This window comes from Myxocyprinus asiaticus, chromosome 15 (genome assembly GCF_019703515.2).
Source record: "Myxocyprinus asiaticus isolate MX2 ecotype Aquarium Trade chromosome 15, UBuf_Myxa_2, whole genome shotgun sequence".
Taxonomy (NCBI): domain Eukaryota; kingdom Metazoa; phylum Chordata; class Actinopteri; order Cypriniformes; family Catostomidae; genus Myxocyprinus; species Myxocyprinus asiaticus.
Genome location: NC_059358.1, coordinates 8208848 through 8729083, shown reverse-complemented (window position 1 = coordinate 8729083; position 520236 = coordinate 8208848). Strand labels below are relative to the sequence as shown.

At 38.4% G+C, this 520236-nt stretch overlaps 13 protein-coding genes, 1 long non-coding RNA gene and 1 pseudogene across 29 annotated transcripts; 7 read left to right on the top strand and 8 right to left on the bottom strand.

Moving 5' to 3' along the window:
• The first annotated feature begins 11077 nt into the window (after positions 1-11077).
• LOC127453073 (RUN domain-containing protein 3B-like) lies at positions 11078-44570 on the top strand. 2 transcript variants are annotated; one of them, XM_051719097.1, is made up of 11 exons: positions 11078-11219; positions 26747-26862; positions 28611-28744; positions 30977-31062; positions 35000-35089; positions 35361-35441; positions 35999-36170; positions 37332-37489; positions 39057-39203; positions 40640-40767; positions 42752-44570. In XM_051719097.1, exons 1-11 carry the CDS (start codon positions 11125-11127, stop codon positions 42895-42897), a joined length of 1353 nt encoding a protein of 450 aa, XP_051575057.1. In that variant the 5' UTR covers positions 11078-11124; the 3' UTR covers positions 42898-44570. The 2 variants fall into 2 exon arrangements, with proteins under 2 accessions (XP_051575057.1, XP_051575058.1); XM_051719098.1 differs by lacking the exon at positions 35361-35441.
• A 125-nt stretch (positions 44571-44695) lies between these two features.
• Positions 44696-54163, bottom strand: LOC127453074 (probable mitochondrial glutathione transporter SLC25A40). 2 transcript variants are annotated; one of them, XM_051719099.1, is made up of 11 exons: positions 53897-54163; positions 53680-53787; positions 53121-53180; positions 52923-53029; positions 50780-50847; positions 50565-50689; positions 50280-50453; positions 49983-50092; positions 46462-46543; positions 46081-46161; positions 44696-45832 (listed from the first exon to the last, which is right to left on the bottom strand). In XM_051719099.1, exons 2-11 carry the CDS (start codon positions 53777-53779, stop codon positions 45699-45701), a joined length of 1041 nt encoding a protein of 346 aa, XP_051575059.1. In that variant the 5' UTR covers positions 53780-53787; positions 53897-54163; the 3' UTR covers positions 44696-45698. The 2 variants fall into 2 exon arrangements, with proteins under 2 accessions (XP_051575059.1, XP_051575060.1); XM_051719100.1 differs by lacking the exons at positions 53121-53180; positions 53680-53787; positions 53897-54163 and adding exons at positions 52315-52362; positions 52461-52581.
• Positions 54164-54437: 274 nt separating this feature from the next.
• On the top strand, positions 54438-62876 carry LOC127453400 (protein DBF4 homolog A-like). Of its 2 annotated transcripts, none has more exons than XM_051719722.1 (12): positions 54438-54679; positions 55006-55169; positions 55547-55729; positions 56533-56583; positions 56710-56779; positions 57014-57090; positions 57570-57615; positions 57751-57796; positions 60828-60959; positions 61131-61251; positions 61422-61537; positions 61691-62876. In XM_051719722.1, exons 1-12 carry the CDS (start codon positions 54643-54645, stop codon positions 62490-62492), a joined length of 1845 nt encoding a protein of 614 aa, XP_051575682.1. In that variant the 5' UTR covers positions 54438-54642; the 3' UTR covers positions 62493-62876. The 2 variants fall into 2 exon arrangements, with proteins under 2 accessions (XP_051575682.1, XP_051575681.1); XM_051719721.1 differs by having other exon boundaries at positions 61679-62875.
• Positions 62877-63771: 895 nt separating this feature from the next.
• LOC127452735 (disintegrin and metalloproteinase domain-containing protein 22-like) lies at positions 63772-139419 on the top strand. Of its 4 annotated transcripts, none has more exons than XM_051718393.1 (31): positions 63772-64196; positions 64453-64613; positions 68525-68598; positions 93524-93590; positions 96231-96313; positions 99846-99909; positions 108585-108654; positions 108770-108840; positions 109974-110048; positions 110244-110315; positions 111860-112026; positions 112117-112201; positions 112319-112409; positions 112546-112597; positions 116310-116409; positions 116887-116958; positions 117043-117135; positions 117223-117303; positions 117642-117692; positions 118034-118097; positions 118186-118291; positions 118825-118944; positions 119052-119220; positions 119957-120068; positions 121281-121371; positions 121520-121573; positions 122176-122376; positions 125373-125473; positions 125838-125904; positions 130008-130131; positions 135418-139419. In XM_051718393.1, the coding sequence occupies exons 1-31, from the start codon at positions 64091-64093 to the stop codon at positions 135436-135438; spliced, it is 2865 nt and encodes a 954-aa protein (XP_051574353.1). In that variant the 5' UTR covers positions 63772-64090; the 3' UTR covers positions 135439-139419. The 4 variants fall into 4 exon arrangements, with proteins under 4 accessions (XP_051574353.1, XP_051574352.1, XP_051574355.1 ...); XM_051718392.1 differs by having other exon boundaries at positions 96228-96313; XM_051718395.1 differs by having other exon boundaries at positions 63774-64196; positions 122176-122283.
• On the bottom strand, positions 103690-107748 carry LOC127452737 (claudin-12-like). Its single transcript, XM_051718398.1, has 3 exons — positions 107605-107748; positions 106557-106870; positions 103690-105903 (listed from the first exon to the last, which is right to left on the bottom strand). Exons 2-3 carry the CDS (start codon positions 106831-106833, stop codon positions 105137-105139), a joined length of 1044 nt encoding a protein of 347 aa, XP_051574358.1. The 5' UTR covers positions 106834-106870; positions 107605-107748; the 3' UTR covers positions 103690-105136.
• On the bottom strand, positions 136580-141230 carry LOC127452740 (uncharacterized). Its single transcript, XR_007899306.1, has 2 exons — positions 141035-141230; positions 136580-140137 (listed from the first exon to the last, which is right to left on the bottom strand). It is a non-coding gene; the product is annotated as an uncharacterized LOC127452740 (long non-coding RNA).
• A 9107-nt stretch (positions 141231-150337) lies between these two features.
• Positions 150338-160781, bottom strand: LOC127452736 (zinc fingers and homeoboxes protein 1-like). 2 transcript variants are annotated; one of them, XM_051718396.1, is made up of 3 exons: positions 159855-160781; positions 155590-155849; positions 150338-154399 (listed from the first exon to the last, which is right to left on the bottom strand). In XM_051718396.1, the coding sequence occupies exons 2-3, from the start codon at positions 155747-155749 to the stop codon at positions 152067-152069; spliced, it is 2493 nt and encodes an 830-aa protein (XP_051574356.1). In that variant the 5' UTR covers positions 155750-155849; positions 159855-160781; the 3' UTR covers positions 150338-152066. The 2 variants fall into 2 exon arrangements, with proteins under 2 accessions (XP_051574356.1, XP_051574357.1); XM_051718397.1 differs by lacking the exon at positions 159855-160781 and adding an exon at positions 159404-159844.
• A 42-nt stretch (positions 160782-160823) lies between these two features.
• LOC127452734 (ATPase family AAA domain-containing protein 2-like) lies at positions 160824-188845 on the bottom strand. 2 transcript variants are annotated; one of them, XM_051718391.1, is made up of 27 exons: positions 188538-188845; positions 183421-183536; positions 181330-181382; positions 181095-181245; positions 180629-180713; positions 180453-180543; positions 178485-178634; positions 178219-178327; positions 177555-177659; positions 177157-177265; positions 176945-177060; positions 176376-176550; positions 176182-176270; positions 175933-176092; positions 175141-175231; positions 174724-175038; positions 174098-174230; positions 173016-173202; positions 172741-172926; positions 171322-171457; positions 171027-171223; positions 166015-166174; positions 165670-165792; positions 165402-165557; positions 162851-163279; positions 162541-162674; positions 160824-161106 (listed from the first exon to the last, which is right to left on the bottom strand). In XM_051718391.1, exons 1-27 carry the CDS (start codon positions 188673-188675, stop codon positions 160939-160941), a joined length of 4062 nt encoding a protein of 1353 aa, XP_051574351.1. In that variant the 5' UTR covers positions 188676-188845; the 3' UTR covers positions 160824-160938. The 2 variants fall into 2 exon arrangements, with proteins under 2 accessions (XP_051574351.1, XP_051574349.1); XM_051718389.1 differs by having other exon boundaries at positions 183421-183554; positions 188538-188844.
• Positions 188846-189352: 507 nt separating this feature from the next.
• Positions 189353-192951, bottom strand: psma2a (proteasome 20S subunit alpha 2a). Its single transcript, XM_051718399.1, has 8 exons — positions 192884-192951; positions 191377-191453; positions 191064-191196; positions 190795-190917; positions 190489-190570; positions 190263-190336; positions 189778-189835; positions 189353-189650 (listed from the first exon to the last, which is right to left on the bottom strand). Exons 1-8 carry the CDS (start codon positions 192922-192924, stop codon positions 189534-189536), a joined length of 705 nt encoding a protein of 234 aa, XP_051574359.1. The 5' UTR covers positions 192925-192951; the 3' UTR covers positions 189353-189533.
• Positions 192952-193252: 301 nt separating this feature from the next.
• On the top strand, positions 193253-196844 carry mrpl32 (mitochondrial ribosomal protein L32). Its single transcript, XM_051719018.1, has 3 exons — positions 193253-193443; positions 195998-196176; positions 196351-196844. Exons 1-3 carry the CDS (start codon positions 193350-193352, stop codon positions 196600-196602), a joined length of 525 nt encoding a protein of 174 aa, XP_051574978.1. The 5' UTR covers positions 193253-193349; the 3' UTR covers positions 196603-196844.
• A 5298-nt stretch (positions 196845-202142) lies between these two features.
• ccdc127a (coiled-coil domain containing 127a) lies at positions 202143-205902 on the top strand. Its single transcript, XM_051719014.1, has 3 exons — positions 202143-202286; positions 202788-202914; positions 203980-205902. Exons 2-3 carry the CDS (start codon positions 202797-202799, stop codon positions 204663-204665), a joined length of 804 nt encoding a protein of 267 aa, XP_051574974.1. The 5' UTR covers positions 202143-202286; positions 202788-202796; the 3' UTR covers positions 204666-205902.
• Positions 205903-206047: 145 nt separating this feature from the next.
• On the bottom strand, positions 206048-211922 carry LOC127453028 (telethonin-like). Of its 2 annotated transcripts, none has more exons than XM_051719017.1 (3): positions 208285-211922; positions 207480-207933; positions 206048-206285 (listed from the first exon to the last, which is right to left on the bottom strand). In XM_051719017.1, exons 1-2 carry the CDS (start codon positions 208419-208421, stop codon positions 207528-207530), a joined length of 543 nt encoding a protein of 180 aa, XP_051574977.1. In that variant the 5' UTR covers positions 208422-211922; the 3' UTR covers positions 206048-206285; positions 207480-207527. The 2 variants fall into 2 exon arrangements, with proteins under 2 accessions (XP_051574977.1, XP_051574976.1); XM_051719016.1 differs by having other exon boundaries at positions 206048-206288; positions 208285-211919.
• A 7914-nt stretch (positions 211923-219836) lies between these two features.
• Positions 219837-239843, top strand: LOC127453202 (E3 ubiquitin-protein ligase RNF144B-like). The gene is made up of 8 exons (XM_051719442.1): positions 219837-220078; positions 232003-232193; positions 232713-232817; positions 233268-233328; positions 237436-237640; positions 237774-237918; positions 238359-238448; positions 239242-239843. Exons 2-8 carry the CDS (start codon positions 232089-232091, stop codon positions 239407-239409), a joined length of 879 nt encoding a protein of 292 aa, XP_051575402.1. The 5' UTR covers positions 219837-220078; positions 232003-232088; the 3' UTR covers positions 239410-239843.
• A 7062-nt stretch (positions 239844-246905) lies between these two features.
• Positions 246906-251608, top strand: LOC127453375 (squalene monooxygenase-like; annotated as a pseudogene).
• Positions 251609-256682: 5074 nt separating this feature from the next.
• On the bottom strand, positions 256683-502959 carry oxr1a (oxidation resistance 1a). 7 transcript variants are annotated; one of them, XM_051719172.1, is made up of 17 exons: positions 502846-502959; positions 487922-487987; positions 402052-402245; positions 343388-343470; positions 331573-331680; positions 325980-326099; positions 300853-301005; positions 299878-300062; positions 297729-298399; positions 289722-289884; positions 280011-280182; positions 271759-271839; positions 266434-266559; positions 261267-261419; positions 260872-260967; positions 260634-260707; positions 256683-258419 (listed from the first exon to the last, which is right to left on the bottom strand). In XM_051719172.1, exons 2-17 carry the CDS (start codon positions 487936-487938, stop codon positions 258284-258286), a joined length of 2532 nt encoding a protein of 843 aa, XP_051575132.1. In that variant the 5' UTR covers positions 487939-487987; positions 502846-502959; the 3' UTR covers positions 256683-258283. The 7 variants fall into 7 exon arrangements, with proteins under 7 accessions (XP_051575132.1, XP_051575131.1, XP_051575133.1 ...); XM_051719171.1 differs by lacking the exons at positions 487922-487987; positions 502846-502959 and adding an exon at positions 443453-443489; XM_051719173.1 differs by lacking the exons at positions 271759-271839; positions 487922-487987; positions 502846-502959 and adding an exon at positions 443453-443489.
• Positions 502960-520236: the final 17277 nt, after the last annotated feature.

Below are 520236 nucleotides of genomic sequence, written 5' to 3'. Positions count from 1 at the left end.
TTGTGACGTTCACCCAAATTCTTGAATCGATTTTGCTTGACAATACTCATAAGGCTGCGGTTCTCTCGGTTGGTTGTGCATCTTTTTCTTCCACACTTTTCCCTTCCACTCAACTTTCTGTTAACATGCTTGGATACAGCACTCTGTGAACAGCCAGCTTCTTTGGCAATGAATGTTTGTGGCTTACCCTCCTTGTGAAGGGTGTCAGTGATTGTCTTCTGGACAACTGTCAGATCAGCAGATTGTGTAGCCTAGTGAACCAAACTGAGAGACCATTTTGAAGGCTCAGGAAACCTTTGCAGGTGTTTTGAGTTGATTAGCTGATTGGCATGTCACCATATTCTAATTTTTTGAGATAGTGAATTGGTGGGTTTTTGTTAAATGTGAGCCAAAATCATCACAATTAAAAGAACCAAAGACTTAAACTACTTCAGTCTGTGTGCATTGAATTTATTTAATACACGAGTTTCACAATTTGAGTTGAATTACTGAAATAAATGAACTTTTCCACGACATTCTAATTTATTGAGATGCACCTGTAAATGTTTGTGTTTAGCAGGAGCCGAGTGGGAGGGCAAGCAGTCATTTTAAGAGTTTAAGAAAACTTCAATGAAACAATAAGTTGAAAGTCAGTAAATTTTTCTGCTGTAAGGAACTTCAACATCCTCTAAAGCTTGAGATCAAAGACATGACCTTTCAGACTGGACACAGAACTGTGAATGTGCCTCTTCCCCCATTACTGTAACAATTCTGCTGTAATAATGAATTATACAGTGCAGAATTTCACAACGAGTAATGATACAATGATTTTGCTGAAGATACAATATCAGTCAAACATTTGGATATACAGTACATACATTTTCCTTTATAATTAAGTTAAAGGTACACTCAGTAATTTCTTCCACATTAAAAATAAGTTTTACTCCTAAAAAAAAAAACTTAATTGTGATTTTGAAACATATGTATATAATCATGAGGACTCACATGAGATGAAGACTCCAGTCAACTAATTAAAGCTGTTTTATTCTATAAGGAGAGGGTCCCCTCATGGGGGCTGTCACATTTTAACCATTACATTTTATTTTATTTTTACACTTGATTCTTTTTAATCACCTCTCAGACTGTGTATACATGATAATACTGCCAGCCAACTTAATTTATTATACTACAGAATTATATAGTGATAAAAAAACAATCTCTAAAAAAAAAGTATTCACCCTTTGTCATGATAAAAGCTTTGCACACTCTGGGCATTCTCTCAACCAACTTCATGAGTGCCACTACAACCGGTCCTGCTCAACCTGCTCCGAGTGGGATTCAAACCGGCTTCTCCAGCATGGGAGCCGCACGTGCTAACGAGGAGGCTAAAGACTACAGCCTCTAGAGTCAGTCGCTAGTGCTCCTCTTGAGGCCAGGGGAGTGAGGTTTACACACACTGCACAGCATGTACCAGCTGGATACGTTACACTCACCTCCCTAAATCTCACTCCCATCTGGGTCACGGCACCACTGTTACCGGTCATACTCGACCCACTCTGAGCGGGATTCGAAACAGCATCTCTGGCATGGGAGGCGGGCATGCTAACAAGGAGGCTAAAAACTACAGCCTCTAGCATCAGTCGCAAGTGCGCCGGTCAGGGAAGTGAGGTTTACACACACTGCACAGCACGTACCAGCTGGCTACCGTTGCACCACCTGGAATGCTTTTCCAACAGTCTTGAAGGAATTCCTATGTATTCTGGCCATATGTTGACTGATTTTCCTTCACTATTTGGTTCAACACATCCCTTTCAAAAAGAAATTTTTTTTTGTTAAACAAATTGTTTTCGACATGCCTCAGTAAAAAAAAAAAAAAAAAACACAGAACAAAGCCGCATGTCCCACTGATGCAGGCAAATATAGCTCCCACGCTGTTACAGCTCTTTCTCTCCCATCACACCGAAGTGATCTGTTCCCTCTCTGACATCTCACTTCTCTTTGCTTCAGAGGTGAGTGTAAGAAATGCTGACCCCTGGAATCAGTTCTCTCTCATAGGCATCGTTTAACTCTATGATATTTCTCTGTTATTTTTTTATTTCATGCACCCTTTTTGTTTGCCCACTATGGGGCAAATTCACCGTACAGTTGTGCCACTTCTGCGCGTGGTATTTTTTGCCGTGGCATTTTTTCTTTTCTTATTTACTAACCATCCAAAGCACTGAAATAGTATTTAAATTAAGTAATTGTCATTCCTTTCAGTGCAAACATGCCTCCTTTAACTATTTATGTAAATTAGGCTCATTATAGGTTGTGCTTTTTTGACAAAAATTGCCCCAGCACAATTTATATCGCACTATTACTACCAGTTGAAAGCAGGCAGTAAAATAAATTTGGATTAAAAGAGATGTTTGTGTTCATTTTCTGTTGATTATGTCAGCAGTAATTCATCAAATAATGATCAAATGATGGAGAAGAGCATTATTAACTGCAAGATGTCCAGATATGCAGTGTAGTCTATCGCACTTTCGGCTTGTTAAAGAGATGATTCAAGTGTCAGGATCACAGTAGCGGAGAGATGCTGTACAGTTCCAATGTTATGCCGAAGTATAACTCCCCGCCAGATACTTACTCCCCTCTACCTGACTGGTCCTTATCCATAAAGCCTGCCCCCTACACCCACCCCTAACCCTAACTATTGTAGGGAATCAATGGTCCTCATCTCTAAAGCCCACCCCTAAACATAAGGATACTAGGGAGTGAAAAATCAGCACGGCACTTAGAGTGTGTCAGATCGTGGTGGTCTGCTGTATCCTTCGCAATCAGAATCGGCCTGCTAGATTGGAAATTGTATGTGCAAATGGTGTTCAGTGCAGATTTTGAGGGAATGTTTGCATCATTGCCTGATCTGCATAATTCCTTTAGTGAATCTGTTGCTGAACCAGCACAGACAGCGTGTGCAAACCCCCGCCCCCCCCCCCCCCCCCAAAAAAACAGCACTTTTACCAGGCACGATTCATTTAATTAATTCCCGCCTAAATGTCTTTTTATTTTTTTAGTGGGAGTCTAAAAATAAAAAAAAACTTTAGATCACCTTACACACCACCAGAGGGAGAAACTAGAATTCAGAATGATGTAAATATATTGGCTTGTCAGTCTTGGCTTGTTTTTGATATTTTTTGCTTAAGTTCTCAATTGGGTATTTTTTGAATCCGTGTATCATTTGTTCATTTCATATTCAATTTGGAATTCAAAATCGGGAAAGCAAAAACTTACTTATTTCATTATTCGTGTACAAAACCAATATTAAAAAACAAATAATGGCTTGTTTTTCGTAATTTCGATTTAATGCTCAAGTTAAAAATAGGACACTACAAAAATAGCCACGGGACGGTCCGTGTACTTTTGCGTCCATTCTTTTTCACTTTTTAAATCCAAAAATGAAAAACTAAAAATGCGGCTTCTTCTTTATTGGTTTTAACACTGATTAATAGAATAAGCAGATACAAACTCATTTTCTGTTGACTATTTCATTTTCTATTTAAAAAGGAATAAAGAGAAAGGGGAAAAAAGGTTCAATTTTCATTTTCTTTCATGGCTTAAACATTTTATTTACGGCTTGAGTATTTGATACGCACATGTGAGCGGTACTGAAATGCCCTTTTTATCTGATTGGTCAACTTGTCCCGTCTTCTGCACTACCTTAATCCTATCAGCTAGAATTAGAGTTGGGATTGCTCTGCAAATTTGTCTCAATTTTCATTAAATATTGTCCCGAACCACCACTAACTGTGAACTATGCATGCCATATGTATTCGAATCTTGCTGCTTGGCACATCATGGTGTTGTTGCGAGGTGTTGCCGCGTGTAATGGCGTGAGAGATCGCAAGCCACATCACTTGGCCATATGCTGACTGGGAGTTGGTCTATTATATATTACTTTTATTTGTATTAACTTTATGATTTTGTTATACCTGTGTATTCGTGTCCCATTGATAAATGTAATAAAAAAAAAGAGTTCTGTTGCTTTGGATAAAAGCGAATGATAAATTAATGTTTAGGCATCATGAACATGGATTGGAGTGGACATAAAATTCTAATAGCTAAGATTCGGACACAAGGAGGGACACGGCATGTAAAATCAGGACTGTCCCTGTTATTGGGACGTCTAGTCACCCAATCTCCATAAGTGCAATGTTAGATTGCTGATAGCAGGGGCAGACTGGGAAGAGAAATCGGCCTGGGTTTTACATAGAAACTGGCCCAAAAGTTGTTGAGCGGGATCGTTGTCCTTTTCTGCATATCGCTGCCCCCATCGGCATATGGCGGCGTCGTTTTGTGGCCCGTTCTGCATAACGCTGCGGCCCATTTCAGTAGGGTGAATAATAGGGGTGAGGTGGAATAATAGGGTTCAAAACAGTGTTACTATGTATGCAAACTTTAATACAGTGAAAAAGACACTCTATTAGCATAACATAAATATATATAAATAAATAAAAATTTCCAACATTCTTTTGAATGTTCATGTACTAAAATAAAATATTTGATGCCATGAGTGTACCTTCATTAACTATTAGAATTATTTTGAATGGCCATGGAAAATGAAGCAATGTGATAATTTTACCTGGTCGCAAAAAGTAGTCCGTTAATTTACCTGATGAACTTTCACCTTTTGCTGAACTTTATGCTTCGCAGAGCTAATGTGTGCTTCTAAATCACTTGCACCTTTATTAGCAACTGACACATAAGTGCCAGCTTTACATGTCATACATTCTGCTTCCCACGGATCTCGACCTGGACGAAAGCATGGGAATTTTTTGTGCAAATCTTCTGTAAATTTGCACTTTCGTTTGGGCATTGTTTCCACTCAGCTGTCATTTGCTGCTGCTGTCAAGCAACTGTTTGATGCCGAACACAACAGTGCTTTGCGCATTCACGGAAAGATTGACAGGCAGCAGTTTGGCCAACAGTTGCTGCTAGCCTCTTATAATTGACCAATTGGTGTGCGAGAAGGCGGGACTTACAAAGAGGGGTTAAAGCAATGCAAATATTCGCGCACACACAATGAAGTATTAGACCAGATGCACATCATAATGCAACTAAAGCCGAATCCCGGACATTTTAGAAATCCCGGCCGGACGCTTTTTAAAGGTCCGAAAAAGAGGACATGTCCGGGAAAAAGAGGACGTATGGTCACCCTAATTTAAGCCCGTTTCGCGGCCGGCCCACCGGGAAAAGTCCCGGTTCTCCCGATGGCCAGTCCGCTCCTATGCCGCGGCCGTTACTTTGACCGGCCGTTCAGGAAATCTCCCGGTTCTCCCGACGGCCAGTCCGACCCTGGCTGATAGAGTGTACTGCCTCAGCCTGGATGAACATTTAGTAAATATATTATTAACCCTTGTGCGACCTTCCGGACATTTTTGTCTTTTTCATTTTATTTATTTATTTATTTATTTTTTCGATCATTTTGGCTGTGTTAATGCCAATGGCATACATTTCCCAAAGGTGTGTATTTTGGGGGGAATTTTGATATTTCAACCTCAGTTCCTATAATCCATCTATAAAACACTGTGTACACAAAATAGTTACACTCAGGGCCTTAAGGACATAAATGTCCCCATTGAAACCCATTAAAACTGCATTATTTGATCCCAGTGCCATTACAGCATAAAATCATGAATTCTATGATATTACGCTTTCATTCCGGAGCCCTGGCTTCAAAATTGTAATTTTTTCCACCAGATGGCACCATTTTTCTCATGTCTAGCCTATTTTCCCTATTTTCTGTTTGCTGTGTTATAGAGCACTGCAGGCCAGTTGAATAAATGATGCAGCTAAAATTGTGTGGGTGTGTTGGTATGGATGTCAGTGTGTGTTTTGTATGTGTGTATTGAGAAATTTGTGTGTGTGTGTGTGTGTGTGTGTAAAAAAACAGTGGCATTATGTAAATAAACTGACATTTAAAGGGTTAAAATCATGAAAATTAATGAAAATTTGGTAGTTATGATCAGGACTGATGTTGGTTTAAAAAATAAACTCATTGAAAGTGGAAAATAATATACAATATTTTTATGTCAGTTTTTTGACGCGGATATTTTTGTCCTCTAAGGACTCCTGAGAAACGTTTTTTTTTTTTATTATTTATTGGGTTAAATGTCAAAAATAAACTTGTGTTATCTCATATTAACTTGTGGGGCTTTTATACAAAGTGACGCAACTTTTTTTATTATTACATTTATCAATGGGACGCGGCACTACAGTCACTAAAAAATCATACAATGTTATTAAAAATAATATATAATAGACCAACTACCAGTCAGCATATGGCCAAGTGATGTGGCTTGTGATCTCTCACGCATCGTCCATTAAAGGCAACAACTCCCAACAACACCATGATGTGCCCAGAAGCAAGATTCTAATACATATGGCATGCATAGTGCACAGTTAGTGGTGGTTCAGGACAATATTTAATGAAAACTGAGATAAATTTGCCAACTCTAATTCTAGCTGAAGGCAGTAGGCCACAGAAGAGTTGACCAATCAGATAAAAGGGGTGTCTCAGTGCCGCTCACATGTGTGTCTCAAATATTCAAGCCGTAAATAAAATGTTTAAATAATGGAAGAAAATGAAAATTTAGCCTTTTTTCCCCTTTCTCTTTATTCCTTTTTAAATAGAAAATTAAATAGTCAACAGAAAATGAGTTTGTATCTGCTTATTCTATTCAGTGTTAAAACCAATAAAAAAGAAGCCGCATTTTTCGTTTTTCATTTTTGGGTTTTAAAAGTAAAAAAGAATGGACGCAAAAGTACACGGACCCGGGACACTGCGTTTTTATTATTTGATTCGCACATATGGATGGACCTGAAACGCCCCTTTCTAATGATTGGTCAACCTGCACTGTCGTCTTCCTCAATGCTGTGAGACAGAATAATTGAATCTGCTGTTCAATTGTTCAGATAAATTAGTCTCAGTTAATATTAAATTATTTACCATTTATTCTCCAAAACTCGCCACGTTTATTGCAGCTGAGCTATCTCTCTCATCAAATAGTCAAATTTACCAGACAGCTCTAAACATAAACCTGCTGTCTTTGAAGTTGCTCTGGTTTGAAAAAGGCATGGTTATAAATTAGATGACCATACATTCATAAGACTATTGAAGCATATACCTACATTGTAAAGACATGTAGGCTTACGTTTAACTGCAGGGTAAAGTTAACTTTAGATTCGATATTCGTTGGATATTCACCTTATTTTCGCATTCCAAAAAGTTGTAGTAAGTTCCCAGTGGGCAGACTGACTTACAACAGGTGAAAATTATTTTTTATTTTAAATAATCTAATACTGTATTCATATCATTGGACTTACTGTAAAAAATATTGTAGTAGCTCAGTCTATTAACTGGCAACCTACTACAACATTTGGAATGTAAAAGTGTACTTTTAATGTTTTATGTTTAACTTGCACGTCAACTGAATGAGTGATTGGACACCGCCTGTGTTTAATAGTGAGTGTAAAATTTCAGATGGTCCCTTAAGTACGCTAAGCAATGAAAGAGCATCGGAGCATTTTCAGTCATAATTCTGCAGCCACACCAAATGACAGTTCTGAGTGCAGTGTTTTATGTCTGTATATTACAGTTAAATACCATTTACATTTATACCATAACATCAAGCCAAGTGTGCGAAATCTTTGCAAACATGCCACTGGCATAGAGCGTGGGTACGAGAAACCGAATATCCAAAAATGATCGAACCTAAAACTAACTTTACCCCACTCATGCTAAAGGAAGTTCATGAAAGCTCGACCAGTGTATTTAAATCAGCATTTACACATAGCCTTCACATTTGTCCAATAATAAAAGGCACAAAACTGCCTCGTATACGACCCAGTAGGTAAAAGCCACCCATATTCCCATTAAAAAACATGGATGTCGGAATGATCTGAGCTTGAAATTAGTACTCTTCCCTGCCATGTAAATACTTGTTGTCTTATATTAAATATTAAATGCACTAATATCTTCCAATTTATTTGTTATTATTATTATTATTTATCATTTGTTATTTACTGTTGTTGCGTTTTATAATTCACTGGCATGAATGCTCATCTGTCTTGAATGCACTCTTCGTTAAGTCTGTATATTCCCTGAACCGCATCTTGCTTTGTTCATTGCACTGCAATATGTAAAAATGAAATGAAACCTAAAAATAAATTCTTTCAATACTCTTTAATGATTTCTCATTTCAAAAACGCACAAAACACTGATGTCGATTTAAAATGCTTATTTAAAGCAATCAAACTATAGCTGCCTTAGACTAATTACAGTATTAGGACAAAAGGTGTCCCGACTGTAATGGGGCTTTTCCACTGCACGGTACAGCTCGACTCGACTCTGCTCGCTTTTTGGGGGTTTTCCACTGTGGATAGTACCTGGTACCTGGTACTTTTTTAGTACCACCTCGGTCGAGGTTCCAACGAGCCAAGCCGATACTTAATGTGATGTCAAAACCCTGCAGATCAGAGAGAATCGTCACTACCAGCGTCACTGGATTTGCGACATGGGACATCAACCTGCTAGTTTTAAAGTTAGCAACAGCATTACCATTTGTTCACACGACTTTCGAATTGTAAAAAGAAATGGCTGTGCGCAAAACCACGCCGTGGTCAATAAACGAGGTGCAGACGTTCCTCTCGTTAGCGATGAACGAAACGACGTGAAACAAAAAAGTCTTTCAGGAAGTGTCTCAGCTGTTGGCCGCACACGGCTACCACCGGACCTACCAACAGTGTAGGGAAAAGTTAAAAAGACTTAAAAGTGACTACAGAACCATCAAGGACCACAACAGCTGGAGTGGTTCAAACAGACGAAAGTGGAAGTGGTTCGACCAAATGGACGCTATCTATCGGCAATAGACCGGCGAGCAATGGGAGGAGAGTGCCCTGGGATCGGCCACGGCGTTGTTGGAGTCCACGATGGAGGATGGTACGTTTTGTTACGTTAACTCTGTATTCTGCTTGAAAGCTTCACTTTAGTTAATTGACCAGCTACTTGAAAGCTTGCTTCTAAAACAACCAGGCCAATTTAAACTGTTACACTTGTGTAAAATCACCATGCAACAACTGCTTTATGCAGCACAATGAGCTAGTAGCTAACAGCTAGCGGTCGTGTTATTGTTTACGGTCAGTAACGTTTGTGTCGCGTTTAAGATGATGACACGGCAGTAGAGGCGGCGCAACTATGACGATCAGCCAATAATCCCACCCACCCTGATGCGGCACTAAACTGCAGTGGAAAAGCAAGCTCAGAAAAGTAAAACAAGCAGAGTCGAGTCGAGTCGAACCGTAATGTGCAGTGGAAAAGTGCCATTTGTCCACCATGACGCGGTACATGACTTGCAAAATCGGGACTGTCCCCGCTTTTAAAGTGACGTCTGATCACTCTAACTGCGAATGCCAGCCTATTCTCCAGTGCAGTATGGACCACCAGTGCCCAACTGATCAGCTGCACTGCATGGTACCACTTATAAATGAATAAATCAAGAAGGATAACTGTGAGAAGGAATTTGGCATACAGAGTGAGGGATTAATCTTAATAAACATCTTAATAATATGTGTGTGTGTGTCGCTCTAATAAATTGCTTCACATGGCACTGATTGTCCTAATGCTGAATCGCATGAAGACGAAACCCTGTCTGCATTCAGTGAACATTTTACGGTTGTGTAGGCACTGTGTCTGACTATTTGATGAGAGAGATAGCTCAGCTGCAATAAATGTGGCGAGTTTTGGCGAATAAATGGTAAATAATTTAATATTAACTGAGACTAATTTATCTGAGCAATTAAACAGCAGAGAACTTTTATTCTGTCTCACAGCATTGAGGAAGACGACGGTGCAGGTTGACCAATCAGAAGAAAGGGGCGTTTCATGAACGAATGATACACGGATTTATTTGTATACAAACCTAATGTGATTTGCTTACATGATTGCATATGAGAGCTTGTGGATTGCTTCGTAAAATGTTCATCCTGGCTCAATATTTTCTTCCACTGAGTCTGAATCCTCCATTATAAAGAATGGCGAAGTTTGTTGAAGATTTGTTAATTTACTTGATTATCATAGCGGCCAAATTTTGTTTCTTCTTTTGTTGTATTGGCTGTTCTCAAAATGAACTAGTATGTTGGCGCCACTTTGTGAGCTGTAGTACATACACAACACCCATAATGAATTAGACTAAACCTTTAGTAATGAATTTATCATTAAATAAATAGTCATCGTAATAATAATTATAATACTCGGTACTTCTCCTGACCACAGTGTTAATTATTAGCACTTTTACGCGGTGTAAATTCGACGCTTAATTAAACTATAGTCGCTCCATAATGAGAATCTGAAAAGCTCATGATCAGCACAGATGCTACTACAGTAAATAGGCGGCACATGTCAGTCAACTGTTGTTATGAGATCACAAAGGCTTCTTCCTCCAGGGGGCGCACGGTGGCCCAGAAAGCCATATCCCCCATTGAACCGCAATCAAGTCTCAGAAAGCTTTTTGTCTTATTGCAAACACTTGTAGACTGTTAAATATAATCGATGAAGTATATTAATTGCCTAGATTGGTTCCTGACATGCAAATTAGAATCTGTATAAGCAAATTCATTAAAATAATAATAACAATAATAAAAAAAACATTGTCCAACAATCTATGATTGGTCCACCCTGACCAGCGATGAGAAAAGTAACAGTTATCACGTGACAACGCTACTCGCTTCAGCAGCGCTCTTGACAATACTTTACACTTAAAACATAACACATGAAATAGAAACTTAAAAAAAATAATAATAATAACTAAAAATACCAGTGAAAAGTAATATATATATATATATATATATATATATATATATATATATATATATATATATATATATATATTATTTTAATCCACCGTATCTGACCAATCAGACCCCCCCCACGCACGCACACACGCACACACACACACACACACACACACACACACACACACACACACTCCCACTTTATGACTCTGTTTCACGCAAATGACCATTCCACTCGTTTATTTTATTTCTATGGCTTTAGTAAGAGTCAGTCAGCTGGATACTGATCTAAAGCATCAGAAGAGAAAGGCGATCATGGCATCATTAAGTCTCGGGTTTAACGGAGCTCGTAAAAAAGCAGCGGCGCGAATCAGGTCCATAGAGAGGAGAAATCTGATAACCGTGTGCAGGTAAACTCTGATTACACATTAATCATCAGGCATATGTGGTATACTGCAGCACCAGCAGCAAACGCGTGTTTATGTCATTGTATATATATTTCACGTTTGTTTTTGCAATTTTGCTGATGTTGGATCATGGAATATGGGATGATGTACGTGCGCTGAACAGACGCGCTGATCTGAGACCAGTCAAATGGAGAGCCTTACGTCATATTGATCGAGAGATTGTAAAAAGTACTGTGGTACTGAATGATAACCATATCCATGTACCATGGTATTTATATATGCTTAAAGATACTTGAAAGAAGGCCATGGTAACATTTTGGAACATGTTAAAAAAAAAAAAAAAAAAAATATATATATATATATATATATATATATATATATATATATATATATATATATATATATATATATATATATATTAATAATAATAAAACAATAATAATAATGATAAAATAAAAAAAATGCTACTACTATGGTGCATATGCCAAATCATGGTATTTACATGCTTTATGTCCAAAAATGCATGATATAACCATGGTATAACATGGTATTACTATGTAACATGACAAAAATCTTGGTATAACAATTACAATGGTGTCAATAAAACATGGTTTTACCATGGTAGCATGTAAAAATATAGTACCATGGTACATGTGCAAAACCATGGCATTAACATGGTAAATGTCCAAAAACCATGATATTTGATATGTTTAAATGCCAATAAAACATGGCATTACCACTGTAAATGTCCAAAAAACAAACAAACATGGTATTACCATGGTACATGTGCAAAACCATGGTATTAACATTGTAGATGTCCAACAAAGGAAAAACATGGTATTGCTATGGTACATGTTCCAAAAACATTGTATTACCATGGTAATGCTTCAATGGCAGAAATATGGTATTATGTCCAAAAATACAATTAAACTGCTTCAGCACTCCCCCATAGTGCAATAATGTAAATACATATCTCATGTACAGTCATGTGAAAAAGAAAGTACACCCTCCTTGAATTCTATGGTTTTACATATCAGGACATAATAAAAATCATCTGGTCATTAGCAGATCTTAAAATTAGGTAAATACAACCTCAGATGAACAACAACACATAAAATATTACACTGTGTCATGATTTATTGAACAAAAATAAAGCCAAAATGGAGAAGCCATATGTGAAAAACTAAGTACACCTTATGATTCAATAGCTTGTAGAACCACCTTTAGCAACAATAACTTCAAGTAGTCATTTTCTGTATGAACTTTATCAGTCTCTCACATCATTACGGAGGAATTCTTTACAACATTGCTTCAGTTCATTGAGGTTTGCAGGCATTTGTTTATGCACAGCTCTCTTAAGGTCCCGCCACAGCATTTCAATCGGGTTGAGGTCTGGACTTTGACTGGGCCATTGCACACCTTTATTATTTTCTTTTTCAGCGATTCTGTTGTAGATTTGCTGGTGTGCTTGGGATCATTGTCCTATTGCATGACCCAATTTCGGCCAAGCATTAGCTGTCGGACAGATGGCCTCACATTTGACTCTAGAATACTTTGGTATACAGAGGAGTTCATGGTCAACTCAATGACTGCAAGTTGCCCAGGTCCTGTGGCTGCAAAACAAGCCCAAATCATCACCCCTCCACCACCGTGCTTGACAGTTGGTATGAGGTGTTTGTGCTGATATGCTGTGTTTGGTTTTCGCCAAATGTGGAGCTGTGCATTATGGCCAAACATCTCCACTTTGGTCTCGTCTGTCCAAAGGACATTGTTCCAGAAGTGTTGTGGTTTGTTCAGATGCAACTTTGCAAACCTAAGCCGTGCTGCCAATGTCTTTTTAGAGAGAAGAGGCTTTCTCCTGGCAACCCTTCCAAACAAACCATACTTGTTCAGTGTTTTTCTAATTGTACTGTCATGAACTTTAACATTTAACATGCTAACTGAGGCCTGTAGAGTCCGAGATGTAACTCTTGGGTTTTTTGCAATTTCTCTGAGCATTGCACGTTCTGACCTTGGGGTGAATTTGCTGGGATGTCCACTCTTGGCAAGATTGGCAGCTGTCTTGAATGTTTTCCACTTTTGAATAATCTTTCTCACTGTAGAATGATGGACTTTAAATTGTTTGGAAATGGCCTTATAACCCTTCCCAGACTGATGGGCAGCAACAATTGCTTCTCTAAGATCATTGCTGATGTCTTTCCTCCTTGGCACTGTGTTTACAAACACCTGAATGCTCCAGACCAACAAACTGCTAAAACTTCGGCTTTTATAGAGGGGGTCACACTTGCTGATGATCAATTAATCAAGGGCATTTGATTAGCAGCACCTAGCTACTACTTAGCCTCTTAATTCCAATGGAAGCAGTAAGGGTGTACTTAGTTTTTCACACATGGCTTCTCCATTTTGGCTTTATTTTTGTTAAATAAATCATGACACGGTGTAATATGTTATGTGTTGTTGTTCATCTGAGGTTGAATTGACCTCATTTTAAGACCTGCTAAGGACCAGATGATTTTTATTATGTCCTGATACGTAAAACCACAGAATTCAAGGAGGGCGTACTTTCTTTTTCACATGACTGTACATATGTAACTTCACACATTTAATTCAATAACTGTACATACCCCTGCCTTGCACTACATTACCACTTGCACATGTACATATGCCATTCTATTATATGTCCTATTATTTGAACACTGGCAGCCAAAAGTTTGGAATAATGTATAGATTTTGCAGTTTCGGAAGGAAATTGGTACTTTAATTCACCAAAGTGGCATTCATCTGATCACAAAGTATAGTCAGGACATTACTGATGTAAAAAAACAGCACCATCACTATTTGAAAAAAGTCATTTTTGATCAAATCTAGACAGGCCCCATTTCCAGCAGCCATCACTCCAACACCTTATCCTTGAGTAATCATGCTAAATTGCCAATTTGGTACTAGAAAATCACTTGCCTTTATATCAAACACAGTTGAAAGCTGTTTGGTTTGTTAAATGAAGCTTAATATTGTCTTTGTGTTTGTTTTTGAGTTGCAACAGTATGCAATAGTCTGGCATGTCTTAAGTTCAATGTTAGGTCAAAAATGGCAAAAAAGAAACAGCTTTCTCTAGAAACTCGTCAGTCAATCATTGTTTTGAGGAATGAAGGCTATACAATGCTCAAAATTGGCCAAACTCTGAAGATTTCATACAAAGGTGTACACTACATTCTTCAAAGACAAAGGACAACTGACTCTAACAAGGACAGAAAGATGTGTAAGGCCAGATGTACAACTAAACAAGGGGATAAGTACATCAGAGATTCTCTAGTTTGAGAAATAGACGCCTCACATGTCCTCAGCTGACAGCTTAATTGAATTCTACCCACTCAACACCAGTTTCATGTACAACAGTAAAGAGAAGACTCAGGGGTGCAGGCCTTATGGGAAGAATTGCAAAGAAAAAGCCACTTTTGAAAAAGAAAAACAAAAAGAAAAGTTAGAGTGGACAAAGAAACACAGACATTGGACAACAGATAATTGGAAAAGAGTGTTATGGATCTTAACCCCATTGAGCTTTTGTGGGATCAGCTAGACTGTAAGGTGTGGGAGAAGTGCCCGACAAGACAGCCACATCTATGGCAAGTGCTACAGGAAGCGTGGGGTGAAATGTCACCTGAGTATCTGGACAAACTGACAGCTAGAATGCCAAGGATCTGCAAAACTGTCATTGCTGCATGTGGAAGATTTTTTTTGATGAGAACTCTTTGAAGTAGTTTAAGAAGTTCTGAAAAAAAATTTCAAATTCTAATAGTAATTTTTCACATTATTAATGTCCTGACTATACATTGTGATCAGTTAAATGCCACTTTGGTGAATAAAAGTACCAATTTCCATCCGAATTAAATGTGAATTTCTATTTATACTCTTGTTTTATATTCTCACTGTAATGTTCTGTGTGGCAATAAAGCTCATTCTGATTCTGATTCTGAAAAACCATGGTATTAGACATGGTAAATGCCCAAAAACATGGTATTATCATGGTACATGTCCAAAAAAAACAAAAAACAAACATGGTATTAACATGGTATAGCCTATGCCCAAAAACCATGGTATTGCTATGGTTCATGCCCAAAAAAAAAACATGGCATTATCATGTAAATGTCCAAAAACTATGGTATTACCATGGTACATATCCAAAAAAAACATGGTATTACCATGGTACACGTCTAGTGTGATTCTGGCAGGTGACAGTCAGACTTCTGGATACTTGCTGTGTTGCCCTGTAATCATTAATAAAGATTTGTAAATTGAACAATCATCCAGTTGTACAAATATTCGGCTGTGTTCTAGTGATCTGCCTTCCTACACTGCACTTTTTTGGCAAATATGGCCAATGCCCAAAAATGCTACCAACTAGTTAGGCATCTCATTAGGTTAGACAAACCCACTCTACATTTGTAAAGGGGCAGTAAGGAAGTTTAACTGATAAACACACTTACTCATTCATAATTTGATTCACTCTTGTTTATGTGGAGACCTCAGAGTGTCACGACCGATTTTTAAACACAATACACAGATGTCACACACCTGTTTTCATATATTTTATTTCAATGAATGTATTACCATGACTGTTAAAGCGAGTGATGTCAGTTGATACTTCGTGTTTGACTTTCCTTGAGTATGGGATGCATAATGAGCACCTCAGAACACTGAATAAGAAAGAGATCATGTGCAGTCAGTCTGTTATTATCGGAACATACAATTTCACAGAGGGTACATTATCCATTACATAGCTACTTAATGAATAAATAAATGGACATGAAATATTAATTTGAGTTGATTTTTTTTTTATTATGTGAGAAGAAAGAGACTATGAAGTTATACCTGAAATGAGACATAACACTAGTAGCACAACTGTGTAGGAAATCGGTGGCCTGGGACAACAATCAATTATACAGTCTAGCAGTCATACAAAATTATTTGACTGCAGAATGTCACAGCTGACCAATCATAATCGAGTTCAGAGAGCCGTGTAGGTGAATAAATATGAATATGACTGTGGATTAATCCATTTGTAAGTCTTAATTAGGCAGTGCCACACAGAGCACATTTGAAGCAGAAAAAAGCATCAGTATGAATACAAATGAATGTCATATCTATGAAGGGGGGCACAGCAGGAGTCAGCCAATCAAAAGACTTTGAGTTTGACGTGTATGTGATTAACATCCTCTGTAGACTGAAGCTCATGGCTCGACAAACAAAGTCATTTTACTGAATGAAAGAGAGAGAGAGAACAGAGGAACCGATAAGCAGAAATCCATTTCATCTCCTGTTAATCTGATCTGGAGTTCATTCAGGGACAAAATAAATCTCTGCAGGTTTGTTCTAGCAGTCACTTTTTTGGTGAACATGCTCTAACGTTCAAAGAGACTTTAGAGGATGTTCATTTTATCACTCAGAAAGTCCTCAATAAAGACATTTATGATTATAATGATCATTAGAATATTGCTTTGAATCGGTGCTTATTTTAAAATCGGCTTGAAAGAAAATAAATACTAATGATGAGACATCTCAAACAAGTCCAAAGATTTTTAAACCTTCTCAACTACCTTCATCTCATATTTTTTTGCAGGTAAATTGTGTAATTTAGCCACTAACATTAACGAATGCAACAAACAAACCTTATTAGAATCCGTTACAATTTAAAAGTGATGTGTGTAGTCTTTATACTAAAATAATTTCTCCTATCCGGTTTAATGTGCAGAAACAATGTTAAGTAAGCCATTCGTAGATTGACATCCTGAAGAGTGGGAACACTGGCTCTGCGGTACTTTCAAAACAGTGCTCTGTTTGTTTGAGCAGTCCGCAAAACGTCTTGTGTCTTATGACAATCAGTAATAATAGTACGAGTTGGCTCATACAAAAATGTATGCCCATAGAGAAAAATAAACGCATCAACTTTTCTAAGTTTAACCCCAAACGTTAAACCTAACCATAAACCTAACTTACCCAAACGATTTTAATAGGAAAAATTGCTGTTGTATTATACTTGGAAGAAAGAGAAACATTTTTCCAAAGTGTTCCTACGATTTTTCCTAAGTTTAACCCATACCTAAACCTAACCGTAACCCATTATGTAAACCCTAAACTTATGATTTTAATAGGAGAAAAACTTAAAGGGATAGTTCACCCAAAATTTTTTTTGAGAATTCTCTCATCATTTACTCATGCCATCCCATATGTGTGACTTTCTTTCTTCTGCAGAACACAAATAAAGACTTTAAGAAGAATATCTTAGCTCTGTCCATCCTCACATTGCAAGTGAATGGTGACCAGAACTTTGAAATTCCAAAAGTCACATAAAAGCAGGATAAAAGTAATCCATAAGACTCCAGTGGTTAAATCCATATATTCTGAAGCGATATGATTGGTGTGGGTGAGGAACAGATCAATGTTTAAGCCCTTTTTTTAACTATCATTCTCCACCTTTGAGTCTTGAACAGCCCCAACCGGTAGGGGGCTGAATGTAAAAGTGAAAGTCGCTTCCACACCTAAACGTGGAAGTGAAAGTGAAAATGTAGATTTTCAGTAAAATAAAAAAATTTAAAAAAAAGAGTTACATATTGTTCTGTTTCTCACCCACACCTATCACATCGCTTCAGTTGATATGGATTTAACTTCTAATTCCGATTTAGGAAAGAGGTTGTGTGGTTGAAAGCTGAAATGTGTCATTTGTGTACCACTAGCATCACCAAAGGGAATTGTGAATATTAATTACTGTTTTCAAACAGATTGCAGAAAACTCCCCCCATCATCAATTGGTTGTAGAAATTGATTTTTCCACCCCAAACTCACGCCATTGTTTGAGTCAATGTTGCTTTGTGGGTTTGTTGGCATGCTCAAACAAATAGAAATGTTTTGATAGCATCACAGAGACAATGTTATACGTTTAGGTGAAATCAACCTACAAATGGCTTTCATAATGTTGTCTCTGCATATTAAGCTGAGATATTAGAGGATTTCAATGTTGAAAATAACACGTATCAGCTTTAAGTTAGCAAAATGGTGCAAGTAAGGTGTTTTGTAAATCTTTTGCATATTGAATACTGCTAATGGCTGTGCATCTTGTTATAATGGTTTTGAGTTTTTCCAAATTCCTTATTATGTTTCATTTTTACAGTCTGTTCAAAGAGAACATTTTCCTCCTTGTTTTTCCACCTTCCTCAATGTGTTTTAGAAGGAACTGTCAGCAGTGAAATTATCTCTCAAATGACATTTGCATGAAGACTGCTGGGTTTTGTAAAGTCACATGGAGACTCCTAAAAGCACAGAAGCTGCAGATAATGAAAAGGACAGTCATTTATGCCACAATTACATCTGATGAGACCAACAGTAATAAACCGCTCTAATAGTGTGCCACAAAATATCAGACATCTCCATTTGAAAAACTCTTAAAAGCTTTATTTTAGCATTTTACTGGAGACTCGTCTCTCTGAATTCAGTGTCCATTTGTGTCTCTCTGCTAAACTTTGAGCTTTAATTTTTACTGTGTCAGTGCATCCAGGGAGACAAACAAGTAATAATTTTTTGAGATTAACAGTGTTTATTGATACTTAATATATTACATAAAATAAATTTCAATATACATGAACAGAATCAAACAATTATACCCTTTTTACCCCCAATATCCCACATCCATCCCCCTCACAATACCAAACCCCACCCCAACCCTCAACAACATCCCGTGGTCAAGCAAGCATCACATACAGTACGTATATACACACAAAATATTTTTTTTTTTTTTTGGAAAAATAAAAATCAACAAATAAAGGAGAAAAGAAAAAAATCCACAAAGGATACGATTTACAATTTCAACCACAAACATGTTTCTCTTCACATGATCTTCGCTGAAAGCCCTCCAGAAGGGTCAAGCATTTGTCCCATTTCTTCCCATACATGTCAAGTCTACCAAGCTGTTGGTAGATGATGCCGCCACCCTGCCCAATTCGGTGAACCATTTTTTAAATGAGGGAGTGCCTTTTGACTTCCATCCTCTAAGAATAATATGTCTGCCAATCATTACACTAGTTTGGACCCAGTTTTTTATATATATGTCACCTACTTAAGAACCGTAGGTTTAATCACCCACTATACATAGTCTTTGAGACCATACAAATTGAGACCTAGAAATCCCAAATTGCTGTGTTATATTTTCAAATGATCTCAAAGCTCCATTTTCATAAAGGTCACCAAATGTAGCAACACCCCTCTCGATCCACTCCCTCCAGCAAAAGGGAGACTTATCAATACATAACTTGGGGTTCAGCCATATACTTGAGGAAACTTTTGGTAAGTATCAGAATTTAACATGCGAGAAACCTTTGTCGATACTGAATGTAAATGTGAAATAATAGGTTGCATTTTTGCTTCTCTAGGCAATTTAATAGAAAGACTTTGGAATGGTGAAATTGGGGAAAGGACAGCTTGTTCAGTGTTGTACCAGGGAGGGGCTTGTGTGGTGGAAGAGACCAATTTGCCAGGTGGCTAAGATTAAAAGCATAGTAATAAAACAAAACTTTGGGGAGGCCTAAACCTCCTTTGTCAGTTGGTCTATGTAACTTACTGAAATGCAACCAAGGTCCTTTACCATTCCAAATAAAAGACTTAGATATTCTATCAAATTGTTTAAAATAAAAATAAGGAACTTCTAGAGGGAGAGACTGCAGTAGATAATTTACTTTGGGGATACAATTCATTTTTACAACATTGACCTTCCCAGCCATAGACAATTGTAGTGAAGCCCAACTATCAACATCGCACAAGAACTTTTTCATTAATGGGTCAAAATGAACTCAATATGCTGTCAGATCAAGAGCTTCTGATTTAGACCAGTTCAACCTGTATCCTGAAAATTTGGAGAAAGAATTAATAATTCTATAGAGGGTAGGTTTAGATCTTCAAGGGTCGGAGACAAATAATAATATATCATCTGCGTAGAGTAGAAGTTTATGTACCACACCTGCAGCAACACCAGAAAAATCATCATCTTTTCTTATTGCGGCTGCTATGGTTCCAGGGCAAGACAAAACAATAAAGTGGAGAGAGGACAGCCTTGCCGGGTTCTGTGACATAAGATCTAAAAAATTCTGTGACAAAACCATCTGGCCCCAGTGCCTTACCTGTTGGCAAGGCTTTAATTACCTCAGCAAGCTCCTCCAAAGTAATATCTGAGTCAAGAGAGATTTTTTTTAATCATTTGTCAATTTAGGAAGTTCTAATGGCTCTAAGAAATTGCTAACATCCTTATTGGTAGACGATGACATGGAATTATAAAGATTGAAATAGAAATCTTTAAAGACCTTATTAATATCTGTGGCAGAAGAAATATCTTGCTCCCAGAAGACTTTACTGAAGGAATGGTGGAAGAAAATTCTCTATTTTATGTGTCTGGCAAGAGGTTTCCCTGCCTTGTCCCCTGACTCAAAGTATGTCTGTCTTGCCCTGAATAACCAAAACTCTACCCTCTGTGACAATATAGTGTTGTACCTATATTTTAGCTGAGTCAGCTCTCTAAGACTATTGGATGACATTCGCGCTTCAGCTCTGTTTCAGCACTTTTAAAACTCTTTTCCAATTACATTAATTCCTGTGCTTTGATCTTCTTAACGAGTGAGGCATATTGTATGATCCGCCCCCTAAGGACTGCCTTAAGTGCTTCCCATGCCATGCCCACAGAGGACACTGAGGACCAGTTGGTTTCTACATAAACATTGATTTCTCTCTTTAACATTTGTTGAAATTCAGGCTCTTGTAGAAGGGATGTATTAAAGTGCCATCTATATGATTTTCTTCTCTCTATAAGTGGCAACATCTCTAAATATACCAAAGCATGACCTGAAATTAAAATGTTCCCAGTTGAGTGATCCGTGGCAAAAGGAATGAGTGACTTAAATGTCAAAATAAAAATTATTCTAGAGTAAATCTTATGAACTGATGAAAAAAAGGTATAATCCCTCCCATATGGATTCAGAAGTCTCTAAATGTCTGTAAGACCCAGATATTTACACATCCTCTGAAGTGTCAATGTTGCTCTAAAGGGTCTACACACTTTTGCATTACTGTGATCAAGGACTGGATCCATTAACATATTGAAGGCTCCACCCAAAACCATATCATGAAGGATTCCAGCTGCTTGTAACTTTACCTCAAGATCTATAAAAAAGTTCTGATCATCAGCGTTGGGTGCATAAATATTAGCCAAAATAAGATTTTGCCCTGTATTTCAGCCAAAGCAATAATGACTCTTCCTAAATTATCTTTGATCTGTTTGAGACATTTAAATTGTAAATGCTTAAAGAAAGATACAACCTTGCTTCTTTTTATAGGGTGCCCCAGCCTATTAACATTCCACGTGGAGGGGCCTGGGTAGCTCAGCGATTATTGACGCTGACTACCACCCCTGGAGTCGCGAGTTCTAATCCAGGGTGTGCTGGGTGACTCAGCCAGGTCTCCTAAGCAACCAAATTGGCCCGGTTGCTAGGGAGGGTAGAGTCATATGGGGTAACCTCCTCGTGGTCGCGATTAATGATTCTCGCTCTTAATGGGGCGCGTGGTAAGTTGTGCGTGGATCGCGGAGAGTAGCATGAGCCTCCTGTGCTGTGATTCTCTGCGGTGTCAAGCACAGCAAGCCATGTGATAAGATGCGCGGATTGACAGTCTCAGAATCGGAGGCAACTGAGACTTGTCCTCCGCCACCCAGACTGAGATGAGTAACTGCGCCACCACGAGGACCCGATCAGAGACGATCAGGAACGTCACTGGACTTCCTGTTCCTGTTCCTTTTGCTGACAGCACACTTTACGAGTGCTAGCCTGCTTAGCATTGCTTATTCTTATTCTCATACGTTCTTCGTTATATCCTTTGTCATTTTACCACCTGTTTCATCTGTGTGTTTTTTACCTGTTGCTGCTTGCACCTAGCTCGAGTCTGTGCTTGTAGCCTGCTAGCTTTTTTAGCATCGCTTATCTATCTGTTTTCAGCTTTTAATCCTTAACATCTGCCATTTTTCAGCACGCATCGGGATTTCCCCTGCATTAGTCTCTTATCGCGATTCAACTGTGTGCATTTTCCATGTGCATCCGCTTTCTGTTTTTATCGAGATTAAACTGTGTATTTTACAGCGCGCACTGGTTTTTCTCCTCTGTGTTACACGGATTATTGCATCGATCTCAAAGCACCACTTATCAAGAGCAACCATAACAATAAAACAGCTGCGTGAGGGATTCACACTGATCTCAAACCCTCACCACTCAGCAACAACAAACAACAACAACAACAATCAATTGTGGTAAGTCATGGCATCCGCTCATGTTATTTCTTCCTGCACTGCATGTCACATGTTTACAATAGCTTCTTCTGTCAGCAGTGAGGGATTCACATGTGATAAACGTAAGGAATTAGTCAGGCTGACGGAGAAGGTTAATGAGTTAGAGACATGCATCCGAACGCTAGTGGAGGTCAGTGAGAAAAAGAAGCCGGTAGATACTGTTTTGGATGCGGGCAGTATAGAGAGCCACACACACACTTTGGTTCTGGCTGTAGAGCCCCTGCAGCAGGGCGTTTGGGTGATGTCACGGTGGCATACTCGCTCAGCAAAGCGACACCACTCTTCCGTTCTTGTTAGGGTTTCCAATCGATTCTTCCCACTGAGTGATGCACCCACTGAGAATCATGTTGAAAGAGCCCTTGTTATTGGTGATTGCTGATTGAACGTAGAAATAGAGACTCCAGCCACTATTGTTAAATGCATTTCAGGTGCCGGAGCATCTGACATCAGATCAAATTTACAAGTGCTGGCTAATGCTAAACGTAGATTTTCTAAAACTGTTATTCATGTCAGCACTAATGATGTCCGGCTTCGCCAGTCGGAAATCACTAGAGATTATGTTAAAGAGGTGTGTGAATTTGCAATAATGATGTCAGACACTGTAATATGCTCTGGCCCCCTCCCTGCTCGTCATGGTGACGAGGTTTATAGTAGATTAGTGTCACTGAATGGCTGGATGTCTGAGTGGTGTCTGGAGAATAGAATAGGATTTATAGACAATTGGAAGAGTTTTTTGGGTAGACCTGACCTCCTAAAAAGAGATGGACTCCATCCCTCCAGAGACTGTGTCTGTTCCCCGAACTACCAAACACAAAACTCTCACTAAATCATTTAAAAAAAATGTTTGATTAAGGTCAAACTTGAACAAAACAAAAAAATTAAAGATAAACATCATATGAAGGTAGGGCTACTAAACATTAGATCTCTTTCTACCAAAGCACTAATTGTAAATGATGGAGTTGATTAGATTATTGTAATGCATTACTGGGAGGATGTCCAGCAAGATCAATAAATAAACTTCAATTGGTTCAAAATGCAGCAGCCAGAGTGCTGACTAGAACCTTGAAATATGATCATATTAGCCCCATTTTATCATCATTACATTGGCTACCTGTTAAATTTTGTATTAATTTTAAAATTCTGTTAAATACATACAAAGATTTGAATGGTCTAGCTCAGCAATACTTAAGTGACCTTCTAGCACGCTATAATCCCTCACGTTCATTACGATCCCAAAATTCTGGCCTGTTAATAGTTCCTAGACTCTCAAAATCCACAAAAGGAGGTAGATCCTTTCCATATTTGGCTCCTAAACTATGGAATAGTCTCCCTAACACTGTTCGAGATGCAGACACACTCACTCAGTTTAAGTCTAGACTAAAGACTCATCTATTTAGACAGGCATACACCTAATGTATCCTTCAACTCACAATTAGGCTGCTTTAGTTAGGTCTGCCGGAACCAGAAACCAGAACCATTGATCGTGATCTATAACTCTGCAATAAATTGAATGGCATCTATGCTAATATTATTCTATTTGTTTCCCTGTCTCAACCTCAGGACTCCTATCCTGAGGTCACCAGAACCGGCTGGATCCAGCTCCATTCCTGCTTCGTGTTGGACTCCACTGCTATGTGTAGCTGAGTGATGATGACTAATAGCAGCCGGTGCCAGCCAAACATCACTTCAGTCTATTACGATGGACCTCAGAGGATGAACTGATGCCATCTCCAACCATAAGACTTGGGATACTTCATATGCCATTGCCTGAAACTTGGACTTAGGATAGGCCTCACCGAAATTACCAGCCAGGATGAACTGTGATGCACCTAACTGATCTCTGCCTACATCACCTCGGTCTAATGATGGACTACACTTCATCAGCCAACTAACAAGGACAATTGCATCTATGTGAACTTCTGCAGTTAATCCAGGATGGACTTCAAATACATCAGTCATTAATCTTACAGTTCATACAAAATCTTTGTTTAAACACTGACCCTTAACACTTACTTAGTTTAATAATTTTAAACCATGACATGCACTATACATAAGTAATATTGGCATTATATTCATGATGTTAGCCAGAAGTGAACCTGGTTTCTCCCAAGGTTTTTTTTCTCCATTAACCAACATCTTATGGAGTTTTGTGTTCCTTGCCACAGTCGCCTTCGGCTTGCTCACTGGGGTTATAAATACAATTATTATTTAATTACTAATTTTTAAACACAATTCACAATTGTATTTTATCAAACTACACAATGATGACTAAGACATTATAGATATTACAGTTTCATTTTCTGTTAATGCAAGATCTTCTGTAAAGCTGCTTTGAAACGATGTGTGTTGTGAAAGGTGCTATACAAATAAAAATGACTTGACTTGGCTTGACCTACTAAGTAGTGGGAATTGGGCATTCCAAATTGGGAGAAAAGGGGATACAAATTTTGTTAAAAAACATTCCACGTGGAAATATTTGACCTATATTAAAGTGACATATTGACATGTAAAGATAAATTGTGTACACAAGGCAAAATTATATATACCACTTTCCAGCATTGATGTAACCATCAAATCCTGAGCATCCCACAGAACAGTAAAAAAATGCGCTTCAACCGCTCGTAGAACAAAGTCTCTGTCAGCCAACCGCAAGAATCTTGCCAGGATAGATCGTGATCTGTCACCCGCCCTGGAAAGCTGACCGTAAACTCTGTGTGCACGCTCAGTTTCAAGCTGGCAGTCTGCTGTGTCGATCAAATTCGGAATAAGCCCGTCCAAAAACTTCACCATATCCTGACCTTCCTTTCCCTTGGGGATTCCAACAAAACAAGCATTATTACGCCTGCTTTAATTTTCCATATCGTCTAGTTTTTCTCACACCTGCTCCATATCAGCCTTGGTAGCAGACAGGTTAGCCTGTACCTCTCTTTCAGCTGCCTCCAGAAACTCGACCCGTTTTTCAATATCGTCCATTCTTGTGATCAGGGTGGAAAGTTTCGCCTCCATAGATGTGATTGCTCGACGTATTTCTGTGAGGCCCTCCATGTCGGTCGATATTTTCGTCAGCGCTGCATAAATGTTCAAGATATCCCTACCTACGTCATGAAGCTCACTGCCACTATCGACTGGACCTCTGCCTTCTTGAACCGGCGAGGCGTGAGAACGTAAGTGCTTTTTAATGTCCCCACAGGCTGACGATTTTGAATTTTACGACATCCTGCACAGTTTAGCCAACACAACTAATACAGTTCTCACTGGTTAAAATTGCTTAAAAGGATAATTGTTGCAAAGTTTAAGCGGAGCTCGCCTCTAAGCGACCAACCCTTGCATAGCATCACATGACTCCCCAAACAAGTAATCATTAAACGTCTAGTTCCAGTCCTGGATGCTGATTGGTCAGTACAGCATTCCAGCCATGCTAAAATACAATAAAGAAACATCTATGACACGAAACACCTGTTAACCTAGCTACTGTGTTTATCACTGTGCATAAACCATAGAGGCCAACTATTTACCTTAGTTTGCATCTAAGGGACTACTGTATACCATCTAATAGAAGAATGTCAGCCAATTAATTTGTTAAATAATTTATCCTTTTATCCTTTTAATATATAGTAGTGTAAAATTTACACCATAATGTTGATTCCTACAGAAAATATTTAAACTTTTCCCTCCTATTTTTCTTTTTAAAAGCAAAAATTTTGGTTACAGTAAGGTACTTACAATGGAAGTAAATAGGGCTAGTCTAGAAATTTTAAAATGAACACTGTTTAAAGTACAGCTACAAGATGTAAACATTATACGTATGTAAAATTATTTTAGTATGATAAAATCAGGGAATTTTTGCTGTTATGGCATTTTACCAGATTACAAGGTTTACCAGTGTTACATTTTACATTTTGTTGCTATAATTGTGAAACAGTGTATGGACAGGCTCCATTCACTTCTATTGTAAGTGGCTTACTGTAAACACAATCTTTGTTTTTTATTAAATCATCTAGGGATGAGTTGTTTTTTTGTAATGCCACATTATGCCATCACAAATCCTCAGTTTGTCAGTCGTTTTTTATGAGCTGTTGGACGTGTTTGTATTGCTTTAAACTGGACTGTGTAGTAGAGTCAGTCATGGTCATGGTTGTGTTTTTGTTTGTTTTCCCAGGTTTTCAGTGAAGACTCTCATTGATCGCTTGTGTTTTGAGACGATAGATGACACATCTGCTGAGTTCATCAACTTTGTCTCCATTCTGGAACATATTCTGAGCCATAGACTGAAAGGTGAGGCTGGGAACATGCACACATAGATTTGTTTTTCTGTCTTTGTGAGGACTTACCATTGACATCTATTGTTTTTATACTGAGCAAATTATATATTCTATCCTAACTCTGCCTCTAAAAATAACCCTCACAGAAACGATATGGATTTTTTTACATTTTCATAAAGACATTATTTAGCATGTTTATTTAGCCGTTTCCCTCGTCCCCACAGTATCAAAGATTTGGCGGGGGGGGCTGATGTTCATGTAAAAATATAGAAGATATATTTGATAGTTCTGGAATATTCAGGTCACAACAGAGCTGATGCATATTTGCTCATATAAAGACATTAATACCCATACACATACAGTACACACAACACAGAGAGTGACTGTGTAAGTGAGTTATCCCATAACCTTCTCATCTCACTCTCGCACACCATTAGATAATAATGCTGTGGTATATGGAGCTAGATGCACACATACACACACAAAGACAGAGTTCAGCAGAGGTAATGAGGTATAAATACAGCAGTGAGTGTCTCATTTTGGGCTCATTTAACTCTCAAAGCCAGACAAAGCACTCCCAATCTCCCTTCCTCTCTTTTATATGTAAATATATATATAATGTATTTGTATACCCTGATATTATTTGCTTTTTGACAATATTCAATAGATATCTTGATATTTAGGTATTTGCCCTGAAATGGCTTTAAAAGGGTGAATTTTTTGTTTTAATCAGAGGAAGCATAATTTCAACAAAACCATTGTTGCCAAGTAGATTCAAAATGGTTAATGTAAATAAAACATATTGAAAATCTAGTTTAAAATAATCAAGGCATCTTTTCTACACTGTTTTTCACTAAATGAACACAAGAATAATATATGAAAAAGTAAAAGAGATGTGTCTTTAGATGTTTCTTAAAAGTAGTTAGAGAATCAGCTGCTCGGGTGGAGTTTGGAAGGTCGTTCTATTAGTGAGCAACGGTGGAAGTGAAAGTCAGAGAAAGTGATTTTGTGCCTCTGTGCGATGGGACCACGATGCGCAGATCTCAAGCTTCTGGAGGGCACATAGACTTGAGTGTAGATAGGGGGGCATGGAACCAGTGGCTATTCTGTATGCAAGCATCAATGCCTTAAATTTGTAGCAAGCAACCATTGGTAGCCAGTGCAGTTTGATGAAGAGAGGTGTGACATGCACTCTCTTGGGCTTGTTGAAAAGCACAAGAGCATTGCAGTAGTCCAGTCTAGATATGACAAGAGCTCAGAAAATAAGTTGTGTAGCATGGTCAGATAGGAAAGTTCTGATCTTCCTTGCTAGATGGAGACTTGGCAAATTAATCGTTGAAACAATTCAGTTGTTGAACCAAGAGATTTGAATAAATTTACTGACATGAACAGTTTAAACTGATTCACGGAACAGAATCAAACTTATCAATTTTAACTCCATTTTTACTTCTGAAGATTGAACTGGAGACGTTATTAAAACATCTTAACACTTGTGAGTCATGAGACAAGGAAAGATTACAAAACTAGTCTAATGACAAGATCTTTAGGAAACTTTATGGTCAGATTAAAAAGCATGTTGAAATGTTCACCATATTCCCAATTTTGTTTAACTTTATATAGCCAGGAAATTCATCATGAATATATTGAGAATATTCAATACATTGCCAAGACCTGGTCAGCAAATTGTATTCAAACTGAGTGTGCAGTTTTACCTGATGTGTAAACTGCTTGTATTATGTGTTGTTTGTTTTCTCTCTGTAGGTCAGGTCAGTTGGTTTGGCTATGAAAGCCCACGCAGTTTCTGGGATTACATACGTGTGGCGTGTGTTAACGTCCCGCACAGCTGCATCCACAGTATTGAGAACATGGAGAATGTCCGCAGTTCTAAAGCAAAGGTCAGGACACACACCGGGGTGTAGAAGTTATTTTAAAAGTGTGGTGGTGGGGGGGGGGGTGGGTGGACACAGCTGTCAGTAGGTTGCTCGCACAGACCCAACACTTACAGTGCAGTATTTATATATTACAGTATATATTAATATACATGTATGATATAAGCAGTGTTGGATAAGTTACTTTAAAAAAGTAATGAATTACTAACTACTAATTACATCTTCTACAGTGTAATTACATTACTGTACTAATTACTCTGTCTGAAAAGTAATTGCATTACTTATTACTAATTACTTTCTAAAACACTTATCAACCTCGACCAGATGAAAAATACAAGGATAGACATGAAATTGTTCTTTTAATTCTTTCAAATAAATCATATAAAATCAAATAAATTATTCATGAACTGGCCATAGAATTTAAGGGGGCTGCATTAAATTTTAACATTAGACATTATATTTCAATTTTAAATTCACTATTGTTTTATATAGAATTGTTCTATAGTCTATACAGTATTTAACACAATTATATCAGAAGTAACTGTAATTAAATTAATGAAAAATTAAGAGTACTTTTTTTCAATAAAAAAGTAATTTAATTACAGTAATTAATTACTTAGGAATGCATTACACCCAACACTGGATATAAGTATTATATTAATATATAATTATTATATATTTGTAGTATTTGTAGTATTTTAAAGATTCAAGTATTGCAAATTAAGTGCAAAATTAGCTGCAAAAATAAAGGACATCTTGTGGAGCACTTGGTTCTGTTTCACACATTACAATAAAAGACTGAGCACTATCTGGTCCATGAATAAATAAATTAATCAATTACAATAATGACAATAGTGCATTTGCACAATTAAATTTTTTTATAAGTGTTCTAAGAACACAGCAGATCTATTTTTTTCCTACAGTTTGTTGACTGCACACCAACATAGAGGTAAAAACAGGAAATGATATTAAAAATAGCTTTACATATTTAACACAGATCTAGTAATCTGCTTAAATTGGCTAAAAGAACCGATCAAACTAGTACCTCACATACATAATGTAAAAAGCATAACTTAATGAAGTGTCAGGCACTGACATAAACTCCACTTACAATGTGTGCTTAAAAGAAGGATTGTCCTTTTTTTTTCTTTTTTTTTTTCTGTAGTGCATTTCACGTAATGCTGCCAATCAAAAAAAAATGTGCCGATAAAAAAAACTCTCGTTTGTGTGTTTCTCATCTCTAGATTATTCATTTAGATCAACATCAATGCCGATAAAAAAACATGGATAAATGAGCATTGTTGAAAGCAACTTTGTAGAAATGAACGGAGCTGCACTGATTAGACTGTCTGACTGACGGCCTATTACATAAGGGTTGTTTCGGCTCATGAAACTCACCTGTGATTGGCTGGATGTTTGCTCAATCAGCCCAAAGTAACAAAATGTAAAGAATAGTGTATACAAATCCACCATTTGGACTCGGTATGGGTTTAGCTTGGAAAAGTGTGGTGGACCGAATCACCTTTTTTAAAGAGTGCGGGGCACGTGTCCCCCACGTCCCCCCTGGCCGTTACACCCTTGACAAACGCATACACACACTGAATCAGATTTGTTGAGGTATTTCAGTTCAACAGGTCAGGTTATTACAAACAAAATCCGTGACTGACAGCAAAATCTCTCCTCACTCAGAATCTATGTTACACCCTTGTTTTGGGTTAGGTAAGTTGGCAGTCCTTTCAGACAGTGTTTACACTATAAATGCCATGTGGTCACATGCGTTACTAGGTACCTTTTGAATGTGGTTGGAGTGAACACAAAGCATTTTGGACCACATTACACCTGTATTTAGCACTGACCACTAATTGGATCACCTGAGATGGATGTTAAAGAGATTGTTTACTCCTCCTCATTTTGTTCAAAACCCATATGACTTTCTTCCGTAGAAAACGAAAGGAGATTAGTCAGTATGTTAGTTACAGTCACCAATCACTTTCATTGTATCTTTTTTTTTTTTCATACAATGATGAACATTCTGTCTAACATCTCATTTTATGTCATGGAAGAAAGAAAGTCAGACAGGTTTGTAATGATGTGAGGGTGAGTAAAATATGACAGAATTTATTTTTGGATGAGCTATCACTTTAATACAGGTTGTAAATGGGCCCTCTGTCCTCTGAATTAGTTCAGTTTTAAAGACCTTTGTGGTTGACAGGTTAAAGCATTCTCTCTTTCTCTCAGGGTCGTGCCTGGATAAGAGTAGCGTTGATGGAGAAACGTTTGTCTGAATACATCTCTGCAGCATTAAGAGACTTCAAAACTACAAGGTATCTGTATACAACACACACATACAACAATTCAGCGATTTACTCTAATATTTGATTGCTGGATAATTGTGCCTGTAAACTTATATGGCTCTCTATGTTCCATCTTACCATAACACAAATGATGCTCTGGTTTATAGAGTGACATTTCATGGAGTTTTGCTACAGTTGCCAGGGTGTCAAGGTCTTTGGACAGTTTTTATATTTTTATGTTGATATTTTGCTGAAGTCACATTAGACGAGTACGATGACATTCTGTTTTACTGGTATCATGCATTTTACGAATCTTTGACTGCCTCAAGGCATATGAGGTTCTGAGACACCCTCCAACCCAGCCCCCACCACTGACATAACAGAAGAAAAAAACAGTGCCATATGGCACAAAACTGATTAATTTAGCAAAATAATATTACTCTACAAAAATACATTGTGTCAGCACTTAAAGGAATAGTTCACTAACAAATAAAAATTCTCTCATGATTTACTCACCCTCATGCTATCTCAGAAGTGTATGACCTTCTTTCTTCTGCAGAACACAAATACATTTTTTTTAGAAGATTATCTCAGCTCTGTAGGTCCATTCAATGCGAGTAAAAGGTGGTCAAGCATTTAAAGCTCCAAAAAGCAGATCAAGTCAGCATAAACATAACCTATCAAACTCCAGTGTTTAAATCATTGTCTAATCAGTTGGTTTTTGGTGAGAACATAATAAAACTTTTTTCACTGTACATCTTGACAGCAGTCTCCATGGCGATTGTGATTTCAAGCTCAAATACACTTCCTATAGCGCCATCTAGGGCTCTGCACGTGTGTCAATCACTAGGAAGTGTAATCAAGCTTGAAATCATGATCGTGTCTAGAAACTGCAGTGGCAAGATTCACAGTGAAAAGGAGTTATATTTTGGTCTGTTCTCATTCAAAATCAACTGGATCAGTTCTGAAGACATTGATTAAACCACTGGAGTCATATGGATTACCTTTATGATATTAAAATACTTCCTCCTATGTTTAAGGAATATTCCGGGTTCAATACAAGTTTAACTCAATTGAAAGTGTTTGTGGCGTAATGATGATTACCAAAACATTTTTTTCGACTTGTCCCTCTTCTTTAAAAAAAAAAAAGATAAAAGAACAAATCTGGGTTACAGTGAGGCACCTACAATGGAAGTGAATGGGGCTAATCCATAAACATTAAAATACTCTGTTTCAAAAGTGTAGCTGCAGGACGTGAACAATATGAGTGTTAATGTTAATGTATGAACGTTACTAACCTTTTCTGTGTAATGTTATATGCAGTTTTAATGCTTTGTTGATGACGTAACGCTGTAAACCCTATAATCCTTAAATGGCTATAAAAACGTCAATTTAAACAACTCAAATAATACGTGACGTTTAACAGAAGAATTGTTGAAGTCTTTTTATAAAATCATAAGCTTCACATGTCTGCCTTTAAATCCTCCAACAATTGGCTCTATTTTCTTCCATTGTAAGAATGGGACGATTTTTAATTCTTTTTCTCTTTAAAGAAAATGAGAATCAAGTCGAAATAACTTTTTGTGGTAATCAACATTATTCCACAAATGCTGTTGATTGAGCTTACCTTGTATTACACCTGGAATATTCCTTCAAAAAAACTTCCTCTGATTTAAAGAGCTCATATTGTGCTTATTTTAAGGTTCATGATTTTATTTTGGGGGTCTACTAGAACAGGTTTACATACTTTAATGTTAAAAAAAACACATTATTTTTCTCATACTGTACATTTCTGCTAAACCTACGTTCATCATCTGGCTCAAACACTCTGATTTAGGTCCTGTCTCTTTAAAGCCCCCCTTTCCGAAAAGCCCAGTCTGCTCTGATTGGTCAGCTGGCCTAGTCTGTTGTGATTGGTCAGCCGCGTAGAGCGTGTGTCGGAAATGTAAGCCCCTTACCATAACCGAGTTTCAGGCTTCCTTAACAGCTGTAAACACTATTGTAACTATGGTAACAATGGTATCGGTTGAGTGACTCCAGCCAGGTCTCATAAGCAACCAATTTGGCCCAGTTGCTAGGGAGGGTAGAGTCACATGGGGTAACCTCCTTGTGGTCGCTATAATGTGTGGTTCCCGCTCTCGGCGGGGCGCGTGGTGAGTTGTGCATGGATGCCGCGGAGAATAGCGTGGGCCTCCACACGCGCTACGTTTCCGCGGTAACACGCTCAACATGCCACGTGATAAGATGCGCGGATTGACAGTCTCAGACGTGAGGGCAACTGAGATTCATCCTCCGCCACCCGGATTGAGGCGAGTCACTACGCCACCATGAGGAGTTAGAGCTCATTGGAAATTGGGCATTCCAAATTGGAGAGAAAAGGGGAGGAAAAAAAACAAAAAAAAAACAAGCACGACTTGAGCAGGATGTTTCACAGTGGTGAATAATCAACAGTGTACTTTCTTACAAGTACACTGTTGATTATTGTGAACCTAACAAAGCTTCAAGTAAAAGATACATAGTGCATCTAAGTTAGTCATCTTTTTCTAGAATGGTTGTAGCTGAACTTTTTTCACCTGAGCTATGAACGGAGAATAGAGGCTTACTCCAGGTTGGACATTACCGGGTGTATTAGAGAGTTAGAGAGCAAGTTAGCCGTGGATAGCGGCCATAATTTTACAGCTTGTAATTATATAAGACTCTTGAGATCGACCATTTTGTTACACAGTTTTAGGTAAAAGCCGGCCCACAGCTGAATAGTAAACCCTTACCAAAACAATAACATTACATAGCAAGTTAGCCGAGCACTACCGTGGATTGCGGACGTAAAATGACCGTTTGTAAAAATAAATCCATCTCCACACTTGATCGCTATTCATGATAGTAAGAACGACAAATAATCTGCATATTTCTACACAACTGTAGGTAAAAGTGGACCCGCAGCTGATTAGCAAAACTATTTCAACACAATAACATTAGCCTTACATTAGGCCTACAGCTGTTCACTGGGTGTACACCATAGCTACAAAACAAAACTCCTCATTTGAACTCTCAGTAGCAGATAATTCCACAAATAATCAAGCATACAAACAGGTTGTGATCCTGAAGCACCAGATTGTCCCAACAAAGTGGGAACTGCACCATCTTTCAGGAGTAACCGTCTTGAAAATCCGGCATTGGTTGTGGTTGTACTGCTAATTAATTAAAATAAATTTTAACCACTGATTCTTCAATTCGTCTGTCTTTGGAAGTCCAAACATAGAGATTTTGCTTTTGCAGTGAAGAAAACAGCATCTTCTCGACATGGCGACAACACTAACCCAACTCATCCTGGCCTCAGCTATAACTACGTTTGTTTGAGAGCGGCCAAAGTAGCCCTTAGGCAGCCATTATGCAAATGTGTCACATAGTGACGTAGATACTTTACGGAAGAAATTGTTGGACTACAAACAGCCCATTTCTTGTAGTTCTTGAGCAGTGTTGTCCGTGGGAGAGAATAACTCTTTTGCGTGGACTTTGTGCTTTGTAATTTTGCAGACTTTTTACATGCACAAACAGTTATATTACACACTAAAGGAAAGGTAAAATCCCAAAAAGCATAATAGGGCCTCTTTAATGTGCAGAGGTAGATAAGTAAACAAATGGTAGGTTGACTTCCTGAAGAGTGTAAAATTTTTGCGCTTTAAAAACATTGCACTGTTTGTTTGAGTGGCCTGACATGTCAACTTTTGGCCCAACCAATGCCGTGAGTTTGGAATGGGACTATCTGTTTTCTGACCAGTTTAAGATGGACAGATTGTTTTGGAAACTGAGTGTTTTGCAGTTCTGTTTAATGCTGCTTGTAGTGCAGAAATCACACACTTCACATTTAAAACACAAAGGTGCTGCTCATTGCTGATCTCATCTTAATTGGTTTTGTATAGTCATGATGTGTATTGACGATGTGTCTTGTGTTGTGTTTGTTTGGCAGGAGGTTTTATGAGGAGGGGGCAGTGGTTCTGGGGGAGGAGGCAGGTCTTCTGGCTGACACTCTGATTGGCCTGAATGCCATTGACTTCAGGTACGTGTTCTTCAACATCCTGTCTGTGGGGTGGAAGTGACATTCAGCCGAGCCCCTGCAGGACAGGATGCTGATTACTCATTATATGGGTGGCGTTCCATAAACACATGTTGACACGACTCCTGGACACACACTCACTTTTAAAGCTGCAGAGAACAACCGATGTATTTTAATGTAGGACCATCCCTTCCCATAATACTCTTACACAGTAACATTCTCATCTTAAGTGCATGTATAGAGTTATGCTAAAATTCTCATCTTTTATTGACAGTTTCTGTCTGAAGGGGGAGGGGCTTGACGAGAGCTGTCCTGTCGTCATTGACTATACACCATACCTTAAATTCACACAAACGTAAGTTTTAAAAATGGATAGCACAAACACTCTTATAAGCAAAACATTTCACAAAAAGAAGTTTCTTTGGGTTTGAAGTTTTGTGCTGTTCAAAATTGAGACAAAAAGGATTCAGACACTTTCTGGTTATTAAACTTAGTGAAATGTGTCCATAGTTAATAGTAAACTACACCTGTTGTTACTCTGCTAGGACTCCTGTGTGAACTTGAGGGGAACTGACTTCATACATCCACTAAAAATCACTTTGACATCAGTTGGTTAAAAGTAATTGCAAAAATGGCAAGAAAAGTTCAGTACGTTTTGAGAAAATATCTAGCATAATTTGTCCGCAGATGCCACTTGGTTTGAAATTTTGTTCTCTAATTCAATGTAATTCATACAATTTTAAGTGTCCAAAAGTGTTTAAATACTTTTCAGTGCTGCACATACTGTGCACATACAGGCAGAATGCACTTGCTTCAGGCTTTTTAATGCATTCGACTGAAGATTATATCAGAGTAAATAATAAAGTAAGACTGTAGGATGTGTGTGTGTGTGTGTTTGTTTGTGTGCGGTAGGTCCGGCAGCATCAGCAGTGATGAAGAGGAGATGAGAACGCTGGGCAGCAGTGACAGTGAAGCAGGCACGCCTGAGTCTCACATGGCCGCTTGTCTGATGGCCGATCAGAGAAGCTGGTTCAGCAAGAGCAAACGAATAGATCAGAAATACAGAGTCGTGCTGGAACAGAAGGTGAGTGTAGGCATGTTTAGAATGGCATGCTACAAAACAACAATTACTGTTTCTGCAGTATGTAGTGTGCATAGACTACTGTGCGCAGAATGTGAATTTTCTGTATGCACGGAATACCAAGATGACCTATTAGATTTTCCAAAATGTGCAATGTATAACAGAACAAGCTGCATGCAATATGGTATCAGCTATGATTTTAATATCTTTTTTATTCATTATTTGATTATTTGATCAGATTGCAAATTTTTACACAAAATTGGATTTAAAAAAATGCTAAATAACCATGTTGACTCAATGGATTCAAGGATAAAATGACTCAGTGGACATTTCACCCAAAAATGGAAATTCTGTCAGTATGCACTCACCCTCAAACTCGTATGACGTTCTTTCTTCTGTGGAACACAAACAAAGATATTTTAAAGGATGTATGAATTTTTTTCTTTTTGTCCATACAATGTATGCCAATGGGGTCTAAATTATTCAAGCTCCGCAAAGGACATAAAGGCAGCATAAAAGTAATCCATATGACTCGAGTGGTTTAATCCATGTCTTTTGAAGCAATATGATCAAGATACAGTCCTTATTCATCATAAATTTTAAGAGACAGATTGATCATTTTTTGGGTGAACTATCCCTTTAAAATGTCTTTTCTTATGTTTCACTGAAGAAAGAAAGTCATATGGGTTTGGAACAACATGAAGGTGAGTGAATGATGAAAGAAATTTCATTTTGGGTGAACTAACCATTGAAACATGCATTTAATGAGGTCTTGTAACAACAATGTAGCATTCTTCTGTTTGAAACGTTTATCGTTGCATACTGCATACAGTTTCAAATACTGTTATACTAAAAAATAGTATGCAGTATAGTATGTAACAAGCAGTATGCTAGTATTCCATTCTGAACATAGCAGGTGTGTTTAGTTTTAATGTCAAACTGTGTGGTTGTTTTTAAATCAGTGTCTTTTTAATCTTGCCCCCAGCATTGCACATTTTAGGTCTCTCTCTAATCTTACACACCCAAAATCAGGTCATGGAGCCTCTACTAATGAGGTGCTTTCAGGTGTGTTCGATAAGAGAGACACCCTTGGGGCCCCCAGGAGCAGAGAAAAGAAACAATGACATTGATTGTATTAACTGTAACAATCGCATGTATGTTTAGGGTTATCTGGAGGAGTTGGTGCGTTTGAGGGAAGCTCAGCTCTCTGAATCTGTCTCTCAGAATAAATCTCTCCTGCAGCGACTCACAGACACGGAAATCAGCCACAAACTGGAGAAAGAGCAGCTGGAGTTCGTCATACTGGAGCTACAGGATCAACTGTACATCTGAATGCTGAGGCCTATTTTACACATGATATTAAAGGGATAGTTCACCCAAAAATGAAAATTCTCTCATTATTTACTCACCCTCTTGCCATCCCAGATGAGTGTCTTTCTTCTGCAGAACACAAATGAAGATTTTTAGAAGAATCTCCACACTGTTGGTCCATACAATGCAAGTGAATGGTGGCCAGAACCTTGATGTCCAAAAAGCATTAAAAGGCAGCAAAAAAGTAATCCTTAAGTCTCCAGTAGTTTAATCCATGTCTTAAGAAGTGATATGATAGGTGTGGGTGAAAAACAGATCAATATTTAAGTCCTTTTTACAATAAATCAACTTTCAAACAGCCCTCCTATGCACGTTTTTGGCGATTCACATTCTTCGTGCATATATCACCACCTAATGGACTGTTGTGCAAATGTGATTTATTTATTCTTTGCTTTATCCCTCCCTGTTTTTTCTTTCTCGTCCCTGCCCAGTAGGTGGCGATATGCATGAAGAATGCAAATCGGCAGAAAACAGAAGAACAACAACTCTCTTGAACGTGCATAGAGGGCTGTGTGAAAGTAGATTTATAGTAAAAAAGGACTTAAATATTGATCTGATAACACTGGATTCACATGGATTACTTTTATTCACTTGCATTGATAGGACCTACAGATATTTTTCTAAAAATCTTCATTTGTGTTCTTCAGATGAAAGAAAGTCATACACATCTGGGATGGCAAGCGTGTGAGTAAATGATGAGAGAATTTTAATTTGTGGGTGAACTATTCCTTTAAAATGTGTTTCAATTTTATCTTCTGTGATCAGTGATTTTGAAAAGAGGGTCTCTGATTTTGTGACTGCATACATTAATTACTATGTTGTTACTGCATGCTAATAAAGTGCAAAAAAAAAGTCTGCACCCTCTTGCTTCCAAATATACTTCTGAATATTATTTTATTTTCTCATTGCAAAATGTGACATTTCCAGTGTGTGTTACTGAGTAATATGCTTTTGTAGAAGTGGAAATATTTGGATATGTGCAGTATAATTGATTTCTATCAGTGAACATGCAGATATTAGCATGTTTGTATATTTATTTTGGTACCACAAGATGTGGAGTAGAAGCAGCGTTTAGCCTCATCTTTGTGCGTTTTTTCCTGCTTCTTACCTTTCCTAACAGATGATGTCTGAAATTCTTAATGTTTCAGTGCTGTGATTGATTGCCTCTTCTTTGCAGAGACATCAGCAGCTAGACCAGAGCAGGGTTGCTAGGGAAACAGACGCAAATAAGTTAATGGACTATGGACCCTTTTCACAGACCGTGATGACTCGTTTCCACCTTATTTAGCAGCAAAAAGTGGAACTTGAATGTTTAAAGTGTCTCAGAGCTGCAGTGTTTACAATCTTCAGCTAGTCAATTTGCGAATGGTTTACTTATAGCTGTCTCTGGACATTAAACTGGGATAGGGGAACATATTTGAACAAAATCACACAAATCACCTTTAAATTGTCCACTGATTTTCTCAGTTGGTTAAATGCATGTTCATGACTGTATCTCCTCTCTGTTTGTTTCTCTAGAACAGTGTTGAAGAACCACGACCTGCGCTCCAGACAGGAGCTTACCTCTCACCTGACAAATCAATGGCCTTCACCTTCTGCCTTGGATACCAACGCGGTTGCCTTGGATACACTCCTGTACATGAAACGCACAGGACCATGGGAGGAGTATGTGCTTTATGTATCATACAAAAGTATCCTCCCAGTATACTCATCCTCTTAAAGAATACATGCAGCTTCACATCAGATCTCATCCACTGTTGGATTCCAGTCATGTTTCTCTTGTACAGCGAACGATCCAGAAATCAGAAGTTAGTCAGCTATGGCCATTATCTCATCCTCTGGTTTTAGCTCATCTAATTGTAACCCAGACGTCAATGGTGTGTGGGTGAATCTCTCAAAAACATGTCCAGGTTATAATAACCCCCCCCCCCCCCCTTTAATTTAATTTATGCAAAATTAAGTTTTGCATAGACAAAATTAAGCCTATTTTGCATTAATAGACTGTTGAAATGCTTAATATCCTTAGATAATGCTTTGTGACATTATTTTCATGACAATTAAAGCTGAAGTGTGTAACTTTGAAAAACTTTCTTGTGTCACTGCTTAATATGCAGAGATCTTTTTAAAGGGATAGTTCACCTAAAAATGAAAATTCTCTTCTCATTTACTCACCTTCATGAAATCTCAGATGTGAACAACTTTATTTCTTTAGCAGAACACAAACCAAGTAATAGCAAAATATCTCAGTTCTGTAGGTCCATACAATGCAAGCGAATGGTGATCAGACATTTGTAGCTCCAAAAATCACATAAAGGAAACATAAAAGTAATCCATATCTTCAGAAGCGATATGTGTGGGTGAGAAACAGAACAATATTTAAGTCCTTTTTTACTCTAAATCTCCATTTTAACTTTCACTTTCAGATGTGAAACTGAAACTAAACAGGCACCACATGTGACTTTCAGATGTAAAAGTGAAAGTGGAGATTTTAAGTTAAACAACTTTTTATTATATGGCTTCTGAGGATTTAAACACTGGAGTGTTATTGATTACTCTGTTTCCTTTATGTGATTTTTGAGCTACAAAATCTGATCACCATTCATTTGCATTGTATGGACAGTCCTACAGACTGAGATACAGAATTCTTCTAGAAATCATTTTTGTGTTCTGCTGAATTAAGAAAGTCATAATCATCTGGGATGGCATGAGGGTGAGTAAATGATGAGAGAATTTTCATTTTTGGGTGAACTATCCCTTTAAGACACTCATAGCTACTTATTTCAGCTTTAAGCATATTTACTCCTTTTCTGATTCATTTAAATTAGTAAACTTTAAAGGCAGTGCCATAATATATATATATATATATATATATATATATATATATATATATATATATATATAATGTGATGAATAAGCTTGTTTTTCTTTAAGAATAATATAATTTGTATATTTATTTTTTAGTTATTTTAATTTTTATATATTTTATTAGTTTATGATAACATTTTAGTATTTATTTTTATTACAGTATTTTGGGATTAAATATGACCTGCGCATGTTCTTTCAAGATTTCTTAAGATTCACCTGTGTGTGTGTGTTCACAGGAAGAGCTTCCAGAGTTTGGAGCAGTTGTCTGCAGATATGAGTCTCTCTCAGATGTCTCTCGATCCTGCACAACTGAACACACACAGTCTAGACGGCAAGGCAGGACCAACGCACTGGCATAAAGAAGGTTTGTGATATGTGTGTTATGAGTCAGCCATTGTGACATCATTCTCTGAAAACGAGCTTGATTATACATGATGTCATTTCATTTTATGGATGGTTCCACACACCTCCTGAGGGAAGATGTCAGCATCCCTCCTTCAGTATTTGAATGAATCTAACGAAAACAATTCCGAGTCACATTTCACTCCAAAATCAATAGAAAAAAAAATTTGCCTTTTGCACTGTGACATTACTTTCACCCTAATCAAGCACATTTCTCCACTGAATTCTTATTCATGTAATGCGTCAGGACATTTGACTTCTTTTGTAAGTCTCATGACTCCCATCATTCTCAGTGGCAATTCTCATTAATTTAATACAGTATTTTTACAAAACAAATTCAGTATTACAGTTACAAAAATACTGTAATACAATGATTTAAAAATAGCATAATTTAAAGACAGTAGATGTATAAATACTTAAAAATGTATTAATATAATTATTATATGTCAGGAAAAAGCTTCTTAATTACCATAAAAATAATGTCTATGAAAAATCTCGAAGGAAAATTCCAGGTTCAATACAAGTTAAGCTCAATCGACGGCATTTGTGGCATAATGTTGATCATCAGGAAAATTTATTTTGACTCGTCCCTCCTTTTCTTTAAAAAAAGCAAAAATCGAGGATACAGTGAGGCACTTGTAATGGAAGTGAATGGTGGCCAATATTTGGAGGGCTTAAAGGCAGAAATGTGAAGCTTATAATTTTATAAAAGCACTTAAATTAATTCTTCTGTTAAAACATTTGAGCTGTAAATCTGCTCAAATTTAAATTTTTACAGTCATTTTAGGGTTTGTTAATATCATCTTGGCAACGAAGTTGTATTATTGGCTATAACTTTACACAGAAAAGGTTAGTAAGTGATTCTATCACACTAAAATCATGTTTACACGCATATTGTTTATGTCATGTAGCTATACTTTTTTAATTTTCAAAAATTGGCCCCATTCACTTCCATTGTTAGTGACGCACTGTAACCCAGATTTTTGCTTTTTTTAAAGGAGAGGCAAGTCAAAATAAATTTTTGTGGTAATCAATATTATGCTGTCAATTGAGCTTAACTTTTATTGTACATGGAATGTTACATGTAACATGTGAAAACAGTATGCAGTGATAAACATTTCAAACACTAGTTTGGTACATTGTTGTCACCCGATGTCATTATGTTACATAACTAATTCAGCAAGTGAAGCCAAGTTATCATCTTGAATAATCAATGCATTTTTTTGCGTTTTGAATATTTTTTGTAAAAATCACTGTCGATATTACTTGGTTCCTTCACACTGAAAATGGCAAGTCAAGCGTATTGCATTGTGGGACACTGTACTGCGGTTGTATACCGCACAATGTTGGCAAATGTTGTAGTTCATGCAAAGAAGATTCACATGCTGTGCAAAGCGCACTACAGAAATACAACCTCAATTCTGAAAAAGTTGTGACAATTTGGAAAATGCTAGTAAAAACAAAAAGGATTATTCAGTGCCCGAACGCTTAATAAGTGTTACTAGTAGAAGTGGCGATATTCAATATTGGTAAACACTCGACTGTCCCAACTTCTTCGGAGTGTGCTGCAATCATCTGATTTGAAGTGAGTGTGTATTTCCAAAAAGACACATTTAAATTCACAAGGTAAAAAATCAAATAATGAGTTATAGTGCTTTCAATATAGCACAGGGTGAATAGAATTTACGAATCACTCCTTTTTGTTTTTATTAGCATTAGCCAAACTGTCCCATATTTTTTTGGAATTGGGGTTGTGGTACGAGTAGTCTGGTAGTATGCTATTCCAAACATAGCCATTGTTATCTAGACTGCTTTCTGTAAAAATGTTCCTCTCTGCTCCTCTGTGTCTGCTGCTCTGCCTTTAATAACATCAGTAACATCATTACAACATTTCACATGGGAGATGATGATGTCTCCAAACTCTATTAATGTGTTTGTTTTTACAGGGAAAGAAGATACTCCTTCGCTGAGGGGTTTGTGTGGATCATTGACCTCAATGGCCAGTTACAAATCTCTGGCCAGTCTGAAGTCCAGTGAGTATCTGGCCAGTCCAACACCAGACATGACCAGCCCAGGACTCACTCCGTCCTGAACACACAAGACACGTATGGACATTATACACTCGTACAGGCTTGTGCTGAGCAGACACATTAACGCACACACAAACACACTCTACTGCTTGAGAAACAACGGTTTGGACTTCGAGTTGAAGTGAAGAAATTGAAGAGAAAAAATCAGAAAGAAAAACTACCAGTCAGTACCATCCTCAGAGCTTCTAAAGGACAGTTCTGACAATCCAGTTCTGTTCTGACTGTTTTAGTCTAATTTGAAGCTAAATCTGTTCAAAAATGAACATTCTGTCATTGCTAGTGTTCATTTGTGTTTGACTTTATAACATTCACACGAGTTTAATGGATTACAGTGAATGACAATCTTGACTCAGGACATCAGTGGATTTTAGCTATTTGTGGAACTACCTAGATTTCAATGATAATTCAACGACTGCTGTTTTGGCAAAGTTTTGTTTTGCATGGCATTTTTATTTTGTGCTTGAGGAAATCCTGCTCTTAAAATCTGTCCTATGTGGAAAATGAAGTTAAAACAATCAGCTCAAACTATAAAAATGAGCATGTTTCCCTCACACATTATTCAACACATTCAGTCAGCATGAAACACAGTTTACAACCCATTTTACTTCCACAACAGAACATACTGTATTTTAAACAAGTTAAAGTAATTCTATTAGGGGGGAAAAAAATATAGAATGAGACTTTTTATCCATTAAAAAGAGAGCAAGGGGGATTTATGTCAGCCAAAAGTAAAATTATTACATTTTGATTCAAGTTAACAAAGACAAAAAAAAATTTTCTTTGGAATAACATGCACAGATTAGTTGTGCACAACAGGGCCAGGAACGTGAATTAAGTAACTAAATAGGGTCCATGTTTATTTAATTCAGCTAGACTTTAAAATTCACCACAGATGTAGCCCTAAAAGAACTGAATTTGTTCTGAGTATGACAAAGACAACAGTGTTCAAGAGAAAATATTGATTTGATCACCTTTTGATCACCATCTTAAAATATATTAGACATAGAGGTTTTTATGTGCATAGCGGAATGCAGGAAATACAGTAAAGTACATGGTTAAGAGTGACTCAAGTGGTGCTTTATCTTCTGATTATGTTGATTCAGTTTCTGATACTCAAGTCAGAGTTTTAGCCTTTAAATTTTAAAGTTATGCCTTTACTGATATTTTTGAATGTATTCTTTCTCTCTCAAGGCTTTTAAGTCTTAAGTCAAGATTTGGTGATTATGCCTTTGTTTCTTCATCTGACTTTTACATTTGTTCTGTTGCAGTGTGACAGAAATGAATGGAGTGAGGATAACAAGGGCATTCTAAGATGAATATCATATATTCATTATAATTTAACCTCAATATGTTCCATCATATTTAACTGTATGTGCTCATCTATGATTAGTCAATAATAAATTCATATATGATGTATATCTTGATGTTGATTTTTTTTCGCATTTGCTTTGGGCTAAAGGAATATTCCGGGTTTAATACAAGTTAAGCTCAATCGACAGCATTGCGGCATAATGCTGATCACCACAAAAATTAATTTTGACTCGTCCCTGCTTTTCCTTAAAAAAAAAAAAAAAAAAAAGCTATGGTTACAGTGAGGTACTTACAATGGAAGTGAATGGGGGGACAATTTTTGGAGGGTTTAATGCAGAAATCTGAAGGTTATAATAAAAAAAAAAAAAAAATATTTTTTTATTCTTTTGTTAAAACTATTCTTTGAGCTGTTATTTAAATTGTCATTTTAGACATTACATCATCATGGCAACGAAGTTGTAAAATTGGCTATTACTTTACACAAAAAAACATCAGCAAGTGATTTTATTGCAATAAAATGATGTTTACATGCAATATTATGTTTTGTGGCTATACTTTTTGAAAAGCGTGTATTTTAATGTTCAAAATTTGGCCCCATTCACTGCCATTATATGTAACCCAGATTTTTGCTTTTTTTTAAAGAAGTGGGACAAGTCAAAATGAATTTTTGTGGTAATCAACATTATGCCACAAATGCTATGGAATATTTCTTTTAAGTTACACTGGCTATGTTCGGAATGGAATAAAAATAAATAAAAAGACAAAATGTTTAATCACTTATGCATTTTAAAAATTACATACAGTTCTACTATTTTAAATGCTGTTGTCCAATCTTACTTTGTAAGGTCAGGATCAATATGTTTTAAATTATTTCAACACACTGTTCAGTTTAAAATATAGCCTTAACACAATAGAGTTGCTTTAGTTTCAGGAGTTTTGGCACCATTCACACACAATGTCTTCATTTATTAACACAAACTTATAACAGAAATAACAAATAACCAAACAGAAGACTATTGAGATATTTAACCTTAAACATTTGAATAAAAATCTAACATTTAGATTAAAATCACTGTAATAAACACTGGGATGTATTAGTGTTTGGCGAGAATAAAATTTGTCAAAAAGATTTTTTCTTCACCTCTTTTCATCAATAAATAAAAGAATAGAGAATATTAAATGTTCTGATTTTGATCCAAGTAGAAGCTGCATAATTTAGATGATAGAAAAATACCCAAAAGATGTGCATCATGTTCCTCCTTTACACTTTTAAATGAATATTTACTAAATGGCAGATCATTTCACAGCAGCAGATCTGAATTAATATCTGCTACAGACAGAAGCCCACAATAAATGCATGATGTGAAAATGTATTTTTCTAATGCATTTAAACAAAGTCCTGTGATTAAATGTTGTTTGTAATTTAGTGATTTGCTGAGTAGCTCCTGTGTCTCAGGTGTGTGTGTGTGTGTGTGTGTGCGCGTGCGTGAGATCAGGCACTGGGCTGCAGTCTGGTCACCATTTGTTTCTCCTGGTTGTGTCTGCGGAAGAAAGCTTTTCCAATCTCATATGTGCTGATCATGATGGCACACGCTGGAGCCACTTTAATCAGCCTTGGCATAAAACCTGAAGATGAGAGAAATGAAGAGAGAGAGAGGAAGTTATACAGTACTCCTGCGACATCTATTGGCCAATTTACACAAAGGTTTTTCCACTCCTATGTCAAGAAAAATGGGAATTTCAAAAGTAAGTCATTGTCACTTAGTGTCAACTAAATATAGATTTCTAAATGCCTTGCTAGTCATCTAAGTAATCCAAGTGTTTGTGGCTTTTTATTTATAAAATTGTGGTATACACACAAAAGCATTATTTACCTGCAAACAGTCCCAACAGACCATTTTCTGATACTATCCTTTTCATCACATTATATGTGCTGGACGAGACTTGCGTAGACACTACAGAGACGAGAAATGCAGTGAATACCTCACATTAATATGTTATTCTAATATGATTAGATATTAAAACACCAAAGCTGGAAATCCCAATCAAATGATGGAATGCACTTTTATGATAATTTGCCATTTCTCGATTACCCTCACAAAGAGCACTTTCTAGCCTTTGAAATATTTTAGAACAAAGTATAACTTTTAATAACCAATTACTTTTCCTTTTTTATTAATTTCACTAAGTTTTCCATGACCATGGTAAACCTGACAATAATACTTTAAACGGTTCACCTTAATTTTGATACTCACAATTCATTGCCTGCAGTTCACCCAGTTCCACCTGTCGTCTCGTTTTCACCACGTCAAACGGCAGTGTGACGATCGCTGCAATCTAAAATAAGAAAGCTTTAGTTTCTTTATAACTTTTAAGATAAAAAGGCAAGCCAAAAAAATACAAAGCCTGGTGATTCTGCTGGTCAAAAATAAATGATTTAGAGTGTAAACTTCATTGCCCATAATTCCTCAGCATATTAACCATGTGTTTCTCCTGTGACTACATGTGAATTAATTTCATCAAGGGGAGGGTCTTTGATTTCATGACATACATACATAATTTACTATGTTGCTGTGTAATTGTGTGTAAAAACGCAAAAGGTTTACCTTTAACTTCTAACATAATTGAAATTTACCAGATACATGAACTCTTAAGGTGAATTCTCATTGATATTTTAGTCAAGAATCTTGATGAACTGAACTTCAGGTGTGTGTGCTTCACTTTTACAAATTCTTTTAAAGCCACACAAAGATTTTGTTTGGACGCAATGATTGTATGTAGAGGTGGACCGATTGTGGATTTTGCCAGTAACTGATTAATCGGTCAGTAGTTTTTAAAACTGATTTAAAGTATGTTCAAATATTTTCTTAGTCTTTCCTTACAATGACAGGCACAGATATAGAGGCTAAAAGAGCCCAAAATGAATAATGCAAATGCAGTTTATTTTGCAACCAAATCCCAATAATGACCAGAAAATTTTTAGACTTGGTGCAAAATTACCGACATGGCCCTGTTACAGTGCTCTGTGTGCAAATATTAACCAAATTAAGCTTTTTATAGACTTTATATTCACCAGATGAGGTTTAATGAGTAATAAGGTTTATTATTATTCACAAGAAATGAAGTTGGAGACATGATGTATGTGTTGGCTGGACACACTTCCACATTAGAGGTAGGCCGATATATCGGTTTTACTAATGAATCGTTGTCAATAGTTTACTTTTTGGAACTATCGGTTATAGTAAAAAATCTATGCTGATAGTAGCCAGAGTTTATTATTACTTTGTGGCAAGCGCTGGAGGATTCAACAGTTACATCTTGGTTCTACAGTATAAGAGCGGCCTCTAGAGATGACATAAAAACAATCATTGACACCTTGTGGGGATTTGCTGATTTGTTGAGGTTGCAAATTTTGATTTGATAAACAAGACTTGTAAATTGAAGCAAGGGCATGCCAAAAAAAGTATATGGAAACATGCCCCCTCAACACATACATTGTGTCTCTTCATATCTTGAGAATAAAAATGTAACTTATTCCTCATTTAACCTCATCTGATGAAATATATATTTACAAAACCCTTCATCTGGTGAATATCTAGGCTATAAAAGAAACTTAATTTGGTAAATACTTTATATATATATATATATATATATATATATATATTATATTCGCTCACCGGCCTCTTTATTATGCACACCTGTACATCTACTTATGCGATTATCTTATCAGCCAATCATGTGGCAGCAGTGAAATGTATAAAATCATTCAGATATGGGTCAGGAGCTTTAGTTAAGGTTCACAACAACCATCAGAATGGGGAGAAAATGTGATTTAGAATGTGGCATGATCGTTGGTGCCAGACGGGCTGGTTTGAGCATTTCTGTAACTGATGATCTCCTGGGATTTTCATGCACAACAGCCTCTACAGTGCAAAAAACAACCAGTGAGCGGCAGTTCTGTGGACGGAAACGCCTTGTTGATGAGAGAGGTCAACGGGGAATGGCCAGACTGGTTCAAGCTGACAGAAAGGCTACGGTAACTCAGATAACCCCTCTGTACAATTGTAGTGAGCTGAATTGTAGTGAGTAGAATTGCATCTCAGAATGCACAACATGTCGAACCTTGCGGCGGATGGGCTACAACAGCAGAAGACCACGTTGGGTTCCACTTTTTGTCAGCCAAGAAAACAACAAAAACTGAGGCTGCAGTGGGACTACCATTTGTGTACCTCAGCAGAAATCCAATTTGTCAGACCAGGCAATGTTTTTCCAATCATTTACTGTCCAGTTTTGGTGAGCCTGTTCCCACTGCAGCCTCAGTTTCCTGTTCTTAGCTGAAAGTAGTGGTACCCGGAGGGGTCTTCTGCTGCTGTAGCCCATCCGCCTCAATGTTCGACGTGTTGTATGTTCAGAAATGCTTTTCTGCATAGAACTGTTGTAACGTGTGGTTATTTGGGTTATTGTCACCTTCCTGTCAGCTTGTACCAGTCTGGCCATTCTCCTCAGACCTCTGTTATTAACAAGCCGCTTTCACCCACAGAACTGTCACTCGCTGGATGTTTTATGTTTTTCGCACCATTCTCTTTACACTCTGGAGACTGTTGTGCGTGAAAATCCCAGGAGATCAGCAGTTACAGAAATACTCAAACCAGCCCATCTGGCATCAACAATCATGCCACGGTCTAAATCACTGAGATCAAATTTTTCCCCCATTCTGATGGTTGATGTGAACATTAACTGAAGCTCATGACCCATATCTGCATGATTTTATACATTACACTGCTGCCACACGATTGGCTGATTCGATAATCGCAGGAATAAGCAGATGTACAGGTGTACCTAATAAGTAGCCAGTGAGAGTAGAGGGCATTGTAACAGATCCAATTCTCTGTCATTTCAAAATAAGAGTCCACTGTGTATTTGGGGGTTGTTTATAGTTTAAAGTTCTGCGTTATGCACTAAATTAAAGAAGAAAAAAAATATATACTAGGATTTTTTACTGGCCGATTAATCCGTTATCAGCCTTTTCCACCACTTTAGTTATCGGTACTGGCAAAATCCACTGTCGGTCCACCTCTAATCCATATAGTCGCATTTTTCTTTAATTCCTCTCGCTTGAATTCAGAACACTTTAACTATTCAAAATAACAAAACATCATTGAAGTGAAGATCAAAATATGGATGAACTTTGGCAATGATGAAAGATTTAGATACAGCAAATTCCCACGTGACTGTTTTTATTTCACATCTACAGGCTGCTGTTATACTGTTGATCCAAGCCGTTCTAACTGTAGAATCCTCCAGTGAAGGCCACAAAGGAAAAGGGAGGAATAAAAAAAAAAAAAAATTTGCAACTACTGGTACAGATTTATGCCCATAACGGTGTGAAAAATGCATCAGCACGATCTACCTCGAAATGCATCTGAACAGACCTATCCGTCCTCTAATTGCATGTTAGGGAAGTAGGCCTGTTTTGGTCCATTTCTCACCCAAAGCTATCATATTGCTTCAGAAGACGTGGAATATACCACTCAAATCATATGGATTACTTTTATGCTCCCTTTATATGCTTTTTGGGGCTTGAAAGTTTTGATCCCCATTGACATGATTGTGTATTTTATCCACAACTCATACATTCTTAAAATATCTTTGTGTTCCGCAAAGAGAGAGAGTCAAACAGGTTTAAAATGGCATGAGGGTGAGTAAATGAAGTGAGAACCATTCCTTTAATACCAGCAGTAAACGGATGATGCAGGTTTAAATAACAGCGACTAACCGATCCAGACAGTGCTCCAGCTATGAATGTGATAGTAAAGGTTGGATTGGAAGAGCCGTAGTATTCACAGAGCCAGGCTTTACCCTTCTCATAGTTATACCAGTACATCGCTGAGGAAAAAGACCAAACACATATGTCCAATTAGAAAAGAGGTAACAGCAGAAAATATACGTTCAGATAGCATGTGATGTGTCGTTGATCTGTACCGTTTATACCACAGAAGATACTGTATATTAGCAAGGTTATATGAAAATGCACAGCAAGGCATGTCCCAATCAAGTCAAGACAAAGAGTCACCTGAAAAGGGGACGTCTCGGAGTAGTGTGGGACCCCAGCCCCTCCACAAAGACTGCCAGCCTTCGTTGTGCAATGAAGACCAGATCACAGCGCTCAGCTGCCGGTACGACTGTTTCTCAGACTGAAGCTTTGTGCGGATCAGCTCCAGGGGGCTGATTACTGTGGCCGAGCCCACTGATAAACATATATACACGCACAAAACTCATGTGAAGCCAAGGACACTTTAACATTAGATCAACAGGTGGAGAACAGGTCAAACATTTTATTAGAAGGGTTAAATGGTACCTCTTGCGATAGCACCGGCCAATAGCGGCGCCAAGTCTGATCTGTCTTCCATCCTGACCTTCAGAGCAGCACACAGCTGATCATAACATGTAAAATAGATCATGGTCGCAGGCACCGCCATCACTCTGGGAAGCAAAATCAGTTCAATCTGTGTTAAAAGTTCATTTGTGTTCAGACAGCAGGTTACAGTGCAGAAATTGTTGCTAAACACTCACAGTGTTGGAGGAAGGCCGCTCCACAGAGATCTAACTCCCTCCCGGCGTATAATCTTAATGAAGGCATCCTAGATAACAAAAGGCAGACACATAACCTCGCTGAATATTTTTATCATTATTTAATGGTTAAGTATCATTTCTATACCACTAGCAGAACCAAAGAGAATTATAATAACAATTGTCTCCACCTGGATTCGCATATCCTCAAAATGACAGCCAATGAACTTTTAATTTTATATATATACACACACATACAGCCTTAATCCCAAAAAAGTTGGGATAGCATGGGAAATAATAATAAAAACAAAAAGGAGTGATTTGTAAATTCTATTCACACTGTGCTATATTATAGGAATGGTTCACCCAAAAATGATAATTCTCTCATCATTTACACACCCTCATGCCATCCAAGGTGTGTATTACTGTCTTTCTTTAGCAGAACACAAATTAAGATTTTTACAAGAATATTTCAGCTCTGCAGGTCCATAAAATTCAAGTGAATGGGTGCAAACTTTTCGAAGCTCCAAAAAGTACATATAGCCATCATAAAAATAATCCATACTATTCCAGTCATCTAATTAATGTCTTCTGAAGTTAAACACTAGGTGTAAGAAATAGATAAATATTTATTTATGCTCCTCTGTTGTAAACAACACTGCGCTTCTTTTCTCGCGTGAACTGATGCGGTCAACGAGCTTGACCTCGACCCTCATGAATTTTTCGCTTCAGAAGATATCAATTAATCCACTTGGAGTCGAACGGATTACTTTTTTGGCTATATGTGCTCAGTTTTGGGTAAACTAATCCTTTAAAAGCACTGCAACAACACATTACTGGATGATTCAAATTAAATTATTATTTTGAAAATATACACTTATTTCAAATCAGATGACTGCAACATGCTCCCAAAAGGTTGGGACAGTTGAACACTGTGTAATGTCACCAATTCTTCTGATAAGACTTATTAAGCTTTTGGGCATTGAAGACAAGTTTTTAAGTTTAGCAAGCAGAATGTTCCCCCATTCATCCATTCTGCAAGTCTTCGGCTACTCAATTATATGGGCCTTCATTGCCGTATTTTGAGCTTCATAATGACATTCTCAATTGGAGACAGGTCAGGACTGCAGGCAGGCCAATCTTGCACCCGCACTCTCTGCTTACGCAGCCATGCACTTGTAATCTGGGCAGTATGTGGTTTGGCATTGTCCTGCTAGAAAACTTCATCCTGCTGGAAATCTATTTCTTACACATACCTAGCGTTTTGCTTCAAGACATTCATTAATCCACTGGAGTCCAACGGATTACTTTTATAATGGCTATATGTGCTTTTTGGAGGTTCAAATAGTTGGCACCCATTCACTTGCATTGTATGGACCTACAGAGCTGAAATATTCTTCCAATAATCTTTGTGGTCTGCTGAAGAAAGAAAGTCATACACATCTGGGATGGCATGAGGGTGAGTAAATGATGAGAGAATTTTCATTTTTGGGTGAGCTATTCCTTTAAGGCTTTACTTTGCAAAGCAGAAGCCATACATCAACATGGTCCAGAAGCGCTGCCGACTTCTCTGGGCTCGGTCTCATCTGAGATGGAAAGTAGAACAGTGGAATTGTGTTTAATGTTCCAACGAGTCCACATTTCAAATAATTTAAATAAAAAAATTTTTTTTAAAAAAACAAACAGCTGTTGTGTTCTCCGGGACAAAGAGGAAAAGGACCATCCAAGCTGTTATCAGCATCAAGTACAAAAACCAGTGTCTGTCATGGTATGGGGATGTTTCAGTACTTCGGTAACTTGCACATCTGTAATAGAACGATTAATGCAGAAAGATATGTACACATTTTGAAACAACATATACTGTAATCCAGATGCCATCTTTTCCAGGAATGTCCCTGCATTTTCCAGCAGGACAACTCCAAACCACATACTGCCCGGATTACAAATACATCGCTGCGTAAGCAGAGAGTCCGTGTGCTATATTGGCCTGCCTGCAGTCCTAAATTGTCTCCAGTTGAGAATGTGTGGTGCATTAGGAAGTGCAAATTACAGCAACAGAGGCCCTGTACAATTACGCAGCTAAAGACCTGGATAAAAGATAAATGGGGAAAATTCTATATATTTATATGGTTATGAGTATACTTACCACAGTGCCGTTGAAATGACCGGCTGCTTTGTACCATGCCTTTCCATTTCCATTTTCACAGACACATAAATGATCCATCAAGCCATTACAGTACACGAAACATTTTCCTATCAGTCACCAAAAAATGAGAGTCAACCATGACAATTTCTGTATATACGGAAACATTTGACTTCAAAACAGACAACGGCTTATATTTACCTTTGGGAAAAGGATTCTTCTGTGCTTGCAGTCTTATCTTCACAACATCCAGAGGAGTTACTGCGGACATGAACACAATAAACTAAATTTGCAACTTAGCGGTAAAATTAATTGCACAGCTTACAGTACAGTGTCAAAAATGTTGTCAAAAAGTAGAGTCATTTTACAAAAAAATAAAATAAAATTTTAAAAAGGCATCTGGCACATTAATCAATTTAAAACACTTAAGGTTTGATAATTATGCATCTAACTCCTTCCAGTTGCTCAACTTTTAGAGCATGCTGCTAGCTATGCCAAGGACATGGGTTTGATTCCCAGAGAACACACATACTGCTAAAATGTATACTCTGAATGCATACCAATTTGCTTTGGATAAAACCATCTGGCAAATGTGTAAATGCAATGTAAATCGAACTGTCAAACAATGTAATTTTATGCTATTCTGATCTTTAATCAAACATGTTTCTGTTATACATAAATTAATACATTTTAATTAATGAATTTTTCAGCACAACCAGTCCTGTGTCATCTGATCTACACCCAAGCTACAGACCCTTACCGAACAGTGATGTAATAATTGCCCCAGAGCAGGACGCCACCATCTGCTGGAAAGGTGTAATGCCCTCCGTGGGTTCTGGGGAACTTTTTGGAGAGGTCATCTCAAAGCCTGAGATGTAGAGAAAGTTCAGATGAATAAGTACTGGGTTTTACAAGTTCCATTAACCACCTTATTTAGTGAGTGACAGTCATGTGTCAAAAATAATTGATTCGCTTACCTTTATTTTTGCTTCTTCGGAATCACATGTTCCTAATAGATCTGAACACAAACACACCCCCTGATTACATTTACTTTCACAAGCTAATCATCAACAATCAGTCAACTGTTATCAGGTAAACTTTTTAAATGATGTCAACATTGAATAGCAGCTAAACCCGAGAAAAGAAACCAATGCCAATCGGGGACGATGATATAATCGAAAGATATCGATGAATTCACACAATTTTGCTATTTCACGCGCTTACACAACGTCACATGTGCTTGTTGTGCGCGCAGTGTATTTCAAGCCAGCAGATTCGTTACTTCCGGATATTTAAATTTCATCATTCGATACAAAGGAAAACTCATGGACGTTATAATGCTTTAGAGTCTACTGTCATAATTTACTGTATTTATATATTGTATACGCCACTTAAAAGTCAGTTAGTCCATATGTATGCAAGTATCCTTAATATGTTAACATTTTTCACCGTCGTTTTTTTAAAACCACCAAAACTTATCGTCGAATCTCACTACTTGGATCTCAAGATTACAGCGAGTTTTGTGGGAGTGTAGAGTTCGCTCGAGCGGGAAAATGGAAACGGGTCTCGTCGAGTGTTTGTCAAGTTGATATTTACAAACATGGACAAACACTAACGTCATTTAGTGTCTTTTTAATCAAACTACCTTACTAAGTAATGGCGATATAACTGGCTAATTTGGCCGGTTTTTAGTCTTAACCGTTAGGACTGGAACCTCTCCATAATGAAACACGAATCGTTCCCAAGGTGTAAGGGCCGAGGTGCTGTGAAATACTTTTGTTTACGGATGTTTATTAACCTATATTTGTTTCTTACACATTATTACACTAACAAAAATATAGCTATGGTTTAGGACATTGTTTTGGTAGTACCATATTTTTTTTTTAAGTACATTGGAGGGTTATGAAAATACTACGTAGAAAGTGTTAGAGAAGTCTTGTATGCTTTATATCAAAATACTACAGTATTATCGTCTGATTCAATCACTTTACCACTGTACTTTTTTGTGACCAACATCTATCGGTGTAATAGTGCAGGAAATGTGAAATTGCTTAGTTGTCTTATAATGCTATGCTGATCTTCACAGATTCAAAATTGGAGGAACAGAATGGTGCATCATCCAAAAGCAGAATTAAAGCGACATGTGATATTCTTCAAAACAAACCCTTCAAAGGGAGAATCTTTTACTTGGATCTGCCATGGAATAGGAGGGTACAAACCTTGGAAAATGACATAAAAAATCTTGGTGGGGTAAGTGCATTTTATTGTTTACTCTCTCACTGTTAATATGTCATAAGTATTGAAGGTGTTTTGTACACACCATGTAAATACTTAACATACCCATCAAGGAAGAGACTGTCTTTTTCCAATCAGTAACTTTCTATTCAGACAACATTGTTAGCGAACACTTAGAGTTTATAAACAAGCCCATTAGTTTAATAAGCCTCAAGATGTATACAATGCAATTATAGCCCTGTTCGCCTCTCTTTATTTAAACCAGGCTGTAGAGTTTTCTGGTATAAAGAGAGTTAGGTAATGGTGTGTGTTGTATGTATTCGGCCCTTTTGTTTTTTTAGATCCGTTTATTTTAACCCCACATAACTCATCCTATCTCTTCTGCTCATCAGACAGTGGAGAAGTTCTTCAGTAAGGAAATCAAGTATCTTGTGTCCAGTAAGCCGGAAGCTCGTTTTGCTCATCGTCTGCTGCCGGACTCCCCGGCACCCAGTCCGGATTCAGGCGTCAGTTCTCCCCATCCCAGCAGCAGGAGGGACAGGCACAGGGACAGCTCTCAGGGACCCACAGACACGGTTAGACATGATTATAGGATGTGATGCCTATATATGCTTATGTCCTTGTTATGGTTAAATTTGATATCTAATACAGATGTTATCTCGTCTGCTGAGTAATGTTATTTCAGCTCAGGTGACCAATATGGGGTTTTATTGGGCAATGTTGATATCTAGAAAGCAGTGTGGCAGATAGCCGATATTATGCTCATAAAATATATACATATTAGACCTTATTAAAAATCTTTGATTTTTAACAGGATTGAAAACGTGGCTGTGAGGGATAGTCTGCCCATCTCTTAATTGGCACGCATTATATAAAGCTGTGTAAAGTTCCTAGATTTTCCGCAACTCATGTTGTCTATAGTTTTAGTCTACTGAATGTTCTTGGAAAGATATTTTTTCAATGTTTTGTGCGTAACGATCCGAACACTTTAAACTGCAGTACAACCCATTGAAGAGACTTTGTCTATCCCTCACAGCATTGTTGTCATTCCCGTAAAAAATCAAAGGTGCCGCTGCTTTGAATATAGTCTGTGCAGTTTAATAAGTGAGAAATATACAACATTGCACCTATTTGCACAGTATTTACTCAGAATTCTTTAAAACACTGAATTATTATTTTATTTATTTTTTACTATCGGTTGACAAGGTTTTCACTGGACAAGCCAGCAGGATTAATGGCTGATAATCTCAAATTGGCCTTTTCAGTACTCATGTCTTATTATATCTTATTTTTTTATATTGCAATCTCTTACATTGGAAATTGTTTAAAAAAAAACAAAAAAAAACTGAAATTTTTGTCTTGTGCTGGTATTTCACAGGCAGCTGTAAGTCGAGGCAAATCTCTTGTGGAGAGAGTAGTAAAGGAACAAGTGAGTCATCTTTGTTTATCAAATCTTTTTTGTGTTTGTTTGTGAATGAACTCCCATAAGCAGTTTATCAGTGCTTATATGAATGAGTGAGTGATTGGGGATTCTTTTTTTTTTTTTTCATCTCAGGAACGTGTTCAGATGAATGGGATCTTGGCCCATGCTGTGGAATGGGGGGTCAAAGTCCTGCATGTTGATGGTATCGTCAACACCTTTTATCATTAACACCTTAGATATTAACATCTGTATCATTATTAACACCTGTATTGTTAGAGTTTTGTTCTATTTCTGTGTGATTCAGGTCATTAAATAGGACAAAATAAGCAAATTAATGCAATTAATAGTGTTTCACTTACTTGACTTGAAGTTTTACATGACTTCTGTTTGTTTTGAAAAGCTGTTTAAAGTTGTTGTTATGCATGATTCCAAACAGATGTAATTTCATATGTTGACAAGAAGAAAGCAAAAATCATTGCAGTAAATGCAGCTGATGCATTGGTCAAAGGAACTGTAAGTAGTTTTTTATTTCTGTTCTTAACACATTTTCCATTATATCTTCTTTAATAAAGTCAATGTTGGCATTCTAAATTTCAGAACGCTTATAGCAAAAATGTAACCAAATATGCAAGATTGGGAGATGAAAAGTTTGTCACTGAAAATCCCATATTGATTGACCACTGTCATGAATATTGGTGGTCTCCGTTCAACCTTTTATGAAAATTACACTCTTACAAAATATAAGGCCCATATGGATTCTGCACATCTTTTTCTGCACTTATTGTGGGGGAAATTTGTGAAATGTGTTTAAATACAGTAAAATGTGTTTGTTAGAACAGAGTATCAACCAAATTGGCTACAAACTTTATTAAACAAGCATGCCAAGGGGTGGGTGATGTGTAGAACTCTCCAGAAACCTTTGGAACTTTCTGCTGAGTTTTGAGAGTGCAGTTATTCAGTATATAATCAGTTATTTATCACTTCATTTGTAGGCCAAAATTCAGCCGACTGGGAAAAATACATTTCAGAGATATAATGGTAAGTACATTATAACAACATCATCTGTGTAAATTCATCATCTCTTCATGATGGACCATGTAAAAATGTTGAATGAATCCTGTGAATTTAATTATCAAGCTTTGAATGATTAAGAGCTCCTTTTATTTTTTTTAGGTGGAAGAATTAGTCGACCATTTGTGAAAGTGGAAGACTCAAGCAGGTATGAAATATTTTTTTATTATACAACCCTCTACACACACGTTGGAGAAGTATCACCATTGGCTAGTAAATTTTTGTTTTTACTCGCCAGACATCATGTAAGCGTAATGCAACTGAGAAGGGGGCATCTTCATATACAGTATATTTTAGCAGGGCTGCAGTTTGAAATTCTTGGGCCCGGTGCAAAACATATTCAGCAGGCCCCCCTCCAGTTAGTTGTCCGAGGGGGGGTGGGGGATGGGATGCAGACAGTTCTTCCATTGACGTACGCTTTCGCTGTTGCGCGCTGTCTCTGTGTTTAAATCCACCCCCCTCAAGCCCAGGCCCGTAACAAAAGGTCCAGTTGTACCCCCTTTTCAGCGGCCCTGTATATTAGTATTCATATACAGTATATGACTTTACGCAATATGGTACGCGATATTGTACATTTTTTCATATTTCGCTTTTGATCATTTTAATCACATTTCAGCTTGTGTATTTCACATTCTATTAATTTATATGATTTCATGAAATTGCATTCTCAATAATGATAAAAGCTGTTGTCACTTTGAAATTTCATTAAAATTTTGGATGTTGGAACCCAAATATAAAAATAGAATTACACCTATAACAATTATTTAATAACTATATTATAAAAATAATAATTTAAGTGCTACTATATCACTACTATGCAAAAAAAATTATTTAATTTAACAAATTCCTGCATAGATGCAGGATGAGTCTATTTGTTTAGTTCTTTAATATATACAGTGAAGTTTTGAAGTTAAAATATTTCATAATGTATGATTGTGGCTTTAAATATTTATGTATTTACACATTTATTACACTTACTACTTTACTACATTTCATTACATGTTTGTTTATATGCACTTGTGTGATTTACATGGAGTTTAAATTGATATGTACAGTATAACAAGCACTAAATTGGTACTGTCTCTTTAAGAGAGAGGCTGCTTTGCCAGAAAATATTCACAGTTGAATGAGCAGCACACATTTACTAGAGATAGAAAGATTAATGAGAGGGAAGTAGCATGGTGGATTTTCCTTCACCCGTGCAGTGTATAATTAGCGTTAATGTTTATTTATTTTTTTTATCACCAACTGACTGTAAATAACAGATGGTCATTAAAGAGACATGTAATTAAAATGGAGTGTGTGGCTCTCATCTTTGGACACACAATACACGGAACAAAGCAAAAGTAAACTTACTTGAATAATGTGTATGACTTGCTTGTACAAATAAGTTATCAAATTGAAATCTACAACCTCTCGAGTTTTGCAACACTTTTAGCTTCTAACAGACGTCCAACAGACGCATCACTGGTCTGTATCCATGATTTAATAAAAATGTTGTGAAACAGTCAGTGGAAAAGTTTAATCAAAGTCAGAGATGAAGTCATTAAAAGCAATTTCAATGACATTGCATGGCTCAACTAAAACAATGGTAACAGCGTGATCGCAAGACCCACTGCAGCCAAATAAGGGCAATTTCCTTCAGGGTGTGTGCTCATGAGACACAGCACGCAGTAAAGGACAAGGCTGAATCCAGCTTCTTAATCGACAGCAGATTATTCAGTAGTCAAGTCATTTTTATTTGTATAGCGCTTTTCACAACACACATCGTTTCAAAGCAGCTTTACAGAAAATTATGCATTAACAGAAAATGAAACTGTAATATCTATAAAGTCTTAGTGATCATTGTGTAATTGTAAATTGTGTATAAAAATAAATAATTAAATGGTTGAATAAAAATTGTATTTAGAACCCCAGTGAGCAAGCCGAAGGTGACTGTGGCAAGGAACACAAAACTCCATAAGATGTTGGTTAATGGAGAAAATTAACCTTGGGAGAAACCAGGCTCACTGTGGGGGCCAGTTCCCCTCTGGTTAAACAACATGAATATAATGCCAATATTAGTTATTTGTGTGCAGTGCAAGTCATGGTTTAAAGGTTTGTAAACTAAGTGTTAAGGTCCAGTGTTTAAACAAAGATTTTTTATGAACTGTAAGAATTAGGGATGTGCGCTATGACTAATTTGACTGACGTTTAAACTGAAGTTTTGTAACCGACTAGTTGACTAGTCTAAAGTGTAACCAACCTTCAGAAAACAGTAAAAAAAAAAATAATAATAATTTATGCGACCCATTTAAAATACTTAATCTATTCCAAATCCGATGCTAAATTACACTGAAAAGGGGCATTTATCTGCGACGTGCTCGCCTTGAAATATCATTTTACATTAAATATAGAACATGACACGCATTCACTGAATCAACATTAGCAAATATTTAATAGACATATTTATTGAAAACAATTGAATGAATAGTGCAGGATCAATGGAACAACCCTAAAAGCCTGTTCTAAATGGAAATCACCAAGTAAAAGTTACTTAACGTATTAAAACTGTCAGGACATTTTTGAAAATAATTAACAGGTACACTAAGCCAAGTCTATGAGAGAGGTTATTTTTTTTATTTTTATAAATAATATTTGTATTATTAATTCTATTTAAAATATGTAACATTAATATGACAATAATTTAAGTGCAGCCTCTGTAAAAATATAAAGTCAAATGTAAATGTGTAAAAATTATCAGTTTAATGGGGGGAAATATTAACCGACTAGTAATTCCAGTGTCAACTAGCAACATCAGAACCGTTTAGTCGACTAGTCTCGCGCATCCCTAGTAAGATTAATGACTAATGTCTTTGAAGTCCATCCTGGATTAACTGCAGAAGTTCACATAGATGCATTGTTATGTGTTAGTTGGCTGATGAAGGCTTTTGTTGGCAATTAATTGACAGTCTATGTATTCCATTTCAAGAGTGTAGTCCATCAATAGACAAAGGTGATGTAGGCAGAGATCGATGAGGTGCATCGCAGTTTTGTGATCGTAGTGAACGTGATGGAATATAGCATCGTAGAAGGTCACTTAAGTAGAGGGCTGTGATATCTTGTGTTTTAACTTTCACATCATGAACTGAATAAAACATAAGTCAGTGTTTTTGAGTCTGTGATGACTTTTTCTTCAGGCATTACCGTCCCATCTACCTCCCCATGCCCAACATGCCTGTGTGCAACCTCCGTTCTACCCCGCCCTGCAGTCCATTCTTGGTTGAGGAACATGGAAAAGGTGATCAGAAGAAGAAACAGAAAGAGCAAAGGTAAAATGAAGATCAGTAACATCTGCCAAAATGTGATACAGATTCCCACAGTCATTGAAAAATGTGAAGTATTGGGATATTTTAAAATTGTTGATTTCAGACCTGGAAAAATTACAGAAATTGTTTTTTTTTTTTTTTTGCTTGTGAGTGAGAATCTGTGTTTTCCTTTAGGTCTGGAGAAGAACGAGGGACTCGAGGAAAGAAAGACAGACGCAGAGGGCATGAAGGGAGAGAGAAGAGGAAGGGAGGATACTGTGAGTGCTGTGAGGTCAAATTTGAAAACCTCAAGGCGGTAGGTGTCAAAAATGTATTAAATAATATGAAACCACTATAAATTTTAGTGCATTTGCAACAAATGTTGACGTTTGTCCTAAAAGCAGTAATTATACATTTTTGGCTGAAGCAGACTTTGCATTGAATCCAAGACAGCTGTACTCACCTGTTTGACCTTCTGACCTCTAGCACCTGGAGGGTGAGCAGCATCTGGCTTTCTCTAAGAGTGAGGAGTACAGAGTCGTGGATCAAGTCATTGCAGGACTCACCTGCGATCTCATGAACATCAGCTCACATGCCAAAAGGTACAGACAGACATGTCATTATTTTGAAGAATTTTAATTTTATTAAGCAAAATGATCTTTTCCTAGTCTTTGACAGTAGATTGAATTTAAGGCCTTGTACTGGATGTATGGCAGTGTTCAGTTAATGTGTCTCTCCTGTTGTGTGAAATGCAGCGTATCCACCCCTCTCCTGCATTTTGGAGCCATGTTGGCAGTGAAGGAAGATGTGGGAACTAGGGGTAGTGATGGGAACCAGGAAATCAAGGGTTTTTTGCTTTGGGACTCTACAGCAAAGCAACCTCTGTCTGAACAGACCAGAGAAAAACCTCTTTTGGTTCGCAAACGCAGCAGAGACCAATGTGAATTTCCCTGGAGCAATAGGGACAGCTTGTTAGATCAGTCTGACATTCCGGAGAAGTCCTTGTCCAAGCGTGTAAACTTTGAGTGGGAATTACACTCACAATCTGCTGTACAGGATGTTGAAGCTAGATCTTCACTCAGCAGAGATCAACAATGTGCCTCAAAAACTCTTGAATGCAGGACCGTTCAAGACCAAAAGACCAGGACAAGCCATGACGTACACCCAGCTCAAAAATTCAGTGAGAGAAACATACAATCCCTAACAGGAAGGGGATGCTGTAGGACTACCTGCAGTGAAATGTATACAAATACACATTGCACACAGGAAAATCAAGTTGAAAATTCAGCTCATTGGCCTTGGGCCAGTACAGAGCCTGAACCAGACATGGACAGTCCCTCTAGTTCACTGCAACGGAAGGTTCGTAATGTCAGACCCAGAAGAAGAAAGAAAGAGACAGCCGTGCACATCCAAAGCAATAAAAAGAGTGAATCCTTGAACTCTCCTTCACCCACTAAACCTCTAAAGCAGTGTGAGAACCTTTCAGCATCTATCCTGGAACTGTGGCAGTTATTCCATTCCAGTGACGACATGGATGAAGAGTTTAAGGGTTTCTGAGATTTTAACTGAATGGAGGAATACAAAGCAAAAAGCAAGGAGAGTGTATAACATGTATTACTGAGCATATGTTTTTAATATGCCAAATAATATATATTTGTAGATCTGATTTCTTTAATCAGTGGGATGAAAAACAACACTCTCAACCATAAGGGATTTAAATGAAAACATTGATTTAAAAATGGGGAAAAATTCTTCCCACCTAGGTATGTAAAAGAGAAATTAAAAAAAAGTGAGATGCCTTGTTTATTTGTGTGGATTTAGTATGTACATTTATGTTGTGTATGTAATTGAAAGATATAATGGCATGAATCTATCTTTAAATGATTTTCTGCTTTCTGTAATAAATTGCAAATATTTTGGTAATATTGTTTGGGGTTCCTTTTTGAGTACTATGTTTATAAGCAGCATTCTCTAGCACTAATCAAAAACTGATTAAAAACCTTGAGATCTGATTTGGTTTTGTAATATGTAAGCACATTCCAATATAAGTTTAGCCTGAAGATTTATTCATAACATCTATATGGGAATAGATTTTCCATTATCTACAGTGAGCCGGTCAGTTTTTCCAACCTCAGTGTTTCAAGCCTTCACTCCAATAAACAAATTTATCATATACGGAGTAAAGAATCCATTATCCAAGTGGAAATCCTGTGTTACACAATGAAATTTAAGCTCTGCTTTAAGTTGTTTGTGGGACACCCTAAAGAAAATATTAAGCAGTAAATTAGATAAGCATCTCCTGTTTATTTCAAGCAGTTGCCATACATGCCTAGTTTTAAATAAGCATGAAAGCTTTCATCATGTTTGGCGTCCCTCTGCATTGTTGTTTTAAATGCACTTTTCAACACTGGTAATTTTTGGTCAACTGTTAATTAACCATTACCCAAAATTAAACATGACCGTTCATGATTTGCTCTGTCGGGTTCATGTCCAAGTTTAGTTCACTTATTGCACTTATATTATATGCCTACTACTAATATACATTATTACATATTGCATACATACACTTATTAAGGATGTAACCAAATATGGGAGTGACATGTCGCCCTCTGTCTATGGTGGTTAGGGCCCTGATTATTATTCATTATAAAGTATGCATTATTTGTGCATACAACATTTAAGTAGTTACAGCAACCAATGTCAAACAGTTAACTAAGTCTGCTATTCCACTGTCATTGTGCGGGATTCATCTCTGTCAATCACAGGTTTATGTGGGCTGTTTGGCGCAGAAGGTGACAGCAGGTGGAGTGAGCAGCTTAGGATCTAGGCTCGCGCGCACAGTACGCTACCCGTCATGCCGCGTGCAGCTTGCTCATTTATATTTATGAGGCGTTTCTGCAAGTGAGGCTGCTGGATATTATTGATGAGGCTTGCTTGTGCTCGGCGAGGAAAACGGGGCTGATTTCACTTTTCCACAGCGCACCCGCCTTTCGACCAGTCATCCACCCGCGTCTCGATGCAGAGGCTGCTCGCGCGCGCGAGAGGATGTGTGTGCTTTTCTGAGGGAGACCGAAATTCGTGTATATTTTGGGATTTAAGTCGTATATTTCGTATAATTTGGGATATTTGTGATTAATTTATATTTTCGACACTATATGGATGCGGTAATGATGGTTCTTCATGTCGGGATTTCCTTTCTGTGCTTCTTTGTAGCGGTGATGAGCTCTGTGGTACATGCCAACATCTCCCTTCCTCATTACGGTGAGGGTGTATTTTTATATTTTCCATCACGAAATTATATAATTATGACGTTTTTTTTGTTATCATAATAATGCCGTATTTTACAACCTCAGGTAATGTAAACAGGTAGTCTAACAGTAAAATGAGCGACAGCAGCTTTGAGGCATGATTTATCATTATTTATCATACCTGACCAGCATATTAGGCTCGATGTTATATGTTAACATGAGAGGAAAATGTATAAATGTTAAAAACACCGTGCTTTTTATTACTCTAGGAGACGCCTGGGTAAAGACGAGGACTCGGCGTGATGACGGCAGGTTCCTCGGGAGAGAAAACTCGGTACCGGTCCGGTTAGTGTACCGAATGGACGGAGACAGTCAGACCGCTCATGATGTTATGAACACAAGGGTTCGAATGAGTTCTGACAGTAAACAGGTGCATGTTTTTCTCGTGTTTAGGTGTCAATTGTGTGTCACAGGGATGCTCTCTCCTCCCGTTGCCATTGGAGACGCGCTGCTGTTCAAACGATGTTTACTAAATCAGGTTCTTGCTTTTTAGAGAGCTGAAAAGTTAATTCCTGTCATTTCAGAGTGACATAATGAACCAGAACAGCATAATTGTGCAGAAGATGCTGATGTTGATGCCTCCTGAGTCATCCTATTGCATCACCGCTTTGGAAATGAGCAGCTCCTATAATGGATTTTTATCACCCAATATATACACTGGCCGCTTGGAATAATATACAGATTTTGCTCTTATGGAAAGAATTTGGTACTTTTATTCAACACAGTGGCATTCAACTGATCACAATGTATAGTGAGGACATTAAAAACGTGAAAATTTCTATTACAATTTGAAAAAAAAAAAAAATTCAGAACTTCTTAAAATACTGCAAAGACTTCTCATCAAAAAATCCTCCACGTTCAGCAATGACAGCTTTGCAGATCCTTGGCATTCTAGCTGTCAGTTTGTCCAGATACTCAGGTGACATTTCACCCCACACTTCCTGTAGCACTTGCCATAGATGTGGCTGTCTTGTCGGGCACTTCTCACGCACCTTACAGTCTAGCTGATCCCACAAAAGCTCAATAATCCAGATCCATAACACTCTTTTCCAATTAACCGTTGTCCAATGTCTATGTTTCTTTGCCCACTCTAACCTTTTCTTTTTGTTTTTCTTTTTCAAAAGTGGCTTTTTCTTTGCAATTCTTCCCATAAGGCCTGCACCCCTGAGTCTTCTCTTTACTTTTGTACACGAAACTGGTGTTGAGCGGGTAGAATTCAATGAAGCTGTCAGCTGAGGACATGTGAGGCATCTATTTCTCAAACTAGAGACTCTGATGTACTTATCCTCTTGTTTAGTTGTACATCTGGGCCTTACACATCTCTTTCTGTCCTTGTTAGAGCCAGCTGTCCTTTGTCTTTGAAGACTGTAGTGTACACCTTTGTATGAAATCTTCAGTTTTTTTGGCAATTTCAAGCACTGTATAGCCTTCATTCCTCAAAACAATGATTGACTGATGAGTTTCTAGAGAAAGCTGTTTCTTTTTTGCCTTTTTTGACCTAATAATGAGATTTTTATTAAGACACGCCAGTCTGTTGCATACTGTGGCATATCAATGTTAAGCTTCATTTAATGAACCAAATAGCTTTCAACTGTGTTTGATATAATGGCAAGTGATTTACTAGTACCAAATGATCAATTTAGCATGATTACTCAAGGATAAGGTGTTGGAGTGATGGCTGCTGAAAATGGGGCCTGTCTAGATTTGATCAAAAATGAAATTTTACAAATAGTGATGGTGCTGTTTTTTACATCAGTAATGTCCTGACTATACTTTGTGATCAGTTGAATGCCACTTTAGTGAATTAAATTACCAATTTCCTTCCAAAAGAACAACATCTGTACATTATTCCAAACTTTTGGCCACCAGTGTATAATACACTATTCTTTATAGACCAGAGAATGGTGTCTCTCCAGCAGTCATTATTCAGCAAAACACTGGATCTGGGAACTCAAAACATGGGCCATGATGATAAAAGGAAAACAATAAACTGGCAAAAGCAGTTTTTATTTGTTTCTGCAGTTAAGTGTGTAATGATATTAGAGGTTTATGGACCTAATCACCATGTGCAATTTCTTTCGTTCTTGCTTTGCTTGGCTGGGAAGATAGTGAATATGACTCTTTAAGTGAGCGGAGATCATATTATGTCATAAATTAGCTCTATGCAGTGCAATGCTATGAAATATTAGAAATTTGGTGAAAGTACAGAGTGGAAGCTTTGTAAAATATAATAGCATCTCAATTCATTCTAACTGGTACTTTGATCATATATGTCTCATCTTTGGTACTCTGCGTGACCGAATCTTTCTCAAAGGCACAGACAGGCCAACACTCATGGCCTTGTACTGTAACTGACTCTTTGGCTGCTTCTCTGCATGTCTGTACATGTGTCCCAACGTCGCCTTTTTGTGCTTCAGGCTGTGTGGTGTGTGTGTGTGTGTGTGTGTGTGTGCGCACGCGCACACATGTGGGGCTTAACCCTTTATCTTTATTTGGAGCTGTTCTCTATGTGATTCAAGCGAAAGTCATTCATCAAGCCAGTGAATAGTATTGATTTATACATTGCTGTGTTGATTATGTTGCTAAATTAGAAATTGGATTAGAGGCATAATTGAATGAAATATATACATTTGTCTTTTTAAAGATCTTTTATTTAAATTTGCCATCTATGTTAAAGAAATACTGTATTCCAGACAATACAAGTTGAGCTCAATCGACAGCATTTGTGGCATAATGTTGTTTACCACAGAAATAAATTTGGACTCGTCCACCCTTTTCTTTAAAATAAGGAAAAATCAAGGTTATAGTGAGGCTCTTACAATGGAAGTGAATGTGGCCAATCTGTAAACGTTAAAATATTCACTGTTTCAAAAGTTTAGCCAAAAATGTAAACAAAATGTTAACATACTGTATGTGTTAACATGATTTTAGTGTGACAAATCACTTGCTAGCCTTTTTTTGTATAGTTAGATTCAATTTTACAATTTCGTTGCCATGGAGGCTGCTCAAAAAGTATAAAAGTTTTAACAGAAGAATTAATATAAGTGCTTTTATAAAATTATAAGCTTCACATTTCGGCCTTTTAAACTGTACAAAAATTGGTCCCAATCACTGTAACCTCAATTTGTAAAAAAAAATGTTTTAAAGAAAAAAACGAGTAGAAATAATATATATATATATATATATATATATATATATATATATATATATATATATATATATATATATATATATTTTGTGGTTATCAACAATTAACTTGGATTGAATCTGAAATATTCAAACTCATCTCAAGTCTGTTTTTAGCTCCAGTTCTGGCTGACGTTTCTTGTATGATTGGACATCACCTTCAGGTGCTCTTTGAAAATCGAAGACTGTTCAATTTATGGATTTCAATTCATGCCAGGAACAAACAGAAAGCATCTCTTGGCTTGCTAATTTTAGATCTTCTTTATTTAACACAGAATGCAGATTTAAAAAAATGAGTCGAGCAGTTTTAGAACGATAATATGATGAAACAGCAATGATACCAAAGACGTAATAGACAGAGAGCATCAGGCCTCTCATCTTACGTAGTCATACCTCCTCTCTGAGTCTCTCTATTAGATTTGTGTGTGTGTGTGTGTGTGTGTGTGTATGTGTGTGTGTTTGTGTTTAAGAAAGAAGGGTTGAGATTGTTAGTGTGAATTGTGCTTAGACACACAAATAAGCACTCATACTGTATGAGGGGCAGTAAATTAATGTGGATGTGTCTCGGGGGGGTCTTCATTCAGGGGTTCATTCATGGGTGAAATTTAGAGGATCTCCCCCTCCTTGTTTCTTCCACCCCTTCATTCTCCTTCTATTGATAACTATGTTTTGCTGGTTGAGGAGGGAGAGGTGTGTTCCCTTGGGGGTTTTAGACTCCCCTCAACTCCCCAATATGCTTCTATTTCTGCCCCCTCTCCCCTTCCTCACACACACACATTCACTCATGAGCTTTGAGAACAAAAAACTGCAAGCCTAAAGCTTCCCTCTCTCATGAGGGGGTGTTATACGGCCCTGGCCATATGGGCCCCAAGAAGACAGTGAATTAACCATCAGCTAACACACACACAGCCACCAGTCCTACACACCAAAGTGTACCTATGATGAATTAAAACCAATTAGCACATCTAATTTTACTGCTGTCTCCCAAAACACCAAACATGTTCTAATTTTACAGTTTTTATTGTCTCAGCTCATGTGTGGCATCATTGAGATATGAAAATGACCCAGTCTTATCTTGTTTTGTCTCTTTTATAGAATCATGTGGCCCAGGCTAGTTTCCAGGTGCAGGCTTTTGGGGAGACCTTCATTTTAGATGTGGAACTGAACCAGTGAGTACATGTTTTACCACACATTCACACAGCTGTTTGGGTTTAAAGCCGCTTTGTTGGTTAAACATGTTATTGCAATGTAATTATACAATTATAACTTTTGCAGTGCTGCATTGGTGATATACAGTGTGTGTTTGTGTGTTAGGGAAGTGTGTAAGGTATGACTAATGGCTATCAGATGTATTTGAGAAGGGTTTATGTTGCTGTTGATGGACTGCAGAATCATAATGGCTGTGGATTTATGCTGAAGGATTAGGAAAGACCTGTCCACTCTATCGATCATGGCATCTGCCTCTGTCTCTTTCTCTCCTCCGTCTCGCTATGTCTGCCGCTCTGTCAGGATTCCCTATGTTACATATTGTCTTTTTACTGATAAACATGATTATGTGCACAGATATACTTGTTCTCATTGGACTGATTCTGAAGTGAATGGAATTGCTGTTTTAAGGTTTTATAATTCTTTTGGGTTTCTAGTATTAGAGCTTGAAGCTATATTGACAAACAAGCTCTAATATAGTTATAGTTATGTCTCAATACATATGTCCCACTCTTTTTACCATCCGATTTCCTGTTTCCACTCTTAACATTTCCTTTAATACTGCTTAAAATAATAGATGAAAATTGCAGGGTCTGTCGATCGCACTCATTCCCGTGACTTTTGTGTGTAGATTGCATCGCTGTATTACTAATATTGTAAAGACCATGTTTTTTGCCAGAAACTATAGTTTTATTGTAATTAACCATTGTGTTAGTACAGTAATATAATGGTAATATAGTAACCGTGGTTAATTTTGTGGTTACTGAACATTGACAAAAAATACCATTGTGAAACCATGGTTAGTGTAGTAAAACTAAGGTTATTTTTTCTATGGTAAGGTTAAGGTTAGGTTTAGGGGTAGAGGTTAATGTAGTGTCTGTGGGACTCTAAATAAACACAATAAACAACTGCAGTGATGCCCATACTGTATGTAGTATTTAAATATGGGTGCAAATAGTATCTGACACCATTTGCACCAGGGTGTAATTAGTATCTACCATTATTTGCACCAGGGTTGGAGTGCAAATAATATCTGCCACTATTTGCATTGGGGTGTAAATAGCATATACCATTATTTGCACCAGGGTGCAAATAGCATCTGCTTTATTTTAATCAAATGAAGGGCAGATACTCACAGCACAATCCAAAATACAACATTAAATTTATCTTTGTCAAATAATGTGCTGCACAACAGAGCATCACAGATGTGAGATATTTCTTAAATATAATACAATTAATATTGATTTATTATTATTAGTAGTAGTGCTATTATTACAGTGAATATTAAATAACTATACAGTAATGATATATTATATTATATATTATTGTCATATTTTGTTCTATTTAAATTGAGCTTTTATTTTGGCTAAAAACTGAGTGAAGCCCTTTCAGGTTCTGTGTGTTTTTGACAATAGGCTGTGATTGAATAAAATATATATGGAGTCTGTATGTGCTGTGTGCTTCAAAGTGAATGAGCTCTCTGCTCTCTGTCATCTACTACAGACAAGAGCCATATAAAGCTCGTAATGAGTTATTTTCAGTGTATGCAGCCGACTTCACACAGTCACATTGATGCGTGCAGCACATTCAGTCTATATATTTAATTCAATAAATCACAGCATTTGCGGTTTAATAATCACACTAGGATACTGTAAATCATGATTTTAAGTTGTGTGCTGAATGTATATGCAATGACTTTCGAACGTCAGTTGGTATCCGTTTTTGGTACATTGGTACCGGGACATCCCTATAATATTGTGTTCTCTCAGCCAACATGGGTTAATCTAACGTTAAATAAAATAAAAATTTTTAATTAAATTAAATACTGTATATGAAATATAATTGAATAAATATTTGTACCATTAAAATGGTCAATTAAGTACATTTCCTCTCCAAATTCTTATTAACATTTTGCATTTGGATGTTTTACTTTTGAGTTTTTTGTAATTCTGATTTTTCTCAATGGCAGTTCTCATTACTGTAATACAGTAATTATGCACTGTATTGCAGTAGAAAATTATTGCAATGCATTTTTTATTGAATTTTGTTTTTGCTTAGTCTGTATGAGTAATCCATTTGGGTATGCACCAACACTCTTGAGTCATAACTCACAGTAATAACCTTGACTCTTTTCGTATTCATCATGAAAATATAATCCATTAACTCTGTTACTGTTACAACCAGAACCGCCCCTGTACTTTAACCTGCTCCTAGACAGAGTGTCAGCAGATTTGATCTGATTATAATAATGCATCATGAATATTTCAGTGTCCTTTCTCTAGTCTGTGCGTGTTTCCTATAACAACATCTTGGTGGAGAGAAAATTTGGCTTTTACCATGCAACTCCCTCTGTGCCTTTGTCAGGCTCTTTGTTAATGGAGAGAGCATGTGTGTGTGTGTGGTGAAAAGGTTGAGGTGCTGCAGTTGTTGTGCTGTTGGTGTTCTAATTTAGTGCTACCTCTGTAAATGTCTTGTTTGTTTTCATGGAGCCACTGGCATGTTGTGCAATATGGCTGTTAATATGGAAGGGCATTTGGGCCTTTAGGACAGTCTTTCCTATTTGTATGGTGTGCAGGTTGTGTGGAGACTGACTGATTATTTTACCCATGTTTCTCTCTCCTCAGTCCAAAACTAACACTGCTGTTTTCTGTCCTTATATTGTGACATTTTGCATATGCTTAAACGTTAATTCTGTTCCAAGTGAAACTAATGCACCCTAGGCAAACAATGCTGGCATTTATACTATGCACGACATCGTTTTAAAATTAGTTAGTTTAGGGCGATGTCACGGTGTTTAACGTACTGTTCCAACCACGAATAAAGCCAATAATGCAGGTTTTTCTTTCTGTGGGCCGCCACTTTTAGCGCTGTGGCCCTTCTTTGCTTTATTAAATTTGTCACGGCCCCTTTCAATTTGAAAAACTAAAATCTCTCCACTCATTTGTCGTGGCCGTGCTGTCTTTGTAGAGTTTGTGTTGTAAATCATGTAAAAAAGTATACTTCCAAACAATCTCTGAGAAACGGGCTTCAAAGTTATCCATGTTAACGACAGTAACCTAGGTAACAACTCCTCAGCTGGCAAGCGGGATTGTAAATAAAAAGTGTGACATCCAACCACACCCACGAATAGTTTTAACCAATCATCAACGCTCTTCAACCAGCTGAGTTCTCATTTGGCCAAGCTAACAACGTGATACTCATAAAAATACATTGTATAAAAATTGTCCATTTGAATTAGACTGAACTACTTTTATTGATACTTTTCTGTATTTAATGCATAGAGAGCAACAGTCTGGTTCCAGTTGTAAAAGTCATTTTCTCCATAGGGAATAGGCTTTTAATGGCAACTTATAAACCATTAAAGACAAACCTGCTATGAGCTCCGAGGTTGTTAATCAATAGTATATGCTTCTGTCTAAGCTATCAGTCAGTGTTATAACATCTTCATTTTTTTTAGCTTCATGCAATATACTTAAAATATATTGTTTCTATACATATAAGGAACAACTTTAAATAAATAGTTTTATGTTTTACGTTTTTTATTTGGTTACATCATTCACAGTCCTCCATGGGATTGTCATTCATTCCCTTATTAAATGTGTTAAGTACACAGTCATGTACATTTGTCATTTTTGTCTGATTTTCGAATATTGTTTTGCTTCAAATCGAAGTTTTTAATGTTGTGATTCACCTTAGCACTGGTTGGTTTTCTTCATGGCTTAAAACTCTTTTATGAAGGATTTTATGAAAACCCTATGGTAAAAATGAATGGAAAAAAATGTCCTGAACCAAGATGGCTGAAAAAGTGGGCGGGCACTGTGGCGCTCTCTATTATATTTGTAATACACATTTTTCTCGCTTTTTTACTGAGCCCGTTGCAGTGGGTTATTGGATTGTTTTCTCCACAAAGGCTACATACGATGCTAACTTAGCATTTGGCTAAAAGAAGATATCTTAAAAGGCAGCACAATTATACTGCTTACATTTCAGTACACCCTTCACATTGGGAGTGCACATATGATACCTTAAAAAACTGTCTATGTAGGTGTCTCAATAGATTTTGGAAAAGAGGCATTGTGATACAGAATATTCTGCTCCACAGTCTATGTTCTCTCTCTGTCTGTCTGCTTGTGGCTGGGTTTGTTTATTATGGTTCTGCTTTAATTATTTCTGACTGGATGTCTTTTATTGCCTCTGTCCCTGATGTGTGAGAGTGTGTATATAGCTGAGGGAAACACAAAAGTGTGTGTTGTGTTCAGTTTGCTCTTATGTGTCCATGGAGAGCTGGCAGTAGGATTCGTCCTTTCTGACCATGCGACACCAATTCAATCTCTCTCTCTCTTTCACTCTCTTTCAAGGATTTTCTTTACTTGTTTGTGTATGTTTGCCTTTTCACCAGCCTCCAACTTGGACCTACTTTCCTTTGGAAGTTTTTCTTTTTTTAATGATCAATGTTTTTGTTACCCTGTTGTTCATTTAAATTAACAAATACAGAGTCATGTGTATTGTTTATATAATGAGATAGCACAACAACACACTTCATGGATAACTACATCTAACAAGTTTTCTTAAACTGTATTTTAGTACATTTACTAATACTGTTTGATGCAGGTTTGTTTTTACTTGCATTATTTTATGATATTATAATGTGGAGTCACTCAAATTCCCCAATATTCCAAACACTCACACACACACACACACACACTGGCTTGCACCCTGCACACTCTCACATACTCTGAATAATGAATGAGTGTGTTTGATTAAAGCGGTCGAAGCAAATGGGTTTTCTGCTTTTCAATCATGCTGTGTCATCATGACGATGGGCCATGTGGCAGAAAGGAAGCATTAAAGTCAGTCCGATACTGCTGACGCTGGGGGTGGGAACAAACAGCTGTAACTCTGAAGAGATAACAAACAAATAAATCCTCACCTCTCCATTCAAATCTTTGAAAAATGCAACAAAGCCTCATGAATCACTGCCTATGTGAATATGACCATACGCTATTAGAAATCATATTCTTAATAAGTATCCAGTAGAATTATTTAAATAAAACAAAACAAGATTAATTTATCTGTGAAGCTACATTTCTATATGATATGAAGACTTGTCTTCATTTCAATGTGTCTTGAATTTGGCAGATTGGCAGATTTTTTTCCACATGTTTTAAGGATAAACAACACACCAAATTTAAGTTCAAAGTAGACCAAACAGAATATAATTTTTTTACTCTTATGTTTATTAGACATTTTATGACACATTTGAGTTAATTTTAATATGAACAGCAACAAAATCTGATGAAATCCTATTTTTATCCAAACCACTTATATGTCTCCTTCCTAAAGACTGGATTTGAAAAACAAATCAGCAGTGGGTGCTGTGTGAATAAAGCCTTAGACACAATCACAGCAGTATGGATACACAACTGCTTTATGTTCATCTATAGAGATCTGTGGGCTGGTGTCAGAAAACATGCACAGTTTTTTAGCTGTACAGGCATTAATTCAGTGAAGAGATGCTTGTTTTATAAAGTCTACCACCCAACCCAAACATATGCCTAACCCTAACCATTAGCGGAATAAACATTTAATGTTAGAGTTGAAAAGGCAACATCCGAATCACGCGCGTCATTGATTATGCGATCACGATTATTCCCTGCTTTCGATGCGGGATCTGAACCCTAGTCTACCCTGCTGCTGATATGACATGCTTCCGGTGCGCTTTCGTGTGCGCCACAGAGGAAAGCAATCGCACTAGGGTCCGTGAGTCAGCATAATGTCGCCAATCCTAGTGTACCGAAACTATTGGAAACAATATGCCGACATCTCGACATCTCGTGTGTCATGTTGTTTAGTCAACTAGTCTCACACAACCCTAGTTGTTAGTGACCACAGCTAACAACCTGAAATTATGTCTTAACATTTTTCAGCTTTTTGGTGATTGTTGATGTATGTCTTGATATTTTTATTTGCTCTAAAACAGTTTGACGTTAGTGCAATCTTTGATTTTTAATGGGAGTGACAACAAGGTTGTGAGGGACTTGCCACCTCTTCAATGGCACAAACGGTATAAAGGTGTATAAAGCTCCTAGATCACGTCTGATTTTCCACAACTAATGTTGTCTGGAGTTCTTTGTATACTGAGTGTTCTTGGACAGATATTTTATCAATGTTTTTTCCGTGGAATGACCCAAAACACTTTAAATTGCAGTACAGCCCATTGAAGAAACTATAAGTCTATCCCTCACAGCCTCATTGTCATTCCCATGAAAAATCAAACATGGCACTAGTGTGAATAAGGTCGATGAGTTGAGATGAATGACTTAGTTTAATAACTTCACAGTCTTAACTGAAAAATGCTGAGGACAGAAATCTTATTGTATATGTGTGACTCTTTATATTATAAAGAGTCACAGTATATTAAATGTTACTATGGATATTTACATTATAAACCTGGAACAGAAGTCATTCTAAAATCTTTAGCATTCACTGGCCAAAATTAGCTCTGTTCATGCAATTTCTCAGTGTGAGAGACACCTACAGACTCCTCGCAGAGCCTGAGCTCAGCAAAATGCTGTGCATAAGAATCCCAGTGTCATCTGCCATCTGTTACTGTGAGCTTCTGTATGACTCTGTCTACACACATGTAGCATCTTATCAGATCAAACCTGTGACAGGACATGTCTGCTGAGACAGTGGTGTATGTCATACACGTCCTGTATCAGCTTTCACTTTTCTGTTGAGTGATCTGTAAGTTTTTGTTAGTGATTCATCCATTCTTACAAACTTCACTGTTGTTTTGTGTGAATATGTTTCTTTTGCAATTGGCTAGTTGCATAAGACACCATGATTTCTGGTTTAGAGTGTGTGTGCATATCCACTTCCGGTTTCGCTGGACGCCTGTCCAGAGACAGCTGAAAATTGCATTTTATGAGATGTTTACAGAAAAGATATTTAAAAGGTATTGTAGCTTCGCAATGAAGACAAATGAGGCCGATCTCATAAACAGTGTGTTTATTTAAAGCTGTTGTTGGCCACAGCCATGCCCCATCTTGTGCCCCTAGCCAATTATAAATCAAGTTCAGATGACAGTTTGCTTTTAGGCCACTTACACACGTAATCTTATTCTGTACACACAGACTTCAGGTATTTATGGGAGTGACAAGAGCATTCTACAGCCACATTAACTCCTGAAAAATTCAAGTAGTGTCAGACAAATTTTGGGAGTGACTCCCCTGTACACACAAAGAACAATGATTGCATTTAAATGTGGTTGTCACTACCAAAACATTGCAGTGTGGCCTCAGAGTGGTGAGTAAGAAGGTCATGTGATGATTTCTCTGCTCACACAAACCTCTGATGGTTTTAGTTCATGCAGTGTCATTTACATCATTTACATCATTATCATCATGTTATCTGTGTCCAACATGCATGAAAGAGGCTAAACGCATACCTCCAGACACATACACTGGTTTAATTTCAGTTGTCATTTACACCTGAGGGTAGCTGATGTGGTTTCTGTTTATTGTCCTTGTTATTTTGTGGTGAGAAAGAGAGAGAGTGTAAGTTGTTGAATAGCAGGAGAGTGAAAGTCTGACCAACAAACACCTTCATGCACCCTTGAGTCTGTGTGGGTGTGTGACGGAGAGGGGAGATCAGGCAGAGAGATGGAATCAAGGAAAACAGCTAGAGTCTGTGGGTCTGTTCCAAAATCTTGTGATCATCCTCCGGAGGCAGCATTTTTAAGGCATCATAGGCATGCTCCTGACGCAAAGTCTGTTCCATAAGTAGGTACCTTAATTATGCTGCCTTCTAAGATATCTCGTTTTGGCCAAATTCTAAGGTAGCATCATATGTATTGTATCCTTCCAAGGGTAGGCGATCCCAGAATGCACCGTGATGAGCTCAGCGGGAAAAATAAATCCAAGATGGCGGACGAAGCAAGAGAATTTTAAATTATAAATGTACTTATAATCCATTCAATACTGAAATGTATCTTTAAATAACAGTTTAATATGACACAAAAATACTTTTTTACCAAAAATGTGTGTGTGCCGTGCATATTTAGGCTGAGACTTTAGACTTTTTTATCACATATTTTCTCTTGCGTCACCTGTATTGAAATCGGTTGCGAGTTGAGTGTCCTGTGTGCTGCGCGTGAGGAGCTCTATTTGAATGATGCACATAGTTGCTGCCTATGTAGAGCATTCTAAATTGGTCTCTTATGAGGCATTATTTCAGTAAGGATACTGCCATAGCAGACAGCTGCCTATGTAGGCAGGAGACAGCGAGGCAGCTCTCTAAGTTTTGGAACAGACCCAATGTCTCAGAAGGATTCTTGCTCATCATGTTATAGTTATATACAGATACTGTGATCTGCTTGATCCCCCTTTCAACTTAAGACAGTAGACTCTTCCAACTCACAAATTCACTCAGTGCACCACACTGCCTATTTCCCACCTTATCAACAGGATATTTAGTACTGGCTTTGTCCCTCCAGAACTGAAAACTGCAGCTGTCACTCACTTAGACCCCACTGATCTTAAAAATGACCGCCCTATTTCGGATCTTCCTTTTTTATCTAAAGTTATGGAGAAAGTGGTTGCATCTCAGCTTCTGTCCTGTTTGGGCACACACAGTCTCTTTGAGTGTTTTCAGTCTGGTTTTCATCCTCTACACAGCACTGAGACTGCACTCATCAAAGTTGTTAACGATCTACTGATGGCTGCAGACTCTGGAGCCATCACTTTCCTGGTCCTTTTAGACATCAGTTCTGCTTTTGACACTATCTCTCATAGCATACTCATCGCTAGGCTCTCTGCAGTTGGCATCTCAGGCACTGCTCTGTCCTGGTTCATCTTTTACCTCTCTAGCCACCAACACTACATTTCTATTCGTCAGTTTATATCAAATTCCATTCCTGTTTCTCAAGGCATCCCCCAGGGTTCTGTACTTGGTAATAGTGATCTTTATGCATTCATGGTGCTTCTCACAGTAATTATGCTTATAATGAAGGTGTGGGAATAAAACCTGTGTTGACAAGTACTTTTCATTAAAGTCTGTCAATATGCGTTTACTTCAAGGCATCTCTGAATCTCTGAACTGATATTAACTGTTTAAAACACAAATTTCATTCTGCTAAACAAAATTGTGCACTGTTTTTGACTTGATTATATAATTTGTTTTACAAATAAAATTTTCTGCATAGGTCTGTTCCAAAACCTTTTGAGCTACCTCACTATCTCCTGTCTACATGGCCAGTTGCCTTCTATGGTAGCATCCTAACTGAAATGGACCCTCATAAGAGACCGATTTGGAACGCTTTACATTGGTGGCTACTCCATGCAGCATTCAAATAGCGCTCCTCACACACAGTGCACGGGAGACTTGACTCACAACTGATTTCAATACAGGTTACGCGAGAGGAACAACGCGCATGATTATACATAGTACACACATTTTGGGTAAAATAGTCTGTTTTCTATTATTTTAAAAAAATGTTATCAATACTTCTGAATGGATTATAATTACATTTATAATAAAAATGTATCTCGCTTTGTCCGCCATCTTGAATTTATTCCATCATGCTCATCACGGTGCATTCTGGGATTGCCTAACCGGGTAAGGATACTTACGATGCTACCTTTCTGGCCAAAAAGAGATATTTTAGCAGGCAGCATAATTAAGGAACCTACTTTTGCAACAGCCTTTGTGTCGTGAGTGCGCCTATAGCCCTATTCGGGCAGGACTAGTTTTCTAAACAACATTTGAGTTACAATTATCAAACGACATCTGTGATTTCATGTACTGATTTTGATGGGACTAAGATCTCCGTGTTTGTTATGTGGGAGTGACCGTTTTCTAGATATGGGGATTACAGAAGGTTGAACACATCAATTTAGGTGTTAAAACTAACATATCTTTTAAATATTATTTGTTTAAATGTAAAATTACTTTTCATTTTAAAATACATTTCAAATAACTGATTATTTAATTTATTGATTAATTATGCATTATAAATTACTTATTTTAAAAAGCCTATTAAAATAAACTTGACATGAGTTTATAGAAGTGGCTGCTTATAATAAGCCCACTGAAATAATCAAAGACTTATAATTATATAATTCACTGATAATATTACGTAATTGATCGCAGAAATTAAGATTAGTATTTTGCCTGATGCCTCTTTTCCAGTGGCCAGTCTGAGCATTTTTCGTGATTTGGCTCTCCTTGTTGATTTAATTTTCTTATTTTTTCATCGGATGGCAAAAAATCAACATCCATATTGAAAGGCGCACTGCAGGCAGAAGATTGGTGTGCATAAGTACGGTCTTAACGGTAGTTCATGCAGGTCAAAATACACAAGGAGATGTGTTGTGAAAATTCAATATCAGCAATCACAGACATTTGCATTCGGACAGGATTAGATTTCTCAGAGGACGCTTGAGTTAGCCGAAAAACAGTAGGTAATTTGCTCTGTAATTTTTACAGAGGTTGTGAGAGAAAAACACAGACGTGTCAGATTCGGACAGAATTAAAATCACAAAGTACATCTGTGAAACACAAATTTCCCTGACCTCCTCAGGGAAAACTAATCCGAATAGGGCTTATAGTGCCTTAAATGCTCCCTTCGGAGGAAGCTCACTAGGTTTTGGAACAGACATAGTCTCTTGACACTCATAATAATTCATACAAGATGGCAAAATCGTAAGATATTGTTCAGCTTGGTGCGTACAAAAAGGTAAAAAAAAAAAATTTACCATAGAGATCAACCAATTAAAAAACAGAATTTCAATTCAATGCAATACAGGCATTTTAGCTAGCCTCCTATCCAACACTTTATTTTAAGCACAGAAACATCTGTGAACAAATTTGGTTACTCATTTTTTATTTATTTATGCATTACAAATGACCGATGTATGTCAATAACTTGTAATATGCTTCCCTCATCTCTTACCAAACCCTGATGTTTTCATTCTTCTACCATAGGTAGGTTTAAGGTTAGTGTAAGGGGTTAGACTCTATGGTTGGGTTTAGGTTTGGGGTTTTGGTAAGGGGTTATACTTAGGAAAACAATTGTGATTTTTCTATTAAAAACATGTTTGGGTTTAGATTTGGGTTAAACTCAGAAAGAATCTTAACATTGTTTGTTGGTTAGTTTATTGTTCTGTATTGGAGTAAAAGTCATACACCTTTGTATCAACCAACTCGTATGATTTCGCCATCTCATACTATTATTACGAATTATCATGAGACCAGGTGGTAAATGTTTATAGGGCTAGTATACAGTAATTAACCCAACTTGAGGTGTTTTGAAAACAAACTTGGCTAATCACAGATGTGTGTGTGTTAGTATTTCCACAGTGATGGAAAACCTGGAAATATCATGTTTGGGTTTAAGTCACAGAAAGATCATGGACATTTCTCTAGTGGGTTTTAATTGTTGAATCGGTTTGAAATTGCCCTAGTTGTAAGTGCAATCTTTATAAAAAAAAAATCACAAGTAATCACAAATGACTAGAAAAGTCATGGAAAGTTAAGGGATTTTGTTGCGTGTGTGTATGTTTGTGTGTGTGTGTGGGTGTGACCTTTTGGGCAGATTTCATTGTGAAGGCAGGTTTTTGTAAATAATGAGTATATTTGATATTAACAAGCACTCAGTGGGAGGGGCTGGTGAAATTCACACACTGACAATGAGAATGGTTGCACCTGCTCCCCACAGAATAAGTGTTACTAGGGGAGGGGTCTCTCTTTGAAATATACAATTGCAAAGCTCTTGTCTCGTTTGTGTGTGCTCACCTGTACATGTGTGCACATGTTTTAATGGTTAAATCTTGCTGAATCTTCTGGCCTTTTTTGTGAGCACATTTAATTTTAGTGATTATTTGTAAGTACTGTGTGTGTGTGGTTAAGATTCTAATGCTTTCTGGTCTTTTGTTTGCTGAGGCTGCAGTTTTGTTTCTTTGGAAACACAAGCACATCTGCAGGTTTAAAATTTCCTGGACTGCAAAAGCACAAACTATCTGAAGCAATCAGCACAAACTTCACAATACTGACTTTAGCTTTTCCAAAAACACACACATATTCACAAAAGCACTCACACACAGTATTTTTAACAGTGTTGATGTCTTAATGTCTCATTAAAACTCACTGAATGCTTTCTGCTTATCATTGTATGTGTCTGATGAAGTTGTTTTTAGCTGTGAACTAGGGTGACCAGATGTCCCTGTTTTCCAGACACAGTCACATTTTTTAACAGTCTGTCCCTGACTGGAGCAGTCCCCGGAAATGTCCCCGTTTTTACTGCGTGTTCAAAACAGCCCACAAAGTGAAAATACATGGCAAGAAAGCCCCTATTGAAGCCTACTGGCAACAACGTGTGCTGTTTATTTTGACCAACAGAGAGGGCTGCTCGCTATAGCAGCTTTAAGTCAGTTGTCCTTCTTTACTGATTACTTGTTCGTGCAGTTTTGCAATTAAGAACTGGACCAGGGAGCAAGCGCAATTGAAAAGAATCATCATTGTTATCAGCTTTGAGGTGAGGCACATACTAGCTATGTTTTGAAGAAGTTATATTGTTATGTATTATATAAAATTAATGCATTTAAAATAAGAATACAAAATTAATAACATGGAAAAATAAATGAAATGTACAATAAAGTATCTGCAAAGAGCAACAATAAATGTAAGCCAGCACATTACAGCATAGATTACAATGTGTCTTGCTGGGAAACAAGTGACTGAATATAAGCATCATAATGCATGTAACAGTTAAAGGACAGGCAAAGAGGAGTCGGGAACCGGCTGAACAGTAAACGTAAGGTTTAATGTAAAACTCAACTTAAAACTACATAAAACATAAGACAAACAGATGCATATGCAATGTGACCATGTGCGTCTCTCTCTCTCTCTTGAACCGGCGTCTCTGGCTGCCCCTTATCTCACTCTCCCGCTGATAAGCTGATTCAGCACCGGCCGTGCTCCATCACGGCCCGGCCACGCCCTCCTCCTCATCTCACTCCTTCCCCGCCCGATTCAGGCTGGGGCACCACCGGTCTGACTAACTCCCCCCCCCCCATCTCTGGGGGGAGATGCTGCCGCCCTTCCGGCCATTCTGTCAGCCGGTGGTCCACCCCGCCTCCTATGAACCTGGAGGGAGAGATGAGGGGATGCATGGGGAGAGGGAAGGGGTGAGCGGAGACACAGAGAGAGAGAGAGAGAGAGAGCGGAGAGAGAGAAGAACTTGCTCGCCATCTCCCGGACGCACTGTTGTCTGATCCTCAACCGCTCCTCCGCCCTCTGGCAGACGCCAGCTCGCACTTTCCCTGGCAGAAGGCAGCAAGTCCTCCGGCCCCTGGCGGATGGAACTGCTCCTCCCTTTCTCAGCAGACGGCCGCGGTTCCTCCGGCTCTCGGCAGCCGGCAGTGACCCCTCTGTCCCCAGGCAGACGGCCATGGCTGCTCCCCTGGCGGATGGCTGCGGCAAGGATTCCGCGACAGTGCATCCCTCCTCCTCCCGGGTTTCGGCACCACTGTAACAGTTAAAAGACGGGCAAAGAGGAGGTGGGAACTGGCTGAACAGTAAACGTAAGGTTTGATGTAAAACTCAACTTAAAACAACATAAGACAAACAGACACATATATGCCACAATGTCATCTACTGTATACAGTGTAGAAAATAATTAACTCATATGTAACAGAAAACAATTAAAAACGATCAACTTTACCTCCATATTGGAATTTCATTGAGACATATTCAACAGAGTATGATACACTATAGTTCATCACATTACTACATTCACCATGGTCAAAATACATAACATCCAGATTGTCCCCCTTTTTTAATTCATATATAAGTAACGTGTGGAATTGGAAAACAAGACACTTTATCTACTAGAAAGACACTTGTTTTCTCTGTGCCATGTCAAAAGTTTATGTTTACATGACAAAAGTTATTTTGTGTGTGTGTGTGTGTGTGTGTGTGTGTTGGAGTGCTAATAAGATCAGAGATTGGGGTCTGCTTTGCTGGATGATGTCGTATCCTCAGGGGTGATGTTCTTCTGCTGGTCTCCAGAGTCTAGAACCAGACTAACACAGTTCATAATCTTTAAAGATGCTGCAGATGTCTGTCTGTCTGTCTTTATGTCTGTATGTGAAGCAGAAGAGGGGATAGTGAAAACAAACATTACTTTCCTTTATAATTTGCATATACCACTTTTTGAATACTACACTTTAATAAGCATAGAAATACACAGCACATCAAAATATTGGGTAAAACAGTCCATTTCTAAGTACCGTATTTTCATGAATATAAGTCTTTTTTTTAAAAGTCCAAAGTGACTTTATTTTATTTTTAAATAAATGTATATAATTTATACGATGTCTGCCAGTCAAACACACTGCGAAACCAAAACACATATGGGTACTTACAACCAGATGAAAACATCAGTCATAGAGAGGGTAGTACATTGACATTAACTTAAATGCATTTGGCAGACACTTTTATCCAAAGCGACTAACAGTGCATTCAGGGTATACATTGTATCAGTTTGTGTGTTCCCTGGGAATCGAACCCATGATATTGGCATTGTTAGCTCCGTGCTCTACCAGTTGAGCTAAAGGAAATCTCCTCAGTTTAAATATTCTGTCCAATAACATTATTGTGCTAACAAACAGGATTACTGGTACTCTTAGACTGCTGTCGAGCACAACCCCTCACTTCCCTACAAACAGAGGCACAGCCACCAATTTTCGAGGATGTATGTGATACCTACATTGGTGCCCCTTTAACGTTTTCGTCTTCTGGTATTTGGTAACATAATGTATAAAATATAAGTGTAAGTATATTACAATTGATGCTGACCTTACCAAAGAGTTTATTTATGTCGAACTGTCCCAACTCTAACCGAACGCATAAATAACAGCGGTCCTTGAATTTCGCAGCCGATTGTGTGATTTATTACAGCAGCGGCCAATCGCATGTTTGACTACTGCAGTGTGCACAGCAATTCTGCATTTGGCATAGTTGCCAAGTCCACTTATTATTAGAGACTTTGGGCTTGTTTTTGTCATAAAGTTGCTTATAAATATGGCAATTGGTGGGTTGCTGTGTTTTTGGCTTATTTTCACAATAAAATAAAACTTTCAGTACTCGTGCTCGTGCATATACCCATGTTTTTCCATCGGAAACTGAATGTGAGTGACACAAGGGAACCCAGTTCATTTGTTTTCTTCCTTATATTAATAGAAGGATTGTTCTATATTGAAGAATATCCTTGCTTGTAATGAAATATCTTATGTGAGTGTTCAAGTATGGGGTTAACATCCCCATCTACATGTGAGCTGCACCCCCTCCTGACCAGTGCTTACATATTTTATTCATTTCAAAGGCTGTATTATAAAGCTCTATATCCAGTAGTGCTAATCCCCCCTTAGTTCTAGTGGCATACAATTTTTTCATACTTATTCTTGGTTTCTTTCCATCCCATTGATAATCCTTAACTAACTGATCATATTGTTTAAATATAGATGATGGAAAATGTAAAAAATGTATTAATCATCATAGAAATATAATTGATCTTTGATGTTACCATCATTTTAATTGTATTAACCTTGCCCCATAGAGACAAATGTATCATTTTCCATTTGTCAAAATTTGTCCTAATACTTTGAAGCACAGGGGCCATATTTATCTGCACAACATCATGTAAGTCTTTTGAAAGCCTAATACCCAAATAGTTAATCCCTGTTGGTATCCATTTAAAGGGAAAAGCACCAACATCAACAGGCGAACAGTCAGTAGAGACCGGCATCACCTCAGACTTTTGACAATTAACTTTATACCCTGAGATCTGAGAAAAGTTTTCAATAATGTCCATCATACCAGGTATAGAGGTATCTGGGTTTGACAATAACAGAAGAATATAATTTGCATATAAAAAAAGCTACTGCCCTTATCTCCCATCTGGACGCCTTTCATTCCCAGATCATTCCTAATCGCAGTTGCTGAAGGTTCCACAAACAAAGTAAAAAGCAATGGAGACAGGGGGTCACCTTATCTAGTGCCTTGCCCTAACTTAAAGAAGGGTGATATAATGCCTTTTGTAAGGACAGCTGCATGTGGAGCTGAGTATAGAACCTTCACCCACTTAATGAAACTTGGTCCAAAGCCAAAAGCCTGCAGAGTATATATTAAATAGCCCCACTCTGTCAAATGCCTTCATCGCATCAAGCGAAAAGGCAGCAACTGGCAAATTCTCCTTACGGTTTTGCCAGATAAGATGGAGTAGACATCGAAGATTGTCAGAAGACGATCTCACTTTAATTAAGTCAATCTGAACATTATGAACAAGACGGGATAAGACACCCTCCAATCTCAAAGCCAGCACTTTAGACAAAATTTTACAGTCAACATTTTCCAAACTAATTGGCCGAAAACTGCCAGGATCATAGGGATCCTTGTCCTTTTTAAGAATTAGAGTAATTAGTGCATCATTAAATGTTGGAGGTAACAGCTCCAGTGTCATTGTTTCTCTATACACTTCAGTTAATACTGGTGCTATAATGTCAGTGTACTTCCTATAGTGTTCAGTAGGAAAGCCATCTAGCCCTGGTAATTTAGCAGGCTTCTTTGACAATATTGATGACCTTACTTCAGATTCTTAAGTTGGTGCATCTAACATCTCAAGCTGGTCTGGGGACAACATAGGGAGCATGATTTTGAAAAAAAAACCAAAATCACTATAACTAGCACTATCTGAAGCTGACTCTGCTTGATATAAATCTTTATAAAAAGCTCTCAAAATCCTTGTTAATATCCAGATTGTCAATCACTTCACCGTTCTCATTTTTAATTGCTGGAATTAAGAAGCTAGGATCCTTTTGTTTCAGCTGTCTTGCCAACAATTTACCAGATTTCTCTCCACTTTCGTAGAAGGCTGTACGCAGCCTAAAAATGGCATATTCTGCCTTCCTATTATAAATATAATTAAGCTGATATTTCAACTCACATATTTGCTTTAATAATCCATCTGAGTAATTTAGTGACATCTCCCTGTCTAGACTTTTAATTTTGGATTCAGTTGCTTTAATTTTTTCCTTATGCAGCCTCTTTAAGGAGCTAGTGTGTTGTAATATCTTCCCACTAATAAATGCTTTTGAGGCTTCTCACACTGTCCCCAGCCTTTCAGTAGTGCCAATATTAAATTCAAAAAATTCTTTCAAGTCAGTTTCAAGTGTTGTACTAAAACCCGGGTCCTGAAACAAAGATGTTAGAATCAAAATCAGAATGAGCTTTATTGCCGAGTATGCTTACACACACAAGGAATGTGTCATGGTGACAGAAGCTTCCAGTGCAAAGAGTATGCAACCATATATACATACAAACATATACATTTAAACATATATACATATAGTGACATAAATATAAGATATAACAGATAAAAAAAGAGAAATATACAATAGAGCAGTAATGTTGTTCGAATATTTTATAAACAGATATACAGTTATGTGCAGGTGATGTATTGTATTGAAGAAGAGGTATGATATGTTAAAGAATATAAATGAAATATGGATATAAGTAGGAATGGATGTGTTACACCTCCATCTATTTTGTCCAGATGCCTTAGATTTAATCCCTAGTTTCAACCACTGGAGCATGATCAGACAGAGCAATCACCCCTGTTATACAGTCAGCTACTGACTCGACCAGATCTGCAGAAAAAAGAAAATAGTGTATTCTTGAGTATAATTTATGATTATGCGAAAAGAAGGTATACTCTCTCTCTCTGGGATTGACAAGCCTCCATATATCAACCAATCCTAAATCTTCCATCATGAGCTGTATAGCCAATCTATCCTTGGGTATAGCTTTATGGTAGTTGGTTCTATCCAGAAAGGCATCTTGTATCTGATTAAAATCCCCTGCGATGACTAAGTGACCTTCTACATTTCCTCCAATCATCTTGTTGACCATATGAAAAAAGTTACTATCTTCCTTGTTTGGAGCATAAATATTGCAAATATAAATTTTTAGCCCATCAATGATGGCTTCCAACCAGATCAACCTGCCCTCCTCGTCCTTCTTTTGCTTAAACATGGTGAAATTCACCCTCGTATGTATCAATATTGCCACTCCATTTTTCTTACTACTAAATTAATTATGAAATACCTGTCCCACCCAACCATGCTTAAGTATTTCAGCTTCTTTACCCACCATGTGAGTTTCCTGAATGAAAACAATATCTACATCATTAGATTTTTGGTAACTCAACCATTTCTTTCTTTTAATTGGGTTATGAGAATCATTTATATTCCATAATACTATTTTCAGATATTTCACCATTCGGTAAAAGCTTTTATACTGTACAGTGTGTCTGCAGAAAAAACATGCATATTGAACTCTATGAACATAAACATTCAGAAACCCCATATTCCCGAACCTTCCCACAACATATCCTATCACGAAGAAATACTTCCAGAACCCACCCCCGAAACACTCAATATGACGGATATTTGTAAACACCCCATTAAACATGCCACAGAGCACTTTGATCAACCCAAGAGATATTGAACCCAGAACAAAGATGGCATGTCCGCTTATAGCCAACAAAACTAAGTAACATATTTTCTGTAAAAAAAGAAAACATTAAATCCTAGATATTGCAAGGCAGGATTATCAAGCATTGCATGGCATTGCTTAGAATCCAAGTTGTGAATGACCAAGTCCAAAAAACAGAAACACGAAGTGAATAGTCCAAAAAATCAAGGAATATGGACCTGACCAATTTTGAACGCTCACTTATCCCTTGTTCGTAGAGAAGACAGATGCCCCTCAGGTTCTGACTCTGCAGCACATAAATGAACTTGTACAACACACTAACCCTGGTACCTCAGTCCTTTTCAGATAGTAGTTCCAAAGCCTTGCGATGATCATCAAAGCTCACCCATTTTCCCTTCCATGTGAAGCGCATCACTGTGGGGTGTGCCAGTGTTAAACGAATGTCCAGCTTGTGCAGCCGTTTTCTGACAGCCGTAAACCGCCATCTCTTTTCCAGAAAACGATGAAATTGCATGATAATCGGATGAGGAGGATCGTTTTCATCCGGCATTGGAGCCAAAGATTGGTGCACATGCTGCAATTCAGTCTCGGATATATCCACCCCCAAGGCTTTGTAAAAAATCAGCTTCACACATTCTCGGATCTTGCCATTTTCAGAATTCTCTTTGAGACCAATCAGCCGCAGGTTAAGGCACCTCTCTCTGTTTGCCATGTCAGAAATGAATTCTCGCAAATCCGCACACTCTTTAGCACTTTTTCCGCCATTTGTTTCAGGTGCTCATTCTCATCCTCAAGCACACCTATTTGGGTCTCAGCCTCATCAAGCCTATGTGCAATGGCAGCAGAATCATCTGAACTGCGTAGTCTTGACGCTAGTCAAATCGGTCTGCAAAGTTGGCAGATTTGCACTAAATCGAGCCATTTCCTCCATTGCCTTTTGTAAAGCAGCCTGTAACTCTGGTGGTGTGGTTGTGGGTACAGTTTGAGGCTCCTTTTCATTTAGCTTGGATGATCCGCCGCTCACCATTACAGCATAACTGACGCCTTGCTTAGCAGCCTGTGGCTTCGACGTACCCAGGGATGTCATAACCAAGCAGATGCAGATTAATATGAGATCATCTACATCCAAATCACACTAATCTAAGGTACCATTGTTGCTATAGGGGCAGTGGTGGCTCAGCAGTTAAGGCTCTGGGTTACTAATCAGAAGGTTGGGGGTTCAAGCCCCAGCACTGCCAAGATGCCACTGTTGGGCCCTTGAGCAAGGCCCTTGACCCTATCTGCTCCAGGGGCACTGTATCATGGCTGACCCTGCACTCTGACCCCAGCTTAGCTGGGATATGTGAAAAAAAGAATTTCACTGTATATGTGCAAATGTATAATGTGTGATGAATAAAATGAATTATAAATTATTTAAATTAAAATTAATTAATTATTAGAGTGTTAACCAACTATAACATTAATAAATTGCCAAGGTTTTGCAGGAGCAAAGTTCTTAGACCTCCATCTTGTTCAGCAGTCCAACGTGACTCCAAGCAATATTATTTTGATATAGGGAGACCGGGGCTAAATGTCACAAGGGCTATACATTATTTAAGTAATTATAAGGTTTTGAGTTAAAAGTCTAATAACACAAATGTGTGTTTTCTCTTGGTATTGTATGCTGGTTTCAAACACCTAGTTCAAAACCCTCTTAAATTACAATATTGATTTGTAAATTCTATCAGGGATGATCACATGAATGTTCACATGAAACATATGCCACTGGTTTAATGGCAGGTTCCATTGTGACAACTAGCCCCTTGTGGACACAAGGTCAACAAGTGTTCAGTGAACTCTTCAGTGAAATGTTTTTTTTTTTTTCCTGGGCAATAACAGTGAAAATGATAAATTACTTATTTTTGTAACCAAGATTTCATTGTATGTGGCTGTACAGATAGGGTAGGGCAGGGTAGGGTCGTGTGTGCTTGTAGGGGGCAACTGTATTATATTTTAAATGTCCCCTGTACACATATAAAACATCATTTTCTGTTTTAATATTTGTGGACATGCAATTTTTTTTTTAAAGACAACCAAAGATTCACCAAATTTGAGTAAAACCATTTTTAAATATATAAACAAACAGGCTCATGACAAATGTTTCAATTAGTCAATACACCCTAACAGTCTGCTTTTACCCACAAGCTTTAAGCCATGTTGCCATGCTGTTCTTTAGAATGACAAATGCAGTAAAATTATTGGGTTAAATGAATGATCAAGATTTTAGGCTATAATTTAATTAGTAGGCTATAATAAGCATGTACAGGTCTTGTAAATGGTCACCATTTCCTTTAAGATTCTTTTAAGAATTTTTAAGCGCATTTTTAAATTCACTAGTTCTGTTTAAATGTTCCAGAGTAACAAGTGAATTTTTAAATGCATGTATCTATTTCAATTACTATGAGTTTAAAAAAGTTGCATGCATTGTAATTATAAGGGACCAATAAGATGGCTTTAATGTGTTTGTTTTTTATTATTATTATGTCTGTCAGTGTCTATGCGCATTTCTTATTGAGAATGCGGTTGCTGATATTAAGCTAAATTCTCTGTTATTGAGCACATGTGTGCCTTTCCCTTGTGATTTGTGTGCCGTGTGTTAAGTATTTGATTGATAAATGGTGTTCATAAAGAGGACGTTGTGTTTGTTATCTTCCCTGTAAACTATTTAGTGCAGGATCAACTCTGCAGCTTTGTTCACTCTTCTGGTTAGTTGTGCATTTGCCTTTTATTCTTGCGCCTGTACCCAACTGTACCAATATTAATCAGTATGTATTATTAGGTTGAAGTGCATTGATGTGGTGACTTGTGAGCTTAGTATATAAGATCCTTTCTCACTGAAGGTAAGGCATTTATTTGGGCTTTAGTGGGGTGGTTTATAAGGGTTCCAATTTTATGTTTTTAAGTGTATTTATTCGTAATAAATTTGCCATTGCAGGTGCGGTGTGTCCCTTTATAATGCTAGCTGCTGTTTCTTCATACCTGTTTCTGCACATCTGTTCCTACGTGCTGTTTCATCAGAGTCGCTTCATTGTTTGTTTTGCCAAACTTGTTGCACTACATTTGTCTTGTTTTTGCATTGTACAGTGCAAAACATTGAATCAAAAACAGTGGAAAAAAATACCTCATTATAAATAACATAAGTGTGTACTGTATGTTGTTCCAGAAATGAAAACCCAACAGATACACATACAAAAAATATTTTATAATGAATGCTTGCCAAATAAGATCGATCTCTAACGAGTTGGGCTCAGGTGCATTCAATAAGGCAGAAAATCAGATACAGATCAGGTTTCGTGATCATAACATGGAAAATGGCACTATAAAAATAACTGAAACTGGAGCTGGCAGGTACAAAGATGCAAAACTAATGCTGAACTTCTACCTTATCGCCAGAAGTTTTTGACTTGTTATTCGTTTGACATTCGGTTTCTCCTACCCGCGCTCTCTGGAGCTGAAAATTGTACAATGATATCATTAGCACAATTAGGTTAAAGAATATATGACTATATCATACAGGCATAAAACATTGAACTCAAATGGTCAACGCTTGTTGTAGCTGGAGAATTATGCCTAAAAATGCTCCGATGGGCCTTCAACTATTGCTTGTAAGGGACTGTCTGAAAATTCCGCCCACAGCACTAAAATGTCAGAGGTGTCCAAGTATTAATTCATTAATTAATTCAATTAAAGTGTAAGTTATGCATACAATTTACAATCTTTAGAATGTGTAATTTCTTTTAAATAAGTGTTTAAGACAGAACATTCATTGAAAACTTGGACACCAGTGACGTTTTAGCACAGTGTGTGGAATTTCCAGACGATCTCTTATGAACCATAATGATAGTGATTATTTAATATTGAACTTAAATTAAACTTTACCCTGCTAAATATTATTATACAGTCATAATGCATTGATGTTTTGTTTAAATATAATTTGTTTGGTTCTTTTTATTATGATTTGGGGTCACTGAACTCTCAGTGGGATGTAAAATGAGAATACCACTCTTACCATTCTACCACTCCAATTTAGGGGGGCTACTGGGGGGGCCAGGCCTATTGACAGGAGGGCACATCTATTACGCCCTGTGTAGAGGGTAAGGGCACAATAATAAATTCAGGTGGAGAGATATAAACATTGAATTATGTTATTTATTTGCATTAAAAGAAAAATAATGACTTTAGGTTGCCCAGAGGCCATATTAACAAACAAGACTGCCTAAAAAACATGCCTGTTTATAACTTCAACCTGTATATAATTCATGTTTGTATTTAACTCATATCTAACACCTACCTGTATGTAATTCAGGCTTGTGTACTACTCAGACCTGAATATTACAATTGGCTTCGGAGTATCTAAAGACCAAATAACAAACAAATGGCAACAAGACGGTGTATACAAGAAAACAGAATTTAATTGGGGAAAAACACTTATAGGAGGAAGCAATTTTCAAGTATCATCTTCCGCATTACTGACACAAATGACATAAAAGGTCAAAGTGAAATTAGTAACTTGTTTTTATGCACTAAAGTGTTAATGTGTGAACTCTGATGTCATTGTGCGATTGTGTCAGTGAGAGCTGTTTCAGAACCACAGACAGCACATATTCCTCTTCTCTCCTCTCTTCTCCTGTGTGTGTATGTGCGTGCATGAGCTCTCTCAGTGAAATCGCTTGCCCCAGTTTGCGTAAACTCCTTGAACATGGCTTTGCTGATAGTGCAGCACACACACTGAAGTGTCCATTAAGACAACTTTGTGTGAATTCTGATGTATGACATCAACTGTGGATCTCTCAGCAGGTTAAAGTGACTCTGAGAGGGAGACCTGCATTGGAACATACCGCCCTCATACAGTACATTAACATTTTATTTTATCCTTCCTCTGAAAGATATGCGGCAGAACAGAGACATGAGGTAATTCAGCTCGAAACACTCCAATCAAACTTTGTTTTGTAGTGATTTGTGTTTTTGTCTCTTTAACCTATTTTTGCTTTTTCAAACTTGAAAAAAAAAAAAGTGAGGATTCAAGTTTAAGTTGCCCTTTTAATTACATTGATAGAATTGTCATCAATCAAAATCTGACCCATTCAAAATCTAACCGAAAATTATGATATCAGAATTTGCATGATTTCTTTGCATGATTGGCTTTTTGCCTTTATTTTAGAGGGAAGTGGATAGAGGTCTGCAACATGACCCAGGCCCTATTGTACCTGAGAAACCATCGGGTTTCGAGTCAGTTTTTTTAAGTATGACTTTGGGTTCGGGTCGGGTTTGTAATTAATGAAAAAATAAACAGGCCTACCTAACTAGTTTTGTGATTTCACAGACACGCGCGAACGCATGAGTAAGGGGCCGTTCGCACCAAACGGTTTTTTTTTTGTGTGCATCTGCTCTTTTTTTCCACTGTTTTCCTATGTAAGCACATGCTGGACGGACATCTTTGAGTGTTGAACGCATGTCAAGACACCTGTTTCATTCATTTGCACTGCGCCTAGCTTGTTTTTAGTGCAGGTGTCACAAAGATTCAACGATCTGAACAAGTTCAGGCTGCACGGAGGACATTAAGTAACTGTTACATTGTTTCAAATTATTCCAAAATGTTCTGCCAATGTTTTTTTTTCCCCTTCTGCTCTGGTGTGCTGAGGGGCCGCTGTGACTTGTATGTTTACTGTTACAATACTGTTCTCTGTGTTGCCTACGATGCTTACATAAAATACTGGCTATTGCAACAGTACTGGCTAGGAGAAGAAATTATAAAGAAAGTGAACGATTTTGGGTTCGGGTCAGGGTTGGGCTTAAAATCTGATGGTACCATTCAGGTCGGGTAGGGACGGGCCACACGGTCTTGTGTACGGGTTTCATTTTATGGCCTGTGCAGACCTCTAGAAGTGGAGAGTAGACAGGAACAAATAGGCAAGAGCAGGCGAGTGGGATTGAACCTGAATCGATGTGAGTCCACAGCTCTGACCTTTTATCTATTTGCATACTGAATTGTTTGTGACTGGTCTTTCCCTTCTTGTATATATTTAGTCATATAGTCACCGTACCTCAAGGGCTGTGTTATGTTGTGAAAACAAGATGCATGCTGAGTGTCTTGACAATGGCAAAGCAGCTCTGATGCAGCATTTCTTTTTCACAGAACCAAAGCCTAAACCTAAGCTTACGTAAAGCTTAACACTATTCTTTTTTCTGCCTTGTAAGCACAGATATTGCCTTCAGGAAATGCAGTCTATTTTGTCTGTACATGTTTCTCTTTACCAACTGTGTATTTCTGTTTTTTTTCTTCTTTTTTTGCAGTGATCTTCTATCATCAAATTACATTGAGAGGCACATATCAGAGGAGGGAAAGTCAGTCATCACCAAAGTGAGTATAAACATTGGGCTGCTTTTATTTCAACATCAAAAAGGTCTCTGCTTATGGTCAAAGTTTTTTTCTACCCTTAGCTCTGATTATTCTGAATAAAACCTGGTTACTTTCTCATGGTAACCACGTGAGGTTACTAGGAAAGGCATGATGTACCAAGTCAAAATATATATATTTTTTTTTCTGAATAATTAATCTATAAAAGTGCTTTGACAAAAATACTAGCTTGACATTTCTGCTTTTAAAATCAACATGATGATTTCAAAAATGTTACTTCATTATCTGATGTGTTTTATAGTGAAAAAGGATATTTAACGAGAACAAATTTACAGTCGGACTTGATTTTATCCATCTGAATTTGATTGGATTATTAAAAGCGGGTGTTACACACCAGAAAAAGAGCCAGGTGGTTGGAGGGGAGAAGTTTAAAAAATAAGAGTGATGTATGATGTCAGCCAAAACGGAAAGTCATTTCAGAGGCGTAGCATGTTATTTCATTTTGGTAGGAGTACGAAAATATATATATATATTTTTTATTTGAAATAATGCGCACTGATAAATCAGGCACAATAAGACCAAGACTTGTATTAATAAAGTAAATAGGGTAAATTTCAGTTTCATGTTGACTGTAAACCCTCCAGTCAGCTTACCTGCTAGGCCCTCATTGTAAAAATATTACTGTGAACATGTTTCTAGTAACCACAGGAAACATAGAACTTGGATTGTATTTATCAAGTGAGTTAAATAAGTGAGTTTGTCTCTGTGACAGTGTGAAAGGAGAACAGGAGTCCTCAATAACTGTTTTACTCTAGATCAGTGAATATAGTGTGATCTGTGTCTCTGTGCCAAATTTCTCAGCTTCATTCTGTCAGAGCACAGAGAAATGTGTATGTTCAGATGGGACACATCACGCCCCAGAGCAGAAGGTGTTTGCTCGTTTTAGCCCAGTGGCAGATTGTTCCTGTCACACACACACACATACAGGGGCAGGGATACTGTGTCCTGTTTGTTTGCTGTATGTTGGACACCATCATTATCTCAGGGTGTGTTTGTGTGTGTTCTATATACATTCTATATAAGGGATATGTTCTTCTGTTTACCAGAGTTTGATTTTCACAAAGAATTTAGTGAAAGTATTCAGATCAACAGAAACCTCACACAAAACAACCTAGATGTAGAGCCAGAGGAAATATAGTGTGTGTGATTGAGTGTGTACATTTGTGTGTGTAGGGTACAAGGGCTCTTTTGAGGCTGTGTTGTTTATAAGGATGAATGAAAAATAGAGCAGAGGGTTCTGTGAAGAAGGAGGAAATGATAGGAGAGGATGCAAAGAAAGAGAGAGAGAGAGAGATAGGCACTGAAAGGATTCTAGAGCAGAAGTACAGATATATTTAGCTCCATCTCAACACAACACAACATTTTGGAAGTTTAACTACAGTTATAGAAAATACAAAGGAATTATTGGAATAATAGAAAAAATAAACAAAATTCAGGTTTCGGACACAGCCTGTGTTGCATGCTGAGTCATTGAGAGACACTGTCTCTTCAACAACTGCACTCTTCTGTAATGTGCGTGGTAGAGACTGCCCTCTGCTCTTGATTAGCTGAGGACTCTTGAGAAGGGACAGCGCTGCATCTGAGATGCTCCAAAACAACAAGCTGGAGGAAAGAGAACAGCAGAGGAATGGATAAAACTCAGCGAATGAAGCTTTTTGTCCAGTCAAGAGAAAGAGAGAGTGAGAGACAGAGACAGAGTATGAAAGGGTATGAAATGAAATTGATCTGCTGGTAAATGCTGAAGCTTTAGTCCTCTGAGAGAAAGCAGGAAGCGAAAACCTGCAGCCCAAATGGCAGCCAAGCACTTACAGTGAAAACCATTTAGTAAATAACACACACACACACACACACACACACACATACACACACTCAGGAATGCTCTTACAAGTCTTCGGATCACTTGAGTACAAGCAAGAGGCTTCAGTGGACAGTCTAAATGTTGCCCCACATACATGCAGAATTTAAACATGTTATCAGTGGGTGGTATGACCAACAGCTTAAATCTCTTTATAAGTAATTAGTAATGGTATATATCAACAATGTAGTTATTTTTGCTTGAAATTAAATTGAAAAAAATAAAAAAAATAAATGGTGTATGGATTGAATAGCCATGTGATAATGCCAGTTTTTGGATAATCCAGTGAAGAATATACTTTAAGATATAGTTCACCCAGAAATGTAAATTCTCTCATCATTTGCTCACCCTCATGTCCTTCCAAACCCATATGATGTTCTGTCTTCCATGGAACAAAAAAGGAGATGTTAGACATTTCATTGCATCTTTTTTCCATACAATGAAAGTTATTGGTGACTAAGGCTTTACATCTCCTTTGTTTTACACAGAAGAAAGAAAGAAAGAAAGTCATAGGGGCTTGGAACAACATACGGATGAGTAAATGATGACAACATTTTTATTTTTGAGTGAACTATCCCATTAACAAATTAAAAGTAATGCATTTGATTATATTATTTACTGTTTATTCCTATTTAGATGCAGTGTGGACGTAACCATTGTAATGCAAACAAATACGTACATTATCTGTATATATGCAGCTTTTGATTATTGCATGTTTCTCCCAGCAGGGTGGAGAACATTGTTATTACCATGGGAAAGTACGTGATATTCTGAAGTCATATGTGGCGCTCTCAACTTGCCATGGATTACAGTAAGTCCCTTTGTCTTATGTGCAGTATGTTAACATTAGCAGCGTTAAAGCTCCACACACACTCTGTTTTTCTAACAAACACTCATAGATAAACACGTTAGCATGCCACAGTGTCAGGCCCAAGCAGCGATTATCCCATTCAACAATTAGAGCTGTATAATTACAGCATGCTATTATCCTCCTCTCATATCACAACTGAAGCCCTATGTGCTCTCTTTGTGCATGTTTGTGTTTGTCAGTCTTTCTTTCTTTTTTCTTTTTTTTTTTTGTAGCAGTAAATCAGTTGTTCTGATTTAAACTTTAGACAGGGCTATTTACACTGAGTGTTAAAGAATGGAAGATTAAATTTACACTAAGTGTAATAGAAGGTAGATGCTAGTTTGCTTTCAATGTGGGCAAATTACTTGTCGCTGTGTTGCGTCATGTCTGATCTCTTGCTATGCTGAAATTTCAATATTTATTTGTGTTGTAAGAGTTATGTTTTTGTTAAGCACACACACTCATAGGCTACCTGCTGTGCATAGCTAAACTAAACCTAGTTGTGTTACTGAGCTGCCCATCTGCCTGAGAATTGAATTAGTCTCTATAGAGCTACACACCCATACACACACACACACCGCCTCTCTGTGTGGCCCTCTGGGATAGCTCAGTTCCTACCGTCTATATTTTTAGTGTGAGAAGGAGTCAGGTCAGATCCATCTCTCTCTCTGTCTCTCTCTCTGTCTCTCTCTCTCTCTCTCTCTCTCTCTGACTCTCTGTCTCTCTCTCTCTCTGTATGTGAACACAAATAGTCAGGTCAGATGTAGCACAGAAATCAAGCACATGCTCTTCACATTTATGCTCATCACATTTAAACATGTGAATAAATATCCTCTCTTGAATAATTATTTTCACTCTTTAGTAAGAGAAAGTTTATCTCTTTATCACACACCAAATTTGATCTCTTGATCTTGAATCATGTAATATCCACATTGACGATGTGTTTTAAAAGAGGAATTACCCATAATTATAAAGCAAATTAACATACTGTATAATGATTGATGAGAGAACATTATATTAACGCTTATATGTGACGAGAAGTGTAGAACAGTGTGTGTGTATATGTGTGTGAGAGAGAAAGGGAGCAGTGCTGTGCTGCTGAGAGTGCAGTTTTATGGTGGTTTTTGTTAATGTTATATTAAGGGTTAGACAAACGTGGAAAACAGTCACGGGCTGCTGATGACAGTCCACAACAGACTTTTTTAAAACCCCTCATCGACTGAAAGCTATTTTCCCTCATGCAGAACACTGACCTAAAGCCATTAGATATGTGGTTATGTTGCCAATATAGCAAAGGCTCTCATACTTTATTGCTTAAATGAAACATAAGAGAATATTCAATGGATAACTAGAGAAGGAAAGTTGGCCAAGACAAACTTTGATGTTTGCTTGACAAAGCCTTGCTTGAAAGTTTTAAAAGTTTTAAAAGCATTGATGTTTGAAGGTTGTATAAGCCTTAAAAATGCCTACAAAGCTATATAGTGTTAGCAGTTGGATGAGAGAAAGAGAGAGAGAGCGAGACAGATTTCCTGATTTGATTATGAGTCACAAGCTCTCGATTTGATTCTCAATATCAATTCGATTTGATTCAATTCTGTTTAATTTGGGTATATTTCAGTTATAATGTCCATTTTACTGGTGATGACAGGATGTATGTGTGTGTTTATCGTCCTTCTATCATCTGGACATATTGCTTTCAGAAGTCACCTTGAGTGTCTCCATGCCGTCTGCAGCCTCTCTGAGAGTCACTGAGTCATTGATCTAGCAGATAGCAGATATGCTCAATGAGAGCAGAGAATGGTATCCGCTCCTAATGTCTCAGAGCTAAAGGAGACGTCTTTAACCCTGAGACATATACAATAAATATACAACACAGACACTATCAGGGCTCAACAATAAGGCTGTGAGAGGGTTTCAGGCCAGTTAACAGAACTATCACTTGCCCTGTTGCCCTATTGAACTTAAATGTTTGGTTTCTATGATATATATTGAAAATATCTGTTTCGTTACTGTGGTTTTACCAAGTTAAGAACGTTTTCAGGGTTTTTCCTGGGTCAAAAATGGTCTTTGGTGATGGCTTTTTTTTTTTTTTAAACATAATTACAAATAATATGTAAGATATGTTGTTGTATTTCATGTTTGTAATGAATATTATTTATTTTTGATCATGTAAGCATCTAGAAACTTTTGGATCAACAGACTTTTTGTACTTCAAGGTGCTGTGGGAAATCAAACTAACTTAACACCTTATTTCTACAGGACTAGTTCATGTGTTCATGAGTAAACCACTTTACTGATTTGGGACTGTGCTTCTATAGTAAATATGTTTGTTTCCTGCTGCATAACAGATATTGTTTTTCTTTTATTAGACTCTTAATGATTTAGGAATCAGTGTGATTCTTGGAATATCTGAAGCCAAACCAGGCCAGTTTGTTTCCTAATATAAAACATCATTAGAATAGGAAATATATTACAATATTACACATGACTTTCTTCATAATTAATAAAGGTCCAGACTTTTATTCTACATTTTTGCCTAATTGCCCTTGTGCTTACCATAGTTGGCTCCTCAGTATTTAGTTTGGTAGTCTTTCTTAAAAAAAATAAACTGTTTATTTGTAATGAAAAAATAATAGCCTAAACACATTAAAAAAGTTAACTTTTTTGCTACCACAGATGTAATGTAATGAAAATAATCTATTATAGTTTACTGTGATAAATGTTAGTAAAGGTGTTGATTTGTAGATGTAAAAAGTCTTATTGATGTTATTGATGCTGGTGCAGGTGTTTTTTCTTTCCCTCATCAGCGCTATTCAGAATGTCAGTTCTGTTTTGCCGTTTGAAATGGTTGAATTGCTCCATAGCGCTTTAAAATAGAAAATTCTCGTGTAGAATTCAAATGGGTCGCATTAGGTTTGTTTTGCACCATGATATCGAGGGAACCCCAGTTTAATCATGCTTGTGATCTGCTCTTTGCTATCCTGTTACCAGAGCTCACATATCAAGGGAAGCCCAGTTGACACGTACCAGTACCTGCATGCTTAAGTGTACAGTAGTAGGAAAGAGAAGGGCGCATCACTTGCATGAGAGATTCTCGGTAGATCGAGCAACACGCACACGATCCCAGTCTTCAGTAACCCTGCGCACATCTGCGTACCACATGAGAAGCATATTTAGCAGCTATAAAGCATCAAAAGCAACATGAATATAATAAAAATTGCTTCGGCAGCCTGAAATTTTGCATCGGCGGCCCCTGAATTTTTTTTAGTGCAGACACTCCACTTGGCACCATGGCACAGAACAGCCCTTTTATGGGGTAAAAACAGCCTCTCATAGATTTAGTGCTTTTTGCCTCTGCTCTGCTACGGTGTCCTTATCAACCTGTTGGGATTTATTTAGCAAAAAATGACTTTAAAAAATACATTATCCATAACAAAATACTATATTCTGTCATAGGTAGAAAAACTCACCATCTCTCTCTCTTTCTCTCTAGTGGAATGTTCTTTGATGGGAATCACACATACATGATTGAACCGGGAGGAGAGAATACTAAGAGTGTAAGTATAATATATATTTTTTAAACTAAAAACAACAAATGTTCTGTTTAGGGCTCCATGAAATCCTCACTACAAACAACACCACATTAGCATTTGTCATTTTTTAAATGATTGGTATCAGTCTTAATCATCTGATTTTTGAGGCAGATCATATCAGGGTTATTTTTTTCCAATTCACACAGTAAACTATTTCTATGCCAGGTTACAAAAGAAACAGTTACCCTTCATTTCTACTCTATTCTACTCAAAGTTTTTAAAGCATGGGATTGTTAGAGGCAGAGAAACAACCCAGAGGAGTTTAACAGTTTTTCCTGGGTAGGCAGGTCATATGTTGACTGATAAGCCCATCACACAGTCGAAAGAGATACCTGACTCTGCAGAAGCACTGCTGTTATCTACTAATAGCGGAACCCCATGTGAACACTCCCAGAGAGCAAGGAAATTATATCAATTTAAGACAAGCTAAAGCTGTGACACTCACTGAGGTTTGAGAGAGGGAAATGTCCTTTCTCGGCAGCCAAACGATGATATGATTCATTAAGTGATTCACAGAGGAATGAGCTAATGAAGTAATGAAGTTACTTGTGTCATTTAGAGCATTCTAAGAGACAGACAGGGTTAAAGTTCTCATCTTAATGAGAGAATGAAACCTGTTAAGTACCACAGAAGACAGTTCTGTGGTCCATTCAGACAGTTTGCTTTATCTGTCATGTCTGGCAATGGGCATGTACAGTATTTAGCATCTTAAATGAGTGTTTGTATGGGTATGATTGGTGAACGGTGGAGTCACTAGGATAAAGGCTCCAGGCTTATGGTTAGCGTGTCTTTTTACAGGAAGGGATACTCTATCTGATGACATCTAGCACTTATCACTGCCCATGTCGCTCTCTTCTCTGACAACACTGACATCACTCATGTGCTGGGTTTGTAAAACAACCTGAGTCTGTGTCACAAAGACACAAATTGGTCTCTTTATACCAAAAGAAATTATTAGTACTTTTGGCAAACCTGCTTAAAATTATGCACACTCACTTGAGACAAAGACTGCAGTCATATCAGTGGTCATGAAAAAGCTGTTTTTCTATAAATAAGCATGGTGGCCACCCCTCATGGTGGCAGCCATGTTAAGATCACATGAAAACTTTCATGTTCTGTGTCAGTATCAAGTCCAAGACTAGACTTTATACTTTCCCTGTACTTTCTACTGGCCAAGTATCAAATATTGCTTAGTGCAGCTTTAAAGGAAATGTTTGTCTGGTGCATCAGGTGAGTGTGAGCAGTATGATTCTACACAGTTGTTTCTTCCTCTGCCTGTTGTTGTGAAATGTGTTGCCAGGTTGTCACATCACACCCTAGAAATGATCTTTATCCTCTTTATGTCACTGGTTTTGTCATTATTATTTTATATTAACCTCGTGACCTTGTGCATGTTGGTGACCTCAACGACAGGGTAGTCTTGTGATCTGATTCATTCAGACACGGTCGCAAACCAGAGAGGCAGTATTGTCCTGTTCACCATATGGCACTTTCATCTCTTTTCTGCCCTGAATTGCAGCAGGGGACATGAAAATGAGTCCCTCATCTTTGGCCTCTGTTGCTTCTCTCACTGTTGGACACTGAACTCCATTCTGGTATGGAAAGCCCACTTTTCCTGATCTAATCCACCCCGATAGATAAAATTAAGGCCTGCCCTCATTTTTTTTCATTGAAAATTGTCTATTATGCTGAATAATATGGACAAAATGAAATAGCTTTTGTAAAAACTATCATAGGGTTAGGATTACACACACATAAATTGCTTTGACTTTAAAGGAATATTCCATGTTCAATACAATTTAAGCTCAGTTGACAACATTTTTGGCATAATATTGATTACCACATAAAATAATTGGTTAATTAATTAATTTGTCCTATTTTAAATATAGTTGAAATAAAACAGACTGATGACTTCAACAGAAACATATACCACTGATTAACAACCTCAGAGCTCACAGTAGGTCTGCCTTTAAAAGTTTATAAGTAATCGTTAAAAATCAATTAATCTATGGAGAAAATGAATGGGATTTTTTTCTTCTGGAACCAGACTGTTGTGCTCAATTGCTAGTGTTAGGGATCTGAACAAACCTCTAACCCTAACTATTAAAGCTCAGCACATAACTCTTAGTGTCGCTACTGCAAAAGCATTTGTGTGGTTTATGGGAATTCAGTTGTGTTTGAATACAAAATAGAAAGCCATACCTTTTGTTTACCATTTCTACTACAATGATCAATCTGCTGGGGGAACGGTGTGTGTTTTTGGAAGTAGGGTTCAATCTTATGTTAGGAGGGCTATGTGTGAGAAGAGAGACATCTCTCCATTTTCTCTCTGTCTCTCATTTTCTGTCTATCCTAAGCTCAGTGGACAGTCGTGCTGATGGTGTGGGGGGTGGGTGATCATCTCTGGAATGGGACGACAGGCACCCCACCCCCTCAACATCCGTAACACATTTTCCAAACAAAAAAAGTGTGCCATCCCCCAACCTGCTTAATATTCATGATCTAGTCCCCAAGAGATCACACTCACGCACATCCACACACCCTCTTCTGCAGAAAACCCCATCTTATTTTAAGCCAATACATCTGAGACCATCTGCGTTACACTTCTAATCCCTCACAAAGTGCCACCTCTCATACGTGAGTATATGAGAGAGACAGAGGGAGGGGGTTGAGATGAAGTGCAATAGCCTCCATAGAAAGGAGGTCTACGTCTCCTCTATTCCCCTCTGACACTGAGTGCAAGTGTGCAGAGGTGTGTGGAAGTAGGTTGTGTGTGTGTTTATGTTCTCTCTGACAGTTTCAGTACTCTCATTTATACAAAGTGCAACTTCAGTCAAATGAGTTCTTCATGCTGGAGCAGTTATTTTCCAGTGAAGTTGTTGCAGATGTTTCTCATTCAGATTGTCTTGTCTTCAGACTGACTGGCACTTTTCCAACCAAGTGAGTGACTGTCTTGCTGTATACAGCCTACAATAGCAGCCCCCTTTTAAAGCAGCATCCTAACTGATATGGACTCTCATAAGTGACCGATTCGGAACACACTACATAGGCAGCAACAGCATAAGTGCGTCTTACAAATAGCACTCCTCATGCAAAGCACACAGGAGACTTAATTGACAATTGATTTTAATAGTTTTGCGTTAACATATTGCTATGCTAACAACACAATACTCTAATTGGTATACAAATTCATGGCACATAAATATATTTTTTATTATTTTAAATTAGATTTAATTTTTATTAATAGGGTCTTGAACAATTTAAAAAAAAAAAATCGATATTCAGTATTCCTCTCACCTTGCCTGCCATACATGTGTCTAATCCAAAAGAAGATGTCTTATATTCTGAAACAGACTTCGCATTGGGAGCATATGATGCCCTAAAATGCTGCCTAAGTAGGTTGCTCACTAGAGTTTGGAACAGAGCTACTGTGTTGATTAAAAACTGATCCGCAGTAATAAATAAACATTATACTGTTATGCATCGACAACCATGAAAATGCTTAAGTATTAATAAGTTCACAACAGTAATTTTATCTGTCAGCAGAGCTTGATTGCCTTCATTTCTCCAATACACTGCACTGTGAAAGGTCTGCTCACACCAAGAACACAGCAAAAAAGCTCTCTGGTTATTCAAATGCATTAATGCTTGATTCAACCCATATGATAATACTGATATCAGCTGCTTTAAACAATTGAGGCACCAAATGACAGCGCTATGCAACTCTAGGAAAAAAACAGCAAGTCACAGCAGAACATTTTATTCAATAAACTGCACTTTTATTTAAAAAACATTTTTAAAGGCATTAGTAGTCTATATACTGATATGTGGAAAAAAACAAAAAAACCTGAATTAGAATTAAGTACATTTTACAAAAGAACACTAGAAACAGGCAAAATGAATTTCATCAATGTGCAATATTTCTTAGGCAATATAAAAGGACCTATAGTTTAAGACATTAGTGTTTTTCTCTGATATGAGTGTAACACAACCCATAAATATAAACACACATTAGTATATTAAAATGCTCTCATTTACATTACAATGACTTCTCTGGTATGGCACCTTTAAAAGGCAGCAACCGAAACATTTCTACAAATAAGGAGAGAGTGGAATGCAATGCCATATCTTTTATTTATGGTTTGTTGCTCACGTAAGGCTCATTTCAAAGTCTAAATCTTAAAAATGTCTAAATATCATAAAATGTGTAGATCTAGTTCTTTTGATAACTCAAAAACAGTGATTAAACTGCTAAATAAAGGCATCAAACAGAGATTCGCATGAGAAATGAGCCAAAGTTATTTTCTAATCATTTAAACTCTTCTGTATATATAAAAAGACCTGACAAATGCATCTAAGTGTTCTACTATCATTTAAAGTTTAAAAAAAAAAAAAAACTTTTGTATTTAAGAAAAATTGTAAAATTAAGTAAAATAAGGGTACTAGTAAACTTTTCTCTTATACAGTTCACTTTGTACTTCAACAAAAAACCGATAACAAAACAGAAATTAAAATACAAATTTCTTTCCACAAAAAAACATTAACAAATACAAAAAAGGTCAAAGTAAGAATGTCACCTTCACATATGCAATTCTGTAACAACAGCAGGGGAAAACATATCAAGATATTAGAACAATAAAGAAACATACAAATTCCTTAAAAGGTCATGGCAAAAGACAAAAGTCAAAAAGACAAAACTTCAAGGCATTGACAGTAATACAAGATACAGAGACATGTGTAAGCAGTCATACAGCTGTATCTCTTTCTAATATTTGTTATTGTTACTAATCAAATTAAAATTAGTAAACATTCACTAACAGGTCAGAACAGTACTTTACATCAGCATACACTGCGACAATTAATGTACAAACAGATTTATGATTGATTTACACAGAAATTCCTTCTGCTCATGTTTCATGAATGAGGCACACAACTTTCTAATACCACTTGTGTTATTGCTTTTTTTTTTCCAGCATTTTTCACTTGTACATTTTTAGTGCTATGACAGAGAGGCATATGCTACATGAACTGAATAGTTTCTTTCAATTTCACCATTTCGTTCACAAATTCACCAAAGTATTCCTACACCTTCCTATTAGTATTCCTAATTTGTAGAAATACACTCAATGCCAGTTTGACCACCTTGACCAAAACCTCTGGACACCCCTTTCTCAACTCTACTTTCTCATTGTCACTCTGTAAGGACAGGGATGTCAATCTCAATGCCTGACATATGGGAGCGTGTAGAGTAGCGGTGCCCAGCATACCTCTGTGAGGGTGCGTATCCCTGAGAAGGGGCGTAGCTTTGAGAGGGGGCATATCCCTGTGAAGGGGCGTAGCTTTGAGAGGGGGCATAACTATATGCCTGTGAGGCTCCAACTTCTGATCCGTAACCATCCGGCACAGACATCTGTGGCATATAGACATGGGGTGGCAGAGGCTGTGTGGATACAGGCTGAGGGTAACCCATTGCTGGGACAAAAGAGGGGGCATCCAGGAGAGCAGGAGGAAAACTATGAGGCACGTAGGTCACGGGAGAGGGCAGGCCATTGGTCATGAGGGGCTGCGCTGAGAGGCTGTTGGTCATTTCGGGTACCTCAGGGAGAGGCAACCAAAAGGGTGAAGGCAGTTTCTTACACATACAATACCACATGAACATCAGCAGAGCAGCTAAGATCAGCCCACCAGCACTGCCAATGGCCACATAGACCCCAAACTCCACCGCAAACAGATTATCATAGCGTTTGTTGAGTTCTCGTGTGTGGAACAGGAACCAGACAGAGGGCGGCATGGCGATTGCCCCGCTTAGAAAAAAAAGCATTCCAGCCACTAGATGGCACCCTGAACTGTTGACCAAGCACCGGCTGTTCTTGATGTCCTCTGGGGTCTTTGAGCAGCAAGCGGTTTTACACATGCCAGTGAGACAGAGAAGAAGAGCCAAGCTAGAAAACAACAGACCTGTGAAGAGGAATGAGTTCATGTCAACACTAAAAATAATTCTGCAAAAATCAAAGTTAAAGGGGATAATTCACCTAAAAATGAACATTCTGTCATCATTTACTCACTCTCATGTTGTTCCAAACTAGAGGTCTGCACCGACATTAAGTTGAAGCCCATACACGACCTGTACCTGAGACCATGTGACCAGATCCAACAGGTACCACCAAACCCGAAATCACTATCTTTATAATTTCTTCTCCAAACAAGTAAATTTGTAGCAATAGGCTGCATTTAATTTAAGCATCGTAGGTAACAGTACAGTAACAGTACACATACAGTTTTAACGAGGCATGGCAACCCCACCACACCTGTTACATAGTAATAAAAATAATTTATTTTCATTAAGTTATATATTCATTATTTTTCCAATTTATACTTGAAAATCTGACCCGAACCCAGCCTGAAACCTGCTGCTGTGTGAACCTGGCCCTCATGTTCCACAAAAGTCATATGGGTTTTGAGCAACATAAAAGTGAGCAAATAGCAGAATTACAATTTTTGTGTGAACTGACCCTTTAAGGACAAACTGTGCACACTACAATTACACTTTAAAGGTGACGAGCGACTGATAAGGTAATTGTACACGCTGTGAGGCTGTAACGAACACCTACCAGTAGGTAAACAGAACTGCAACAGTCTGAGGTCCAGCTGGTCTACTTTAGTGTACCAGTCTGCATCAAAGTAATAACAACCTGATGAACCATCTCGCCGCACACACTTGGTCCACAGGCCATCGTACACGGTGACATTTTTGGCATTGCGGTTAAAGGTTAGAAGTCGTGTGGTTCTCCACTGAGGGATGAGCGTAGCGACTGTCAAACCGCCCACCGACAGCAGTGCAATGATAAAGGAAAACGCATTGGTGGCGTGAATGTCACGGCAAGACATGGCTGGGGTGACGTCTACGTCAGGGTATAATTTAATCCTGGAGGAGAGAAAGAACAAAAAGTTTGCTTACAAAAAAGTTTAATACCAGTGAGTAGATAAGCATGGAAATATCTGTCATAATCATAGCCTTACTGGAAATACTACAGTAATGTTCACTCCCTTACAGACACACTGTAACTATGAAGGGAAGTGATGACTGCATCGTTCACATCCATAGTTAGGCTATGCCTTTTTATCGCGTGTGCGTGTCATGTTAAGTTTGAGTGTTTGTATGTGTAGAATGAGTGTAAGCGTTGCATGTGTAGAAAGTGTATATGACGATTACATATATGGCTCTGTGTAGAGTATGCGTCTGAGAAAGAATGTAAAGAGAGTAAATGTCTAGTATTGATTATACAGTATGAGTCAACTGGATGTCTCTGTGTAGACTAGAGTGTGTGTATGAAGAGTGTATGTCTCTGTTTAGAGTGTGTGTGTATACGTGCTGTCAGTAGCACAATAGATATCAGACAATCGCATCTGTCAAGGCTTTCTTACCGATACTGAAGCTGAAAAACATTTGGTTTATTTAACCTCAGTAGCCGGTAGACGATTATAAGGTGTTTTCAGTTGTGGTTTAATTAAATTTAAGTTGTGATATATTTAGTAGATTTATTGAAGCTTTTTTCCTAGCGCTAACAAGCTAGTCTCAGCTAACGGCTAACAACACAACCAGTTGCGCTTGAACTGTATCTGAGTGACGTTACCAGGACCGGTACGTCACACACATACCTGATTAACAGCGAGCTGTAGAAGACTCTTGTGGCGATATTACTGTCATTGTGTCATGTTGTCTGTAATGTTCTGGCCGGTTCCGTGACTTCCGTCGTGTTTTTTTGTGAGGAGGACTCTCGGGTGCGTGCACAAACTCGCTGAGGCGGGTGTGGTGTGACGTCAACGGCGCGCTCACATGTTTACCGCTCACAGCATAGAAATAGAATGTTTATTTTTATTTATTTATTTATTTTTATCCTTATTGTTTTTAAGTATGTAATTATTTTATTTTAATAATTTAAATTATACATATTTTGATTAATTTTTAATTATTATTTTTGTAAATGTATAATGTTACTAATGCTTTGGTAATGTAATGTAATGTAATGGTTCTTGAATCTGAATCTGAATAAACGGGATAAAGATGGTCAGTGTAGGAATTATACAGTGACTTTTAAAAGACATTTGTATAGGTAATTTTTTAGGGCCTACCTTTTCCATGTATTATATGTAGTATTAAAACTGTTTATTTAAAAATGTAGTTTTGACACTAAATTCTGACTGAAAGTTTTTAGTAAACACCTTCCATTTTATAGCAACAATAAGCCACTTGAGGTTGTGTGTTTCACTTATTTCACCATGGTTAAGTGGGGTTTAGGTACTCAGACACTGCTTCTTCTGCCTAAGAAGACTGCCTACTTTGGATTTTTGCCCCTTGGTAAAATCACTAGCTTATTACGTTATTTTATGTATTTTTCAATAACTTTTTTGCTTTGAATTTGAACCTACTTTCTCATAGGGCTGTCACAATAACTCGATTAATCATTCAAATAATTTTCAGATTACTCGATTACAAAAATAATCTATAGTGACAGCCCTACTCTGTCTCTTATACAAATTGAGCCATATGTCTCCCATTAAACCCACTATGTGTTGTGTAGGTGGAGTAGTTGACAAGGATATGAATCATATAATTTTCTCTCATTCTCTTCCTGCAGGGGGAGGGTCATGTGCACATGATTTATCAGTCTCCTGGTTTTGAACCCCCAGAGGACTTTATTTCTGCAGGTATGGACCATGGACAATTCTTCATAAAACAAAGACTTAGAAAATTTGTTAGTTTTCTGTGCAGTACAGTATGTGTTTAAATGTCCATACTGACATTTATAGTTTTTTTGTGAAGTTCCTCTGGCAGAGTCACCATTCCAGAACGCTCCACTGTCCAGTGCAGCTCACAGGAGGAAAAAGAGACAGGTATGTACACTGTCTTAAAACATTCAACACTCATCCTTATAGGAAGCCTGGATAGCTCAGCAAGTAAAGATGCTGACTACCACACCTGGAGTCACAAGTTCGAATCCAGGGCATGCTGAGTGACATCAGTCAGGCTTCCTAAGCAACCAATTGGCCCGGTTGCTATGGTGGGTAGTCACGTTGGGTTAACCTCCTTGTGGTCGCTATAATGTGGTTCTCGCTCTCGGTGATGAGTTGTGCGTGGATGACGTGGAGAATAACGTGAGCCTCCACACGTGCTATGTCTCCGCGGTAACGCGCTCAACAAGCCACATGATAAGATGCGCGGATTGACGGTCTCAGACGCGGAGGCAACTGAGATTCATCCTCTGCCATCCGGATTGAAGCGAGTTACTAAACCACCACAAGGACCTAGAATGCATTGGGAATTGGGCATGCCAAATTGGGGAAAAAAGAAACAAAAAACACATCCTTATGAAGAGGTTGTGAGTATCCGATAACACTTCAACTATCTGCAGTGCTGTGAGTGCTGCTGCTCTCTCTTGCTCTCTGTGTCTCTCTTTTCTTCAGCTCTCTTACTCTCATTAAATATTTAAAGCAGGCTGTGGACTTCTTTATGGCACTATAATGTATGGATCAGCTTTTCTTTGCATAAGCACGTTTTACAGGCTGCAACGTGATGACATGAAACATGGTTGTCACCAAGGTTGAATTGAGAACTCTTTATTCAGCATGGATTTTGTTTTTTTAAATATTGGAACCAAATGATTTGAATGAATCAATGGTTCTGGAACATCTACATTTTCCCACCAATGTGAACTGAATGCTTTAATAAAATATGCATACAATTTACAGTATATGCATCAGAGCCACCTTAAACATTGCCATTATCCGTTGTCCATTCTGTCTTCTTCAAAGTACTGAAATAATCCTTAATTGAATTATTAAGGAACTAGAATCCTTAAGTGGATTTAGAATCAGAACCTCCTGAATCATTAAATTCCTTATGGTTCCCATCCCTTTAGTTGTCATTGTATCAGAGCTCTTCTACAGTATAAGTCAGTGCTCTACACATCCAGTACATACGTTCTTAAACTGCAGTAAAATGATGTAGTTTAAAATTTCTCGCACAGATATCTCGAAATCCAAGGAGTGTTGCAGATGAGACCAAGTATATTGAGCTGATGGTTATAAATGATCATTTGATGGTAAGTTAAGTGACAAACCATTATTGACCTAATTATAAACGAATCCAGAAGATTAGTCAAGTTCAAGTTTAGAGTTCGCTTTATTTTTTATTGTTCAACATTATTGTTGTTTATTCTTCATCATGGCTATAATGCATTCATTTACGAAATATGTTTTTCTCAGTTTTATCTGCACATTATTTTTATTTTACTCAGTACAAGAAGCATCGCCTTTCCATTGGACAAACAAATAACTATGCCAAGTCTGTTGTAAATATGGCTGATCTGGTAAGTTTAAAGAATGCTCATATTATATACAGTACATCTTATAGACTTTTTTATTCTTTTCAGGTACACTACCGGTCAAAAGTTTAGGGTCACTTACTCATTCTTTATTATAAGTATTTTTCACATTTAAGGATAATAGTAAAGTCATCAAAACTATGGAATAACATAAATGGAACTATGGGAATTATGTTGTGACTAAAAAAATTCAAAATAAATCAAAACTATGTTATATTTTAGCATCTTCAAAGTAGTCACCCTTTACCTAGAATTTGCAGACATGTACTCTTGATATTTTCTCAACCAACTTCTTGAGGTATCACCCTGGGATGCTTTTTAAACAGTATTGAAGGAGTTCCCATCTATGTTGGGCACTTATTGGCTGCTTTTCTTTATAATTTGGTCCAAGTCATCAATTTCAAAAACTTTTTTTTTTTAAATAAAATTTTAGATTTATAATGAAATAAATTAATATGGTGGCACAATTATATTTATGTCTACAAAACTAATTTCAAACATTTAAGCATACGCCTTCAGATCAAAAGATTTTTAAGATCATGAGAAACATTTCAGTCAAGTGACCCCAAACTTTTGACCGGTAGTGTATATATTTTAAAATAAATTGACACTGAAGATCCATTAAACAGAGCTAGTGTTGTGGAACTACAAAAATCTGTTAAGTTTTGTACTCATCCATTTCACAAGACAAATAAACCTTATGCAGGTCAGTGACAGCCTGATCTTCTTTGTCTATCTGTCTGTCAGTCTGTCTGCCCTTGACAGTCACTGACCATCTCTTGCTCTCTCTCTCTCGCCCTCTGTGAGAGACAATTGACATTTGGCTGATATGGCTTGTTGTGCAGGATCATTCCGAAATCTTTGGAAAAAGAGTGACAATAATGTTTCGGCTTTGGTAGTGGACAGTTTGTTGTATGTAACCAAATTGTGCTGACCGGACCAAATAATTGCTTTTATTATAAATACCAAAACTAATATTAGGGCCCTGGGTAGCTCAGCGAGTAAAGACGCTGACCACCACCCCTGGAGTCGTGAGTTCAAATCCAGGGCATGCTGAGTGACTCCAGCCAGGTCTCCTAAGCAACCAAATTGGCCTGGTTGCTGGGGAGGGTAGAGTCATATGGGGTAACCTCCTCGTGGTCACTAAAATGTGGTTTGCTCTCGGTGGGACACATGGTGAGTTGGGCGTGGATGCCACGGAGAGTAGCGTGAAGCCTCCACGCGCGCTATGTCTCCGTTGTAACATGCTCAACAAGCCACGTGATAAGATGCACAGATTGACAATCAATGATGCGGAGGCAACTGAGATTCATTCTCCACCACCCAGATTGAGGTGAGTCACTACGCCACCACGAGGACTTAGAGCACATTGGGAATTGGGCATTCCAAATTGGGGAGAAAAAGGGGAAGAAAAAAAATTATATTAGTGATTTCGTAGACATGTAATATTATATTAAGTTACTTTTAGGTGTCTAAATTCAGCTCGGAAGTTTTATTCATCTATTTTGTTTATTTGTTTACATCTGCAGTACTTCAAAGAGCAACTCAACACTAGAATTGTCTTGGTTGCTATGGAAACATGGGCAGCAGACAACAGGTTTAACATCAATGATGACCCCATGGTAACATTACGAGAGTTTATGAAGTACCGAAGAGACTTTATTAAAGAAAAGAGCGACTCCGTTCACCTCTTCTCGTAAGTTACCAAGAAAACACACACAAAGTAGACATTTGTTGTATGATCAAGTGAAAGAGCATTTCTAACTAGTTTTCTCTGTGGTTTCAGGGGCAACCGCTTCCATAGCAACTGGGGAGGAGCCTCTTATATGGGTGGAGTCTGCTCACTCACAAAAGGAGGTGGAGTCAATGAGGTATGCTAATGGATGAAGCTCTTAGCTAATGAAAATTATTGTATTTTGAACACTCCTTTAAGGCTGTTATCAGGGGATTTTTGTGACACCTCTGATTTGACCTCTGCTCTCTGTTAGTATGGAAAGACTGAGGAAATGGCCATAACTCTCGCTCAGTCACTGGGACAAAACATCGGCATCTTTTCTGATAAGAAGCGTATTTTAAATGGTGAGTGTTCGCTTTCTGTTTCCTTAACTTTATATTTTGCATGATTTTTAAGGACTGGTTTTTCAACAGCTGTAAACATAGGAATGCTCTCTCATATACACACAGTTTGTCATTGTAATCTGACTTTTCTTTGCAGGGGAGTGCAAGTGTGAAGATAAATGGTCTGGCTGCATAATGGATGACGTTGGGTAAGTTACTAATAATGCAGAATTCGTTAATATCCCAGCACACACACAGATACACACACATGTTTGAGACCCTATTAAAATGCATATTAATCTTACTAAAAGAGCCTGTCATGTTTTGTGCTGAGTCTATGTCCCCATTTGTTGTGTTGTTGCTCGATTAATAAGCTAATTTAAATGTGTTAAATGTATCAGTGTTTGAAATTTGTGCCACTTATTGATCCATAACACTTTTTCAGACTTTCTTTAACTTAATAGAGAACTTAGAGCCTGTGACACTTTACGACAGACACGCTTATTCTCATGAATGTCCACTAGGTGGCAGTAAATAATTTGGCATCCAAATTTATTCTGCATCTGTGTCCTGTTTTCATTTTCTGTGTGAAAATTGGCATTACAATCTATGAAGGTTTTGCATATCCCCAAAATGCTCATGAGAAAGTGTTATTGATCATTTTAGTGAGGCATTCTATGTTTGGCTGTCCACTCTTGACATTTCATATATTAACATTGACATTTCACTTTCAAGCTACCTAAATTTTCAGAATCCTATCAACAGCATTGCAAACAGTAAATGATAATTAGTATTTATGCAGAAAGCAGTCAGAATTGTTAACAGTGGTCCCTTCCAGAGGCACTTTGAGAAATGCGGTGATGTGTGGTGATCAGATGCTTGTGATGCGATAGGTGTGTGTTTATTTTACAGTGTGCGTCTGTATGTCTATATTTGTCTTTACCCATGTGTTTTAATACCTTTTGCATTTCCCTTCGATCCCAAATGGGACAGCAGGTGAGCAGACGCTTGGCCGTATCATGCTACTCACTCGTGTCCTGTTGACCAATCAGCTGTTGAGTCACTTCTGCCCCGCCCCCTAACTTCATCTAATAGCATTATGGCCAAGTGCCTCAATGTTCCACTTTATTTAGCTGAGAGAGCAAAATGGTGGAACTTGCGGTGTTTTCAACCCTTTGCATTTTCCTCTGCTCTCTCTTTAGTTTTTTTACTGGTTTCAAATTAGGCCAGAAGCTCATGGTAGGAAAAGTATCGTTAAGGGGATTTTTGGGCTCCTCTCAAAGTTTAAATGGGGAAAATTTCATTTACGACCCCTTTTAGCAGCTTTAAACTGTATGCAATCATTCAGGCTCAAATAATAGAACGATCATAATTTCACGCTAATGCCATATTTCATAAAGCCTATGGAACACACAGTCTACATCCAAAAGCTCAATCAATTAATCAGAATTATGGTGACAAAAGTGACTGACATTTGTTATCTGGTGTATAATGGCTTAGTGATAGGACGTTAGCGGAAATTTACACCTGCGCTCTCTGTTTGTGTTCACCTTCCACCCTGCTATGTGCTTAGCTTCTGAAGGAATGCTTCTTCTCTTGTCAAGACATCCTCCCATTTATTAGTAATTAATTGTTTATTATCAGTGCAAATGTTTCACAACTCCTCCCTTGGATCCGTAAACATAAATATAATGTGAGAGAAGAAGTGTTGTTCTGATCGCTACACAAAGCTTTCTCACTGTCAGGAGAATGTGGGACTCTCGAGTCAAAAAGTCCAACCTTCTGAGTATGAGAAAGTCCTGTGGTTCTAACGTGCACACATCTCCAGATATCAGGTTGGGTTCCTTTAGATATCCATCATTTCCTGAAAGCTACAGCACACTCTCACGGTTCATGTTATTAACACCAGAATCAATGGCCGTTCAGACAGATGCACTCACGTTGACCTGTCACTCCATTGATGGATGCTTTGACTCCTTTATAAGGAGTTTTATTTTTCGTGAAGCCTGCATGTTCGATCTGATCCACTAACTCTAGTGTTGTTGTGGTAGGATGTTCTGTTGTCTCTGTTTCCCCCCCAAGTGTGTTTTCCTTCTGTTAACATGCCTTTGCAAATGCCTGCAACACTATAAAATGAATTACTTATGCTCAAGCAGGTAAAACAATGTGCCCTGATATGCCAGGAACACACTCAGCATCTGGTAAAAGAAAAGTAACCACTCACACACCTTCCAATTCGCACATGGCATAATGTGAGATATGCACATATTGATTCTCAAGTCTGTGGTTAAGAGTTCCTGAAACTGCATTGTTGCAGATGTAACAGATTGGAATAGTGCTTAGAGATGAACTTTGCAGGATATTGAGAGCAGTGACCTGGCAAAAACAGAAAGAGACAAAGAGAGAGAGACATTCTCCTCCGGTGCTCTGGGATTTGACCATGCTGCCATGTGATAACAATCATTTGCATAAAGGGTAGTTAGAGGAATGATTAAGCATTGAAAGTGTTGTCAGAATCAGCGGATTTAGCTAGGACTGAGAGTACTTTGGATATTTTAGCCTGGAGGAGCTAAAACACACTTGCTCATTTGAAAGATTTGTAATCAGATTGCAGATGATATTGATGTTATTTATGACTTAGCATATCTAAAATCAAGTGCTGTGTGCCAAATATATCAAGCAAATGAGGTCTTTTTGTAGAATTCATCACGTTGGATGGGGTTGCAAATCACGTTCGCTGGAGACACAAATGTCTCCTCTTTCCCAGCCATCAGTTGCCATGCACCTGGTGTTTGTGCTTGTGCAGTGTGTTTTGTTGTTCTTTGTGTTTGAGTACCTCCCTCTGCCGGTTTGAATGAAACACAGGTGGTTACCAAGGCAACAGCAAAAGTTTCTCCATCTAGCCAGTCTGATATTTACATTCAGTGTGACCAGGTCACATAAATCTTAGTCCTGTTGCTCTATGAATTCCAAGCTCATGTTTTTTTATGTATATATTTCTCAGACAAATTATAAGATGCCTCCATGTGTAAATGTGTTAATCTGATTGTTATAACCCAATTAAACCAGTATTCCAGTTTCTAGAAATCTGAATAAGGCAGCTGGCATATGTCTGGATTAATAAAACATTTTTTGTCACGTATTCACCTTATTTTGTAATATTTGAAATCAGACTGTATCAGAATGTTTATTCAAATCTGTGCATAACCAAACAAATGTCCTTTTAAATGGTATATGAGACACAGGCAGTTGTGAAAAGCTGTCAAAGCTATCAAAACACATTTCTTTAGCAAGGAGGAGACAGATTATTTGGTAGCACTCTACAGTAAGGTTTTATTTGTTAAAAAATAGGATTTACAATTAACAGTATTTTTTTTACAGCATTTATTAATCTTGAGTAATGTACATATTTAAAAATACAATTGTTCATAGTTAGTTCACGCCAGTTCATAGTGTATTAACTAATGTTAACATATACAACTTTAAATAAAAAAATAGTATTGAAATTAACATGAATCAAAATGTATATGTGCTGAAAAAGTATTGTTCATTGTTAGTAAATGTTAGCTAATGTAGTTAACTAATTTGAACAAATACAACCTTATTCTTAAGTGTTATTGATTATTTTTTACAGACAAGAAAAGAGTCTTATTTATTACATTTTATTTTTCTTTGCTATTTTTAAGGACATGACTGAGAATTAATGAGCTGATCAAATTACAGTGCAGAAAAGAATATATGTTGTATTTACTCAAGAGAATAGCCGGAAAATAACGTATGAATCCCCATTTAATATTCTAATAACTTTGAAGCATGTAAATAAAGGCCCAGTTGTGGAAACTGTGACTATAATGCTTTGTGAATCAAAGGGGAATGTAGGTAAAATCATACAGCATGGCTCTCTGTGATTCTCTCTGACAGCTTCTACTTGCCCAAGAGATTTTCTGACTGTAATGTGGAAGAGTATCATAATTTCCTCAACAGTGGAGGTGGTGTCTGTCTCTTCAACAAACCCTCTAAGGTAAACACATTTCAGAACTGTCTGCATTTACTTTCCTTAGCACATGTTATTTTGAAGTTGACTCTCACTAGGCCCACACATAGTCTGTATTCACAAAACGCGATAGAAAGCTTTGCAGATTCCTTTAGAATTGGAATGCTTGTCACACACCAAGTTCTACACACCCCTGCCACTTAATTTCAATTTTGGCATGCTTTATTGGCACAACAAAAACTGTAGATTTGTATTACCAAAGCTTTACAGTACTGCAGCATACAATGAAGTGCAAAACAAGTAAAACAAAGTACTATAACAAGAGGAGTAAAAAAAAACAAAAAAACTTGCAAAATGTTAATTAAAATATATGGTTAATAAAACACAACAACAGTGCTCTCTCTCTCTCTCTCTCTCTCTCTCTCTCTCTCTCTCTCTCTCTCTCTCTCTCTCTCTCTCTCTCTCTCTCACTCTCTTTCTCTCTTTTGTTTTTTTGTTCTGTAGCTCTTGGATCCTCCAGAGTGTGGTAATGGTTTTGTGGAGGCAGGGGAGGAGTGTGACTGTGGAAGCCCAGCTGTGAGTGATCTTACAGCGATATCATGATCACATTAATCTGATGCTTCTTATATAATCAAATTTTTTCTCTCTGTCTTTCTGCAGGAATGTGCTATAGAAGGAGAGGACTGCTGTAAGAAATGCATGCTGACTCAGGGAGCCAAATGTAGTGATGGTCTCTGCTGTAAGAACTGCCAGGTAGGTGATGAGCTATAGAATACAATTCTGCAGTCTTCTTTTTATGTGTGTATGTGGTTTTTAATGATCTTTGTGCTGTCTCTATAGCTGGAATTTATGGGTGTCCTCTGTCGTGAGGCTGTCAGTGACTGTGACATACCTGAGATGTGCACTGGGAACTCAAGCCAGGTGAGGGCACTGTCACATCCCAGACACATTCCACAGCAGTGAAGTTTACATTCAATAATGAAATGTTTGTCCCAGACAGTTTGGTGTTCAGAATGGAATACAGTAGACAGTACGCTACATACTATTTATTTTACATAGTATGTGAGAAAGTAAGTTGTATACAACAATAAACATTTCAAAGAGTTGTTATAACATGGCCCCTCTTTCTTTCAAAAAATAGTAAGTAATATTCTATTCTGAACAAACTACACACCCTTTTACTTTCCTGAAGCAAAAAATCTTTAAATGAAACATTATGTGTTATGTCTGAAGTTAAACACTGAATGTTTTTATTACAGTGTCCCTCAAACCTACACAAGATGGATGGATACACCTGTGAGAAAGACCAGGTTAGATTTTATACATCAAACAGTGGTGTAACTTGGATCTTACAGGCCCAAGTGCAAGGCATCAATCGGGCCCCCCTTGTTTTCGACCTTCCGGGGGTGGGGTGGGGTTGGGGTGTGTGTCCACCTTGGTACATTTCGCCTTCCGTTTTCATCGCCCATTGGGTCCACGGCCATTTCAGTTATTCCCTTTTGTTTGTCAACTGTTATCAAATATAAACTGAAACGAAAATTTACAATTATGTAGCAAGATGTAGAATTTCACACATTTCTCTCTTATTTATATTGTGCGTTGCTTCTTTATGTCACTGTGACCTGTATTTCTTAATTTCATCTCATTTCAGGGACGATGTTTCAATGGCAGGTGCAAAACCAAGGACAGGCAGTGCAAATACCTCTGGGGAGAGAGTGAGTGACATCACTTCATCCTTTTAGAATTGTTTTAAATGTTTTTATGGTTCTGTTAATTTTACTGTGGTTCTGAGGTTCTTTAAAGAAGCAACATCGGCCAATAAATTCTGCTATGAGAAACTCAACATTGAGGGTACAGAGAAGGGCAACTGCGGACGTGACAAAGACACCTGGATTCAGTGCAAAAAACAGTGAGTTTGATTTTCATACAGCACAGAAGGGGAAGTTACTTCAAAAGTAATTAGTTACATATTACTGATAGGATTCCCAGATTTTTGGCCAATTTTTTTTTTTCCAGTGGTTCACGATTACAGGATAAGGATTTTTAGATATTATTTTATAAACTTTCTAGCCAATTCACAATAAGAATTTCCATTACTTTTTCAGGACTTAATACTAGACCTCACAGGTTTTCCATCACTGTGAAAACCCTGTACTAATGAATTTTTTCTGGATTGTAATTGAATTACTTTACTAATTACTCTGTCTGACCGATAATCACATTACTTGTTACTTTACTAATAAATGCATTTTTACTTTTCACCAGATAACAGGGAAGTGACAAATTCTCCTTTCAGTTCTTTAAGATAAAAAACTGTTTTACAGTTCATAACATAAAATCATCTTCTGTTGTGGTACATGGATCTCACTATGAAGGCATACAAAGGTTGTGTAAGATGATTTAAGTTAGGGCAGAGATTAAAGAGTGTATTTGTGTTTTCAGGGATGTACACTGTGGATATCTGCTGTGCTCCAACATTTCTCCAGCCCCTAGACTAGGAGAGTTGCAGGGAGGTTTGACCTCGTTCTCTGTGGCTCAGCACAGCGCCTCACTGGACTGCAGGTACACATACAAACACAGACATTTCAGGTTTTTTAATTGATGCTTAGCTTGTCAACAAACTACACACATACACGTGTAGATTCCTGAAGTGAGTGTGAATGTTTCAGTGGAGGACATGTGCTGATTGACGGGGACTCTGATCTGGGTTACGTGGAGGATGGAACTGCATGTGGGACAGATCGGATCTGCTTCAACCACAAATGCCTTCCAGTGCAGGAATTCAACTTCAGCACATGTCCTGGCACTAATGACAAGTTGATCTGTTCAGGACATGGGGTGAGAGAACGTGTTTGTTTGTTTGTTTGTTTGTTTGTTTGTTTTGGGAGTGTAAGTGTGAGTGTGTGTGCGTGTGTGTGTGTGTGCAAACCTGAGCATATATGTCTTTGAATTGCTATGTAGGTAAGCGGTCTGTGGATCATCAGTTTAAGGGAGTAACTAAATAAAAGAAGCAATGCTACTTAACTCAATTCTACAACAGCGTGACAGTGCAATCAGCGTTAGATTTTATTTACACTATGTGTAAATAGCAACAAAAAGCATCTTCAAATAGTGTTAGATGGGGTGCAAATAGCATCTAACACTATTTGTACTTAATTAATAACCTAATTAAATAATAACATACAGTATAGGGGCATCATTACAGCATGTTTATTGTGTTTATTTAGAGACACTCTACACCCCCTAGCTTTTCCAGCAACAAGCTACTTTTTGACTGGGAAGTGCAATTCATTTTAGCAAATTGGTTCATATAAATAAATGGTTTACTGATCCTGCAGAGAAATATTTTTGCTAAATATTTAGTTAAATGCTGCTATTCATAACTATGTTTTCAACACTGTTATACAAATTATGATGTATTCTGTTTTTCTTGTATTTAGTATTTCATTTATATGTTCAATTTAATGCAGTCACCCTAATTGAGATGTAGTTTTTTGGTTTTTGTTTTTGCCAGATAAATGATTTAGAATTAAATAGAATTTAATAATATCATCTGATCATGCGTGTGTTGTAGGTGTGCAGTAATGAGCTCAGGTGTGTGTGTGACCTGGGCTGGGCAGGTGAAGACTGTAACTCCACCTCTAGTTTGAGTTACTTGCTGGTGCGACCTACAGCCAAAACATCAGGTAGGCCAAAGTCTCGCTCTCCCTCAGTCTGCACCTCTCAAGAGCATTCTCAGAACCAGTCACAATTCCACAACCCATTGAACCTCAACCATGACACTTTACCAAACCAGTTTATGACATGAGTTCAGAGACATCAGACATGGCGGTTGTGTGCAAATGTTCTCCATCTCTGAGTCTCCATTACCTCACACAGAGCTGCATGAATTGCAAGAGGTTTTCTGGGTTATCCAACAAAACATTTTCCTTTTTTTTTATTGTTGAAATGATGGAATGATGGTTCCTGAAAAAAAAAAAAATCAAGGAGATGTTAGACAGAATGTTAACAACAGTCACCATTCACTTTCATTGCATCTTTTTTCCATACAAATGAATGGTGACTGAGGTGACTGAGTCATTCTGCCTAACGTCTCCTTTTGTGTTCCACGGAAGAAAGTAAGTCATACTGGTTTAAGAACAACATGAGGGTGAATAAATGATAACAGGATTTAAAACTATGCCTTTAATAGCAAATAAATATAAATATCGAGATAAATATCAAAAACCATCAAAAGGATGAAAGAATATTGAGACATTACATTTTAGCTTTATCACTAAGCCCTATTCCTCATCAGTCTGTTACTGTTCTGTTCTGTTATCATTTTCATGTTCAGTGGTTCATTCACACACATTTCACATGCTTTTAATTGGTCTTTTTATTATTCTGTTTCGTGGTTTTTATTTTTACGCACTCATTCTTTTGTGGACAGGCTCATGTCTTTTGCTGGAGTGACAGTGAGTTTAGATTTGAGTTGTTGTTTGTTGTTGATTATTTCTTCTTTGTTTCCGTCTGTCGTTCTGTGTCCTCACTCACCCTATCATTCCTCTGTGTTACTGTCTGAATGAAAGCTAACAGCCTGTTTATCTGCTTAGCAGTGTTGTTATAAACCCATCATATGACTCTCTGTTTTGTGGATTTGATTTGTATGGATGCCTTTAACATACAGTCTCTGTTGATGGAAAGTTTTATAAATCTTTATCGATTTTTTGTTTTTCTTTTTTTTTCTGTCTTTATCTGTTTTTATTGAGATTTTGGCATGTGGTCAACTTGACAAGCCAAACAAAAGCTAGTAGATTTTCAACTACTTCCAGATTAGTTTCGGTTTGTCCCGTCGATCGCAGATCATTGTTAACAGTTGCCATAGCTACGGATTAATTGCTTTATTCCTCTGACAGGGATTATGACTACTAACATCATCATAGGGGCCATTGCAGGCTCTATCCTGGTCCTCACACTAATTCTAGGAATTTCCGCATGGGGATACAAGTAAGTCATATGATCACAGATCATACTTCATACTTGCTGTGAACTGCAAATGACATTTTACATGCACATGTGATTGCAACAGGCTTTTTATGATTTTCTCTCAAGGTTTATGCTTATCACTCATCGTGTTTCTTTTCTCCCCATGAAGGAGCTACAGACAGCGTCAGTATGTTGAATCTGACGTGCACAGAAGATTCTGTCGGTTTGTCCACCTTTCTCTTTATTTTATGAGTGTTTTTGTTGTGTCCTTTAGGCATGTTACTTCGGACAAGGATTGGAAAATGTTAATTAGTCAAAGCAAGCATTACTAACACGATTGCTTATATATAGGATCATAGGATCAGGGATTTGAACAAACCATAAATATTACACTTCAGCATGTAAATTGTCCTGCACCAATTGTGCTGTTAATTTTCTAAGCGATTGGACAATTTCCATCTGGAAGACGATAGTACGGGAGAAAAAATCTGATAGGCTTGACTGTTGCCAGAATATCATAGAGATTTAAGGGGAAAGCTCTTTTGACCCACTAAACACCCTAGCAAATGACATAAATACTTGCTAGAAAACACTCTTAACACCTTAGCAAACTCAAGCGCTTCTCACATATCCTTGAGACAATGAAAGAATGTGGTTGACATTAACATTTATCCAAAGCAGCTTACAAATAAGGACTTATCACTGTGTTCTATTTGTGTAAAGAGTAATAATGTCAAAACCGTAGTGAAATGTATCAAGGATGTCAGAGACCCTCGGCCTGTATTGCAGCCCAGTTTTCAGTACAAACCCTCTTCTGTTTTCCAGGCAAATGCCGCCGGGTGATTACGTAAAGAAGCCAGGAGACGCTGATTCTCTCTACAGTGACATGCCTCAAGGCGTGAGCCCCAACTCCGGAAGCAGCTCCAAGAAGAGGTCTGCTTACCTGTCTCACCTCCAGATCAACACTTGCTCTTTCACCCCATCTATCCCCTCCATCAGCCAAAACATCTCTCTGTTCGGTTTCAGGTGTGCTTCATCTCCATCTTCATCATCATCGCTTTGCCTACTCTGCTAACAAACACACACAACACATAGTGCCAACTGAAAGGTTGCTCTTTCAAAGCTCAGGAGACTTTATAGTGTTCCTAATTTTGTCCCATTCAAAAGTATCAGTAATGTTTAAAATGTTTTTCCTAAAGAAATATAAATATAAGTAAATGAGACAATTGTTGACATACAGTTAGAATATGGGGCTTTAATATGAATGTTAATAGCATGCTTAGATAATTTGCTCTTTGAGAATCTACAGGTGCTGGTCATATAATTAGAATATCATCAAAAAGTTGATTTATTTCACTAATTCCATTCAAAAAGTGAAACTTGTATATTATATTCATTCATTACACACAGACTGATATATTTCAAATGTTTATTTCTTTTAATTTTGATGATTATAACTGACAACTAAGGAAAATCCCAAATTCAGTATCTCAGAAAATTAGAATATTACTTAAGACCAATACAAAGAAAGGATTTTTAGAAATCTTGGCCAACTGAAAAGTATGAACATGAAAAGTATGAGCATGTACAGCACTCAATACTTAGTTGGGGCTCCTTTTGCCTGAATTACTGCAGCAATGCGGCGTGGCATGGAGTCGATCAGTCTGTGGCACTGCTCAGGTGTTATGAGAGCCCAGGTTGCTCTGATAGTGGCCTTCAGCTCTTCTGCATTGTTGGGTCTGGCATATCGCATCTTCCTCTTCACAATACCCCATAGATTTTCTATGGGGTTAAGGTCAGGCGAGTTTGCTGGCCAATTAAGAACAGGGATACCATGGTCCTTAAACCAGATACTGGTTGCTTTGGCACTGTGTGCAGGTGCCAAGTCTTGTTGGAAAATGAAATCTGCATCTCCATAAAGTTGGTCAGCAGCAGGAAGCATGAAGTGCTCTAAAACTTCCTGGTATACGGCTGTGTTGACCTTGGACCTCAGAAAACACAGTGGACCAACACCAGCAGATGAGATGGCACCCCAAACCATCACTGACTGTGGAAACTTTACATTGGACCTCAAGCAACGTGGATTGTGTGCCTCTCCTCTCTTCCTCCAGACTCTGGGACCCTGATTTCCAAAGGAAATGCAAAATTTCATAACTTTGGACCACTCAGCAGCAGTCCAGTCCTTTTTGTCTTTAGCCCAGGCGAGACGCTTCAGACGCTGTCTGTTGTTCAAGAGTGGCTTGACACAAGGAATGCGACAGCTGAAACCCATGTCTTGCATACGTCTGTGCGTAGTGGTTCTCCCCCACATTTTTGAATGGGTTTTGTTTCACAATCCTCTCCAGGGTGCGGTTATCCCTATTGCTTGTACACTTTTTTTCTACCACATCTTTTCCTTCCCTTCGCCTCTCTATTAATGTGCTTGGACACAGAGCTCTGTGAACAGCCAGCCTCTTTTGCAATGACCTTTTGTGTCTTGCCCTCCTTGTGCAACGTGTCAATGGTCGTCTTTTGGACAATTGTCAAGTCAGCAGTCTTCCCCATGATTGTGTAGCGTACAGAACTAGACTGAGAGACCATTTAAAGGCCTTTGCAGGTGTTTTGAGTTAATTAGCTGATTAGAGTGTGGCACCAGGTGTCTTCAATATTGAACCTTTTCACAATATTCTAATTTTCTGAGATACTGAATTTGGGATTTTCCTTAGTTGTCAGTTATAATCATCAAAATTAAAAGAAATAAACATTTGAAATATATCAGTCTGTGTGTAATGAATGAATATAATATACAAGTTTCACTTTTTGAATGGAATTAGTGAAATAAATCAACTTTTTGATGATATTCTAATTATATGACCAGCACCTGTATATACAGTATATATCATAGTGAAACTGAATACTTTTCATTGCAGACTTTAGTATCTTAGGCTAATCTGAGCACAGCTAAGACATCTCTTATGAAACTCTAAAGTAGAAGCATGTGAGGTTACCTGGTTCTTTCAGGAGAAATATCTGAGAAGTAGGAGATTTAAAATAAAAGTCTAAATTTGCTCTCCATTTAATTTCATTGCTGTCTAGGAAAAACAGATATTAAATATTAAAGAGAGATATTAAAGAGGCCTCATTTGTCATTTTTCTATCCTATAGGACAGTATATGCTTAGGACACTCAGCTGCATTTTTTAAAAGTATTACATAATTTTCATTAAATAAATTGTATTTTTTTATCCCCTTTTTCTCCCAATTTGGAATGCCCAGTTCCCACTACTTAGTAGGTCCTCGTGGTGGCACGGTTACTCACCTCAATCCGGGTGGCAGAGGACAAGTCTCGGTTGCCTCCGCTTATGAGACAGTCAATCCATGCATCTTATCACGTGGCTCGCTGTGCATGACACCGCGGAGACTCCGCATGTGGAGGCTCATGCTACTCTCCGCGATCCACGCACAACTTACCATGTGCCCCATTGAGAGTGAGAACCACTAATCGTGACCACGAGGAGGTTACCCCATGTGACTTTACTCTCCCTAGCAACCGAGCCAATTTGGTTGCTTAGTAGACCTGGCTGGAGTCACTCAGCACACCCTGGATTTGAACTCACAACTCCAGGGTTGGTAGTCAGCGTCAATACTAACTGAGCTACCCAGGCCCCAATTGTACTGTTTCTTTGGCAAAAAAGTCAGTGTTATTGAAAACTACAGGTTTTTATTTGCTCCTTGATGCATTCTTACCTGTGGTACTTTTTGCTTAAAATGGTATAACTTTCTTTTTGTCTCTCTTGTGACTGTAAAATTCTTGTCAGGCTGTTGTGTCATTAATACTGGGGCAGTAAGTAAGTCAGTGTCTTCCTGGTGTCTCATTTTCTTTTCCATGATCTCATGCTCATCACAATGTGTTTGTTCTGTTCATCACAGTGATGTGACATCTGTCAGTCATCTATTTTCCTCATGCACAGAGCACTTTTAATCTCTGCGAGTGTATCAAAATTAGCTTAAATGACGACTGTTTCTCTGTTTTTTGGTCTAAAGATCTAACGGTCTGTCGCACTCCTGGAGTGAAAGAATCCCGGACGCCAAGCACATTTCTGACGTCTGTGAAAACGGACGACCCAGGAGCAACTCATGGCAAGGTAACACGCCCATAAACGAGGCCACATTTACACTGTCACCCAGTTCCAATTTTTTCCCCCAACATCTGGCAAAGATCTTGTTGCATGCATGTAAACAGCAAAAACAGTTATGAGATCTGTTTTTTTTTTTTTCAAAAACAGGTTTGGCAACCTATTTGGTCCTCTGTCAAATGTGGTTTAAAATGCAATATGTATCTGACATCTGGTCACAATTGGTTATGTCCAAAGTGGACAAAAATCAGATGTCAGAATGCAGATGTGTGCTAGGCCTTGCAGTGTAAAAGCAGCCTTAGTGATGGTGCTTGTGTCATATTTGTCTTAGTCTAGACTACATATCACATGTTCTTCTCCTCTCTCACTGCAGGAAACATCACAGGCACCCGTAGGAAGCTCAAGGGAAAGAAATTCCATCCTCGTTCCAACTCCACAGAGTAAGAGATGTAGTGTTGCCATAGTAATGACATGACATAATTCTTGACCGTTCAACAGCTGATGTAGAAACACTGGGTGGACGTTTAACTTTGCCTGGGGTCTTAAACTCTACATCATGTATCAGTACAACAGTGCGTAGAAGTCAAAGCAAAACAATTTTAAAATATGACGTTTTGGGGTAAATGTTTGTGTGTTTTGGGTGTGCATTGATGTCTGCATTTGTTTAATCTCTTGAACGAACAGTGCACTGAAACTGACCTGCACAAATAATCATTATCTGTACAAACGCAACACTCTTATTTCAGCTGCACGTTTGTGACAAGCTGAGTAAAAAGAAAGCAAAAACAATAAGCAGCTGACCTGCTCAAATAATACACATTTACCTTTGAATATTCATTAGAATGTTAAATTAGAATAATAATAAATTACATATTTTCTGAAGGTTCAAGGAAACTGCATCACACTTCTAAGTGCTTTAAACCTTGAAAAGCTTGTTGGTTGGGAAAGTTCTTCTGCTGAACGCTAAATATTTTGCAATATAATTTACAGGAATAGTTCACTCATAAAATGAAAATTCTGTCATCATTTACACACCCCTCATGTCATTCCAGTCCTTTATTACTTTCTTGTTTTTATGGAGCACAAATGAAGATATTTCGAAGATTGTTCATGTTGCTCTTTTCCATATAATGAAAGCATACAGTGACCACAGTTGTGAATCTCCAGAAAAGAGGGAACAGACCAAAAGTTTTAAGTGTTTTTCTGAAGTGTGAATGAGATATGAGAGCTATGGCGGATGGGTTTCAGATTCAGATTTAAAGGAGTAGTTAACCCAAAAATGACCATTCTCTCATTTACTCACCCTCATACCACCCAAGATGTGTATGACTTTCTTTCTTCTGCTGAACACAATTTTTTTTTTTTTGAAGAATATCTCATCTCTGTTTAGTCTCACAATGCAAGTGAATATGTACCAAAATGATGAAGCTCCAAAAGCACATAAAGGCAGCATAAAAGTAATTTATCAGACTCCAGTGGTTAACTATGTATCTTCAGAAGCGATACGATAAGTGTGGGTTGAAAACAGATAAATATTCAAGTTCTTTTTAACTTTAAACCTCCACTTTTATTTTCACTTTCACATTCTTTTTTTGTCTTTGGCGAATCGCATTCTTTGTTCATATCACCTCCTACTGGGCAGGGAGGAGAATTTACAGTTAAAAAGGACTTAAATATTGATCTGTTTCTCACCCACACTTATCATATGAATATATAGATTTAAACACTGTAATCCTATGGATTACTTTTATGCTGCCTTTATGTGCATTTTGGTGCTGAAATATTCTTCTAAAAATCTTCATTTTTGTTCAGCAGAAGAAAGAAAGTCAAACACATCTAGGATGGCAAGAGGTTGAGTAAATAATGAGAGAATTTTTCCTTTTTGGGTGAACTATCCCTTTAAATTTCTCTCTAGTCTTAACACAAAGCTATCAAATGTCTTCAGAAGACTTGGAATATAGCACATGAATCATATGGACTGCTTCTATATTGCTTCTCTGTCATTTTTGAAGCTCGATAGGCTCCATCCCTATTCACCGTTGTCTTATGGAAAAGAGCAGTGTAAAAACTTGACTACACTTTTAAATGTCATGGAAGAAAGAAAGTCATTCAGGTTTAGAACGCTATGAGAATGAATAAATGATGACACAAATTAAATTTTTGGATGCAATAACCCTTCCATTGGAAAACCAGTCCATTGGATGCTGATGTTACAGCAGCTGTAAAGAATTTAGTAAATTGTTGTCTTTAATCTTTTTTCCTGCACCCCTTCAAACCAAAGAAGCTTTATAATATCTGTGTGCATGATGTAGTCTGACCTGCTGTCTGGTCTCTCAACTGCATGTTGGACTGTAAAGAATGTCACTGCTGCTGCTGTCTTTTACCAGCTCCTTTCCTTCTTTCTCCTATCTCTACTTTTCTTTCTCTTCTCCCCCTTTTAAATCTCTTTCTTTCTTTCTCTCTCTCTCTCTCTCTCTCTCTCTCTCTCTCTCTCTCTCTCTTTCTCTCTCTCTTACTGTTGCTTCTTGCCCATCTTGTTTAACCCCTTGCATCAAATCAGAGTATTATATAACTAAATGGGTAGATGTTAATAAAAACACGGAAGGACCTTATATTAGGTACATCATTAGATTGCATTATATCTGTCCCTTATTCATCGATTTTCTTCTTGAGTTTTTTTTTTCTTTTCTCTATCCAAGTATCATTTTTCAGAGATAGCAGCTGAGTGTTAGGGTTTGAAGAGCCCTGACTCTAAGAACCAACCCCAAAACATCCAAAAAATAAACATTTCAATGTTTCTTTTTGATCTTTTACTAATCCATTCCAAAGTGTCATCAACAGTTACACTGGAAACTAAACTGCTATGTTGAATATTAGATAACATTTTTAAAAGTATGTGTACATGCTTGAACATTTCTAGAATTTAACAGGAATTTTGTAATCATGAACCATAAATATTTGTCCTAAGAAATCTTCCATTCTTACTTCATGATACAGTCGTGTAATTGACCACTTGTCTATAAAGGAAACAGAAGGCATTTGATAATCAATAGATCATTTGATGTACTTGTCAAAAATCATGAGATTACAAGCAAGTATCCAGGAATGGTTTTCATATGATTATGAACCTCACGAAATCTTTCACTGCAAAATCAAAAGAATGAAATAAGAATTTGTTCTTATTTTCATTTTGCAAAAATAATGTCAAGACTATTTTTAGGATCTGTAAGATTTTTGCATTGTATATTAATCTTCCCAACTCCCTCACCAAAATATTCTCATTATCATAACATATATAATATATAAATATACAGTATATGTGACATTTACATATTACATCTATGCATTTTGCAGATGCTTTTATCCAAAGTGACTTACAGTGCAATTATTACAGGAACAATCCCCCTGGAGCAACCTGGAGTTAAGTGTCTTGATCAAGGACACAATGGTGGTAGCTGTGGGGATTGAACCAACAACCTTCTGCTTACCAGTTCAGTGTTTTAGTCCACTTTGCCACCACCACTCATGTGAGAATTGCTAATTAGAATGTTAAATTAGAATGTAAAATTCTGGACCAAAACTGTTCTGGCATATTTTGGTGAAGGCAATTTGTGGTGGTGGCTTAGTGGGCTAAAGCACAGAACTGGTACGCAGAAGGTTGCCAGTTCAATCCCCACAGCCACCACCATTGTGTCCTTGAGCAAGGCACTTAACTCCAGGTTGCTCCAGAGGGGATTGTCCCTGTAATGAGTGCACTATAAGTCACTTTGGATAAAAGCGTCTGCCAAATGCATAAATATAAATGATAGTTCTAATGAAAATAATGTCACAATGCAAACAATTTTAATGGTTCTCAAATAGGCTTAATTTTCTTTATGTAAAATATAATTAATTATTATTTTCTTTTCATTTTGGGGTGAAATATTACCTGGACATGTTTTCATGAGATTCACCCAGGTTCTCTCTGTAGGTTCTTGTATTTGTGTATCTGTGTCTGTACATCAAAAGACCAAACCAAATCATTGACTGTAATTGAAATATATAGTTGTAGTTGAAATGCTAATTTTATTCCTTCATTTTTATCTGTCCTTCTCACATGCAATGTGCTCTCTCTGCATACCAGCTGCAGCTTAAAGTGTGCCGCTTGACGTTTCTGTGCTCTATGATGTCATCATCATTATACGGCTGCCGTATTCTATGTACTCACATTCACATGTGTGTGTCCTGATCACCTCATCATGTCCGCCATGTTTGTAAACCCACATGACGACGGGGATGTTTGCTTGTTAAATGTCCTAAAAACATCACAATGTGCTCACAGTATCTGCCCAGCATTACTCCAGTAAAAAGCCAGTGGGTATTTTTGGCAAGGACTGATGAAGTCAGTGATTTTGGATATTTGGATGATTGCTTGCAGTGGAAACCCTCCCTCTGACCTCTTAAAAGGGGTCAAAGGTGACAGCTCCATGTTTGCTCTGACCTTTGATGCTGTAATCCTGTTAAGGCACATCAGTTCTAATATTGCATCTCTCTGATCCCTCAGGACGCTGTCACCGGCCAAATCGCCCACTTCTTCAACGGGCTCCATTGCCTCCAGCCGGAGATACCCCTACCCCATGCCTCCACTCCCAGATGAGGAGAGGAAGGCCAACAGACAGAGTGCCAGGGTAAGATAGGAAGTTCAGTTACATCACTTCAATGTAATTTGGCACTTGTCATTCAACACAATAGGACAATTTAGTCAATTTCATCAGAAGTTATGATTATCTCTTTTGTTTCTCAAGGGGCAGTCACACTTTATTTCTGCAAAAGTTTTTACTTCCTTTAAAGGGATAGGTTACCCAAAATAAAAATTGACTTATCATTTACCCTCCTGCCATCCCAGATATGTATGACTTTCTTTCTTCCGCAGAGCACAAATAAAGATTTTTATAAACGTATCTCAGCTCTGTAGGTCCATACAATGCAAGTGAATGGTCTCCAGAACTTTGAAGCTCCAAAAGTAACATAAAGGCAGCATAAAAGTTATCCATAAGACTCCAGTGGTTAAATCCATGTCTTCAGTAGTGATATAATAGGTGTGGGTTAGAAACAGATCAATATTTAAGTCTTTTTTAACTATCAATCTCCACTTTCACTTTCACACTCTTCTTTTGTTTTTGGTGATTTGCATTCTTTGTGCATGTCGCCACCAACTGGTCAGGGCTGGTAAAGGTGGAGATTTATAGAAAAAAGGACTTAAATATTGATCTGTCTCTCACCCACACCTATTATATCACTACTGAAGACATGGATTTAACCACTGGAGTCTTATGAATTACTTTTATGCTGCTTTTATGTGACTTCTGGAGCTTCAAAGTTCTGGTCATGATTCACTTGCATTGTATGGACCTACGCAGTTGAGATATTCTTCTAAAAACATCTGCGTTGGCATGAGGTTGAGTAAATGATGAGAGAATTTTCAATTTTGGGTGAACTATCTCTTTAATATATGTGCGATCGTATAGTTGGAGCCAGGAGTTGCATTAACCGAAAATTCTCTGTCATTTACCAATTCTTTTAATAATTCCAAATGCTCTTTGTCATTTTGACAGATATAAAAGAAACAAGGGAACCATTTTAGTGCATAAGTTCTGACTTCACTCTCTCTCACTCTCCCACTGTGTGTGCGTGCGTGCCCTGTTAATTGCCTAAGATTAAAGATGCGTTTCGGGTGATCCAATCACAAGCGGACAGGCGCCATCACCATTTAGCCTACAGCTGGTATTATGCATCTCTTTTGACCACTTGTGTTTGGATTTTGAGTGGAGAGTCTCTGATTTCATGCCTGCATACATAAATCTTTATGTCAGTGTGTTACTGCATGATAATAAAGCGCAAAAAGAAACCACGTAAAAAGCGACGCATCGTTTCTGCCAAATATACATGCATTTAATTGAAGTGAAAACAGTACACTTAGAGCAGAATTGTCAGTTATTGCAGCAAACAGTTAAAACTGAATGTAGCCCTAGTACTTTCGAAATAAAACAAGTATGATGGATAAAAATAGATAAAAACAGTTGACAGATTTCACCAACAGTCGCGTAGTATATGATCTCCAACCAGTAGTGGACAAAGTACACTAATCCTGTAGTTGAGTAAAAGTACAGATACCCTGATGAAATATTACTCTAGTTAAAGTGAAATTACTCCTTTAAAATGTCCACTTGAGTAAAATTACAAAAGTATTTGCTTTCAAATATACTTAAGTATCAAAAGTACTGGTCTATTAAAGGGATAGTTACCTCAAAATGAAAATTCTCTCATCATTTATTCACCCTCACACTATCCCAGATGTGTATGACTTTCTTTCTTCTGCAGAACACAAACAAAGATTTGTAGAAGAATATCTCAGCTCTGTAGTTCCATACAGTGCAAGTGAATGGTGGCCAGAATGTTGAGGCTCCAAGAGCACATTAAGGCAGCATAAAAGTAATCCAGATGACGTCAGTGTTTAAATCCATTTCTTCAGAAGAGATATGATAAGTGTGAGTGAGAAATAGAGCATTATTTAATTATTTTTACTATAAATTTCCACTTTCACTTTCTTTTTCTTTTGTTTTTGGCGATTCACATTCTTTGTGCATATGGCCACCTTCTGGGCAGGGAGGAGAATTTATAGTAAAAAAGGACTTAAATATTGATCTGTTTCTTACCCACACCTACCATATCACTTCCGAAGGCATGGATTAAACCACTGGAGTCGTATGGATTACTTTTATGCTGCCTTTAAGTGGTTTTTAGAGCTTCAAAGTTCTGGCCACCATTTACTTGCATTGTATGGACCTACAGAGCTGAAATATTCTTCTAAAAATCTTTGTTTGTGTTCTGCAGAAGAAAGTCATCCACATCTGGGATGAATAAATTAAAAGAAAATTCTCATTTTTGGGTGATCTATCCCTTTAAGGCTTTTGTTTAATATTTTTTGCAATTCAATATGCAGTATCCTCCTGCTCATTTAAATTTAAGGAGAGAGTAGTCTAATGTCACAGGCACACAGATAGTTTAGAGCTTTTTATTAAGTAAAACTGCCATACACAATAACACTGTGTGTGTGTGTGTGTGAGTGTGTGTGTGTGTGTGTGTGTGTGTGTGGCACTTTCCTGACTGTATGTGTGTTTCATACTTGAAAAGGAGTCATTCAACATAACATTTTTACATTTAAATTGTAAAATGACAGCACCGTACTAAACAATACAACAGTAGTATGGTTAAACGAATGCAACTTTGTGAATGCAATGGTACAGTATGGTTATTTGAGTTATATGATTATTCATATTATAAAACCATACTGCCATACATTAAAGCAAGGGTCTTCAATAATGAAGACATTAACCAAAAGTTTCACCTGTGTTCTCAAGAAGAGTATTCTTCATAAATGTCAGGTCAGTGCAGATTGTGTGTTTCAAATTGTTTATTGTTAATTTTATTTATTACGATATCTTTTGGCAAAACAATGTTTTTTTTTTTCTTTGTGAATTGCCAGTTAGTACATATTTGCTATTTTATCAATAATTTTGTGCTTCATGATTGTTTTACTGTTTAAAAAATTTAAGGACAACATACCCCGCTAGGTCAGTATGTGTTTAATAATCTGAATCGTTGTAATGACCGAAGACGCTAAACAGATGAGATTGTAGATTGCATTAAAGCTAGACAAATCTGGTTTCATGTTTTAGTCTTGCTATTTATTTTATGATTTGATCATTCCTAAAACAGAGATTAATATATTTTCTTTGACATATAAAGAGAAATAGGCCTAATAAACTTTTCACTGCTCTTTATATAGCTCTCTCTATATATCCTATGTTACCCTGCAACCTAATTTGCATTGGCCAGAGTGCATTTAAGATTACTGCTAGCAAGCAAGTACATTCGTGTCAGTTTTATTAATATAATATTAAAAATTACTTACCTTGATGTGTTTTTCAAGTTTGATGGCGAGTTCATGAAAGCTGATACCATCATCGTATATTTTGCTAGGCAGGCACAGAAGACATTTAAAAATGCTCTCAAATGCATTAGGCAATGCTATCCACCTTTTTCCTGAACACGGAAGTGTTCCACGATTTGACTGTTTTCAGTTTCCAGTGTCCAGTGTTTTCACTCGCATTGGCATATATTCTTAGCAGTTAATGTAATGTTTAAGGTATTACATTTGTAAAAATTGTCAAAAAACATGCTGATACTTCACAGTCGAGATTACCGTTTTTCTTATAGATAGTGCCTCACCTGAGTTTGTAGATGACATGAAGCGATGGTCCGAGGTTAGTTATGCTGATATCATTAAATATTCAATATTTCATATTCATAACAATTTAGAGTTGTTATGACAGCCAGCTACTGCACAAGTTGAGCCTGAAATTCATTTTTACTCCTAGTAACACTTAAATGGTTGTTCTCCTCTGGATCGCTCGTTTTGGAAGTTTTTACTTGGCGTCTCGAGACCAGAAATAGGAAACAGGCAATTAGAATCATCATGGCACCGCCCAGTGGTTGCTCAGGAAAACTGTAGATATCTGAACGGTAACCCTCGTTATGCAGAAACTCTTGCGAGTCTGCATTTGTTGCTGGGTTATGGTTAAAGTGTCGCGAGAACAAGACCTACTAGTCTATTTTTATTTAATGCTATTTATTAATTTCAGAGTAGTACATTTTTTTTAAATGTAGTGGAGCAAAATGTAAGATTTTATGCTTTTGAATGTAGTGAAGTAAAAGTTTCCTAAAATAAAAATAATCTGATAAAGTACAGATACCTGAAAAATGTACTTAAGTACAGTAATGAAGTAAAAATACTTTGTTACTGTCCACCACTGCCTCCAACTATGATTCCATCTCGTCGTAAGATATCAAACAATGTTTTCTATTTTTGAGCCAACTATCCATGACTACAGAGAAAATCTTTTAGTCCTCCGACTCGGACTTGCACGGCAGATGTTTGTGTACATCTGTCATTCGGCTCCTAGAACAGGAGGGTGTGTGTGTCTACGTGTTTGTAATCAGATTGGATCAACTTGACAGTTAGGTAGTGTGAGATCTCCATTTGTTTGGTGTGATATGCCCAGTTGTTGTCTTTAGTGAATTTTCAAAGTCATTAAGTGTGTGATGTATAGTATTTTTCTATAAGTCCTGTACTGTAATCCAGCCTTCAGATGGCAAGCCAGTCTACTATACACTTTTTCACAGACTGTGAAGACGCGTTTCCGCCTTATTTAGCAGCGTAAATTTAGCAAACTTTTTATATGATAATTTTGTAAATATTGTCTAAGTTCATAACATTATGCTTTGTGTTATATTACTCTGGAATTAGTTTTAAGAAATTAATTACCACAGCTGCGAGATGGCTTCATTTACAGCTGCTGAGAGAGTGACAGTAAATTTGGCATCTTTTCCCATCTGACTTGGTCTTAATCCACCACTTTCTATTTTTTTCCTCTTCTGGAAAGTCATTCAAATGTAATAGTAGACTTTTTCTTTTGCTCTTGAAGCAAATGGGTAAGTGAAAATAATATTTGTTGGAATCTCCCTTTCACTCCCATTCACCGCTGTCGAAGTTTACTCTGCAAACATTTACTTCCGCATTCCAAAACCCAGAGTGTGAAAAAGGTCTTTTGTGGGTCATTTTTTCAGATTTACCCGCCCCAAAATGGAACGTAAAAACAAATCAAGGTGGCTGGTTGCTTTTCATGTCGGTCAGACTTCCTGTCTAAGTGGGCAGTTTTGGGGAAGAATAAGCTGCAATGTAGACCAGGAGTACATTTTATGTACATTTTCAAGTATTTTTTAACTTTTAATTTGTGTTTCAGTCAGAATCTAGTGTGACTGCCTCTTCAGATGAATACAGCTAAGCTGTTTGGTTATATATTATATTTACTAGAATTTATTATAGCATGTGTTCATGTTATTTATTTCAGCTGTGGGAAACATCAATATAAAAAAACTGGTTTGCAAAACTCTGTGAGGATTTTCATCTGCTTTTGTATGAATGAGAAAATTAAAAACCAATAAGAAAATATGGAATTAAAATGGAGAAACAGAAAAATGTGAGTGGAAATGTTGGGCGTGGTCTCCTCCGATGTCTGTTCAGCATTTGTGGTGTGAAGCCGTCTCACCGTGGATGTTGAAGAGCACGGTATTACATTCCCATTTCTGCTGTCATTCTTAAAAAGGACTCAGGAACATGACTTCATCACGAGACAAACCCGAAGTGGCATCTGTGCTGAACAGATACACAGGCATCAACAGCCACTCGTGCCCTCAGTTAACCCCACCTTATTGTGACCCATGGCCTGCCCCGCCTCCAAACACACATGCTGTCTTGTGATTGGTGCCGTAATTGCCCAGGTGCAAGAAGCTCGTATAAGAGCAGGAAGTAACTTTGTTTTGAAAGCACGCTGTCACTGTAGAACCTACTGCTGTATGCATGAGAAAACATGTTTATCGATTCCTTGTAGTGTAATAATGTAAAAATGTTTGAAGATATTTCACTCAAGGGGGCCGCATGTATTGGAGGACAGCTCTGTAGGCTGGTAAGATTTGTTTATGTTTTAAACATCCTTCCAAGTTCTCATCACAGTTCCTACAGTCACATTTTCTCAGCGAATTTTGTACATATGTCATATAATGCAGAAACACCAATTGAAATGTGAGATTGTAGTATTTTTCGGTTTCATGTTTGGTTGTGGAGAGCGTGGCAGAAATGTTCTTCTGCTTTAGAGAGTTTGTCCTGTGATTGTCTTCCTAAATTTCCAAAATTCATCTCAAATCCCCTTAAGCCTAGCAGACCTAGACAGAAATTTTAAGTAAAAAGCAAACCAACTTTCTTTAGTGTGTGCACTTCCATCATGTTCCAATTAAGATTTTGTTGTCACAGATGTTATGATAAAACTCTTGGAAAAAAAAAACTTGTTTGACATCTTACTGGCCAGTTTTCATGTACTGTCTCAAGAGAGCTGCTACGAGCAACAGCAAATTTCCATTCAATGCAAAAATGATTAAAAAGATATTCCAGGTTCATTGACAGCTTTTGTGGCATAATGTTGATTACCACAAAAAAGTATTCTGATTTGTCACTCCTTTTCTTTAAAAAAAAAAAAAAAAAAGCAAAAATGGTTATTCCAGACCAGGTCGCTTGTTTCTTTTGCGAGATCTGGCAACCCTACAATTGATATTTCACCGATCCCTTAACGTAGAGTACTGTCATTTAAAAAAGAATGTAATTAACCGTTCTTTATTTTGTTCTAATTGGTTACCATTTGGAAAGGTGACTGCGGAAATTCTGAACCAGAATGAAAAAAATACAGTTTTTGCTCAGAATGAACCGAAATGAAAAACATTTTGTTTTTAGTCCCTGATTTTAACATTAACGGATTGGCCCCATACATTTCCATTGTAAGAAAAGGGGGGACAAGACAATTACATTTTGTAGTAATCCACATTATGCTACAAATGCTGTCGACTGAGCTTCACTTGTATTGAACCCGGTATATTCCCTTAACATGTTAAGTATTAACACATAAATAAACTCGTAAACTCATAATAATATCACAAGATTGCAAAATAAGTAATCATGTTTCAGAAAAATAAATGAACCAACAAACTATTATTATGATTTTTTTCAAAGTTAGAGTCCTAACACAAACCTAAACATAAAGTCCAACCCCTTACCCAAACTCTAAACCTAACCATCAAAAATAAGTTTTGTTTACAATAGAAAAAAGAAAACATTTGTGTATGGAACGAGACGAGGGGTATTTGTAGTTCACAGATATTTCCTTTCTTAAAACATTGATAGGAGGCACGCTAAAATGTAATGCCTATATCATAATGATCTGAAATTCTGTTTGTTGATTGGTCAGTCATTAGACAACTTCAGGAACAGTCTGGGAGAAGAACGACCTTGTAACTGATACAGCTTCAGTAGCTTGCGATTAGTTGTGTCAAGTCCACACCTTAGCTGTGACAACATGACTGAAAACAAGAAATATGCGCAGGGCGAAGAACTTCTGTCTTGTAACGTGCACAAGGTCTTAGTTTGTCTCTGTTTGTTTGAAAGAGTTTATTTTCCCTCATGCTCACAGCAGAATGTAATTATTTCATTTTTTCATCATCTCACGTCATTTATAATTCTCTCGTAAGCGTAAGGAATGTGATTTTAGCTGATTGTTTTAGGTACTTTGCTTATTGTGAAACATGCTGCCATTGTCATGGAAATGACAATGAATTTTTAGATTTCTGCTGAAGAGGAACAATTTTGCATATACAGAACATAAAGTTAACAAGAATTACAAGAATTCAAGAAAATGAAGTAGAAATTGGCAAATCATGGTTTGTCATAGATTATAGTAGAGATGGAAACGCTGTACACAAAAACTAAACCTGGAGACTAGTAAATGTAAAACTACATATGTTTCCTTTGAGTTCAGTTAAATTATTAACGAGAACGTTATACTTTTATGGACAAATAAATGACATATTAAGATTTTTTTTTTTTTTTGATTAAACATGAGTAGAATGAATTTCAGTGAAAATTCTAAATTGCTCGTAAAACTATTCTTCATTCTTCGTCCACAGAAATGTTCTCATGTTTCATGATTGATGCCCATTACTTGGTAAACATATTTGCCATTTGTTTACAGCTCGACACTATTTTACATTGAGAAACTCTTCAGTATCCCTCATAAAACTTGGTCAAATGACCATTCAGCCTTGATAGATTACTTTTGCATTCAGTATTGTATTAGTAATGGTAGTTTTCATCTGTACATAGCCTACTGTGCGTTTGATCTGTCTGCACTGATTTTTTGCACTCTGCCTGTAACCCACAAGTAACATCAGAAAACATTGCCATGATGCATATGAAGTATTTTTAAGGTAACTTTGTAAAGTCTTTTCCTCCCCAGTATTGTTACCTGTACATATTTAATCCCAACAACAATTAAGTGCTTTAGAATGATTACTACTGCAATAGGTTTTTGAGCAAACTGAGGTTTAGCTAAATATTTTTTATTGTTTCGTAAACAGGTCGCCTTTGTACACCATGTGGGTCACTGCTGCCCTGTTTATGTGTTTGTAGCTGCAGTTTACGTGCAGAAATACATTCAATGCCATCGGAATTGCTTCATTTAATTAAGGCCATAATAACTGACCATCTGAAGCAATACTCTCAGCTCACTATGACCCTGATCTCTCCGTAAAAAAAGCAGTCTTTACAGCTCACACTGGAATAAACTCTCAGGTGGAGAGATGCTGTTTCAGTCAAACACGAGTCTCATCCTGATGCCAGTCACTGTCAGGGGCGTAGATTCCAGGGGGTAACCCCCCCCCCCAATAATCAAAACAAGCAAGTACATCCCCCTCAATATTTATACCATGATCAATGGAAATATGTAAATGCTTCAAGTTGCAACCCCCCCAAAGTTCAAGCCAAATCTACACCCTTGGTCACTGTCATTTTAAAACTGTATTTGTTTAGACTTGTCAGTGCAGTGACTGGAGGATAAAACCAAATGCTTTTGAATGTATGTAGGAAAATTCATATTTACACTCACCAAACGGGTCCAGATCATTTATACTGGGATCACATTCACACACATCCTGAACCAACTTACAAATATAGGACAGTGTTAACTGGAAGTGAATAATGATTTTTAACACAGATTGGTTTCAGTAGTGAAATTGTACATTTTGGGTCTTTTTTAATGCCTTATGCTAATTCAACAGCTGTCACACACTCTGTTATTTCTCTTCTGTTCGCATCTGACAGTGTACACAGTGTTTGTTTTCTTCATGGCTGTTTTCTTACATTGTGTGCTGTACATAGATTGACAATTAAATGATAAAGCTCATTTTTTTCATACAGTATCCATTCAGTATTGTAATATATTTAAGATAAAGTAAAACTTTCATTCAAATAATGTCTCTTGTGTGTGTGTGTGTTGTGTTCAAAAAGTTTAAGTGTGTTTTAGTGTATGTGTTCAGTATTATTAGCTGGTTAAAATGGTTCTGACTCTAAATTTTGATTGGATGTTGCAACCGTTTAATATAAAAGCAATAAGCCACTTGAAGCCATGCGTTACAATGAGTTTACCATGGTTAAGTGTGTTTTAGACATTCCGGTTTGTGTCTTGCCAAAAAATATCCCTTACCATTAACCACTGTAAAGCATACCCTTTTGTGGCTTACTGCTTTACTAGAAAACATTCTTATTCTTTGTTTGAAGGTGCTTCATTTTGCAAAGATTATAGAGTTACATACACATTGTGGTATTTGATTACACCAAATTACAACAGCTACACAGTATTACCAAAGAGCAATTAAAATGTTACAAAATGCTAATTGCTCACATATTTTTTCATTAGTGCTTTCAGAGAAAGACAAATGGTATCAAAGTCCTGAATTCATCAAAAATGAAACTTGGCACATGAGCTTCGGCCACCTGAAAAAAAGAAGAAAAAAGACAATGCTTTCAAAACCCCAAATAATTTTTCTATTAGAATATTTGTCTTTTAAATAAAATTAATATTAAATATCTCAATATTTCCAATCTTTCTGGGCAGTTTAGTGTACTGCACATAGTCTTCCAGAAACATTAATGCTCCAACTACATCTGAAGGCATATCTGGAATTTTCTGGCTGTAAGGAAGAGACGAACACTGCTCAGCATTTCAGTCAATATCATGCAGAAAAGTGCACAAATTATATTTTAAAAGATATATATTTTCCATAAAGAAAAGTATTTAAAACTTTAAAATAAAGTTACATTTGTTAACATTAACAAACAACATTAGTTGAACATGAACTAAAAATGAACAATACTTTTACAGAATTTATTAATCTTGGTTCATTTTAATTTCAACATATACTATCACTTTTAAAATCAAAAGTTGTAATTGTTAACATTAGATAATGCACTATGAAATATCATGAACTAACAATGAACAATTGTATTTTTATTACCTAACATTAACAATTATTCATAAATACTGAAAAAAAAAAAAAAAAAAGATATTGTTCATTGTTAATTCATGATACCTAATGGATTTACTCATGTTAACAAATGCAACCTTATTCTTTTATTTTTTTATTTTTAATGCATTGTGACTATTTTCACGACACTTAAGCACATTTCCCCACCCCAATTCTCATTACTGTAATGGAAAAAATTATGTATTTCTAAACTTTAAATTATTTACATGTGTTGGTAGTGTTTGTTGTACTGCCTTGATTCAAATAAAACATAAAAAATGTTAAAAAAAAAAAAAAAAGTACAAAAAATAAAATAAAATATTGTTAAAGCAATAAGAATATACTGAAAATAATCATTGAAAATAATGTGAATTACAAAAAAAAACAAGTATAATATCAGAAAGCAATATGAGAAATTGGGAGGAAAATTTCTTTATTGTCATGAAAAAAAAAAATTCTTAATGGTCCTAAAATAGTTTTCTTTATGCAAATATAATGTCTCATTTTTCTGGACATGTTTTCATGAGATTCACCCTTCCATTGCCGCATACTAAAGTGAAATACCTTGTGCACTGCTCCATTATGGAGCGAATAAACTGGCCAATCAGAGCCAGGAACTGTTGAGAATATCTGGAGTGAAACTGTTTCAAGAGCATCAGCAGACCCAAGACCAGAGGAGCCCAATCAACCACATCTGAGGCCTTTCGGCACCTCATTCCTATGACAACACAAACGCAGCCTCTATCAAGCACACACACTCTTGAAGAGCCTCAGTGTTTTAATGTTATAATTTACACATAAACGTGGAATATCAGACCTTGGCTAATATTGTACTGCAGTTTTGGCAGCTGAGGGTTGAGAAACAGGAAGTTCACGATGGGACAGACGCTTCGTCGTGATTTACACTGGCGGCCAACAATTTGCATATATGTTTACAATAATGTACAGATTTTGCTGTTTCAGAAGGAAATTGGTACTTTAATTCACCAAGGTGGCATTCAGCTTATCATAAAGTATAGTCAGGACATTACTGATGTAAAAAACAGCACCATCAATATTTGAAAAAAGTAATTTTTGATCAAATCTAGACAGGTCCCATTTCCAGCAGCCATCACTCCAAAACCTTATCCTTGAGTCTTCTTCTCCCTAGCGTTTTTCCCGCATAAGTGCAGGGTCCGCTTTCCGGCAAGCCGTTCTCCACTTTCTCCGATCCAGGGCATCCTTGGGGGCGACATCGACGTGCTTCATATCTTCCTTGATTCGATCCATCCACCTCGTCTTTGGTCGCCCGCGCTGCCGTTTTCAATCGGGGCTGAGCCGTAATGCTCTTCTTACCACTGACTCCTCCTCGCTTCGGGTCACATGGCCATACCTTCGGAGGCGAGCTTCTTTCATCTTCTCCGTGATCGGTGCCACTCCCATAATCTTGCTGACGTCCTCGTTCATAACGTGGTCCAGTCGTGTCAGTCTCAGTGTCCACCTGAGCATACGCATTTCCATTGTGTGGAGGGCCTGTTCATGCTTGGTGGTCGCAGGCCAGCATTCTGCTCCATAGAGGGCGACTGGGCGGATGACCGTCTTGTAGACCTTTGCCTTGAGGTGCGTGGGCATGCGTCGGTCGCATAGGACGCCAGTGACCTGGCGCCACTTCATCCAGGCGGCGTTAACTCTTGCTCTTGCGCCCGGGAGACTGTCGCCGTCGGCCGAGAGGGTGGAGCCAAGGTACTTGAACTGTTCCGTTTTCTTCAGGTCTTTCCCGTTTATGGTGACTGTGCCAGCGGTTTGGGGGCCCCCTTCCATGTACTCCGTCTTGTCGAGGTTGAGTTTTAGCCCACTTTCGCCAAGGTGGTCATTCCACTGTTGCACTTGGGTGTTGAGTTCCTGGCGGGTCTCTTTGGTGAGGAAGACATCGTCGGCGTACAGCATTGTCCATGGGTGGTTCGTTTGGATGTCGGCCGTTGCTGTGTTCATGCAGTGGATGAAGAGCAGGGGTGATAGGGCTGACCCCTGGTGTACGCCAACCCGGATGTCAAACAGTGGCGAAGTTCCCACAGGGCACCGGACGCTGCTCTGTGGTGTCTTGGTAAAGGAGTTGGGTCCAGTGCACGTATTCCTCTGGGATTTGGTGCGATCGAAGCGCTCGCCATATGAGGCTGTGAGGGACTCTGTCAAAAGCTTTCTCCAGGTCGAGGAAGGCCATATGGACCGGTTTGTTCTTCTCCCTGTGCCTCTCCATGAGCAGGCAGTCGGCGTGGATGGCATCTGTAGTTCCGGATCCCTTGACAAAGCCACATTGGTTTGGCATGATGCTGGTGATGCTGCGTAGTCGGCAGTCCAGAACGCGTTCGAATATCTTCATCGTGTGACATAGAAGTCGGATTGGCCGGTAATTGGTGCAGTCGCTGACATCCCCCTTGCCTTTCCAGATCGGCACAGTGACGCTGGTTGACCAAGCCTGGGGAGGCCTGTTATTTGCGATGATCTTGTTGAAGAGTAGTGCAAGGATATCTGCGCCTCTGCGCCCCATGAGTTTCCAGGCTTCGGCGGGGATGTCATCGGGTCCAGTTGCCTTCCCGTTTTTCATCTTCTTGACAGCCTGTGACACTTCGGTGATGGTGATCGGCTGAACTGGTCCAGCGATGGGATCCATGCTGGGTATCGGAGGGTGTTGGAACTCTTCGTTGGAGATCCCTGAGAAGTAGTTGCGCCATCGCTGAAGAATGGCTGGCGGGTTCTGTAGTAAGCGGTGGTTGGTGTCCTTGATGGTGGCTACCTGGGCAATGGCTTGTGTGGACTGGTGACAAGAGCTGGCTAGGCGGTAGATCTTGTTTGGCCCCTCTGGTGTGTCCAGCTGGTTGTACAGCTCGTCGAGGTGTTTCAGGCCACTGCCTGTTTCGCCGTCGACTTGAGGGACTTGTCTCGGTCGAGGTCAGCGGGCAGATGCGTTTGGAACCAGGTCTTGTAAGCCCTGTTCTTTGCTTTGATCGCCTCTTGCACTTCTTCAGTCTACCACCAGACTGCTTTGTCAACACCTTATTCTTGAGTAATCATGCTAAATTGCTAATTTGGTACTAGAAAATCACTTGCCATTATATCAAACACAGTTTAAAGCTATCTGGTTCGTTAAATGAAGCTTAATATTGTCTTTGTGTATTGTCAATATTAGGTAAAAAATGGCAAAAAAGAAACAGCTTTCTCTAGAAACTCATCAGTCAATCATTGTTTTGAGGAATGAAGGCTATATAATGCTTGAAATTGCCAAAAAACTGAAGATTTCATACAAAGGTGTACACTACAGTCTACAAAGACTGGACAACTGGCTCTAACAAGGACAGAAAGAGATGTGGAACTAAACAAGAGGATAAGTACATCAGAGTCTCTAGTTTGAGAAATAGACGCCTCACATGTCCTCAGCTGACAGCTTCATTGAATTCTACCCACTCAACACCAGTTTCATGTACAACAGTAAAGAGAAGACTCAAGGGTGCAGGCCTTATGGGAAGAATTGCAAAGAAAAAGCCACTTTTGAAACAGAAAAACAAAAAGAAAAGGTAAGAGTGGGCAAAGAAACACAGATATCGGACAACAGATTATAGGAAAAGGGTGTTATGGATCTTAAACCCATTGAGCTTTTGTGGGATCAGCTAGACTGTAAGGTGCGTGAGAAGTGCCCGACAAGACAGCCACAACTATGGCAAGTGCTACAGGGAGCGTGGGGTGAAATGTCACCTGAGTATCTGGACAAACTGACAGCTAGAATGCCAAGGATCTGCAAAGCTGTCATTGCTGCACATGGAGGATTTTTTGATGAGAAACCTTTGTAGTAGTTTAAGAAGTTCTGAACATTTTTTTCAAATTGTAATAGTAATTTTTCACGTTATTAATGTCCTGACTATACATTGTGATCAGTTGAATGCCACTTTGGTGAATAAAAGTACCAATTCTTTCCATACGAGCAAAATCTGTACATTATCCAAACGTTTGACCATCAGTGTGTATATATATATATATATATATACACAATTGAAGTCAGAAGTTTACATACACTTAGGTTGAAGTCATTAAAACTAATTTTTTAACCACTTCACAGATTTCATATTAGCAAACTATAGTTTTGGCAAGTCATTTAGGACATCTACTTTGTGCATGACAAGAGCAATTTTTCCAACAATTGTTTACAGACAGATTGTTTCACTTTTAATTGACTATCACAATTCCAACAGGTCAGAAGTTTACATAAACTAAGTTAACTGTGCCTTTTAGCAGCTTGGAAAATTCCAGAAAATGATGTCAAGCCTTTAGGCAATTAGCCAATTAGCTTCTGATAGGCTAATTTGAGTCAATTGGAGGTGTACCTGTGGATGTATTTTAAGGCCTGCCTTCAAACTCAGTGCCTCTTTGCTTGACATCATTGGAAAATCAAAAGAAATCAGCCAAGACCTCAAAAAAAAACAAAAACAAAAACAAAAAAAAACAAAAAAAAATTGTGGACCTTCACAACATCCTTGGGAGCAATTTCCAAACGCCTGAAGGTACCATGTTCATCTGTACAAACAGTAGTACGCAAGTATAAACACCATGGGACCACGCAGCAATCATACCGCTCAGGAAGGAGATGCATTCTGTCTCCTAGAGATGAACGTAGTTTGGTACGAATCAGTCCCAGAACAACAGCAAAGGACCTTGTGAAGATGCTGGAGGAAACAGGTAGACAAGTATCAATATCCACAGTAAAATGAGTCCTATATCGACATAACCTGAAAGCCTGCTCAGCAAGGAAGAAGCCACTGCTACAAAACCACCATAAAAAAAACAGACTACAGTTTGCAAGTGCATGTGGGGACAAAGATCTTACTTTTTGGAGAAATGTCCTCTGGTCTGATGAAACAAAAATTGAACTGTTTGGCCATAATGACCATCGTTATGTTTGGAGGAAAAAGGGTGAGGCTTGCAAGCCGAAGAACACCATCCCAACCGTGAAGCATGGGGGTGGCAGGATCATGTTGTGGGGGTGCTTTGCTGCAGGAGGGACTGGTGCACTTCACAAAATAGATGTCTTCATGAGAAAGGAAAATTATGTGGATATATTGAAGCAATATCTCAAGACATCAGCCAGGAAGTTAAAGCTCAGTAGCAAATGGGTCTTCCAAATGAACAATGACCCCATGCATACCTCCAAAGTTGTGGCAAAATGGCTTAAGGACAACAAAGTCAAGGTATTGGAGTGGCTATCACAAAGCCCTGACCTCAATCCGAGGCCTACAAACCTGACTCAGTTACACCAGTTCTGTTTGGAGGAATGGGCCAAAATTCCAGCCACTTATTGTGAGAAGCTTGTGGAAGGCTATCCAAAAAGTTTGACCCAAATTAAACAATTTAAAGGCAATGCTACCAAATACTAACAAAGTGTATGTAAACTTCTGACCCACTGGGAATGTGATGAAAGAAATAAAAGCTGAAATAAATCATTCTCTCTACTATTATTCTGACATTTCACATTCTTAAAATAGTGATCCTAACTGACAGGGAATGTTTTCTACGATTAAATGTCAGGAATTGTGAAAAACTGAGTTTAAATGTATTTGGCTAAGGTGTATGTAAACTTCTGACTTTAACATATACAAACATACATACAGTGTGTGTGTGTGTATATATATATATATATATATATATGGCAGTTTTCTCACCCAGTTGTCAGGGAAGTATTTGTCCACAATCTATCTCATCTTGGCCTGTTGTGTGTGCAGGATGGAGGGGGTGAAATATAAACAGATACACAGCATAGCGGCCTGCGTGGCCAGAGCTGTACTGCAGTGTTTTTGGAGAGGATATGCAGAAACCTGCAAGATTAAACATAATAGATAACATCAAACATGATTAAACATGAGTTATCTGCCAAAAACAATAGTACAATCTTGCCTGGTTGTAGATGTAATCTGAGTGAAGTCGTCCGATCACCATACTGATAAAGATGGGATTGATGGGAACTCTCTGGAAGTAGCTCTCGGGGTAGTTGGGCGGCCATTTGGCTCCCAGGTTACTAGAGTATCCGGTGCTGCGTAAGAGCTTGCTGATGTCATCCAGGTTGGAGTTGGCCAAGAAGCGAGCAGCACTGTGAAAATGTATCATGTGAAATTCACGAGCAACATCTCAGGTCATCATAAAACATCTAGAAGAATTTATTTAGTAGCATTTTGATGTATTTGTCAGTTATCTAAGCTGCTCATCAAGTAATGAAGCCAATCTTCAAAAAAAAATGTACGTTTATACTAAGTGAAGTGTGTAATTGAATGTTTTGGATGTTAAAATACTTTCTCCTGCCCCAATTTAACATGCAAAGGCAACTATAAGAAGGGCCAGATGGAATCTGCTGGAATTTCTTAAGCTTTTTCTGTACTCATTTTAGGGGAAATAGGCAGAATTCTGTGGCATTTTCAAAACCAGTTTATTGGAGATACTTGAATTGCCATCTTCTTGCTCAAACAATGACGTGAGTTTAGTTGTACGTATATCCATTTTATTGAAGAATGAAAGAAGGGGACAACTTGTTTGCATAATCCATTCTTACCTGTATCTGTAGTAGGACACCAGCATCCTCTCTCTCACCTCCCCCTCCATCTTCAGATCAGTGACCAGTAACATGACTCCATACAGGTACAGAGCCTCACACTGACACAAGATATACGTGTTTACAAACTCATCCACTCTGCTAACTCCAAAATATTGGAAAAGTGACCTAATTAAGCCTACCAAAATTGATGTTTTAAACTTTTTAATATAGTGGGTAAAGAAATAGTTTAACCAAATGTATTCCAGATATGTATAACTTTCTTTCTTCTGCAGAACACAAATGAAGATTTTTAGAAGAATATTTCAGCTCTGTAGGTGCATACAATGAAAGTGAATGGGTACTAAAACTATGAAGCTCCAAAAATCACATAAAGGCAGCATAAAAGTTATTCATAAGACTCCAGTGGTTTAATCAATGTCTACAGAAGTGATATGATAGGTGTGGGTGAGAAACAGATCAATATTTAAGTCCTTTTTTACTATACATCTCCAATTTCGACCAGCCCTCTATGCATGTTCATGAGAGGACTGAGTTCTTCTTTTTTTGGCTGATTTGCATTCTTCATGCATATCGCCACCTACTGGGCTGTTGTACAAATATGATTGATTTATTCTTTCCTTTCCTTTATTCCTCCTTTTTTTTCTTTCTCCTCCCTGCCCAGTAGGTGGCGATATGCACGAAGAATGGGAATAATAAAAAATAAAAAAAGAACTCTGTCCTCTTGAGAACATGCATAGGAGGGCTGTTTGAAAGTGGAGTTTTATAGGAATAATTTACAATTATTGTTTTTTTTCTCACCAACACCTATCATATCACTTCTGAAGACCTGGATTAAACCACTGGTGTCTTATAGATTAATTTTATGCTGCCTTTGTGATTTTTGGAGCTTCAAAGTTTTGGTCACAATTCACTTCAGCAGAAAAAGGAAAGTCATACACTTCTGGGATGGCAAAAGGGTATTAAATAATTGATCAAATAATTCTTATTTCTGGGTGAACTATCCCTTTAAATCAATACTTAATTTATTCTCTAACACTTATGTTCCGTCATAAACTGAGAAAATTAAATAGTTTTATTTATTGCAAACATGAAAATTTTTGAGTGGTCTAAACTAAGCTTCTATAATATAAGTTCTTCACTTTTTATAAAATAAACACCCTACTTTGAGATTTTGGTGCGGCTCCTACAGTGACAACCAGAAACTAATAGCACATTATCTCAATTGCCTCAAGAATTTCATTGAGTCCAAATAAAATATACAATGTGTGTGTGTGTGTGTGTGTGTGTGTATACAGGGTTGGGGAGTAACAGAATACATGTAACGGGATTACGTATATAAAATACAGAATATAAGTAACTGCATTCCACTACAGTTTCAATTTAAATCATTGGTAATTAGAATACAGTTACATTCTAAAAGTATTTTGATTACTGAAGAGATTACTTTGCATTTTATTGTCATTTGTTTCATTTAATATTTAGTCCTTTCAGATGGAAAACATTTATACATATAAATTATGCGATCCAAAGTGCATTTGAACAGCGGTGAAACACTTTCTTATGATGTGTTACATTCATACGAGCAGACAGAGAAGGACGTTTGAAGTAAGTTTGGAGCAGAAGAAATTGAAATAAACCTTGTGTAAATTGTCAGCTTTACGCTAAACTAAAATGCTGTTTCTAGCCATTTTACATGAACATGTTACCAGGCACGATCATATTCTTTTTTTGTCTAGTAAGACCTATGATATTAGGGCAAAAATCATATTCTTGACAATAATTTTTGTATTGTTTTCCTGTAAAAATATCTAAAAATCCTTAAAACAAGATCAGTTTGATTTATCTTGCTTTAGAAACAACACTGCATAAGACATTTAGGTTTTTCAGAGAATGTATTTTTAACATGTGTATTTTGTCTTACTGTACTGGCAGAGTTTTTATAGTCAAAACAAGTGAAAAAATCTACCAGTGCTGAAGAAGTAATCCAAAGTATTTAGAATACATTACTGACCTTGAGTAATCTAACAGAATACATTACAAATTACATTTTACAGCATGTATTCTGTAATCTGTAGTGGAATACATTTCAAAAGTAACCCTCCCAACCCTGATTATATATATATAACAAACATGTGGATTTGTTAAAAAAAAATAACTTTTCTCATGTCTTTATTTCAAAATAAATGAACAAGTGGGCTTAAATGAATAATTTCCCCTAGTTTTATTTAGTTGAGCAGAAAAATCTAACTGTACCAGGAGCTGTTTTCCATCTTCGTTCAATAAAACAGTTTCCAGTGTCTGCTGAATGTAGACTCCTTCATTGAGATCATCCAGGTACCTTTAGAGGAAAACTTCACATTTTAGCTTTAGTGAAAGCAATGAACTGAAATCTTTTGGACACATGCAGAAAAGCATAAAAGTAACATGATTTCAACTGTGTAGTTTTAAATGCATATATTTGCTCCACTGAAACTAATCTCGAGTTGACTGACAGGTGATTCATCTAAAAGGTGATTGTCTCTTTTCACATGTAAGGCTGAACTTCATTTACATCTACATCTGTTGGCCGTTCCCATTCATTTTAATACAAGTGGTCCTTCTCTGCTAAACTGGCACTAGGCAACCCTTTTTTCTTTTTTTTTTTTTTATAAAAGAAGTCTATAGATTGACGTCCCTCAAAATGTTTTGTACAATCGTTGCAGTTTAAAGGTTAGGCTATTATTGTCTCTTTAATCACTTTTCACTCATTTTAAGTGTTGAAAGGCTTAATTTAGGCTACCTGAATTGTTTTATTCAGAATTTCTCTGTGTACACTACCCACAACTTTTAATTAAAATCTTCAAGATAATCATAAGGCAATCATAAGTGCCCCTGACTGGAAAAAAAAACCACCTATTTATATTTATAGAAATGAGAGTGAGAGACATCAGAGAAAGCGTAGTTATTTGTTGACAGACTTATTCAAAAGAACATGTATTCATTAATGAACAGAGCATGCGTGGAGGATATCAGTCAATGTAAAACTTTGCATAAATTGTTCATCCTGTGCTCTACTTTTCTCAGTAATTGACAAGTCAGATTTGTATACAACTAAAATCAGTGATTTTAGTAACTTGATCACTGTTTAGTTCAAAGTAGAAGTAATAATCACCTACCTTTAATTCATTCTGCATGCCCAGAACTAAACTACCCCTCAAGAATCAATACAGTTATATGTCACAGTATGATTTCTAATACAAATTTCCTTTTTATAGTCCGTAACTTAAATATTTTAAAGTTCAAATGTAAAACACTGCATAGAAAGACAGCATCTATTTTTTTTCCCATCCAAATTTATTGTGTTGTCCTCAAACAAGTAGAAAATACAGTATATATTTAGTCTAACAAGCAAAAGCCTATTAAAAACAGTTCAATTAAATTAAACACATTGCACAAAGTCTATGGCTCTGGGAAATAAAGCTTTTGCCACCACAGCAGGATGTCTACAGATTTTAAGGCTTTTCATGAGTTCAAATCACAATCCATAATGGTTCCAGGTCTGTACTATTATTTGTACATGTAATAAAAAATAAAAAAAATTCTGTTTTACAGAGCCTAGAAACAGCCAGACTAGTTTCAAAATCATTTAGAAATACACTGCAGTTTAACGATATACTGACAGCTGAAGGATGCACAAAATACAACTGTGGGCTTAATTCTGCACTAAAACGCATTCAAAAGCAAGATCCCATTAGCAGGTTCTCAAACTCTATAGAAAACACAAAAGGAGCAGTCATTAACAGTGGAGAGGACACGTTGCTAAGTTTGAGTGTGCTATTTTGTTCAAACAGTACTAATCATGTTCACTGAGGTACCTTTGACCTCTTGCCTATAATACACTACAGTATTCACAAGGAATAAATTCAGAGGGTTGCAAGCAAGTCAAATAAATGTTCACCAGAAAGAAGAAAGAATAGACAACATAGAGCTTTAAAAAATCTGTAAATATCAGTCTCAAAATGCACAAGAATTATCTGAATGATCGCATTACAAGTAACCCACTTGTGTAAAAGTGAAATTCATCACCATAAATACAAACTTATAAAACACTTTTGTAAAACTACTTGTAGAGCGAAAAAGTATATGTACAAATTCAAAAACACCTTTTTTCATCATTATTCTCATTGTTTGACACATGAAAATATAATGAAGACTGAATGTCTTACAGATGGGTATGATATTTTTGTACCAGATATAGTGCTTTGCATTCATGCACAAGCATTATTATAATAAAAAGTCCAATTATACCTTTCCAGTTCCCACAAAGTAATTGTTATCAGTGGTTCTTTGATGCAGTTAAAAAAAATTTGGAAAACATAAAACATTATAATTACAGAAATAAGCTCTTAACATGGCCATTTAAAATATGTCTAGGAAATTAAAGTCTCTTTTGCCTTTAATTTTTTTTAAACCCTGCACGTTACGGAGGTCGAAAAAATGCTTCTTGACTGTTTCTGTCTAAATGACACCACTTATTCATGCATACTCCTTTAATTAGCTATTTGGACTATAGTGCAGGGAACCATCATATTCAATACAATACCTTTGGCACTAAGAGCTCCCCAATGAAAGAAAAATCCCTCTTAAAAGAAATCAGTAAGTTTCCACTCTACAAAGAGGTTTTGAATAGGATGTCTTTGCATGTGCAAAGTTTAAGGTGCAGATAAATTCTGGTAGACATCAAAATCAGTTCAAATTGTACGCATAACAATGTCAAGATGATTCAAGGGCTCTTGAGTTATCAATTCACTTTAGAGCCGCAGAGAGAAACGCTGTTCATGTTTCACATGTATTTTTTTTTAAGTTTATGAGAAGCCAAACATGTTGACAAAAAGACAGTTTATGATGAAAAGAACTTGTCCAACTTTAAGTGAAGCTATGAAAAATGTAAGCAGAATGGGTGCAGTGAAAGAGGGCATGTAGTCACAATGATTATTTGCAAAGACTTTTGGCCATTCCTAACCACTGCCCAAAAAGGAACCCAATTCAAAGAGACAAATCCTCAGACGCGGCCATCGTTTTCCGAACGCCCTGCGGAGGCTCCCAGGTATCACTGTCATCTGTGTCTTCATCATCATCATCATCATCTCCCATCGCAGAAGGTCCTTGCTCCTCAATAGTTGTCTCATTTTCACACTGCGATTCATCCTCTTCCTCATCTTGTTCTTCATTTCCGGTTTTATCTTCAAAAGGGTTGGTTCCCATTTCCTCCTTCCGATGAATCTCCACAAACCACTCTCTCACCTGCTCGTAGCTCATGTTAGACTTGGCAACCAGTTCATCCAAGTCCTGTTCATTCAGGAATTTGTGCTTCAAGTAGTATTCCTTCAGAATCTCTCTCCCAGACTTGAACTTGATCGGTAATGCCTTCTCCGATTCTGCATGCTTCTTCGGTTTTCTACTACGGGTTCTCCCCCAACCACGGTTGCGAATCCTTCGTTTTCGGTTTCTGTTGCTATTCACTCCTCCCACGTTTCCACTTTGATAGTAAAAATACCACTTCAGGTTGCCGTTCTTCCAGGCGTAGCGCGTGTCGCCAAACCAGTTGACGATGTAGGAGCGAGGCAGTCCACTCTCCTCAGCCAGCTGGTCGTATTCTTCCGTGGAGGGCCACTGAGTGCGAACAAATGCAGTCTTTAGAACGTGGAGCTGCTCTGGAGTTTTCTTACTCAGCTTTTCTTTGCTCAGCCTTTTCCCTCCAGGAGGTGTTTGGCTGCCCTTCTTCTGGGATGTTTCGCCATCTGCTTTCAACTCCGAGGACTCTGCTGCCGGGGTTTTTCTCTTTTCAGTGAACCAGGCGTCAATCTCTCGTCTGGTGAGCTTTGTCACTGCCCTCAGTCGACTGAGCTCTTCGTCAGTTGGTGTGTCACATTTCTGAAAGCTTTCCTCCAAGACGACCAACTGCTCTGGGGTCTTTTCTTTAAACTTCTGCAGCGTGAAGTCTGGGAATGGGTTCCAGGTCTTGGAGCGTGTCTCCTTCTCTTTAATGGGAGATGACATTGGAGACTGAGGCATTTCATCACTGGAATCGATTATAATGGTGGCACTGCTATTGCTCCTGGGATTGTCATTAGAGATGAAGACATGGCTGTTCTTAGAATTGCGTTGGTTGTATCTGGTGTCACTAAACCACTTTTTGATCTCTCCTTTAGTGAGGTTAGTTAACTTCATTAGTCTAACTATCTCAGCATCACTTGCAAACTGATTCTTCAGATAGCTTGCTTTCAATTCGGCCAGCTGTTCCTTGGATTTTTTAGGCCGCAGGCCAAAGTGGTCAGCACTGAGAGCAGAGTTTTCTTGGAGGGACAAAGATGGGGGCTGAACTGTAGTCGCTCTCTTAGTTTCACTGAGTGCTGGGCTTGTCTGATTGATTGCAATCTTGGGCGTCTGGCTCTGATTAGGCATTCCTGCTACAGTCAGTGTTATTGGGGTGGTAACTGGGAGGCTGTTTGTCGTGCCAACCTGGGTCAGAACCAAACCTGGCTGCCCCACAATCTGGCAGGTCTGAAGAATGGACTGCAGGCCATTGGTGGCTGAGAGATGATGGGCTGGGATAACCGTGATGGTCTGGGGCACTGTGTGGACTGTGCCATTAAACTGCTTCCTCCTGGCTTCCTCAACCTCCTCTGGGGTCCAGCTAACACCATGCTTCAACCGCTGAGCAGAAAACCAGATCTTGATCTGCTCCTCACTGAACTTGGTCTGGGCCGCAAGTCCCATGATCTCAGACACTGACGGGTATGGGAACTTCTTGTAAGTGTTGACCAAGGCTGCATTGGTGTCCATGGCAGCATTGTAGGTGGGAATACTGCTCACAGGTATTAGAAGTTGTGCTTGAGCACTCTGCTGGGCCTGCAAAGCAGAAAGAACCTGGGCCAGACCAGCTGGAAGAACTGTTGCAGGGTTCATCACCAGCTTCTTCTGATCTGCAACCACAGGATTTGAAATGTTGACGAGAACACTGGGCTTTATGGAATCTGTGAGCAATGGGCTCAGCAGCTCTCCTGTCATGGACGTGCCCATGACCGAAGCTTCCAAAGGCTCCAGTTCCATCTCACTTTCAGCCACTGTCTCATTTTCATTTGTGCCTTTAAGAGACACAGCTATTCTCTTGGGTTCAGGCTTGTTTTTCATTTTCATTATGGGAGTCTTGCTGAGAGAAATGCCAGAAACAGAGGGGTCATCACTGTCTTCCATCTCTGTCTGTATAAAACCCCCCTCAGCAGTCAGATCAGAGATGGGATGCTCTAGTGATAATGGACCTGAGCGTTTTCCTGAAGAACGACCATCCTCACTTGAGAAATGGCACCCTTCAAATTCTGCAAGGACAGTAAAAGGACAGTTTTGATTATAATCACTATTTGAGAAGGCTAAATAGGTAAAATCTGCATGACAGGCACAGTAATGCAAGTGTTGTAACGATGATGCTTAGGACACCTACTATGGTTGCTACCTGTAATGTAAAATATGGGATCGCCCCATATTTAAAGATGAGATGAAGCGTCCCGTATCGTATCAATACAGGACACCATTTGTCCCACATTTTTAAGACAGACCCCGGTCAGTTGCTAAATCATTCAAAGGAGATCGAAAGCTTTTGTACTAACTTGATGTGGTATTCAACAGCGATGTGCGACAAGACATTTTGTTAGTCGACTGGCTTCTTCTTTTGTTGTGTTGTGCTGGGTAGCCCCGCCCATGGCAAAGTCTCAGTCCAAAATCCTACTTAACATTTCTGACTATTAAACAAACAATATTGGGATTGGCTGTGATTTGTTTGCTACGTGCAGCACTTTCACTTTCAGTATAAACAGAAATCTTACTTGTTACTGGAAACTTTTGTTTTGTTTTGCCCGGTTAGGACACAGTGGCGTGTCTCGTTTCAAAGGCTGTGTGTTCTGGAGGTCGCGTTTGTTGGCCACATACTTCACAGAGGCTGTCTCATTTCAGAAAAGCAATTAGGACACTCCGAATGCAGCCTCTGAATGCAACCTTCTTTCACAAGAATTCGGAGGATGCCAGAGGTGCATCCTTCTTTGGCACTCACAACCCACAATTCTTTGCTTTAACGGAAACTTACATAATTTCTCTGAATAAACAACGATGATGCAAGTAATGTAAATACCAAAGTTGAAGTATCTTAGTAGATGGGAGTAAAATAATGTAAAATTATAATAATATATATGTAAAATAAAGTATTATAAAATAAATATTAAAGTACAGCTGCAAAAAAACATTTTCTTTTCTCTTCTCATCATTATAACCCTCCTAAAGTTTACCTCAGAGATTCCCTTCTCAGAGCGCTCGTGCATATTGTGATCACTGCATGCTGTCATAGCAACCATGATGTTCTGCTACTGTTTGTCCTGTGAAGGCCAACTCATTTAAACCAAGCTAATTCAAAGTTAACACTCGGTATACCGCTACCTACAAAGGACCAGCCTTCGAAACAAAACACAGCTAGTGCTACTCTGATAAATCTGACCCCAAGATACAACTTGAACCTCACCTGTCTCTGTTTCCATGGGAACCACTGCTCCCTCTGTAGGACCGTCTGCCATACTCTCGGCTCCTACATTCCCTTCCAGGGCCTCCATATCTGGATCCTGCTCTACGACATCTGATGGAAGCACCATGCAGGGGGTTGTGGACTTCCTTCTGCTTGACATTGTGCTTGTGAATGTGAAAAGAGACTGAACTGTCCGAAAACCTCCAGGTTTAATTTACATGCTAAACATTTGTCCCATTCCAAGATTTTAGCTCAACATCCTGAAAGACACAAAGAAAGAAAAACACACATACAAACACACACACACAGAAGAAACCAGTTATAATATAAACATGGGACAGTTGACCTATAATTCTATCAATATTCACACATCCATTTATTGTCAGAATCAGAATGAGCTTTATTGCTAAATATGCTTACACATACAAGGAATTTGTCTTGGTGACAGAAGCTTCCAGTGCACAAACAATACAACAACAAGACAGAGATAATAATAAAAAAATAGAATAAAAATAAAAAAAGTCAATAGAAAATATAAGTATATATAGAAATACACAAAAAGACAAAAAAATATGTAAACACTAGTTCAAGTTACTGCACAACAGTGTGGTTTCATCTGCTGTGTCCTGTTAACTATAACAGCCACTTACATAAAGGTATTTATTTCCATGGTACCCCAAGGTTCTTAAAAAAAAAATACCATGGTACTATCATGGTGCACTGTCCAAAATACCATAGTAGTACCATGGTACTTTCAGCTACTTTTTGTTAGTGAGGGAGTGGCCCATCCATGTGTATTATGTATGTTACCACAACATGTATGTTAGATCCAATACCAACTAAGCTCTTAAAAGAGGTATTCCCTGTAATCCCAGAACCTCTTCTTAATATTATTAACTCCTCACTATCCTTAGGACATGTCCCAAGAAACTTTAAAATGGCAATTATCAGGGGCCTGGTTAGCTCAGCAAATAAAAGATGCTGACTACCACCCCTGAAGTTCGCGAGTTCGAATCCAGTGTGTGCTGAGTAACTCCAGCCAGGTCTCCTAAGCAACCAAATTGGCCCGGTTGCTAGGGAGGGTAGAGTCACATGGGGTATCCTCCTCGTGGTCACTATAATGTGGTTCGCTCTCGGTGGGGCACGTGGTGAGTTGTGCGTGGATGCCGCGGTGGATGTTTGGTGGAATTAGGCATTCCAAATAAAACATTTTTTTTTTTTTTTTTTAATGGCAATTATCAAACCGCTTATTAAGAAGCCACAGCTTGATCCTGGCGAATTGGCTAATTATAAATGATAGATTTGAAATCAGTCTATGTCAAAAATACTAGAAAAGGTTGTGTCCACACAACCATGTTCATTTCTACAGAGAAATGGTATATATGAACAATTTCAGTCAGGATTTAGGCCCCATCCCAGTACAGAGACTGCACTTATCAGAGTTACAAATGACTTGCTCTTATCATCTGATCACAGCTTCATTTCACTTCTAGTGCTTTTAGATCTTAGTGTTGCCTTCAACATCATAGATCACGACATTCTCTTGAATAGGCTGGAGAATTAGGTTGGCATTAGTGGACTTTCATTAGCATGGTTCAGGTCCTATTTAATCAGACTGCTACCACTTTATATGTGTAAACGAGGAATTGTCAAATCAAACAAAAGTATGGAGTACCACATGGATAATTTTTAGGGCCTCTGCTTTTCTCCTTATATATATATATATATTTATATGTTTCCCCTGGGGGATATTATCAGGAATCGTGGAATAAGTTTCCACTGTTATGAATGAAAGAATGTTACATTTATATAGCGCTCTGACACTACACACAAAGTGCTTTACACAGTGAACAGGGGACACTCCTCAACCACCACCAGTGTGTAGCATCCACCTGGATGATGCAACGGCAGCCATAGTGCGCCAGTACGCTCACCACACACCAGCTATTGGTGGAGAGGAGAGAGTAGAGTGATACAGCCAATTAGTGGATGGGGATTACTAGGAGGCCATGATTGAGAAGAGCCAAAAGGGGGGGATTTGGCCAGAAAAGGCTGGGTTATACCCCTACTCTTTACAAGAAGTGCCCTGGGATTTTTAATGACCACAGACAGTCAGGACTTTGGTTTAACGCCTCATCCGAAGGACGGTGCCTTTTTACAGTATAGTGTCCCCGTCACTACACTGGGGCATTAGGACCCACACAGACCGCTGGGTAAGCACCCCCTGCTGGCCTCCCTAATACCTCTTCCAGCAGCAACCTTAGTTTTCCCAGGAGGTCTCCCATCCAGGTACTGGCCAGGCTCAACCCTGCTTAGCTTCAGTGGGCAACCAGTCTTGAACTACAGGGTGATATGCCGATGATACCCAACTTTCTATTTCTTCGAAACCTGACGAAATTTCACAATTCTCCAAATTAGCAGAGTGTATCAATGAAATCAAAGACTGGATGGCCAGATATTTCCTTCTACTCAATTCCCTCAAAACTGAGTTAATAATTATTGGACTAAAAACTTCTAAAAATAAGCCACTAAAATATAATTTGACTCTCGATGGATGTACTGTTAATGTCGTCTTCTACAGCAAAGTACTTGGGTGTTATATTTGATACCAATCTGTCCTTTGAAAATCTAATTTCCAATGTTTGTAGAACAGCATTCTTCCACCTCAGAAATATTGCTAAGTTACGACACATGCTCTCTGTTGCTGATGCCGAAAAACTAATTCATGCGTTCATGACCTCAAGACTAGATTATTGTAATGCATTACTGGGAGGATGTCCTACAAGTTCAATAAATAAATTTCAATTGGTTCAAAATGCAGTTGCCAGAGTGCTGACTAGAACCAAGAAATATGATCATACTAGCCCCATTTTATCGTCGTTACATTGGGTACCAGTTAAATTTCGTATTCAATTTAAAATTCTGTTAACTACATACAAAGCTTTGAATGGTCCAGCTCCACAGTACTTAAGTGACCTTCTACCATACTATATTCCATCATGTTCATTATGATCACAAAATTCTGGTCTGTTAATAGTTCCTAGAATATCACAATCCACAAAAAGAGGTACATTCTTTTCCTATTTGGCTCCAAAACTATGGAATAGTCTCCCTAACACTGTTCATGATGCAGACACACTCAGTTTAGCCAGGCATACACCTAATTTATCCATCAACTCACAATTAGGCTGCTTTAGGTCTGGCAGAACCAGAAATATTTCACAGAAACATTTCTCATAATCTATAATTCTACAATAAATTGAATGGCATCTACGCTCATATTATTCTATTTGTTTCCCTGTCTCAACCTCGGGATTCATGTCCCGAGGTTACTAGAGCCGGCCAGATCCAGCTCTGTTCCTGCTTCGTGTTGGACTCCACTGCTACGTGTCGCTGAGTGATGACGACAAACTACAGTTGGTGCTAGCCAGACCTCACTTCATTCTTTTATGATGGACTAAAGAGGATGAACTGATGCCAACTCCAACTGTATGCCACTGCCTGAACCTTGGATTTAGGATGGACCCCACCGAACCTCACCGAAATAACCTTCAAGTTCAACTGCGATGCACCTCATTGATCTTTGCCTGCATCACCTTTGCCTATTGATGGACTGCACTCTTGAAATGGAATACACAGACTATCAATTAATTGACAACAAAAGCCTTCATCAGCCAACTAACAAAGGACAATGCATCTGTTAATTTCTGCAGTTAATCCAGGATGTTTTAAAGACATTAGTCATCATTCTTACAGTTCATAAAAAAAATCTTAGTTTAAACACTGGCCCTTAACACTTACTTAGTTTACAAACCTTTAAACAATGACTTGCACTGCAAACAAATAACTAATATTGGCATTATATTCATGTTGTTTAACCAGAGGGAAACTGGCCCCCACAGTGAGCCTGGTTTCTCCCAAGGTTAATTTTCTCCATCAACCAACATCTTATGGAGTTTTGCGTTCCTTGCCACAGTCGCCTTCGGCTTGCTCACTGGGGTTCTAAAAAACAATTATTACTTAACTATTTAATTATGTATTTTTATACAGTTTACAATCATTTAGTTTCATTTTCTGTTTCAGCATGATTTTCAGTAAAGCAAATAAAAATGACGACTTATTACCATATTCATACACCTTGATATTTACATGGTAACTCAAGATTATATATGTAAATTAAACAACCATGGTTTTACCACTCTACGATGTACCAAATACCATGGTAGTATTTAATGAAGGAGTTTTTGGGGTGCGCTGAAACTCACCGCAGGGTCCCTTCTCGACACCAGCCGCGGGGGTTCAGGGACAGATCGCAGCTCTTGCGAGAATCCGCCGGTTCAGTTGCAGGAAGAGCGTAGGCGAGACGGACCTAGACCCACCGCATGTAGAGGAGAAAAAAACCCCTGACTGGACCGGACAGAGGGCACACCGATTACGATTATTCTCTCCCGGATGTATCTGCGCCTCAAATATTAGGGCGGGTGGTACTGCGCTGGTGTTTTATGAGCGAACGCAATAATAATCAGAGCTCATTTTAATGGCAGTTTTTTAATAATCATCAGGCGTCACCGCTGTTATACGTCGTGACGTCATCGCTAGGCGACTCCTCGCCGTCACGTAAACCCGGTGATAAAATGTAATATTTGGATGCTAACCAAGTTAGGAAACTCATTTAGTACTTCGCATGGTTTCAACGCACACATTCGTGGCATGTTAAAGTGTCTATTTACTAAGGAACTAAAACATTGACTACAGAAACGTACAACCTGAAAACAATGAAACTGTCCAATCAGATTCAGCGTGCGGTCACGTGGCCTCTATACATCTTTTCAAAGATTCAATTGAAAAATTCCCTGTTTCCAACTAGCATGACTTAAATGATGTGGATTTCATTAGAACCAGAAGAGGAGAAACATATGTCATTACAAAACCCAACTACTTGCAGTACTTAGGAGTAGAAAGAGGTCAACAGCTCTGCTTTGAATTGTCCCACCACAAAAATTACTGTCACATGTTGAATGAAAACCAAAGAGCATGAGAATTAGTATAAAGACTTTAATATGCATTCAATATGCACAACACTCAAAGATACCACTAAAGAACTGACTAAAGAAAATATAATTTATAAGTGTTCTCATAAGAAACATGGACAACATATAACAATATATAAGTATATGAACAACAATAAAAAAAACTAGGAAAACTCTTCAACTTCTTTTGACATCTCCTGGAAAAGAAAATGAAATAAATGTTTAAGTAGATAAATGTAAAAAAAGATTCAGGTATGAAACTAAAACCATATGGCAAAGTCTATTTAATTTAACCTCTGGGATTTTTACAGTAGGTTAATTAGGCAGCTGGATTATTCTCTGTATCCAATAAACATACCCGTATAAGTGCAGTTTTGTCATAATTGTTCCGGTGTCTGTAAATGCTCTGGCACAAAAGAGCATAAAGTTTTTCCAGCTGAGTGACCTCGAACCCCTCCGTCATACCTACAACTCTCTGTAGAATCTCCTGAATCACGAAAGACAAAATAAGTGATTGAATGCACCTATCAAACATAAAATCCAATTGACTGTACACACTACAAATAAATGCTAAAGAGTATCTGGAGTTGTCTGAATTGTGCATCATGACTAAAATGGAGTTTAATTGAAATTAATGAAATTTTATAACTAGAAATGTAATAACTAGAACAAGTAAAAGATTGTACGATTTTGGCCACGATTCTGCTGTCTGAGACAATTTTCGAAATTTTGTGTAGCCTATAGGTTACTAATCTAAGAGAGGAGAAAGACGTACTATAACCCACCTTTTTTGTTTTCCCATATGTGAATGGAGAAGTTTTTTTGTCATTTTTCGGGCCACAAGACTTTTTATTTCCACAATGAATATTTACTTGAGGTAGCTCATTATTACAGTAAGCTACCTCCTGCACTCTCATTATAGGCCTATTTGACAAAATCCATCTTTCTTTTTATATGTTAGCCTATGCTCGTGATGGAGTGGTATTGGGGCAATGGAAATGCGGATATCCAGACTTTCAGAAAAAGAAGAAGAAAAAAAAGCTCCTCCGGGGCGGGCAAATTTCGCCGTTTCGCTTCTATTCCGCAACGCTCCCATAACGTGAATCACGTTCACTGATCGGGACGACTGGGACCACAGTCAGTTACGATGTGTATTGTACAGTCTGACATAATGTCACACAGTGTGCCATAGCGATATCAATGCGTTCATGTCATACAGTCTGACAAGCAACAATCCTAAAGGACTGTAAAAATCCTACAGTTTATAGCGGACTTAAGACAAGTCAAGATGAACTTTGATAAATCACTTGAAAATGCTTTGACTGAAACATAAAAATCCTAGAAGTTTTGAATAATTTATAAACTATACAGTGCTAAAGGGTCAGATTAGACAGAGACATTTTTTTTTTTTAATCAGATTTATTGTGTACTGACCATTTTAATATTTTATTATAAATTCTGACAATCACGAAACTAATGAGTTAGCGGACATTCACACGAGCAAACTTGTTTTTTTGTGCATCTGCTCTGTTTTTCCATTCAGCGTCTCGGTTCAGGCTGCAAAAGGGACTTTATGTGACTGTTACATTGTTACAAATTATTCCAAATTGTTCTGAAGCAAGCAAAGTTTTGGCGCTTGATAAACAGTAAGCCAATGTTTTCTTTTCTTCTGCTTGTGTGCTGAGGTCATTAAAACCGTGTATGTTTACTGTTAAAATACTGTTACAAATGTTGCCTTAAAATACAGCCAATAATACTTGCTAGTAAAAGAAATTATAAAAGAAATTGAGCGATTTTGGGTTCAGTCTTAAAATCTGACAGTACCACTCGGGCCGGGTAGGGTACAGGTTTCATTTTAAGGCCCATGCAGACCTTAAACCAGACTCAACTTGTATATAGAATTTGCAGATAGGTGATTTACTTTCAGTTTGTTGTGGTCCACAATAAGCGGCTGATTCTTCTGCTCCAGGACCTTCATGGCAGCATCCACACTGATGAGACTCTGCTGTTCGGCCTGGACCCTAAAACCTCTGGTCATTCGCCTTAGTCTGAACTCTGAACATGAATACGTTCAAACACAAATACAGCTTCATGTTAAGAGAAACACCACAACTGTTTGAATAAATTCCATAACAAATATGCTGCACTACTTTTTGAAAAGTGGAAAAAAAATGATCCCTCGGTTTCTTCTTTAACTTGTAGTATTTCTGATTAGTGTCTGATATACTAACCCATTCCTGTGCTGTCATCTGCACTTAGCTCTGCCCTCTCTGTTGGATGGGCATCATTTTGCTCATTCTGGACTGTCTCTCCATTTGTGACTACCTGCACTACAGAGGCAGTATTGCCATGTTGTCCTCCCTCATTAGGCTTGTGAATATCCTGTGTTTCAGTATTTGGACTGGATTCTGTTGGGTTCTCTGCACAAGCACAGCTATCAACATTCATTGTCTCACATTCAGACTCTTTCATCTTCTCTGCAGCTTCATTCTCAGCCAGTTTTCCATCCACCTCCTCCTCTTCATCTTCCTCTTCTTCCCCCGATTCGGCAGTGTTGGGGTTGTCTCTGGAGTGCAAATGTGGGGAATACTTCTTTTTGCCGATGAAGCCATTTTTCCATCGGTTTTTCCTCCATTGGCTTTTCTTTTTCTTCCGTGAAGCTGTGGATAGACAAAATATTTAATCTGTAGCTTGCATGAAAGTAAGTCTTCCTCCCCAGGGATGATAAACTTGACTAACAATCTTTGACTAATCTTTTGCTATGTGGGAATAACTGCAATATCGGTTTCCAACTAGTAAAGAGTTCACACCTTTGTTGACTCATAATTACGATTTAGAAACCACATTTTAGAAAAGCCCAGACTTTTCTCACTTGACCGTTGTTACATCATTAAAAAACAATATTGCAGCATACATTCATTACAGGCACAGGGTTCCCACACTTTATTAGCTATGAATTTCCATAACCTACTCAGTTGATTGTGATTACTGGTAGGGCTGATAAAAAATTGTCGACAAAAATGTTCATTTTCGAATAATCGTTTGATCTCATTTAACGTAACATGAGATCACATTAAACTCTAATGATGATCTCATGTTACGTTAAATGAGATCATCATTAGAGTTTAATGTGATCTCATGTTACGTTAAATGAGATCAAACGTAACATGAGATCACATTAAACTCTAATGATGATGCGTAAGAGCAGCACTGCAGTTCGCGCCTGATTGAGGAGAGGAAGAATTACACAGCTCACAGTCCAGATGCACTCTAAACTTTCCAAACAGCTTCAGGTGATGTAGATTGCAAAGTATGAGGGAATTATACAAAAATACCAAATAAGTAAATACAGAAGCACACTCATTGTGGAATAAGCGGAGCCGGAGCTCTTTAAAAGGAAACACCCCAGCATTACATCTTTAATGCAGTTATATTTAATGCGTTATAGCTTTATTAAAGTTCAAATAATAAAGAAGCAGATCATGTAAATAACTACAAACTCTGAAACTGTCATTTCTCTGTGTGGTCAGTGCCTCTTCTATGAGTTGCGCAAATGTCCCAACCTAAGGGGGAGAGATTGAAACTGCACCCGGCTGATGTACACTCTGTCACGGGGACGCTCGTCCCTCGAGTGCGCACGCTTAATGCAGCCAGATTTTAACATGATGGCTCGCGACTTATTGAATCATAATATATGTCACTGTGTCATATGTCATATCGTGAAGAAAATTGGCAATACGCAGCTTTATCAATAAGAGAGAGTTTTTTTTTTTTTTGTGAGTTAAAGATGGATTGAAGTGAACAGAAAGGTGAAAGAGGGTAGTATTCACCCCATTATACCCTGCAACAAAATACGTTTTGGATTTGTCTTGTTTTCCAATACATCTAAAACTCCTTTAAAACAACGTACATTAGCAGCTATACTGCAGAAGAAAAAATTGTTATCTGAGAATGTTGAATATAATATTAAAAATACAAAAATCCTTTAAAAAAGATGCATTCACTTGAGAAGCAGAATATAAGATATTTAGACTTGCTTTTAGAGAATAGATCTTGAATATATTTTGTCTTTACTGCACTCGCAGAAGTATAACCAAGTGAAAAAATACACTTATATTTAAGATACATTCTCCTAAAGCAAGTCTAAATATCTTATTTGTTGCTTCAAGTAAATGTATCTTGTTTTAAGGATTTTTAGCAGTAAAACAAGACAAAACACTTGATAACAATAGGATTTTTTGCAGTGAATTTCTTTACCGAATTAAGCTTAATAATAAGTATTTCTTTCCCTTTAATTCAATGAGTCCCCTTGAGAGTTTTGCAGTCCGACCCTGTGCGTTTCTCTGGAGCAGGACACCGTACCATCACTTATGCGAGAAAATATGCACTACCCTGTGAAAGCGCACAAGGATTGCGCAGAACGCAGAAAGTCTTCTGATTGGCTAAACAGAGGATCTGACCGTGGCCCGCGGACATCTTTTCCCCCATTGTATACAGAGCCTAGGGCTGTTCCAGAGACAGGTGTGATATTTCAAGGCACCTATTTCAGTGATATCTGACAGGTAAGAGGTGTTTTCTGCATGTCTTTTCATAAAAAAAATAATACCTTTAATTGTAGAATAAAATCTAAAAATACCATTCCCTGATATTTCCAGGTTTTTCATGACTGTAGGAACCCTGTAGACAATAATACGGTTTTAATTTATCAAACAAAAGCCCAAATTCTGCCACATGGATGGAAGGTTTGTGAAGCTCTACAGCACTGATGTGTAAAGTTCTCACCTGTATTGTTTCCTGTTTGACGGGGTGAAATCACTGCTGGTACTATCACAGGTGTAGCAGCTTTACTTATTGCTGGATCACTTGTCTTCTCCACCGTAGCAGAAACCTTTGGCAGCACGTGGTAGTAGGCAGGAGTGAAACGTGATGTGGTGTAGCCTGAACATAAATAAATAAATAAAAAAGAACTGTGAGTGATTGTTACAGTCTCATTTAAACCCAAACATGATGTCAGAGTAAACATGAATGCAGCACCACTGCAGTATGACACCTCGTTTTGTGCGCGACGCCTTTATCTCAGTGCAGATCTTCTCAAACTCCTCATCTAACTCATCTCTGATGATGGCATGCACTGTGTCCTTGAGAGCACAGGCTTGGTGCCTGATGAGCCGATCTATTACAAACACAAACAACAGAACAGATATTACCACATTACACAAGAGGCCATACATTAGTGATTTCTCCATTGTTAAGGTGGTTTCAGACACTTCTCTTTGCGCTGTGCCTTAGAAAAGCCTCAAGTCTTGACAGTGATTTCACCATGCCTAACACTACCCCTTAATGTGGTAAAATCACTGTAATACACGGCCTCTCATGGTTAATATTCCCAGCTCACCTGAGGGATCTCTGTCTGGGTTGTACTCAAGGGCGTTTTTCCAGATCAGATCCACATCATGCAGGTAAGCTGCCACCGTGTCATATTTGTGCAGGTCGATTTTGGAAAGAACTGTGGACAGGTCCATGGGCTGTTTGATGACTGTAGTGTAATCAGGAACCTGTTCCAATGAAAACACAACTTCAGACAGCACATGGCACTGGTTCACCAAGGAGGTGTTGAAAAGGGAGCTATACGTTTTGTGCTTCCCTTAGTGTTATGGCCTTACAATAGTCATACCAGACAAAAGTGGATGCAATAGAAATTCAGATGGACAGACGTACTGGTAATAACCAGAAACACTATTCATTTGAATAGGTTACATTCTGCTTAACACGAAAGTCAGAGAAAAGCCTATAGTACCTAAATACCAATAAAGGAGTAAGTATATTTATTCCTTTGTACTTTTTTAAAACATTTTATAAAGATGATATATCAGATTAAGATTACATTAAACAAGGCTCGAAATTGCGAACGTTGGTTGCATATGCTCCCGAAATTTAATCTGTGTGACCTCAAAATATATTTGGGAGCATTTGTGCAAGTGCAAATAATTGTTGTGGTGCGACCCGTTTTCATTTCTCTACAAAACGGTCGCCAATTACTGCACTATGTGCTTGCTGTGAGCTGATAGTGACCGGTCCACTGTTCTATTCAATGTTACATAACCAATTAAACTTCATCTTTACATTCCTAACTTTAATGCAGAATTTATATTGGTTAATATTAGCCGTCAATCACTCCCTTTCACCGTGCTCCGTTGTCACGTGACAGGGAGCTAACTAGCACGCAAAATGTAAAGAGCTGAAGAGAGAAGATGAAAAGATCACTTGAGCGATTTCTTTTGTAAGCCGCCTAAAGATACAGATAATGTAACTCCTGGAGTTGGTGATGGCGATCATGTGGTTAATGTGGATCCACCAGCAGAAAAGAAGGCTTGCAGTTTTCAGAGAGAGTGGCTGAAAGACTTCGAGTGGCTCCGCTATGAAAATGGCTTAATGCATTTCTTTCACTGTAAAGCCTCTGGGACAGAGGTTGCAGGTAACACTGCGTTCGCCACTGAATCCACACATTTTAAGCGTGAGAGCTTGATTAAATACAGGGAGAGTGCCAAGCACAAGAAATGCTGGGACAAGTGTGTGGCAAAGAATTCAGGATCAGGTTCGATTGTTGAAGCTTTTAATCGTCAGGATGCTGCAGGATGTTCCGTTCAATTGGCAGAGCTGAACATGAAATTTAACACTGCCTACACCATCACCTTCACTAAAGTCATGTGCCAACATCATCAGCGTGATAGCAGATACCATCTGCGAGAACACCGCAGTTAAAGTATCGTCAGCTCAGTACATCTCATTCATCATTGATGGAGACACTGACCTGTCTGTCAAGGAGTGTGTGGTAGTGTATGTCCGCATCCTGCTTGATGGACAGCCAACAAACTAGTGATGGGAAGATCGGATCATTTTACTGACTTGAATCTTTGAGACTCGTTCAGCAAAATGAACGAACCTTTTTTAAGTCATTTAGTTCATGTCGTTCATTTGAGCGGAATTAAATTAATATGTTACATTTTCAATAGTCAAATCCCCCCAACACGTCTACTTATGCAAACTTTGATTAAAGTCCAAATAAGGAAAAATGTATAATGCAGCCAAGGACAAATTATGAGAAACAAATGATTAGTTCACCTCTGGATTGAATCTTCTTGTCCGAGTCGTTCGTTCTTCTGTCATATGACAAAAGAAGGAACGACTCGGACCAGAAGACTCAAGAGGTCACTTCTGTTTCCTGTACAGCGCCTATGCGGTTTTCACGTAACAAACAAACGAAGGTTGCGCAATGCACATGCGCGGTCAACACAAAATGAACGAATCACTCTCTGAGACTACTTGTTCTTCTGAGTCACATAAAAGATTCGTTCAAAATGAACAAATTGTTCATGAACGACCCATCACTACCACAAACATCCTCGTCGGACATGTTGAGGTGGAACACGCCAATGCTGATGGTGAGGATGTTTTTTTAAATACATAACCTATTTAGTATTATATAAATTGTAGTTGTGGTGGTCCTTAATTTTCGGTGGGTGCTCCTACATTTTTGCTGGTGCTTCTAACTTATTGAAGTTGGGAGCGCCAGTGCTACCAAGTAAAAAAGTGAATTTCGAGCCCTGATTAAAAGAGATTTTTACTGTTATAAAACAGATTTGTGAGAGTCAGAACTGAAGGTGTCATAAAAACATGATATGCACATCATCATTGTCAACGTAGAGTCTGGCCAATTACGAAAAAGCTATGTCATCATTAGAGCTTGTGCAGCTGCTCTGGGGCAACTACAGCAGCTGACTCAGACGGATGGTCTTGCCTCACTCTCAGGTTACTTTGAGAGCATACGTCGTGGTGATGCAGCAGCGGCACTGACGAAAGTCAGACAATTTCTAACCAGTATGCATTGCAGGGTTCCCACTCTTTTCAAGGCACAATTTTCCAGGACATTTTATGTGCCCAACAAGAATAATATATATGCAAAATCACATGCATCCATTCTTTTGCCATTTTTGTGTTTGTTTCACCTCCAAATAAGCAGTTTGCTCCATGGCCCAGTGTGATTATTAATCCCTGTAAAGCTGTGATTTAATTAAATAATTATATAGTCTGTACACGCTGCTCACTTCAGAGTGCACTCGGTCTCTGTCATCTCACACACAAGCGTGCACATGATGATCATGATGAGGTGTTTTTAGTGTATGAGTGGACAGCTCTACACATTCATTTTTAAGCGCGCATCACTTGCAGATTAATTACTCAATTAAATCAGACTTTTTTTTATTTTATCACAATTTTAATTTGATTAATTGTACATTCAAACATTCATTTTCATCCAAATGTCATATTCCACGACTTTCTGCGTTTTATTGCTAATGCCATTTTTATGACAAGATTCAGTGTTTTACGCATACTATATGTGGTAACCGTGGTATAAGTTGACTCCGATCGTTGAATTATTGAAAATTAATTTGCATCCCGAGGTATTAAAGACAAATCACCATGTTGCCAACCCAGTGTGAATTAAATGGTTTTTTTTGTTTTTTTTTATCAGACTGTCATCGTTGTCTAAAGTTTATAACTCACAGGGATGCAAACTCATGAGGGTTTAAAAAGTTGAGACAATCACTGATCCACGAACATGTTTTCCAGGGTTATTTTTTTTAAACAATAAGCTAAAAGCACCAACTTAATCTATTTTAATGATTCAAGTATAGCAACTTATCTGCTATACTTATCTGCACAATTGTGCAAAATTAGCTGCAATAACAGCTACTTTGTTGTGGCTTGCTTCTGTTTCACAAATGTGTTCAGTTTCATTAATTGATTAGTTTAGTGACCACTTCTGGAGATGCCACTAGGTGGTCAACAAATGAGTGTCTTATGTGCTTCGAGTGAGTCAGTGAATAATTTTGAGATGTTTATGACCGAAATTTGCCAAGAGACTTTATAGCATTTAAGCATTATAAGAAAAAAGCAAATCTATAATTTCCATTCATTTTGTGAACTGGCGAACATGACTTTTCATCTAAAAAGGCAACAATAATAGTCTTATTATTATTATGAGTTCAATAACATCCTTACCTTCAAATTTATTAAAATCTGCATGTCAAATCTACTGACTTCTGTAGAATGTTTTTAGCATTATAAGAACAAAGCAGATCTATTGTATCATTTTCCAACAGTACTTAAACTGTAAAATAATAATAGCCTAATAATAATAATTTTGAGTTTCAATAATATAATTTCGTCACTGTACAGCGCATTTCACGAGATGAGTCGAGGCTTCAATGCGCCGCTCAACGCCAGCATCAAGCGGAGCTTTGCCCTTCGCATGACAAGCATTGCAGAAAGCGTCACAGAGGGGTGAATTTACAGTCTTGCCACGCAAGAAAGCGGGAGGTGTGCACAATAAACGTTGAAAACATTTATTTGGAAGAGAGAGAAAAAAAAAAAAAGGCAATTGCTTTGATTGCAGAAATTAGAAAGAGGACTCGTTTCTGTTAATGTCTTAGCGTTTAAAAAAAAATTCTCTTGATTCTCTGGATACTTGGAAACAATTAATTAAAATAAATGATGAGACATTCTATATCTCTTCATAAATTTGGACAGTTTTAAAAATATGTCTTGAAGCTTTCTACTCTCAGACATAATTTGTGAGGCGAAAATGTGTGAAAAACACTTTGGTGTGAAGTTGGAGCCAAGACTGCACTGACTTATCACTTTATAGACTTCAATGCATTTGGCGGCGCTGACAGGAGTCATGTGAGAGCCCCTCAACATGTATAAAAATCAGTCACTTTTACACATTAATAGCTCTTCTGCCTTTTTCTCTCTATGATGAAAAGATAGACTCACTTGCCGATGCTGAAGTAAACGAACAACAAGCCCCTCTCATTCAGTCGGTCGGTACATGTACCAGGTCATTCAGTTCGTTTATGAAAGAGAAGTTTCACGAATGCCGCTTCACACTTTGCACATGCTGCTGTAGCCAAGCATGCGATTGGCTGTAGCTGTAACCAATCAAGTGATCTGCCTCGGTTGGACCGCGAGTGCCAAGCACACGATTGGCTGCTGTAATCAATCACGAGGATGTAACCGCCCTTAACCTTTAATGTTGTTTCACAATCCGAAGCTGCCGGCAGTTTGTGTATTTGACTCCTATTCTGAGTCCAGATTGTTACAATGTTTTTGTACATGTAACGAAAACCTTGCTAGCAACACACTCAAACCATTTTATTATACTAAAATATTTTCCAGGACAAATAATTATTTTCCTGGACATTTAGGTATTTTTCTAATTTTCCTAAAATTGCATTGCAAAATTCCAGGTTTTCCAGGAGGTGTGGGAACCCTGGCACTTGTTTAAGCCAGGTACCAATCGGTCTGCACAGTGCTGCATTAAGTCAAACACATCCATTTGCTTACCTCCTCTGTGTCCACAGGTTTTATGAAAGCCTTGAAGCGTTTGTTCAGAGCCAATCGGTTGGTGACATCCCGCAGGAAGAGGCGGAGTTCCCTGAGTGTGTCCTCCTCCTGCTCCTCTAGTTTCTGCTGCTCCTGCTCAGAGAGCTGGTGGGGGGTTGGCGGGGGGGCCACTGGTAGCACTTCCAGCGCCTGCAGCACTGAGGAGAGGAGAGGAGTGAGTTATTACAGGTGTGCATGAAAACACACTCCACTAAGAATGTGACAAACACTATGGAGAGAAAAAAATAACACTCACCTGCTTCTCTTTTGGACGCTGGTGCTTTAGCAGCTTGATTTAAAATGAGATCCTCAAAAAATCTGAGCCTCTCCTCCCGTGAAGGAAGTGGAACATCGAACACCTCACCATATTCAACATGGAACAGATCCTGTACCTTTAAACCAGCAAACACACAACAGACATGTCAGACAATATTACAATGCAATACACTACTGTGATAGTGTACTCAATTAGAGAGAAAACTAAAACAACATGAAACCAAATCTGACCTAATTCACTTTCTTTAGAAAGGTCTCTGATCTCATTGTGTCCTAAAAAAGCAACATTGTAATATGGCCTAGTGTGATTATCAAACTGTGAAAGGCTGCAATTTAATTTAACGCTTGAAAGTGAAGGGGCAGCACCATATTTTGTCTGTAGTCTACTACTTGTACTCCAAGCATGTGTGTAACTCATAATAATGCAATTTCTGGCTACCAATTGAGTTCGCTAGTTCTAATCCCAGGGCGTGCTGAGTGACTCCAGCCAGGTCTCCTAAGCAACCAAATTGGCCCGGTTGCTAGGAAAGATAGAGTCACATGGGGTTACCTCCTCGTGATCGCTATAATGTGGTTCGTTCTCGGTGGGGCGCGTGGTGAGTTGAGCATGGATGCCGCGGTGGATGGCGTTAAGCCTTCACACACGATATGTCTCTGTGGCAACGCGCTCAACATGCCACGTGATAAGATGCACGGGTTGATGGTCGCAGACGCGGAGGCAACTGAGATTCATCCTCTGCCACCCGGATTGAGGCGAATCACTACACAACCACAAGGACTTAAAAGCGCATTGGGAATTGGGCACTCCAAATTGGGTGAAAAAGGGGAAAAAATTTAAAATCAATTTTTTTTTAACATTTTAAATAATGCGATTTCAAACTTGATTCATTTCAGTGGTCAGAGAGTGGCTCCCAATATGTTCATGCTCAACACTTACTCCATCTTTGGGGGCAGTCTGAATTTGTTTAGCTTTAAGTTCACTGTGTGGGACACTAATAACCTGCATTGCGAACACAATGTCCACAGATGAAAACGCAGGTTCCTTTTATTTTCCTATTTGATTAATTCCAAAAACTTTTGCTTCTAGTTACCATGCAAACCTATTGATTGCAGCGACACCAGGGTTTTGTTCATTTCTTCTGATGTAACAAAGGCAGCACAGGCCGTGAGAAATATAATTAACAAATAACAAGATCTAACCAAATCCCAATGGATAAAATTAAGCCATTTTCCACTGAAACAGACATTCTGAAACATGTAACATTACAGAAGCTAAGGTGTTGTTAATGCCACTTCATTTTTAATTTGTATGCAATGTGTATGCAGTTAAGGTGTTGTTAATGCCACTTCATTTTTAATTTGTATGCAGTGTGTATGCAGTATATACAGTATGTGGTACCTCAGAACAGAGTGTCTGATAAGGAAAGCTGCATGTGGCGAGGAGGAGGCAGGGACAGAATGAAGGGATGCCCTGCAGGAGACTCATGAATGTGGCCTTTAAAGTGGAACTCACGGTGTCCCACCAGAGCTGGATGTGAGGAATATACAGAATGCTGGGGGCTGTTCTCCTTGCCTCACAGAAAACCTGAGATACAATACAGATAACTTAATAAAACAAGTTAATCTCAGTGTCTCGTTCTCTCGAATAAAACAGTTGTTCTTGTGTGTTTTCACCTGTGTGCATGCCTCCTCTGGGGTGGCAGAACTGACCCCGTATAGCACAGCAATGTCGAGCGTATGCGCGGTGAACTTCTCAAGGGCGTGAAGAATAGCAGGAGCCAAGTGTGAGGCCTGACCAGAGCCTGATGTCCCACAGAGAAGCAGTCTGGGTCTGAATGAGGTGGGCTCATGCAGGGCGCTCCTGTGATTTAGATGATAGAAACGAAGCAGAGCACAGTAATGAACTTAGGACTCCATACTAAAATAAATTAAATAAATAAAAAAGATATGAAGCCATTGGCTTCTGAACTGAAACATTTAGGAGCAAAATGGCTGTTTTTAGTTGTCAAATGTCTTTGAAATGTCTGCGCTCCTAGGTGCTCTCACAAACAGATGCCACTCCCACTCTTTAAATCATTTTTGTGTTACAAGTAGGGATGGGACAATACGGTTATCTCATGATTCTGTTCAATATACAATATGAGGTTCATGATTCAATCAATATAATCTCGATTTGATATAATAACTCTTAAAGTATGACATAAAATTTGTTCATGAATCATATAACAAACACAGCGCGAGCCATGATTATGCATGCAGCGAGCTCATCTTAACAGAAAATGTGTCGCAAGACACAATGGGGTGAGCAATAAAGATATATTTCAATACCTCACATGATGAGATCTGACAAAGCTGCATATGATCGCACACAAAGTGTTCCCGACAGTTGCCATTACTGTTGCAATTATAATTTTTTTTTGTCACATTTGCAACCAGTTTCGTAGCAGTCTGGAGCTCTGGAACTACACCACAAGAAAGGCTAAACACAACAGTTTGCATGTCACCACTGAAATACAGCAAGCTCACTAGGGTTTGGAACAGAGATTCTATGTATTGATCTTTTTCAGAGAAATAGTTTTTAAGCTATATCCTGTCTGAAAAGGCTGTTCACCTCAAAATAAAAATTCTGTCATCATTTATGCATCCTCAAGTTGTTCCAAACCCATGTGACTTCATTTTTAGAGTGAACTACCCCATCGGAAAAAAATTTGACTGGAGCTCCCTCGTGGTAAGTGATTTGTGATGTCATCTCTAACCTCTTCAACTGAAGAGCAGATGGAGCAGCTCCAGCATTTTTCTGGCCTTTGTTAGTAGTGCACTCAGAAGAGCCCTCATCTTCACTCTGTAGCAGGTCATCTAAGATGCCAGTCAAGCCCCCTCTCACACCCCCTAAAACAAATGTTGTTTTATTTTACTTGTACCGATGACATGACAATAAATGAAAAAACACAGAAGGTGCTTTCCCGTTCAAAAAATTGCCAAGACGATTGCTAAGGCATTGCTATGCTGTTGCTAAGGTGTTTTTATAACATCTATATGTGGTTGCTTAGGTTTTCTAGATGGCTGCTAAATATGGCTCGGGTCCCTCCAATGTAAGTCATGGGGATTTTGTTTTTTTTTTACCGATTTTATCATCTGCCAAGCAAAATAAAAATTCTGTAGCACAAACGGTGGTGGACAAGTTACACTGAAGTTTAATATTTAAGCTACTTTTAAGTATGAGCAAGTCATGAGTGATGGTTAACTTAGAAAACACCAATAACAAATCCCATAAATGGAAAAAAGAACAAAAATGTTAGTTTTGAACTACTGTAGTCCTAAGCAGCACCAGCAAGCATATCTAATGAACATATTTATGAATGATAAAAATAACTGTCTTTACCAGGGTCTCTTTTCTTCTTGATGCCCTGTTCTATATGAGGAAAGAGTCTCTGCAGCATCTCCATGGCATTATTGAGGGCAGAATTCAGCAGGGGTTCAATCACAGGTGTGAGTGCCTTAGCTGGAGACGCAACTGCCCTCTGTGAAGCAGGAACTATCTTCCTCATGGCTGTGAGGAAGTCTCGCCCACTCACGCTGATGGACTCTACATCCAGCAGCAGTTTCTGGGAGGAAGCATAGATCTGGGGGTAGCGTCTGCGCAGAGCACACAGAGCTGCTTCTGCACACACAGATTTAATGTCTGCGCCACAGTAACCTGGGGAACGGGAAAGTTGTTAGTCTCCCAGAGCACCAGCACCAGTTTTGGCACAAGAAAATTTGAGAGAGAGGAGCTGTTATGTGGAATACGAGCTCTTACCAACACACTTGTCGGCCAACACTTCAAGAAACACATCAGACAGCTGCGGATCCCACTGCCTTGTATGGATCTTCAAAATATCTTTGCGAGCCTACAACCATAATAACAATTTCTTGTAAGCCAGTGGTTCTCAACTTTGGGACCCAAATTTTACATTGGACTTTAAGAGGCAACCCAACACATTACCAGAACTGTAATCAAACAAAAGTAAAATAAATAAATAAATAAATAAATAAAAAAGTCCATATAATCAAACATGAAAAACAAATTCATTGGTTTATTATTTATTTCTAAATGTCTCTTGAATTTCAATGGTTTCATGCTCTCAGCAGCCAACCATGTGTTTTTTGTTCATGGTTTGAGGATGATGAACCCGTCCACGTTTGCTAGTTTCTACAAAGTGACAGATGAATTTGTACCACAATATTGTAGAGTTTGATTAGACAATTGACATTTGACATCAACAACAAAACATGGGAAGCATCTACTCCCTTTTAGAAGTTGATGAGCCTATTTATTTTGCTAACCTAACTATTTAGAATTATATGGTTATGAGCATTTTGTTATTTGTATTCAGAACTGTTTCCCCCTGATGGCCACGATCATATCAGAACAGACAATTTTTGTATATCCCTCACATCGTGACCCACCAGTTGACCAAAACCACAGTTGTAAGCAATCCTAAACAAAAACTCCTTTTTCATTAGTAATGGTTTATTTAGTTTATAAACACAGACTAGGGTGGAAAATAAACTTTAAATACCTCATTTAGCTATAGATCTCCAAACTCACCTCTCTGTCCGGTAGGCTGAAGAGGAACTCTCGGTCGAATCGTCCGGGCCGCCTGAGTGCAGGATCTATGGAGTCCAGACGGTTAGTGGCTCCAATAACAACCACCTCACCACGACTGTCCAGCCCATCCATGAGAGCCAGCAGAGTGGACACGATGGAGCTTCAGACAAATCCAACAGACATGCAAAAAACAGTGTCAGAACAGTGTTAGTGAGAATAGAGCATTAGATAGAAAAGGAATAAAAATACCTGTGTATCTGGTCTTGTCGGCTGGACCGAACAGGTGCGATGCCATCAACTTCATCAAAGAAAATAATTGATGGACGCATCTGGTATGCCTTAGTTTGAAATAAACAACAGAAAATCCTTGTTAATCATGCACAGGGCTTCCATGACTGATCATTAAGACTTAATTTATAAATTAAATGGTTAAAGTGGGAAACCTGGTCAAACAGAAGGCGGAGCTGTCTCTCAGACTCGCCCACCCATTTGCTGAGGCAGTCTGCCCCTTTCCTCATGAAAAACGCCACCTTCCTCTCACCCTGACTGCACTCGTTCGCCAGGGCTCGAGCAACTAGAGTCTTCCCTGTGCCAGGAGGGCCGTAGAACAGACAGCCTCTGGAAACACACAGCAGAGACTGCCACAAATCAAGATACTTTCTACCAAAGATGACATTCTATTCTGTATATTACATTCTATTAATATTTAAAGGTGAAGTGCGAAATTTCTTTCCCACTAGTAACAAAAGTAATGACTGTTTCTGAAGATGTTTCCCCAAACACTCCTACTGGCCCTTCCAACCACTCTGCCAATGTTCCGAAAAAACACATAGTCCCGCCCCACTCAAGCCATTAATTATAATTGGGATAGGACATGAAATACACTGGGATAGGACAAAGCATTGAACATCGAAAAACTTACACACTTCACCTTTAATTATAAAGTATATGCTATTTACTCATGTAAACAGGCATTTTAGAGTAAAATCTATTCAGCAATCAGTCAGCATACCTTGGAGGCTGAATCTTAAACTTCTCAAAGACTTCAGGATAGAGTAAAGGAAACACAACCATCTCCTTCAGTGCAGAGATGTGTTTGCCCAAACCACCAATGCTATCAAAGCGCACCTTCACACACAAACCCAACAGTCAACCAAAGAGCTTATAATTTTATATTATTTGTTTTTTTAGATCAGTTCATAAATACAGTTGATAAGTACATACCGTTTTGTCAATCTGCATTGGATCAACATCTGCAAGACTTGCTCCAACTTTCATTCTGTCCTTGTGGATTCCCAACAAATCCTCCTTCCGTAAATTCATTGGAAGGCATCTACATGACAAATGTATGCAGTTTAATACATAAAATGTAAATTGTTTAAAATCTGCTTTTAAATATTGAAAGGCTACAAAATGCTAAAGATCATAAATGATGTCCCAAAAACACTTTGTAAAGAGAAATAACAGGAATAGCTTCTTTCTTGATTGTGTGTACACCTAAATTTTCAGTTTGATTGGTGTTGTGTTCTTTTGACTCGACATTGAACTCAAAGCAAAACTTCTGAAAGAGAGGAAGTGGAAACCTGCTTCTCTGTAAGACTCCATTACTCAGAGCTCTTTACCTGCTTATTGACCTGTTCCGACTCTTACTTCTTCGTCTCTCAAATTTCTCTTCATCAGAGGAAGAGGAGGATGTGGAGTCACTGCTATGAATGGCATGTCTTCTCCTAGTGTGACAAAAGTCACAGAAAGACTCTTATAAGAGTTGTATTTAAATCAAAAACAATTATGGCATCAATGAAAATAAGGTAAAACGTTCAAAAACATCCAACAACCACCATCACCAGTTACTTAACCCCAATACCTTTTTCCAAAACTCATATGCAAAAAAATATTTGTGTATTTATTATTTTAGCTGATGTATAGCAGAGCGTCCGGTGTTGTTATTACTCTAGAGATCCCTTATTTTTCCACATGCATATGTGCCACAGTCAGGCCATGTGAAAGCTTTTTCTTACCCATCACCTTCAATCCTACAGCTACAGCACTACAGCATGTAGAGCACAAAAATGAGTGAAACACATGAGTGTCACTGCAATTACAACATAGACACTACAGTTCAAAGCAGTGATGTGCATTGCAAGTCCCGTCTGCACTGTTTTTTTAATTGCTGATCTATGTACACATGCAATTCAGTTCCATTATGCAAACAGATTGTCTCTCATTAGTTCTGCAAGTTAGTTAGTCTTAATTTCTCTTTAAATGCAAAATATGACTAGTGCTGACCTTGTGCTCCTTTTGTTGTACAGGCTCCTGGGACCTGCAGAACTGAAGGAATATCTTCGTCTCATCGGGGTGGAGTGACGCTTAAAAAATATGCTCTGCTTTTTTGGCTCTAATTCACAAATTACATAAAATAGAAAACAATGGAAAAAAGGTTTCAGAAGAAAACAGAAAAAGAGGTTAAAATTTAAGTGCACTTTAATCACATCGGTATCTGATCTGCATATTCAAGGCATGGGTCGTTTAATGTAGCGTATCATAACACCAACCTTCTACAGGCACCTGGTATCGCACAACAGCTTTTCTTTGTCGGAACTCATAGCGTTTCCCGTTGTCTTCCTCATCATCTTCATCTCCCTCATCATTTTCCTCCTCTTCACCCTCACCTTCTCCATCCTCCTCCTCCTGATCACTGTACCCTAAAATGTGAATATGGGTTCAGGTCTACCAACATACTTGTAGATTTTTTTATCGAAAAACCATTATTACAACAAATCTTGTTTGTGAATGTATACATTTAACACATACATCAGTAACCAGTCAGTTATTAGACTGATTTAAGTCTCATGAACCTAATGTACCTGTTACACGGACTGGTTCATCACTGTTATTAGTTCACAAAATGAACATCACTGGACGTGCTGTATATTTATTGTTGTGTGCATCCAGAAAGAACCAAAGCAATAGAAAGTTATCTATTTAGTCTCTTTATAATATTATGTGGCACCCAGACTGCCTCTACTTCAAACTTACCAGCTAAGCTAAAATATGAATACACACTGTCCCCACAGTTTAATTTGTCACTTTTGGTCACTTAAGTCTCAAATGTATGAATTTCATTGCATTAGATAACAAAATATCAAACAAAGTAGCATCTGCAAACAAATAATGCTAAAATTAACTTCACTTTTCTGTACCATTTTCAGGGCTCCAGACTAAAAAAATAACTAAGGAGCCATTGGCTCCTAAACTGAAACATTTAGGTTTTAGTTGCCACATGACAGAATTGCTCGATTTAGATTGTTGTTCAAAAACAAGATAGAAAGCCAAAGAAAAGACAGCTGATAGCTCATTAATCGGGTGTTTAATATATACTGTATAGCTGAGTGCACAAATTTGCATTCCCCTTTTGTCTCATAAGTTTCCACACACCTTTCAGAATTTATACAAGTATAAGAGATAAAAAAAAAATATATTTTTTTTTTATTTAGTACTGCCCTTCTGAATCTACATAACAGGTATTTACATAAAGCATAACATGCATATAGTAGTGTTTTGCCTTCTTGAGCATCAGTGAATGTTTGCACCTTGTGTAATAGTTGTGTATGAGTCCCTCAATGGTCCTAAGTATCAAAAGATGGATCTCACATCACAAATAAATATATATATATATATATATATATATATATATATATATATATATATATATATATATATGGGAGTGCATGTATTAAATTGATTTTATATATATGTATATAATAATAATTTAAAAAAAAATCTTAGTCTTTCTTTACTGTGACTAGATGGCCCAGATACAAAGACTACAAGAATGCAAATTGAATGAAATCCCAGATGCAGTTTATTGTGCTACTCCAATCCCAATCAATACTAACCAGGAAAAAAAAAAGATATGGTACATACCATGGGACCACTATTTTGAAATGCCTGTGCTCCCAGTTGTGAAATCACTGATGGCTGATTCGCTGAGAAAGTGACTCGAATTCAAACTGCTAACCTGAGCTCCTGAGTTCAAACGAGCTCTTGTCGGGTGATTCAAAAGAGTCATTTGTTCACGAATCGGACATCATGGCTCACGATGTGTTTGTTGTTGCTTGCAGCCAGCGAGCTCATATCATCAACAGAAAGGGTGAAAAGCAGCGAGAGACACACTGGCGCTCTAAAGATGTATTCAATAACTCACAAGATGATATCTAACAAAACCGCATATGAAAGCACACATCCCGACTGTCGCCAATGGCGACTATATTTTAAATTATCGTTGCAATCATTTATATTTGGTCGCATTTGCGACCATTTTAGTCGCAGTCTGGAGCCCTGATTTTTGCAATGGCTTTTAACCAATTGTTTCGAAGGTGAGTTTTAGTGGATGTATGAAGTCAGTTCCCCTCATGTTCACATAGATGTCCTAGCAGAGTAAACACAGGTGTAGTTAATTACACTACCTATGGAAACATTCCAGTGTTTTTATTGTGGAGCAGGATTAAAGAGATCATTACCATTCTCCTGGTTGTCAGAACTCTCCTCTTGTGCGTTCACTGAAGACTTTGTAATCCTCTTCCTTTTGGCTCCAGAGTAAATTCTTAGATTCTAAAGAGAAACACAAAATCAGTCGAGTGAAGTCCTGATCTAATGACAAGTGTACTGGACTCAAATGATGAAGATTATGACACACCTCCTCCACCTCGCTATCTCTGCTCCTCAATCTCCGACGCATCTTCTGCATGTCATCCATCTTCTGAAGAACTGCCTCTGCAGTGCTGAAATGGACAAAAAAAGCCACTGAGAATTATGAAAATTTTCACACACTAGGTCATCAGAGTCTGAAGACCATGGTCATTTTGAGGTCTTAATTTCATAAGGAATATAAAATTAATCTCTTTTCCATCAAATGGTGCTGGTGCCGGAGTCAGTGCTCAGCTAGGGGAACTGCAAATCTCTAAGAACCAGAACACTGACTTCAAGACTTACTGTGTGGCCTCTGATGTTACAGGTTCCTGGTATAACAAATTTTTCTGGCCCAGACTGCCTTTTCTTTAGTGAAAACGCAGGAAATGGATCCAGATTAGGCACTGGCTCCAACACAAGCACCGTGTCGGTGGAAAAGGGGTATGTGTTTGGGTAGTACTGGTAGCACATACTTCGTTATGAGCCTGTCATAGAGGACCGATTGGTTCCTGGCATCAAGCTTATATCTTGTGATTCTGGAGCTGCGCCTCACAGAGTTGTCCTCTTCTTGCCTTTGAGTCCGAGCACGTAGTTCTCGAGAAATAGGAGTCGATTCAACTTCATCTGAAAATAATGCACTATTTTACAGTAAGCTGTCAATAAACAGACTTGCTGTTTGATGTATATCATACAGGCTGACATTCACACCTGTGTGTTCATCTGCAGATCGCTCTCCATCTGCCTGAAATCTAGGAGACTTCCTATGAACAAATAAACAGATTAATAAAATAATATATACGGTGTCATTTCTGATAATCCATGATTAAACAAATATATGGGAACAAGGATTCAGACTAGGGGTCGGGAACCTTTTTTCACGGAGGAGCCAATTTCTTTTTGGTTGATGCATTTATTTCGAAAGAGCCATAGCACAAACTAATAATTGACTATTTTCAAAAAACAAAGTTTTTAAATAAAATAAAAAATGTTTATTATGCCTATAGACTACTCAAAAAGAAAACAAATATGCAACAATGAATAGGTAACATGTTGTAATATGGAATCGAGTACACGTGTTTGTGCGGGTCTCCATAAAATTACTTCATTTTACAATTGTTCATGAAGGAGATCACTTCCCTTTTGGGATGGGCGATATGTAAAAAATATTTGAAAGATAAATCGCATTAAAAAAATATATCTGCCAAGGGTCAGTGAATATTTTTGCTTTATTGATTTTGCTTTAAAAATGTAATTAGTTTATTGAAACATGAAAAACTTAAAATACATTTCTAAATTCAAATGACACTTTGAAAGAATTGAAAAAGCAATTAAAATAACGAAGTGATCAAAAAATCTTATATATAACCACCTCCCCGAATCTAGACATTTACCGTCTCCAACAGCCCCATTTGCCATCACGCAAGTATCACAACAGGTGAAAATTACTAATAGCCTACAAGTTAAGAGCTAAAGACAATTATAAATGTAAAGATAATAATAATCATAATAAATAAGCCTAATAAATTCCCATGTGTTCCCAAAAAAATGCTGCCAAATGTGTCTTCTCATCGAATGTGTTTGTATTGTGTTTTGGTAATAGTTAATGCTGCCTAAAGAAAAGAAAATAGAACTCAATTTAAGGTTCAATGTGTCTTATATTATTTTATGATTTAACCACTACCATCTTTGTTTCTTTAATACAAATATATATATTATATAGCCTATAACAGTGTTGCGTTCACAATGCTTAAGAGCAAACTGCTCCGTGGAAATAAAGCGAAACTCACAGCACCTTCTGAGCTGATCAGAGATCATTTGCAGCACTCACAAATGACATTATTCTTAAAAAAAGTTTTCAGATGAATGAAACGGAGAAAAAGGAGTGATAACTCTTTGTGTTCCATGAGACATGGTCCCGCTGTACTCTTCAGAACAAACAGCGAATCAGACACGAGCAATGACAGCTTTTCTTTTGTCTGTTCTTATATAACAAAGTTTCAAGCACGTGTCTTTGTGACTAACAGCATTTCTTGTCACGTGTCACTCCGAGACGTCTTACAGGTCACCCACCTGTTGTGGGTAGATGAGCAAAATTACTTGCGTATGAAATACCTGCATTCAGACGAGGAGCTCGTGAACTGGATTGAGCCTCGTCGCATTTGGAGTGTGGCGGGTGCTATATCACACCCTTGGCGCACATAAAAAAAATAACGAACGTTCGTAAAATCGCTCGTAGAAAATGCTCTTAACCACGAAGATCAATAGTTACTGGCAAACAAGGCCCAGAGCTCTATGCATGTGCATGTCTTGGAGAAGCGCTTTCAATGCACTCGTGAACAGCGGAGCTCACTGCACACACATAGCAAATCAGACGCGCATCGGCGGCTTTTCTTTCATCTGTTCTTCAAAATACAATCACACATTTCATCAAACGTGCGTCTTTGTGTCTAATTTCATGTCATACTGTAGTAGAGAAGTCTTATACACCGCCCTCCACAGTGGCTGGTACATCAGCAAAATTACCCGCCACTGTGCATGAAAAATCTGCATTTGGCAGGTGTTAATTTCAAACCTTGTTTACCAGGAGTAGGCTGTACGACAAATTCGAGAGAAAGGAAATCAAAACAGTGTCTAGGACTTCAAGCTTTGTGCAGGAAAATTATATCTAGAAAGTTTTAAACGATCATGTGTTGGTGAATGGTGAGACACCCGGCGAGCCACTTGATTTTTAACAAAGAGCCACTTGTGCCTCACGAGTCATAGGTTCCCGACCCGATTTAGGCCATGACACACTCCCACCTTTGCCTCCCACTTTTCTCATCTTCTGGAGGGGATTTGCTGGTTGGTCCATTGTTATCAGCAAAGGTGACAGCATGTCTTCCTCTTTGTGCTCTGCTCCTCAAGCTGTGTTCCTCCTTTACAGACAAAAATCCCTATAAAAATATTTGCATTAACACATGAAGTGTGTGTTATTCACCATAAAGAACTGTTTTAAACTGTATTTTGTCTAATTCTTTTCTATTGGTACTAAAAGTTCTCATTTTAATTGAAAGACAACATGGAATATTTGCAGTCTTACACTGCAGGACTACTTAAGTGAACAGAAAATCGTGAAAATAATTTGGTTTTTTAACTGAGCTGTACAATTAAAACATAATTCAATGCTACAATGAATGACATGCATGCATCTGTTGTGTAGTACTGTACATTCATTGTTTTGCTGTCTCAATTTATTGCTGTCAAGACTATATTTACTCTCATTTAACTACACTGGAACTACACTATTACACACCCTTATGTGTATTTTGCACATTGTGTATATATTGTGTACTGTGTATAATGAGTATTTGATAATTACAGCAACTCCTTATTCCTATAACTTGATAATGAAGTGTCATTTTCTTGGCCAATAAACGTGAATTCTAATTTGTCAACAGCCCATCTAAAAAGTGCATATTGCGTAATTAAATAAGAACCGGGGACTCACGATGTAAGTTACTTTAATCTGTGTATCATTCATTCATTTCATATTCTATTAGGAATTCAGAATCTGAAAAACCAAAAACGACATTGCTTTATTCGTTTACAAGACCAATATTAAAAAAGAAATAATGACTTGTTTTTCGTAATTTCAATTTAATGTTCAAGTTAAAAATAGGACATTGGAAAAATAGCCACAGGACACTGTGTGTTTTGTTTATTTGATTTAACTAATATATGGCTTGAATATTTGATTCGCACATATGGGTGGACCTGAAACGCCCCTTTCTTCTGATTGGTCAACCTGTACCGTCATCTTCCTCAATGCTGTGAGACAGAATAAACGTTCTCTGCTATTTAATTGTTCAAATGAATTAATCTCTGTTAATATTAAATTCTTTACCGTTTATTCTCCAAAACTCGCCACATTTATTGCAGCTGAGCTATCTCTCTCATCAAATAGTCAGACACAGAGCCTACACAACAGTAAAATGTTCACTGAATGCAGACAGGGTTTCGTCTTCATGCGATTCAGCATTAGGACAATCATTGCCATGTGAAGCAATTTATTAGAGCGACACACGCACACATATTATTAAGATGTTTATTAAGATTAATCCCTCGCTCTGTATGCCAAATGCCTTCTCACAGTTATCCTTCTTGATTTATTCATTTATAAGTGGTACCATGTAGGGATGCACCGATACCACTTTTTCTCTTCCAATCCGATATCGGAAATCTCAGTATCGGCCGATACGATCCTAAGCCGATACCAGTGTTGTTTTTTGCATAACCAGTTTAGAATATCTTTACATTATTGTGTGGAACTAATTGGGAGTACTCTTATGTAAAGAAACACAAACCTCTAACTACACATTATTTCAATATAAATGTATAGCTTATTAAGAAAAACTTTATTGTTAACTAGTATACTGGATAATGTAGCAGCAAAATTAACAGTAATTCCAGTCTTCAGTAGAAAAGAAACCAGTGTTTTATTTTTGCCTTTTTTTTTCAAAAATGTTTCAACTTCCATCTGGACTTTAAAGGATTCAGATCTCTTTTTTGTTCAATTTAGTTGTAAGACATCATCCACTTTTCATTCACACAGTTATTTTTTGGAACCCATTCAACTTAAATATTGTTATAAACTGTAAACAATATATAAATTGTTATTAATATTATCATCATTGACTTTTAATTTTAAACACAACAGTAATATATTTAAATCGTGCACTTTTTAAACCCTCACGCTTTTCTTTTGACATTCTAAACTCTCCAGGAAGTCCTGTATGTGTCTGTTTTTAGGCAAGTTCACAGTAGTTTAATTCGCTTCTTATTCAAATTCTGGTAAAATGCATCTCCGGTACCTTTCTAAATGCATATTATAAGTGAACCGAACTACTGAGCATCTACATCTGAGATGCTGTTCTTGAGTAGTGCTCAAATATTGCACACCGCTGTGAAGGCCAAAAATAGCCACGAGTGCATCACCAGCCTGTGCGTGAGTTTGTGTCAACAGAGCAGTACCATTCACTAATGCACTGGTGCTGCGCATCCTATATATTTACTTATTAAACACAGCCTTTTGCGATTCACAGAGCTATCGCACATCTTCAAGTGGCTTTGAATAAAATGCACGAGTCATATGAACTACTTTAATGGTGTTTTTATGGTTCTTTTATGTCATTTTTGGAGCTTGACGTAACGAACATGACTAACACACAGTCTCGGATTTGGATCGGGCTTGTCGGATCGATACCTGATCCATCTAAATGCTTCAGTATCGGAGCCGATACCGATCCAGGTATCGGACTGGTGCATCCCTAGTACCATGCAGTGTAGCTGATCAGTTGGGCACTGGTGGTCCACACTGCACTGGAGAACAGGCTGGCATTCGCAGTTAGGGTGATCAGACATCACTTTAAAACCGGGGACAGTCCCTATTTTACAAGTCATGTACCGCATCATGGTGGACTTACAGTTGGGACATCTTTTGTCCTAATACTTTTTTATTAAAAAAAATAAAAATAAAAATAAAAAAAAAGGGGCAGTGGTAGCTCAGCGGTTAAGGCTCTGGGTTACTGATCAGAAGGTCGGGGGTTCAAGCCCCAGCACCGCCAAGATGCCACTGTTGGGCCCTTGAGCAAGGCCCTTGACCCTATCTGCTCCAGGGGCGCCGTATCATGGCTGACCCTGCACTCTGACCCCAGCCTAGCTGGGATATGTGAAAAAGAAGAATTTCACTGTATATGTGCAAATGTATAATGTGTGATAAAGAAAATTATTAAATAATTATTAATTAGTCTAAGGCAGCTATAGTTTGATTGCTTTAAATAAGCTTTTTAAATCAACATCAGTGTTTCGTGCATTTTTGAAATGAGAAATCAAGAGTATTGAAAGAATTTATTTTTAGGTTTAATTTCATTTTTACATATTGCAGTGCAATGAACAAAGCAAGATGCGGTTCAGGGAATATATAGACTTAACGAAGGGTGCATTCAAGACAGATGAGCATTCATGCCAGTGAATTATAACAGCAACAACAGTAAATAACAAATGATTAATAATAATAATAATAACAAATAAATTGGAAGATATTAGTGCATTTAATATTTAATATAAGACAACAAGTATTTACATGGCAGGGAAGAGTACTAATTTCAAGCTCAGATCATTCCGACATCCATGTTTTTTAATGGGAATATGGGTGGCCTTTACCTACTGGGTCGTATACATGGCAGTTTTTTGCCTTTTATTATCGGACAAATGTGAAGGCTATGTGTAAATGCTGATTTAAATACACTGGTCGAGCTTTCATGAACTTCCTTTAGCATAATTTCCATGATGAGCAAGTCCCTCACACCTAAGCTCCCAGAGTGGGGTAAAGTTAGTTTTAGGTTCGATCATTTTTGGATATTCGGTTTCTCGTACCCACGCTCTATGCCAGCGGCATGTTTGTAAAGATTTCGCACACTTGGCTTGATGTTATGGTATAAATATAGATGGTATTTAACTATAATATACAGACATAAAACACTGCACTCATAACTGTCATTTGGTGTGGCTGCAGAATTATGACAGAAAATGCTCCGATGCTCTTTTATTGCTTAGCGTACTTAAGGGACCATCTGAAATTTCCACTCACTGATATATATAGTTATAGTAATGGATAGACTAACTAACTATAAAAATCACCTGTAGTAAGTCAGTCTGCCCACTGGGAACTTACTACAACCTTTGGAATATGAAATAATGTTTTCATTAATTTTAGTGATTTTTTTTTCATATTATAAGTGCATACTGTACATTCATATGCACAGCCATCACTCTGGCGGTCTACTACACTGTGAATTTAATTATCTATTTATTTTTTGGTTTGTTTTATTTTTTTTTAAATAACAATGTTTTTTTAGTGGCTGTCAGCTGGCATCAACACCATGATGTGCCAAGCAGCGAGATTCTAATACATATGGCATGCATAGTGCACAGTTAGTGGTGGTTCAAGACAGTATTTCATGAAAATTATTTGCAGAGCAATTCCAACTCTAATTCTAGCTGATAGGAATAAGGCAGTAGGCTGCAGACGACGGGGCAAGATGACCAATCAGATGAAAGGGGCGTTTCAGTGCCGCTCACATGTGCGTATCAAATATTCAAGCCGTATATAAAATATTTTAAACAATGGAAGAAAATGAAAATTTAGCCATTTCCTCCTCTCTCTTATTCCTTTTTAAATAGAAAATGAAATAGTCAACAGAAAATGAGTTTGTATCTGCTTATTCTATTCAGTGTTAAAACCAATAAAAAACGCATTTTTCGTTTTTCATTTTTGGGTTAAAAAAACGAAAAAAGGACCGGATGCAGAAGTACACGGACCACTTTGCAGATCAAATTGTTGTTTTTGTTTTGGATTAGCAAAAATCTCGCGCGCTCAGTAAACGTCTGGCGCTCTCTTTTTTACCACCATTACCGTTTTGACAGCGAGTGTTTCAGGGTCAGCCGACTGAGAATTTACTAACAAATTAGTTTGCAAAGAAAATCACACGTTGTCACAATTTGCATTTTTCTACAAAACGAATTTCAAGCGTAAGCCTATGTGTAATTAGGTTGTATACACTTTATATTTAAGTCCAACTTGCTGTGACAATAACCGTGGATTCTGGTTTGCCAGCAAAACAAAACAAAACAAAACAAAAAACCTCCCTTGTGGACCACTGTGTACATACTTACTCATCTAAAAGAAATGTAACCTGACGGATAACGTGGTTAGCTTGTGTTTTGGATCAGCAAACAGCTCACGCGCTCATTCAGTTTACTCAAACGACGCGCGCTCTTTTAACAGCCAACATTGTTTTGACGGAGCGAGGGTTACACTGTCAGTTGACATTTTTTCCTAATATATTAATACTAGTAAAGAAGACGTATTGACTCACATTGGCCGGACTGTCCTCGGCGCTCGTTACACTGTTATCATGGGCCTTTTTCAGCCGCGCGGACTTTCGCTGAGGCGGGTTCAGCGACAGAAACTCCGAACTCGAGTCCATATCACCGTTACTGCGTAATATCACCATCTTTAATGAGCCTTAAAAGACCCTTAACCCCGTCACCGTCAATGTCACTTTCAAATGTGTCTGTCAATATTTTAATAAGGCTAATCTTTCGCGCGATAACACATCGTTTAGAAAGCGTATTCCACTCCTCCTTGATTTCTGGCGCCACAAACGTCACTTACAGTCGAAGCACGCATCGCAAAAACACAAATGTTCTGTCGAAGCATAAACTAGAGCTGTTTAAGACTTTAACCAACGTAATAAATCCCCAGTCTTAAATATTTCAAATATGTTACTTAAATACATATGAGGAAATTATATAGAGGATACATTTCTGAATTTTACAGAAGCAGATACTAAGAGAAACTGTATTCTGAACATGAATACGAGTTAGCGTAAGAATCCGTTTGGAAAGGTTTACCGGCTCGTTTTTTGGCGCGCCGTAAGTGACGCAGCGCTCACGATTCTGATTGGCTGACGAATGCCAAACGCCTCGTGGGCTTGTTTATAGAGGCTGGATCAAAGAAATGGGACATTTAGTATAACTTTTTATTCAGATGAAAGAACACCATAAAACTGAGACTTAATTGTCCTTAGCATCATTTAGTCCTTTTTAGCTGATCACATTTGATTTTTTTTTGTTTTTTTTTTTGTTTACAAAAAAACATCACAACAGCAACTGACAATAGAAACTGTCAACAGGATTTTAAAAGAGTTGTTTATTTATTCCTTCAGTAAAGAAGAAAAGCTAAATATAAACAATACAACTTTCAATTCCATTGCTCAAACTCATGGATAAGTACTAATGAAGTTGTGCTAATGAAGACAACAAGATAATCAGTGTTCAATCTGCAACAACTTGCCAAAAAAAAGGTGACTTTAAGCAATGGCGGCTAGATAGTCTTTGATCTCTGCTGGGGTCAGTCGCCTAAATCCTGCTTCATTGCAGATTCCCACCTCAATGTTGTCTTCGGTCATCTGACCTTCAAAGCTTTCCTGTAACAAAATGCATGGGGTCAGCTAGCCATCACAGATGACATTTTAGTCATGCAAATAATCATGGTAATACAAGTTTGCAATTACCATTGACAGGAATGACTTATTCTGGGCAGTGAATTATTACCTTAAGAGTCAGAATAGCTGTGTGAATCGCATCTTCCAGCTCAAGATCCTCGTTGTATCTGAAAAAAAAAAATGAAAAAAAAAGTCAAGCAAATGAGATGCTTTGTGTGAATTAAAAAGCTCTCACACTGCTTCCTAACCAGGCACAATGTGACAGGTTTCCAGCAACAAGTCATTTGTCTATTCACACTGAAAGCGAAATCAATCACAACCAATCAGAACTTATTTGATGTTTAATATACCTCTATGTGGAACAAGATTTTGGTTTCACTGTGGATGTGGCTACCCAGTGCAAAATAGCAGAAAGAGAAACCGACAAACTGTCCTCAAGCTGGTTTGGACAATAACTCAGATATACATTGAAGAAACTTTATAAGACGTCACTTTTTCACACGACATCTGGTAGGGACATAGTGTTAAAATGCCTAAACTTGGCACTGTGAACAAAATTGAGTGTACATATTAGAAAAAAAAAACACTTCATACCTTTTTTCAAGGAATGTTTTCCCATTCACATAGTTCTTCCCCATTGCCGTGGCTTTCCATGCAAAGTATGCACCCTTTAAAATATCAAAGTACATCTTATTTTGCTTATACATTACATAATAAAGGGTACCTTTTTTTTTAACAGACAATCATTTAAGTACAAGCTTACAGACTGCACTAATACACAAAATGGTATTACTAAACCAAATGGAGTAGCATAGTATACCGAGGGGTCAGACTGGAAAAGGTATGGGCGGTCTTCATCCCAGCCAGCAATCAAGAGGGAGACCCCAAATGGCCGAACTCCTCTGTGTCAAAAAAGCATTATACATACAGTATTTAAAAGAAACACATGATTAACAAAATCATGACACAAAGTTGCCATCACCATTTAGATAGAGGCTCCATATCAAGCATCTATTTGAAATGTTTTCTTACAATCTGGCATACAACCCAAACAAATATTTGTAGGGCAACTTCCAGAATATTTATAACAGTGATAAACGATGCAGTAGAGGTATATCAAGCATACCCTGATTGTGTGTACTCCTGCATAACAGAGGCTACCCTCTGAACAAGTTGGCCTGTAGGAATCGGCTCTTGATAGACCAGGAAGTATTGCTGTGCCAGCTTTCGTGCCCTTCTCACAAGAACCCTACAGACACAATTAAGACCTTTTACAACAAAACTTTTACATTTTTAGATCCCACTATAATCAACAAAGCTTTCTAGACTGGCAGCATCTTTATATTAAGAATCATTATTAAACATTGTTTGGCCATGCAGGCTCATGATCCATACCTGTAATCTGGACCCATGCCACTGTAGACCATACCGATGTGTTTGGTTATGGGCTCTACTTTGTGGACACTTTGCTCATCATACAGTATGGATTTCTGTTTCTTTTCCGTTGCCAGAACTACACCATTTGAAGCTGTGAAAGGACAATATCAATGAACGCACAGTGTTGTAGTCAGGTGAAAGCTTCTTAATTTTTTTACAATGATCAGAGAAGTGACTTACAGGCATTTAATTCAATAAGATCTATTTTCTGCCCAAAGGCAATTATAAATAAGCATATTTAAGAGGATACTTAGAAATATTCTTTCCGCACCTTTAATTCCAACCGAAGGGGCACCAGCCGCCACAGCTGCCAGAGCATACTCAATCTGGACCAACTTCCCTGAAGGGCTAAAAACAAAAATAAGATTAACCCTAGAACGCATATGTAGATTTCTCCTAAAATTTCTCATAAAATTACTTTTTCAAGGGCAATTAACCAATAATAATTTTATTAGTAATTTACATAAAGTAGTTGATATATCTTTAGTTTTATTCAATTCTGAAGAGTTTCAGACAAATAGAAAATGATGTAGGAGTTTTGGGTGACACTGTAAAAATGCTTGTATAATAGAAATATGGGCAATTTGTTTGGTGGTAAAATATGAAATATCTCAACAACTCTGCCTACACAAACAAAGACATATAAGTAGAATGTACTATGATAAATATTTTTCTACCAATGTTTTTTTTTTTTTTTTTATACATTTGAAAAATAACAATCATACATTATATTGCCGGTTGACACTACATTACTCTATGTAGCTATATTTGTTGTTTGGAGTGGTGAGGCATACTAAAAAAAGAAAAGTTGCAGGTTCAAATACACCAAGAAATGGTCCAGGACCTATGACTATTGTGCCCTTGCCGTGAATAAGGCATCTAACCTGGGGTTGTTCCATGAGGACTGTCTCTGTAATAGGAATAAGTATAACTTTCTATATTTGCATTCAACAAATAAATATGAATGTGATCATGGTATTTAACATATATTTCATTACATAACAAATGTTGAATAAACATTTAAAACAATCAATGTATTACAAAAATAATACTGACATTAAATACCATAGGAAACTCATATTGGCTTTTTAGGACCCACATATGCATTCTAGGGGTAGTGCTGCAAATTCTCTTATAATCTAAAAAAATCTTCTACTAAATTTTAAAAAGGTTAGTTCACATGATAAAAGACACCTTATTTGAGAAACTTTTAGAAAGTAGTTGCTCAAAAGACCACTTTATTAAAATATAGACGCTGGGTCATTTTTGACCCACATATGCATTCTGGGGTTACAAGGGATCTGCAAACAGATGCACTATGCTGAACAGTTGGTAAAACATGCAAAAGACGAGTATACCTAAATGGCCTATTTCCAGTCATATTTTACCACCAGTATAATGATGTGTTTTTAGAAGTCATATGGGATACATAAAGCAAAGGCTTTGCCTGGTACACTGAAAGTGAAAGTAAAATAAACAATTTCCAATCACAAAAACAAAACCGAGCCTGTCCTTTAAACACACCCGAGAGTGTTGAAATGGTTACTACGAGATACATTACAAGTTCATTTAACTCTTTTCGTGAATGTATATGCGCATGAATGGAATCAACACTGCATCACAAACACAGTGACTCTGCATCAATGTCGGTGTGATATTCAACAAATGCTTTTGATTGACGGAACTTTCGCTAAGCCTAAAAATTTCCAATGCGATGAAAAAAATTAATGTGATCTAGATTCATAACCTGGATATGATAAGATCATAACTTTAATTACCTGAAAGTTGTGAGAGAGAAACTGTACCCTCTTTCTGCCATGGCTGTGTAATGTGCTTGTTGGGGAAGTGACGTCACGGGATTAATTGATCTGATTGGTTGATAGAGTTACTGGGTGGCAACTGAAATGAAATGTGGGTAATGTATTTTATGGATTGCTAAAAATAATCGTTTGGTTTCACATTTTAGCTTACTCTGAAACTATTTAATTTAAGATACAATTATTAAAATACTTTAAAAAATATTTTTAATTATAACATGAAAAATTGAGATTTTTTTTCGTTTTATCTTTCATTTTTAACGTTCTTCTGAATGAAGGAGTATTTAGAAACGTTGAACTACAAATCCCAGAATGTCATTGTGCATGAATGTGCGCATGCGCGGTTGGTCCATGCTCTGCAATGACCGTGAGGATGTTTGCTGCGTATATGGTGTATTAACAGAATAAAACACAGAACTGAAGAACAATGTCACTATCGGGTTTACTTCAGTTTTTCAGACATTCTCTTCAGCGTCTGGAACTCAGTTTAGCGCAAGCGGCGGGGTTTGACAGAAGCTTGGGTAAGAGGAGTATACACTGCTTATGGTGTCATGTGTTACTTCCACCACTCGTATCACTCTATTTACTCTAATGTCACATTTATTTATTAGGGTCCAAGCACTGAAAGTGCGGAGGCTCTATTGTTTTTCTAAATATTATTATTATTATTATATATATTTTTTTTTGTTTGTTTTTTTTTTTTAAAGGTTTTCGGTACTTTTGGGGTACTTAACATGCGTGAAAACTCTTGAAATTTTGCACACATATCAGAGTCGTCGGACATTAAGGCTGGGCAAAGTTGGAGGGGGGGCAGAGAAAGTGAACGATCGTGAAATAGACTTTGAGCCTCTTTGTGATGGGACCTTCAGGCGTCGCTCGTTCATAGACCGCAGAGAGCTAGTTGGAGCAAAGACCTGAAGAAGTGAATTGAAGTAAGAGGGTGCGATTCCATTGGCTGTCCTGAAAGCCAGAGTCAAAGCCTTGAATTTGATGCGGGCAGCTACAGGTAGCCAGTGGAGTGAAAACAAGAGTGGGGTGACATGAGCCCTTTTTGGCTGTTTGAAGACCAAATGCGCTACTGCAGTCTGGACCATCTGCAGTGGCTTAATTGTGTTAGCTTGTAGGCCAGCCAACAGAGTATTGCAGTAGTCCAGTCTTGAAATTACCAGAGCTTGGACCGGGAGCTGTGTAGCATATTCAGACAGGAAAGGTCTGATGTTGTAAGGCGTGAATCTGTAAGACTATTAAATACACCTCCTAGGGGATTCATGTGACAGGCACCAAATTTGTGCAACATCATGAAAAGAAATTGTAGATGCTAAATTGCAAACTGATTTTTGATATTTTGAACGGTGTCGAAATAAATGTATACAGGAAACAGGAAGAGCCTTATATCTTGTATGTGTGCATTTTGTGATTTTGTTGAAAATTCAGCTGTATGTTTGGTAATGAGGACGGATCACATTAATGTGCTTATTATGGGTCACGGTCATAGCACCACCAACTGGCAGCAGGAAGTATGGCACTTTTAATAGAATTTGAAATAGCCCTCTAGTGTGTACATGAATTGCTTCAAAATTCTTTAGAATATGTCAAGACACTGCTGATGTAAAATTCTAAAGAAATATTTTGATATCTTAAATACTGTTGCCATGGCAACACATCAGTTGTTATTATTCCCTTCCTATATTTGGGTGTTTTTGAGGCACATGGCATGCTTAAAATTTCATGAAATTTGCACACACATCAGAGACGTTGGCCATTAGGTCTGGGTAAAAGTTCACACATGGGCGTTTTAAAATAGGTGTGTAAGACGGCCTCTGTAGCACCCCCATTTTCACCTACAGTGACCAAAATTGGTACATATATAGTTCTCATCAAGCCAGACAACTTTTATAATTATAGTCATTAGGTCTGCCCAATAGGAAGTCAGCCATTTTGGATTTTATGAATATTGCAGTCTCTGAAATTTTAAATACACCGATCAGCCACAGCATTAAAACCACCTGCCTAATATTGTGTAGGACCCCTTGTGCCACCAAAACAGCTCCAACCCATATCTCAGAATAGCATTCTGAGATGACATTCTTCTCACCACAGTTGTACAGAGTGGTTATCTGAGTTACCGTAGACTTTGTCAGTTCGAACCAGTCAGGCCATTCTCTGTTGACCTCTCTCATCAACAAGGCGTTTCCATCCGCAGAACTGCTCATCACTGGATGTCTTTTGTTTTTGGCACCATTCGGAGTAAATTCTAGAGACTGTTTTGCATGAAAATCACAGGAGATCAGCAGTTACAGAAATACTCAAACCAGCCCGTCTGGCACCAACAATCATGCCACGGTTCAAATCACTGAGATTACATTTTTCCCCCATTCTGATGGTTGATGATTGTTGGTGCCAGACAGGCTGGTTTGAGTATTTCTGTAACTGCTGATCTCCTGGGATTTTCACATACAACAGTCTCTAGAATATACTCCGAATGGTGCCAAAAACAAAGATTTGCATATTATATCAAAAGCCCCTTTTGTCAAATTGTTATGCATTTAACACAATAATTAATAAATTGCTTTGCGCTGGGGTCATGCTTTTTGCCCTCTTTTTTTAAGCTAACCCCCCCCCCCCAAAAAAAATTTCAAAAACCCTCTGAGAATCGGCTGCATAATCATTTAAGAAGCAAAATGTAAAACTATGTGTCTCTTTCTATTATGAAACTAGAGATATTATGCATACTATATGAGTAAAATGTCACTTGAATGGTGAATAGGTGAAGTCTATATTAAATCAGGAAAATTAAATGTTTATAAATTCTGTTGGCTACTATTCAAGTTTCTTGAAAGTTTGGAAGTTGACATTGCAAAATAGTGCATAGTCAAAAATGTATTTCAAAAATGAAAAACAAAAAAAAAATGGTTAAATCCTCCCAAAATGATCTTTTATTGCCTCTTTAAAGAATAAATAGACAGTAATTGAGGTAGTGTATGTGCTTGAAATGCTAGTGTGTGTGTGTTAACTACCATTCCAGTCACTAAATTTGATTATTTTATTAATCTAACATCTAAACCCTGTGTTCAGGTCCAGCTCTTGCAGTGAATGGTCCCAGCATTCTCCCGCAAGCCCATAACAGCTATGAAGACAACTCAGAGCCCAGTTTCATGGACAGTATCTTTTGGATGGCAGCTCCAAAAAAGAGACGAACCATCGAGGTGAATCGTTGCAGAAGACGAAACCCAAATAAACTGTTAGAAGTCAAGGTAAGAACTCTTTGGTTCCTTTGCCTCCAAATAAACAAGCTCATTAGAAGATGACAGTGCAAATTAAAGGAGCATTCACCTTTGTTTTTTAGACAGATGGCAGTTCAAATGAAGAGCAACTAGTTATCATCATTCAAGAAGTCTTTATTACTAATTTCTTCACCTCTTTTCCAGAACAATATTGAGCCATGTTCAGAGTGTGGCAACATGAAATTGAAGCATGTTTTGTGTGGATTCTGCTATGAAAAGGTCAGGAGGGAGACTACAATGATACGAAAGCAAATCTCCATCATGGAAGGCGGACCTCTCAAAACTCCTGCTGTGGAATCTGTTGTTTTGTATGAAAATGAAACTCCTTCAGATGCAGACAAGGGCAAGAGAATAATAGAACGGAGCAGGAAACGTCCATATTGGTTTAACATGTGATATATGTAATTACAGTGAAATAAAGACATACTGTTTTGTTTAATAAATATCCAAATATTGAATGGCTTCATATGTTTATGATCTTGACTCAGTGAATATTGTAACAGTTTGATGGGTGCTGCACAGTGATGTACACAGGTGCTAGACAAATTGGTGTTTTGTGTCATAGCTGTCACTCTGTTGTACTGGAATCTGGATCTGTTTTAAAACATATGGTTTCTCAATAAATAGGTTCAAATATATGGAATTCTTGCTCTAAAAAGTGTCTCTTATGATGAATTAAATGTCCTTAAAGACAACATGGTTCATTTTAACATTCAGGTTGTACTAAATATAAATACAGCATTAACATAAAATAATGAACTGGCCACTGTAGACAACTATGTGTACTCAAGGTCCCTTTTTTCTTAGAAGTGCAATGATTTTAATACAAGTCACAATATATGTAGCTCAGATATCAGTTCATACTTTGTCAAGTTTGTCTCCGAGAGGTCTGTCAGAATGTACTCAATATTTACATCCTCAGACTTTCAAAATAAACCCAGCCGTGCACTTCAACACTGACATTTGATCTGTTGCTGCAAGTTTCACTTTATATGGGAGAGGAGTTGTGATATTTACAGTAATTTCTCACATGTTCTGAGGTGAATTAATTAGAGAATAAAGGTTTGTACGTTCAATAGGAGCGAATAGCAGGGGGTATAACTGCACAGTCTTCCTCATTCAGTGAGCTGTCAATCACAGGCCAGCATTCTAGAGTTACCTGGAGAAAATGAGTGCGATACACTCAAATTACCAACTACAAATCTATCAACTTTGTCTTGTGTACACAGGCAACTATCAAATCTGCACTGCAGACATGCATAAAATATTTTATTATGCATGCATGTGAAGACAGAAAGTTTGGCTTATGAATGTATGTTGTTACCTTCCCTGTGTGTTTGTCCACATAGGAAAGGGTGTGTTTCCTCCAGTGCTGGCCAAAGGACTTCTTTTCCTGACCCTGAAGAGGCTTTGAATAGTCATACTCATCCACCTGGTCCAGAAAGAATAAATATAAAACCATAACCACATGTTCTACTTAAATGCTTGAGCAATGGCTTAAATGGACATCTGATTACTGTTCATCTACCTATCTATTTAGCAACCTACCCTAGAAACTGTCAATAATCCCCTGGAAATTAGGCAGAACAGCCTAGCAATTTAACAGCTTGCACTCAAAACATCCAAGAAACTGGCTAGCAATGGCTAGAGACCATTTAGCCCGAGACAGAGCACTTGTATTAAAATTATTGGGAAAAATTGGAACACACAATATGGCAGATGTAGAAAAGTAAATCCCATCTTACATTAAAAGAGCTAGTCACCTCTATACATCCTATGACTGTCAGTCATCTCGAGAACGCACATCCGCATTTAGCATGATCCGAGCTAAAGAAGCACAATGGTGATACCATTGTTGTAAAATTTTACTCCTGTTTAGATGTTTTTTAACCTTAATCTTTACCAACCGTTTTGGAGATTTTGGAATTTCCCCATTCATCCTTAGAATTGTATCCATAGAAAATTGCTGCCCGGGTGCGTTCCCAAGATGGCTGTCGAGTGGACTGACTTGCCTTGATAAGACCAGCTGAACACCCTAGCAATGCTCAACTCTGCAAACATCTAGCTAGGGCTAATCCCTTCAAACTACAAAACATATACTGTATAACCTTCAAAATTTTGAAACTCGCAGACCAATATTAAAAGTTTGAATTTAGACTCTTGTTGAGATGGATTGTTATTAATAGGCCTAAACAGAGCTCTTACTTTATAGTCCTCTCTGGCGTGGGCTCCTCAACTCTCCTTACGAGCTACTGCTAAGCTCAAGAGACTCCACCATGTCTGTGTTCCAGTCAATACCTAAAATCACAAAACATTATTTAAAAACTGCAACAAAGACCAATCAACATGAGGGCTTCAGATGGTAAAAAAAGAGTACATCCTTTGAGCTTTCTGATTGACATCAGTATGATTGACATCAGTTATGATGTATGAATGAAGTACTAAGTACTAAGATCTTATTTCAGTGGTAGGACACCTGATGAAGATCAGAATGAAAGCCTGACCTCTTTCAAATGTCTTGATGTCAGCCAAGCACTTGTAGACAGCATCCATCTTATCACATCCTTCTTTTAGGACGTCACCTGTCCTAAAAACAGAAGCGTGATTCCGCATAATCTTCGTGGGGAAAGACAGGAGAATAAATCATCACCATCTCATTGTAACTGGTGCATTGAGGTCTTGTGTCAAAGACTGATCGATCCAAACCTTCTGCATATTGAGTCTGATCTCTGAGGTTCCTGTGTTGCCTCTGGTGAATCTCAACCTGTCCAGATTGGCAACAGACTCCTCACCAGCACTGGGCATGAGTGGGGGCAGTTTCTCTCCTGTGGAGATAATGGGGGATTATTTGATCAAAGACCAATGACACTTTTTGACCAATGAATTTTCCAGTCATTCATGGATTTTCATTTATTTATGGATTGAATTCAAAGATTTTTAATAATCATTTAATAGAAATTGCACTCACAAAGAGGATGGAGGATAAGTAGAAAATTATATAGAGATTTAAATTATATAGTGAGAAATAAAGTAATTAAAATACAATGACTATTTAACAGAAAGCTACTGGTGACAGTCTGGATTAATGGCATGAACTAAAAATGATATTCCTACATAATTAAGAGCACTTGTGGAACTTTACCTGTCCCTTGTAGTTGGTGGGGATTCTGCCCATGTTGAAGAGAACGGTTGACAGGACTGGAATGGGCTCTTTGGTAACATCAACCCCTGCAAAGATCATGGCTGTCTCAGAGATGTCGGGCAGGCGTGTGGCGAGCTGTGTGAATCTCACAAAGAAATACCCATATACATCCTTCACCCTGATATCAAAAGAAAAAATAATAAGTTATATCTTGCATACAGAAAATAAAGCCCATTTTAGGGCCATGAAGTTTTTATTTTTATTTTTTTATATTCCATCTGCATTATTTTAATGAGAAATTAGTATACTTCCCCAGAAATAATATTTTTTTATTTTGTGTGTGTATATATATATATATACATCTTTGCATATATTTGTTTTTTATTCCTCCGTGTGTTCCTTGGTGGCCAGCACTGGAGGAGTCTACAGTTAGATTGGCTTGGTTATAACAGCGGCCTCTAGAAGTCACAGAAAATCCCCAAGAGGTGTATCTAAATCTTTCAGTATTGACTATATTTATCCAATATTTATCCTCACTTCAATGGATATTTAAGTTTAGTAGAGGACGTTCACACTGAACGCATTTTTGCATCCGTCCGCGCTGTTTTTCGAATAGTATCTTCCAATTATATCACAGTGAAAAGAAAACATGTGATTACATTTCAACCAATGGTACCTTCTTGTCTTCTTGTGAATTGTAAAAATGTTTCTCCTCTAATAAAAATACATAAAAACATAACCAAACATTATGAAAAATACATGAACAATTGTAATATGCATAAAAGAATTATAAACAAAGAGTTGATAAAATTAGGAATTTGAAATTCTTTTAAAACCAACTCTTCATTCATCCCTTCTGGGAACAGACTTTTAAATAAAAAAATCCAAAAAGCCTCACTCTTTTTATGGAGCTGATCAGTGTTGCATCCTCTTGCTGGGGATTTTATATGTTCAGTACCAAAAAACAAAGAGGAGGACATGGGATGGTTATGTTCTTTAAAGTATCTTGCCACTGGGAAACAGCTGCAATAATTCCTCATTGTTTATACATGCTTGTTTAGTTCACTTTTATGCCATGTCATCTGTACAGCATAGAAAAGACAGAACTAATTGAAGATGAAACAGAAGAGCACTAAAAATGACCAACTTTACGTCCGTGTTTGAATTTCATTGAGACATAGGCTACAGTATTCAATAGAGCATGATATACCACACTTTAAATGAATATTTCTATGATTCCTTAACCTTATATTTTTGCCAGATCAACTTAGATTTACTAATTTCTTTAGATAACATTAGAATATGTGTTTTTGAGTAAACTAATGGCACAATAGCAATGCACTGATATAATGTAAAAAATTTTTTAAAAAAAAAGTGAATTCCACTAATTGTTAGTTTACTAGACCTTCTTACTGAAACTATTATTTAGTTATTTTATTTTATTATCACATTTTATTTACCAAGTTACTTTTTAAAAGTTTAACCAAAAAAATGTCTTACAGTGCATAGTTCAGCACATTACCACATTCACCATGGTCAAAATACATAAAATCCGATTTGTCCCCTTTTTTTAATAAGAAACATGAAATTTCAATGAGCTATTGAACACTGAACTTGAAATGTCCCCGTTTTTCATTTCAGAAATCTGGTCATCTTACATCAGCCATTCTATTTGAAGTTTATAACTCTATTGTTTTATTTATGTTTTCATTTATTTTGTGGTGTTAGTCAAATGTGGTCAAGCATAACATGTCCACCCTGTTATGGGAAGTTATATGGGAAATTAATATAATAAAAAATTTCAATATACAGTATTTATGTTAACAGAAATAAAATCATCATTATTAGTTTACAAATATGTTTATATCAATCACAGACCATGAATTGGCTAATTTATCCACTGAATATCCACCCTGTTATTGTCCACCCTGATGCTGCCCATTTAACTGGATGGAAATCTACATTTTGTAGTAATTTAGCTTGACCAGTATGAGTAATACAATCTTTAATATGTCCCTGTAATTATGAAACAAGTTCCAAAAGCCGGAATGTCACAGAATTGTAGGAATGACCCATTTAAGATATGTACAGAGTTGCAGATTACGCAGTCTACAGTAACAGTAAAGTACAGTCTATAGTAACAGAACAAATTATTGCATATTATCAAAAAGTCCCTCAATATAATGTAGGCTAATATCAGAACCCATCTATCCAAGATCCAGTGAGTTAATTTTTTCTTATAATAAATCAAGTAATTGGAATAACTGAAGCTAATAACTAATATCATTAACAGGCATCTGTTTATAAAATATTAATAACACAATGTGAAAACAGTGATGGTGAGCAGTGAGCATTGCAGGTTATGAAACATCAGACTGCAGTGTTTTGTAACTTCTCAGAATAACCAAGCACAATCAAAAAAAATATTAAGCAAAATAAAAGGAAAACTTTGCCTTTAAACATAACAAAACCACAACTAAGACATCACAGTTTAAATAAAGAAAGTCTTGTGTCACTTACAGTTTTGCCAGTCAAAACACTTCTGCACATCATATGTTTGCATGCTGCGCTCACTGCTGCCATGATACAGTCTGCGCATCTCATGCGCTGGTGGGAACATCTAGAATCCCACACGCGCCGCCCTCAGGACTAAACTACAGTAGTGAGGGTGTGACTGTTCCTGTGCAAGTGTGTGTTTTTCTTATTTGCGCTCTTACAGAGGATATTAAGAGCATGCAATGATAAGTATATTATAACTTATTACATTTAAAAAACGTTCAAATGTATGCCATGAATTTTATACATTTAAGCAAAATAAGAAACGTTCCAAACTCCCCTATGAAATCCTAAATGGACTGTTTGCTGTAGTTTAACGGAATTGCATTAATGTCCGGGCTGTTTATAGAAGGATCTTATATACAACTTTAGATTGTTCAAGGTGAGTTAAAGGATACAGTATTTAATGTTATAACAGTTCCTATGTGAACAGAATAGGTCTATATGTTATTAAACAATTGCACTTGTGTTGAAATGCACCTCCTGAAAAAATGCATGTCATAGGCAGGGTTGCAGTTTTAGCAGTGTTGTACTGCAGGTCATTTTTAAGTTATTGTTAGTCATGATGGCTTTAATATGCTTAATAATAATAATAATAATAATAATAACAATAATGTTTCACGTGTGCAGTGTGTTGGTTTGTTTGATGTATGGCAGACACAATATCTGATTGTCATCAGCAAGACACATGTAAACAGTTTATCTGTCACTGTAAAAACACAGAACTTGGGTAAAAAAATTAGCAGCTCAACCTCACTGATGGAAAACTGTTTTGATGACAAATAGGCAGTTTACTGTCCACTGAATGTAAAAAAATAAAATAAAAAACGTCTAAAAATAATCAAACAACCCATAAGTTGTATATTCTTCTCCATTTGATCAGAGTTTCTCCATGAACAACCTGAATGATCCACCTAGATGGAATATTAGACCAGATCCAGCTGGAGGAAATGATGGGGATAGATGGAATTATGCCCTGCTGGTGCCCATGATCGGGCTGGCAGCATTTCGTAAGTGCCCATTTACATAAACTCAAGGGTGATCATGTAATACCTGTTGGAAATGTTTAATCAGAGGTCTTGAATTATTCTGTAAGGTACATTGGGGCTAATGGCCCCCTGGGGTAAAAGGCACATTTGATTTTATTTTCTCCCAAAACACTAAATAGCAACAAAAACTACCACAGCACTTTCCTAAACACCTGTTTGTCACTATGCACTGCAGATATTTCCTGATCTGTGAGATCATTTAGTTCAGTGTCTAAAGGTTGATTTTGAGGTCAACTGATCTCATATTTAATCATTTTTAAAATGTTTAAAATTATCACATTTATTTTGATTATTTTAATTTATGTAATTTGAGAAGGAAGAAATCGCTGAACAGCTGGAATCTGGAGTTCTGTTGGTGTTTACTTTGTAAAAATGACCGCCTGACTCCTCATTATTCAGCCTATTACAAGACTACTTGCCAAATAAATAAATAAATGCACATGAAACATAGATTTTAGTTTAAATTATTTATTTTATTAGCTTACTTGTAGAGATCGCACAGTGAGCCGAGAAGCAGGAGAGACGGCTTGCAGAACTCTGATGTGAGGTCTGATATGACTTAATTCCCTGAAGTGTGGTTGTTACAGAGCAATATCTGACTGCTGGATGGTGCCATTGACCAATCAGAATTGAGTATTTCAGAGAGCAGTTTAATAATACAATATATTCACTATGTGGGTTTGAAATAAATTTGTGTTTCTAAGGGAGTTGGTAAAATCTATCGACTAATTTCTGTGTTTGTTATTTTACAGTATTCTGAAGTGTAGTAGGATTTTGTTTGATAGTCTTTTTTACTGTATTATGGTTCTCTTTGAAGGTACTTATTCAAATTAAAGTGTGTAACTTTTTAACCATGCTAAAATAGTTTTTCTTTACAGTATGCAACTTTGCTATTTGTCTTTTACTGCCTTTTTGGCCAGATCGTACGTACAAAAGAGTTTTTACCTGATTAAAAAAAAGCCACAAACTGTGTCTTTTGCCAACACACACTTTAAAAATAAATCTGGATTGTTTATTTTCATCCAGGTTGGATATGGACTCGAGAATCACAGAGACAGATCCAAGATGTGAAAGGTAAGTACGACAGCAACATGGCAGCCATCACCAAAGACCTGGAGATGAAGTACAGAGACACGCTTACAGAAAACAGACGGACGGTGGCGCACCTGGAGGTGGAGCTTGAGAAGGAACGCCAACGCGTACAGGGTTACAGGAAGGCCCTGATATCTCAGAGCCAGCAGCTCATGGAGGAACGCAAGCAGCTTCAGCAAGAACGACAAGATCTGGAGCAAGAGAAGAATCAGCTGCTACAGTCTGGCGTGGCTGGTGTGGCACTGCGGAAAGCCCTGGAACGAGAGGAGGAGTGGCAGTGTAGGGCTCAAGCTCTCCTACAGGAGCTAGAGATGAAGCTAGTGGAAAGGCAGGAAGCATTCTGCAGCATCCTGTTGCCACGGGAACATCGTCTGGAGATGGAGAAGAACCTGCTGCTGAAAGCTGCCAAAGACCCTGTGGGTTCTGAGCTGAATTTAGAGGGGGATCTCAGGGACATTTTTAAGAATGACAGACACTGTGCAGATTTGCTCAACATGTATAAGCGCAAGAATGGTAGTTTGATGTGGTTGTATCTCAGGTACTGGCAGCTGCAGGTCACTCTGCAGAAACACAAGAGGGCAGAGGAGACACTCAAAGGAGTGCCACCAAACAGACCTTGAGGCAGGAACCGATGATAGAATCTCAGATTTTTGTGAAACAGCAGCTGGAAAGTTAAGATCTTGCTGCTGTTTTCCTTTGCTAATCTAAATTATTTCCAAGAATTATTTATGATGCCAAACCTTTTTTGGAAACATTTTGAGCCTGTTTAAAGGATAGTTAACCCAAAACCTACCCTTGTGTTGTTCTGACCCTGTATTATTTTCTTTCTTCCATGGGACACAGGGAGATGTTAAGGCCCAAACATACTTCACGCAAGTACGCAAACATACCTTGCTACGCAAGCTTAATTCCATGTAGTGAAATGTGTCAGTGCTCAATTCATAACCCAACGCAAGTATGCGCTGCATTCTCTGCACTGCCTCTCTGATTTTTTGTTTTCAGTCAACAGCTGTCATGGCGGAGCAACAATTTGAGGAGAGTCTTGCCGAACAAGTTAGATTATACAAACATATTTATGACCCCTCATCCCCTCTCCATTCGAATAAAACAGCGATTGAAAATGCTTGGCAAGAAATTGCAGCTTCCCTAAATTCTGATAACGACACTGTAAAGAGAAAATGGAAACAACATCGGGACCGATTTGTCCAAGCCAGAAAGAAATGGAAAGGCATCCGCAGCGGAGATGCCACAACTTGCTATGGATATCCAGTAATTTTGGACATGTTGGGATGGCTTTTTTACTTCATAAAACACCAGACAACAGAGTCAAATTCTCGTGATTCGTTTCGTGGTGCCTAAAAAAATACTCTGTCTCCCCCTTGTGGTGTGAGGTTTGTAACCGCCAGAGCAACGCAAGAGCGCATGTAAAGTATGTACAACGGGACCACGCTTAGGCCATGCGTTGGCCAAGCGCTCGCGTGTGCGTTCGCGTATTTGGGAGAAGTATGTTTTGGCCTTTAGGCAGGATGGCAGCCGCAGTCACCATTCAGTTTCTATGAAGAAGGAAAAAAGGTGCACTGAAAGTAAATGGTGACTGAGGTTAACATTCTGCCCAACATCCCTTTTGTGTTTCATGGAAGAAAGAAAGTCATGCAGCTTTGGAACAACATGAGGGTGTGTAAATGTTGACAGAATTTTCATTTTTTGGTGAACCATTCTTTGAACTATCCCTATAGTCCTTGAAAATCATATCTGAAAATGCAGCTGCAAAATGAACACAAAATTAATGTTGTTCTTATTTTTTGTTTGGATTAAATATGTTTTAATTAACAATAGAAATTAAAACAATTGTTCTTATGCTTTCATGCTTGTCACATTATTGATGAACTTAGTTAAGTTAATAGGATTTATTCATTTGAGTTTAAAGTCAGATAGGTTGTAACTAATACAAACCACACAAATGAGCATGCTGTTACTGGCATTAAAATAAATATACAACCATTCTGTAATGAAATAATATATTACATTTTGAATGACTCAGGTTTATTTTTTTTATTTTTATTTTTTATGTGTGTGCCATAAAAATACATGAATAGTATTTATAATGTGTAAAAGATTGGTACTGATGTATTATCAGCACTATACAAACTACAGAATCTATTTCCAGGAACTGTAGTTTGACTGTTTTGAAAAGTTGTTGTTTGTCCAGCAGAGTCGTCAGTCTTCAGTACAGTCTAAACCTGCTGAGAAAGAAAGCAACAGCACATTTATAACCTGATAGATAAAAATGGAATTAATTCAGATCTGTGCAATGACAGTATCACAAGAGATTTCTATTATTGTTTTCAGAATTTTCCTCTGTTGCATTAGACAATTATTTCAGTCATATACTGTTATCCGTCTCATTGCTAATCTAATGGAAAAATACCTTAACATGCAGTGTACCAAAGTATTTGGACACATAAGCCACAAAATATATATACTGTTCAAAATGAAGACAAAAAGTATCTTCAGCAACCTTTGGTTGTCAAACATAAGCTGAATATGTAGTTTATGTGATGCACAACACCTGTGGTTACTCTGATAGGACACCTGTGTGAACTTAAAGGGATAGTTCAACAAAGAAAATTTTCTTATAATTTACCCTACTCAAAGTAATCCATACAACATTTGGTGAGAGCAGAAAAAAATATACTGTAACAAATTTTTCACTATTCATGCCATTGCAATCTCTAGGCACAATCATGATTTTACACACAATTACACTTCCTAGTGCTTGACATATGCACAGAGAGCTCGATGGCGCTAGGAAGTGTAATCGAGCTTGCAGTCATGATCGCCATGGAGACCTGATGTCAAGATTTACAGTGAAAAGAGTTACATTTTGGTCCGTTCCCACCCAATCAATTGGATCGCTTAAGAAGACATGTATTAAACCACTGGAGTGTTAAGGATTACTTTTACTTATGCTGCCTTTATGTGCTTTTTTGGAGCTTCGAATTTCTGTTAACCATTCACTTGCATTGTAGATATTCTTCTAAAAAAATGTGCTTTCTTCTAAAGAATAAAGAATTGTCATATAAATCTGGGTTGGCATTAGGGTGAGTAAATGATGAGAACATTTTTTTTTTTTGGGGGGTGAACTATCCCTTTAAGGGGAACTGACTTCATACATCCACTAAAAATGATCTTGGCGCCAGTAATTGTAAAAACGTCTAAAAAAAATTTACGTTAATTTTGAGAAGATCTAGCGTCATGTTCGCAAATGCCACTTGGTACGAAATTTTTTTATCTAATGCAATGACATTTAGTCATGACTTAAGAGTCCAAATATTCAGGGCCACTGTGTCTCTTATTGAAGTCTTCTTGAGTCATCTCAGCCTTCAAAATCCACATGCTCACGCCCTCTATGTGAGTGAGGTCACCCAACATACTCGTCATTGTATCCATGTCCATGATGGCAGACAGCATTCATCAGCTCATCACTCCCTTCGCTGGAAGCCGATCAACATCTCCCGTGGTGGAGAGATGAGGCTAGAGGCTCTGAAGTTTGGACTTCTAGGTTGGATTACCATGGGCTTATGTTGGGTGATGGATGAGACCTCTCTCTTCTGTGGGCAAACTCCACTTAACCTTGTCTCAGAGTCCATTACAGATTTTAATCTAGAGGGAGAAGGCTCGCGGGTCAAATCAGGCTGCGTGACGTCTCTGGGCACAAATATTGGTATTGGGAGAATGTTCTTGTAAGGTAAGTGATATTCCTGCATTGGTTCCCCCTCTTTTCCCATGCAAATCATCTGGTTTGGAAACCTTTGCACTGTAAAATGAACCACCTGCTTTTTTTTGTAGCTCTCATGTCTCACTGAGTCTTTCTCGAAGAGTGTCATCCTGTGAAGGAGAATGATGAAAGTTTGCAAGTTAGTAGTTGTCTTTGACACTTTGAACAATGACTAACCTTACACGCATTGTTGCACTCATATCAAAGCTAAAAAGTTCAGTACAAACAAAGAATGCGGGACTATATTTTACTTTAACATTTCAAACTATTTCAAAAGAGCTGCATGAAGATTCTTCCAAATTTCTTCTTTTGTGTTTTACAGAAAAAAATAAAAAGCATACAGGTTTGGAACAACATAGTGATGAGTAAATAGTGATACAATTTAAATTTTTGGGCAAACTGTTCCTTTTTTAAAAAGCTGTTTTTTTTAAAGACAACACAGAGGAGAAAGAAGTACATACTTGTATTCTGGTCTCGTCTCTATCAACATGTCTAACCAGGTGGCCTCATATGATTCTCTTGCGATCTCATCACTCTCCTGGAAATCACTGTATGAGTTCACCAGATATGACCTGGGTGTCCTGCTCAAGCAATGCATCTTGTACAGTTAACCACACTTAACTAAATCAGAAGCTAAATGAAAAATATTTAAATCTTCTAATAAGTCGTGCTGCTTCCCTTCTGAGTGTTCCTCTGTCTTATAAATAAAGGTTTGCTGCTATTTTTACTCCCTGTCATCATGCCCACAGAATAGATTGGTTTAGTGTGGCGAGGGGGGAACTGACTAATCCCACGAGTATTTAACTGATATGTAAAACTAACAGCTCCACTTGCAGGTGAACAGGGCCAAATGACCTATCTCAGCTTTCCTGTGTTACAGTATGTACCAGTGCATCAAGACTTCATGCTTACAAAACTAGATGCTGAAACATAAGATATCAGAAACTTTTATTTTCTTTTTCTATGTATCAATGTGCTAATGTAATTTTTTTTAACAAAGTGAGTGGTTTTAATTTTACCATCTTATGTATACATACATCATTTACATAACAATACTAAATGTACAGTGATGGTTCTATGTTACAGTGATGCTATCACATGCTAAGACCACAGTACTTTTGTATTTACCATGATTAGGAGTGATACCATATTAATAAGGATCACATGGTACTCCAAGGCACATCAAAGAATACAATATTACCATGATACCTTAAATAATTTTACCAAGATACATGTCCCAAACAACATTGTAGTACCTTGGTACATGATCAAAACAACATGATATACTATGGTGGGCCTACAGGTCCAAAAAACATGGTAATACCAAGGTACACGTCCATAAAAACATGGTATTACAATGGTAAATGTCCCAAAACATGGTAATACCATGGTACATTTCCAAAAACATGGTAATAACATGGCACATGTCCCAAAAAACATGGTAATACCTGGTACATATCCAAAAAACATGATAATACCATAATACATGTCTAAAAAGCATGATATTACAATGGTGTGTGAGCAAAACAACATGATATTACCATGGCACATGTCCAAAAACATGGCAATACAGTTGTGCATGTCCAAAAAACATGGTAGCATCATGGTACATGTCCAAAAACATATTACCATGGAAAATGTGCAAAACAACATGCTATTACCATCATACATATCCAAAAACATGGTAATACCATGGTATATGTACTAAACAATATGGTATTACCATGGTGAAGTACGTCCAAAAACATGGCAGTACCAAAGTACATGTCCAAACACTTTGTGATACCATGCAACATGTCCAAAAAAACAAACAAAAGCAAAGTATTATATACATATATAAACATAATAATAAATCATTTTTAAAGTAGTATACGTGGTATGTGTGGTATAGTGTACAGGTAGAAGACAAGTAAGCTTTATAATTCTATTCAATCCCTGAATGTGGAAAAAAATGTAATAAATAAAAATAGAACAATGTGCAGATTTCTCAGACATATCTTATTTTAGAGGACCCGTTTTCTGTCTAGGTTGTCAGCACCTGTGCAGAGGCCCCTCACCCTATTGCTGTAGCATTCAGAGCATCATGTTATCCTCACACCAGTCTGTAAGATTCATATGCTGTAGGTGAGACAAATAATACATCACTCAACAGTATGAACAACCGTGTCTCATGTTACTGATGAAACACACCTCTCTTCAGACATGGGGATTCCTTTGGGAGTTGGGACAGTTGTTAAATTTGGCCTCAGCATGAATCAACCTGTCAGACATGATGTTCAGACATGTCCAAATCATATTTCACCCCAAAATCAAAAGAAAGAAATAAGAAATCATATTATGCTCAGAGAAAAATAAATCTAGTTTTAGGACCATCAAAACATAAGCACATTTCTTCCCCCCAATTCTCATTCTCATTGCTGTAATGTGAAGGAAAAAAAAAGATATTTTATATAAATGAATTAATATAGTATAATGATTCTGAAACACTAGTCAGAATAAGTTGCATTATTTCAGATATTGCTGTAACCAAATTTCAGTTGGTTCCTTCATGAACTTGATAGAGATATTGGGCAGATGCATGCAGGTATAGAGGATTGCAACGATGCCAAGCTGGAGCACAATGTTGTTTGCCGAGAAATTCCAGTGATGCATTCAGCGCAAGGTGTGGCATCAGGTTACTGCAGTCAAAGCCAATGTGATTTTCAGAGTGCACTGCTGCAGCGACAAACATTTTCCCCTGTAATAAGACCCTTGTGGCAACTGCAGCTGTGGTACTAATATGACATGATGGATGAGGAAATGCCCCTCTAAGACAAAGACACTCACACAGATCATTGTGCTATTTTGGGCTATGAATTTTGCATTACATTGTGCATATGAACGCTTTTTCTGTATTACAAGCCAGAGGGGACAGAAGAGAGGAAAAAATCTTCTTTCATGACGTTGCTAGAGAAAAACAAAATAAAAAACAGCTTAAACCAACTTAAAGTGGTTTGCTGGTCTTAGTTGGTCTAAGATGGTTTTAGCTGGCTTCCTGCCTGACCAGCTGACAAGCACCCAAAACCCCATTATAACCGATCAACAGACCAGCCTGACCTGGCCGGGAGACCAGCTAAGACCAGCAAGCCATCTTAGGATGGTTTAAGCCTTCTAGTAGTGGATAGAGAAATTTCCACCATGAACTTTCCATTAGACAGTGTTGGCAGTTAGGCAGTAGGCAGGTATAAGGGAATTGGTCATAATGGAAGGTTATGGATATATGAATGCAAAGCCCATCTAGAGCAATGGAAATATATTAGTTGATGTCATCAACTAATGTCATGTGTGAGCATATAATGTCATTTGTCATTGTACCTGCCTCACTGAAAGCATACAAGGAGGGTATTCAGGGTGGTTTTTGTATTTCGGGGTTTGAACAGTTTGGGGTTGTAATATTTAGGTATCATGATATCAAGTTGTCCCTTGGAAATGTATTTTGTATTGACACTAGGGGGTGATGTTTTATACTGTTATTATTCTGACAGTACATTTAATGACTGTGACAGTCATGTTAAACTAATGAGTAACTGAAAAAGTAATGAAGTTTATTTAGGCTCATTCAGTAATGATAAAGGTAAATTATATTATGTACAGTGGGAGTCCAAAAGTCTGAGACTACATTGAAAACTGGGATTATGTGTGTTTTTTAAATGTTAAATTTTTTTTTAATTTATTTATTTATTTATTTTTTATTGGAAATAAACAGAATACTTTGGGATTTTGAAAAATGTAAAAAAAAAAAAAAAAAAAAAAAATTAAGAAATATTTAAAATTCTGTTCTTCGAAGTCACTAATCAAATGTAAGCAAATTTATGCTTACTCCTTTGTACAAAAGGTCAGATTTCCCTGCTTCCACTGAAGCAGACAAGATGCTTTTTTGAACTTTCTCAAATCATGCTCATGCTCAAATCATGCATTAGATGATCATCAGGTTTTGCATGACATGTCAGCTCAAGTGCATTCTGTCATTAGTACCAAATATTTAAAAAATCTGTTTATTTATTTATTTAATATTTCACTCAAATTGTTATAATGTATGCCTAAACTGAAGATAAACACTCTGTTCAATGTCTTTATCCAGATAATATAAAAAATCCAAGTCTTTAAAATGTGACATTCTTAGTTCCCTATCTGTCACTCACTCGACGTTGTGTCGATGTAGTGACACTAGGGGTCACTCTTGGGAGCCCGAGACACCTCTGGTCTTTGATAAAAGGCCAATGAAAATTGGCGAGTGGTATTTGCATGCCACTCCCCCGAACATACGGGTATAAAAGGAGCTGGTATGCAACCACTCATTCAGATTTTCTCTTCGGAGCCGAACGGTCATGCTCATCGAGCTGAATAGCACTGTTCATTCACCTCTGCTGGATCTGATGGCGCATTTCAGCGGCTTCTCCCTCCTCTGCACTGGTGCACTGCAGAGAACGCCCCTGGGCGCTTCGGCAGAAAAACTAGAGAGCATATCTTCTGAAAGAGCGTTTTTCCCCTCTAAAAGAGTATATATTTCTCTAAAAGAGCACACACACGGAACATCTTTTTAAAGACGTGTCTTTCTAAAGATGCCTTTCCGTTCGTGTGTTATTCCTGGTTGCGGTCGTTTTCTCTCAACTTCGGATGGTCATGATCGCTGTCTTACGTGACTGGGCGCAACCCACACGGAGGCAGCTTTTATGAATGGTTCATGTTCTCACTGAGAGAACATGACCATGGCAACGTTGCGGTCGCGGCTTGCTTTCGTAAGGAAGCAAGCCACCCCAGCGGCTCCCCGCCTCGGTCCTCCTACCTACGGGTATGAGGTCAGCGCGGCTAGCACTGGGGGCGATTTGGGGACCTCAATGGGATCGCCTCCGCCGGGTATCCCCCCGCGGACCTCCCATTCCCCAGCACGCTCGTCTGCCCCAATCGGGCTTCCGGATGAGTTCGCCGGCTTGTCGCACGGCGAGTCTGGCTTCTTGTTCGAGGCCCGCGAAGATGATGAGCTCTCGAGCGCAGCCTCAGCTGGGCTTCCCCCTTCGGGGACGGTCGCCCAGTTACAGGCCGATGCCGAAATGACGGACATGCTTTCCCGGGCAGCCGCGAGTGTCGGGCTAGAGTGGAACCCTCCGCTCTCCCCTGAACCCTCGCGGCTTGATGATTGGTTTCTGAGCTCGCGGCCCGCTCAAACCAGCTGCGCCCTGCTCCAGTGCCATTCTTCCCGGAGGTGCATGAGGAGCTGACGAAGTCGTGGAAGGCACCTTTTACTGCCCGACCCCGACTCCGCAGTTCCCCCGCTCTCACTACCCTCGATGGCAGGGCGGCCAGGGGCTATACAGCGATTCCCCCGGTGGATAAGGCGCTCGCGGTGCACTTATGCCCGCAGAGCGCCGCCACCTGGCGTGGACACCCTAAGCTCCCATCCAAGCCCTGTAGGCTCACGTCGTCCCTGACGGCCAAGGCCTACAGCGCTGCTGGACAAGCCGCCTCTGCCCTGCACGCCATGGCTCTCCTGCAGGTCCACCAAGCCAAGGCACTGAAAGAACTGCACGAGGGTAGTTCTGCCCCAGATTTGATGCAGGAACTGTGCTCGGCGACCGACCTCGCCCTCCGGGCGACGAAGGTCACGGCGCGGTCTCTCGGGCAGACGATGGCCACACTAGTGGTCCAGGAGCACCACCTGTGGCTCAACCTGGTTGAGATGGGCGAGGCCGACAAGACACGGTTCCTTGCTGCCCCCATTTCCCAGGCGGGCCTATTCGGCGACACCGTTGAGGACTTTGCCCAGCAGTTCTCGACGGTAAAGCAGCAGACGGAAGCAGTCCGGCACATCCTGCCCCGGCGCGGCTGAAGACCCCAACGCCACCAGTCTCACAGCCGGCACCGAAGAACCCACGCAGGTCCTCGAAGCACCCCTGAGACAGGCAACCCAGGGACAAGGGAACCCACTCACGTGGAGCTGGTAGAAATACCACTCCATCCCCCGGTGGAGGGCCGGGTGGAAAATCTTTTGTTGCCTTTTTGTTTGATTTCGCCGCACGCCCAAGTGGCTGTGGTACCCAACAGTTCAGCAAAAGAGCGGCTTCCTTCCTCCCTGGGTCACATACCCGGTGTGTACGGTCGTCACCACGACTACCGTCCACGGGCTTTATCTTGCAGGATTGGCACTCCAGCGGTGCCCTTTCCGCCCCTGAGCACCCAGCTGTGGCACAAATCCACCCCCGATGTGACAGCCTCCATGGGTCACGAGGACAGGCCTCTTCCTCCCCCGTCCCAGGCTGTTCCGGGGGTGGTCACAAGGAGCCAGGTAAGTGCTTCGATGTCCCTAGACTCAGCACGGCCACGACGTGCTGTGGCACCTCACGATCCGCCCCGCCGCGAGGCCCCATCTGCCGGTACGTCCGACGACGTTGTCCCCTTGGTCCCCCTCGCACGGAATTTGGACGCATGGCTTGCGCTTCCCAATCCATCGCGGTGGTCGATCCGGACCGTCCGACTCGGCTACGCGATTCAGTTCACCAGGTGCCCGCCCAGGTTCAGCGGTATTCACTTCACCTTGGTCAAGGGAGAAAACGCTGTTACCCTGCGCGCGGAGATCGCTACCCTCCTACGGAAGGGCGCGATAGAACCTGTCCCTCCAGCCGAGATGAAGAAAGGGTTTTACAGCCCCTACTTCATCGTACCGAAAAAAGGCAGTGGGTTGCGGCCAATCTTGGACCTGCGAGTACTGAACCGGGCTTTACACAGACTCCCGTTCAAGATGCTGACACAAAGACGCATTTTAGCGAGCGTCCGGCATCAAGATTGGTTCGCGGCGGTAGACTGAAAGGATGCGTACTTTCACGTCTCGATCCTTCCTCGACATAGACCCTTCCTGCAGTTCGCGTTCAAGGGTCAGGCGTATCAGAACAAAGTCCTCCCTTTCGGCCTGTCCCTGTCTCCTCGCGTCTTTACGAAGACCGCAGAGGCTGCCCTTGCCCCGTTAAGGGAGGTGGGCATTCGCATTCTCAACTATCTTGATGACTGGCTAATCTTAGCTCACTCTCGAGACGTGTTATGCGCACACAGGGACCTGGTGCTCTCGCACCTCAGCCGACTAGGGCTTTGGGTCAACTGGGAAAAGAGCAAGCTCCTCCCGGTTCAGAGCATCTCTTTTCTCGGTTTGGAGTTGGACTCAGTCTCCCTGATGGCGCGCCTTACGAATGAGACAGAAAACAGCGGTTCCACTGAAACTTTTTCAGAGGCTCCTGGGGCATATGGCATCCTCGGCGGTGGCCACCCCGCTCGGGTTGATGCATATGAGGCCGCTTCAGCACTGGCTCCAGACTCGAGTCCCAAGACGGGCATGGTGCCACGGGACACACCGTGTGGCCATTACGTCGGTCTGTCACCGTCTTTTCAGCCCTTGGACCGACCTCTCATTTCTACGAGCAGGTGTTCCCCTAGAACTGGTCTCCAGGCACGTCGTGGTCACGACAGATGCCTCCAAAATGGGCTGGGGCGCTGTTTGCAACGGGCACGCAGCCACCGGCCTCTGGATAGGTCTGCGGCTGCGTTGGCACATCAACTGCCTCGAGTTACTGGCAATTCTGCTCGCCCTGTGGAGGTTCCGGCCGTTGATCCAGGGCAAGCACGTGCTAGATCGGATGGACAGCACGGCAGCGGTAGCATATGTCAACCGCCAAGGCGGTCTGCGCTCCTGCTGTATGTCACAACTCGCCCGCCGTCTCCTCCTCCGGAGTCAGCAGCACCTCAAGTCGCTGCGAGCCACTCATATCCCGGGCAACCTCAACACTACAGCGGACGCGCTGTCACGGCAGATTTCCCTCAGGGGAGAGTGGAGACTCCACCCTCAGGTGGTCCAGCTGATTTGGAGTCGATTCGGTCGGGCACAGGTGGACCTGTTCGCCTCCCAAGAATCCTCCCACTGCCCGCTCTGGTATGCCCTCACTGAGGCTCCCCTCGGCATAGACGCGCTGGCACACAGCTGGCCCCCTGGCATTCGCAAATACGCGTTTCCCCCAGTGAGCCTACTTGCACAGACTCTATGCAAGGTCAGGGAGGACGAGGAGCAGGTCGTCCTGGTAGCACCCTACTGGCCCACCCAGACGTGGTTCTCGGACCTCACGCTCCTCGCGACAGCTCCCCCCTGGCAAATTCCCCTGAGGAAGGACCTTCTTTCTCAGGGACGGGGCACCCTCTGGCACCCACACCCAGACCTCTGGAATCTCCATGTCTGGTCCCTGGACGGGACGTGGAAGATCTAAGTGGCCTACCACCCGTGGTGGTAGACACGATCACTCAGTCTAGGGCCCCCTCTACGAGGCACCTGTATGCCTTTAAGTGGTGTCTATTTGCTAAGTGGTGTTCTTCTCGACACGAAGACCCCCAGAGATGCGCAATCGGATCAGTGCTTTCCTTCCTGCAGGAGAGGTTGGAAGGGAGGCTGTCCCCTTCCACCTTGAAGGTGTATGTTGCTGCCATAGCAGCATACCACGACGCAGTTGACGGTAAGTCCTTAGGGAAGCACGACCTGATCATCAGGTTCCTAAGAGGCGCCAGGAGGCTGAATCCCCCCAGACCGCCCCTCGTTCCCTCATGGGATCTCTCCGTAGTTCTTCAGGGCCTACAGAGAGCCCCCTTTGAGCCTTTGCAGTCAGTCGAGCTTAAGGCACTCTCCCTGAAGACTGCCCTCCTGACTGCGCTCACTTCCATCAAGAGGGTAGGTGACCTGCAAGCGTTCTCTGTCAGCGAAACGTACCTGGAGTTCGGTCCGGGCTATTCTCACATGATCCTGAGACCCCGACCGGGCTATGTGCCAAGGTTCCCACCACTCCTTTTAGGGACCAGGTGGTGAACCTGCAAGCGCTGCCCCAGGAGGAGGCAGACCCAGCCCTGGCGTTGCTGTGTCTGGTGCGCGCTTTGCGCATCTATTTGGATCGCACGCAGAGCTTTAGACTCTCTGAGCAGCTCTTTGTCTGCTTAGGTGCACAGCGGAAAGGAAGCGCTGTCTCCAAGCAGAAGATCGCCCACTGGCTTGTTAACGCCATATCTATGGCATATCTCGCCCAAAACATGCCGCCCCTGGTAGGGCTACGAGCCCATACTACCCGTGGTGTAGCGGCTTCTTGGGCCCTGGCCAGAGGTGCCTCTCTAACAGACATTTGCAGAGCAGCGGGCTGGGCAACACCCAACACCTTTGCAAGGTTCTACAACCTCCGGGTGGAACCGGTTTCGTCCCAGGTAGTGGCACGCAACTTAAGCGGATAAGCCTGGGATAGCCGGCCGGGTGTATCGCTTGCACATAGCGCCTTCCACCTCCTTTTGAGCTGAAGACGTGCGCTGTTAATTCCCAGTAGTGTTCACAAAACTTGTTCCTGGTTGACTTCCTCCAAGCCCTGTGGCAGTCGAGTTTTCAGAGAGACTCACTGCCGGCCCAGTACACGCGCTAACTAAGAACCCGGTTCTGGGGTAGGTGCTCCGCATGTGGCGGTTCCCTGTAAGGCTAACCCCATGCGGTCTATATCTTCCGCTAATTTGTTTCCCTGCTGGCAAACTGCATCTTCCTTGGGCAGAGCCCCTCTGCCCCAGTCTCCATGTTGTAGTAACTCCTCCCCCGTTGGGCAGGATCTACCTTGAAGGCTCTCCACATGGTTGGAAAGACCATGTGACGTATTCTTCCACTTAAATATCCCCCCCTCTCTTGGGGTGAGGTGTGGTCTCCGCGGTGTCCTCCCCTTGGGAGGGACACCCCCCGACTAGACCTGGCGGCCCAGTCGGATAATCCCCCTTCTTTTTTAGGGAGTGGAAAAAGAGAAGGGGAAAAGAGGCCACGACTGGGTTAAGCCCGTCTCTATCTTTGGGTAGTCGACTTGTCCCCAAAAAGGGCCGTTCGACACTCATAACTGTGTTGGGGGAGGTTACATGTTGACCTGGTGTGCTGGCTATGAGGCACACAGCAAGTCTGCCCACCACACACCGCCAGTTCACGTAACACAGTTCAGCCTTGTGGCGTTTTGTATAGGGACCCCTAGTGTCACTACATCGACACCAACGTCGAGTGAGTGACAGATAGGGAACGTCATGGTTACTGGTGTAACCTCCGTTCCCTGATGGAGGGAACGAGACGTTGGTCCCTCCTGCCACAACGCTGAACTACCCGCTGAAATGGCCGGACCTTATATCGGCTCCTCAGCGTAAAACCTGAATGAGTGGTTGCATACCAGCTCCTTTTATACCCGTATGTTCGGGGGAGTGGCATGCAAATACCACTCGCCAATTTTCATTGGCCTTTTATCAAAGACCAGAGGTGTCTCGGGCTCCCAAGAGTGACCCCTAGTGTCACTACATCGACACCAACGTCTCGTTCCCTCCATCAGGGAACGGATGTTACACCAGTAACCATGACGTTTCTTGTTATAACACACATACACAGATAATGTTTGTCAAAAGAACTCTGTGACACAACCACTCCTTGGTCAAAAATTTATGCAAAATGATAATAAAAGCAATGAATGTGTGAAACACTCCCATTAAGATCACAAGTTGGTTTCACGACTGGCACAGCATCTTAGAGTTGTGGAGTCTTCTTTTAGGAAACAGTCAAACCATCAAGACATACAAAACAATAATAAACAATAAAACATAAGATAGATACACAACAATGAAGACATGATATCAAAGCTGCAAAGATGAATCCTAAATGAATCTTTAGTCCAGACCTTTTGTTGTAAAGATGGTTTGAAGTGAGTTATTACACCACTATTATGTTTCAGATTCCATCTATAGTCTGATTGTCAGACAGACACATAGATAGATAGACTGATTTGATACTATACTGTCCATTATTAGAAAAAAATAATTATAATTAAAAATTGTAATATATATTTTTGTTATTACATATATTTTTTTAATAATATACTGTATATTATGAATTATATAAGAAATTCTATTATGTATAATAATAATAATAACAATATTTATTATTATAATATATTTGTAATCAATTTAATTATATATATATATATATATATATATATATATATATATATATATATATATATATAATATATACACAATTATATTTTTATAAATATATAATAATTTTAAAAATATAAATATATACTAACATTTTAAATATGATAAATAGAAATTATTAAATATATAATTATATAACACTGAGAGATCATTTGAAACTATATATTATTAGAAAAAATATTGTTAAATAAAATTGCACTCTTTTATTACTGTACATAAAGTAATTTTAGAATAATATATATTATTAATTATTAGAAATTATATGATGTTTTAAAATTATATAACAATAAAATGTATATATATATATATATATATATATATATATATATATATATATATATACATATATATATATATATATATATACATATACCTATATCTATCTATATATATATATATATATATATATACATATATATATATATATATATATATATATATTATTTGAAATGCATACATATATTATTATTTTTTCTTATTTTAATAACTAAATATAATTATTTATAATGAAGATAGATAGATAGATACTATATGTTGTAAGAAATAATATAATTATAAATACGTTTTAATATATAGTTTTATTGTTATGCATAAAGTTTATGTAGTAATATATATTATTAATTATATATTATTATAAATTATATTATGAATAATAATAATTATTATTATATTACACAATAGTGTAATTCTCATTTGTAAGAATATGCAATATTATTAATGAATATAATGTTCTAATAATAATTTACATTTAGTCAAATTGTAATAATTAAATATAAATATTATATAATTAATATAATCAATGTTGATATGATCATTTTTGTTGTTGTTGGTATTATAATAATAAATAGTAAAATGGAGTTTAGTTTGTTTATTTGATAAACTGAAAAAGGAATGGAATCCTGACACAGCTTGAGAAGAAGATGAAAGTGCCCAAGACTCTCGCCTGTGATTGAAAGAGTTAACGTCTTCAGTGGGAGGAGAAAGCAGGAAGTGGCCGAACCTTTTAACACCGTCAGATAACTTCACAGACAAACACACCTTTGTGCATCAAGACGGGAGTAACGCACGGCCCCTCTTCATGATCGAGGTGAATGAGTGAGGAGTAAACCAGACTGACTCATCCTTATCGTCTTCATCATTAGATGCGCGTGTGATAATCACTGCGGTAGAGCAGCATTACACACTCCAGACACACTCAATGAGGTGAGTGCTTGGGGTTTCAAAACCTAGAGTGTATCCTACTTAGATGCCTTCCTGTTTTGGGATATCATAGGCGCGTTCCGACCAAAACTTTTGGCCGCCTATCCTACGACCCTCAAAAATGCTGTCTAGATAGAATTAGGCACACTAGTTTTGAGTCACAGCCTGGGTCGGTATGTTTGTCCTGCGAGAGCTGCAGTGTTTTTGCGTGGAAATGAAGGAGGCTAAACATGTCTTTTATGCGTGACAGTGACCTCATTAGAGTTACAGTAATCTTGAGTTTATTGTCGGAATAGTTTGGAGTTAGTTAGACACATTTTTACAGATATTACTATTTGATACCAAGTATATGTATGTATACAGGCCACAAAATCTGTGGACATGCTGTAATTACAATTTGGGCAAAATCTTCTGCCGTTTTCCAGTGGACTTTTTTTAATAATAGGATCAAATGGGCAGATTCAATTCATATCAAACTTTATTGGCAAGAGAAACGTAGGTGAACTATACAGTTGAAGTCAGAAGTTTACATACACTTAAGTTATTAAATCTAATTTTTTAACCACTCCACAGATTTCATATTAGCAAACTATAGTTTGGCGAGTCGTTTAGGACATCTACTTTGTGCATGAGACAAGTAATTTTTCCAACAATTGTTTACAGACAGAGTGTTTCACTTTTAATTCCAGTGCGTCGGTAGTTTACATACACTAAGTTAACTGTGCCTTTAAGCAGCTTGGAAAATTCCAGAAAATGATGTCAAGCCTTTAGGCAATTAGCCAATTAGCTTCTTAAAGGCTAATTTGAGTCAATTGGAGGTGTACCTGTGGATGTATTTTAAGGCCTACCTTCAAACTCAGTGCATCTTGCTTGACGTCATGGGAAAATCAAAAGAAATCAGCCAAGAAAAAAATTGTGGACCTCCACAAGTCTAGTTCATCCTTGGGAGCAATTTCCAAACACCTGAAGGTACCATGTTCATCTGTACAAACAGTAGTATGCAAGTATAAACACCATGGGACCAGTAAGGAGATGCATTCTGTCTCCTAGAGATGAACGTAATTTGGTGCGAAAAGTGCAAATCAATCCCAGAACAACAGCAAAGGACCTTGTGAAGATGCTGGAGGAAACATGTAGACAAGTATCTATATCCACAGTAAAATGAGTCCTATATCGACATAACCTGAAAGGCTGCTCAGCAAGAAGCAGCCACTGCTACAAAACCACCATAAAAAAGCCAGACTACAGTTTGTAAGTGCACATGGGGACAAAGATCTTACTTTCTGAGAAATGTCCTCTGGTCTGATGAAACAAAAATGTAACTCTTTGGCCATAATGACCATCGTTATGCTTGGAGGAAAAAGGGTGAGGCTTGCAAGCCGAAGAACACCATCCCAGCCGTGAAGCATGGTGGTGGCAGGATCATGTTGTGGGGGTGCTTTGCTGCAGGAGGGACTGGTGCGCTTTACAAAATAGATGGTATCATGAGGAAGGAAAATGTATGTGGATATATTGAAGCAACATCTCAAGACATCAGCCAGGAAGTTAAAGCTCGGTCGCAAATGGGTCTTCCAAATGGACAATGACCCCATGCATACCTCCAAAGTTGTGGCAAAATGGCTTAAGAACAACAAAGTCAAGGTATTGGAGTGACCATCACAAAGCCCTGACCTCAATACGACAGAAAATTTGTGGGCAGAACTGAAAAAGCGTGTGCGAGCAAGGAGGTCTACAAACCTGACTCAGTTACACCAGTTCTGTCTGGAGGAATGGGCCAAAATTCCAGCAACTTATTGTGAGAAGCATGTGGAAGGCTACCCAAAACGTTTGACCCAAGTTAAACAATTTAAAGTGTATGTAAAATTCTGACCCACTGGGAATGTGATGAAAGGAATAAAAGCTGAAATAAATCATTCTCTCTACTATTATTCTGACATTTCACATTCTTAAAATAAAGTAGTGATCGTAACTGACCTAAGACAGGGAATGTTTTCTACGATTAAATGTCAGGAATTGTGAAAAACTGAGTTTAAATGTATTTGGCTTAGGTGTATGTAAACTTCTGACTTCAACTGTACATGCAGATATAAAACATATTGAATGATGAAGTTTAATTTGCTGAAGTTTAAAATCTCAGTCTCTATATACCTGGTTGCTTGGTGAAAACTTGCTAGGTGAAAACTTGGCCCAACCATTTTTATTGAGGACCACCCAAAAGTAATTTCCTGGCTATGCCCTTGGTTGTAGCTTGCTGAACATCCAGGTCCTTTTCAGTCTCTATCACGCACACGCTGGGTCTCACTATATATAGTGTGTGTGTGTGTGTGTGTGTGTGTGTGTGTATATATATATATATATATATATATATATATATATATATATATATATATATATATATATATATATATATATATATATATATATATATATATATATATATATATATATTTTTTTTTTTTTTTAATCAAAATAAATACAGGACATGCCGGATAATGAATCAAATTAATCGCATACATCATTATTTGGCCCCAAATAAAGATAATTCATATAAAAATGCATAAAAATTCAAAAATGTATAATAAATATAGAGGCTAATACGAATTGAAATTCAGTTTGAAATAAATTGCATTATTGTGGCAAATGAATAAAGCATTGATTAGACAATACAAAAAGTGGCTTAAGAACTCAATATATTGTTGTTGTATTCTTATATCATTGAACAAGTCTACAGTTGACAGAAATCTGTTTTGCATTGAGTTTGTCAATGTGTCCAGTTTTCACAGTAGGCTAGGCATTCTTGCTTTCCATCTTTTTTAAAATTGTCGCTCTATGTACATGTGTGTGCCCCAGACGGATGTGTTTGGAGCATCTCGCTCGTACTCCGCATCATTAACGTCGCATTTTTAGGACGCTGTGTCAAGTTAAAAGTTCTGGAAACTTTGAAAATCGTGTCTCAAGATTCCTGTATTCTGTTGTGATTCTTCAGTGAGCGGTTCTCTTTCTGTGACTGTGCTGCTTGTGAGGTTTGTTGAGGCATGCTTATATAAAATAAAACTATAAATATAAAACATAAATAAATAAAACCTTGCATTGGAACTGGCATGCTGTACCTTCTGCTTACTGCATACTATGCAGTATATAGGCTACTCTTCACTGCTTACCATTTAAACAAATAGGATATGAAACAGAATGCAGTATGCAACAAAACAATTTCAAACAGCAGGCTATGCCACATTTTTCTCAAGTTTTCTCATTATGTTGTATGTTTAATTCAACGAATGGCATTCAGTATTAAATACATCATTTTTCATTTAATTTTGTGTTCTAATGTTGCAGTAAAACGTTTGGCATTCCAATAAAAAAACAAGTCATGAAAGTGATGTTAAAAAAATCCCAGTTGATATTACAGCCGGTTCATTAATTACATTTGAAATGCAAAGTCAAGTCAAGCGCATTAAATTGGATTGAATACAGTATCTCATGCTGTGTGCTCTGTTGTATACTACACATTTGCATAATGGGCAAGCACAGTATGTATACTATATACTACAGAGATAGTATAAGTAGTATGCTAGTATGCCGTTTGAGACATTGCCAATGTTTGTAGCTCATTGCTTGAATTTGACCTGACTGTTTCAGTTCTTACAGACTCCATGCATTAGTCTGGTCTTAAAAAGATTGTGCAAGATTACACTGTCTTTCTGTGAGCCATTGCACAAGACAGAAAAATCAAACATTACTGTGTTTTTATTTTTTAGATTTAGCTGTTTACCAGTTAGAGAAAGCATTGAATATGTAATCACTAAAGCGACTAAAGATATTTGAGCTGAATTCATTATTTTCTGTTCTTCATTTTGCATATTTTCCCAGCAACAAAATTTTAATCATTGTTAGTGGTTTGCTCATGTGATTTTCACTTCCCTGTGCTCAAAACCAAAGCATATGTAAATAATTTCCAGTTCTGTGTTAATGCCAAAAGCCATCTGCAGACTACTGAACTAAAGCTCACCTAGATTGACCCACTTTAAGAGTTGTGACGAAGAATTCAGTCACAGTGGGAATGCGATGAGGCGAATTGCCGGCAAATGGCCCTTGCCCATTGAAAGCGAAGCGAATGACTGCCGTTAGCACATTCACGGCTTTACAATAGGTGGCGCTAATCGACAAGCAATTTTAACCCGGTGTGTTAAGTGGCGCAAAGCACCTTTCAGTTGGTCTGCCCTCCACCTATGACGGATGAGAAGAAGAGGTGCTTGACAAACAGATTAAAAAAAAGAAAACTGATTTCTCAACAAGCTGCAGCTGTGATGAAGAGTTTGTTGACATTCAAATTTCATGACATTCAGTTGAGAAAACATTCACAAACTATTTCAGTTCACCTGCTGGACGAGTTGACTGGCAGTATTATTATGTGTACACTGTCTGAGGGGTGATTACAAAAAATCGAGTGTAAAAATAATATTAACGGTTAAAACATTTTATCATTTGAAATGTGAGTGATTATATGCCACTGCCACGCATGTATGTCAAGTACATTTTTTTATTCACTGCATAATGCACACATATGAATGTTGTAACAGATGTTGTCAGTTTGAACTACTGATTGTTATTGCATGTGTATCTAAATAAATTTGCTAAATAAAGTTACTAATTAAATGTAACTGCATTTAAACGGCCAAAGAGTCTATACCAGAGGTGCCCAAACTTTTTCCAAGGAAGGGCCAAAAATTCCCCCCTTACACAGCTCATATGGGGGGCATTTTTTTTACCTTTACAAAGGTAATTTTTTTTTCTAGCCTTATGACTTATAACGTATTCCTTTTATGTCAAATACTTTAAACAGTTAATTCAATTTTAAAATGGCATGTTTAAATAATTACAAAATTGCATTCTCTACATTGCATAATGTGCATTGTTACTGAATTCACATATTTCCAAATATTTTGGCTTTTAAATTAACATCCTACAAAACAAATGCACTGTCACAGAGGAGTAGATGACAGCATTTCTACATTTGCAATGAGAAGCTTGTAATAAAAAAACGTAGCATCTCCAAGCCAATTTAATAAAACAATGAACATTAATCAGAGATATGAGTCATACACCAAAAGTGGTTCATGTTATGTAAAATTATTATTGTATCATTAATATTGTGTCATTAATAACGTTTTATTTAACATCAAGGCTATTTAACACATCCAGATATTATTTTTGTTAATATTATTATTAACTACACTGTAGCATTTGATAATTTTAGAGCGAGAGCACGACACCGAACTGATGCAGAGCATTATGAATAATGGGGGAGCACCAAGATATGAAAGGCGCACACGCTTGCAATGTTAACAACTTTGTTGATTAAGCCCCGTTCACACCGCCAGTGACACCATCCCATTCATTTTCAATGGGAGCACAGCGACTTCCCGCAACAGAGCGACAAGACAAGTTGAGAAAATTTCAACTTTATGCAAATGACAAGCAAAATTCGTGAGCGACTACCAATGAGAGTGAAGACAGGAGACACGTCATCCATCTCCAGGCAGGGTGAGTGTGAGATACTGGAGTCGACTCGAGTGCAAGCAAGACGGAGAAGTTAAAAGTTTCTATGAGCGATTTCACTATTCTATATCATTTGTCTTTAACCACATACATAGTTATGGACTAATAAAATGATGTGTGGAAAACCGTGTCGGCATTCTGAGTGAGTTTGATTCATATATTGATATAATGTTCATCTTGTTTAATGATATGATGCATTAAGCACTGCTGCAGGTTACATAAAACGCTCTTCCCTGTAGAATGCGCATTTTTAGAGGCAAAAGATCTGATTCCTTGTCAAATTAGTATGATATCTTAGTTTTATCAGCAGTATCAAAGTATTAACAGCATTTCAAATGCTACTATGGCCAGTTGTGCAGTCCACCAATAACGTTAGAGCGGCGGCAGCAGTAGGAACTCCCACCAGCGACACAGATCGCAAAGTCTAACGACATGCCGCCCGCGGTGTGAACGGGGCTTTATAAACAGGAACGATATCGTTTTATCACGTCGCTCACTTATGGAGACATTTGCATGTCGAATTAACAGGTTTAGAAAGGTTTATACATCTGTAAAATCTTTATTTTTTATTTTTTTTATTTAAATCCTGGAGGGAATATTGTTGACAGGACCCTTATATCAGACTCCTTGTTCAATACGTAACTAGATATGTAAAGTTTGTTTATTTATTTTTTTATCCCCTTTTCTCCCAATTTTGGAATGCCCAATTCCCACTACTTAAGGTCCTCGTGGTGGCGTGGAGGACAAGTCTCAGTTGCCTCTGCGTCTGAGAGTCAATCCGTGCATCTTATCACGTGGCTTGCTGTGCACGACACCACGGAGACTCACAGCATGTGGAGGCTCATGCTACTCTCCGCGATCCACGCACAACTTACCACGCGCCCCATTGAGAGTGAGAACCACTAATCGCGACCACGAGGAGGTTACCCCATGTGACTCTACCCTCCCTAGCAACCGGGCCAATTTGGTTGCTTAGGAGACCTGGCTGGAGTCACTCAGCACGCCCTGGATTCAAACTCGTGACTCCAGGGGTGGTAGTCAGCATCAATACTCGCTGAGCTACCCAGGCCCCCACATCTGTAAAATCTTAAGTTCAGTAACTATGCAACAAAGCACTATCTCACTGCACGCACTTACACTTCTGACAGCTGCACGAGAGAGAAAGTGAGAGACAGAGCGGATTTACTTGTGCAGCTTCTGGAATTACAGTTTGATACAAGTTTATTGATTAGATTTTTTTCATTTGTATCTATTGGTTTACTAATTCGAAGCTGCACTGTAAAGTGAATAAAAGTGTGTGGGAATTTCCCGCATTATGAACGTGGAAATACAATGGCATTTTGATACAAATACAGTGCGCTGCAAGTCACGGCATTAATTGTATTAATATTTGCCAAATAAAAACACTTAAGATCCGTACAGTTGTTTATTAAAAAAGTTGATACAAAGGCAGATATGCCACGATATACACTATATTGCCAAAAGTATTCGCTCATCTGCCTTTAGACGCATATGAACTTAAGTGACATCCCATTCTTAATCCATAGGGTTTAATATGACGTCGGCCCACCCTTTGCAGCTATAACAGCTTCAACTCTTCTGGGAAGGCTTTCCACAAGGTTTAGGAGTGTGTTTATGGGAATTTTTGACCATTCTTCCAGAAGCGCATTTGTGAGGTCAGACACTGATGTTGGACGAGAAGGCCTGGCTCGCAGTCTTCGCTCTAATTCATCCCAAAGGTGCTCTGTCGGGTTGAGGTCAGGACTCAGTGCAGGCCAGTCAAGTTCTTCCACACCAAACTCGCTCATCCATGTCTTTATGGACCTTGCTTTGTGCACTGGTGTGCAGTCATGTTGGAACAGGAAGGGGCCATCCCCAAACTGTTCCCACAAAGTTGGGAGCATGGAATTGTCCAAAATCTCTTGGTATGCTGAAGCATTCAGAGTTCCTTTCACTGGAACTAAGGGGCCAAGCCCAGCTCCTGAAAAACAACCCCACACCATAATCCCCCCTCCACCAAACTTCACAGTTGGCACAATGCAGTCAGACAAGTACCGTTCTCCTGGCAACCGCCAAACCCAGACTCGTCCATCAGATTGCCAGATGTAGAAGCGTGATTAGTCACTCCAGAGAACGCGTCTCCACTGCTCTAGAGTCCAGTGGCGGCGTGCTTTACACCACTGCATCCGACGCTTTGCATTGCACTTGGTGATGTATGGCTTGGATGCAGCTGCTCGGCCATGGAAACCCATTCCATGAAGCTCTCTATGCACTGTTCTTGAGCTAATCTGAATGCCACATGAACTTTGGAGATCTGTAGCGATTGACTCTGCAGAAAGTTGGCGACCTCTGCGCACTATGCTCCTCAGCATCCGCTGACCCCGCTCTGTCATTTTACGTGGCCTACCACTTCGTGGCTGAGTTGCTGTCATTCCCAATCGCTTCCACTTTGTTATAATACCACTGACAGTTGACTGTGGAATATTTAGTAGTGAGGAAATTTCACAACTGGACTTGTTGCACAGGTGGCATCCTATCACAGTACCACGCTGGAATTCACTGAGCTCCTGAGAGCGGCCCATTCTTTCACAAATGTTTGTAGAAGCAGTCTGCATGCCTAGGTGCTTCATTTTATACACCTGTGGCCATGGAAGTGATTGGAACACCTGAATTCAATTATTTGGATGGGTGAGCGAATACTTTTGGCAATATAGTGTATGTTAGAGATATAATCAAATCAAATCAAATCACTTTTATTGTCACACAACCATATACACAAGTGCAGTAGTGTGTGAAATTCTTGGGTGCAGTTCCGAGCAACATAATAGTCGTGACAGTGATGAGACATATACCAATTCACAATAACATCAGATTTACACGACACAATTTAAAATCTAATATACGCATAATTACACACAACACAATATACAAATAATAACATACAATGTACAGTATACAATACACACAATATAGAATACACATTATACAATAAAAAATAGTATATATAGTATATATAAAATATACAGTAGGTTGTATTATACTGTATTGACATTCAGGCTGTCGGTTGATAGTAAGTTGCCAGAGTGTTTTTAAGAGAGAATATAATTTATGTGAGATAATAAAGAGTAATAAAGTGCAGTGCTGATGTATTTTAATCGTGAGAGATCAAGAGTTCAAAAGTCTGATTGCTTGGGGGAAGAATCTATCATGTAGTCGGCTGGTGCGAGTCCTGATGCTGCGATACCGCCTGCCTGATGGTAGCAGTGAGAACAGCCCATGGCTCGGGTGGCTGGAGCCTCTGATGATCCTCCGAGCTTTTTTCACACACCGCCTGGTATATATGTCCTGGAGGGAGGGAAGCTCACCTCCGATGATGTGTCTGGCAGTTCGCACCACCCTTTGCAGGGCTTTGCGGTTGTGGGTGATGCTATTGCCGCGAGAGCTCTCTCCGTGAGGGCGGTGTTATTTCCCTCGAAACGAGCATAAAAAGTATTTAGCTCATCTGTGAGAGAGGCAGCGATGTTCACGGTGGAGTTTTTATTCCCTTTAAAGTCCGTGATGATGTTAATTCCCTGCCACATGCTTCTAGAGTTGGTGGTGTTGAACTGTCCTTCAGTCTTGTTCCTGTACTGACATTTTGCTGTTCTGATAACTGGCTTGTTTATGCTCCTCTGCGTTCCCGGAATTAAAAGTGGAGGTCCGCGCATCAAGTGCCGCGTGAACATCTCTATTAATCCAAGGTTTCTGGTTCGGGCAGATCCATATTGTTTTGGTCGGAACAACGTCCTCTACTCACTTTCTGATGAAACGCGTAACGCTATCAGCGTAAAGCTTGATGTCGTCATCAGAGGCGGACCGTAACATCTCCCAATCCACGTGATCAAAACAGTCTTGTAGCGTAGAGTCTGATTGGTCCAACCAGCACTGGATTGTTCTGAGGGTGGGTGCTTCCTGTTTCAGTTTCTGCCTGTAATCGGGCAGAAGCAGAATGGAAGAGTGGTCCGATTTGCCAAATGGTGGGCGGGGGAGGGATTTGTAGCCATCCCGGAAGGGAGAGTAGCAATAGTCCAAAACCTGGTCCCCTCGTGTGTTAAAACTAATGTGCTGGTGGTATTTTGGTGCGACTGATTTGAAACAGGCTTTATTAAAGTCCCCGGTCACAATGAACGCGGCCTCAGGGTGCGCGGTTTCCTGCTCACTGATACTCCCATACAGTTCCTTGAGTGCCCGGTCTGTGTCGGCTTGTGGCGGGATGTACACAGCAGTGATAATGACCGCTGTGAATTCCCTCGGTAGCCAGAATGGTCGACACAGAAGCATGAGAAATTCCAGATCAGGAGAGCAGAAAGACTTGATAGAATGTACATTCCTCTGATCATACCATGATTTGTTGATCATAAAACATACACCACCACCTCTGCTTTTACCTGAGAGGTCTTTCGCTCTGTCCGTTCGGTGCACGGAGAACCCCGCGGGTTAAATAGCTGAGTCTGAAATCTCCGCAGACATCCAAGTTTCTGTAAGGCAGATAATGCAGCAGTCCCTCGTCTCTCGTTGGAAAGAGATCCGCGCTCTCAGCTCGCAGAGCTTGTTGTCCAGAGACTGAACATTTGCCAGTAGAATACTGGGTAGCGGGGGTCAATCTGCGCAACATCTTACTCTGATGAGAACGCCGGCTCTGTTTCCCCTTTTCCTTTTGCATTTCCACGGCCGGGCTGCCCAGACAAAGGGCTCCAGCGTGTTTGCAAACAGCGGGTCGGCATCAAGGAATTTGAAGTCTGGTTTACGGTGTGTAATTGCAGAACAAATGTCCAGAAGTGTTTGTCTGTCATAGACAATAAGGTAGACAACATCCAAGACAAAAAACATAAGAATTGCAAACAAAAACTACAATGTTGTGTCGGAGCTCGCAACGCAGCAGCCATACTTGGCGCCATCTTGAATCCAAGAGAACTATACAGCAAAAATATGAAGACAATCCATGTAAGATCAGAGAGCTTTTTAAAGGGGATGCAAGGCAGTGATGCAGCAATATAATTAACATGTTAAGAGAACCCATAGGATTCTATTTTTAAGGCATTTGATGCAAATGAAACACAAGTCCTCACTGCTTAAGCGTTTAATGTCTGTGGTCAAAACAGCTTTCTGTGCTTTAGCGCCACCTGTTAGGCTGGTTTTGGGAACTGCAGCAGCTCCTGACATGTGATTCACAGCTCAAATTTTATTGGTCGGGGCAAAACATTTTTTGACACACTCGCCCTACAAAAAAAGCTTCGCTTTGTCAGTGCGAACGTTCGTTCCTGGTGTGAAGGGCTCATTAGGAATCCATTGTTACTATATAAAATGTTTATCGTGGTGAGAAATCGTGTCGATGGTTTGTGTTTGGTGTGAAAAAGCCTTTACTGGACAAATCAATAGTGCGCCACGTTGCCATAATATCAAAATCATATTGCAGCCAAATATTGATTCAGCACATTTTCTGATACAGCAGATTCTTAAATCTTAGTCTATTGTGAGGTGTGAAACTCTAATTTCACTAATGAAAAACTAATAAATCTTGCTGTCATGTCCCAGAAAAAAGACAATGACATGGCAAGAAAGAATTCTGCACATTCAACTGCAAGTGTTGGTGGACATCATTGCACATGTCTCAATTAATCAATAGTTAAAGGGAGAGACAGTGGACATTTAGGGCAGTGGTGGCCACATTGATCGTTATATGTGACAGAGCAGACATAAATCTAAAGAGCAAATATGTAGCGTGGGTAATGCCCAATCAACTTCGCCATTCTCCCATTCTCATGCTTTTCACTTGTTCTCTATTTTTCTGACCTGTCGTGGCAGGCGGGACCCACTAATCTAGCTTTATCCTGGATTATGTTATTACCTTTTCTTTTTGTTCAGTATTCGGTCACCATGCAGGAAGGGAATGTTGACTAGAAAAATCCATGAAGGCCAAGTGTGGAAACTATCTGTCTTGTTTCTCTGGATCAGATTGTTTGCTGTCCCATGCTGCTTTGCTATTTAACAAGGCAGGTTGAGCAGGTTTTAAATCGGTGTACACAACAGAAGAGCACTTGAGGTTATTAACTGTGGCGATTTAATTCAAAAGTTTCTTCTGCATTCTTTAAATGCTATTACAAGGTCATTCATCTGGCAAACTTTTCTAACCATTTTGTAATGTTTGTGTGTAACTGTACTTTTTTCCAGAAGTAGGCCTTTTCGTTCTTTCATTCTTGTTTTTCTTTCCATTATTACTCAATTACACTGCGTAATATGCGCTTAGAGGAAACCTTTCTGATGTTGACACTTATACAGCATTGCATTCTGTCTCTTTCAGCTGTTTGTTCCTCTCTTGTATCGTTTAGAAGCATGGAGGAGGTTACCTAACCACTTCTAAAGTTTAAGGGCTAAACAACAAAAAAGCCTGACCCGTGTGGCCACTGATTCCAGCATGGAGACGGAAACCGGCAAGATCCACTGCAAACTCTGCCTGACTGACTGCCCTGAACTGGACACCAGCACACTTCAATCGTGTAACTGTGTTTTTTGTGTGCAGGTAAGAGCATTGCTAAATAAATATATTCTGATAAACACTAAAACAGGCTACAGGAAACTGTATTTATCTGTAACATTGTGGTGTAGGTATATCTCACAGTTTAAGTGCAACAGAATATGTAGTTGGTATTACACTACAAGAAAAACTGCTTGCTAGTTAGACTGCAAATCTTTAGACTGTAATTTTTTTATGGTAAAGTACCTTAACCTATCTCTGCTTAATATGCAGAGACAACTATAAAGTAAGCCATTTGTAAGCTGAAAAGTGCAAGCTCTGTGGCACTATAAAAAATTGCTCGCTTTGAGCATCCCGACTGCCTGATACAGTCGACCAATGCTGTAATTTTGGGGCAGGATTTTCTGTTTGCCTTACCAATGAATGTCGATGGCACAAACAGATAGTCCCGCCCCAAACTCACACCATTGATTGAGTCACTGTTGCTGTTAAAAATAAAAAGTTACACACTTTAGTTTTAATTAAGTTTTAGTGGGAAAGTCACAGCTCTGTTTGTGTTTGCAGTGTTTAAGGCAGTATGTCCAGCTGGCTATTCGGGGCGGTGCCGGAAGTGCCATCACCTGCCCAGACCCGGCCTGCAAGAACACCGGAACTCTGCTGGATTTAGAGGTACTTCTGTCAGTCTCTCTGTTCTTCTTTCTCACAATCAACAACTCTCACACATGCACACATGATGTTTCCAGTTCCATTGACTACATAAACACAGTTTACACAAACATCACTGCAATCCTTCTACTACCAAACATCTAGCATCTGTTTAATCACTGGCATTTGCTAAGGCAAGCATCGCTATGACTATTGCACATAGTTATGGTTATGGATTTGAACAAACCCCTAAAAGTATAAGTATAAAAGCTGCACTCAGTACTTTTTCGTCAATTATTGTTTTTACGGACGATTAATGCCCAACAGATTTCAAAGGCCTACATTGAAGGAGGACCAAAGACATTCATTTCTTTCCTGATTTGTTCACCAATGATATGCTATTTGTGTGTTATTTGAAGTTTTGTAGCTATTGCAACATGATCTAAATATAAATTAATTTCCTTGTTTGTACAGATTGCCTCCTTTGCCTCCAGTGATCAGGTCGAGCTTTATCAGCGGCTTCAATTTGAAAGAGGTATGTGCCCCACTGAAAGCAAACCACATTATAGCGACCACAAGGAGGTTACCCCATGTGACTCTACCCTCCCTAGCAACTGGGCCAATTTGGTTGCTGAGGAGACCTGGCTGGCATCACTCAGCACGCCCTGGGATCACGAACTCCAGGGGTGGTAATCAGCATCTTTACTCGCTGAGCTATCCAGGCCCCCCAAGACAAACTTTGATGTTGGCTTGTCAAAGCCTTTGTCTGAAAGTTTTAAACAGACAGACAGATATATAGATAGATAGATAGACCTTCCGATTCAGAAAGATAAATAGATGGATAGATTTTATACTGTAACCTAAAGGATGGTATGGCAGACCTTGTTTTTCTTTGTTTACATTTGAATTTTTTGAGAGTTTCATCCTGTCTACACTGGACGAGAGCGTCGCACTGCATCAAAAACAATAGAACCCCATTATAATCAATGATGCTGTCTACACTGGAAGTGTCCGTTGCGGCAACAATAAACAGGTGTCTTGCTCCATTTTGTGCTGCACACTCTGGCGCTTCTACTCAAATTTAATCAAGCGGTTGTGGCGCATTGCGTTGCATCAACGGACAAGCCCGGTGTAGAGAGGGTGTTAGAGTTTGAATTAACGAGCATTCCGTTGGCCCGTTTGAACATTACTGTTTTTCTTGATGGTCCGCTGTGCAAAAATGTTTATTTCGGTTAGTTCGAAAAGATATAGCAACACGAGTCTGAACAGTCTGTAGGTCTGTGCTGGTGGACGTTGCTTGAAAGCTCTAGGAGATACAATTAATTATTCTGGTCTTAGTTTAGGGATTTTAGAAAAACCCTAAAGTCTGTAGAATAACAGTATGTTGGCTTTGTCAAACCAACATAATAAAGACTTGGACTGGTGCCTATCAACATGCTTGACTGAATCTATGTCAGTCATTGGTTATTGCAGGTGCAGGCTGATTGTGTGGTCTCTGTTTCTTGTCAAAAAACCAAAGCGGTAAGGCTAAAGGATAACAATTTTACCGCCACTATGAATGCGGCTCATGCAATCAGATTTAGAGTCATGACTATCTGTTTTATAAGAGGCATTAGATCATACAGCTCAAGTGAGTCATAGTTTGTGTTGATAATTTGTGTCTGCCAGGGTCCAGCTCAGCATTTACTCTACAGAAGTGCCAGAGAGAACTGTAAACAATGTGCAGATTCAGACTGCAGAAGTTGTGGTATTTTCTTCCACTGTCTCTCTTCATCTTAAACTCTCCCAACATACTAGCAGAGACTATTTAGCAGAGACGGGCCACTTCTATTTAAATTACTGGGCCCAACCAAGAAGCTCTAGCGGTCAACGGATATAGAAAGGAAGTTCCGCCTTACAGGTAAAAGAGCCATTCACCTTTTAGATTCAGACATCACCTGTCAATCAACTCGCTAACATGCATTTACATTAGCTATACAAGCCGGGAAAATTGCATGTTTTAGCGTAATATTAGGTAAAGAAGCACAATGTATGATTCCAATATTATCAAATTGAATTGCTGATTTGATACAGTCAAGCTACTCAACAGTAGTTAGCTACACTGCAAGTTACTAACAAAAAGTAGCTATGTAACTAAACTCAGCAAAAAAAGAAAGGTCCCTTTTTCAGGACACTGTATTTTAAAGATAATTTTGTAAAAATCCAAATAACTTTACAGCTCTTTATTGTTAAGGGTTTAAACAATGTTTTCCATGCTTGTTCAATGAACCATAAACAATTAATGAACATGCACCTGTGGAACGGTCATTAAGACACTAACAGCTTACAGACGGTAGGCAATTAAGGACACAGTTATAAAAACTTAGCACACTAAAGAGACCTTTCTACTGACTCCAAAAGAAAGATGCCCAGGGTCCCTGCTCATCTGCGTGAACGTGCCTTAGGCATGCTACATGGAGGCTTGAGGACTGCAGATGTGGTCAGGGCAATAAATTGCAATGTCTGTACTGTGAGATGCCAAAAACAGCGCAACAGGGAGACAGGAAGGACAGCTGATCGTCCTTGCAGTGGCAGACCATGTGTAACAACACCTGCACAGGATCGGTACATCCAAATATCACACCTGCGGGACAGGTACAGGATGGCAACAACAACTGCCCAAGTTACACCAGGAATGCACAATCCCTCCATCAGTGCTCAGACTGTCCGCAATAGGCTGAGAGAGGCTGGACTGAGGGCTTGTAGTTTTATTGTAAGGCAGGTCCTTACCAGACATCACTGGCAACAATGTCACCTATGGGCACAAACTCTCCTTCGCTGGACCAGACAGGACTGGCAAAAAGTGCTCTTCACTGATGAGTCGCGGTTTTGTCTCATCAGGGGTGATAGTCGGACTTGCGTTTATCGTCGAAGGAATGAGCGCTACACCGAGGCCTGTACACTGGAGCGGGATCGATTTGGAGGTGGAGGGTCCGTCATGGTCTGGGATGATGTGTCACAGCATCATCGGACTGAGCTTGTTGTCACTGCAGGCGATCTCAACACTGTGCTGTTACAGGGAAGACATCCTCCTTCCTCATGTGATACCCTTCCTGCAGGCTCATCCTGACATGACCCTCCAGCATTGACAATGCCACCATACCAGCCATACTGCTCGTTCTTTGCATAATTTCCTGCAAGACAGGAATGTCAGTGTTCTGCCATGGCCAGCGAAGAGCCCGGATCTCAATCCCATTGAGCACGTCTGGGACCTGTTGGATCAGAGGGTGAGGGCTAGGGCCATTCCCCCCAGAAATGTCCGGGAACTTGCAAGTGTCTTGGTGGAAGAGTGGGGTAACATCTCACAGCAAGAACTGGCAAATCTGGTGCAGTCCATGAGGAGGAGATGCACTGCAGTACTTAATGCAGCTGGTGGCCACACCAGATACTGACTGGTACTTTTGATTTTGACCCCCCCTTTGTTCAGGGACACATTATTCAATTTCTTAGTTGTTGAATCTTTTTATGTTCATACAAATATTTACACATGTTAAGTTTGCTGAAAATAAAAGCAGTTAAAAGTGAGAGGATGTATCTTCTTTTGGTGAGTTTACATTGAAGCTATTTAAAGAAGAAAACATTTTTAAATGTATAACTATCAGATGATATTATTTCATTCTGCAATCAGAAGTTCTAATTTTAATTCAACCTAATATTTATATAGGGTAGCATAAACAATTAGGGTGAAAACATATACATTTACACTAAATATAAACTTATTAAACTAGAAAACACAATATAAATCTAAATATGGTGATAAGCAGCAATAAACTATATATTTAGCTCCAAAAAAGAAGACAGTAACATCTGGCAAAGTCCCTTGAAAGAAATATTCTGGGTTCAATACAAGTAAAAATCAATCAACAGCATTTGTAGCATAATGTTGATTACCACAAAAATGTATCCAGGCTTAAAAAAGCAATTACAATGGAAGTGAATGGTGAATGAATCTGTAAATGTTAATAAAGCTCACTGTTTCAAAGGTATAGCCACAAGACGTAAAAAATATGTGTCTGTTAACATGATTTTAATGTGATAGAATCGCTTACTAACCTTTCTGTGTAAAGTTATATCCAGTTTTACAACTTTGTTGCCACGACGATGTATGGCCATAAATCCTAAAACAACCGTAAAACAGCTATTTAAACAAGAACAGATTCACTTAAATGATTGGGATTTCCCAGCACTACAAATGAGAGAGTGAGGAAGGTTTAGGTGATTGTGTTTGATTACTCCATTGGATCGCCTCCATTGCTGCATCCGCTATACAATTTGACAAATGTAGTGATTTGTGATGCTACACCACTACTCCTTGAAAAAAATACCTAGCTACTGTCACATTACTGAAAAATGTAGTTAAGTTAGTAGCGTCGCTACTTTTAGTTAGTTACTCCCTAACACTGGTAATGGCAAATGCATGAATGTAATGTAATGTAAATGTAATAATTGCCAAGTCCGACAGATGAGGTAGTAAACCTCAATGAAAAATATAACAAGTATCAATGGGGTAGCAAGGGAAATGGCATTGCCACATCCCCTTTTAGATTTTTTCACACTTTTTCTTTCTTTCTTTCTTTAATTTTACTCTGTCTCTCTCTCTCAGGAGTTCAGTTGGACCCCAGTAAGGCCTGGTGTCCTGTGCTGGACTGTCAGGCTGTGTGCAGTGTAAAACCTGGTACTGAAGGCAAACCCGCTCCTGTGCCCTGCCCTGCGTGCCATGCTGTGTTCTGCTGCGGCTGCAGAGGCCTCTGGGAGGACAGGCACTCCTGCTCTCAGCACCAGCCACTGATAACCCCATCAGCAGACAGGTCAGTGACACCTATTTCCTCATGAACAAACAAGTGTACAGATGAATCACAAATCACAAATTCCTCAGTGTATAAACAAATCTTTGCTATAAGTCCTCCCCTCACAAACAAGCTCTGTGTGTCATCTCTGCAGTGTATTGGCCAGCAGTGACACTGATGCGATGATTAAACAGTGTCCCACGTGTGGCGTCTACATAGAACGCAATCAGGGCTGCGCTCAGATGCTGTGCAAGAGCTGCAAACACACGTTCTGCTGGTACTGCTTACATAATCTGGACGTAAGTGATTATCCTACCAGTGTTTGCAAATTATCTGCAACAAAGTACCATGGTATTTATTGTTTTTTATTTTAAATAAAAAATACTATTAATAAATGTTAATAGTAACATGGTAATACCTTGTTTTTTTGGACACTGTACCATGGTAATAACCATTTACCATTACCACCGTTTTCTGTACACTATGATGATGGAAATACCATGATATATGACTATGTTAATAATACAGTTGCATGGTATCTATTAGAGTGCCATGGTGTTACCACCTGATACCATCACCACCATGTACTTTTTTGTTAAGTTATACAACATGTAATATAGCTATATTTTCTTATATTGCAATATCTTAAACATCATCCATCACTATCCTTTGCTTTTGTTGTAGAATTCCTTATTTGTAAGCTGTTTTGGATAAAAACATGTTGTCTCCATGGTTTCAGGGTGATATATTCCTAAGACATTACGATAAAGGACCATGCCGAAATAAGCTTGGACACTCCAGAGCTTCTGTCATGTGGAACAGGACACAGGTTAACTCGGATGTTGACTCGTTTTGATATCAACATGATTTTTCATTCAGTTTCAACTGTGTTGAAGGGATAGTTCACCCAAAAATGAAAAAAATCTCATTTACTCACCCTCATGCCATCCCAGATGTGTATGACTTACTTTCTTCTGATGAACACAAACTAAGATTTAATAAAAGTAATCCATACAACTCCAGAGGTTAAATCTATATCTTCAAAAGCGATATGACAGGTGTGGGTGAGAAACACCTCCCTGCCCAGTAGGTGGCGATATGCATGTAGAATTTGAATCGCCAAAAACAAAAGAAGAATGTGAAAGTGAATATTTTTAGTAAAAAAAGGATGAAAATATTGATGTTTATCACCCACATCTATCATATTACTTCTGAAGACATGGATTTAACCACTGGAGTCGTATGGATTACTTTTATGCTGCTTTTATGTGCTTTTTAGAGCTTCAAAATTTTGGTACCCATTCATTTGCATTGTATGGACCAACAGAGCTGAGATATTCTTCTAAAAATCTTTGTTTGTGTTCTGACAAAAAAGAAAGTCATACACATCTGGGATGTCATGAGGGTGAGTAAATGATGTGAGAATTTTCATTTTTGGGTGAACTATTCCTTTAACATTTAGAAAGTATCTGAAAGAATGTTCTAGTTTTTAGTGCCTAATTAGTTTAACTTGTTTTATCAACAAGTTACAGATGACTGTTACTATTAATAGAATTGATAAAACTACTCACAAGCAAAAAGTTTCTCCTCTGACTCCATGTCATTTATATCGGTGTGTTTAGGTTGCTGGTATGCTGGTGGGCATCAGCATCATCATTCTAGTGACATCACCACTGCTGCTGCTGGCCTCTCCCTGCATCCTGTGCTGTGTGTGCAAACCATCTCAAGCCAAGAAGACTAAGAAAAAGAAAAAGAAGACAGACAAGGAGCCATCAGATTCCACCGCATAGGACAGTTCTTTGTAATCAACATCTATAGCGTCATCCATGTGCCCAACACTAGTCTCACCAGCCAGGTGCATAAGTGCCTCATTCTCAGTGCCTGGGATTCGGTGGGTTTATTTTGCCTTCAGGTGCATTATGGGAAAAATACATGTTGCTTATTGAAAGGAATTATCCCTTTCTTCACTAAGCCAAAACATTTGTGTCTTTTATAGAGGTTAAAAAAAATCAGTGCATGGACTGTAGCAATCTGTTGTACTCTGCTTCAAACTTTTATTGTTTTCATATATTTTTTTCAGACCAAAGGCCCTGTTTCCTTATGTACTATAAAGTGTAAATACTGTATTTATGAGTCTGTATGATGTCCTGTGTTCTTTTTTACATTTTCTGCACCAGATATTTTATAAAACTTCATTACAATAAAGCCAGTAACTGAAATTGAGCATGAAAAGTGTTGGATCTGTTTAATAACACATGCAATTTTTTTTTTTTTTTTTTTAAATAATAGAGGTATTCTGTTTATTTCTCTTTTTTAATATATAATAATTTTTTTTATTTTTTTTTATTTTTAATTTTAAAACTTGTATTTTTATTTTTAGATTGAACAAAATGCAGTTGTATCTCTCTTTAGTAAAAGTAAGGATTTTCTGTTTTGGAGGGAGAATTAAACTCTTAAAGGTGCAATATGTCATATATTTACTGTAATAAAGCATACAATTATCATAGCATATTTCCTAAATCTCTGATAACATATTAAGTTGAAATACTGGCTTCTCCGAAAACAATGCTACAGCCAGTATATTCGACTTTGAAATGTCCGTTCCGGCCGGAATTTCTGTTTGTGTTTTGGCCTGTGTGCTCCCGCCCACTGCCCTTTTCCCAATAGTATTTCGACACCCCGGATTGCCAGATCTTTTACAAGTTAGCGGGCAAACACAGTGCGCTGCAGCAATGGAAGCCAGCAATACATCTAGCTAACACTGACAGAGTTATAAAAAATAAGGAAAGCATTTCTCTCTCTCTCTCTCTCACACACACACACACACACACACACACACACACACACAGACACACACACACACACAACTAGTTGGGAAAGTTTATAATTAAGTTCCTCTTTGACAGTGAATACTTCAAGTCAGTGATCGTGGTGGTTTCAACCAATGTCTTTTTATTAAACTTTTAAATACTTAAAACCATGTACATTTTTTTTTTTTTTTTTTTTTTTTTTTTAAGGGGTCTACTTCACATTAACAATGTACCAAACCATACAAAATAATACATTTTTCATAAACGTGCCATTGGTTTTGCAGTGTAGAGCGAGAGCGACATCGTGTGGTTACAATTGGAACTGCGTTTTTGCAAATTAAAGGAATATTCCGGGTCCAATACAAGTTAAGTTCAATCGACAGCATTTGTGGAATAATGTTGATTACCACAAAATAAATGTCGACTTCTCCCGCCTTTTCTTTAAAAAAAGCAAAAATCTGGGTTACAGTGAGGCACTTCCAATGGAAGTGAATGGGGACAATCCATAAACATTAAAATACTCAGTTTCAAAAGTAGATAAGCCACAAGACATAAACATGTGTTAACATGATTTTAGTGTGATAAAATCACATACTAACCTTTTCTGTGTAAAATTCTAGCCAATTTTACAACTTTGTTGCCATGACGAAGTAATGTAAACAAACCTTAAAATGACTATAAAAATTAAGATTTAAACAACTTAGCTCAAATAATACATTAATTTGAACAGAAGAATTAATATAAGTGCTTTCATGAAATTATAAGCTTCACATTTCTGCCTTTAAACCCTCCAAAAAATTGGCCCCATTCACTTCCATTTTAAGTGCCTCACTGTAACCTCAATTTTTGCTTTTTTTAATTTTTTTAAGAAAGAAGGGACGAGTCGAAATACATTTTTTGTGGTAATCAATATTATGCCACAAATGCTGCATGTCAATTGAGCTTAAGTTGTGTTGAACCCGGAATATTCCTTTAAATATATATTTGAATAATTTCTGTTTTGGAAACAATGCGAATCACACCTCTGATTTGAGATGGACCACTTCTATTCAAATGAATGGGAGAAATTGGAACGCCCAACGACAGCCAACGGTCAACAGATATAGAGAGGAAGTCCCGCCTTATAGGTGAAAGAGCCAATCGCCTTTTAGATACAGACATCGCCTTTCAATCAACTCGACAATGCGCATGCGTGGTAGATATGCAGCCGAGAAAATCGAGTTTTTAGCGTAATTGGAGGTAAAGAAGCACAATTTATGATACCAGATATACTGTAGTTAGGCCTAATACTTAACAGATTAGTGGCTAGTTCATCAACATTTAAATCTATCAAATCAAACTTTCAGGACATTCATACAGTTGAAGTTTACATACACCTTAGCCAAATACATTTAAACATTTTCACAATTCCTGACATTTAATCGTAGAAAACATTCCCTGTCTTAGGTCAGTTAGAATTACTACTTTAAGAATGTGAAATGTCAGAATAATAGTAGAGAGAATGATTTATTTCAGCTTTTATTTCTTTCATCACATACCCAGTGGGTCAGAAGTTTACATACACTTTGTTAGTATTTGGTAGCATTGCCTTTAAATGTGCACTCAGCGATTCCTGAGAAACACTGTTGATATTCAAACTCAACTGCCAAAACAAACACACCCCTCCATCAGTGCTCCTTTGGAAGCTCCGCCTCTCAAATTCATGCAGGCAAATTCATTCCTTTTACCTCTCTGAGGTCTCTCCACCACTGACAAGCTGTTGACGCAGCTCCTAGCCCTCGACTTATCATAATCCTCATTTTTTAGTTTATATTCGTCTGACCTTTTTCTCTTGGTCTGTTTCTCAGCCATTTGTCCTCATTGGAGTTTAGAAAGTTCGAATCAGCCAGATTTGCCATCACTCTTCTAATCAGTTTCCCTCTCGCTCTGCCCCCACCCCCCATCCTGTGCACGCGCAAGAACCACCCCCTGTTGCTGACTGGCTGGAGTAGTGTTGTGTGGATCGGCTGTGTACATATACTAGATTTTTTTTCAGCCCATCCACAGAACGGACAACTAGAAGACTGTAAGGAGATATTTGCAGAATTTGCCAAAAAGTGTATTGGATTAGAATTACTGAGTGCACCTTTAAATTGTTTTACATGTGTCAAACATTTTGGGTAGCCTTCCACAAGCTTCTCTCAATAAGTTCCTGGAATTTTGGGCCATTCCTTCAGACAGAACAGGTGTAACTGAGTCAGGTTTGTAGGCATCCTTGCTCACACATGCTTTTTCAGTTCTGCCCACAAATTTTCTGTCGTATTGAGGTCAGGGCTTTGTGATGGTCACTCCAATACCTTGACTTTGTTGTCCTTAAGCCATTTTGCCACAACTTTGGAGGTATGCTTGGGGTAACTGTCCATTTAGAAGACCCATTTGCGACCGAGCTTTAACTTCCTGGCTGATGTCTTGAGATGTTGCTTCAATATATCCACATAATTTTCCTTCCTCATGATGCCATCTATTTTGTGAACAGCACCAGTCCCTCCTGCAGCAAAGCACCCCCACACCATGATGCTGCCACCCCAATGCTTCATGGTTGGGATGGTGTTCTTCGGCTTGCAAGCTTCACCCTTTTTCCTCCAAACATAATGATGGTCATTATGGCCAAACAGTTCAATATTTGTTTCATCAGACCAGAGGACATTTCTCCAAAAAGTAAGATCTTTGTCCCCATGTGCACTTGCAAACTGTAGTCTGTCTTTTTTATGGCGGTTTTGGAGCAGTGGCTTCTTCCTTGCTATGTCGAAATAGGACTCATTTAACTGTGGATATAGATACTTGTTGACAAGTTTCCACCAGCCTCTTCACAAGGTCCTTTGCTGTTATTCTGGGATTGATTTGCACTTTTCGCAAACTACGTTCATCTCTAGGAGACAGAATGCGTCTCCTTACTGAGAGTTATGATGGCTGCGTGGTCCTATGGTGTTTATACTTGCGTACTATTGTTTGTACAGATGAAAGTGGTACCTTCAGGTGTTTGGAAATTGCTCCCAAGGATGAACCAGACTTGTGGAGGTCCACAATATTTTTAACAGTCTATTAAGCATTGTATAATGCAATAATGCTAAATGGGATATTCATGAAAGTTATAAAATGTTAATATATTTTATGACATAAACCACCACAAAGAAGCAATTCTGCATCTGTATATGCTGCTTTTTATTGTTTTTCTATGAAAAGTGTGCCAGACCAGTGGTTCCCAACCTTTTTACCTTGAAGCCCCCTCTACTTACATATCAGTCTACACATACAGTTTATCACCACCATGGATGCGCGCTCTCTCTCCTCGCGCTCTATGTGTTTGCTCGTGTGTGCGCACGAGAGAGCACTATCGTCGATGGCCATGAGAAATGCAAAATTATGATTATTTGGAAAGTACATTGCCGTGGATTTTTCATAACTGGGATAGCCATGATACTTGATACATTTCTAGCAGTTGACATTTCTTTTACACATTGACGCAGAGCCATGCAACTGCTTGGCGGTCTTGTTATAAAGCATGAAACAGGTAGGCCGTTTTAAGAGGTTTTTACAGTTTTGCTGTATGTGGTTATGATGTTATAGAATTTTCATAACTATTGAAGATCCAAGAAAAAGAAACCCACAAGCACTTGTCCACACGACAGACAACACACCTGCTTTAGTAGCAGAATACTGTAAGTTTGGTACGCCTCATCCTCACACGGTTGTGCAAAGAATCTGTTATTGGTAGAGTGACATTTCATGATTTAAAAAAAAAAAAAAAAATTATGTTTGAGATTTTGCTTATCAAGTTGAGTTAGACGAGGATGCTGACATGCTGTTTACTGTATCGTGCATTTTATGGATTTTTTCAGAATCGTGTGTGAGATTAATCCCTCATTATTCAAAACGGCGTCCATCATTTTGACACATAAAAAAACAAGCAAGAAACTCCACTTAAACCATTTTGTTGTAAATAATTGTTGTAAATAATTAACGTAAATGAAATGGTATTTGTTATTATCTTTACTAAAATACAAATATCCACCCCCCCACCCCCATACGATTCCAAACATCCCTCAATGAAATCATTCAGTGTCAGTAATTATTGTGCATCAGAGCATCCTCTAGAGTCTACACTCAGCTGTGATGAGCATGAGATGAAAAGGCCAAGCTATTTCAAACAAACAGACTTATGATACACAACACAGCTGCATCTCAGATGATTACAGTGATTAATGGATCTCAAATAAAAACACAGTTTTGAGAAAGGAAAGGAATTTTTGGTTGAATCCCCAAAATTAAAAGAAAAATAAGGAGTTATTTTTGCACAAAGGGAGCCTATTTTTAGAACCATCAAGATTTGCTGAACTCTTTATGTGCTTCCAAAATTAAAATAACACAGGGCCACAACACTCTACAAATTATCAGCACCACTTAAACATCCGTCATGAAAACTAACAAATAGGAAACATACTATATTAACGCTTGTTTTATGGTGTGAGGTCAAGGTTTTCTTTTATCTTGTGACTCATAAAATAAAGGGTGAAATTGGTTTCCTGAAGCTCTTTGCACAAGAAAAACAGGCTTAACATTAACCCTAACTGTACAACCCTCGACTGGCCATTGTTATGAACTTGACATCATTATGACATCATCATGACATCACTCTCTCACACAGAGTCATTTGCTTTTGTTGGTCATGAGTTACATGTAGTTGTCTGGTCTTACTTGTTTACCTTTAAACATGTGAAGAAGAACATTTTAGGTTTTTTCCAACCTATTTGTCTCTACATTTGTTGTGTTCTAAGAATTTATGCACAGAGCCTGGATAAACACTACTGAGTTTTGGTAAACATATAAACATTTAATTTGTATTGTTTTTATACTTTCTCCATAGATCACTGTGCAATAAGGAGACCTTATTTTTTTGTTCGGGCCTGAACTTTGAGAGGGTTTAGTGAATGAAAAATATAGCCTATTACAAAAATGTCCTTTTTTTAAATGTATTTTTATTTTATTTTATTATATAACATTGTTTTAGCCTATATTATGTTATGTTATATTATATTATTATATTATAGAAGCCCTGAAAAGTAGCCTATTTAGACACTTAAGTCACACTTCAAAATGTTTGAATGTCATTGTATTAGATAACAAAATGTAAAACCAAGTGGCATTTATTTTAAAGATAGCACAAGCATACTATTATTTAGGCTACTATAGGGTTTGATACATGAAAAATATTTTACAAACAAATTTAAATATAAACATTATTATATTATATTATATTATATTATATTATATTAGAGTGGCCCCAAACAGTCACCTATAGACCTTATTCACGCTAGCGCCATCTTTGATTTTTAATGGGAATGACAACGAGGCTGTGAGGGAAAGTCTTACCGTCTCTTCAATGGCACAAACAGTATAAAGCTGTATAATACGGTGGCCGTGAAGTGCAAAACAAAACAACAAATCTAAAAACACAATGGCAAATCCAAAGACAAAACAACAATTCAGAAACACATCAAGAAATCATAAAGCATAAAGGCAAATCAGAAAACAAAAGAGAAAATCAGAAAACACAATACCTTATCCAGAAACAAAACATCAAGTTAGAAAACACAACAGCAATTCAATCAAAACGGAAAGGGTAGGTACCATAGCTTCTCACCTGATTGGCTGTGTGAATGAGACCTAGTCCTTTCTTCAGGACTGGTTCACTGATTATATCAAAATCCATGCCAAAAGGTCACTGACTGAACTGAGTGTTTTCTCTCTCGGGAAAACAGTAACAGTAAACTTTATAACACCGAGAGTAAAAACAGCGAGTGGGAAAAGTTAGTTTTAGGTATGATGTTCATCTATGGTCTCATGGCTCATCTAGTGTGTAATGGATTGTCTTAAAGTCCACAAACTGCGCTAAAATGTTGGTGGCGTCCAAGCGTTCATTCAATTTGCATGCTCTAACTTAAAAAACACTTTTGTTTAAAAAAAAATTCAAAATCAAAATGATAAAGGTTCCGGTTGCTGCCAATGGATAGATTTTCCAAGTATATCAAATTATATGGCTACACTATTCAATTATTTTAGAAAAATCACCACTAAAATTCATCAAGATGTAATTTTTACATTACAAAGGTTGTAGCAAGCTGCCAGTAGTGTGAATGACTAACTTACATGGTTTTATTATTATTATTATTTAAAAATATATTGTATAATGTAGATGTATAATTCCCTTGGAAAATCTCACCTAGAGTAAATCAGCATATCTAATAGCAGCCTTCCACAACCTTTACAATATGAACATAATATCTTCGTATGTTTTAGATGGTCCCTTACACACCGTAGACAAACATTGTACCTAAAAATTTTCCTGCTTGCTGTTTTTGCTCTGTGTTATAAAGTGTCCCATTATTGTTTTACTGAGTGACAAGCCACTCACAATTTTCAGTAATTGAGCATTTGGAATGAATTTTGAAATAATTGCACAAGTGGGCAGAGAACTAATCCTTAGGAAAGGACTAGGTATTCTCCACACAGCCAATCAGGTGAGAAGCTATGGTACCTACCCTTTTCGTTTCGACTGAATTGCTGTTGTGTTTTCGGATTTGCCGTTGTGCTTTATGATTTGTTAATGTGTTTCTGAATTATTATTTTGTCTTTGGATTTGCCGTTGTGTTTTTAGATTTGTTGTTTTGTTTTGCACTTCATGGCCACCGTAGTATAAAGATCCTAGATCACATCTGATTTTCCACAACTCATGTTGTCTGGAGTTCTTTGCATACTGAATGTCCTTGGACAGATATTTTATCAATGTTTTGTCTGCGGAACGATCCAAAAACTATTTTAAACTACAGTAAAGCCCATTGAAGAGACTGTTAGTCAATCCCTCACAGCTTCATTGTCATTCCCATTAAAAATCAAAGATGCAGGGGGCCTGGGTAGCTCAGCGAGTATTGACACTATCACCCCTGGAGTCACGAGTTCGAATCCAGGGCGTGCTGAGTGACTCCAGCCAGGTCTCCTAAGCAACCAAATTGGCCCAGTTGATAAGGAGGGTAGAGTCACATGGGGTAACCTCCTCGTGGTCGCTATAATGTGGTTCTCGCTCTCGGTGGGGCGCGTGGTGTGTTTTGCGTGGATGCCGCGGAGAATAGCATGAAGCCTCCACACAATACTCTCTGTGGTAACGCACTCAACAAGCCACGTGATATTATGCGCGGATTGACGATCTCAGATGCGGAGGCAACTGAGATTTGTCCTCCGCCACCCGGATTAAGGCGAGCCACTACGCCACCATGAGGACTTAGAGCGCATTGGGAATTGGGCATTCCAAATTGGGGAGAAAATGAGAGAAAAATAAAAAATGGAGCTAGTGTGAATAAGGTCTATTTGGACACTTAAGCCACATTTACAAATGTATGAATGTCATTGTATTAGATAACACAATGTAAAATTAAGTGGCATTTATTTTAAAGAAAGATAGCTCAAGCACGCTATTATTTAGGCTACTATTGTACTGTTGTATGTACTGTTGGTACATGAGAAATACAGTATATTGCAAATAATAATTATTTTTTCTATTTTTGTATTATTATATTATATTTCCGTGTATTATATTATGTATTATTATATTATACTATTGCAACTGCAAAACCAGCTAATAAAAGAAATGTTAATTCTGAGAAAATGTCATAACACCATTAGTTTGCAGATGCTTGCAGAAACTTGCTTTAATCTTCTCATGCAATGAAATGCATACATCTCTAAGGGTGCATTAAGCATCCAAATACTTTTTGGAGCCACTCTGCCTTGTTACATCATATACTAAATTATTATATGAATATAATTATTTAATATTTGTCTCTGTAAAATATATTAATCAATTAGTATATTAGTATATTACAATTTATTATTATATTATTTTAATAATTAATAGAGACATTGTTTCTGAATTCTTTCTGACAATCTGATTAGAGAGATGTAAAGAGAAAGAGGGCTACAGAGAGTCAGTGCTCTCAGACAGAGGATCCAGAGGTCATTATAGTAGGCGCTGGTGTGTTGAGTCAGCTATGGCCGCTGTTCTGGCCTGAGATGGTTGCAAGGTCACAGTTGATGAGAGGGACATGAAAGAACCCGATTGGATAGTGGGGGAACTTCTGCAGCCGGGAGGATACCGGGCACTTAAGGAACTCGGCCTTGTGGGTGAGGAAACTACCTTATCTAATCTTACTGATACATAATGCATGCTGGCTCAAATCCTCCTTAAAGGAGTAGTTCACCTAACATTGAAAATCTGTCTTCATTTACTCACACTTTCTTCCATGGAACACCAAAGGACATGTTTAGCAGAATGTCTAGAGCTGCTCTCTTCCATATAATGAAGGTGGTTGGAGAGGCCCAAAAAGGATGATAAATGCATAATAAAAGTAGCCCATACGATCTGTGTACTGCATTTCAAGTCTTCTGAAGCCATATGATAGCTTTGTTTGAGGAACAGACTGAAATTTAAATCTCTATTCACTGAAAATCTTGGCTTGGAGCTCTTGCTTGACATCCGCCATTGTATTGAAAAGAGCAGCTTAGACATTCTGCTATAAATATATCCTTTTGTGGTCTAAAGGCTTTATAAGAGCTTTATACAAGCCTTTATAAGGGCTTTCATATCCCTTGAAGCTATTGGAGACAGATAGGTCTAATATCATGTTATATTTGCACAGTGTGAAGTTTGTGGAGGGCACAGTGACCCATCCAGAGGAAGAAGATGGCTGTGTGACAGGAATTCAGTACAGGGAGAAAGACTCAGGAAACATCAAGGTACAGTATAAAAATATACTGAGAAATTGTTCAAATAAAAAATAAATAAATAAATAAATAAATAAATAAAAGAAATAATAAACTAAGAAATTAACCATTAAATCGATTATTCTAGCTTCAAATGCCTGTAAAGGCAGTGTCTTGGCCATGGTATTTTATGACAACTAAATTTATTTGTGCTAAAATTGATAAACTGACAGCTGATAAGCTTAATGGAATGTTCTGGGTTCAATGCAAGTTAAGCTCAGTCGACAGTGGCATAATTTTGATTACCACAAAAATGAATTTCAACTCATCTGTCCTTTTCTTCAAAAACAAAAATTGAGGTTATAGTGTGGCCCTTACAATGGAAGTGAATGGGGCCGATTTTTGGAGGGTTTAAAGGCAGAAATGCAAAGCTTATAATTTTATAAACACATTAATTCTACTGTAAAAACTTGTGTATGGTTTTATGGCAGATGGCATTCAGTCGTCATGGCAACGAATTGTAAAATGTAATATAACTTTACACCGAAAAGGTTATTAAGCGATTTTGTCACACTAAATTCATGTTAACATGCATATGTTCAGATGAGACGTTAAACCGAGGTCCTGACTCTCTGTGGTCATTAAAAATCCAAGAGCAATTCTCGTAAAGAGTAGGGGTGTAACCCCGGTGTCCTGGCTAAATTCCACCCATTGGCCCTTATCAATCGTGGCCTCCTAATAATCCCCATCCATTAATTGGCTCTATCACTCCACTCTCTCCTCTCTACCAATAGCTGGTGTGTGGTGAGCGTACTGGCGCATGATGGCTGCCGTCCCCTGTTCACTGTGTAAAGCTCTTTAAGTGTAGTGTCAGAAAAGTGCTATATAAATGTAACGTTCATTCATTCATTCATTCATTCATATTGTTTTAATTTTTTTGGCAATACTTTTGAAACTGAGCATTTTAACGTTTGCGGATTGTCCCCATTCACTTCCACTGTAAGTGCCTCACTGTAACCCAGATTTTTTTTTAAATGGAGGGACAAGTCAAAATACATTTTTATGGTAATCAGCATTAAGTCACAAATGCTGTTGATTAAGCTTAGCTTGTATTTAACCCGGAACATTCTATTAAAATATTAGCTATTAATCGGTTGTTAGTCATCAATTAATCATTAACACCCAGTGATTATCGATTGTAATATTTTTGTATTGGTGAATGGATCACAGGTGTTTTGCTTTGGCAGTAAAGCCACAGGATGTAAAATGCTTTTGTGACGTATTAATTATTCTTCAGTCAAAGTTTTATTTGAGGATTTATTTATTTATTGTGCTGTAATTTTAATTCTCTTTCTCTCTTTCAGGAGAACCTTGCTCCTCTAACTATAGTCGCTGATGGCTGTTTCTCCAAGTTCCATAAAAATCTTGTCTCTGGGAAAGTTAAAGTGTCATCTCATTTTGTTGGATGCATAATGAAGGTAAATATAAGGGTGATATTTGTGTAATTTTGTGAAAAAAAAGCACAAGTAACATGACTTCTAGGGATTTCCATGGATGTGCAATTTTGTCGTTTTGACAGCTCAAGTAATCGACAGATGCTGTAAATCAACCAACTAAGTACTCAAGAACTTGGGGTGTGACTACGAATGAGTTCCATCTGTGCTGTTCTTTAATTGTTGGTCAATGTACACATGCATCAGACAGATATCTTTTTGCCGTTAAATACAATTTTTTCACATCTTGTGCCATGAGCAGTGCATTTAACTTTTAAAAACTTGTCTCATGACACCTGACTTCTGTTCTGTACCGCCCAATATGGCATCAAAAATAATCACAAAACTAAAAATATATATATTTGTTGAAAAGTCACACATTGATCACTGCTGTCATTTCAGAGTAATTGTGCCCATCCCATCTTTTCCATGTTCTGTTGTGTTTTCTCCCAGGATTCTCCCCAGTTCAAGCCCAACCATGCAGAGCTGGTTCTAGCTGATCTCAGTCCAGTGTTGATCTATCAGATCTCCTCCAATGAAACACGGGTTCTGGTGGACATCAGAGGAGAGATGCCCCGAGACCTAATGCAGTACATGACTGACATAATCTATCCTCAACTGCCAGGAACCTGACCCCTTTACATTTATAAAATAACCTAATGGCTAAAATGAGTTCTTCTCTTACACATGCATTTCTCAAATACTGTAAGTGTCATTGATGTGTCTGTTATTTTGTAAAGAGCACAGCACTGAAATCTCAAAGAAATGTCTGTTTGGTTTGCACAGAGCACTTAAAGGAGCCATTTATGTTGGCACTGCAGAATGATCGCTTGAGATCAATGCCCACCAGCTTCCTGCCACCCTCACCAGTCAATAAACCAGGTAGGCCATAACAAACCCAGAAAATGTCTTTACCTACACTCATGCACGCACGCACGCACACACATACTGTTTATGCGATTAATTAATTGGGATATCATGTAATTAATATGATAAAACATCGATTGACAGCCCTAATATATTGAAACAGTTAAAGGACGGGCAAGGAGTAGGCGGGAACCGGCTGAACAGTCAACGTAAAATTGAATGATATAAATTAACTTAAAACAACATGAAACATAAGGATACACATGCAGCACAGCCACGAGTGTCTCCCTCTCTCTCAAACTGGCTTCTTCAGCCCCCCTTTATCTCGCTCTCCCGCTGATCATCTGATTCAGCGCCGGCCGTACACCCTCATGGCCCGGCCACACCCTCCTCCTCGTCACACTCCTCCTCTGCCCGATTCAGGCGCCACCGGTCTGACTTACTCCCCCCCATCTCTGGATGGGAGACACTGCCCTTCCGGCCGTTCTGTCAGCTGGTGGTCCAGCCTGCCTCCTGGGAACCTGGGGGAGAGATGAGGGGAGGCGTGGGGAGAGGGAAAGGGCGAGTGGGAGACACACAGAGAGAGAGAGAGAGAGAGAGAGGAGAGAGAGAGAAAACTTGCCCGCCGGTCCTGGACACGCTGTCGCCCGGCCCTTAACCGCTCCTCCCCTTCTGGTGGACGACAGCACGCTCCTCCCCCGGCGGACGGCAGCGAGCCCTCCGACCCCTGGCAGGAACCGCTCCTCCCCTTCTCGGCGGACAGCAGCGGTTCCTCCGGCTCTCGGCAGCCAGCAGCGACTCCTCCGTCCACAGGCAGACGGCCGCGGCTGCTCCTCTGGCGGACGGCAGCGGCGAGGACTCCGTGAAAGCACATCCCTCCTCCTTCCCGGGATTCAGCACCGACGTAACAGTTAAAGTACAGGCAAGGAGGAGGCGGGAATCAGCTGAACAGTCAACTTAAAATTTAATGGTATAAATTAACTTAAAACAACATAAAACATTAGGACACACATGCAGCACATGCAGCGTGGCCACGTGCATCTCTCTCTCTCTCTCGAACTGGCGTCTCTGGCCCCCCTTTATCTCACTCTTCCGGTGATCATCTGATTTAGCACCAGCCGTGCACCCTCACGGCCCGGCCATGCCCTCCTCCTCGTCACATTTATAAACACATATTTATTTATTTATATATTTATTTAAGTTGTTAAGTTTTATGTAAGTTGTCTCTACATATTAAGCTGGGATATAAGAAAGTATTTTAACATTAAAACATTACACATATCACTTTTCATAAATCACTACAGAGACTGAGAATTTAGTCCATGTCAAATTACATTTCAAACTAAACAAAAATATAATTGGTCAAAAATGTTTTATATAACCACCTCCCCAAATCCAAACATTTTATCCACTCCAACTTCTTCCACCGGCCCCTTTTGCAGTTACTTAAAAATCACTCTAAAACAACAGGTGGAAAAATACTAATACAAATTAGATCATAAATAAAATTGTAAATATAAACATAATAACAATTAAAAAATAAACCATGACCTATAGATAGTGACACAAATCTCACACATGCACCCACAGATAGCGCAAACACTCCCACCCATGCCCACTTGCGCTTTGCGCTGGCATGAAAATTGCCCTTAAAATTAGCGCTCTCAGGAACATTAGATGAGGCTTTGCGCATGGTTTTTGCGTGTTGCACTGCACCTGCATGGTCACGAGAATATAACCCTAAATCTTCTGAAAAATATTAGACATTGAATCCACTGAATGTTTAAATGCCGCTCTGATCATTATATGATGGAATTGAGTTTGATAAGGACTCTGACTGATATTGTTGTTGTCAGGCAAAGAAAAAAATCCATTGGGAACGGAAATCATCTCACTCGTTTGTGGTGAATGTCTTAGCTCAAGCACTGTATGAGCTGTTCACTGCAACTGACAGTAAGTCAAAAGAACTTTTGGACAAAACAGGAAAAGTTCACTCAAAAATGTAAATTCTGCCATTATTTACTCACACCCATGCTGTTCCAGACCCATGTGCTGTAATTTATTTCCGTCGAATGCATCGCATTTGGTTATGACATGAGAATCAATGATGTTAATGCGCCATTAATGAATCTGAATGCACTTTATTTTTTCAGATAAATGAATACGTTACATTTTCTATTTGTTCCTCACATAAATCTATCGTATGGCTTCAGAGGACTTGAAATAAAGCGTGCGAGTCGTATGGTCTCCCAAAATGTTACTCTCATGGTGCGTGTTTTTTTTTTTTTGGTGCTTGACAGTCACAGTCTATGAGCTGTCTTTGCATGAAAAGAGCGATGTAGGATCTTCAAAATGTCACCTTTTGTGTTTCACAGAAAAAAACAACAACATGAGGGTGAATAAATAATTACATAATTTTATTTTTCCTTTAATCATTTTCCAACTACTTTTAAGTTCTTATTTATATGCTAATGCACTCTGGAAAATTACAACATATTTCATGGCACTATTATATTGAATTTATTCTGTTGACTTGAAGGTCTCATTACAAAATTATTTAAGATCTAAATAGCAACAACAATTGCAGCTTGTTATATCTACCACCTCTTTTTTCAGATTCACTGCATCAGTTGAGAAAGGCCTGTTTCCACTATTTTAAGCTCGGTGGAGAATGTATTAATGGACCCATTGGTCTCCTGTCTGTGTAGGTATTGACAAACCTTACAGAATTAGATAAACATCAGTGTTGTCTTCAAGTCAGATTTTCTCCAGAGGGCTTTTTTGCTTGTCCCTGCAGATATCTGAGCAGACATTTTACTACTGTTAATCAGCTTTTGTTTCCTTAGATTGACAGCAAAACCCTTGACTCTGATTGGTCATGTCTTCGCCGTAGCCCTGTACGCCATATACTTCAGCTTCAGGTCTGAATCATGGCTCACAAAACCACGGGCCTTTTTCAGATGCGGAGCCATCCTCTACAGAGCCTGCACCATGATGTTTCCACTCATTACAGTACCTGGTTTAATAGAAGAGAAGAATTTAAAAACAGAAACTGATTTTTTCTGCCCTTTAATGCAACATACCTGCCACTGCGGTGGCTGCATCCGAGTGCCTCATTTACTTTGGGGTAAAAGAAATTCATGCTTCAGAAAGAAAACTGCAACAGGCTTCAAGATGAAAAAACAACTTCTTTGCTGTCTTTGGCTGTATTCACAATGTGTCTGATATTAATAGAAAGAGACCCTGCCTTATATTTTCATACACTAACTGCTTAGATTTGCCTTAAGCCCTACATTTAAATGATGAAAAGTTCTGTGTTTTACTTAAAAGTCAACATGAAACAGTAGGCGCAACCCACTTACTTTAGTAATGTGAGATTTCTGAGTAAAACAGGATAGTGGTTGAAGGGAAGAAATGAAAAATGTTTAGGGCGTATTGATGTTGGCCAAGAAGGAAAGTGATTTCAGAGGCGGAGTATGTTATTACATTTTGATTAAAGATTGAAAAGACAGCATCTTTTCTTTGGAATAACATGCACCAATGAATTATGCACAATAAGACCAGGAACATACAGTATATTAAGAAAGTAAATAGGGTCAGTTTAGATTTTGTGTTGAGTGCTTACTTTAACACTACATGAAAGTGTAATAGGCACCTTGTGCATTTTAATTTTTTTGTCTGGGTCAAAAATGCATTCGTGTTTATTGCACTGCTGAGTGTTAAATAAGAATTCATCACTGATTTATAATTATTAAACCACTAGGCTGCTTGAACAGGGAGGACGATCAATACAGCTGCATATTATTTGTAGCTTTTTTTTTTTTTTTTTTCAAAGTTGTTCACAATTATTTAAAGTCATGATTTGGACATGCGGCCTTCCATTATTATTTGTGTCTTTTGCTGTTGTTTAACAACAGATACTTTTCACTACAGTTCTTTTGTGCCATTCTCAAAGTAGAATGCAGGTTAACATTTAGTGCAATTACAGAAATCAAATGTGCAATGAATGAAATGATGTGAATAGTACCTGAAAGAGGACAAGGCTTTAATGGAAGGAAAGAACTATTTCATTTCTGCGGTTAATTCATAACTACTGGTCCATCCATGAGCTTCTGGTCATGAACTACTCATGTTTGTGTTAATACATTTCCGGTTCTTTGCATGTAGTCACTTTATGGACCATTCTTTCAAACAATTTGTGAAGTTTTTCATATATTGATTTGTATGATATTTAATGTCAAATTTCATTTGAAAATCTTTTATCAGACTGAAAAGTGACCCATAACAGTTGGTCATTTGTGTTAGCTCATATGCGAACCTGTTCAACAAGCTTTGCATTTTCATGTCTGTCATTCTTTTATAATTGGATGAAGGCTTACTGGATAGATTAAACAAGAGAAACATTTGTACCATTCACAATATGTCCAACAGGTGGCACTCTTGCTGAATATAAAATGAATGAATATAGTGTTCGCCACTCTGACACAGTCCTTTAAAAAAACCACAAATGTTTCTTTTTTTACACTGTATTAATGCAAAAACAGCTAAATATTCCTGATATATTCAATAATGTCAGTGTTATAAACAGACAAATACTGTAAATAACTGCCCCTCTTAATGTCAGCTCTCACCCCTGAAACATCTGGATCTGAATGTTCTCTGTTTAGTTTCTCCATTATCTACATATCTCTGTGGGTCAGCTTACAGCTGGCTCGAACCCCCATGGTCAGAGTTGACCAGTGAGGACAGATATTTCTCCACATTCTGCCAGACCATGATGCTCTGTGGGGCTCATTTGAAGGGGTTGAAAACATTATCTTGGGAATATCTTTCTATCCTAAAATTCTTGTGTAATACCCCCTTAACCAGTTCCATCCTAAAAATGACATTAATTTTGGTGGGAAAACAACATATTTTGTGATGTTTTGCAGTACACGGTGGTTTGTCTCTATCTAAAACATCCCATCCTGTTTGATATTTAATATTATTATTATTATTATTATTACCATGGTATTTTTTTGTAAGGGTCAGTATTAGTATGGATTTATTCATATTTTTGTTTTATTCTGTGGTGAAAAACATATCAGTCATGATACTGTCCCAGGTTACAACAATTTATTAGTTTTCATTGTTCTTTATACATCACTGTAACATTATATTCCGGTGAAGTAGAAGGCGGCTTGCACTTCTCATCGGACGTATCCACTGTTGTGGAAGAACATTGACGGTTCCTCTCACTCTGTGCACAGTCAGTCTACACAGCGAAAGAAACAAAAGACCAGACGAAAACGCTGGGAAAGGACACGTTAGAAGAAGAGTCTTTCCCTGCTGGAGTCCGTCAAATTTGACCCTGTGCTCGATCCTTGAGATGCCCGTCTAGGGCACTTCCTCTCCACAGTAGCAGTAGCTCTTAATAAACGATTAGGTACTCTATAATCTAAGAGACAGATAAACAAAACTATATACTGTACTGCTACTGAGGCCTGAAGAACCTGGCTTTAAACTAGATTATTAAAGTGCGAGAAGCAACCCACCAATCCACACTGTATATTTGTTTATATATTTATATATAGGAACAAACCTACTATTTTAACATTAATTTACAGGATAATATACATTATATTAGTAACAGCTGAGATATCAGCACCAAAAAATATCACTATAACAGCAATATATATATATATATATATATATATATATATATATATATATATATATATATATATAAATAAAAATCATATACATAAATACAGATTTGTCATTATATATCTATATTATATATATAAATTAAACCACATCTCAGGCTTTTCATATGATAACGTGAAAAGCAATTAATTTGTCAAGACGTAAAAGATCTCTGAAAGAGAGACGGGGAAAACAAAAGTGCCCCATCTGGATTATTTGAGGTCACAGGACAGGAATTTGCATATTCCACAAATCTATTGCGACACATTTCTGCCTACGAACAGTAAAGTCGACCCTTCCAAAAGTGAAAGGGCCGGTGTTAGCCACACTCACACGTAAACCCACTGAACAGAACATTACAACTATGGGGTTTGCGATTATGTGCTTCGACATGGTGTGCCAATGTAGTGAACGACAGAAAGACTACAAATTCACGACACTTGAATATTTTGCCTCAAAAGAAACTACAGATGTGATATCAATTTCCGTTCTTCTTACAGATGCCATTGTGATCCTTAAAATCGATGTCCCATCTCAAAAAATTTATATTTGTCCTCCGAGATCAAGGGAATATGTTTTCAGGTGTTTGCTTTTCACTCCCCATCGAATCCCGTGTTGCATTAGTGAGTTCAAATTGGCTAACATCAGCTCTTAAACAGTTACCTGGAGCATTGGCTCAGGTAAATTGCACCATGGCAGTTTTCAGGCAGCCCAAACCTTTGCCATTATCATTTCCACTTAATGTGGAAAGCGCTCAGGGGGTCCTTTGATACCCAAGGCCATCTCTACATCCTGCAGTTTGTTATTAACGCTGCACACGGCTTGAACAAAACACACACATACTAAACAGCACAAAGAGCTCTGTATTAAATGCAGGAGTAACATATGACAAGCGCGGTAACAGTAGCGTCCGTTACAGGCTTCCTGGGAGCCGCAACAATAAGCAGATAGGTTTTGGGCTCTGCCTGATGTCCAATTCCTCTCTCTGAAATTGGAGATGTTTTCCCCGCAAGCTGCTACTCAAATGACCAGATCTCAATGTCCTGGACGTAGAAATCCTCCTTCGTGGACAGCATAGGATTCCCGAAGGTTTTGCATGAGTGACTTCTGCCGTGATAAAGATCTCCATCCAACCAAAGACCAAATTCACCACTGAAAGAAAAGACAGGAAAACATTCTCATTAGTGATGTTTCGTTCGTGAGCGAATTGCCCGTTATGAAAGAATCGTTCTTGTTTACATCCATGCACTGACTCATATTTCTCGTCCACTGACGTTGCTCCCTTTTTGAAGCCGATGAGCTCTATTTTGAAGCATGAGACTGCTCTGGTGACTTTTCATGCCTATAAAGACTGACTATAGCACGAGACAATAGCATTTGAGTGCGGGCAATGAAGTAGTGTATCACTGGTTTCACCCGCAGAATATACTGGTACACTCATTCACGAACTAAATGAATGACTTGCTTCATTCATGAACACAAATCTGCTGACTGAGTGAATGAGAGGGGGTGTGTCATTCGTTTAGTTCGGCATGCGAGTCAATCGCGTTCAACAAGGAGAGCAAGGGGAGAAATGCACTAAGACAAGTTTACAGGTATAGACAAAACATGATTCCCAATTTATGAATGTATACAAATGAATTATGAATGGAAATGTTGTGTTTCGATGCACAGTGAAAGATATTTAGGCCTTTCTTGAACTTCTACTATGTCTTGATAAAAGTTAAGCCCAGCATTTGGAAACTATAAGGAAAAAAAGACCTGCCATTTGTGGTGAAACGATTATGGTGTTAAAACTCTATTTACAAAGTGTCTTTGTCCATTTGTAGACATGCAAATTCCATATCCTGCTTTTAAAGACTGAATAAAGCGCGAGCCAATAGCATTCAAGAGCGGGCTGTGAAGGAGCATATCATTGGTTTGACCCACTGAATGAATACACCCCTTCACTGAACCATTCGGTCATCTCGTTCATGAACGAACTGAATGTACTGGTACACTTAATCGCGAACGAATTGAATGAACAAATGAACGTTACATTTATATAGCAAAGCGCTTTACACGGTGAACAGGGAACTCTCCTCAACCACCACCAGTGTGCAGCATCCATCTGGACGGCAGCCATAATGCGCCAGAACGCTCACCACACACTAGCTGTTGGTGGAGAGGAGAGAGTGGAGTGATAGAGCCAATTCATGTAAGGGGATTATTTGGAGGCCATGATCGATAAGGGCCATGGCGGGAATTTAGGATTTTTAAATACCACAGAGAGTCAAGACCTCGGTTTAATGTCTCATCCGAAAGACAGTGTCTTTTTACAGTATAGTGTCCCCATCACTATACTGGGGCGTTAAAACCCACACAGACCACAGGGTGAGCGCCCCCTGCTGGCCTCACTAACACCTCTTCCAGCAGCAACCTTAGTTTTCCCCAGGAGGTCTCATTTCAGGAGGTCAGAGGAACTGACCAGGCTCAACCCTGCTTGACTTCAGTGGGCAACCGGTCTAGCACTACAGGTCTTTTTTTGCTTTTATATGCTTGATAAAAAGTTGTGCTTAGCAGTTCACAATATGATAGATGTGGTTTGTTTTCATTTGTGGAGAAACGCCTCTCTTTTTTTTAGACACACAAATTTTAATAAAGGATAATCAGACCTGTTCCGGTCGTGAATGACTCTGTGCTTTTGGTTCAATGCATTACTCGTTCAAAACGTTAAAGATGGTCATTTGGTGGCATCTACTGGCGCAAAGCAGCAATTTGCAGATATGGTCAATGAGCGAATCAATGAACAATTCTGAACGAATCCTTTTGGTGAACGGATTCAACAGACTCGAGTCACCAGTGTTGTAGTACTTGAGTCCAGGACTTGGATTCGTGTCCAACTCGAGTCGCGATATTGATGACTTGTGACTCGTCTCGGACTTGAACACTAATGACTCGGACTTGGACTCGAGCATTGGGTGCAATCTGACTTGGAGGAGAGGACTCGTTACAACCGTTAACGTTTGCGTTCTGCCCTTATATGGATGAGATCACATGCATGTCATGCCATGTACCGGTTGGTAATCCACGCAGATTTCCTTTGCTTTGACTCAAAACTGGACGCGCACTCTCAAATCTCCCTGCTCTCATTCAGAGAGTGCGTGTGCCACTCCAAACATGTCATGTGTATTCGCATATCTATTATAACACAAAATAAGCCTGCCTCTGTTTATTCATACAAATACATCTGAGAATGTTTAGACAATCAATTTTAATTCAAATCAGCCTGAAATATGACAACACATGATTGTCAGCATGACAGTGACTATATGACTGTATGATTTTTGCCTGCTAAACAATGACCAAAAGTTAAATGTTACTGACCTTCCTCCACCAAAGGCTAAAGAGTCCATGTCTCCTTTAATGAAGAACAGATTATCACCTGTCCATTTGTATGCCTGCCAGTGTAGAACAAAGCATGTTAGAACAAGAGCAAAAATTCAATTCACCCCTCATTACATTACACAGAAACCAAAAGACAAAAAAATCTGAAGTAGCTGCAAGCTCAGTCCACCGTTAATAAAACAGAATGGATAAATCTAAACACATCCACAACACAAACCTCAAACTCGGGATAGAATGTGAAAAGGAAAGTCTCTCCTGTGCCGTAGAAACCCTCACTGACTTTGAAGGGTTCTGACGCCAAAGCTCCAAAGATCTAAAACAGAACAGACACACAATCAGGGTAAAACAATTCGTAAACATAAGATTTGATTTTTTTTTACAGCATTTATTAATCATAGTTACTATTAGATAATAAAAATACAATTGTTCATTGTGTTCATGTTAGTTCATAGTGAATTAACTTATGTTAAATAATACAACTTTAGATTTTTTTTCCCCAATTAATTAATTACAAAAATAGTTGTTAGATGCAGCCCTATAGAAAGCGTCTTTACTTTTAGATAGTATCGAGGTCTGAAACCATCACCCTTGTGATAAAGAGAATATTCTAACCTGTCCATCGCTGTCTTTGATGACCAGCAGCACGGGTGAGTCCTGAGCCTGCATCGTCCGGTACAGCGTCTTAATGCTCATGCCATGTTTAGACGTGCTGAAAGCCAAAGTCCACGGGTAACCGATGGTCCTAGGCGGGAGATGTTTCGCCAACTGACAGAGCAGAGAATACAAATTAAACAGCAGGAACAAAACTAAAGAAAAGAGGAAAACAGGAGAACTATGTGGACACCCAAACACCACACCCAAACATGCTGGTTGAATATTCTGACCATATAATATTCATGAAAGAGGAGAAAGAATAAAAGAAAAGTATTTAAAAAAAAACGTGTGGGAGATAAGAGCAGTTAAACTTAAAGGGAGTAGCATTAAGGGCCCAATTACAGTTGCAGTGACCTTTTCACACCAACAGACACAGTAGCTCAACCCTGTCCACACACACATGCCAGGCAGCCCTTTCACACAGAGCTGTGTGTTTCCTCAACTCATGTTCATGTGCAGCAGTTTCTGTGTCCTGCGATGGGTCCAGACTTTCCAAATGCTTTTAGAGCATTGAATTACTCAGTAATGACATGACCTAATTTGATTCACCAACAAAATGGGCCAGTGGCTGAATAAAGGATTCTGCAGAGGCCACCTCAGGTGTTTTATTCACAGAACGCTGTTGCATTTGAAAGATGGGAACCCGCAGGGCAATACGACATAAACCTCATATCTGTACAAAACCTCTGAAGCTTCCACACAAAACACATTTCAAATGGCACAGTAAGATAAGATCAAAAGATCAGGTCACATCGCTCAGATCATGCATGAGTTTTACTGCAATGTCTCTGAAAACAGCAGAATTTAATAAATGCCAGTCAAAAAACATATTACATTTATGGATTTGGCAGACACTTTAATCCAAAGCTTTAATCTGCACGGTTACTAAACAGGTGTTTTTGAGTTCTGCGCTGCGTCTCGCCATTTTTCCGGCGCCTCGCATAGGAGCACCATGTTTTTGAGACAGCATACCAAGTTAAAAGAACTTTAATTTTTAGAAACGCACCTTAAGGCACATTCTGTACCATTTGTTGCGCTGCATTAAGCTTTTACAGGATTCCCACTCTTTTCAAGATACAATTCTCAAGGACATTTCCACAACACTTTATGTGCCCAACAAGGGTGATATTTAAGCAAAAAAGCTTTTATTTAGGCATTTCTGTGTGTTTTTGATGGTAGTTTCTCACCTCCAGATAAGCAGTTTGCTACATGGCCAAGTGTGATTGTTAATCCCCGTAAAGCTGTGATTTAATTCACACACACAAGAGTGCGCGTGATGATCATGATGAGGTGTTTTCAGTGTATGAGCTGCCATCTCTACACATTCATTTTGACGCACACATCACTTGCAGATTACTTATTTATTAAATTAAATCAGAGACTTTTTTTAGTTTAATAATCACACTAGGACATATCACAATTTTAATTTGATTCATTGTACATTCAAACATTAATTTTTGTCCAAATACAGGTGCATCTCAATAAATTAGAATGTCGTGGAAAAGTTCATTTATTTCAGTAATTCAACTCAAATTGTGAAACTCGTGTATTAAATAAATTCAATGCACACAGACTGAAGTAGTTTAAGTCTTTGGTTCTTTTAATTGTGATGATTTTGGCTCACATTTAACAAAAACCCACCAATTCACTATCTCAAAAAATTAGAATACATCATAATTCACTAAAAAAAAAACATTTTTAGTGAATTGTTGGCCTTCTGGAAAGTATGTTAATTTACTGTATATGTACTCAATACTTGGTAGGGGCTCCTTTTGCTTTAATTACTGCCTCAATTTGGCGTGGCATGGAGGTGATCAGTTTGTGGCACTGCTGAGGTGGTATGGAAGCCCAGGTTTCTTTGACAGTGGCCTTCAGCTCATCTGCATTTTTTGGTCTCTTGTTTCTCATTTTTCTCTTGACAATACCCCATAGATTCTCTATGGGGTTCAGGTCTGGTGAGTTTGCTGGCCAGTCAAGCACACCAACACCATTGGTGTCATTTAACCAACTTTTGGTGCTTTTGGCAGTGTGGGCAGGTGCCAAATCCTGCTGGAAAATGAAATCAGCATCTTTAAAAAGCTGGTCAGCAGAAGGAAGCATGAAGTGCTCCAAAAGTTCTTGGTAAACGGGTGCAGTGACTTTGGTTTTCAAAAAACACAATGGACCAACACCAACAGATGACATTGCACCCCAAATCATCACAGACTGTGGAAACTTAACACTGGACTTCAAGCAACTTGGGCTATGAGCTTCTCCACCCTTCCTCCAGACTCTAGGACCTTGGTTTCCAAATTAAATACAAAACTTGCTCTCATCTGAAAACAGGACTTTGGACCACTGGGCAACAGTCCAGTTCTTCTTCTCCTTAGCCCAGGTAAGACGCCTCTGACGTTGTCTGTGGTTCAGGAGTGGCTTAACAAGAGGAATACGACAACTGTAGCCAAATTCCTTGACATGTCTGTGTGTGGTGGCTCTTGATGCTTTGACCCCAGCCTCAGTCCATTCCTTGTGAAGTTCACCCAAATTCTTGAATCGACTTTGCTTGACAATCATAAGGCTGCGGTTCTCTCGGTTGGTTGTGCATCTTTTTCTTCCACACTTTTCCCTTCCACTCAACTTTCTGTTAACATGCTTGGATACAGCACTCTGTGAACAGCCAGCTTCTTTGGCAATGAATGTTTGTGGCTTACCCTCCTTGTGAAGGGTGTCAATGATTGTCTTCTGGACAGCTGTCAGATCAGCAGTCTTCCCTATGATTGTGTAGCCTAGTGAACCAAACTGAGAGACCATTTTGAAGGCTCAGGAAACTTTTGCAGGTGTTTTGAGTTGATTAGCTGATTGGCATGTCACCATATTCTAATTTTTTGAGATAGTGAATTGGTGGGTTTTTGTTAAATGTGAACCAAAATCATCACAATTAAAAGAACCAAAGACTTAACCTACTTCAGTCTGTGTGCACTGAATTTATTTAATACACGAGTTTCACAATTTGAGTTGAATTACTGAAATAAATGAACTTTTCCACGACATTCTAATTTATTGAGATGCACCTGTATGTCATAATCTATGATATTCTGCATTTTATTGCTAATGCCATTTTTATGACTAGATTCAGTGTTTTCCGCATACTACATGTGGTAACCGCGGTATAAGCTGACTCCGATCGTTTAATTATTGCAAATTAATTCACATCCCGAGGTATTAAGGCCGATTCACCACACTACCAACCCAGTGTGAATTCATTTGAAAGAAAATCAGTGGTCCGACTCAAAGTTTATAGCTCACAGGGATGCAAACTCATGAGGGGCGAAAAAGGTGAGACAATCTCTGATCCATGAACATGTTTTTAAAGAATAAGCTAAAAGCACCAACTTAACTCAAGTATAGCAAATTATCTGCAAAAATAAAAGCTACATTGTTGTGGCTTGCTTCTGTTTCACAAATTTGTTCAGTTTCATTAATTGACTAGTTTAGTGACCTCTTCTGGAAATGCCACTAGGTGGTGACAAATGAGCATCTTATGTGCAATGAGTGAGTCATTGAATCATTTTGAAACGTTCACGACCAAAATATGCCAAGAGACTTTATAGTATTTAAGCATTATAAGAACAAAGCAAACTCTGTGTCCTGTTTTTGTCACTTTTTCAGGCTGTTATTGAACTCTCTCATTGGCCTAATAATAATAATAATGAGTTTCAATAATACCCTTTTGTCATTGTAAAGCACATTTCACATGTGTTGAGTCAAGGTGTCAATGCTCCGCTCAACGCCAGCGTCAAGTGGCGCTTTACCCTCCACATGATAAGCGTTGTAGAGAGCATCACAGAGTGGTGAATTTATGAGTTTGCCATGCAAGAAAGCAGGAGGTGTGCGCAATAAACACTGAAAACCTGTATTTGGAAGATAAAAAAATGGAACGCAGAGAATAATATATATATTTTTTTGGTGAATGTATTACTGTAGTTCAGTAAATGGGGTCTCTGGATACTTAGAAACAATAAGGTAATAATTAATTAAGATAATTTATGAGACATTCAATATCTTTTCAGAAATTTGGACAGTTTTAAAATATTTATTGTAGCTTTATACTCTCAAAGACATTATTTGCGTGAGGCAAAAACGTGTGTGAAAAACATTTTGGTGTGAAGTTGGAGCCGAGGTTGCGCCGCAGGTCACTTCATAGACTTCAATGTATTCGGCATTGCTGACGCGAGTCATGTGGATGCCCCTCAATGTGCACTTTTATCAGTCACTTTTAGGAGGGCTGTGTGAAAGTAGATTTACAGTAAAAAAATACTTAAATATTGATCTGTTTCTCACCCACACCTATCATATCGCTACAAAAGATGTGTATTTAACCACTGGAGTCGTCTGGATTACTTTTATGTTGCCCTTATGTGGATTTTGGAGCTTAAAAATGTTGGCACCCATTCACTTGCATTGAATGGACCAACAGAGCGGAGATATTCTTCTAAAAAACGTAATTTGTGATCTGCAGAAGAAAGAACATCTGCGATGCAGCAGATGGGGGTGAGTAAATGATGAGAGGACATTCATTTTTGGGTGAACTATTCCTAAACCTTTGGGCAAGATTTTTGACTGTTCCTCACACAGAACCATTGTATGACTTCAGCAGACTTGGAATATATAGCTCAAGCTTCGTACTTTAAAAGGTAATTGTTTGACAGACCCAGATCCCATTCACTTTCACTGTATGAAAAAGAGCAGTCAGAACATTCAGTTAAATTTCTTCTTATGTGTTCCAGGGACCCCTGATGTTAAAAAGCTTGATTTTCTTGATAACACCTTATAATAACTTGCATTAAGAACATTAAATCACATTATTACACTGCTTAATACTCATCAGACCATTAGTTAATGATCATTCAAACAGTAGGGTATTTATTTATAGATGTTTTATATACATTTCAATCTTCTATGTAGATAAAGAAAAAAGATGAAAGCGAATGGTGACTGAGACTAACGTTCCACCTAACATAACATCTGAGACTGTCCTCAGGTGGAGGATCAATAACCAGTGCATGGCGGGGAGGGCCGCCTATTTTAAGACCCGTGGATCGATGAAACACTATAAAGCCTGGAGCAGCAGGCAGATTTATTTTACCTTCTCGATCTGCTCAGCCTCCAGAAGGTCACTGGGTTCGTTCAGGCTTGGTTTGAAGGTCTCTGGCTCCAGGCTGGCGGTGATGGACGTGCCATGTTTAGAGTTCACATCCTCCTTTGTGGTGATCTAAAGACAGAAGAGCCCATCAGCAAACCTGCAGCAGCTCCAGGGACATTCTACCATGCTGCTACACACCAAATAAATCTGGCATTGTTAGGGGCCGTTCAGACCGAATTCGTTCTTGCATTTAAAAAAAATAAAAACAAACAGACGCAGGGTAATAAATGAAACTGAATGCAAGTGTCTTTAGACCCTTCTTAAAGGGATAGTTCACCCAAAAATGAAAATTCTCTCATCATTTACTCACCCTCATGATATCCCAGGTGTGTATGACTTTCTGTCTTCTGTGAACAAATTTGAAGAAAAATAGAAAATATCTCAGATTTGTAGGTCCTTAAAATGCAAGTGGATCGTGATCAGACTTTTAAAGCTTCAAAAAACACAGGCAGTCAGCATAAACGTCATAGATACGACTCCAGTGGTTAAATTAATGCCTTCTAAAGTGATAGAATCACTTTTGGTGCAAAAAAGATCAATATTTAAGTACTTTTTAACTATAACCATCACTTCCGGTAAGCTTCACGAGCGCGCTAAGTTCACGTGGTCTTTCGTGACGTATTTGTGTTGGCTTGTTACGGACGTAATCTCATTTTGTTTTTTCAGTTGAGACATTCAGGATCAGCATAAAAAAAATGCACCATTTTGAGTAAACAAACAGATACAAATACAGATCTAAACCAAAACCAACAAAGCTTCTGTACAGCCTTCCTCCTACTCAGTTAACTAAACAGCGCTGCTCTTCTGGGTGTGTCGCACCTTGAGTCAGTTCTCGCGTGTCTCACGTGCCAATGCAATTACATCACACGTGCATACTGCTGCTGACCGGAAGCTAGGGTTTATAGTTAAAAAGTACTTAAATATTGATCTTTTTCACACCAAAAGCAATCGTATCGCTTTAGAAGACATTAATTTAACTGCTGGAGTCTTATAGATGACGTTTATGCTGAATGTCTGTTCTTTTTGGAGCTTTAAAGTCAAAAATCACCATCCACTTGCATTTATTTAAAGGACCTACTGAGCTAAGACATTTTTCTATTTTTCTTCACACCTGGGACAGCATGAGGGTGAGTAAATTATTAGAGAATATAAATTTTTGGGTGAATTTTCCCTTTAAAAACGTGCCGCTGAAAAACAAAAACCAGCAAGACGTGTTTTTCATAGAAAAACAATTAAAAAACTGTGCAGATGGAAGCAAAAATGTATTCGGTGTGAATGGACCCTCATGGGGGATGACTGTAGATCTTCCCTCAAATTTACCCATGACATGGCCCAGACAGAATCTGCAGACTTTTTCACATCTATTTTCTACATGATTTTGGTGGTATATGTTGCAGAATTAATTTAAATACAGTAAATTGTGTAGCTGACACCATGTCCTATCTTGACATGACATGATAAAGCAACAAGGGATAAAAGTAGGGATGCACTGAAGTTTCAGCCGCCGAAAATGTTTGGCCAAAGATGGCATAAAATGCTATTTTCAGTTTTTGGTCGAAAGAGAAAAAAGGGCTGAAAATGTTGCCCGAAAATGTGAACAGAAACTGTTCCTTGAAAATCCGGTAACAGACACACTAACATGGATAATAAGCATTGTTTATGTTGCACATTAAAGTCCACATCCCTAGAAGTGAAGTGGTTGCATTCTTGGTTATTAGCGCATTAATAAAGAGCATTTCAAGAGCTCCGGTATTGTGTTATGGTCGTTACTGTCAAGCTACAATAAGACATTTAAAAAGCATAAAAGCACCATTATAGTAGTAGACTTGTGCATCATCTGGCTTCATATTCACTGAAGATTTTACTGGAATTACTGTTAATTTTGCAAATGCATTATCCAGTACAGTAGTTAACAATAAAGGTTTTCTTACATAGGCAACATATTTTTATGTCATTCTTTTCCGTCTACTCTATTTTATAATGTAATGTGTAGTTATAGAAAAATTGGTTTTGGTGCATCCTTAAAAATAACACTGAGAATTTGTTCAGTTATTCCAAACTAAGTGTAATTTAAAATGATCATTTTTGGTTTTTGGCCCAGTGTGTCCAGAATTTTTGGTTTTGGCCAAGAATTTTCATTTCGGTGTGTCAATAGATAAAAGCTCTCTCTGCCATGTAAATTTGAGACCAGGGTTAAATCTCATTAGCTTTGTTCGTAAAGGAATAGTTCACCCAAAATTTTTAATTTTCTCATCATTTATTCACCCTTATGCCGTCCAAGATGTGTATGACTTTCTTTCATCTGCTGAACTCAAATGAAGATTTTTAGAAGAATTTCTCAGCTCTGTTGGCCCATACAATGCAAGTGAATGGGTGCCAAAAGTCAGCATAAAAGTAATCCTTATGAGTCCAGTGGTTAAATCAATATCTTCAGAAGCGATATGATAGGTGTGGGTGAGAAACAGATCAATATTTAAGTCTTCTTTTACTATACATCTCCATCTTTGACCAGCCCCGACCAGTAGATGGCGATATAATGCAACACTAAAATTAAATAAAATAAAAAATTAAATATGTGGAAGTGAAAGTGAAATATATAGTAAAAAAGGACTTACATATTTATAATAATAATAATTTATAATTTCTATAATATAGAAATATATCTGTTTCTTCACCCACACCTATCATTTTGCTTCTAAAGACATGGATTTAACCACTGAAGTCTTATGGATAACTTTTATGCTGACTTAATGTGATTTTTGGAGCTTCAAAGTTCTAATCACCATTCACCTGCATTGTATGGACCTACACGGCTGAGATATTCTCAGATATGATAAATGTGGGTGAGAAACGGATCACTTTTACATTCTTCTTCTTGTGTTTTTGGTGATTCACACTCTTCATGCGTTTCTCACCCACACCTATCATATAACTTCTGAAAAAATTGATTAAAACACTGGAGTCGTATGGATGACTTTTATGATGCCTTTACGCGTTTTTTTTTTTTAATACTTTTATTCTTTCTCCTCTTTCATGAATATTATATGGTCAGAATATTCAACCAGCATGTTTGGGTGTCCACATAGTTCTCCTGTTTTCCTCTTTTTTTTGACGCCCATTCACTTGCATTGTATGGACCTACAGAGCTGAAATATTTTTCTAAAAATCATAATTTGTGTTGTGCAGAAGATAGAAAGTAATACACATCAGGCATGGCATGAGGGTGAGTAATTGATAACAGAATTTTAATTTTTGTGTGAACTATTCATTTAAACTTCATTTTTAATGTGCAGACATCTGCAGAGCTTTGTGTGGACTTCTGTGCACAGAGATCCAGTGTGGCCTGCCATTAACCTCTTGCAGCAGGGATGCAACATTAGGTCAAATTGATATTCAAAATGTACTGAAGGCAAGGCTGCACAGACTGAACATGCAAATTCAACCCGTAGCAGGAGTTGATTTTATTCTATGTAAAGTGAACCGAAGGGTAAAATCCTAACCTAAAAAGTGAAACTAAAATTTGCAGAATCTGACATCTAACAATAACAGCTATTTACGTTTTGGCCAGATAAGGTGGGTTATTGTTGTCATAAAAACTGATTGGTTTTACATTACTTCCCTCATGTATGTTACATCAGGACTTGTGTTATTTGTGATGTTATTTTACAATGTAGTGCCACAGACAGTTGACATTCTCTCTAGTGGCCTAAACACACTCAGGTTACACTGGATGCGCTTCAATTACCTGGATTGTTTACAACAAATAAGTGAGCAGCAGTCAGTGCAGGTCTCGACCTAAACACCTGTCTGCTTTACTCGATCTCAGAACATTCAGGCTGCACACAGGAATACAATCCACCTTCCTTAGTATGACTGAAAAGTTTTTTGAAAAAAAGCTTCTCTCATTTGATTAAATATGTGGGTTCTATAGGATAAAACTTCTTGAGATTACCACAAATCTCAAGAAGTTTTGAGAGGTGGCAGAGGATGAATCTCAGTTGCCTCCGTGTCTGAGACCATCAATCTGCGCATCTTATCATGTGGCTTCTTGAACACGTTACCGCGGAGACCTAGTGCACATGGAGGCTTCACACTATTCGCCGCAGCATCCACGCACATCTCACCACGCGCCCCACTGAGAGCAAGAACCACATTATAGCGACCACGAGGAGGTTACCCCAACATGCCTCTACCCACCCTAGCAACCGGGCCAATTGGTTGCTTAGGAAGCCTGACTGGAGTCATTCAGCACGCCCTGTATTCGAACTTGCGACTTCAGATGTGGTATTCAGCGTCTTTACTTGCTGAGCTACCCAGGCCCCCGATCTTGTGACTTTTTTTTTTTTGTTTGATTTTTTTTTTTTGGGGGGGGGATTTTTCCCCTTTTTCTCCCAATTTGGAATGCCCAATTCCCAATGCGCTCTAAGTCCTCGTGGTTGCATAGTGATTCGCCTCAGTCCGGGTGGCGGAGGACGAATCCCAGTTGCCTCCGCGTCTGAGACAGTCAACCCGCGCATCTTATCACGTGGCTTGTTGAGCGCGTTGCCACGGAGACATAGCGCGTGTGGAGGCTTCACGCCGGTGGGGCTCAATTCACCATGCGCCCCGCCGAGAACAAACCACATTATAGTGACCACGAGGAGGTTACCCCATGTGACTCTACCCTCCCTAGCAACCGGGCCAATTTGGTTGCTTAGGAGACCTGGCTGGAGTCACTCAGCACGCCCTGGGATTCGAACTAGCGAACTCCAGGGGTGGTAGCCAGCGTATTTTACCACTGAGCTACCCAGGCCCCCGATCTTGTGACTTTAAGAATCAACACTGAATCAGTCAAACGAAGATCGCGAAAGCCCAGAAATTTTTTTTTTTTTACCTAGCCCTACTAATCTGTGCATTTAAGAATTCCAAAAACCCAAAAAAGTCCTCCTTTCATTCAGTTTGTGGGTTCTAAAGTATACAACTGCTTGGAATTTCCTTAGTCGTATTTCTAAATTTCCTTAAAAGTCACAAGAGTACTGTGACTCACTAATTCTGCAGAGACATACAGCCATAGTGGCTAAATTGCAAAAAAAATTAAAAAAAAATTTAATTTGTTAATTTGTGCAGGATTCCAAACTTTCACTGATCTATCATATAGGCTACATTTGGGAAAAATGGAATTTTCTGCACAAATGTATTTATGATAGGCTTACATTTGCCATCCAGCAAAGTAAGTGAAATCACCAAAATTTAGAGCTACATCTGCCGGCTTCTATAGATTTTGGGCACCTGAAGGCGTTTGCATAGGGAGCGAAGATCTTCACTGTTTAGTGCATCGATCCTGCGGTGATACTCAGTCCATGACACTACCTGCTCCAGAAACAGGGGACAGAACCATACCACTGAGCTGGACAACAGGATGAGGCCGAAATGTGGAAAACAATGTGCAGTTTAGAACTCTCTAAAATTTTTAATTCAACACAGAGGATGCTATCTATTCAAGTTTCCAATCTGTGGTCAGGAATGATTGCCTTTATGGGATATGGAGGAGAAGTACACTGACAGAAGATCTAGATCACGATGACATTATGTTGTACATCAAACTAATCATGTGAGCAGACAACACAGCGAGTGTTTGCATGATTGTGTGAATTGTTTTGCATAACGCTCTGCAGACAGGCAACAAAACTATATTCTTAAAGGTATAGTTCTCCCAAAAAATACATTTCTGTAATTATTTACTCACCCTCATGTCGTTCCAAACCCATATGCTGTTATTTTTTGTGTGTGGAAAAACTAAAGTAATATCGATGCTATTTTCCATACAAGAACTGTTCATAGTGACCACAAGCTTTATAGCACATTATAAAGCACCGTAAAAGTAGTCCATATGACTTATGCACTATATTCTGGGTCTTTTGAAACCATATGATACCTTCGTGTGATGAATGGAAAGAAAAATAAATTGTTGTTCACTGAAAATCATGCCCTCTGCCAGTTGTGTTCAGATATCTATACAGTATACATATTTAAAATTGTGTGCAGATTTGACATCAACAATGCCAAAATGCCATTGGCTTGCTCATGTCATAACTTAGACTGGGTAAAAAATTAATTTTTACGATGTATGGCCATTTTATTTGAATGATCTTGATATTGATTCTTAAATCCCAAGACCAATCTTTTACTCTATGTGACAACCCTCTATAATGCAAATAAAATCACTTGCATGTGTGACCAAATTCTGCGCTATGCAACTAAAACTGTCTGTGATTAGCCACTGGTTGCTAAACTTTCAGATTTCACTCACCAGTGATTATAGTATAGTAGCAAAGAAGTTATTAGCACCGAGATCCTTTCACTGTGTGTTGAAAGTAAAAGTTTGTTTTGACTTGTTCTGTGTGTCCACGCAAGATCCACCCAATCCATTTGTTACTGAATAATGTCTCTTTTAATACTATTTCTGATCTTTAAAGTCAGTTGTTGATTAAAAACAACAACAACAAAAAAAGAAACATTTCATTTTAATTACACATGGATGCGCTAAAGAAACAACTCCACTCACGTTAATATGCGCTCACTAGCTGATGCCGGTAGTCTTAAAGAGACAGTGTCGATTTAGCACTTGTTCTATATATCAATGTAAATAGAACAAATTATGCAAGTAAACAATAAACATGTAACATGTAAATATATGTAACATAATATATGACATTTCAAGACATTTATTGATGGAATTGAGTGAATTAGAAAAAAATGTAAAAGCTAAAATAAGTCCGATATGATGAAAAAATGATACAATTTAATTTTTTAAATGACTACTTTCGAATTGTACCTAGAAGGATTACCTATAAGGTTCCTTTATAATATAAAGTATTAGCTGAGAGAATTTCTAAGCAAAATGGACATTGTAACAAAAATATACCCAATGAATCAATATCGAATCGAATTAAGAACTTGTGAATCAAATCGAATCAGGAAATCTGTATCAATATCAAGCTCTACTCATAAACACAGACGACTGAATGTGAAGGTTTGAGATTTGGGAGCTGCAGCAGAGGGTAAGATTATCAGTGAATAGCAGCCCTACATTCCAGTCTGTTCCTCAAACAAAGCTATCATATTGCTTCAGATGACTCAGAATATAACACAAGTTATATATAATATAATGCACTACTTTTATGGTGTTTTCGCTTGTTTATGGAGCTTGTTCCTAATGACCACCACTGGTCATTAGGAACTGTCTTTGTATGGAAAAGATCTATGTGAAGACTCTTGAAAAAAACAATATTTGTTTTCCACTGAAAAAATTAAATAAAATAACATATGGGTTTAGAACAACAAGAGGGAAACAATAATTATTTTTTTTATATATATATATATATAACCACTAAAGTAAACCACAGCAAAGCCAATAACAAAACACACACACACACACACACACACACACACACAAAACCACCCAGTATTCCCTCTGATCCATTTGATCAGACAGACCTAAAATCAACGTTCTACAAGTTTGTCATTTACTGTAGAACATAATCGCAAAAGAGTCCAATCAAACCTGTACCAGAGATACGCAAGGGCAACCACTATTGGCTAATCTTGACATTTTCCTGCATGTAGGCCTATCTTGAAAAACATCATAATCCTGCCCTGCCACATATTTTAACAGCTTTCTGGTTTCAACAACTACAGTTCATCTGGAAAATATTCACAGCGCTTCACTTTTTCCACATTTTGTTATATTACAGCCTTATTCCAAAATGGATTAAATTAATTATTTTCCTCAATTCTACAAACAATACCCCATAATGACAACGTGAAAGAAGTTTGTTTGAAATCTTTGCAAATTTAATAAAAAAAACACACATGTACATAAGTATTCACAGCCTTTGCTCAATACTTTGTTGAAGCACCTTTGGCACCAATTACAGCCTCAAGTCTTTTTCAGTATGATGCTACAAGCTTGGCACACCTATTTTGGGCAGTTTCTCCCGTTCTTCTTTGCAGGACCTCTCAAGCTCCATCAGGTTGATTGGGGAGCGTTGGTGCACAGCCATTTTCAGATCACTCCAGAGATGTTCAATCGGGTTCAAGTCTGGGCTCTGGCTGGGCCACTCAAGGACATTCACAGAGTTGTCCCATAGCCACTCCTTTGTTATCTTGGCTGTGTGCTTAGGGTCGTTGTCCTGTTGGAAGATGAACCTTCACCCCAGTCTGAGGTCCAGAGCGCTCTGGAGCAGGTTTTCATCAAGGATGTCTCTGTACATTGCTGCATTCATCTTTCCCTCGATCATGACTAGTCTCCCAGTTCCTGCCGCTGAAAAACATCCCCACAGCATGATGCTGCCACCACCATGCTTCACTGTAGGGATGGTATTGGCCAGGTGATGAGCGGTGCCTGGTTTCCTCCAGACATGACTTCAGGCCAAAGAGTTCCATCTTTGTTTCTCATTGTCTGAGAGTCCTTCAGGTGTCTTTTGGCAAACTCCAGGCGGGCTGTCATGTGCCTTTTACTGAGGAGTGGCTTCCGTCTGGCCACTCTACCATACAGGCCTGATTGGTGGAGTGCTGCAGAGATGGTTGTTCTTCTGGAAGGTTCTCCTCTCTCCACAGAGAAATGCTTGAGCTCTGTCAGAGTGACCATCGGGTTCTTGGTCACCTCCCCGACTAAGGCCCTTCTCCCCTGATCGATCAGTTTGGCGAGGCGGCCAGCTCGAGGAAGAGTCCTTGTGGTTCCAAACTTCTTCCATTTACGGATGATGGAGGCCACTGTGCTCATTGGGACCTTCAATGCTGCAGAAATTTTTCTGTACCCTTCCCCAGATCAGTGCCTCGATACAATCCTGTCTTGGAGGTCTACAGACAATTCCTCGGACTTGGTTTGTGCTCTAACATGCACTGTTAACTGTGGGACCTTATATAGACTTATATCAAGTTGTAGAAACATCTCAAGGATGATCAGAGGAAACAGGATGCACCTGAGCTCAATTTTGAGTGTCATGGCAAAAGCTGTGAATACTTACGTACATGTGATTTTTTTTCCGTTTCTTATTTTTTATAAATTTGCAAAGATTTCAAACAAACTTCTTTCACGTTGTCATTATGGGGTATTGTTTGTAGAATTTTGAGGAAAATAATGAATTTAATCCATTTTGGAATAAGGCTGTAACATAACAAAATATGGAAAAAGTGAAGTGCTGTGAATACTTTCCGGATGCACTGTATCTAAATGTGTGGCAAGTTCAATATCACATTCAACAAAGAACTTACTGTACATGCACATGTATCATTTCTACTGGGTCATTCCTGTTATACCCCAAAATCTCAGGCTCTTACACTTTATTAACTTTAACTTGTGGCAGGAAAATTAATAGGATGCCTAAAAGAATGGAAATAAGGATGGAAAAAGTTAGTCATAACTCAATGCAGATTGACAATAAACTTATAGAGGTGTCAACTTGAATTTTTTTAATGATGATTTAAAACTAAAAAAAAATAAATAAATGATTTATGCTGTTGTTTTCCCCACAAAAAACGATGTCACTACTTGGTGGATGATGTCATAAAGGGATTATGCTTTTGTTAGTTAAAACTATATTACATAAATAACCATATGGAAAGTTATATTGACGACATATAAAACAATATTGCCAATAAAAACATGCTTTGGTTGATATATTTTTATTAGAGAAAGGAGAAAACGAAGAAAAACCTAGAATATTTCTTAATAAATTTCCAGTTTTCCATTTACGAAGTTAGTGACCCAGGAAAATGGCAAAACTGGCAACATCGATTAAAGTATTGAGTATTGAGAACTTCCCTCCATATTCACTTAATCGTGACACTGTGATCAAGGACACTATTAATTTAATATTTCATCCAATATATTAAGATGGCAACCTAAATTGTACCGCATTACAGGAATGTTTCCACTGTTAAAGGGATAGTTCACCCAAATATGAAAATTCTCTCATAATTTACTCGCCCTCATGCCCTTTCTGATGTGTATGACTTCCTTTCTTCTGCAGAACACATATTAAGATTTTTCAAATAATATCTCAGCCGTGTAGGTCCATAAAATGCAAAAGAAAGGTGACCAGAACTTTGAAGCTCCAAAGAGCTCATAATGGCAGCATAAAAGTAATCCATAAGACTCCAGTGGTTAAATCCATGTCTTCAGAAGCGATATGATAGGTGTGGGTGAGAAACAGATCAATATTTAAGTCTTCTTTTACTATACATCTCCACCTTTGACCAGCCCTGACCAGTAGATGGCGATATAATGCAACACACCAAAAAAATTAAATAAAATAAAAAATAAAATATGTGGAAGTGAAAGTGAAATATATGGTAAAAAAGGACTTACATATTTATAATAATAATAATAATTTATAATTTCTATAATATAGAAATATATCTGTTTCTTCACCCACCCACCCTATCATTTTGCTTCTGAAGACATGGATTTAACCACTGAAGTCTTATGGATAACTTTTATGCTGACTTAATGTGATTTTTGGAGCTTCAAAGTTCTAATCACCATTCACCTGCATTGTATCTTCATTTGTGTTCTGCACAAGAAAGAAAGTCATAAAATCCTGTAATGGCACGGGGGCGAGTAAATTGTGAGAATTTTCATTTTTAGGAGAACTATCCCTTTAAAGTCCCCGAACACACTGATTTACAGTGTTATATGACAGTAAAGGGCAAATGACCATGCCTGCGGTCATTCCACTCCAAGAAGGTAAATAAAAGTTTGAACCTGACAAGTTGCCACTTTACTGCCATCAATAATGTACAACGAGGAAGGTAAACTAGAGCAATCATGAAAAATGCATGTTGTCCTTCTTTAAAGTGCTGCTGCTTTCTCAGGTGAGACATCAACACTGATTCACACACAGACCAAAGCAATAAGATCAGCATAAAAATGGTCATATTCTGGTACTGAACGAATTTTTTTTTTTGAAGTTATACTTCAAAAGTAGCAACACAAACCCAGCAAACAGCCGAAGCACATACACATAGCCAGATATTACATGCGTATAATCGCAAACCCTAGTCCACATCGCCCTCAATCAAACGCATTCACACAACATACTTTTGTTTACATACATAAGTGTACTTAGGAGTCAGTGGTTCGGGTTCCTTCACCCTCCTCGAGAACATGATTTCGCAGTCTGTCATATACAGCCTTTCCTTCCGTCAACCGACAACATGCCATATTCAGACATAAACACGACGGGAGAATCCAATGACGGAAATATCTGTGAGCCAATGATATTGCGCTAAAAGAAAGCATACGGCTTCCGATTGGATCAGCGATGAATACATCCCGCCTCTTGTCCGGATACCATTAGCGCTTTTAAAGGGATAGTCGCATATTAACTCGACCTCTAAATTATCAATAATATATATAAACATGCAATCATTATTCATAAAGCAATGTAATCATTAATCATTGTTCATATGTATGTATGTGTGTGTGTGTGTGTGTGTGTGTGTATATATATATATATATATATATATATATAAAGCCTAACTGATAACTGTAGGCAAAAATACTGTATATTATACTTATTTAAAATGAACAGTCTTCAAATATATACTTTCAATAAAAAATAGAGATTTTAATAATAATAATAATAAAAAAATCTTTAAATATTTAGAATATTAAAAATCACACAATTTAAAAATTATAACTAGTGTCACAATTGCCCCTGACCTCACAGCCAGGATAAAGTTTTGAACGGTAGCAACCAGCGACAATGTTATCACCTGACATTCATGTTAACCTTTAACAGCCAAACAAAAAAGTTATTTGAAAATTATTGGACATCAAAGAAATCACTGCACTCTACCAGTTCAGGGTGTGTAGATCCATAAACCTTAAACAGTGTCAAAAACGAAATGATTCGCACTCCTTTTTCTCAATTTCTTTACATTTTATGTCTCACAGAACTGAAGAACACAAACACTTCGGCCTAACGGCCTTCCTCAGTGTATCAAAATTATTGGACATCAAAAAAATAAATAAAAAGGCACTTTCACTTATTACAAAGTAAAACTGTTGCATGACTTTTTCTCTGGCAGAGAGGGAAGTTTACAGAGCAAATGCATACCGTGCCATCAGTCTAGTTTGTTTTTGATTTACTGTGATATTTAGTGCGATACATTTGACCCCTACACAGGTTCCAGGTCCCCTTAATCCTGAGGTTAAAGGTGGACTCAGTGACGTTTTGCTTGTCATTTTGGACTAACAGTGATATCTAGCGGCATGGATGAAGCATCATTCAAAATCAATAGTTTTCAGTTACAGATGCCAGTGTAGAAATTCACTACTCACCGTGAGCTATGCTTAATTTAATCCAAGAGTGAAAGTGTCCAACAAAGGGGCAGTTTTTGAGATTAAGCGAGTAGAATTTGGCTGATCCTGTGATCTCAACATGGTCGCCCCCATGAGGCAACCCTCTCCATGTAGATTCCAACCGCTTTTTTAAGGTTACTGATATGACTAGTGTCTTCATCTCATGTGAGTGGTCATATTTCAAAATTACAATACATTTATTTTTGGAGTAAAACTTTTTTAATGAGGAAACAATTACTGTGTGCACCCTTAAAGGGATTGTTCACCCCAAAATGACTTTAAGTGTCCTGAAGGCACAATGGTGATAGTAACCTTCTGGTGACCATTCCTAAGCTTTAACAATTATGCCACCCATGCATTCACGGTCAGAGAAAGTTCATTTTACTTAATCATACTAAAGATCATGTGGCTTTGCAAAGATCCTCCAGTTCCCAAATAACAAATCAGTCTATTTTGTTCCATGCATCATTAATTTAAGGTCAAATTTAAATGCCGCCATGGCCGTAGTATCAGTTTCTCAGTACCACAGATGAGTTTCAATACAGTAACCCAAAGTAACACAATAACATGCGGGGTAACATCAGTTGGTAAAGTTTCCTTTTGTTCAATCAGTAAAACATCCAAACTGAGCTTTATACAGGACGCACAACGCAGAATACATACGGTAACAACACTTACACCTGTAGGCATGATTTGTATCTCGTTCAGGCATTAAACCATGCCTTTCTCATAGACATGACTGATTAATTCATGCATACATAAACTGCATACATGTGCTTCTTTCTTAGGAGGAAAAAAAAAATCTAAACAATTACACATACATGCAAAACACACCAGCTGCAAGCTCACGTGAATGATGCATCTTGGTATCACAAGAAACGTATTGACCAAGTGCAAAACAACCGAATCTGTGAAACATACAGCAAGATTTTATACAGGAGCTCAAATTATAACTGGTGCATGAAGGTGTATAAAGTGTGGGGGACACAATTAAGACACTTCCAAACACCTGGAACAAAGAACCAAACAATAAAGGCACAAAGACAGGTGCAAAATACAATAAAGAGAAAACATCTGAATCAAAAACAGTGCATATCAACACAGGATACAAACACAAGCGTAATTCACAGATATAATTACAATCCATAAGCGTAAACCGGACAGGCTGTACCTCCCACTCCTTAACAGAATTTTCTTTTGTTTGCTGCTCTTCTTTTGCCTCCTCGTTTGAATCCTCGATTTTCTTCACCACGATGAAGCCAGGATCACGGGTGATGCTTCCAACCCCCTCCCCAAAAACGTCAGGGCTCCACTGGATGAAGAAAACATACAGGTGGTCTGACCTAGAGAGATGAATGACAAGTATGTTAAAAATGCTGTTACATTTCATGTCTTTTAATTGATTCGCCTTGATCTAAAACATTCATATTGTTGAGTTTTACATCATTTTAACAAGGGCTTTTATGGTTGGACAGTCAGATTGCCAGATTTGTTCCCCTATCATTTATTAATTGAGTTTCTGGATAAATAATCTTGATCAAAATTGGTAAAAGTAGAGCCATATATTGTGCGCCGAAATATGACCTTTCCTTCATGTATTGTTTTAATATAAATCATTGACAATACACTGCGGTATAAATCTAATTTGTGGTGCCAAAGTATACCTGTGGTATATGTAATTTTAGTTGTTTTAATAGGCAAAGCCATAGACAAACTCAGTGTGACTGTAAGCATGCATGCATTAGGATTAAACAGGCGACTGACCGTCAGTGTGAGCTTCAAAGCCTCGCCTCTCACTCCCTGCTCTCGCACTATTGTCATGACATTTTACACTGATCTTCCGGGTCGCAACCTAACTAGGTCATGTATCCGAGCAAGGCCATGTCTGTGACAGCAACAGAACAGACACAAGTCTGGCTACAGAGCTTTGCAGTGCACCAGGAGTCCAGATGGCATTCAATATTATCATGCTACACACTTTTTGCCACACCTGCCAATGGCGGGTGAACTGAGGAAATTTACCAGCCATAAATATCCTATATATACTGGCTGAGAAACTTTATTATATATTTTAAATATGTATTTTGTGACAAACAGCACAATTCATCGTGTCACTCGCAGCATCACACTCAAGATGAGCCAGCCTCTGTCTCTTGGTGAAACGGCACCTGTCATATAAAAATATATTTAAAAACTTGTTGTGATTTTGTTCCTCAAATTTTCATATTGGTAGCTTGATGTGAGGAATATTTCACATATGTCTTGCAACATCAGGGTTGCTGCAGTTTTTACAATCAAATGTAAAACTTTTAAGACCGTTTTTCAGACCTGAACAAATAAAATTAATGCCAAACCCAAGTTTAAAATAATCTAGGCATGTTTTCCACTTACTATTTAATCAAATATGAAATTAAAATTGGTTTACATAATACATACGAATAAGAGGTTGACCAATATTGGATTTTGCTGATATGATAATAATGTGTTGAAAGAAAGGCAATAATCTGCCTACAGTTTTTCAAAATTAGTATATATTGAATGTGTTAAAAATGTTCTTAGTATTTCCTTCTTGTGATGGGGCGGCCCAGACAGAGGCTACAAAAGTCAAAACTGAATGAAATCCCAGATGCAGTTCATTGTGCAACCAAAACACCAATAATAAAGATCAGAATATATACAAGAAAAAAGGGAAGAAAAAATGGTGCATAATGCAGGACTTTTAACTAAACCTGAAATATACTGGGTCTCCTAGCAGCTCACTCAAAGAGATAATGGCAATAAAATACAAAACAATGAAATAAAATGTACTACAATGTATTAAACACTATACAGGTGCATCTCAATAAATTAGAATGTCGTGGAAAAGTTAATTTATTTCAGTAATTCAACTCAAATTGTGAAACTCGTGTATTAAATAAATTCAGTGCACACAGACTGAAGTAGTTTAAGTCTTTGGTTCTTTTAATTGTGATGATTTTGGCTCACATTTAACAAAAACTCACCAATTCACTATCTCAAAAAATTAGAATATGGTGACATGCCAATCAGCTAATCAACTCAAAACACCTGCAAAGGTTTCCTGAGCCTTCAAAATGGTCTCTCAGTTTGGTTCACTAGGCTACACAATCATGGGGAAGACTGCTGATCTGACAGTTGTCCAGAAGACAATCATTGACACCCTTCACATGGAGGGTAAGCCACAAACATTCATTGCCAAAGAAGCTGGCTGTTCACAGAGTGCTGTATCCAAGCATGTTAACAGAAAGTTGAGTGGAAGGAAAAAGTGTGGAAGAAAAAGATGCACAACCAACCGAGAGAACCGCAGCCTTATGATTGTCAAGCAAAATCGATTCAAGAATTTGGGTGAACTTCACAAGGAATGGACTGAGGCTGGGGTCAAGGCATCAAGAGCCACCACACACAGACATGTCAAGGAATTTGGCTACAGTTGTCGTATTCCTCTTGTTAAGCCACTCCTGAACCACAGACAATGTCAGAGGCGTCTTACCTGGGCTAAGAAGAAGAAGAACTGGACTGTTGCCCAGTGTTCCAAAGTCCTCTTTTCAGATGAGAGCAAGTTTTGTATTTAATTTGGAAACCAAGGTCCTAGAGTCTGGAGGAAGGGTGGAGAAGCTCATAGCCCAAGTTGCTTGAAGTCCAGTGTTAAGTTTCCACAGTCTGTGATGATTTGGGGTGCAATGTCATCTGCTGGTGTTGGTCCATTGTGTTTTTTGAAAACCAAAGTCACTGCACCCATTTACCAAGAAATTTTGGAGCACTTCAGGCTTCCTTCTGCTGACCAGCTTTTTAAAGATGCTGATTTCATTTTCCAGCAGGATTTGGCACCTGCCCACGCTGCCAAAAGCACCAAAAGTTGGTTAAATGACCATGGTGTTAGTGTGCTTGACTGGCCAGCAAACTCACCAGACCTGAACCCCATAGAGAATCTATGGGGTATTGTCAAGAGGAAAATGAGAAACAAGAGACCAAAAAATGCAGATGAGCTGAAGGCCACTGTCAAAGAAACCTGGGCTTCCATACCACCCAGCAGTGCCACAAACTGATCACCTCCATGCCATGCCGAATTGAGGCAGTAATTAAAGCAAAAGGAGCCCCTACCAAGTATTGAGTACATATACAGTAAATGAACATACTTTCCAGAAGGCCAACAATTCACTAAAAATGTTTTTTTTATTGGTCTTCTGATGTATTCTAATTTTTTGAGATAGTGAATTGGTGGGTTTTTGTTAATTGTGAGCCAAAATCATCACAATTAAAAGAACCAAAGACTTAAACTACTTCAGTCTGTGTGCATTGAATTTATTTAATACATGAGTTTCACAATTTGAGTTGAATTACTGAAATAAATGAACTTTTCCACGACATTCTAATTTATTGAGATGCACCTGTAAAGTAAGCATTGTCATATAACAATTATGAGCAGTAATCCATCAACATTAGATCGCTTGTGATAAATGTCCAGTAATTCATGATTATGAACTGTTTTGAAACTGCTAAAACCACTGTATCACGAGCCGCCACATGAATGGAGCAATGTTATAATAGTTTTACATTTTAATTTCGTTTTTATTTCTATTTCATTTTCAATTTTTCACTCCAGTTTAGTTTAGTTTTAGTTTTGTTTGTTAGTTCTTTGTTAGTTTTAGTTTAGTTCTTCAGTACATTTAGTTTTTATTTTAGTTTTAGTTTTTATATAAGGGGTAAATGGAGAATGGGGAAAGCAGGCATTTGTGTAATTGTGCAATGAGTAACTTATTGAACTTAACCACAAAGTCCTCTTTAATGCACTGGACTTCACAAAGTAACTCTTACCACCATCTCTAAAATTTTAACTTCAAACAAAACTCTTTACCAGTTCCAAATGAAATGTAAAACAAATCACAGATTGACAGGTTAAGATAGAATGAGTGAAAAGACTGTGGCTGCATACATCATCGAGGCTGTCTCGTTTCAGAAAAGCGAGTAGGACATTTCGAATGCAGCCTTCGAATGCGACCTTCTTTCACGGGAATTCAGAGGATGCATGAGGTGTATCCTTCATGGGCACTCACAACCCACAATTCTTTGCTTCAATGGAAATGTCTAAAAAAAATGACGCCAATTTGCCCGTAAATATGATGTTCAAACGCAAGGAATGTTAATTCCCAAGTTGAAGTACCTCAGTAGATGGGTGCAGAGTATATAATATGTATAATTATATTAATATATAATTAAAATAAAGTATTAGACTAAAAGTACACCTGTAAAATCTATTTTCTTTTCTCTTTACATCACTATAACTCTCCTAAAATGTACCTCATGCATTCCCTTCCAGAGGGACTTTGTTCCTTTCTCACTCAAAGCGCTCGCGCTTGTTAAAGAGTGGCGTGCTGTCATAGCAACCATGATATGTTCTGTTTCCGTTTGTCCTAAGAAGTCCATCTCGTTTAAACGAGGCTTGTTTAAAGGTGGACACTCGGTATACTGCAGCCTTCAAAGGACGCGTCCTACCTAGCATGCAGCCTTCGAAATGAGACATCCTGTGTGTGTGTCTGTGTGTGTATATATACAGTATATCGTATGTATGTTGATATGTGAGTGTGTGTGTGGGAAAGAGAGAGAGAGATCCAGAATAAATGACTGGACATTGTTATATTGTTTCTATTCTCTTTGTTTTAACCTCATGCTTTGACAACACAACAAACAGTCATGCGAATAAAGGTTAAATTATAATAAATATTAATTTACTGGATGTTGCGCACATCTTCAGACCTGCTGTTCTCAAACTTTTATAAATTAAGGCACCCTTTTATGGTGTATAAACCCCCCACCCCCCCACGGCACCCCAACCACTGCAAATAAACAAGTATGATTTTGAAAAAAAAAAGTTTAATATTAATATTAATAAATTTAATTAAAACAATTCGTTTTCGCTTTTCTAAAGAAAACATTGATTCAAGATTTAAAAGTAAATATTCAAGAGCCAGTAATTAAAACATTTTAAAACATTAAATAGAGAATAGTGTAAACAGTGCTCTACTTTTCTCAGTTACAGCAGCAATTAAACATTAAATATCATAATATAAAAACTTTTAAAGGAGACCTATTATGCCCCTTTTTACAAGATGTAATATAAGTCTCAGGTGTCCCCAGAATATGTCTGTGAAGTTTCAGCTCTAAATACCCCACGGATCATTTATTATACCATGTTGTAAATCCCTCTTTTTGGGTGGAATCAAAAACACGCTGTTTTCGTGTGTGTCTTTAAATGCAAATGAGCTGCTGCTCCCCGCCCCCTTTCTGGAACAGGGCTGTGCCTTTACAGCTCGTGCTTCGAATACTATAGCAACAACAAATCAGAACCAATATGACTGACACCATAAATACCGGAGTTCAGCCATATATGTATGAGCAACCGTAAACGACGCAAAACATAGGCATTTTGAGTTTGTGATATTGCTTCTTATGTAGAAAATCACTTCATGCCATCCATCTGCATTTCACGACACAGCAACGCACTGACGTGACATCATGTGCAAACAAGCTATAATGACGTAGCTCTGGTCTCCGTGAATACAATCAGAGACAATGGTAACTTTAGTTGCATTAGCAGTGGAATCAGCAAACAAGCACATTCGGAAAGGCGATTTGCAAACGTTCACAAAATATAAAGTGCGATACTTACATCTTCAGGATATAAAGCTGGAACACGAACAGTTGGTACTGATCCATGCTTGAGAGTCAAATTTTTTGAAAATCCTGCTTTATATTGACCCTCATTCTCAAAGCCGTCCAGTGTAAAATGATTTGCACAAACATACATGAATTTTGGTATGTTTTAGGGCACATTTTCTTCAAAAACATAACTTGTCCACTGCGTCTTCAGTGGCTCTGATGCCGGGAGTACATGAAGACTCTTATGTTCACTTTTACAGCCAACAACAGAACACTTATGATGCTTACGAAGCTGAGACATTATTCTTCTCACTGTAGCTGCTCCAGCCTGGAAAAAAATGGCGGACTGTGTGTCGATCACTCAGGGGAGGATCTATGATAATAGGGTGGAGTCCGTCACCAGTTGTGGGCGTGGCCTGCTCTAAAGTGACGTCACTTTAGAGCGGATACTAAAACCAGTCATTTTGAGACACTGTTTTTGATTAATAGAAATATAAGAAAGAGTTGTGGGTGGACTTTTAACATTGTAGGGTGGTTGTGTACACACACTGCCAACTCACATTTATGTTCAAACACCATGTAAAAGTGAATTTTACATAATAGGTCCTCTTTAAAAAATGTATCTAATGCAAAATACTTAAATTGTTAACAATCTTTACTGTGTGATTGTTAGATATTGTTATTCTAATAGATATTATTAGATAAGTATGTTAAAGTTAATAGGCTATTGATGCCATGCAGTCAGAGTTTGACTGAGAAACAGACTGTCATTGAATTTTATTGGGCTTAAAGCTACTAAAGATATCCAGCTGATGACGGAGTGTTTTTCTTTTTTCTTGTCAATATTGCTGTTTGATTTATATTAACGATCTAACAGACAGCAACAGGTCTATTAGGCTGTATTTACACACTGCACAGATCGGATATTTTCAGGTATAAGATTGTTATCCCCTTACCTCTTACTTGTATTGTACTTACCCTCATGTAATACAGTACATTAACGGCTGTGTTTACATTAATATCTCTTTGACAGCAGATTTGGTCTCTTCATGAGGGGCATTTTAACACCTCAAGTGCGTTTGACTGTTCACATAGTAGTGTAAGCGTTTGAAACACTGAACTGGATCACTGACGCAACGGTAAACTGCCTGCAGGAGGTAAAGCCACCGGAAGTGTTTGAGCGGCCATCTTTGTATGCCCAAACTGCCATAGAGCCTCAATGACTGACAGGCGAAAACACCCCCGTTTCACTGTCTCCAACCTGTGGATACGACAGTTGCATTTCGCCCTCTAGTGACAATCATGTTTAATTTGCTCGTTATTGATAATATTCGTTACGAGGGAGAAGATATTCGCAGATCGTGATGTCAGAGCATTCACCTGCCCCGGTGTTCAGCCCATCAGGGCAGCACAACAATCACCAAAGGAAGTAGCAAAACTGTCCACAAGTTGTAATGTAAGTAGGAAAAGCTGTAATATTTGCTTGTTTAGGGTGACAATACATCCATACCCCTGAAAGGAACTTTAAAAAAGTCAGACCGGGATTTCTAAATCGCCTTAAATGCTCGGCATTTGCCTGTTTTTTTATAATGATGTGCTCTATGTAGTCATACATGGATACATGTTATAAATATATGTTCATTTGCCATTTAAATCTAGCGTATCAGTTTAATTTGAACCAGCTTTGCATGTGATAGAGGGAGAGAGAGAGAGCGCGCGCTCTTGTTCAAGTGACCGCGAGAAAAAGGCACTTTTTGATGAAAACATAAAACAAGTAACTCTGAACAAACACTTCGATGTTCGCAATAAATACGTATGAAAATGTCTGTTGGTATCTTACCTCAGTTTCAGTGAACTTGTTTACATTCAGCTTATCTGTTCGCTGATGAAGTTTGTTAGAGGTGGATACTGTTTGATATAGATATACATAACTCGCTCAGGCTTTCAAGAAACAGGAAAAATTCCTGACTTTAAATAAATAAATAATTACATGTGTAGGACGTTTGCATTGTTGGGATGTACATGCAGATTTCAGATATAAAATTGGTGATTGAATGACTAATGTTTACTCGCTGAAATGAGATGATTTCCTATTAAGTCAATAGGGACATTGGAATGTTAACTGGCATAGCAATATGGCGGCGCAGTGGCTTCACTGTTATGATGTCATGAGCAATCCAGTTCTATATATATATCTCCACAGTTTTTCCTGACCAACCACTGGGCGCCACCATGATGATTTTAATTGCCTGTTTTGTATTTCTGGTCTCGAGATGCCAAGGAAAAACTGCTAAAACGAGCGATCTAGAGGACAACAAGAACCATTTAAGTGTTATCTCGTGTAAAAATTAATTTCAGGCTCAACTTGTGCCAATGTTGGCTGTCATAATAACTCAGACTAATTAATGATATCAACGTAACTAACATCTGACCATCGCTTCATGTCATCTACACACTCAGGTGAGGCACTGTCTATAAAAAACGGTCATCTGTACTCTGTGAATTATCAGCATGTTTTTTGACAATATTTACAAATGTAATACCTTAAACATTACATTTCCCGCTAAGAATATACGCTGATGCGTGTGAAAACACTGGAGACTGGAAACTGAAAACAGTCGTTTTGTTTACGATAATAACCTTGGATTGGAGAATGTGCAACAGTGCCATGTCTTCACTTTAAAGCATGCAGCACATGTAGACTATGCATTTTTGCAGTTAAATTATCACTTTAGGCCATATTGCAATTTCTGTCTTTCCGTCCCGAAATTTTAAGACCTCTTTAAATGATAATTAAGACTTTTGTTACACCATTTAAGATATTTTAGAATTTTTATGACCTTAAATTTGATAAAACTGAAGACATTTTAAGACTTTTTAAGGACCCGCGGGAACCCTGAACATAGATTAAATCCAAAAAAATGTGTGGGAATCCTAGATAAACTTACGACAATTGAGGTAGGCCTAAAAGTTGTTAAAAGACACACAAATCGCATCAAATGTTTTCTTAAACAGACGGTTTATAAGTCTTTGATCTGTATTTTTCTTACAATTCTACTAAAACCATGTATTAAAAGGCCCTAATAAAATGACCGGCCAACTGGTGAATTCTGTTTATTCAAAGCCCATTTTTATTTGTATTTAGTGCTTAGCGAATGTTAATATTGGACACTGCTCATACTTCTGGAGTAATTTTCTGTCTCAAAATCTGCAGACTAGTGAACTGTGTCAAGGCTAATCTGGTAACAGCCCGAGCTTCTCCCTCCTCTCCTTTTTAGTGTTCAGATTCAGCTCAGAAGTGTTTGCTTAAAATATCCGTGACTCATCTGATAAGCAGAAAATAGAATAAGATCCAGTGTGCTGAAGAACAGAGAGCGCTTGTGCTGAATCAGAGCGCAGATCACACATGGAACAAAAACAGCAGTGTTTTCTTACACGAGAGCAGATCATCTAATAAGACTGTCAAATTTGCATAATTTATCATTTAAAAAGAAAGTGACTTCTCAATTGAATTATGCTGTGTAATTTCCTAGAGAAACATATTTGAGTGAATCTCACGGAAACATGTCCCTGTCAAAATCAAAGCAAAAATGTTTTATAATTAATATAATTAGTTATTAAAATTGTATATTTTGCATAGAGAAAATAAAGCATATTTTTAGACCATTAAGGTTTTTTGCATAATGACAATTATGCAAATTTTCCCATTATTTCTCATTACCATAATGCATCTGGAGATTTTAATATTTGCAATTCCCATTACTCTCAACAGTGATTCTCATTAATGTAATAATGAGAATCCAAAAGTAAATACAATAGCAGAGTACTTGAATACAATATTTAAATCAACATAAATTAATATCAATAAAACATACTACAATGATGTGTACATATTTTACAATTATTAATGAAAATTATGAAATGTCACTTCATTATGTAATTGTATAATTTGAGTAATTAAATTTCTTTGCATTACGGCAATGAGAATTGACACCTCAATTTACATGTAATAAAAATAGACACCTGTATATTCCATCTGCTCTTGTCTCTTCGCTTTCAGTATACATGCTTGTCAAAAAGCCCATTCTTGTCTAAGTGGGCGGTTCTTAGCCAGAATAATCAGAATCCTCAATAGACTTTATGCTGCTAATGGACAAAAACTGTGCAGGACTGAAGTTTGAGTCCAGAATGTCTCTCTCCAACTCACCTCTCCTGGGGAACAGCAAACCAGTACTCATGTTTGCGATCACGCTGTGCGTACTGCTGCATTGAGGCACTGGCGTTGGACAAAAATGTCTTTTTCATGGCTTTACCAATCCGCAGACACAGAAACTTGTGAGATTTCCACCTCTCCTTGGACACCATGAGACCTGAAACACAGAAATAATGGCTCGTTTAACTCTCACAGTGCAGACTGCTATTTTCTCCCAACCTCTGTTTTATACTTTCCCATAGATGTTTTTAAGATCTCCAGAAAAACAAAATCAACAAAAAGGCATGTTACATGCATGTAGCCAATAGTGGCCAATCTGCAAGATGGATAGAGTTGACCCCTGCTTTTAAAATATTAATAAATTGTCTTCCAAACACTTTCAAAAATCTACCATCAACCTGTCAATGCATTAAGCACAATTTGTTTTTACATAGGTTTTTACCAAATTTTGATACAAACATAAATATGGTGTACAAATATAATTTTAATTTCAGCTTATGTGTGTACATCTCCGTCGCTTTAATTAAACTGTATTCGCCAACCTCGGAAACCGCAACAGCTAATGAAAAACAGGTCAACCTAGAACTGATATGACTGGAGTCTTCATCTCATGTGAGTTTTTCTTTAGGTGTAAACTGTTTTAAAGTGGGAAAAAAAATTACTTTGTGCACATTTAATATGATGCTATAATGCATCAATTGTGTCATTACAAGGACATGAAGGACACGAAACAGACTGCAGGCAGAAAGTAGTCACTGGTAAAACATAAACTGCCTCAAATGAATTAAAGTCTGCTGAGAGCTCTGATCCAAGGCTGAATCCAATGCGCCTTTTGTTAATAACTGATTAGAAGGTCAACACTGCAGGAGGTGTAGAAAGAAACACATTACACCAGTGTTGTATGAGCCAAAGCCATTTACACAGCCAATGTAACATTAATCTACTTAGACTGCAGCTCACAGTGGGAGAGCATTCATTTTCAATGGCCTAATTTGGTGTGTAATTCAGATTACTTATGAAGTTGCTCCTGAGCTGCCGTAATAACCCCCTGTGATTTCTCAGAATAGCTTTGGTGATTTAGATGGCGACTGATGTGGGACTGGAGTCCCACTTCATACCATGAGGATGAGGAATATTGCTTTGTTTGTATCTGAATGTGTGAGAAAAGCTGGATAGTCAATACTTCTGAATTCAAGAGAGAAGGCTTTAATGGGACACAAATGAAAGTCTTCAATGCGGTCAGATTTTAAATCATGTACAGAAATACTCAAACCAGCCCGTTTGTCAACAACTAACATCCATGCAATTATCTAATCAGCCAATCGTGTGGCAGCAGTGCAGTGCATAAAATCATTCAGATACAGGTCAGGAGCTTCAGTTAATGTTCACATCAACCATCAGAATGGGTAAAAAAATGTGATCTCAGTGATTTGGACCATGGCATAATTGTTGGTGCCAGATGGGCTGGTTTGAGTATTTCTGTAACTGCTGATCTTCTGGGATTTTCACAAACACCAGTCTCTAGAATTTACTCAGAATGATGCCAAAAACAAAAAACATCCAGTGAGCGGCAGTTCTGTGGATGGAAATGCCTTTTTGATGAGAGAGGTCAACAGAGAATGTCCAGACTGGTTAAAACTGACAAAGTCTACGGTAACCCAGATAACCACTCTGTACAAAAATGTTACATAGTGAGGATTTCTTTCAAAATAGTGCCATAATTAGTTTTCATTTTTCAATTAACATCATCCAAAGTCTAGTAAACATAAAAAAAGCTACATCAATATTTGGTGTGACCAACTTTGCCTTCAAAACAGCACCAATTCTCCTAGGTACACCTGGACACAGTTTTTCTTGGTTGTTGGCAGATAGGATGTTCCAAGCTTCTTGGAGAATTCGCCACAGTTCTTTTATTTATTTAGGCTGTCTCAATTGCTTCTGTCTCTTCATGTAATCTCAGACTGACACGATGTTCAGTGGGGGTCTCTGTGGGGCCATGCCATCTGTTGCAGGGCTACATGTTCTTCTATTCTATTCTATTTGCAGAAGGAATGTTTGGAAGTCTAAAATGTATATTACCTATTGACACACTAAAGCTGAAGATTTAAATAACCATCTTAAGACAAATGTTTTTGTTAAACATCTTATGTGCCTAAGACTTTTGCACAGTACTGTATATATATATATATACAGTATATATATTAGGGCTGCAACGGTACATATATCAGCGCCAAACGGATACAGGGCCTTCGGTACGGTACATGCAGTCACATGAATGATTACATATCTCAGCATGCGTGAAACCAATATTAAAACAACATTTAACAAACAACACAAACCGTGTAGAACTCAAATGAAAAAAGATCACAGAGCAACACGGGACCGCACAGAATCAAAACTTAACAGTACAGAGTGCTACACGGTACACCAGAAACTGCAGATCAGATAAATGCATGTGAAGTTTATACTAGCTAGCTCGCTATTTTTCCCAACTGTGATGGAACTTAACAAATTATAAATTTGTTAGACTTAAATAAACCAGAGATTGAAGACCCACCACCATCTCTAAAATTTGTTGTTTGGGATCATTATGGTTTCGCAGTAAACTACAGTGATACTGGGCAACGAGTAGTGAACAGGATGAAGGCTGTGCGTCGGCTCCAGTTATTCCATCAACGTGAAACATGCGCTACCCGGCAGCTTTAATCCGAAACACACTTCACGCAAGTATGCAAACGCAGATGCGAGCGCTTGGCCAATGCACTGCCAACACGTGGTCCCATTGTACATACATTACGTGTGCTCTTACATTGCTCTGGCGGTTACAAATCTCACACCACAAGGGGGCAATAGATATTTTTGGCGTGACCACGAAACCGGTGCTGCTCTGAAACCAGGAAAACGCTGCCTTCGGAGGCTGTAAATAAGGCAGGATGAAAATAAGGTGCTTTTCAAACTGTTCGGAGTTCCATTCATTCTAAACAGCTGTCAGTTACGCCATTAACTGATTAGGCAGCAATTCAGCTGCCTATGTTTTCGGATGCAGCCCGGATGTGGTAGATGAGTCGATGGTTGAGGAGTGGGGAGAGACATGGAGAAAAAACAAGTTCGTTTGAATGGACTGGGGACAAAAAGTCATATATATTTTTCAAAAAGATTCGACTCAAATTGCTGCCCAAGTCCGCCATGACAGTTGTTGATTGAATGAAGAAAATCCGCTCTAGGGCCCCTTGCAGCAATGCTGAGAATGCAGCGCGTACACATTTCACAACGCAATGACATGTGTAATCGAGCTTGCATAGCATGGTGTGACTGCGTTCACTTACTTGTGTAGAGTATGTTTGGGCCTTTTTGCTTTCGCTGTTGCACAATGTCTCCGTGTTTACAATCACGTCTCCCGCTGACCGCATTTGGATGCGCTCTACAATATGGAACAGTTTGTGGTTCGGCCGGCGATAACAACCAACTGACTGTACATTATCCCACTTATTACACGGCTACTATCTAAATAAATACATGGACATAAAATGCTGATTTGCGTTTAAATTATGTAATTTGAGAAGAAAGAAATCGCTGAACAGCTGGTATCAACCTCCGGTTTGCGTGTTCTGTTGGTGTTTATTTTGTGAAAATGACCGTCTGACTCCTCAATAATCAGCCGATTACAAGACTACTTGCCAAATAAATAAATAAATAGACATGAAACACTGATTTGCGTTGAAATTATGTAATTATGTGAGAAGGAATAAATCGCTGAAGAGCTCAACATCATAATTTTCTTTGCATGCTCTCGCTTCAATTTAGAACTCCTGATTATCTAATCAAAATTAAAAAAAAAAAACTATGCATTGAAGTGAGGATAAAAATATGGATGAATATTGTCAACAATGACAGATTTAAATACAGCAAATCCTCACATGGTGTCAGAGATAGTTTTTAATGTCACCTGTAGTCTAGAGGCCGCTTTTAGACTGTCGAACCAAGCCATTCTAACTGTTAAATCCTCCAGCACCGACCACAGAGGAACAAAAAAAAAAAAAACACTATATGCAACTATCGGAATAGATTTTTACAGATAACTGATAGTTCCAAAATGCAACTGTCAGCAAAGATTAACCAGTAAAACCAATATATTGTTTACCTCTACTTATTACCTCACTGTGACTGGGCAGGCTAAGTTTCAGAAAACTGAATAGTAAATGTAGTAAAGACATGAATCTGGTAGTCGTACAGTACCATGGTATAGGCCAATCTAGGGCAAGTTGTCACAGAGGCTATGTCCCACTATAAGGTTTTGATAAAACAGTCCAATGGCACAAATGATTGCTTTCTCTAGCAGTGCTTTTGTATGTTGGTTTCAAACATCAAGTTTCAAAATCGATAGCTGTTGGCTAAACAAGTGACCACAAAATCTACACTGGCATACATTCAGGCAAGGTAGATTTTAACTAAAAAGTTGAACTGTGAAGGGTATTTTTCATAAATGTCCAGTAGTGGAAAGTTGTCACATTGTAAATTGGGCCAATTTGTCACATGTGCTTTATGTGTTGTAATTTTATACAATTGAATAGTTAAAATTTTTGTTGACTTTTTACCTTTTTGCTGTTTCATGCATAGTTTTGAGTGTCATAATTGTTTTACTGTTTAAATTTAGCTAAAAAGCCTAAATTTATACATTAAATTAGTAATCAACATTATGCCACAAATGCTGCCGATTGAGCTTAACTTGCATTGAACTCGGAATATTCCTTTAATTATAAAAAAATTCACCACATTTACTGGGGTAAAATTACAATTGGTTTCCAATCGGTTTCCCCTATCAAAGTATCATGGTATAACCATCTGATGCCATCTTTTTTGGAAGGGTTGAAACTCTTGTTTTGTGGTGCATGTGTGTGCAGATGTCATGTCTGATAGACTTTAGTTTATCTCTGTATGAGAGAGAGGGCTGAGGCACAATCTGCCGTAGAGAGATCAAAGCAGCGTGTAAAAGCCAAAGTAAAGCGGCCCTGTGCTTCCTCAGGTGATAACAGGTTAGCCACTGTTCATTTCCCAGCACTCCCTCGTCTTCACCATCAACATAGTCACACAAGGTTATCAGCACTTCTCAACATGCCACACCTGGACAGAAGCTCGATTTAATAGTAAAACTTACGAATGCTGCTCACTAATGTATTCATTAATGGTTACAATGAGCACATTTACAGGTGCATCTCAATAAATTAGAATGTTGTGGAAAAGTTCATTTATTTCAGTAATTCAACTCAAATTGTGAAACTCGTGTATTAAATAAATTCAATGCACACAGACTGAAGTAGTTTAAGTCTTTGGTTCTTTTAATTGTGATGATTTTGGCTCACATTTAACAAAAACCCACCAATTCACTATCTCAAAAAATTAGAATATGGTGACATGCCAATCAGCTAATCAACTCAAAACACCTGCAAAGGTTTCCTGAGCCTTCAAAATGGTCTCTCAGTTTGGTTCACTAGGCTACACAATCATGGGGATGACTGCTGATCTGACAGTTGTCCAGAAGACAATCATTGACACCCTTCACAAGGAGGGTAAGCCACAAACTTTCATCGCCAAAGAAGCTGGCTGTTCACAGAGTGCTGTATCCAAGCATGTTAACAGAAAGTTGAGTGGAAGAAAAAAGTGTGGAAGAAAAAGATGCACAACCAACCGAGAGAACCGCAGCCTTATGAGGATTGTCAAGAAAAATCGATACAAGAATTTGGGTGAACTTCACAAGGAATGGACTGAGGCTGGGGTCAAGGCATCAAGAGCCACCACACACACAGACGTATCAAGGAATTTGGCTACAGTTGTCGTATTCCTCTTGTTAAGCCACTCCTGAAACACAGACAACGTCAGAGGCATCTTACCTGGGCTAAGGAGAAGAAGAACTGGACTGTTGCCCAGTAGTCCAAAGTCCTCTTTTCAGATGAGAGCAAGTTTTGTATTTCATTTGGAAACCAAGGTCCTAGAGTCTGGAGGAAGGGTGGAGAAGCTCATAGCCCAAGTTGCTTGAAGTCCAGTGTTAAGTTTCCACAGTCTGTGATTTGGGGTGCAATGTCATCTGCTTGTGTTGGTCCATTGTGTTTTTTGAAAACCAAAGTCACTGCACCCGTTTACCAAGAAACTTTGGAGCACTTCATGCTTCCTTCTGCTGACCAGCTTTTTAAAGATGCTGATTTCATTTTCCAGCAGGATTTGGCACCTGCCCACACTGCCAAAAGCACCAAAAGTTGGTTAAATGACCATGGTGTTGGTGTGCTTGACTGGCCAGCAAACTCACCAGACCTGAACCCCATAGAGAATCTATGGGGTATTGTCAAGAGGAAACTGAGAAACAAGAGACCAAAAAATGCAGATGAGCTGAAGGCCACTGTCAAAGAAACCTGGGCTTCCATACCACCTCAGCAGTGCCACAAACTGATCACCTCCATGCCACGCCGAATTGAGGCAGTAATTAAAGCAAAAGGAGCCCCTACCAAGTATTGAGTACATATACAGTAAATGAACATACTTTCCAGAAGGCCAACAATTCACTAAAAATGTTTTTTTATTGGTCTTATGATGTATTGTGAATTGGTGGGTTTTTGTTAAATGTGAGCCAAAATCATCACAATTAAAAGAACCAAAGACTTAAACTACTTCAGTCTGTGCGCATTGAATTTATTTAATACATGAGTTTCACAATTTGAGTTGAATTACTGAAATAAATGAACTTTTCCATGACATTCTAATTTATTGAGATGCACCTGTACATGCACGTTCTTACACCGATTAAGCTTAATAAGCCGACAACATGTGTGGTCATGTAAACGCATGAAACGGCTTGCCTTTATCGGTGTAAGGTCATAAACCGCTTCAGAATAAACTGATCAGCATGGGTATATTTTTGCCCTTTACCCTGATTTCATGTTGCATGCATACACCTTTACCAGCGTTCTTACCGGCTTATCCAATGTAAGCAAGAGTTGTGTGCACGGTTTGATGTCAAAAGCAAAGAATAACTCGATTATTTCAAATCTCATGTAAACACGGTTTTCTTGCATTGTCAGATATTTTAAATGAGCTGAATTTTGGGAGTTATCAGAGCATTGGTGTAAATGTAAATAGGCTCATTGAGACTAAATGCTGAGCACACATTCTTGTAAAGAATATGTTGGTTTCCCTGATGGCACTGTCTATAGTTAAAAAAGTAATTTTTTTAGTAGGCACTGATATGGGGGTGGGGCGGGGGACCCACAACAAATTCTAAACTGTATTTTTTAATAGGAAAGGGGCCCAGAGCATTATATAGTCAGGGGGTCCAGAATACCTTGCTATGACCCTGTTTATAATGTTAATGTTTTTTTTGTTTTTTTTGCTTACACTATCGGTTAGGGTTAACTCACTCCTGGGTTCATTATAAAAGCTGTTTGAATTGATTAACTATCCATAAATGACACTGGGATACAAATATCTCTGAGCATACAGAGAGCTTAGCACATCTTACAGCTAAACTGTCTTTTTTAACTGGGGAGAAAGTTCTTACTTGTAAAAGTTACAGTATGTTTTCATAGTACATCAAGCTCTTTTATATTAAAAGATAAAGGAAAATGAGAGCGCTCTTCCACCACCCAGCCAAATGGTTCTGAGCATATTGAGTAACAGTTCCAGTAGCATTTCCACTTAAACACGGTTCGGTGTGGTATGATTACAAATTGTTCCATGCCCCGATTTCTCTGCATAATTAGCTAACCGTACTTATTCTGGTGAAATGCCTATAGTGACATGGTGACTACCTACTAGGCACTCTCTTGCTCAGTCAGTCCATTCTAATCCTTATTTCACAGCATCACATTGGAAAAAGAAACCATAAAAATGTCAACAAGCCCAGATCTGCAACGAGAACCAATCTGCCCGATGGTGGAAAAGAGCCTTTTGAAAAGTGATCATCCACGAGAAAACAACCCCAGATAGACAGACACTAGAGAGATGTTGTCATACCCTCAGCAGAGCTCAATCTCTGGCTGCCCTTGGACTGCTGGATATTCTCTCTCTGGGCCTGCTGGACGCTCTCTCGCTGTTCCTTGGCTTGTTGCATAGTGTGACTCTTCCACATCTTTCTCAGCTCCTCTACATCTGTCTCTGAATCTCGAGTGCCCTCTAGGGTCAGTTTAGCCCCATCTAAGCTACTTTCTTGCACGGTGGCTTCCTCTACTCCAGGGGCAGAGCTCTGAGAACCTGAGGAGGGGGCGACTTCTTCGGTCTGGCAGTAGTGCAGCTGCTGGTGGTCCCTGCTGGTGGGTGTGCTTGGCTGCTCCTGGCTGGGCTGTTCGCGGTTGGTGGGCTGGGCAGTGTCACTGGCTGGTTCTCCCTCCTTTGGTGCCTCTGGTTTAGGCTTGTCCTTCTTATCTGTATGGCAGGTCTGATCTGTCTGAGGTTCTTGGGTGAGAGTCTGCACGGATTGGGACAAGGCTCCTGATGATTTGGCCTCCTGTTGGAGCTCCTCTGTGGACTGCAGCTCCTCACGGATGGGCGAGAGCTCCGACTCGGTGAAGACATCCTCCGAGATGGAGCCCTCGGTGCTGCGAGGAGCTGTGCTGGCACTGTCGTAACCCTCCCGCAGACGCTGATCCATTTGCTGAGAGCTTTCGGAGAACACAGCATCAAGATCCCTGCAGCCCAAATAGAGTAAAGCTTTACATCTAAATATATCTTTACACTGCAGAGTTAAAGGGATAGTTCACACAATTTCAAATGAACAAAGTCAAATTAATTTACTCATTCTCATGTTGTTCCAAACCTATATGACTTTATTTCTTCCATGGAAAACAAAAAGAGATTTTAGGACAAATGTTAGCCTCAGTCACTATTCAATTTCATTGCATCTTTTTTCCATTCAATGAAAGTGAAGGATAACTGAGGCTCTCATTCTCACAAGTCATATGTGTTTGGAACAACATGTGGGTGTTTAAATGATAACAGAAAGTTCATTTTTGGGTGAACTATCCCTTTAAGGTGACTCTTTTGTGCAAAAAAAAGTATACTTTTCATTACTGTAATGCAAATATAGCAATGGTATTTTTAAAATTGTTTATTCTTTATGGAAGCATTTATTATAATGCATTCAAAATATGCTGATAAGAATAAATATATTACAGTAATTTAGTGTAATACAGTAAAACAATACGTAATGTGCAATAAATGAACATTTACGCAACTGATGATGGAATTGCCGTTTTTGGATGAGCTATCCCTTTAAGAAATCTAAAACATCAAAGACAAGCATGTTACTCTAATCAAAACTATTTGGTGCAATTAATAAGTGTACAAGTGAATATTAAAGTGCATACATGAAAAGTAGGTCTCTCTGTACATCTGCACGATCAAAGGCATCTTTGCTTCACATGCACAACTGAGTGAACCCAGACTGACTGATGAATCTCAGAATACAGCTCTAAGCTCATTTCAACACATCATCATTCATAAACCAACAGAGGATATAAATATCTGTGGGTGGAAAGGCTGATAAAATCATTACCTTCTGATTACAAATCGAAATAATCCAGACATAGGCGGTGTAATTCGCGCTTAATTAAGCTTGGAGTAAAAATCAATTTCCTGTATAATAAAGCCAAACATTAAATATCTGAAGTAACCGTACAGAAGCGTGGTTCCTGATGCTTACTGCAGACAATATACCGATTTGTCATATGAGAGAGATTCAATCTAGATAAGACATCTGAAGATAAATCCAATTAATAACATGTAATGCCACTGTCATTTTAACTTTTGAGAGTCTTATATTTAAAACCATTTGTGTCTTTAAATCAAGTTACAAACAATCCAACTTTTGACACACAGCAACTCAATGTTACTTTTAAAACAATGGACCAGTCTGATGAATCTGGGTGTTAGCAACAGTGAATAAGAAATAATGCGGCAATAACACGCCTTCTGTTAAATTCCATTACACTCCATCTAACACTTTCTGCACACCCCTTTAGAATATTCTTATTTGATCCTGTTGGGATCCTTTTGGTTCCAACACTCACACTCCTACAATAAAATATATTTTTTTTTATTAGGGTCGTCTGCTGAGAGTTGTGTCCTGGATCTATTGGAACTGTATTAGGTGAGACATTCGTCTTACGGGGGCACAGAGTCTCGGATCTTGCTGTCTGTGATCTCTCTGTAGACGGCAGCTGACTGAACCTCCTCCAGTGGACACATGATGCCGTACTCCTCACATCCTCTCTCCAGAACCAGAGGGTCCGTCCGGTGAGGGTCAAACATGATGTTGTTGGGTGTTACCAGCAACACCCCACTAACAACACCCTGTAACACATGGAAAGTGTATGTCAGAATGTCCCCACTTATACCTGGAATTCATCTCAAATGGTATCTGGGAGTCATGGCTGCACCAATATCTAGAGTGACATTGTTCTTCAAAGATGACTAAAAGAATGATGTTTTGCATGCAGAACAAGTATGCAGATTTGCGTGCTTGGCGAATGCCGTGCAATTCATCACAGAACAACCTTTCTACACTGCAAAGGCAAAATGCAGTAAGTAATAATTTTCAAATGATTGCTCAGATTCAGAGAAAACATAGAGTGAGACTATTAGTCTTTGGCTAGACAATCAAAAAACCTTGAAGCCATTTTTTCTTAGGTACTGTTTCTGCGTAGTAGCCGTGTTTTGGCTTTGTATTGCAGTGCTGTAGTCCTTACGTAGCAACTTGTAAGCAGCATTTGAAAAAATTCATGCTTGATGTATGACATGGTGTGATTTATATTGTAGAATAAAACCGGAATGTGTCTTTATGTAATGCTAACCACAGACCTTATTTTACTCATGAATCAAAAACAGCCACTGTATTCTAAAATCGGAAATTCCTGAGGAAACGCATGGCAAATAAACCTTTCCTGGTCCTAGTTATATGCACAACACCTACACATGAAGCAAAACTTGGAAGTCTTCACTGTTTGCAGTCTTTAGTTTTTCCAGAGGAAGAGAAGTATCTTATTAGTGCCTAACACGAGAACTCTTCTGTGTTCCCCTGTAAGTGACAGAACTTTGTGTAACTTTGGATTCGTTGTAACTGTAAAGGCGAATGATGACTCACCTTGCCATCTGTGATGTACTTGCAGTTGATTTTGAGAAACTTCTCTGTCAGTGCCTCCTCTTCCTCTGAAGTGGAGGAAACCACACGGGAGGGCCGCAGGGCAGAGAGGACTGGAGGGGCTGGAGCCTCGGAGCGGGGAGGGCCACTGGAGTCCTGAAAAAGACAGAAAAAGGACAGATTACTACCACTGAGAACTTTTATTGTATGGGTGATCTGCTTACATCAAGACACACAGGACGCATACTCAACTCAGATTTGTCAAATACTGGATTCATTCTGGTCTCATATTAAACTTGTCTCATACTGAACTAATAGCAGTATAATTCTGGTCTCATACTGGACTCATTCTGGTCTCACACTGGACACAAACTGGATATACTGTATCCTGGACTCATACTGGTCTTATTCAGGACTCACACAAAACTCATATTGGTTTAATAATGCACTGATGCTAGTTTCATTCTGAACTCATACTGGACTCATTCTTGTCTCAGACTAGACACATAATGGACTCATACTTGTCTCACAGTGGTCTAATACTGGTCTCATTCCGGACTAATTTTGGTCTCAAAAAAGGCAACCTAAACATAAACTGAACTCGTACAGATCTCACTCTGGACGCATACCCTACACGGAAATCATACTGGTGTCAATCTGGACCCATACAGGACACATAATGGACTTATTTCTGTCTCATACTGGACTTATTCCTGTCACATTTTGGACTCATACTGGACATATTCCTGTCTCATACTGGTCTCATTCTGTACTCATACTGGATTTATTCCAGTCTCATACTGGACTCATTCCTGTCTCACAATGGACTCATTCCTGTCTCATAATGGACTTATTACTCTCTCATTCTGGACTCATTCTAGACTTACACTGGACTTTTTCCTATCTCATACTGGATTCGTACTGGACTTATTCCTGTCTCATTCTGGACTCATACTGGACTTATTCCTGTCTCATTCTGGAATCATACTGGACTTATTCCTGTCTCATTCTGGAATCATACTGGACTTAGTCCTGTCTCATTCTGGACTTATACTGTCTCATTCTGGACTTATTCCTGTGTCATACTGGACCCATACTGGATTTTTCCAGTCTCATACTGGCCTCATAATGGATTTATTACTGGTCACATTTTGATATCATACTGGACTCACACTGGACTTTTTCTGTATCATTCTGGACTCATACTGGACTTATTCCAGTCTCATACTGGTCTCATTCAGTACTCATACTGGATTTATTCCAGTCTCATACTAGACTCATTCTTGTCTCATAGTGGACACATTCCTGTCTCATAATGGACTTGTTCCTATCTCATACTGGACTCATACTGGGTTTATTCCTGTCTCATTCTGGACTCACACTGGACTTATTCCTGTCTCATTCCGGACTCATACTGGACATATTCTTGTCTCATACTGGACTCATACTGGACTTATTCCAGTCTTATACTGGCCTCATACTAGACTTATTCCTGTCTCATACTGGTCACAATTTTATTTCATAATTAACTCACACTGTACTTATTCCAGTCGCATACTGGTCTCATTCTGTACTCATTCTGGAATTATTCCTGTCTCATTCTGGACTCATACTGGACTTATTCCAGTCTAATACTGGCCTCATACTGGACTTATTCCTGTCTCATACTGGTCACATTTTGATTTCATAATGAACTCACACTGTACTTATTCCAGTCTCATACTGGTCTCATTCTGTACTCAAACTGGACTTATTCCTGTCTCATTATGGACTCATACTGGACTTAGTCCTGTCTCATTCTGGACTCAAACTGGATTTAGTCCCATCTCATACAGGATTTATCCTGTCTCATTCTGGACTCATAATGGACTTATTCCTGTCTCATACTGGACTCATTCTGGATTTATTCCAGCCTCATACTGGACTTATTCCTGTCTCAATCTGGACTCATACTGGATTTATCCCTGTCTCATACTGGACTTATTCCTGTCTCATTCTGGACTCATACTGGATTTATCCTGCCTTATTCTGGTCTCATACTGGACTTATTCCTGTCTCATACTGGACTCATACTGAATTTATTCCAGTCTCATACTGGTCTCATTATGTTCTCATACTGAATTTATTCCAGTCTCATACTGGTCTCATTATGTTCTCATACTGAATTTATTCCAGTCTCATACTGGTCTCATTCTGTACTCATACTGGACTTATTCCTGTCTCAATCTGGACTCATACTGGATTTATCCCTGTCTCATACTGGACTTATTCCTGTCTCATTCTGGTCTCATACTGGACTCATTCCTGTCTCATACTGGCCTTATTCCTGTCTCATTCTGGGCTCATACTGGACTTAGTCCTGTCTCATACTGGACTTATTCCTGTCTCATTCTGGACTCATACTGGGCCTATTCACGTCTCATACTGGACGCATTCCAGTCTAATACCGGCCTCATACTGGACTTATTCCTGTCTCATACTGGTCACATTTTGATATCATAATGAACTCACACTGTACTTATTCCAGTCTCATTCTGGACTCATTCCTGTCTCATAATATTCCTGTCTCATACTGGATTTATTGCTGTCTCATTCTGGACTCATACTGGACTTTGTCCTGCACACACACAAACACACACACACACACACACGCACACACACACACACACACACACACACACACACACACACACACACACACACAGTCTCTTTCTCGCTATCTTAACCTCTGGATAGGACTGTGACAGTGTTTACGACAGGGTTGCTGTCACAACACATTACAATGCTTCAGTGAATATCTCACTACTAAAAACACAGACACATTAAAACCCCTTACTACTGCTTTGCTTAATAATTGTGATTGAAAGTTTTTTAGGTGATTTTTACCTTTACACTCCAAAGGAACTGAAAACACACCTAATATGCATATGCATGGGGTGTTTGTTTACATAGACATTTCTAATAAAAGTGGCATAAATTTATTTGCTCTAGAATCACAATTGCAAGAAATGATATATCATGCATTCAAATGCTAATTCTTGGGCACAGTGGTTATAAAAGACGACGTACTGTACACTGACTGTCATAAATATTTCTGAACAGTGTAAACATACAGTGTAAAGATGCTGTAGGAGCAGACCTAGCCAGCTCATCTGCTTTGCTGTGATGTGAGGAAAAGTTATTTGAATTAAAATTAATTCTAGAATCCACAGAATCACTTACCTGTCATTTGTGACACTGTCAAATGTTTGCCAAATGTTAGTGAAATGTTTAGCGAACCAACTGCAGCCCAGTAGATTTACACTTTCTGATGACAGAAATTCAAAAGATGAACCTACAATCTTTCGCCATATGTCAGTAAAGAAACACTGACATTTATAACTTATAATGATTAAAGTAATCACAAATCTCCCATAATCAACCACAATGTGTGTTTCAGAATACTATAAATAAAATAAATCCTTTATTCCACAAATTCGTGACTATCACAATTAATATTTAATCCACAAATCTCCCAAAAGAGCTGCTCTCACAAAATCTTCCCTGACAAGCACAGCGGTCCCTGTTCCCACCCTCCAGCCTTGACATTACACATTCTGCCATGCCGTGACAGATTGACCCACCCATCAGATCCCAGAAAAAGCAACCAGAGAGTCAAAATATGCCTTCCTGAACCCCAGTTCACAGTTAACATTCTCCGCCTCTTCCAAAGACAGCTTCTCCTCCTCCGGCAGTCCAGGAAGGAGGTGTTTGTCTCGCACAGCATCAAGAGGAAGAATGCTACTGTTGTAACATGTAAAATGCAAATAGCTGTGTGTATTTACAGCTCTGTTATGCGGGCTTGCTGTTTATAGCTCGCTTCATCATCTAAGCCATTATTAACAACCAGAATTTAAATGAATGCTTAGCATCAAGTGTTCCAGGGAACACTTCATTTAGGAACATTAAAAGAGCAAACAACTTTTTCTCTGGATATCATACAGCCTTTTTTAAAGGTGCACTAAGTAAGTTCTTGTTCATGTCGTTTTACACTTACACTGACACCTAGTGGCCCGGATGCATCAACATTCAAACGCAATAGTTTTCAGTTACTGATGCCAATGTAAAAATTCACAATTCACAGTCAGCCATGATTACTTTAATCAATGAGTGAAAGTGTCAAATAACGGATGGTTACTGAGATTAAGCGAGTAGTATTTGGCTGGTCAGGTGAATCATGTGCGGACCCTCTCCATGTAGAATAAAACAGCTTTATAAGGTTACTGATATGACTGGAGTCTTCATTTTAATGTGAGTGGTCATGATTTCCTACATATGTTTCAAAATTACAATTCATTTCTTAAGGAGTATAGCTTTTTTAAAGAGGAAAAAAATTACATGGTGCACCTTGAGGTGTATTGGGATGGATGTTTCTGAAAATCTATTTGTAATCCATAGATTCAGAGCATAGAGTTAGACAGGTCACCTCATTCACAGATAATCTGTGCATTCAATCCAGCCTCATACCATCTCTTTCAAAACTCAAAGCATTTGGGTAAAACAATAGAAAAACTGTGTTCCTCCAGCTGTCAGAGTTAAAATGTAATATCAATCTGATTAAAAAAGGTATTAAATAATTTAATAATTGATTAAATAAACATGAAACTACATTTGGCATATGGAAAGTTGTTTAAAGAAATAATTCAACCCAAATTTTTACTCATTTACTCAGCCCATTGTTGTTTTCTTTCTACTGTGAAACATAAAATATGATGTTAGGCAGAATGTCTTAGCTACTCTTTTACAACAAAAAAGCTACAAAAATAATGACAACATTTAAATTTTGGGTTGAACTATTCACTTAAAATGTCCATGTGCAAAATATAATCTTGCTACATAGTTGTCACATTTATTTAATCAATTATTGAATTAACATTTTAAATATGTGCCAGTCTGTCAGAGGAGGTTCGATCTGGTTCCACTAAAGGTTTCATCCTAATTCTACCTAACCATCTTCAGGAGATTTTCCTTGCCCCAGTTGCCTTTGGCTTGCTCACTGGGGATTTCAAAGTACTATTTTCTGTAAATCTCTTTTGGAAGAGCAGTTATTGTGAAAAGCACTCTTCAAATAAAAAAGTGACAATGAATACGTGTTAGTGGAGAAGGGAGTTCCGGCACAGTTCGTTCTGAAATCAGATGAAGAAATTGACTCGGTTTGCCGAGATAAATTCTGAACCAAGAGTCAAAAGGTTTCTCAGTTCGCCCTTTATTAAAGTGGATGAGTTATATTGTACTTATTGGTACTGATACCAGAAGCAGCCAATAATATAATTCCATCTTAACTGACTGACAGTACTGGTGGTCAATACATAAACAACATTACTGCACCAAAATAAACAATTGACGGTCATGTCAAGAAGGTAACCGGCCAGTTACCTGAAGTCTCACGATAGCCGCACGGAACGTTCACACTCTGCGTTTATAAACCTTATTCACAGTAGGGCCATCTTTGATTTTTAATGGGAATGACAACAAGGGTGTGAGGGAGAGACTTACCATCTCTTCAACTGCATGCACGGTATAAAGCTATAAAAAGATTCTAGATCACATCTGATTTTCTACAACTAATGTTGTCTGGAGTTTTTTGTCTACAGAGTGTTCTTGAAAATATATTTTTTTTTAATGTTTTGTCCGTGGAACGATCCAAAAACTATTTAAGCTGCAGTACAGCCCATTGAAGAGACTGTACATCTATCCCTCACAGCCTCGTTGTCAAAAATCAAAGATGCCCCTGCTGTGGATAAGGTCTATTGTGTTTATTTGGAGTCCTACAGAAAATCTACCCCTACCCCAAAACCTAACTCTAACCTTAACCCTTCCACTAAATCCTACCCTAAATCTAACCTGAACAGCGAATGAGACTCACACGAGATTTAGGCTGCCAGGGTGTTACCTTCTAGACAATGCCAGAATTGACCCTTTGTTAAGCTCTGGCTTAAAAGCATTTCTGACCAGGGACTAAAAATGAAATCTTTTTCATTTCGGTTCGTTCTGATCAAAAACTGTATTTTTCCGTTCCGGTTCGGAGGTTTCGCAGCCTCTTTTCCAAAAGGTTACCGGTTAGAACTAAATACAACCCCAATTCCGAAAAAGTTAGGACAGTATGAAAAATGCTAATAAAAAAAAAAATAAAAAAGGAGTGATTTGTAAATTATATTCACCCTTTTTTATATTGAAAGCACCACAACTACACATAATATGATGTTTTTTCCTTGTGAATTTTATTGTTTTTTTGAAAATGTACAGTAATATCCTTGTTTTTGGATTAGCCGTGCATGTATATGTAGTAATTATACGTAGTTGTTAAAAAGGTCTTCATTCACAGAATGCGACATCCACAACAGGCAGTTAGGCAAAGCAGTTTCCTTCAGCATTAAAGCGCGTTTCATTTTTCGGTCAACATGAAGTGGTGTAATTTCAAAAATTTACTGTGATAACCCTTTAGCCTTTAGTTTCAAAATTATCGGAATGAAATTAACCGGTTATAACCGGTTACCAGCATTTAATAATAACATTTTCACTCCAGAACAGTTGAAAATCACTTTGTTCCGGTTTTCGGTTACGTTCTGTTAAAAAATTTCATTCATTTTCGGTTTTGTTCCTTGAACCGTTTTTAGTCCCTGTTTCTGACCAATCCCATTTTAGCAACTGTTGCTGTCTGCCAGTACTCTGACGAGCGCTTGCGTTTTCTCAAAGAGACACTATAGGAGTAATGTGTGTTTGAGAAGTTTTAAAGGGGACCTATTATGCAAAATTCACTTTTACATGGTGTTTGAACATAAATGTGAGTTGGCAGTGTGTGTACACAACCACCCTACAATGTTAAAAGTCCACCCACAACTCTTTCTTATATTTCTATTAATCAAAAACAGTGTCTCAAAATGACTGGTTTTAGTATCTGCTCTAAAGTGACGTCACTTTAGAGCAGGCCACGCCCATGACTGGTGACGGACTCCACCCTATTATCATAGATCCTCCCCTGAGTGATCGACACACAGTCCGCCATTTTTTTCCAGGGTGGAGCAGCTACAGTGATGTCTCAATAATGTGTCAATAATGTCTCAGCTTCGTAAGCATCATAAGTGTTCTGTTGTTGGCTGTAAAAGTGAACATAAGAGTCTTCATGTACTCCCGGCATCAGAGCCACTGAAGACGCAGTGGACAAGTTTTGTTTTACAAGAAAATGTGCCCCAAAATATATCAAAATTTGTGTATGTTTGTGCAAATCATTTTGCACCAGACTGCTTTGTGAAAGAGGGTCAATATAAAGCAGGATTTTCAAAACATTTGACTCTCAAGCATGGATCAGTACCAACTGTTCGTGTTCCAGCTTTATATCCTGAAGATATAAGTATCGCACTTTATATTTTGTGAATGTTTGCAAATCGCCTTTCCGAATGTGCTTGTTAGCTGATTCCACTGCTAATGCAGCTAAAGTTACCATTGTCTCTGATTGTATTCACGGAGACCAGAGCTACGTCATTATAGCTTGTTTGCACATGACGTCACATCACTGCGTTGCTATGGCGTGAAATGCAGATGGAGGGCAGTAAGTGATTTTCTACATAAGAAGCACTATCACAAACTCAAAATACCTATGTTTTGCATCGTTTACGGTTGCTCATACATATATGGCTGAACTCTGGTATTTACGGTGTCAGTCATATTGGTTCTGATTTGTTGTTGCTATAGTATCCGAAGCACGAGCTGTAAAGGCACAGCCCTCTTCCGGAAAGGGGGCTGGAAGCAGCAGCTCATTTGCATTTAAAGAGACACACACGAAAACAGCGTGTTTTTGATACCACCCAAAAAGAGGGATTTACAACATGGTATAATAAATGATCCGTGGGGTATTTAGAGCTGAAACTTCACAGACACATTCTGGGGACACCTGAGACTTATATTACATCTTGTAAAAAGGGGCATAATAGGTCTACTTTAAGTGGAATGTTATAGAAATTATCCAAACAACGTTGTTGCAGGGTCACTTGTAATAGTGGCACGATATACCTAGAGAGGATCCATGCAGTGATTTTATTTATTTCTTATTAAGTCTTTGAAAAAACCCTAACCACATCAAAGTGACTGTTGGAGAGAAACTCCAACCAACACAATGTGCAGAGATGAAAGTCTTCTGGCTGAGTGAGGTTTCTATCAGACATAGAGGAGAAAAAATTATGTGTGTGAATGTCTTCTAGGCCATCTGGAGCTTACCTACGCTGGGCTGGTTTTACACGTGAAGAGCACCGCATTAAAATGCAGCCTGGAGGAGACCTGTGGCTGGACTTAAAACTTAAACCTGGAAGAAGGGCACTGACCCTCGCCGCAAGGCTGCTGTGTATGTGGGTGGGTCCATGTGATCAGTAGATCACTGCCGGACTATTCTAGCACAGTTTATCTCATAGTTAAACTCCACACAAATCATAAGAACACAGTTAAACACCACACTCACACCATTTCAGCACAGTTAAAAACTTCACACTCAGCATTCTATCATAGTTAAACCCCATACACACGCACACACATTCAAACTTATTGACTAATGGTCATAGTGCTCTTAGTCTATTAATTGTGCTATTAGTCTGAAGCAGAAGATAGAAGCACAGTCAAAATCACAACATATATGTTGTTATTGTAATGAGGCATCTACTGAGAGTAAGCAACATAACAGATGCAATCAACTGATGCCAACCGTAACTATATGATAAACAACAGCAGCCCTTCATCCCAATAAATGATCATTACAATTACAGGCTCTGTGGATATCTATATTCATCTGTTTGTTGTAAATAACTAGGACAACAAGCTGCAGCACCATCTGCTGGGCAAAAATAGGTTTTGCAAGGGCAAAGCAAAAAGTTAAAGGCAGAGTTCATACAAAAATACAAATTCTGTCATCATTTACTTACTTTCTTGCTGTTCCAAACCTGTTTGACTTTCTTCTGTGAAAAACCAAAGGAAAAGTTTAGCAGAATGTCAAAGCTGCTCTTTTCCTAAGAATGAAACTGGATGGGGACCAGGGGCTGTCAAGCTTCAAAAAGCAAAAAAGCACCATAAAAACATCATAAAAAGTAGTCCATGTGACGTGTGCTATATTGCAAGCCTTCTGAAACCATACAGACTGAAATGCTAGCTGTTAATTCACCAAAAACTTTGCCTTGAATTTCTTGCTTGATATCCATGGTCAACATTCACTTTCATTTTATGGAAAAGAGCAGCTTGGATATTCTGCTACTAATAATTCCTTTTTGTGTTTCCCAGAAGAAAGAAAGTCATATAGATTTCAAAAGTCTAAATGATGACAGAATTTTATTTTAGGTGAACTAAAATTTCCTTTAATACTGTATGATGTTGTACAGTTGGCTTATATACAGAACCATTGCATCCAAATAACCAGCTACACTGCTTTGATTATGAAAAGTTTTAATGCTGTCATTGACATGAGGAGAGCACCACAAGACAGGAAATCAGACCAGTAACAGAGGCAAAGTCAACTTTCCTAGTGTCAGCCAACACCAGCAGCCACTGGTAATTAACACTGGCCCTCTCTCTAACACATACGCACGCACACACACAGGCCTTCCTCATCCCCTCTTCTCCTTTGCTCTATTTCTCTGCCGGTCTCTCGCTCCCTCTCATTTCTCATGTAGCACACTAAATTTAGCAAACTGCAGGAAGGGTAGATGAGATCAGTACGATACAATGGATACAGGCAAAAAAAGTTATCATATTTCACAAACAGTCAGTGCTTGCCTAGTCTCACTTCGAGGAAATTGGCAAAGGTCTTGACCAAATAGCAGCTTAAACTGGCCAAGAACTGGCAAGAACCAGGAAAAGAGCCTGGATGGTGTGTAAAATCACCAACCACAGTTCAGTATCTGAAATAGGTAATAACAGAATAATATTTATCTACCATGGTATGTAGAAAATTAAATAATGGCAAAACAACATTCATCTACCATGGTATGTGGAATATTATCAAAGATTCTTTTAAGGCAAGTCAGTCCACTCTGTGGCCATCTTTGGAGCAGCTATTTTCAATGTAAACAAGGGGAATAAAATTACAGCTTCTGTCTACTTGAATGGGGAAAGACAGAAATCTCCAAAAAGGTTGGTCAAGACTATGATCAACAAACATATTTCAAATGAGCAGTTAAACAATGGCATAAACAAATGAGCTTCTTTAGCTCAGATTATGCTAAAAAGCACTATTTTTTCAACCTAGTCCAGCTAATGTGCATGTGCATTCCCGAATGGACTGACAGGCGATGTCTGTATCTGAAAGGTGATTGGCTGTTTTACCTGTAAGGCGGGATTTCCTTTTCTACACCCGTTGGCCATGGGGTTTTCCAATTTCTCCCATTAATTTGAATATCAGTGGTCCGTCTCTGCTAAACTCTCTCTGATATTATTAATACCAGAATAATATTAATCTACTATGGTTTGCAGAATACTATTAATACCACAACAACAGTTTGTTAATATGCTTTTGTTGAAGCCATCTGACCCCTATTTCAACAGAAATCGGGTTTAATAGCGGAATTCCAGGTGAAGAACTACACTACCCATTATCCTGAAGAGAAACGTTAAGCCACTAAGAGAATCACGGCCAACAAAGCACGCCAAACGAGCTCTGCGGTGACCACCCACTCCCAGGATGCACTGTGAATGATGCAAGAATTTGTAAAGTCTCAAACTGCTTGTATATTTGCAAACATCTGAATATTTTGCAATAAAATAAAATACATTATTTCTATACATATTATCAACTTTAAATAAATAGTTTTATATTTTTTATCGTTTTCATTTGATTGCGTCATTTGCAATGTTTCATGGGATTGAAGTTCAAGCCCTCATAAAACACATTAAAGGGATAGTTCACCCAAAAAATTACAATTCTCTCATCATTTACTCTACCTCATGCCATCTCAGATGTGTATGACTTCCTTTCTTCTGCAGAACACAAATTATGATTTTTCGAAGAATATTTCAGCTCTGTAGGTTCATACAATGCAAGTGAATGGGTGCCAAAATTTTGATGCTCCAAAATGCACATAAGGGCAGCATAAAAGTAATCCGTGCGACTCCAGTGTTTTAATCCATATCTTCAGAAGTGATATGATAGGTGTGGGTGAGAAACAGATATATTTTTAAGTCTTTTTTTGCTAGAAATTCTTCTCCCTGCCCAGTAGGGGGCGATATGCATGAAGAAGAATGTGAAAGTTAAAGTTAAAGTGGAGACTGACTGAGCAGGAAGGAGAATTTATAGTAAAAAAGGACTTAAATATTGATCTGTTTCTCACCCACACATATAGCTTCTGAAAAAAAAAAAAAAGACAAAACAAAAATAGATTTAACCACTGGATTCTTCTGGATTACTTTTATGCTGACTTGGAATTTTGGCATCCAAAAAGTTGGAGAGCACTGTTGCACTCTAAACAATGATACAAAAAACAAAACAAAAAAAAAACATGGTAGTACCTTTTCTGCTAGTGTACACAGCTAAGCTAGATAATTGTCTTCAGACATATTACAACAGCAGTTGGTAAGAGACTACAGAAAATATCTACTTTCCCAAGCAAACAAACTGAATGCTTTGGTCAACATCTATTATTGCTCTTCATTACAGACAAACATGCCAGGGCATCCACTTTACTAATTAATACACAGCCAATCTGTAGTGCTGCAATAATGGCTCTTTAATTAAAAGATTGTTAAAGCCTGGGCAAAAGAGTTGCTTGCTTTACTGAAGTGCTTTCTTTACACCACTGAATCAAACAGCACCTGGCTGATGCCCTCTTTTCTTTCTGCATTGCCATGTCTCTGACTGGAGGACTCTACTGTAGCGGGCAGGGAAATGGCTCTCGCTTTGGCTGAAGAGTGCAATGAGTTTTGCTGCCTGTTCTGAGAGTCAGAAAGGCTCTTTTACAAAACCTACTGAGCTGCCTTGCTGTCTGCTCCCTACATACAGCTGCTTTCTAAGGCCTCAAGCATACTTTACACAAGTAAGGGAACACAAATGTTTCTAGCTATGCATGCTGCATTTCGTATGTTGTTGTGTTCTGAAATTTCTTTGATTCATAACCCAATGCAAGTACGTAATGCACTGTCAGCGTTGCCGGAAGGGGTGATATTGTGGCCCATAGTGTCAACAGTCTTTTTCTTAAGTTTTCTCTTTCAGATCAGCTACTGTCAGAGTAGTAGTGAGCAACAGTTTGAAGAGAATAGCTACTTGAATATTAACACACTTAGTTTAATTGCACAGACATCTGAAGATTATTCAAATACCGTAAGTCCCACAGAGCACTTGAGTCGATGTGTGAACCGAAAGCACCACAAAATGACGAAGTTGCTTCAGCAATCACATTTTTCATCTAACATTTGCTTTTATGACACTATATGAAAAGAAGGTATGTTTTGTTAATTTAAAACTTGATAGACAATTAACCTTTAAAACCTAATCTGTTCAGGAGGAAAATTATATAGCTTTCAGAGCCACTCAGTAGACATTTCACCTCGAAACTGCCGTGATACATTTAAGGAACCATGTAATATCAGTTTGCAAAAATGCCGCCACAATCATGTAATTTACCTATAAGCATAAAAATACATAGCACACATAAATAAAGGGTAAAATAGTCCATGTAAATTAGATTGAACTACTTTGATCATGAAAATGAAATATAGGTAAATGAACAGTATATATTTATGGAGCTCTTCGAAATTCAATAAATTGTTGTTCTCTGCAAAAGATTCATGTGATCCTGCCTTACAATTTGGCCAAAATAGGTGTCTTGGAAGGCAGTATATTGTTGCCATCTACCTTTCAGAACAGATTTTTTGTCAGGACCATGCCTATGATGCCATAAAAAGGTGTCTAGGTGGGCAGCTCACTACGTTTTGGAACAAAGCAAAAGTCTCTCTTTCAAGGGCTTCGTTTCGTCCCCATCACAGCAACTGTCTCAGACTGTTTGCCAGCTCACAGCTTCTTTTTCCCAGAGGAACGGCCTAAATATGTGTGAAAGAATGAAGGGGAAAGGAGTGTCTGAGACAGAGCACACAAGCATGTAGGTTTAAGCAAATGTTGAGGAAGGAATCTGGCACTGACACAGTAGTCACCATGGAGACCAGGAGGCAGTGTAAGGTACTGTAGTCTTTTTTTATAAGATGCTAAAGGTAAAGCCTTTATCTGCAACAGTTCACTCTACAACAAAGCTACAAGCATTTAACACAAACACAATGCTATTCCACAGCACAGAAATTAGATGCATCACCATAAAGGCTGGCTTAAACATATATGATTTTGATGGCAATGTAAAATTAAGCAACATCGTAAATACGAGTTGCGAGTATGCAAGAGTTAAGGCGTTACAATAACGTTTCAGATTTTGCTTTCAGTCAAAAAAAAAAAAAAAAGTGTCAGTAAGTTCGATTCATTTATGTGAATCAGTTCAAGTGCTCTGTTTCAATGAACTCATTCAAAACTGCCAAGGTAAGTCCTTGTGTGGCATTCTTCATGCAAACAAAATGTTTTAGAAAAGATATGCTGTATGTAGGTAAATATTGCTCTTTATTTGTGCATAGAAATGAAATTATCAAAATATCATCCCTTCCCGGTGCTCATACAGTGAAAAGCATTGTGATCATTTTAACCCTTTAATGCATACCTCAGGTCTTTAGTGACCCAGGACCTCATTCCACCGCTGCACCTCGTCCATTTTTTTAAGGTTGTGACCACACATCTTTAGTATTCCTCAACCTTTCTCTTCTGAATAGTGTAACAATAAACAAACAAAAAAATGCAAATTGCCAAAAAATATATTTAGTGCTTAATTACCAAAAGTGAGAAAGGTCATTAAAGACCCAAGATACTGTTTGTAATAGTGTCACTTTTTTTTGCGCTTCCATAAATCATATTTCTATAAAATTTTACCTTCACAGTATATTGTATATATTTTATTGTTTATTACAAAACAAATGAGTACTATATTCAAACAAGTCACTACTATATCACTTTGATTTTCTGTGTGACAATGTTGAATTATCAGTATCCCATATGCGTGCACACACACATACATACTACAGTTTTTCTTACTCAAGGTGACGCTGTTGTTTCAGTGATCGACTTGATTTACCTTCGACACTGCTATTTGACGTAGAAGCAATGTGGAAGTAAACTATAGCAAGTGTAACACATAAACACCATTTGGGTGTACCACTGAAATTATGTAAGTTGTGTGTCTATTTAGACTCAAAAATTGCCTGAAAAATACATAGGTGTAGCTTATGTGAAGCTTCTATGTTACTGTATGTGCAGCTCAATATGTGTTTGACAGCCAGTTGCGTCTTGTGAAATTTCAGCTTGGAAGTAATGAATCCTGTTCTTTATTTGTTGCACCATCTCTTTGATATATGAAAAATAAAACATCAATCCACTCAACTACGATTCAGGTGATACCTTTTTAAAAGGTTTATGTCATAATAATATTCTAAAACGCTGTTTTTAATGTGGATTGATGACAGCAGTCATGCTTTGGATCATTTGTGAGTCACTCTCAGGAGGACTGTCGTGGGTTTAGGAGCTACTTTTAGTGTTAAAATTAGGGATGTAGACCGTTAACTGGCATTAACAATTTTCTCAACTAATAAAATCGGTTAAAAATTAACCGATATGATAATTCAAGAAATACCAGAGATGTGATTTGATGGATTTTACATGTAGGGCATGTTATGTACAAATGAGGGTGCTGTTAACACGTAAACCACGGTCTTCCTCTCAGTCTGAACACGCGCTGTGCCTTTGGGAACGTTTCGTCAGTGAAGACATGTTCCAATGCAAATTGTAAATAGGATGCTAGAGTTTAGTAGTAGCACAAGTACAATGTGGTACCATATAAAAAACAAACATCTGCAAGCCTCAACATCTAAGAGCATATGTTTATAGCCCCCGCTTATGTTGTTGTACGGGGTCAAGAGACGGGAGTGCGATGCACGGCGGGACTTCAGTGCCTTCGGAGCGGGTTTTAGTCTCCGGGCTTTCTGTCAACATACTTACCGCTGCCCATGAATACATATGTTGAAGACAAACAAAAATGATTAGGATTGCCAGCAGCACAATTTGTGGGTAGGCTGACTGTTTTTATTCTTCCATTGTTAAACTGGCAAGTTTTCACCCCATAGGTTAATTTGTTACGAAATATAAAAGGGAAATATACGGTTGTTCATTCAGATGTTGATGTAACAGCTATCTCTAAATATGCACATCTGTCATGTGAGCCTGTTTTGTTTCAGCCAGTATAGACTTGTTGACATAACATATTGTCATGCCTGTTTGGCCACTTGTTTGATTCATGGCTTATATCGGTTAACCGATTAATAACCGGTTAATACTGGCAGTTACTTGGTTAAAAGAATTTGCCAAAATTTGCATCCCTAGTTAAAATTATTCATTAATTACTTTTAAATGAAAATTGTATGAGTCCTAAAATAAATTTTTTAAGAGTTGCTCCTAAATTTCCATGTTAGGAGCTACTTTTAGCCTTAAGATTTTTTGTGAATACGGGCCCAGAGATGTAATAATGTTTGACAAAACACCCATGCATTTAAAGGTTAAACTAAATATGTACTGTTTTAGCTCTTACATTTCAGGGCAAAGTAAATATAAAGCAGCACATATCTGAGGGATTTACATGAAGTGCTCCTCAGAATGAGGGCAAGTCAACACAGCATAGGGCAGTTATTTAATTACAGTGGGTGTGTACATATCAGGGCCGACAGTGAAAACACAGCGCTGGGTTTATTTTAGCAAGGTGATCTCAATACCTGCACAAAAGCAAACTTGCAGAAGTACATCCATTACATACATATATAAGTATAAATAGGTTAACCTTATGTATCCATCTGCCCTCCTTTGGCAACTAGTATCAAATCACCAGTGGTATGTTTAGCTTTTCCATTATTTAAAGGTGAAATGTGTAATTTCTATGTTACCAAATGGAATTACAAAAATAATGATTGCAAATAATAATTTGTTTTCTGAACATGCCGCCCTTTCTTATCTTATAGTGGTCATAAAACATATAGTCCCATCCCAAACTCACATCATTGGCTTATTTATTGCTGTCTCTGCATATTAAGTTGGTGTAAGAAAAATTTCAGTGTGTTATCATATGACTTCAGTAGACAGGTTGCCATCTTGGCCGTGTAAAATTCCTAGACACCTGATCAATGACAGAAAAACATTTTGCTGGCAATAATACAAGACATAAAACATGATCTATGACAGTTTACTTCTCATTTTATATGGAAATTACTGCATATACACTAGCTGCCAAAAGTTTGCAATAATGTACAGATTTTGCTGTTTCGGAAGGAAATTGGTACTTTAATTCACCAAAGTGGCATTCAACTGATCACAAAGTACAGTCAGGACATTACTGATGTAAAAAACAGCACCATCACTATTTGAAAAAAGTCATTTTTGATCAAATCTAGACAGGCCCCATTTCCAGCAGTCATCACTCCAACACCTTATCCTTGAGTAATCATGCTAAATTGATCATTTAGTACTAGAAAATCATTTGCCATGATATCAAACACAGTTGAAAGCTATTTGGTAGCATATTGTTAGAAGACTTTAGCCTACTTAATATAATGCTTAAACGTTCTGGAAAACATGTCCAAGAAAGGAATCCTTACTTTTTATGTCCCAGATCCATAATACATTTGGATATAATGACATTGCCTACTTTGATCAATATTCATGTTAAGATCAATTATAACTATTGCTAAAGCTCAAATAAAGCAAAGAATATGCATTTTCTTTTGTCCTGCTTTGTAATAGACACTATTTTAATAAATGTAACCATTTTAAGAAATGTTTTAATTAACATTCATTATACTGGTTTAAGAACAGACCACTGAAAACCCCTTATATGTCGACCACTAATATGAATATCCTATTAGGAAGACATTGCATGTTCTCGGAAATGTTGAATTCAGTGTTTCTGAACTTACCATTTGTCCTCTGTAAGTCAAGCATCTAGATACAGTACTCACAGCCTTGTGTGCAAACAGGATAATAACAAGCATTTTACTTGATCGACCCTCAGTTTCTGTTGCTCTTGTTTCTGAGTACAGCGCATTAAATTGAGGTTTGCTCCTCTTGATCACGGACACGCGAGTAGCGCTCAGTGCAGAGGTAACTTTTCTCAAACCTACAGCTTTCATGGCCATGCGCTGAAGTGCTCATCAGACTCATTTTACACACATCAGGAAAATACTGAAATTCTGGGACATTTTGCATCCCGGAATGGAATACAATTTTTCCAGGACAGATGGCCAAAAACGTCGTGGTTACTGGTGTAACCTCCGTTCCCTGATGGAGGGAACGAGACGTTGGTGTCGATGTAGTGACACTAGGGGTCACTCTTGGGAGCCCGAGACACCTCTGGTCTTTGATAAAAGGCCAATGAAAATTGGCGAGTGGTATTTGCATGCCACTCCCCCGAACATACGGGTATAAAAGGAGCTGGTATGCAACCACTCATTCAGGTTTTACGCTGAGGAGCCGATATAAGGTCCGGCCATTTCAGCGGGTAGTTCAGCGTTGTGGCAGGAGGGACCAACGTCTCGTTCCCTCCATCAGGGAACGGAGGTTACACCAGTAACCACGACGTTCCCTATCTGTCACTCACTCGACGTTGGTGTCGATGTAGTGACACTAGGGGTCCCTATACAAAACGCCACAAGGCTGAACTGTGTTACGTGAACTGGCGGTGTGTGGTGGGCAGACTTGCTGTGTGCCTCATAGCCAGCACACCAGGTCGACACGTAACCTCCCCCAACACAGTTATGAGTGTCGAACGGCCCTTTTTGGGGACAAGTCGACTACCCAGAGATAGAGACAGGCTTAACCCAGTCATGGCCTCTTTCCCCTTCTCTTTTTCCACTCCCTAAAAAGAAGGGGGATTATCCGACTGGGCCGCCAGGTCTAGTCGGGGGGTGTCCCTCCCAAGGGGAGGACACCGCGGAGACCACACCTCGCCCCAAGAGAGGGGGGATATTTAAGTGGAAGAATACATCACATGGTCTTTCCAACCATGTGGAGAGCCTTCAAGGTAGATCCTACCCAATGGGGGAGGAGTTACTACAACATGGAGACTGAGGGGCTCTGCCCAAGGAAGACGCAGTTTGCCAGTAGGGAAACGAACTAGCGGAAGATATAGATCGCATGGGGTTAGCCTTACAGGGAACCGCCACATGCGGAGCACCTACCCCAGAACCGGGCTCTTAGTTAGCGCGTGTACTGGGCCGGCAGCGAGTCTCTCCGAAAACTCGACTGCCACAGGGCTCGGAGGAAGTCAACCAGGGAACAACCTTTGTGAACACTACTGGGAATTAACAGCGCACGTCTTCAGCTCAAAAGGAGGTGGAAGGCGCTATGTGCAAGTGATACACCCGGCCGGCTATCCCGGGCTTATCCGCTTGTGTTGCGTGCCACTACCTGGGACGAAACCGGTTCCACCCGGAGGTTGTAGAACCTTGCAAAGGTGTTGGGTGTTGCCCAGCCCACTGCTCTGCAATGTCTGTTAGAGAGGCACCTCTGGCCAGGGCCCAAGAAGCCGCTACACCACGAGTAGAATGGGCTCGTAGCCCTGCCGGGGGCGGCATGTTTTGGGCGAGACATGCCATAGTTATGGCGTCAATGAGCCAGTGGGCGATCCTCTGCTTGGAGACAGCGCTTCTTTTCCGCTGTGCACCGAAGCAGACAAAGAGCTGCTCAGAGAGTCTAAAGCTCTGCGTGCGATCCAAATAGATGCGCAAAGCGTGCACCGGACACAGCAACGCCAGGGCTGGGTCTGCCTCCTCCTGGGGCAGCGCTTGCAGGTTCACCACCTGGTCTCTAAAAGGAGTGGTGGGAACCTTGGGCACATAGCCCGGTCGGGGGTCTCAGGATCACGTGAGAATAGCCCGGACCGAACTCCAGGCATGTTTCGCTGACAGAGAACGCTTGCAGGTCACCTACCCTCTTGATGGAAGTGAGCGCAGTCAGGAGGGCAGTCTTCAGGGAGAGTGCCTTAAGCCCGGCTGACTGCAAAACTCAAAGGGGGCTCTCTGTAGACCCTGAAAAACTACAGAGGTCCGATGAGGGAACAAGGCGTGGCCTGGAGGGATTCAGCCTCCTGGCGCCTCTTAGGAACCTGATGATCAGATCATGCTTCCCTAAGGACTCACCGTCGACTGCGTCATGGTGTGCTGCTATGGCAGCAACGTACACCTTCAAGGTGGAAGGGGACAGCCTCCCTTCCAACCTCTCTTGCAGGAAGGAAAGCACTGATCTGACTGCGCACCTCTGGGGGTCTTCCTAATGGGAAGAACACCACTTAGCGAACAGACACCACTTAAAGGCATACAGGCGCCTCATAGAGGGAGCCCTAGCCTGAGTGAATGTGTCTACCACCGCAGGTGGGAGACAGCTTAGGTCTTCCGCGTCCCGTCCCTTCTTCTCTTTTCTTTTTTTTTTTTTTTTTTAGGGGCCAGACATGGAGATTCCAGAGGTCTGGGCGCGGGTGCCGGATGGTGCCCCTTCCCTGAGAAAGAAGGGCCTTTCTCAGGGGAATTTGCCCGGGGGGAGCTGTCACGAGGAGCGTGAGGTCCGAGCACCACGTCTGGGCGGGCCAGTAGGGTGCTTACCAGGACGACCTTCTCCTCGTCCTCCCTGACCTTGCACAGGGTCTGTGCGAGCAGGCTCACTGGGGAAAACGCATATTTGCGAATGCCAGGGGACCAGCTGTGTGCCAGCGCGTCTATGCCGAGGAAGGCCTCGGTGAGGGCGTACCAGAGCGGGCAGTGGGAGGATTCTTGGGAGGCGAACAGGTGCACCTGTGCCTGACTGAATCGACTCCAAATCAGCTGGACCACCTGAAGGTGGAGTCTCCACTCTCCCTTGAGGGTAACCTGTTGTTACGACGCGTCCGCCGAAGTGTTGAGGTTGCCCGGGATGTGAGTGGCTTGCAGCGACTTGGTGCTGCTAACTCCGTTGGAGGAGACGGCGGGCGAGTTATGACATACAGCGGGAGCGCAGACCGCCTTGGCGGTTGACATATGCTACCGCTGCCGTGCTGTCTGTCCGAACTAGCACGTGCTTGCCCTGGATCAACGGCCGGAACCTCCACAGGGCGAGCAGAATTGCCAGTAACTCGAGGCAGTTAATGTGCCAACGCAGCTGCGGACCCGTCTAGAGGCCAGCAGCTGCGTGCCCGTTGCCAACAGCGCCCCAGCCCATTTTGGAGGCGTCTGTCGTGACCACGACGTGCCTGGAGACCAGTTCTAGCGGAACACCTGCTCGTGGAAACGAGAGGTCGGTCCAAGGGCTGAAAAGACGGTGACAGACCGACGTAATGGCCACGCGGTGTGTCCCGTGGCGCCATGCCCGTCTCGGGACTCGAGTCTGGAGCCAGTGCTGAAGCGGCCTCATATGCATCAACCCGAGCGGGGTGGCCACCGCCGAGGACGCCATATGCCCCAGGAGCCTCTGAAAATGTTTCAGTGGAACCGCTGTTTTCTGTTTGAACGCCTTCAAACAGGCCAGCACCGACTGGGCGCGCTCGTTCGTAAGGTGCGCCGTCAAGGAGACTGAGTCCAACTCCAAACCGAGAAAAGAGATGCTCTGAACCGGGAGGAGCTTGCTCTTTTCCCAGCTGACCCGAAGCCCTAGTCGGCTGAGGTGTGAGAGCACCAGGTCCCTGTGTGCGCATAACCCGTCTCGAGAGTGAGCTAGGATTAGCCAGTCGTCGAGATAGTTGAGAATGCGAATGCCCACCTCCCTTAACGGGGCAAGGGAAGCCTCTGCGATCTTCGTAAAGACGCGAGGAGACAGGGACAGGCCGAAAGGGAGGACTTGTACCGATACGCCTGACCCTCGAACGCAAACCGCAGGAAGGGTCTGTGTCGAGGAAGGATCGAGACGTGAAAGTACGCATCCTTCGGGTCTACCGCCGCGAACCAATCTTGATGCCAGACGCTCGCTAGAATGCGTCTTTGCGTCAGCATCTTGAACGGGAGTCTGTGTAAGGCCCGGTTCAGTACTTGCAGGTCCAAGATTGGCCGCAACCCACCGCCTTTTTCCGGTACAATGAAGTAGGGGCTGTAAAACCCCCTCTTCATCTCGGCTGGAGGGACAGGTTCTATCGCGTCCTTCCGTAGGAGGGTAGCGATCTCCGCGCAAGGTAGCAGCATTTCCATCTTTCACCAAGGTGAAGTGGACACCGCTGGACCTGGGCGGATGCCCAGCGAAGTGAATCGTGCAGCCGAGTCGGACGGTCCGGACCAGCCCTCGCGACGGACTGGAAAGCGCAAGCCATGCACCCGAGTTCCGCGCAAGGGGGACCAAAGGGACAACGTCATTGGATGTACCGGCGGGTGGGGCCTCGCGGCGGGGCGGAGCTTGAGGTGCCACACCACATCGTGGCCGTGCTGAGTCCGAGGACATCGAAGCACTTACCTGGCTCCTTGTGACCACCCCCGGAACAGCCTGGGACGGGGGAGGAAGAGGCCTGTCCTCATGACCCGTGGAGACTGTCACATCGGGGGCGGATTTGTGCCACAGCTGGGCGCTCAGGGCGGGAGACCGCCGCTGGAGCGCCAACCTGCCAAATGGTGTGGTGGACGGTGGTCGTGATGCCAGCCGTACACACCGAATATGTGACCCAGGGAACAAGGAAACCACTCTTGCGGAGCTCTTGAGTACTGCAGCCACTTGGGCATGCAGCGCAATTAAATGCAAAAGGTAACAAAAAGAAGATCTGCTTACCAGCTCCAGAGCAGCGGGTTTCGTTGTCCCTGGGTCGCCCGTCTCAGGGGCGCTTCGAAGACCTCCGTGGGTTCTTCGGTGCCGGCTGTGAGACGGGTGGCGTCGGCTTCCTGCGGTGGGCTCCACGCCGGGGCCGGGCCGGAGGGGCGGGCTGCGGCGGAGCCGGTGCAGTCACCGCAGGGGGACGCCCTCGGCGATGAGTAGATGGGGGGATCTTGAGCCACGCCGGGGCAGGACAAGCCGGCTAGCATCCATCTACTGCTCTACCATCGAGAACTGCTGGGCAAAGTCCTCGACAGTGTCGCCGAATAGGCCCGCCTGGAAAATGGGGGCAGCAAGGAATCGTGTCCTGTCGGCCTCACCCATCTCGACCAGGTTGAGCCAAAGGTGGCGCTCCTGGACCACTAGTGTGGCCATCGTCCGCCCGGGAGACCGCGCCGTGACCTCCGTCGCTCGGAGAGCGAGGTCGGTCGCCGAGCGCAGTTCCTGCATCAATCCCGGGGCGGAACTACCCTCGTGCAGTTCCTTTAGCGCCTTGGCGGACTTGCAGGAGAGCCATGGCGTGCAGGGCGGAGGCGGCTTGTCCAGCAGCGCCGTAGGCTTTGACCGTCAGAGACGACGTAAACCTACAGGCCTTGGACGGGGGCTTTGGGCACCCGTGCCAGGTGGCGGCGCTCTGCGGGCATAGGTGCACCGCGAGCGCCTTTATCCACCGGGGGATTGCCGAATAACCCTTGGCCGCCCCACCATCGAGGGTAGTGAGAGCGGGGAAGCTGAAAAGATCGGGACCGGGCAGTAAAAGGTGCCTCCCGCGATCTTGTCAGCTCTTCATGCACTTCCGGGAAGAAAGGAACGGGGCGGGGCGTGGCTTTGAGCGGCGCCGCGAGCCCAGGAACCAATCACAGAGCCGCGAGGGTTCAGGGAAGAGCGGTGAAATCCACTCTAACCGATGCTCGCGGCTGTCCGGGAAAGCATGTCGTCATCTCCGTGTCAGCCTGTGACTGGGCGATCGACCCCGAAGGGAGGAGCCCAGCCGAGGCTTCCGACTGGACGAGCCCGCTCTCCGATGCTGCGCTCGAGAGCTCATCACTTTCGCGGGCTCCGAATAAGAGGTCGAACTCGCCGTGAGACGAGCCGGCGGACTCACCCGGAAGCCCGATCGGGGCAGACGAGCGTGCTGGGGAATGGGAGGTCCGCGGGGGGATACCCGGCGGAGGCGGTCCCATTGGGGTCCCCAAATCACCCCCAGTGCTAGCCGCGCTGGCCTCAAACCCGTGGGTAAAAGGACCGAGGCGGGAGCCTCTGGGGTGGCTCGCTTCCTTACGAAGGCGAGCCGCGACCGCAACGTTGCCATGGACACATTCTCGCAATGAGAATGTGACCATCCACGAACGCTGTCTCCGCGTGAGCAGTGCCCAGACACGAAAGACAGTGATCGTGACCGTTAGAAGGCGAGAGATAACGAGCACAACCAGGAATAACACACAATCGGAAAAGCATCTTTAAAAAGACGCGTCTTTAAAAAGACGTTCCGTGTGTGCGCTCTTTTAGAGAAATATATACTCTTTTAGAGGGGAAAAATGCTCTTTCAGAAAATATACTCTCTAGTTTTTCTGCCGAAGCGCCCAGGGGCGTTCTCTGCAGTGCACCAGTGCAGAGGAGGGAGAAGCCGCTGAAATGCGCCGTCAGATCCAGCAGGTGAATGAACAGTAGTATTCAGCTCAATGAGCATGACCGTTCGGCTCCGAAGAGAAAATCTGAATGAGTGGTTGCATACCAGCTCCTTTTATACCCGTATGTTCGGGGGAGTGGCATGCAAATACCACTCGCCAATTTTCATTGGCCTTTTATCAAAGACCAGAGGTGTCTCGGGCTCCCAAGAGTGACCCCTAGTGTCACTACATCGACACCAACGTCGAGTGAGTGACAGATAGGGAACTGGGACAATCCCAGAAAATCCTGGATGGGTGGCATCCCTAAGCGCATGAGTCATATGGACTACTTTTATTTTAATTTCATGGTTCTTATTTGTAATTTTGGTGTTCCACAGAGTCAGTGCTTATTTATTTTCATTGAAAAAGTCATAAAGTCATTTGGTTTTGGAACAACCAATGAGAAAGCAAAATTTCATTTTTGGTGAACTATATCTTTAACATAAAAAAAACACACACTTCACCTTTAAATATGAACTTAATAACCTTCTATGATTTCTCTTAAGTCAGCAGGAATTCCATCTACAATCTTCTTCACATTCCTCAGGACAGAAAAACACAAGGATACCGTGACAACATAATGGAGAGCTATGCTTCGAGACAGGCATTCTTCCGATCAGCTGATGACAAAGCACAATGTTTCTTCACTAATAATGACTAGAAGGATTTCATGCAGTCTGCTTATGATATCTGTTCCATAAAGGCCCATTCACATGATTCATGTGAACTGTTCCCAAATGCATTCAACTCTATGAAATGAAACATCAAGCTACACTGTTGTCCCAGATGCTGTGTTGCTTGTAGGACAAGCATTGCAACATTTAAAGCTCAAATCATTTAAACTTTAACACCATTTGCCACTGACCTTTCTAACCACAACCAATGATTATGGGACAGTTCACTTGATGTATCATTACGTGGGGGGTGCCAACGCAAAAACTGTTCCTTTGTGTATCTAACTACATCAAGTTCTGAAACAATATCGAATGTATATGAAATACAGAGAACATTAATGACACAATATTTGTAACACAATATCTTTTATCTGTTCTAAACTCAAAAATCTCTTACCTCTTAATAGTTACCACTATTGTCGCTGTTTACTGTGCATACTTCCATTTTTTTTTTGCTACCTAGAAACCTCGTAAAATCATAACGCTTTCCTTGTGAGGGAACTTAAGTATGTAATTTCTGCGGCACTAGCGGCACTCAACAGAATCACAAAAATAAAGACAAATAAAAACTAATTTGGTTGAGACAATATTTTACATCTGCGCAAACATACAGGTTTCAAGCAATTCTGTTTGGTGCCACTAATGGTGCAGAAATTACACAATTCCCCATTAAAAGGGACAGAGATCATGCAAACACATACACTAAATACACTACTGTTCACAACCTAAATGTATGGTGGACTAATTGTAGAATAAAAAAATCAACAGTAGGAATCAAAGTGAGTGTTTGTGTATGTGGTCAGGGCATGTTTAATTGTGTATGTATAAGTCTCTGACAAGTGCAGGTTAAACTGTGAGACTCTGCAGCGTGCAGATGGAAATGTCACATACCGTGGTGGTCACTTTCTCCAGGTCGGCCTCTGAGGAGGTGGGAGACAGAGGGCTGCTGGGACTGAACGAGGGAGAGCTGCCCACACTGGACACATACTCTGGGTCAGGAACATATAAAACCTGCAAACACAACCACATCGCAACGCTTTACAAACACCAGCCAATGACTGCATGCATGGACACACTTTCACTTCTTTCATACACGTTTATCTAGCTACCAACACATTATCAATATTATTATTATTTAAATAAAGCAAACTATAATGACTATTGACTTATCATTATACAGAGCCTACTCCTGAAAAACTTTACATTTATTTATTTTACTATTACAGTTAGCTATATATTTTTTTTATTATTACTTTATGAATCATTGTCATATTTAGCTAACATCTGTGGACATTTTTCAGAAATGTTCACCCCAAAGAAAAGATAAGGTAAAAGCACACACACAGACATTTACCTGGTTATATATTATGAATTATAATTTCTATTATAATGGCTGAATGTAATTAACCCTTTAAAATTAACAATGGACTTAACCCCCACTCTTGAAAATGGAGATTTTGACATTATTGTTTTTATGTGAATAAAGAAAGGTATATTTCTAGTTTCAACACTATTTGTGCTTCAGACCTTTGTTTTGTTGAACAAGAAAAAGTATCTTCATATTACGTGACCCACATTTGGTTTTCGACCATTACAACTGAGTAAAATTGAACCATTTACACATGAAGCCACACTGAGAGCCCCATATCTCAGGGATTTAAAGAAATATTCCAGGTTCAATACATGTGAAGCTCAATGGGTGACCTGGGATTACCTTTTCTTTAAAAAAAGCTAAATCGAAGTTACAGGCACTTACAATGGAAGTGAATGGGGCCAATTTTTAGAGGGTTTTAACACAGAAAAGTAAAGCTTATAATTTTATAAAAGCACTTGCATTAATTCTTCTGTTAAAACTCATGCATTATTTGAGCTGTAGAGTTGTTTAAATAGTCATTTTAGGGTTTTATGGTTTGTTGACATTACAATGTCATGGTAACAAGGTTGTAATACTGGCAATAACTTTAAACAGAAAAGGTTATTAAGTGATTTTATCCTACTAAAATCATGTTTACAAGCATATCCTTTATGTCTTGTGGCTATACTTTTGAAAAAGTGAGTATTTTAACGTTCAAAAATTGGCCCCATTCAGTTCCATTGTAAGTGACACACTGTAACTAACCCAGACATTAGCTTTTTTTAAAGAAAAGGAGGGGCAAGTCAAAATATGTATTTGTGGTAATCAATATTTGCCACAGATGCTGTCCATTGAGCCTTACTTGTACTGAACCCAGAATATTCTTTTAACCATATTGGGTCTTAAATATACCTGTAAAGACACCAAAAGGCAAGTTTGTTCTGAACCACAATCTAAAAGGATGTTAAGATATCTTTAGTAATTCTGGAGTAATAGGCACTCCAAATTGAGAAAAACACCACAATAAAGTGTTTTATACAATTTCTGGACTCACACCATTGAAATTTATGCAACAAGGGCTGCCAAAGTCAACTAATTTTAGTAACAGACCTACCTATTGCTTTGTAAAATTAAAATAACAATGCTGCCACCAAAGTTATTGTTTTACCTGGAGTTTGCTCTAAATCATAGGCAAATTTTTTTATTTGGAATCAACCTATACAAATTAATGGATTACTCTTATTATTATTGATCCATGGCCTTTAATATTTTAATACACATTCTCTCTTTCCTCATGTACACAGACAAACTCATATACACACAGGCATACACACACTTTCTAATGTGATGCAATTTTCTAAACATTCTCATGTAGAAGGGTTTGTCATAAAATACAGGCAAGAAAATGTGATCTCTCATTGCATGTCTGTTCTCTACGCACTGAACAGGGCTCCACTTGTGTTAGTTCGGGGGCAGCGGAGTCAGCGTGGAGGGGCTGTTCAACGGTCCGAAGCACTGGGGAGGATTATGCTAATGACACGAGCCGCAGAGTTTGGTCACGTGACTGTGTTGAGAGCCCTCCAGCTGTACTGTGTCATGCAGCACCAGCCCATCTCCAGCGCATGACTCTATCTATTACCCTCTCATTACAGCGCTCAGTGCCATGTGAAAATCAACACACTCTGCTTAACTTAACATGTATTTGTGAGGAGATGAGGCAATGCTGGAGCTGTTTCGCAAGGGATATTTCATAAGCGCTCATGCTCTGACTTGAAGAGAGAAGTCATTAATCACTTCATCTATCTGAGAGACTGGGACAATATTCTTTGTTTAATGCCATATCGGTCAATAATTGATATGCTGCTGCACTATATTAAACACTAAGAGATTGATTCTTTGTCTGACGCTCGGCAGAGATATAATGGTGAGGGAGTGAAGTGCTCTAATGGAATTTTGCAGAGAAAATGTCATGATTGAATAAAAATTTGAAATCAACATTGAAGTTTTTTGGCTTTCAGTCCATGTCTGTTAGCTTTGGGGCTAATCTAAATGCTAGTGTACTCCTAAAAGTTGATTATATTCCCTTCTAGCAGATATATGCATTTAAAATGTACAATGACGAATTCACTGATTCACTGAACAGTTGTGCCACTTTTACGTGTGACATTTCAGCATACAATCCTGCATCTTATTCACTAACCACCTGCAATCTACTTTAAGCAGGCGCAATCAGCACTGAAACTGCACTGCATCTTGAACGTATAAATTGTCATGGTCATTTCTTACCATGCAAACATGCCTCATATCTGTGAAAATTAATCTCAATAAACACTGCGCTGTTACCACCCGACGGCCATGCGGTGAACTGAATTTTTATTAAAAGGAGATGTTTGTGTACATTTTCTATTGATCATGGCAGTAGTAAAGTGAAGCTGTACAGTCCCGCCAGAGTGTGTCTGATCGTGGTGGTCTGCTGCATCCGTGTACTGCAAAGAAATGGCTCGCAAGATCGGAACTGCGCCATTCAAATTGTGCATTACAGATTTTGTTGTTGCGTTTGCGCCGTTGCCTGATTTGAATAATTCCTTTAGTAAACTGGGTGCTAAAGCAAACTTATAACACTGCTCTCTGGAATACTCGATTCTGATTGTTCAATAGTGCCATCTAGAGGTTTGATATTTCTGAGTAACAACCGCTCTTAATCCAGGGATTAAGAAATATCAGACCGGTCATCTGGGTACTGCGAGTCATCTTTCGTACTTCTCGGATCACTCTGTGATTTTTACAATTAATCTTATAAAATAATTTGAACTCAAATGAATGTTTCATGACCATTTATTTATTTATTTATTTGGCAAGTAGTCATGCACTAAGCTGGATAATGAGCAGTCAGACAAATAAACACCAACAGAACTCTAACCTGAACCGGAGATGGAATTCAGCTGTTCAGCGATTTCTCTCTTTTCACATAATGGACTCTATGCAAGGTCACGTCCACGTTTTGCCTCAGGAGGCACAATTACTTCTGGCGCAGCACCAGAAACAATTTCTTCCTACACTGATAAATGCTACCAAGATGACTTGGGTGAAAATGACTTTTTACACACGTTATTTACAGAAGATTCTGCGGTTGACAGTGGACAATATCCATTGCACAATGAGACACGGAGCTGTTGCTCCATGCAGTAATAATAAGAAAAGGTTTAACAATTTGTATTTTAAGTTATTTCAACCACAATGAGGGTGAATATTCACAAGCCATAGACCAGCACTGGCTTAGCAAGGTCCCTGTTTCCGACTGTATTACACGTAATTATTTTGATTAATTTTGCTAGATAAAGTAGGCTATAGCCCTCTGGTATAATATAAGTTAATATAATATGACTACTGATGATACTCCAGCTTCACTGCAAATGCTGAAGTGAACGATAATATATTTCTTAACATAGTGACTCTTACTTTAACCATAAAATTTGTCTAATAGTGATCAATATTAGTTTATTAATATTAGTAATATTAGTATTTATGCAGTATAATGTAATTTTCAGTAAAATTTGTGTTAGTAAAAATCGTGTCCTGTTTCTGAGAGATCTGCGTGTGCAGGGCTCTACTGAACTGAAGAGAGAGAGAGCACTGATGATGGACGAATGCTTATGCTTACTTTATTCTACTTTTTTCCTTTTATTTGCAAAAAATGGACAATGACGCAGTAATTTGACAAAAATAAATATAGATTAAATTGTGTGTTAACACTTTACAATAAGGTTCCATTTGTTAATATGCATCAATGTATTAGACAACATGATCAAACAATTAACAATATACATATTTTACAGGATTTATTAATCTTTGTCAATATTAGTTAATAAAAATAGAATTTTTCTTTGTTAGTTCCTAGTGCATTAACTAATTTTATATACAACTTTTGATTTTCAAAATCTATAAGTATGTTGAAATTAACATTAAGATTAATAAATGCTGTAAAAGTATTGTTCATTATTAATTCATGTTAACTAATGTTAACAAATAACCTTATTTTAAAGTGTTACCAATTGTGTTATTGTATCATTAATTTTATTTATGAATATTGTGGTGTGATATTACAGATTATATGAATAAAAATGAATTAATCCTCAATTGTACGTTTTTTTTTTCTAGGGGGAAAATAGAATAATTTACAAAAAAATCAGTACTGTGTGAAGTGTTCTCAGTGATGTTTTGTCGCCCAGCGGATGGTTTAAAAACCTCAGCTGAGTAATGGAGCAACTGTCCCTAACATCATCTTCTGGTGATTGTTTGTGCTCTGACATGAATTGCTTGTGTTGCTGTATTTATCACTTGTAAATCACTGTACAATCGCTGGATGTACTGTAAATACTCTGCACACAGAGGAAGACTTACACAACGGTATAGCAGTGCTCGGCCATTTCGCAAGCTTCAAAACGTGTGTATTTACACTTTTGGAGCTCATTACTGAGATCATTTTCATACTTTTACTAAATAAAATCACATTTGTTGTGATATATTGCTTTATTTTAGAAAGAACAGTAGTTTGCTACCACTCTTGACACTTTCACGTTAGCTGGATGCAATCCCGGAAGATTGTTAGCCCCCTGCAATTTGACCAGAAATATGTAGGCTAAGTTCTGTCCATGGAGTCCATTAAATACTGTAATTTCAACATATATCAATATTTTATGTCCATGTATTTATTTATTTGGTTAGTATCTGTATAATAAGCAGGAAAAATTTATAGTCAGCTGGTTGTTATTGCAAAATAAACCCCTTCAGTGTGATACAAGATCGTGATCACCCTGTCAGGGTTTATTTTGCGATAACAACTGGCTGACTGTACATTATCCTTTACATTGACAACGCGTGCAAATAAATACAGCTTTTACTAGGCATTCATTCTTTCTCTTCTAGGAAAATTGACTGAAAACATTGATGACTCATCTTGAACTCACTCACATAGTCCGATAAAATTGAGATCATACGAACATTCCATGCACGGCAAAAATTTGCATATACATACTACTCTACATACTGCATGGAAAGTAAGAGTAGTATGTTAGTGTGCTATTTGTAATATAGTCAAGAAGAGAGAGATGCAGAGGAAGGGCAACACACCTGACCGGGGACCACGTTTCTGGAGAAGAGTTTGTTGAGTTGAACGAGCTCATTGGGTGTAGTGTCATACTTCAGCGCGATGTTGTTCAGAGTGTCCCGTGATTCCACCTACACAACACACAAACAAAAAACATATAAAAAAAAGAGAGAGAAGGGAGAAGAGGAGAAGAGGCCATTCTCTTTTTGTTTCTCTTTGTTTGGTTACTGACCTCGTAAAATCAGAATTGGAGTTTGTGGCTTGTAGTCCATTTGTTGAAGCCATCTATATGCTAGTGTACTTTTAAAAGTTTATATATCACTTTTAGCAAATGGACATGGATATAAAATGTACAGTCTTTCTCTTCTGAAAAAACAAAACAGAAATATTGATGACTCATCTTGCACTGCACATGTTTTTGTCCAATCAAATGCTCTCTAGAATGAGAATGTCCCTCCCCTTAATGCTACCTGCAACCTATCTCAAGATAAAAAAGTTTGTGTTTAACACTGAAGTGAGAAAAATGAACGAACAGCAAGAGAAACGTTGCATGGTATGAATCTATTCTTCCCCTTTTCACATGTTTTGTGGAACTTATTGCTATATGATCAATTCTACAGAACACTGACATGCAAACTTCCACCATATCATATTGCAGGCGGTCACAGAAGAACATCTATACATCTGACTTGAGGAGCATCAGATGACTGCATGATCATTACAGCATTGATAATGTCTTAATGTAAAGGATTCTACATGCTTCTGAGATTGTCTGCTATATCATGTGAGCAGTCACAAAATCTAAGCCACTTTTCTCTCTTGGGTTGTTTGTTTGGAAAACCACATTTACATCAACCAAATGAACCGAACTCTGATGCCAAACGGACTCGGGTCATCACCAAAAGCTCTGTTGTGAAAGCAATACCCAAAAACATAAATTAAGCATGTATGTTCATTTGAGTTTTCAGAACAACATTCAATAAAAGGCATCGACATATCCAATGCAATTTGTACATACAGTTTTGTTTGTCTTTCTATTAAGTTTTTCTTGCTGGTTGCATGTGACATCAGACATACAGCGTGAGTAGTGTAGTTCAATTTGTGAACAAATGACTCTTATGAGCCAGTTCTTTGTAATGAAAGAGTCAAAAAGACTCATGAATGACTAACGACTGAATCAGCTATCAATTTGAATAGGTCAAATGACTCACCGAATGAGTCGGGGTGGTAACTGCATCGTCTTCTAATTCAGTCACCAATCAACAAGTCATTATTTCGTCATGCTCGACTCGAAATGAACAGAGATCTATTGCTATTGCTATTAATGTTTAGCAGAATGTTCATTCACTTTCAGTGTGTCAACATTCTTCAAAATGTCTCTATTTGTGTACAAAGACAAAGTCATTCTGGTTTGGAACAACATATGGTGTAAATGATTTTTGGGTGAACTAACCCTTTAAAACCAATAAAGAGGGGAGAGAGGTGCTTCTCTAAAAAATTCATTAATGGAATCGTTTAGTGGAATCGGAAACAGAATAATTAATTCCTAAAAATTCCCATCCCACATTCAGTCTTTCATGCTTGTTATTTATTTTCTTCCAATTCAATCGCCGATGTACCAGGAAGTTCCGCTGAGGTCTGTCGTTCTGTTTTCTAAAGGGATTCGAGGATAAAAATATCACCTAAATATACTTCACGAGCAGTGCCAGCTGAGATGGCAGCCGTTGCCAGTGGCTTGTGCTTGGAAAAAGACACATGCAGCATAAAGTCATTAGAACAGTCTAGACAAACGTAAAATTTCCCAGACATGGGCGGCAAGAGGTTTCTTATGACAAGCTGTGGACAGATCAACTAAAATGCAATCTTGTTACCCAAGTTCAAAAAGAGGGATACAGTCAGAGTTTGTATCCTACTTCATAAATATATTATTCAGCACAGCAAAGAAGGATTTTTATGGTGTAAGAATGACATAGAATCAATCTCAACAGCAAAAGCATCATTAATATTTCATGTAAAGTGACTATTAGGCTATTCCTCGTAAGAAAGTAGACTGTGAAGGTAATCTGCTAAACAAGAAAATGTACAGGTAGTGAAAAACATGACCCCAGATTTAAATTTGAAAGCAATAAGCCACAAGAGGCTGTGCGTTAAGCGTAATCTAAACAATGGAAGAAGCCAAACTTTTTTCTCTTGAATGAACTAAAGCACCTTAGGCGAAGCCTGCATTTATACTTGGGTACATAGGTGTATTATGGACCGGTCCAGTGGGGCCAGTGCCCAGGGGCCCTTGACTGCCAGGGGCCCGGGGGGGACATGGGCTGTAAGGTCTGGCTGCCCATCAGCTTTGAAAACAAATGTTTATATATGCTTGAATATGTGGCCCCCACAGCTGTCAGCTTATACAAGGCCCCCTCAATAGGGTCCTGTGACTATGAGGGCCCCTAGCCCACTTATAGGACCCTTTGCCTTCCTGTTTTTTGAGCCACTCTTTAAAAATGTGCATTTTCTGACTATTATTTCATACTTTAGGCTTTATAGGGTTAAGCTTTATGCTATGTATGAAAAGTGCTGTCAAACAAAAACATTTATAATACTATACAGGTGCTGGTCATATAATTAGAATATCATCATAAAGTTGATTTATTTCACTAATTCCATTCAAAAAGTGAAACTTGTATATTATATTCATTCATTACACACAGACTGATATATTTCAAATGTTTATTTCTTTTAATTTTGATGATTATAACTGACAACTAAGGAAAATCCCAAATTCAGTATCTCAGAAAATTAGAATATTGTGAAAAGGTTCAATATTGAAGACACCTGGTGCCACACTCTAATCAGCTAATTAACTCAAAACACCTGCAAAGGCCTTTAAATGGTCTCTCAGTCTAGTTCTGTACGCTACACAATCATGGGGAAGACTGCTGACTTGACAGTTGTCCAAAAGACGACCATTGACACGTTGCACAAGGAGGGCAAGACACAAAAGGTCATTGCAAAAGAGGCTGGCTGTTCACAGAGCTCTGTGTCCAAGCACATTAATAGAGAGGCGAAGGGAAGGAAAAGATGTGGTAGAAAAAAGTGTACAAGCGATAGGGATAACCGCACCCTGGAGAGGATTGTGAAACAAAACCCATTCAAAAATGTGGGGGAGAACCACTATGCACAGACGTATGCAAGACATGGGTTTCAGCTGTCGCATTCCTTGTGTCAAGCCACTCTTGAACAACAGACAGCGTCTGAAGCGTCTCACCTGGGCTAAAGACAAAAAGGACTGGACTGCTGCTGAGTGGTCCAAAGTTATGTTCTCTGATGAAAGTAAATTTTGCATTTCCTTTGGAAATCAGGGTCCCAGAGTCTGGAGGAAGAGAGGAGAGGCACACAATCCACGTTGCTTGAGGTCCAGTGTAAAGTTTCCACAGTCAGTGATGGTTTGGGGTGCCGTGTCATCTGCTGGTGTTGGTTCACTGTGTTTTCTGAGGTCCAAGGTCAACGCAGCCGTATACCAGGAAGTTTTAGAGCACTTCATGCTTCCTGCTGCTGACCAACTTTATGGAGATGCAGATTTCATTTTCCAACAGGACTTGGCACCTGCACACAGTGCCAAAGCAACCAGTATCTGGTTTAAGGACCATGGTATCCCTGTTCTTAATTGGCCAGCAAACTCGCCTGACCTTAACCCCATAGAAAATCTATGGGGTATTGTGAAGAGGAAGATGCGATATGCCAGACCCAACAATGCAGAAGAGCTGAAGGCCACTATCAGAGCAACCTGGGCTCTCATAACACCTGAGCAGTGCCACAGACTGATCGACTCCATGCCACGCCGCATTGCTGCAGTAATTCAGGCAAAAGGAGCCCCAACTAAGTATTGAGTGCTGTGCATGCTCACTTTTCAAGTTCATACTTTTCAGTTGGCCAAGATTTCTAAAAATCCTTTCTTTGTATTGGTCTTAAGTAATATTCAAATTTTCTGAGATACTGAATTTGGGATTTTCCTTAGTTGTCAGTTATAATCATCAAAATTAAAAGAAATAAACATTTGAAATATATCAGTCTGTGTGTAATGAATGAATATAATATACAAGTTTCACTTTTTGAATGGAATTAGTGAAATAAATCAACTTTTTGATGATATTCTAATTATATGACCAGCACCTGTACATTGATATAACTGCATTTCTCCCCAATATTACCAAAAATAACTGGGCTTAGGTGGTTGAGAAAAAGAAGATATTGATATTTTATTTTGTGAGGTACAAAAGTACTGACCAAGAAACTTAAAGTTTGTTGAGATAAACTATAATTTTTTTTGACAATACCTTGTCTGAAAGTTTTAAATAGTTTTAAATGTTTGAAGTTAGAATTTTTACAGGTCTTACAGTAAGAGAAAGAAAGAAAGAAAGAAAGAGAGCATCTTAAAGCAGATTAAAGAGCTTGTGTGTAAGTTTTGACCACTGAAGTTTGAAATCATGAACATTCAAAAACAGACTCTTGGATCATTTAAAAATTCTGTTAATATAATCTTCTCTAAGTGGTAAGCCTAAGGGCTTATATGATGCCTTCACAGGACATTTCGATGGGAGAATAATAATGGTAGCCAAGCTGTAGGGTCATTGCAAACAGAATTTACAATAAAATGACCAAATGACCACTATTTTTGAGCCCCACACCTTTCAGCTCTTCGAAGCTCTCACAGTGGAGGGTAAAGTCTTTAAAGGAAATAGGTAATAGGGATTCCCCTTCATTCAGATGAGTTAGAAAATATATAGCACAGCAAGCCAGAACTGCCTGAACTCTATGCCAAGTTTCACCAAACCCATATGTACATGCTGTAGGAGTCTATTTGTTAAATTATTTATTTTTAAAGTGTTTGATTAAGTTAAAATATGTCATAATGCATTATTGCCCCTTTAAGTATATGCATTTTTACACATTTTGTACGCATAATTTGTAGTATTTACAAGTATTTACATTGAGTTTACATTATGTATAACAAACGTTACAATGGTACAGTCTCTTTAAGGACAAGGGCTGTTCAGCAAACCTGTTTTGGTTGAGCGGTTTCTTTACCACAACTGTACTGTATGTTTGAGTTAATCTGAATGTAAAAAACAGAACGGATATTAAAACAGACTTAAATCAATGAAGGGGGCCCTAAAAGAAAATTGGCCCTGGGGCCCTTGCTAGTCATAATCCACCGCTGCTTGTGCAGCAATGTTTTAAATTTTGTTTGTTTAGGGTGACATCACGAAAGTAATGCCAATAATTCTGGTCTTTATCTCTTTTCGCTTTATCACTTCTTTACCTTATTGAACTTGTTACGGAGCTTTTTCCACTTTTGGCGACAAGTTACCTGATCTGATTCCATAAACACCAAAATCTCTCACCATGCATTTGTCATGACCACTTAGTATTTGTAAAGTTTGTGTTGAACATCATATAAAACAACCTTGAAGAGACAGCTTCAAAGTTATCCATTTTTAACATTAAGATACTAAAGAACTTAGCTTCAATCTTCTCAGCTGGCACACATGACTGTAAACAAAGAACGACATGTGCAAACCACACCCATAATTACTTTAACAAATCATGACCAACCAAGATCTAGAATTTTTGGGATGTGCCCAAACAGGAGAATTATCACCAAATGAACACCTTAGCAGAACAAAAACCTCAGTGTATTTCAGGATAATACTTAGGCTAACTAAAAGTAGGCTGTTCACCAAGTAAGTATAAATGAGACTTTACAGTGATTTTCTCTGCAAAGCAGAGTGCCTGTAACACACAGCATCCAGTGGCTTATTGCTTTTTTATAAAACTGAAAATTAACCACTAATTATGACTGACAGTGCCACGCTCAAAATCAATGTAAACGGTTGATAAATGCATACTTGTGTGCGCACATTCTATATAAATACGTATTCTATATTAATCCAAGTTGCTACATTGCTTGGCAACCGCAAACTCATATAGTTAGGATTATGAATGATAAATAAACTTGCCTTGTATTCTGTTACCTTACAATATGGTCAAGATATGTCATTGCTGTGTGTTTATGTAAAATGCAAGTACAGATGGCTGTTCAGGGTGTTTGTCAATTGAGCCCGGCGATATGTACAGTAAAATTGCTATAATTCAATGTTTTTGTTTTTCTTTTCTCAAATCATCAATTCACACAATTACATTCCCCCTGTGTGCATATGGTTGAAGGACAATAAAGCAAACTTGAACTTGAACTAAAGAAAATGGAAAAAATCCTGCACACTACCATGCAAGCAAAAACAATCAGTATTACATTGTTTTGGTCCTGTGACCTTTAAAAACTTTTTTAAATGCCTGACAAAGGTCGCAGGACCGAAACAATGTAATACTGATAATTTCTGCAAGCAATTGTAGTGTGTGGGATTTTTTCCTTTTTCTTTATATTTGCTGTTGTCTTACGCACTTAACAGTTATCTATCAGGTGTGCAAGGTCTATAAATGTTTTTTTTTAATTTTTTTATTTTGGGGTGAAATTTACCCTGGTAAAAAACAAATAGTTCATCAAACTGGAAACGACATTGCAACAAACGGTGCAATCAGGCAGAACGTCAAATCAGATGTGCTCCATACTGCGTGGGACATCACGGTTGCCGTGGCATGAGAGTTGCCACAGTGACGCTGTCTGTACTACCCTCGTGGCACACACTGGCTAACTGCATCAATGATCACTTAAAGAACTAATTTTAGCACGGCAGTCTTGGCGACATGCTGGCATTCTCTTACATAGGACGAAGGAAAGCCAACACTTAGAAAACGAATTCCATTGTATTCTGTGAAGTACCTTGGAGTGCCATGTAAATACCATGGTAAATGAATATAATAATCATTCAGTAACATAATATACAGTGGGGTGCAAAGCCTGAAACCACTAATGAAAATGCATTTATTTGCATTCTTTTTGTACGTTCTTGCAATTGTTTTTATTTAATAATTAGCATAACAATTTAAGTGAAAAGTTTAATTGAAAAATGTATGTGAATTTCAGAACATGCTTCGAATTTGCTATGTTCTCCTTTTGCTTTAATGACAGCATGCACTCGAGCTAGCATGGACTCCAGAAGTTTGTGATGATCCTGATGATCCATGTTATCCAGCATTTGGATTTGAAAATGTTTCAAAGAGCATCTTGTGTGCGTCAGTGGAAGCAAGAAAATCTAACATTTAGTACAAAAATGTTATCATGGTCAATGACATTAAATGAAATAAAATGAAAGAGTGCAGTTTCAAACTCAAAATCCAAAAGCTAACATGATGATAAGGGGCCTATTTACAAATCTACATCAATATTACATCATCTGCAACTTTTTAACACAATAATATAATTCATTTCTTTCACAATCTCTGGCCACTGTGACATTGATAAATTCCCTTACATGTGGCAGAACCACACTGATGGTATCAGATGGTAATTCCATGGTACTTTCATGTACTCCAAGGTATTTACATTGTACTCTAAGATACTTCAAAACACACCATGGCATTATCATAGTCCAAAAACATGGTCCGAATACTGTTACCAACAAATCAAGCCACAAAAATTATTGTTTTGTTTTCATGACCACAGATAAACTGAAATTACAACAGAGGAAAAACATTGTCCCTCTGTCATGGTAATGCTTGTCATGCCAGCTCGAGGTGTCTTTTATAGCTGACTGTCCCAGCAGACGGAGAGTTTTGGCAGATGTCAGCAGGGCAAGGGGTGGCTTGTGAGCCTGGTCTACACATTTCAGCTGCCTGTGCCTCTTCAAATTCACCCTAAAAGCATTTAACAGTTCATTACAGTCTGGACTTCTTAGAAGATTTTAAGGGCTGTTCGTATTTAAGATGAGATTTGCTGTTTTTGAATAAAGTACCAATCTAGCCATGCAATTATGAATACAGAAAATCTATAGATTTTTTTTTACACAGTGTTAACCATGCATAATGAGACTGTAAGCGTCAAAGAAATGCATTAGGATGGAAAAGACACGATTTCAATGCAGTTTGAATGACTCTTTTCATATAATGATTAACCATAGTTATCAATTGTGCTATCAGCCAAGATTAGCCTGTCAAAACTGAAAAATGATAACACTGTTATTATTTACTTAACTTCATGTTGACTACAATATCATGATTAACTTTCAAAAAGTGGAGGCGACAAACTTATAAATGTCAAAACATTATAATGGTTATTACACACTCAAGGGCTAGCACACTTTTCCAGTGGTTTGTAATTACCTGATACAGATTTCTATAGAACAATTGTATTGAGATTGCACTCACAAAGAGAAATTGCTAGTCGATTTAATAGTTTAGTAGAGCTAGGCGGATAAATCCTAAAGTAAAGATACTTCAGATAATGATGCTGAATCAAGATGATCGATAAACCAAAAAAATAAAAATAAAAAATACACTAAGGATTCTATACTAAATTAGCTATTTTATTACTTATTCAACATGAAAACTATTGCATTTCATAAGATTCAAAGTGAAAAATACAGACTTTATAAGCAAATAGTTGTGCATGATTGGATCTGTTTTTCCTTCCAATAATATTAATGTACAGGAATGCTAAAAGACACATATAGTCACAGACAGCGCTCAGTTACAACGCTCGTTTGTTTTACATTAATCTACATTCAAATTTGTTAAAAGATTGAAAATGTTCTGTAGTTGTTAATAAATGATTAACAAAAATAGATGTCTGATAATTTGCAGTTTAGGCCTATATGTAGGGCTAAACGATTAATCCAAATAAGAATAAATATTGGGATGATGAAGTCCGATAAGGCTGTGATTTGATAAAACATATAAATGGTCTGCATGCACTGCTCGCTGTATGTGCGCAGCTCTGTTCTATGTACCATATTTAAACATGCTTAAAGCACACAAGGCTATTGAACTGAACGCATTATATTTCCAGCGTTCTAGATTCACTAACTGCATATTTGTGTATTCGAAATATGCTTGGCTGCTAAAAGTTACTATACAAATCTAAAGTAACCTCATAACACTGGGTTTTTGTGGACAGAAGAGTGGATGAGAGCATTTCTTTGCATTGAAAGGCATTGTCAACTCTCCTACAAACAGATTTTTCTTCCGCCAAAATAAAAGCTTTCACCAAAAATAAAGGCTTAAGGGTATTACAGGATTGCATAGCTATGCTGCATACCGGTTAAGAAAATATTACATCAATATAGTACTGTTTTATAATAATATGGTACTGTTTCATTTTATTATTATTTATTATTATTATTGTTATGATTAGTGTTGTTGTAGTGTTGTAGTACATATATTGCCATAATAATTTCCTTTAAAAAATGTAAGCCAAAAAATAATTATGAAAAGTGGGCTGGAACACTATCACAAAGTAGACAAAAACAGATACACAGTGAAAATTATGTGATTTTGTTTTTCCTTTGTATTTTTTATTTATTTACTGTAGTCGTTCTTTTTAAGAGGACTCAAGTGTGAACTTGAACAGTATTTTTATTGGCAGTAGAGCATGTTTGCCCATGACTGAACTGATATCAAAAGGAAACACTTACTTGTTAAACTTAACTGAAAATGTTAATCATATCGCAGTTCAAACCATAAACTTTTATCTGATGTCCAATGTCTGTTTCTTTGCCCACTCTAACCTTTTTTTTTTTGTTTTTCTGTTTCAAAAGTGGCCTTTTCTTTGCAATTCTTCCCATAAGGCCTGCACCCCTGAGTCTTCTCTTTACTGTTATACATGAAACTGGTGTTGAGCGGGTAGAATTCAATGAAGCTGTCAGCTGAGGACATGTGAGGTGTCTATTTCTCAAACTAGAGACTCTGATGTACTTATCCTCTTGTTTAGTTGTACATCTGGGCCTTTCACATCTCTTTCTGTCCTTGTTAGAGCCAGTTGTCCTTTGTCTTTGAAGACTGTAGTGTACACCTTTGTATGAAATCTTCAGTTTTTTAGCAATTTCGAGCATTGTATAGCCTTCATTCCTTAAAACAATGATTGACTGGCGAGTTTCTAGAGAAAGCTGTTTCTTTTTTGCCATTTTTGACCTAATATTGACGTTAAGACATGCCAGTCTATTGTACACTGTGGCAACTCAAAAACAAACACAAAGACAATGTTAAGCTTCACTTAACGAACCAAATAGCTTTCAGCTGTGTTTGATATAATGGCAAGTGATTTTCTAGTACCAAATTAGCAATTTAGCATGATTACTCAAGGATAAGGTGTTGGAGTGATGGCTGCTGAAAATGGGGCCTGTCTGGATTTGATCAAAAATGACTTTTTTCAAATAGTGATGGTGCTGTTTTTTACATTAGTAATGTCCTGACTATACTTTGTGATCAGCTGAATGCCACTTTGGTGAATTAAAGTACCAATTTCCTTACGAAACAGCAAAATCTGTACATTATTCCAAACTTTTGGCCACCAGTGTATAAAAATGGATTTTAAATGTAATGTTAAATGGCTAAGCTGACCAATTTTATCCAAAGAAACTGCAAGTAAAAATTTTTTAAAAAGGAAAGAAAAAAGTATTTATTTTCTAAAAAAAAAACCAGAAGTTTCAGTATTGGTATCGATTTTGCCGATATTAACCTTGATAATACTTGGTGTCAGTTTGAAAAGAACATAAGCGGTATTGCTCATCCCTATAGTTTAGAGCTGAGCATAACTAAAACATTTCTATTAAATGGAGAAATTTCCATGACTTTTTTCATGGGTTGCATCTGCCACTGTCCACCTAAACATGACACTTCCTCCCAATTATCTCTGCCGGGCCACCAATGGGTCACACAACAAGCGTCCAATCACAAACATCACCCCACCCCCTCTGTTCTTCCATCACAATCATGGTCATGGTCACGAGTGGAACACAGCAAGGCAAGCTGGAGGATGAGATATGAGAGCCATATCTCCCATCTTTTTGATGTTAACCCCCCCAACAAACAGCCTTGCACACTTTTCATGCTCCACAGAGGAAAACAAAAGCCCTGTCAGTCACCCTCAGCTGACAGAGACAGAGCTTCAGAGTGTGTGTGTGTGTGTGTGTGTTTGTGAATTGGTCAGACACCTGCCCAGATCTGAGGAGACCAGAAATGTCTGGAAACAGGATAACAGCACATTTGACTTCACCAGCATCTGGTTCCAATGCTGTCTGATGGCAGTTATGAAATCTAGTCTAATTCCAATCAGCTAGCTAAATGACAGCTCTGGCCGCCAGCAGTTGTCTGTTTTGCTCCACTTCCAGGCAAAACTCCAGAGCTCGGCTCAGCCCACACGCTTCCTCTGTTACTAGGGAGAGAGATGAGAAGCTTTCTGCCCGCAGCTGGAATTTGAGGGTCATTTCAATAACACAACAAGCTGTTAAGACAGACAATCGAAGTACACACTGTCTCTCTCTCTCTCTCTCGCAGCCACACAGATGCCGAATCAGTAGAAATGCAAATGCGAAAGGAAAGTAATCCGTGAAAACGCTGATGGAATGCACGTTGATAAGCGTAGAGGTCCACTGCACACAGACCGGAAAATTAAACATGTAAACATTCAGCTTCATACCCCCATTCAGTCACGGAAAGCATGCTCGTGGTCATGTTTTGACATGAAGATGTCAAACCGTTCCCTATAGACTGACACACACAGTCCTCATGCAACTCTGGGAAAAAATGTTGCAGGTACATGTGCGAGCATTCTCGCAAAGTAAACAACCCTGGGACGACTTGCACCAGCAGGGCTTGGTGTGATCAGACCCTCAAAACACACAACAACACATTCAGAAATAGCAAGAAAAAGAGGTTGATATTCCTACTTACGGAATACTCGATGGTGCCCTTGGGTCTCTGGAACGACATCCGTCTTCCATCCTTCTTCTCCGGGGTCTTCTTCTGGCTGGTATCTGAAAGCAAGCGAGGGAACGTTCTCATTACGTTCATGTTCCACTTTCCCCTCAAACTGAGTCGTCCGACGGCTCATCCGTCAACAGCGAGTGTGAGCGAGCAATTCAGGGGAGCCGGAGAACACAGCTTCTCTCTCTCACACTCTCTGTGCTTCTCACACCCCCCCCCCCCATCTCCCTCTCTCTCTCTGTCTTTCTCTCTCTCGCTCAGCACAATGACAGCTGATGTGTCTACACCTTGCAATGTCTCCTGCTGTTGCAACTGCCCGTAATAGACAGAGACCACCCTGTCCTCTCTGAGAGAAGAGGGAGAGACACAGAGAACGAAAGAGAGATGAATTGCCAGTAGGGTGCTACCTTACAGTATTACATTTACCTACTGAGCTGCCTACATAGGCAGCATTTTAAGGCATCATAGGCACGCTCCAATGCAAAAGCTGTTCCAAATTGTAGGTATCATAATTATGCTACTTCCTAAGATGCCTTGTTTTGACCAAATTCTGAAGGGCCATTTACACATGCGTTTTGGCATCGAGAAACAGCTGGACGGAGCATTACGAAAAGGAACAAAGTGTCAACAATGTGTCTTGAGACACGCTTTAAAAAGTTGAATTATTTTTATCTTGACATGGCATCTTAAACACAGTGCTAAAGTCAGGAGATGCTGAAAAACCCCCCAGCTGTACGCATAACAATGGTGAAAATCATCAGTCTAGTGAAAGTTTACATAGAAAAACTATTAAAAATAGCTCAAATGGCCCCAAGAACATGTCCTGATTGTACAGCCCCTAAGGCAGCAATGCATGCATCCTTCATGTAGAAGGCAATTCCAGAATGCATTGCTACAAGCTTAGTGGAAAAATAACCCAAGATGCCAAACGAGGATGGCAAAATGTTGATTATAATTATAAAACTTTTTTACATTAGATACTGAAAAGAACAGATTGTATTTGTAAACAGTTGTAATTAAAAACAGATTAGTTTTTCCAATATTTATGTATACTAAATATTATTTTTTCTTTGCTTATTAGAGTATCATGATGCGAGCGTAGCAACATGTTAATGTTAAACTGTATTGAAATAAATTTTGACCCTGTTTACACCTGGTATTAAGAACGTGGTTGCTTCAGCCATTGCTTTTTCATCTCACATATGCTTTTGACAATATCGCTTAGGTTCAGGTTTGGGAGGATAGTTTTGTTGATTTAAAACTTGATAGAGCATTAACCTTAAAAACCTCATCTGTTTGGGAGAAAACTTTACTCTCTATTTGCGCCACACAGTGTACATTTCACTTCAGGCTAGTTGCTTTACTTAGGGAGCAATTTCTGCATGCCACACAAATAGAACATGTCAAAAAAATAGAGAGACTCGATTCAAAGACCCCGTTTACACCTGGTATTAAGATGCGTCTCGGGTGATCTGATCACATGTGGTCAGGCGAGACACATTGCTATTTACACCTGGTTACTATATTGGTCATTCACTTGTCCAAAGTAAAAAAGTTACTTGTCCAGAGAGAAAAAAAGGACATGTATTGGTTACATGCTCAAGTAACATGTCAGAGTTTCTGTTGTATGTTTTCTAAAATTACAACATGGCCAACCTAACAGTATTATACCTATGCAATCAACTAGATTCTCTGGGACAGAAATGTAAACTGCACTGGGAAGGGGATGTTATTTTATGTTACATGTACGCACGGTAGTCAAATAAAGGAAAACATCCATCGGCATCATTTACAGCAGGGGTGCTCATATTTCTATGGAATAAGATCTACTTTTCCATCATGTTATTGCAGCAAGATCTACCATACACAATATATACATTTATCACAATACCAAAATTTCAGTAGTCTTTAGTGAAATGTGATGATTTTTGATAACAGTTTCAATACCACAACAAATAATAGCCTAACACTAATTAATGTGTTAATTATAAAAGAATAAAGTTCTCAAGTTATTATTTAATAGTAAACAGTCAGAAATAAAATTAAAAAAGAAAAGCAATGAATAGAAAAAATAAATAAAATATAGACCAAAAAATAAATAAAAAAATGAATATGACATACTACTACTGGTCTTCCCTGTATGAATAATATATTAATACTTTTATACTAGAGTTATACTAGTAAGGTTATCAAGCCAAGAGCAGAGAGTGGTTTTGTTGTTTTCTTGTTGTTGTTTGATTAATATTAAGGATACACTAGACAGCGGCAGGTCTATTAGGTTACATTTAGTGGTCGACCAGTATATCACAGAGGCCGATCAAATCGGCCAATATTTAATATATTTAATTATCGCATAGGCTGATACATTTTCCCGTTTGGCTGTTTTTTTTCTTGAGGGCGCCGAAAATCGGCTGCTTGCATGTGAAGCTTCTGAGACATGTAAATGACCAGTCATGGTTCGCTTTGTTGTTATGTGCCATCGTGTTACTACAATAATAGACCGGTGTGCAACACAGTGTCATTTAAATGGTCCGCATATCAGAGCATCAGCAGACGCATGTTAAAGTGCTCGCCTGTTTCATTCTCCCTCTCTCCTCAACAGTTCCCTGTAACTTTTAACTGTCTTGTCTAATGATAAAAAAGGCAAATATCAATAAAAGTAATATCATATACCGTCTGCAAATATGCGCATATCTTGTTTAAACAGATGTAATTCACGAATCCAGCGTTTTCTTCCCGTCGAGCGCTCATCTAATATCTTCCTGATTCTATCAGCCAGAATCAGAAACTTCAGGATCAAGATCAAAAGTTCCACTGATTCACAAATAATGACGGTAACTCGGTGACAATCCAAGCAGGTGATCCAGGCCATTTAAACTGTCAGGAGATTGCTGCTCGCGCTGGATCCGCATGAGCCCGTGAGTGCAACTTCAAGGCTGCATCTGAAACCAGGAAAATGCTGCCTCCAGAGGCTGTATACGAAGATACGATGAAAATAAGGTGCTTTTCAAACTGTTCGGAGACCAGTTTCCTTAAGAGTTCCATTCATTCAAAACAGCTGTCAGTTAAGCCATTAACTGATTACGCAGCAAGGTAGCAAGTCAGCTGCCTATGTTTTCGGATGCAGCCCAAAGTAAACGCATGTGTGCTATAAGTAAATGTCTTATTCACTATGCACTGTATATACAGTTGGTTTGATTCTGTATTTTTTTAGTAAATGTGATTGTTAATGTGCACATGCCATCCATGGTTGCTGGACTACTGTGTGTACTGTTATTTCCTTCTTCCTAATATATGAACAATTTCTTAATGTGCAAATAAATTACTAAAATTTGATGAATAAACAGAAATCTGAAGAAACTACAATCTACCATTTAAAATGCAATATTATTTTTTAGTTTTGTGTGAAATTGAGTAAATATAGTGCTAAATAAGAATTTTATGTTTGTTATATACTATATTAAATTGTGTGATATATCGGCATTGTATCGGCCTATCGGCCACCCTGCTCTCTTGATATAGGCATCGGCCATTCAAAAAATCCACATCGGTCAACCGCTAGTTCCATTTAAACTTACAAGTCGTACATTTCGATACAAATCAGCTTTTCCCCCAATGTTTACATTCATTTTAGGCATCACTCTCTGTGTTTACATGAACACCTCATCAAGACGGGCATTTTGGTGGAATTTTGAAATGTATTTGACCGTTTAGGCGCGAGCATTCTCGGAGTGCGCAACACACACACAAGCTGCCTGTCAGTCAAACAGCGCGCATATGTTTTGCTGCTCATCTGATCTTTTAAATCCAAACCATCTCCAAATAACTGAACCATTGTTTTTCTTTTTACTAACCAGGTCTTCTTCGGCAGTGTAAACCAGCACTCTGTCTCCATCAGTCTATGGTCTCCATCCATGTTGCAGGATAACTTGTTAGCGAGTGGGGCGGTGTTTGCGCACTGACGCACAGGGCGAGTGGGGGCGGGGTTGCACGGAGAGTGTGAGAGAGGAGAGATGCAAACACGGCACGGCTTTACAGAAGAAACGGGTTGTGTAATGCAACATCAAACTATATCGATATAAACGGTATTGTCTCATCCTATATCTCGTTTGAAAATATATCGATATACCTTAAAAAGTCAATATTACGCCCAACCCTATAAGTGTAGCTGCATATTGATATCAGACACACTGAAGATCTATGAAGTTCTCATGTTTGTGTATGTATCCGCTTTTTGTAATTTTCCGATTGGACATTTTTTTCCTTTTATGGCCGCTTATAACCGGCAAAGTTTACACACTTTTTTAGCACAGCGGTTGATTGACAGGTGAGGGGTGGAGCTTCAGGGCGGATAAGCATTTACACCTCAAATACGATGTGGTCGCATGCGTTTTTGACCACATTCGTATGTGATTTTTGTGATCGCTGACACCAACTGCAGAACGTTTTAGACCCCGTTTAGATCAGTATTTAGTGCTGACCACATGTGTTCAGATCACCCAAAACACAACTTAATACCTAGTGTGAACGGGGTCTTTGAGTCAAGTCTCCCTATTTTTCTAGCATGTTCTATTTGTGTGGCATGCGGAAATTGCTCCCTAAGCAGCCAGCCTGAAATGAAATGTCCACTTGTGGCGCTAATAGAGAGTCAAATTTTCTCCCAAATAGATGAGGTTTTTTAGGTTCATGCTCTATTGAGTTTTAAATCAACAAAACCAACCTCCCAAACCTGAACCTAAGCAATATTGTCATAAAAGCAAATGTGAGATGAAAAAGCAATGACTAAAGCAATCACATCATTTTGTGGTGCTTCTATGACACCTTTGACTCACGTGTCGACTCGCATGCTCTTTAGGACTCATACCCTGTTCCTTTGCTTTGCAAGTGCAATGCTCTGTCAGTTGAGCTACCGTGCAAGTTGATCACACTTGAACAAGCTTTTAATTGTAGTTGGTTATGTAATACAAACGTTAAAATATATCGGCTTACAAATCATGCACCGTAGTAAGTTTTTTAATATCATTAGATAACCCTGTGTGAGGAACAGAGTGAAAAGTATTTATGATGACCTGCAATTTTACCAGGAAACTGCCGCGATACGTACAATGTGTCACGGTTGCTGAGTCCCCTGTGTTTACGCTTCTTCTCATGTGTGTCAGGTGTCGCTCGGCTCGTGGAATCGGCGTCGCCATGGGAACACTGAGTGCTTCCATGGTGACACTGATTATTCCACTTTCTGTGAGCAAGCGGCACCAAAGTTTGCATACCCTTGGAGAATTGGTAATATATGTACAATTTTTAAAGAAAACATGAGTGAGCAGGCACACCACATTTCTTTTATTTCTTATGGGATTCATATTCAACTGTATGTTATAACAGAATGGCACAATCATAAAACAAAACATGGCAACAAAGAAAAAAATGAAATGAACCCTGTTCAAAAGTCTGCAAACCCTTAGTTCTTAAAACTGTGTATTGCCCCTTTTAGCATCAATAACTATGTTTCCATACAAAGATTTTTTGCGAAAAAGGTTTTAGCGCAACAAAATTAAGCTGATGGAGACGCAATTTATCGCTAAAATTTCACAAGTGTCAACATAATATTTTTCCGTTTAACTCTAGCGCATAAACTTAACATAAAACATAAAAAATGTCGATACATCAAATGAAAAACTGGTTTGGAAACACTTTTTGTCGAGAAAATTGGCATTAACGCAAAAATGTAGTGTCACATGACAGAATTTACCCCAATCATTGCCTGTGTTAATCATGATGACAAGGTATAGGATCCTTGAAAGCCAATTAATTGTACGTGATTATGGATTGATCTGAACGGCATAAAGATCCGATCACTGCAAACATGACACTTCTAGGAATGCCAATACAAATATCTCATTTCAAGACATGCACATTTGACAAGTGCACGGAGAACAAATTAATGGCCACTGTTTGTGATTAATTTAATTGCGGTAGCCATCCGTTTATTTATTAAAGTTGCTTTTTCACACCAATCAAAATAATAGACGGCAGTCACGGAATTAGCCCACAATACAAAAAACATATCATTTCTGTGCACAAATATGTTTTAAATTAAAAATATATGCACAATACCAGAAGAAAAGCTTCAGTGTGCTTTTTTGGAACACCAACATATAGCCCAATTTTATTAAATTATTGTTTATACTTCTGAAAAAATGCTGGCAATATTCCTATTATTAAACTAAATAAATTGCCAAACGAAAAACGCATTAAATAAAAAAAATAAAAAAATTACCAAACGAAATTTTTTTTATTTTTAGACCTATATATGCCTTTTCTTTACACAAACTTAAATTAGCCTTACCCTGTTCTGCAGACTAATTAATTCGGCTGAATTATATTTTCTACACTTCAAGACTATAAACTATCAGAACTATTTGTCCAATGCGGAGTTCACTTTCAGAAAACGAGCTTTTGAACATTTTAAAACTTTTAAATATTTTAAATCTAACCCTCTTTACCTCGGAGCTTCTTTAGAAAATGTAAATTGCATTATGACACTAAAAATTATTTGAGATGACAATCAAGTTCAGTTGGTCATTAAAAGTTGCTGGACAAATATGCGGGACATAATACAGATGTGATGGCAATGCTTTAGATTAGATGATTGTTCAAAATAGCCTATTGAATATCAGGAATGTATCATATGTAAACCCTGAAATTACACAGCATCAGTTTTTCTTTAATAGCTGTGCAAACAGTATATACACATCGATGGATGGTCCTTATACTAAGACCGAAAATTTCCCCACTACTTGGTGCAGGATGCCAGCTTGAACAGGGCCATGACGATTTGCATTCGGGTCGGAACCTGTGGCAACCTGCGATAGACGCAACATCAGTACCAATATTTCAGTCCTGTCAGAAGGGCAACTGCTCCCTTTTGATTGCAATTCCTCGTCTTCTGATTGCATTTATTTGTGAAATTAAAATGACAGTAAGCTGGCAAATTTCAATGAATTGTCTCAATACTATCCTCATTTTACCAAAACTTCAGGGGGAAAAAAATTAGGGACATCTGGGAAGCGAATTAGCGATAAACACACATTTCTGAATGGAAACGCCTTCAGGGCAGATTACTTTTGCGCTAAACCAAAACTTATGCGACAAAGTGTTTTTTTAGGCATGACGTCATCGTGCACACCATTTTTATCGATAAAAGGCCATTTGAATTTTACGCATTTTCACTTTGTCGACAACAAAATAGCGCGAAAAGTGGATGGAAACTAGGTTAATGACAGCATGCAGTCTTTTGTAATAGTTGTCTATGAGGCCCCAAATTCTTGCAGGTGGTATAGCTGCCCATTCGTCTTGGCAAAATGCCTCCAAGTCATGCAAAGTCTTTGGTCGTCTTGCATGAACCACACGTTTGAGATCTCCCCAGATTGGCTCGATGATATTAAGGTCAGGAGACTGTGATGGCCACTCCAGAACCTTCACCTTTTTCTGCTGTAACCACTGGAGGGTCAACTTGGCCTTGTGCTTAGGGTTATTGTCGTGCTGGAAAGTCCAAGAGCATCCCATGCGCAGCTTTCGTGCAGAAGAATGCAAATTGTCTGCCAGTATTTTCTGATAACATGCTGCATTCATTTTGCCATAAATTTTCACAAGATTCCCCGTGCCTTTAGAGCTCACACACCCCCAAAATATCAGTGAGCCACCACCATGCTTCACAGTGGGGATGGTATTCTTTTCACTATGGGCCTTGTTGACCGCTCTCCAAACATAGCGCTTATGGTTGTGACCATAAAGCTCTATTTTGGTCTCGTCACTCCAAATTACAGTGTGCCAGAAGCTGTGAGGCATGTCAAGGTGTTGTCGGGCATATTGTAACTGGGCTTTTTTGTGGCATTGGCACAGTAAAGGCTTCTTTCTGGCAACTCGACCATGCAGCTCATTTTTGTTCAAGAATTGTCATATTGTGCTCCTTGAAACAACCACACCGTCTTTTTCCAGAGCACCCTGTATTTCTCCTGAGGTTACCTGTGGGTTTTTCTTTGTATCCCGAACAATTCTTCTGGCAGTTGTGGCTGAAATCTTTATTGGTCTACCTGACTTTGGCTTGGTATCAAGAGATCCCTGAATTTTCCACTTCTTAATAAGTGATTGAACAGTACTGACTGGCATTTTCAAGGCTTTGGATATCTTTTTATATCCTTTTCCATCTTTATAAAGTTCCATTAGCTTGTTATGCAGGTCTTTTGACAGTTCTTTTTTGCTCCCCATGGCTCAGTATCTAGCCTGCTCAGTGCATCCACGTGAGAGCTAACAAACTCATTGACTATTTATACACAGACACTAACTGCAATTTAAAAAGCCACAGGTGTGGGAAATTAACTTTTAATTGCCATTTAAACCTGTGTGTATCACCTTGTGTGTCTGTAACGAGGCCAAACATTCAAGGGTATGAAAACTTTTGATCAGGGCCATTTGGGTGATTCTTGGGTTGTCAGCAGGACCAAATCTCTGCCTCCAACTGCACCATTAAGATGTTAACGTCCCAATTAACGGAGCTTAATTCCCAGCTCCAACAGCTCCGCTCGCCCCCAGACACGCGTCCTGCTGCTGAACCCCCCATACCAGCACGAGCTCCAGTGGCACCACCCAGCTTCGGGTGACACAAGCCCCACTCCAACCCCCCTCCTCCTTTCTCTGGTGAGGCTGGTGCATGCTGCACATTCCTCTCCCAATGTTCACTACATTTGAACGCTGCAACCCTCTGCTTTCCCTTCAGAGTCTTCCAAAGTGGCATTTGTCATCACACACCTGACAGGAAGGGCCAGCGAGTGGGGCACAGCAATGTGGGACAATAACCGCCCCTGCATCTCTTCATTCGAAGCCTTCTCGGAGGAGCTTAGCTAGGTTTTTGATCGTTCTGCACAAAGAAGTGAAGCAGAGGGATATCTGACTAAATTGCGCCAGGGTCGTCGCTCAGCTGCGGATTATGCTATTGAATTCTGCACCGTTGCGGCATCTACAGACTGGAACGATACAGTTCTGCATGCTCAGTTCCATCGGGGGTTGTCAGATGCCATTCAAGATGAACTGTGTGGATTTGGCCATTAGAATTGACCAACGTCTCGTGTTTCGGCGCAGCCGGCATTACTCACCGTGCCCTGCCGAACCTGCCATGCAGCAGTCTGACGGGGAGCCGATGCAGACTGGGAGGACTCGCCCGTCTCCTGAGAAGAAACAGCAGCGCATCTCTCTGCGTCTTTGCCTTTACTGTGCTGGCAGCAGGCACTTCTCGGCTAACTGTCTAGTAAAAGCCAAAGCTTGTCGGTAGGAAAGGGGTTACTGCTGAGCGCTACCTCATTAAGTAAAAACCCCGCACTTTGGACTCTCCTCCCGGCCGACTGCAGCACGGACCGGTCAGCCATTCTGTCTCCACTTTGGTGGACTCTGGAGCGGAGGGAAATTTCCTGGATGCCGCTAAGGCCTATGAATGTTGGATTCTGATGATCAAGCTGGATGAACCCATCACCGCTTATGCCATCAGCAGCTCCCCCCTGGCCATCATCACGCATTCCACCAAACCACTCACCTTCATCTCCAGCAACCATTCCAAGGTACTGTCTTTTCTCCTGGTCCGGTCTCCTACAGCTCTGGTGGTCTTGGGGCATCCATGGTTGGTAATGCACAATCCTCATATAGACTGGTTAACCAATTCTATTCTTGCCTGGAGTCCTTTTTCGTTTGTCTCATTGTCTTAACTCTGCCGTTTCTCCTGTCCAGTCTTGTGTTTCTTTTCAGGATGAACCAGCGAACTTAACCAGTGTACCCATGGCTTACCATGATCTGGGGGCAGTGTTCGCCGCAACCCTTCCTCCTCACTGTCTCACATTGCTTCCCATTACTTCTCCCCCACGAGGTCGGTTATATTCGCTCTCAGCTCCCGAGTGGGAGGCCATGAATAAATAAATAAATGATTCTCTGGCATCTGGTCTCATCCACTCTTCCTCTTCTCCTGCAGGGGCGGGGTTCTTCGTGGAGATGAAGGACGGCTCGCTTCGACCTTGCATAGATTATCGGGGGCTGAATGACATCATGTGAAGAATTGCTATCCTTTGCTCTTGATGTCCACAGCTTTCGAACTCTTGCAGGGAGCGTCCGTCTTCACGAAGTTGGCCCTCCACAATGCCTATCACCTTGTTCGTATCAGGGAGGGGGATGAGTGGAAGACAGCCTTTAACACCCACAGGGGGCATTTTGAATATTTGGTCATGCCTTTCGGATTGATGCAAAGGTTTCTGGGGTTTGCCAATTTCTACCGCCATTTTACTAGAAACTACAGCTAGCTCGCTGCACCTCTGACGGATTTCACCTCCACCTGCTCTGAGTTTTTCTGGTCTCCGTAGGCAGAAGCTGTGTTCTCTAAATTAAAGAAAAGGTTTACCACCGCTTCTAATCCTTAACACTCCCGACCCTTCACGTCAGTTCGTGGTGGAGGTAGACACGTCAGAGGTCGGTGTTGGAGTTGTTTTGTCCCAGCACTCCTCCTCGGACGGAAAGGTTCACCCATGTGCCTTTTTCTTGCACTGCCTCTCCCCAGCCAAACGGAATTATGACGTCGGTAACAGAGAATTGTTGGCTGTCAGATTGGCCTTTGGGGAGTGGCGCCACTGGTTAGAAGTTTTGAGGTACCTTTCATGGCCTGGACTGACCATAAGAACTTGGAATATATTCGCGGAGTGAAACATTTTTGTTTTTTAAAAATGGGCATTGTTTTTCGCACGTTTTAATTTCACCCTCTCGTATTGCCCGGGCTCCAAGAGTCTCAAGCCTGATGCCCTATCTCGATGTTTCAAAACTGAGACCTCCACTGCTCTGCCAGACACCATCCTTCCCGCCTCTCGGGTGGTGGACATGGTGTCCTGGGACGTGGAGGCCAAAATTAATTCTGTGTTACGTGGCACCCTTTTGACTGCCGATTGTCCAACAGGTCGGTTATTCGTTCTGTGCTCGGTCCGGACTCACGTTCTCCAGTGGGGCCACTCATCCAATGTAGCCTGTCACCCATGGGCCACTCGAACCCAGATGCTCATTAGACAGCGATTCTGGTGGCTGTCGTTAACACAGGATGTTCGCCGGTTCGTCTCCACTTGTCTCGTTTGCACGACCAACAAGACTTCCTGTCATCCCCCGGCTGGGCTCCTCCAACCATTTTCAGTCCCTTCGAGACCTTGGTCCCATATTGCCATGGATTTTGTCACCGGTCTCCCCCCATCCCATGGCAATACGGTCGTCATGATCGTGGTGGACCGGTTCTCGAAGGCGCTTCATTTTATTCCCCTCCACAAATTACCATCAGCGAGGGAGATAGCGGTTGAAACCATTAATCACATCTTCTGCATTCATTGCCTCCCGGTCGATGTGGTTTCTGACAGGGGACCCCAATTTGTGTCTCGGTTTTGGGCAGAAGGGGGCTACAAGTCTGTCCACTGGGTTCCATCCCCAGACTAATGGGCAGGCGGAACGGGCAAATCAAGAGCTTGAAAAGAACCTGCGCTGCATCGCCTCACGTAATCCATCTTCTTGGAGCACTTTTTTAGTTTGGGTGGAGTATGCTCACAATTCCTTGTCATTCTCTACGGGGCTATTGCCCTTCCAGTGTTGCCTGGGTTACCAACCCCCTCTGTTCCCTGCCCAAGTACCCGACACGCATCATCCAACGGAGCTGCCGCACCTGGCGGATAGCCAGAGAAGCCCTCCTCCGGACTGGTGCTCGAGTCAAGAAGGCAGTGGACTGTCACTGGTCTAAACTCCCGGCTTACGTCTGTGGGTAGAAGGTCTGGTTTTCCTACAAGGACATCCCACTCCGACTCCCCTCTCGTAAGCTGGGACCCAAATTTATAGGACTTTTTCCTTTTGTTAAGATCATTAGTCCGATGGCAGTTCATCTTAAATCACGGTCGGTGAGTCCGTGGGGTTGTTCCCCATGTTTACATTTCTTCTCATGTGTGTCAGGTGTCGCTCAGCTTGCGGAATCAGCGTCGCCATGGGAACGTTAAGTGACATTGACTATTCCACTTTCTGCGAGCAAGCGGCACCTGATTGTAATTTACTTTCTGCCTATATATGCCCCAATCCATTTTGTGTTCTTTGCTAGATTGTTGTGTGTTGAGTTACTCACCACTCTCTCTCTCTGCCCTAGTCGGTCCCGTTTCATGTTTTCTGAACTGGTTGCAGTCCCCGCCTGTGCGCCTCGATTGTGCTTACCTTCCTGTCGCTTGCTCTAATATCTCTAATTCTTCTCCTGAGGTTACCTCATTGGTTCTCGACTCTGCTCTCCACACTACCACGACGCACACAAGCCCGATTAATCTGTAAAACCGATATATTGGTCTACCTCTAGCTCATGTTATTCCAAAATGGCACAGTGACATCGAAATTGCTCAACAAGTGGGATGATTTAAGGTACCATTCAAGTATATCACTAAGTTTAACACTTAGGGTTAGGTGTTTGTTCAATTAACCCTATGTATGAGCAATTGTAATAGTGATGCTTGCCTGGAAAACTAACACTGCAAATTTTAGGTTAAAGAATGTTACAGAAAATGCATATTTTATATTTATTTGTTGTCTTTTCTCTATTGTTGTCAGACAGGGACACATAACGCATGCGACAAACTTCAGTGTGACAGAGAAAACAACCAGGCTTGTGTTAGCGGCAGCTGCGTCGACCCAGTGGATGTTATTCTTGACTGCTCTCATTTAATGCTCAGAATGGTGCTGGAAACAAGTGCCCCATCATAAAAAGCAGGTGGTACACACACACACACACACACACACACACACACACACACGTTGGTGCAGCTATCCTTATGAGGACTCTCCATAGACATAATGATTTTTATACTGTGCGAACTATAGATTCTATCCCCTAACCCTACCCCTAAACCTTACCCTCACAAAAAACGTTCTGCATTTTTACATCGTTTAGTATGTTTTTTAAGCGATTTAAATTATGGGGACAGTAGAAATGTCCTCATAAACCACATTTATAGCATAATACCCTTGTAATTACCAGTTCGTAACCTAAAAAGATTTCCTCATAAACCAACCAAACCCATCCACCCACACACACACATGTTGGTGCGGCTATCCTTATGAGGACTCTCCATAGACATAATGATTTTTATACTGTACAAACTATAGATTCTATCCCCTAACCCTAACCCTAAACCTAACCCTCACAAAAAACGTTCTGCATTTTTACATCAATTAGTATGTTTTTTAAGCGATTTTTAGCATAATACCCTTGTAATTACAAGTTCGTAACCTAAAAAAATGTCCTCATAAACCACCCAAACCCACCCACCCACACACACCCTAGTGCTGGAATGAGGCAATGACTATGGCTGTGGGGTGACTGTGTAATTTGCTGTGCAAGACTCTTTTGCTTCATTTCAACATCACCAAACAATCTACCACTCACTCATCAAACCACAGCCTTAAAGGGATAGCTTACTCTGTTGTTATTATTTACTCACTGTCATGTTGTTCCAAAGCCGTATGCTGTTATTTTTTGACAGAATTTTCATTTTTGGGTGATGTCCTGAGTTCTAGACTAAACAAACAATTATCACCTCAAAACCTAAAAGAAACAGAGACATACAAACACAAACAAATAAATAACATGTGCGACAGTGTTTGCTGCAGAGGATGACTCAACTTGCATAATGCTGTGTCACGTTTGTCCTAACTAAACTGTGCTGAATTAATTCTTCACACTTGCTGAAGATCTTAAAAACACTTTTGTTGAGATGTTTGACAATGTATAAGCTAGAGGCGGGCAGTATAATCAATCTTCTATCCTAAATATCTTAACTCCTATATAAGGGCATGGGTACCGTTATATATCACACTATAGTCAGTCCGATCTTATAAAATTTATGTGACTGTGGTGACATTTTTGCAAAATGATAATACCGGGTTCCTTACACGTATTACTGCAGTTCTGTGGTGAAATGTCAACTGTGTGCCGCTAAAGTGAGATGCTCTCCCAAACAGATGAGTTTTTTTAATGTTAATGCTAAATCCAGTTTTAAATCAACAAAACCGACCTCCCTACCCTAAACCTGAAACCTAACCAAAAGTGTCATAAAAAGCAAATGTGACATGAAAAACACAACTGATGAAGAAACCTCCTAATTCTGATGAAACGGTTACCGGTTTCACGATAAACCACGGTAAAATTCCCGACAGTTAGTATTACTGTTTCAAATTTGAATTATCATTAAAACTGTGTTTGATTACCATGGTTTGAAAAACTCACAGTAAATACTGTCCAGCATCAACCAAAGTTAGCAACAGTCTGACGCGGGCGCAGCATGCAACGTGGATTTTGTTTTGCGTGAAAACATGGTGGAAGGCAGTTACAATGCTTGAGACAATTTTCAGCTTTCTAAGAGGACCAAATCTGAAGTGTGGTCGTATTTTGGGTTTTACAAGAGTGCTGAGGGAAACTTAATCGAAGATGGTCACCCTGTCTGCAGAACATGCAAAAAATAAATAAATAAAGATCGCTGCGAAAGGGGGCAACACTTCAAATCTCTTGAGTCATCTTTGTGAACACCTCCCACTACTTTATAGTGAATGAAAGGTAAGTTAACTTTTAGCTCAACGCATGATGTGGGGACTTCGGAATGGGGGAAAATGTCATGGTTTGTCTGTCTAACTTGCTAATAGCTTGTCAATAATGTAAACTGAAGCTTTCAGTGTGACCTACTCTTGTAAAAACACTACATGTTGTTCTACTGCTGTATGCGTCGTGTGTCTGTAGCTGCGATTCGCCATTGCACACGATAACATGTTATATAGTTTAGTCACCCAACCTACATATTTTGTTCATTTAAAACCAGCAGTTGTCGAACTGGTTGTAAAAGTGTTCCAACAGGAGAAACACTATAGATTCCTATACAAGACTCCTGTATTTATGTCAATTGTTGGGCTCATTGCAATTACTATCACTGTCTTTTTAAGACTCATTTGTAATGTTAATTGTGCATGGGGTCATTGCATATACTCAAATGCAACACAGAAGATAGACTGTATGTGTGTGTGTGTGTGTGTGTGTGTGTGTGTGTGTGTGTGAGTGAGTGAGTGAGTGAGTGAGTGAATAATAATAATTATAATGTAACAACACCAATAATAATAATAATAATACATTTGCTATTCCCTTGTTTACAGAGTTGGTTTTCAATATAAAACTTGGTGAGATTATTTCAGTGTGTGTATCAGTACTTTTTGAACATTTCCAGCACATTTTAACAATACCACGATAATACCGATAACCGTGATAATTTTGGTCACTATAATCGTGATATTACATTTTCACACCGTTTCATCACTATAGTCAACATGATCACACAGGAAGTCAGCAGGTTGTTTCCGAGAGTTCTAGTACTCTAGGATAAGCCACATTGTGCAGACTCACCAACAAGCGGCATCTCCTATCAGACATTTTTTGCATCGACTCCAGCATGTTTACCTTCCCCTGTAGTGGGACCAGAAGCATGTTGTATCAGCAGTGTGGGAGACCCGGGCTCGGATCCTGCATTGAAACCAGGAAGTAATTGCATTTGCATAATCAGTAAAAATTTTCCCCTCTGACATACATTTTTTCACTCCACTGATGGTTAGGTTTAGTTTTGGGGTTTTGGTTGAGGGGTACAAGGGGTACAAAATATGCATTTCTCTTCACTGTATTACGGCCTGTACAGCTGAAAACAACTCGCTTTACAACTCACTTTTGCTACCCCTCCTTGGACATTTCACTCAGAAAATGAAGCTCACATTTGCCCACACACCCAACAACAGTTAACGCTTTGGACTCTGGGGGCAGTTTTTCACATTTTGTTAAGCACAGACCAATCTCAGCTAAAGAAAAGTCAACCTAATGTTTCCGATTTTACTGTGTGATCAATCTGGACACTTTCGACTCACGTGTCAACTAGTGTGATCTTCAGGACTTGTACCATGTAAAATCATTTTGCAAAAGGTATAGTAATGTGATTCTATGAGACCAGGTTGGATATATTATTTATGTTAGCTGGAAATACATTTTTTTTTTTGCAATAATCCAGTCAATAAAATATTTAAAAAAAGAAAAGTACAACCCATTAGATTATTTTCTCATTTTAATTGGAACATGATGGACATCATTCATAACCAAAAATTACGCATATTCACAATAAATGAATACATTTTTTGATTTTGAATGCATCAGTGCAAAGATATCTTCACATTATGTAGCACTTGAGTTAAAAACAAAAGACTCAAAACAATAAAACTAATATAAAAAATATAGTTCTGGGCCCGGAAGCAAGAAACCCTTAAGTTAAGAAATTTCATAGTTATAATTGTACGTCTATTGTCATTAAGTTTTTTTTTTGTTTGTTTGTTTTTTTTACTTAAAGGGTTTCTTGCAACTAGGGCCTGACCTTATATTCTGATTGGATGAACCACATTCAAAGGTGTCTTCAATAGCTAATATATGTATACATCACTTCATAACAAGTTCGTCCTTGTTTTGACTTGTTTGGAACAAGTCCCGCTCTGTATATTTGGTTCTTCATTGCTTTGACTAGTAAGGCCACATCTACAATAATCTGTTTTCGTTTGAAAACTCCTAATGGCATAGTTTTCCAAAGCATGTGGTAATGGAGAGCGTTTTCAAAAAGCTCTGTTTTTGCAGGAGGAAAACAGCATTCTAGTGTGGATGAGAGGCATAAATGGTGCGAAATTAATGCGTTTTCGTACAAAAACTTATTAGTAAGGACATAGCAAAAATAAACTTGTAAATGGCATAGCAAAATCTCTATGACACATTTTTACTGTTGCATGGTATATACCGTCATATCGCTCATCTCTTGTATGAGCTGATTGCAGAGCTAAATAATACACTTTTCTAATAGATTACCATGATGTATGATTTAACACTTTAAATCGTGATTGTAGGTCATTAAATTCACATTCTAAGTATTTAAACCCTGAGAACAGACAATCTGCAAGGCTCATCTCTTGTGTGGGTAATAGCAACATGTATTAGTTATTACTATGAATATTCATAACAGTATCTGTTATGCATTTATGTGTACATTTTATGTATTATGATCACAGGATTTGTCTAATCTGATTTCTGGCTAATGCTGATTAAAATATCTCTGTCAAATGTTAAACAGGATAACAATATTTGCGCTTGTGCAATATTTCTATGCAACCGGGGTGACTTTGCCATTACTGTAAGAAAAAGTTGGTTTAGATATCTTTCACTCTTACTGTCTTTCCTTGAGGGGCCATATCCTAAATGTTTTTGTCCTGAGATTCAATTGTAATTTTTAATACAAAATTACAGTTTTTAGCACCATAATTTAGTTTTTCATGGCCATTTTCGAAAGTCTCTCTGGTCCTTGGAATAAAACAGGCTGTTTTTGTTACTGTACCTTTCAGACTTCTATATGTAAATGACCTATTTATGATGTAAAGGTGGGAGGTACATAGTATATCAAACTGTTTTGATGGAAAAATCCTCTTTTCATTATATTTAGAGAGGGAAGCACACACATTCTTGGGAAAAACATGGAACATGATAAAGTTTTGCACTTGAACAGCCCAAAGATGCTGCCAGTCTTCACAGCCCAGACTGTCACAGCAGCTGATGTGTGTGAGAGAGAGTTTGCTGGGACTGCAGTATGACTGCTGCGTCAGGGGAGAGGCTGAACTCCACACAGTCCATTCCTTTCCCTCATTAACACCCACCCCAGGTCAGTTAATCAAACCCTGATCCTGTCGGTGACTCTGCGTGTGACACCTGCACCAGAGCCTCTTATTAGCACACACTCCAGGGTGACTAATCGCAGCCAGATCCTTCCATCCACTAGCCAGTTATTGTTTTAGAGAGCACTATTTAGTTTACAAATCAAACAATGCAGTGGCTAAAATCTGCCTCAATGCTGCTGTCTCAAATTCAACTCTGCTCTTAATCTAAGTGTGTGTAGAAACAGCAGAGACTGCAGGTTTTGCAGAAAGGCTGAAATACTTTCTCCTATCCCAGTTCAATATGCCGAGACAACAATAAGTAAAAGCCAAAGTATATTTCGGTTGTTCTGTGTGGCGGTACATCTCATACAGTATGTGCGGACTGTCAGCGTGCAGTCTAGTTTTTCTCTATACTTGAACAGTCTGCGTCTTTGTACGTTGATGGTGTATACGCTTGCCGTTGACTGTGCTAAAAGATTATCACAGAGCAGTCGTAGTGTGCAGGTGTCGAACACATCCATATGGACTCGCAGTCAAAAGAGTATACTTTAAAAGGTTGAGTACTCGACCGTGTGGGGGCGGAACTGCATGCAGAAGATGGACTTAAATACAAATTGTGAAAATCAGATATGCCCAAACAGTTCAAAATGCCTCAATTTATGGGAAACAAGCAATGGCTATGTTTAGAATAGAATAACCACATTCTGTATACTGCATAGCGCACAGTATACACTGTAGATACACTCTGTTTAAATTGTCAGTGAAACATTATGACACTTTAAATCGTAGTACTGCATGTTACATTGTTGTCACATGGCCTCATTACAATGGCTATGTTTGGAATAGCATACTACTAATAAGGCACAAATAGAGAGAGTAGTATGGTAGTATGCTATTCTGAACATTTGTTTAATTTTGAGCAATAGGCTTTTATCATTCTTCCACGATCATGCAGTGGAATCTTCCAGTTCTAGCATTCAACAACTTCCCCCACAGTCTGTTTCAATCACAGTACAAATAGCATGGAATTATCATTGTCTTATTTATGTACAATTTATCTCAAACACTTAATCTAAATAGACCTACCTACCTTCCAATCATTATTCAGGGATGATAAATCCATGTTATTCAATACATTTTATCATTTTAAAGGAGTATGTATGTATGCGAGTAGGCAGCACTTCGCAGAGTATAACTATATCTTGAGAAATGCAAGAATATAGTACAAACAAAAGTACATGTAAACAGTAGAGAGCATTAGAACAAGATGCATTTGCATTCTTCATGCATATCGCCACCTACTGGGCAGATAGGAGAAAGAAAAGAAAGAAGAGAGGGCTATAGGAAAGGAAAATAATAAATCAATCAAATCTGCACAGCCCAGTAGGTGGCGATAAGCACGAAAAATTGCCAAAAAACAAAAGGTCTTTAAGATTGATCTGTTTCTCACCCACATATCATATCGCTTCAGAAGACATGGATTTAACCACTGGAGTCGTATGGATTACTTTTATGCTGTCTTTATGAGCTTTTTGGGGCTTCAAAGTTTTGGTCACCATTCACTTGCATTGTATGGACCTACAGAGCTGAGATATTCTTCTAAAAATCTTCGTTTGTGTTCTGCAGAAGAAAGTTACACACATCTGGGATGGCATGAGGGTGAATAAATGATGAGAGAATATTCATTTTTGGGTGATCTAATCTTCTAAAATAGTGGCTGATATCACATTAGAAATGGAAGGTCAAGTGAAGCGCACTGCACTCTAGTTGTATACTGCACATCTGGCATATAGAGTAGGTCATCCGTGTATTTTATGCATAAAGAAAATCTGCATCCTGTGCATTCTATACATTTAGCATTTTATGGAAACAGTAAGATTAGTATGGTATGTTTGCTACTTTGAACAAACCTACTGTCTTCTAGATTTCCTTGTAGGTGATTTGAAGCATGATTTCTATGAGATGACCTATGGCACATGATGCACAAATAAAGAATGAGTCTTTTGGTAAATTTACCAGCATGACTAAAGAGCACACTGGAAAGAGATGTGATGCTCTACTCAACAAATTCCTGCTGTTGAGACACCTTAACCATTCTTCATCTGACTGAATGCGGCGGCTTTATTGCTAAGTCCATACCCACTATCAGAAGAGTGGAGAAATAATGCAGGTCAACGGAAAACAGACCCTGAGCACAGGCTGGAGCTGAAAGATCAGCCGCTGTGCTGCAGGTAAACAGCTCCCTCTGCCTTTGCCACCCGCTGGGTCTGGATGCTTAGACACAATTTCAAAGGTTACTGAATGGAGGGCAAAGTCTGATCTGCTGAGTGTCAACCCTCCCTGCCACTTTAGCATTTAGTCTAGACGAGCATAAAACCAAACACAGCTGGGGCTGTAAAAGTCTGGAGCAATCAATGAAGTTCAAAGATGAGGTGAATGCAGCCAGCGCTTATGTTTCCTTTATGCCCCATGCAGTTTCTCTGATTACCACAGGGTAGGGCTGGGCGGTATGACAGTAAATACTGTATATAAAAAAGTGTCAATCGAGATTCCGATATGTAGAGATTCTGCTATTCTGTTTATACCACGTAGATGTATCTACATGGCTATCCGTGGACAGGATTGATTCATGTTATTTACATGTTAGGGCAACACAGAGACATGGAGGAATGTAAAAAATTATGTGTCCCAAACAAGTCTCAGATCATTACCTCATCTCTTGTTTGCTGCGATCAGCTAATGTCACTCAATCTGCACCACGCTATCATTCAGGTAGAACTATTCTTTCGACCTCTAAAGATAGCTTTACTAATAATCTTCCAGAATTGCCTCACATACTCAGCAAGCCAAAAAGTCTAGAAAAACTTGATATAAGAACTTGATCTTCTCTAGCACTCTTGATAGTGTCGCCACCCCCTTTGATTAAAGAAAAAAGCCCCGCACCATGATACAATGATAACACTCATGCTCTCAAGAGAGCAGCTTAGAACATGGAGCGCAAGTGGAAGAATACAAAATTAGAGGTATTTCACGGTGCATGGAAGGACAATGTTTGTAGCTACAGACAGGCACTAAAAAGTTGTCAGGTCAGCATATTATGGCAAACTCATAGATAATAACCACAACAATCCTCTGTGTTTATTCAGTACTGTGGCTAAATTGGTTAGGAATAAAGCATTGAATGAACCACATATTCTTTCGCAGCACAATAGTAATGACTTCATGAATTTATTTACTGATAAATTAGAAATCATCAGAAATAAATTGGAATTATGCAATCAACTGTCACTGCACCTCATAAAACAGTGTCTAATACATTTTCTCACGAGCAACTTCAATCCTTCACTGTCATAGGTCATGAAGAGCTAACAAAACTTATAAAAAAATTAAAAGCTACAACATGTATGTTAGATCCAATACCAACTAAGCTCTTAAAAGAGGTATTCCCTGTAATTTCAGAACCTCTTCTTAATATGATGAACTCCTCACTAAACCCCAGGATTCATATCCTGAGGTTACCAGAGCCAGCAAGATCTATCTCCATTCCTGCTTGGTGTCAGACTTTACTGTGACATGTCGCTGAGTGATGATGACAAACTACAGCCAGTGCTAGCCAGACGTCACTTCGGCCTTTAACGATGGACTTCAGAGGATGAACTGATGCCAACTCCAACTGTAAGACATTGAATACTTCATATGCCACTGCCTGAAACTTGGACTTAAGATGTGTCCCAGTCTGGCATGACTGTGCCTCCCTGTGTGCCATGTCTGTGTGTGTCTGTGTTTTTCCCTCTCATTTCTCACAGGTACTGCCCAGCAGCAATCAGCATTGCTATAGCAACTGTGGTTGCATAGCTCGTTTAACAGATCTTCAGTACCTGTGTCCCTTTAATTTCTCCTTTATTTAAACTCTCCTCTGCCTCGTGTTCCCTGCTTATTTGTTTTGTGAGTTCGTGTTTGTAGTTACCTGTCTTGTTGGTTTCCTTTGCCTGAAGATTCTCCAGTTGGTTAGTTTTTTGTCCTTTTTCTGTTTCTGTTGGTTTAGTGCCTTGTGGACAAATTTATGTTGATAATTTTTCTCCATCGTGAGAGTTTTGTTTGTATCCTGTCTTTCTGTTAAATAAAACTTATTTGGACTCCATCTCTGCATTTGGGTCCTCATCTCATCGGTGATCGTGACATAATAAACAAGCCACAGACGGACCCAGCAGAGATGGATTTTTTTTTTTTTATAAATCTGGTTCTCCTGCACGCCAGTACAGCATGAGGACAAGTCCGTGTGGGGGTATGCCCTAGAGTTTTTGACATTATACTCAGGTCTGGGATACAATCAGGCCTGCCTTATTGATCTTTTTAAGGCATGTCTGACTGAACCTATTAAATCTCGTGTCCCAGATGGGTGTGAGGGTGGGAGTCTTCTCTAGGCTATCAGGCTAGCCATGAAGTGGGATGAGTTCATCACAGCCTGTGCCTCGGAGGACTTCCAATCCTTATCCCAACCCGAGGATGATTGCACCCCCCACACGGAAGTGGATGCCTCAGCCACTGCTTCCACACCTCAGAAGAGGAGGAAGAGAAGGAAGAAGCCCAGCCAACCGGCCGAGCCCACTGCGGCTGACAGCATTCAGGCATTGGTTCCCACTGCTGTCCGCCAGCAGGCGGAGGAGCCCGCTGCTGACCGCCAGAAGGCGGAGGAGCCCACTGCTGACCGCCAGGAGGTGGAGGAGGTCTGTCCAGTCCCCTGATGCTGTCGACAAGCCTGCCCAGTTCCCTGTGGACATCTATGAGCTTGCCCAGGTCATCGAGTCAATCCAGTTCCCAGTGGCCACAGCACTGCCGGACCCCACACCAACAACTCCTTTCCCTCCTGACCCCGGTCCAGCGGCTGCCGCCCAGTCCTCTGACCCCTGTCCAGCAGTCGCCACCCAGTCCTCTGATCCCTGTCCAGTGGCTTCCGCCCAGTCTGTTGCCCTCTCTGTCCTTGCCATCCACCTCTCCTCCTCTGTTCCTTCCCTAAAACCTCTTCCCAGGCCGCCGGATCTCACCGCTGCACTGAGGACTCCTCCCAGGCCGCTGGACCCCGCCTCTGCCCTGAGGCCTCCTCCCAGACCACCGGACCCTGCCTCTGCTCTGAGGCTTCCTCCCAGTACACAAGACCCTGCTCCTTTCCTCAAACTTCCTTCCTGGTTTCCCTCCCTTCACTCCCCTTCTTTTGTTCTTTTTGTTCTGTGTTAATAACTATTCTGTTTGTCTTGTTTTATGTTTTATGTTCCCTTTTTTTGGGACGCGAGGAGGCATCCCTTTGAGAGGGGGTAGTTTCAGGATCCTTTCACTTTGTCAGTCTAGATTTTTGTTGTGACAGGGTCCTGACACTTTTGTTCTGTGTCTGTTTTGTTTCGTGTTTTGTCCCTGTGTGAGCACATGGCTTTGGGTTGTGGTTTCCCTGTCGTGCACTATCCGGTTGGTCTTGTGTTTCATGTTCGGAGCATGGGGTCTGGATCCTGACTCTCTTGTCTAGTTCGGTCTCGGTTCTGGTGTCGGGATCCAGACAATCATGCTTCATGTCTTGTCTAGTCTGTTTTTGTGTTGAGCACATGGCTCAGGGTTTTCTCCTGGCCAGGTGCTCTAACTGTCTTTGTTTTTTGTCTCTGTGTGAGCGCACAGCTTTGGGTTTGGTTCCTTTGCCATGTGCTCTTCTGTCTGTTTGGTGTTTCATGTTCGGAACGTGATGTCTGGATCCTCACTCTCCGGTCTAGTTCGGTTTCGGTTCTGGTGTCGGGATCCAAACACTCATGCTCCATGTCTTGTCTTTCTCCCCACCCTCCCTCCCTGGTCGGTCCCTCTTGTGTTGGTTTGCCTGTTGTGGATGCCAGGAGGCGTCTGTCAGGGGAGAGGTACTGTCACAGTCTGGCCTGACTGTGCCTCCTCTGACTGTTTGTGTGTCATGTCTTTGTGTGCCATGTCTGTGTGTGTCAGTGTTTTTCCCTCCTGTTTCTCACAGGTGCTGCCCAGCAGCAATCAGCGTTGCTATAGCATATTCAATCAAATTACACAATGATGACTAAGACTTTATAGATATTACAATTTCATTGTCTGTTAAAGCATGATTTTCTGTAAAGCTGCTTTGAAACGATGTGTGTTGTGAAAAGCGCTATACAAATAAAAATGACTTGACTTGAAATGTCAAGATGCGAAAAAGTTGTAATTAAGTGGTGCTTTTAAAAGTACAATAGAAAAGCGGTGTCTACTTTGTTTATAGTCGTTTACAGTATTGGTTATTTTACAATAAATTTAAATGTGACTCGTTCAATGTGAATTTAGAGTCAGAACAATCCATTTATAGGGCCCTATTTTAAGAGCGCTAAGCACAGCGCTATGCAATACTTCATACACGTAAAGTCAGTGTGTATGGCCATTAAATTTTGGTATTTTCATGCAACATGTCCTAAGTCTAGGTGCAAGTGGGTTTGGTAAAATTGCTTGCGCAAAGCGCTCATGGGCTGGGTCAAGTGCAATTTAATTCTGAAGTTCTTCTCCAGTTATTGAACCATCTGCGTCCTATTGTATAGTCCATTCCCCGTTGAGCACCAGCGATATCAGGCATGTGATTGGTTAAGCACAAATAAGCAGGAAAATGTACTGCGCAAAGCATTTAATCATGGTTAAAGTTAATTTCAACACACACACACACACACACACACATATATATATATAACATTTTATTAAAGATTAAAAATGTTTGTAATTTGGATTGTAATATGATAAACATTGACTCATCTGATGCAGTCATCTCATCTTATTGTGTCCCGCTTATGGCCGTTAGATGGCGGCATTAGCACGTGCAGTACTAACTGAAGCTGTCAACGCAGGCTGTTTTTAACACAGATATGGCATGCAAGGCTATATCGCGAATTCAGTCTTAATTAAATCCATAATGCTGCATTAACGGATATCATACCAATGTCTCAGAGGTCAACATTTGCGGTTTTTAAAAAGTTTTGGATGGGTTTTCCCCTCAACATGTGCTTACTGCAAGTGCTGTTTTTTTACACGTTAATGTGAAAATGACAATGAATAAGCATGTAATATTACATGTTCTTAGAAGTGCCTAAGTTTAACAATCGCAATATTTAACCTGTCAGCAAAAGTGTTAATGGTTCAAACCCATTTTATATCCAACCATTTCATTTCTCTTGATGAATTAATATAAACCTTTCTTACTTGAATTAAGTCCTGACGGTGAAAATCAGGAGCCTCCGTCTCGAGTGTTCTCTACAAAGTGTGTGCGTGACGCAGAAGCAGCTGTGAAGTTTGTGAGCGAAGTTCCGAAGGAAGGTTGAATGACACTTGTTTGGGTGAAAAATGCTTATTGAGAATGCACCGGACAGGACATTGTAGATAACATATGAACTCTTGATTAAATATCAATATTTTATCAATAAATCACTAAAAACATTTTAATTTGTACCGTTTCGGCTGTTATTAAGATCTAAGAAGGTGAAGTGTGTTCTGCAGCACTAACCAATCTTGACATCAGCAGTCTTGGCGATCATGATTTCAAGCTCGATTACACTTCCTAACGGCATTTAGCGTTCTGCGCATGTGTATGCAGGGTTGGGGAGTAACGGAATACATGTAACGGGATTACGTATTTAAAATACAAAATATAAGTAACTGTATTCCACTACAGTTACAATTTAAATCAGTGGTAATTAGAATACAGTTACATTCAAAAAGTATTTTGATTATTGAAGAGATTACTTTGCATTATATTGTCATTTGTTTCATTTAATATTTAGTCCTTTCAGATGGAAAACATTTATACATATAAATGATGCGATCCAAAGTGCATTGGAACAGCGGTGAAACACTTTCTTATGATGTGGTACATTCATACGAGCAGATAGAGAAGGACGTTTGAAGTAAGTTTGTAGCAGAAGAAATAGAAATAAACCTTGTGTAAATTGTCAGTTTTACGCTAATTTAAAATGCTATTTCTAGCCATTTTACATGCACGTTACCAGGCACGATCATATTTTTTTATCAAGAAAATTCACGTTAGGTCATAATTTCTTTTTTTCTAGTAAGATCTTTGATATTAGGGCAAAAATCGTATTCTTGATCATTTTTGTATTGTTTTGCATATAAAAATATCTAAAAATCCTTAAAACAAATAAATTTGATTTATCTTGTTTTAAAAACAACACTGCATAAGATATTTAGGTTTTTCAGAGAATGTATTTTTAACATGTGTATTTTGTCTTACTGTACTGGCAGAGTTTTTATAGTCAAAACAAGTGAAAAAATCTACCAGTGCTGAAGAAGTAATCCAAAGTATTTAGAATACATTACTGACCTTGAGTAATCTAACAGAATACATTACAAATTACATATTACAGCATGTATTCTGTAATCTGTAGTGGAATACATTTCAAAAGTAACCCTCCCAACCCTGTGTGTATGGCACTAGGTAGTTCAATCGAGCTTGAAATCATGACAGTGCCTAGAGACTGCAATGGCAAATTTATTGTGAAAAAGGAGTTACATCTTGGTCTGTTCTCACCCAAAATAATTTTGATCGCTTCAGAAGACATTGATTAAACCACTGGAGTCATATGGATTACTTTTATGCTGCCTTTATGTGCTTTTTGGCGCTTCAAAGTTTTAATCACCATTCACTTGCATTGTATGGACCTACAGGGCTGAAATATTCTTCTAAAAATCTTCTTTTTCATTTTGATTTTCATTTTTGGGTCAACCTTAGGAAGCATCCCATTGTTTTTATTTATTTATTTATTTATATTATTATAATTTTAGCTTTTCTATGACTGTGGGGACTCTGAATGCGTTAGCAAAGTTTGAGCGAAACAATATTCAAACAAAGCACCAGACACTCATAGACACTATTAAGTGTTCAAGCATGTTCCCTAAAACTTTCATAGAAACTCTTCCTTACAGACGTTTAGATCTGTAACACGCACAGTCCAGCAAAATGTAAGTCCAGAAAGCAGCCGAAAAGTCAAACCTCTCTTAATGAATAACACTGTAGTAATGCAGCTAAGTTCACTGTCAATATTTACAAACAGATGGCACAAAATCTGCTCTTGACTCTGCGCTTAACATTTTGAAGAAGAACACAGAACTCAAACCTGTAGTGTGTGTCTCATTCGTGTTGCCCAGCGGCACTTCTGCTTCAGAGTAGTCTTTGAACTGAACTTCCCTCACGGTAACAGTCCAGATTTTACCAGCGATCGCTTCTCTGAACGACTGAATATAATCCATACTTAGAACGAAACTTCCAATAAAAAACAAACAACACTGCTCATTTATGTTCTCGCCATGGCAGACATCAGAAACAGTGAACCGCGCAGAAACAGGAAACTGACAGCTGCTGCTAAACTTTCTCCCGTTACTTACGCTGAACGCGCCGCACGCGCAGAGCGACGCAACTAGAACGCTCCCGCCGTCAACACTGCTGGGCATGCAAGAAATGGAATAATGACGTAAACAAATTCTCTGATTGGTCGACCGCGCACCGACGTCAGGGATACGTGCGCCAAGATAGACGCGTCGCGTCGCAGGAAGTGTAGCTAGTTACAGTGCCTCATTGCGACTTAAAAAAATGATAAATACTTACCACTCGAGAAAAATTATTTGATTTAACAAAAACGCATTTTTAAGTTCATATTTATTAGACTGCTCTTATAAGGACTTTGTGGTGCATGTTGGTCCTAAATATTGTTGGTGAATTGGTCCTAAATATTAAACACAACGCAGTAAGCAATACGATAAACTACAACACACAATACAGTGCAGTGCATTACATCATATTCAGTAGGCCTATTATTCAGTGTATTTACCTGGTGGTCTGGACCTGGTAACATCATGGTATTCTTTGAAGTACCTTGGAATACTGTATAAATCCATGGTACTGTATATGAATAGAATCATTACTATATATGGTATCACTCACTGATCTACAGTATGCTGTATATAAAGTATATACTGTATATACAGTATATACTGGCGGCTAAAAGTTTGGAATAATGTACAGAATTTGCTCTTTTATGGAAAGAAATTGGTACTTTTATTCACCAAAGTGACATTCAACTAATCACAATGTATAGTCAGGACATTAAAAACATGAAAAATTACTATTACAATAAAAAAAAATAAAATAAAAAAAAAAAAAAATTCAGAACTTCTTAAACTACTTCAAAGAGTTCTCATCAAAAAATCCTGAACGTGCATCAATGACAGCTTTACAGATCCTTGGCATTCTAGCTGTCAGTTTGTCCAGATACTCAGGTGACATTTCACCGCACACTTCCTGTAGCACTTGCCATAGATGTGGCTGTCTTGTCGGGCACTTCTCACGCACCTTACAGTCTAGCTGATCCCACAAAAGCTCAATGGGGTTAAGATCCATAACACTCTTTTCCAGTTATCTTTTGTCCAATGTCTGTGTTTCTTTGCCCACTCTAACCTTTTCTTTTTGTTTTTCTGTATCAAGTGGCTTTTTATTTGCAATTCTTCCCATAAGACCTGCACCCCTGAGTCTTCTCTTTACTGTTGTACATGAAACTGGTGTTGAGCAGGTAAAATTCAATGAAGCTGTCAGCTGAGGACATGTGAGGCATCTATTTCTCAAACTAGAGACTCTGATGTACTTATCCTCTTGTTCCAGATCTCTTTCTGTCCTTGTTAGAGCCAGTTGTCCTTTGTATTTGAAGACTGTAGTATACACCTTTGTATGAAATCTTCAATTTTTTGGCAATTTCAAGCATTGTATAGCCTTCATTCCTCAAAACAATGATTGACTGGCGAGTTTCTAGAGAAAGCTGTTTCTTTTTTGCCATTTTTGAGCTAATATTGACCTTAAGACGTGCCAGTCTATTGCATACTGTGGCAACTCAAAAACAAACACAAAGACAATGTTAAGCTTAATTTAATGAACCAAATAGCTTTCAACTGTGTTTGATATAATGGCAAGTGATTTTCTAGTACCAAATTAGCAATTTAGCATGATTACTCAAGGATAAGGTGTTGGAGTGATGGCTGCTGGAAATGGGGCCTGTTTAGATTTGATCAAAAATGACTTTTTTCAAATAGTGATGGTGCTGTTTTTTTACATCAGTAATGTCCTGACTATACTTTGTGAACAGTTGAATGCCACTTTGGTGAATTAAAGTACCAATTTCCTTCCGAAACAGCTAAATCTGTACATTATTCCAAACTTTTGGCCACCAGTATATATATATATATATATATATATATATATATATATATATATATATATATATATATATATATATATATATATATGTCTGATATACTTCCATTCTATTGCCTCATACTGTATGAACAGTAACACAATTAACATCATTTAAAAAACATTAACACATATTATTGCATTTTATATAGTGTCAGAAAACGCTTATTCATATATTTCATAATCATATGCAGAGTGAAATTTTTAAATGACACTGCTGTACTCAGCCTTTTAAATGATGGCACAGCTAATCCAGGTACAAGAAAAACATTATTAGAGGTAAAAAGTAAATTTCTCAGTTGTTCCCTGAATTATTGTTAGATATGATGCATTAATACAGATTTGGTGCTGCCGGGTTTTGACTTAGAAGCAGATCTGTAAATAAAATGATACTTAACTTTTAATTAACTGCTTGTTATGATTTCTATGCTGATAAATTCACAACACAGGAAAAAAATTATTGATTATTTTGGTGAGGCAAGTGGCTTATTTTGGGCTTTTTTTTCCAGACCAGGTTGCTTGTTTCTCTTACAAAATCTGGCAACACTGCAATTGGTATTTCACCGACCCCTTAAGGCAGAGTACTGTCATTTTAAAAAGAACATTATTAACCATTCTTTTATTTTGTTCTAACCGGTAACCTTTTGGAAAGGAGGCTCTGAACTTCTGAACCAGAACGGAAAAATACAGCTTTTGCTCAGAACGAACCGAAAAGAAAACATTTCATTTTTAGTCCCTGAATGTAACACATACAGTATACTTATGATGTGTAACTGTTGTGGATGGGTAAGTGTTCATAGTATATTGATGGGCCTGTATAATGTTTTATCTTTTTATCTTTAATGTTTTGTTGTTTCATGATGCTTTGTAATGCACATTAGTTATTTATATTGTGAGATGGTTTAGGTCGTATTATTGTTCAGTTATTTAGTGTGTCTTATTTATGATTGGATTTAAATGACAAGTCGTTGTATATGTGTATGCACCATGAGTCCAAGACAAATTTCCCTTCGGGGACAATAAAGTGTTTTTCATTTAATTTCAAAGTGATATTGTTCTTGGGTACACTGCAGCTGAGTGATGGTAGAAAAATGCAATTAAAAAAATCAGTAGAGAAGAACAGGGTGGGCAGGGTAATGTCAGGTGAGCAGCATTAAACTGTGAGCTTCAGGAAAAAAAAATGTATCGGAAGAAAATAGTGAATAAGACAAAAATTCTGGTGTTTTTATAATTTCACTGAAAGCACATAACAAATGTGTATGAAGACTTTGTATTTTCAAACAACCCTGACAAGAGGTACAACGGTGGTAAAACCATGGTGCTTTTTTTAAGAGATGCTTCTCAAAATGTAAAGGTAAATAACAATATACAATGTGAGTAATGGCTGGAGAGCTTTCATATTATGCTCTTCATTTTTATCTGGAGCAGTAAATATCACAAGAAATATCTCTTTGTTACAGATGTTTATGGCATGTTATTTGATTTTACCATGGTAACATGCTTCAGACATGGCTTGACCTTTGGTTATGCCCTGCTATCACATGCTGGTCTATGCTAACATGGCAAAATTAAAATAAACTTTGAATTCACAGGTAATCTTGCTGTAATTATACAGAGACACAATTATATTTTAACTTGATAAAAACAGCTTGCAGACACCGATCAGTAGATCCCCTCCTCCCTAATGACATCTATACTGCTCATCTGATGATATGAGAGCAAATGCTAATTGCAAAGATTGTTCAGTGTCTTTTTATAATTATATCCCAAAGGGTTACAAATGAAATGTACCTCACAGGCCAAATTTACACAGATTCCAAAAACCCAAATATGTTCTCGAGTGAACCTCCCTCTGTTGGCTGGTAATAGTATCACACACTAAAAGCATATTCAGCCCTTTTGAATTGAAAACAAAACAAAGATAGCATACCTAAAAACAAGTGCTGACAAAAGACTTTCTAAAAATCCCCAGCCAGCCTATTATTGTGATTCAACATCTGAAAGTTATTAACTGAGTAGAACAGAAGCCAGAATCTTTAGACGTCCAGCCAAAATAGCTGTTTTTAGAGAAACACTGAGCACAATGAGACTACATCTGATGGATGAAACAATCGCTGTGCTGGTTGTCATGGGGATTAAAATAAGCTTCCTCCAACTCATCCTGACCGTGCATTTCATCTTTGCTCCATCTGGTCATTCTTGTGCAGGAACTGTGTTTTAAAAGAATAATTCACCCCAAAATGAAATTTCAGAGGATATTTACTCTCCCTTATGTTGTTCCAAACTCGTATGTCCGATTTAAATTTGTAGGATGGAGAAGGAGATTTGAGAGCTGCAGCAGATGGGAAGATTTCCCATGAATAGTGACCTAACTTTCACTCTATTCTTCAAACAAATCTATCATATGTCTTCAGAAGACTTGGAATTTAGCACACAAATCATATGAACTACATGTATGGTTCTTTTATTTATTTATTTTTTGGTCTTTTTGGAGCTTGCCAGTTGTGGTCACTTTAAACTATGAAATTACAAAAAATAACAGTATATATATATATATATATATATATTTTACTGTATATACAGTAGTTGAGTAAACACTGACAGAATTGTCATTTTTGGATGAACTTTACCTTTAAGGGCACATGGAAGCTAAGACGCAGCCCGTATTGTGCTTCAATATATTATATATAATGCAATTCAAAAACCAGCATAGTCATCAATTATTTGTTAACGATTGTGAAGTTAAAGGGGTTCCGAACCTTTGTGTGCTGGGCTTCAGTGGTAGATGGGTGAACAATTATCCTAGCAATCACAGGCTCAACAGAGACACTGAGAAATACAATTCATTCTAAGTTCTCCACAAGCCCTGATGTAATTAAAGCACAGTTTAATTTGATCGGCCCTATGAAAGATCCATCATGCTCATTTCACAGACGAGAAATAAAATACAGTGCTGTGGAAAAGTATTTGCCCCCATCCTCATTTCTTCTTTTTTTTGTGTATATCTCATACTGAATTGTTTAACAAAAAACAAAGGCAATCTGAGGAAACACAAAATACAGTATTTAAATGATAATTTTATTTACTGAAGAAAAAAATTTATCCAATACCAACTTGGCCTGTGTGAAAAAGTATTTGCCCTTAGTTAATAAATCCCCAAATCTATGAAACTGCATTCATAATGGGGTTCAGCTGGACTAGACACACCCAGGCCTGATTACTGCCAGCCCTGTTCAATAAAATCAACACCTACTGTAAATAGAACATTTTCAGTAGCATGAAGTTGGCTAAAAGGTCTCACCCATGTAGCACACTTTGCCAAGGTCAAAAGAAATTCCAGAAATGATGAGGAAAAAGGTGATTGAAATACATTAGTCTGGGAAGGGTTACAAAGCTATTTAAAAGGCTCTGGGACTCCAAAGAAACACAGTGAGAGCCATTATCTCCAAATGTTATGTTATATCTCATTTGAAAATCTAGAACAATTTAGTATGAATAATACACAAAAACAGAAGAAATTAGGATGGGGGCAAATACTTAACCACAGCACTGTAAGCCCTATTAGTGAGGGAGATTAAAGCCGGGCTTCCCTCCCTACCAACATTCTCTTTCCTCTCATTGTGTTCAGTGTTCAATGTATTTTAATTTCAACAATGGAAGAGGATCAGGGGCAATAAGATGGGGCACGCTGAATTAGTTCAGTTGTTCGGCATTAGAAACGAATATTGATTCATCAAATGATCCAAAAAATAATGGTGTGGCTTTTTCCAGATATATACAACATCATAGTAACCATATGATAACATCTTATAAGTCAAACCAATGATGGGACCCTTAAGCAAAAAGTCCACCCACAAATGAAAAATGTATCATCATCCTCATCCTCATGTCATTCCAAACCTATGTTATTTCCTGCTGATTTTAATCCGAGCACAAGCATATATTTATGTTGAATATGTTCCTATATGTTTTTTTCAATAAACTGGAATTTATTTGATTTTAAATACATTTTAATGATTGCTGAAAGACAAAATATAATTTTTCCTGTAGCATCTTGCCTTAAAGCTGAAGAGTGCAATTTCTATTGCACTAGCACCACCAAATGGAATTGCAAAAATCAACATTGTTTTCAAACAGATTTCCCAGCCTAGTCTCATAGAATGAACATTAGTATAGATGAAATTACTCTGACGTCACACCACAGGAAACACCACTTCCGGGCTCTTTCGAGCAGCAGATTTCAATGGTGGAATCAGGCAGTGCTGCAGTTTTAATAATCTTAAGCTTTACAGAATGTAAAAATGTATTGTTATATGTTAATAAAAGTTATTATAAAGGAATATATATGGTTTACAGTGAAGAAAGTATGTGGATTCTTTTCTGAAATATCGGCAAAACAAGTTTAAACTTGGTTCAATGAGCCTGTATGATTATATCGGACATGTAACAGGTTGATGAATACACATCCTCACATGTTTAACACACTTCTAAAGCCTAAGAATCTGGATACTTAGAAATGAAAACTACCATCAGACATACAATATGTGTCTTAACTGCTTAAATTATTAACCCACATACAATAAATAACATTTTACTTTAATATGATCATATTCCATACTAAAACTTAATAACAGCTATTTCGATTGAACAATATTATTTACTGCATTCAAAATAAATGCAAAGACATAATTTTCACAATTGAATATTTGCACGAATTAGTGGATCCACAAGGTGGCAATACTCACATTTGAGCCATTGTTTACCAGACGTAATCGCTAGTAAAGTAGATGCGCACGTCAAGAGCGCATGTCAGTAGGATACCTGCATTTGTATAACTCGAGTCTGAAGGACTATAAAGACATCTTTATGGGTCTAAACTCCTGAAGAGAAATTGTCTGGTGTCTAATAGCAGTCGTAGCGCACATGCACCAACTGCCTGTGTATGCGTGCCCCGTCAAATGGAGTATACTTTGACAGGCACTTGTTCGACTGTACGCAGACGCTGAACGTTTGCCTCAAAATTGAACTATACTTTGGACTTTATTCCAGTGTCATTACGGACCGCTCAAACAAACACAGCAATTTTAGAACACCACAGAGACTCAATGTTTACAGTTTTCAAGGAAATCAACCTACAAAGGGCTTACTTGTAACTGTCTCTGCATACTAAGATGGGAAAGAAGAAATATTTTAACACACACTTCACCTTTAAGTAAATAAAATGCTGAAGGAATACTCTGCTTCCGACCCACATGACCGACATCATCTCTAACCCTCAGTAGAGATGGATCTCATTACTTAACCACCACCAGATCTCCCATTTCCACAGTGAATGTGTCCACACAGATACACACACATGCGTTCCACAACAACACAAGGATGAACATCTGCACATTACCCTAAGCCTTTCACAGTTTACAGGCCCAATTAGACAGACACAAATGGAGCACAAACTGAATGCAGCTGGGCAGATGCACCTAATAGAGAAGTGCAGTGAAGCTCTACTGCTGTAATGAACGGGCACTAAATACAATCAGATTATGCCAGACACAGCACACCTCGCACAGCACACCTCGCACAGCAGCTGTATTTATGCTAGATGATAAGGTAAAATGTTATTTAAGCCACAAAATGTGGTGCAGAGGAAGGATTGTGGATCTGGAGACTCTCCAGTGCATGATGTGCAATCCTTAAAGATAAACAATCCTTAAAGTTCACCCCAAAATGAGAATTCAGTCATTGTTTACTCACCCCTGTGTTGTTATAACCCCATTTGACTTTTTATTTGGAATGTCCAATTCCCAATGCGATCTAAGTCCTTGTGTTGGCGTAGTGACTCGCCTCAATCCAGGTGGCGGAGGATGAATCTCAGTTGCCTCCACGTCTGAGACCGTCAATCCGAGCATTTTATCAAGTTGCTTGTTGAGCGTGTTACCGCAGAGATGTAGCGCGTGTGGAGGCTTCACGCTATTCTCCGCAGCATCCATGCACAACTCACCACGTGCCCCACAGAGAGCGAGAACCACACATTGTAGCGACCACAAGGAGGTTACCCCTTGTGACTCTACCCTCCCTAGCAACCAGGCCAATTTGGTTGCTTAGGAGACCTGGCTGGAGTCACTCAGCACGCCCTGGATTCGAACTCGTGACTCCAGGGGTGGTAGTCAGCGTCTTTACTCTCTGAGCTACCCAGGCCCCCTTCTTTCTTTTTCTTAACACAAAGTGAGATATTGTGAAAAAAATTTGTGCTTAGTGATGTCAAACAATGGTAGTTTATGGTGACCACCTCTTTAAGCTTCAAAAGAATGCAAAAGTATATTTCAGAAGTCTAATAAATTATTCCATGAGACTCATGATTGTTATGAAAGCATACGATGAACTTTGGTGAGAAACAAACTGAAATCGAATGCATTATTTAGTGAAACTGTTGACCGACTGTTACTCTCCTCTGCACGTTAATGAGACTGCACGAATAGGGTGTTCAAGAGAAAATACGTTTTGTTTATCTAAAAACAGGTCCACCACAGCGATAGAAACAACAGAACACAACACAGCTGTACACAAACCAGAGAACCAAACTTACTAAATATGTCTGATGAGTTTGTGGTCGGAAAATAGGTGCATTTCTTTACCCAGCTTTATTTGTTTGAAACAAAGTACTCAATCAAACTGAGAGAGATAGACAGAGGCTGATGGGAGCCACAGTCACATCGTGCCCTAACCTGACAGCAAATGACACATGATAAAAGGTTTATTTTCTAATCAAAATTTTGGTCCTAACCAGCCGTGACAGTAATTTTCAGCATCGCGGCGGGAAACCCTGCCCACTATGAACTGACACCGGTCTAAAAACTTTCTCATAACATTTTATTGAAGCCTGCATCTCACTAGCTGGTTAAAAACGACTTTATTTTGGATGACAATATAACACCTACCGAATGTTTTCGCTGAGGTATCGATCTCTTCAGTCGGAGCTCTATCACAAATGCACACCTGTTCAGAATGGAGATGAAACATTCCAGCTTCATCTGTCTCTCTGTTTGGTTGAATACTCTGTTTCAAACAAACAAGGCAATGCAAAGAAATGCATCTGTTCTCCGACTACATACTCATCAGACATATTTAGTACGTTCGGTTCTCTGGTCTGTGTGCAGCTGTGTTGTGTTCTGTTGTTTCTATCACTGTGGTGGGCCTGTTTTTATATAAACAAACCATTTTATCTTGAACGCCCCATGTGTGAATTGTTTCTCTCGTGCAGTCTCATGAACGTGCAGAGGAGAGTAATGGTCGGTCAACAGTTTCACTAAATAATACATTCGATTTTGGTTTGTTTCTCACAAAAGCTCATCGTATGCTTTCATAACAATCATGAGTCTCATGGAATAATTTATTAGACTTCTGAATTATACTTTTGCATCCTTTTGAGGCTTGACTAGATGGTGACACCATTAACTGCCATTGCATGACAACATTGAGCACAATTTTTTTTTCATAATTTCTCCCTTTGTGTTAAGAAAAAGAAAGAAAGTCAAATGGGATTATAACAACACAGGGGAGAGTAAACAATGACAGAATTTTCTTTTTTGGGTGAACTAAACCTTTAAGTCAATCATTCCTGTAAAGGTGATGTGTGTTGATTTTTGGATTCCAATTGAACGTGCAGAGACAATAAGCAAGCCATTTGTGGGCTGACTTCCTGAAAAGTGTAAACACTGCTTACAACTAATGAGAGCACTGAAACAGAGATAGTTTAATTGGATCTTGGCTTAAACCTTACTAGCAAAAATGTGAATAGAGTTCAATTCATTTTCAAAAATCAGTTCTTTCAAACTGTCCATTTAATGAAACCGTTCAAAACACTGATTCAGTTATTAGTTTGCATCGCCAATTAAAAAAATTTTCACTGAAGTCCCTGTGGGCCATTTCATATGCTTTAAAATGTTTTTGCAAAAACATTGTATATGTAGGTAAATATTGCTTTTTAATACTATGTGTTGTTATATTGGTGCATATTAATGCAAATGATTAAATATCATTCTTTTCATTTAGTGAAACACTGGAAATGCCATTCTTATTTTTTACTATTTTGACTGTTTTACGTCTTTACATATATATATATATATATATATATATATATATATATATATATATATATATATATATATACACACACACACACACACACACACACACACACACACACACACACCTGTATATAGAGCGCTATATCATCCTGCCCAACAGATTAGTGCAATTTTTGTGTGTGTGTGTGTGTGTGTGTGGGTTACACACTTCTCCTTTTGAGGCACAACACTCAGGTGGAACGGCTTCATGCAGGTGGATAATGTGTTGTTCTCAGGGGTATGATTGCAGTCACGTGCAAGCCAAGATGTGATTGCCTCAGACAAAAGTATTGCTTTTTCTCTCTGCACACTGACATCACCATCTAACTGATGATTATGTTGTCCAAACTGCAAAGAAACGCATGAATATTCACAAGGCAAAAGGCAGATGATTCAGCCTAGAACAGCATCTTGGAAGAGTCTGAATCATTTCACTAGATGCATGAGTGTATAATAGCCCCACAACTCTGTATGGGCAACAAACCTCAACCCAAAACCACCTCCCCACTCTAATCTTAGCTCAAAAGGGTCTATCAGCTCAAATCTTTGCAGTCATGAGAGGCCTGAGACATATCTTCTCATCGGAGACCTGTGGGAGCTGACCGGAGTGTTTTTTAATGGTATGCTATTTTATTTCCTCTGCTCAGTTGACCTTAGTTGTTGTTCAGCCATTGCTGTGAGAACCAGAGTCTAAAGTTACACAAAGCTTTCATCACTCACAAGTCTGACTACCATCGTGGCAATTAATCATCCACTAGATTTTTGTAACAGCGATCAATCATCCAAGACTTTCATATCAGTGACCAATTATCTGCTAGACTCTTGTCCTGGTGACCAATCACCTGCTAGGCTCTTATCTCGGTGACCAATAACTTGCTAGACTTTTGAACTGGTGACTAATCATCTGCTAGAGTCTCATTAAGGTGACCAGTCATTTGCTTGACTCTCATCACAGCAACCAATCATCTGCTAGACTCTCGTCATAGTGACCAATCACTCGCTAGACTCTTGTCACGGCAGCCAATCATTCACTAGACTCTTCTCACAGCGACCATGGGCCACAGAAACCGTTTTGAATTACAGGACTTGTAAGACATTGTGAGCCACCATAATTTATAGTGCCCATAAACTAATTAAAGTAAACAGAGCCGAGTTTCAAAATGTGACATTTGACAGTAACTCTTATTTTAAAAAAACAAAACAAAAATCATATTCCCAACAAAATAAACATCCCCCTTATCATAAAAAATATGCAGAAATAAACACTTTATGTAATTTCTATTTAGTCTAATTTGAGAGTAGTCTGCTAATTGTTTATTGTGTTGATTGAGTCACACGACTAAATTAATCAAGCATTCAAAAGAATCAGAGGTAGATCTTTGTGATAGGTTGCGTGGCCTACCATCCAACAATGTTGACTGCCATTTTACACATTCACACCAAAGTACAGTACTCGCCATGCTGATTCTGTGACCTTTGAGAGCAACCAATTATTCGCTAGATTCTCATCATGGCAACCAGTCATCCACTAGGCTCTTACAGTTCCATACACGAGGGGGTGGCAGGCAGCTTTAACGCCAGGCATTTCCTGATGGCATTTGTGGAGGAAAAATCCCTCTACAAAGAGAATCGCATCAGAGAGACAGAGCTATTTTTAGCGGATAAGCCTCTCGTCATGCTGAATTGTGTTCATTTTAGCATCAGGCCTTTATTTTCTGTAGTTGGTATTATGTCATATCTGTTCTGATTTCAGAGTCTACAGAAAGGGTTTAGCTTCAGAAATCTGTAGAAGGGTTTAGAAGAGTAGGACACACCTGAACAAAAAGCCACTTGCTGGGAAAGAGAGCACTGTCATTCTAAAAAGTTTGCTTCTTGGCTCATCAATCTGATATTTTACAGAAATAGAGTAAGCGGTTAGAATTATAATTAGTATGATACAGGGATTTAAAATTGGGCAGGGGCTCAAACTTTGTCTCTAATTGGTCAGGTTTAATGCATCTAAATAAGATCTCCTCTTACTTTATAAAATGGATTGATCTGAATCCAAATTCTGATCGCATACAAGAATATGCTCTAATAAGCAGAATTTTTTTATTTTTTAGCAATATATTAATTGCCAAATATATTTATAGTATATTTATATATTTATAATCGACATTACTCTTGCTTCATTCATCATCTTGGATGTATTCTTTGCAATTTATTATGGAATTGCCATACCTGTGAAGGATACAGCATACTTCAGTCCAAAGCAATGTACAGTGCATTCAAGGTAAACATTTAGTCAGTATGTGCTTTCCCTGGGAACCAAATCCATGGCCTTAGAATTGCTAGAGCCATACTTTACCAGTTGAGCTACATGAAAACATAACAGGTAACTTAGAACAGTGTTTCTCAACTGGTTTTGCTTTGGAGCCCAGATTTTACATTGGACATCAAATGGCGATCCAAAGAATAATAGCCTCAGCACATTTAGAAACATAAACTACAACTGCCACAGTTGTAATAAAAATGAGTTCTAATTGATTCTACCTAAAATATTATTTAATATTAAACCATAACATGTCAAAATATCACAATTACTGTTACTACTGTAAAATCCTGATGCATGTTAGTAAAGGTGATGTGTAATTTGTAAAAAAAAAAGAAAAGAAAAAAAAAAAAGAAAAATTATTTTGGCGCATGGCACAATGTAGCATCTTTCGGGTTGTCTACTTTCTGTTTGAGAGGTTTGAATTCCTCCATAGCTCTTTAACCTCCTGAAACCCCCGCATGCCTGCTGTGTGCATTTTCCATTTCCCTTCAGTAGCACCTAATAAACAAGCAAAAAATAAATAAAAAATAAAAAATTATATATATATATATATATATATATATTTTCTTTTTTTCAAGAGCAAGTAGTTTTCCTAAAAATGTATGTCCACATATGTGGACAGCAGGACTAAGTTGTGAAATTTTAAGTAATTTCAAGCTATAGAAATTTGATTTTTTCATCAAATTGTTTATTATGTTTCCAGGAGTGTTAGTTATTCATGTTTTTGAGATGTTATAGACATTACAGCTGATTTTCTATAAAGCTGAATTAATAATTCTTATTAAAAGTAATTGCCAGCATCATCAAATCACTGCCAACCATGTTAAAATAAAATTTAGCATTCTGAATCTATGTATCGATTATCATTGTCTCATGTCTGCCAAACATGTTTTTGAGTGGTCAAAACATAATTTGCAGCCTGAATCGGAACTTTTAGTTGGATTTTAGGAGTGAATGCACTTAACTGCTAGAAAGCTATAGGATGCACCCTTGCTCCCTATTTAGTGAATGACTTAATCTCCCATGTGCTGTCTGTCTGCACTGGTCTCAGAACAGTTTTAAATGCACCTTATTTTCATCCTTACTCCATATAAAGCCTCTGAAAGCAACATTTTTCAGCTTTTGCATAAATACATTTATTCTCAATATGAAAATGTATAGTAAATATATAGGAATGCATTTACTAGAATTAATAAATAGAACCGTTTTGTACAGTTATAAGAAAATAAAACAATAACAAAATTTATATTAAAATGAAGCGAATTAACCCACAGTTGCAGAGTCTTGTGAACAGTATTCAGATGATTTTAATTCATTTATATTATACATTGTTCTTTCCCTGTCTGTGAACCTATCCGAACAGACCTGTGACCCACTTTTAGGGCACGACGCACCAGTTGAGAAACACTGAAAAAACCTAAACACTAATATCTTTTCATATGAAAACGCTTTGATTTCGCTGCATTTACGCCTCTCATCCACACTAGAACTGCACTTTTCCTCCACCGAAAACAGAGTGTTTTGAAAAGTCTGGTGCTGGACATCAGTGTATAGGTGACAGCAGTGCAGGAACAAGGGGGCGATGGATGATGGATCAGCCTGGGGGGACAGGAAACATACCTCCATCCTGGCCAACCGTTTCTCACTCCCCCTCCTTAATGACTATCTGTCGACTGGTGTTTATGCTGAAGATATATAGCAAAAAAGAGGCTACTAGCTTCTACCAAACTACTGCTATCTGTAGTGCTGCTCTGATCTAACTTCTAGATCACAAAGAGCTGCATGTGGTACCTTTTAATGTGCCACTTCTAGAGTACTACAGCCTCTGTAGACGTACTGTACACTTTAAAGGTTAGGAAGACCTGGGAAGTTGCTAACCAAGTCTGTTTTGATTAAGGCAAAGTCCCACTACCTGACTTGAAACAACTTGACTTTGATAAGGGATGTCACACCTACTGACTGTTTTTGCCAACATGTAACTTTGATTCCCACAGAGAAAAATAATCTAACCAACAAACAACGTTATAATAATTTTTCTTAAATTTAACCCCAAACCGTAAAACTGACTATGATTTTAATAGGAAAATCAATGTTGTGTACCACGGAAGAAAGAGAAACATTGGGTTTTGAACAAACATTCTTGCAATTTTTTAGTTTAACCCCTAACTCAAACCCCAAACCTAAACCAAACCATGAAGTTTAACCCTTTAACCAAACCATGCCATGATTTTAATAGGAAAATAATTTTTGGGTATCACGGAAGAAAGAAAACATCAGGGTTTGGAACGAGAGGAGTGAAGCGTATTACAGGTTACTGACATGCATCAGTCACTGGTATTGCATAAATAAACATGGAATGAGTAACCAAATTTGTTCACAGATGTTTCCTTTCTTAAAATAAAGTGTTGATAGGAGGCTAGCTAATTGTGATGTCTTCATTGTATCTATTTGAAATTCTGATTCTTGATTGGTTGGTCTCTATGGGGGTAAAAGTCATCCTTTTTGTACAAGCTAAGCCGTACGATATCTTACGATTTCCCTGTTTTCCTGTTGGAGGTCCATCGCACTCACGATTAAGAACTGAAGAGGGCTTGAAAGAGTAAAAGACTCTCTCTGACTAAGCTATACTTTTGAAACAAATTTTACCCTCTAAGTTAGCTACTATAAATTTGACTGGAGATGTCCTCAATTTTTGGGAAATGATTTATAAAATATCAATAATACTACTTTTTTTTTCATTCTAAAAAATGCAAGAAATTTTCTTTGTGGCATAGGGTTAGAGTTAGTAGTGTTCATAACTAATGTCAGATAAAATTATGTGTATGAGTGGGGGTCAGGGTTTGCCAAAATTGTCCCAAAATGTCCACACAAGGATAGATAAAGCTACACTATGTACAGTAAGATTCTTTTGTTAGAAATAAACAAAATGTATTAATGAGCAAGTACACCAACAGTCCGTCTTCCAAACCATGTATTTGCCTTACCCTGATTCACTACGTTAAGCCTATAATAATGATTGATATTTTAGAGCTGTTGGGATGGATTTGCCTGGAAATTGCATACTTCCATCAGTCATCCGTGCATGTTTACATCACGTCCGTAAATAAAGAAAAGAAGGTCCAGCTAGCTACTACAGCACTTGTATATGTGCGGTGATAGGCGTGGTGGTAGGTTGAAGCTGACAGCTTGTAGCCACAACACATGAGCAACATTGACCCTGGATCATTAAAAAAGACAGCCCTCTGAGGAAATCACCCGTTTTCAAAATAAAGAAACCGAGAACCGAGAAGAGTCTGCAAGCAAAAAGGGAAAGCGAGAGAGCCCGTAATAAAACACGAAACAACATTGGCTTGGCTTTTTCAGAGGTGGCGACAACTCCGAGAATGGATTTAAAACCGACCCAGAGATGGAGTTTTTCTTGCTTGACAGGTAAGACTATTTTACTGGACTGATAAAATTAAGAGACAGGTCTGGACCGTTGTATTGGACCGTATCTTAACGCGGTTGTTCGTTAGATAGCGTTAGCCACTCAAATGGGGCATTTTATTATGGATTCAATTTCATTTTCAAGGAAGGGCAATGGGAAAAAAATTAACTTTATGCTGGTAACAGCGGCAATCTTTAAACCAGTTACTACCTTGTTCTATTTGCCTGCCAGCTAAATGATAATTTCCACCATTTGCACCATTTCCACTGTTCGACTTCATCTGATATGACTAGCAATCGTTATGTCTAATGTCATCATTGCCTAACTTTTGTAATGCTATTTATTTGTAAAAACAAAATGTCAACAAGTCAAAACAACAGCAGATGATGTGCTACTTACCTGCTGTTAAGAAGAAAAAGGATATCCGTCTTTTTCTTCCTTTCGATATTTATTTTTATTTTTTTGAGGATAGGGGGCGAGTCTTGTTGTTGAAAGTGACATTTGCTCTGATAAGTTGATCACCTGTAACCATGGTTAAGGCCCGTTCACACCAAGAATGATAACTATAAAGATATTAGCGTCCACACCAACAGATGATAACGTTCTGTTTATTCTAAGCACGTGCTGCAATTATGTTCACAGTCAAGACAACTGATGTAGATGACCTGCTACTGCTCTACATTTAGCAAAGAAACCAAAAGAAAAACAGACAGATACAACTTCAAAGGAGACAAAACAATGCAAAGGAGACAAAACTATGTTGTCGACATTAGCGCTGGATACTTAAGGTAATTTTATGCAACCAGCTTGCGTTAGCTTTTCATTATCTCGTCTCCATTAATAGTGAGGAAAAATGCAGAAAAACATTGCCAGTTCTTGAGCAGGAGTTTCCAATTCGTTTGTGTGCGTAATAATAAGTGGCGATCTGGAGCTGGAATGTGTTATTTTGAAGATGAGTGCAAGTTACGGCTCGAGCCCTTTAAAGTTGGATGGATTTTGATTGCCTGTTAATGTTTTTATCGTTCATCAGCTGGAAAAAAAATTGCTCTGAAAGTGATCCCAATGATATATTTCCACAGTGTCGTTATAGTTGTGGACTCTGCTATTCTCTTACAGTAAGAACAATTTTTTAAACTTTATGGTTATAGTTATCGTTATAGTTATTGGTCTTGGTGTGAACAGGCCTTTACACCAGTGGTATTCAAACCATCACATTCATTCATGCAGAAGAGCAGAGCCAAAGCCCGACTGATGTAATTCCCAAAACAGTGTGCTTCCTCAAGTAACTTGCAGTTCTATGCTTCAACCGCTAGAGGGCCAAAAGTTACATAGTGTAGCTTTAAATCACCCTAATTTTGTAAAGCTAATGGTCAGCACAAGGAAAACGGCTTCATAAACATACTAAATAATGTCTTGATGAAAATGTATAAATGCACAAAGGTTTCTGTGCAACATGATCACATGGGATGTCGGCATGTTGTTTCCAAGACTTCCGGTACCCTAGGATCAACCACATTATACAGACTCACCGACAACTGCTAGCATCAGACATTTTTGCATCGGCTCCAGCATGTTTACCTTCCCAAGTGGCGTGACTGGTAGCGCATTGTGTCAGCAGCATGGGAGACACGGGTTAAGATCCCTTGTTGAAACCAGGAAGTAATCGTGTTTGCATAATCAGTGATGAGAGTGACAAGGGGGTTGCATTTGTCCCTTTAACATTACATTTTTACTCCACTGATGGTTAGGTTTAGATTTGAGGTTTTTGATGGGTTGGGTGGGTTCAGTTTATAAAATATGCATTCCTCTTGACTGTATTACATCCTGTACAGCTGAAAACAACTCGTTACACAAAACAGAGGACATTACAATTGGAAAATGTAGCTCACACGTGCCCATAAGCCCAACACCACTTACCGCTTTTGCCTATGGATGAAGTGTTTCACATTTCGGTAAGCACAGACCAATTTTAGCTAAAGAAAATGACATTCTGTTTCTGATTTCACTGTGAGATCAGGCTGTTCTGTGAGAGTTAGGTTTAGGGGAAGGGGATATAAAATATAATTAGCTCAGTACAAAAACAATAGAAGTCAAAGACTAGTCCATATACCATATAGAAAAATAAACATGACTTGCTTTTCTTCTGTGTAGCTTTGGTCCGGGAGCTCAATAGCAGTGCAGAAAAGAGACGCACCCATCAGCAAAGCTCGAGCATCTTTTTAAATCCAAACAAGTTTCATTTAATTTTTTTAAAGGTGCACTTAGTAATTTTTTTCCTCATTTAAAAAGTTTTACTTCTAAATTAATGAATAGTAATTTTGAAACATATTTATAAAATCATGATCACTCATGTGAGATGAAGAGTTCAGTCATATCAGCAACTTTTATTCTACATGGAGCAGGGACGCCTCATGGGGGCAGCCATGTTAGCATTACATGACCAGCTGAATACTACTCACTTAATCTCATTAAATGCCCTGTTATTGGACACTTTCATTCATGGATTAAATTAATCCTGGTTCACTGTGCATAGTGAATTTCTACAATGGCATTGGTAACTGAAAACTACTGTGTTTGAGTCATGCAGCATCCAGGCCACTATGTGTCAGTGTAAGCCATACTTCGACATTTTAAAACACTTTAAAGCAATAAAGCCGAAGTCTTGCTCTAACGGTTGATCCAGAATTAACGCAGCAGGCGATGAGGGAGAAACACAGAGATCAGGGTGATATAAACAAAACACATTCAATCTTATGTTAACCGCTGTGTCAATATCTTCTCCTCAACTCCGCAGGGGTAATTAATTGCCTTCCATTTCAAAAGGACATGGTCATATTTTTCATCATTATGTTAAGCACTGGTGCATGAATTATGATGGCCTAACGCCTGTCTCCTTTCATTTCTACACTGATTAAGAGAAAGGAGAATTGACAAGTGCTCGTGAAAAGAATGGAGCCGGATGTTGGCCGTGAGAGGCTCAGGGTGGCAGAGGGTAATCAACACAATGAGGGCACAATCACTGTGTAAATTGTGCAGTGTGATTGGCACTCTACAAACACTAATAGCAGAGAAACATCTGAAGAGCTGTTTGGCATGATGAGCAGAAGAACTACTGGAGAGACACCATATAATGGAAGTTCTTCCAAAGCTTTAAAGGTCATATCATGGAAAACCAAATTTTTTGATCTTTTGTAATAAAGGTGAAATTAAAATAATTGACAATGCAAATTGGAATTATTACTCATTATTACGAATTTATTATTTAAAGAATAGTTCACCCCAAAATTTTAATTGTGTTATAATTTACTCACCCTTATGCCATTTCAAACCTGTATGACTTTCTTACGCAGAACACAAAAGTCGTGAGTTAATGAAAATTCAGCTTTTTCTATTCGATACAATGACAATTGATATTACAATGGAAATATTGTAGTACATCCGACTCATGCATCATTTCCCTAGTTTTCTGAAGGCATACGATAGGTTTTGTTGAGAAACAGCACAAAATAATAATAATTTTGCCATTTGTTGTGCGTTTATGAGCGCTGTGTTTCATGAGTGCTTGTTTACAGTAGCACACGTTTTCACAGTAGCGGTGTTAACCACCACGCAAACCATGCAATTGCATGGGGCCCTGGACATCAGGGGGTTCCGGTCAGAAAACTGAGCAAAATGCTCAAGTGATGACAGGTGACGCGTTGTTCTGAAATCATGCACGGATGTGCTGTTTTTTTAGTAGTCTCAGATCGGTTCACATGCATTTTGCTGCAGGCAAAGAGCTGCAGGTCCACGCATCTGTGGAATTCAAAACATTTGATGTCATTTAAAGTTATTACACAAATCTAAAAAAGCAACGCAGTATCACAGAAATGTAGGAGGTGACCACATTTCACCAGATTTGTAATGAGGAACATTGTAAACTGTCAGATAGAGTTTGACACTGGAGGGCACTATCATTGTTCCGTCAAAATAAAAGCTCCAGGTGAAGGTGAAATAAAGAAGTAAAGAAATATAATACTATTGTGTTTAATAAATCCTCAAAATAATAGTAATTCAGTAATAATATAATAATACGCTTGACTGGACAATAATAAATAATATTCATCTAGGTTCCAAAATATAAGTGTGTGAAGTTGTAATTTTTGCACACACTCTTCATTAAATTATTTTTTTTTAAATATATGTAAGTAAATATTGCTTTTATTACTGTATGAATGTAAATTATATTTATTATATTATAAATGAAATACCATACTCGTGTTCATTTATTGGAAAAACTGTGAAAAACTTTCATGATCTTTAAGTAGATTTTTATTTCGTTAAAGATTTTAAATGTACTTGGCTACAATGGCTGTTAAAATAATTGTAAAATTAAGATTTAAAAGCACTTTTAAGGAATTTCCCCTAATTGTACACAGGAATGAGGCCCCCTGCTGGACAGTTGCTTGGGGCCTCAGAACACCATAACACCGCCCCTGTGTGTTCACGTGAGAATTTGTTGTTTTTAGCGCTAAACAATGCAAGTCCTCAGCCACTGTGAAATAGACGTCAAGATTTTCTCTGAAAAATTACTTACATTTTTTATTTTTCTTACCAAAATCTGTCATGCCTTCAGAAGACCTGGAATATGAAGTCATCCGCTAAATGTTAAATTAACAAAAATTAGGAGTACACTATATGCACACTGCTGTGCATTGAACAAGCACTACACGGATGCCTTTAATGGTTGCGCACTGTTACCATGTCAACAACCACGTCTCCCACTGAAAGCATTTAAACCGCCAAGATGCCACTGTTGGGCCCTTGAGCAAGGCCCTTGACCCTATCTGCTCCAGGGGCGCCGTATCATGGCTGACCCTGCACTCTGACCCCAGCCTAGCTGGGATATGTGAAAAAAAGAAGAATTTCACTGTATATGTGCAAATGTATAATGTGTGATAAATAAAGAAAATTATAATTATTATTAAACATGCTCCTCCCGCTAGGCCCCATGGGAGATGTAGGCACCTGGGCTTCAGCCCGAATAAGCCCGTGCTTTAACGCGCCCTGTGCACATGTACAAGAAATCTATAGGTGGCAACAAAGAGTAAACGCATGGAGGAAACTAAAACAAATATCAGTTGTAATGCAGAAAGGCAGATCTTATTTTTCACAGCGAGGGGTTAAAACAATTGACTGGCTGAACAACAGGAGAGAAAACTGCTTTCCCCTCATTTAAAATCCCCTTTATCAATGATAATCAATAAGAATCCATTCCTTGATCACACACTACACACAGACGTGGCCAGAGCTGGGCTCAGAGGAGGGACAAAGGGAGTCCTCACCCTAGATACATTTCTCATATCAAGAGAGGAGAGAGACAGAGAGATGGAGAGAGAGAGAGAGTGAGGCGTAATTATACAGTACAGGATATAAATCCAGCGTCACCAATCCTTCTGAGGGGAATGCAGCAGTAAATTCAGCATTGAAAGCAGAGCCACCTCCAGGAAAGCAAACTGTTTTCATTCAAGCCCACGGCCTAATCCATAAATCTCTGTGCCTTCATCTGAAGAGAGTCTGTGTCTGCCAGTCTAGAAAAATGTAGAGAGCAGTATTGGGGGAGTAACTAACTAAAAATGTATTAGTTTCATTATATAAGATGTATAAATTAGGGCTGGGAAATGTAACACGTTATTTCTGCGATTAATAGTTGACTGTTTAACATGTCAAACATTTTTTACGCAAATAATGCAGTATCCGTTTTTTTTTTTCACTTACTGAAACTTCACTATGTGCCCCCCACAAATTGGCCACTCATTATTTTCACATGTAAACGAGCTTGCCATTTGCCCCGAATGTTTGCCAGAAGTTTGCAGCTCTTCACCAGTAGGTGTGAACCTGCAGCAAACCTTTGGCGACAATGAAATGTTTGCTGCAAAGCTAACTGGCATGTGAAAACAATGAGTGGCGAATTTACGGCAAGTTTGCAGCAACGCTATCAACATGCTAACATCAGACTCTATTGAAATGAGACTCTGTGAAACTGTGAGCATTGGTTGTATCTCTCATGCACTTTGTAACAGCCTTATAATTATAAAAAGCCCAAGATGCCTTGCTGGTTTTTGTTGGTTTAAGCAGGTATTTAGCAGGTCGGCCAGCTGTTCTCCCAGTCTGACCGGCTAATAAGTGCCCAATATCTCGTTACAGTAAAACCACCAAAACACACCAGCCTAACCAGACTGGGACACCAACCATCTACTTTTTTTTTTTACTCAAGATAGCCAATGTCTGGGCTGAATTAGCATGCTATTGCCATCGTCACATGTGCAGATGTTCTCTAGACCTCCTTTTTAGACCACTACCAGCACATGACATTTTAATTTCCCATTAACATGTACTTAAAGCTTGTCAAAGCTATTAGAAGTGCTCATGATATTGATTTACAATCTGTCTCACCTATTTTCATCAACGCTTGACTTAACCTTTTTTTCACCCTTTAAACTATGAAGTACCACATGTCCTCCTCCAAAGACAACATTGAAGGGACATCACTGTATAATTCTCCCCAGTTTGTGTCAGTTATTGACCACATTAATCGACCACATGTCAGGCTTTTGTCTTTACTTTGTAACTCTCTGGTGTGTCTGGTTTTGTAATTTCTCACAAAGCTTTCTATCAACTCGCACCATCCACAGACTGAATCGGGAAGCAGATATTCTGGTTCCAGTTCGGATTAGTCTGGGGAAGAGATGCTTGTTACTTTGTGGCATGAAAATAACACGCTCCACCTGAAAGTCAAGACCCAGACAAATTGGTGCCCAAAAATACCACCACCACAAATTTGTGTGATCACTCTAAAGTAAAGGTTAAAACAAACAATTAACCTTTAACAGAGATGCTGTTTTTCTTTCACATGCTGTTTCAGGTAGCTAGTTAATGAACTCGGACTACTTAAAGACATCAGAGATATATTTCAACCATGAATACAACTAATCTTAATTCAACACCAAAAAGGACATAGCTTCTTTGTTCCTCTTTCTCTTCACACACACACACACACACACACACACACACACACACACACACACACACACACACACACACACACACACACACACACACACACAAATATGTTGGTGCGGCTATCCTTATGAGGACTTTCCACAGACATAATGATTTTTATACTGTATGAACTATAGATTCTATCCCCTAACCCTAACCCTAAACCTAACATTCACAAAAAACTTTCTGCATTTTTATATTTTCAAAAAAACATCATTTAGTATATTTTTTAAGCGATTTGAATTATGGGGACACTAGAAAAGTGATCATAAACCACATTTATAGCATAATACTCTTGTAATTACCAGTTTGTAACCTAAAAAAATGTCCTCTTAAACCACCCAAACCCACACACACACACACACAGTTTTACCACAGAAAGTGGGTGGTAAATTAAAGTTGATATAAAAGGTTGTTTTAAGCTAAACTTAACATTAACATTAATCAAACAACAACATTATTAAAAAGTAAAAGAAAAACACTCACTGTTCTATATTTTTTGTTTTTCTCTATTAATGTTGCATTTTATACTTATTTTTTTTATCATTATGCCTATGTACCTAAATAATTAAAAAACATAATGCAATGTTAACTTAATTGAGAAACGCTTCAAGGCTATTTAATAATTTAATTATAATATTTGGATAGATATGTAACTTTTTAAATAAGTGTTCAGTAGCATATTCAGTAGTGTTCAATAGAAATATTTATTTTTGTGGAATTGAAATTGGTACTGAGAATTGTGAAATTTCCCTGGTATTTGTACCGACTACTAAAATATAAAGTTTTTTTATTTTATACATTATATTTATTCTGCTCAGGTAGCCGAAGGGTCCGCCCAACAGAAATACAGTAGGTTTATCTCAGCAAAAACAAAAATTAAAAGGAACATTGCTTATTTGCATGATTTCTTTAGTGAATCGGCTCTAAAATAATGTAAAGAGTGCATGTAAATATACAGCGCTATCAGTGGTCGCAATTAATGTATTAGTTCTTTCTCTAAAGTGCTCAATGTAACACATAAACATGATAAACACGACTTTGCTTTCCGATAAAAACCCAACAAAAACAAAATAAACAAAACAACTCTTACTCTGTATTTTTGTTCTGGAAAAAGAAAAATGGCAATGTTGTAAGGGAAAACAATTTTTATTTGTCTTACTCCATTAGTTTTTTTTTTTTTTAAGAATAAACCTCACTACATTTTGTTAGATTTTTCAGAGAACATGACTTACAATAAAACATTATGTCAATATGCTTCTCAAGTAAATCTTTTTAAGGATGTTTAGATATTTTACTGGAAATTAAGCAAGAAAATTATTTGTTGTTTTTGCAGTGTCTACAGATATTAAGTAGTAAATAACATTAGCTGCAGGAATCACCTTAAGTCATGCACCTTCATATCACATGCCTGACCTTTTCCGCTAGTAGCCGCTGATTACTCTCTTCCTGTCTGATCTCTGCACGACTGTTATGTCCCTGGACGTATTTAAGTGTATTCTTTTATTTGTTTGTTTTACTGTTCATTTATTTAATTACTTTTAAAAGTATTACATAAAATATTTTTGTTGATTTAAATTTGACTGATTCTTGAGTACTGGGACAGGAGAAGGGAACCCCAAACCTTTTTTATTACTCCTCTCCAACCCTAGACCAGGTAGGACGTAACAATGACCTAGAAAATCCAGGTGCTGATTTAGCCACCACCCTGAGCAACACTGACTGTGATTACAAGGTTCAATGCAGGTCAATCTATTGTAATGCAAAAGGTCAGTTCGAACTAGGGCAGATTTTTTAATGAAAACATTAGCTGCATCCATCACACAGCTAAAGCTAATCTGAACAGGATGTAATTGATCCGAACGGGACACGGTTTGCATAATTTCGCAGTTTAAAGGTAACAGACTTGTCGATAATATGTGTCACCTATGTAAATGCCTCCAGAGGTATCTGTCGATCATGTATCCTAAAGACATGGGGCTATTTTTCAACATGAAAGTGGGGTCTTCATTCGCCTTGGCTCTGTAAACAGAAGGATGCATGGGCACTGCTAGAGATCAGATACGTGTGTGACTGCATCAATCTAAGCAAATAAACTTACCACTAAACAAAACAGAGTGCTAGAAATGGTCAGGTTCTGCTCTAGGTGTAACAGAACAGCCATAAACTGTAAATACACTTGCCATGTGGCCTTCTGCATTTTATAGCACAGGAAAGTAAATGTCACCGGTGTTTTCTCCTGGATAAAATATGCAGCTCTTTTCTTCAGCCTGAGAGCCTGCAGCAGCTATGCTCGAGCTCGACACTTGCTCAATCTATTGAACTGCTGCTAATTGAATTGGAGTCAGCGGGTCGGGCGCTGATGAAGCGTGCAGGTGGAGGCCGCAGGCTGGTTACAGTAACCGTCTCTGCACCACCATCAGTCTCCCTGACAGCAAAGTGCATTAATTCAGTGTATAAGTAACAGGGGTAATAGCAGGACACTGCTATATGCAACCAAACATGACACGTGGGAAGTGCTTCATTTATAAATAACGAGGCAATTTCTCAGGCATATGTTGTCAGGGATCCACTGAAATAGTTGCTGGATCCAATTCCAGACATGCTTAATTTGTGCCAAAACTTACCAGATCTGGATCTGGTTTGTTTTTTGCACAAAATAAGTTCTGCAATAGCTGAAAATAATCAAATCAGTTCAATTTTATAATTTAATTTTTTTTATAAAAATGGAACATGACAAAATACACCTATGGGTGAATGACATGATGCTATTTTTTTTCTTTTTTTCCCATATATATTATATTATAAAAAAATACATAGAAAATGCAACACACACTAAACAATTACTTGAGTTTCAATTACTGAGTTCAATATTTTTAAAAGACAGGATATTTTTGCCTGTGTAAAGTAAAAATAAAAATTAAAATAAAAATTAAAAAAAAAATCTATTTTTTACATTTGCATGAAAAGATATACTGTATTTTGTTCAGGCCATATGGAGGATCCCTGAGAAAATTCTTTGATATTCTTGACTCAAAAATTAATGATATATTTGTAAAGAATATTTTTTATGTTGAAAATTATTTTTGAAAACTTGATTTGATTAAGTTGTGTAAACTCATGTATTCATGGTGCAAGGAAAGCATGTAATACCTTTCAATTAATGGTTACATCACATTACATTTTCAAAGTCATTAAATTAATAAATCAGTCTCATTTGTCAAAAGTGCTATATGTGCTATGTGTTTTTATAGAATGTATTAATCCAAATTGGACAAAAAACAAAACAAAACACTTTTTGGAGATATCAATCAATGTATGCTTACTTAATCATTGTCTCCAATGATTAGTAAGCCATGAACTCCATATATTTGAACATAAAAAATAACACAATTAACCTTTAAGGAACAAGACAAAGACTAATTAAGAATAGGATTATTTCCAAGTTGCATGTGAATGCATACATACTTTCCCAAGCAGATATATGTGAGACCTCTATGAGGGCAGAAGACAACAAGTATTCCTGTCTCTGCACCTGTAATTAGAAGCCCTGTTCTGGGTTCACCCAGGCCTGACCGTTCTGGAGCAGTACATTTGTTTGTTAGCATGCTGTACCACCTTCCTCTGTTGTTTTTCCTGTAAAATATTGTCCGGAACACAGCTCGATCCCACACAGTGTCACTCCTGACCCCTTTAGGTCAGCACCTTCAGAATACATTTCAGCATAATAAGAAGGCAACATTCTACCTTTCCGGAACCATTAACATTGTTATCAGTCTAGTGCGGTCAGACAGTTCACCCCCAACACACTGTCTGCAAATCATCCTCAGCCGCATAATGAGAACAGAAATACAGAGGTATTAAGTGTGGCAGCTCGTTGGCTCGCATGTGGAAGAAGACGGATACGTTTAACAGGCGGAGGTTGACATGAAACACTGACAGAAGTGAAGGAAGTGTATCTGAAGGAGAGGAACTCAAAGGAGAGGAAAATATAGTCTGCATGTATCTAAAATCTATATCGTTTTAATTTCATATTGCAGAAGGTAGAACTTTTTAAAGCTCAAACCTGCTTGACTGGTTTATGTAAATACTACCTTCCCTGTTTTAAAAAAAAAACAGCCTAGACCTGCTATGCTTTTTAAAACCAGTGAACTAATCCAAGCCATGAACTAATCCAACAAGCTCCAAGATGAATCACAACATTACAAACTTTAATATAAAGCAAAAACGTATTTGAAAATTAGATAAAAAGACAAGGGTAACGTCTTTCATGAGGGAATAAACTACGGTGCCATAAAGCATAAAGTCAAATGTCTTGATGGGAAAGGAGGAATGTCTTGATGGGAGAGCAAGAACTAGAGGCAACTGAGAGGATCCGGTGTCCAGTTGCATGGGGTGGCAGGGATTTGTCCCTGACCGCTGCCCCACCACCAGATGTTCTTTGATCGAAACATCCATGATAGGTGGCTCCCAGCTGATGACCCCATAGCTGGAGGTAATAAGCAGGCAATAATGCCCAGCAGGTTTAGACATTTACCTGTGCATCTGAGTAAGAAACTATATATTCAAATTTTACTGTGAAATATTCAGACATATACAAATATAGAAGTAGTTTGAGAGACCTACTCCTCACCGATTGCATCATTCTTAGTGTATCATGGAAGTGGGCGGTCACTGCTGGACTTGTTTGGAGCACTTTGTTTGCCGTGATTCTCTGATTGGTTGATCTTCACCCTAAGGATAATGGGTAGGGTAGTTTTTCACCAGGAATTCAGCTATTAAACACGATTTTTTAAAAATGAAGTTGAAATAATGCAGACTGATGGATTCTAAAGAAGCATATACCATTGATTAACAACCTCTGAGCTCACAGTATCTGTCTATAAAGGTTTATATGTTATCATTAATCAACTGCCATATGGAGAATAATTAATGGGATTTTTACTTCAACCAGACTGTTGAACTCCGGTCCATAATACAGCCCTGATTACAGTCAACGATTATGAAGATGAACTTTGCTGTGTAGCCATCACATGTACAGTGATGCTGGTTTCCTCCCTGATCTCTGCTAGACCCTACACGTATACAGCCATGCCAAGTGCCAGAGGCCGAGGGAATATAACATAATTCTGAAGAACTACAGGATAAAACATTCAGTAGAGGTGCTTATATAATGGACTAACCAGTATCTTGTTAACAGAATTAGGTGAGTTATGTATTAAGGCTAGAGTAGAACCCGACCGGACTGTTGTGGGCCCGACTCCTCTCTGTCGATAACCTGAAGAGCATTTCTTCCATCACCCCCAAGGTCTGCACTTATTCTATTATTGCAGGCTTATCTCCACATGGACAAATTTATACCTTGTTATTCCTGACCCATTTGGAGCATGCCAAATGCACTTATTCCAGCATGTATGCTCCCTCGCTATAAAACGGCTCTCATTTAAGGAGACTGAATGGTCTGTCAGGGTCATTTTCATTTAAAAACATTAAAGCACTCTAACCATTTCTCACATCAAGCTGAAAATGACAGTATAATTTGGTGGGATACATGAGGCCAGGTTATTAAACTCGAGCTGGATGTGTGGTGTGGTTTTAATGGCAACTCTGACTCAGGATGAAAAGATGCCCAGTGTGCGGCCATCAATAAAAACTTATTTCTCCCGCAGTCCTTTCCACCAATTAGAGGCACTCCGAGGAGGCAAGCTGTGCTGTGATTTGCAGTGATTGCCTGAGGCCGTGGCCTTCAAAAGGCAGAAGAAATTCAAACAATAGGAAAGAGATTTTTCAAACTGCAAAATGACCAACAAAATTAAAGCTGATGTGTTTAATTTATTTGATGTTAAAGTTTAATAAGCAGATTCAACTATAAGTGAGGCATTTGAAGGCTGATTTCACCTGAAAGTGTAACAATAGCTCTGTGGCATTATATCAAAAGATCTCTCTGTTTTTTTAAGCAGCCTGTCAAGTCTGGCACAGCAGCATTGTCTCAACCAATGATGTGAGTTTGGGGCAGGACTAGCTCTTTGTACAACCAATAGAAGAAGGGGGGAGTTTTGTGGTATAATTTTCTCTAATTTTTACACGGCTCTTTAAAATACTTAATTCTGACTGGTAAATTACAGCATTCTGTGCTCACATATTTTGTACAATGACCGCAAAACTGTATAATGACCATTATCCCAGACAACTAATTTCCTAGATAGCTGTGCTGGTTTCATATCTTTTGTATCTCAGCATGATACAATTATTTCAACTCAAATCAACATTTCATTTTTCTATTTAAAAAGTGGCCATCACAATTCTTGGGTGTTTTGGGTGGTTGCCAGGGTTGCTAAGGGGTCCTGAGTATTTTTTAGCATGTTGCCTGAGGTTTCTATGGTTTTGTGGGTGGGTGCTAACAGCTAACATATTTCTAAATAGTTTCTTAAAGTCCCAAGTCAAAAGAGCCCAGTCAGCCTCAAGTCTCGATGATACTCTGGTCCATATATGGCTCGGATCCTTCTTATAATGGAAGTCTACAGGATTTTTTTCATCTGTTTTAACATTCGCCAGGTAAAAAAGTTGGAATGCGTAGAAAAGTATCATCACACCTCTCCTTAACAAGCCACACAATCTGAGGTATCAGTCACATTATAGCACAAACAGTGTGGGACAAGTTAAACATTTTATAAACTTAGGGTTTAGGGGTTTATTAAAATCCTTAACACTAAGTATGAGCAATAGTAATAGTGGTGCCTTAGGAAGTATTAGTTATTGTTTTGCATGTGCTGATTAAAAAGAAAAACATGATCTTTTTTAAACACTTGTAAATGAAGTGAACACAAAGCAGGTCTATTTTTCAACTCATGTTCTGTGGTGGCACTGAAGGACTCTTGATTAGAGGAAATGGCTCTGTCTCTCGGCCCTTAAACTGGGCCTTCATATCAAAACAACAATCAAACGGCAAGAAATGAAAGGAGAGCTGTCTCCAATGAAAAACCGAATATAAATTAAGGAGACAGAGATGAGACAAAGATGAGAAAAAGAGGAGACAAGAGGTGAAAAAGTAGAAATAAAAGAGAAAGAGGTAAAACATAGAAGAAAGAAAGGAGATGAGAGGAGAAAAAAGATTAGAAAGAGAGAAGACAAGGAGAAAAATAAAGAGTAGACAGAAGTAAAGCAGGAGATTCGATGAGAAAAAAAGGAGAAAGAGAGGAGACAGAGATGAAAAAAGATAAACAGGGGAGACAGATGAAAAGAGAAAGAGATTAGGCAGAGATGAGACAAAAAGAGCAAAAAAAAAAAAAGAGGTGACAGAGGTGTAACAGTTGAGATGTGATGAGAAAAGTGGAGACAAGAGGAAAATAGCATAGAAAACAAAGACAGAGGTGAAAAAGAGAAGAGACACAAAGAGAAAAATAAAATGTAGACAGAGGAGATGCAAGGAGAAAGAGGAGACAGAGGTGAGAAAAAGAAAAAGGAGTAAAGAAAAATGAGAGAGGTGAAACAAGAAAAAGCAAAGACAAGAGGAGAAAAAGAATAGAAAGAAAGGAGACATGAGAACAGACTGGAGATGAAAAGATAAAGGTAAAACAGAGGAGAAAGAGGGCGATGAGAGGAGAAAAGAAGAGAAGAAAGAAAGGGGACACAAGGAGAAAAACAGAGTAGACAGAGAGGAGACAGAGGTGAAACAGTGGAGATGCATGGAGGGCAAGAGGTGAAAGAGGAGACAGAGATGAGGAAAAAAGAGTATAAGAAGAGACCAAGATAAGTGAGGTGAAATAAAGGAGAATGAGTGAAGAGGAGAGGAAAAAAAATAGAAAGGATACAGAAAGGAGACAGAGGTGAAACAGATGTGAGGTGAAAAAGAGAATAAAGAGAGGTGACAGAGATAAGAAAAAGAGAAAGAGAGGAGACAGAGATGAGACCAAAGAGAAAGAGGTAGAAATTGGGGAGACAGAGATGAAAGAGATGAGACAAGGAGATGCAAGGAGAAAAAGAGGAGACAGAGAAGAGAAAAAGAGGAGAAAGAGAGGAGACAGGTGAAACTGGAGAAAGAGGAGACAAGAGGAGAATATAGAGATTAGACTGGTGAAACAGAGGAGAAAGAGGGGAGATGATAAGAGAAAAAAAAGAGTAAAATGGCAGGAAACAGAGATGAGACAGATGTGAAAGCGAGGAGAAACAGTGGAGAATAAGAAGAGAATGAGAGGAGAAAAAGGGGAGAAAGAGTAGATACAGAGGCTGTCAAAACATTCTAAACAATCAGCTAAGTGAGTCATGTGTGTTCTCCCCAAACCAACACACACACACACACACACACACACACACAATGTTGGTGCGGCTATCCTTATGAAGACTCTCCATAGACATAATGATTTTCATACTGTACGAACTATAGATTCTATCCCCTAAACCTAACCCTCACAAAAAACATTCTGCATTTTTACATTTAAAAACAAAACAAAAAACAAACATTGTTTAGGATGTTTTTTAAGCGATTTGAATTATGGGGACACTGGAAATGTCCTCATAAACCACATTTATAGCATAATTCCCTTGTAATTACCAGTTTGTAACCTAAACAAATGTCCTCATAAACCACCCAAACCCCCCCCCCCCCACATACATTTAGCCTGCAGTACAGAAAACAATTGAATGCTCATTTACCTATTGTGTATCCTCGTTTCAGATCACTGCACCGTGGAGTACGGTGCTGGGAATTGGTTGTGTTGTTTTCCTGCACCTCACACGTTGTTGTCTTGGCAACAGGTGGAGAAGATCTGTTTAAGGACAGACTCGGGATGAGACGGGCAGGAAATCCTGGAGAGCTGATGTCCACTGACTGGGACTTTTTCTTCAGCCTGTTAGAAGAAGCACAGAAAACAGAGCTTCAGTGTCTATCATGCTGTTTATTGATCGTTTGCATCAGGTCACGCTGAAACATTCACACATTGAGCTACAATTGTCAAACTCCTGCAATATTCAGAAGTGTCATTTGAGATTCAATCAATCAGTTAATCAATCAATCAGTCAGTCAGTCAGTCAGTCTGTCTTTCTGTCATGCATTTTGAACTGCTTAATAATCTGTTGGAAAGACAACATCAAATTATTCTGTCTTTGTGCCACCCAACAAAGATGTGCATATGTGTGGGCATGTCATTTACACACCTGTATAAATAAACACATCAGAAAAAAGCCTAGTGCAGTTTTGACAACATGTTGATGCCAGACCCCAGGTGCAGTCCTCACTTTCTCTCTCTCTCTCTCTCTCTCTCTCTGTCTCTGTCTCAAACCAACTCAACAATACATAATACATTCAGTCAGCCATAAGACAAACACTGCTTGGCAAGATTACACGGTTAAGGAAGCCCAACAAAAACAAGAACTTGTTAGACAACATAGAGTGGCAATTTAACCAGAATTCTGGAGCCAGAAGGCTAGACAGTACACAAGGTTCCACTTCAACCAGCAAAAACCTTCCCTGCTGAAAAGACTGGCATTGCTGGTAATCAGCTTATGTTGTGTTTTGGGTGCTAGTTCCCCAGCATGGAATGCTGGTGTGCTGGTGACCCCACCAGGCTTTTAAACTAGCTTAACCAGCTTCATCAGAAAGAACATGCTGGTCAACAAGCTTCATTAGCTAAGTTTTGCTGGTGAAAAGCATGATGATGCTCCAAAATCCTCACCTCAAACAGACACTAGGTTTATTCTAAAACCTAAAAAAAATACTGATAATAACACTTCAGTCTAATTAATAATGCACTATTGTACCCAATATTTGTGTGTGCTATATATTTTTTGGCTTATTAGAGTATAAACAAAGTTAGCTTAGCAACATGCTAACATCAAACTATTAAAATTAACTCTATTCAAATCAACTGTTCAACAGTGAACAGTGTCACTCCTTATTTCTGTGGTGGGCGGAGTTGCAGCCTATGTAGGGCATTTCAAATTAGTGATAAAGTGACACGCAATAAAAAAAAAATTATCCTATCCTTTTTATCCAAGTTTTTGCCCTGACCGCAACAAGCAATAAGACATGGGTTCACTTGGGTTCTATTTCTGCAGCATACTGGACTTCTCCGACCACACTGGAATTTGATTGGTCCAAAATGCACCAATCATTGCACAGATCTCAGCCTGCCAAGCAGATATTCATGTTTGATGAAAGAATACCACCTCCAACTCAACCCAGCAAAGACGGAGCTTTTCGTTTTTCCAGCGAGCCCAGCAGTTTATCATAACTTTACCATTCAACTAGACTCATCAACAATTACACCATCCAGGACGGTCAGAAATCTTGGGGTTGTGTTTGATGATCAGTTGAACTTCACAGACCACATTACAAGAACAGCACGCTCATGCAGATGTGCTCTGTATAACAATAGGAAGATCCAACCCTTCCTATCGGAGCATGTCACACAACTCCTTGTCCAGGTTCTTGTTAAATCTAGACTGGACTACTGCAATGCTCTTCTGGCAGGACTTCCAGCATGTACAGTCAAACCTCTGCAGTTGATCAGGAATGTGGTGGCATGATTGGTCTTTCACGAGACCAATACAGCACAAGTCACACCTCTTTTCATCTAACTGCACTGGTTGCTTATGTTCAGCATGTGAGCAGGCCTTATGATGCCATCTCAAAGAGACATCAAATCACTTTACTAGACCTTCACTTCAACTGTTCCTCACTAGTGGACCGACCTGACCTGACCCGAGCAGCTGATTCTCGAGCTACCTTGAAGAAACATCTAAAGACGCATCTCTTTCATGAGCATTTGACAGAATCCTACTAATACAATAACTCTCTTCTTTCTTCTTCATAAAAAACCTCAATTAATTCTTTCACCACTCTCTCACCTTGTGCTTCTCTGAGCAATTTGCAACTTTGTATAATAGCACTTCTTATTACTGCCTCCATAGGATTAATCATTTCTGTTGTATTCCTCATTCGCTCTGGATAAAAGCATCTGCTAAATGAATAAATGTAAATGTAAAGGTAAAATCCCGCTCCACAAAACTCCACATCAAACATGAAATGTGCTCTGATTGTCTTATTGTGATTGTGTTCCATTACGTGCTGTAGCTCTCAGTGTGGACAGAAAAATTACTTGTTGCTGAACAGCAAAAACTTTTTGAATTATTGAAATATCATTGAATAGTAACAACCGTGGCCAGCTTCCAGCAACCATAACACCAGATGTAAACAAAGCACTGCCTTCCTTTCAAACAATAATAACCACGGCCAACACACTGCATAACTTTGGCTCTGATTAGGAGAATATATTCACACATAACCTGTATTTTATCCATCAGCACTGGCCATCACTGCTCAAGTGTTTGTGTAAACAACATTCTCCTTCAATTATTGAGGAAAATATAAGAGATTACATGATTCAAAGGTGCAGAGCTTTCACTGAATTGGTACAGAACATCTGCCGTAAAACACTGCTTACTTCTGTAGCCATAATTAGAAAATCAGTTTACTAAGTCAGAATAGTCAGGAATTCCATAGTAAGCTGCTGTGCAGATGATGTTCCTGTTAGAATTCCAATCGATTTTCCACCCCTCAGTGATACACCCACTGAGAATCATGTTGTAAGCGCCCTTGTTATTGGTGACTCTATTGCAAGGAACGTGGAAATAGAGACTCCAGCCACTATTGTTAAATGCATTTCGGGTGCCAGAGTGTCTGACATCAGATAAAATGTACAAGTGTTGGCTAATGCTAAACATAGATTTTCTAAGATTGTTATTAATATCAGCACTAACAATGTCTGGCTTCGCCAGTTGGAGATCACTACAGATAATGTTAAAGAGGTGTGTGAACTTCCAAAAATGATGTCAGACACTGTAATATGCTCTGCCCCCATCCCTGCTCATTGTGGTGACAAGGTTTATAGTAGATTAGTGTCACTGAATGCTGGATGTCTGAGTGGTGTCCGGAGAATAGCATAGGATTCATAGACAGTTGGATGAGTTTTTGGGGAAGACCTGACCTGCTAAAGAGAGACAGACTCCATCCCTCCAGGGAAGGTGGTGCTTTCCTCTCTAGTAATATGGCTCATAATCTTAATAGTGATAGTATTTGACTAACTGGGGCCCAGGTCAGGAAGCAGACAGAATGGCTTAAACATCCATCTGCAAGCTGCCTTGAGACATCTCACAGGTCACATAAACTACAACACATAGAGAATGAATCACCTATATATCATATAGAGACTGTGTCTGTTCCCCGAACTTCCAAACACAAAACCCTAATTATTTAGAAAAAATTTGATTGATGTCAAACTTAAAAAAAAAAAAAAGATAAAGAAGATAAACATCATATAAAGGTAGGGCTACTAAACATTAGATTGCTTTCATCCAAATTACTAATTGTAAATGAAATTATTATAGATCATAGTTTGGATTTGCTCTGACTGAAACATGGATTAAAACAGATGAACATATTAGTTTAAATGAGTCTTCTCCCTCAGGTCATTGTTATAAACAGGAGCCTCATCTGAAAGGTTGAGGAGGAGGTGTTGCTACAGTGCATAGATGGATAATGTCTCTAACTACAGACTTCCAGGTCCGCATATTTGAGCAAACTCATAGAAAATAACCACAACAATCCAAGGTGTTTATTCAGAATTGTGGCTAAATTGGTTAGGAATAAAACTTCGACTGAACCAGATATTCCATAGCAGCATACTGTAGCAGTATTGGCTTTATGAATTTCTTTACTGATAAAATCTAAATCATCAGAAACAAAATATTCATCCATCTGCCACAGCAACCAAGCAGACTAAAATTATTCCCTACGAGCAACTTCAATCCTTTGCTGTTGTAGGTCAGGAAGAGCTAACAAAAACGATCAAAACATCAAAATCAACAACATGAATGTTTCCTGTAATCACAGAACCTATTCTTAATATTATTAACTCCTTACTTCTAACTCCTAACTCATTATCCTTAGGGCATGTCCCAAGAAACTTTAAACTGGCAGTTATCAAATCGCTTATCAAGATACCACAGCTTGATCCAGGAGAATTGGATAATTATAGACCGATTTCAAATCTCCCATTTATGTTGAAAATACTAGAAAAGGTAGTGTTCTCCCAACTATGTTAATTTTTACAGAGAAATAGTATATATGAAGAATTTCAGTCAGGCTTTAGGCCCCATAATAGTACAGAGACTGCACACATCAGAGTTACAAATGACTTGCTCTTATCATCTGATTGCAGCTGCATTTCTCTTCTAGTGCTTTTAGATCTTAGTGCTGCCTTTGACACCATAGATCATGACATTCTCTTGGATCGGCTTGAGAAATATGTTGGCATTTGTGGACAGGCATTAGCTTGGTTTAGGTGCTATATCTCTGACCGCTACCACTTTGTCTGTGTAAATGAGGAACTGTCAGATCAAGTTAAGTATGGAGTCCCACAGTTCTCAGTTTTAGGGCCTCTGATTTTCTCCCTATATATGCTCCCCCTGGGAGACATTGTCAGGAACCATGGAATTAGTTTTCACTGTTATGCCGACGATACCCAACTTTATATTTCTTCGAAATAATTTATTTTATATTTCTTCGAAATAATTTTCCAAATTAACAGTGTATAAATGATATCAAAGCGTGGATGGCTAGAAATTTCCTTCTACCCAATTCCGATAAAACAGAATTTCAAAAAATAAGCCGCTAAAATATAATCTGTCTCTTGATGGATGTACTGTAATGTCAACTTCTACAGAAAAAAATGTAGGTGTTATATTTGATAGCAATGTAACCTTTGAAAAACAAATTTCCAATGTTTGTAGAACAGCAATCTTCCACCTCAGAAATATTGCTACGTTACGACACATGCTATCTGTTTCTGATGCCAAAAATCTAATTCATGCGTTCATGACCTCAAGACTAGATTATTGTAATAAATTACTAGGTAGATTTCCTGCAGGTTTAATAAATAAACTTCAGTTAGTTCAAAATTCAGCAGCTAGAGTGCTAACTAAAACCAAGAAATATGATCATATTAGCCCCTTTTTATCGGCGTTACATTGGCTACCTGTTAAGATTTGTATTCATTTTAAAATTCTGTTAATAACTAACAAAGCTTTGAATGGTGTAGCTCCAAAGTTCTTAAGTGACCTTCTATCATGCTATAATCCATCACGCTCACTACGATCACAAAACTCCGGCCAGTTAACAATATCGAGAATATCAAAATCCACAAAAGGAGGGAGATAATTTTCATATGTGGCTCCTAAACTATGGAAGGGTCTTCCTAGCAGTGTTCAGAACTCTCTCAGTTTAAGCCTAGACTAAAGACTTACCTATTCAGCCAGACATACACCGAATTTATCCCTCAATCCATAGTTATGCTGCTTTAGTTAGGTCTGCCAGAACCGAAAACACTTCTCTTATTATTTAGCCCTGCTTTAAAGTGAATGACATCTATGCAAATTCTATTCTATTTCTTTCCCTTATATCCTGAGGTTACCAGACCCTGCCAGATCCATCTCCGCTCCTGCCTGATGTCCCACTGTGTCGCTGGGTGATGATGACCAACTGCAGCATATGCCAGCCAGACTTCACTTCAGTCTACTAAGATGGACTACACAGAGGATGAATTGATGCAAACTCAAAGACATAGGATTCTTCATGAGCCACTGTCTCATTGCATTGGCTCAGGACGGAGTTCACCAAAATTACCTGTCATAAGCTTTCAGCCGGACTGCGATGCTCCTCACTGAATGATACCTATATCAACTTGGTCAAAGGAGGGACAACTACATAGAAAATGAATTAACCACTAACAAAAGCCTTCATCAGCCAAAGATCAAAGGACAATGCATCTATGTGTATTTCCTCAGTTAATTTGGGATGACTTCAAGGAATTTAACCCTAAATATTAGTTCATACAAAATCATTTTGGTTAACCATTGACCCATAACACTTACTTAGTTTACTAACAGTTCTAAACAAATAACTAATAATGGCATTATATTAATTCATTTTCTGTTATAGCGTAATTTAATGTACAGCTGCCTTGAAACAACGCCTATTGTGAAAAGTGCTATACAAATAAATTTGAGTTGCCTTGACATGTAAGAGGTGACTGGAAACATATATAATCACACAGAGGTGAAACTCACAAAAACATGTCAGTCATACTACAGCATTTTATCACAAAATTTTGCAACAATGAAGGCTATTTTAAGACCATTACAATTTTTGTTGCATTGTGACATTATTTTCATGATAATTAAGCACATTTTCCTCTAAAATTCTCATCAATAATGCATAAAGCAAAGGTTTTTTATTTGATTTTTTTACTCCCATTATTCGAATGATGATTCTCTTTACTTTAATGCATATTTTTTTCTTCATAATTACTGCTTGATCAGAAATTATGCCCAATAGAAATACTTTGCTCACAAGTGATTTTTACCTTGAATTTTCCCTGCTTTCTTGAAACATGACATGTCTCATATTTTATCTCAAGCATACTCTTTACTGACAATTTTGTTGACTTTGTAAACAAGTATGCAAATTTTTGAAAAAAGTTTGATGTGATGGAATGAAGAGCACAACTATGAGACAGTTATTTTCACACAATACGTATTGAAATGGGTTGTGTATTTTACTCTTTGTTTAGATTATCATAGTTTTTAACATGTAATAATTCGATTTTCTTAGTTTTATACTGAAAGTCTGGGTCTGGGACAATGCTAAAAAAGCAAAATCTATAACCTAAAAGTACCAAAAATAATAGATGAAGGCCTGGTAAAACATTTCCAAGTGATATGTCGTTGTTTATATGGTTATTTTGCTGTGGAAGCATGTACGGTGTGTGTGTGTGTATGTGTGTGTGTATGTGTGTGTGTGGGTGAGACGAGAGTGAAAGAGAGGGAGCCCAAGGATGCTTTTCATTAGAAATTGAAATAAATGTAGGATATAATAGACATTGTTTGTCATTTTTATCCAATGTACTTAACCAATGTCTTTGTTTTAATTGGTTATTTTGTTGCGGTAGACTGTAGGGTTCTTTGAAATAACTGAAATCATTTGGCGAAGTGATGTGGAACCGTTATGTGGTCAAGACCTGGAACTACTTCATAGCTGTGCGTTTACTTGAAAAATAATTGCACACCATAGAACGTCTATCAACCAATCAGAATCAAGCATTCAACAGACCCATGGTATCCACAATATTCCTGAGTCCCATGACGCTTTGCGGGCGATGGGCAGAACTCTCGGTTAATCAGAATCAGAAGAATCAGAATCAGAATCAGCTTTATTGCCAGGTATGCTTACACATACAAGGAATTTGTCTTGGTGACAGGAGCTTCCAGTGCACAACAATACAACAGAGCAACAAGACTAATAATAGACTAACAAAAATAATAATAAATAAATAAATAAAATAAATAGAAATAGAATAAAAAAGAAAATTGAATAGAAAATAAAATATATATAGAATACACAATAATATATATATATATATATATATATATATATATATATATATATATATATATATATATATACACACGCAGTGCAAATACAAATCTGTTATATACAGTGCAAGGGAATGTAATGGCAGAAGAGGTAGGATATCTTGGATAATATAAAAAGACTAAGCTGTGAATTGCACATAATTATTGCTCAATGGGGCAGTTTTAACTGTTCATGAGATGGATAGCCTAAGGGAAAAAACTGTTCCTGAACCTGATGGTTCTGGTGCTCAGAGTTCTGTAGCGTTGGCCAGAAGGCAAAAATTCAAAAAGGTAGTGGGCAGGGTGAGTGGGGTCCAGAGTTATTTTTCCAGCCTTTTTCCTCACTCTGGAAGTGTATAGTTCTTGAACAGAGGGCAGGGGCAACCAATAATCCTCTCAGCAGTCCAAACTGTTCTTTGTAGTCTTCTGATGTCTGATTTCATAGCTGAACCAAACCAGACAGTTATTGAAGTGCAGAGGACAGACTCAATGACTGCTGAGTAGAACTGTAATATCAGCACCTGTGGCAGGTTGAATTTCCTCAACTGGCGAAGGAAGTACAACCTCTGCTGGGCCTTTTTCACAATGGAGTCAATGTGGGTCTCCCACTTCAAGTCCTGTTAGATGGTAGTGCCCAGGAACCTGAATGAGGGGGTCAGTGTTGGGGTGTTCCTCCTAAAGTTCACAATCATCTCCACTGTTTTGAGTGTGTTCAGCTCCAGGTTGTTTTGACTACACCAGTGAGCCAGCTGTTCAACCTCCCTTCTGTATACAGAAAACCTCCCTTCTGTATACAATCTTTATGTTACTAACGCAGCATTAAAAATGATGGAAACTTGAGAACATATGATCACAGAATTATAGCGAGGCTACTCACCAATCTGTTAATGATTATGTGTTTCAGGATGATGGCCAAATATTGCAAATATAGAAGCATTTTAGTTATTTTGTCTTTATCCATCGGTGGAAGAACCTGAGCAGACTTAACTGAAAAGCTATGTAGCCTATTAGCACCTTCACAACTGTAAAGTTGGAAATGTTTTGAGAACTGTAGATAAGTATGGTTATTTAAAGCATATATTGAGTCTAGTCAGAACCTGAAGAGTTTGTTTTACCAAGATTATGTACAGAGGAGGTCCAGACAGCTGGATGCTCGTGTATTGCAGGACTCAGGCGATGATACTGTCATGCTGCAATTTTTCGGATAAAATACAAATATTTTACGGGAGATGAATGTGTAGAGAGCTCAGTCTAGCTTTATAATTGTTAGTTTACATACATAATCTCAGTATCTAAATGCTATAACATACGTTAAATGTTATAGTGTTGACTGAACAACTGATCCTGTTGATAGATTGAATATATTGTTTTGTGTAGGAAATAATGATGTCTTAGCAGCCACACAATAAACTGTACCATACAAAAAGAACTACATGCAATACAAATAAACATATTTATTTGAACATTCATTATAAACATTGTACACATAAGTTCAATGTTCTCTGTAAAGCAACTATAAACAGTATGCATTATTAAAAGAACTGTACAAATAAATGTAATTGATACTGAATTAATGTCAAAATCACCTTTTCCCCTTAAGGGAAGACATGCACATTCTGCAAAGACACTCAAAAGAAAGTGAATTGCAGGCAGGAAAAATGCAGGAAAGAGGAAAATCATAATACAATTAATTTCAAACGTGATAAAACATCTCACTACTGTACATGTCTCATCTAATAATTATGGTCTTTCAATGTAGAATTTATCCATTCAGCATCACAGCATAAAAACAGTTGAAAACATCATCACTACTCACAGACAGTTCAGGAAAAACACAGTTCCTTTTTATACTCAGTAATAATGTCATTTCAAAACACGTGAAGCATTCACAAAGGCCAACACTGAATAGAAATGAACAAACTCTTTTCAACAAACATTTCTAATGAACTTTCAGCACATGTACCTGTTAGCACAATAATGCTATCGTTCATTGCGCTATGTTTCTGGACGTCTATCGTAGACAGACCGTAACGGTGGATAATATAAGTAATCCCTGCTCTTGACTTCTTGCCAATAAAGTGAAAAGAGCAAACAAAGCTTTCCAAGCTTTTTGAAACAGAAGTTTTTAAGTCAATCCTTCTGTAGGCAGCCGATGGAAGAAGCAGCATCTGGGACTGGAGCGCTTTGCTTTGCGAGTGGTTTCTGATCATAACATTGCTGTTTTAGATAAAACTTTAGTTTTGCTTGATTATTAGGATAACCATTAACTGTACACATTGTCCGGGGAATTTTAAAGACATCTTACAACATTTAAAAAGCAAGAATCTAACCACATGACATGCAAGCAAGCAGAGACCGGCTACACACAAAATGCCAACCAATCGCACTTCCGCTAGCCAACTGGAAATTCGCCCACCTAGCGAAATACAGTGGATAATTTTGTGTAACCTCAAGTACAAAGTATTGAAATACTGAAAATACTGAACATTTTCCACACTCTCATTTATTTTATTATTTTTTGTCGACTAACAATGCCCAGCAGTGTATGTACATGCATCAAAGGAGATTTATGTCATGATGCCCACTAGAAATAAGTGATATTTGCACCACATGACTTTGATTTGGTGGAAAAAATGTGTTTCTGAAAACAAAATTGTTTCACTGCTTTTTTCTTTTTAAAGAAATAATAATTAAATATTTTTCTGCACTACTAATGCCAGCATTTCTTTTTCTTCTTCTTTTTTATTTTTTCAGCTTTTAGTTAGACTTTGATGCTTTTTTTCTGACAGTTACACCACAACACATTTTTTACTTTAAGCCCCAGAACAAATATCAACATGACTTTGAAAACAGTAATTGAAAACATGTTCTATATTGAAGAGGTGTATTCAAGCAATTTTGTAATATATTTTTGAATAATTTAATAGATCTGAAAAATGCGTCATGTTATCCTGGAAACATCTACAGAATATCTTGAATCCACTGTCAATTTGGTTAAAAGTTTCTGCCAAATGCATAAATGTAATGTAATATTATTTTTTTTCTTCTGATTTTGGGGTACAATAATATCTGGTTATGTTTCTGACAGGCTTTATGAGGTTTACCACAAACACCTCTCTCTCTTTGTCTCTCACTACATGTTGAACTCCCAGAACCACATTGAATATCCCCACTCACAGGAAGTAGAGCAAAACGGGGTGGTGGGAAATTGCAGAGAGATTAACCGCTTTGGAAGGCGGTTGATGCTGAGCGTGGCCGCTCTTTATTGTGGCCAACAGAGTATGACTGGGACACAGTGGGTGGGAGCTGAAGGAGGTGTATATGTGTTCGTACTGTATATTTGAGCAAACGGCGGGTTCACACATCCTCCGTGAGCAGGGCCTGAGTGGCACTTGAGCGTTCGCATTGGACGTTCACACTGGCTGCGTCTCTTCCACGAGAAACAGCAGAGCCTCTGCACAGAAAATAAAGTTAACTATGGGGTCCTACGCCAATATTTTTCTTTAATAAGGTCATAATAAGCTGAGGTTATTGCTGCTTCAAGGACAACAGCGGGCAGTCATGTGAACTTCATCTTTATCAGCACACTTGGTTGAGATTGGTTAATGTTGTGTACACCTTTATACACAAAATGGCATAAGGTCCGGCAGTTTATTAATTCTTTCCTTTGTTAAGTTATTTTATTGAGTTTACTTGCATGCACACATTTAAATTGTAGTGTACTATAGGTTCGGTTTGAATGATTTTGATTTGCTTTTGTACATTTTCAATAATCTCCTGATTATTTTAGTGTTGTACTGCACCCAGACCTGCTGAGCTCAGTGTGAGCCGTGCGGCAAAAAAAGTTCAACACCAAAACTATCCGCTCACTGCCGCGACTGAGACGCTTCTGGGACGCGTCACCTTACGACTCACGCTTGCAGTGTAAACAGTGTAATCTTTTAATATGGGCACCGAAACTAAAACACGCCACTCATGCCCCGCTAACGGAGGATGTGTGAACCTGGCGTAATGTGTAAAGAGGAAGATCTGCCATTTCCTTCTCCTCTTCCTCATGTTCCATACAGATAGAGCCGCTTTGCCAGACATGCAAAGATTTGCAAAGAAGAGACATACAGGGAATTTGGGCAAAACCAAAGCATGCTTATCTCACACAGAATGATGGATTTGAGCCCAGTGAAACTGTGTGAAAGGGTTGACAGCATGTTTGATGCAATGTTCCTCAAAGGCAAATATGACAGATACCCTCGGGTGCTATTACCATGACTAGACTTCATGCACTGAAACTAAATGAGATGAGAAAGACGACATGCAGCTCCATTGGGTATTTGTGGCAGTTTACGACATGACTCTTATGAGAGAGTTATGGGACATTGGCCTTGATAGTCCTCGGGTTTTCAAATGCCTGACGGCTTAATCGAGTCAGCGGAGGAGAGCGTTATAATACTGCCCGAGACGGCCTAACAGCATGAATGTGAAACAGTGGTTCATCAGATTTAAATCAGATTTACTCTTCATGAATAAAACCATCAACGGTGGGCTGCTCAAAAAGATCAGATTGAAGGATCCAAACTGTGTTTTAAGCTTAATTGATTTCTGTTTGTAACTGTTTACTAGTATTGGAGTTTGGCAACCTTAGGCATTTGCATTGGCATGCGAATGAGAGTTATATACAGAATAGTATTTTGGTAGTTGACCTGAAATACATTATGAAAGTTGACATGCCATGTGGTGTGACAAGATACTGTATACTTCATCTAAAACTATTTTAAACAGCCTTTTTCTAATTTTTCTAATCTTCTAATCATTATGCAATCAACATTTAAGACCGCATAATTGAGAGAATACATGGAATATTTGGACTTTTAAAAATTCATTTGTCACACCGCAGACCATTTAAAATGAACTAGTGAAAGCAAAAAAAAAAAAAAAAAAAAAAAAGTGTTTACAACACCTGACAAGCAGCACCTAAGATCAGGGGTGTCATGCACCTATATTTTTGAAGGGACACCAAGGGCACGTGCCCCCTCAGTCTGAATGGGCATGACACTTTATGCTCCAATTACCCTTTTATATTACTTAGTTGTTGATTTAAGAAATTGAAGTCCCTCACTTCTGTGCGCTAAATTACAGATTACAGTGATCTTTCCTCAGTCACACAGTTTGTTTTATTTAGTTATGAGCCATATGGAAAGCCAAAACACTTTTTATACACTCTAAGTGTGACAAAGATGTGATAGAAATTCTAATGTTGATAGAAAACAGGGATGTGAATAAAATTACATGGTGTAGCTACTTCAGAAATGCATGAAGTTTCTTGAGTATAGTATGTTATTATGCATTCACCACCCAGGAATCTCTGATGAACATTTTGAAACGACGTCATGTTAAACCACAACTGCATGGTGAAATGGTGTTGCATAAATCAGGTAAAGTGATAAACAAATAGCTTTCCATAGTGATGTGAAATAAACTCCATCTGCACTGGAGTAAACAGCTCCAGGCTTGAACAAACATTTGGTCAGAGCCACATTAAAATTCACTACATTGAGGTGTAAATCCAGAGGCTAGAGACGTTTCTCTAGTTTCTGTTTGATTTATTTGATTTATAAGAGTCTGTTATAAACTGTGTTCAACCTCAGAAAACTGAAAAATATCTCCTGTTGTTTTAAACAACATAATAAGACAGGCAGGGACCTAATGTGACCTCCTGTTGTTTTTAAGGTCACTAAAGGACATTTCTGTAGACAAAACACGAAGGCAATGACTCACATCCCCAACATGATCACACAGGAAGTTGACATGTTGTTTCAGAGAGTTCCAGTACCCTAAGATCGGACATATTATGCCAACTCAATGACAAGCACCAGCTCAAATCAGAAATTTTCATGTTTACCTTCCTTTGTGGCGTGACCAGATGTGCGTTGCGTCAGTAGCGTGGGAGACCTGGGTTCGGACACCATGTTGAAACCAGGAAGTAATTACATTCACATAATCAGTGATGAGTGCGATTCAGAGGTTGCATTTGTCCCTCTAACATTACATTTTTACTCCACTGATGGTTAGGTTTAGTTTTGAATTTAGTTTTCATAGCTGAAAACAACTCGCTGCACAACTCACTTTTGGTGCCCCTCAGTGGACATTTTACCTGGAAAATGAAGCTCACACATTCACTTTCACATCTTAAGTGAAGATTTAGAGTACAAAGGGCTTAAATATTGTTCTGTTTCTCACCCACACCTATTATGTCGCTTCTGAAGATATGGATTTAACCACTGGAGTCAGATGGGTTACTTTTATGTTTCCTTGAAAGGTCAAGTCAAGTCAAGTCATTTTTATTTGTATAGCGCTTTTCACAACACACATCGTTTCAAAGCAGCTTTACAGGAAATCATGCATTAAAAAAATAAATAATAAAAAAATGAAACTGTAATATCTATAATGTCTTACAGTGATCATTGTGTACAGTGATCAAAGGTCTGCTCACCATTCACTTCCATTGTATGGATTTTCCCCTAATCTCACCATTGCAAAATCTTTCTATCAAACTGCCTAGAGAAGTAAAAATGCATCCAATTATTCCACACTTCCATTTAGTAAGGTTTCCCGTATGTTCAATTTTGATACTTATCTAAATGTTTCCTCAAGCATATGGCTGAACCCCAAATTTTGTATTAATAAGTCCCCCTTTTGCTGGAAAGAATGTATGGAGAGGGGTGTTGCTACAGTTGGTGACCTTTATGAAGGGCATAGTACAAAGCCCCCTAAAGCTGCAGACACCCTCTGTATGGTGCTCACGGCCTTTGAAAAGGGGCATGAAGCATCAGTGTATTATTCATCGTTGATTCAGAGTCTTGGTGACGGGGCCTTAACAGCTCTTAAGAGGTTATGGGAAAGAGATTTTAACTTGGTATTGGAGGATGCGGAGTGGGAAAGTATAAAAACAAAAAATTAAAACTATGTCTAGCAATGCAAGGGTACACCTTATTCAGTTTAAGATTTTGCATCATTTCTACTGGACTCCCTCTAGATTGTTTAGGTTTGGGTTAAAAGACATACCTACCTGCTGGTGATGTCAGCTGGAGGATGAAGACACAGCCCATGCTCTGTGGTTTTGCGCTAAGATTCAAGAATTCCGGGTAAGAGTACAGAATTTTATCAGTGAGGTTTTAGATACTCAAATTACATTCTGCCCCAGACAATGTATATTGGCTGATGGGGCGGTTTTTAAAGTAGGTGACAAATATACAAAAAGCTGAGTCCAAACTAGTGTAATGATTGGCACACATATAATTCTTAGAGGATAGAAGTCAACTGGCGCATCCCCATTTCAAGAATGGTTCACCGAATTGGGCAGGGTGGCAGCATTTGAAAAGATGTCATATAAGCAGCTTGGCAGATTGGATGCATATGGTAAAAAATGGGACAGGTATTTGTCCTTTCTGGAAGGCTTTTAGTGAGGACCATGTGGAGAGAGACAAAACTGTGGTAGTAATTGTGCATTCTGTTCATTGTGGAATTCTTTCTTTTCTCTTTGTTTGTTGATTTTTATATTTTTGATTTTCTCAAATATTTTTTGTTTGTTTATACAGTATGTGTGCATTGTGTAATTTAGGCTTTGACCACAGGGATGATTGTTGAGGGGCAGGGTGGGGAGGGGGAAATAATGGGGGTTAAAGTTGATTCTGTATATATATATATATATATATATATATATATATATATATATATATACAGTATATATTTGTTTATTTGTTTTTTTTTATACAAGAATCAATAAAAAGTGTTAACAAAAAAATAAAAATTCACCCAAAAATGAAAAAAATCTCTTATCATTTTCTCACCCTCATGCCACCCCAGATGTGATGACTTTCTTTCTTCTGCAGAAAACAAATTATGATTTTTAGAAGAATATTTCAGCTCTGTAGGTCCATACTTTGCAAGTGAATGGGTGTTAAATTTTGATGCTCCAAAAAGCACATTAAATGCAGCATAAAAGTAATCCATACAACTCCAGTGTTTTAATCCATATCTTCAGAAGTGATGTGAAAGGTGTGGGTGATGTTACATGCCCCTGCTCTCTTGTTTTGTTTTCCCTTCGTGTGAGGCTGCCAATTGGATGAGGGTGGAGTCTGGTAGCTGGCAACACCTGAACTCTGTCTGTTTAAGAGTGTTGGCTGCACTGCATGGGTGGCTGCTGCCCCAGGAAACATGCTCCTGTGTTTGTTTTTTTTTTTTTACTTTAAAAGGATGGTGAGTTTACCCTTTGTTTATTTAAGAGTAGGTAAGAAAGTGTACCTGGAAGATTTGTTTCCATGTTTGTTGTATTCTGGGACTTAGGAAGGTTTGTTAACTCTTTTGTTACTTTACAGTTTAATTCAGTCAGCTCACTATCCTTGTTTAAGTATTTGCATATGTTACATTTATTGTTGGTTTGTCTTAATTTTTATTTTTAAATAAACTTCACCTTTTTTCTATGGCCATTGCGACTTTATGACTTTTTATGATGGTCCCAAACTTGAGTCGTAACATAAACTGGGGGCTCGTTTAGGATTTGGACTGCCTGTGTCTGCACCGCTACTTTTGTTTTTTGTAGCATACTTTGTTTCTGCTGCATTTGTTTTCATTTACATGTAGCAGTTTTTGAGTGGTGTTTTTTTCTTGACTACTGTTTTGCAGTGTGTGTGGTTTTGTGTGTGTGCTTGTGTGAAGTTGCTTTTTGGTCTGGCCATAGTTTTTGGGTTGGTTTATGGGGTAGTGTTGTTTTTGCCTAATTGCATTTTTCTACACTAGGCTTTGCGCTTTGTGTCAGGAACATTTTTGTGATGGAGGATTTTGATCAAGAGAAGTTTGTTTATTCTCCTTCTTAAAAACAGCTCAATGGCTGTAGAAAGCTGAACTTCAGCAAATTGCAGATTTCTTCTAAGTTGAAATCGCTCATGGTAGTCTTATGGATGATATGAGGGAACGAATTCTGACTGTACTAATAGATCAAAAAGTGTTCCCTAATGATGCTGCTTTGAAATTTTCTGGTCCACCTACTGGTGAGCGTGATTTGCCCAGCGTATCAGTTTCTGAGAAATCTCAGCGTGTGATGGAACTTGAGCTTAAACTTCGAGAACCTCTGGTCAAAGAGAACCAGATTGCAAATGACTTTGAATTGTAAAAAGTTAGAACTGGAGTCAGGAAAATTTAAAATGGAGAAAATTCTTACTCTAAAGGAGCTTTAACTTTAACCAAGTCAACCCGCTGCTCCTGTTGCAGTTCCTGCTGAGTTTGACATCAATAAACCCATTTGGTTGGTCCCTCCTTTTATAGAAAAGGATGTGGATAAATACTTTACTCATTTTGAGCGTGTAGCTACTTTAGGTTGGCCTAAGCGAGTCTGGATATTGCTTTGCAATGTGTTTTAACAGGTAAGGCTCAAGATGTTTATTCCTCTTTGTCATCTTAGCAAAGTTTAGATTTCAAAGCTGTTAAAACTGCCATTTTAAGATTGTATGAACTTGTCCCAGAGGCTTATCGATAGAAGTTTGGAATCTTCACGAAGTCTGAAGAACAAACCTATGTTGAGTTTGCACATGAGCAAGAGTTTGTTTGATCGTTGGTGTGTTTCTCAAGGGATAACTGATTTTGCCCATCTTAGAGACTTGATCATCCTTGAGGAGTTGAAGAACTGCCTTCATGAGGCTGTGGCAACCTTAAACAAATAGAAGGTGCTTCAGGTAGCCAAAGCAGCTGCTCTTGCTCATGAGTTTGGGTTAACTCTGTGTTTTTGTTCAGCCGTCTCATGTACATTTTCACAAAGCCAATAAAAGTACACCATTTCCTAACAAACCTAACTTCACCATTCAGGGCATGAAAACCGGGAAGAAAAATGAGTCTGCGTTTAAGCAGAAGCTAGTCGGTTTCTTACTGCAAAAAGCAAGGTCATAAAATGGCTGATTGTTTTGGGCTGAAGAGGAAAAATGCCTGTTCTTCTGAACCTGTAGCTCTGGTGAACACTACTTTGCCTGAACTTCTTTCTCCTCTTGAGTTTCAGAATAAAGTACGTATCGTTCTTGACAACTACAAGCCATTCTTTATAGATGGGTCTGTGTCTGTAAGTGCTGACTTTGAAGTTGAGATTTTGCAGGATACGGGAGATTCCCAATCTTTCATTTTGGAAAGTGTACAGTATTAGCCTTTTCAGAGAGGTCTTCCACAAACTGTAGTGTATTAGTCCAGGGTGTTGAAATGGGCTTTGTAAATGTGCCTTTGCATAAAGTTGAGCTGAATCCCCTCTTGTGTCAGATGTTGTTGTTGTGGGTGTTAGGCCCAGTTTGCCTGTTGAGGGTGTTTCTTTCATTCTCAGTAATGATTCGGCAGGAGGTAAAGTTTTGGTTAATCCAGAAGTTGTTCAAATGTTCTTTCTCAGACGAGATGTCCCAAAACTTCCCAGGTGTGTCTACTGCCTGCGCTGTTACCAGGGCTATGTCCAAGCAACTTCGAAGTAAGTCCATAACATTTTGTCTGAGTCTCCTAAACCTGAGTTTTGTACTATACCTGAGATAACTGTGCATGTTAATTAAGAGACTCATTCTGCAGGATATCTCAAGGAAAATAACAGTTCTGCTGGGAAAAGTATGTCCAGAGAGCAACTCATTGGTGAGCAGAGGAAAGATCCCTTTTTTTTTATTTTATTTTATTTATTTTTTTTATTGAGAAGGATGGGGGTTTGATGAGAAAATGGCAACCTCCTCCTGTGTCTTTGCAGGATGACTGGTGTCCTGAGTCGGTGTTGTGCTGGGAGCCGGATGTTTGCTGGATTCCATCTCTAAGATAACATTACCTAGTGTTGCAGTTTGTTGTCGCTGTTGAATAGCGGAAGAGAAGCTCTGAGGCAAGGCTCTCGGAAGCACGCATAAACGTCACATCTTTTGGATTTTCCCAGCAAAAGCGACCCGCTCCCTTCGCATGAAAATCAGTCTACAGGCTTTAATAGGCAACTTAGGAAGTCCGGGAAAGGCTCATTTTTTTAAGTTGCGTTACAAGCCGTTCACACATTGGCAAAAAAAAAAAAAAGGTGAATATTACATGGTAATTGTTACACACTGCACCTTTAAGAGTGTTTGCTGCACTGCATGGTGACCGCTGCCCCAGGAAACCTGCTCCTGTGTTTGTTTTGATTTCTTGTTACTTTAAAAGGATGGTGAGTTTACCCTTTTGTTTAGTTAAAGTAGTTTACATGGAGTAGGTAAACAAGTGTACCAGGAATATTTGTTTCTGTGTTTTTGTTTTTTGGGAGTTAGGAAGTTTTCTTAACTCTTTAGTTACTTTACAGTTTAATTCAGTCCGCTCACTATCCTTGTTTAAGTTTTTGCATATGTTACATTTATTGTTGGTTTTGCCATTGCGACCTTTTCAGTACTGGTAATGTTAAAAAAGCTTGGAATAATCTCAATGTCATGATGGCCAGAGATGTAAAGAAACGGTAAAACATTCCTTTGGATAACATCACTTTTGCCAATGAATTTAATCAGTTTTATTGTAGGTTTGATACAGGTGAACAGTGGCAGATGATAATATGTACATTGGTTAAAGGCTGGGACCCTATTGTTTTGACAGTGGGTGAGGTAGGAGCCAGTCTTGCTTAAATTAGGCCAAACAAGGCATTGGGTCCTGATGGCCTAATGGGGAGGGTCCTGAAGGGGTGCAGGTATTGGTTGAAAATGTTTTTCACCAGATTATTTCAGTATTTGCTTGATGAGCATGTTGTGCCACACTCTTAGAAGACATCTATTATACCAGTGCCAAAGACTGGGCCATCGATACCAAATTATTTTAGACCAGCTGCTCTCAAGTATTTTATATAAGTCTGTGGAAAGGGGACAATCTTCAATTTGCTTACAAAGAAGTACTAAGGATGCCTTGCTGACACTATTGCATATGGTCACTAGGCATCTACGATTGTCTAAAGCTTAAGCTAGAATTTTATTTATTGTTTTTAGTTCAGCTTTTAATTCTATTCGGACTGATATTTTATTACAACGGCTTCTTAATTTGGGTATTAATGGTAACTTTCTAATGTAAATTTAAATAATTTTTATCAGACCAGACTCTGAGAGTTTTGGTCCAAGATACCCTGTCTGAAGAAATCACTGTGAATGGAGGTGTGCCTCAAGGTTGTGTCTTGTCCCCTGCTTTGTTTTCTGCTTACACCAATGAAATGCAGGTTCATGACGACAACTTCTAAGTATGCAGACGACATTGCATTGGTTGGATTAATGCAGAGAGATGATGACTATGATGATGCTGATGGTGTAATGGAAAGCTCTTGGATCACATTAGTGTTGTACTGCAGTGGTGTCAAGTCAGTACTTTGCTGATAAATGATAGTAAGACAAAAGAACTCACTGTTTACATCAAAGGGGGACATCGCCCAATATGTCAGCCTGTCATAATCAATAGCCAAGTTGTTGAAATTGTTGAACAATTTAAATATCTTGGATTGATCATAGATAACAATTTGAATTTCTCTACAAATACAGACCATATATATAAGAAGGCAATGCAAAGACTGTACATTCTAAGGAAGCTAAATAGTTTTTATGTTAGCAAAGATGCTCTTGAAATGGTCTATACAAGTCTTGTAGAGAGTATCCTGAGGTACAACATTATATGTTGGCATGGAAATCTAGGAGTCAGTAACAAGAATAAATTAACTAGCATAGTGAATATAGCAAGTAAATCATTGGAAGACATCAGAGACAGAAATATATAAAACAGACTAGAAGGAAAGCAGTGCGGATAGCGAATGATCCGTCACATCCACTGTTTAATGAATTTGAAAAATTGCCATCAGGAAGATGCTACGAAGAGCGCACAGAGCCACTAAGAATGTTTTTAAGAGATCTTTTATTCCATCTGCAATTGTGTTATTGAACAATGAATTGCATATTGGTGAACTGAGGTTTTCATTTTTATTTAGGGTTTTATACTTTTTCTCAATTTAACTTTTCATTCCAATTGTTATGATGATGATATAATTTGTAGTAAAAACACATTTGTGGTCTCAGGCTTTCAGACCCCACTACATGCATTTAATAATCAATTTACTATCAATATATCAATTACAAATACAGAAAGAAATCAACATCGTAAACATCTGTAGATCTTCAGCAGTGTAAACTGAAGAACTGTAGCTGTGAATGGTGCAGAGACCAGATCACATGAGGTGACTGCCAAAATCTCCCTGTGGAGACACACTTCACCTTACAATCCCTCTGTTACATAAACAGACTGATGCACAATTGTCATCTCACTTTATGCACTAGAATATTCTGCTCCATCACTCGTTCTACACATAGCTTTGTGTGCAATCCTCTTTTCTACCTAAATGTTTTGATGAGGCATCAGTTTTTATTTTCTGTGGTTACTTTTCTCTCTCTCTGTGTTGTCGAAGCATTAGCTGTTGCTGATGGTATTAGTAGAAAAAAGAGAGAGTTGTGTGTTTTTGGAGATAAATTTTACATATTAGACACAGAGAGATGGAGTTAAAGGGATAGTTCACCCAAAACTGTTTTCTTTTTTTTTCTTTTTATAAAAGAATAAACAAACAAAAGAAAATACAAAATGAATGTTAGGCAGAATAAAAGCTTCAGTCACCATTCACTTTCCTTGTATGGAAAAACAAAAAGATCCAAAGAAAGTGAATGGTGACTGAGGCTAACATTCTCTTTTAGTGTTCACAGTTGTTCTCCAATTTCCTCCATTGAATGAGATGATACATTACAGTAATAGCCTGCTTATTTGATGCTACCGGACTTTGACTGAAATGAAATGTTTATCAAAATTAAACTTTTTCTTTTTTTTTCTTCCTAAGCCTGATTTTGTGTTCAGGCTTAGAGCTATTTTAGTTATCCAGTGAAGAGAAGTATTGTTGTTTGATTAATATTACCCATCAATTATGAAGTGAGGGGTGGGGGTGCCCAATTTCACAGTTTGGGGCATGGGCTTTTCATGACCCTGTATAGTGCTGTATGTACATGTGAATATTCAGTATGTATACTGTAATGTAGCCCGTGGCATGCACGTAGTATGGGTAGCACGTGTGATGGCACCCGGGTGGCAAAGAGTTGGGCCAATCAGAAGATAACCAGGTTACGTGAAGGAGGCAAAAGGTACACATACACACTCAACAACTGACGTTAGTGAAATAACTGATAATTAATAACTTGAATAAAATAAACGTCACATAAAACAATAGACAGTACAACAAGTAGATCTTAAAATAATACAATAAACACAGAGATTTAAATTCAGTGTTCTTTCCTTCAAATTCTGTTAATCTAATTACGCCTATTTAGTTTATTTGAAGCTAATAAAATATTTTAATAATTTTAGTTCCTATTTTGGTACCCAATTTAAATGTTTTAACTTTTTTTTTATTTTTTTATTTATTTATTTTTTCAAATAAACTCAATGTAGATAAAATCAACAAATAAAATTAGTTACCTATTAATTGCCTATACAATTCAAATAAACAATTATATAATTAAAAAAACAATCAACTGAATTACCAAATATACTAAATTTAGAGTTCTTCAAGAATAAATATTCAAAACATTTCCAGATTCACAAATACCTCAACCTTTTCGTTGTCGAATGAATTCAAAGTAGAGATGAATTGAAGATTATTTGGAAATCCACAAACGGAAGATATTCATAGTTCAGATAAGACTCTTGGGTTTTTGGCTTGCAATCAAACTTTCCGGAAAGTTCGTGCAGAACATCCACGATGAAATGTTCACTATCCTCGTTGAAAACGTGGTCCAACTCGAACAAAACACATATATACAAAAACTGGCCGATTTCCTGGATAATTATTAACTAAACTTGTTCTTTTCTTCCAGGTTTTATCCAGATGAACAGTGAAATCAATGACTTCATCGCTCAGCTTTATCTCGATTGGACATCAAGATTCACTCTCAGGTATTTTTTCTCTTTTTCTAGAGCTTTAGTATAAGATTAAACTAATCTTTTCTATTTTTCAGACTTTTGCAGCTATAAATTCCTAACAGTGCAGTTGATCGGCATCTCGTTGCACTTCACTTCTTCGTCTGTTCTGTGTCTGTCTGCATTAACTCTAGGGTGGAGTCAGTGGCTACAACAAGATTGGCTGATTGGATAAAACACATTTGCAGTGCTGATCCAGACTCGTATTGGTCAAGTTTATCTGCAATATGTTTTACATATATTTGCAAGTATTAATAATAAATATGCCATTTTGCATATTTTTCTGACTCTTTGGTTTTCATTCTGTTTCTAGTTACTTGCCTTTTAGTTTCTTCACATATTTTAGTTAAATATGCACTTTAGTTAATTTTAAGCTTATAACTTAGAATACAATTTACTCTGATTTTACATCTGGGTTACAGTAACTTTGCACAGCATGTGAATAGACTACCTGGATGAGCTACAGCTGTACTTTTGACAAGATATACAGAAAACAATCAGAGCACAATGCATACTGTATCCCACAACGCAATGTGCTAAACTTTATCTTTTCCAGTGTGACAAATGAACAGTAAGTATTATCATTTGCAAATTTTAACATCACTTTATTAAATCATTATTTGACTGAACTACTAAGAGTCAAGACATTTTTACACACAACTGGATGAAAATGCAAAATAACCATATGTATCTCTGGGATGACAATTGCACATCACTCACTGAATTAAAGAAGTAACATTTGCTTCAAACAGCAGTATAATACTGTTATGAAATGTATTGTTGCATACTGCATCCTAACATACTATTTTATATATATACAGGTGCATCTCAATAAATTAGAATGTTGTGGAAAAGTTCATTTATTTCAGTAATTCAACTCAAATTGTGAAACTCGTGTATTAAATAAATTCAATGCACACAGACTGAAGTAGTTTAAGTCTTTGGTTCTTTTAATTGTGATGATTTTGGCTCACATTTAACAAAAACCCACCAATTCACTATCTCAAAAAATTAGAATATGGTGACATGCCAATCTGTTAATCAACTCAAAACACCTGCAAAGGTTTCCTGAGCCTTCAAAATGGTCTCTCGGTTTGGTTCACTAGGCTACACAATCATGGGGAAGACTGCTGATCTGACAGTTGTCCAGAAGACAATCACTGACACCCTTCACAAGGAGGGTAAGCCACAAACATTCATTGCCAAAGAAGCTGGCTGTTCACAGAGTGCTGTATCCAAGCATGTTAACAGCAAGTTGAGTGGAAGGAAAAAGTGTGGAAGAAAAAGATGCACAACCAACCGAGAGAACCGCAGCCTTATGATTGTCAAGCAAAATCGATTCAAGAATTTGGGTGAACTTCACAAGGAATGGACTGAGGCTGGGGTCAAGGCATCAAGAGCCACCACACACACAGACATGTCAAGGAATTTGGCTACAGTTGTCGTATTCCTCTTGTTAAGCTACTCCTGAACCACAGACAACGTCAGAGGCGTCTTACCTGGGCTAAGGAGAAGAAGAACTGGACTGTTGCCCAGTGTTCCAAAGTCCTCTTTTCAGATGAGAGCAAGTTTTGTATTTCATTTGGAAACCAAGGTCCTAGAGTCTGGAGGAAGGGTGGAGAAGCTCATAGCCCAAGTTGCTTGAAGTCCAGTGTTAAGTTTCCACAGTCTGTGATGATTTGGGGTGCAGTGTCATCTGCTGGTGCTGGTCCATTGTGTTTTTTGAAAACCAAAGTCACTGCACCCGTTTACCAATAAATTTTGGAGCACTTCATGCTTCCTTCTGTTGACTAGCTTTTTAAAGATGCTGATTTCATTTTCCAGCAGGATTTGGCACCTGCCCACACTGCCAAAAGCACCAAAAGTTGGTTAAATGACCATGGTGTTGGTGTGCTTGACTGGCCAGCAAACTCACCAGACCTGAACCCCATAGAGAATCTATGGGGTATTGTCAAGAGGAAAATGAGAAACAAGAGACCAAAAAATGCAGATGAGCTGAAGGCCACTGTCAAAGAAACCTGGGCTTCCATACCATCTCAGCAGTGCCACAAACTGATCACCTCCATGCCATGCCGAATTGAGGCAGTAATTAAAGCAAAAGGAGCCCCTACCAAGTATTGAGTACATATACAGTAAATGAACATACTTTCCAGAAGACCAACAATTCACTAAAAATGTTTTTTTTATTGGTCTTATGATGTATTCTAATTTTTTGAGATAGTGAATTGGTGGGTTTTTGTTAAATGTGAGCCAAAATCATCACAATTAAAAGAACCAAAGACTTAAACTACTTCAGTCTGTGTGCATTGAATTTATTTAATACACGAGTTTCACAATTTGAGTTGAATTACTGAAATAAATGAACTTTTCCACGACATTCTAATTTATTGAGATGCACCTGTATATATATATACACAGTACTGTGCAAAAGTTTTAGGCACTTGGAAAAATGTTGCATAGTGAGGATGTCTTCAAAAATAATGCCATAAATTGTTTTCACTTATCAATTACCGTCATACAAAATCGAGTAACCGTAAAAAAGCTAAATCAATATTTAGCGTGTCCACCTTTGCCTTCAAAACAGCACCAATTCTCCTAGGTACACCTGGACACAGTTTTTCTTGGTTGATGGCAGATAGGATGTTCCAAGCTTCTTGGAGAATTTGACACAGTTCTTCTATCTATTTCGGCTGTCTCAATTGCTTCTGTTTCTTCTTGTAATCCCAGACTGACTCAATATTCAGTGGGGGGCTATGTGGGGACCATGCCATCTGTTGCAGGGCTCCCTGTTCTTCTATTCTATTTTATTCTATTTGCAAAAGAAATGTTTGGGAGTCTAAAATGTATATTTCCTATTGACACACTAAAGCTGAAAATATAAATAACCATCTTAAGACAAATGTTTTTGTGAAGCATCTTATGTGCCTAAGACTTTTGCACAGTACTGTATATAGTAGGCCGTATGCAGGGTTGGGGAGTAACGGAATACATGTAACTGGATTACTTATTTAAAATACAAAATATAAGTAACTATTCCATTAGTTACAATTTAAATCTTTGGTAATTAGAATACAGTTACATTCAAAAAGTATTTTGATTACTGAAGAGATTACTTTGCATTTTATTGTCATTTGTTTCATTTAATATTTTGTCCTTTCAGATGGAAAACATTTATACATATAAATGATGCGATCCAAAGTGCATTTGAACAGTGGTGAAAAACTTTCTTATGATGTGTTACATTCATACGAGCAGACAGAGAATTAAAAAGTTTGAAGTAAGTTTGGAACAGAAGAAATACAAATAAACCGTTGTAAATTGTTAGCTTTACACTAAACTAAAATGCTATTTCTAGCCATTTTACATGCACGTTACCAGGCACGATCATATTTTTTTATCAAGAAAATTCACGTTGGATCGTAATTTCTTTTTTCTAGTAAGACCTATGAAATAAGAGCAAAAATCATATTCTTGACAATAATTTTTGTATTGTTTTCCTGTAAAAATATCTAAAAATCCTTAAAAGAAGATCAATTTGATTTATCTTGTTTTAGAAACAACACTGCATAAGATATTTAGGTTTTTCAGAGAATGTATTTTTAACTTGTGTATTTTGTCTTACTGTACTGGCAGAGTTTTTATAATCAAAACAAGTGAAAAAATCTACCAGTGCTGAAGAAGTAATCCAAAGTATTAAGAATACGTTACTGACCTTGAGTAATCTAACGAAATATGTTGCAAATTACATTTTACAGCACGTCTTCTGTAATCTGTAGTGAAATACATTTCAAAAGTAACCCTCCCAACCCTGGCCGTATGCAGTGTATATTGTGCAATATGCTCTGCAGTATGCTAGTATTCTATAGCCCTTGTAAATCTGAGAATAATAACTATATTGGATACAGTGTGTGGCAAACTAAGTAGTATTTGCTTTACTAAGCATAAAATATTACTATATGACATGACATATTATGGCCAAATCTCTCTTGACACTACTTTTGTGCTTCTAACTGAATCGACCATAAAACACTGAAAAAATAATACATTCTACACTGCAGACGCAAACACACTGTTATGATTCCCGCTGGAATTTAACAATTCATTCCCCGCAACGCGGGACAGTTTAGTGTTCGTCAGGGTGCCTCCGTAAATCAACAACAAGCAGAGGTGCTGCTATTCCTTTTCCAAAATATATAAATATCGCTGAAGCACGGCCCGCAGACAAGAGCTGATAACAGAGCAGTTATGAAGAGCCTGAGAGAAATCTGCCAATTTCATTACCCCGCTCAATGTGACTCGGGGGCAAATTTCTCCCTCGCTGAACCATTGTGCATCTGTCAAACTGTGTGTTAGTTACAAATCCTGATACACACACATACACACACACACACACACACACAGCACAGTCATCCTAGGGCCTTAAGTTAACTGCAGTCTTTCAATAACACTGCAGTTGCTAGCCACACTTTTGCTCTCTCTCCCTCTCATTGGTGGAGACAGAGAGCAAGAACAAATATGATTGGAGGAGAACACTGATGATTTCAGCGTGAAACTGAACTGATTCGCTGCAGGACAGAGAAGAGGAAAGGATTCCTGAATAATGTCAACACTACAACTGATCGCTAACTTAATTTAACATCTCAATACTTTACAAGAAATGGCTATAAAGTACTGTCACCTTGGGCACAGATGGTTTTAACCATCTTGAGTAGATAAAACATTATTTCCCCTGAGGTTTTTGGCATTGCAGTACAATGCAACTATATCCAGTGTTTCTCAATCTCTCTGCCTGTTGTGATTTAGTGGGAGCAGGTTTGATGCACGATGGGGTCGGGCCACAAAATAATCAGGTCAGGCTCATTTGTTTTAATGCACACTGTAATGAGCTCAGGGTCACAGCCCAGATTTAGCCTCATATCAGTGCCCTTGAGATGTCATGATCAAGAACACACACACTCACTCAAGACTGTCGAGAGGGTATGTGTGTGTGCTGATTTAAAGGCATGGAAGTATATTAACAACAGATGTTTTTGAAACACACTGAATTGCAATAATTGAAAAATAAATGCATTGCATTAACAGTGCTTGCATTTTTGGAAGCTGTGAATATTTCAATTGAAAACATTTTGCACAAAATTTTATAATTAAAAATTAAATAATACATATTTACCTTCCAAAACTCAGTTTGCCCAGGGTGCCATACAAGCTAGAACTGCCACTGGATGGGCCATTAAATTAATTAAAACATCTCCTTTTGTGTTTCATATAAGAAAAAAAGCATACAGGTTTGGAAAGACATGAGGGTGAGTAAACCATTTTTGGGTGAACTATACCTTTACACATATAGAAATATACCTTTTTGTGATATATATGCAGTGTCAGATGGCCTCTCTGTTACTTGTGCCAATGACTCAGCCAACACATTGGGACTGGGGAAAATAGTTTGTCTCAGCACACTGAATTCAAGCGACTGCCCAACACAGACACGAGCAGCATATATTTGGTGCCAGTATGGGTACTAGCTCATAGGGGTGATCTCTCTGAGCTGTGGCCAGTTCTACCCTTGCAAGACATCTGCTTCGGCTGGCAGGGACCAGTGATGGAAACAGGGCACATCTGTGCAGGCTCAGATCACTTGCACTGGGGAAAGAGCTCACAAAGGAGGGTGTGTTTATGAAACATTTGCTGCTTAAAAGCTCTGAGCAGGGAGTGAGAGACATCAGTGGCCCCATGATGAGATCTGAGAGGATTCAAGGCTTTTAATGGCTCATTTGGATGGTCTCTTTCTTCAGATGGTGGTCTAGGCTCATGTCGCGTTTCGCTGGACTGACCCGTGGATTTTCACGTTCAACTCCAACACCTACCCTCCACCAGTCGGTCTGCGCTGGCACAGGGCAGCTGGCATGATAATGTCACCCTTCCATCTCTTCAGCTGCCGCATCAAGTCAGCGAGCATCATGTTGGCATGACTGTGCACAATCTGGGCTGAGCACACATTCAGAGTGCTAACAAATCAGGATACCGATATAATTAAAGGGAGAGTACACCCAAAAATTAAAATTCTGTCATCATTTACTTACTCTTATGCATTGTTATTATTGTTAATGAAAATTAAAAGGAAAAAACCAGAGGTGGAAAGAGTTCAAAACATGTTCAAAACAATGCAAGGAATGCAAAAAAAAAAAAAAATTAAAAAAGCAGTCACTTGGCGCATTATGTCTCGCACAATTGAGGTGATAGAGTAGTTGTTTGGAGCAGGTGCAATTTTTACTATAAATTCTCCTCCCTGCTCAGTCAATCTCCACTTTAACTTTCACTTTCTTCTTCTTTTGTTTTTGGTAATTCACATGCTTCATGCATATAGCCATCTTCTGGGCAGGGAGAAGAATTTCTAGCAAAAATTGACTTAAATATTGATCTGTTTCTCACCCACACCTATTATATCTCTTCTGAAGACATGGATTTAACCACTGGAGTCACATAGATTAGGCTACTTTTATGCTGACTTGTGCGCTTTTTGGAGCGTCAAAATTTTGGCATCCATTCACGTGTATTGTATGGACCTACAGAGATGAAATATTCTTCTAAAAATCTTAATTTGTGTTCTGCTGAAGAAAGAAAGTCATACACATCTGGGATGGCATGAGGATGAGTAAATGATGAGAGAATTTTCATTTTTGTGTGAATTATTTCCTTAAGTAGCACATGGGGGGCCACATTGTACTCCTTTTGAGATACAGTGTTCCACATTGATTTAGTTCTTGTATCTTTTAAGCCCAGAAATAGTTGTGTTCTCATATTAATGCTTGATGCACATCTCTACTTTCCTGTTAATTTATTATACAAATTAACACACTCTCTACATCAGGGGTCTGTATTATTAAAAAAACTAACAATATTATAAAAAAATAGTATTATTAAAAATGTCACTGTTTTATTCTATTACATTAATACTTTTAAAGCTACTCAAGTTATTCATCCAAAAGTAGTGAGGGGTTTTCTCGTTTCCTTGTTATTGTTGTTTGATTAAAAGCCTTTATATGACATAGCCTGCTTGACAGTGCTCAGTTCAGTTATATGTATACTTCAAGTCTGACATTTTGATGCAAATACGCTTTTTGTCCCACTGTTTACGGTAACTTTACACCAAACAGACTGCATTTACATTAATGCCTCACCAAGACGGGCATTGGCGGAATTATAAAGTGTATTTGACCATTTAGATGCATTAGTGCACAAACATTAGCCGCCTTTCAATCAAACAGCACGCAGCTACAGACATCAGGAAATAAAAAGTAAATCTTTTATATTTTATCTAAATCAACGAACCAGTGGTTGTCTTGTTATCGCGATCGATGTAATGAACACTCCTGGTCTAGATGTGGAACATAGGCTAAGCATAGAAAATTACTCAAAAGTTTATCATCGATATCGAGGACATCTCTCTTTTTTTTTTCCAGATAAACATCAAGAATGTTTTATCGCACAGCCCTATTGATAGCATTCCCATAATCTCTCAAATCAACCCAGTAATCTCAGTGATAGATAGCAAAATTACAGGCTACGTTATAGACACAGAATCTAGTAAGCAGAAATATGAAATTTACCTCGATATGTTTCTTAAAAATAGAGGCAGGATTAATGCTGAGATCTGGCTTGAGCAAGTTAAACTCACATGACACAGTCAGGGAATTGGCCTTTTTCGCTGCGAAAAGCCCTTTCATGTGCGGTCGTGATGTTCAGGTGTTGAAAATGTGTTTGAGGCATCCTCCACATCCATAACATTTGGCGCCCGATCTACAGCTGCCGTTCAAGTTTTTTACATGTGATTTGATTGGAGTCACAAGACTCTCCCTAGCCAATCATGTTGATAGATAAAAATAAAATCAGGACAGGGAAGTAGCGAACACAGACAGTGGGAAAATATCACATTAAAAGTACAGTTACAGCACTTAAAATGTACTCAAGTAAAAGTATACAATTTTTAAACTACTTAAAAAAGTACAATTCCTGGGAAAAACTACTTAATTACAGTAACGTGAGTATTCGTTACTTTACACCCCTGGAATAAACTTAAAGCTAAAAATAAAAACACTGAAAAAAAAATCTGGCCAGCTGTTTGGCCTTCCTTTTGGACATACCTGTAACCTGTAACCCCTTCACTACAAGCCTGTGTACATGACCTACACCCAAAAATAAAGATTAAGGGTTGACACTAATACTCAATGTTGTTAATACACTGAACAAGCGGTTGGTATTTAAACAGTTTAATGAAAAAGAACTCCACTAGACTATGGTCAAACACACACCCCACTTCCAGAACAAACACTCTCTGTTGTTGTTTATAATGATGACATCTGGGGTGTTTGCTGTTCAGTTTGAGAATACAACAGGATTTATACACATTATACACATACATTTAAACATGTCAGATTTAACAGTAGAGTGTTTAAATATACCAGAAGCAGAGGTAGCATAAGGAACATTTTCAGTCAACAAATCGACTCGGTTACATACATAACCTCAGTTCCCTGAGATGAAGGGAACGAGACAATGCGTGCTAACACATATGGGGAGTTATCCTTCCACACGACCTAGTTGAAACCTCTCTACAGTAATGCCAATATTCTAATATTGGCTATGGTGTTTGAGCCCTGCCCTTTTAGGTGAAAAGCTGTCCACTATAAAAGCAGGTGCACAAACACCATTCCCCAGAATTTTCTGACTGAGGGACAAGGAGCGCATCGCTCACACCTCAGAAGAACTCTGAGTCTTGTAGTGTGGCCAGCGTTCGTAATATCTCGTTCCCTTCATCACAGGGAACCAAGGTTACGTATGTAACTGAGATGTTCCCTTACAACTCAGTACACTTGACATTGCATGCTAACGCATATTGGGAACAGAATCCCATAATGCCCACTACATGACATAACCTTCCAGAGAGGAAACATGATGCCGCAGTCCCGCGGGACAGTGACCGACATGAGAATGCCGCAAGTGAGTGACCCTCATGTTGAGCCAGGAGGGGAGCACTCAGAATGAATAGATGAACTATAGTCATATACTATATAGTCACGAACTCAGTCAGGAAGGGAGTTTATTTATAAAGAAAGTGCTTGTGACTTTATGATAATTTACAACAGCCTGAATGCTGGGGAGCATGTACTTAAGGGGAGGGGCATAAGTATATGTTTGGCAAACGAAATAGCAAGCACTCTGAACAGAGAGGACTTGTGAAGAGAGAGATGTTATATCTAGGTTGTAAAATCTTGCGAATGTGTTTTGAGAGGACCATCCTGCTGCAAAACATGTGTCTTGTAAATAAACATCGTTTGTCCATGCCCATGAGGAGGCCATGCTTCTAATTAAGTGTGCTTTAACACCAATTGGGCAGATCTTACCCTGCAACTCGTAAGCCAGGGCGATTGCATCAATGATCCAGTGAGAAAGTCTTTGCTTGGAGATGGACATTCCTTTTGTGCGTCCTCCATAGCACACAAAGAGCTAATCAGACAGTCTGAACTGGCGGGTGTGCTCAACGTATGCATGTAGTGCCTGCAGAGGGCATAACAAATGCAAGGATTGTTCCACATCCGAAATTAAATGAAGGATGGAAGAAGGCTTGAAGGTGAACCACCAGCGCTCTGAAGGGCGTGGTTAGAACCTTAGGCACATAGCCTTTTTTGGGTTTGACAGTGGCTTTTGGAAGACCGGGGCCAAAGTCCAGACATGAAATGTCAATTGATAGTGCATGTAAAGTCACCGACCTGTTTTACTGAGGCTAGAGCCAGCAGTAATGCGGTCTTAATGGAGAATATGCGCAAATCGACACTCAAAGACTCAAATGGGGGCCCTGTGAGCGCTTTTAGGACCAAAGTTAAATCCTAAGTCGGAACAGTAGCCGACCGAGGTGGATTTAATCGTCTTGCTCCTCTAAGGAACTTTATGATTAAATCATGCTTGCATATAGTGCCGCCGGCTTCAGGTGCGTAATACGCAGATATAGTCGCCACATACACTTTGAGCATTGACGTAGTGAGTCCTGCGTCCAATCGCTCTTGAAGAAATATGAGAATTTCATTTATGGGGCAGTTTACTGGGTCTTTGCCATGTGAAAGACGCCAATCAGTGAACATTTGGTGGTCTTGCCCTGACAGAAGCCAATGTGTCAGTTATCAATTAATCTGAAACTTTCAATGTCTCAGAGGAGGACTGTTTCCACTCCAAACTAACACCTGTCCAGCAGTCAGGCCAATCAGACCAGACTCCAAAGCCAGCAGAGTGTGTATCTACTTTACCACTTGGTTTCTTCTGAAACCCCAAAAAGGTGGAATCAGGTTCTCTAGCAAGCGGGACTCTACGCCGCTTAAGAATGAGATTCTCCCTGCTGTGGCAGTGGCGAAGATTATCCTTGAAAATCGACTTAAATATTAGTATGTTCATCACACAAAGCTATCGTTATGACTTTGAAAGACTTGGAATATAGTGAACAAGTCTAATGGACTACTTTGATGGTACTTTTATCATATTTAAGGGTTTTATAGCCCTGGGGACGAGATACAATCTCCATCTGACTATTTCTTTTTAGCTATAATTATTTTTTAACCTAATGTTACGTTTAAATGCTTAATTTAACAAATTAATGACACTTTAATCAATGGAGTAGGTAGGCCTCTTAATGTATGAAATATTATGCTTAATTATAAAATTATTTTGTATTGATAATTATTTTCCAAAATATGCTAAAAAAAAAAAACATGGGTTTAGGTACACTGGTTCAAAATCTTAATTGTGGATAAGAAATAAATGCATAATGCATTGTGTTAAACAGAAGAATGCACAACTGTAAGAAGATTAAAAATCTTTTCTGAACCATTTTTGTATTTGTGGAGTTTAGGGAGGTTTGGTTCATAATAAAAATACAAAAGTAGTTGTTACGTTAATTATTGAGCTAATATGAATAAATGATAATAGCCTATCATGTCTAACTTTATGCAAACGAACACAAATGGCAAGACTGCTGATTATGTGTAACAGATTTGCATATCATCATGGGAACATTTACTGAACCAGTAACTGAAACATAAATCAGATCTATCATCCAAACAGGCAGATAAGTCTGATCTTTAAATCAAGCAGGCTCATAGAATTAAGAACTTCAAGTTCATTAAGGACAAAATATAATCGTGAGTAAAGCCGCAGACACTGTCGCCTACCTTTCCAAGTGTATTATCGAAATATTCCCCAATATGCATAATATATCGCAACTGGGGACAAAAAGAACAACAATTAACTTATGAGCGCAATTATGAACAATGAGGCAGAAATCCGAACTAAACTTTCTTAATTTAAAGTGTGCGTTTTTTTCCTCAGTCACATGCCACGCATCTGTTGCAAGAGTGTGTGTGTAATCTGAGGCGGCATCTGTATCACATTGGGTATTATTATAGTCATTGTACTTGAATATTAAATTCCATAATCAATGCATCAAAGTTTCAGCATCATATATTGATGGAGGCATTTGAGGAGCACCTAAACAAAGGGCAGGGGCTCGAGCCCCTAGAGCCACCCACTCTGCAGTTGCCTGCGACGAATTGCAGTAAGACCTGAAGGTTTGCAAAGTCATGTTGACACAGCTTAGCAGCCGAAGTATTAAAATTCAGTTCATAAGTTCATTTCTTCAAAAGTGCAGAGAAACAAGTCAGTAAAAGCAACATTTGACCCGAGGCGAAATCCACAGGCCCGTTTTAAATTCCAGTCATGTTCAGGCTCAGGTGGGACATCTGTTTTCTTCTGGAAAGTGAGCTGGGATAAATCCATCCAAGCATACGGTACCAGACAGGAAAGAGCTACAATGACTTCCTCATTTTAATTAGCTTTGGAAAAGAAGCCTCAAAGAGATTATTTTTACCTGAATTGTTTGTATTAGGTTTTATCACAAAAGGAGATGTTAGGTTGATTGTTTAGTCTCAGTCACCATTCACCTCCATTGTATGGAAAAAAGATGCAATTACAGTGAATGGTTATGGGGGCTAACATTTTGGCTGACATATTCTATTGTGTTCCATGGAAGAAAGAAAGGCATATGGATTTGGAACAATATGAGGGTCAACTATACCTTTAGGAGCTCTTTGTTGACTAGCCGTCCTCCCATTCTGATGATCCAAATCTCCATTCCAATGCTAAGCGTAATATTATAGCGATCTCCATTCTTAGCATAATCGTGTTCATATTTATGACACTTTCAAAGAACAGTCATCAGATACGAGTGCCATGGGCGTCACTTTGTTTTTAAAAATGTTGGGAGCAGCTTGTAAGCTCAAGAAGTGGCGAGACTCATGAATATTAATTTGGTTAAGTGCAGATAATGTCAAATAATCTTTTACTGTTTTGATAAATAGTCATTCTTAATGACCAGTTCAAACGCTCTAACAAATATTTCACACAATTAATTTGATAATTTGATCCATACATGTAACACTGTCAGTACTGGGGTTTTGATAGTCAGTGGATAAGGACTGTACATGGATCAATAGAGCATGCACCTGAATGACTGATTGCTCTAGTGGTAAAGCTTTTGGCTCTAGTTCAAGGATATCTGGGTCCTAATCTGCCCTAATATCATTTTTTTATTTTAATAAATGAATATTTCATCTGTATGTTAGTGAATGTGTATTATAAGTGGGGACACAGTTGTTTGGATTCTGCTTGAGATAACATTGCCACCCGCTCTTACTCAAAGCCACTGATAACAGCCCAACGAGTGCTCATCAACTGGAAATGCTTCTTGTGCATCATACAATTACCTGATGAAAGCTATTTCAAAAAGTGGTGTGGAAAAAATTGGCTGAGGTAAAAAGTGGTAGAGACATGTCCCACCTGTAAATGACCCCTCTGTCGAGTGCTTATTCCGATAAGGAGACAAAGTAACTGTACAAGTTTTATCTGATGGAGTTGATGGAAAGATATTAGTGATAAAGGGAATGTTCTGGACTTTCCATTGTCTGCACTTTTAAATTGATCTTATTTGAACGTGTCACGTATGACAGATGCAATCATGTACTGCTGCAATGAGAGACTGAGTGAAGAACATTGTTCTGCTTTGAAAGCGTATAATTATCAGAAATAACAGACCACTGATCAGAGAGAGTGAGAGGCACTCAGGTAGAATAAATGAAGAGACTGAAGAATAAGTCTTTAATTTCAAGCGTCTTGCATGCATTCTGAACAACTCAAATACTATGTGCACAGACAGAGGTGTCATTAACGTTCACAATTCTTAACTGTTCTTTTGGCTTTCAAGTTTTCTGATCCATCCATCCATCCATCTCTATTCATCCATCCATCTATCTATCTATCTATCTATCTATCTATCTATCTATCTATCTATCTATCTATCTATCATGCAGAGTTCTAAATAGGCCTTCACTCTTTCACCAGCACTGTCCTCACTGTCTTCCTCCATCTGGATGCAGCAGATGGTGTCAGAACATGAGATGGGGCCATTATCAAGTGTCCATCTTCTCAGTTGCACCATCTAAGATATAGTCCAAAGCCCTGACACCACGCCAAGTCCACGCTATCCCCATTTCCCTTTTCAACCCAAACAAAAACAAATATGTCAGTATGAAACCTAAGAGCTTCTTCCTCTAACATCTGCAACACTATCAATTGCTTTTGTTGCATAATACCAAAATAAATGCAAGAAAAGCATCGATACAGCCAGACAGTGGAATATTCCAGCAGCAACTGTGAATCTGCTACTCTAAGCTTCCTTTCACCAGGGGCTTTTTGCGGTCATGTAACATTCCTGTGCTCTCTTTCCTTAAGCCACTGGTAAACACAAGACCACATGGCTGACCAGCCAGTGCATTAAGAGGTTTATATTATCAGCCGATGTACTTATTTTCTCAAGCTCAGTCTAGAAGCAATGTCCGTGTTGCTGGACAAGCAGTATCAAGGATTACAAAGCTGCCACAAGTTCTGATTTGCAAACTAATGTGACTTCTCTGGGTTTATATCTGATTTATCCTGGGTGTACCTCAATTTTTGCTTTTTTTTTTTTTTTTTTTTTTTTTTTTTAAAGAAAAGCAGGGATGAGTCTAAATACTTTTTTGTGGTAATCAACATTATGTCACAAATGCTGTCAACTGAGCTTAACTTGTATTGAACCTGGAATATTCCTTTAACTCTCTATATAATATTCTTCAACAAGAATAACAACTCACTGCTCCTTTGCTGGATGCCTTTAGTAGCTTTAAAAAGTATACAGTATAATCATACAGTGAAGACCAGTAATTTAAGTAGTTTTATGTTACATTTCATTACTTTTTTCAATTTCTGTATGTTTACTTGAATACTTGATAGTGCTGTTAAAAACTTCAAGCACTGTTTTCTTAAGTTGTATCTTTGTTCAGTTGTTTTTATTTGTTCTATTGCTTGTCATTTGTTTCTTTTTACTTTCTTTGTTAATGACTGTTTACTGAGCTTAAAAAAGTTCTTAATAACATAAAAACAAGGTTTACTCAAGTTAGTTAATAGTTTGCTGGTATTGAAACTGATATTGAGAATCATCAGATGGCTTTACATGTAAACAAAATGGACATTATAACTAAAATATACCCAAACTAATCGTTATCCAATCAAATAAAATTGAAATCGGAATCAAAAGCTTGTGGATCGGAAACAAATAGGTAAATCTGTATCGATACCCAGCCCTACTGATAAAGTCAATCTTATGAAGTCTGTCGACTATGTGTAGAAGAAGACATATTGAACTGAGGCAGAACAGAATGAAATCTTGTTTACTGGCAGCATATCATTTAATTTGATTTTTGCACATATTTCTGCCCAAATGAATTTTAATCTCCTCAATCAGGCATCTCGGCAACTGACATTTCCCTAAATCTCACAACTACAGCCTCACCACCCTCAGAGCTCCTCCAATATTTTAACTACTTATTCATTTCATACTAGTTGATGCAAAGCAGAATCTGCATTTATGTTTAACTTCAAAGGTCAGTATGAGTCACATGAAAGAGGTAGAAAAAAGGAGAAACAATAATTTTCTGTAGAAAGCTGGAGCCAATAACAAAGTTTCTTAAGACACTATGTTTCTTGTTAAACTGCTATGAGTAAAAATAAAAATGATTAAAGGCATTTTCAATATACAAAATCCATGAATAGAGACGGTCTGAATACTGAGAGGGATCTTTGGTTCTTCTGTTCACAGTTCACAATTAAAAACGGATCCCACATCACCATGTTAATGCATGTGCAAGTGTGAGAAAGGTTAAAAAAGAAGCTGAATATTTGATGAGAGGTTCCGGATCTCCAGAGAAAAAGCAACCTCTTCATTAAAACCCAAATAAAATGCATTTGGAATGTCAGATTATGCGCAAAAAACAGCATTTCATATTGATTAAAAGGAAACAATTTACTATTTTGTTTTTCTGTTTTTGCATGCTGCATTGCAGCACATTGGTGCTGCATCTTATACAAAACACACAATAAAATAAACACTGTGCCTTGCACTACAAAAAAATGCACAGGCCACTTGAGAAAATGCATTTTACTTGTATTATTCAATCTGATCCCTGTTTTGCACGGTGTGCATGCCCTAAGGATCGTCACCTGTGACCGAAACAAAAGTAAAAAAAGTCAAATGTAATTAATTATCTCGCAACATGTGTGCATTTTTCTGCAATAACAATGTGTGAGATCGCTGCCTTCATTTTTAATGTTTGCCGGTTGTGTGCAAATCAAACAATATATTGACAACTCTTATGACAACTCGTAATGATTCGTATGAGATAGCGTAATAAGTAATATACATAATAAGTAAATATCCATAATATTCCTGCATGCAATATAACTGTATATCATAGAGAGAGCATGCTTTGAATTTCATAATGTAACAGTGTGTGTTTTGAAACCAAATGTATTATTGCAATTCGCCAAGGCCAGAGGCTAAATAGTTCTGATGAGCCTGACATGCATTAAGAGGAAAAGATGCAGGGATGAATGGATGGATGGATGAATTGATAGATAAAATATGAAGGGGGACAGGGGGACTGGGGGTAAGCTTTCATTAGAGTGGGGTAACTGTGACACTGTGCCTAAAACTCTGTAAAAGACAAATCCACTTTTTCTGATCAAGTGGGATTATCGTGGCCAACGTACGGCTTAGAGTGTGTCCTGGAGTGCTCACTTCACTTCAAACAAACATGGACACACAGAGCCTGCAACACACCCAATAATAGCATTCAGCTTGCAAACATCTGCAACAAATTGCTTTGCTCTTTCATGCAATGCCCCACTTTAACTTGCCCTTAAAACATTTGATAGCATGTCAACATGCCACTGTGTTGCCATGCAGTTGCTAGGGTTTCAGAGAGGTTGCTAGGGCCTTGATTACTGCCTCAATGTTAAAGCAGCCTATTCAGAAACATCCTATATCTAAGTCTAAGGCCATGACCACACTAATACGTTATTGATTAAAAACATGTTGATTTTGCAACATTTACGCCTCTTAACCACACTGCCGCCACCGAAAATGAAGACTTTCAAAAATGCTCTCAAGTACCATTTATTTGAAAAACAATGATGTTAGAACGAAACAGAAAAATATAAGTGTGGACGTAGACTTAAGTTAAGATCTGAAGAATTTTTAAGAATCGTATCTGAAATCACCACTGTTACGAACCGATAAGTTAGGGGTCATTCATACCAAACACACTCTTGCGCTAAAAAAGCTAGGCGCTGTACAATGCATATTACAAAACGCAGGTGTCTCAAGATGCATTTTTAAAAGTTGACATTCTTTTTTTTAACCTGACACAGCATCAAAAAATGTGGCGATCCTTCCTGAGACTCTTAAAAAACAGTAAGACATGGTGCATGGTCAAAGACATCCATCATAGCACATGTTAACACAGAAAAACACAATTCCACTGATAGACTAGAAAGAACTGATTAAAAAGAACAAGAATCAGAGATTTGACAGTACAACTAAATTCTTGGCACTTCTTCTCACACTTTCCTGCTAATTTAATGCAAACATTTAAGACCAAACATTGTGAGCATGCAGAAATTCTCCAATCCAGCTCTGTGTTTTCAGGAACAAGCATGCAAGTCCTAATCAGACATAACTGTTTTCTTTTATGTGCCTCTAAATATAGATTTCTCAATCCTTTCAGATCATTGTGCCGCACACCGTGGCCGCTTTTCCAGCTTCAAGCAAATCTGCCTTTTAGTCAAAGAGCTGTTATTTTCCTGCTATTGATTGAATGTGTCTCAGAGCAAATTCACCATTTAAAGATGATTTCCAAAGAAAGGGAGATAAAGATAAAAGCTACAATCAAAAAATGGCAAACTAATTGTTGTTGACTAAAAGATTCAGGGAAAATACTAGTCTTAAAACATACGCTGCTTTAATTACCTGAATCCCACATTAATTTGACTCAATATAGCCACCTAATGGTAACTGCTTTTGAAACATTCTTCCAAGAAGTTGTTTTAAATATTGGACTGCAGTGTGAAATTCAGGTACAAAATCTGCTTTCAATTTCTTAATCTTTTTTTTTCTTTTTTTTTTTTTTTTGCTTTCAAAGAATACTGTATATCTTGAAAAAAAAAAATTATAAATCATACGCCAGTGGGAAATGTTTTTTCTTCTTCTTTGAAGCACAAACCTCACTTAATTTTGTTAAGAATTTTGCTTAAAAAAAAATTCTGGATTCAATACATGTTAATCTCAATTAACAGCATTAGTGGCATAATGTTGATTTCCACACACACACAAAAAATTCTACTCCATTATTAAAAATAAAATAAAAAATTGTGGTATTTACTATGGTAGTGAATGAGGCCGGTCCAGAAACACTAAAAGACACATTGTTTCAAATGTATCGTCACAAGATGTTAACATGATTTTAGTGTGATAAAATCTCTTACTATGTTTGCAGTGTAAAGTTATAGCCAATATTACAACTCTGTTGCCAGGACGACAAAACCCTGTAATCCCTGTAGGCTATACCTTTTCACAGATGAAGTTAGCAAGCTATTTTATCACACTAATCATGTTAACATGTTTAATGCTTATGTCCTGTGGCTATACTTTTCAAACTATGTGTATTTTAACTTGTATAGACTGGCCCCTTTCACTGCCACAGTAAGTGCCTTACTGTCACCGCTTTTTATTTTTTTTATTTTTATTTTTTTATAAATGAGGGACAAGTCAAAATTACTTTTGTGGTAATCAACATTGTAACACAAATGCTGTTGATTGAGCTAAACATGCATTGACCCAGAATATTCCTTTAAAGCAAAGAGAAACTATTTACCATTGGGGCAAGAAAAAAAAAGAAGCTTATGTCATGATATATTCTCTGAAAACAAGTCTTAACATCTAACACATTTTCATGTTTCTCAAGTAAATGTATCTTGCTTCAAGGATATTTAAATATTATTACTAGGAAAAAAGACAAAAATACAGTTTATGAAAATGATGTTAGGCTTTCAAAAATGTATGACTTTTCCAATAAGCCCAAGAACACCTACAAATGAAAACATCAATTTGTGTACGTACCGTGCCGGCTGCAGTACAGGCTCCATTGATGTTGTGCTTTCAGTGTTGATCTGTGGACTGACCCGCTGCTGAGATTAAGCTAAGGCAAAACCCAGATCATGTGATCTGTCTTAAAGAGAGTGGGCCACTGGGCTAATGTATTTAACGAATAGCCTAACGACTGATGATGCCGAAGAAGCAAGTGCCAGAGAAAAGCTTGAGCCACACAAGAGAATTTGAAAAAGCTTGTTGTGTACTGTAAAGCCAAGTCTTAACAAACAGTGAGAGGGGGGATATTTAAAGATGGACAGACAGACGGACAGAGAGACAAATTTTTCAAGAGACATTTTTAAGGGACCATACATTATAAAATAACTTGCACAAGACAAAACAAGTTGTCCAGGTTGTTCTCTCGCATGAGAAATTTAAATAATTCGAAACCTTTTAAGGCAGGCAAACTCAGAGTCGTGGTGGGGATGCATTTTTCCATACAGTCTATCGCTGTTGAACACCATCCCCCACCACCCCACCATCCCCACCATTCAGAAGTCATTAAAACTCATTTTTTTAACCACTCCACAGATTTCATATTAGCAAATTATAGTCGTTTAGGACATCTACATTGTGCATGACACAAGTAATTTTTCCAACAATTGTTTCACTTTTAATTGACTATATCACAATTCCAGTGGGTCAGAAGTTTACATACACTAAGTTAACTGTGCCTTTAAGCAGCTTGGAAAATTCCAAAAAATGATGTCAAACCTTTAGACAATTAGCCAATTAGCTTCTGATCGGAGGCATACTTAATTGGAGGTGTACCTGTGGATGTATTTTAAGGCCTACTTTCATACTCAGTGCCTCTTTGCTTGACATCATGGGAAAATCAAAAGAAATAAGCCAAGACCTCCGAAAATAATTGTGTACCTCCACAAGTCTGGTTCATCCTTGGGAGAAATTTACAAACACCTGAAGGTACCACGTTCATCTGTACAAACAATAGTATGCAAATATAAACGCTATGGGACCACGCAGCTATCATGGGAGACGCATTCTGTCTCCTAGAGATGAACGTATTTTGGTGCAAAAAGTGCAAATCGGTCCCAGAACAACAGCAAAGGACCTTGTGAAGATGCTGGAGGAAACAGGTAGACAAGTATCTATATCCACAGTAAAACGAGTCCTGTATCGACATAACCTGAAAGGCTGCTCAGCAAGGAAGAAGCCACTGCTACAAAACCACCATAAAAAAGCCAAACTACAGTTTGTAAGTGCACATGGGGACAAAGATCTTACTTTATGGAGAAATGTCCTCTGGTCTGATGAAACAAAAATTGAACTGTTTGGCCATAATGACCATCGTTATGTTTGGAGGCTTGCAAGCCGAAGAACACCATCCCAACTGTGAAGCATAGGGGTGGCAGCATCATGTTGTGTGGGTGCTTTGCTGCAGGAGGGACTGGTGCACTTCACAAAATAAATGGCATCATGAGGAAGGAAAATGATGTGGATATATTGAAGCAAAATCTCAAGACATCAGCCAGGAAGTTAAAGCTCAAATGGGTCTTCCAATTGGACAATGACCCCAAGCATACCTCCAAAGTTGTGGCAAAATGGCTTAAGGACAACAAAGTCAAGGTATTGGAGTGGCCATCACAAAGCCCTGACCTCAAGCAAGGAGCAAGGAGGCCTACAAACCTGACTCAGTTACACCAGTTCTGTCTGGAGGAATGGGCCAAAATTCCAGCAACTTATTGTGAAAAGCTTGTGGAAGGCTACCCAAAATGTTTGACCCAAGTTAAACAATTTAAAGGCAATGCTATCAAATACTAACAAAGTGCATGTAAACTTCTGACCTACTGGGTATGTGATGAAAGAAATAAAAGCTGAAATAAATCATTCTCTCTACTATTATTCTGATATTTCACATTCTTAAAATAAAGTAGTGATCCTAACTGACCTAAACAGGGAATGTTTTCTACGATTAAATGTCAGGAATTGTGAAAAACTGAGTTTAAATGTATTTGGCTAAGGTGTATGTAAACTTCTGACTTCAACTGTATATGAAGAAGACAGTCCTGCAGATACAGTATATATTTTAATAATAAATAGGTGCTGTTTGGGCACATCTGTATTCTGTTCTGCTTGCGGTGGGTGGTGCGGGATGATATTTCTAGGCTGAAGTTGAAAAATAGACCTACTCTTGGAGATGGCTTACTGACCGTGGTGCAGAATACAAATAAAGCTGGCTTATATTTATGGCAGGATGCTGTCTGTGGACCGGAGCCAAAAACAAACAGCACCAGACTAGAGCACTAATGAAAGCTCCCTTAACACAATTCACAGTGGACTCGCAAATAATGGTGTCAAGACAATGAGGGCCAAGAAAGAACTAGATTTGTACATGTTCTGAAGAAAATGTGAGTGGTGCTTGCTCGTACAGAAGTTACACAACAAAGATTAATACTTAGATTGATATGGCTAAAAATAGCCACAATATGTAAACATTATAGCCTACACGTTAATATGATTTCCCTATCTGTCACTCACTCGACGTTGTGTCAATGTAGTGACACTAGGAGTCACTCTTGGGAGCCCTAAACACCTCTGATCTTTGAAAAAAGGCCAATGGGAATTGGCGAGTGGAATTTGCATGCCACTCCCCCGGACATACGGGTATAAAAGGAGCTGGTATACAACCACTCATTCAGATTTTCTCTTCGGAGCCGAGCAGTTTTATTCATTGAAGCTGAATTCATCCGCGAGTTCATTAACCTCAACCGCTGAATTTTACGGCGCATTTCAGTGGCTTCTCCCCCTCTGCATCTGTGGAGAGCAGAGAACGCCCCTGGGCGCTTCGGTAGAATAACAAAAAGAGTATATTCTAAAAAGAGTATATTTTCATTCTAAAAGAGCGGCACACACGGAATGTCTTTTTAAGGATGCCTTTCCGTTTGTGTGTTATTCCTGGTTGCGGTCGTTATCTCTCCGCTTCAGACGGCCACGATCGCTGTCTTATGTGTCTGGGTGCTGCCCACGCGGAGACATCATTCGTGGATGGGTCTTGTCCTCATTGCGAGAACATGACCATGGCAACGTTGCGGTCGTGGCTTGCATTCGTAAGAAAGCAAGCCACCCCAGCGGCTCCTTGTCTCGGTCTTTCTACCTACGGGTATGAGGCTGTGCCGGTTAGCACTGGGGGCGATTTGGGGACCTCAATGGGAGCACCTCCACCGGGTAAACCCCCACGGACCTCCCATTCCCCAGCACGCTCGCTTGCCCCGGTCGGGCTCTCGGATGAGACCGCCGGCTTGTCTCATTGCGAGTTCGACCTCTTATTCGTAGCCCGGGAAGATGATGAGTTATCGAGCGCAGCATCGGAGAGCGGGCTCATCCACTCTGACATGGACGCCTCGGCTGGGCTCCCTCCTTCGGGTGTGGTCGCCCAGTCTCAGGCTGACATGGAGATGACGGACATGCTTTCCCGGGTAGCAGCGAGCGTCGGGCAAGAGTGGAACCCTCCACTTTCCCCTGAACTCTAGCGGCTCGATGATTGGTTCCTGGGCCCAGAGCGCCGCTCACGGCCGCGCCCCGCCCCGGTCCCTTTCTTCCTGGAAGTGCATGAGGAGCTGACAAGATTGTGGGGGCACCTTTTACTGCCCGATCTTGATTTTTCAGCTCCCCCATGATCTCCCAGGTTGGCCTATTCGGTGACACCGTTGAGGACTTTGCCCAGCAGTTCTCGGCGGTGAAGCAGCAGACGGAGGCCATTCAACACATCCTGCCCTGGCGCGGCTCAAGACCCCGCACCCCATCCGCTTGTTGCCAAGGGCATCCTCCTGCAGCAACAGCACGGTCGGCCGCCAATAACCCTAGGAAGGCTTCGAAGCACCCCTGAGACGGGCGACACAGGGACGAGGAGATCCACTTCTACAGAGCTGGTAGACAGACCACTCTATCCAACCGGTGGAGGGCCAGCAGGAGAATCTTTTGTTTCATCACGACCGCCGTCCACCGTCCCATTTTCGCAGGTTTGGCACTCCAGCGGAGGACCCCCCACCCCTGCGCGCCCAGCTGTGGCACAAACACGCCCACACCGGGTTGGCACCATGTGATGTTCCTCCTCCCCCCACCTCGACCAATCTTATGGTGGGTATCAAGAGCCAGGTAAGTGCTTTGATTTCCCTGGACTCAGCATGGCCACGGGGCTCGAGCCCCCATGATGTGGTGCCTCAGGTTCTGGCCGTTGATCCAGGGCAAGCACGTGTTGGTCCGGATGGACAACATGGCGACGGTAGCGTACATCAACCGTCAAGGCGGTCTACGCTTCCGTTGCATGTCACAACTCGCCTGCCGTCTCCTCCTCTGGAGTCAGCAGTGCCTCAAGTCGCTACGAGCCACTCACATCCCGGGCGACCTCAACATCTCACGACTGGATACGCTCAGGGGAGAGTGGAGACTCCACCCCCAGGTGGTCCAGCAGATCTGGAGTCGATTCGGTCGAGCATAGGTAGACCTGTTTGCTTCCCGGGAATCCTCCCACTGCCCACTTTGGTACGCCCTGACCGAGGCATCCCTCGGTATAGACGCACTGGCACACAGCTGGCCCCCTGGACTACGTAAATACGCGTTTCCCCCAGTGAGCCTACTTGCACAGACCCTGTGCAAGGTCAGGGAGGACGAGGAGCAGATCGTCCTAGTAGCACCCTACTGGCCCACCCAGATGTGATTCTCGGACCTCACGCTCCTTGTGACAGCCCCCCCTGGCGAATTCCCCTGAGGAAGAACCTTCTTTCTCAGGGACAGGGCACCATCTGGCATCCGTGACCAGACCTCTGAAATCTCCACATCTGACCCTTGGATGGGACGTGGAAGACCGAAGTGGCCTACCACCCACAGTGGTAGACACGATAACTCAGGCTAGGGCTCCCTCTACAAGGTGCCTGTATGCTTTGAAGTGGCATCTGTTCGCTAAGTGGTGTTCTTCCCGACGCGACGACCCCCAGAGATGTGCTGTCGGATCGGTGTTTTCCTTCCTGCAGGAGAGTCTGGAGGGGTGGCTGTCTGTACTGTAGTTGCCAGCCCAGTACATGTGCTAACTAAACCCTGTACTGGGGTAGGTGCTCCACATGCGCTGGTTCCCCATAGGTGACCCCATGTGATATATCTTCCGCTAAATCATTTCCCTGTCGGTAAACTGCATCTACCTTGGGCAGAGGCCCCTCTGCCCCCGGTCACCATGCTTCTAGAAACTCCTCCCCCCTCGGGTAGGACCAGGCGACTTCTCCACATGACATACTTCCGACAAGACTCGGTAAGACCATGTGACGTACTTCCACTCGAAATACCCCCCTCCCCCTTCTCTGAGCAGGGTGTGGTCTCCACGGTGTCTTCCCCTTGGGAGTGACAAACCCCCCCCCGATGTAGACATTTATGGCCCCCAGTCAGTTAACAAATTCCACTATTTTTGGGGAGAAAAAGAGGAAAAGAGGCCACGGCTGGGCTAGCCTGTCCCTATTTGTTGGGCAGTCGACTTGATCCCGAAGGACCATTCGACGCTCATAAGAGTGTTGGGGGAGGTTACGTGACGGCCTGGTGAGCTGGCTACGAGGCACACAGAGGTCTGCCCGTCTTGCACCGCTAGTCCACGTAACACAGTTCAGTAGTCGTGCTGTTTTGTATAGGGACCCCTAGTGTCACTACATCGACACAACGTCGAGTGAGTGACAGATAGGGAATGTCCTGGTTACTTTCGTAACCTCCGCTCCCTGATGGAGGGAACGAGATGTTGTGTCCCTCTTGCCACAACGCTGAACTACCCGCTGAAATGGCCGGGACCTTGTCTCGGCTCCTCAGCACAAAACCTGAATGAGTGGTTGCATACCAGCTCCTTTTATACCCGTATGTCCAGGGTAGTGGCATGCAAATTCCACTTGCCAATTCCCATTGGCCTTTTTTCAAAGATCAGAGGTGTTTAGGGCTCCCAAGAGTGACCCCTACATCAACACAACATCTCGTTCCCTCCATCAGGGAACTGAGGTTATGAAAGTAACCAGGACGTTTAGTGCAATAAAATCCAGGATTTACTGGTGTTACTGAATTTACCTGATTACTGTAATATTGGATATAACTTTACACAGATGAGGTTAGTAAGGCTATGTCCTGTAGCTATACTTTTGAAACAGTTTGCATTTTAATGTTTATGGACTGGCCCCATTCACTTCCATTGTAAGTGTCTTACTGTAACAGTAAACTGTTCTGCTTTAAAAATAAATAAATAAATAAATGAGGAACGAGTCAAAATAATTTTTTTGTGGTAATCTACATTATTACACAAATGCTGTCAATTTAGCTTAATTTGCATTGAACCCAAAGCATTTATTCAAGACAAAGATGTTTTAATGCCGTCTCTGATTTAAACTTCAGTAGAAAACGGCATTCGAGTTGGTGCATTCGATTAATTATTTATATATATATATATGATATATATCCAGTGATTTAGACCGTGGCATGATTGTTGGTGCCAGACGGGCTGGTTTGAGTATTTCTGTAACTGCTGATATCTTGGGATTTTCACACGCAACACTCTCTAGAGTATATAGAGAATGGTGTGAAAAACAAAAAACAACCAATGAGCAGCATTACATGTGGACGAAAATGCCTTATTGATGAGAGAGGTCAACGGAGAATAGCCAGACTGGTACGAGCTGACAGAAAGGCTACAGTAACTCAGATAACTGCTCTGTATAATTGTAGTGAGCAGAATAGCATCTCAGAATGCACAACATGTCGAACCTTGAGGCGGATGGGCTACAACAGCAGAAGACCACATTGGTGTTTCACTTCTGTCATCCAAGAACAGAAAACTGAGGCTGCATTGGGCCTACCATCCGTGAACCTCAGCAGAAATCCAGATTTGTCAGACCAGGTGAAGTTTTTCCAATAGTCTACTGTCCAGTTTTGGTGAGCCTGTTCCCACTGCAGCCTCAGTTTCCTGTTCTTAGCTGACAGCAGCGGTACCTGGAGGGGTCTTCTGCTGCTGTATCCCATCCGCCTCAATGTTCGACGTGTTGTATGTTCAGAAATGCTTTTCTGCATAGCACTGTTGTAACGCATGTTTATTTGGGTTCACCTTCCTGTCAGCTTGGACCAGTCTGGCTATTCTCCTCTGACCTCTTTCATTAACAAGCTGTTTTCGCCAACAGAACTGCCACTTGCTGGATGTTTTTTTGTTTTTCATACAGTTCTCTTTACACTCTGAAGACTGTTGTGCATGAAAATCCCAGGAGATCAGCAGTTACAGAAATACTCAAACCAGCCCATCTGGCACCAACAATCATGCCATGGCGAAATCACTGAGATCACATTTTTCCCCATTCTGATGGTTGATGTAAACATTAACTGAAGCTCCTGACCCATATCTGCATGATTTTATACATTACACTGTTGCCACATGATTGGCTGATTAGATTATCGCATGAATAAGTAGATGTACAGGTGTACCTAATAAAGTGGCCGCTGATTGTATGTGTATGCAGTATATACTAATATATATATATATATATTAGTACTGTGCAAAAGTTTTAGGCATTTGGGGAAAAATGTTGCACAGTGAGGATGTCTTCAAAAATAATGCCATATATAATTTTCATTTATCAATTAATGTCATACAAAGTCCAGTAAACATAAAAAAGCTAAATCAATATTTGGTGTGTCCATCTTTGCCTTCAAAACAGCACCAATTCTCCAGGTACACCTGGACACAGTTTTTCTTAGTTGTTGGCAGAGAGGATGTTCCAAGCTTCTTGGAGAACTTGCCACAGTTCTTCTATCTATATAGGCTGTCTCAATTGCTTCTGTCTCTTCATGTAATCCCAGATTGACTCACTGATGTTGAGATCTGGGCTCTGCAGGGGCCATACCATCTGTTGTAAGGCCCCTTGTTCTTCTTCTATTCAATTCTATTTGCAAAGGGAATGTTGAAATCTATAATTGATATTTCCTACTGATACACTAAAAGCAGAATATATAAATTAATCATTTTAAGACAAATGTTTTTGTGAAAAATATAATGCCCCTTAGACTTTTACACAGTACTATATATATATATATATATATATATATATATATATATATATATATATATATATATATATACAGTACAAATACACCAATCAGCCACAACATTAAAACAACCTGCCTAATATTGTGCAGGTCCCCCTCGTGCTGACAAAACAGCGCCAACCCGCATCTCAGAATAGCATTCTGAGATGATATTCTTCTCACCACAATTGTACAGAGCGGTTATCTGAGTTACCGTAGACTTCGTCAGTTCGAACCAATCTGGCCATTCTTTGTTGTCCTCTCTCATCAACGAGGCATTTCCATCCACAGAACTGCCGCTCACAGGATGTTTTTTGTTTTTGGCATCATTCGGAGTAAATTCTACATACTGTTGTGTGTGAAAATCCCAGGAGATCAGCAGTTATAGAAATACTCAAACCAGCACGTCTGGCTATATATACACATCTTTTTTTCCTTTTTTTTTTTTTTTTTTTTTGCAGTAAAAGATTATGGTGAATATATCACACTCAAAGTAAAGAGTGAAGCATCCAATATAGGTTGTCTCACATGTATGGGCCTGTTTTTCTTCTCTGGTTACGTGTTGTCATGACAAAGTAACTGTCATCACCCCCTGGCAGCAAGTTCCCAGCACGAGTAGATTACATTTTCACAGGCAATAAATTGACATTTTGCCTTTTCTTGCCCTCGCCAGGCGGCTGATAGCTTGGTGCTGCTGTTAGAGGCGTCTGTCTGCTGTCCTGCGTCTCAGTAAAGTATCGACTGCACCTAGAACTGCTCAGGTCTTTTCATTAAAGAAGCAACCTACCAGCAGGAGAATGAAAAACAGGCTGAGGTACAAGGGAAAAAAAGTAAAAGAAAGCAAGAACATTATGGGAAAAGGTGCTCCAAAACCCAGATAAAGGCCATATTTGGACTACCACAGGACAGAATTACCAGAAAAATATAGTATAGTGGTATTACAGTACATAATATTCCAAGGTACTTTCTGTTCCTGTACTGAATGTCCAAAACATGGTAGTACCATGGTACATTTTTGTTAGGGTAGTTTTACCTGAGGAAGTAAATTTGTGTTTCACAGACTTCTGTGTTTTGTTGCTCAACCTCAATTTATAATTACAGGGCAAATTACCTACAGTTTTTCAGCTAAATCTGGCATCCTCTGAGAAATATAGTCCGGTCTGGATAGGAATGTCTGTGACTGTACAATTATTTGTGTAAAAACACTTCTCCTCATTTACTTTGACCGTTACTAAAGCTACATTTCTTGCTTCACTGCCTGATGAACATTTATTGTGGATTTATATCTGTTTGCCAACATTTTGGGGTAAAATAACAGTTAGCGGTTCAAGTACTGCTTCTATCCCTTGTGACGTCACAATTAATTTAAACCAAGCAATAGTGCCCACTATTGCAATAGTGCCCACCAACTTTTCAGCTACTGTGGTTCTGGAAATATTGTTATTCCATTTTTGCCATAGGGATTTCATAAAATCCTTCATAAGGTTTTAAGCCATGAACAAAACCAACCAGTTACGAGGAGAATCACAACATTACAAATGTTAATTTGAAGAAAAAAGTTTTTGAAAATTGGACAAAAAGACAAAGGTTCAAGACTAATATATATATATATATATATATTAGTATATACACAGCAAAGAACCTCACGGTAGGTCTGTCTTTAAAAGTTAAAAGTTACAGTTAAAAATGAATTCACCTATGGAGAAAATGAATGGGATTTTTTACTTATATCACTATTATACACAGAGTGTTATAATTATGCACTCAGCCAGAGCACATGACCTTCTGTAACACCCACATCCAGACACTAGACCGGCCCACCTTAGTAATAACTAGATATCCCAATCTCATCTGAATCAGTACAGATTTAATATTTTAACTAAAATGTCCTTTACTTAAACTCACAATGTTCCAGTAGCTCAAATGGCACTTACAACACCAAGATCATGGGTTTGATTCCCAAGTAACACACTGATAAAATAGATACCTTGAATGCGCTGTAAGTTACTCTGTAAGTTGCTCTGGATAAAAGAGTTTAACAAATAAATAAATGTAAATGTACTGTAGGTCCTCTGGATTGCAATTTTTTATGATCAATGTATGAGGGCGGTTTCATCAGACAGCCGACATGATGCTTATATTTAGACAAACTTGTGATTTGCATTTTTAGCGACTGGCAGTCGAGAGAAAAGAAACAAGATTATCACACTATTTTTGTCATTTATATTTGAATGATTCATACATGAGGGCTTGAGACAAATACGTGCGCTGCAGGTGCTAAATTATTTCTCACACATCAAAAACCATCTCGGCCACTGCGAGTGACCCAGATGAAGGGTATGGAAGATTTTAGCCTTGGAGGAAAAACAATAAGCTAGAGTAAAAGGACTGATATATCTCTCTCTCTCTTATTTTAATGTCTCTCATTTTTTCAAAACAACAGCTTGCTATAAATACAGCTCAGCAAGAATTTGGCTCCAAAATTGTTACAAACAGCTGACATTAAAGGCAGCTCATGCCCAGCAGCAATGTGCAGGACACGGTTCACATCTCCGTGATATCTATGGAAAAAGTGCCTCCGTATATGAGTTAATCTCACAAAGAGGTGTCCAAGTCATACTTACCCCAAAAATCGTAAGAAAAAGAAGAACCCCCACCCCCCCCAAACATTTTTACGATTTATGTGTTTCAATTTGACACATTGCCATCAAACTGAATTGAGCAATCTTTAAAAAAATATACATTGGCGGCCAAAAGTTTGGAATAACCAGGGTTGGGGAGTAACGGAATACATGTAACGGGATTACGTATTTAAAATACAAAATATAAGTAACTGTATTCCACTACAGTTACAATTTAAATCATTGGTAATTAGAATACAGTTACGTTCAAAAAGTATTTTGATTACTGGAGAGATTACTTTGCATTTTATTGTCATTTGTTTCATTTAATATTTAGTCCTTTCAGATGGAAAACATTTATCCATATAAATGATGCAATCCAAAGTGCATTTGAACAGCGGTGAAACACTTTCTTATGATGTGTTACATTCATACGAGCAGACAGAGAAGGACGTTTGAAGTAAGTTTGGAGCAGAAGAAATAGAAATATACCTTGTGTAAATTGTCAGCTTTTCGCTAATTTAAAATGCTATTTCTAGCCATTTTACATGCACATGTTACCAGGCACGATCATATTTTTTTATCAAGAAAATTCACATTGGATCATAATTTCTTTTTTTCTAGTAAGACCTTTGATATTAGGGCAAAAATCATATTCTTGATAATAAAATTTTTATTGTTTTCCAGTAAAAATATCTAAAAATCCTTAAAACAAGATCAGTTAGATTAATCTTATTTTAGAAACAACACTGCATAAGATATTTAGGTTTTTCAGAGAATGCATTTTTAATTTGTGTATTTTGTCTTACTGTACTGACAGAGTTTTTATAGTCAAAACAAGTGAAAAAATCTACCAGTGTTGAAGAAGTAATTAGAACATATTTAGAATACATTACTGACCTTGAGTAATCTAATGAAATACATTAAAAATTACATTTTACAGCATGTATTCTGTAATCTGTAGTGGAATACATTTCAAAAGTAACCCTCCCAACCCTGGGAATAACGTACAGATTTTGCTCATATGGAAATAAATTGGTACTTTTGTTCACCAAAGTGGCATTCAGCTGATCATGATGTATAATCAGGACATTAATAACGTGAAAAATTACTATTACAATTTATTTAAATAAATAAATAAATAAACGTTCAGAACTTCTTAAACTACTTCAAAGAGTTCTCATCAAAAAATCCTCCATGTGCAGCAATGACAGCTTTGCAGATCCTTGGCATTCTAGCTGTCAGTTTGTCCAGATACTCAGGTGACATTTCACCCCACGCTTCCTGTAGCACTTGCCATAGTTGTGGCTGTCTTGTCGGGCACTTCTCACGCACCTTACAGTCTAGCTGATCCCACAAAAGCTCAATGGGGTTAAGATCCATAACACTCTTTTCCTATTATCTGTTGTCCAATGTCTGTGTTTCTTTGCCCAGTTTAACCATTTCTTTTTGTTTTTCTGTTTCAAAAGTGCCTTTTTCTTTGCAATTCTTCCCATAAGGCCTGCACCCCTGAGTCTTCTCTTTACTGTTGTACATGAAACTGGTGTTGAGCAGGTAGAATTCAATGAAGCTGTCAGCTGAGGACATGTGAGGCATTTCTCAAACTAGAGACTCTGATGTACTTATCCTCTTGTTTAGTTGTACATCTGGGCCTTCCACATCTCTTTCTGTCCTTGTTAGAGTCAGTTGTCCTTTGTCTCTGAAGACTGTAGTGTACACCTTTGTATGAAATCTTCAGTTTTTTTGGCAATTTAAAGCATTGTATAGCCTTCATTCCTCAAAACTATGACTAACTGACAGGTTTCTAGATAAAGCTGTTTCTTTTTTGCCATTTTTGAGCTAATATTGAGATTTTTATTAAGACATGCCAGTCTGTTGCATAATGTGGCAACTCAAAAACAAGCACAAAGACAATGTTAAGCTTCATTTAATGAACCAAATAGCTTTCATCTGTGTTTGATATAATGGCAAGTGATTTTGTAGTACCAGATTAGCAATTTAGCATGATTACTCAAGGATAAGGTGTTGGAGTGATGGCTGCTGGAAATGGGGCCTGTCTAGATTTGATCAAAAATGACTTTTGTTCAAATAGTGATGGTGCTGTTTTTTACATCAGTAATGTCCTGACTATACTTTGTGATCAGATGAATGCTACTTTGGTGAATTAAAATACCAATTTCCTTCCGAAACAGCAAAATCTGTACATTATTCAAAATATTTGGCTGCCAGTGTATATATAAAGAATTCTGAATAATCGTAAATTAATTCAAATAAACTTTTTAAGACCTTAAGAATTTAACATTATTTTCAGGGCAGTTAAGCTCATTTTATCCCACAGTTCTCATTACTGCATTGTGAAATACAGAGTCTCATTTTCATTGGCGTATCGTGATAAATTTTCTTTTTTTTCCAGCAATACAGGTATAAATTGTTATATTAAAGTAATGAGAGTGAGAATCATAATTTAAATTCTCATTACCATAATGTGAAATACAGTCTCATTCTCATTAGTATAATGAGAGAGAGAGAGAGAGAGAGAGAGAAAAAGATTACTATATACATTTGAAAAGTAAATGGTTTTAATTTAAAACAGTGCTTGTATTGTATTGTAACTGGCAACAAAGGCAAAATTCCCATGGTGAACACATACCTTGACTCCAAGGGTCTAAAGATAAAAAAAGGAATCTTGGTGTCATTTTGGAGTCAGACCTTAGTTTCAGTAGTCACATCAAAGCAATAACTAAATCAGCCTACTATCATCTCAAAAATATAGCCAGAATAAGATTGTGCGATATACCGATACTAACAAAATATCGCAATACCAAAAAAATGTAAACGGTACGATATCATCTTGTTGCTAATTTCGGTACCATATTACAGTATGTTGCCATTAGCAAAATGTTATGAGATGTGACAGTTTTGAGATGAAATCAATGACAATAAAAAAATAAAAAAAATAAAAAATAAACTCAATATAGCCAAGTATGATCATTAAACAGCAATAGGTGTAATTTAATTAAAGAATGTACAGTCACATTCGCTGCGTGCTACAGAATGAACGAGAAGTGCCGCTCTGCTCTATGATCTACTTCACACACACACGCATGCACACACACATACAAATGCAACACACACTACTGGTGCTTGATTTTCATGCAGTGTGTTTAGTGTATAAACAGCTGTGAACACTCATATCTCCTCCTCCGGTGCAGCTTGGATATTTCAGCTCGCGATTCACAACGGGACTATTCCAGCATTAATGGGAAGCTTGATATAACAAGAGAATATTTAGCAGAGATGGGCCACTTCTATTAAAATGAATGGGAGAAATTGGAACGCTCAACCAAGGAGCTCTGTGCACCCAATGGTCAATGGATGTAGAAAGGAAGGCCTTACATTTAAAAGAGCCAATCACCTTTTAGATACAGACATCACCTGTCAATCAACTGTAGAACCTGCATGCGCATATACAAGCCGGGAAAATTCTATATGTTTTTTAGCATAATATGAGATAAAGAAGCGTAATTTATGACACTAGTGTTGTCAGATTTTACTGCTGATTTGAAATATGTTGTTTAAACGTAAGCTTGGCGAGCAGTTTTTGAGATTTCGTTGTTTCCCCATTCAAGTGCGTAGATAGGAGCTGCACTGGCATGACTGGAAATAGCCTCCCGAGAGCATTCCAAAGACGGCCGACAGTGACTTGCGTTCCACAGATGGCCGAGCGTTCCATTGATGACTTGCTAGGAAGACTTTGATGATACTTAGAGAACGCTTTTGTTCACAACATATGTTTATTTAAAAATAAATAATTACATTTGGAGGTTACTATATGCCAGGGCTCCTCAACTACTTTCTTCGTGGGCTAGATTATCCAGATGAAACCTCAATGGGGGCCTAACAATTTTATTGTAACTATCATGTTAACATGAAAAACAAAACACTGTTAATAATGTGTGTTTGTTTACATTAAAATAGCCATGGGTATTTAATTAATATTTTTAAGGTCTGGCCATAAATCCCTTTTTAATATCTGGCTAAAGAACCAAATTGACCTCACACCCTCAAATAACCAATAGGTTTCGATTAACTTAACTTTGAAAATAAAAACATACAATAGGGTTATTGTTTATGAAAACAGATGAAGAACATTTAGATCTGCCAAAGTCTGTATCTTTGACAATATAAACCCACATAAAAAACAATGGCAATCTAACGTAGAACGTCTTTTTAGATAAAATAATGAAAAAATGCAGTGCCAGTTCTTCCATTTTCTCTATAATTATCCAACTCAGGAGGGGAATGAGCCTTTTCTTGTCCTTCACATATGGTGAATTTGTGCAGGAGACATATTTGTGCAGATTATCATTGGTAAGTGGAGAACAAACTGATTTGATGATGTTCACATCATCCGATCATAGAACCAAACACAATCAGGATATGCATTTATGCAGGTTTAATGACGCTTCACGTTAACACTTTTAACGAGCATGACTGACCCTGAACAGATGAGACACGCCTGTTTAATACTTGAAGAATGGAGAATAAAAGCAAACGTTAAGGTTTGTTTTTCATCATCGATTTATCTTTTGTTGAAAAAGCTTGTGCATATGAGCTGACCTCACTTCTGTAATAGCTGTGAAGTATTTTTTAAGTCTGTAGTTTTGACTGCGCCTGCTTAGCTGTTAAACTCACCGCTGAGCTTTGCGCAGAGAGCGCTCGGATGTTTAGCCTGTGACGCAATTTGATCAAAATCCATCGGAGGATCAGATAAATTGCGGACCACATCAAATCATCTGCTGTATTACATTAAATAAAGAAATTACACAGTACTGGGAGACTCTGAGAAGTGGTGGTACGCAAGAAAAACTGCCGGTACTTTGTTGAAGAAATTTGAGATGTGCAGGTACAGCGAGTGCGTACTGGTGAGTACCTGTCCACTTTAAGCACTGATATAAAAGTAAAATGTTTCAAAACATAATTTTTTTTAACTGCAATACATAAATGACTGTATTACCCTAATGAGAATGAGATTTATGATTAAAACATAACGAAAAAGACAATACTAAGCAAAACAGAATTAAGAATTTGGGGGTAAAATGTACTTAATTGTCCCCAAAATATTCACAACGCAAAAAATAGTAGACCATGTATTATTTATGTAATACTGTATGTAACATATTATTTTTTATATGTTTGACTTTTTTGGTTTAAGTGTGCAATGTGACTTCAACATTTCCAGACTGATTTTCGTGAGATTCACCCTAATATCCATGATAGCAGAGGCGTGCTGCAGACTCCCATGATGCTCTCTGGTTTACACCACAATCAAGGCCGTGACCATGTCTTGAACACTGGGGGGGACCAAACCATTTTGGGGGTGGGGGGGTCACGGGTGTTGAGGTCACAAATATAATTATTTAATTATAATATAGTAATATAGTAAAGGCACAGAATTCAGTAATTTTCTGAATAAAGGCTTGAAATGCAATAAAGGCCTAAAGTTGTATAATTTTTGGTATTAAAAGATACATGCATTTTTAAAAGTTCACACATTACAAGACAAACACTGTGTCTGCATTGCTAACGATTTGCCTGTTTCAGTCATCTTTTCTTTCTTTTTTGTGCTGTCTCAAAGGAAAGATAAGTTGAATTTCTTTTCATTGATGTATCTGTAAAATTACACGACTGTGTCAGCTGGCTAGCAAAAATAAGAAAAAAGGAAATTATTTCATTATTTTACATATTTCAATCCAAATGGTGAATAGTTTGCACCCTTGGAAATTAATGTCGGTCGGTACAACATTTCAGTCATAAAACAGTGGTCAAATATTGCACGTTTAGTTAGATACTAACATCTTACATGACACAAACACTCTTAACCTGAACTGCTTGCTGATGCGTGGCGCTGGAATAATCCACGAGGTTCCCGTTTAGTGTCTTAAACTTGAGTCCAGCCTTCATCAATTTGATTAGCTATCTCATTTGACATTGACGAGCGGTGTTAGACTACTGAGCGTGGTAAAATATAACTTTTTTAAACCATTATGTTATTCCTGCAACAACTTAATGACAATTAGACAGCAGTGCATAATGAACTGCAGCAGAACAGCAACAAGGATATCAATTATTGGGGGGGACAATCTGTCCACATCTGATTATTGGGGGGGACTTGTCCCCTTCAAAGTATATTGTGGTAACGGCCCTGACCACAACCATGAAGAAATCGCACTTATGGATACATTTTTTTTTTTGCAGGAGGATGCAGAGTGGGCGCATTGTTGATTGTAGTGGACGTTCCTTCGTTCCTAGATGCCCTAGCATTATTGGTGAGCTGCAAAACTGGTTGTAAGCTTTGAAAATCTGATCACAAATAGGATCAAGCTTGCTTAGGGACCGTTCCCACAGAACTGGAATTAGGCACTACAGATGGAGCCACACTGAGACCCACATATCTCTGGGATTTAATCATACATTTACTTTTGGAGGTAAAGGCACTCCATCTTTGCAAAAGCAACACAAAAAAAAGTTTTTCCAATACCATTTTTTTTTCCACACCATATACATTTTTCACACTCCGGGTTTTGGAACGCGGAAGTAAACGATTGCAGGGTAAACTTCAACAGCGGTGAATGGGAGTGAAAGGGAGATCCCAACAAATATTATTTTCACTTACCCAAAGAAAAAATCCACTATTACTTTTGAATGACTTTCCAGAAGAAGAAAACAATAGAGAGCGGTGGATTAAGACAGTCAGTTGGGAGAAGATGCCAAATTTACTGTCACCCTCTCAACAGCTGTTTTCAAAACCCCCTCGCAGCTGTGGTAATTCATTTAAAAAAACTCCAGGGTAATATAACACAAAGCATAATGTTATAAATTTACACACAATATTTAAAACATTGATAATATGAAAAAGTTTGCAATATTTATGCTGCTAAATTAGGCGGACACGCGTCATCACAGTCTGTGAAAAAGGTCTATTGGCAGATAATGCAACAAGGGGTGCTGAAGTCAACTAATTTTAGTAATAGACCTACCAATTGCTATGTAAAAAATAAAATACTGACGCTGACCTGTAGTTTTGGTCCAAAATCACAGGACAAAATTGCCATTCCGACCACTCTTTACATAAAAGTGGATTACTCAATTTTTTTATCCATGGCACATATATGTTTATTTTTCTTTAGAAAAAGTATTTTAAAAAAATAAAATGTCTTAGGGGAAGTTTCTGAAATTTTGTTGATTTGACATGAAATAACCCAGTGGTTCTTAAAGTGTGGGGCGCGCAAGAGCCAATGTACGCAAGAACCAATGTGCGCGTTTTCTTCACCTCTGCCTTTTCTCCTGCCTTGTTTAAACTTTCGGAAGGCGTGAACTGCACAAAGCATGTAGCAGTGTCAGGTGCGCTCTTAGCTGTGCTTATGTAAACGAAGACATCTCGCGCGCGCCAGTTTCAAATGGGGGAAACGATGAATTAACACTAATATTTCGGTCAGTCCCTTCCACAACACTATCAAATGGCTTCAGAAGAATTTATATATAAGGCTCAAGAGTTAAGGATGACTTGTATGGTGCTTTTGGAACTTGGACGGCCTATCAATTTTCAAATTTCAATTGCCTATCACCATTCTCTCATCCCTCAGTCATGTCGATGACACATGGTACCTGTAACCAGTAGCGGTTTTAACCACCACCCAAACCACGCAATTGCGTGGGGCCCCGCACATCGGGGGCCCCCGCCCTGGTAGGAAAGCACAGCAAACAACACTTGAGGTGTGACATGTTGTTCTGTGTACACGCGCGAATACGCTGTTGTCAGCGCTCTCAGAGCGGTCATGTTAGAGGTCTGCCAGGTTTTTAAGTCAGTTTTTCAAGTAGGACTTTGATATTGGATTTGTAATTTATGAAAAATATACAGTCTTTCCGAACATGTTTCGCCCACGCGATCTCACTCACATACACACAAACGGATGTGTTAGGGGCCGTTCACACCGAACTTGTTTTTTGCGTGCGTCTGATCTGTTTTTCCATTGTTTTCCTTTGTAAAAACACACTGGACGAACGTCCATACCTGCTGCACCACGTCTCGCTTTTTCTTCAGTGTCTCACGCAGGACCAGTGTTCTGACAAACTCTGCTACCTGCTCAGGATGTGCTACTAGCAGTAAAAACAGTGATATGTAAAGTTAAATCATGGGTAGCATATATTGGGAGCCACGGGAGAACCTGTCCGTATGTACTACAACAGCATGAAATGTGTTTAAAAACCTAGGTAGCACATCTTGTCAGGCAGATAATACCTATCAGGATGTGCTACCAGCATAACTATCAGATAGTGTGATATGGTGTGAGGCTGTGCTAAGCCCTAATCCTACCCCAAACCCTAACTCCAACCCAAAAACGATGTGAATATGGCATTGGTAGCACATCCTTCAGAAATAGTAAACACGCCCCTACCTGTAACTTCTCTCAGCACTGGCCAGGATGGGCCATTCGCAGTCATTTATTATTACTGGAAGTTTACTGGAAAATTTTTTGTTGTTTCAAAGGGTGTCATGACCAAATAATTTGAGAACCACTGGTCAATAACCCTATAATATTTTTTTCTATCCCAATTTAATTGTCAAAGACATCTATAAGTAAGCCATTTGTAAGTTGACTTCCTGTAAGGTTGTGAACACTGAGGCTCTGTGGCAGATTAAAAAACATTGCTTTGTTTATTTGACCACCCCAACATGTAAATTGCTGGCTCAACCAATAGCATGAGTTTGGGGCAGGTCTACCTGTTTTTTGAACATTGGAAGACGGGACTTTAGGTTTGTTAAACATGATGAAAACAAATCATTATTTTTGTAATTCTGTTCGGTGATGCTAGTGACACTGAAATGACACACTTCAACTTTAAAAACTGGCTGAGAAAAATGTATTGCATAATAGTGCCCATTTACTGAGGCAGATAGTGGCTTGCTTGGACTTATAGGCTAAAAATAGATGTCACAGCCAGCGGCCGAGTGTCTGTGAAGGCCCATAATGAGCTCTGTCACATCAGCCTGGCCCCACAGTGCCTATGGATGTCTCACGCCACTTTCCATTCACCACAGCAGCCACCGAGATCTCCAGTGAACCACCAGGAAGTCAAAACAGCTCCGCCATCAGTCGCCTGTTTCCGGGTTCACACCTCAAGGCCCGCACACCTTACTGAGCTGAAGGTGAAGCAGAACAGCATTTATCAAGCTTCACTGGGTCCATGGACGTCTACCTGCAGCAGCAGAGACTGCAGAATAATCAATGTAATCACATCAATCTGTGCAAAACACTTGGCTTCTTATCTCAAATGCTTTTCTGCATCAATCAAGCTTACATAACACTTCTGCAAGCAGTGCTAAGATTACTATATTGTAAGTCTGATTTGTAGTGTTTGGATGTTGTTCCCCAGCATGAGATGCTGGTGCTCCTTTGTAATTGGTAAATAGCCTAAATATTATATGGAATTTTGCCTTCATAGTTCACCCAAAAAGGAACATTCTGTCATCAATTACTCACTCTCATGTTGTTCCAAATCCGTATGACTTTCTTTCTTCCAGGGAACACAAAACATTTGAACAAATGTATAATACCAGTAGATTACAGTACTGTACATGGCAATAAGATACAATTAAACATTTGTTGTCGTTATAATTTATGTGTGTGCATTACACAGTGATTTACTTTATTATTAATTTTATTTTTTTCATTATTATGAATTTGTTGAGTGGAAAACAAACTTTTCTGCGAAAAGTGTTTTAGAAAGTAACTTACAAGTAATTAGTAATGTGATTACTTTTTTCAGATTCAGATTCAACTTTATTGTCATTGTGCAGTGTACGCATGAGACAATGAAATACAGTTAGCTTCTGACCAAAAGTGCAAATAGCAATAATAAATATGACAAGTAATTAAATAAAGTATTAACTGTAGAAGTAAAGTGCCGGAATATGGACAGCAGTATTAATTAAAAACAGTAAAAGTTAGCTATACAAAAGCTGTACAAATTCTGTAAAAAATGCTGTGCATGCTACTGTAAAATAGAGTGCGGAGGTGCAATAGTAGCAATAGTCCTGTGCAAATGTAGATTAATGGGCCTGAATGGCCCACTATGAATGTCCATGAGGGTCCCGGATGGACCACTGTGTGTGTGCATTGTAAGTATGGATGAGGGTGTGTGAACAATGTGTTGGGCGTAGGTTAACGCATTAGCTCAGAGTTCAGAAGGGCAACAGTAGAGGGAAGGAAGCTATTCCTAAGCTGACTGGTGCGACAGTACAGGCTCCTGTAGAGTCTCCCTGAAGAGAGGAGGGTAAAGAGTCCATGACTGGGTTGAGAGGGATCCTTGAGGATGCCACTTACCCTCCGCAGGCAGCGTTTATTGTAGATTTCTGTAATTGTTGGGAGCTGGGCACGATGATATGTTGAGCCGTTTTCACCACTCACTGGAGAGCCTTTTTGTCTGATGCAGTTTGTCAGAATGCTCTCAATGGTACATCGATAAAAGTTCACCAGTATCTGTGAAGATAGGCGAGCTTTCCTCAGTCTCCTTAGTCAAAAAAGGTGCTGTTGTGCCTTCTTGACCACGGCAGTGTTAATGCTCCAGGTCAGATCATTGGAGATAAGAACTCGCAAGAACTTAAGGCTAGTCATGCATTCCATCTCCTTTCCATTTATGTGAATAGTGGTGTGTGCATGACACTTCTTGGTCCGTCTGAAGTCTACAATAATTTCTTTGGTTTTTTGGGTATAGAAGGCCAGATTGTTATTGGCACACCACTCCTCCAGGTGCCGGACCTCATCCCTGTAGGCCGTTTCATCGTCATTGCTGACAAGACCAACCACTGTGGTGTCATCTGCAAACTTGATTATGGTATTAGAACCATAAGCAGGAACACAGTCGTTTGTTGATATAATTAGTAAAATCAGTAAATCTGATTAACAATTTAGAGAAGTAATTTGTAGTGGATTACTTTGAGTAAATTACCCAACACTGAGTTAAAATAGATGCAATGAAAGTGAATGGCAACGGAGGTCTAAAATTTCCTTTTGTGTTCTACGGAAGAAAAAAACATCATACAGGTTTAAAACATGAGAGTGAGTACATCATGACATAATGTAAATTTGGGGGGAACTATCCCTTTAAGAAATATAGTATCTATCCTTTTTCCTCACTGTCAAGTTTCTAAATACTATATTGATTCAGAAAGTCGCAGAAGCTTGAAATTACCAAAGTTATACATTCAGAACAAGCCATTTTTGCAGATTTGTTTCATTATATGGTCTTTTGGGACTGGGGGAGGACGTTTTGAGTTCTGATAACTACTGCATGTTTTCATGGTACATCTTTTTTTTTTTTTTTTTTTTTTAATGAAAAGTTTAAGGAAAATTAGATCTCTCATGGTATGACCACTCAAAATCAAATTTGTTGCATGCATTGTGTATTTCACTGCTTATTCTTACATTTAAATGCCAGCAAATATGTGGTCCAGTGTATTACATAAGAGACAATTAACTACCAGCCGCGTCCCTGAAGAAGCACTGCAGTTTAGAAATGAAGTAATTCGATTTTCAAATCATCTCCTGGCATTTCATTCTTTCCATAATCTATGAGTAATTTTCTCATCAGTGTAAATCAGACAGCTCTGACCTTGCTTTATAAACACAAGTGTACAGCAGAAGCAGCCGGTAGATGGCTGTTTGTGGTCCGTTATTAAACTTCCACTGGTTTCTATCAATATTATCGGTGACTTTGAAAGATGAATTTAACTCATTAGAGCTCATTCAAAGGGCATCACAAGCATTCAGTGCAGGTGATAACTGCTATCTATAATGGACTATTTGTGATTACAGAAAACATTATCTCTTCTTAGCCTGTGTGTAAATTGATCATGTGTGTTTGATGTACATACAGGTCTGTTTGTGCATGGTGATTTGTAAACTATTTTCAGAATAAAGAGTTTAGCTCATTTGCACAGCCACATTAAAGTGACAGTTTACACAAAAATGTAATCTCTTGTCATTATTTACACACCCACATTTCATTTCAACCTTGTATGACTTCTGTTCTTTCCTCAGTGTTTGTGGATCACAAAAGATGTTAAGCAGAATGTAAGTCTCAGTCATCATTCACTTTCATTGGACGGAAAAAAAGATGCAATGAAAGTGAATGGTGACTGAGGCTAACATTCTAAGTCTGATTTTGTGGTCTACATAAGAAAGAAAGTCATACTGGTTTGGAACAACATAGGGTGAATAAATGATGACAGAATTTTCCTTTTGGGGTAAACTATCCCTTTAATGTACGCATTGGATTCCTCAAACTCACTGTCAGGCTGTTAATTCTGCATATAAAAGCTGCTCTCACTGCAGTAAAGCTGTGTGTGTTGTGTGGTGGTTTTTTTTAGGTTACAAATTGGTAATTACAAGGGTATTATGCTATAAATGTGGTTTATGAGGACATTTCTAGTGTCCCTATAATTCTAATCGCTTAAAACACATACTAAACAATGTTTTTTTGAAAATGTAAAAATGCAGAAAGTTTTTTGTGAGTGTTAGGTTTAGGGGTAGGGATAGGAATAGGGTTAGGGGATAGAATCTATAGTTCGTACAGTATAAAAATCATTATGTCTATGGAGAGTCCTCATAAGGATAACCACACCAACATGTGTGTGTGTGTGTGTGTGTGTGTGTGTGTGTGTGTGTGTGTGTGTGTGTGTGTGTAACCAGGGGAAACGTGTCCAGAGAGACAACAACAAATATAAATGTTTTACTGTGAGAGCAGTAGGCAGCTCTGTCACAAATTATTTAGAGTTGCCTCAGTGCGGCCGGAGGACACTGTGAGTTCATAAGGACAGTTTGTTTGTGACGTGTCATCTACATGTGCTCTGGACACGTGAAGCTTCTCAGTCTGACATAAGGACATTCAAAAAGTATGGCAAAGACAATAAGTGACATGATCTAAGATATTAAAAAGTCATAGGATACAACAGGGCTAAAGGCACACCTTAAAGGAATAGTTCACCCAAAAAGGAAAATTTTCTCATCATTTACTCACCCTCATGCCATCCCAGATGTGTATGACTTTCTTTCTTCTGCAGAACAATAAAGAAAGATTTTTAGAAGAATATCTCAGCTCTGTAGGTCCATACAATGGAAGTGAATGGTGGCCAGTATTTTGAAAGCATATAAAAAGTGTGGGAGTTTCTGTTAAATAATATTAATTTCTGTTTCTCATCTACCTATCATATTGCTTCTGTAGATATGGATTTAAACACTGGAGTTGTATGGATTATTTTATGCTGCATTAATATGCTTTTTGGAGCTTTAAAGTTCTGGCCACCATTCACTTGCATTATGTGGACCTACAGAGCTGAGGTATTCTTCTAAAAAAACCTTTGTTTGTTTTCTCCTCTGGGATGTCATAAGGGTGAGTAAGGGTGAACTATTCCTTTAAGGAAAATGTGGTTTTTTATATATAATATAATTAGGGCTGTAAGTCGATAACATTTTTAAATAAAATTAATTTCATGGTATGCCGATTAATTTATCAAATTAAACACAATTAATCGCATACATAAATATTTGCTGAGAAAGCCCCTCATATAACAATAATTCAATATATAATAATTAAATAATTCTAAGTAGTAATATTTAAATTATATATATATATATATATATATATATATATATATATATATATATATATATATATATATATATAATAATACAGAAAATTCAAATATATTACATTATTTAGGCACACAAGTAAAGCATTAAAAAAGACAATACAAAAAGTGGCTTTAGAATGCAATATATTGTATATTTCCAAATTATTAAACATACAGTAAGGCAATCATACAGTTCACAGCAATCCATTTTGCAATTAAATTCGTCAATCAGTCCGAGATTTATTATAAGTGCTTGTCTAATAATGCGTCAGCGTACACCTGTGTCAGACGGACGCTTTTGGAGCATCTCGGTTGCATTGCGTCATAAACATACCGTTTTTAGGTCGCTGTGTCATGTTAAACAAAGTTTAAAACAGAAAAACACGTTTTGAGATCCCTGCCTTTGGATTTGCACTCCATCAAGCTGTGTTTGAATGCAAGAATGTGTTCTCATCTTGTGTTGCCTGCTGTAAGAAAATGTGGTTTGTGCTCTATCTGTATGTGTTGCCTATACACCGAGTTTTGCTTACTGCCCCCTGGAGAAAACAGCCGGTTCTCCATCCTTATTAAGGTCTAAGTCGTCAGGGACATGATTAATTGTGTTAATTTATTAAAAATGAATCGCACTAAATTAACACGTTAAATCAACAGCACTAAATATAATTGTTAATATAGTTGTAAATATTACAATAAATGATTTCAAGAAAATAAATGAATGAATAAAATATCTTAACTAAAAAGTCTTTGTAAACACATTTGCAAGAATCTGTTCTGTTAAAATATAAAATCATCTCATCATTTGGCAATAGGCTGCTGAGGGCAGTAAAATCTACTTCGAATTGCATTTCTAGTTAACAAAAATTTATTCCTCAAAAGAATTGTTTATTTATCCAATTAAATAACATTAAGAGGAATCAGAACTGGAATCTTCCTTACAATTCCTATCGCTAGATGGGGCAGTAAAAGTTAAACCTGCATCCAATGAAGGGAGCATAACAAAACTCATTTCACATGCTAAGAAAGTGTTTACATAGGAGTCTTAAAGCCGAGTGTTTGTAAAAAATAAAATAAAGAAAAAGGTAAAGAAAAAGATAATATACTATACACATAATTAAAATTAGCTCCAAATACACCTCTATTTTCTGCTCACGATTATTTGCAAAAGATAATGTAAACCATGTGTACCAAACTAATTTGAATGCACTGGGTGTGAATTTGCCTCGGCTTATTAGAAGCAGTGAAAACAGTGTGTTTTCAGAACTGGAGGCATGTGTTCAGGCAAACAGCAGTGCTAATAGGAAAATGAACCAGACGTGTCGGTCTCCTGCGGAGGCTCTGGGGGTTACAGGAAACAGCCTGCCAACTCTGCGGCTCACCCACACACCCCTGCTCTGTACAGAACAGACTGTATGACTGATATTCACAAGCCTCTATCCACAGCTGGTGTGGTGGTCAAAGAAACACTATGCTGCTTCAAAAATGCCATGGTCATATTTTAAAGATCCTGTGACATCAGAATTGGAGTTTTGTGTCTTTCAGTCCACAAGGTCATCTATATGCTAGTGTTCTCCTAAAAGTTGAGAAAATAAACAAAAAACATCCATTTCCAAGCAATTTCATGGGGTCTTTAAAGGGGTCATATCATAAATGTCCACTAATTTACTAATTTATTAAGTGCATTAAATGTCTAAAATAGTGGAAACTCTGGTCCAAAATTTTAGCAATGCATTACAAGACTAATGTGAGCTTCAGCAGTAATATCTGTCATTACTCTGTGGGGTCAAATGGAAATTTTCTCTGAGACTCAGTTAATACACTGTAAGCTGCTTTGGGGAAGAATCTGTTAAAAGGAAAGTCTCGAATCAAAATCTGACCCCCACATCCCCTGTCCCTCCCATCAGAGTCACAGGATCTGTTCCAAAACCAAATGAGCTCCCTATCTAGATGGTATTTTAAGGCATCATAGGCACGCTCCTGACTTGAAGCTTTTCCAAAAGCAGTATAGCGAGATGATGCTGGCTTCTAAGATATCTTTTCAGTACTGAAAAATACAGATACTATGCTTATTAGTATATTGCAGCATTAGCTTCTCTGGAAAACAAAACAAAAGACAAAAATAAAAATAAACAACAACAGCTTTATCCAGCCTTGGATAGTTTGTCTAAGCTGGTTTAAGCTGATCTCCCAGCCTGGCCCAGAAGGCGTTCAGCTGGTTTAGCTTGCCAGCCTGCTTGTTTCCTAACCTGAACAACTGAAAAGTGCCCAAAACCCCTCTAGAACCAGCAAACCAGTCCAGCCTGAGAGATCAGCTCAGACCAGTAAACCAACCTAAAAAAAAAACTTAAGCCTATTTATTTATTTTTTTGCCAAGTTGCTGTATGCATTTCAGTATCATAACAAAATTCCATCAAATTGAATTCATTAATTAAAAATTTATTAATTTAAATATTTAGGTTTTTTAATTTTTATACTGTTAAATATTAAAAGCTTATTGTAATGTGTCTTGTGCTTTCTATAGAAAATAAGTTAATTTCTACTGTACACATGAAACTATAAATATAACTTGAAACACTAAATATAAAAATAACTGCAATAATATAATTGGTGTCAAATGTGATTTTGTTTCTTGAAAGACTGATGCTTTACTACAATGCAAAATGAGTTTTATTTTCTGAATACTGAATAAAAAGAAAATTATACTGTATACAGAGGGTTCAAATTAAAATAGAAAAAGCATAAAGTGATATGAATCAATAAGGTTCCATTCGTTCACATTAGTTAATGCATTAGGTATCATGAACAAACAATGAACAATATATATATATATATATATATATATATATATATATATATATATATATATATATATATATATATATATATATTTTTTTTTTTTTTTTTTACAGCATTTATTAATCTTTGTTAATGTTAGACAATAAAAATGCAATTGATTATTGGTTGTTCATGTTAGTTCATAGTGCATTAACTAATGTTAACATATACAACTTTTGATTTTGAAATTTATTAGTATATGTTCAACTTAACATTCACCAAGATTAACAAATGCTGTAAAAGTATTGTTCATTGTTAGTTCATGTTAACAGTAATGTTGTCAGCTAATGTTTACAAATGGAACCTTATTGTAAAGTGATACCAAGAATTTTTTAAGTGCTTGGTTTTATTATTTATTTTTTTCAGCAGGATTAGCGACATCTCAATGCCAGACTCTATCAAAATCAATTGGGAATCTCCCTTCACATTAGTAGCACTATTTGTACAATGCACAGAAATGCTGCCTATGTGGAGGATTCCAATTTGTCACCTATGAGGTTCCTTTTCATTAAGGATGCTGCCTTAGAAGGCAGCTGCCTATGTACGTAGCAGACAACAGGCGCCTCAATAGGTTTTAGAACACAGCCATACTCCGTGTTTTGGTATTTCAGAATGATCAGATTTTTTTTCTGTCCATTCCTCAGACAAACATCTGAATCAGAGAACTGCGAAACACAATGCTCCCTCATTTATTCAAATAAATGCAGAGTGGATAACTGCTGTATTATTCAGACATGGGGCGACAGTGGCAGAACATTCCATCACCATATATTTTCCTCGTCAGCGAATGTTGTGTGCTGGATAAATGCAGGGAATGTTTAGATCTGTGGATGGGTTGATTATGCCAGAGGTCGTTTAAAGACCTCTTATCAAGCGTCTAGTGTTAAATCTGCCATGATTTGATGCTTGAGGTACAGTATAATGAAAAAAAAAAAAAAGAAACTGCTGATGCAAGTTCTGAAAAGCCGCATTTTAAAACAGCTGTGCCTGACAAATATTGACAAAACTGATGTATTCTACTTAGTAACTTCAGACTAGCAGACCAATGTGAATTCTATTTCTAAGAAAAATATCTTCTCAATGCACATATTTATAATATTGCTGGAATGTCTCAGTACATTTTACAGTGTATGTTCTGACTCATTTTTATTGAAAAATTACTTGCTCTAAATTTACTCTAAATTTACTCTAAATTTAGCATCATAAAGCATAATTTAGAAGTCATATTTTTATGGTGCCTTTTTTGTCCTCTCTGGAGCTTTACAGCCATGGTCAATACAGACTTCAGTCATGTGTATGGAAAAAATACATTATTAAAAAAATCTCCTTTTGTATTCCACAAAATAAAAATAAAAAATCAAAAAGAAAAAATCCCACACACTACCATAGCTCGCAAAACACGATCAGGAATTTATTTGCGACGTTTCATTATTTATCCTTTGTATTCTGCAAAATAAAAAAATAACAGCATACTGGTTTGGAAAGACATGAGGGTGAGTACATAATAACAAATGACCAGATGTGGTGCAAGCTGACAGGTTCTTTGAACTTGCTATCTGTAAGCCAATTGGCTCGCTCACTTGTGACATGTTAAGCCAATCGGCTCGCATGATGCAAGCTGATTGGACCTTTGACATGTAATTGGGTAGCCTGTCAATTTGCGTCTCTCTGTTTATCTAACATTTAAATTGTTCAGTGAAGCCCAAAGTATACGTCAGTCAGACGAGTGACACAATTCTCATCATTAGCAGAGTGCTCGAGCACTGAATGCGCACAGCCTGATTTTTCTAACTGCGCATCTTTGAACGCACAGAATGCGCATGCTCCTGGAATTATTTGCACTAATTAGTGGGTCCAAAAGGTGGCAACACTCACATTTGAGCCATTATTATCACGAAAAAGCATTAGAAGAAGATGTAATTGCCAGTAAACAACAGGAGACAAAGGTAAAAACGTCAACAGTGGATGTGCACGCCATCTCCACATGTCTAGATCTACTATCTGGGGATGTCTCTTTGTGCAGAAGCATGTTCATACATGCTCGATGAAGGATGTCTTGCATTTTGTCTAATTGTGCAGCAGCAGCATGTCCACATGCTTAATTCAGTATGTCTGTGTATTTTCTAGCTGTAGCAAGTCTCTGTTTTTGCTCTGCAGCAGCAGCAGCAGCAGCAGCAGCAACGTAGCAGATCTAGTCTGCCAAGACCAGCATCCTATTAATATGTCATACATTAAAATGCTAAATCTTTCTGAGAGTTGTCATGACTGAACTTTATTTTGGGGGGATTATTTATTCCTTTAACCACTAAACAACCTTGAAAGCAACTGCTGTTTCAAGTAGGAAATGAAATGAGACAGTAAATTGCTTCATATGAAGTGTTACTGTGAGGACGCTGGGTTTCTTGGCAGCCCATTGCAAAACTCGGTGCATGAACGTGGCAGGTCAGTGGCACTGCCGGGCATATTGCCCACTGCCATACTGTCATATCAGATGCCAGGATTAAAACACTACAGTTGATCTGGCAACATTCTGTCAACGCAAAACATAAGTTAAAAAGCTAAACAGAAGACATAATACTTTATAAAAAGAGCTGTAACAGAGAAAATTAGAAATAATAATTTCTCCAATGCTGTTTAATATATACTATAGGTAAGCCAATTGTAGGTTGATTCCACAGAAAAGTGTAAACACGGGCACTTTCAAAACATTGCTCTTTTCATTGTTTGAGCAACCAAGCCTGACATAGCAAGGGATGTGCAAAAAATTTTCATAATTGACTAGTCGGTTGGTGGTTTGAACGACTAGTCATCTAGTCATTCTACCTAACATCTTTGAAAATTGTGACTCCCTTTAAAACCAACACCACTAAAAATATTAATGTTAGTAGTCGACCCCCCCAAATTGACTAGTCAGTTGTTGGACGACTAGTCGATTAGTTGACCACCCTGGCACATCCTTTTAAGGCCCCATCACAGTACAGAGACTGCACTTATCAGAGTTACAAATTATTTGCTCTTATCATCTGATTTCTCTTCTAGTGCTGCCTTTGACAAGATAGATCACGACATTCTCTTGAATAGGCTGGAGGATTATTTTGGCATTAGTAGACGTGCATTAACATGGTTTAAGTCCAATTTATCAGACCGTTACCACTTTGTATGTGTAAACGAGGAATTGTCAAATCAAACAAAAGTTAAGTATGGAGTGCCACAGGGATCAGTTTTAGGGCCTCTGCTTTTCTCCTTATATATGCTTCCCTTGGGAGATCAGGAATCGTGGAATAAGTTTCCACTTTTATGCCGACAATACCCAACTTTATATTTCTTCTAAACCCGACAAAATTTCACAATTCTCCAAATTAGCAGGGTGTATCAATTAAATCAAAGATTGTATGGCCAGAAATGTCCTTCTACTCAATTCTGACAAAACAGAGGTACTAATTATTGGACCAAAACCTCTAAAAATAAGCTGCTAAAACATAATTTGACTCTCGATGGATGTACTGTTACATCATCTTCTACAGCGAAGAACTTATATTTGATACCAACTTGTCCTTTGAAAATCAAATTTTCAATGTTTGTAGAACAGCATTCTTCAAGTCACGACACATGCTCTCTATTGCTGATGCCGAAAAACTAATCATGCGTTCATGACCTCAAGATTAGATTATTGTAATGCATTACTGGGAGGATGTCCAGCAAGTTCAATAATAATAAAAAAACTTCAATTGGTTCAAAATGCAGCTGCCAGAGTGCTGACTAGAACCAAGAAATATGATCATATTAGCCCCATTCTATCATCATTACATTGGCTACCTGTTGAATTTCGTATTAATTTTAAAATTCTGTTAACTACATACAAAGCTTTGAATGGTCCAGCTCCACAGTACTTAAGTGACCTTCTGTCAGCTATATTCCTTCACGTTCATTACGGTCATAAAATTCTGGCCTGTTAATAGTTCCAAGAATATCAAAATCCACAAAAGGAGGTAGATCCTTTTCCTATTTGGCTCCTAAACTATGGAATAGTCTCCCTAACACTGTTCGGGATGCAGACACACTCACTCAGTTTAAATCTAGACTAAAGACTCATCTATTAGCCAGGCATACACCTAATTTATCCATCAACTCACAATTAGGCTGCTTTAGTTAGGTCTGCCGGAACCAGAAACATTTCTCAGAAACATTTCTCATAATCTATAACTCTGCAATAAATTGAATGGCATCTACGCTCATATTATTCTATTTGTTTCCCTGTCTCAAAACTGGATTCATATCCAGAGGTTACCAGAGCCAGCCAGATCCAGCTCCGTTCCTGCTTGGTGTCGGACTCCGCTTCGTGTCGTTGAGTGATGACGACAAACTACAGTTGGTGCTAGCCAGACAACACTTCAGTCTTTTATTATAGACTTCAAAGGATGAACTGATGCCAACTCCAAATGAAAGACATTGGATACTTCATATGCTACTGCCTGAAACTTGGATTTAGGATGGACCCCACCAAACCTCACCAAAATGACCTGCTGGTTGAACTGCGATGCACCTCATTGATCTATGCCTGCGTCACCTTTGTCTATTGATGAACTACACTATTGAAATGTAATACATAGACTATCAATTAATGATCAAAAGCCTTCATCAGCCAACTAACAAAGGACAATGCATCAGTGTGAACTTCTGCAGTTAATCCAGGATGGACTTCAAAGACACTCATTAATCTTACAGTTCATACAAAATCTTTGTTTAAACACTGGACCTTAACACTTACTTAGTTTACAAATTTTAAACCATGACTTGCACTGCATACAAATAACTAATATTGGCATTATATTCATGCTGTTTAGCCAGAGGGGAACTGACCCCTTTTGTGTTCCTAGCCACAGTCACCTTCGGCTTGCTCACTGGGGTTCTAAATACAATTATTATTTAATTATTTATTTTTATACACAATTTACAATCATATTTAATCAGACTACACAATGATGACTAAGACTTTATAGATATTACAGTTTCATTGTCTGTTAAAGCATGATTTTCTGTAAAGCTGCTTTGAAACGATGTGTGTTGTGAAAAGTGCTATTCAAATAAAAATGACTTGACATGACTTGACAACACTGGCTCAACCAACACCATGAGTTTGAGGTGAGGGTACTGTATCTGTTTTTGTCTGACCAATGGCAGACTGGGAGAAGTGTTTGTAAAACCTGCTTGAAAACAGTCATTATTTTTGCAGTTCCATTTGATGATACTAGTGGTGCAGAAATTACAGACTTCAGTTTTAAAAAACAGTGCACATATTGCATTAAAATACCCAAACATTTAACAAAGAGAGGTGAAACAGTGATAAATTAGTCAGAAAGAGCACATATTTAAATGCTCCCTTTCATATTGAAGCATTCCAATGGTAAGAAGTCTGTTTTGGAATAACCTCAAGCAATTATCGGAGAGTCTTTGAAGTTAAAGCCATGGCCTAACAAAATAATTGCATAAAAATTGAGCTTAGTATACTGGGGCATTAAAACTGCTGCATTATTCTGCTGTGGAGACAAACTGCTGTATCAAGCAACAGAAGAAAGTTTGTGTCCTTAATAAAAAGCGAACAGAATTGTATCTTAACCATCTCGGCTGTAAATAATATGGTTAAGATGGTTAAGATAAAATGAATGCAAACATCATATGAAACCAAATAAAGTCCACACACTATATACAGAACTCCACTGTCAATAGGTCTGTTCCAAACTTAGAAAGCTGCCTTTCTTGCCTTGCCTACATAAGCAGTTGCCTTCTAAGCAGAATTCAAACACATTCTCGCACAAAAAAAGTTAGATGGAGGACAACGCATATAACAGAACGCAGGTGTCTCAAAACCTGCTTTCAAAGTTTTTGTTTTATACCTGACATGGCTTCTAAAAAAAAGCCCCGCTAAAAATGCTTAACACGAGAAACTCTGCACACAATTTATTTTTAATAGTACATGGTGTAGGTGCATGTTGCTAAACTACCACTGTGATACTATAACACACAAACGTTGGGTAAATAGTGTCCGGTGTGTGTCATAGTGTCATCATTTATACACTATTGTGTTGTTCGTATGACTTTTTTCTTCTGTGGAACACAATAGGATGTTAGAGAGAATGTTAGCTTCAGTCACCTTTTACTTTCATTATATATATATATATATATATATATATATATATATATATATATATATATATATATATATATATATATATATATATATAGATGCAATGAAAGTCAATAGTGACTGAGGCTGTCATTCTACCTAACATCTTTGGTGTTCATGAGAAGAAAGAAATGTCATATGGCATTTATGTTTATGTCAAAGTCATTTGTGTTTATGTCATCTTGGACTTAAACTGAAACCTTGGGGCCTGGATGCAGCATCATTCAAATGCAATAGTTTTCATATACAGATGCCATTTTAGAAATTCACTGTTGTTCAGAGTCAGCAATTCATAATTTAATCCATGAGTGAGAATGTCCAATAACGGGGCGGTTACTGAGATTACGTGAGTAATATTTGTCTGGTCATGTGATCCTAACATGGCAGCCCCCATGAGGAGACCCTCTCACCATAGGATAAAACAGCTTTTATAAGGTTAGTGATATAATTGGAGTCTTCATCTCATTTGAGTGAACATCATTTTAAACATACAGTATGTTTGAAAATTACAATTCATTTCTTTCAGAGTAAAACTTTTGAACTGCGCACCTTTAAACTAATGCACTGTATTACTCGGCAGAAGTATATGATTGTTATCATAAACAGATCATAAATCATATTTATTATAACCGGTTCCAATAATAATGATAAAAAAAGGGTAACCCTTTGACTTTGCGTAACCCTGAAAAATATCAGCCCATTTTGATAAGTACTCTACATACAATTTCAATAAAGAACTACCCAGTATTTGCCCAGTCCCTTACAACTAAATTTTCCACATTATGTTTGCAACAGAAATTTATTCCAACCCTCCCTCCCTCTTCTACATCTCCTGAACTTTAAATAAATTCACTTTGGTCTTGGAGATATTAATATAGGTCAGGGAATTGCAGCCTGTGTTGCGTTCAATTTAAAGTGTTTAAAAATCCATTTCTCTGCCCTAAAGATGTACATTTTGCAGTTGGCATTTAACTATTTCTTCCTCTCATCCAAGAACTGTTAATGAAGCCGAATGTCCTGAAAATAATTTGCTTCCATTGTGAATAAGACAACCACAGCAAAAGTTACAAACATTTCACAGCATGTTCATGCATCTTCAATTTTCTTAGTCATAAACACTAGAAAATTGACAATTTAACTTGCATCAGCAAGGACCCTTAAATGTTGACAAGACATTAAACAAAGCAGAAGTAAACACAAACAATTTAAACAAATGCTTTCAGCTTCCAGCAGTGTCGTCAATCATACAGATCAGCGACTGAAGCCTGTCCGTTCACATTAGAAGACAAAAGCCCACAAAAACTTCCATCATTGTCCATCACATCTTTTCTTAAGAGCTGTCTGATTCTGTTCATATTAGGCACAATCAGTATGAATATAAAGCTGCTGCTGTCAGTCAAATCAAATACACACAGAAGACAACATTGGCTTGTTTTTCATGAGCTATTACAAAAGTGTATCGACAGGAAAAAAGTGTAAATTCTGAATTCTATGCGGGTCTTGCATTCGTCCATGCGCTCATATGTTATGAATTTCTAAGACATCTTCATGCATGATCAGCATTCAAAATAATTGAATAATTAAATGTGCATTTGTCTTCATTTTTTAACATAATGCATAATAGGTCCTAATAAACAGCATTTATTACAACTGCAAAAACCTACATATATTTTAACTAAAACATTTTAATACACAAAAAATGCCAAGCAGGGACTTCGGTGAACATTTTTGAGGGACAGATTAAAATGATTCATAGAAATGAATTGAACTAACCCACTCTAATGCTATTTTTGCTACTGAAATTTAAATAAGAGGTGCTATTAAAATATCTCCTTCTTAATGATTTCATAATTGCAAACCGCTAGACAGGATTCTAGGTAACTTAATGTCCAAAATAAAAAAGTGCATTAAAATCACTGCAAAAATGTTGCTTAATTCTATATTGCTAGCATAATTACAGCCTTTATCATGAATATTCTATATTGCCCAGAATTAATGTGTGCTAACTACTATTCCAAGTTTAACCTTTATTTTCCACATTTGATTTTTCATTGAAATCCTTAAAGGTTAATATTTTCACATTTGCTCACCAAAATCCACTAAAACCTGCTTATGTTAGTTTGGATATGATTGGGCAGTCAATTTGTTAATTTATACTCATTTATATTCATTTTATTGTGCACACAACCTGTAATCTGAAAAACACACTCATTATAACTGCATCTGAACAACCCCACTCATAGATCCCTCCCCTTTATGCTAATGAACCCCCTTTCATATCACCAGTCAAAATCAGCCCCAGGATATTGAACCGTGGGGAGTAAAACAGTAACTGTCAAGCACTTCCTCACTGAATGTGATTAAACTACGATTTCATCTCTGAATTCCAGAGCATTCCCAGTGTCAAGGTCTATCAGGATATCTGATCTGTAGGTCATTCAGCCCTGATTAGATCTTTGTGCCTTTGAAGACAGTTGATCTTTATGGTTTATGTTCTCTAAAGGAAGAATGTCTTCTGCATATGTAACTAATCAAGTTTTTAAATTATATGTACCCAGTGTCAATAAATGTCAATCCCCAGTGAGCTCATTGGCAAGGTATCATTTTGGCATGATTTGTGTCCACATTACAAGGACAAACAGCGTGGTGTTGATTGCTAGTGTCAACGATTTGTCTTTCATCAGTTTTTCTTTTGACAACAGTGGCCACCAGCATTCATGTTAGGTTTAGGGTTGGGGTTTGTGTTGGGGCATATGGTTATAAAATATGTATTCCTGTTGATTGTATTACATAATTTACAACTAATTACAACTCGTTTACAACATGCTTTTGGCGCCACTCTGTGAATATTTCACCTGGACACTGGGGCTCACACGTTGCCCGTTCAACAACACTTCCAGCTTCGGCCACTAGGGGCGGTGCTCCGAATTTTGGTAAGAAAAGACCAATTTAAGTAGCAAAACTTTCGACCTACTGTTGGTAGGTCGAATAGTGAGATCACATTGTAAAAACAAAACAAATGGTGGTTGGTAATTTTACATATCAGTCAGACTTTTTTTGATGGTTCTTGCACAGAATAAGCTCTAAAGTGGACCAGACTTTTTTCTAATAGTCAAAAGACTGGCTTTGTGAGACAATGGGAAAAATCAAGAGTTAGACGGCTAACATCTCTGTATAAAGTTGACAACTGTCTGCAAAGTTTTCTTGCTGGGAGTAACAGTGGTTATTTATTTCCAGCCTAACAATATAATATCCTTCTGTGTCTGAAAATATCACACCAAACCTGCATCTCCTGTTCGCTGCAGCTAATGAGCACAACTCAGTATTGTTTTAACATCATTACTGCCCTCACCTATTGCAATTATAGCTCTGTGTATGATAGCTCAGTCTTTTCATACTAACATCTCTCAAATAGGCCTGGCAGACTCTAGCTTCTTCCTGTTTCAGCAGGAAGTCATTGGTGTCTACTTCAGTCAGCTTTGAGATGACAGTTAAAGCGATGCACAGGAAGCACACAAGATTAGGATACGAAACTCAATTAAGCCATAATGTAATTTGTCTCAAGACAGACCTGGAGGATGAACCTTTTTTTCCAAAACCCAAGGTCACTTAAAAATTATTTGAGGGTGTTTCTTCAACTACGAGCACTTTTATGTCCAAGTAGATGATTTGTATTGAAACTAACAGATTTAAACTTTCTTTTTGCTATATGAATGTCACATTTAAACTTTTAAACCTTTGTATATGTTTGCTACATTTTAAATGCTTTATTTATGTATAGATTTTCTTGCTTTACCCTGGTCTCAAACCCAGATTTGATATATAATAGTTCAGATTTGGCTTCCGTCAAGCTGTGTTTGAACGCATGAACAAGATTCATCTTGTGCTGTCTGCTGTGGGTAAGTGTGGTTTGTTCTCTGTATAATATAGATGCAAGATGAGTTCCGCTTACTGCCCCCTGGAGAAAACTAGTGGTACTTTAAACTTGAATTGCTCAGATGGTAGGAATATTCAATACTTTCAATATTTTATATATATATATATATATATATATATTTGTGTGTGTGTGTGTGTGTGTTTAAAGAACACCTGTTTGCTGGTTTTAAAGGGATAGTTCACACAAAAATGAAAATTCTGTCATCATTTAATCACCCTCATGTTGTTCTTAACCCATTTGTCTTTTTGTCTTCAGTGGAACACAAAAGGAGAAGTTTGACAGAATGTTAACCTCAGTCACTATTCACTTTCATTGGACCTCATTCATGAAACTCAAGCAGCACAAATTTTTGTGTGAATCGTTCGTAAGGACAGTCTGATGTAAATTTTCGGATTCATGAAAGTTTTTGTATTTTCAAAACGTTCGTTGGTAAGAACTAAATTTACACCTGCTCCTGACCACATGTAAATCATGCGTAAGACATCCAAATATGTTGTGTACTTTCAGACAAACTGTCTTGACTACATTTTGATAGAAGTAAAATTAAAGAAGTAATGCAAAAAACTATTAATAATTAAATGTGTCAAATTAACCTTAAAAAAAAAAAAGGTTTTATTTAGAAACGTTTCTTTGCTGATTGCATTTATTTTTTCAAAGTAGCCTAAGTTTTTCCCCAACTCTGCTTATTTCCGGCAGAAGTTCTTGACATGGGTTTGCATTTGATTTTCTCAAAATAATAATAATAAAAAAAAAAGCCCTCTAAGTTGACTGGCTGGACATTTTTTTTTTTATTTGATATAAGCTCTACTATTTAGATTACATAATTTAGTATATGCATTGGTAGATTGCATTCAGTTTCAGATAATTTAGTATATGCATTGGTAGATTGCATTCAGTTTCAGAAGGGAAGTATATCAATGTACAGTCTTGGATTTACTCGAGAAGTTTCTCAAATGATGCTGGCGATGCGCTCAGTTGAACCAGAGAAGGTTAATGATGGTGGACATCCTCCTCTCGGCATGAACTGAATTTTTTTTACACTAAAGCTTCAATGTCAAACAATTTTTATCGACCTCTTATTGTTTAATTCACTAATGAACATCTGATGGCAGCAAAGTCAAAGATGACTGAAAGTTCCTCACTTTCTTTTTAGATGTGAGTGTTTGCTAAATCAATATTTTATCAATATAATATATTTTATTACTGTTTGCCAGTGGCGAATTCTCAGGGCCAGCAAAGCTGTCTCTGCTGGCCTAACGTGCCAAATAAATAAATATTTTTGCCTATGTATTTTTAATCGCTTTCCACTCTTAATTAATCTACAAACAAATAGAGAAAACGAAAAGTTTATCCAGTCAGAATTTATTCCTTGATGCTTACAAGCAAAGTGTGACAACTGTTTCACAAATCACATGCCGGAAGCTGAGCTCATTAGCCAAAGCAGTGTGTGAGTCTGAGCTCCACCCCCTCAGGCCTTCAGAATTTCCACAGAATCCCTCAACAGTGCAAATGAATGCGCATCTAATGTCAGATTGTCAGATTCATCAGCCAATCAGATTGATTTATTTGTTCTTGGTGGGTGTGATCTTTAGGATATGTCTCGATTGAGGCCTTCTAGCTGGCCTTAAGCGACGCAATCACGCTTTAAGTGATGTACGTAATTTGAAAGTGAAGAGGCAAGATCTTGCAGAGGAGTCAGCTGTCATCACTGCTGGTATTGCCGTTGAGAAAGAGATCCTTATGGATTTACAAACCTGAGATGTTCTGCATGATCGTGTGATTGCTTAATTTATTAAACAGGAAAGGAGGGCTGATTTTCACTTCAAGCAAATTGGTAAGTGCTTTTTGCATTGTTATAGCAACATCAGGAGTTTCTAAGTGTAAATTAGGCTGCTTGAGCATTCAGTGTCAGATCAAGTTTTGAAAAGTAGTACTGCGTTCCATTCAACTCGGAGAGTCGGATTTTACAACTTCCTACTTGGAAAAGTGCAATGGAATGCATCTTTAAGTCAGAATTACAACTAGAAGGCTCATGAAGAAATTCTCAACTCTGATTTCACCGAGATGCAGGGGCATGATGTCACACAAGCATGTCGAAACTCAGGGAGATATACAAAGTGATAAACATTAACTTTATTAAGTAATATCGATAAATGAGTTTGTTTCCACATTACATGATATTAAAGCTTGTTTAACAAACGCCTGCAGAAACAGGTGTATAAAACATTAGACATTCATTTCACAAAACAGTCATGCTGCAGTTAAAATTAGGCTTGCTTCAGCATTAAGTGTCGTTTCAAGTTCTGGCTTTCATGCGTGGACGTGTTTTTAAAATGCCAGTTGGTATTACTAGTTAGCTGCGACATAATGTATGATGCCCAAAGGCATAGGGTGTCTTATTCATTGTGAAGCTGTGTTTTCTTAAAGGCATGAATCACATTGAAGGCCTAGACTTTAAATGCACGGCGCGCCACTGCTGTTCGCATATATGTTAAAAGCTTAATTTTCTCATTTACTAGCGAGTCTGAATCCTTCCTTATATGACGTTTTCATGGTTGTGGATTATGATAATTGTGAATGAACGTGCACGCATGCTCTATTTACGAACGTTTGAAAGTTGTACAAACAAATCTGGGGATTTCAAAGCGTTCGTGAATCCGGCTGAAAGTTTTGAGGAATCTCCATTTTATACGGAAATTACTCCCAATTCTTTCGTATATTTATGACATTTTCATGAATGAGGAATAAATGCTTCTTTTTTTCATACAATAAAAGTGAATGGTGACTGAGGTTGTCAGTGCATAATATCCTGCCTAACATCTATATTTGTTTTAAATATAAGATAGAAAGTCATTCTGGTTTGGAACAACATTAGGATGAGTAAATGAAGACAGAATTTTCATTTTTGGGAGAACTGTCCTTTTAAGTGACATGGATATGGGCACTCAAGATGACATTATGGACTGCAAGAGGATGTTTGCGTAATAAGTGTTGTGCCCGGGGCATTGGTGGAACGGTTTAGTTTGCACTGCCTGAGTCCATTTTGGAATGTAAACATTGTAAGTCTAATTAGAGGAAGCCTTATCTTCTGCACAGAGCACATACACATAACCGCAACCTAAATGAGAGCCGCGGCTTGTTTTTCATGAGAAGACTGATGTGGCAGGGCAAAATGTTTAATGAGCTGTTCAAACTGTAATGCATTTAATAAACAATCCCACTGATGAAGGATTTAATTTAACAGTGTTCCCGTTGCAGTTTAACTAGCATGTGTAAACATACACCATTAAACCACTGATGAGAGTGCAAATACCCAAACAATAAAAGTGCTCTATAACAGTGGTTCTAAACTGATGCATCACAACCCAAAAAGAGGCACAGGTCTGTTCTGATAGAATTGCTGACAGCAGGTAAAAACTATGCAAAATGTATACAGTATTATAAAACGCTTCTAACCATTTAATTGCATATAACTAGAATAGCAAAATTGGCTAATGAACTTTTAAAATGGTTTGAATTGTCAGATTAATATAAAAATAATTTTCTAAGAAATATTTGTATAGGAATATGTTTGGTCTGATTGTGTGATCAATGCAGGAAAATAACCTCTAGAATGCCAAAAAGACAATCTCCAAGAATTACACTAGTCAAAAATTGCCTGTGCTCCATTTTCTAGAACATACTGCTACTGTGACACTCCATGTCAAGTATGCAGCGAGTATTGTGCAGAACAACAATGTGATTTCCTCAGGTCACAGGCTCTCAGTGCAGCTTTTATCAGTTTTATGCATCCCAATTGGTTTCTTTACTTCTGTGAGCTACCAATTACATCTGTTTTTGCTGTCAAACTCAGTGTCTGTTTGTGCAATGGCCCACATGTAGCATATTCATGTTCAACTATTATATCTGAAATGCTTTTTTGGCACAGCCACAGTGAACTGACTGTCAAAAGCCAAATCTGACAGTCAGTTCACTGCGGCTGCACCAAAAGCATTTCAGAAAAAATATTCTGCATGGTAGAATAAAATAAATCAGAATAGTCAAATCTGAGTATGAAATGTACCATTATCATGCATCACAATGCCCATGGGAAAGTACCAATTTAGAAAAAATAATCTGTGCATTCACAGTGTATGAACAAAGCTTGAGTTTGAGGTGTCAGTACTGTGAAGTTGTGATGAATCATTGTGTGAAGTATAATATTCATCAGAACGTTGTCAACATATGTTCTGAATGTATTTCTTTCAATAACTACAACAATTTTGACAATTTTTTTTGTGTGCAAACACACATAAACTTTGGTAGTGACATACATGTTTGGAGTGCAAATATGGACTATAGTACATAAGTTTTCAAATAGTGCAAATAGTCTATTGTATATTTCTGCTCCAAAAAGAGCTTTTAAGCTTTTAAATATTTATTATACATACAATATTTGAACATTTCTTACCCCCAGAGGTCCATACTCTGACCCTTAGAATGTATGAAGGACAAACTTGCAAAAATAAATAAATAAATAAATCCATAGATAAATAAATAAATAAATCCACGTATTTGTAAATAAATAATAAATATATAATTAACTATAAGTATGAGGAGATATTCAAATAATTAAATAAATAAATAAATGCTCCCATCAATTCAAAATAATACAATGTAAAACAAATAAATGGTTGGGAAAATTCAAAAATGTTAAAGGAAATGCAAAATTTAAAGTTGAATTTGAATTCTATATTTCTTCAATCATTCTTTTATTTCTGTATGTAGTCCCCTATTTATTTTTCCTTCGCACAACATGCTTATGAGAGGATGTCGACAGCCGTTCAAGTATCACAGTCAAACTTTTTAAAATGTACCTACTAACTGCCCATAAACGTCTATGCATGCATCCACATTGAAGAGTTTATAATCAGCAGATAACATAGTTCTATTTTTAACAGTGTCGGCAAGCTTTTGCAGGCCTCTGACTATTGCTAATCTGACTCTGTCCATATTTTCTTTCTTTACATTTTAGGATCTTAATGAGCAAGCGATGGAAAACATAGTCAAGCGCAGAACTTTACAACGATCAGTCATAAATTCTGCCTACTAATGTTTGATTGACATCCTCTTAGCATATTGCGCAAAGGAACAATAAATACAGAAATACATACAGAAAGAAATCAGTGGTTAAAGTAATTCAATATTACATTATTAAATTTCATTATCAAACATTTTTGCATTTTCCCAACCATTTCTGTTTTATATTGTATTATTTTTGCATTGATGGGTGCGTTTATTTGTTTATTTGTATATCTCCTTGCAAAAGTAATGATTTATATATGTATTTCTGCACAAATTTGTATTTATTATTTATTCATGTATTTGTGTATTTATTTATTATTTTTGCAGATTTCATCCTCCATAACAATTAGATTCTTTTTGGAATGGCAAGCAAGCTTTTAGATCTGAAAGTATATTTCAGCAAGTACAATTAACTTTTTTTTTATTTCAAAAGATCAAGGAAAATTTTATTTCTCAAAATATGACCCCTTTAAAAGGGCTGAAAAGGTAAATTTGTGGGTGCGCTGTACAAACAAAGGGACAATGTTGTAGGGTACAACGGGGCTAAAGGCTATGCGGAGCAAAAGGCTCCTTTATTTTATTTCCTCCCAAACACAAAATAGCATCAAAAACAACCAAAGGACCTTCCTAAACACCTGTTTGACACAATGAACTTTAAATTTTTCCTCTTCCATGACACCATTGCATGTAAGTCTAAAGGTTGATTTTGAGGCAATTTGATCTAATATTTAATATTTTGTTAAATGTTGTAAATGAATGTAGCTAATGAATATCCTGGAAATTATCACATTTATTTAAAAAAAAAAAAAAATAATAATACTTATTTGTAATTTTCTATTTTTTTCAAGGTGAGTATATCAACAAATTTTCAATAACTGTCAATATTATTATTTTCAATATTTCTGTTTTTTGTGTAAAAAGCCCCCCTTTGGCAGGGGCTAAAGGCCTCTATTAAACACAGTGTTTTTCTTAAGTTGTGGGGGGGGGGGGGGGGGTAGATTTGTTATGAAGAATGTTTGAAGTGGGCTAACGTTGTCTGATCCAATCACAATAGAGATTAATTTGTTTTTAGAATACTTAAGATGTAATGAAATGTCAAATGTGATTGAAATGAACAAGAAATTATGCACCCTTTTCTGGTTATTTTGAATAAGCATTATCTTAATTTGTTACTTAAAAAAAAAGCATCTTGCTGTCTTAAAAATATTTGCATAAGTTGACAAATTGTGCCATTTAACTATTGTCCCAGAATCTACACTATATCGCTATAAACCCCCTGGGGGCATTTTACCCCAAGTGAGAGAGCCCAGGTGTGGGGTTAAACATTCCGTAACCACCTTTAAAAAAAAAAAAAAAAAAAAAAAAAAAAAGGAATTGTATTCAAAACAACCTTCTGTTGATATTTATTTTAACATAAATTGTGTTGCTCCATCAATGTTCAATAAAAATAAATGTATTTCTTGAAACTTAAGACATTTTGTGACCAGAAAACAAGCTAATTTTCTTTAAGGTGTGCCTTTAGCCCCATGTTCCCTACCTTTAGGTTGAACAACAGCTTGTTACTAGTACAGTACCCTCTAAGGTACACCTACTGTACCCTTTACATGTCACTTGGAATGTATTTGTACCTTATCTGTCCCAAAGAAGGTACAGTGAGTTTACGTGAAGATTAACATGAATACATGCTTGATGAAGTCCAGCTACAATCGCATTATCTAGGTCTGTTAGTCAGACTTTGCAAAAATCAGACTGGTGTGAGAGATATGACAAGCTGTTTTAACCATAAAGGTACAATTTTCACATTTTTTTTTTTTTTTTTTTTCTGAAAGTGTAAGCTTTGTAAATTACATAACTACATTCAAAAGTTTTGCAGCAAAAAATGTGAACACAAAAAGTAAATAACTATCCAATAACCTAAGTGTTACTGGGGTTTAATAAGTCCTTTAGAGCCCAAAACTTAATTATGTAAACAAAGCCACTTTAGAAGGACAGTATAGGCTTTCTTACATAAAAGATTACAAAAACGGACAACAAACTGCAGCGTGGCTCTGACCTTTTGGTGCTGAACATGTTGGCAGGGTGCTCTTCTGTGACTCAGAAGTTTTCCTCAAGGACAAACCTGAGAAAGCAACCAGATACACAGGATGATTAAGAGCAGAAATGTCAAGATGACCTGAGAATATTCCAAAACAATGATGATCTCCCATCAAATCAAAGCAAACCCTAAAAAAAAACACAAAAAAAAAAAAAAACAGATTAAAACAGTTACCTTACAAGTTACTTCTCTGTTCCATGAAAGAAAATGAAATAGAAATTCATGAAGGTCTGGAACGGAGTTGGGTGAACTATTCCTTTAATCATCAGCCAACAAGAATGAAGGATGTGCCTTCCACGTTCCACAAATAACACACACTCGCTAGTTCACAAACTATCAATTGAAGAGGGCTTCATACAGATTTCTTTTACTGAAAGTCTTGTACATTCCAAGACAACAAGAGAGCAGAATGTCGTTTAATCTGCACACCTGAATTGGTGCCACATGCATAAAGTCTATAGTTACTCTTTAATGCAAAGTTAGCAGGAAAGGTTGCATCATTAATGCAAAGGACCTTTAGAGCCACTGCAACCCTTAATGTGTCATAATGTGAGGAAACGATTGTTCTAGTCCAACATGATGAAAACAGGTTTTCAAAAAACAGCACAGCATATCTACATAAGCAGTTATAATCATGCTACAGCTGGTTTTTGCACAGACTAGCGATAGTCTTCATCTGTCTGTCCAAGTACACAGTACATGACACAATGCGTAATCGGATAGTTCGATTGAAGTAACTGTAGGCACCGTTCCTATAGTGAACTAAAAAATTAATTAGCACAAATTAAAATGTATTAGCACACTAGCATTATTAGCATTATTACTATTTATATTATTATGGTTGTAGAAAAGACACATATCCATCGACCACTAATATGAATAGCTTATTAGAGGAACCCTTCCCACAATGGTGTTTCTCTGAATCTCAGAAACAATCTGAATCCAGTGTCTTTGAGTCAAAAGCACCACTGTTTAAGCTCGTCCTCTGGAAATCGAGCAACTAAATGCTCACAGACTTTGAGGGTAACAGAATAAAAAAACGTACATTTTTATTAATCGAAATAGTTTCGCGACCAGCACACAGCATAGACAGAACATTACAGCGACCATTAATATTAGATATGATATTAGATATGACCGGGACCCTGACGACGTGTCCACATCAAAAACCACCAATTTCGAGTGCTCAAGGTTCAGGGTTGGGAGGGTTACTTTTGAAATGTATCCACTACAGATTACAGAATACATGCTGTAAAATGTCATTTGTAACGTAGTCCGTTAGATCTGAAAGGACTAAATATTAAATGAAACAAATGACAATAAAATGCAAAGTAATCTCTTCAGTAATCAAAATACTTTTTGAATGTAACTGTATTCTAATTACCAATGATTTAAATTGTAACTGTAGTGGAATACAGTTACTTATGTTTTGTATTTTAAATACAGTACATAATCCCGTTACATGTATTCCGTTACTAGGGATGGGCGGATCGATACTAAAGTATCGATACTTCCGATACTGATGTGGTATCAAGAATATCGATCCTCACATAAAATATATTTATTTTAATTTTTTTTTTTTTAACTAGTGAACTTTTATTTAGATAACATGAATATTAATGCATCTCATAAGCTTCGAAGTGAAAAAGAATAATTATATGAGCGAATTGTTGCATGGCATCAGAACTATTTTTTCTTCCGCTCATCTTGATGCACAGAAATGCTAAAATACTCCAGCATACAGCAGTCACCGTGTTTTCCTGAGGTAATGACAGAAAAACAGCATCTGGAGTTATTCACACCAAGTAATGACAACCCTAGACATGACATGTATTATAATGGGCTTGTGTGACCATTTTTACAGGCTTATTTAAATTCAGAGCTGTTAAAACATTGATAATGATCTTTAATCCTCGTTAATAAATGATACCCTTACGAAAACTACCCATGGATTTACTGTAGTAATATTGTATTAACCATGACTAGTAACCACGACTGTAGTGACCATGTTTTTGTTTTTGTTTTTTGCCAGAAACCAAGGTTTTGATACAATTAACCATGCTTTTGCTATAGCATTACTGTAGTATCCCTATTGTAACTTGGTTTTAGTAATAGTAACCATATAATAATATCTATGGTTGATTTTGTGGTTTTATATGTTGCTTATACATACTAATTTTTAAAAGGTAAACAAAGCAGCCCAATAATTTTCCAGTTTAGGGAAATATATAAAAAAATGTAAGCAATAATTTAAGTTACTAATTTTATCCAAATAATTTGTAAAAATTCAATTTATTAGAGATATCGGTATTGGTATCGATATCAGCGATAATGGCCTAAAAGTACTTAGTATCGGATCAAAATGAAAATAAGTGGTATCGCCCATCCCTATCCGTTACTCCCCAACCCTGTCAAGGTTTGGCAGTAGTAAAACAGACATCAGACTTATAGTACATGTTCTTTGTTGCAATGCTCCTCGTAGGCGGAAATGACACTTATCGCACATGTGCAAATGGGTTAAAGTTTTAAAATAATCGCAAATGCGGAAAAAAAGTCAAACTGTACAGCCCTGGATTACTGTGAATACATGCTGCATGAAGTTGAGCTACAATCACATGAGTAGGTCATGTGACCTACAGTAGGTCTGTGTGACGAGGAGGAGGGCGGGGCCGGGCTGTGAGGACACACGGCTGGCCCTGGACCGGGCTAATCAGCTGGGAGGGGGATAAAGATGAGCCGGATGCACCAGTATGAGAGAGAGCGAGAGATGCACGTGGGCGCGTTGCATGTGTGTTTGTTTATGTTTGTTTTATGTTGAATTTTATCATTAAACTTTACGTTGACTGTTTAGCCGGTCCCCGCCTCCTCCTTGCCCATCCCTTACCCCATTACATTGGTGCTGAAACCCGGGAGGGAAGAGGGATGCGCTGTCACGGAGTCCTCGCCGCTGCCATCCACCAGGGGAGCAGCCGCGGCCGTCTGCCTGGGGACGGAGGGGTGGCTGCTGGCCGGCAAGATCTGGAGGAACCGCTGCCATCTGCTGAAGAAGGGGAGGAGCGGTTCCGTGAAGGGGAGTAGTGGTTCTGTCCTCCAGGGGCCGGAGGATTCGATGCCGTCCACCAGGGGCCAGAGGATTCGCTGCCGTCCGCCAGGGGAGGAGCGAGCTGGCGTCCACCAGAGGGCGAAGGAGCAGTTGAGGTCTGGGCGCTGGCGAGCAAGTTCTTCTCTCTCTCTCTCTCTCTGTCGCACCACCTCGCTCTTTCCCTCCCCTCTTCTCTCCCAGGGCTCCAAAAGGAGGGAAGACCTGCCGGCAGGCACGGCCGGAAGGGCAACGCCCCCCCCCCCTCCCTCCGGGAAGGGAGGAGGAGGGCGGGGATCAGGCTAATCAGCCGGGAGGGGGAAAAGACGAGAGATGCACGTGGTCCCATTGCATGTGTGTCTGCGTTTGTTTATCTTTGTTTTATGTTGAGTTTTATCATTAAACTTTACGTTGACTGTTTAGCCGGTTCCCGCCTCCTGCTTTGCACACTTTAGTACAATTGAAATCTAATTTTTAAAGTGCCTGTAAACATACTGACAGTTCGGCCAGTGTAAAAAATTATTATGGTATTACCATGTTTTTTTTTTGTTTGTTTGTTTTTTTTTTGGAAATGGTACCATGGTAATTCATGGTAAAAAAAATAAATACCCATGAAGCAAAGATAGCAGTGTCCAGGTTGTGTAATTTGTGGGCTGCATACAACAGCCAAGCAGCTGCCATTGAGATGAATGGGAATACCAACAGATAGTTCTCTCCAAGTATATGAGAACTCTGTGGATGCAGAGTAGACACAGGTTGTGTCCGAAATCACATACTTAGAATATTGCAGGAAATAGTAGGTCATCTGGGAACTTCTCGCCTAATATTTTATGAATTTTGAGGATTTGGAAAACCTAAGTCATTAGCTTACTGATTTGGGCTTACTATATACAGTAGTAGGGAAGTATGCATAACTGGACACAGCAGCAGTGTCTAATTAACACAGAAGGTCAGTCAGTGTTTGTGTTATCCACTGAAAATGCAGTATTTATATATATGCATCTATTGTTGTCAATCCTTTGCTGTTTCATTTCTTTTTTACGTGCAAGTCCACAGTCACACAAAACATTTGTCTATGTTAATGAGCTATGTGTGTTGTGGAGTTCTTGGAATATACCAAGCTGTCATTGATGAACAGCACTAAATCACAGGACTTTATCCGGTGCCGCCTTTCACTCTGACTTTCACAATCTGATTTTCACGTGTGGTTTAATGTAGTCTATTTTTAACCTGGCACATCTGAGACGCATGTAGAAGGAGACAAGAAGGGGAAAAAAAGACATGTTGAAGAAAGACAAGAAATGTAATCACAAATACTGTGGCACATGCGGAGGAAAAAAATCAGTTCTTTATTCAGCATTTTAGCTCATAAACCCAAGGCGCACAATGGCAGCTCTAGCAGAGGTTTGCTCTGAGGGGAACAGGGCATGTTCCGAAGGTTATTTCATTTTATTTCATCTTCTCTGTTGTGAGTCATCCCTCTGGTTGAAGCGTTCCACAGATTTAGAGCGATTTCATCAAAAGCCTTTTCATTGCTCCAAAGTAAAGTGGCATAGAATGTGTGTGTGTGTGGTTTCAGAGAGTAGTGGCAGGCTTCAACAGGAAAACTAATTGCTGTTGATTTAAAACAAAAAAGGAAACACACTACAAGACAAACTTGTAAAGCTGTGCACATTTAAAGACTCACAGTTTCTTGTTTTCTGTCCGTTGTAGAGATTATAGTGCACACACAGTTGTCACACTTTGCTTGTAAGCATCGAGGAATAAATTCTGATTGCATCCATTTTTTTGTTTTTTGCTATTCTTTTGTAGATTAATTAGGAGTGGAAAGCGATTGAAAATACATCAATGGGTCAATGGGCAAAAAGGTCAATGAGAAGGAAAGGATGAAAAAATATTTATTTATTAGGCATGTTACGCCAGCAGAGAAGGCCTTTGCTGGCCCTGAGAAATCGCCACTGATTTTTAACATATAGAAGATGTATTTTTTTTATATAAGTCAGGGTTCAGGAGAGTTCTAATTTCAGCATATAAGAAAGGGTATACAATTTTTTTTATTAATAACGCATTTATTGCGTTAAAACTGTGGCGGATGTGGTTAGGGGCAGAAGTTTGCAGCTCTTCACCGATAGAGGTGAACCTGCAGGAAACCTTTCATTTTTTGACCTGCAGGTCAGCTCATTTGCTTGTGGAAATAATAACTGGCGAATTTGCTGCAAATTTGGGGAAAGCTGCAGCATGTTTTCCAGAACTCTTGATTTTTGTGAGGGCCCCTCATGTCAACAGCCCCCATGTGACTCAAAGGATTGGTGTTTGGACACTACAAACTGTGGAATAGTATTTTTGAAAGATATATTTAAAAAGATGTACATTCACATGAGAAGACTTCTCTTTTTTGTTCTATGGTGGTGGGCACATTTTCATGAGTGCCGCCATGTTGAGATCATATGACCAGAGGGTTTTGATTAGTGTCTTCCCTGTCAATGTCATGTCCTATAAAGAAAGGCATCCTTTTCCCTTCCATATTCACACAGACAGAAACAAACAAATCATCTGTGTGTGTTTTTAGCAGTTAATCACTGTCTCTCTCTCTCTGCAGTGAAGTGACTCATTCTTCACAGTCAGCTGAGTTGTATTCTCTCTCTTTGTGTGTGTTCTGCAATCATTTGCCTGATTCTTATAGCAACTCTGTAAACCTAACAACATCTATGGGGACTAACGGGGATCAAATGAAGCCTGGAGAAAACATGGTTTGATTATGGAAGCGGCAGACATGTAAACAGCCCAGCTGCTGATTTTGAATGCTTTATGTTTGTATTCATTCAAGAGGTTCTGTTATCATCAGTGCTGTCTGATATCAAATCAATAAATCAAAGCACACAGTAACGATTTGTTCATGCAGATTAACAAATAGACATCTTCATAAACACTGATTTTGAACACTTATGACATCACTCAAGACTCTTGATTCATGTTCCAATAGATGTGTTCTGCTGCATAAGAAAAAGTCATATGGGTTTGGATGACATGAGGGTGGACTAATAATGACAGAATTGTAATTTTTGGGTGAACTATTACTTAAAAGCACTTTTCTTTGTTTAAAAATAAATAAATACTTGAGCTGTTTCTGCTGTACTTGTGAATGCAGTTCAAGAGCACATTTTGAACTCATTGAAATGCATTTGATATTGATTTATAATTCAATTGATTCATAATATCAGCTCTTATATATTATTAAATCCATAAAATAGATGGTAAACAGAAATTTAACCTTGCAGGAGTCAATATAGCTACAACTACTGTAACATGCAGGACACAGATGTGATTGTCTGAGCTTCTGGCAAGGTGGGACTCTGTCAGTTCAGCTTTGGACTTATTCTGCTGAGTCATTACAGAAAATGATATTATGCTGACAGAGACAAATGCCTGCGGAGGCAGTGCTCTTAAATAACTTTGTTCCAAGGTAAATTCAATCTTGAGAGTGATGGATGCATTTCAGTAGAACCCTGAACAGAACGCAGATTCATAGCTTATAAGGGCATTTCATTCCTTTTTTTTTTTTAATCTGTCATGTGTGTGAAATATGCCAGTTGTTTATCATATTATAGGAAACATATCATGGGAAACATGGGCTGTTCTACATGCAAATGCATGTAACACATGCAAGTAACACATTACAGATCAGGCTGCAAGGGGTCAAGGGTCAGTAGCCACGTTACTGGAGCTTAGAAGAGTAAATCCCACCCTTATTTGGATACTGTGATGCTGTTTACAGTGTGAGGGTACGGCCTTTCGCACCATGAACTGATTATCAGAACTATTAAATATTGTTAAATCGGAAGTGAGTCAATGGCCATTAAATATGTGAGCAAGTAGCTGTTGTACTTGTTATAGTTTTCAGGCCATTCTTGGATAAAATTAAAATGATAAAATGAGAAATATTTTTACAACACAATTATAAAACAGATGATGAATGACCTGCGTTCGAAGCTGTTAAATGGACCTGTGACCAAACATCTCATAAATGCCACCACATCGCATTTACATTGTAAACGCCCTCCTGATGCATCCCAAATAGCAGCAGAGCACCACCCCTCACCTGTCAATCTAACACTGCACTAAAACAAAAGTTTAAACTTTGACCGCTACGTGAGGCTGTAAAAGAACATAGGCATGCGATCGGAAAATTTGGAAAAAGCGCTTACACCTACATTCACGAGATCTTCAAGGATCTTTTTCAGTGTCTTAACATGCTGGGACCACAGATGACAAGCACAGATACCCAATGCTCAGCCAACACAGGTATTCCACTAAAAATCTGCCCTAAATGTTGTGTTTATGCTTAGATTAAATTTCAACTGCATCTGGGAGAAAGTGTGCCATTTTTTTGTGATTTCTTTGCCTTGTATGACTTTTTTGCTGTTTATCATGCAGTAACACACAGATATAGTGATTGATGTATGTTGTCATGAAATCAGAGACCCTGCCCTTGTAATCCCAACACATCTAGATGTATACATTAAAGTGTATACGCCACAATGACAACTATATTTGCTTCTTAACAGAAGTAACAGCAATATTTTGCGCAAAGCATCATGAGATTTAGGAAAAAGGTGGATACAGTTGCAGTGCTGCCCATCTACATCCTGAAAAACACATCAAGGTGTAGTCCGGTGATATATGAGACGGTTCTTTTGAATCTACAGCGCGAAACACACAGCACAATCAGCGTAGTCAGATTTCTGAATGAATAACTCTTATGAGCCATTTCTTTTGAATCTACAGAGTGAAACACAGCACAACCAGTGTAGTTTCTTTTGAATCTACAGCATGAAACAAATAGTGTGGTGTATTCTGACTTCCGAACTAATGACTCTTATGAGCCCATTCTTTTGAATCTACAAAACGAAACACACAGCGCAGCTACTGTATCCTGCGCTAATAACTCCTATTAGCTGGTTCTCTGAATCTATAGAGCGAAACACACAGCACAAACAGTGAAGTCTGATGAGCTTCTTTTTTTTTTTATTATTATTATCTACAGTGCAAAACACACAGGGCAAATATTGTAGTCCAATTTCCAAACAAATGCCTTTTATTAACCAGTTCTTTTAAGTGAATCTGATTTCTGTCTGAAATTAACCATGAACTGTTACCGTGTCATGTAATGTTTAAGGCTCCTGACACTTAAATCAGGCAGTGCAGTTACTCTGTAGTTAAAGATGCCTACACAGAATGAGTTATGTTGTAATCAGTGGAAGTTTACTTTAAAAAAAATAAATAAATAAAAATAATAATATTTTTTTTTTTTAAAAAAAGCACATTTTTTGTTTATTTGAATTTATTAAATTTAATATATAGTTACAGTAGGACAAATTATTGGATTGCATATATGCCTTTAAAAAGTCTTGAAAAGTAATTAAAAGTCTGTCTTAACAAGCCTTCATGTCTTAATGTTCATGCCTAATCTGATATATCTCATCATTTGGCAACAGACTGCTGAGGGCAGTAAATGCAGTAGCAACATGAAACATAAAAACATCTCTAAGCCACACACACACACACACACACACACACACACACACACACACACACACACGTTGGTGTGGCTATCCTTATGAGGACTCTCCATAGACATAATGATTTTTATACTGTACGAACTATAGATTCTATCCCCTAAACCTAACCCTCTCAAAAAACTTTCTGCATTTTTACATTTTCAAAAAAAACATTGTTTAGTATGTTTTTTTAAGCAATTTGAATTATGGGGACACTAGAAATGCCCTCATAAAACACATTTATAGTGTAATACCATTGTAATTACCAGTTTGTAACCTAAAAAAAAGTTCCTCGTAAACCACCCCAAACCACTCTCTCTTCATTTTTATGCAATTCCACACAGCAGCCCTCTTAATTTATTAAAGTCTTGATTTATCAGCTCTAAATCAAATCAAATCAAATCAAATCACTTTATTGTCACTCAACCATATACACAAGTGCAACAGTGGGTGAAAGTCTTAGGTGCAGTTCTGAGCAACATAGCAGTCATGACAGTGATGAGACATATACCATTTTACAATAATCATCAGATTTACACAACACAATTTACAAAAATAATATACACATAATTACACACAACACAATATACAAAAAATAAAATACAACGTACAGTATACAATATACACAATATAGAATACACAGTATACAATAAAAATAATATATATAAATGTGCAGTAAGGTTGTATAGTGTTGTACTGACATTCAGGCTGTCGGTTGATAAAGCCTCTATTCTATCTGCCCATTAATCTTTGACTAGTTTGCATAAGCTCACAATTAATTAATAAATGAAGTGTGGCTGAATGATATACTGTATCACTGAAGCCTGAACCTGTAAAGCTCTTCAACCACCTGCAACTCTGACCATCTTCAGTGGATTTAGGAATTACACTGTTATGTAAGACCATGAGCTGATGATAAAGCCAGAGACATTGGCTCTGTTCGAAAACCTAGTGAGCTGCCTACGTAGGTAGCATTTTAAGGCATCATAGGTGCACTCCCACCACGAAGGCTGTTCCAAAACTTGGGCAGCATGAATATGCTGGCCTCTAAGATACCTTGTTGTGGCCAAATTCTAAACCAGCATTACAATTATAGAAATTAGAAATGACAATTACAAATGTACTGTACTCATAATTCGTTCAATGCTGTCAAAAAGATTTTAATCTAATAAAAATTGACTATTTCATCCCATTTATGTGGTTGTTGTTTTTTGCATCCTATGCTTAGCTAAATGCAGATTGCAAACTCTATGTGCCAATGAAGCTTTCCAAACTGTTCACTTATGGGGTTCCATTTCAGTTAGAAGGCAACTAGCTTTGTCACTAGTAGACAGTAAGGCAGCTCACCAGGTTTTGGAACAGAGCCATACTGTAGTTTTAACTGGAAGTGATCTTTTATGTGCTGTAAATGTGTGAAATGTCAACACTAACCTCAAACCAGAAGACCCACAAATGTCCTTCATTTTGTAAAAATCTGAGAGAAGGAAAAACTGTCATAATGTTCAGTCTTTCATGACTGTGGCTTACAGAGTGAACGGAGCTGAATGTTAATTTCACTGAGAGATGAGAAAATGTCCCTCATGCAATTAGAGAAATATAAAAATAAATGCCACATGAGTACATCACAAGATATTTATCTTATATGAATTTCAAGCTGACACCAAATAAAAGTAAAGATTTGTAAATTTGCAGATTTGTTAGTTAGCACTGTTTCCAACGGCTTCAAATCAATAAAAAACTATCCCTTTTATAAAGATTATTTAACTATAGATCTAAAACCTTTTTTGAATTTAGCATCCTATGTCTAGATCTGCGCAAAAACTGCATTAATTCATAAAAGCCATGAAACAGGTCTAATTAAAATGTTTATGTTATAACTACAGTCTGAAATTCACGAAAATATATTTTCAATGTGAGAGTTTCAGTGAGAGTGTTCCAGGGCTCGTAGGCAAATCTATCTAAATTCCCCAGACAACTACTTCAACATTAAGTCTAATCATTAGTCTATGACACAAGAAAGGTCTCAAGCTGCCTTTTGATTCTCACTGAAACCTCTACAGTGAAATCCAGGTTTACTGGGAGTACATCCATGATGTAGAGCTCCCCCTAGATTATCAGATGAACTATACGTACTCCATGTCCTTTATTAACTTTAAAGCTAGGGTGTGTAATCCAGAGAGGCTAGCAGTTAGCAAGCTAGCTTTGAAAGCATAGAGCCCGCCCTCACTTCAGAGGTGTCTCCAAAGCCACACCCCCTCTATCACACATGAACACACACACACACAGAGAGAGAGAGCAGAGTCAAAAATAAATCAAACCATGTAATTACCTGTCCAAATGAAAAACAGCAACCATGGCGTCATTTTTCAGACACTTTGAGTCCCGCAGTTGCCTCCAGCATGGAAAAGCAACGGCAATGTTAATTTTGCTTTTAGCACGCTCTTGATCCAGATGTTTTTTTGTTGTAGAAGTTTCTAACATGGTCTTTTTTTCTTGTTTCCTTTTACTGGTGGTTCAGGAGGAACATAAGGTAGCTGCAGTTCGCCTTCCATTCTCACGCTCGCTCTGCACAGCGTCAAGGAACCCGCGCTGATGACGTGTGCAAATATAGATTGACAGACAGGAAGGACATCCTATCATTACATTAGGACCGAATGCTATGATTGGTCAATCATTTTTTAGTTCTGTCCCTTCCACAGAAGATATATATATATATATTTATTTGCAATCGAAATTATTCAACCCCCCAAGACAGTAAGGATTTACAAAGGTAAGCTTTTCTGATGACCCAGAATTTTTAAACTTTACATCTATATCAGTTGAGTGACACATTCAAAGTCATAGTGTGAATATATAACCTAATATTTCTAAATAGCAGGATTTTTTAAAAATACAGCCATGTCATAATTATTCAACCCCTATTGCATGTAGCTGTTTCTTAAATATGTAAGGCTACACAAGTAATTGTTTTAAAACAAAACTAAGTCATCAATCTGCAATGGCACTTATTTAAGTTTTAAAATTTAAGTTTAGCATTGTAAGCAAAAATATATTTCTATGCAAAAAATGCTATTAAAAATAAACTGTCTCAAAAGCTAATAGAGGAGATTATTTCATAACACAAGAAAGGTCATGACTAAAAGTACATTTCCAAGGCACTTCAAATTCCAATAGACAAAGCTGGCAGCACCATTCATACATTTTTTAAATATGGTACAACAGCAACCTTCTTGGGGTGTGGAAGAAAGCAAAAATTCACCAAGGGAAATGTTGACTTGAACATTCAAGAAGTAATTAGGAAAGAAGTTGTAAAGAACTGTGGAGTCCTGGAAGAAGGTTTTATAGACGTATGACACTAAACTGAAAATGAGTTTTAGACCCATGGGTCAGCAGTACATCTGGAGTAAGATGACAAGGTGATGACAAGAACAACACCATCCCCACAGTCAAGCATGGAGGTGGGTCAGTCCTGTTATGGGGGTGTTTTGTGACTGACGCCATGGATTCTTTCAGGTATCAGGCCATTTTGGCATGAAAAATGTGATGCCTTCAGTGTGTAAATTGAAGCTCGGTTATCACTGGACTTTCCAGCAAGACAATAACACCAAGGATACATCCAAGTTGTCCAAAATCTGGTTCAGGGATAGGTCGTGGAATGTCCTTAAATGGCCCTTTCAGTCCATCATTAAAATCCCATTGCAAACCTTTGTTGGGATTTCAAGGAAGCAATGGCAGCACAGAAACCAAAGAATGTCAATGAGCTGGAAGCTTTTGCTCATGAGAAATGTGTAAAAATTCTAATAGAGAGGTGTCCGAAGCCTGAAAACACTTACCTGAAACATTCATTTGCTCTTATTAAGGATAAAGGATGCTCCACAAATGATTGACTTTGGGGTTTGAATATTTTTGACATGACATTTGTGGAGAGAATTAGTTATTTCTTTATTTAAAATTTTGGGTAAACTGAACTCTTTGTTCTCAAAATCACTCAAATGTGTATTAAAAACTTACTTTGACTGTTTACTGTGGTTTTAGTTGATGTGTTTTAATTCACATCACCAGAATGTATTGCTGGTCAGGGGGGTTGAATAATTTCGATTGCAACTGTATATATATATTTACATTTAGACCACTTAAATTATTGATTGCTATCAGGATGTGGTGACTTTCAACCAGTATAAAAAAAAAATAAAATAAAAAAACAATTCTGGAAAAGATTGCACACCCTAGCTTTAAAAAGGAAAAGGATCTTTCTTAACCCTTGTGCATCAATAAAAAAAAGTTACTCCGCGTCAAAAACTGCCATAATAATATTTTATGTTAATATTATTTTCCACTTTCAATTAATTCATTTTTTTAACCAACATCAGTCCTGATCATAACTACCAAATATTCATTCATTTTCAGGATTTTAACCCTCTAAATGCCAGTTTGTTTATATAATGCCACTGTTGTTTTTCAGAAACACACACACACACACACACACACACACACACGCACACACATGCACACACACGCAAACACACACACACACACACATATATTTCTCAATACACACATACAAAACACACTCTGACATCCATACCAACACACCCACACAATTTAAGCTGCATCATTTATTCAGTTGGCCTGCAGTGCTCTATAATACAGCAAACAGAAAATAGGAAAAAAGCATGTATTTGCTCCATAGGCTAAACATGAGAAAAATGGTGCTATCTGGTGGAAAATATAAAAAAAATTAATTTTGAAGTCAGGGAATGAAAGCATAATATCATAGGATTCATGAATTTATGCTTTAATGGCACTGGGATCAAATATTGCAGTTTTAATGGATTTCAGTGGGGACATTTTTGTCCTTAAGGTCCTGAATGTAACTATTTTGTGTACACAGTGTATTATAGATGTATTATAGGAACTGAGGTTGCAATATCAAAATTCCCCAATAAATACACACCTTTGGAAAAATGTATGCCATTGGCATTAACACAGCCAAAATGATCGAAAAAACAAAAATGAAAAAGACAAAAATGTCCCGAAGGTCGCACAAGAGTTAATACAATGGCATATTGCAAATATTTCGTTCTAAACTCAGGAGCCAGGACATTTAGCAGTGATGTGTGTATTATGTTGGTATTTTGAGTCATTTTGAAAAAAACATATGTTTTTACTAAAAGTTGTATGAGGCTCATATCTGTATAGATGAGAGAATTGTTAAGATTTTTTAAGAAAGAAAGCAAGTGCAGTTCCCCTCTAAAAACTCAGTCCTCAGTTCTCATGTCTGCTTTCAGCTAAAGAGACACTCTTGGGGAAATGCTGTTCTTTTATTTACTCAGTCAAGGAAGAAAAAATACTGAGCTTCAGAATTTGAATGTGAGTCGTATTTAAAGTCCATAAGATAACTTAAAGTAAGGACTGTGAGAAGGGTCTTCTTCATGCCATGCAAGTGAGGAAAAGAAAAATGTGCATTAAAAAATTATGTCAAATCTACAGCTCATGGTTAAACAAACAGGACACCCCAAAACAGAAGAGGCACTACTTTCAGAGTCATCATTGTTTATCTTGTTAGTTTTCTTTAATTTATATTTCATTGTATTATAACTCCCTTGGCTATTCATTAAATACTAAATCCAAAGCAGCACAACAGGACAAGGAATATAACAAATATTATTGTAGCAGCTAGTCTGCATTTGAATAATATTTATTAAAAGTTATATAATAATAATAATAATAATAATAATAAAAAGAAAGCAATCAATTAAAAAAACTAAATAACTAAAACATAAAAATCAAAATCAATAATAATAATAATAATATTGCCAAATTAACTGAAGAATTATTAATTGTGAAATAATAATTGCTCATATACAGAAAGTAAAATTTTATCATCATTGTTATTATATTTTGCACATTTACTAGATTCAAACCTCTGTGTAAATTTAATGTCTGCTTATATTTTGTTTTGTCCTCTGACAGAATGCAAGTTTTAGTTGCAACATCATTAAAAGTTGGAATTGACTGTTTATGGAGTACAACCCTAAACAATAGACAGTGATTATAACTGTCATGCAAAACCGACAACACACACAACCCTCTATAAATACATCAGTATCATCACTATATACATGAATATCATCATGCATCAACACTCGTCCAGGTGTTTAAAGACACATCAGCACATTTAACAACATGTAGCTTCATTTTATAAATGTGAATAAGACAGACAACAGAGAAGTGATGCAACTCACCATTAGAATGCAGCTCTCTCCATGTCCTGGGTCTTTCGTGCACAGATGTGTGTGATGAGTTTATGCAGCCAGTTACTATAACACGCATCTGTGCGAAGGATGAGATACACACACACTAATCTGACCTTCTGAATACAGACTGAACCATTCCACTGAGAGGAGGAGGAATGGACCATACCAAATCGTTTATATGTCACATACACTGCGAGATGCTCTCCCTGCATGTCAGCTTAACTGTACATAGAATTTAAACTAACATAAAGTTCAAATATTTAAAAAAAGGTTGAAGAAGAAAATAATAATAAAAGATAAACATAAGGGGCCCTTAGCTTATCCAATGATAGCAACACCCCTGCTGTTATTCATTTCTTCACTTTCAAATAACTCGGGAATGTGTGTTGTCCTGAAATGTAGTAATGGAATAAATAAGATAGACCTAATGCTTGTGAATGTAGTAAAAGTAAAGCATTCCTAAAATTAAAACACTTTTATAAAGCATAGATGCTAGAAAATTTACTTTGGTACAGTAATGGAGTAAAAATATTTTATTACTGTCCACAGTTGATACATAGTAGGTTACTCATGCACGACAAACACTCTTACAAACTTTATTAATACACATACCATAGGATTCTCATAGCCTGTTTTCTGTCTTGCTTAGACCATACTGTATGTTTTTTCTAGGTCTTGCCATCCAAGAACAGTATAAGCCTATATGTAAAGCATTTCAGTAATTAAATTACATTGAAAGGTTCTTAAAGCCCATGTTTAAAGGTGATGTGATTTCCAGCTGCTGTCCATTCCAGCACTGCATTAAATCATCTCATCTGAACATCCCCTGCAAACAACTTTCATTTAGATGAATGGGGCCAGTAATCAGCATGATTGCTGGCAAGGTTTGTCACTTTTATTTACATTTATATTTATGCATTTTGCAGACTCTTTTATCCAAAGTGACTTACAGTGCATTCAAGGTATACATTTTTATCAGTCTGTGTTTTCCTTGGGAATCAAGCCACATGATCTTGGCATTGCTTGCACCATGCTCAACCAGTTGAGCTACAGGAACCTTTATGCTTTACCTGACATGAATATGGGTGTTTCATGTGTTATGTAATGCATTAACATAATATGCTATGGCCTTGCTCGATCTACTGGCAGAGCTGGGATCTTCAAGAGTGAAATAAATTGAAACTGATGTTGGTTTAAAATCTCAAGATTATGCTTTCCTTTTTCAGTGCTAAAAGTGTTTCCCTCACTGTAAACCCTAATAAGTTAGCGGAACTCAAAAATGTTGAGGTAATCAGTTATATAATTTTTTTTTAATAATTTTAAAACTCCAAGTTTAAGTTAGTGGACATTTCTGATTTTCATTTTGTAGTAGACATGCATGTTAATTCCTTTTAACTTGAAATATTGAGTAAGCTAACTTATACATTTTGATGGCACTTCACTTTAAATTTAACTCTTTGGCCGAACTTTATTCAGTCATGGATAATGGTTCCACGTGTTTGAAATGAGCCTTCTTAAATTACAATTATCATGTAATCTTAATTTAAATACTTCAAATAGAGGAAACCTGAATGAACTGAGTAAACCCAACTAAATTAGACATGTTAAATTGACTTAAATCCCCTGCCCAGTTTCAGTTAATCAAACAAAAAATATTCATGTTGTCCCAACACAAATAGATTAAGTAAAGCTTGAAAGTGTTGATTCTGTAAAGCTGACAATAGTGAAACAATTATTTTGTGTGTGTGTGTTTGTGCAAAACAAAGCAATTTTGTAATAGCAAAATGTTATAACAAACCAATGCTTTTTTGGAGAAAATGACCTCTAGTCTCTGCATCTACGCTCCCATTGCAACATTGTATAGCACTCACAAAACTCTTTGGCTAACTTGATTCAATCATGGACAGTGGTTCCACATGTTTAAAATGAGTTAACTTAAAATTACTATGTAATCTCAACTCAAATAAATACTGTAGATGGAACCTTATTTAACTGGCAAAACACAACAAAATTAGACATTTCAAAATATCTCAAATCAATTTATTTTATTTCTTTATATACTAATAATATTGTATGAAAATACAAGTTGGTGGGAAGCGCTTCAGCTTGGTAGCTATGCTATTTTTAGCACAGCAATTCCTCAAAAATAAAAGTATGTGCCACATACCTGTTCTCAACCTCAGCTCAAGGTCCACTCTTTATCAGTGGTGTAGTCGGGGTGAGACGCGACACCATCCCATTAATTTTCAATAGGCTGTGAGATGAGCAAGTTCTGTGCAGAACCGATCACCGGTGATCACCGGTGAAATCTGTCTGACTTGCTGTGATGTCATGACAACGTAAGTAAAAACATGTCCCGCGAGAGCGAGGTGGCCGCAGTTGTAGCAGTCAGGTGGCGCAGTTGCTTTTTCCAGGCTGTGCACGATGGGAAATGACTTGCTGACGATACAGCTTAATGCTTATTGGCTTTATCAACCGTGATGTTTCATTATCTTCTAAACAGTGGCGTAGCATCTGTGTATGCAGGGTATGCAGTTGCATATGGGCCCAGTGGGGTAAACAACCTCAAAGTAACATCAATATTTTCATATATCCTCAGTATACCCACATGTTTTGCTGCTTCATAAGTCCATAAGGTCATAAGTCCATAATCTACTGTTGTTAGTTTCCCTTTAACTGTATTGGATGCTGTTTTGTGAAACTGGAGATTCTTTGTTGTAATTGGTGCATTATCACTTGAATTCTGTCACCGCCATCATGGACTGAGGGAATTTATAACAGTGAGTGGAGAGAGAGTCACCCTCATGCTGAAGCAGTATCAGGTGAAATTAATTAACAAAATATGCCAAATGTCATGTAAAAAAAGGAATCATCCAAAATTGCGTTCTGTATGAAATCCATACGCGATGACGTTTGTCCCGTATTTTAGCGTAACACACCCAAACTGCTGAGAGTGTTTCACAAATGGAGAGAAATTGACCTGAAACACACACACCTTTTGCATGAGTTGTGTGAGATATCGGCTGGTGCTTTACACAGATGATCAGTGACAATCAGCACGTGTTTTCTGTCGGAAGCAAGATAATTTTGTCAAAATCATATCGCCTAGCATTCCAGTGCATGTTAATTGTTTCCCACCATTGGGATTTTAAAAAACTAGAAAACCACCTATTCATGACATGCCATTACATTTTATTGCATATGTCAGAGCTCGTTCTGGAAGAGAGAGAGAGAGGTAAGAAAAACTGCATTAATTAAAAAAAAAGTACAGTAATACAGGTTTAGTTAACGTGATTTTCTTACATTTCCCTTATGATAACCACTATTTACTGCCAAAACAACGACACTAATCCAAGGAGAAATACTCTATTTTCATGTTAAGCCTTTTCTTCTCCCTTTATCTCTTCTTCCTGGTCATTGTATTAAAGTGTTTTTCATTTCTAGTTTAGTAGGGGACTTTCACACTGAACGTGTTTTTGCGTCCGTCCGAGCTGTTTTTCAATGGAAAGCAGCATCTCCCGCAGGAACGCCTGTAATTATGGGTCATTCCTACAATTCTGTGTCATTTAAGTCCCCATTACAAGTGTGTGTTTTATTTATATTGTTTAATTTCCCCTGATTACAATTTTGATAGGCTTGTTCAAAAGAATATATACTTTTTTATAATGTTACACACTTCTGTGGGCTTAAAATTAAATTTTTAAATAACTGAAATTATTCAACTGTGTGGCGTAGTGGACTAAAGCACTAAACTGGTAAGCAAAAGCTTGTTGGTTTAATCCCCACAGCTACCACCACTGTGTCCTTGAGCAAGGCACTTAACTCCAGGTTGCTCCAGGGGGATTGTCCCTGTAATAAGGGCACTGTAAGTTGCTTTGTATAAAAGTGTCTGCCAAATGCAAAAAATGCAAACATCTTTGACAAAAATAAATAGTAAATCATTGGATTTCTATTTTTTCCCACATACAGTTAAGAGTTTAGTGCTACATCCTCTCACTAACATGTATTCATTTGTGGTAAATGTGTAATTTTAACACTTATAGTGGAGGTTTTTTGTGTGACCCTTGATTTATTGTGCACCCTGTTATGTCATGATACTATGACCTTCCATTGAAGATATATGTTAGGAAATTACATCACACACACTGGAGGTGGACATTAGCCATTCTGCTCAATTATTTTGAGTTATTTGAAGTTTATAACTCTATTGTTATAAACTTGTTTTCCTTTATTTTGTGGTGTTAGTCAAATGTGGTCAAGCATAACATGTCCACCCTGTTATGGGAAGTTATATGGGAAATGAATATAATTTAAAATGTCAATATACAGTATTTATGTTAACAGAAATAAAATCATCAATATTAGTTGACAAATATGTTTCCTAGATATCAATCACAGACCATGAATTGGCTAATTTATCCACTGAATGTCCACCCTGTTATTGTCCACCCTGATGCTGCTCATTTAACTGGATGGACATCTGAATTTTGTTTGTAATTTAGCTTGACCAGTATGAGTAATACAATCTTTAATATGTCCCTGTAATGATGAAACTTGAAAAAACTTGTAAAAGTATGTTTTATTTTTCAAAAGTTTCAAAGCTGGAATGTCACAGAATTGTAGGAATGACCCATTTAAAATATGTACAGAGTTGCAATTCCACAGCTGTCTATACGCAGATTACGCAGTCTACAGTAACAGTAAAGTACAATCTATAGTAACAGACATTAAACTCAAAACAATAAAACAATTCAGGTTACTTAAAATGTGTCAGTTTAGTGAACTCACAAGAAAGAAAAAGCTTTAAATTCTCATGAAGATTCATGTATTTGAACAAATTTGTTTAATTAATTGAGTAAATAATACTATTTCATAAGTTATGGAAACGGAACGCTTAAAAGCACCTGGTAAGAGTTGGTTCTATTGCCTGTATGCATTGTTAAGTCTTTAAAACGACACCAATTTTATGTTATTAAGGCGAGTAGTTATTATTTTGATTATTTCTTTTTCAGCACGGAATGTCTAAAGTATGCCAAAACATGTTTATGTATAATTATTTGAGCGACTCAAGAGCATGCGTACAGTAACATGAATAATACATAATATGGAACTAAACATGTTTACATACTTTGAACTAATTTTTGAAGCTACAATAATTTCCTAAATACTTTTGAATCCAGATATACATTGCTTGCATTACTTTTGTTTATTGATAAACATATAGTTAGCATTTTGGCTGTGTACTCACAGAACGACATAGACACACTAATGTAGAACTATAAATGCAAACAGCACAGGTCAGATAAAATGTCCACTCTATGTATTGTGTTGTAAGTTCATCAATGGATTAATACTCAATTGCTTCACATTTCCGACATCACATGGCACACCTGCAGTGTAGACATCTTTATTAATTAAAACGGGAGCGGTCGCATCATTTTCAGTGGTAGCAATTTAATACGTCTTTTCTAGAATACTTCCATTAACTGAAGCAGCTGTGTGATTCAGGCAAAGCCAGTTTAGTTTTTGAACTAGTAGACTAATCACTTTCAGAAAAATACAATGGTATTGCCATTTTTGGACATGTGGGCTACCCATTCAAAACCATAGTGACGAGGTCAGCATGGAAGCAGCAGAGATAAAATTATAAAGTGAGGGTGCAGAGATGAGAGAAGTGAAAAGATTGACGAGACAAGAAAAAGATTAGACCCCTATAACAACAAAAACAACAACAACAAAAAAGACACTGCGCCGTTACCAGGGTAATACCATGGTACTGAATGATTATATTCATATTTCATGATACTGTCATAGTACTCCAAGATACTTCAAAAAATACCATGGTTTTACTATGACACATGTCAAAAACATTGGATTATCACAGACAATGTCTGAAAAAAATAAATAAAACAAAATATGAAATATGGTGCTTTTTGTTAGGAATATAACAGAATAGGCTATTATTTGTCAAAAAGGAAATAATGGGGAAAAATATGTTTATAATTCAAGAAAAATGCTTAAATACTCAAAAAGCAAAGAATAAGTTAAATATATATAAGTGCTACTCTTTAAAAATAAAAATACAAATCTGTGCCCTTTTTTTATCCTTTCGCCCCTGTCCCTGCTGAGATCTGTGCATGCCACTGCCGGGAACACCGGCTTCTCTGTTGTTTTCATAATTTGTTTTATGTCTTATTTGCACATATTGACTTTCACCCACTCTTCTCTTTGTACTGTAAGTACATTTATTGTGTGCTCTGACAGTAACTATTTTGCAAAAAATTGCTTCGTACTGTACTGATATTTAGTTTAAGCATTTTGAAATGCTTGAAAAAGCATTAACTTTGCTTGAGCATCAGTTTAACATGAGCAAAATGGTCATAGACCATTGGTTTTTAATGTAAGCAACATCAAATACAAATTTTATTGCTGTAATTAAACACAAATCATTATGACCATGGTATTATACAATAACTGCAATATGTGTTTGATTAAATAGAAGTTGGCTGGGCTCATTTTTAAATAGCTTACACACACAGGGATCTTTCTCTGTTCTCAACAGCTGTAGAACTCAGGACTCCGAGATTCCTGGCAGAAATGAAGACTTGTTACCATATTGATTGATGGCAAGTGTCCGCCACGAGAGGTGGAAATCGATGGGCGCTGCGTGGAGACCAAGAGACCCGTGACGGATGCCTCTGATGCCTTCCCATGAACACCCTGGTGGGCTCTCATAAATAAGTCAGAGAGTCAGTGTGGGGATACAGAGACAGACTTTAACCAGCTATTAATTCTGCTTGCAACCTCAATGCACATGATATTTATACACGAAGCTGCTGGTACAGCCAAAGTAGTTCTGTTCACAACCTAGTGGGTTGCCTACTTAGACTGAATTTTAAGGCATCATATGCCCCCAACATGAAGGATTTTAAAAAGGCAGTATACAGTTTATGCAACCTTATTAGGCAGCATCGCATGTACAGTATCCTTAATTAATAAGACATTCCCAGAATGTATTGCGATGAGCTCAGAAAAAAAAATCTTCCAAGGTGGTGGACAGTTGTCATGTTAACATCCAAGTAACAAATGTTATTTATACTAAAAATCTGAATATCGCAAACAGAAATTTGCGAATAAAGCAGTGCTTCCTTTTGATGTGTTCAAGAAAACAAAATTATCACTTCTGGGGAAATCGGCACATAATTGAAGTTACATATTTATAGACCTAATCGACATTTTTCTTGCTCTGTCCGCCATCTTGGATGAATAATTTTACTGAGCTTGTCGCAATGCGTTTTGCAATAGTTTTACCTGTAAAAGATAAATGCAATGCTGCCTTAGAATTTGGCCATCAGAAGGCAGCAAAATTATACCTTTTGTAACAGGCTTCAAGTCGGAAGCATGCCAATATGATGCCTTAAAATACTGCCTAGGTTGGGAGCTCACTAGGTTTTAGAACACAGCTCTAGTTACCCCCTTTCATCTACATGCACTGATAAGTCGGAGGCATCATTATCTGTCTGAAAGACTAACAGCAGAACAGCAGGGTTCAGATGGCAACTATGGGAACTGATGACCTTCAGCACAAATCATTTAACATATTACAGTGCCCCTCTTTTACATGTCTGTCACATATTACTATCCACATATTAGGAAAGAAGCACATAAAAGGCATTATTTGCATATGAAAGGGCAACATATTCACAAATGTCAGAATGGTAATGAATGTGATAATGGCTTACTAAGAGAGAATGCGCCTTCCCTAGTGTTGGCTAATAGTCATAAACACATGGGAGAATGTTGCATTTTTCAGACTGTTAACTGTGTTCTCTGGTGCAAAATGCAGATACCACACTTTACTCCCTGTGAGGTGAATTTTGATGAGATATTCACACCTAAATGTACATCTCTCATCAAAATAAAGAGGAAACTGATCATTTTGTTTAATATTTGTATTTTGTGAGACTTTGAAATATAAAAATCACTAAACAGTAGTGCCACTTACATTCATAGGATTTCATTATAAAACCTGCGTCTTATTCAATAACCACCCTGTGGCCATTCATATTTAAAGGAATGATCGAAGTTCAATACAAGTTAAGCTCAATCAACAGCAATTTGATTACCACAAAAAAACCTTGTATATTTAAAAAAAAAGAGAAGCAAAAATCACTTTCGAAGTGAAAGGGGCTATAATCCATAAACATTAAAAAAAACACACTATTTCAAAAGCGTAGCCACATGACGTAACCAATATACATTTTTAACATGATTTTAGTGTGATAAAATCGCTTACTAACCTTATCAGTGTGGAGTTTTATTCAATATCGCAACATAGTTGCCATGACGACAGAATGCCGGTAAACCGTGTAAGCAGTTGTATCACACTAATATCTTGTTTACATACAGTGGTATAGCAATTTCGTACAGTTCTAGTAAAGTATGCCAAATTATAGTAGTCGGCTGTATCCTTCACAACAACAGCAATAATCTGTGCAGAGTATATTTACTCAGCTAAAATGATGCAAACAGTGCATGCAAGTAAACAATGCTATCAGTCACTACAATTTATTCTTTGTGAATTCACTCTGTGTTGCTTTTTGTTGGTGGAAAACCAGTAGAATTTCAAAAAGTAATTACCCTATCAGTTTTTAAATAAAAATCACTATGATCAATGCAAAACTATAAAAGGACTATACAATAACCATTTTAACCAGATTAAGCTGGAAAACATCACATTCAACAACAATAGCTCAAGAAGATTTTTCACAAATAAATCCTGCACCTTTGGAAAACTTTGTTTTATGTGTGAAATTTAAGCAGTAAACGAATCAAACAAAATCTAATAACTGATTTAAATTGGAAATGATGGAGGGCTTTGAAGTTTTTTTATTACATTTAGAGAAACCGCACAGAAACTTTGAGATGGCTGAGCCCATTTTGAGCAGCCAAGTCTGTGCATGGACACGTTGAAGGTAGAAGTAATATTGCCAGGAAATCAGGTGGGGAGATATGGACATCTGCCGTTTGCTTTGAGCGCCCAGCAAAGGCCAGCGATGTCCATCATCGATAAGACACCCACACACTATAAGGTTTCCTGTGAACCCGGCATATCTGATGAACAGACAGCGCAAATGGGAAATGGGTTTTCATGAGCACTTATGTTATCTCAATTACAGCAACTGGAGAACATGTGTTGAAATGCAGAGCTCTGGCTTCATATTATGCTGTACTGAGAATTCAATATCTTCCTTTTCGGTATGTCTTTCTTCAGGCCAATAAATGAATAAGAAGTTTGCAGCAGGATGTGTGCAGTGCAAAATTGTAACCTTTTCAGGGGAGAATGAAGTAAAAAGTTAGAAAACCGTGGAAAATACTCACACTTGTGTATGTCACTTTGTTATACAACCATTTGATTTTACTGCATGTTCCACATTAAAAGTGCTTTTTGTTTGTCCTGATGACCAATATGACAGTGGTCTTGAACCTTATATTTATACCTATCAGCGTGGTTGCATCATTGTGCAAAAGTTTTAAGTTTTAAATGACACTGAAGAAATTCCCACATTACAACATTGACCATAACTATCAAGCTCAAAAGGACAAAAAACACCAAAAACACAAAACAAAAACAAAACAGAAAAGGATCATAAAAGTAGTCATCTGACCATAGGCTATATTTCCAAGCCTTCTAAATCCATACAATTGCTTTGTACAAGGAACATGTTAGAAATTTTTATCAGGATTACTGATAATCTTGCCCTTCAATAAAGCTTGCATTTAACCTGCGTTAATTAAAAATTGCACTTTGGGTACGGTTTCTACTGTACATGCAAGAACCATTACCATTTTTGAGCAACCTAATCTCACAGAATATCGATACTATACCTACTTTTGTGAAAAATTATTTTTAAGTGGACTAAAAAAAAAACGAAAAAAAAAAAAAAACCTCTTTGGCTGAACTCCATCATGGAGAGTGGTACCACATGTTTGAAATTAGTTTTGTGAAATTAAAATTACTATTTTATTTCAATTTCATATTTCAAGAAGAGGGAACCTAACTGAATCAAGTAAACACAACAAAATTTAACATGTTAAAATAACTGGTGGAACTCTTTTAGTGATCTGCTAGTGAAAGGAAATGTTTGCATGTTGGTGGGAAGCACTACTGAGAGCAACTTGGTTACTATGCTATAGTTACTGTAGCACAGCAATTGCTCCATGGACAAAGCATTATGAATGTTTTGGTCCTAAATTTAGGCTCAAGCTCATCACTTCACCATAATGGTAACCCCCAAAACTACAACATAACAGAGACCACATCCACACTAATACATTTTCGTTTGAAACGCATCTTTTTCTCTATGTTTTGGCCTTCCGTCTACACTGAGACAGCGTTTTTGTCAGTGAAAACTGAGCTTTTTGAAAACACTCTCCCAGGTGGATAAATTTGAATATGGCATCTTCACATTATAGTGTGGACTAGGAAAATGGATATATCCAAAAAATGATGACTTTTGAAAAACGCCTAAAAACGGAAGTGTGGACGGAGAGCATTTCGAAAACGAAAACGCCATTTTCAAATGTATCCGGATTAATGTAGACGTAGCCTAAATCTCACCATAACAAGTCTTCCTTAACAAGTCTTCCCCTTTATATTTGTAATTATGTGCAGAATGGTGAATGATGAATAAAGGGCACAGGATCTAAAAGCAGCAGTTTTAATAACAAAATCCAAAACACCGGAAACAAGAACTGTGGGAAACAAGAAACAAAAGAAACCGAAACACAGACACTACAGCCTGAAAGGATAACAACTGACAAAGAACACTGGAAAACCAAGGAATAAATATACAAGGGGCAAATGATAAAACGAGGAACACCTGGAACTAATAACCACAGAGTCCAATGAACATAGACCATGAAAAGAACTACAAAACCCATAATAAAACACAAGACAAGGGATGGACAATAAACATACATGGCTACCTCTAGTGGTCGCCAGGGAAAACCTTGCATAGCTTCATAAATGGAGCAGAAGACTATGTGGGGGCTAGTAGTCCAGAAGAGCACAGAAGGGGAATAAGAGGAGCTGAAGGCCATGGGTGAATCAGGAGAGACTGCTGGAGGGCAAGATGGACCAGACAGCCAAGGCGGAGCGGGCGGAGTGCCCGGAGACAGACGTGGAGACCAGGGCAGAGCAAACAGAGGGCCCGGAGATCAGGGCAGACCAGCAGATCAGGGTGGAGCCAACGGAGGGCCCGGAGACCAGGGTAGACCAGGCGGACAGCCAGGAGACCAGGGCGGACAAGAAGACCAGGGCAGAGCCAGTGGAGAGCCCGGAGACCAGGGTGGAGCCAGAGGAGGGCTGGAGACCAGGGCAGACCAGGCGGACAGTCAGGAGACCCAGGCAGACCGGACGGATGGCCAGGAGACCACAGCAGACCAGGCAGATGGCCAGGAGACCAGAGCAGACCATGCGGAGCAGCAGATGACCACTGGGATCCCGACAGATTGCCGTTAGAAGCTGGCAGGGTCCAGGCAACAGGGGACTCAGAGAGCTCAGAAATTAGAACAGCTGGGGACTCAGAGGGCTCAGAGGTCAAGGCAACATGGTACTCAAAGGGTTCAGAGTTCAGAGTAGTTGGGGGCTCAGAGGGCTCAGAGGTCAGAGCAGCTGGGGACTCAGAGTGCTTGGAGGTCAAGGCAACATGAGACTCAAAGGGCTCGGAGTTCAGAGCTACTGGGGACTCAGAGGGCTTGAAGGTCAAGGCAACATGGGACTCAAAGGGCTCAGAGGTCAGAGCAGCTGGGGACTCAGAGGGCTCAGAGGTCAAGGCAACATGGGACTCAAAGAGTTCAGAGTTCAGGGTAGCTGAGGACTCAGAGGACTTAGAAGTGAGGGCAGCTGGGGACTCAGAGGGCACAGAGGTCAATGCAACATGGGACTCAAAGGGTTCAGAGTTCAGAGTAGCCAGGGAATCAGAGGGCTCAGAGGTCAAGGCAACATGGGACTCAAAGGGTTTAGAGTACAGAGTACAGTTGTAGGGGGCTCAGAGGTCAAGGCAACATGAGACTCAAAGGGCTCGGCAGTCAGAGCAACTGGGGACTCAGAAAGCTCGGAGGTCAAGGCAACATGGGACTCAAAGAGTTTAGGGTAGCTGGGAACTCAAAGAGTTCAGAGTTCAGGGTAGCTGGGGACTCAGAGGGCTCAGAGGTCAGGGCAGCTTGTGACTCTGAGGGCTCAGAGGTCAAGGCAACATGGGACTCAAAGGATTTAGAGTACAGAGATGTTGGGGGCCCAGAGGGCTCAGAGGTCAGAGCAGCTGGGGACTCAGAGGGCTCAAAGGTCAAGGCAACATGGGGACTTCGAGGCCTCAGATGTTATGGCATCTAGGAACTCAGTGTGCTCAGTGGTCAGAGCAGCTGGGGACTCAGAGGGTTCATAGGTCAGGGTAGCTGGAGACTCAAAGAGTTCAGGGTAGCTGGGGACTCAGAGAGCTCAGAGGTCAAAGTAGCTGGGGACTCAGAGGGTTCATAGGTCAGGGTAGCTGGGGACTCAAAGAGTTCAGGGTAGCTGGGGACTCAGAGAGCTCAGAGGTCAAAGCAGCTGGGGACTTCGAGGCCTCAGAGGTTATGGCATATGGGAACTCAGTGTGCTCAGTGGTCAGAGCAGCTGGGGACTCAGAGGGTTCATTGGTCAGAGCAGCTGGGGACTCGGAGAGCAAGGCACTAGGGGACTCAGCGGTAAAGAAGGCCGTGGGATCAGCGGTCAATTGTTTACATTTACATTTATGCATTTGGCAGATGCTTTTATCCAAAGTGACTTACAGTGCACTGATTACAGGGACAATCACCCCGGAGCAATCTGGAGTTAAGTGCCTTGCTCATGGACACAATGGTGGTGGCTGTGGGGATCGAACCGGCTGATGATTACCAGTTATGTGCTTTAGCCCACTACACCACCATCACTTTTGTTCTGTATTGTTCTGTAATGATGTGCAGGATGATGGATGATGAATAAAGAGCACAGGATCTAAACGCAGCAGTTTTAATAACAAAATCCAAAACACCAGAATCAAGACATGTGGGAAACAAGAAACAAAAGAAACCGAAACACAAACACTACAGCCTGAAAGGATAACAACTGACAAAGAACACAGGGAAACCAAGGAATAAATATATAAGGGACAAATGATAAAACGAGGAAAACTGGAACTAATAACCGCAGAGACCAATGAATATAGACCATGAACTACAAAACTGATAATAAAACACAAGACAAAGGAAGGACAATAAACATACATGGCGACCTCTAGTGGTCACCAGGGAAAACCTTACAATATTCATCTTGCTCAAGGACACACAACACTTAATTCTAACATTTACTCTCCCTGTCGAGTCCCAAGCAAAGCATGCTGGGAACTAAAAAAATAATTTTTTAAAATAAAAAAAAAAGTAAAAATTTACGTTAACCAAACTAAACATATTCACGTTGTCCCAATGCACTTGGATTAAGTAAAGATTACAAGACACTTTTTTTAGTTGAATCAACTCACTTAATTTAAGTTCCCTTGGTTACACAATGTTTTTGAGTAATATGAACAGTTGGGGATTGAGTAAAACTGACAAGAGCAGAGGCTGCTTTTTACACTCATTTACACATTCCTGTTGGCTACACTGTTCCTGTTCCGGTTGCTGCCGGCACACTGCACGAGTGTTTGTAGCTTGCTAGCCTACTTAGCATTGCTTATTCTTATTCTTATACATTCATCGTTTTATCCTTTGCCATTTTACCATGCGCTTTGCGTTTTTCCGCTTTCTACTGTTTCAACTGCGTGTATTTTACCGTGCACACCAGTTTTCTCTCCTTTTTTTCCCTGCTTGTCTACATCTTGCGTCTTCACTGCGTGCATTCGTTTTCTCCACTGTGTTTTACACAGATTATTGCATCAATCCCAAACATCTGCTGATTAGGAACCATATCGAACCACATCGATCTCAAACCCTCGCCGCTCAAGGACAACCATAACAACAACAACAAACGATTGCGGTAAGTCATGGCACCTGCTCATGTTATTTCTTCCTGCATTGCATGCTACATGTTTACTATAGCTTCTTCTGTCAGCAGTTAGAGATTCACATGTGATAAATGTAAGAAATTAGTCAGGCTGACGGTGAAGGTTAATGAATTAGAGGCACGCATCCGAACGCTGGTTAAGGTCAATGAGAAAGAGAAGACGGTAGATACTGTTTCGGATGCGGGTAGTACACCGAGCAACACACACACTTTGGTTCCGGATGTAGAGACCTCGCAGCAGGGTGTTTGGGTGACGTCTTGGTGGCATACTCGTTCAGGAAAGCGACACCACTCTCCCATTCCTGTTAGGGTTTCCAATTGATTCTCCCCACTCAGTGGGGTCAGAGATCACTAAAGATAATTTTAAAGAGGTGTGTGAACTTGCAAAAACAATGTCAGACACTGTAATATGCTCTGGCCCCCTCCCTGCTCGTTGTGGTGACGAGGTTTATAGTAGATTAGTGTCACTGAATGGCTGGATGTCTGAGTGGTGTCTGCAGAATAGCATAGGATTTATAGACAGTTGGAAGAGTTTTTGGGATAGACCTGACCTGCTAAAGAGAGATGGACTCTATCCCTCCAGTGAAGGGCCCAGGTCAGGAAGCAGACAAACTGGTTAATTCTAACATCTGCTAGCTGCCTTGAGATGTCACACAGGCCACATAAACTACAACACATAGAGACTGTATCACCTAGATATCATATAGCGACTGTGTCTGTTCCCCAAACTACCAAACACAAAACTCTCACTAAATCAAAAAAAAAAAAAAAAAAAAAAAATGAAGATAAACATCATATAAAGGTAGGGCTACTAAACATAAAACACTAATTGTAAATTAAATTAATACAGATCATTGTTTGATGTGCTCTGTTTGACTGAAACCTGGCTTAAACCGGATGAATATATTAGTTTAAATGAATCTACTCCCCCAGGTTATTGTTATAAACATGAGCCTCATCTGAAGGGTCGAGGAGGAGGTGTTGCTACAATTTACAGTGAAGTATTTGGTATTACTCAGAGGACAGGATATAAGTTTAAGCCTTTTGAACTAATAATTCTTAATGTGACACCGTCAGATATAAATGAAACATCTCTGTCATCTTTTGCCCTTGCTACAGTATAAAGATCTCCCGGGTCATACTCAGATTTCCTTGGTGAATTTGCACATTTTTTATCAGATCTTGTAGTTAATGTAGATAGAGCTTTAACTGTTGGTGACTTCATCATTCACATAGTATAATGAATGAAAATGACACATTGGAATTAGCATTTATCGATATTCTCAACTCTCTTGGAGTCAGTCAAAATGTGACAGGACCAACTCATCACCATAATCATACGCAAGATTTAATTTAAGTTGATGTTGATACTATAGAAATTCTTCCACAGAGCGATGACATCTTAGATCATTACCTCGTCTCTTGTTAGCTGCGATCAGCTAATGTCACTCAATCTATACCACGCTATCATTCAGGTAGAATTATTCTATTTACCACTAACGATAGCTTCACTAATAATCTCCCAGAATTGTCTCACATAATCAGTATGCCAAAAAGTCTAGAAGAACTTGATGTAATAACAGAAAATATAAATACAGTCTTCTCTAGCACTCTTGATAGTGTCGCCCCCGCTTCCCCCCAAGGAAGATGTCAAGACGATGCTGCATTGCTGAAGTTTAACAGAGGAGGAGCCAGTCTATTCTACTCTCAGCAGTCAAAGGTCACAGATAGCATAAATGAAACAGGCATCTTTATGAAAATGACACAGATTTGTGGATAACGTTCTTTGAAATCTCAGCAAAAATAAGCTCCATTCCCAAAGGAGGGTAAATATGCTTTTTATTACAAACACTAAATAAATAAAATATATATAAAAACTCCATTATTAAAGGGATAGTTCACCCAAAAATGAAAATTCTCCAAACTTTCTTTCTTCTGCTGAACACAAACAAAGGTCTGTTGATACATTCAATGGAAGTGAATGGTGGCCAGAATTTTGAAGCTTAAAAAAGCACATAAAGGCAGCCTAAAAGTAATCCATACCAATCCAGTGGGTAAAACCAGAAGTGACATGAAAGCTGTGGGTGAGAAACAGATCAATATTTAAGCCTTTTTTACTGTATAAATGTCCAATTTTCTTCCACATTCTTCTTCTTTTGTTTTTGGTGATTCGCATTCTTCTTGCATATTGCACCTACTGGGCAGGGAGGAGAATTTACTGTAAAAAAATTACTTAAAGATTGAGCTGTTTCTCACCCACACCTATCATGTCACTTTTGAAGATATTGATTCAACCATTGGAGTCGTATTGGTTTACTTTTATGATGCCTTTATGTGCTTTTTGGAGCTTCAAATTTCTGGCCACCATTCACTTGCATTGAATGGACAAACAGAGCTGAGATATTCTTCTAAAAATCTTTGTTTGTGTTTAGCAGAAGAAAGTCATACACATCTGGGATGGCATGAAGGTGAGTAAACGATGAGAGAATTTTAATTTTTGGGTGAACTATTCCTTTAAAATGAGGGAGAAAAACAGGCATAAAGTAATTTAGAGGGAAAATTCACTAAGAATGAATTGTACCCGATGTTCCTTGGAGGAAAGAAAGCCATTCAGGTTTTGGAATGACAACAGGATGAGTAATTGATGACAGAATTTTCATTTCAGGGTGAACTACCCCTTTCATGCATGTACTGGTGTACTGCTTCAGTGACACATAACCACATAGTGTGGTGAAAAGGTTATGTATTATTACACCATTACACTCTCAGTTGGGGAAAGCAGTAACATTCATTGAATGCACTATCTATATCTGAGGGATCAGTCTTGCCTGCCCCTGAAAGCATGTGGGATCTGGCACTCTGCCCAATTTCTCAGAATCATATACACAATCTGTAGTGTGCCCATTTCTGATCCCCACTCAGGCAACACTTGACAGAAATGGGAACCAGCCACCAAGGACATTCAGACATTCAAAAGCGCCTCAATGTGCAGTTTAGCATTAGAAAAACTGAGTGAGCCCTAGTTTATTTTCTATTCCCATCTTCATCCGGACTTTATAAATTCAGAGTTGGATACACAAAAGTAGTGGCACAGAATACAGACAAAATACACACTATAGCCCTTCATCAGTATGGTAACTGATAACAGAGGAAAACAGTGCAGGACCATGCTTTATCTGTCAAATTCTGTCAAAGTGTGCTGTGCAGTGCTGTGGGATTGTTATTGGTTACCATGTAAATAGAAAGGAAGTTGGTAGGTGTAGGAATAAATAAATGTTAGGGTTGTAAAAAAAAAAAAA

What these genes read in the sequence shown, in the direction of transcription:
- LOC127453073 (XM_051719097.1), top strand. Translation starts at nt 11,125, where the DNA reads ATGGCATCATTAAGTCTCGGGTTTAACGGAGCTCGTAAAAAAGCAGCG. An exon ending in TCTGAGCCATAGACTGAAAG is followed by an intron (nt 26,863 to 28,610) that starts GTGAGGCTGGGA and finishes TTCTCTCTGTAG; the next exon opens with GTCAGGTCAGTTGGTTTGGC. An exon ending in GAGTCGTGCTGGAACAGAAG is followed by an intron (nt 36,171 to 37,331) that starts GTGAGTGTAGGC and finishes ATGTATGTTTAG; the next exon opens with GGTTATCTGGAGGAGTTGGT.
- LOC127453074 (XM_051719099.1), bottom strand. Translation starts at nt 53,779, where the DNA reads ATGACCTCTCCAAAAAGTTCCCCAGAACCCACGGAGGGCATTACACCT. An exon ending in CCGAGACGTCCCCTTTTCAG is followed by an intron (nt 50,093 to 50,279) that starts GTGACTCTTTGT and finishes CTTTTTCCTCAG; the next exon opens with CGATGTACTGGTATAACTAT. An exon ending in TGAACTGCAGGCAATGAATT is followed by an intron (nt 46,162 to 46,461) that starts GTGAGTATCAAA and finishes TCGTCTCTGTAG; the next exon opens with TGTCTACGCAAGTCTCGTCC.
- LOC127453400 (XM_051719721.1), top strand. Translation starts at nt 54,643, where the DNA reads ATGAAACACGAATCGTTCCCAAGGTGTAAGGGCCGAG. An exon ending in CAAAGTCCTGCATGTTGATG is followed by an intron (nt 56,780 to 57,013) that starts GTATCGTCAACA and finishes GATTCCAAACAG; the next exon opens with ATGTAATTTCATATGTTGAC. An exon ending in AAAGTGGAAGACTCAAGCAG is followed by an intron (nt 57,797 to 60,827) that starts GTATGAAATATT and finishes CTTTTTCTTCAG; the next exon opens with GCATTACCGTCCCATCTACC.
- LOC127452735 (XM_051718392.1), top strand. Translation starts at nt 64,091, where the DNA reads ATGGATGCGGTAATGATGGTTCTTCATGTCGGGATTTCCTTTCTGTGC. An exon ending in GAGGAGAGAATACTAAGAGT is followed by an intron (nt 99,910 to 108,584) that starts GTAAGTATAATA and finishes CTCTTCCTGCAG; the next exon opens with GGGGAGGGTCATGTGCACAT. An exon ending in TCTTCAACAAACCCTCTAAG is followed by an intron (nt 116,410 to 116,886) that starts GTAAACACATTT and finishes TTTGTTCTGTAG; the next exon opens with CTCTTGGATCCTCCAGAGTG.
- LOC127452737 (XM_051718398.1), bottom strand. Translation starts at nt 106,833, where the DNA reads ATGTCTTGCCGTGACATTCACGCCACCAATGCGTTTTCCTTTATCATT. An exon ending in GCAGTTCTGTTTACCTACTG is followed by an intron (nt 105,904 to 106,556) that starts GTAGGTGTTCGT and finishes TCCTCTTCACAG; the next exon opens with GTCTGTTGTTTTCTAGCTTG.
- LOC127452736 (XM_051718396.1), bottom strand. Translation starts at nt 155,749, where the DNA reads ATGTCAAGCAGAAGGAAGTCCACAACCCCCTGCATGGTGCTTCCATCA. An exon ending in TCCCATGGAAACAGAGACAG is followed by an intron (nt 154,400 to 155,589) that starts GTGAGGTTCAAG and finishes CTGTCCTTGCAG; the next exon opens with AATTTGAAGGGTGCCATTTC.
- LOC127452734 (XM_051718389.1), bottom strand. Translation starts at nt 188,675, where the DNA reads ATGGTGATATTACGCAGTAACGGTGATATGGACTCGAGTTCGGAGTTT. An exon ending in GTTGGCCGACAAGTGTGTTG is followed by an intron (nt 175,039 to 175,140) that starts GTAAGAGCTCGT and finishes CCCGTTCCCCAG; the next exon opens with GTTACTGTGGCGCAGACATT. An exon ending in CAGAGGAGGCATGCACACAG is followed by an intron (nt 172,927 to 173,015) that starts GTGAAAACACAC and finishes ATTGTATCTCAG; the next exon opens with GTTTTCTGTGAGGCAAGGAG.
- psma2a (XM_051718399.1), bottom strand. Translation starts at nt 192,924, where the DNA reads ATGGCAGAAAGAGGGTACAGTTTCTCTCTCACAACTTTCAG. An exon ending in CCCTTCGGTTGGAATTAAAG is followed by an intron (nt 191,197 to 191,376) that starts GTGCGGAAAGAA and finishes GTCCTTTCACAG; the next exon opens with CTTCAAATGGTGTAGTTCTG. An exon ending in AAAACATTCCTTGAAAAAAG is followed by an intron (nt 189,836 to 190,262) that starts GTATGAAGTGTT and finishes TTTTTTTTTCAG; the next exon opens with ATACAACGAGGATCTTGAGC.
- mrpl32 (XM_051719018.1), top strand. Translation starts at nt 193,350, where the DNA reads ATGTCACTATCGGGTTTACTTCAGTTTTTCAGACATTCTCTTCAGCGT. An exon ending in GGGGTTTGACAGAAGCTTGG is followed by an intron (nt 193,444 to 195,997) that starts GTAAGAGGAGTA and finishes CCCTGTGTTCAG; the next exon opens with GTCCAGCTCTTGCAGTGAAT. An exon ending in ATAAACTGTTAGAAGTCAAG is followed by an intron (nt 196,177 to 196,350) that starts GTAAGAACTCTT and finishes CCTCTTTTCCAG; the next exon opens with AACAATATTGAGCCATGTTC.
- ccdc127a (XM_051719014.1), top strand. Translation starts at nt 202,797, where the DNA reads ATGAACAACCTGAATGATCCACCTAGATGGAATATTAGACCAGATCCA. An exon ending in GATCGGGCTGGCAGCATTTC is followed by an intron (nt 202,915 to 203,979) that starts GTAAGTGCCCAT and finishes ATTTTCATCCAG; the next exon opens with GTTGGATATGGACTCGAGAA.
- LOC127453028 (XM_051719017.1), bottom strand. Translation starts at nt 208,421, where the DNA reads ATGCATTGCTTGAGCAGGACACCCAGGTCATATCTGGTGAACTCATAC. An exon ending in GAGACGAGACCAGAATACAA is followed by an intron (nt 207,934 to 208,284) that starts GTATGTACTTCT and finishes TCTCCTTCACAG; the next exon opens with GATGACACTCTTCGAGAAAG.
- LOC127453202 (XM_051719442.1), top strand. Translation starts at nt 232,089, where the DNA reads ATGGAGACGGAAACCGGCAAGATCCACTGCAAACTCTGCCTGACTGAC. An exon ending in GAACTCTGCTGGATTTAGAG is followed by an intron (nt 232,818 to 233,267) that starts GTACTTCTGTCA and finishes TTGTTTGTACAG; the next exon opens with ATTGCCTCCTTTGCCTCCAG. An exon ending in ACTGCTTACATAATCTGGAC is followed by an intron (nt 237,919 to 238,358) that starts GTAAGTGATTAT and finishes CCATGGTTTCAG; the next exon opens with GGTGATATATTCCTAAGACA.
- oxr1a (XM_051719171.1), bottom strand. Translation starts at nt 443,478, where the DNA reads ATGGAGCCTGTACTGCAGCCGGCACG. An exon ending in CCCTATGCAAACGCCTTCAG is followed by an intron (nt 266,560 to 271,758) that starts GTGCCCAAAATC and finishes TTCTGTCTTTAG; the next exon opens with ATCACCACAAAGGAGGATGT. An exon ending in CATTCTATCCCGAGTTTGAG is followed by an intron (nt 260,708 to 260,871) that starts GTTTGTGTTGTG and finishes CTACACTGGCAG; the next exon opens with GCATACAAATGGACAGGTGA.